The sequence below is a fragment of the Natator depressus genome, chromosome 6 (genome assembly GCF_965152275.1).
Source record: "Natator depressus isolate rNatDep1 chromosome 6, rNatDep2.hap1, whole genome shotgun sequence".
Taxonomy (NCBI): Eukaryota; Metazoa; Chordata; order Testudines; family Cheloniidae; genus Natator; species Natator depressus.
Window position 1 is genome coordinate 119,375,170 of NC_134239.1, and position 488,809 is coordinate 119,863,978.

General features: G+C 45.4%; 6 protein-coding genes and 2 long non-coding RNA genes across 14 annotated transcripts; 5 read left to right on the forward strand and 3 right to left on the reverse strand.

The window, feature by feature from the left end:
• The first annotated feature begins 11,942 nt into the window (after positions 1 to 11,942).
• Positions 11,943 to 55,569, forward strand: CCDC175 (coiled-coil domain containing 175). The gene is made up of 21 exons (XM_074956424.1): positions 11,943 to 12,039; positions 18,158 to 18,243; positions 21,442 to 21,553; positions 21,741 to 21,876; positions 23,118 to 23,346; positions 24,281 to 24,403; positions 25,537 to 25,646; positions 27,938 to 28,019; positions 32,045 to 32,181; positions 36,769 to 36,879; positions 41,657 to 41,728; positions 43,366 to 43,501; positions 43,833 to 43,964; positions 46,099 to 46,237; positions 46,747 to 46,826; positions 47,942 to 48,094; positions 51,234 to 51,336; positions 51,479 to 51,522; positions 52,003 to 52,162; positions 53,371 to 53,410; positions 55,457 to 55,569. Exons 1-20 carry the CDS (start codon positions 11,946 to 11,948, stop codon positions 53,385 to 53,387), a joined length of 2,256 nt encoding a protein of 751 aa, XP_074812525.1. The 5' UTR covers positions 11,943 to 11,945; the 3' UTR covers positions 53,388 to 53,410; positions 55,457 to 55,569.
• JKAMP (JNK1/MAPK8 associated membrane protein) lies at positions 55,506 to 67,252 on the reverse strand. Of its 3 annotated transcripts, XM_074956425.1 has the most exons (7): positions 67,147 to 67,248; positions 66,609 to 66,700; positions 63,800 to 63,954; positions 62,461 to 62,667; positions 60,002 to 60,183; positions 56,567 to 56,643; positions 55,506 to 56,094 (listed from the first exon to the last, which is right to left on the reverse strand). In XM_074956425.1, exons 1-7 carry the CDS (start codon positions 67,148 to 67,150, stop codon positions 55,876 to 55,878), a joined length of 936 nt encoding a protein of 311 aa, XP_074812526.1. In that variant the 5' UTR covers positions 67,151 to 67,248; the 3' UTR covers positions 55,506 to 55,875. The 3 variants fall into 3 exon arrangements, with proteins under 3 accessions (XP_074812526.1, XP_074812527.1, XP_074812528.1); XM_074956426.1 differs by lacking the exon at positions 66,609 to 66,700 and having other exon boundaries at positions 67,147 to 67,162; XM_074956427.1 differs by lacking the exon at positions 56,567 to 56,643 and having other exon boundaries at positions 55,899 to 56,094; positions 67,147 to 67,252.
• A 367-nt stretch (positions 67,253 to 67,619) lies between these two features.
• On the forward strand, positions 67,620 to 76,629 carry L3HYPDH (trans-L-3-hydroxyproline dehydratase). The gene is made up of 5 exons (XM_074957199.1): positions 67,620 to 68,109; positions 70,537 to 70,706; positions 72,634 to 72,756; positions 73,362 to 73,499; positions 75,271 to 76,629. Exons 1-5 carry the CDS (start codon positions 67,620 to 67,622, stop codon positions 75,394 to 75,396), a joined length of 1,047 nt encoding a protein of 348 aa, XP_074813300.1. The 3' UTR covers positions 75,397 to 76,629.
• A 9,626-nt stretch (positions 76,630 to 86,255) lies between these two features.
• Positions 86,256 to 88,961, forward strand: GPR135 (G protein-coupled receptor 135). Its single transcript, XM_074957200.1, has one exon. The coding sequence runs from the start codon at positions 86,256 to 86,258 to the stop codon at positions 87,525 to 87,527; it is 1,272 nt and encodes a 423-aa protein (XP_074813301.1). The 3' UTR covers positions 87,528 to 88,961.
• Positions 88,962 to 115,008: 26,047 nt separating this feature from the next.
• On the reverse strand, positions 115,009 to 303,780 carry DAAM1 (dishevelled associated activator of morphogenesis 1). 2 transcript variants are annotated; one of them, XM_074956422.1, is made up of 26 exons: positions 303,633 to 303,780; positions 236,371 to 236,594; positions 204,313 to 204,402; positions 175,511 to 175,582; positions 166,968 to 167,062; positions 164,950 to 165,283; positions 164,062 to 164,172; positions 163,865 to 163,968; positions 163,088 to 163,154; positions 162,312 to 162,429; positions 161,221 to 161,359; positions 160,420 to 160,478; positions 158,830 to 159,017; positions 157,699 to 158,001; positions 157,309 to 157,416; positions 150,009 to 150,038; positions 147,976 to 148,079; positions 136,216 to 136,300; positions 133,664 to 133,770; positions 132,415 to 132,503; positions 129,910 to 130,078; positions 127,665 to 127,772; positions 125,708 to 125,768; positions 123,854 to 123,985; positions 120,890 to 121,060; positions 115,009 to 117,391 (listed from the first exon to the last, which is right to left on the reverse strand). In XM_074956422.1, the coding sequence occupies exons 2-26, from the start codon at positions 236,551 to 236,553 to the stop codon at positions 117,182 to 117,184; spliced, it is 3,237 nt and encodes a 1,078-aa protein (XP_074812523.1). In that variant the 5' UTR covers positions 236,554 to 236,594; positions 303,633 to 303,780; the 3' UTR covers positions 115,009 to 117,181. The 2 variants fall into 2 exon arrangements, with proteins under 2 accessions (XP_074812523.1, XP_074812524.1); XM_074956423.1 differs by lacking the exon at positions 150,009 to 150,038.
• Positions 303,781 to 313,708: 9,928 nt separating this feature from the next.
• Positions 313,709 to 323,338, forward strand: LOC141990218 (uncharacterized). Of its 3 annotated transcripts, none has more exons than XR_012640108.1 (3): positions 313,709 to 313,827; positions 315,637 to 315,726; positions 323,181 to 323,338. It is a non-coding gene; the product is annotated as an uncharacterized LOC141990218 (long non-coding RNA). The 3 variants fall into 3 exon arrangements; XR_012640107.1 differs by having other exon boundaries at positions 313,747 to 313,956; positions 323,178 to 323,338; XR_012640106.1 differs by having other exon boundaries at positions 313,752 to 313,956.
• Positions 323,339 to 387,090: 63,752 nt separating this feature from the next.
• On the forward strand, positions 387,091 to 401,701 carry LOC141990219 (potassium channel, subfamily K, member 16-like). Its single transcript, XM_074957202.1, has 6 exons — positions 387,091 to 387,285; positions 390,574 to 390,694; positions 394,222 to 394,388; positions 395,300 to 395,404; positions 396,093 to 396,261; positions 401,376 to 401,701. Exons 1-6 carry the CDS (start codon positions 387,091 to 387,093, stop codon positions 401,699 to 401,701), a joined length of 1,083 nt encoding a protein of 360 aa, XP_074813303.1.
• Positions 390,485 to 421,854, reverse strand: LOC141990220 (uncharacterized). Of its 2 annotated transcripts, XR_012640110.1 has the most exons (5): positions 421,627 to 421,854; positions 399,514 to 399,711; positions 396,032 to 396,193; positions 395,390 to 395,467; positions 390,485 to 390,607 (listed from the first exon to the last, which is right to left on the reverse strand). It is a non-coding gene; the product is annotated as an uncharacterized LOC141990220 (long non-coding RNA). The 2 variants fall into 2 exon arrangements; XR_012640109.1 differs by lacking the exon at positions 399,514 to 399,711.
• Positions 421,855 to 488,809: the final 66,955 nt, after the last annotated feature.

Genomic DNA, 488,809 nt, shown 5'->3' on the forward strand with positions numbered 1-488,809 from the left:
CAAACCTGGTTTACAAAGCCTTTTATAAATTGAAATTTAGTTTCTGAGAGTCAATAGATTAAAGCAAATCCCTATTGGTTGGGGCTGGTTGAAAATTTTCCATGTCCATTGTTTTCTGACAAGAACTTGGAGGCTTGACAAAATGAAAAGTTTCATGAGAAGTGTTTGCTATCTGTGAAAAATTTTGACTTTTCATTTAAACCTGTAAACCAGAATCTTTTTGACCATGCATTTATAGGTTTTGGTTTTTAGCCTGCAGTTGAAATTTTCTCCAGAAGACTTTTTTTTTTCTACAGAGAGAATGGGGGGAAAGGGGATGGGAATTTCTGACTAGCTTTAATGTTGATGTCACTGGTGTATATATTTCCTCTCAGAAAATTAAGCTTCATATCTACCATGAGCTCTTGGAGCATTGAGCATTTGTCTGATCTTTTGTGAACTGAAATTGTTCCTTAAATTCATCTATTTCCTATTTCTAACTGCCCAGTCACACATTCCTCAATCATGGATTAGCCACCATTGTGTTAGGCACTGTACAAGCACACAAAACAAACAGGTGGTCCCTGCCCCAAAGAGTTTACAAACTCCTACAATTTGAATGGTGTGACTATTGATTTACGGCAGCGTAAATGAGAAGAGAATCCGACTCCTAGGGAAAAAATGATCCAGCAATTGCAGAAATACACCTGCATTGTTCCAGCTTTGAGTTATTTAATCCTCAAGATGAGTCTCGCCCTTTTTAACATTTATATTTAAATATCCTTTTTAAGCTTATTATAACATTTTATAAACCTCAGCTACATATATATTATAACAACGTCTTTGTAGATCAAAGGCTAAAAACTCCAGATTGATATATTTTTCTTTTGATCCAACGGAGTAAATTTCTTTTAATTGGTGCAGTTATGAGGGTGTTTAATTTGAAGCCAGTAGTTTAAAATTGAACAGAACAGCCATCCGTGCTTTACCTGCATTTCTGACTTCCATATTCAAAGACTCCTAGGGGGACAGGTTCTACGCTGCATTTCCTGAGAAGACCGTGTGGGTGTAGCTGAGGGCATAGATTGGTCTTCAGCACTTTTACTACCAGTGATAGAGTGTGAGAAGGACAGATCCCAGGGTAACTTTTGGGATGAGTTGTGGTGCTGGTGGTTAGTTTGACTGGAAAAATAAGAAAATGTGACATTGACTCACTGTTCCCCATGTGTGTGGGACTCCCAATGCGATTTTTATAGACTCAAGTAGAACCATGTGTTAAAAATTCTACCTTTAAGAAACACTTATGTTGATTCTTCACCTATGACAGTGGTCTCCAAACTTTTTTGCTCGCGCACCCCATCAGTAAAAAAAATTTTGAGCACGCACCCCAATATTTGTATTTATTTATGTATAAATTTTATACATGTACTAATGTATTATGTACATTATAAAACATACACAAAAAATAGAAATTAAAGGATGAGAGAAGCTATTTTTAAAATATATTTTTTTATTTTATTAATGGTACAAAAACCCTTTTTGCTCTCACTAAAAAAAATTAATATTTTTAGTGAGAGCAATGTGCTTGAATATGCGTCATTATTTTTGAAAATCTTAGTTTAACACTTTGTGATACAGCAATTCGAAGGTCTGGTTCTAAGTTCAGTTTATTTCTTACCTTTGGTTTTAATGGCTGTCATAGCTGAAAAAGATGCATCGCTCCAAATGGAAGAAGTACATCATTGGCTGCGCTTACTAAATCATGATGCTCATTTTTCAATCCCATCCACCAATTATGCAAAGGTTTTTGTTGAAATTCGGCTAGTAAATTTCCATCTTCCCTGATGTCAATCAGTTGTTCTTGCAAACTAATCGGAAGGTGTTGCATTTTTATATTTTTAACAAATGGGTTCAAAACCCACTGAAACTCTTCATTTGGAAGATTTTTAAACAGGTTAGAAAATTCTGTTTCCAAGTTTAAGTGTGCAGATAGAGTTTTTAAAGGTAACACACTTCCATCGTTTTCAGCAACAAAATCACATAACGATGGAAACATTTCCAAACATCCATTTTCAAAATGCTCTCTCCACAGCATGAGTTTCTTTCAAAAAGCAGTTACTTTCTCTCTCTCTCTCTCTCTCTCTGTTAAAACGTCACCTTTACCTTGCAGGGACAGATTAAGTGTGTTTATTTTTTTGAAAATATCTGCTAGGTAGCATACTACTGACAGCCACTTGTCATCATGGAAGAGGTCAGCAAATTTGGAACACTTGTCTTTTTGTAAAAGAAAAATGCTGTAACTCATCTTTAAATTCGACAACTCTTTTAAGTGCTTTGCCGTGAGATAACCAGCAAACCTCTGTGTGGTACAAAAGATTTTCATCGTCACTCCCCATCTCATTACTAAGTATTGTAACGATTCTACTATTTAGAGCTCTTGTTTTTATAAAATTAACCACATCGATGACATCCTGTAGCACTTTGTGCACTTCTGGCTCCAACTTCTTTGCTGCAATAGCTTGCTTATGAATGATGCAGTGAATGAATTTCACGTGTGGTGCTGTCTCTGTAACCTTACCCTGGAATCCTTTCTTTATTCCAGTGAAAGCAGCCACTCCATCAGTGGTTAAACTTACACAGTTTTTTCATAAAACATTGTTTTTATTAATGAAGTCATTTACTGTTGAGAATATATCTTCTCCGGTACATCTTTCCTTTAGTGGCTCACAAAAAACGTAGTTCTTCGTGTATTTCATTATTGAAACAGAATCTAGCAAATACCATAAGCGGAGACATGTTAGAAACATCTGTACTTTCATCCAACTGTATAGCAAACCTCCCACACTGCATAATTTGTTCTAATACTTGTTTCTTCAAATTTTAAGTAATGTTTTCTATGTTGTCTTCCAACAGTATTTGCTGACAAAGGAATGCATTTTAGTTTGTCGCCATATTGTTTTCCGTGTATTATTTCATCCATTTTTACCGCAGCAGGAAGAACAAGTGTTTCCCCAATGGTATGTGGCTTTTTGTCTTTTGCTATTAAGTAAGAAACCTCAAAAGAGGCTTCTAAACATTTATTGTGAAATTTTGTAAAGTATCGGATTGAGTATCGCATGATTTTAAACATCGCTGAAAAAATTGTAGAGGTTTGTCTTCATATTCCGAATGCTTAGTTTTTAAATGTGTTGCTAATCGTGATGGCTTCATACTATCATTAGCTAATATCTCAAGGCACAATATACACTTAGGGCGAGGTTCCTCGTTAACGATAGTGGATGTAAATCCATATTTCAAATAGTCTTGATAATTTTGAATTTTTTTGGCCAACTTCTTTTCAGATCTGATTACTCATTGTTTTTACCTCGTAATGTGGCTGACGAAGAGCTTGTACTAGGAGTAGGAGAACTGTCAGCTCTGCCATTTTCTTGTTGTTCGCTTGTGCTCGCATTATTAGTATTATCTTCAATCTGCGGTTTCTTTGCAGGAATCTTTTTAAGCCACTTGTCCATTTTGTGAGGGCTAGTTTAGTTAAAACTAGATAATATAATCCATAAATCCACTTAACCAGGCACACGTAAACTGCAATACCTCGCAATACGTTGAAAGCGAACAAACAAGTGAGGGCGCCACTGTCAACCCCTCCGCGTTGTGGAACTCCCACTCTTCCCTCACGATACCTCGCAGGGCCGGCTCCAAGCACCAGCGTAGGAAGCATGTGCCAGGGGTGGCATTCTGGCCAATCTTAGGGTGGCGCTCCTCCGGCCGCCCTTTTTTTTTTCCCCCCCTCCGGCGGCGGCACTCCTGCTGCATCCCCCAATGGATTGTCTTGTGCACCCCCTGGGGCGCACGCACCCCACTTTGGAGACCACTGACCTATGACCATCTCCCTTTTACATTGTTACCCAGCTGCAGTAACACCAATTCCTTCCATGCCACCCTGTGACCATTAGAACCAGCTTTATCAAAAGTCCTCCATGTTGTTGGTTTCCATAAGCCATATTCTTTGAAAAATCCTACAAAGCTCAGTCCTTCAATGGGATCTACTAATACAGAACCCCTGTGTTCCTGGGGAGACCTGTTCTCTATAGGTCTTGTACCATGAGCATCACCATAGTATCTGACTATTGAGTCAATGAGACTCTGGGCAGGGGGGGTCCATGCTAGCAGATCCCATGCAGGATCAGGTTCATGGTGCAGTATTTTGGGGGTTTTAATATGTTGATTTTTGTTTTTTTAATGAGTAGAAAAAAATCATGCAGTGCAAAAAGCAGTGTTGAGCTATTCACATGAAAATGTAGCTGCCCAAAATAACACTGTATGTACTGTAACACTTAATGACATGAATTACAGGAATGAGAGGAGATCAGAGTACCCAGTCTACTACCTCCATTCATTTCTATCCCTCTTTTACATTCAAAGTAAAACACAACAGCAGACAAGCCTGATTGGTAAGTGAGACAAATGTTGCAGGGTTTCTAGAGAGTAGGAACCTAGGAGTTAGCTCAGACAGGGTGAAATGGGGATTCTAGTGTTGCTCTCTCTTCTTTTCTACATGCTCCTTATCAGGGGAACTTTAAAGAAATTATACTACCCCTGAGCCCCATGAATTACACTGGCTTCCCATTGCTTCTAGAAGCCATTCAAAGTGCTGGTTCTAATCATTAAGGCCTGGATTCAGCAAGATATTTAAGCATATGTCAAACTTTAAGTCCTACTGATTTCAGTGGGGCTACTCACATGCTTAAAGTTAGGCCTGTGTTTAGACCCCGGTTCAGCAAGATACTTAAAGTCTGACATGGTTTCTGGGATTTGGCGTCTCTCTCCCTGTGCACCGCCTCGAAGGTGGCTGATGCTATTGCAGACAGCTCCTACATATGTTCATTTAGGAATGGAAGATAGTGCATTTTCAGCTGCTGTGAAATTCACTTCCTTTGGTGATCCACCAGAATACAGAGTTACTGACCTTCAGAGAGTTATACACACTGCAGCTTTTTGGTAAAGCACGTGGTTGGATATGGGTCACCACTAAGTTATTTGTGATTCGTTCGGACAGTGCAGAGAAAGTTGTGCTTCATACTGTCCAATATTCTGCTATATTTCAATCAATGTAACAAGCCCATGTGCTGGGGTGATGGGCACCTTGATCATTCGGTCCATCAGCCCTCACAAAGAGAGCACCGAGCACAACACCTCATTCATGTTGTTCTAGCCACTCCTTCAGCCACCTACTGGCCAGGCTGTCAGACACTCGATTGGCATAGCGCACCGCAACCCAGAACCCCTTTACCCAAGCGATCCACCAGCCTCAGCCTCCCAAGTAGCTGGGATTACAGGCATGCTCCACTGCGTCCAGTTGTGATGGGAACAAAAAAAAAAAGTACATTGTAGTGGAATCCTTGTAAAGAGATTTGGAATCAGGGGAAACATGGGGTTGAATGTTAATTTATAATACTCCTACCTCCATGACTGTCATAGGACGTGTGCCTTTAAACTGCATACTCCTTTCTTTCAGGTCATATCGTCTATAAATTCTATGGGCCAGGTTGTCAGCAGGTGAATGGGGGAGCTTCATGAGTACAACTTGGGCAATTTACACCAGTGGAGCCACACTGCTTTACACCAGCTGAAGATCTGGCCCTTGAAATAGGCCAAAATTAAAAATATTCCTGCTTCCCTGGCTCTTTCTGTACTCACAATATTCTTTTCTATTACCTGCAGATTTACTTGCCTCAAAGCTCTTTACTGATCTCTTTTACTCCTCCTCTTCTCTTCTAATATTAATCTCAAGATAGCAGGAATATAAAACACATTAGTTCAGGAAAGTCCCTGAACTGGGAGGGAATTAGCATGCTGTACCGGTCTGTTAATCGCTGATCTATCCTCCTCCTTCTTCCCCTCCCACTTTCAAATGGCGTGGAACATACATTTCTAGCCCTGGTGGGACACAAGATTTCACGCGTTTAGACTATCAGCCTTTCCTCTTGACCCAGGCCCAGTGGATCAAGTATGGCAAGTGCCAGACATCGGCCCAGGGTAACTTCCAGTCCCCAGCGGCCCCTTTTCTCACCTCAGCTGTTTTTAATGTTTTGTTTTCCCCACCACAGAAGAATGTTCTTTCAAGGAACTTACCTTTTAACGGCCTGTAGAGCACAGAAGCAATGGAAAGTGATGCTGCGAGCTCCAACAGGGTTGCTAAGACTGGCAGGTGTCCAGCTGTTGCCGGACAAGTTCCATTTGGCTAAGCAGAGGAGCAGTAACAGGACTTGTCTCCGCCATGCTGGAATGGGAGGAGAATAGCAAAGGCACCGAGTAGAAGCAATGAAGCATGCTAGTGGTTTCCATTGATTTCTGCAGGATTTGTTAGTTGTTTTCACTGTAACCCACAAAGAAATTACATAGATTCCTGGGATCCTGTCTGCTGGCAGCTCAGGGAGAGGCACACAGTCCCTGGTAGGGAAGGGGAGCCAAGGCAGACTCAGAGTCTGCCCAGCAACCAATAGGGAGTGAGAGACCCTTCCAAGGAGTTGAGAAAAGGGGAGAAGCCACTTTGGAGTCAGTCTGCAGCCAGCCAGGAAAAGGGCAGGACTAGATGTGTGGGGAGCTGGTGAGTCCCAGGCCTGCATGCAGGGTTCCCCCTGAGAACAGGCCTCTAGGGACCTGACAGCAGATCGCTCCAGCTGGGTTTTTCCTTCCCCACTGATAATTCCCAATTTGTAGAGTTTGCTGGGAAACTTCCCCAGCCAGGCTGAGTTCACCCTCCAGCTCCCTAGGTGAGACCAGTCACCTATGGTCAGCTCTGCTCCATCTGCTAGTCCAGGGAAGCTGCCCGCTGAGTGTGTGTCTGGAGGCTGGGCTAGGAGGCTACAGTTTGGATGTTAGTGTAGTTGTGTAACTTACACCTTGAGCCCTGCACCCCTTTGTGGTGAGGGGAAATCCTGGGACCTGCCTAAGGAGAATCCCTGCCAGCAGAGAGCAGCCCTCTGCAGTGACTGAGGAGTCCAAAGTCATCTTCGAACCTGAGGATCATTCATGGAGTTTGTAAGTGCACCATCTTTTAGTTAGTTAGTCAGGGAATTTGTTTTGGGGACCCCCTACTCCCTGAACTGTGTCCTCAAGCCAGGGAGTAAGTGTTTGAGGATTTTATAACCTGCTACATATTACACCTGTGAGGGGATTTACCACCTTCTCTCCTTTGGGCTGTACTGAACCCATTAGCCACACTGCTAAACCACTGCAAAGAAGAATTTTGTGGTTATAGGTCATCAAGGGCCTCAGCAAAGTACGCATGCCAACAGGACACTAATTTTACATTTGCTACATCAAGTCACAGGTATTTTCAGTGTGGGCACCAGTGACCCTAAAAATAGTGTTTTTCCCTGTTATGTTGTATTTGTCTCCTGTTTAATATAATTATTGTGTTGAATATATTGTATGTGTTTGTGTTATTTCTTGGAAGTCTCCAATAATCTGGCAAGTAAGTGGGGATTACCCTGTAGTTAGAATTTTCCACCAAAGCTGCCCTGGTGACCCTGCCAGGAAGGAACGAGGAGGGTGGAGGCACCACCAAATAATTTCATAGGAAAAAAGAAAGAAGATACACCCTGCTGAGTGGGTGGCGGGATCCAAAAGAACCCAGACCTGTAAGTGGATTGGCATTAAAGGAGGTAACCAGGTGGAGAGGGGGCGCTATATCACTGTTTAATATCAGGGGGTAGCCGTGTTAGTCTGTATCCACAAAAACGACAAGGAGTCCGGTGGCACCTTAAAGACTAACAGATTTATTTGGGCATAAGCTTTCATGGGTGTTTTCGTGAAGTGTTTTTTTACCCACGAAAGCTTATGCCCAAATAAATCTGTTAGTCTTTAAGGTGCCACCGGACTCCTTGTCGTTTTCACTGTTTAATATCCTTCCGGGGTTTCCCCTCCAACTTAAATGGAACAGGAAAGGGGTCTGAGGACTGTATATGCAGGTCCCATAAAAGTCCCAAAGAGGGTTGGTGTATTGTAATACTCTACACTAATCATTACAATATCATCGTCCAAAGGAAGAGATCTCAGGTGCAGGTGGAGATTGTGCCAAGAGTTTGTTCCACCAGTCAGAGTGGGGGGTAAGGCAGCTGAGAGTGGCTGATGCTTCTTCATAAACCTCTTTGGAATGGCTGATTATTCCTGTATGTGCTGGGGTTTGCTCGTTATTTCCCTGTTATCTGACTTTCTACTTCCTAGTCTTCAGCGTTTCTGTTTGAGCACGCTGTAAACGAAGCCTCACTTGGCATTTCTTCACGTATTGCTGCCAGGACTCTTCTAGCCAGACAGCTATAAGAACTAGAGGTTTAACACCTCTGCTGGCTCGCAAACATGCCCATGAGGTGCCACATGTACAAATCAGCCACCTCTCGCTCAGCAGCACAATCTTGCCTAATCCCAGCTGCTGTCAATCCGAGCTAGATCACAATCCTCTGCAGGGGAGAGTGTGTGAAGCCTGGGAGAAACTGCAGTTTACCAGCGTCACAGTTGTTCCCCTCTTGTTCCAGAGAAAGAGTTTTTTACTGCGGGCACCAGATGTGTGCAGCTCACTTCCTGCTGTACACCCACCTAAATCCACTTCTAGCCATTGTTCTGTTCCTTCCTCATCCACCTCAGGGACGAGTGGCAGCTTCACATATGTCCCAAATCGACAATCTGGGCAGCCTTCATGTTTGTGCAGAGGGAGTGAAGTAGGTTACTCCCTGCCTGGCCATGTCCGGCCTAGTTGCTATACCAACGCCAACCTCTATCTAGTCCTTTATCAACAGCATCCTTGTTACAGCCAACTGATTTGCCTCCCTTTCTCCTATTGATTTCTTTCTGCTCATTTTCCAGTCTGCTCTTTTTTTCCCATTATAGAACCAGAAATATTTGATGAACTGTCACTCATCCTCTGCAAAAATGCAAGCAAGATTTAAGTCGTAGCTTCTAAATATGCATCTGCAATAGTATGTGCATAGAAATGTGTTTACATGCACATGAAAATCTAGCACAGGGCATGTACCTTGTTGCCCTTCACCCATGGGTCTGGCAGAAATGCAGCATCTCAGATACCACAGGATAAAGAAGAAAAATAGGGGTGATACAATCAGATCTACAGATTTCCCAGGGACCAAATTCATCCCTGGTCTCATTCCACTGATGGAGTGTTTAGTCCTGGGTTATACGGAATGGCCCAAATTTAGAACTGGTTAACGTCATTAAAACAGGTGCAGTTCCCATGAGCCGGAGTCATTACTTGCTTCTGCATTAGTGTACATTGTCCATAGGACCTAAGAGGGTTGGACAATAAAAATGTGATGTAACTCGCTCCAATGTGGCATTCAGGAAGAGTGCAACGTGAATATAACTGACATGCTAAGCGGATGGAAGAGGGCTGCATAACGGGAAAAGCATTTAACAATATTGTACTACAAAATAGCCCCTCCACACTTCATGGCATATGCTCCCATTAGTTGCTTTTCCTGATGCAGTTTCGGACCCTGGGCGGGCAAGTCACACTCATTTCTCATACTCACTCAATACCAAACTGGTTCAATATTACAACTTACACCCCCTTATGACTGACTCTTTTCCAATTCATGTCACTGTTTAAGTCGCAGAATCATTTGGTCTAGTGGGCCTAACTCCCTTTTATATTATGGCCCACTTGCACCACTCTGCCAGTGTTAAAGGTCTGTAAAGTGGGTACCCACTTTACAGACCTTTAACACTGCCAGAGTGGTGCAAAATGGCCTTAGTGTAACTGAGAATCAGGCCCTAAATATCTATAACTCTATAGATGTGAAAAGAAAAGGAGTACTTGTGGCACCTTAGAGACTAACCAATTTATCTGAGCGTAAGCTTTCGTGAGCTACAGCTCACTTCATCGGTATGCATCCGATGAAGTGAGCTGTAGCTCACGAAAGCTTATGCTCACATAAATTGGTTAGTCTCTAAGGTGCCACAACTACTCCTTTTCTTTTTGCGAATACAGACTAACACGGCTGTTACTCTGAAATCTATAGATGTGACTGTAAAGAATGGGACACCTTCTCTCTTAGGTAGTGGAGGCAACTTTAATGTCAGATTTCTTTACATTAAAAATCTACGCTTCCAAATTAGACATCAGCTGTTTCAGACCCAATTTAATTTTTGATTATTCCACAGATGCTAACTTGGAAGAAGCATGACATATGTAATTGATAATGATGTTACACAGAACAATAAAACACCACCCCAAGCATAAAATAAACATAATTACAGAACAGTTGCCAGTAGAGCAACAGCTTAATTTGTCTCTAGTCAGCAAACTTAGAACACTTAAGTAGGTAGACTGCGGTGAGAGGTGGAGCTGCAATACTCACAAAATGGCTGGAGCAAAGTGGTGTCACTTCCACCATCTCCCTGTCCGGTATTTGGCAGATGTAGCACTTCCAGGGCTGGAACATCTGCTCCTTCATTCCCTTTCTTCCCCACATCCTGCAGCGTTTAGAAGCTCATCCCATGAGGCAACTGAGTTCAATGCACTAGTGAAAGTAAAAAAAACAAACAGGTACTTCAAGGTTTCAAAAAGCAGAGACCCGTCCTGATCCCAGCCCTTAAGCATGGCCCCAGGGTCAGCTCTGTCCAGGGGCTCAATATTCACAGGGTGCAGCCTTTTACTCCCCTCCTGCCCTGGACCTTCAGCATGGCCTCCTCTGCTTCCTCTATGCAGTTGAGAAGTGCAGGGGGATGGGTTCACAGCCAAGATTGGCAGACCACTGCAAGGCTTGCTCAACTACTATGTGGTGAGTATCCTCCCTCTGCCGCCGCCCCCTCCCCCCGGAGTACCAGGCACCCTTCCACCCCACTGCCCTTCATTTTCAGCTTTTACTGATTGTCACCCTTTTTTAACATTTTTGAATAAACACCAATAAATTCCAGGGAAATTAAACAAACCAACAAACAAACACACACACCCCCCTCAGAAAAACAAAGGGCCTTAGCTACGTAATGATGTTGAAGTCTTTCTCCTTAACTTCTTATTGCCATGCTTTTAAAGCTTGGGGTGGATGGAGTATGTCCTGATGCCCCCTTAACTGGCACTAAATGTAGTTTGGGTTTGTTATTAGTCTATTTTTCATCTCGTGGGCTAATTCAGATCTGTTATTAAACCCTCAAATAATTTGCTAGCCCTATTTTAACCCACCTCTTAACTAATCTGTCATTATTCATTTATTTGTACGTCTCTAGCTATGATCACCACCACTGTTCCCTTTTTGCTTTGTATTGCTAATTAAGAACATAATTCAAAGCCCGTTAAAACCTCTTCATCACTTGTACTTCTTGCAAATTACCCACTATTATTTTATCTTCCTCATGCATCATTAAAAAGACAATGGGCATACAGAGGCACATGACTGTTGGTTCTTAACACATGCATTACAATAATAAAGAACAGGGTTCGCACTAAGGTTGTAGGTAGAACCTTAATTCCAAATGTCATCGCTTTAGACTATTTTTTAAAAATTGCGATATTTAATGCTGTCGTTTCAAATTAATTTATATGTATTTTCAACCTTAACGAGTTTGGGCTTGGTCTGGGAATATACAATTAAGGATGAGGGAAATTAACAGTGGCTCAGACACAGGCAAATCTACAGGAGCTAAGAGCATTGTCACTTCAGAAAGGAAATTGCCCTCCCACAATACCAGCGCACTTGCCATAAAACAATGAGGGCTGCCAGCGCAGCCTGTCTAACCTGTCTGTCTGTCCGTCCGCCCCAGGCTGGCGGCATCGTCTGTTGGCCCTGCACCCGGGTCTGTCTGTCCGGCCCTGGGGAGCCGCCCCCAAGGCCGCTGCCCGACGCCCGCCCTCGAGTCCCAGAGCCCGGCCTCCGCCAGGGGCCGCCCGAGGCCTCGCGGCGTCCGGTTCCCCTGGCAACCGAGGGGCCGGCTGCGGGCGCGGCGGCGCGATGGAGGCGCCCTGCCGGGGGGTCCCGGACCCGGACCCGGACCCGGCTCCGGCCCAGGCCGCGCTCGCGGCCCTAAGCCACCTGCACGGCGTGGGTGAGCGGGGCGGGGCGGGAGCCAGGGGGTCGCTTTGGAGGCCCCAGTAAGGCGCTGCGGGGGCGAGCACCGGGCTGGGCGTGGATCCTGGGTGGGGTCCCGGGCTGGGCACGGCCCCTGGGCTGGCCGTGGCTCTGTGGGGGAGGGGGCACCGGCTGGGCACGGCTCCTGGGCCAAGAACCCTGGGCTGAGCATGGCTCTGTGGGGGAGGGGCACCGGCTGGGCACGGCTCCTGGGGCGGGAGGGGACACCGGGCTGGGCATGGCTCTGTGGGGGAGGGGACACCGGGCTGCGCATGGCTCTGTGGGGGAGGGGACACTGGGCTGGGCACGGCTCCTGGGGCGGGACGGGACACCGGGCTGGGCATGGCTCTGTGGGGGAGGGGCACGGGCTGGGCATGGCCCCAGAGCAAAGGGGCCATGTGATTACATAATACTCAGTTGTCATTTGCCCTATCTTTGGTCCTGAAGGTCAACGGGGTTAGTGACACTGGGGTGTAAATTGCCCCCCTCTCCAGCCCCACTGTGGGATCCAGACCAAGAGCAGCCCTGCTGCTGGAAAGGGGTAGGGGAGTGGGATGGGGGTGAGTTGTCTTCCTGTCCAGCCCCACTGCCAGCTAGTTGGGGGTCCCAGAGGCAGAACAGGGGAGGGAACAGCTCTTCGAGCATATGTTTCTTGCCTCCTGTGGATCCAGAGGGGGTAATTTGCTGCAATAGGGGGGTGAAACAATGGCTCATCCCACTGGGGTTCCCTTCCCCACCCAGATGGATTTTGGGGCAACTCCATGAGGATTCAACCCCCAATTGCCCCATTCCCATCCCACAAGTATTTCCACAGGAGGGTATTCTCTGGGCCAATGTTATTTACAGGACAACCTTTGTAGAGTTTTATTCATGTGTAAGTAGGAAAAGCTACCTTGGGAGGCATATACTTGGGATGCTTTATATGTATTTTACACTATGTATTTGTTCAGATATACCCACACTATGGCAGGCATGTTGAGACCCCTGTCCTGCAATGAGGTTCCTGTGGGCAGACCCCTGTATCCATGCAGAGCTCATTGTGGTAACAGGGCCGGATTTTGAAAATCGGTATTATTCAAAGTATCAGTTATACATTATTTCAGATATGTCTATAAAATATGACTAAAATATTATTTGTCTGTCATTGCTATGGGCTGTCTTGTTCCTACTTGACCCAGGAGGTGTCTGTCTATTAATGTGACTGCCATAGGCATGTAAATCAGAAAGCTGCTAATCCTTCAGCAACTAGCATTTTGTGGGGGTGGGTAATATGTGTAGACAATACATTTCTTTGGTTTGATTGTCACATACACAACCATCTGGTTTCTCTGTGGGACTCAGACTTTTTGGCAAGCATATATGTCATGATCTGTTTAGGTCCCTAGATCCTCATGTTGTTCTACTGCTTCTTATTTTTGCAAACCATTCTTTTAAAATCTTCTTGAACAGGTAATGTTTCCACATGTGTAAAATCCCCTGTACCTACACATAGCACTAGCACATTGGGAAAACCATACATGGCAAAGAATCCTTCTTTGACCTCCATTTCTGCTGATACATTGGAGAAGTGAACACATTTCACACACTGGGCAAATATTGCATTCAGGTGCTGAGACAGGTGGTGTGAGACAGATGCCTGTGGTCTCCTATGAGCTTCTGCAATGAGCACATGGCATGGCAGCTGAAGGAAGAAGGTACTTTGACAAACACTCAAAATACAGAATCTTTCCTTTTGGGCCTTAAGAGTTTGGAAAGTCCTTGAACTGACTTGAATGTTAATTTTGTTCAGGCGATATCTGACAAGAAGCTGGTTGTGGTGCTCCCGAAAGGCCTGGAAAATAAATCTGCCATCTGAAAACACATTTATCACTATATCTGTCACAAGAAATAAAACGCACTCTTGGGACAACAGAAAGGGCTAGAAGATAGATACAACATTGGGAAACTTCAGCAATCAGGAGTTTGCTGCTAAAGCCTTAGTGAAAGGAGGTTTTGCAATAACTAAGAATGGAAGAAATTGATTCAGGAGGAAAGATTAACCACTATCTAGGGAGAGGCATTGTTTTAGAATAGTGTAAGCAATGAGGTATAGCCAAGAGTAATGGAATTAACTAGAACAAAGAAAAAAATAGATTAGATATTGGGGGCAGAAATTCCAAACTCAAGTTTTATTAGACTGTGGAATACCTTACAAGGGAAATTGTGGAAACCTTTTGTTGGATTCATTTTAAAAATAAATAGTACAGGAGGGCTAGACAGCTCTAGTGATTGGTAATGGGCTATGGAACATTTTTCCTTTAGGTTGCTAGTCAAATCTGACTCTGGTTGATAGTGATGGAAAGTTGTTACTGTCTGATACCTGTTTAGTGCCCAATGAAAAACATGAATTGCTAGTCTTGGACTAGTTCCTTGTGGTGAGATGTCTGTGTCATAACATATTTACCACTGATAGCCTCAGCTGAGAGCTCAAGGACTTAACGGGGATGGTGGCTGCATATCCTTGTTGTTATCCCTGAGTAGGTTTCTTTAGTTTAGATTTGAGGCAAGTTGGCAGGGCTTTCTGACAACCAGGTTGAGCCCATTGTGCTAGGCACCATACAAATATATAATAAATGTTAGTCCCTGCCCCAAGAGCTTACAGTCTAAAAGACAAGATGTAACAGAGGGATGAGACAAACAAGTGGGTCAGAGTGGCATGAGATGGCGTAACATATAAATATAATAGGATGTGAAAATGCTTAGCCAGTAGAAGTGATCACAGCTCTCTACTTGCCTGGCCATTATCATTTTGCAATTTACCATATGCGTTACAGAGGAGGTGAGTTTTGAGGAGGGACTTGAAGCAAGACAAGATGATAGCTTTATGGATTTTGATTGGGAGCTTTTCTCATGTTTAAAGGGCGGCCTGGCAGAAAGAGCATGTCAGAAAAGGGGAGAATTGGGAGATCAAGGCTGGTGTTGTTGAGAGAGTGAAGGTGGGAGTCAACATTATGATAACAGAACAGTTACATGGAGAGGGGCTAAACTATCGAAGGTGGGGGCTTTGTAAGTAAGAATAAAAAGGTTGTGTTTGATGTACTGGAAACAGGGAGCCAATGGAGAGCCTTAAAAGGGATATGTGGCATAGTCAGTGCAGTGAGTCATGAAGATGATCTTTGCAGCAGCATTTTGAACGGATTTGAGGAGAATGAGGTAACAGGCATTGAGGTCAGAGTGTTGATCACGGTCGTTAAGGCACAGGATGGTTAGGTATTGGACAAGAATTTTGGCAATGTGGGCAGATGGATCACTTGATTACCTGTTCTGTTCATTCCCTCTGAAGCACCTGGCATTGGCCACTGTCGGAAGACGGGATATTGGGCTAGATGGACCTTTGGTCTGACCCAGTATGACTGCTCTTATGAGAGGAAAAGTCGACTTTTGGAGATGTGGAGGAAAGAAGTGGCAAGTTTTAGACACGGCCTGGGTGTGAGGGTCAGAGGACAGGGCCATGTCAAAGAGGAAGCCAAGATTATGTTCTTGAGTAACAGGAAGGATGATTGTGATCGAGAAAGTAGAGGTCTTTGGTGGGGAGGGAGAATAGGTTATGTTAAGTTTCATTTGACAGCTGGATATCCGTAAGGAAATGTCAGAAAGACAGAATGAGATTTTGGGTTTAGATAGACTCAGGGTCCAGAGGGGAGAGAAATTTTTGTGAATTATTAACATAAAGATGGTAATTGAGCTGCGATTATCGATGAGATTCACTCAGAGATAAGGTATAGGAGGAGCAAAGAAGGGGGCTGAGGATGGAGATCTGCATATATTGCCTTGTCATCAGCAGAATCTTCCTGTGAATAAAGAGTACTTTTCTGCATTTTGCAGGTTCCCTTTCTTAAGCCTGTGTTTGGTTGGGATTTACTTCCTTTAAAAAAAACTACATATCACTTTGTAAGTGGGCACTATCCCATTTAACAAATGGTCCTGAATGTAAGTATGCCAGAAAACTGGCAGATGCATTGAGTCAGATAATAAATGGCTGAATTTTTTTTATTTTATTTTTTTGCCCAAGGATGTGGAAGCAGCAGTTCATAAAGAGCTTTCCCGTATAAAGTTAGAGATCTATCATTCAGGGCTTGGCATTCATAGTCAGCTGCCTATAGGCCTGCCCAATGGGCCTCCTAGCTCAGCCTTTTTGTCTGCAAAATTGGGTGGGCAAGAGGAATGCAAGAGGAGAGGCCACCACCATGGAAAGCAGAGAGAGAGGGTGGGGAAACAAGGAAAGACATACTGAGGGAAGGGAAGGACGGCAACGCAGAATAGGAAGGATACATTATAATGGCCTGTAAAGCGGACAGTGTTAGCTTTTGAAGTAAAAATGAGGGAGAGAGAGAAGACCAAATAAATAAAAGAAATCAAAAGGGAATCTGGGAGAGAGGACAGAATTAAAGCAATGGAAAAAGGTAAAGAGAAATCAAGAAAAGACTTGACAAGCAGCAGTGTAATTAGTGACATTGATTTTTATTTTTGCACAGTATGCCCTACATATATCATGTTTCTGGGGAAAGTAGCTCACAGATCTGTTGATCTGCAAGTGGTAAAGAGATTGCGATGACAGAATGTTGTTGTTGAAATAACTTGTCTCTAATTGCTGCTTACTGCTAGGCCTATAGCGCAGGGCCAAATTTTGCTGTGATTTACCTCCATGCAAGCCAACTATATCCGATAGACCTCCCTTCTGATCTCACTTACGCTGGTTGAATCATGAGTAACTTAATTCAAGTCAAAGGAGTTACACCAGCATAAAAGTGGTAGATCGTTAGAATCGGACCTAGAGACAACAGTGGGGTACATAGGGCGTAAGTTAGAACTTGGCGTGAAGGCCACTAACTTGACGTAAAATTTTAATGAAGACAAGGTAGTTTGTAGTTTTCACCCAAGTTAGCAGGTCAAATAAAGAATATGGGAGAGCCTAGGGTTTTACTTTGAGTTAAATATCAAGAGTTAAGAATACACCTTTTTTCCCAGTGAAGACAGCCTCCATTTTGTGGTCACAAGTTCATGACAGCCCCAGCTCAGAACTAGTACCCCTGTTTTATGGCACCTCAGTAGACCAAAGTCCTTCCAGTTTTTCCTTAAGGATTGGGGCCCTCTGTGGACCAGAGGTCCTGACCATTTGCTGGATCAGAAAGAAGGCTATGGATCAGGTTACTACCAAACTATTTAACCAAAAATCTTTTTTTGCCTGTTGGTCCCTGAAGAATCCAGTTTGAACTAGATTATGTGAACCTCTCCGGGGGGTAGCTTCAAAAGGCATCCCGAGTACCTCTTAGGACAGGGGTTCTCAACATTTTTTTTCTGAGGCCCCCCCTACCATGCTATAAAAACCTGCATGGCCCTCCTGTGCCATGACAACTGTTTTTCTGCATCGAAAAGGTCATTGTTAAGAGGTAGCAAGCAGGGCAATTGTCCAGGACCCCACGCCACAGGGGCACCATGAAGCTAAGTTGCTCAGGCTTCAGCTTCAGCCCTGGGTGATGGGGCTTTCTGCCATGGGCCCTAGTGAGTCTAATGTTGGCCATGCTTGGCAAACCCCTTGAAACCTGCCCATGGCCCGCCAGGGGCCCCCAGGCCCCTGGTTGAGAACCATTGTCCTAGGAAACCAGATTCATATGTATTGTCCCAAACAGTTCTTTGAAGATCATAATTCTTCCCAAATATTGCATTAATCGTGTCTTCTTCTTTAAAAAGTTCCGTACAGTCTCACAATAATACATAAACCTTTGCATTTTAATACAATGAACTCCTAAACTACTTAAGCCTAATACAGTAGGGTTTAACTTAGTTCAGTAAGGTTTATCCAGTATTTTGTCATGTCTGTCATGCTATGTTCCCCTAGAACTTTATACTTAATTTCTTATGTCTTTAATTTGAGGAATGTAAAAGGTTCTGCCCTAGTTTAGAACCATGAAAGTAATCAATTTAGCAAATAGTTTTGGAATAAAGCCTTCTCTTTTAGAATAACACTTATAAAATAATGTAGCGGTATGAATATATAATTTTAAGGTTAAGGGAAAAAATTTGAAGCTTTTAATTTTACAATGTTTTTAATTTAGAAATACAACTGAAAAATGAAGCGTATGCATTCAGTGAGGAAGCTGTGCAGCACCTTGAAGATGCTGTTGAAGCTATTAAGAAACTGGTAACATAAAACGTGAAAGTATAAAGTATTTAGAGTCACCTGTACATGAGAAAGATTTACAGTGTGAAATGTGTGAAATTAATATTTTACTGTTGTATCGTAAGCAACTTTCTGCTCTGAAGGTCAGATACTCCCATCAGAGAAGGGAAGACAACTCCAGCTGAAGAAGTCAGTGGAAGCTGTGCATGCACTTTGCAATGTGCACAATTTGGCCCTAATAATATAACCCAACTAATCCAGCCCTACCAAGATAAATCACACAGCCAGGGAAAATGTGGGATTCTGTTACTTTGGAGCAGGGGCAGATGTAAGCTCCCAATTCAATGGGTGTACTAGACCACATCCAGCCCTGCTCCTGCTCCCTCTGCTCCACATCCAGCCCTGCTCCCCTTCTCATCTCCCCCCAGGATGTAAGGAAGTTGCCATTGCAGACTGGAGTGGGCAGGAGCCTACTAATGAGGTACCCCTGCCCCAGCGGCAATGGCACAGGCTCCCCCGCTTTCCCCACACCACAGCTCCCTGCCAGGCTGGACAAGGAGAACAGTCTGACTTGCCCCTTCTGCCCCCACACCTAAATCCTTAGTGCTCTCTGCTTATTCAAGGCTTCCTGTTGGTCCATGGCACTGAGAGGAGCTGTAGTGGGTTCTGACAGGAGGGACAGGAAGGCAGAGTTGGACCTGGATGCTGGCCATGCTCCACCCAAGCAGGAGTGCTCCCTGTCCACCCTCTATACCTTCCTGCTGGCTCGAGGCTTCCCGCCGCTGCTTGGCACTGAGAGGAGCTGCTGCAGGTTCTGGCAGGAGAAGGGATCTGGGTGCCAGTTGGGAGACATGAGTTGCAGTCATGGAAGTGCACATGTGGGCTCGATGTCTGTGGGTGCAGTTGCACCCATGGACCCTGACTAGAGCTGCCAGTGCTTTGGAGAACTTCCCTAGGACTAGGACCAGTCCACACTTTGCGTAAGTGTATGCACTTGCACTGAAGTCAAGAGAGGAAGGATGCTCTTGTGGTCACTGCAATGGACTGGGACTCCAGATCTGGGTTCCCAGCGCTCTCTCAGATTTCCTGTTTTGGTTTAGAGCAAATGATTTAGGCCCCAGTCTTGCAACGAGCTTGTGTAGGTGGAATCTCACTGAAATTAATGGGGCTCCACATGAGTGCCAAGTCTGCTTGTGAAGGGCTCTTTGGAGGATAAGAGCCTTATTCTTTCACTTAATCCCATCTGTATGAATGAGAAGAGTACTTCTGTGTCTCATAGGGATATTGTGAGGATACATCCATTATTGATTGTGAGTTGCCCAGATGCTACAGTGATGAGCACTACAGAGAAGCCTGTATTAAAAAATAAAGCAAATAAGTAATTTTGACCTAGGTGTTTTTCCCTCTGACCCCAATGCACTCTTTCCTGGAGCAATTCTTAGTGTCCTTCACTACAGAGAGATGAGAACTCCCATGTCCGTGGTTAGGGTGTCATCAGTGATATTTCTTAACTGGGAATGGCTGTTCATAGATGATTGGCATCTGTCATAAGGACATGGTAGACATTTAAAGCCAAAGTGGTTTCAAATTGTGTTTTAAAAAATCTCTTTAATTTATCGGCTGGTAAATGTAAATCTCTCATAAAACTCTCCTTTCCCACTTCACTACTACTCTAACTCACCTATTTCAACCCTCCTCTTCAGTAATTAATCATTAAGGCTGCAATTCTGTCATGGAGGTTGCAGAAGTCATGGATTCCGTGACTTTCCATGACCTCCATGACTTTTGCGGCTGCTGTGGCTGACCTGAGGGCCAGCTGTTCGGGCGCCCTGCAGCCAGCCGCTCTGGCTGCTGCTGGAGCAGCCCTGAGGCCAGCCCCACTGGCCGCTGCTTGGAAGGCCTCAGGCAACAGGACCCAGGGAGTACCTGAGCAGCAGTCCTGGGGGCAGCCCTGGGGAGCGCCCAGACACCAGGACCTTGGAGTAGCCAGTGGCTGAGGGCAGTCAGCCCCTTTGGCCAGTGCAGGAGCTAGCCATTTGTCCCTGGGACCCCCCAAGAGCAACAGTGTTCTGGGGCTCCCCAGGGCAGCAGCACCCCATGGCCCCAGGAGTTGCTAAGTTTTAGTCAGGGGTATTTATATTGTAAAAGTCATGGACAGGTCACGGGCCATGAATTTTTGTTTATTGCCCATGATCTGTCCATGACTTTTACTAAAAATACCCGTGACTAAATCTTAGCCTTATTCATCTTATTAATCAGCTTACTCATGAGTTATTTTTATGTCACTAGCTCAGTTCAGTAAAAGTGTTTTCTTTTTCACTTTTACTGCTAATTGAGGCTATAATTCCTCTCCAGTGAAAGCTTCATATTTTCATTGTGTTTCTTGTATATTATTGCCAGCTCTTCAGTCTTTCTACACTTAAGGAGAGCAATGTGTACTGGGTGTAAGTGTAGGCATGTAGAATTGAGTATTTGAGGAGTGGGCTTGGGCTACCTCTTTTCTTTCCATCTTGCTTAGGCTGGTGAAGATAGCCGTTAGCAAAACTGAAGGGAAGGCACAAAAAGGCAGGTCAGGCATTAGGCAACCACCTAATTGTCTTGTAGACAATCGTCTAGGTCACCACTTATTTATGGATCAGCCACTCTTCCCCACCCACCTCCATCTGGAAGCTGTATCAGCACAGCATTGATCCAACCCTCTCTCTCCCCCATACAGTTTCAGGGGGTCTGCCCCTTTAAGAGCTCCTCTCAGCAGTGACTCCAGCCTAGCTTTGATGGGTGCCTCCAACACACACACCCTAGTGGTTCATAGCCAGGAGCTGACCTGCCAGTGTGCCAGCCCAGGATTTGAGGGTTTTTTTCTGACATTTAAATAATGCCCCCCCCCCCGAAAACAGAAGCTGAGAGCCAGGATCTGCCCCAACAATGTTGTTCTTGCGCAGCTGCTCCCCCAACACAGCTTTCAGAGTGGGGAGAGGGTCTGTCCCTTTAAGGACTGTCCCACATGAGAAGCCTGGAGTGCCACACCAACATGGCTCTGGCCAGCCCTCCATGGGACAAGGTTTTTTGGAGGGTGGGAGTGCCTAGGCTAGGGTAGCCATGTATAAAGGGGGAGAATTAAGAGTTTAAAAGCCCCAAAGCACTTTTTCACATATTGTTCTGTTAAGTGATTGAGGTTGAATCTAACCTTTACGTGATCATCTATTTGTTAATTGTCAGGAAAAATTAAGAAGACATACCCTTGAACTTCTAGAAGAGGAGACTATAAAAAATAGTAATCTCCGTTTAAAACTCCAGAATCTTCCAGAAATGGTTACCAAGGAGTTGGAAGGTAGTGTCAAGTTAACCAACTCTGAGAATATAAGTGGGGAGACAAAATATAAATAAAGTAAGAGAATCGCAGCTGGGGACCTATAGTTGACAGTTCCTACAGTAATGCATTAAAGATTACAGAAAATAATTGTTGTTATACAGGTTTGTTTGGTTTTTTGCAACAACTGCACATGTTATATTTCTAGCTCTTGTTGCTGCGGCCCGTGAATCCAGTACTGCTAAGATAAATCAATTACAGACTGCACTGAAAAACATCACGTGTGAAATCGAATCACTGAATCAGGAACAAATCCTTTGTGAAACACAGAATGCTGCTATGTGGTATGTATGTATTAGCTTCAAGGTTCAGTAAATCATATTGATAAGAGTATTAAGGAGAAATGAAATGGAATCAGAGCCTGGTGAACAGTGCTTGTCCCTCGTTTCTGCAGCGAGCTGCAAATCTTCTAGGCAGCTCTTTGCTGCAGTAGCAGCCCTGCTTTTGAAGATCTTGTTTATTGAGCTGCTGTCACTGCCTGAGCCTGATGCCGTCTGCCCATTGCTGTAATGATAGATTGGCTTATGGGAAAGTGACTGCAAATCTGGCTATGATGACAGCGGCAGAGGGAGAGCCTTCTGCCTGCAACAGTGAATGTCAGAGGACAGTCAGAAATAAGGATAGTTTTAAATTTGCAGCGCCAGATCACCACCTGTGGGAGAGAGCTCTTGAGTTAGGTGTTTATGCTGAGATAGTCCCCTAATGCTTTGGGGGGCAATGCCATGCATAGTTGTGTCAGCATAATCTCCTAGTATAGACGCAACATACAGTGACAGAAGGAGGAGTTCTGCCAGTATGGGAACACCACTTCTGCAAACAACATTAGTGATGCCAACAGACCCCCTTGTCTGTCAGCACAACTGCGTCTACACTGGGGATTTTGTCAGCATAGCTATCCTGGCTAGGAGGTGTGACGTTTCCACATCCCTGAGTGACATAACTATATTGGTATAAACTTTAATTGTAGACCAGGCCAAAATCTCTGCAAACACCCACTCATGGAGATTCCTCTTCCACATTGTCCCATTGAGATGTAGGGGCATTTGCTTTGTCCATGCCAGATTTTATGTTCCTGTCACTTTCTGCCAAGGAGCTAGAGTTGTTCAAAAAGAGATCATAGCGTAGTTTCTTACTGCAGGAAAGCTGATATTCTTTTCATTCCTTCTGTTTTGGAAAACAGTTCATCTATTTTTTATTAAACTTTCAGAAAATATTCACACCTGAAGAAGTAAAACTTTGAGAATGTTATAAGCAACTGAAAATTAACCTTTAAAATGGACAGGCTTAGATAGTCTTAATGACAGGCAATTCTGTATGCACTACTGTACCTATATTTTATATCTATATGGTGCTATACTTGTCAGAGTCATGAATGTAAGCTTTACTGTATTGAAAGGTAGAAAATAAAGGTTCAGGTCTAGAGCTACACTGCAGTGTTTTTACTGACTTCCGCAGGCTTTGGACCAGGACTTTAATCCTTATGGCAGGTATGCAGTATAATCTGTCTCTGATTTATTTTTGCCAGTAAGGAGCAAGAGTGGCTGTGGGTCCAGCATGAAGAAGCTGTAGCCTTACTGAACCAGCAGATGGCACAAAAAGCTAACACAAATATACTTTTAAATGAGTTTTGCAACAAAAAAAGGGATGCAGAACAAGAAATAATCAACCTAACGAATGCTGTGCAAGAAGTGAAAGATGTTCTAGCTAAAGAAATAAAAATATTTAATGATGAAAAAGAAATGTGGGCTAGAAAGGTAAATATCATGCACTGTACTCCAGACTCATAAACGTATACAGGTTAATATAGCTGCAAAACTGAAATGGTTTTAGGAATTATACTGAAATGTTGATGTTTGTTCAGTGCCCAGCACAATGGGGTCCTGGTCCATGAGTAGGGCTCCCTAGTACTATGATCATACAAATAATAAATCATAATAATATTTATGCTAAAGATTTTACACAGTTACCTCTCATGGAGTCAAATTATGTCTTCATACCAGTACAACAGAAAAGTGACTTCTAACAAACTCTTTATATTGGAGAGGGTGTGCAAAACACACACACGTGATAGAATTTAAGAGAATATAAGAGCTTTTATATACATATATATGTGTATATATATACACACAATTTCTTATATTCTCTTAAATTGCCTATTGAATTCTGACTCATGTTTAATTACTTTAATATGAGGAGAGAGAAAGGAGAAAAATATCTTTATTTTATAGCTTTTATATTTTGTCTTTCTTGATTTCTGTTTTGAAAAATGCCATAAAATACCTCTTAAAGGATGTTATATTCTTTTAGTTTGACAAAAATATTTTTCTGTAGAACAAATTATAGGCCCAGTACTGCCAGAACCTAATCACGTGCCTAATTTTATGCACTGTGAGTAGTCCTATGTAAGTTAGTGGGACTCTTTATAGCATATAAAACTAAGCATGTGCGTAAGTCTTTGCTGGGTCAGAGCCTAAATTAATACTGTATTTTAATGAATTATTAATGGGATTTTCCTGTAGGGTTTGTACACACAAATTATAGACAGTGCCCCTGTAGAAAGTTCTTTTCTTCTAGTATAATTTTTATTGAAAGGCTCCAGAGACTGCCCTATTTACAAATATAGAGACTTTCTTCTTTAGTTAAGAAATACATAGTAGCTTGTAAAACTGGTTATATTTTTAAATGTAGAATGCAGAGATGAAAACAAAAATTGATCTTCAGAAGGCAAAAACTTCAGGAAAAAAGGATGAATTTGAAAAATTGTCCAAAAAGCTATCAGCTGTGCAGTCTGAGATAGCTCAAAATACAGCGGTAAGGAGAAAATAGCTTCTTGCAATAGAGTTCTTATTTCAATGCAAATTTTTACTGTAAAGGGCATCAACTTTGAATTTAGTAGCTAGACAAATTGGAGGGAGTTGAGAGAAGAGGGCTGGAGGGACCAGCTTCTATGAAGAAAGAATGAAAGAGCTAAGGACTTATCTACATGAGGAAATTAACCGGCATTATTAACCAGTAATTATTCCATAATAAAGTCACTTTTGTTCTGGAATAGAGTGTCCGCATGGGGGAATTATACCAGTATTGCTATAGCACAGTGGTTCCCAAACTTGTTCTGCCGCGTGAGCAGGAAAAGCCCCTGGCAGGCCAGGCCGGTTTGTTTACCTGCTGCATCCGCAGGTTTGGCCGATCGCTGCTCCAGGCCAAGGGTTCACTGCTCCAGGCCAGTGCCAGCGCCGATTCCAGCAGCTCCCATTGGCCTGGAGCAGCGAATCGCGGCCACTGTAGTGCAGACATGGCCTTAGCTACCATTGCCTGGGGAGGTGATGTTTCTACAATGACGGAAAAATTCCTTCTGTTGCTGTAGGCTGCAAGCACACTATGGAGTTGTGCTGGCACAGCTATGTTGCTACAGGACACTGTAGGGTAGACATGGTGAAATAACACGTGAGCATCACAGAGTGATTGTATTAGCAGCTGATGGGTCGGCTCATACTTCCTGATGGGTCAGCCAACTTGAGTTAAAAGCACTACTGCACTTGTTAAGGTTTTTGTGTGTGGACAGGTGTTGAGTTAGGGGCTAAACTCAAATTATAATTCAAGTTAACTCTGCAGTGAAGACAAGTTAGAGGATAGAGTTTGTAGCTCAAAGATCTTTAAATCTCTTTTGGTTACCACTGTGATTCGGTTTATTAACACTGTTAGTGATAAAATAGAGTAAATATAGAAAAGCACTGGCTTGACTAGTACCTTAAATATCTTTTTTTTGTATATTGGCTAATTGTTTTGTTTGTGACATTTCAGAATAAATATTAAAAAGTTACACAGAAATCATATGCAAAAATTACATGGTCTTTAAAAAAGAAAAAAAGTAGCAGTAAATGAATAATGTGAATACTATTTATGGAAATATTGTGTATCAGTACTAACTAAATTAATTTTAATAGACTATTTTTAATGAGAAAGTTCAGATAGCACAACTGAAAGAAAGAACCGAACAACTAATAATGGAATTAGAACTTAAAATAACGGAAAAGCTGGAACTCTCCAAAAGGAAGTAAGTGATTTGATTGTACTCTTTGCTATACTTGTATCGGCATTTAATATTTCTGTAATCTTTAAGGAGTTAACAACAGTATTTGTTTGTAACCAGCCAGATTTAATAAATTATTTGAATAATTAAATATATGGAATGGTAAGTAACTTCAGGTCAGCTATTGTATTTATAAATGTAGCTTTGGTATCTAATCTGTGCACTGGTTGCACAATCCAGTGCTATTCCTGGGAATCAAACTACCCCTCTTTCTAAAATATTGCAGGTCACCGTCAGTCTTTCTGTTTGTGTGATTGTTTATAAAGACAGAATGGCTGACTTCATTCAAAATAGCAATATTTTAGGGGCCAATCGAGTGTTCACTGAAGTCAGTGGGATTCTTTCCATTTACTTCAGTGGGCGCACACACACGAAATGTAACTCAAATGATATATTGGTGAATTTGAGGTAGTTGTCATGGAATAAATATTCACATACAGTGTACATAGGGCTAGAATTGTGCCCAGCTGTGTGTGTGGGCTGGGGAGGGTACACGTCACCACCAATGCACTCTGTTGCCCTCCTGCACAGCTACAATCCCTGTGTTCTGTAGGGCAGGGACACTCCCTCCATGTACTCCCAAAGGTGAAAGACACCCCAAAGGGGCAGGGAGGAAGCTGAGCCATGGATTACTTTAAATGGTACTACTGAGCTCATCATTTGGCTCCCAGATTACCCCAACTGAAGGGCGATGGTGAAATGTACACATTCTCAGTAATTTCTCTGAGCTTTTTAACAATTTTGAAATTAAGTGGTTTTTTAGTTAATGGAAAAATACAACATGGAAATTTTCTTCGCAAATCAGACTTCCAGTTGAAATCCAAGATCTTGCCTCCACCAATGGCCAATACCTGATGCTTTGGAGGAAGGCAAGAGCACCTAACCGTAGGGAAAATATTAATCCTGGGAGCTTATTGCCTTGAACCCTGAATTTTGACTACCCTTTTCCTAGCTGGCATGACTACGCGCATCTTTTCAAAATCCAGCTGCAGTCCAGTACCCGAACATGGCCCTGACCTGTCAACATTTATGTACATGCTTCATTTTACTACCATGAGTGTTGACTTCAGTGGGACTGTTCATGCTAATAAATTGAAGCACATGTGTACATGTTCACAGGCTCAGGGCCTTTGTGACATGCTGCAGTGAATTTCACTGGCTGGTATGACAAAAGCATTCCCTTTGTATGATTGTTATATTTTATAGTCCCCAAACTGTGTGAGGTGCCTTTTTTGCTCTACATTTTCTTGCCATTATCTCTAGCTCCACCTCATATTATATAATGGGCAAGGGCCTTAGTCAGTTAAGTTAAACTGAAGACCTGCCGTCGTATGTTCCTTCTTTCCCTGTATTTGGCACAGATCCCGAAGCCCACGCCACATGAGGTTCTCAGGTTTCCACATTTCTTTGTTATGAAGCCACCAGTTTTTCTCCTCTTCCTTTCTTAAATTCTTTCCTCCTTTGTCAGATTTCTTTCTTCTCACATTTTTCCTCTAGCTAGGAGGATGGGCCAGCTGGCTCCTTGCTTGACCGTGGTCAATCCTACATGAGGAGCAAGGAAAGTGAATAGCTGTCATGCTTCTCCTGCACTCTCTAAGACACACAAGCACACAATGTCCATCAGAAGCAAGATGTATGAATTTGTTTTCAATTTGTATTCCATCCACGAGGCTGGTATCACTGGGTATGTCTACACTGCAGTCAAAGGTGTGATTGCAGCTTGGGTAGGCCTCCTAGCTCTAATTTTGTGGCTAATTGCAGTTTGGGTAGGCCTCCTTAGAACTAAATTGGTTAAAATTAGCAGTGAAGATGCAGCTGCACAGGCTTCAGTGCAAGCTAGCAACATGAATAGATACCCAGGGTCTCACGGCAGTCTAGTATAGTTCACACTGAAGTCTGTGCTGCCACATTTTCACTGCTATTTTTAGCAAGCTAACTAGATCACAGCTAGTGCAGGTATGTCTACACATGCCGCTATCAGATCTCTGGTTGCAGAGTAGACATACCCACTGTCGCTGGCTGGCTTTATCAGCTTCATAAGTTGTATATTAATCAGGTGTGTACCTGGGAAGCGCCCATTGCTGAGTAAAAAATCTCTGTATTTGATAAAAGTTCAAGGTGTATTCAAAAAAATAGTATGTTGTGTTTACACTAAAGGTATGAGAATAAGACCACGTAATATTTAATGGGCTATTGGTCATAGTGCTTTGTTCATGTTCACTCCTTAATATGTCTGCATTGGCTTTGCTTCATAGATATAGCCTCGATTCTGACCTCCTCCTTTTGCAATCAAAAATTGCCCAAGAAAGAGAGAATCTAAATATTGATATAGCAAAGGTAGGAAGTAGAAGATATTTTTTTACTACTTCATTGTTTTTTAAAATATATGAATATATATGAAATGTATGAGATCTTGGACCAGAATTTATGAAAATGCCTGAAAAACTACACCAACAGCCAGTGTTTCTCAAATGCAGCCACCAGTGGTTTTTCTTGCGGCCACGGCCTCCTGGGCTGTGATTGGGGGAGGGGGAGGGCAAAGCAGTCCCCCCTCCTCGCCCCCCCGTTGCTCCTGGATTAAATGCCTTGGTGTTGTCTGCTGGGGCTGCAAGCAGGGGTTGGGCCCTGCCCCCCTCTGGAGACTGCTGGGGCACAATGCGGGAGGAGCAGGCAACTGGTGAGTTCCCCCACCTTCCCAAGGGTGGTGGGGCTCAGGCTTTGGGTTTCACCCCTGGGGTGGCGTGGTGGCAGGCTCCGGCCACAGGGCTTCGGGCTTCAGCTCTGGACACACAGTTTCAGATTCCATCCCCAGCCACAGGGCTTTGGGCTCTGGCTTCGGGCTCTGGCCTCCCACTGTCTCCCGTGGACACCCCCAACTCGGTCACCCCTGGCCCCTACTTCTTACCCCAACCCCCCATCTAGGGCTTAATTTGTTCACAGGCTTGCCGGGACTGAGTAAGCCTTCTGTAAAAAGTGGTACGTGTATGTTTGTTAATATCACTTTTTATAACAGACTTACTAGCTAGCAATAAATAGATTACAATGATTTGGACATGTGTATGTGCATATTTATTTGTTTTTCCTAAAGCTAATTAAGTATTTTAGGAAAAAGTATGACAGCGGCCACCAGCAAGAGTTGATGGCTGCACTCTGAGGCCACCAAAAAATTTGTCCTGAGAACCCCTCTAAACAGCCAACAGGAATCATGAATAAGGCTCAGTGTTTGTCACGGAAATCATAGATTCCATGACCTCGGTGACTTCTGCAGCGGTTAGTGTGCCTGGCTCGGGGGGCCGCCTGAGCAGCTCAGGCAGCCCCTGGGCCAGTTGCACCGGCTGCTGCTGGGACAGTCTCACCCATCCCGCCCCCCAGCAGCAGGCATTTGGGTGTGGGGGAGAGCCTAGGGCTGGGGGTTCAGGTGTAGGGCAGTGCTTATTTAGGGCGGGCTCCCCAGCAGGGCTACAGGAACTCCCCTCCCTCAGCTCCTAGCTCCACATGCTGCCTCTGCTGGCAGGCACCGCCCCCGCAGCTCCCATTGGCCATGGTTCCCAACCGCTGGAAGCTGCAGAACCAGGGCTTGGGGTGGAGCAGAGGCAGCACATGGAGCTCAGGAGCCGGGTAGGAGCCTGCCCCAGCCTTGCCAACCCTCCCACCCAAGAACCCACAACGCCCCCCCTCCCCCGCTGTGCTCCCCACTCCCCAAGCACCCGCGGTGCCCCCCAGGCTACCCCCCGGAGGCGCGCCCACCCCCCCCCCCCATCTTTTAGTCAGGGGTATATAATAAAAGTCATGGACAGGTCATGGGCCATGAATTTTTGTTTACTATCCATGACCTGTCCATGACTTTTACTAAAAATACCTGTGACTAAAACGTAGCCTTAATCATGAACAATTGGCCTTCTTTTACACTTTCACATGATGGTGTGTCGTTTGTAATTAGCTTTTGTATATAAGCCATTTTGGTTTATAGGACTATGAATACAGCGCAAATCTATTAGCCATAAATAACTGCAAAATACCTGTGATCTGATCTGTTAATAGGTATAATTTATATAAGCAGCATTATTTGATGTTGTAGTGTGTATGCAGAACATTTATTTTTTGATCAGAACTACTTTTTGTCACTTTTTTTATTGTTATATTTGCGGGTGCACTCTAGGTTAATATTCTAAAATTGGACTAATTTTTTTCAAGTAATCACTTGGGCCCAGAGGCTGCAAGTGGGTGAGCCATCACACTTGCACAGAGCCTCATTGACTGCAATTGTTTGCAAAAGTGGGGCCTGACAAGGCACAATCCTTTGCATGTTCAGGGTTTAAATAACATTTGTTTTATTTTGATCCATGTTTGTTTTAGGGCACAGAAAACATATCTTGGGAATCAGACAATTTTTATAGCAAGTATTATTTTTGATGTACCCTGCTATAGCATTGGGTTTGAGTTGTTTACATAGGAGCGAAGTAATAAACTCTAAATAAGTGGGTCTCAGTGCACAAGAATCAATGACAAAAAGTGAAATAGTATAACTGACCATGGTCTATAAATTGAGCATGTTTTCACCTTTTGGATTTTACTGCTGTTTCATCCTCTCTTTTTCAATACATGCCATTTCCTTAAAACAGCTCTGTAGTGGGGCGGCTGCCCCACTCCTGCAGAACAGGGGTTAAAAGCCAGTCTTTGGAGAGGGCTAAGGCTGAAAGCCGATAAGAAAAGGCTGATTGGGAAAGCAGCCACAGCTGCTGGGCAGAACCCCAGGGTAAAGGGCACCGGGGTCCAGTGGCAGGTGAGACACTGGCCTGCAGAGGACGCTCCAGAGCTGGACATGAGCTAATTCCCAAGATGACCAGCAGGAGGCGCCGAACCAGTGAGGCATCGCCTCGCTACAGGCTCACTCTTAGGCAAATGAACTTATTTCTCTAGTAGCTATCATCAGGTAAAATTGAGGACCCAAATTCACTGGTACAGCTCTGGCAGTTGTTTTTTTTGTTAATCACTCCCATAATTCAAAGTAGATATAAACCTGACTTAACCAGCCAGTTAAATTGGGTTTGTGGCTTTTGTCTGGAGCTGGAGCAGCACAAAACGGTCAGAGTGGACTGGTGAATATTTCCTAGGGTCTGTTCCAAAGAAGCTGTGCTACAATGGAGCTGAAGATTTGGGTGAAACAATAGATGAGGGTTATTGCATCTCCCAGGTTGTGATATTTTCTTGGGGTGCCCAAGACTGAGAGTCACCTTCTTCCCACTGCTTCCAGTGAGAGGGAGTCTAAATTGTAATAACTGGGTGTCAGCTCCCTTACACTGCCAGCCTGTCAGCCACTCAAGCATTCTTCTCTGGGCTTATGACAGCCCTAACTTTGACTTGCAGATTAATACTAGATGCAACCCAGTCCCTGAGCTCCTCTGAAGTGTCCCCCAGTAGTATCTGGCTTCTGTCATGGGACACTCTCAGAAATTACCAGGTAAGCTGTTCCCAAGGGAACAGTATACACACAGCTTGACTGGTACAAATTAGGATGCGGTCCTTTATAATATTCCTATGCTGAGCTGTATTTGTAAGGAAATAGTCATAAGTGTATTATCAAAGATTAAGATTTAAGAGATACTGAGTCAGGATGATGGAAACATAAATGGTTACATAAAAAAACAACTATAACACACTTCTTATAGTCTGAACTTAACTTTAACAGGCTAAACATCTGTCTGAAAGCAGTTTTATCTCACGCAAAGCTTTCTTCCAACATCACTAACCAATATGGCTAGGATCCAACTTTCATGAACACAAAAAGGGCTGTTCTTTTTGCTTCCTCAGTGAAGGATAAAAAAGATGTCTGTCCTCTTGCCTTCCTCTTATACGCCAAAGACCGCTGTTTTTGTCCCCATAGTCAGGATGACCCCTGAGGTTCTTTTCCTGGGATGCTGGCTCCCAGGTGTCTTCACATACTCCTGCTTAGTCTGCAGGCAGATTTGGCTTCCATTGTGTTGGCTTATCATGCTTAATCTACATAGTCAACAGAGAGACAGGTGGCTAAACATCCTTTGTCTAACCCCAAACCTGTTTGTCAGCTCTACCTTGGACACCAATTTTGGGACATATACACAGCTCCTTAAATAGTATCTGTACATACATCTTATAACAATTATGAAGATCAGTATGTTATAGACTTTGCTAGTTGCTACTGAGGGGTTCTTAGGGTCACACAGGGGTGCTGTGAAGTTTAATTAATGTAAAAGTCTCTCAGATTTTCTGATGGAAGGTGATGTGGCAGTACAAAGTATTATTACTATGACTATTAGATATATGTAAAATAGACTGGGAATTAGAATGAATATTTAGTAACTATCTTTGGTCTTTATTTCTAGGCTAAGGAAGAATTAAGTACAGCTGAAGGCCTGAATAGAAAACTTAAACATGAAAATAAATTTATAAGTAGCCAGTATCGAATATTACTGGCGGAAGAGGAACACTTACATGCAAAAAGGGACGAGGCAGCAACAGAGTAGGTTTAAACTGTCAATTTCTTAATTCTGAGAATTAAAAGGTTCGTAGAGCAGTTTTTAAACTAAGAGCTGAGGGAAAGCCTACAGGTGTGGAGGAGCATGTGGTTTGGACAGAGATGTCCTGTAGGGGAGGATCTATTAATGGAGATTCTCTGTATCTTAGTAAGGAGGAGAGGATGGAATATGATAAAATACCGGTAGGATCTGATAAGAAAACAGCCAAATGAAAAAGAGTCCCATTCAGTTATTTCACATAATGGCAGACAGCTAAAAAGTTACAGTTTTTTAAGTGCTTATATACAAAAGCTAGAAGTCTAAATAGTAAGATGGGTGAACTTGAGTGCCTCGTATTAAATGAGGATATTGATGTAATAGGCATCACCGAAACTTTGTGGAATGAGGATAGTCAATGGGACACAATAGTATCAGAGTACAAAATGTATCAGAAAGACAGAATAGGTCATACTGGTCAGGGAGTGGCACTATATGTGAACAAAAGCATAGAGTCAAATAAAGTAAAAATCATAAATGAACCAAATGGTACTATAGAATCTCTTCAGATAGTAATTCCATGCTTGAATAATAAGAATATAGCAGTAGAGATATACTACTGATCAGGATGGTGATAGAGACTGTGAAATGCTCAGGGATATTAGAGGAGCTATACAAATAAACTCAATAATAATGAAGAAAAGGAGTACTTGTGGCACCTTAGAGACTAACCAATTTATTTGAGCATGAGCTGTAGCTCACGAAAGCTTATGCTCAAATAAATTGGTTAGTCTCTAAGGTGCCACAAGTACTCCTTTTTCTTTTTGCGAATACAGACTAACACAGCTCTGACTCTGAAACCTGTCAATAATAATGGGGAATTTCACCTATCCCCATATTAACTGGGTACATATCACTGTGACAGGTTCCCCAGGGCACAACCTGAAAGTGGGGTATCACTGAGCCCTCTGTCATAACAACCCTGGCTCCCTCTCACACTGTGATGCTGTACCAAGCTGCAAACCTCTCCAGGTCCTGCACTTACACAGACACCCACAGGCAGGGACACAAGCAGCTGAGTTACATGAATGCTTCTCCTAGCCACTCATGAACCAACAATAGAGAGGCTCCAGCCAATTCCCCATGGCTCCCCAGCCTGACCAGTGTAAGTTTATTACCCAGTTTGCCACTTCTACAAAGGAAAGCAGACATTTGCCAGCTTTTGTGCACTGAGCAGATTCCCCAAGCACTTCAAGCAAAACACACTGTTTTAGGTAAAATATAAAACAGATTTATTAATTACAGAAAGATAGATTTTAAGTGATTATAAGTAATAAACATATGTAATAAAGTTGGTTACCTAAGAAATAAAAATAAAATCACAATCTGAGTTCTATAAATTAGACAGGATTTCAATCAAGCCATGTCTCACCCTGATGGTATAGTTCCTTAATACAAAACCTGGGATTCTCCTTTCCAGCCTGAGACCACCTCCCCATTTCAGTCTTTGTTCTCCAGACATGTTTCCAAGTGTTGAGTTGTGGGGGGAGTGAGGACAAATGATGATGTCACTTCCCCTCCTTTGTAGTTCTTCCAGCTTCCTGGAAAGACCTTTTGCTAAGAGGTGCGTCAAGCGGTCTCCATTGTCTATGTGCTCTCTCTGAGAGGCCTCCATTGTATACAGTTCCTGGGGTAGTCCTTGAGAGTGTGTATTCCTCTTAATGGGCCATTATCAGTGTCTGACTGCTTCCTTGTTGCACCTGAAAGGCTGGATGTGGGTGTTCCCAACCTTGCACCATATTTCAGTAACACACACATAGCAAAACTTCATAACTTCCCATACAATGTTAGCACATACAGTCCAACAGGGTATTAATGTTCAACAGATCAAGACTTTTAAAATGCTACGTCACAAGGCATACTTTGTACAAAGCATATCATAATCACAAAACTATGGTAAATATGGGGGTGCCAGGGTGTTGCTTTGGGCTACAGAGGGTCACAGTCACCTCAGGATGGGATGCAGAGATAAACTTTCTTGACACCTTACATGACTGCTTCTTGGAGCAGCATATTCCTGGAACCCACAAAAGGAGAGGCAATTATTGATTTAGTCGTAAGTGGAGTACAGGTTCTGGTCCAAGAGATGAATATAGCTGAACCGCTTGGTAATAGTGACCATAACGTAAGAAAATTTAACATCCCTATGGGGAGGGGGACACCAAAGCAGCCCACCACAGTAATATTTAATTTCAGAAAGGGGAGCTACACAAAAATGAAGAATTTACTTTACAGAAATTAAAAGGTACAGTGCCAAAAGTGAAATCCCGGCAAGCTGCATGGAAACTTTTTAAAAACACCGTAATAGAGGCTCATTTTAAATGAAAACCTGTAATTAAAAAAGATAGTAAGAGGACCAAAAAAGTGCCACCGTGGCTAAACAGCCAAGTAAAAGAAGCAGTTAGAGGCAAAAAGGCATCCTGTAAAAAGTGGAAGTTAAATTCTATTGAGGAGAATAGAAAGGAGCATAAACTCTGGCAAGTGAAGTGTAAAAATATAATTAAGAAGGCTAAAAGCTAGCCAAAGACTCAAAAAGTATAATTATAAATATAATTAAGTATAAAAGTATACTTATAAATATAATTATAATATAATATAAATATAATTAAGTATAAAAGTATAATTATAAATATAATTAAGAAGGCTAAAAGCTAGCCAAAGACTCAAAAAGTAACAGCCAAAAAAAAAAGTGCATCCGAAGCAGGACGCCTGCTAAACCAACAGTGGGGCCATTGCATGATCGAGATGCTAAAGGAGCACTCAAGAAAGATAAGGCCATTGTGGAGAAACTAAATGGATTCTTTGCATCGGTCTTCATGGCTGAGGATGTGAGGGAGATTCCCACACCTGAGCCATTCTTTTTAGGAAACAAATCTGAGGAACTGTCCCAGATTGAGGTGTCATTAGAGGAGGTTTTGGAACAAATTGATAAATTAAACAGTAATAAATCACCAAGACCAGATGGTATTCACCCAAGCGTTCTAAAGGAACTCAAGTGGGAAATTGCAGAACTACTAACTGTAGTCTGTAACCTATCATTTAAATCAGCTTCTGTACCAAATGACTGGAGGATAGCTAATATGATACCAATTTTTTAAAAGGGTTCCAGAGGCAATCCCTGCAATTACAAGACAGTAAGCCTCACTTCTTTACTGTAGTTGCAATCAATTTGCCTAGTGCTGAACAGAATTATCGGACAAATAGATGAACGTGATTTGTTAGGGAAGAGTCAGCATGGTTTTTGTACAGGGAAATCATGCCTCACCAATCTACTAAAATTCTTTGACGGGGTCAACAAGCATGTGGACAAAGGTGATCCAGTGGATAGAGTGTTCTTAGATTTTCAGAAAGCCTTTGACAAGGTCCCTCACAAAAGGCTCTTAAGCAAAGTAAGTAGTTATGGGATAAGAAGGACGGTACTCTCATGGATCAGTAACTGGTTAAAAGATAGGAAACAAAGGGTAAGAATAAATTGTCAGTTTTCAGAATGGAGAGAGGTAAATAGTGGTGTCCCCCATGGGTGTGTACTGGGACCAGGACTGTTCAACATATTCATAAATGATCTGGAAAAAGGGGTAAACAGTGAGGTGGCAAATTTGCTGATGATACAAAACTACTCAAGATAGTTAAGTCCAAAGCAGACTGCGAAGAGTTACAAAGGGATCTCACAAAACTGGGCAACAAAATGGCAGATGAAATTCAACGTTGATAAATACAAAGTAATGTACATTGGAAAACATAATTCCAACTATGCATATAAAATGATGGGGTCTAAATTAGCTGTTACCACTCAAAAAAGAGATCTTGGAGTCATTGTGGATAGTTCTCTGAAAACATCCACTCAGTGTGCAGCGGCAGTCAAAAAAGCGAACCGAATGTTGGGAATCATTAGGAAAGGGATAGATAAGACAGAAAATATCATGTTACCTCTATATAAATCCATGGTATGCCCACATCTGGAATACTGCGTGCAGATCTTGTTGCCCCATCATGATTGATGTGGAGAAGGTAAATAAGGAAGTGTTGTTTACTCCTTCTCATAACACAAGAATTAATGATAGCCAGCAGGTTTAAAACAAACAAAAGAAAGTATTTCTTCACATAATGCACAGTCAGTCGGTGGAACTCTTTGCCGGAGTATGTTGTGAAGGCCAAGACTATAACAGGGTTCAAAAAAGAATTAGATAGGTTCATGGAGGATAGGTCCATCAATGCCTATTAGCCAGGATGGGTAGGAATGCACAACCATTCTCTGAAGTGTCCCTATCCCCTGTTTGCAAGAAGCTGGGAATGGGCGATGGGATGGATCACTCAATGATTACCTGTTCACGTTCATTCCCTCTGAAGCACCTGGTATTAGCCACTGTTGGAAGACAGGATAATGGGCTAGATGGATCATTGGTCTGACCCACTATGGCCATTCTTTTGTCCTGATTTTTAGAGAATGCAGTTTTATTTCTGAAGCTTTTCTTTTTGAAGAGTAAAATCACTTCTTTTTATGACTGAAAATATAACTGATCTTTCTCCCTTGGTAGACTTGAACGATTATCCAGTTGGCTGGATGAAAGACTTGACATTATGTCAAAGCGTGTGGTGGAGGAGCAAAACTTGGAGGATGAAGTTGAGAGACTCGAAGATATCTTTCAGTATGTCACTTTTCAATATTGACTGTATTAATGACCTGGCTGCAGCTTAATCATGGGCCCATGTGAGTTTGAGAGAGACTAAAACTTAAGCATTCAAAGATACTTTAAAGAGAAAGCCAAATGAGTTTATAAACCATACCAGCAAGTTGGTATAAAATTACAGGCAAAGAAGTCTTGCTTTTTTAGTTACCGATAAAGCCGTCTGCAATTTATTATCGCCAGGCAAAGTACACACAAACAAGAAGATTAAGAACAAGACACTGATTCAGAGAAATATTATAGAAATAGTATTGAATACATAACTTCAAAATCAAACAAGTGTAATGGCTCAGATCCCAGTCCAGGCTAGAGCCCCTTTTTGGTGGGTCAAAGGGGCTGTAAAGCTGCCCTAATTGGGTAGCTGAGGTTTCCTCTGATGTGGTGCAGTCCCTGGGTTGGGTAGATGTGGTGGTATAGCCTGCATCTTGCTCCCTGGTGTAGAGGATGTGCTTGGGGTGAGTGTTCATGGAGCATTGGTGCACTCTTGTGATCTGTGGTTGTTGGCACAGCTTTTGGGGGCCTGTTATTGGCTGGTACATTAGAACAGTGGTTTTCAAACTGTGGGTCGTGACCCAGTACTGGGTTGCGGAATGTAAGGCACTGGTCAGCCTTACATTCTATCAGCCTTACTGATAGCAGCTCTGGTCAGCACTGCCGACTGGGCCATTAAAAGTCTCATTGGTGGTGCTGCCTCCCTACCTGTTCCCACACCACGCTGCACCCCGGAAGCAGCCAGCAGCAGGTCCAGCTCCTAGGCCGGTGGGGCCACAGGGCTCCATGAAATGCCCCTGCACCAAGCACCGGCCGGGGGGAGGGGGTGGGTGCCTGCGGGCGAGAGCTGCATGGAGCCGCTTGTGCACCTCCGCCTAGGAGCCGGACCTGCTGCTGGCTGCTTCTGGGGTGCAGCGTGTTCCGCGGTGCCAGGACAGGCAGGAAGCCTGCCTTAGCACCCCCACTGCGCCGCTGACTGGGAGCCACTCAAGGTAAGCCTGTGCTCCAATCCCCTGCTCCATCCCAGGCCCCCTTCCTGCAGCCCAAACCCCTCATCGCTGGCCCCAGGCCAGAGCCTGCACCCCCAGGCCAGAGCCCTGACCCCATCCTGAACCCCTGCCCCAGCCCAGAGCCCCTTCCCACACCCTGAACCCCTCATTCCCAGCCCCACCCCGCAGCCCTCACCCCCGCACCCCAACCCTCTGTCCCAGCCCTGAGCCCCTTCCACACCCCAAGCCCCTCATCCCCAGCTCCGTTGGGTCACGGGCATCAACAATTTTCTTCAACTGGGTCGCCAGAAAAAAAAGTTTGAAAACCACTGCATTAGAGCAACTCATCCAGGGGGCTAAAAACAGCAGTGTGAATCCTGCAGCTTGGGCTCTCAAGCACATCTGACCCCATAGGTTTAAGACCCTGAGCTCCAGCCCAAGCGGCAACATCCACACTGCTATTTTTAGCATGATAGCCCTGTATAGCATGTAGCAATCAGAATATATTATCCCTGATCCTTGAATCGCTGTGAAATGACAGAATTATGCTCTAATAACTGTCCTAGATGGGCAAGTCCCACATGGGGGAGTGGCAACTCCTTGCACTTCAACTCTCAGAGCTTATTTTTCTGCCAGAAGGCATGGTCTGTCCCTCTCTGCAGAAAAGGGTGGGAGAGGTCAGTGCTCTAAGCCTATGCAGAGGCAAGGAGCGCATCTGCACAGACACCCCTTGTCTTTTGACTGCCACCTATTTTCCTGGCTTCATGCTGCCTCTTGTTAGCATGGTTCTGGCAGGAGCTGTGCTGCCAGCCTCTCCTTGCCTGCTGTTATCCCCCCTGAATCCTTCTCAGGAGCATTTCCTGGCACATCATAAATATGCAGGTGCCCTAGTTATGGATAAATGTAGGAAAATAATTGTTCTCACTTTTTATGTTGAAAAAGGAAAAGACCCAATAGATATAGTCTGATGTCTATCTTGGCATTTAACTTGAACTGACCCAACAGGATATACCTTCTGTGTATATATGAAATTGAGAAATAAAGGGTAAGGAATAGCCAAACAATGTTGTAAAGAGAAGGAAAATCTCATATTGAAGTACTCATGCAGCGAAGTCAGCAGTTTAAAAATATAAGGAATAAATTAACAAGAAGAGGAGGTGAACTAGTTATCACTGTCTCAATATTATTTGGTTATCCGAAATAATGCTAGGAATCTCCTACAGAAGTGGTAGAAGCCCCATTGGTTAAGACTTTTAAAACTAGACTGGACCAAGCTCTATATCTTATGGTATCTTATGGAATAATCCTGCACTCAGAGAGCTGGATTGGAAAGTCTCTTCCATCTCTAATGTCTTACATTTTATTATACAATTCTGTGAACTCCCATTGACTTAATTGGCACTTAGTATTTCTCAAGATCAGCCCCAGTGTTATGTGCAGTGTTACAGGAAGGCAGCATGATATTGTGGATAGAGCACTGGATGGGGATTCAGGAGACCTGGGTTCTGTTCTTAGCCCTGGAGTGCTGCATGACCCATAGCAAGTCACTGCATCTCCCTATGCCTTAGTTTCCCCATCTGTAAAATGGGAATAATGATACTGATCTCCTTTTTAAAGCACTTTGAAGTCTATTATGAAAACTGCTGTGTAATGTATTATTATTAGCAGTTTCGTAGGAATTTAGCAAAGTTTTGATACTGTCTCCCACAGTATTCTTGCCAGCAAGTTAAAGTATGGGCTGGATGAATGGACTATAAGGTGGATAGAAAGCTGGCTAGATCGTCGGGCTCAACGCGCAGTGATCAGTGGCTCTATGTCTAGTTGGCAGCCAGTATCAAGTGGAGTACCCCAAGGGTCGGTCCTGGGGCTGGTTTTGTTCAATATCTTCATTAATGATCTGGAGGATGGCGTGGATTGCACCCTCAGCAAATTCACAGATTACACTAAACTGGGAGGAGTGGTAGATATGCCGGAGGGTAGGGATAGGATACAGAGGGACCTAGACAAATTAGGGGATTGGGCCAAAAGAAATGTGATGAGGTTCAACAGGGACTAGTGCAGAGTCCTGCACTTAGGACAGAAGAATCCCATGCACTGCTACAGACTAGGGACCAAGCAGCTAGGCAGCAGTTCTACAGAAAAGGACCTAGGGGTTACAGTGGACGAGAAGCTGGATATGAGTCAACAGTGTGCCCTTGTTGCCAAAAGGGCTATTGGTATTTTGGGCTGTATAAGTAGGGGCACTGCCAGCAGATCAAGGGACGCAATCATTCCACTCTATTTGGCATTGGTGAGGCCTCATCTGGAGTACTGTGTCCAGTTTTGGGTCCCACATTACAAGAAGGATGTGGAAAAATTGGAAAGAGTCCAGTGGAGGGTAACAAAAATGATTAGGGGGTGGAGCACATGACTTATGAGGAGAAGCTGAGGGAATTGGGATTGTTTAGTCTGCAGAAGAGAAGAATGGGGGGGGGGATTTGATAGCTGCTTTCAACTATCAAATTGAGCAGGGAGGGATAGCTCAGTGGTTTGAGCATTGGCCTGCTAAACCCAGGGTTGTGAGTTCAATTCTTGAGGGGACCATTTAGGGATCTGGGGCAAAAGTTGGGGATCGGTCCTGCTTTGAGCAGGGAGTTGGATTAGATGACCTGCTGAGGTCCCTTCTAACCCTGATATTTTATGAATGTATATTACAAGGAGCATGGGAACACACACACACAAACAAAGGAGAAGAAGGGTAAAGTCTTTGTTTTGGTTTGTTTTTTAAATAGCCACCTGTACACAATACTATTGTCTGTAAGGGTTCTCTCCGAGAATAGTTCTAAAAATCCAGGAAAAATAAATCCGCTGATGAGGGGTGAGCAAACAGAATTTTATAAATTGCTGAATAGCAAAATACTAGTATTATTTTGCTAACCAAATGTGGACATAATATCAGTTAGGGCATGTTCAGCTGTCTCTGCGGGGCCACCCCACCTGCATACATTTGAAGTCTACTGGAGTGGCAGCCTGCCCTTCAAGCACAGGAGCGTGTCCACTACCACCTACTGCCAAATCTTCTTGGGGCTTTGGGTAGTCACTTTTCCATCTCCCTCTTGTATCTCAAAGGAGAGCGGGTCACTGGTAACAGTGTCTCCTGAAAACACAGTCAGACATATGGGAGCAGGATTACATCTGCCTCCAACTACCAGTGTTTTTATTTTCTTAAACTAAAATCCTCTTGAATGTGTTGAGTCCACAAAAAATTGTTGCATGCTAATGTTTGCCTTGGGACTTTTACATTAGCAAATATATATAATGTGTGCAAGGGAATGTATGCATCCATCTGCCTTGAGGCTCCAATCTGTGCAGGTTCTTCTGTATTAGTTACTGCACCTAAATCATACCAATGTAGCATCTCTGTTCTTAAACTTTTGCCCTAGTGTTTTGGACTTGATTAATAGGATCTCTGATTGCCTTCTCTTGCAGTGTTATTGATTCTGGTATAAGTCAGGACTCTTGGCTTTGCCATAGCCTTTACCAAGTGCCTGTTTAACTTTGCAATCATGTCGCCTACAACAACAAACCATATGAAGCACAGAACCATGACTGCACACCAAAATAGGTGTATTTCTGAGAAGTGAGTCCCCAGCTGGTAGGAGTGCTTAGCTTGCTGCCTTGGAAAATGCTTTAAAAAATTGTATATTCAGAAAATGACTTATAAAATGAAGTGGTATGCAAAGGTTTAGCATTACTCTGAACCTTTATTCTTGTTTCAGAAACACACAGGATGCCTATGCAAGAGAACTAGAGAATCTAGAGCAATGTTTAAAGAGAGAAAGTGAGATGAGGTAAAATTACAAGTCACCATCTTCATAAGGAACAGATCAACATATTAATGATTTACAGTGACTTTGTTTATATTTTTCAAATAAGACCTAAAAGCAAGGTCCTAACCACCCAAAGCTCCAGTGGTCCTTTTTGCTGGATAAGGAGTGATTCATCTCAATGTCATGGCCAAATTACATCTGGGGTAATTGTATTCTGTCTTCTAAATTCCTCTGCTGTCTCATTTGGATGAGATATTCTTCACTTCCTGGCCTGTGGTGGTGGTGTGTGGTAACAGCTGCTAAACTTTACCAAGTAGGTGGCTCTGTATCAGCAATTCATTAAATTGTTCTGGTTTGGGTAACAATTTAATTTTGTAAAGCACTTTGGGATCCTTCCAGATGGAAAAACACTGTATACTTGTAAGCTATCGCTGTTGTTTTCCAGTTTAGGGCTGATCTTACACAATTGAGGTCAATGGGAGTTTTGCCATTGATTTCACTGGGAGCAGGATCAGACCTTGAGTCTGTGTAGCCTAATTTTCTCAAGTTCCAAGCGCCCACAACTCCTGTTAAAGTCAATGGGTACTTAGAATGCTCGCACCTTTGAAAATCATGCCACCAGTCTGGTAGACATTTAGGACTCCAGCTGTCATGAGCACAGTGGACTGGGAAAGAGGATGGTCTGTTTTAAAATGATTTTGCATCTTGGATTATATCAGCTGCTTTCTTGGGGACTGCATATTTTTCAGCCTTTAAATAGAGCCTTCCATTGAGTTTGTTTTGTTTGAGGGGTGGTGGTGGGGAGGAGGGTGGAAGCATGTACTACAAAGACCACTGAAAGCACATTATAATAAGAGTTATGCTAAATGCAGCCCTATTGATGAGATCTGCCAAGATGTAACTTGCATCACTCTGCATTCTCTGTTTAAGCACTGATGCTTGGATTTAGATGCCAGGAGGCCCTTTCCTGTCTCACTCTTTTAGTGTGTATGGGCAGGGGGAAGCTAGCTATGGAAGAGGCCCCAAGTTGGATAAATCTGAATTAATTATTGTAACTGGAGTTGTGTATGAAAGGATGATAAAATTTTCCCAGTTTGCTTTGAAGTTTACTTGGCAAACTCAGAACTCCAAGTGAACCTAAGGGGTAGGGAGGGGGAGAAATACTCACAAGCTGAACCATCTTCAAATTCTGGTCTAAAACCCAGTTTTACTCAGCTGTGCTCAAGATATGCTACTCTTCCAAACCAAAAAGGACGTGTTATTTTTAGAGAGGCAAATTCTATATACTTCTCTTAGGGCTTTTCTCCATGAGAGCCTCCCAACTGTTTGACGTTTTCCTTACAGAGGTAAGAACTGAAGCTCTCTGGCCATATTGTTCCATCCTCGTTATTATCCACATCATTACCCCATTGCATGGCTAGATCTGCTCTAGGAATTATTTTTGGAAAAATCTACAGCCTGTGTTACGCAGGAGGTTAGACTAGATGATAACAGTGGTCCCTTCTGGCCTGGAAACCTGTGAATTTATGCTGTTGGTGGGAGCCTCTCAGAATCAAGTCTGCTTTGTTACTTTACACATGCTATGCAGCTCTGATTTCCCAGTCAGTTACAATGCAATGTCATGTAATGGGTGATATTGTTTATCTACTTGCCACTAGAGCTTTGCTTCAGTGGAAACAACTTCACCTAGCAAAGAAGAAGGAACTCTTGTGGGTAACAGAAGAGAAATTCATGAATGAAATGAATGTAAGACTTGAGACTGGTAAAAAACGTCATGCTGAGCTAAGTGGAGAGGTATGTTAACCAGTTGGCATTACAACAAAGCCTATCCATTGTAATCCCCTACCTTTCATGCGGTTCTTGGCAAAGTGGTTAAACTTTAAGGGCCAGATCCTCAGTTGGTGTACATTATGATTTTGAAGGCATTGTGTCAGTTTATACCATCTGAGAATCTGGCTTTAACCGATGATTAATAAAATTGTAAAGCAGTTATGATCACACAGCACTGTGTTTCAAATGACGACTACACCCATTTTACTCAGCGCGGTTATTGTTTAATACTGCAAGTGAGCCAGTGTGTACTGCAGAAATGATTGTCCCTGTTACTTTTGTTTTCTGCAACCAGAATGAGTACTTCCAAAAAGAAATTTTGCAGGCTGAGAAACAGGTCAAACACCTTAGTGATGATATAAATAAAAGGGAAGCTGAATGCGAGAAGTATGAAAACAGCTTAATAGAAGACATAAAATGGCTTGAGGTAAATGTCATTTTTAAAAAAATTCTTAAAAAGAGTAGTTTAAATGGGGAGATGACGTTTGCTCGTGTAAATTGACACCACTCTATTGACTTCAATGGTGCTACACCAATTGCCACTAGCAGATAATTTGGCGCATGATTACTAATAGTTTCCGGAAAAAGTGATTCGGTGCCATAATAACTCTTTGAATGCTGTACTGACGTTCCTAGAACAGGAGAGGTTTGGGTTGGGTTTTTTGGGTTTTCTTTTTCTTGCTAAGCAATTATGACCTGATCCAAAGCCCACTGATGTCTCTGGGCTTTGAATTGGGCCCTTAGCACTTACTAGCAGTGGGTAAAGTCTTCCTTTGCAACTGGTACAAGGCTTTGTGTGCACTGAAAATAAGAGCAATGAAGTGGTGGATTCCATGCAGGGAGCTTTCCCACAGTTACTTGATTGCTAGATGCCAAAGGCAAAGTGGTCTAATCATTGTTTGGTTTAAACTGCCTTAATCCCACCTGTTCTCTGAACTGCTAGATGAGACCTTAGTGAGAAATAAAATAAAACTGGTTTCTTCTTAGTAGTCTTCCAGACAAACCAACAACAAAGGCATCAGTCTGAGTTTTGTGGCTGATATATCATCTAGTACAGGAAGTTGATTGAACAACTCATACTGCTACTAAATTGTGGCATGCCCTCCACATGTGTGTCCTTATCCATATGTATGTACTCATATCTATCAAATGGAATTCCATGCCGAGAAAGTGCCCATAAAAAGTGTAAAAGATCTGCAATAAAAAATGTAAAATAAAATATATTGGACCAAATTCTTTCGTGATTTGCAACCCCGTTAACTTTGAAGCAGTTGCTTGGAGTTGATCAGTGTGAAATTTGTCCCACAATATTTAGATAAACAGCACAGGCTTTATGAAAATATTAGTCTCGCTGCTGACATGATGGGCCAAATTCTGTTCTGAGTTACAGAGCTGTAAATCCATTGACATCACTGGTGTTGTGTGAGGCGTAATGCAGGGCAGTTTGGTCCTATGTGCACTAATCTTCTGAGTGCTCTATTATAGTTTCCAGCAGCCCTCCTTCAAAGAGAAAGGAGGACAATATGAGACTCTGAATGAGAACTGACTGGAGCTTCCAGAAACATCAGGCACTTCTCCCATCCGGTGTATGTAGCATTTCCTCTGTCTCTAGGTAACATTTCCTGGTTGTATGATTCTCAGCAATCAGTCTAATGGTTCAGAATAGGATAAACCAGACATCCTTAATGTATGAAATATCCCAAGCCTCTTCTTCTCTCTCTCTTTCAATGCCTTTGTGTGTATGGATCTAAAATAATTACACACTGGATCTCTCCTTATGTGCACTTCCTGGCAGCTGTGCTGTTCAAAAACATACATAATGTATGATAAATACTCTTTAACTCCTACTCTACTGTCTTTAATAGGGTTGCTCTAACATCACACAATAAATGTGACATATGAGGATTACCCTTTGCATGTGGAGTCGACTGAGTCAAGTCAAAGATAATGATATACCCTTTGGGGTAGAAAAATAATTGTAACTATTATTTCTCCTTCAGTGGTTCTCTCTGGTTTTTCTCTTCTTTAACTGTCTCCGTTTCTTCCTGTGTCTTCACTTTTTATCATTTTGGTGTTGCAACAACTTGTGCCTCTTCCTGGGGCTTCTACTCTTTTGTACTCTTCTCCAGTTGTGCACACCCTAGTCATTTCAGTCATACTTGCTGCAGTCTCTGCTCACCTATTTATCTTATTATAGTCCTATTTGTCTGTAAAGCGATGTCAACACCCATGGCTCTACCTGCTGTTTCTTCTATTGCGGTGTTCTATGCACCCAGAGTATATTCCTGTGCCAATACAAGTATTGCTACTTGAATTCACTGCTTCTATTTAAATCACTTTGTAATATGGCTAGAGATTCACGACGTGTAATGTCAAAAGAATTAATTAGGCTGTCTCCTCATTCTGGATATTCAAATTGCCTTCATTTTGCCACTCTTCACTTTCAAATCTATGTCTCTCAGCTCTGCAGTTTCCAGTTAATCTGTTCATTTTGTCTTCCTTTGCTACAGTGATTATGTCCACTTTAATAGATCATTAATTAACATTTATTTTCACTAAAGGATGATGTCAAATGTAAATCTGAAGAGATATATCAAAAAGAACAACAACTAATTCTGAGCATCCCTCTCATAGAAGTAAGACAGAAAGAGTTGGAAGAGAAGCATGAAAAATATGAAGACTTGAAAAAAGTAGTCTCAGGTAGGTATTAAATAACTCCCATGCACTTTGAAGCTTTCTGCTTCTGTCTTAGAAAGAGATCTGACTTGGTAATATGGGTGACCTCAAAGCTAATGAGTAACTGGCGTTCCACAGAAGAGGAATGCCTGAAAAATTCGAAGTTGGCTTTGTAGAGGTTTAAGATTAATATAGACCCTGAAGATAGGTATTTCGTTTCCCCTCCCCGATCTTTATCCTAATCCTCTTTACTTAACTTTGTGTATTATGGTGAATCTGGTATTTTGATATATTTGTTGTATTTGAAAAAATTATATATAAATAAGAGGTCTGACTGTACCAGAGCTGTCTACCATAGTTCAGATGAACTGTAAAGTACAGTAAAGCTCTGAGGGCTTTGTGCACCAGATAGATTATGACATCTGGACACTACTGAAACATTAATAATGAATAATAATGTCCCTATACAGTTGATCATTTGTTGATGGAACATCTAGTTCTGTCGTCTAAAAAAACCTTTTCCTGATTTGTAGAACTAAAAGATGAAGAGACAAGACTGACAAAATCCATTGATCGGTCAGTCAGGATGATCAGTAAACTCAAGAAGATCATGGTAATGGTTTAAACCTTGTTTAACGTTATTTGTTAAAGTTTCCTAAATCAGTTTTCTTCCTCTCTGTTCTTGTGCTTTTTAATGATCTCCCTCCGCCCTTCCAGTACCATCTTCCTATAGCTGCTGTGCAACTGGTCATGCACAGAGATTCTGGCTGTAGGATGCTTGCATAGCTTGATTCAGAGCAGCACTGTCCTTTGTCATGCAAAAAACTGACCTTGATCTTGTGACCCTTAGTCATAAGCGCTGTCCCAATGGAATTAAAAGGATGACTTAAGTGAGGAAGGGGCTGCAGTATTGAGCCCTGTGTGAGCTCTGTCCCTGTACAGAAGCTGACCGTGGCTGGTGCAAGAGCCTTTGCTGCTTCTTGGTAAAACTGTCGGGTGTCTTTGTCTCATGATCTCTCCAGCTCATTGCCTATCTTGACTATATCAATAGATAACAGCATAAGGGGAGAGAAATTCAGAGTCACAGATGGTTTGTGTGAAAGACACAGTACTAAAGAAAGGTGTCTGAGTCACAAACAAAACCGCAAGGTTTGTGCCTGGCTGGCCTGATACTGCAAGGATGGAGCTCTGTGGTTGCTGGCCCACAAAAGCCCACAGGCACAGATGCTAATCCTTATTCGAGAAGGAAATGCTCCTTCTCCAAGCATCTTTAAATAGGCAATAGCTTACCCAGAATCTGTTCTCCAAACATTTGTGTACCACCAAAGCCTTCATCAATAGAAATATGTTGTGTGTGTGTCGCTAAGCTCATCAATGTGACCCCATGTCTGATTTAAATAGACAGGAAATGAAGTTCAATGGTTAATGTATGAGACAGTGTCAGGAGACCTGGGTTCTATTCCCAGCTGTGCCACTGGCTTGCTGACCTTGAGCAATTCCACTTCACCTTTCTGTGCCTCTTTTCCCTACTGTGTAAGATGGAGATAACTAAGATTCCTTTTGTAAAGCTTTTGTAAAGCTTTGAAATCTTTCAGCGAAAGGTGCCCCATATGTGAAAAGTATTATTATTATTATTATTTATTAATTTATTAGGTTACAACAATTATAGTCCAAATACAAGATCAATTACAAATGAAGCAAAATAATGAAGGGTTTATTCATTAATAGGCTGAGCTGAAGAATGAATTAAGAATAAAGCGTGACTTGGCATTTGACCAGTTGAAAGAGCATACAGAAGTTCTGAAGTTGCTAGAGAGGGACATCTATGAGGTCGACAGGAAGCTCGACATTGTGAAGACAGAAAACTGCAGACTGAAATTAGTGAGTATACTGATGGTTTACAGCACAGCTTGTCAGCATGCAGGTCTCTCTTCAATTTTCTTTTCACAGGGAAAAATAGAATTGGAGAAGGATGAAACAGAATAAACACTATAAATGCTTCAGCATGCAAAATAGGAGCCAAATTTTGCCTTCTGATGCACCTGTGAGGCTCCTGGTAGCTTCGTTGGGAGACACGTAGGAACATCTAAAGGCAGGATTTGTCCCTTTGACATTTTGTCTGTGAAGGGATCTTTCATCATTGAGCAGAAAAAGCACTGGTGCATCCAGTCAGGTATATAGGGAAAGGCTTCCCTGCTAGCTGTGGAAGACTGTGTGAAAACTGAGGTATAGAAGCAGCCTGTGTTGTTTGGTATTGCAACAAGGGAGACAATCCCTTTTGACTTACACAGCCATTTTAGCTCATTCTTTTGTTCTGGAGCAGTGGCTGGAGCACTGTATGCCAGAAAACCCAACCCCACTAAGTGATAGGAAATGGTCTCAAGCTGAAACTAGGTGGTAAGCTATCCCCTCTTAGAATGGTGCACTGTTGTGATGAGAGGTGAGAAACACTGGGATTCATTGTGGTTACTGCCCAGAGAGGGTTAACAGTGCCTCCCGCCACTCTACAACAAAGATCACAGGAAAGCTGACTTGTTTTGACTATACAGAAGGTTTGCATGCAGCATGCTGATGTTCAGCTTTCCAGGTGCATTTTCTTTCAGGGACTGTAGGAATCCCTACATTTTCCTTGATGGATCCAGCTCTGGACTCGAGTGATGACACGATCAGTCAGTTCTATCCTGGATAAGCATTTGTTGCTGCCTATTGTTTTTCAGGGTTAAGGTAGTTTTCAAAAGGGCCTAGTCCCATGTTAGAAGCGACTTCGAGCTGGAGGTGTGAATTCCAGCTTGAGGAGACATGGCCACGCTAGCTCCGATCAAGCTAGCACACTACAAATAGAAGTGTAGCTGCTGTGGTGCAAGCAGTGACAGGAGCTAGCCATCCTGCATGCATACCTATGGTCTCAGATGGGATTGTACTTGGGGTGGCTAGCCCCACGTGCCACCGTGGCTACACTTCTATTTTTAGTGCACTAGGTCTATCAGAGTGCAACTTATGTTTCCTCAAGCTAGAGTTTACATCTTCCTGCTCTAGACATACCTTTAGGCGTTTAAGAGCCCAATTTTCATTGAAAGTCAATAGATTTAGGTTCATAAGTGCCTGAGTCGTTTCTGAAAATGGGACTTAGGGCAACTTTCCCAAAAATATCTAGGAGCCTAAGTCTTCCATTGCTAGGTCCTGTGCTAGGTGTCAAACTAGCCTACAAGAATAAAGGAATTACTTCTCCAGAAAAGATCTGAGCACATTAGACTATTGTGAAAGCAAAGTCTTGATTGCTGATCTATGTCAGGCCGCAACTCAAAGCTGAAGCTACACCTTCATTAGACACAGTGAGGTAAATTTCCAAATGGCTTTCTGAATTGTGTGTTGTATTTGTATGTGCCCCTGTTTGAATGCACAGAAGCCTGGTTTTGCAAGTGCAGTTGCCTGTATTTGCATGCACTAATATTACAGATGCTACTTAGGAGGTGCTTTGAAAATGTGACCTTATAATTTATTTTCCGTCATATAAACATAAGCCTTCTTTGGAAAGACAGCCCTTTTACCATAGTACAGTTATCCCTCTCCTTGATGCTCACTATAGGAACAATTTCAAGATGGTCTGTTCATGCTGACACCCAAATGCTGGTTGCTGTACGTCAGGGGTGGGCAAACTTTGTGGCCCAAGGGCCACATCTGGGTATGGAAATTGTATGGCAGGCCATGAATGCTCACGAAATTGGGGTTGGGGTGTAGGAGGAGGTGAGGGCTCTGGCTGGGGGTGCGGGCTCTGGGGTGGGGCCAGAAATGAGGAGCTCAGGGTGTGGGACGGGGCTCCGGGCTGGGGCGGGGGAATAGGGGGCGGGAGGGGGTGAGAACTCTGGCTAGAAGTGCAGGCTCTGGGGTGGGGCTGGGGATGAGTGGTTTGGGGTGTAGGAGGGTGCTCCAGGCTGGGACCGAGGGGTTCAGAATGTGGGAGGGGGCTCCAGGCTGGGCCAGGGGATTGGGGCACGGGGGTGTGTGAGGGCTCCGGCTGGGGGTACAGGCTCTGGGGTAGGGCTGGGGATGAGGGGCTTGGGGTGTAGGAGGGGGCTCTGGGCTGGGATTGAGGGGTTCGGAGGGCGGGAGGGGTATCTGGGCTGGCCAGGGGGTTGGGGCACGGGAAGGGCTCAGGAGTGCAGCCTCTGGGCGGCACTTACCTCAAGCAGCTCCCGGAAGCAGCAGCATGTTCCCCCTCCGGCTTCTACGTGGAGGCGTGACCAGGCAGCTCTGCACGCTGCTCCGTCCGCAGGCGCCATCCCTGCAGCTCCCATGCCGCAGTTCCCGGCCAATGGGAGTTGCGAGGGCACCGTCTGGGGCGGGGGCAGCTTGCGGAGCCCCTGGCTGTCCCTATGCGTAGGAGCCGGGGGAGAGACATGCTGCTGTTTCCGGGAGCTGTGGCATATGCGTGCAAGCCTCAGGCCCCACTCCCCAGTGGGAGATGGAGGGCTAGATTAAATCGGCTGACAGGCCGGATGTGGCCCCATGGGCTGTAGTTTGCCCACCCTTGTTCTACGTCCTCTACTGCTGATGATGTAGCAAAGGAACTATAGAAAGAAGAAAATCAGTTTCAACTCCAAAAGCCAGAGCCACTGGTACCTGAAGTACAACAAAGATACGAGTTTGGAACCTGCTTTTGTACTTCACTATTGCCTTGGGACAGTTAGATATAGTAAAGAGACACAGGGAAACTAAACTGCGAGTGAAGAGCGAGTGCCAAAGCCTCAGCGGGTGTAAATCAGCACAGCTGCATTGACTGACTGGTTTAGAGCTGAGGATCTGGTCCTGAGATTTCACTTATTTTGGTTATCATTAATGTCATTGTTTTGGAAAGTGAAATGGATGCCTGATGTTGAGGAAAAGTGTAGCAATGGAAAGAGTTTTGTCCTGGGGAGTACACCACCCTCTGTATATCTGTAGGTCACAAAAATTGCTAAAGAGATCAGGAAGAAGAGACCAAACACAAATGTTTACATAGCTGCAATGATTTTCTCTGCAGTGCAATGCACAGATGAAAGCAGATATTTTGACAATGAGCCATGAAGCCGAAAACCACAAATCAACAACAGTAAAAATTCTGAGTGATCTGACAGTCCTTCATCGTGAGTAACATGTCATCAAAGGAAATGTTCAGCTATTTAAAAACAAAAATTATCATATTCTCAGTATTTGAAAAGGAAGACTATTTTAGAATGTTTGTTTCTCTGACAGTCTGCTAACATTTTAAAACTGAATTTATTTTAGAGCTTTTTCTGAAGGGATGGTCAGAGGACAGTAGCATGCAAAAGGTGGGTTTTAACATTTTTTGACAAGATATTTTTTAGCATTGAAAATAATTTGGTTACCATGCAAAAAAGAATAAATGAAGATTTGGCACTGTAAATAGTCTACTACTATTACTCTGCCACAGGGTAAAATACAGGAAATTAGAAATTTTCTAGCACTGCATAAAAATAATGATTGTAAAATTTCTTTGTCCTAGGTTGGTTCTGATTCTATTTCCCTCATGCTAGGTTCAAACATACCTAAAGGTTGTCATCTTTCTTTAATGTTTTTTAAAACTCAACCTGCAATAAGAAACTCATGAAAAATCTGCATAAGAGCTGTCTCTGGATCTCAAGAGTGGGTATGCCAACCCAGCAGAGCTATACAGTTGGTGTTTGGACAATCTATGAAAAGTCAGGAAATGCAAAACAAAAGCATCCTAATGTTTTGTGATTTTTTTTTTCTTTACAAGAAAATGATTTTTCCACTTTGTCTCATTATAGGAATTTGTGGCGAATGAGAAGGAAATCATGGCTGCAATAGCAGATCTTGTAATGAAACTTCATCAGAGAGAGAAAAAGATTGATTTTATTAACAAAGGGCTACAAAATAACTTTGATGGACTGGATTCTTTGTTAAAAAGTAAATCCAGCACAGAACCCAGTAAGATACACCAATCCCTTTTCTTTTACGTCGTATCCTGATGGAATTATGGTGAATTTGTTCATTAGGAATAAACAGTGACCACACTTCAGAAGTAAAAAGAAAAGGAGTACTTGTGGCACCTTAGAGACTAACCAATTTATTTGAGCATAAGCCATCCGATGAAGTGAGCTGTAGCTCACAAAAGCTTATGCTCAAATAAATTGGTTAGTCTCTAAGGTGCCACAAGTACTCCTTTTCTTTTTGCGAATACAGACTAACACGGCTGCTACTCTGAAACTTCAGAAGTAAGCTCCATGGAGCTACGTCAGTTTCCACCAGCGAGGATCTGGACTTACATTCACAGTGGAAAAGCTATTGTGTTCATTGGGAAGAGTATGTATATTTTATTGCACAGCCTGGGTGATGATGATACATTTAATTTCCTGTTCCTAAAGGCTAATTCAGTAAGGAAGCTGTGGAAAATATTTAGAGCTTCACTGTTCTCTCCAGAAACACATTTTAGCTTTTCCACAATGGACGTGTGAAGGCTAACAAGTCAGAGCTGCTGCCTGGCCTGGCACTGTATGATTAGCATTATGGCACTGTAAGTTTAATTGATGGTTAGGATGCTTAGAATTTTTTGTATCGGCAACTTCTATTGTTTACATTTTAAATAATAATACACTGGGGCTGAGCATGAATGTGTCTCCTCTTAGGGCCGTTCCCTCCATCCCCCGTAATACCTTGCTACTCATTTTAGCTCCGGTGGTACAGGCTTATGCTTTGGATGCTAAAAGTCCTAAGCTCTATCCCGGGGAATGTCCGAGGTATGTGCATGCATATGGCTATATTCCTGTAACAGAAGTACATTGGTTTTTTGATTATAGGATTTTTAAGCAGAAAGGTTCTTGTAGTCATACACCTTTGAGGTGACTGGGATTTGGATACTTGGACAGCAAACTAGAGAAAGGGATGGGTTAAATCTATAAGGAAAAGAATATTTCTGCTTCAGCTTAAGGCCTGATGCTGCCATTATTTCATGTGTGGAATGTTCACTGTGGTCAATGGAAAGTCATTGCATAAAAGGACCACAAGGATCAGGCAAAAATGGGTCTGTTTAATTATATCCATCTTAAACTAAGTATCTGTAATTAACTTTTTTGTGCAAATGAGAGCAGATACTGAGAAAAGCTTGCTAAAATATGTATGTTATATTTAAATTCCAGATGTTTCTGAAGGATAGAATATTGGAGTAAAAAGGAAAAGGTAAGTATCCATATATGATCCCTAGGTTACATTTACCTACTATAAACTATGCTCTTAACAGATTACTGACTAATAGAAATTTTAGGATTAATATACAAGGTTCCCCAGTCTTATCCAATGACATGCTTATCATTAGTGCTACTTGGGTTTTGTTTTCACATTTCTTTTTGACAACTTAGGGCCAAACTTTTAAGCCTGGAGTCACGCTGTCCATGAACAGAAATGCATATGCAATTGCTTTTTTGTCATTACCATAGCTGTGCGTGCAAATGTACATTGCAGTTGATCCTGAAACCCCCCAGTCACCCCAAGTGTATGTGCAGTCCCAGTAATTGTGTCTGAAAATACAGGTACAAGACTGTGCACAGAACACTTTTATTAAAAAAAAAAAAAAAAAGTGACCAAATACTAGCCAGGGTAGTTGGTATTTTAATGCATATATTTATCAGGGCCTTATGGATTTTGGTACATAAAAAATGGGAATGTTTGTATGCAAACAGATAGATGTACCCAATCTCATTTAAGTAAATGCCTATTTTCACACCCAAATGTGTCTTTGTGTGTACCATTGTAGAAGTCCTTTTTGAAATAGTGGCTCTAATTTTCCAGTTAGGCAGTGAAGTTATTAGGACAAAAATCCTAAGTCTTATAGTAAGAGAGAATACTACATAGTTTGCATCTGAACAAGGAACAGTGACATCTGGAGGCAGGTAAGCTAGTGTAGAGTCCAAAACAAATACCCTGAATTATCTGAAGGTTCCATAGTATGGTCTCCTTTGACTAGATCTGCATCAGCTTTGCTTTGAGAAGTAAGCTCTCAAGCAGCTCTCCAATTCCCTACAGCCTAATTGGGTAATAACACACAACATACTACTGTGACTCTTAAATAAACACACCGACTGTTATACCAGGGTATGCCATGATCAGTACATTTTTATCCTCCTCTGCCCTCTTTGTAATTACTTCCACAGGCTCAAAATTTAAAAAACAGGTCACTGGTTAACTTGCCCCAAAAGAGTTGGCTGGTCAAAATACCCTTGGGAAATGGCTGCTCATATTTTTAGATCTGAAGCAGTTAAAGGCTATGTTGGTTATCATGTGACTTCCCTCTGCAGATTAATGATCATTTAAGTGTTGTAGGATGATGATTCTCAGTCTGTTTCATACTGTCACCCTTGTCTTATGCTAGCACACCTCTTGTGAATACCTCCATTCTAGCATGTAGATTGCTGTGTTACGTGTAAAAGTAATACTAGGAGAGCATTAAAGAATCCACTTAATGGGACAGGGACTGCTCCTTAGTGACAGCAACCCCATTTCTTTCTCTGCCCTTTCTCCCTCTGTGTGTGTGTGTGAGAGACATACACTAGCATCAAGCTTTCTATCATTGCCTACAGTCCCCCTGCTCTAACTACTCCAGATCAGTGCTGGGTGGCAGCCAACCAGCCACATTTCTCACCTTTATAATGTTAGTGGTGGCTCAAGCTTTATCAGCGTGATTGAGTGTACACCAAAGCAAAACCAACGGACATGAAGCACCCAATGAGGAAACAGACAATTAAAAACCCAACAATTTTCAACAAGGGTGAAAGGCATGGAGAGGTCTCCCCCATGGAGGCTCCTTCATTGCTTAGAGATTGACAGATGCATCATGTGTTTTACTGCAGAATGTTTGCTAACAGTTGTTAGCTAGAAGGAGAACCAATTCCTGCATAGGAGTATGCAGGCAGCATATTAGGAAAACTGCCTGAGTGGAAGGGACAGTACTCTTTAATAGGCTCCATATGGAAGATTGTACAGTCAGCACATCTCAAACCAGACTGAATGATGCAGTAAGAAATGTACTATAGAGAACAATCCTGCTCTGACCATTCTGTACTTCGTTTCCTCGCCCGTGTTTTAAGATCTAAATTGAATTGGGCTGCAGGTTAATAGGAGGCTGTAGCAGGGGAAGGGAGGGGGTTCTAGTGGGAGTAAAATGCTAATACATAACTACAGCTGCAACTTTAGACATTGAGTGTTCTCCACAAACCTCTTATTTTTAAGGAGACGGTAATTCCAAGTGAGCGGGTGACAGAAGCCAGACACTTTACCAGAAAACCACAGCTCTATTTTGCTACTTTATTGAAACAGATGCTAATATATGGCATTGTGAAATAAATAAATAAGGTACAAGTTTTTTGTTTGTATTACAAGGTATGTCCCACCAGTATTTATACATAGTGAAAAATGTATATAGATTAAGACATTATCCACTTCGATTTTTTACAAGCCCTTCATGAAGTTAAAGTACAGCACTTTAAGATTACATACTCTTAGATTTTGTACGGTGTTTTACCCAGAAAATGTTTTGTACAGAAATGACAACTTCAGTCTAAGAAGAGCTGAAGGGCATAACAAACAGTGAAATTCTTTAATCCATGTTACTGGGATGGTTTCATTGGGGGCGTTGACACAAATTACATTTAATGTCCATTTGCTCCTTCTGAAAGGATGCGTGAAGGTTCAGTGTACTTTGCAGTAAGTAAGTAAAAGAGGGCAGGTGCAGGTACCAAAGCCAACAGTGGTAAATCCTGGCCAAGTCTCTCCAGTTTGGAAATAGAGATGATTCCATAGGCATGAAGTAACCAGTGGCTAGAAAGAACGACAAGCCTTTTCTTCCTGACAAGAAGATCCTTGAAAGACTTGTAAAAGAAAAAGTGTTGTTAATGTTTTCACACCTACATTGTATCTGACACTTAAGTGAGAGGTTGTGCACAATGCAGGGGGAGGCACTATATATAAAGTCTATTGGGCTTGAGAATGATTTGACTCTAATCACTCTCTATGATCTTTCCCTAGTCCTCCTTGGGAGAGGGAGTTGCATCAAGGACTACCAGTTCATGCTAGTTTCCTTGAGCTGGACCCATATGCCAAAAATGAAAAAGGCTTATTCCCAGAATAAGCACAAGAGTACAGACAAATACATGAGGCGAGGCAAGGCAAGCTAGCAGTCTCCGCTCAAGTCAGTATTCCAGAAGATATTGTAGCATGCGCCAGATATCTGATCATGCATTAACAATGAGCTAGTGTTCCTTATCTTACTTCTCAGGCCTCAAGGCTCTGCTGGTAAAATTAAGTTTTAAAATCTATGACAGAAGAGACATTTCTACCTACCTCTACTTCAGAGGCAGACATGTACACAGCCAGAGTAACCAAAGATAACACCAATATAATATATGGGAATGCATAATCTAAAGGCAAACATTGCATGTATTAGGCGGAGGGAAAAAACACCACCACTTTAAGTACATTTCAGCAAAAGACGTTAACTACTGCTATGTATGCAACTGTTCCACTGAATCAGCCAGCCTACTGTAGCCCATGGATATGAAATTTAACAATCATGCACTACAGTGTGAATGAGTGATAGACAAGCACAGAAGTTTACTTTTTGACCTTCTAGAGCAATAATACTCGGATTGTGGCTCACAAGCCGCAAGTAGCTCTTTAATGGGTCTCCTGCAGGTCTTTGTAGCACAATATGAAAACACGGTGTGGTTTAACCAGTCAACCAATCAGGATGCTTTTACTAGGTTATTAACTTATTTGCTGTGAGAATAATTTATATCCAAAAACTAAATATTTCCCCTGTCATTCACACTACTGTGGCTCTTTTCGGTAATGTTGTTCACTAATTAGGCTCCTGAACCACTGAAGGTTGAGCATCACTGTTCTAGAGGTTTCAAAATCCATTTCCTCCAAGGCCCAAAGGATCATATTTCTACATAACATAAGAACGGCCATACTAGGTCAGATTAATGATCTATCTAGCCCAGTATCCTGCCTTCCAACAGTGCCCGGTGCCAGATGCTTTAGAGGTAGCGAACGGAACAGGGCAATTTATTGAGTGATCCATCCCATGCTGTCTAGGCCCAGCTTCTTGCAGTCATAGGTTTACAGACACCCAGAGCATGGGGTTGTGTCCCTGACTATGTTGGCTAATACCCATCAATGGACCTATCCTCCCTGCATTTAACTAATTTTTTTAAACCTAGTTATAGTTTTGACCTTCACCCCATCCCCAGCAATAAGTTCCATAGGTTGCCTGTGAATGGTGTGAGGAAGTGCTTCCTTTTGTTTGTTTTACACCTGCTGCCTCTTAATTTCATTGCATGACTTCTGGTTCTTGTGTAACGTGAAGGGGTAAATAATTCCTTATTCACTTTCTCCACATCATTCATGCTTTAATAGACAGGTTTCAGAGTAACAGCCGTGTTAGTCTGTATTCGCAAAAAGAAAAGGAGTACTTGTGGCACCTTAGAGACTAACCAATTTATTTGAGCATAAGCTTTCGTGAGCTACAGCTCACTTCATCTAATAGACCTCTCTCATACTATTTCTAATTAGGCTCTGTACATTTTAACATGCATCACTGAAGTTTAATAGCCCTTTGGCTCCGTCCTCCACAGCTAAAGCACAAATGTGAATAGAAAAGTGGACAGAAGAGTCCGCTGAAATGGGAGCGTGCATGCTGAGTGATGGCACGGTGACATGCTGCCCTTTCACACAGGAACCCACAGACAGCTTATAGCGCAAGGCTGGGACTCGAGAATGGAGGGGGCCTAAGAATAGCTACATTTTCCAATTTGCTTTAGCTCCTTCTGAAACCAGAGGTATTTCTGCTGGAAAAGAGATTAAGTTAATACCACTAAAATGCAGCATAATCTTCCAGTCCACACCCGCTACTTTGAGGGGTAAAAGACAAGGCACAGAGCCATGTGCCCAGGAGAGAGGGAATAGCACACGAGGCAGCCTCTCCTCGTGGATTCCTCAAGGTCTGGAGGCCACAAACCCCTCTTCATATCCCCTTAAAAAGGGGGAATATGGTAAACAAGTTTGAGGCAGTCCTCAGCTTTCCTGATCTCTTCCCCTGCTGCTGTCTACAGGTTTCACAAGAGTGCTCCATTTGGCTGTAAGTGAATGAGGGCTTGATTTTCAGATACATTGAGTGCATCTGACAACCAGGCTCTGAATTCTCCTATTGGCACAGGCAAGTAGCTTTTAGAATAATTTAGAACAATAATTTTCTCTCTTGAGCTACTGACTGCATTTGAGTGTTCTCTAGCCTCCCATTGTCACCGCTTTCCCAGTGCATTCCTTAGCATTTGCTAATTCTTGCCTTTATTTAAAATATTTCTTTCTGGAAGGCTGAATTTACAAAACTGCAATGAAGCTTGGAACAGCATTCCTACTACCTAGGGAGCGAGGCCAATGCTGCTTTGGAGAGGTCTGAAAGTTATCTGTGGTTTTAAACCAGTGTGTGTGTGTTAGGATATAGATATTCAGGCCAGTCTGCAAAGGCCTATACTTTAAGAATGTGTGTGTATTGTTATCACTTAGCTAGTTCTAGAGGTATAAAAGAAAATCAAAATCACAGTCTGCCTGTTTATGGGCCTTCTCTTACAGTGACAGTCTTAGGCCCTGTTCTTAGGCTAAGATCTCTGGCTAAACAGCAGAGACAGCCATAAGCTAGGAAATGTATGGTCACATCCCAAACTAGTCACATTGAAATAAGGCAATCTGATCTATCACCTCCAGAGAAAGGGAAGAGCCTAGAGAATGTAAAAGGAAGTTTAGTTTGATAGCATTCTGTTCAGTAAGAAATTATCAATAGACTCAGCTGGGAAACCTTTATGGCTTAATAGATGTAGTTGTGAAATCCTCACTTCTGTATTGTTTTGTCATTATAGTTCCCACTTTGCTATTATTTGCATGGTCTGTCTGGTTCTGTGACTGTTTGTCTGCTGTATAATTAATTTTTCTGGGTGTAAACTAATTAAGGTGGGGGGATATATTGTAACATGATTATTTAACCAATTATGTTACGATTGGTTAAGGTATAGCTAAGCAGAACTCAAGTTTTACTCTGTAGTCAATCAGGAAGTAAGGGTGGGGGGAATGGGGGTGTGGAAATTGGAATCATGTTTTGCTACGGGGGGGGGAAATGGGAACAGGGACACAGGTACGGCTCTGTGGTGTCAGAGCTGGGAAGGGGGACACCAAGGAAGGAAACTGGAATCATGCTTTCTGGAAGTTCACCCCAATACACATCAAATTGTTTCCATCTTTGGACTTCGGGTATTGTTGCTCTCTGTTCATGCGAGAAGGACCAGGGAAGTAAGCAGGTGAAGGAATAAGCCTCTAACAGCGTGCGCACAAATAGGTATCTTAGCTAGACTGACAGTATACTTAATGCACTGTCATGTTCTGCTAAGGCAGCACTGAGTTGATTGGCTAAGGAACCTTACTTTTGATTTACAACACCAGCTCTATGATTTGTCAATGTTTTCCCAAGAAGCAGGGGGGAAGGGGCACGCTTCTTCATGTAATAGATGGCTGTGTGGAGTAATCTCATTTTATAATAGCACTGCGGGCAGATATTTGAACAAAGGTAATTCTGATGAATGTTTCTTTATACATTTAACGCAATAGCCTTACGCAAGCAAAGCAAAAAAGGACATACTTTGTCCACTGAGCAAGGTGTTTTTGTTAAGGGCATACGTTTTAAAAACAAACCAAACAAAAAAAAAAACCAAACAAAAAACTTACAGAGCAGGCCTCCTCCAACTGCTTGAAGTACAGTTAGAATAGGGAAGAAGTAGAGTGCTGCATAAATACTTTTAAATCGATCTGACTTTCCTAACCCACAGGCAATCTTCTTAACCAGAAGTGGTCGGAGCAGCATCATCAACACCAGACAGAAGGCATAGTATATAAATACAATGGTGTATCTATAAAGGAAAAAATACTTAGTATTTGCATTACAGTAGTAACTACAGGCTCTAACAGACCTAGGATGCCTTGTGTTAGGCACTATACACACTCACACAGAGAAGAGTTTACAGTCTAAACAGAGGGGGGGAGGGAAAAACAGGCCCAGAGAGTTCAGTTGACTTGTCATAGGTCACCCCAGAAGAGGTGGGAGCAAACTGCAGGTTTCCTGACTCATAGTACAGCACCCTCTCTAGACCAAACTGCCTCCCCAGGGCAGTGAAAGCAACATGTAGGTTAGTTCTTAAAGGCTGCCCAAATCTATAGGTGTTTCTTAATTCTCTCTCCTGAAGTGTAATGAAGGTGTATTGAAGCTCGCTGTTAGAGTCTCTGTACTCCTAAACCCTCACGAACAGGCTCCCTCACATGGCTGCTCGCTGTGACACTAATTTAGGAGATGTTAAAAGGTACAGGTTGCTACTCTCCAGTGTAAGGCTACTATAATTACCATTACTTGAGTTCTTTGTGCAACTACCTAGAGCAGGGGTGGGCAAACTTTTTGGCCCGAGGGCCACACTGGGGTTGCAAAACTGTATGGAGGTCTGAGTAGGGAAGGCTGTGCCCCCCAAACAGCCTGCCCCTCCCCCTATCTGCCCCCTCCCATTTCCTGCCCCCTCAGAACCCCCAACCCATCCAACTCCACCTGCTCCTTGTCCCCTAACTGCCCCCTCCCGGGACCCTGCCCCCCAACCACCCCCCAGGACCCCACCCCCTATCTGACTGCCCCAACCCCTGTCTGCACCCCCACCCCCAACAGGCCCCCGGGATCTCATGCCCTATCCAACCCCCCCCGCTCCCTGTCCCGACTGCCCTGACCCCTATCCACACCCCCGCCCCCTTACAGGCCCCCCAGGACCCCATGCCTATCCAACCCCCCCGTTCCCTGACCCCACCCCTAAACTTCCACCCCGACTGCCCCCGCAGAACCTCTGCCCCATCCAACTGCCCCCTGTCTCCTAACTGCCCCCCAGGACCCTCCACTCCTTATCCAACCCCCCTGCCCCGGCCCCCTTACCATGCTGCTCAGAGCAGCATGTCTGGCAGCTGCCCTGCCCAGCCCAGCCAGAGCCAGACATGCTGCTGCTCTGCCCTGCCCTGCCCAGAGCGCTGCCCGCGCAGCAGCATCGCTACGGGGGAAGGGGGACAGCAAGGGAGCGGCCCGGGGCTAGCCTCCCCAGCTGGGAGTTCAAGGGCCAGACAGGACGGTCCTACAGGACAGATGCGGCCTGCAGGCCGTAGTTTGCCCACCTCCGACCTAGAGATATGTAGAATTTCTCCGAAAGAGCCAGCATGCTGCAATGTGCCAAAAACGCTGCCATTAAAGCTGCAGTTACAGATTGTTGGCTTGCTGGTTTACTATGATTCACTATGCTGGTGCTTTAAAGAAGCAGCACAAAAAAGAAAGCTCACAAGACTTCAAAGGGGGTTTGGTAGCCCACTGGTCTGTGTTAGATAAGCCCTTTTACATTCTACACTGTCAAAGAGGAATTTCTAAAGAAGTCAGTCATTTAAACAATTGTTAAAATCAACATTATAAGCAGAAGAAAGGAAAATTGATGCACTCTACCAGATGAAAGATTGACTTTGTATTTGTGAAGTTTTGTGAATGTTCAGATTTTTTTTCTTCAATTAGTGGCATATGGCTATATTTCAGACTAAGGTTAGTTTAAGCTGACTTCCTTGGTTTATCCTCATTTCATCTAGAACAGCACTCAGTGTAAAGTTTTATATCTCTACCTCTGTTTGAAAGTTATACAAACTTTAGAATTTAAAATGTATTTCTACCAATACCTGGAAAAAAATTTACTACTGTTCACCCATAATTAGGATAAGCTGCTGTTATAGACAAGCAGATTCACAAATAAACTGAAGTCTAGACTACCACTAGGATTTTCCATTTCTCACACAAGGGCCAATAGAAGAATTAATAAGCACTTACAGTGCTCCATTTTTAAAGTGCCATATAAACACAGCCCCCAGTTCAAGACAGCACTTGGGCACATGCTTAACCTTAAGCATGTGCCCAAGTGCTTCTCTGGACAGGGATGCTTTCCTGAATCCACGCCACATTAAGTACATTTTGGCAAGCAGATTACCCTTCTTACAAGAAGTACTAACTTAGCAGAATACGGCCACATTTCAGGGTTAAATGTACCATAAACCAACATTTTATAAATTTCTGAAACACATATGGTAAAATAGCAAACTGATAAAAAATACTCTGACTTTATACTCACAGAGGATAGACAGCTTCATGAGTACAGTGTACAGTTGTAATGTAATCAGGACTTGGGTTGTAAAGCATCGTATACCAGTCTGAAAGCATCTCTACCTTGCAAGAACGGATATACAGAAAACCTACTGGATCACTCACAAGCAGTGTAACTATTGCTGCAATACTGCATTCGAATAAGGCAGTAAGATGCTGAAACAATGCACTGGAACTGCAGAGGGAGGAAGAAAAACGTTCTTTAATACCACTTGAAAATCAACAGCAAAAAAAGTCAAAAATATCAAATGCTGAGTGAAGTATAAAGAGTCTTTCAATTCTAAACTGTATTGTGTTTAAATTCACTATGAAAGATGGGCCAAAGCCACAGTTATTACAAAATGAAGATTGAAGTAAGCATGATACTGAAAATCTTCTCATTTATCTGAGTCAGACTATTTAGTGCACAAGTGTAGTTGTACTTCATCTAAACTTCTGAAACTAACATTCACACCACATTTAGTCTAGCAAAAATAAAGATCAAATATGCAAGGCAGGTGAGAGTTATACAACTTCTTACAACGCAGAAAGCATATTCTTTGTTCAGCAAAACTAAACTATTAAGTATTGCAACATTATAAAGCCCTCTGCCTAATTCACTGGCAAAGTGAGAACTAAGCACCATCCTTGATATTTCCAAGGCATTAATTTCTAGGTTACCTATTCTTTATAAATGGTGGTTTTCATTTTCATAGTGACTTGCTACATATGTTTTTTAAATAAAAGGGCAAACATTTTAAATCAGATGCATGAAACTCACTGGAGCTGAAAGCTCATGTTAAAATGATATATTTTAGTGGGTTGAGAGTTTATAGTATGAAACATTAAGTGTTTAGTATACTGTTTACACACCACTTTAAACAGGCATCATTTGTAAAATATTTACACAGCATGAAATTACAGAACGCAACCACGTTCTTTAACAAGTCTGTTATAAAGTGCATTCAGAAACCTAGGATACTACAGTAAAGGTTAAGTATCTTCCCGTCAGGGGTTATAAAGATATAGTAATACTCTTTAGGCCAAAACCTGACATACGTGAGCATTCCATCCTACACCAATGAGGATTCCTTCAATGCATTTAAAACAAGGAGCTGAGTATAGGGCATTTCCTGGACACTGTGACCATCTGGGAGGTACTTGCAGCTCTAAGATGAAAATTAATACACCCATAAACACAGTGTGCCCAGAAAATTAGCAGCCTGTGTATCTGCCTGCCCAATAGCAACTCGATTTGCCTTCTCATATGAATGAACACATTTATGGTGGGCCTTTTTGTTTTTAAATTAAATAAAAAGATTACTAACCTCTTTTTCCCTGAATACCATTCAATGAAGAACCAGTGCAAAATCAAAGGAAGCATAGCCATAAAGCCAAGGTATAGCCAATCATAATGCCCTGGAGATCCTGTACACTCCCGACAGATTTTATCAGCATCTGTTCGCTGTCCTCTCGGACAAACCTACAAAAACAGCACCACAAAACTGTATTTACAAGTGCCTAAAAACCCAATAACTGATTGTTTTGTTGGAAGCCCAGTTAAAGGGAGTGCATGGGCTGACAAATTTACCTTATTGAAGGAAGTTCAAACCCTCAGCCCTCCACTTGCCCCAATGATCCCATCCCCCGAGCAAACTCGTCCCACTCTCATTCCATCCCTTACTCTCACTTTCATCTGGCTTGTTCCCCTCAATACAAAAATGCTTTAGTCTCTTGTGTCCTATAAAATCCCACCCATCTTTAACCCCGCTTGTCTCATTAACTACTGCCCCATATCCCTTTCATCTCTAAGCTCACTGCATGCACTGTTTACCGGCATTGTCTGGAGTTCTTCTCCTCCAATTCCATTGTAGATCCTCCTATCTAGCTTCCACCCCTTGCACTCTACTGAAATTGCTCTTGCCAGAGTCTCTAATGACCTCTTCCTTAAAGCTCAGAACCAGTACTCCATCCTCATCCTCCTTGACCTGTCAGTCACTTAGTCAACTGTGCTCCTTGAAATCTTGTCCTTCCCTGGCATCCATGACTCTCCACTCTCCTGGTTCTCCTCCAACCTTTCTAATCGCTCCTTCAGCGTATCCTCTGCCTCCCTTCAGCTTTTGGGCAGGTCCACAGAGCTCTGTCCTTGGTCCCCTTTTCTTCTCTCTCTCTGCCTTATCGCTGGGTAATCTCAACAGCAAACACAAATTCAACTACCATCTCTATACTGATGACTCACAGATCTATGTCTCCACTCCAGACCGGACTCCTGTCTAAACTAAAATCTCAGCCTGTCTCTGACATCTCCTTGTAGATGTTTAGCCATCAAGCTCAACATGGCTATAACAGAGCTCTTAATCTTCCCCTGCCATCTTCTCGATCATTGGGGAAAATGCCACCCTCACACCTGGCACTCAAGCCCATAACCTTGATGTCATCTTTGACTCAGACCTCTCTCTAGGTCAGTGGTTCCCAAACAGTGGGTCCCAGGCATGGTGCAGAGAGCAGGGTTGAAGTGTGAGCCCACACAGCACTCATCTCACAGTGGTGGCTCCTGTCCTGCAGAGTCTGGGCCTGCTCCAGGCATTGCAACCTCATGCATGGGGTTGCAGCACCACTCAGGCTTGAATAGGCAACCAAGCCAAACCCGAGTGCCGTTGCAGCCTAGTGCACGGGATTGCAAACACCCAGAGCAGGGACCCGGACCCAGGCCCAGCGCCACTGGACAGGAGCTACCACTGTAGGATGAGTGCAGAGCAGGCTCTCTCTCCAACTTCCCTTTACACCAGTGTTAGGGTTGCAGTGGTGGGGTGGAAAGTGCTGCTACAGGTGATCGGTGCCCCAACACTGGCAAATGATTTTTGGCTCCTTCCTTCCATGAATTTGGACCCTGGGTGGGTCACAAAAAAAAGATAAAATGCATTTGGTGGGTCGCCTTAGTAAAAAAGTTGGGAACCGCTCCTCTCGGTCTTCACAGCTAGGCTGTGCCTCAAGCTTGCTAATTTTTTTCTGCATAACATCTCTAAGACATGGCCCTTTCCATCCATTCACACATTTAGAACTCTTATTCAGGGTCCCCGTCATCTCATGTCTTGATTCCTGCAACATGGTTTTCTCTGGTCTTGACAGATGAAATCTTAGACCCATTCAGAATGCTGCTACTGCTACTAAGATCATTTCCCAAGCACGTCACTTTGACTATGTCACCCCTTTCTTGCATCCCTGCCTTGGTTCCCCCTTCTCTATCACATCAAACATAAGCTACTTGTGTTTCAAGGCCCTTCACAGCCTATCCCCAGCTCTTATTCACTATTCAGATGTCAGCACCCCCCTCCGATGGGCCTAAGATGCCAGCCTCCATTGTCAACTTGGTAAATGTTCAAACACACAGCTACGTGCTTCCTCCCATGCTGCCCCTCGTGCTTAGGAGCTCCCTGTAAACATCTTCCTTCAAATCCCTCCTTAAAACTCTCCTTTGCTGGGATACCTATAAAAAACTTGACAAAAGTCAGGCCACTTAGTGTGCTGAGACCATTGATTAGCATGCTGATCAATGCTGCCTCAGTTTCCTTGCACTCCCGTCTGTCTGTATCTATCTGTTGTCACTTGTCTTACACTTAAGGCTACGATTTAGTCGCAGAGGTCATGGATTCCGTGACTTTACCGGACCTCCGTGACTTCTAGGGCTTGAGGAGAAGGCGGGACTGTGCGCCCCTGCCCTGCAACTGGGGCTGGCTGGAATCAGGACCCTGCAGCCCCAACCCCGCAACTTCTGCCAGGGGCTGCAGCTGTGTGCCCCAGCCCCACAGCCTCCACCGGGGCCGCCACTGCCACCCCTGAGCTGATCGAGGTAAGTGGCATTGGGCTGGGGCCCACACCCCTCCTGCACCCCAACCCCCCTGCCCTGAGCCCCTTCCTGCACACCACACCCACTCCCAAACCCCAACCTCCTGCCACGGCCCTACATTCAACTTCCCCACCCCAATGTAGCCTTCGGGCCAAAAAGTTTGCCCACCCCTGGTTTAGACAACCTTATGCCTCCTTTGCACGTGACACAGGAGACACCACATCACAGGCCAAGATCAGGCCCTAGATCTCGTTCACAAACTCAAGAGTCTGTCGGAATTCGACACTTACCCCACAGTCGCCATAGATTTGAGTGGACGCATTTAAATATTGTGCGGTTCTCCCACAATACAAGCCAAGGCAGGCTGGCTGGATAGCTACAGCTTTTAAAAATACAAGGAGTGGCAACACTGTAGTACCTCACGTTACTGGAGATGCAACAGCAAAGCCGGTGAAAGAGTTTGTGGCACCGTACTTAAGAAATGGAGTTCTAGGGCCCAATGATCCCCCCCCCCCTTTCCCCCTCCAGCTCCCAGGCATCCCTCCCCTGCCCCCCTCCCGACCGGGGCAAACCCCCCCCCGTCCACTCCCTCGGCTCCAGGGACCGCCCCTCCCCCGTTGCAGGGAAGGGGGGGCGGGGCTGCCTTGACCCCGGGACAACCGGGTCTCAGGCTGGGTCCCGTCAGGGGTCCCCGCCCCCACGAGGGGGCACCGGGAGGGGCCCGACAGGCGGCGGCCCGGGGAGGAACGGGACGGAACAGACCCTCCCAGCGCGGGCCAGGGGCCCGGGCCCCGGCCCCGGCACGGTCACCCCGGGGGCTGCGCTCACTCATCTTGCCGCAGTAGAGCCCACCCGCCACAGCCTTCCCCCAGCGCAGCAGCCGCCACCGCTTCCAGGCCCCTGGGGCGGGGAGAGGCGAAACTCCACCCCGCCCGTGTGCGTCACTTCCTTCTCCTTTGTGTGGCAACGGCGGGCTGACTCCGCCCCTACTGGGGGCGGGGTTTCACATCCCCCATCCCGCTTGTGGGCGAGGCCAGGATAGCCCCGCCTACCTGAAGGCGGAGCTCCTTGCGGCCTCTCGCCCGGTTGGGCGAGGTTTCCCCGGCGCTCCCACAATGGGGGCCCGCTTGGTCGCACACCCGCCCTTATGGGCGCGGTTACCGCGCAAGTCCCACCCCGTTGGTGCATGACGTCAGGCGGACTCCGCCCATTTGGGCGTGGCCAGCCTGGACCCGACAGGCTCCATTGGTCCTGCCCCTCCTGGGCGTGGCCGCCACGCGGCGCTGGTGGGGCGAGCGGCGATGGCGGCGCCCGGCTGGCTGCCGCCCCGCGCGCGGGCCGTGGTGCGCGTGGTGGACATGCACACGGGCGGGGAGCCGCTGCGCATCGTGCCGGGCGGGCTGGAGCCGGGCCCCGCGGGCCCCACGCTGCTGGCCCGGCGGCGCCACATGGGCGCGGAGCTGGACCACGTGCGGCGGCTGCTGGTGCACGAGCCCCGCGGGCACCGCGACATGTACGCGGCGGTGCTGGTGCCCAGCGAGCTGCCGGCCGCCCAGCTGGGCGCGCTCTTCCTGCACGGCCAGGGCTACAGCACCATGTGCGGCCACGCCGTGCTGGCGCTGGGCCGCTTCGCCCTGGACGGCGGCCTGGTGCCGGCGCCGAGCCGCCCGGAGACCGCGGTCACCATCCACTGCCCCTGCGGGCCCGTCACCGCCTTCGTGCCCTGGGACGGGCAGCGCAGCGGCAGCCGCGTCCGCTTCCACAGCGTGCCCGCCTTCGCCGCCGCCGCAGGTACCGCCCCTGCCGCGGGGAGACCCCGGGCTCCTGTTCCTCAGAGCCGGAGCGCCCCTTGTGTGGGTGATCCGCCTCTGTGGGACCCGCCTGGGGCGACCCCCGCCTGTGTGGCACCCCTGAAAGCCTGACCCCTTGTCTGTCAGCCCCCCAATCGTGGTGTGGGAGCGCCCCTTGTCTGGGTGATCCCCCTCTGTGGGACCCGCCTGGGGCGACCCCCGCCTGTGTGGCACCCCTGAAAGCCTGACCCCTTGTCTGTCAGCCCCCCAGTCGTGGTGTGGGAGTGCCCCTTGTCTGGGTGATCCCCGAGCCCCCCTCTGTGGGACCCCCCGGGGCGACCCACGCCTGTGTGGCACCCCTGAAAGCCTGACCCCCACTGTCTGTCAGCCCCCCAATAGTGGTGTGGGGGCACCCCTTGTTTGGGTGATCCCCGAGCCCCGCTCTGTGGGACCTCCTGGGGCGACCCCCGCCTGTGTGGCACCCCTGTGACCTCCTGTCTGTCAGCTCCCCAGTTGTGGTGTGGGAGTGCCCCTTGTCTGGGTGATCCCCAAGTCTTGCTCTGTGGGACCCCCTGGGGTGACCCCCGCCTGTGTGGCATCCCTGAAAGCCTGACCCCCCGTCTGTCAGCCCCCCAATTGTGGTATGGGGGCACCCCTTGTCTGGGTGATCCTCGAGCCCCCCTCTGTGGGACCCTCATCCACTGGAGTCTTGGGGAGGGGTGCCCCTGTTCTCCCCCCCCCCGACTGTACTGCCCCCACGGGTGAAAGTGATGACTGTGTGCATGACTAACAGCACTAAACCTGCTCTCGCTTTCCCCACGTCTGCCCCCACCCCGGGTGTGAATTTGTGAGGTACCTAGGGAGGGGTGTTATGGATGCTTTGGTTCTGATGCTGCAACCAGCTTCAAGCATGTGTGCTGGCCCCTTGCCTTTGGAAGCAGGTGGCAGCGTCAAAGGGCGTGGCAGGGCTCTGGCAGCCAGCAGACTTTCTGCAGAAAGGATTATAGTTTGTGCCCTGCATGATGCTGCCACCTGAGCCCATATTGGGCTGGCAGCCTCCAGCTCTGCAAAACGGAGTGCACCCTTATTCCTGGGAATTAGAGTGGGTAATTTAAGACTGTGTAAACATCAATAGTTTGAAGGAGAAAGCTTGTCCAAGATTGGTGTCTCTTGGTCTGCAGGGTAGTTATGGAGATACCATTTACTGAGATCACTCCAGAAAACAGAGGAATGATTTGTTTTTAACTTTGTATACTCCACTCATTAAGGGTAGGAAGAGGACAGGCAGGTGAATGTTTTGGTGGGGAAAGGGGTTTTTTAATGAAGTCTGTACCTACTTTTGACTCCACAGAAGAATAGACCTAACTATGGATCTGCCCGATGTTGAAATTGGTGACCAGGTCGAGAGGATGAAGAACTCTGCTTTGTAGGGCTCTCTGCAGATGACCTACCTAATGTTTCTGAGACCCTTTATTAAGTAACAAAAGAGCAGAACTTCGGATAGATTAGAGACTTCACAATACCTGCAATATTTTAGGACGATATGCTATCCCAAATTTGTGTCTTCATTATTGCATAACCATATTCAGCTTCTGTAAGTACACTAGGAGTCACTCACACTCTTCAATCTGATGGTCTCCTGCGTTTTGCTATTTCATTTTGCTACTGCATTAATTCCTTTAGCTGTTCCGCTTCCTGCCCTCCAGCATCCTTTCCTTTCCAAGACTCCTTGTTTCCATTTTATATCTGCATCTAATAATTGGTCTACTCACTGTCGTTTGTTTTTTGGTTTGGGTTTTTTAATATTTCTAATGATTGAAACTCATGACACGATTTCTAGCATTGTGTTCTTTGACTTTCCTGTGGAGTTCTGTGCCATTCACTTGCTTTAGCATCTAACTATATTTACATCTCACTTCAAAGTAAATCTGACACTGTAATTAAGTTGATTTACCCTACTGTGTTTGTTGGAATCCTTCTGAATTGATTGAATCTGATTGCATTATCTTGCATTAATAAGCATGAGATAAATTGTTTTTAAAAAAATCTAATACTTCTAATTTGGAAAGAGTACAGTCTGTATAGTTGGCCAAATTCAGCTCAGCAAGGACAAGGACAAATTGTTCCCTAATTTAGAACCCAAACTGAACCCATGGATTTTAACAGGACAGTTTTTCCGTTGACTTTAATGGAAGTTGGATCAGGCTCTTATAAGACTCAGTACTTACCTCTCTTTATCCTTTGATGTCAAAGTGCTACACAAAATTATCCTTGTTACTATGCTAACAGTTGCATTAAAATCAGCAACGTTGCACTGGGGTGTGAATTAGGATAGAATTTGGTTTCCCGTGTTTGGGGGGGGATAATGTTATCCATATATGTTCATGCACGGTTCTGTTTGCTTTTCCCTCTCTCCTGTTCTGTTTAGATGTGACCGTTGATGTTCCTGGCCATGGGAAGGTGGTGGTTGATATTGGATATGGTGGTGCTTTCTATGCCTTTCTCAGTGCTGAGAGATTGGGATTAGATGTTTGTTCTTCAAAGACTCAGGATCTTGTAGATGCAGCAAGTGCAGTAACAGAAGCAGTAAAGAGACAGGTACAGAAGATGCCAACATATCCCAAATACTTTTCTAACAACGTAGTAATATTGCAGGGTTTTTCTTAGAGGAGACTATTCATGACGTTGGAATTCTATACCTGAAATTTAAAACAAAGAGTAAACATCATAGTAGACTTTCTCAGGTGTTTATGGGTGTGACTGTTCTTGCCCTGTTAATGTAATTTTACAGTTTAGTTAACTTAAACTGTTGATTATCTTGCTAGAAATGTGCTGAATAATCCAGATAGCCAGAGGTGCTGGGAAGTGGGGGAGTTTGTGTCCAGCTGCAAATACAAATTTTTTTAAAATGCAGAAAACACACATAGCACAACTTGCTTCAGGAAACATAGGCACTGCCCTTCTGGATCAGACCAAGGTCCACCCAGTCCAGTATCCTGTCGCTGTCAGTGGCCAACACCAGCTGCTTCAGAGGACGGCATAAGAATCCTGCAGTAGGCAGGTGTGGCATAGTCTGCCTCCCACATTAGGTCTCAGCATACACTACTGTGAAGCAACTGCATTGTTGTGTTTTGTGATGTGTCTAGCAAGATTAAGAGGCGTGTACGCCATATACCTATCAAATACACGCCCGTCACATTAGGTGCTGAATGCAAATCATTTATTTGTAGAATTGGGCATTACTCATAGCAGGTTAATTTAATGTTTTCTTCACTGTGGAAGATGTTATGTTATAACTTCTCCATGTGATCAATATTCTGTGTTTTTTTGACACAGTTTCTATATCACCCTTTAAGGAAAAGCCGCCGACACAGCTACCGCTGCTCAGGGAGGTGGAGTAATTATGCCAACGAGAGAGCTGTCTCCCATTGGCATAGAGTGTCTGCACTAGCGCCACGGCTGCATCGGTACGGCTGCCTCGCTGTAGCCATTCTAGTGTAGACTAGCCCTAATCCAAATTCAGAGCCAGGGCTGAGGACTCTGGAGTTGCTGTTTCCAGTCTACTCTACTGCCTTCTGAATGATTGATCTTGCTAAAAAGTGTAATATTAGCATATTTTTAGTTTGAATTTTGTATTTATGTCTTCTTAATGACTTCAGGAGCGCCCATATCTAGCATCAAATTGTCTACTGTAGTCTGTTTAAATGTCTGTCATGTTTGTGCGTGTCCCACCTCCCACTCAACGCACACATCCCTGTACAACCCCAGGCAACAACAGCACACTGATGGTTTGTAGTCAAGCAAATATTAGACCTGAAAAATGCATCCTGAACAGAGCTTAGGAAATCAGTGAAGTCAAATCTTGAAGAAATACCTGAGGGTTTGAGTTGCACACGGGAAATTCCACAGTTCCACGATGTCTGTAGTCTTAAGTGAACACAAGATAAAAACAGGTTTCAGAGTAACAGCCGTGTTAGTCTGTATTCGTAAAAAGAAAAGGAGTACTTGTGGCACCTTAGAGACTAACCAGTTTATTTGAGCATGAGCTTTCCTGAGCTACAGCTCACTTCATCGGATGCATAGCATATCGTGGAAACTGCAGAAGACATTATATACACACAGAGACCATGAAACAAGCAGGACAGTGGGGTGGGAGGAAGTTTTGTTTCATGGTCTCTGTGTGTATATAATGTCTTCTGCAGTTTCCACGATATGCTATGCATCCGATGAAGTGAGCTCTAGCTCACGAAAGCTCATGCTCAAATAAACTGGTTAGTCTCTAAGGTGCCACAAGTACTCCTTTTCTTTTTTCTTTTTACAAGATAAAAAAGTTGCTGTCCTGACTAATGAGCCTCAGTTGTTACCTGTGGGGTAGAAACAAATGTGCCCAAGAGTCGTTAGAATGGCACATTTATACCTGTGTGCGCGCCCACCTCGGTCATCTTGTAAAAATCTTACTGCAATTTAATTGAAAATATTTGATTGTTGTATATGTCTGTATATCCATTTTGTGTGTTGTTCCTAGTTTAAACTTCATCACCCTGATAACGAAGAGCTTGCTTTCCTCTACGGTACTATATTAACGGATGGAAAAGATGCATTTAGTGATGAACCAACAACCAACATCTGTGTGTTTGCAGATGCACAGGTATGAAAACATGCTACTTTAAGAGATACAAGATAAGTAATGCCTGGTCTGTGTGTCTATTAAGAATGAGTTAAATTCTCTCACAGTGCTGCAAAGGCATTGTCTCTGAAGTGTCGTCTGTTCCTTAACAGTAAACTCTTTCAGTACAGAATGAAAGCAGGTAAATACTTCTGAAAACATGAGAGAGGCTTTCAGTAAGGATTAAAATTGAGTTTAGTAGGTAGGACTCTCCCAGCTGTCACATGGCAATGATCCAGAGAATAACGGTTGAGAGAATTTAGTTGCTCTGGATTCTGTTAGTGATTATCTGCAAGTGTTACAGACCTGAAAGTAACATGAAGGTTTAATACTTAAGTAGTAATTATGAATATTGTCAAACTAGGATCCCTCACTCCTAGTATTCTGCCAAACAGAATCATAGTCTAAAAGTGCCAGAACCCACTTAGTTTCTTTTGTGCTTCTCTCAGCCTGTCTATTTACAGAACCCCAGAGCTAGGAAATGCCAATGTCTGTAATGCTATGGACAGTAGGGGGAGGCGTTTCTCGTGTTTTTGTAATAAAAGAGAAAAATTAAAAGCTAACGAACGTTTTATTTTTTAATTTAGGTCGACAGAAGTCCGACAGGCTCAGGCGTAACTGCTCGCATTGCCTTACAATACCATAAGGGACTCATCCAGCTGAATCAGACCAGAACCTTTCGAAGCAGCTCAACCGGTTCCTTGTTCACTGGAAAAGCAGTGAAGGCAAGCAGCAAACCTCTTCTTTTCTGTGTATTTTAAGGTGTTTGTTGTGAATTCTGTGCTCATGCCAGTGAGGAACTAACAGCACAGGCTTAAACCAGGCATAGTTGCACTATCTACAGACAGCTCTGCCGCTGTAGTCACTTCTGATCTGTAGCATCCCTATCGTTTCAGTCCTGGGCCTGTTTTGAGCAGAGATTGCAAGTCTTGACAAATTGTGTGTCGGAGAGCAGTGTGTTATGGATAAATAGGGATGAAGATTCACCTGACACAGTAATCTTTCCATTATGATCATAGGCTGTACAGAAAGGAATAAACAATATGATGATGAAATTCACAGATGATACAAAATTGAAAGGACCTGAGGCTGGAAGAATAATTCAGAGACCTAAAATAATTAGGAACATAGGCAGAAAATAACACAAATGGGGGCAGGGGCGGAATAATCCAAAACAGACATTGTGTGTGACAAACCGAAGAAGTGGCACTGCTGAAAGAGACTTGGGGGTGACAGCCAACTCCAGATCAAAGATGAACTTGAAGTGAAAGGAAAAAAGACCAGTGCAGTTTTGCACTGTATATACAAAGGCTCCTCATCAGAGGAGGGCAATATTTGTATGGCTTTCGTATGGCTACAGCTGGAATCTTGCCTTCTGGGCACTTGTTCTCCAAAAAAAGATTTCTGAATTGGAAGGAGTTGAGTGAAGAGCACCAGCAACGTGGGCTGGTGGGACTGACTTACAAAGAAGATTGGGTTCAGTTGAGTAACAATTAGCGAGAGACATAGGAGGCTGCATACATTGGAAGGAGGCAAATGGGACGAACTTGGGATGGGAAAGCTTGTGAATGTCAGAAAAATTTCCCCAACAACTATTGGACTAGGAAAGGGAAGGAGCCATGTGTCTGGGGCAGGCTTGCCAGAGGTAACTGCAGTTCCATTTAAAGTGCAAAACTATTGATTAACAAAACCAATAAGCAAACCCCACGATCTTAGGCCATGTCTACGCTACCACCTATGTCGGTAAAACTTATGTCGTTCAGGGGGCTGAAAAAAACACACGCCTGAGCGACATACGTTTTGCCGGAATAAGTGGTGGTGTGCACAGCGCTATATCGGCGGGAGAGCTTCTTCTGCCGCCATTCATTGGGGTGGTTTAATTATGTCGACGGGCGCGCTCTCTCCCGTCGTCGTAGAGCGGCGACACGAGAGATCTTACAGCGGCGCAGCTGCGTTGGTGCCGCTGTGAGGCCTCTAGTGTAGACACAGCCTTAAACTGTGATTTCTGTTCCTGCGGCAATAGTGGAGCCTTTCCTTGACTTGCCTTGCCTTCCTGGAGCTCCCCGCAGAAGTCGTCGTAGGCTGCTATTTCAAGTCTTTTATACAGCAGCTATACACTTCTTGCCTGTTAGCTGATGGCTCAGTCCAAGCTAGGCTGGCCTGTGCCAAATAGAAGCCATTATCAAGGTGTGGCTCAGTAAGGCCTAGTCTACTCTTGAAAGATAGGTTGACATAGCTAGTCGGTCAGGGGTGTGAAAACACACTCCTGACTGATGTAGCTGTGGGTTATATCTGCGAGTGACTCTGTAAGTAAACAAAAGCCCTCTGACTGTAACTGCAATTGGTAAGAGCTGAGGAACACCCAGAGAAGCAGTGCCATTGGTGACCCAATTTTATTGTACTCCGCTCCCTACTGTGTAGTAATGCTCTTTTGTAAACAGGGAAGAACCCCCTCAAAGCCCATTCAGTTTAAATCTAAACCTTTTCTCTTCTCAGGAAGCAAAGTGTGGGGACTATAACGCTGTTGTGGTAGAAGTCTCAGGAGAAGCCTTTTACACTGGAACAGCAGCCTTCGTTGTTGAAGAGGAGGACCCGCTGAAATACGGATTTTCTCTAAAGTGACCTTTGCCATCACTCAATTGCCAGCTTTTAAGTAGTAACCAATATCAAAAAGATGATCTTTGTAATCTGTAGGGGGGAAATATAAACACGCTGTATTTACTTAGCTCATATTTTCCTCATAGACTGCTGCAGCTATGGGTGGTTAAAAACAAATTCATTTAAATATCATAGAGCAGAGCTTAAAAAAAACTTTCCTGGTATCGTGATTACTTGTATTACAAATAAAGATCACAGGCCACGTTATTCTGTAGTGATTAGCATGTATTATACAAGTCTGGGTCTGTTTGAAACTGCATTTACAATTATATTTCAAATGCTAGATAGTAAACAAAGCGAAGCTTGAAGGGACAATTTCAAATGTAAGTGCCTCTTGTAAAGACATTATGTACTTTAAACTCTACTTCAGTGCAAGGATTCTGTTAAAATGCAGTATTTTGATCTCCCATTTTTCTTGTTTTAATTCTTGTAACATGGCCTCCGTCACTGATCTTAAGCGTTTCACAGTCATTGTTTTTGGCTCATTTGCCCTGACTTGGTCATCTCACTTTAACTACTGTAACCTGTCTGGCCTGCTTCCTTGTTCAGATCTCTTAAAAGATACCAGAGCTGAAGTTATCTTTCCTGCTCTACAAACATTACCCCTGTCAGTGGGTACTTTCACTGACATCCTATCTCAAGTCACTTCGTATTCAGGCTCCTTGTCATGACAAACAAGGGGCTACCATGCCTCTGCCTGCTATTCATCTGTCTCCTTTCCGCATTCTTGGCATTGTGCCTTTTGATATGCTGCCCTCTGCACCTGGCATAGGCTGGGTCATACTTTGCCAATACTTTTGTCCTTCCAATCATTTAGCCTCCATTTCTTCAAATATGATCCCTCCTTACTTCTCAGTAATCCCCACACTATCTTCAGATATGTAGTCCAGTGTCCTCTTTGTTTCAGATCACAAATCCGTTGGGGGCAGGGAATGTCTCTATATGGGCTAAATCCTAATCCCAAAGAAGTCAACAGTAAAAATCTGACTTCAGTAGTGCCAAGATTGAGCCGTATGTTTGTAGCACTACATAAATCAATATGCAATCCACTGTTGTGGTTGGATGTAATGTACTAAATAGTAAATAATGCCTTTCATTTGTATAGCTAGACCCTTCATAATCTACTGCAAGCTAAATCTAAATTGTGAGCCTGGATTCTGTGCTACCATGATAGAGCAGACTAGAAAAAAATGTGGCAGCTTGATATAAAAATGCTAGTAAATATGATGAATTGGTACAATCCAACCCTAGTGCCTGATAAACTCATTTTATACTGTCCCATAAATTCAGATTTTATATTTACAATGCATATCTGCAGTTGGCTGGAGAAGCTGGTGGCTTTAACAGCTAGTTGAGACATGAAACTGTTTGGCACCTAGGAAAGTAGTTTGGACTCTTGGAGTAAGTGCTTTAGCTAGAAGTTTCTGTTGAAACTGTTACCTATGAAACAGTTAAACTGATGCTGAAATCTATAAGTGATTTTAAGAGGTGTAACGCCCACTGAGATAACTGAGGTCGTTCACCCTCCAAGTTTTTGTTTCAGGATGCCTGCAGATTCAGGAAAGCAACACTACTCATTTTGCTCTCAGGCATGTTTTCAATGTTATCTTCAAAACTGCAAGGACTTGATATCTTTCTCATCGATTTCATCTTGCCCTTTAAAACCACAAAAGTGTTATGAAACTCAGTTTCATAAGACCTCTTTAAAGTCTGCTAAGTCATTCAATGCATGCAGGACTGTTTAACTTAGCATTTTTGGAGGGGGATTATATATTTTAATTGCTACTATGTGGTGTATATATACATACAATGGAAAAATACAAAGAGCATGAGGCTTTGTCTGCGTGGGAAATATACTTCAATATAACATAAGATGTGAATTTAAACTGCTATAGTTATACGAGTATTGCCCCCAGGTGGATGCTCTTATTCTGGTTTAAGAGAGACTTTTTCTATGGTTTAGCTTATTGCTTAGGAAGGAGTTTAAGCTATATTGAAAAAAGGCACTCTGTACCAGAATCAGCATCCACCTAAATTATACTGCTGTAACATAAAATTTCCCTGCGTTGACAAGCCCTTAGTAACAAATTAGATTAGGCCTTGTTCAGATGTGCTGAGCAACCCTAGCTCCTGTCAAAGCCAAATGGAACTGCAGGTGCTCAGCACTTCTGAAAGAGAGGTAATTTGTTCCTCAGTTTCCCCACTTGTAAAAATGAGGGCAATAGGAGTGGGACCCCTGAAGGGACTTAGGCATTGCAATGCTGAGCATCACAATGCCTACTTTAGCTGTGTAGAAAATTAGGAACAACACTGTGATCCTCAAAGCCGAGTTAGGCAACCAGGCTCTCTAGACAGTGGATGGGAAGAGAGAGGGGGGACTTTAGAATGTGATCCACAAAAGCCATTGTGCTAGGCACGGAGCTGCCTAATCTAGCCAACTGGAGATGCTGATCAGAGGGGGGATTGTGCTAAGCCCTGCCACACTCTAAGACTGGGCTGCCTGGAGATGCCTAGCTCTGCTTAGCGATCCATGAACGGGCACCTGCAATCAGGCAGCTTAAATGCCTAATACTCACTGGGCCAGGGAGCGAGATTGTCTAGTGGTTAGGGCCCCCATGTGGGAGATCCCAAGTCCAGTCCCTGTTACAAAATGTTTTATTTATCTACAGTTGAACAGCTTCAAGGGGAGAGACTGAAGAAGCCCCCCTGCCCATCAGAATATCCCAGGTGCTTTTTTAAAAAACCAGCTGCAATGAACCAGGCTATTGTAGTATCAGAGTAGATACAATTGGTGGCATACTATGATGTATGGTTTGCTGGGACAGGTCCTCAGTTGATGTCAATTGAGGCCAATGGAGCTATGTCAATTTAGGCCAAGTGAGCATGTGCTCCTCTGTAGCTAGGTACCGATGTGGGCCTCATCGTTGTAGCAGAGTGCCTGTATTTTGTTAGGCTTGGTGGGCCAAATCCTGCAGTCCATACTATGGTAAATCAGGACAAAGAGGCAGCAAATGAGAAAAAAACATCACAATCACAGCGTTTCTGAGCCAGAGAAATTCTTGGATGCGGTCTGGAAAAAAACAGAGTCAAATTAAAACTCCATGTACGTTTTAAAAAATGTAAAAATATATATTGAATAGTATCTAATATCTACATTTGAAATCAATCTCTCTATTAATTTCAATGAAGAATGAGTATCTTACTGTTTTCAGTGATGTTGCAGCCATATTGATCCTAGGAGATGAGACAAGGTGGTGAGGTCATATCTTTTATTAGACCAACTTCTGTTGGTGAGAGAGATGCTCCTAGCAGGCAAATGGCAGCTTCCATGGAACAAGCTAGGAGATATCCATAGTTTGAAAGGAGTTTAGGCATTGAGGTATTTCTTAATGTTTGTCAATTTTAATTTAGCTCTAGGGCATATTTATCCACCTATAGAATGCACAATAGGAAAACAGTGGAATCGTCCTTTAAAAAGCTTAACAATGATTTGAGCCAATCTGATTTCGGCCTTTCCTATCCGCTAAGTCTATGGCTACAGCGACACAAACTTGCCGTGAGCTAGCATGAGTATAAACAGCAGCGTAGCCAGGGTAGCACATGAGTAGCAGCAGCAGAGGGCATGGCTGAGCTATGCCTAAAACAAACCGGCTGGAACCTGGTGGGTATGTAGTGGCCCAGTGCCTCTGCTGTGGCCAGGGGCGGCAGGTTTCTATAATTTTTTGTGGTGCCCAGAATGGTTTATCTTCAAAATGTTTTGGGCTAGATCCACCAAAGGCTCAGAACTACAAAGCCTAATATTTAGGCACTCTGCTACCTAGTGGAATCCACAGCCACAACCAGCACCTGTCAGGGGTGGTCAAAGTATTCTGAGTCCTGCCCCTGTGCAGAAGGTTGGACTAGATGATTTCTTGAGGTCCCTTCTAGCCGCACATTGATTCTAACAGTTAGGTGCTCAGGCTCCCTATATAATCTATGGGGAGAGATAAGTGCCTAAAAAAGGGATTCACAGAAACCAGCAAGCTAAGCGGGCAGCTACCCTACGCTACCACTAGGAAATGGTGAGGGCCGTGGGTGTTAGCCTGCCCCAAAGAGAGCCAGGTCAGCCCTTTTTTACAGACACTCGTGAGGGTGGTATCTGTGCCTTCCCATATACACAATAGGCCAGTGTTCAGAGCACTGCCTGATTCAGAGCCAGGCCTTGAACCCAGAGCTTCCCCTCTGAATGCTCCATCCACTCGGCTATAGGGTAATGTCCTTATTATCAGGGGTGTTGTATGTAAGACATGGGCGATGATTTTTCCACCATACGTGGCACTGATGAGGCCCCAGCTGATGACTGTCAGAGATGATGGAGGTATACTCAATCCTGCGTTGGGGGCTGGATGAGATGACCTCCTGAGGTCCCTTCCTGCTGACATTTCTATGACTCAGGGGTGGATCTCTTTTAATCCCGCCTCTTGGAGCGGCTCCACTTTGTATTAATACTTGAATAGTTATTGGGCCAGTGAGCGAAAATTACACTATAGCCAGTGGTTAGCAAACGCTCCTGGGAGACCCAGGTTCCAGTCCCTGCGCCAATGACTAAGTCAATGGTCCCCAAACTGGGGGGCGCACCCCCGAGGGGGCATGGAGGAATGTTTGAGGGGGCACGTGGCAGGGCCCAGGCCAACCCCTATGGGGCGCCACTCAGTCCAGCTCTGTCCCTAGTTGCAGCTCGACTCCGCCCCCTATTCTTCCCCCACCCCAATTGCAGCGCCACTCCACCCCATCCCTGCACTGCCCTCAGCTGCTCCTCCACTCTGCCCCAGCCAGCTCTGCCCTCAGTCCCGCTTTGCCCCCCGGGCCAGCTCCACCTCTAGCTCCAGCGCCTCCCCCAGCGTCAGTTCTGTCCCCAGCTCCACCTTCGACTCCCCTGCTGAGCCAGCCGTGCAGTAATGGAGTGGGGCACTGACAGCTTCCATTACTAGTGAGGTGCGGGGGGGACACGACAGGAAAAGTTTGGGCATCACTGGACTAAGTGAAGCAGCTTCAACAGGAGAGACACAGAAAAGCACATGCACGCACACCCCCTTCCCCAGGCCCCAGTGATTAGGGCGCTCACCTAGGAGGTGGACGATGTTGTTTCAAGTCCCTGCTTCAAAGCTGGCAGTGTGGGGATTTGAAACTAGGTCTCCTACGTTGTTGGTGCGGGCTTTAACCACTAGCTATTGGGCTTAGGGAGGCAGGAAGGGGGTACCATCACTAGGGTTGCCAACTGTCTAATCACGCAAACCCAAAGACCCTTGCCCCGCTCCTTTCCTGAGGCCTCGCCCCTGTCCTGCCCCCTTCTCTGAGCCCCCCCACCCTCACTCACTTTCACCAGGCTGGGGCAGGGGGTTGGGATGCAGGAGGGAGTGCAGGTTCTGGGAGGGAGTTTGGGTGCGGGCTCTAGGCTGGGGCAGGTGGGTGGGGTGCAGGAGGGGTCAGGGGGTCGACACTTACCTCGGGCAGCTCCTCAAAGCAACCGGCACATCCCTCTGGCAGCAGCTCCTAGGCAGGGGGAGCCGGGGGTGGGGGGGGTCTCCACATGCCACTGCCTGCAGGTACCGCCCCCGCAGCTCCCATTGGCCGCAGTTCCCAGCCAGGAGGCAGTTCCCAGGAGGCAGCATGTGGAAACCCCCTTCCCTACTCCCAGGGTCCACAGGAATGGTGCTGGCCACTTCTGGGAGCAGCGCAGGGCAGGTAAGGGTGGAGCCTGCCTTCACTCCGCTGCCACGCCAGCCTGTTAGTGCCCAACATCTGGTCTGGCTGAAGTAGCCACTGGGCGAGAGAGAGAGAGAGAGCGATTCCAGGAGACTCCTGCTGAAAGCAGGAGGGTTGGCAACCCTACCCATCACCCCAGAACACCCTATAGTGCCATGGTTAGGCCCCTCACCTGGACATGGGAGACCAGCATTCAAGTACCTGCTCCAAATCAGGCAATGTGAGGCTGTGAACCTGGCCACGTGCTCTCACCACTGAGTTATAGGGTGCACGGCACCATTCCCTCCGGCTTGGATTTTTGTGAGAGAGGCTTGACCTGGCTAAAATACCGAACTGTGGGAGAGGGCTCACAGCTGTGCATCCCAAGAGGCGATAGATGCCTCCCTCATGTCCAGATTTAGGGCCCCCCCCCCCGCAACTCCCTTTGAGGGACTGGGCTTAGGCCCCCATCCCTCTCCTCTGTATTTCCTACTGGCTAGCTTGGGAGGGGGGGGTTCCAGCTTATCGTGCTGCCTTGTGTGTATGCCTTTTGTAGACACTGAACTTGTCCCATGCATTGTATGGGCAACCTGGCGTTAGGCGGCACAATGCTGAGCCTAAGTCCCGGACCTGGTGCCTACAGGGCTAGGTGCTAGCTGAGCAAGGGGGCTGAGGCTCTGCAATTTGGAGGCAGTGGCGGTTAGGTTTCTACACCCCTCTGCGTCTAGGTCTGTAGCTACGTGGTGGAGCTGTTAAAAAAATAACCCACTGTTAAGGACTGCATTTCCCCTGGACGGTGCAGGTTCTCGTCGGTGCTCAGCGCCGCTGGCTCATGAACTAGCCATTGCCAGAGCAACTGAAGCCCTGTGGCTTCTCCAGTCAGGCGCTTTGTTTCAGCAGCGCTTTGACACAGCACCATCAGCAGTAATGGCCTTGCCTGCGAAAGGGCAATGCATGCGCGACGTGGGTAACACACGCATCAGCCCTGCAGCTAACCGCCGCTGGAGCCGTTTGTAGTTATGAGCCGGCGGCTGCACAGTAGAATCAGGAGATTAAATGCCAAGCTGGGAGGGCAGAGCCAGTGTGCGCGTCAGCAGGGCCATGGAGGCACAGGTCGATGGGGGCAAATTCTGTTTCAGCCACCCGTGCAATTCCATGGCGCCCAGATGTCCTCTTGCCGAACACGCACTACAACAGTGTCCTGGGCCGTCTCCCCTATGGCTGGGTGCTAAGTTCTTTGGTGGTGAGCTTGTGTTGATCAAAAGGTATAAATGCTGTGCCGTATAGTTTAGGGCGATCACATACATTAGCTGTAGGGTCGTGTTTATGGACTTTTGTGTGCGATTGCCTTGCAATTGTTTGTACTAGTAAAAAGCCAAGCTGTGAGTTAAAGGTCCTGTCGCTGCATTACATGCTCCATCTGCGTAAACAATTACATGCGTAATGGAGGCTGCCAGGGTAGTGAGTGCCAGCCCAGCATCTATTCTGGGGAGGAAGGATGGAGGGAAACGTCTCAGCTCCCCTTTGTAAGCTTTGGGGTCGGAGGGGAGCACTTGTCCCAGCACGCTAGTGGGGTGCAGGGCTTGTACGCTTGCCTTCCCAAGATGGCCTCACGTCGCAGGAGCAGGGATGCCTGCCAGTAATTCTCCACAGGATAGCTATACGTTCTATGAGTAAAGTTAAGCATGTGTGGATTTGGAAGCTCGAGCATTTAGTTCCTTGGCATTGTTTATTATTAATAGAAACTATTATCCATTGTGGGGCTGAGTCCCTGGCCTTTTCTGTCACTCGCCTGCTTTTAACAGGCAACATACTGTCATCATCTCTCCAGCACCAATGAACCTGTGCATTAGGTGTCGCCTTTAGCTATCAAAGGGGATCTAAACCTGTAGTTACATGGACAAACGATCCAAAGGGCACGCTACTATTCTTCGGACAAAAGTTTCCGAGGGGCCAGCGGCTAGGAAGACAGCTGCTGGATGCGTGCTGCAGCTGCGTGGCATTGCATCCTGTGCCGGTTGTCAGCCGGGCTGTTGCAGAGAATGGCTGCCTTTTCGGGGGTGTTGTATGCAGGGCTATGTGTCTAGTAATAGTCTGTTATACCAACTGCTAGTCAGGGATAGGTGTGTGTGTCCTCTGTCACCTCGTTTGCCTTTTGGGGGAGGGGAGCTGGTCCCAGCAGCCTGCAGTGTGGGGGTGGGGGATGCAGGGGAGAAGGTGCAGAGGGGATCCCAGCAACACCCAGTCTGTGTGTTGGGGCAGGGTCTCTGAAATGCGTGTCAGGGGCGCTGGGAGCCTCACATACACACAATCTGCTTGCGGGGATAGGAGGGGCTGTTTGAGGGAGCAGTCTCAGGTCCTATTCTGGGGGGTGGGAGGAGTCCCAGCTCCCGGAGGAAAGACAGGATGGGGTGCGCATGTGTCAGGGCAGGGTGGTCCCAGTCCCGTCTGTATCTGTGTATGGGGGGGACCGACGGTCCCAGCCCCTGTGTATATGTGTGTGTGACAACAGGGCGGCTGCTCCGGTGTCCTACCTCTTTGTGTGTGTCTGTGTTGGGGGGTAGTGGCTACTCCCAGCCCCTATCTTTGTGTTGCGGGGAGATGTCTGTCTGTCCAGGGGGGTGGGGGGGTGTGTATTGGGAGCTGTCTCTGTGCTGGGGGTGTGTGTGTGTGGTGAGGGGTTCCTGGGTGTGTGGTGGGGTGTCTTGGTATGTGTTGAGTGTCTGTGTGTGTTGGTGGTATGTGTCTGTTTTGGGGTGGGTGGGTGTCTCTGTGTGTCTGCCTTTGGGGTATGTCTGTGTGTGTATTGGGGGTTATTTGCTGAGTGGGGGGGTCTGTGTGCTGAGTGTGTCTGCGGGGTGGGTGGGTGTGTTGGAGGTATGTATGTCTGGGTGTGCTGGAAGGCATCTGTTGGGTATGTCTGTCTGCTGGAGGTGTGTGCGCTGGGGTGTGTGGATGTCTGGGTTATGTCTGGCTGTGTTGGGGGTCTCTGACGGCGGGGACTCTGTATTGGGGACTGTGTTGGGGCGTCTGTGTGTGTGTTGGAGGGTGTCTTGGTATGTGTTTCTGTGTTGCGGTGTCTGTGTGGAGTATGTCTGTGTTGGGGTGTGTCTATCTGTGGGGGGTGGTCTGTCAGGGATATGCCTGTGTGTGTGCTGCGGCTGTGTGTTTGTATGTTGGGGGTATGTTGTCTGTCTCTTCATTTGTTGTGGAGTCTGCTGTTGGGGGTGTCCTGTGTGTGTCTGTGTATTGGGGGGTATGTCTTTGTGTTGGGGGGTCTGTGTGCTGGGGTGTGTTTGTGCTGAGGGTCAGGGGGTGTGTGCAGGTTTTGCTGGGGGTGTCAGGTGGTGGCTGTGTGTGTGTTCCAGGTGGCCACATTGGGTATGTATATCAGTCTGTTGGGGGTGTCTATGTTTGGGGGTGTCTGGCAGGGAGTGTCTGTTGGGGAGGGGCATGCACAAGGGGGCAAGCAAGGACACCCCCCGCATAATCGTTGGGGGCACAGAACTCCTCCAGCCCTGGGACCGTGGTGGCAGAGAGAGGGAGCGCCTCCTGGCCACAAGGCGGTGAGGAGGAGAGCGAGCTCCTGCTGGAGCGCAGGGGGGCACATTTTGACCCCAAAGGGTCAAATTTAAATTTCTGCACATGCCCCTGATGTTGGGTATATATATGTGTCAGTCTGTTGAGGGGTGTCTTAGTGGGGGGAGGGTATCTGTCAGGGGGTGTCTGTTGCATATGTGTGTCAGTCTGTTGTGGATGTCTGTGTCAGGGGCTGTCTGTCAGAGATGTGTGTCAGTCTGCTGGGGATGTCTGTGTCAGGGGCTGTCTGTTGGGGGTGTCTGTGTCAGGGGCTGTCTGTCAGGGATGTGTGTCAGTCTGTCGGGGGACGTCTGTGTCAGGGGCTCTCTGCTGGGGGTGTCTGTGTCAGGGGCTGTCTGTTGGGGGTGTCTGTGTCAGGGGCTGTCTGTCAGGGATGTGTGTCAGTCTGTCGGGGGACGTCTGTGTCAGGGGCTCTCTGCTGGGGATGTCTGTGTCAGGGGCTGTCTGTTGGGGGTGTCTGTGTCAGGGGCTGTCTGTCAGGGATGTGTGTCAGTCTGTCGGGGGACGTCTGTGTCAGGGGCTCTCTGCTGGGGGTGTCTGTGTCAGGGAATGTCTGTCGGGGATGTGTGTCAGTCTGTCGGGGGTGTCTGTGCCAGGGGCTGTCTGTCAGAGATGTGTGTCAGTCTGTCAGGGGTTTCTGTGTCAAAGGGTGTCTGTCTGGGATGTGTGTCAGTCTGTTGTGTACGTCTGTGTCAGGGGCTGTCTGTCGGAGATGTGTGTCAGTCTGTCTGGGGTGTCTGTGTCAGGGGGTGTCTGTCGGGGATGTGTGTCAGTCTGCCGGGGATGTCTGTGTCAGGGGGTGTCTCTCAAGGGATGTCTGTGTCAGGGGCTCTTTGTCGGGGATGTTTGTCAGTCTGTCGGGGATGTCTGTGCTAGGGGCTGTCTGTTGGAGATGTGTGTCAGTCTGTTGGGGATGTCCGTGTCAGGGGGTGTCTGTCGGGGATGTGTGTCAGTCTGTCTGGGGTGTCTGTGTCAGGGGGTGTCTGTCGGGGATGTGTGTCAGTCTGCCGGGGATGTCTGTGCTAGGGGCTGTCTGTTGGAGATGTGTGTCAGTCTGTCGGGGATGTCTGTGTCAGGCGGTGTCTGTCGGGGATGTGTGTCGGAGGATGTCCGTGTGCGTCGGGGGCGTGCATGGGCCCAGCCCTGCGGGTGTCCAGGGGTCTCGGCAGCGCGGGGGTCGCCGCTGAGTCTCGCCGGGCGCCGTGTGCGCAGTCTGGCAGGCCGGAGTCGGTTCCCTGGGCAACGGGCTGGAGACGTCAGCGGCTCCCGGAGCCCCCGGAGCCCGCACGCGGCAGGGGACGCGGGCGCGCGGCAGGCAGGGCTCAGAGCCCGCCAGGCCGGGCAGGGAGCAGCAGTCCCAGACGCGGCTCCCGCGACACGGGCGGCTCCGCGTCCCCGCAGCAGCCGGGACCACAACCCCTTGGCCGGCCTCGGACCGAGCCTCCGCCCCGCGCCTGCCGCTCTCCCCGGGGCGGCGGGGACGGGGATGCTCGCTGCTCATGGAGCCGCCGTCGGCGAGCCCGGGGCTGCTGAGCGCCCTGTCCCGGGCGGGGGGCAATGAGAGCGGCGGGGCGGCGGAGGAGGCGGGCTGGTCGGGCGCGGCGCTGGCCTCGCAGGCGCTGCTGCTGGCGCTGATCTTCGCCCTCTCGGCGCTGGGCAACGGGGCCGTGGTGCTGGTGATCGCCCGGCACCGGCAGCTGCGCACCGTCACCAACGCCTTCGTGCTGTCGCTGTCGCTCTCCGAGCTGCTGGGCGCGCTGCTCTGCCTGCCCCTCGCCTTCCTGCGCCTGCTCAGCCGCCCGCGCGGCGCCTGGCTCTCCGGCCAGCGCCTGTGCCTGGCCAGCGCCGCCCTGCACGCCGGCCTGGGCATCGCCGCCACCCTCACCATGGCGCTGCTCTCCTTCGACCGCTACTGCGCCATCGTGCGCCAGCCGCGCCGCAAGATGGGCCGCCGCCGCGCCGCCCAGCTGCTGGCCGCCGCCTGGCTGGCGGCGCTCGGCTTCGCCGCGCCCTGGTACCTGCTGGCCCAGGCGGCGGGCGCGGGCCACGGGGCCGGCGCGGGCCGCTGCACCTACGTGCTGCTGCCCTGGGGCTCGTCGCGGCTGGGCCCGCCCTACAGCGCGGCGCTGATCGTGCTCTGCTACCTGCTGCCCTTCGCCCTCATGTGCTTCTGCCACTACAACATCTGCCGGGCCGTGCGCCTCTCCGAGAGCCGGGTGCGGCCGCTCACCACCTACGGCCACCTGCTGCGCTGCTACGGGGAGATGCGCACCGCCACCACCGTGCTCATCATGATCGTCTCCATCATCTGCTGCTGGGGGCCCTACTGCGTCCTGGGGCTGGCGGCCGCCGCCGGCCACCTGCCCTTCTCGCCCACCGTGGACGCCGTGGCCAGCTGGATGGCCTGGGCCAACGGCGCCATCAACCCGCTCGTCTACGCCGCCCGCAACCCCAACATCGCCATGCTGCTGGGCCGCAGCCGCGAGGGCGGCTACCGGACTAGGAACAACGTGGCCGCTTCCCTGGCCGCCCGGCGCCAGCGCCTGGAGGCCCGCGGCCGGGCCGAGCCAGGCCGGGAGCGCTGTGCCCGGCAGCGGCCCGGCGGCCACGCCGCCAGCACCCTCTCCTCCTCCAGCCCGGCCAGCGGCGGCGAGGTGGCCATGTGGGCCTGCAAGAACCCGGCCGTGCTCTTCTGCCGCGACGCGCAGCCCGGCGCGGCCGCCCAGCCTGCCCTGCCGCCCAAATCCGACACGGCCGACACCAGCCTCTGACGGGGCCCGCTGGGGAAAGCTGCCTGGCCGCGAGCTGGCTCGGGCGGTGGCACGGGTGCCCACGGGATGGCCTGGGAGACCTGCGGCTTGGGCCGTTGGAAACGCGGCTGCGCAAAGCGCTGGGTACTGGGGAGCAACGTGCAGGGGGCTGCCCTGGATGAGCTAGTGGGTCTGCTCCAGTTCTTAATGCCAGCGTGGGAGACAGAGGACGTACCCCGGGGCAGGTGCGCTGGCTCTCCCCATTTCAAGAGGGGATCAGAGATGCCCCGGAGAGCTGCTGAAATGAGCCCAGGACACAGCTGAAGAGAGGGAGGGTGGCAGTAATCATCCCGTGACTAAAAGAAAAGGAGTACTTAAGGCACATTAGAGACCAACCAATTTATTTGAGCATAAGCTTTCGTGAGTTACAGCTCACTTCACCTATGAGCTCAACTCGCTTTAGCTAAAAAGTGCCAATAGGAAGTTAAGAACAACACGAGCCCCCTGACCCTTGGGAACTATTAAGTGCCAAAAAAAAATGTCTGAAAGCTGAGTACTGCCAGCTCAAAGACACACAAAACGTATCACACTGTGAAAACCACAGCTTTGCAGGAGACAATTGCTTTAACACATTATATGTGGAAATACACCAAGTCTCAGACTAGGACAGACTGAAAACCTTGAGGTTCATTTTTAAATCCCAAACATAAGAAAAATCCCATTCAGAGCTCTCCAGATTTAAAGAAAACATGCAAGGTTAGCGGGGAAAAGAATGAAACTTGAAGCCCCATGAAATCTGTGATATTTCAGTATATACATTCAGTGTGACAAGTATTTCAAACGGGGAAAATTCCCAGAAATGGGAGATCAGTACTGTATTCTGATCCAGACAAAATTGAAGAAAAGATAAAATATGGGTTTGGAATAGATGCAGCATCATTCAGTTTGTAGACTTTTGAATTTCCTCTTGGAGATGGACAAAACTGTCTAATTTCATTTAACATCCTTTGAATAGATTTATATGAGCCCCTAGGGAGAGGCAGGTATTCTGTTGAAGGAGAGAAAAAGCAATGTGATGAGTCTAGTTTGTGTTTCGGGGTGCACATTACCTGCTCACTGCATTACTCGGTTGACCTATTAGAATTTAACGATATTTGGAAAACAGCTTTGATTGCCTGTACTGATATCATATAAAAACAAAAAGAGCACAAATCAATATGTTGAAACCAGCTCACATGAAATGCTGCTGCACAGCCAATCCTCAACTTGGGATTTATGAATTTATTTTTCCTCAGAGGTTCAGGATCTCAAGCCTTAAATTAATACTTTTAATTGGAAATGAGATTCAGACCTTCTGTTACCTTCACTAAATTTAAATGTGAAGAAATAGTATTTTTCTTGTACAGTATTTAAATTATAATGTTTTATCGGATTTTTCAACTGTTTGTGACTCCAGTGGGTATATATCATTCTTTTGTAAATGAGACAAGAAATAAATTGTCTTTTATGCAAGAGATTAAAATGTTTCTGCCTTTTATCATCCAAAAGCTAAATATGAAAGGACAAAGGGGTGGCAAAATTGCCACGATAATAATGGGGAGAAATTTAATGGTAGATAAAAATTTTAAAATCTTGATAATTTGTCATGCTTTCATAATTACTATACTTTTCTAGTTAGGGCTCCATCATGCCCCTTCTTAAATCAGTGTGAGAAAGATTTGACCCTTAAAGACAGTCTCAATACTAACATTTGCACATATATGGCTTGAACCTGCAACCAATACTACATATAGTGTTTGTGATATAAAGGGCCCGTCCCCTAGGGACTGGAATGAGACTACCACTGCATTTCACAAAGGCCAGTAAACAAACAGCTTAGGGATAGAAAAGTTTTTTATTACTTGTAGTTTTGCTTCTCTGGCCTGCCCAGCCTTAGATTGCTACAGAATTAACTGGGCGTTACATGTCTTTTTTTTTTTAAAGTCTTTGCTAAGATTTCATTATTTATTTTACTCTGTATACTTTTGTATTGTTTTATATAATTTTATTTATTTGGATTTATACACTCTAAACAGGCACCTATCCATATGCTCTAGCTACATTACTTTATTATAAAAGTACCTACATGCTATAAAACTACAGAGATAATAGGAATGTGTAAGGTACATGATTTCAGAATGCTGTTTTTCACCATCATTTAATTTATTATAATTGCAAACATGCAAGCAGGCGTGGTTTGTGTGTCCCTCAACAGACAGCATCTCCAGCATTGTGCTCGAGGGCTGGTTCAGTACTGGCTTAAGTTGCATCTACTCTTGAGACATTGAACATCCCTTAGCAAGTTTGTGCCAGAGTAGGGGTATTAACTCAAGTAACCTGGTCAAATTCCAGCTCAAGAAATTACCTTCCACATTCCTAAAACATCCCCTGAACTTTCAACTGAATAGAATATTCTTTACCTTCCTATCTGAAATCTTGTTGCTGAGTGCTGTTAAACCTTTTCAGACATAGATGTTTTGATCTCAGTGTTCTTTTCCTATCTGTTTAAGGTCCCAGTCCTGTAACCCTTTCACACACAAATAGTTTCACATCAATGGGGAGCACCTGTGTGACTAAGGATTATAGAATCAGGCCATTAAAGTTTGTAAAAGAGGATGAAAGACTGTATAAAAAAGCTTCAGGTGGGAGCTAGAGGGTAGTAAAGTTAAATAAGCATGGCCAAGATAGTTCCTCTTAATTAAATTACTAAATATCTATACATTTAAGCTGTGTCTATAAATTGCTTCTTGATTGTTTAATTGATTCCACATAGATAGGCTAATAGTCTTCATAACACTTCATCACCACATCAAATTTGTGAATTAATTTTGCCATGTTTGATCTTAATATGCAGCTAAAAGACCCCCCAAAAAGTATATTAGTGTGTACAAATTCTGGAAAGAAGAGGGTAGAATTCACCACAGCACACAGATGTATCAATTCAAACATTTTTTAACGTATGCATAACTATTATTATTATCCCAGTTTTCCCTTTAGCAGGATTGTTTCTGCCATCTGTTCAGATCTTCTCTGTGGTTACCTTCTGAGGAAACATGGAGATGTCCTGGCGCTGGTCTCTGATAGGTGTACTATTGATACATAGCTCTGCCAAATGGAATTAACTTGGTCTAAACAGACAAACCAAGGAATTGATCATTTTTCTCTTTGGGTTATAATCTGTCTGCCAATATGTCTTAATTTATTATTATTATTATTCTTGTTGGTTTGTTGTTGTTGTTGTTATTATATAGCTAACAAAAATCGAAGAACAAACAAAAACCTCAGTGGGATGATGGAATGGATTTAAATAGTGCAGTAGAAACATATCTAAGAAAAATAAACCAAACCATTGTGAGGTTTAACCACTATTTACACAGAGCTGTAAATTTGATGCACTGGCTTAATGTACTTTGTAGTGCGAAGCTGGCTGGCAATTTTTAAACCAACAGTGTGGCAGGCACAATAACCATTTTATGTGCTAGATCTTAGGACCAAATGTTGCATCAGTTGGTGTGCAACTGCTTGCACAGTTTTTGTGTACTATGTCTTGTGCACACAATGAAAGAACATTTCTCTAGGTAGTACTCTTCAATGCTTACTCTTATTACAGTACTCTTATTACACTAGTATCTGAGCCCTGCCTAAACATAATGGGATAGCACCCCTGTGAGGTAGGCTATTAGTTCTATTTTAGAGCTGGGAAAGTGAGACACAGAGAAATGAAGTGACTTGCCCAAAGTCACAGGCAGAGCTAGAAATTGAACTCAGATCGCCTGAATCCCAGTCCTCCATCTGACCCACAAGACCACCTGCCATTCTTTACATCTTCAACCGTGCTTGCATGCACAGAACAAGAGCAAATGCAGTACAGAGTATAATGTTTACAAGCGAGTGTTAGTGCATATCAATCGAAACATGCAAGTGATTCGTATGTGCAAAGTTGCATGTGCGCAAATGGACTCATGGTTGGGGGCCCTTTGCAAATTAGGCCCTTTGTATGAAACACCAGCTTTTTCAGGAGTCTCTGGGAAGGAGTCTCTTCACTTGCTCTCTTCTGAAGTGGAACTGCATGAATATCTGCTAGAAATCCAGCCTTTTAAAGCAAACATCTTCACCCTCCAGTCCCGGCAACAACACTAGAGCTTGGCAGTTCAGGTACAAGCCACAGGATGTGCACAATTTTAAAACTCTTGTTTTCAAAGTAAAACTAAATGATAAGGTATGTTCAATACACACTGCAGCAAAGCCTAAGCAGAGAGATGGAGTTAAAATTGTTCTGTCATTTAAGCAACCCGTGCTTGTTCTGATGGACGAATCCCTCAGCCCACATGATACCTGACCAGAGATGGGACCTTGCGTCACTAGCAAGGATCACAAGATGTAAGATTCCATTTCCAACAGGTACCTTCCTCATATACTGTCACACTTCATCCAGCACTAAGGAGTCTGTTCTCGAGTGTAGCAGCCGCACAGTAACTGTTTCTGCAGGAAAATCCTTCCCATGTGTGCCCCTTGTTTCGCATACCGCAAGGCTCACGTCCTTGTCTGAATTTCCTGTTCTACCCCATACAAGTTTGTGCCTAGTAGCCTGCAATACCTCTTTCTCCAGGACAGTCTGTCTCATGGGATCCTCACGCTGTACATGACCATGCTAAGTCAGAAATGCCCTATGCTATACAGCCCGATCCAAAGCTCACTGAATTTAATGGCGCTCATTCCACTGACTTCAGTGAGCTTTGGATGAAGACCATTAAGCATTCTAAGCTGCTCCTTTATTTTTAACATTCTGTTGCTCAGCAGAGTACACATCTTGTGGGGATTACGGTCCATGATGTATTAATTTAAAATAAATCTGCAAAAAACTCACAACTTTCCTATATTCAAGTAACTTGGAGCATCTGAATTTAAACCCCCGAAAAGCAAGGACATTAAACAAGGCAAATGCGGAACAGCATATTTAATTCACCTTCACATATTGGTTAGCTGTTCCAACACATATACGCAATTTCAGACAGTGTTTAAGGAGCTTTGGCATCACAAAGTGCATTAAGGATGGAGACTGTTTTAATTCCTAGATATGATATTTATATAGCAATAATCATTGCAGAATTTAGGCAATTTTCTGTTTTGCTAAGCACCACTTAAGCAGTACATGTTATTTGAGCACATAGACTCCAATTATGCAAACTCTGCCTAACCTGTATTGTCATCAGGCCCTTAAGATCCCAAATCAATTAGTGCCAGATTTTGAAAATTTTACCCAGATGTACTAATCCTGAAAGCTTTATTCATAAACAAACTAGAAAAATGCAGTCTAGATGGAGCTACTATCAAGTGGGTGCAAAACTGGCTGGAAAACCATTCCCGGAGAGTAGTAGCTTTCAGTGGTTCACAGTGAAGTTGGAAGGGCTATCAAGTGGGGTCCCACAGGGATTGGTCCTTGGTCTGATTCTGTTCAATAAATGATTCAGATAATGGCGTAGAAAAATTATAAAGTTTGCAGACCTACTAAGCTGAAAGGGGTTGCAAGAGCTTTGGAGAATAGGATTAAAATTCAAAATGATCTGGACAAACTGGAGAAATGGTCTGAAGTAAATAGGATGAAATTCAACAAGGACAAATGCAAAGTACTCCACTTAGGAAGAAAAACTGCACACATACAAAATGGGAAATGACTGCCTAGGAAGGAATACTATGGAAAGGGATCTGGGGGTTATAGTGGATCACAAGCTAAATATGAGTCCACAATCAACACTGTTGTAAAAAAAGCAAACCTCATTCTGGGATCTTAGTGGGAGTGTTGTAAGCAAGACAAAAGAAGTAATTCTTCCACTCTACTCTGTGCTGATGAGGCCTCAGCTGGAGTATTGTGTCCAGTTCTGGGCAGCACATTTCAGGAAAGATGTGGACAAATTGGAGAAAGTTCAGAGACGAGCAACAAAAATGATAAAAGGTTTAGAAAACATGGCCAAACTGGGCATGTTTAGTCTTGAGAAAAGAAGGCGGAGTGGGGACCTGATAACGGTCCTCAAATATGTTAAAAGCTGTTATAAAGGGAACGGTGATTGATTATTCCCTATGTCTATTAACAGTAGGACAAGAAGTGATGGTCTTAATGTGCAGCAAGGGAGATTTAGGTTAGATATTAGGAAAAACTTTCTAACAATAATAGTAGTTAAGCACTGAAATAGGCTTTCAAGGGAGGTTGTGGAATCCCCATCATTGGAAGTTTTTACGAACAGGTTAGACAGTCAGCTGTCAAGGATGATCTCAGTTAACTTGGTCCTGTCTCGGTGCAGGGGACTGGACGACCTCTTGAGGTCCCTTGCAGCCTAAGATTATAAGCTTATATGTGGTTCCAGTTTGTTCTGTACTTATTCTTTTGGTGGCAACCAAATCTTGCAACTTCAGCAAAAGTAGGCCATTATAGAAGACCACTGAACTCAGCTTTGCATGTGTGGAACAATGTTTTCCAAACAGTGGAATCCCTAATTTAATGAATAAATTCCCATCCATGATCTTTATGTACATTTTCAGTTCTACCCTATACATAAATGATTTGTAAACCTAGCCTTTCTTATAAATTAGTAATCATGACGGCCTCTTTAAAGTATTTATAATTTTAAGCATCGCCATAAACCCCCTGTCTGTGCTAGGCAATCAATTATTTATCTGTAAGCACAACCACTTGCACTAGATGACCCTATTTATAATTTAGATGTAATGCTCATCCTATATAATATTACACACACACAAAAACGATGTATTTTCCTCATTGGAGCAAAGCCATTTAGGATTTATCCCTTGGCACCTTGCTGATGCGCACAGTCTCATTCATCCTTTCCCAATCCCAGAGTAGAAGGTAGCTGCATGGTAGACACTTAATTGGATATTGTTCAAATCGAAGTGAACTTTGATTTGTTCTCTCTCGAGGTATTTGTATTTCCCCATATAAGGGTAGCTGAAGGGATCTGTGTAGAAGGTCATGCTACAGCTTCATGAAGAACAAAACCAAATGATTCCTATAGACTAAGAACCTCTGAGTCATGCATGGACAAAGCAGTGAGACAAATTTATTTTGAATCACTGAACCGGCAATTCCCTCACAACAGAATAAATTTAATTTGACTATCCAACCCAGACACACACACTGACCTAGTCTCAGTGTTAGGAAAAACATTCTGAATAAAAAGGTCACTTATTTCTACTGTGAAATCTAATGTACCAAGGCATTTCTCTTCCTCACTGAACTATGCCCATAGCTGCTGTGTTTAATCTGGTGCATTTTACAGAACATTTGATAATATATTAGCCCCAAAGTTGTGTCAAGTTTTGAATTAAGCATCTCGGTGTGGATCATTTCCAGAAAATGTTTCAAGCTGTAATCTAGCCCTTCTCTTTGACTGGAATGACCCATTATACAACCCTTCATTTAAAAACAAAATTATTTTGAACAGATGTTACAATCTGGCTTGACTACACAGCAAGCGATCTCCGCACAATCATTTTGGCGTCCTGAAATGCAGTGAGACACACACCAAATTAAAGATGGGTCGACCCTGTTCACAGGGCTTCCTGGGCTCCAGCTGTGGCAGTATGTTTCAGTGCTGAGCCTTCGTAGCCAAGGTGGTCAATAGTTCATTGTTTGCTGAATCACTAGGATGGCATTTTTAACCAGTTAGGGAGCAAATGCCTATTGGCCTTGGAAATCACATGCCTTGTATTGTTTTATGGCAGGGGTGGGCGAACTTTTTGGCCCAAGGGCCACATCTGGAAATAAAAATTGTATGGGGGGGCCATGAATGTTCACAAAATTGGGGTTGGAGTGCGAGAAGGGGTGAAGGCCCTGGCTAGGGGTGCAGGCTCTGGGGTGGGGCCAGAAATGAGGAGTTCAGGGTGCTGGAGGCAGCTCTGGGCTAGGGCAGGGGAGTGGAGTCTGTGCGGGGGGGAGGGCACTGGGTGGGGGTGTGGGCTCTGGGGATGAGGGTCTTGGGGTGCAGGATCTGGGCTGGGATCGAGGTGTTTGGAGGGCGGGAGTGGGATCAGGGCTGGGGCACGGAGAGAGGCTCAGGGATGCAGACTCCGAATGGTGCTTACCTCAAGCGGCTCCCGGAAGCAGCAGCACGTCCCTACTCTGGTTCCTACGTGGAGGCGCAGCCAGGTGGCTCTGCACGCTGCCCCGTCCACAGGCACCACCCCTGTAGCTCCCATTGGAGCACATAGGAGCCAGAGGGGGCCATGCCGCAGCTTCCGGGAGCCGCGTGGAGCGGCCCCCGACCCTGCGCCCCGGCTCTCCTTCCTTCTGGAGCAGGGGCCCATGAGCCAGGAACATGCACACAAATCTAGACCCCTTTATAAGGCTAAGTATTGCAGAACGCTGACCATACATTCTGCACTGGGGAGGATGGCTCCGCATCCTTTTAAAAACACATGGCAAAGTGAATTCACCGAGCTCATCAAGAGTTCAGTTTTCTGAGCTAAGATCGCCTGTCTAATGCGAACTAAAATGATAATTTGAGGTTCTGCCCCACCATTATTTGAATGGCACCGTAATCCATGTTCACTAACCAATAATCGGTTTATGGGCACAAGTTTGTTCAATAATTAAAAAGGCCTCAGATAACCAAGCAGGACTGAGTTGATTAAATGATTGTTAGTGCATAACAGAAAAGATAAGCATTAGCAAATTCAACCCATTAGAACCAATTCCTACAGCCCTTTGCAAGCAATCAATATCAGCCTGCTTTGGTCTGCTTGCTAGTTTTCAGCCTGTCACACTTATACCCCAAGATTCTTGGGGATGAGGGGAAGGTTACAGTTTCAGCTCCTAGGAGTTCCTCCTTGCTCCCCAAAATATATCATAGTTTGGTGCTGTTCCAGATTTTGTCATAGGTCATAAATTTCCTACCTGCGTAATTAACACTTGCTCCTTACCCATTGTTTCTGTGTTGGTGCACTATATTTATATAAAAAGAAAAGGAGTACTTGTGGCACCTTAGAGACTAACCAATTTATTTGAGCATGAGCTTTCGTGAGCTACAGCCCGATGAAGTGAGCTGTAGCTCACGAAAGCTCATGCTCAAATAAATTGGTTAGTCTCTAAGGTGCCACAAGTACTCCTTTCTTTTTGCGAATACAGACTAACACGGCTGTTACTCTGAAACCTATATTTATATATATATTCCTGCCGATTGAGGTTAAAACATTACTTGCTCAGCCAAAAGAGCATGGCACTTGTGTTAAACATCACTAGATCTTTCTTAACAAGTTTAGCAAGCTTGTATTTTTTCCCTTCTTAGCATGACCACAGCAGTTTATGGGAGGTCTGATTCACGAGTGAGCTATAGGCCCTTAAAAAGTCCGGCTCGGAGGTCAACATCACATACTGAAGACATTCACAATGAAATGCTACCCCATATTTTTGTGTTCAGTTATTTGCACAACTGGATGTTGCTAAACCTGACTGTCACAGGCATGATTAAAATGAATCTTTATTAACGTGGGTATCAGGGGAGTCTGGATATAGCATGTGACATTTTGGTTGTCCCAGGCCCTGCAAAATCGCACACCTTTAGGTATGCAACAGAAATGTGCTAAATGCAGAGACAACCAAGGGCATTCTGAAGTTCTCCATTAGGGATGGCTATTAAAGTTTAAAGAGCTCTAAAGTGCCACCAGATGGCACTATTGCTTTCTGTAATGGGCCTTTGCTGTTGAACTGTATAATCTCACGCACACACCTGCACAGAATCTTGTTCACAGAATTTCAGGGTTCGAAGGGACCTCAGAAGATCATCTAGTCCAACCCCCTGCTCAAAGCAGGACCAATCCCCAATTTTTGCCTTAAAGCTGAAAAATAGAAAAGGTTCTGAAATCCGTCCAGACGACATTTTGATCAGAGCAGTGGAACTTCCTGACTAAGGAAAGGAAGTAGTTTTTGTAGGGCAAGTGTCTCCTTGTTATATACAGTACCCAGCACCAGTCTGGCTATTATAGCCCAGATTTTGTGACGCTTTCCAATGGAAATGTTAAAGGTGGAGGGGGGGGCAGGGAGGAGGAAGAAATCCTGTGGGTTTTCCCAGATGGAGTTTTCTTGCAGAGGGGGTTTTCCATCTGCAGAACAACCAGCAGTTCTGTCCCCAGACTCCACAGATCCCAGGGACTGCACCAGAAGCCAGGGTCCACAGATGTTGGGTGCCTTCACACTGGTGCTGAATCCCCCTGCTTCCCTCCCCAAGCAGTACAATTTACGGTACATGAACTTTGTGCTAGATTCCCTGCATGTCTTGGGGGTATGAGATTAATCCCTAGCCCCCGTGAGCCTGATCTTCCTGGATCTACAGTCCCCATGCAGGGTTCTCCGTGGGATCTGGGCCATAGGTTCCAGCCAGTTTCTGAAATGGTTCTGAACATGGTACCTGCTTGGCTTCACTTACAGCTAAACCACATCCTTTGTCAGCCACAGGCTGTTCCACAGTTCAGACAAAGCTCGAGAGGGTAAGTGCACAAGGCCAACCCATGAGTCAGTGGCACAGCTGGGATTTGAACTCTGGCGCTGGGTGCTATGCTCTGACCACTGGACCACACAGCCTCCCATAAACCATATAGGCCCCCCCAGGCTGCTCTCACACAGATGTAAAGAAGGAGTAACACTGTTGCTGTCAATGGAATTACACCCCTGTAAAACTAATGGGAGAGGAGAATGAGTTGCGTTTTCTGCTCAAAGGGGAAGGAAAAGTGACCACCAGTGGAAAGCAGTACCCATATTTTACAACTCCAGGCAGGCCGTTCAAGTACAGGCCACTTTTCCCGGGCAGGGGCAACTGTTTTCCATTGTACACCTGCAGTCTACATGACAAAATAGCGATTTACTCCAAAACAACAGATACCCAGCATGAAAAACCACACTCTTCCCTCACCGCAATATCCTGACTGAAGACATGAAAAAAGAGGCCGACCATAGGCCCCAATCCTGCAATCGCACGTGCACCAGAGTAATGCCATTCATCTCACTGGGCCTGTTCACGGGCAGGAAGCACAGCACGTGCACAAGGCTATGGCTCTCCATGGTACAGCAGCACTCAGCCATGGGGGAGCAACCCAGGCTGCACGTGGACCCCTGCAAAGCGTGGGTGTTGGCAGAAGCAGCAGGCTGAGAAATGACACTGAAACTGGCTTTGGGAGGAGGCCAGCACCAGCACTAGGAGGCGCTGGCACAGGCCAAGTAAATGCTTCCAGCTCTCTTCTAGCTCCTCCGATGTGGGGCAGAGTGGGGCTTGCTGCCCCCCATCCCTCCTGGCCAGCGCAGGAGCAGCCGGTTGTGTAGAGAGCGAGCATGGAGGGAGATTGAAAGGGGAAAGTGGGCAAGAGGGAGGACAAATGGACCTGGGGTGGGGGGAGCCCAAGAGGGTTTTATATCAGCTCTGGGCCCCCCCGACACCAGGGGCCAGTTTGGTCTCCAGCACAAGTTCCTGCAGCTGCCATTGTGGGACCCTGCGGGCAGCACGCTCCAGCCATGCCGCCTCCCTGCCATACTCAATATGTGCAATTACAGCCGTGCCTCTGGCCAGCGAAGAAGGGGGCCCCCCTGTGGTAGATGCTGTGTGAGCACAGAGTCGCAGACAGTCCCTGCCCCAAAGCGCTGATCGGCTCCCTTTGCCAATGGCTGTGAGAGGGGCTGGCTCTGCACCGCCTGGGAACTCCCCGTCCTGCCAATTGCGCCAGCTTTACGGCTGCTTTGCACCCCTGAAACAGCACCAAGGATCCAGCCCATTATCGGTACAGGAGTGCACGTCGCCAAGGAGCCGGTGGCCAGAGCACTGCCCTCAATGAGCCTGACCCTCAGCCCCAAAGCTCGCGGGGTGGCCATTGGTGTGTTTACCTCAAACAGCACATACACAACGACACATTATTGTGAGAAATAACCTCGTGTACAGCAACCTTCAACCGTTACAGCTCACGCCATCCCCCGCCGGATGCAGCTAATATAAATGCGGCGAGACGTCCAGAATTCAGAAGACAGCAAACCAGGAGCAAAGGCGCTGGCCTAGTACCCACAGTGCGCCCTGAAATGATCACAGCCGCGGCGGGGTCCTGGCACACTGCCCGTACGTACACTGCATTTGGGGATGAGGAGGCAATGCTGTCATGCTGGGTGTGATGGGCGTTGGCTCAGTTTTGCTCTCTGGCTTTCAGATCTGAGCTCCTTGCAGCCCAGGAGTTAGTGTGCAAGAATCACACCACATCACAGGCCAATTATCACCTGGGAAGTGCTGAGCGGTACAAGGACAAACAGCGCCGCCGCTGGTTCAAGTCCAGGTGTGGTGCTAGGGAGAACTGCCTGCGCCCACATAGGCTTCCTGAACTGCCAGGCTCATGCTGCTTGCGGGCCAAATGTTGAAGTGCTAACTCATCCGGCAGAACTCCTACTCCCTTTGAGGGTTGAGAGGGAGCGTGCACGTGCATGGTGGGTGTAACAAAGACCAGCTCAGCTGTGGTTTATTTCATTTTGCAGAGCTCAGTATTCACATGGGACCAGATCCTTGGCTGGTGTCAATCAGCATAGCTCTGTTGACATCAATGGAGCTATGCTGATTTACACCAGCTGAGGCTCTAGACCACTGTGTCTTCCTCCACTACAGAACTGCCTTCACCCCTTCTCTCCCCTCTGCACGTATTTTTGCTCACTTGCTGCCCTCTGTCCCAGTTTCGGAGTAGTCAGGAAGAACATGGGTGAGTTAATTCCTTTGTGGGAGAGAACGCCCGTCTGCTGGTAAAGGGATCTTTTCCCAGTGTAGTCATGGGTCAGTACAAACACCTAGGTCAACAGACTCCTAGTCTGATTTTATTGACAAGGTGCACTTGTTTTCATGAATGAACACCTAAAACAGGAGCAAACCTCGCACAGCTGGGGTAACCCCCTTCGGAACTCCAGCAAAGCAGCTGTGTTCACACCGTCAACCAGATGGCTTTGCCCACCCAGACAGAGCCCAGGTGCTGTCCAGAACCTCTGTGTCTACTCCCCCTGCACATTTCAAAGTCCTCCATGAGCTGAATGCGCTCGACCTGCCATTTCACAGTCAGTGCAGTAACCGGGGTGTGGGGAGTCTGGCGAAGGATTGAGTATTTTTATATCCATCCCTTCAGGACGACACTCCAGCTGACAAAGTTTTTAGGCTGCTCTTAAAGCTCAACTCTCCCACCAGCTTCTCAAATCCACTCGATCCCACCTTCTCCAGACGAGCCAGGCCTCTGTGAGGCCCTCCCCGGTTTCCAGACTCTCCAAAGGTGGATGGTGAGTGCTGCTCTGCTTAGTGCCTTGGCCAAATGAGCACCAGTCCTCCTGGCTGGTGGTGGGGACTGGCTTAGGTTTCTGTGTCCTTTCTTTCCCGACACTGGCTGGCTGCATCGTGCGTCACCAGACTGGAGTACACTCAGCAGCTGCCTGGTAAGGGAAACCCTCAGTCACCTGCCTGGAGCAGTGCACCAGCCTCTAGGGTCAGGTGGCTGAAATGCAGAGCCTGGAGTGTGCCACAGTCTCTCGCTGGGGCGCATAAGGAACCATCCCCACTGGGGATGACCGTGGAAAATCTGGGGATGGCTGCCCTCTTGGTGGGAACTTGGTGGGAACCTGTGGTAAAGGTTTCATGAAGTCTTGTAGCCTATTCAGAATAATGGATGTTTACTGCTCTGTGGCTAGGGTGACCAGACAGCAAATGTGAAAAATCGGGACAGGGGGTGGAGGGTAATAGGAGCCTATATAAGAAAAAGACCCCAAAATCAGTTCTGTCCCTATAAAATCAGGACATCTGGTCACCCTACCTGTGGCGTTTGCTCTATTCCTAATCCTTAAAATAGGAACTACTACAAATGCAGTGATGAATTTAACAGTAAAGGTCTGCTTAGTAAAGGCACAAACTGCCATTGGCTGGCTGTTCCTGACCGGTGTGTTTTGTGTGACGTTATTCTGAAATTCAAGATGAATCCAACGTTTCTATAGAAAAAGCAAAGGCTATTGCACTCCCTCAGCATTCATTCAAGGGATCATTTGAGTCTATTTACCTTCACCACAGCAGGCCGGGCGCTGCACCATGTCCGAGACACGGAGACTGTACGATCAACAATTCGAAGCAGGTTGTTCATCAGATTGTTTACCAAGTGTTTATCAGACCCTTAGACAAAGCTCCCAGCAGGGAGACATGAAGTAGTGAGAGTGATGGATTGGGATTATCCCCTACTAGGGATGAAATCAGGAAGGTGTGCTTTTACTTCTGTTTCTAATTAGTATGGAAAGAAGTGGGGGGAAGAAAAGAACACCCCCACCCCAAAAGGGTTTGGATCCCTCCAAAGAATGCTGGTAGCTTGTCCACCTCCCCAGCCCTTAGACACAGGAATAGATAGGAGAAAATATTGTGTAATATATTTTTACATGTGAAATGTTACTTTAAACCCTTCCTTTCTCCTTGGTTTTTCGTGGTATAAAGCCCTGCACTGGTTTCATGTTATGTTAACAATCAAACCGTACGGTGAAACTCTGTAACAAACAGCTGTGATGTTAATCACCATTACACATGCCAGTGCAGCTGGAGTTTGACAAAACATGAGGTCACACAAGCTCTCTTCAGTGGGAAGCACTGGTCTATAAATAGGAAAACCATCCTGTATTTGCCAAGACTGACATTGCCTGTGTGTTTGACCACACCAAAAGGAAGCTACAACGAATAAAGACTAATGGTGAGCTGGACAGAGGTGCTCTGAATTACAGACATCATCAACGTACAGTGTTGTGCTTAACGGGTGCAATGTCGCTGTTAGTGGCCAGCTTGAAATTAAAGTTTTTAAATGCAGGCACTTCTTTTGAGCAAGAATCCTGAAAAAATGAGAAAGCACTGAAAATCCAGGAATCTTGATGGAAAGTGTATAGAAAGGAGAATTGCGTGATGATGGGGGATTTCAATCTGGAGGATATATACTGGATGTGTCATGCTGTAACTAGTAAAGTAACTCTGGAGTTCCTAAAAATCATAGATGATAACTATCTAAGGGCTTGTCTACACTTACCGGGGGATCGACGCATGGCGATTGATGCATCGGTGGCCGATTTAGCGGGTCTAGTGAAGACCCACTAAATCGACTGCAGATCTCTCTCCCGTACTCCACCTGAACAAGAAGTGCAAGGGGAGTCGACGGATCGACATAGTGTAGTGTGGACCCTGCGGTAAGTAGATCTAAATACGTCGACTTCAGCTATGTTATTCATGTAGCTGAAGTTACATAACTTAGATCGAGCTCCCCCTGTAGTGTAGACAAGGCCTAACACAACAAATATTGTAACTCAGTGTAATTCCATATTAGCCCTCATTTTGACTGATAAAGATAAATTGATCAGTGACCTAAATATTGACGGTTGCCTAGGTGCAAGTGATCATGACCTAATCTCATTTGCTGTGTGCAACCAGACTACAGTCCCAACAATAAATATATTTGGTGCTTTTAAAAAAGCGGTTTCCCAAAGCTGAAAACAATTGTGAGCAAAATTGAGTAGGAGAAAAAGAATGTGAATGATAATTGGGAATTGTTTAAGAATGCTTTTTAAATACCTAAACCACACGATACCACAATCTGGAAAGAAAGCTTCTTTGGGTAAAAAACTTCCTGATTAAGAGGAGAGATGAAAGTAGCAATGCAAAATAAAAAAAAAAATATTATATAGCAAATGGAAAAATGTGGAAGTTAATAGCAATGAGCACAAATTGGCACTTCGTACATGCAGACTATTGATAAGGGAAACTAAAGGTATCAGTGAAACATCTGTGGCCAATAGAGGAAAGGAAAATAAGGAATTCTTTATATATCAGTAACAAACAAAATCCTAGCAATGGTATAGGTCTGGTACTAGATAAGGATGGTGAAATTGTAAATCATGAAGTAGAAAAAGCAGAAGTGTTCAATAAATATTTCTGTTCTGTGTTCAGAAAGATGATGATGCATTCATATCTTACTCTGATAATACAATACTTTCTACTCAGTCAGTAACTAGGGAGGATGTTAGACAGCAACTATTAAATGTTTTTAAAACTGCAGGAATGGATAACTTGCACCCAAGAGTATTAAAAGAATTGGGCAAGATGCTATCTGAAACATTTAAGTTGATTTAAAATGGAATGGTAAGTAATGAAAGAGACAAGTCAGTTATTCAGGTCAACATGGACCACTTGGTAAGGTTGGCTTGTTTGAGTAACATGCTTTAATATGCCCAAATGCAATATCTAGCAACAAAGAATATAGGTTACACTTACAAGATAGGGGACTGCAGCCTGGAATGCAGTGAGACAGAAAAGGACTTAGATATAACAGTAGATAACCTATTAAACGTAACCTTCCAGTGTAATGCTGTAACTAAGAGGACAAATACAATCCTTGGATGCATAAGCAGGAGAATATCAAATAGGAGTAAGGAGGTGGAATTACCTCTGTATATGGTAAGAGTGAGACCATTACTGGAATATTGTGCCCAATTCTGATATCCACACTTCACAGAGGATATTGTTGGAATTAATATTAGATAATTACAAATATTAATATGAGTGTCTGGGGGGGGTGTCTCTAAGTTAACAAAGGAATTTATGATTAAGTTTGAAGGTCAAATGGTATTTTATACAATTGCTCTAAACCTGCCTACCAGCTTAAAATCAGCTGTCACTACACCCAAGACCAAGGCAGTAAGGTAGTATTCAGAAGCATGTGATCGGTACACTTACAAATAGGCAGCCAGTGGGGAAAACTGGTTCATCCTGGTGTGCTCCAGCCTGTTCAGGTAAGGTCTGACAAAGAACTCGCCAATTCCAAATCTTTTTATACCTTTTCACAAACCAACAAGGTCACCACCAATTACCACTGGAGCTAAGAACTAATTTAAAGGCAGTTCACCCGAATGTTCAATTTTAATCCAGAGAAGAATTACAACCTCCTTTCTCCCTCAGATCTTTCCTCTCTGTCTCTTCCCTTCCTTCCTGCTGACCACCAGCTTTTCACTGCACCTGGTTCACATAGGCTTGGCTTTGCAGATGACACTGGTATCCGGGGTGGAAGTTCCATGTAGGCTCCTGAAGACAGATTCTTATTGTCTTATTTAAAGCCCTCTGCAGTCACCTCTATAGTTAGAGACCTTCTTTTTAGAAACTTCCCCTTATCTCAGCAGTTGTTCTTTGAACCAGATACTCTCCCTACTTCATTCCTTCTGGCCCTATAACTCATTGTTTTCAAGGCCTTCCTTCTCCTTGCTGGTCAGGGCCTTTCTTTACAACACACATTTTTCCTTAACCAAACTTAAGCTAACTCGAATTTGTTGATTTCATATTTATCCTACGGATGTTGACAAATTAAAAAGGGTTCAGAAGGGCGCCAGAGGCTTCTGAAGCTCAATCTGTGTAGTTTATCCAAGAGAAGATGATTTGGTCACAGTCTACAAGCACCTATATGGAGAAGAGATTTCTGATAGCATATGGCTCGTTAATGTAGCAGATAAATGTATAACAAGATCCTCTGGTCAGAAGTTGACTCGAAACAAATTCAGACTAGGAATACGGTGCAAATTTTTAACGTTAAGGGCAATTAGCCATTGGAACAACAACGTGGTGGTTTCTCCATCACTTGAAGTCTTTATAATCAAACTAGCTGCCTTTCTAAAGGAGATGCTGTCCCACAAACAGAAGTTATTGCTCGATGCAAGAATTACTGGGGGAGGTGAGATGCAGGAGGTCAGCCGAGATGAGCATCATGGTCCCAGCTGGCCTTCAAATCTATGCATCTCCCCTTATAATGAGGCACTTCCCTGTTGGCACTGTTTTCTCCCCCACGAGTGAGAACATGTCACATCCCAGGACAGCCGCTGCCCAACAATTGCTTCATTTTCTAACATGGGCACTTGTTTTGATAAATGGCTGATAAATACCTTCTTCATGCTCAGGATCAATGTCATTTTCCCCAGTACTCACTCAGACTAGTTAAGGCTGAAAAAGCAGGAACTCGGCAGATTTGCTCCAAATGAGCTGATGTGCTGTTTTGCATGTTTTGATGAATATGCATTGCCTAATTTACATAAATGTCAGCAAATAGCCTGATTACCCCAATTTAAGCCTGACAAGTCAGCAGCATGGAACATGCTTTAGGAATAAAGCGGTCGCTGTGCTCCTTGCTGGCTCTGGTATCTTGCCTGGGTTGGTGGCCAGATAACCTAGGCAACTCCTTGAAGCTTTGTCCTCTTACTCCTCCTTTGGGAGGGGATGTAGCTGTGTTGCCAGCCCTAAACTGGGAGGGGGAATCTGGCTGCTTCCTGCCATCACTTGGGCTTTCTCTAGCTGGGCTGCTGGAGGCTCCTTTCCCCTCACTGCCCCTGCTTGCTACTCCCATCCCTTGCTTGAGGGAGGAAGGAGGGTCCTGGCTGGGCAAGAGGAGGGTCCTGGCAGGGCTGGCTGCTCCCTGGCTGGAGATGGGGCCACAGCCACAGCTCAGGGTCATTCTAGCCTTAATCTTGAGTCTCTGGCCAGTGGTGGATTGGGGGTAGGGTGACCAGATGTCCCAATTTTATAGGGACAGTCCCGATTTTGGGGGCTTTTTCTTACATAGGCTTCTATTACCCCCCACCCCCGTCCCGATTTTTCACGCTTGCTATCTGATCACCCTAGTTGCGGGACTATGCTCTGGGCCACATTTTGTGGTTAGAGTCCTCCCAGATGCCCAAAGGACTGACCACCCTTCCCCCGCCAAAAAAATCCTATAGGTTATAAAGCCTAGAACATCTCTTCAGCTTCTCCAGAACAGGCCCCTCCCTGCTGGGGCTGGATCCCCGTACCACCCGACTGCTTGCTGTCCTTGCATTGTGGTGGACAGGGTAGGAGCCCTGGATGCCTTTGGCTGCTTTAGAGCCACAAAACAGATGAGATATTGAAGTTAAAACATCACTGAGAGCTTCCCACATGCAGACCAGGGGCTGCAGGTGGGCTGATAAACCACATCTGTCTGAAACTGCGGCGCTATCGGCTAGACCAGCATTTGTTAACCAGTGGGTCGCGACGCCCAGGGTCATGAAAGGCAGTCAGGGGACGGGGTAGCAAGACATTAAAAATTTTATACTCTAAGCACAGAAAAGCTCTCTCCCCCACTCCCCTCACTGTTCAAGGCCAGATATTCTCTGTTAACCTCTAGAAACACACACACACACACACACACACAACTTGTATTGGTCTTTTGGTGTTGTCACGGAGATATGTTTTACTCATATTTATACAGTAAACATAAGCGGACGCAAACATTTTTGACTATGACTAAGGGGCTGTGAACCAGAAAGGTTGAGAAACACTGATCTTGACTAATATTATTTGTTACACAGAAGCTCCTAGAGGCCTTGACTGAGACTCTGTAAAACCATGTTGTAAGAGACAACCCCTGCCCCAAAGGGCTAGTTTAGAAGCTAAATTCTGCTCTTATATGCATGTGATTAAATCCAGAGTTACACCCATGCTTTTCTCTGGAGTTACTCCACATTTACAGTGGTGAAATAGAGCAGATTTGCTTCTAAGTGTTTATAAATGTAAATATCCATTGCTTGAAAATAGACCCAATGTAACTGAACACAAATGTCTGTCATAGAAGTCTGCATATAGGACCCAACTCAGCAATGGAAAATCTGGTTAATGAGACGTCATCTTCAGCATTTAGTAATTTGAATCCAGTAAATCAGCATTTGTATCTTCATCCCGTGTGAAACCATGCTAGAGCATGGAAGAGCAGGCAGGCCAAGAGCTGTGTGCAGGGCTTCCATGAAGATCTGCTTCTGCTTGTCATTTCGGCTGCAGGAAATCCTTTGTTTACCACAAAGGAAGCACATACATGGTTTTGCCCTCCCTGGTTTTCTTCCACGTGAGATCTGAGATAAAAACTTAATGCTGTTGCTAAGGCAACTGCTCTAGAAATGAAAAATAATTGCTGGGAACATAAAGCCACAGTACAACCAGGTTCTGGTGCTGTAGTCACGGTGCATTTTAGACAGTTTACCCTCATCATTTGAGAATGAACTATTTCCAAGTGATCCATAGTGCTTTTCAGCTGGGAGATCTGAAAGCACTCGCTAAAGAAAGGTAGGTGCCATTATCCTCATGGTGAAACAGAGGCATAGAGAGATTAAGGCCCAGAGCCAGTGGGAGTTAGGATGCCTTAAAAAGAACAGGAGGACTTGTGGCACCTTAGAGACTAACCAATTTGAGCATAAGCTTTCGTGAGCTACAGCTCACTTCATCAGATGCATTCAGTAGCTCACGAAAGCTTATGCTCAAATAAATTGGTTAGTCTCTAAGGTGCCACAAGTACTCCTTTTCTTTTTGCGGATACAGACTAACACGGCTGCTACTCTGAAGCCTGTCGGATGCCTTAAGTAACTTGTCCAAGCTCATAGGGGTGGATTTCAGGGGCAGATCCAGGAATCAAAGCCAAGCTGCCAGGTTCTTACACAAGAAGGCAGCGTGGTGGGCAGGACTTTGGAAAACGTCGTTTATAGGCAGGCTGGGCAGAATTCAATGTTTATTTTAAAGATTTATTTTTATTGTTACAGGTGCTGGCAATGAAGGGGAGGGAGTAAGGTTAGCGCCGAGAGCGGGGCTGCAGGAGGCTCCCTACACAGCCAATGGGGCCTAAGATGCTGGGGCACAAAGTGCTTGGGAAGCTGCAGTGCTGACCTGCGGGAGCAGAGACCCCCAGTCAGGACTGCAAGGAGGAGGTAGAGGATGAGCCCCGGCCATGAGGACAGAGTCATTTAGCAAAGGGTTGGCCTCCCCCAGGGCTGGGGGTGGGGCTCCTCTCAGTCCCAGCCAGCCAGTCTCTGCTCTGCCCCACCAGGACTGCAGCCTTCCCCATGCCCTGAGCCTGCAGGGCCCAGGTGGCACCGGCTCTGTGGCAGCACAGAGAGCCCCCTGCAGCCACAGGAGTGAGGAAAGGGGTCCGTGATGGGGGAGAGGGGCCCCCGAAGGGATCCCTGCACTTCTGCAGGGATGGTGACACCCGCTCCCTGCAGGCACAACCGGGGGAGGCTGCAGGTCCACCAGCTGCTCCTGAGTGGGTTTTGTTTGTCGACAGCAGCAGAAATGGACATTTAATGACACCTAGCAATTAAACGCGAGTCCTGCCATGCCTACTTCTAGCTGTGTCATTCCCCTGTAACAAAACGGTCCCTGTCCCAAAGGTGACCTGTCACCATATTAAAGGCACAAGCCCTAAAGGTCCTTGCCGCATGACATCATAACCTAGGAAAGGAAAATGTTCAGGCTCATCCCAGCCATCGTCCTCTGCAGGAAGGAGCGCTGGTGAGCCAGGCACCCCAAACGCAGACCGTTTGGAGCCATGGCCAAGAGCACGAAGCAGCAACGATAATTGTCCAAGGATCCAAGCAGCAGCAGTCGCTGCCCCTAGTAAAGTGTTCCCCTAACCTGAGCATTTAGCTACGTAGGAGGAAGAGGCAAGAAACTCCCAGCAGTCAGCCGGATACCTGTGAAGGGATTTCGCACTCCTCTGTCTCTCCCCCCCACGCCTCAGAGCGCTTTCGCCTTTTACTTGCCGAGTCAATGGAACAGTGAAGTTACTCGATAGGCCAGCAGTTCTCAAACTGTGGGTCGGGACCCCGTGTTAATGGGGTCGCCAGGGCTGGCGGCAGGCTTGCTGGGGCCTGCGGCTGAAGCCCGAGCCCCACTGCCTGGGGCCAAAGCTCAAGGACTTCAGGCCCTGGTGGCAGGGCTTTTGCTGGACAAGCTCAGATTTCAGTTCCCCCCTGCTGGGGTCATGTAGTAATTTTTGTTGTCAGAAGGGGATCATAAGAACATAAGGACGTCCATACTGGGTCAGACCAAAGGTCCATCTAGCCCAGTATCCTGTCTGCTGACAGTGGCCAATGCCAGGTGCCCCAGAGGGAATGAACAGAACAGGTAATCATCAAGTAATCCACCCCCTGTTGCCATCGCGGTGCATTAACCAGGTATTTTGTCTAGCTCCCTAGATTAATACCCGCACAGTTACTTAGCATCAGAGGAAAACATAGGGTTGCCCGGGGACAATATAATCCAACATGAACATCTCAGAGGCTAGTAAGATAGCTGGTGGCTCTCCCAGAGCTGAAACAGCCTTGCATGGACCTCGTAGGAAACATCATAGTGAAAGCCTTAGGGCTCGGCCTAGTCTGGACTAGCCAGGTCAGCTCTCTGCTTTACCTTCTTCACCAACCCCCTCCCCCATCACGTCCAGAAGCGCTATGGCATGGCTATTCTAGCAGAAGGCAGGGAACCACGTTCTGTCCAAGGAGCCATATGAAGAGAGTGGATATTGCACCTCCTACCCTGCATTAGATAGAAGAGAGGTCAAATGACTTCACTTTAGGGTGACCCCCATTGTGTATTATATAGAGGAGCCCTTATTTAGACCCTGATTCAGAAAAGCATGTGAGAATACTTAAACCCAAGGGAGCCAGCATGGCCTAGTGGGTAGAGCACTGGCCTGGTGCTCAGGAGACCTCGGCTCTAGTCCCACCTCACCCAAGAGACGAGTCATTTGAACGTTCCTGTGCCTCAGTTTCTCCATCTGTAAAATGGGGATAATGATACTGCTCTCTTTTGTAAAGTGCTTGGAGATCTACTAATGACAAGCTAGGTGTTCATTATGTGTTCAACTTTATGCACATGCTTACGTGCTGTCCTGAAGTCAGGCTGTGGCACTTAATATTCCCTGACCCCAAAGGGAGTTAAATAATTGATCTGATAAAACATGTATTTTAAGCATTAATACTGCAAATAATCACTGTGCTCCAGTATGGAATTCACTAGCCCCTGGGGGGAAAAGTGCTGTAGAAATAAGCTTTGCCCTGGATTTTAGCTCCCTTTATAGCCCTGAAACAGAAGCTGTGACTTCACTTCAGTGAAACACAGAGCTTCTCTCGGGCACCAGTCTCCCCCATGTCGCGGGACACAGCTCTCGCCCCTCAGCACATGCACTTTTAATGCTTATTGGGAATTTTTCCTAACCAAACTAATGCCCCGACTCAGGCTGACCAGAGGAAAGAAAAATTCAGTCCGGGCACTGGTTTACAACCAACCAACCCAGAGACAGGTAAGTTGTGAAAGGATAAAAAGACAATTGACTCAACCAGAGTTAAGGGGAAAGAAAGTAAAAATGCCAGACAATGGTTCATGTCATCACTTACTGCTATGGTAATTTGGTTTTGAACTGATGAAAAAGCATGGAGAAGGCTAAAGAGCACGTGAGACCTTTTCCTCTGCAACTCGCTGACTGGCATTTTTCACATGGTCTTTGTGCTGCTGAGCAGCGAACGCCTCCTCCACTCGCCTTTCCACCGGGGGGGTGGGGGGGGTGGTGTGTGTGTGTGTGTGGATGATGTTCAGATTCAGGCCATGGAGACAGAAACGGTCTCTGAACAAGGGACTATTCTTCAGTACGTAGCAAGGAGTTTCTTCCACTCCCGCTCCCCCCAAACCAGTCACCCCCACTTCTGCATTTTGGTTTGGGGTGGGCAAAGCCCACTAGAGCAGGGCAGGAAGGGATTAAAGGTCCCTGTTGGGGCTGCTGGCAGAGGCCAGCCACATCCCACACCACTGTTCTATAGCCGAAGGCAGAAGAGAGTGAGTGGATGCTCTGAGCAGCCTGGGACTAGAGCCCCTGGAAGCAGGCCAGCTGGTGGTTAACCTGTCTCACCGATTTTATTTGTTAGTGGAATCAGATCCCAGGCATGAGGACTAGATCTTAGAGCCAGAGCCCTACCTGTGCTGTATCTGCCCCCTTCCTCCCCACGCCTGCTGGCCCTACTCCCACACCACACCCCTATTTCCATCCCAGAGAGGCCAAGATGGGAGCAGCAGCAGGGCATCTACCCCCTCTTCCAGAGGGTCCCCCCAGGACTTACCCCAGCTGCTGGGGTAGAGCCTGCTGGGGTAGAGTGGTACGCTCTCCCCCCAAAGCAGCAGGGCTTAGCCTGAACACCCAGGAGAGATGAATGGGGCAATGCACACCTCTGGGACCGATTGCTTCAGACTGGCCTCAGGCGCAGCAGCGTTAGTTACACTCGGCTTGCAGGGCCAGGCTTTTCTTTACAGACATGAGGGCCAGAGATTTCCTTTTTATTTTTAAATCTGAGCTTCTGACACTCCCATGACTCCAGGTACTGTGCCCCTTGATACAAAGCCTGTGCCTAAATCCAGCCCTGCCTGGAGCTGGTGGGGAAAGTCACCTACTTCCAGCCTTCTTTTAAGAATCGATTTTTGTTTAGCCATTTGGAGTTCGTGGAAGGGACAGCTCATGGGACACGCTGTGTAGTGCCCAGCACAGTGACTTCCCCAGTGACAGAGTTTGGCTGTTCACATCTCTTTAAAACGTTTGTTATCCTGCTGTCATCTGGTGAGGGAGAAGATAAGGTCTAATTTCCCAGTGAGCTAGGCCCTAGGTGGGTGGGTTCTGGCTATGGATATTTATTCACAAGCCGGCTGAAGTGCAACATGCAGATCTCCCCACCCTCAGCCCAGAGGCAATAAAGGAGAGGCTGATCTCTCTTGCTCCCTGCAGTCCCAAGGGGGCTCCTTGGCATGGAGCACAAAATGCTGCCTTGCCACCCAGAGCCATTTGCAGGAGTGGCAACAGCTGAGCAGAACATTCCAGGGCCATTCTACCTACGCAGGGGCCATCTAGGGGAGTGCTGTTGCCCCTGCTCCAAACAGGATCATTGTGACTCACTGCCCCTCTGCTCCACTCCCAGCTGGCCTCTGCTGCCGCATGGCAATAAGCATGCTGGGACCAGGGCCACGGCGCACCTCTGGCTACACCCGCTGGGCCCGGGCTGTTATTCGAGGAGCTGCTACGTTGGGATTCTGTCTTGTATCTGCACTTCAGAGACAGAAGGAGATGGGGGGTTGAGGGGGGTGGGATGAGGATTTCTGAGCCCTCTCACCTCCCCTGCCCCATGCAGCCAGTGAGCCGTTTGCCTGAAGTAGGTCACAGGGTGCTGCCTGAGAAAAGAAAATTAAAGTTCATGGAGGATAGATCTGTCAATGGCTATTAGCCAAGGTGGTCAGAGACCCAGGTATCCCAAAACCTCTGACTGAGTGACCAGGGATGGAGGACACACAGTTGCGCTGTTCTGTTCATTCCCCCTGAAGCATGTGGCACCGGCTGCTGTCGGAAGACAGGATACCGGGCTAGACGGACTGTGGGTCCAGCCGTTCTTATGCTCTAAAGATTTCCAGAAACAAAAGCACTAGGATCAGCAGATGGGCTAGACCAGTGTGTTCAGAAACATGGCAGATGCCACAACTCACCGCTCGGCTTGGCTGCAATCAGTACCCAGCCAGCAATGTCTGCTCGGTATTGCACAGCCCTGTCTCCTTCGTGGCACCAGACCCAAGGGCATCCGCAGGGACTCGCTGTTCCCCGGATCCAGGCATAAGGAATTCAGTAATCACAAGAGACAGTTTCAAAGGTTAGGAAGAGGATACATGTAAATGATTGTGCCTCAGAAACAAAGATACCCTTTTCCATTCATGGTCACGGCGCGCGTTAGTAAACAAGCACAGCGCTGACTGCTGCATCCTCTTCGGCGGCACTGCCTTCGCCACGGGTCTCAGTTAACTGACACAGCAACCTCCTCTCCCAAGCCCTCCCCCGCCCGCAATCTCTTCTGAGCTGGAGGGGTGGGGGCTGGATGCACAATCAGTCCTGCAGGAACATCTGAAATTGGTCTCTGAACACTGGAATCCGGTCTCACTCAGCCCTGTGCAGAGCAATGGCAGGAGGTCGACGCACCACTTATGCCCCATGTCAACTCACACAGCTAGGCGTGAGTGGTGCAGACACTTCACACTGACTCTGCGCCCGGTCGGACTGCAACCTCAGATTGCAATCAGCGGCTGACCTGCCCTTTTGATCACACAAGGGCACTAGACAAAAATATATTTCTCCCCCCAGCCCCTCACTTAGCTGTTCCTTGCTCAGGTAGCCCTGTTCTCCCCTTTCTCCTGTTCCTCCCACCCTACCCATGTCTATGCTATTCCCCTCCCCCATCCATGTTTTCATCTCCCTGCCCTTCAGATACCCCAATCTGACCAACCTCATTGCTCTGCCTGCTCTCCCCCTCCCTCAAACCCCCTCTGCTCCACAGCGAAGAGTAGATCTCTCCCTCCTCACTTTATTGCTCTGCCTTGGGCCAGGCTCTGTTAAACTGCAGCACCTCCTCCACTCTGGGCTCCATTCCCGACTGCCACAGACTTCCTGAGCGACCTGGGGTGAGTCACTTAGGGCAAAAGGGCTTACCTGACTCAGGAGTCTAAGTCCTATTGACTTTCAGACTCTTTGGAAAGCTTTGCTTTTAATCTTTTGTTCCTTAGCGAAATGGAGACAGTAATTCCTTCCCTTTCAGGGGTGCCACCAGAGTGAATTCACTGGCTGTGAGGTGCTCAATATGCAGACTGTACCAGCACACAGGTTGATACTCCAGGCTTACACTGGCAACAGACAGACTAGAATCTGGCCCTTTGTGAACTCATTTAAAAAAAACCAACACGTTTTTTGTTTCATCTGTCCTTAGGGATCGGCAGCCTACTCGAAACTATCCAAAATAGGCTGCTTCACTTTCTTCTGAGGACACACAGGAATGGCTGCTCTACAAGTCGGCTTGAAAAATAACTCGTGGGCTCCGTGGATGTACACTCAATGCAATTCTTTTGCTTTATTGCATATTGCCATCTTAAAAAATGTACAGTCTCATAACATACACAGCATTTCCTGGCAGCTAAACTACTAACATTCTTGCACCTAACTTGGTTGACTATTAAGCTACGAAGGTCCATGACATATACTTCAGTTCACAAGTAATTTTTTCCTTTTTGGCATTATTAAAAAAAAAATCTGTAAAATACACACCCAAGAGAAGAGTGGCTACCGACACCAGCACCTGTTTAAAAGTAGCTTTCAACAATGGCACATGAAATTACCTGCACACGGCCTTTTGTTTGGAAAGAAAACTAAATAGCAAACGCAGCCCAATAACCAGGCTGATGGAAAACAAGAATGATCTGGAAGGGCAACTAAGCTCCCGAGCCTCCACGGGAATCCCACAGGGTGAAGCCCGAGAGCACCTCCTGGCTACACAGGCTGCGGAAGCGGGATCCCAATGCAGGGCTGGAGGCCTTTTCAAAACGCATTATTCTAGCTAAACAATTAACTGACCATTCCTCAGATCATCAGACATGAGACTCCCCCACCCACCAAAAAGAGTCCGTTCCCTAAATTGTGTCAGCCCAAATTTCTTAAGCCATAAATAGAAAATATAAATAGAGGCACTTTAGTTAAGGAACAAGAATCACCATTAAACGTTTTTTTCCCTTCTTCTTAAAACAAAGTGCTTCACTCCCAATCTTTGAAAATTTCCAGGTTTCGCAGTTGCTTTGATAGGAGGTGCAGGACTTTACTGAGCCGTAACTTTATATTTATTACTACTTTATACGCTTTTTTTTATACTTACAGTGTGTCGAACGTTGCAATGAGGAAAAACAAAAATTGTAAGACCACTGTTCTTGACAACTCTTTTTAGAGTGATACTTCACAGCTTTCAGAAAGCACAGAGACCCCGGGCCGGCTCTAGGTGCTAAGAACCATATTTTTATACAATTAGGTTAAACAGCACATTTGCTATACAGTACATATAGGAAAAATGACATCCCAATCCCACCGATAATACCCATTACATGAAAAACTTATTTCGAATAGTGTTAATATCTAGTACAACAGGGACAAACTAATCTCTCCACAGGAAAAAGAACAAAAAACAAAAAGATCATAAGAATATTGATGGTATAAAAGTTTGTTGGTTTAAAAAAAATAAAACCATCACAAATAAATAAAAGCAAAAAGTAACAGTCTTCCATATATTCTGTATAATTTAAGAATATTAAGTGTTACTAGGTTAATGGCATTTACTTTTTATTTTCCAATTTTTTTAATTTTTTTTTTAAATTTATGTATTTATTACTTGTTACTATTTTACTCCCTGAGCTTTGGGGTTTTTTTTGGACTGACATTTTACAGGTAGTTTTGCTAACAAATTTTAATGACAATATAAACAGCAAACCACTTGAAAAAGTACATTGTTAAGAGAGAAATATTTCTTGGCATCATTGCTACTGTATGTCTGTTAAAAACAAGCGGCCCGGTTCAAAGCCCACTGAAGTCAATGGGGGCCTGTCCCTCGACACAATGGGTTTCAGATCAAGTCCTTTGTGCATTGGTTTAAAAGACCTTCAGTTCTGACCTACATTTAGGTTACGTCTACACTAGAAAAGCTACAGCAGCATAACTGCGTGCTGCGCCGCTGTAGTGCTTCAGTGTGGACACCCGCTATGACTACCGTCACTGTAGGTCGTCCATCTCCTCAAGAGAAGGCTGCTAGGCCAACAGAAGAGTTCTTCCATTGACCTAGCACCGTCTGCACCAGGGGTTAGGTCGGCTGAACTACATCGCTCAGGAGATTTTTCACACCCCTGAGCGACATAGTTCGGTTGACTTAACTTTTCAGCGCAGACCTGGCCTTACAGAGGATACAGTTTGTCCCACTGAATAGAAAAATGGGGGAGGGCGAAGGGGGGGAAATGACAACACAAAGTTGATGCTCTTTGTCTCAGCAGAGAGCCCCTCCCTCCCCCGCTTCCTATTTGTCATGGGCAAGAAAACGCTGTCAAGTTAGAACTATGTCTATGTATTGTTATAGCAATAAGCACACTGTGATAATCTGTCTTCATCAAGAGCAAGGGTTGTGGAAAGAGAAGTACAGTGCTTCCCAAAAACAACTGAAAAGGGATTATCAAGAGAGTGTACAGTACGGAACTCACTGGAACCCGCACAAGAGCACAGATGTTCAAGTCTTGAATAATAATAAAATGGATTGTTTCCACTTGACTTTTTTCTTTTTTTTTTTTAAACACACTTCAGACTGTGTGCAAGGCTTTCCTAGTAGACTTTAACATAACTGTATTCTTACACCACCACTGCGGTCTCCAGGCTGATCCCCAGCAGTCCGTGATGACACCCCAGCACCAATGGTTAGGATAGCAGTGCCATTTTTGTTTCTCTCTGTGCTCTCCAACACCAGTTACACCAAGATAAAAAATTCCAAAGGGAGACCAAGTAGAAAATATTTCTCAATGCCTTTGTTTACTACAAGGAATGTTTTTGTCATCTCTTTCTTAGGAGACACAATGTTGTGCTTGTGCACCAGAATAACTACTTTTTGAACAATGTGGTTGAAGGAAAGAAAATGGAATTTGCACTCAGTGACCAGTGTCTATATACGTGTTTGTGTGGCACACATATATACACTGTCCTGCTTGACAGAGACAGACAGACACTTATATTCTCCATACATACCAACAACCAGACTTTTTATATACACAACACACACGCGCACACACACACACACACACACACAGAAAGAGTGTGCCACTGTTTCGGTTTGAATTACAAGGCAGTATAATGAAAAATCCTAGCCACTTCAAAAAGACTGCTAATCAGTTTTCTAAAAAAATGTTTACAAAACCAAAGGATCAGAAGTTGAGTTTGGTGACCGGCCTCTCGCGGCTGCTGTCCATCAGCTGGTTGGTGATGCGCTTGCGATTCCGTTTCAGTTTTGAAAGGTCTTTGTCAAAGACTTCACCTGACCGTAAAGCCGAAACGAGGTCGTCAAACTCCCCACCTTCCTCACTGTTTTCTTTCGCCTTTCTGGCCTTGCGCTCCCGCTCGCGCTGTTCTTTCAGCTGGGGGGAACCAAGAAGAAAAATAATCCAGCTCATTTTTTGTAACACATTGACCTGTATATAATTTAAGGCCTTGTTTTCGTTTTTTGGCCTGGTCTACATTTAAGTAATTTACCATCCTCCCTCTGTGGATTGGGGTGTGATTTTCTTTTTAAATCGAAATGGCTATACGGCTACAACCGCTTGAATGGATGCAGTTATATTAGTACAGAGGTGACTGACTGGTCTACTTATTCTCCCTCTCAAACCGGAAAGCAATAGCAGTATAAAGCACAGACATCCCAGTATACCTGAATCCAGAGTACGGGGCCGTATTGCTTTGAAGCAGGACAACCTGCTAGTGTAATAAGCCTTCAGGTACCGCTGCGACTAGAGCTGCGTTGCTCTAGCACAGGGGTGGCCAACCTGAGCCTGAGAAGGAGCCAGAATTTACCAATGTACATCGCCAAAGAGCCACAGTAATACCTCAGCAGCCCCCCAACAGCTCCCACCCCCCCGCTCCCAGCGCCTCCCGATCAGCACCTCCCCCTTCCTTCCTCCCCGCACCACCCGATCAGCTGTTTCGTGGCGTGCAGGAGGCTTGGAGGGGGACGGAGAGGAGCGAGGGCACAGCAGGCTCAGGGGAGGGGGGGGAAAGGTGGAGTGGGGGCAGGGCCCGGGGTTGAGCCGTGAGCACCCCCCACACACTGGAAAGTTGGCGCTTGTAGCTCCAGCCCCGGAGCTGGTGCCTATCTGAGGAGCCGCATATTAAACTTCTGAAGAGCCGCACAGGGCTCCGGAGCCACAGGTTGGCCACCCTTGGTCTAGCAGCACTTTCGGGAGCCCCCGGGTCTGCAGTGCACGTGTGCTGTGCCCCCACAGTGTGCACGGGAAGCGGGCCCTCTGCGCAACACACCCTTTGGGGGCAGCAGCGCACGCCCCTGTCCATGCCTGGCCTGGCCGAAACATTGAGATTTTCTGGATTTCAATATTGGGAAAAAAAATCCCCATTCAAAAAATTAAAAGGAAAAATTCAACTAACATTCCCTCATGTTCCGATCAGTGATCGAGCTAGTCAGAGACACACTTTTACACATTTCAATGGGAGGAAGGAAATAAAGAAAAATTGATGAAATTCTTTTGGTGTTTTCAGCCAGGCCTGGCAATGCTGGCTGAATACAAGGGGCAGGGGTGGAGACAGAAGACAAAGGCCGCAGCCCCATCTGTCCCCAGCCTATTTGGGGTGATCTAAGCCCCTTAGGGCACTAGCAGGGAGCAGCCTTTGTTTGACGGACCCCCACTCCACAGCGATCTCATCCTTTACTTAAAAACACCACCACAAGTGCCCCAGAACCAGTGTATGTTCGACAGCTGGCCAGTAGACGTAGTTATCTATTTTGGTCGCTGCTTAGCAGCTATGTATATTGGTGGGATTCCAGGACAGTGACTGTGGTAACATGGCGAGCTTCCTATGCACAGTGCAGCAACATCACACCGCTGGAGTTGCTTTTGGGAGAACAATCCCGGTTTTGTCCTTCTCTCCTATGAAAGAGGCTCAGGCATCTCTGCTCAGGCACGCCATAGTGACTATCAAAACCTTTATATCAGTTATCAGAACTGAACACAGTGGGGCCAAATTTATGCTTGAGGCAAGCTCGATAAGCTCTGTGGAGTTGAGCACCCCAATGAACTTGGCTCCTTTTTCCCATCAGATCATGAGAGGCCACGTACTGAGAAACTGAGTCTGCAGCATTGCCTGCCTACTGAGATGGTGACTTGTCCACAGCAGGAAACTGCAGCCGTTAGGACTCTCATAAGGTGATTCTGAAAAAGATTTGGGGGTCGTGTTGGATAATCAGCTGAACACGAGCTCCCACTTCTTCTTAGTGTACGTGCAACATGCCTCAGGCGGCACGTGACCAGGATTCACCACTGGTTGGTTGTCTGGTTAGATCGTTAGCTTGCTCGACCAGGCCACTGATGGGGAGTGTGACGTTAAGGCTGATCCATGCCCCCAGCTCCCACTGCAATACTGTGGCCAAAAGAGCTAATGCGATCCTGAGATGCATAAATAGGGGAATTTCGAGTAGTAGCAGAGAGTGTCTGTATTTGACGCTGGTGCAACTGATGCTGGAATACTGTGTCCAGCGCGGGTACCCACAAGTCGAGAAGGATGTTGATACATTGGAGAGGGCTCAGAGAAGAGCCTCAAGAATGATTCAAGGAATAGAAAACATGCCTTACAGTGAGACTCAAAGAGCTCAATCTAGTTAGCTTAACGAAAAGAAAGCTAAGGGGTGACTTGATTACAGTCTATGAGGACCTAAAGGGGAACGAATATTTAATGGGCTCTTCCGTCTAGCAGAGAAAAGTCTAACATGATCTAATGGCTTGAAGTTGAAACTAGGCAAATTGAGACTGGATATAAGACAGAACTTTTTAACGGTGGGAGTAATTAACCACTGAACAATTTACTGAGGGTTGTGCTAGATTCTCCATCACTAACAATTTTTAAATCAAGCTTGGAGGTTTTTCCTAAAAGCTCTGCTCTAGGAATTATTTTGAGGAAGTTCTGGGGCCTGTGTTATACAGGAGGTCAGACTAGATGATCGCAATGGTCCCTTCTGGCCTTGGAATCTATGAAACATCTGGCTTAATGCAAGATTTCACTTCCGTCCTGGCTCACACAGTTTCCAAAGGCAAAATAGTTGTGCCTGATCTGAAGTCATTAGGGACCCGTATTGGACTGCAATCTATGGTTATCTTAAAGCCACAGGTCCCTTTTGACTCTGCTGCCTGGAGCAAAATTGATAATGCTTTGAAGAGAAGCAATTAGCAGCATGTACTATTTATATTACAGTTGCACTTAGAGGACCCACCTGAGATGGAGGCACCATTGTGCCGTGGGCTACACATGCACAGAGAGAGAGATTCCCTGCTCTATAAAGCTAACCATCCTTGTTGATTTAGATGGGGGGGAGGGCCTTTCCTGGAGACCTCACAGTCTAAACAGACAAGACACACTAGGGTGGGAGAAATCAAGTCAGTATTATCCCCATTTTACAGCTTGGAAACAGACTCAGAGAGATGAAGTGACTTGTCCGAGATCACAGGAAGTCCGGGGCACAGCTGGATAGGCTGGACCCAGGTCTTCTACATCCCAGTGCCCTCTTCACAAGACCATCCTTCCTCTCAAGGGGAAGAGACGGACCTAGGTGGTTCCAGGTGGGATTTCCAAAAGTTCTCAGCATACGCTTAACTGTTCCCATTGAAGTCACTGGAAGTTCCACCATCCATGTCAAAGGCAGCAGAATTAGGTCAAGATGCAGAACTTCCAAAGTCCCACCCCACACTAGCCCCGAGGACTGAAATGAATCCTACATTTCTGAGCACATGCTAATGAAACAGTCCCCGTCTCAGTTCCTCCCTGTCTAGCATCCTGATGCACACGCGGACATTGACTCAACCAGGCCTACAGTACGAACACGAAAGATCGCAGCGAGCAGGTTTTCTTCTAACCTGTGCTTCCATGCGTGCCCGACGCTCCTCCTCCTCCTTCCTTTTCCTCAGGTTTTCGTTCTCCTGCTTGGCCTCAGTCACAGCTTGAAGAAACTGATCAAAGATCCCAAAGAACTCATCCGGCTGCATTTTGCTCGAGTCTTCCCCAAAGTACTTCACTGCCTTGGTAAACTGGGGAAAGAACAGGAAGGAGTAGTTTAGTAAGCTAGTGAGAGAATCCACTGAACCAATAAAATCCTTTCCTGAAAACTATCTGCCTGACAGATAACCAGAGTAATATTTAAGGTGGTATTTGATGGCACATGGAATTAAAGGGGAAATGATTATCTATTAATTCTAGTCTCAGTTTACCGGAAAAAAAAAAATCATCCTTTGTCTTCTGCTCATTAAGTGATGGCTTTTAAGAGAAGATTTTCCAGTTGGCTGTTCCTTTAAATGCCCCTTTTTTAAATCATGTAAGAAATTTTACACTCCTGTTTCTGCTTAACATCCTTTATTACCTAACTCGGTTTTATTAACTAAGCAGTAGTAAAAACAAGGAAGCAAAATATTGTGGTGCCAAAGACTGAAGACATAAAACTAATAGTAGACACGGCAGGGGCAGGAAACTTGCACTTTTAAGTTTTCTTTGAAGTATTTTTTGGGGGTATTATTTATTGTTGCCACATGGTTCAATATTAAAACCAAATGTGTTAGTGAAGCTTTTAAAAGGCATTTATTATTCAGCTCAGAAACAACATCAGTTAGAGGAGTAGGAAGTTTGCAAGACCTATAGTACCATTCATGGACAATTAATGTGATTATAGCAACATTGCAGCTAAGGTTGATGCAAGACTTCCATTATAAGCCCCTGCTTCTAGGTTTCTTTAAAACTGATAGAAGTTATCCTTTGGACCGACGTTCCTTGCACTTATTTGCAGCTTGGGAGAAGGAAAGGCAAGGCAGAGAGAGAGCGCGCGTGTCTAAAGCTTGTTAAAATTGTGATTGTACATTTTTGAGATTATCGAGTTTTAAAAAAAACAAAAACAAAAAAAACATTTACTAGTTACTTTTGTTTCCACTCTGCTAAGTAAGGATAAAGATTACGGGTAACATTTTTGAAAGTGCCTAAATTCACTTATTTTCAAAAGAGACTTAGCCACTTCCTAAGTCTCATTGAAAGTCAGTGGAACTTAGAATATTAAGGACCAGATTTTAAAAGGTATTTAGGGGCCTAAAGATACAAATAGGTGCCTAGTGGAATTTTCCAAAGCACCCACGTGACTGATTCCCATTGAAGTCAATGGCAGCTAGGCACTGCTTTTGAAAATCCCACTAGACACTTATCCTCACCTTTTAGCCCCTAAATAGACTATAAAGGGCCAGATTTTTAAAGGTAAGTCCCACTGACTTTCAATGAGACTTAGGAACTGAAGTGCTTAAAGGGGTGTGAACTGCATCACACACCAGTGTGCTGCGCTGTTACTCCCCTCCGTGGGCATTGAGGGCACAAGCTACAAGGTACCTACCTTGCGCTAACATAGTCCCATTGAAAAGAGGACAATGTTCACACGATCTAGGTGCCTTGCACCCTCAGCGTCCACACAGGGGAGGTACAGCACAGCACAACTAGTACGTTCTGCAATTCACACCCCTTAGTCCGAACTGCAGGGCAAAGTCTAAGGCAATTCTGAAAACGTTACCCTCCTACCACCCAGAACTTTCCAGAAGATTGACCCAGCGTCCCCAAAAATAGCGATAACGAGACTCAAACCCAGAGGAGCCTTTTAAAGGTGGGCATCACATTAACTGAACACAACGCGGGGCCCAGTGCCTGGCTGCTGCACTGTCTGACAGCTGTCGAAGCAGCAGCTCAGCCATTTTAGAGCAGGCCTTGAGTGACACTTAGGACTTGTCGACACTAGAGCGAGCCGTCAACTGGAGCATCTCCACTGACTGAAATGCACCTTGCGTCTATACATAAGAGAGTACCAGCTGATTGGCCAAAGGGCAGCATTAAGTTACCCTGATAGCTGGTACGGGTGAGTGCCCACTGCAGCTCAATCTGCTGAGCGCCAGCATGGATGCGGCCCATGGGGCTGTGACTGCCGACAGGTCCCATCTTCGATCATTCCCTCAGCCAGGGAACTTCAGAGACCTGCTGGCTGAGAATCCCACAACCCCACTCTGCACCCTGCAGATCAGGAGTGGAGGTGGCATTTCTATGGAGTGGAGTGGTACAGGGGGGAGACGTGGTCAGAGGACATGATCAGATGGGGCGGGAGGAGGGCTGAAGACCTGTGGTGCTGGAGTTGGGGAGAAGATATCTGAGGGCCAGGCCTGGAGGGCATTTATGGGCAGGCGGAAGGGTGTGTGTATTTGTGAGTGTGTGGGTGTGTGTGTGCGCGTGCACACGCGCGCACTCCGCTAGTAGTGACGCCGACTGAAACACAAAGTGCTCTAGGGCAGACGAGCCCATAAACTGCAGGATTTGAGAAAGGCTTCAGTCATCACTGGGTTAGTCCTCTCTTTCTCCGGAGATAGCAGGGTCAGCCACACAGGTCTCAGAATAGAAGAGTGAGGTTATGTCACTTTCAGGGAGTGCGTCTTTTCTGTTTGCAATTGATCACATGTATTGGTGTACGTACTGGTTGTATTTTCTGCTAATCAGTCCATCACTAGATACAATAGCATGCCTGCTCACTATCCTCAATCTTTGTAGGAGACCACTTACCACAGCATCCAGCAATAGTGTTTCTGACTTTGAAATGCTCAACTGTTCAAGTCCTTAAACAAAAAAAAAAAACCCACCACTGGGTTTGAGGGAAGGTTTTTTTGATAAAAATCTAATGCGAGTAGTTGATCCATTGTTTCTATCCTTTGGGGTAGATCTATGGACATACGACACACAATGTCAGAAGATCCTTTAATACCGAACCACTCCCCTCTAAAGTAATTCCCTATGGATTATACCAGGGATCTTACCAGTTCTTTAGCTTCCATCAGAAGATCTTCAACGTCGGAGAAGCCAAAGCTGGCTAACGTGATGAACTGGCTGACCACCGACACAAACTTGTCTCCAGGCTGAGAGAGCTGCGATTTCTGGTATTCCAGTTCCTTAAGGAAATAAATTTAATTCTGGTCAGTGTCTGTTTAAAAAGGGACATAGGATTGAGCATATTTAACAAACCCTAAATTTATCCTATCTTAAACCACGCTTTGTAAGTCTCTTTCCCCATGTAGAAGCTATAACACAGGTAAGATTTCAATTACTTTACTAAATGGTCTGACAATAAACCCTAGGACCTAGGTGTCTGATCCTGGGCACAAAGATGTGACATTGACTCTCTGTTCTTGCGAGAAAGCAGGGTGTCGAAATACATCAAAATATAAGAACAGGCATACCGGGTCAGAGCAAAGGTCCATCTAGCCCAATATCCTGTCTTCTGACAGTGGCCAATGCCAGGTGCTTCAGATGGAATGAACAGAACAGGTAACCATCAAGCGATCCATCCTGACGCCCACTCCCAGCTTCTGGCAAACAGAGACTAGGGACACATCCTCTCTACTCAGAGCAGGTACACTGAGCAGAAGTGATGCATGGCAAAACACACCCAGAGGTGGCAGGCCTCATTCTAGGACTACCTTTCCGGAAAGCGTTGCCAGAGCAATAATTGATTCTTATTGATTCCTATTCTGCCCAATTCCTTGGGGTGTGACTGTGCATAAACTGGACAATTTTCTGTTTTATTTCCCCTCTGAAACCAGCTAAACTGTTTGGAATTTGTCTGCCGAAGGAGTGGTACTGGCAGAACCACAGCTTCCCAGATTAGCATTTTGCTGCCATGTAGCTACAGAAGGGCACACAGTGTTCTCCATAGTTAGTTGGCTGTTTTCTAGTGGTTCCTCTTGAATTTTCACGTTAAGGCTGACAACATTCCCCAAGCCTCTGCAGAAATCAAATAAAGCTGAACAAACAGTATCAAACCTACAACCTGGTCTCATTTATGCAGGGCTTTCCCCTAAAAAGAAAAAAAAAAAAAAAAAAAAAAAAAAAGGGCAAAACTGAAGCTTTAACTCCACCACCATTTCTTTATACTATCAAATGCAAGAGTTATCAGAAAAACTATAGAAAGCCTATTACTTTTCTTGCAGTAGTTAGTTCCCCAAACAGCTATTATTTTCACACATATGCTCACACGCAGTCAGTACTGCTCAAGGCGCAGTTGCTATCATCGAAGGGAGCTGGGCACAACAGGATGCTTAGGAATTGCACGGCAAAACGTGCCCTCTCATCACTTACAGGCTCAATGTACTGTCAGGTCACCAGGTCAGGATTATTTTGGTGCTCACTCTGTCTACATCTATACATGGAATTGTAGAGAGCCACCCAACTATCAATAGATCCCCTTCTTCTACGTGCATGGAGATATCTTTCAGTCCATTTGTTCACCATTTCCTTCCCACGCCTCATGTGAGCTCAAGATCAAGCAAGAGGACCTGCTGTCTGATCCGGGGGCTCCATGACGGGCAGCTTTAGAGTTGCAAGCCGAGTACTCTTCATGGTTTTGGTCAACACAGCAAGTAACTAAACTTACTCCAACTCCCTGTGAATCTATTCGGCGTTTGGCTGATTTATTACCAGTGTACAGTAACTCCGGTCCCGAAGCAGCCTTGAGAGAACAGGCACACATGCAGGGCAGGAAGGAAAGACCAACTGATCTCCAGGAAGTAAGATAAAAGCAGCTTTGCTAAGGGCTTCCTGTCCTGCCTCCCTAAGGATGGATGCTATGAAGCTTGGAATCAGAGTGGACTATTAAGTGGGTAAATAATACTTACAGTTTCCACAGCCCTCAGTCCGCTCCTCAAGGTGTTTATTTCTTTCTCCAGCTCAGTCATGCTGTTGAAAATTGCAATACTTTAATTTTAAGCCTTTCCCAATGAATTGCAGAACTCTGTGCTCGAGTCAACTTTGTTTTCCCCATTTAAAATAATCCCTCACGGTGCTTCCTGTTTTCAGATGAGCAGCTTTCAGGCAGCAAGTTATGTTGACGCACAGTGGCCAAAGAGACTGATGAATGTGAAACTGGTTACAGTTGTTTATTTTGAGCTACTCACACTTAGTTATAAAAGGAACAGTCTCAAGTTAAAAAAATCATGGGCCAAATCTTGGTGTAGAACCCATCTGTGGAGACTTGCATATGTTTGGGGGGAGGCAACTTTATCCGCAACCCTCCCGGTAGCCAGGTAGCATGGTGGGGCCACCAAATTCTTCCTCAGGGGCACTGTTTGTCTCCCCCTGCTCCCCATTCCCTTCCACCTCCCAAATGCCACATATAGCCATTGGGACACAGGGGAATGACATCAGATCAAACGGGGGCTCCGTGAAGTCCCAACACAGATCGAAATGGCTGAGTGGGAAGGCTCAATAGGCCCAGCAGCCTGACGGCATCTCTAGAAGAGCTGTCAGCTGTGGAGAGGTCTTATGGCTTATCGGGGCAAAGATTTTTCCTCCTCTCCCTGAGGGGCTGGGGAAGGAGACAGTAAGTTAGACCCTTCCTGCTCCCCAGCTGACAGTCCTTCAATCTTCCAGTCCCAGGAATTTTTAGATGAATACCATAGGGGAACTCTCCTCAGCATCTTTCCCCTCAGAATGGCAATAACCACCATCATCCCGGAGTGGAAGGATAGAAAGACCCACAGGGTCTGCAGGGAGCTGGTTGTAGGGTTAGGGGATTAACCTCATTTATATAAGGCCTCCCCCACCCCAAACACTGCTCTCTGCTCCCATGGTGTCTCCACCCATATTCAACACCAGGTCCAAGCATCCTCTTGACCGGTCTACCTGGTGATGGCATTTTGCATGTCACTGGTCTTGGATAGTGAATCTAAACTTCGCATTAAAAGGGCCCTTTGAAACTAAAAAAGCCACAGGCCATTACGAGGTTTTGTAAATTCCACACATATCCATCTCACCCCAACCTGAGAATTTAGGATTAAACAATCTAACATTGTCCCTTTTAATATGTATCAATATATCCTCAGACACATGCAGTTCAGCCTTAGACATGCCTGCACCTTTGACTTATTAATACACACTCAAACCCCACAGCAGCAAAGCATACACATTTTGAAACCTCATTCATTTTAGTGTGACTTAAGCATGTGCTTAAGGGCTTTACTGAACCAGGGCCTCAGTCTGGTTATAGAGAAATCCAATCCACTTGCAACTGGTTTAAAAAACAAGTGGGCAGAATTTAGTAAGCAATGGGCCACACTTTCGAAGAATGCAGCAGATGCCACAAGGCTTGCATTATTGGTTTAGACATGCTTGGGTGAACAGCTCCCCGCTTTGCATGCCCTAAAGTCAGGTCACATGCAGAAAAAGGAGTATACATATTTGTGCAGACAATGCCATTGCATTCATATTTAAATATCTGACCTATATCTGCAACCCCATCTTTGTACAAAATTCATTCATTTTAAAATTGTGTCTACATTCATAAACAGAGTATAAAGGCTTCTGCAGTAAGCGTAACAGGACACGGCTGTTCTGAGTGGCTCTAATCTTGTCCCAATTACGAGATTTACAATTCTTTTCTGTTAAGTCAGGGGTTTAAAACCCTCTACAGTTGACATGTGCTTTGTCAACAGCCTCTCTCTCTAAATGGTGGATTCCACACACTGGTCGGGGAGAGAGCTCATCTGAAGAAACGCAAGCAAAGAAGAACGCAGGAATATTATCACACGTACAATATTCTGTTGGTTTAAAGTTGCCACCTTAACTTCTACCTACTTTACTTTGGCTGCTTGAGAGATGTCTCGCAGCTCTTCATGAAGATTGAGGACTTTGGGATATTTCTTCTCAACTATAGTTATGAGATAGTGCAAAAGGGTGATGTTCCTATGATAAAAGAAAGACGACATTACAGACATTAAACTGTCACTAGCCTTAGAAGTTGGGTATTAGCCCCAGTGTCCTGGCCACATTCTTGTTTGGGTCATTACATTCTACGTGTCTAAACTCTTCCGGGAGTTCCAATTAGTTACGACATTCTTCACTTCCTGTCCCGATGGCTGGGTAGCATTTGGCACGCTGTCAAACAACAGCTGCCTTCCACTCCCGAGGTGGCTGATGCTCTCCACCCAGGCCTGGCGTAGAAGGTGGCTGCTTGCCTGTTAGGCAACATTAGATGTAGGGGACATGTTACCTCGCTGCTCCAGGAACTGCATCCATTTCCTATGCAGTTCCAGGTGTGGACTTTGGTTTATAATTTCTTACCGGGCTTGTGTCTGGCTATCATGGAGGCTGCCTCTCTCCCTGCAGGAGCAGAGGTCAACTGGGGAGCTCAGGCCAGGAGCCCCTACAATCAGACACCTAGGGGCTGGTGATCAAGGATTCTCAATGGAGGGCACTAGACTCTAGAACAGGGGTTCTCGAACTGGGGATCGTGACCCCTCACGGGATCGCAAGGTGGTTGCCTAGGGGTTGTGAGCTGTCAAATTAAATTACCTCTCCATTTTTAATTTATAAGGGGCTCACACTCAGAGGCTTACTGTGTGAAAGGGGTCACCAGTACCAAAAGTTTGAAAACCACTGCTCTACAACGTCATTCCCCCCGGTCCAACACAATTCAAATCTGTTGACAGCTAGGTCACAGGCAAGGGCCCATGGATTCTCTCAAGCACCTGCTGAAAAGGGTGGCTGGAGGGAGACAGTCCAGAGAAGTGTCCTCCTCCCTGCGTCTTGGCAAAGAGGAAACGGCATGTTTTATTACATTTTGTAGGGTGCCAGCATTAGACACAGACCGCCCCTGGGCCCATTTAGGATACTATTTTGTACCGGTGCCTCCAGCCTGGCTGCTTCTCACCGCACCCTGCACCATCTGAGAGCTGCCCCAGCATGGCTGCAGCCCCTTCAAGGGGGCCCCTGCACTTTGCATCAGCTCTCATTCACCATGAGGTGCCTGGAGCTGGGAGCCAGTCTGGCCAACCCCCGACTCCAGGGCAGGCTGGGGTGGGGTGTGAGAGAGAGAAGCTGGGGCTTCCCAACCATCCCTCTCCCCACAGCACCAGCAGGATACCTGGGTGCCCCACCAACACAGCTCTGGCCTGGCTGCATGGCCCAGCACTGGAGGGATGCTCAGGGCAGCAAAATTCCTTGTGTTGGTCCAAGTGGGGGGATGTGCCCTACAACGTATTCAGGCGCATTTTATAAATTGATCTATAACTCTACAGAAAGGGACCAAAAGTCACCCCTGGCCTGCAGCACAAATACTCCACTCAAAGCGGACCCAGCGACCAACCACCCCAATCTTCGGACTGAACAGTACAATGAGGTGTGCATGAAACCTAAATGGTCCCGCCTTTGCGGGATCCGCTAATGTTCCTTCCCAGAGCCTGCTAGAGACACAGAGGTACCCTACTCATGGTAACTGGTGGGAATCATTTCAATGGCATTTCCTCAACCCCCTGATGTTATATGGTCGGTGTCTGTCCAAGGGATTTCTTAGGTGCCTAACACTGTGATGTCTCAGGTATCCTTGAGCATGCCCAGAAACGCAATTGTGATGCTGGCAGACCAGGTGCCAGCTCATGCCAAGGCCTCGAGGCCTCACTGAACACTGACAAATGCATAGCTGGAAACCAGTCTGTCTCACCTGTGTGTTACTATTGTTAAAACAGATAGTAGTGTTATAAGAGTGTGTTTATACTTGATGAAACGCTTGTAGGATGCTGCATGTATTGATCTCACAGATAACATCTGTATCCCCCAGTATAAAGTTATATTGAGTGTCTGCACTGTAAACCTCTGTAACTGTGTAACTCAAACAGGGAAGAGGTATGAACTAGTATAAAATACTGGCTTTCTACTGAAGGTATCAGGTCTTGCTTACAAGAGGCCCATTGAAACCAAATCAGACATTGTGAAACACTGACTGCTCCCCCCCACAACTATGAAGAAGGGAGTAATTATGGATCCTCTGAGCTATTCAAAATCCATAAATGCTTTCACCAATGTGACAGGATGAGCCACTCACTTGTCAATGCTGGACTTCGTGTCTGCAATCTTGTTTAGGCTGATGATTTTGAACCCAAAGGCATTGCCTCTCTGGCCTTTATTCATGTAGTTTCCAAAGGCTAGAACCACCTCCAACAACTGCTTCAGGCTGTTACTCTGAAGCACCTCCTTTGAGCCAGCGAGGATTGCTAAAAGGGGGAAAACATGTTTTTGCTGCAGTTAGGTTCTGGCAATACAAAATACACAGACTAGTTTGATGGTTACTTTAAATACCAAGCCACCACAACAAAAGCTATCTGGAACTGCAGACCAAATGTTGCAGATTACCACTGGGATGCTGGCAGACCAGGTGTCAGCTAATGCCAAGACCCCTCGTCTCACTGAGCACTGACAAATGCATGCCGGCTCACCTGTGTGTTAGCATTGTTAAGAGACATGTGAAGTTGATAATGTGTTAGTGTTTGGACTTTATGAAAACATTGTGAGTTGCTCACTTGTAATACCTGTATCCCATGTTATAAGGTAATATTTAAGTGTTTGCTTTGTAACTATAGAAGTGTTGGCTCTGAAATTGGAAACCCCACAGTCAGGAGAGAAGCATTTCCAAGTGTGACATACACCTCTACCCAGATACAATGCGGTCCTCGGGAGCCAAAAAAAATCTTAACGCGTTATATGTGAAACAGTGTTATACCGAACTTGCTTTGGCCCCCATGCTCCTTGTCCCCTGACCGCCCCCTCCAGAGACCCCCGTCCCTAATAACCCCCAGGACCCCACCTTCTACCCAACCCCCCTGCTCTCTATCCCGACTGCCCCGACCCCCTGACAGGTACTCACCGGCAGCGGCGGGAAGTGGAGCAACGTTGCCCCAGCCCGCTCCACTCCGCCAGCTCCCAGCTGCGGTGCTCCGCTTCCCACTGCCGGTGACGCTGGGGAAAAAAGACACCCCCCACACTCACCTGCGGCAGGAAGCGGAGCGCCGCGGCTGGGAGCTGGTAGAGTGGAGCAGGCTGGGGCCGGGCTGCTCCACTTCTGCCGCTGCCAGTGAGTGCGGGGGGTGGAGGGGAGGAGAAGAATCCCTTCCCCCAAGAGACACGGCTGGGGCCAGGGCAAAGGAAGCGGAGCGGGCTGCTCCCGGCCCCCCGCTAATCACCTGGGCCACTCTGGGCCTGCGGAGCCCCCAAAAGTGCCCCCCCCACAGCTCCTGCCTCCAAGACCCTGGCTGTGGGAGGCCTGCTTTACCGCGTTGTACGCGAACCTGTGTTATATCGGGTCACGTTATACCAGGGTAGAGGCGTGCTAGTTTAACACAAGAGGTGTCATCTCCTGCTGACCCGAAGAAGGCCTAGAGACATCAGACAAGCCATTGTGGAACATCAGTGGACAAAAGACTTTGTTGATCACTCCCCCCATACCCAGGAAGAGGGGATGTGCATGAACCCTCGCCCCATCACACTAAATCCATGACCACAGGATCTGTAACACTGTGCTGTTTGGAATTTGAGAGGGAAACTTTTCTAAGCAAAAGCAAGGGACCCCCAAACTGCTTAGCTTGGCTTAGCCCTAAAGGCCATACGGAGCTTGCACATTACAGCAGTTTCTATTACCTTTGAAACCTAAGACTGTAACTCATCTATGCGTGTATATTACCTGCTTTAACCTTGTAAATAACGCATTTCTTTTTCCCAGTTAATAGGCTACAAGTGTTGTCTTTGGTGAGAGATCTAAGGTACATTGACCTGAGGTAAGTGACTGGTCCTTTGGGACTGGGAGTAACCAGAGCATTGCTGTGATTTTTGGTGTAAGGGACCATCTATCACAAAGGCAGGCTTGCCTAACTGTCAAGATAGGTCCCGAGTGTCCAAGGGGACTGTCTGTAGCTCCATGTTAAGATTGTTACAATGCTTGAGGAGTTCATGCTCGATACTTGGCTGGTGAAATCTAAGTACAGATCACACAACCAGTTTGGTATTTGAGCCCTGACTTGTAACAGGCTGCCCTGAGGTTGGCACTCACATTCATGAGCCACTCCAACCAGCTTGACAACTACATATTGGGGTTGATTAATTCAAGCTATTCTAAATAATTTCTCAAAACATTTGAAAGTATTAATAATCACCTCTTCCTTAAAGCAATCCTGTTGACACCAATACATCCAAAATCTGACCTCTCCCTCTTCATATATATTTGCTACTTCCACATAGCTTGGGGTTTATTTAGTTTTGAGATAAAAAACTCAGTGCTCTGCCTCCAACCCCCATTTAAAAAACAAACAAAGGGCAACGCTACAACAACAAATCAATACACCAGCGCATCAGGAGGGAAACGATTTCTGTTTAGAAACAGATTTCTGCTTCTGGATTCCAGGGCCCTGTTAGACACAAACATATTTGGTTTTATTGTGAAGAATACGTTGAGCGAGTCTGGGCTTTATGAGTGATGTGAAAATTGGGGAATACTTCACATACTAGCAAAAGTTGACTAGCAAACCAATAAACAACAACAAAATCCCCATTTACTTACATTCAATCTTGGGCTTAATTTCTGCAACTCTCTCTGCAAACTTCTTTTTGAAGTAAAGGGACTGCAGCCTTTGCTGATAGTGATTTATCCTGTCAGAGTAAAAGATGCACACGCTGAAATTCATTTGCTACCAACGGGACTCAGCCACTCCACTATTCACAGCTGCGGACAGGAAGGGCCAATTTTACCTTGAGAACACCTTTCTCTTTGAACTGTAGCGGGACAGAAAAGATGATGCCTTAAACTGCCATCTCTTAGGCCCCAATCCAGGTAAATGCATGCTGAAGTCCATCCCCCTTCAGGGCATTATATCACCACTTGCTTAACTTTAGACACAGATTTCAGTCCCATTGAATTCAATGTGCCTTAAGCATGGTCCTGCTTTGAGCAGGGGGTTGGACTAGATGACCTCCTGAGGTCTCTTCCAACCCTAATCTTCTATGATTCTATGTGCTCATGAGCTGTCCTGAACAGAGATGCTCTCCTGAACGGAGTGCTCTATACTTTTGTAATGGGCCATAGCTGCACAGACAGACAGACAACACAGCTACCAGCTATGTAGAACCTGCAGTCTTCAGGACCAAAAAAGCTGCCCTCTACAGTTGGCCAAGTTCCTCTGAAGCATTAAAGATATGTCACTGCTGGAGGCAAGGCTTTGGAATCTGTTGGCTTGAAGATCTTTGCCAGCATGGCAAACCTTATGTTCATAGGTCCTGAAAATGCAGCACCGTTTGCAAGGTTATTTTTTTCCCCTGGGTAATGCAAACTACAGTTTATGGTAAAAATTTCTAGACAGAGGGCCAGATCTTCAGCTGGTTTAAATCCATGAGAGTTCTACTGTTTTATACCAGCTGAGAATCTGGGCCACAGCGCTGAGAAAGGAAAAATTGCTCCTGTCTTGCATAATTTGGACAGTGCTTTCTACTCTTAACCACACTCTCTGCAGAGAGTTCTAGCTTTAAGCATTCCGCATTGGGAGATGAAGGTTGCAGATGGAAGTTCTTAATTTATCCCCAGGGCAGCAAGGCAACAGGCTCACACAAGTATATGTGAGCTGCAAAATAAATAAAAATATCTAAGTGGATTTTCAAGCCAGGCCTCATTAGACTCCAGCTGCATTACACAAGATTATCTAGCTCCATTAGCCAAATATTTTATAGAAGCACTGTGACTAATCTGCTCAGCTGCCATTCCAATAGATCTAGTGTGTAACCTGCTGACATTCTGCAGCTGGTAGATGCAAGCATACCTGCTCATTTCAAAGAGGAACCTGTCAGCCTTGGCCATGCGATCCAATTCATGTTTGTGCTCCTCCAGGAGGTCAATATCGCCTTTCTCAGGAACAAATTTCAGGAGCTAAAAGGAAAAACAATTTAGACATGAGACCTACACTTGTTTTTATGTAGTCCCTTTCTTATAAGGAGCTTTGGCTTCATTAACAAACGAATAGAAAATGAAACATTGCTGTGTCTACTTCCACACCAACACCTCCCCCAGGTCCAGAATGCAACAGAGAGTGAGAACCACCCCAAACTATTCAAGAGCCCACAATAGGATGTGGATGACTCAGGTTCATGTCTTGATTCTGCCTGATCCAGAGCAGGGATTCCTGGGTCTCCCACTTTCCAGGTGAGTGTCATCACCACCAAGCTATTCAGGGGTGTGTCTCTCATGCTTTTTCCATGAAAAGTTTCAAAAGGTCTTAGCCCTGTGATAACAAACCTCAAAACTTTTCAGAAAATGGAATTCTTGTTTTCTAGCCAGCCCTGGTTGCCATCAGGGTGTTTTTACTTGCAAATTATATTCCAGCTAATTAATCCTCCCAACTCTGCTCTGGAGGTAGAAGTATTATCTCTGCTTTACAGACAGTGGATAGCTCTTTGTTTATTTCCCTGAGATGCCCAAGGTCTCACAGCAATTGAATGTCAAAGCTGGGATTAGAACTCAGGTATTTTAGCTCAGGCATTGAGTTGGCTAGAATGTAGATCAGTGCCTCTTTGGTACTGCCGGGAAAGCGGCCCTCAGTCTGCTGTCAATGCACCACCACCACCATCACTGGTGCTTGGCTGAAATCAGCTCCTGGATAAGGAACAGCTGACTGAACTGGAGTGAGAGGGCGGCGATGCTGGCGGGCAGAGGAAAGCACGTGGGGGAGCTTGCAGCCATGGTGTCATCTCCTCTGGTTAAAGTTACACACCTGCAACTGGTCAAAGCAGCCTGCAGCTTGTGGTGGCCCTCGACCCCTCACTGATGCTAAGCTCTCCTATTCCAGCATCCCCAAGTGACCTGCTACCATCTCTCGCTGGCTAGGAGACCCTGTGCCAGGCTGGCGGATGACGTGCCTTCCCAAATGGACACCAGCAGTGCAGCCATCTGGGCACAAAACAGTCAGCCCTCAGGAAATTCCAACGAGAATAAACCAACACAGAGCAGCTCTCAATTACACCCAGCTGCCTGCAGCCCTTAGGGACTGGACAGGAGGGCTAAAGCTGCGTCCCCTTTTGTCTGGGAAGGCAGGGAGCTGCCATCTGGGGATATCCCCATAGCAGGTGATTCCTCAGCTGGCTGACTACACAATGCTGCTGTGCAAAGGGGTTCACAGCAAGACCAAGACTCTTGACTTGCCATTTGAATTCTGCATGTTTGGCTAAACCAATGGCCCTTACTTTTTAAACGGATAAATAAACCCATAATTTCACATTTCTGCCTGGAGCGAATCGATCCGGCAGAGCTAGAGTCCCCCGGAGACAACATTGCTCAAGCAATGAGGCACTCCGGGGTGCGGAGCTGCCCTCCCACACGGAGAGCTTGGCCCTAGGTGTGGTGATGTTAGTCAGGCAGCATCACCGCACTCTGGTGCCTACTGCTTTTATAAAATGGCTCTTTAAATAAAATCATGCCAAGGAGGGGCATCTGTCCCGCCTCCATCAGGAAATAACAAGCCTTTCCTTTTGATTCACTTCTAATTCCTACCTCCACTGCACCCCATGTACTGTGTGTCACTGATCTGAATGAAAGCACTTACTCCAAGGAGCTGGAGCCTTGTGTCTGGTTTCTTTGTGAAGGGCCAAACGCCCTGTAGGAGTTCAATCAATAAAGAAATCAGGATTGTGACAACATTGCCTGATCGCATTCATGGGCTGGGAGTCCCAGTGACTAATCAGATTCATATGGAAGTAACATGGCGTGCACAGAAGTCACAATGAATCTACACTTGCCAGTTCTATCTTGAACAGAATGTCATCTTCATGCTCTGCATACCAACGTGAGCCCCAGCTCAGGGAACCTGCAAAACAGCACTGCAAGGAAAGGATCTGGGGCCAGACTCACTGCTGCACTGCTCCAGCTATGCACAAGCAGAACTCCATTGGTTTTAAAAGGAGCGATAGAGCCTAAAACTGGAATAGCACTGGTGCAGGAGACTCCTCATCTGATGTACTTCCAGAAATTGGGATTTTGTCTAGCAACGGCAAACCATTGATTGGACTGAGCAGTCCCCTATGATGTCAAATGCATTGCTGGAATCTGAGCACAAGGCTCTGTGGTTATGAAAGCATGATCAGTAAATACTGTTTAGGTCACATTTTCTGAGTGGCACATCCTCTGCTTTGGAGAGCAAAGGTGTTGTAAAGGCTCTGTGGACAAGCTCATTTCTGTGTCGCAAATCCCAGCTACTCCCTTGGAGTCATTTTAAGCCTACCATTCAATAATCTGTCACAAGTCTTTGCCTTTTTTTGAAAGGCATCCAATACTAACAACCAGGCGCAACAATTAGCATGACAGTAAGCGTCTGTCACTCACCTGCTCTAACATGTCTTTCGGCAGGTCCTCTTGTTCATCCATTGTTAAAATTGCATGTTTGATTTCATCATTTGATAATTTCAGCCTGGGAAATGACAAACGGATGTTCAGAAGACTGTCATTCACACATGAAATGCAGCCTAGTATTTGCGTTATCAACATCGGTTCTTCATGATGCTGTTTTGCCTGGACAATTTAGGCAAGACTCATCCAGTAACCCAAGCACACCCCTCGACAATACGGCAAATCCTTTCCGCAGATCTGAACTTCCCTCAGGGCCTTACATAAGAATCAGAGATCAGCTCAAGGGATGCCAGCAGGACCCTTTTCTGTTTGACTCACTGCTGTGGAATTCCTCATATTACAAGGTCAGGGGGAGGGCAATGCAAGCTGGAAGGAAAGGTTAGTTTCATCCCATTATATAATTTAACACCTGAATAACAAGACGGCTCTTCTATTCCATGCCATGAATGACACAGAAGGAGAGTGGAGGTGAATAATATCTTCCTCCCTTTGACTTATTATCTGGTTGTTTTTCAGCAGACACTTATTATTTGGCCAGTTAGCATGTTAAAAATTGGCAATTATACAAGAGTAAGATTGCTAAGGAAAGTTTTTATAGTTAAAATCCTTCCTTTCAGTCCATTCCACACCCCAGGCCTGGGTCAATCACTCCATTGTATGTACTGCACCTTGGAGGCAATGACGCGGCTCGGTCAAGGGCTCATTCAGTTACAAGACCAGATCATTTGGAAGCCCACGGAAAGCTGCAGAAGATCGATCTTCACAGCCGAAGAGGAGACCTGGTGATATTTACCTTTCCTCCTGCTGCAAAGTGGCCTGGGAATGTTCTCTGAAAGTGTGTGCGTTCTTGTCAGCCACCATTTTTTAAAACACCACTACACACTCTGTTATATCCATAACACGGCAATTCATTTCTTTTTTATGGAGCCAAATGTTAAGGTCCTGATGTGACAGCCACCATCTTGGCCGACACACTGGGGATTGACTTCCAGAGCCAACAGCATGAGCTGCTACAGTTTGAGCTAAAGTCAATACTTCCTAGATGGGGCTGTAATATGCTCATATCCTCTGTGGATCGGGTACAGACAGGGGCCTGCAACTCACCAGTTGGTTACGCTGACTCAGGCAATTTCCTCATTGACTTTAACGGGACTTTGACTAAGTCAGGATTGCTGGATTTGGCTCATTATTATTATTTTCACGTGATTATTGGACAAACTGTGTGTGTAAATTAGCAAACTTTTGCTGCCCCTTGACATATTTTTGAGGTTTAATTTACTTTTTCCACTTCCTCTGACACCACAGGACCTCAGGTTGGAGTCTATTAAAACAAGAAACTACCTCAAAAAACAACAGCTGAAATTTTCAGCCGTAACTAGTCATTCTGGGTGTCTCAATTTTCGGGTGCCCAACATGAGACACCCAACCGCTTGAGTTCCAGAGAACGGGGGCTCAGTGCTTTTTGAAAATCAACCCCTTTCCTGTGTCTCAGGCTGGAAGCCAAAAAATGGAGGCACCCAAAATTACTAGGGCTTGTCTACATGGAGAGTTCATGCGTGGACTCTACCGTACTAGTTTACTGCACATTGAGCCTCCACGCAGACCCTGCTACAGCACTGCTGTTTCCAAACAGCTGTACGTCAGAGCTCACTATGGACCGTTTAATGCACAGCAGCATGGTCCACGTGGCCAGTTAGTGCAAAGCAAGCTAGGGCGCTGTGGATTCACAGCCTAACTCTCCACATAGACAAGCCATTAATCCCTTCTGAAAAGGTAGGCAAATGCAGAACAACAAGTAAAAAAATCATTTGCTATACTCCCTATTGATTTGGCACCAAACACCACAGAATCTAGGCACTTTGGATCACATCCTAGCCCCACTTCAGTCAAAGGATTGGTGGTGGTGGGGGAGGGGGGGTGTGGGGAAGGGGAACAAAACAACAACAACAAAAACCCTACACCACATTCAGCTCCTCCTCCTTGGTTTCACCAGCCAGAGATTAGGGCTAAATGCATCTGCAGACTTCCCGACCCAGCTTGCTGGGAGGGCTTTGCTTGCTTCTCTTCCTATTTTGCATTATGGTGGATGGAATAATTTAGATGCAAACAGAAAACACCCCCCTCTGTAGAGTTAATGAAAGGGTGTTCATTCCAGGGAGAGAGCATGGCATTTGCATATTATTGGAACACCGGGGCTGTTTTATTTTCAACACTGTGTCTATTTGTGTGCTCTTAGCACCCTCCGAGGCTTTGTTGGGATTCCACCTCATTTAGCCTTGGTTTGAACAGCACAGCCTCTGTTTCCCTTTAAATGCATGCCTACAAGAGAGAGCGTTATAGGGTGAACTCGCACAAGGAAAAAAACAACAGAACTTGCACATGTTGCAGTATCAGGAGCTGGTAGGGATGGTTAAAGTCAGCATTGTAATTCCCTGGATTTCACACACACCAATCTACTGAAAAATTCACTTTCTTGCATTGATTGTCTATGCATTCTCTCTGCCTGAAAGCCATTTCCCACCCCTGCCCTTGGTAAAATTTGAGTACAATCCATTCAGCTATTTACAAGTTATGAGAGAGTGACCACACACACTTTTCCAATTGTAAAATTATTCTAACCATCATCCCTATGGGCTTAAACAGGATTTGAGTGGTGCATGGGCATCATGCTAGCCCCCTGCGCACAGAGCGAATTACACCCTGAGTGAATAAATACCACATTCAGCTGCACATGAAATCAGCTCCTAACCAAAGCATGGCAGCGGTTTAGCCACACAACAGTTACAGGAAATAATTTAGCAAACAATCATTTTGGTATTCCTGTGCAAAAATAACTACAATGCATTTTCAGAAATAGAATTTGCTCATTTGGGGGAAAATTGTCTGAATTCTTAGGATTCAAAAAGCATTGTTAAAAGCAGAGAACTACTTCTATATACACAAAAAGAGTCTTTAAAAAGAGCAAACAACCAAGTTAACATTTGAAAACAGCCAATTGTGCTTAATTAACCGGATCTATTAATGTGAAGTATGATTTGTTGCGATTGTATATGGCATTGTTGAGACCATTACTGGAAACATTGTCCAATTCTGGTGTTCGTGCTTCAAAAAGGATGTTGCAATATTGGACAGATTTCAGAAAAGAGCCACAAGAATGATTCAAGGCCTATATAAACAATGAGGAGTCCGGTGGCACCTTAAAGGCAAACATTTATTTGGGCATAAGCTTTCGTGGGTAAAAAACCCTCTTCTTTAGAGGCATATGTATAGTAAATAAAAACCACAAATTCGCACAACTGTGGCTCTTTTGGGTAATGTTGATCACTAATTTGGCTTCTGAACCACTGAGGTCTGAGTATCACTGCTTTAAAGAGACTTAAGTTCCACCTATTTAGCTTAACAAAAAGAAGGTCAAGAGGGGACCTGATAGTGGTTTAATAGTACCCACACTGGGAGAAAATCTCTGATAACAGAGAGAGTTGTAATTTAGCAAACAAAGACATAACGAGATCTGATCGCTGGAAGTTGCAGATACAGACATTCGAATAGGAAGGCACATCTTGATTTAAACAGTTAGGGCAATGACCCATTGGAATAATCTATCACAGGATGTGATGGATTCTCCATTATTTTGAATCTTTAAGATTTCAAGATTGGAGGTGAAGAGTCAGAAAAAAAAAAAGTCCTGAAAGTATTTGCTCAAAATTCACTTTAAGCTCAGTTTTATTCTATGCTATTCACTTCTCCTTTACCTTCGACACCAATGCCCACAATACAAGGGCATCACAAGAGAGCTCATCCAAAAATGAGGAGGAAAAATGGTGCCTGACCTGGGGGAAGGCATGGGTACTGCTGTTAAATGGACGTGCGTGCGTCACACCTGCAGCAACATGTAGCCGTATGCTGGGTGTATCCTCCCTGTCTCGGACAGACATCTAGCCGGGGGGAAGGATGGCCTAGCGGACAGGGTTCTGGCTGGGACTCAGAAGAATTGGTTCCAATTCCCATTTTAAACACAGATTTCCTATGTGACCTTGGGCAAGTCACCTGGGCCTCAGTTCACCACCTGCTAAATGGGCATAGCACTTCCCTGTCATCACAGGGCTGCAGTGAAGACAGACATACCAACGCCTGCAGGATGCTTGGATGCTACTGCGATAAGGGCCAAGACTGAGATAATCAGACCTGCAGGGTCCATTGGGTTTGTTTATTTAGGATTACACACTTCAGTCACACTTGCGTAGCTTGCCGCACCAATGAAATCTCACTGCATCGCCTCAAACAGTTGGACAAGGTTTATGCTGCTTGCGGTCTGCAAACAGTTCAAAGACTGAAACAGGCATGAAATCATTGGTTTCATATGACAAAACTATAGAATGGTTTTCTCTGGAGGACACAGAAATGCAACCGCTCCCTTACTTTGATCAGTCCAAATGGGGTTGTTGAACTTGCCCTCTCCTGAAGCTTAACTTGAGGGCCACTACATTAGCTTCACTCCTGCCAGGGAGCAGCCCTGTCCCTCTGGCTTTTAGATGGTTAAGCGGCCCCCATGCAGACTAGTGTCACATCAAAAAGCTTTGCACCCTCCCCCAGAAACGAACGCATTAGCTCCACCGAACGGCCACATTCCACCAGATGACAGAACCAGAACGCAGGGAACTGCAGTGGTCTTCGGGGTGGTTTCATGTTCTAACACATCCAACCCCTCTGACTCGGCCAGTTACTGGGTCAGTCTGGCCTGTACCAAGATCACCGAAGACTGAATTTAAACTAAAAGCATGGCCTCAAAAGTGGCAATGCCACCTGTCTTCACCCTCCACAGATCCAGAATAGGGATCACTGGTGAGGTACCACCTCTAGGGAGAAGCACACAGCTCAGTCTCTTTACCCAGCTAGCCTCTGGTTTTCCTGTGCAGACTACTAACAAGGGTCATGATTAGTGCCAGGTGTAATAGTGCATTTTCTAGGTGACTACATAAAGCTAGTTTTATACCCATGCATGGGAGCTAGGGCAGAGACCACTAACTGATGCCATGTGGGTCACTGTTCAGCCAATAGGCAATAATTACATTTCCATCACAAACATCCTGGGCCCTATCTGAACTGGAGTCCTACTACAGACTTTTCATAAAGCCTGCTCGTTATATGCCGAGTTTAAAAACTTTTCCCAGAAGTGACCCAAAACGAATGCCCAGAATTGCAACGCTTCTTAGAACTAGAGTGTTCCTTAATATCTTGAGAGAGAAATCACCCGGTGCTGGAATTAAACAACTTCTCAGACAATTTGATGGGAAAGAGGCCAGTGAAAGCTACAAGCCTATCACTGCTGGCAGCAGCTGTCGAACGCAAACCGTCTGAGAGGAACTGGGTCACAGTATTTGCTGTCACGGGGATTTAAACCCCGCAACTTAGAGATGCAAAGTGACAGTTCACAAGCTTGACCAATGCAGGGTATTTGGGGTGGCTTTGGAGAGGCGAATGGAGAACCTAATAAGTGTGAAAGGAAAAAACAAATTCCACATTGAAAGAGGCGCGGCCTCTTGAAAAGCCACATTCAATTAAGAAACATGCTCGACACAGGCTCGCAGAAGAGAGAAACAAAACCAGCCATTCACCTACACAAGACTTAGAAATAGACACACTAACGTATTCATTTGCATCTTACAAAACACACTACATGCCTCCTGCACTAGAAAAACCTGACCAGAGCAGAAGCTGTGATGTGGTGGTTTGTTGAAAGAGGCCCAAAATGCATTGACATCAGCATGCTTTGAGTATACTAAAAAAAAGAAATGTCAAAAATATTTCCATGTTACATTACTAGTTTGAGGAAAACCTAGTGATCTCACTAAGCAGTAATTTCTCCCAAAACAAGAAAAGCAGGCAAACATCAAGAAAGAGAGATAAAGTATCTAGCCAGCCGTAATCTTTCCACGCTTCAAACCAGACAATGGCTTTTTAGCTTACAAACGTCTAGGCTAAATGAAGAGCTGACTGCGCAGTCTTTTCACATGCAAAACTCCAATAAAAACGTCTACTGGTGTTCCACAGATACAGAAACAGGACAGCATTCACTGTGAGACAACTAAGTAACTCTCTTTAGGTTCACACAATACACCATAGAACAAAGTGCATGAATTTGTCCTCACAATACCTAGGAGGCAGGGCAATGCTATTATCCCCATTTTACAGATAGGGAACTGAGGCACACAGAGGCTAAGTGACTTGCCCAAGATCACCCAAGAAGTCTGTGGCAGAGCAAAGAGTTGAACCTAGAGCTCCAAAGTCTCAGGCTAGTGCACTAAACACTGCGGCGTCCTGTGCAGTGCCTTCCCCGCAAGGCCATCCTTCTTTGCAAGGCCCTCCTTCCTCTCATCCATTTTGTGTTAAGAGTAAGCAGTCTGCAAGCTTTAAGGGGCAGGGACCTGATTTCTCACTGGCTTGTAAAGAGTCATGTAGCTTTATGGCACTGCACAAATAACTTAACATGGGCCTTAATCCTGCAAACACTTGGGCCCAGATCCTCAAAGGTACTGAGGTGCCTAACTCGCACTGATTTCAACAGGAATTAGGCACCTAAGTATCTTTGAGGATGTGGGCCTTACTGCGGAGCACAGCGCTTGCTACTGTAATTCTACTGGCTTCACTACTTACAGCAGCAAAGGTTTGCAGGATCAACCTTAGGGCTGCTACCGAAGCTCTGAAAGTTACAGTTATATAAACCCCACAAGCCTCTCCAAACATGCTGTGAAATAAAATGTCGGCATGACAGAGTGGCTGGTCCTCCTGTGTCATTAAATTGAAAACAGGCACCAAACTCATGCAGTCAGTCAAAGACAGGCCTGTCCTTCAAGCTCAGTAAAGGCTCACACCAGGTCAAATTACCTCAGCTACAGAACTGCTATTGTCCAGCACACAGAGTCCAGGCTGTACTTAACTGCAGGCTGAAGATCAAGGAAACATCAAACAGCCCATTTTAGCAAATAAGCTCTATTTGGATCTGCCAAGTGTCTATTTTTGGCTTATTTCACTTCTTAGATTAAGGAGAATATTAAAAAATAATATACTGTAGTTTAAAAATTCCCGCAAAAACCCATAGCATTCCCGTTAGTAAGACTATTTGGCATTTTCCACAGTCAAACCAACTTACAAATATTAACTAACTAATGTTCAACACATCCTATTAGGAAGATAAGAATATTTAAGCCAATCTTACAGAAGGGGAAACTGAGGCAGACAAGTTATGTGACTTGTTCAAGGCCACAGAGGAAGCCAGTGTCAGAGGCACGAAGAGAACACCAGAGTCCTCAGTCAGGCTCAGGTCACTTCCCATGAAGAAAGGAATCAGCTGGCTTATGCACTGCCCTCATTACCAGTCTAATGAGAGGGTGGGTTATGAAGAACAGGGGCTACTGGTTCCTCACCAGCTCCACATTGGAGGGGGAAGACTTGTTAGAAAAACAAACTGAGGTCCTGATTAAGCAAGGCTCTTAAAAATATGTTTTAAAATTCAGTACGTGAGTAGCCCCAACCAAAGTCAAAAGGACCATTCATGTGCTTAAAATAAGCACATGCTTAAATGCTTAGTTAAACTGGGGCCAAAGCCAGTTCACAAGGCAAACACAATCAACTTAACTTGTCAGGAAGTGAGGCAACCAACTTTCTAAATGTTAAGTTATTTTCCTTTAAATTGCCCTGTTTAGGGAAATTTCCTCAATGATGAGACTTTTTTTATTTAATATTTTCCCACCCCTTTTCGAGCTTATTCTGAGTTAAGCTCTCTTTTTGTGTCCCCCTTTTTTTAAGCAAATCTTTGGAGATAAGGCAGCAAATAGCTATGGGGGGCGGGGGGGACGACATTTAAAATGCAAAGGTTTACATACAGTTTGCTGTACTGAGGGTCAACTTTGTCTCCAGGACAAAGTGAGACATCTAGGATACACTGAAGAAATGCACGCCAGTGAAAATTAACCATGCTTTTAAAAAAAAAAAAAAAAAGGTATTTTTTAAAGAGGTATTGCATAATTTTACAAGGAAAATAAGCCTCCCCTTTTCTGAAACATTATTTTTATTTACTCTTATCTAGACATCGGGTTGGTGAGGTGGAGGAGGCCGGGAGACTAAAGGAGTTAGCCAGTGGAGTTCACCAGCAAAGGCAGACAGAGATCGGGGTTGGGTTCTTTTCCTCTCCTTAACTTGCAGATATTATACAAGGAAGATCCCACAATGGGAGGAAAATGGCACCTCAACTCCAGTGCTAGCGCTCCCTCTGCCTGCACATGACAGGCATTCTGATTCTGGACGCTTCCACCCAGGCCCCGGGTCTTGACTTGCTAGGAATGCGGCCAGAGAGTTCTTTAAATACATTAGGAACAAAAGAAAGACAAAGCAAAACATAGGTCCTCTGTTTGGTGGGGAAGGATTGCTAGTAACTGATGACATCAAGAAGGCTGAGGTGTTTAATACCTATTTTGCTTCAGTCTTCACTGAAAAGGTTAATTGTGACCAGATACTCAACACAATTAATATTAAAAATAAGGGGGAAGGAACTTAAGCCAATATAGGGAAAGAACAGGTTAAAGAATATTTAGATAAAGTTAAATGTATTCAAGCTGGCACGGCCTGATGAAATTCATCCTAGGGTACTTGAGGAAGTAGCAGATGCAATCTTGGAACTGCCAGTAATTATCTTCTAGAACACATTGAGGACGGGTGAGGTCACAGAGCATGGGTAAAGGGCAAACATAGTCCCTATCTTTAAAAAGGAGGGCCCAGAGAATTATAGACCAGTCAGCCTAACTCTGATACTTGGAAAGATACTGGAACAAATTATTAAACTATCAATTTGTCAACGCCTGGAGGATAATAGGGTTATAACGAACAAATATGGCAAACCAACCTAATTTCCTTCTTTCACAGGGTTACTGGACTTGTGGAGAGGGTGTGGGGGGAAGCAGTAGATGTGATGTATCTTGATTTTAGGAAGGTTTTTCACACAGTCCTACATGACATGCTCATAAGCAAACTAAGGAGATATGGTCTAGATGAAAGTACTACATGGTGGGTGCATAAGTGGTTGAAAGACTGTATTCAAAGAGTAGTTATCAATTGTTCGCTGTCAAACCGGGAGGGTGTATCTGGTGGGGTTCCGCAGGGGTCAGTTGTGGGTCTAGTACTATTCAATATTTTCATTAACGACTTGAATAATAGAGTGGACCGGATGCTTTTCAAACTTGCAGGTGACACCAAGCTGGGAGCAGTCATAGCCGAGTGGTGGGCAGCCAGACCTAGCAGCCAGAGCTAGAATCCACACGCACGAGACAGGAGTCAAGAGTTGGCTGGGTCAGGATACCGAGAGGTCAGAAGCAGGAGACAAGAGGAGACTGGGAACCACAATTCAGGTGTCAGGAGTCAAGCCAGAGAAACTGGAGTGGGGCGCACAAGGCACATAGTGCAGAGCAGGGTGGTGCCCAGTTGTTCGGACAGCTTCCTGTTCCTAACTCTGTCTTATGTAGGACCAGTGCCCAATCAGCTGCTCTCGGACTTTGCCAATAGGACTTCGGGGCAGAACCTCACATTGGGGCTGGCTTTCATAGGTCCCAGGCAAATTACTGCAAGCAGGCTGCCAGGTGGAGGGTTGGAGCATGGCTGCTCCTAGGAAGCTTGTGGGCCTCCGGTCGAAACCCATAGGCCATGAAAGGAGGGGTTGCAAGCACTTTGGAGGACAGGATTAGAATTTAGAACAACCTTGACAAATTAGAGAATTGGTCTGAAATAAACAAGATGCAATTCAATAAAGACAAGGGCAAAATAGTTTACTTAGGAAGGAAAAAATCAAATGCACAACTACAAAATGGAGATTCCCTGGCTAGGTGGTAGTGCAGCTGAAAAGGATCTGGGGTTTATAGTGGATCACAAATTGAATAAGAGTCAATAATGTGATGCAGTTGTGAAAAAAGCTAATATTCTGGGATGCATTAACAGGAGTGAAGACAGACACAGGAGGTAATTATCCCATTCAGCACTGGTGAGGACACACATGGAGTCCTGCGTCCATTCTGGGCGCCACCCTTTAGGATAAATTGGAGAGAGCCAGAGGACAGCAACAAAAACAATAAACTGTTTAGAAAACCAGACCAATGAGAAAAGGTTAAAAAACTGGCCATGTTTAGTTTTGAGAAAAGAAGACCGGGGGGAGGGAGGGAGGGATGGGGACGGACCTGATAACACTCTTCAAATGTAACGACTGTTATAAAGAGGACTGTGAGTAATTGTTCTTCATGGCTGCTAAAAGAAGGACAAGTAGTAATGGGCTTAATCTGAAGCAAGGGAGATTTAGGTTAGACATCAGGAAAAGTTTCCTAACTATAAGAGTAGTTAAGTACTGGAACAGGCTACCAAGGAGCTGTGGAATCCCTATCACTGGAGATTAAGAACAGGTTGGACAAACACCTGTCAGGGATGGTCTAGGTTTATTTGGCCCTGCTCCCACACAGGGGGCTGGATTTGGTGATCTCTCGAGGTCCCTTCTAGCCCTACATTTCTATGAAACATGGAATTTAGGCATTGAGAAGTTGAAAAACTGGACCTACCCAAATTCCACATGGAATTTCCTTTAAAGTGATTCTTAGCTTATACGTAATGTCAACATTTTCATGTACTGAAGGAGACATTTTCTAAATGGGACAGGAAAGGTATTTTTTAAAAAGTATTTATCATTTATTTAATCATTCACATTTGCACTCCAGACTAGACTGGCTTGTATTTTCACATAAAATTAGTCTAATCCATTTACTTTGCTAAAGTGCTCCTTTTAGCATGTAAACAGAATTTAGTTTTAAAGACTAGATTAAATTACTCATAGTAATTAAGCAATGATGTAACCCCTTCCAGACTGTGAGACTAATTTCATCAAGGGAGTCCAATTACATCACATCCAGGGCAAAGTTAGAGGGGTTTTGCTTGTAGCTCTGAACCTCTTCAAATGAATTATAGTCTTGATGAATGTAAATATCTTTGGAAATGTAGTGGGGTCTATAATTCTCTCTATTCCTTAGTATCTCTTGCCAAACCTTCCCTTGTTGCCTCCTAATCCTAGAAGGATAGTTTGAATCTGAAAATCATTCACACTCCAAAAATCAAAAGTCGTGCATTGAACCCTCATTACTAGTATTGGATATCAGTTTCCAAACAGCACTCCCCACCGTTCAGGAGCCTAAATATAATAATTACCACCTCTCAGAGGCCAGTTACCCTTGGGTATTCTGCCTAATTGAGCATTTAGAATCTATTTCCCTCTATGATTTTAGCAGAGTCCTTCTTAAATAATCACAAAAAAAGTAAAGAAAATCTGGGGTATAAAAAGGATATAAAAATTAAACCTTTCCGAACAGCAACAATGGTTCCCGTAGCATTCCCGCACTGACATCAGGCATTCTCGTGTATCCTATTAAATGCATTTGCCTCTGCAAAACTATACATAAATGGAAGATGTAATTCCGTATCTGGGTTCAGGTGTCAGTGAAACTCCTCTGGTTTTATTCCCAGAGTTTCAGTTATTATAATCCCTTGAGAGGGAATTACAGCATGATCTCCAGTTCAGGGCACATTATTCTTTACACCTCACAAGTATCAGAACTTAGAATGATACAGTTAGTAAAAAGTCTCTAGGTCCTCTCACAGGACACAAGTAGCACCTAATAACCAGTTTCCTTGAAGGGAAAAGATTAACAATACCTGGAGAGAAGAATATTGCAGTTCTGAGCTCTCCGGCCATCTATTACCGAAAGCTCCTTGACTTTATGTCTGGAACTCAGTGTGTCATCGATGGCATCTTCTTTCTACAAAAAGCGTGATGAGAAAATATGAAGAAACACAGCATATCCACATTTGGAACCCTCCGCACACACCAGTATCATATATAACTGGTCTCCATTAATCATGAATGTCACTAAGGCTTAGCATTAAAACCTGTAGCCTGTAACTGAAATATAATAAGCCATTTTATAAACCAGAGCATGCTTTGAAAGCCACCAGGTAGAAATGTAAATATGTTTTCACACAGGAAAATTTGAGAATCTACAAACGCACATACACTAATGAATAAATAAAGCAAGCCTTTCCTAGCATATGTATTTGAGATACTTCATTAGATCTTCTATTGAAATGCTGTGTTATGGACGGTTACAGACTCAAGATCACTTTAGTTCTTCTACTGCCACTCTAAACATCTGCAGCATCCACTCACACAGTAATACTCAATACAAAGTGACCACAACCTGCAGCATTTATTACCCTTTAAGAGGGAGACTTCCAAAAACATCTATGGGATTCAAGAGTACAAGTCAACAGGACTTGTGTTCCTAAATCCTTGGTAGGTTTGACAATCTCCCTCAAATGATTTACAATATACGAAATTGCAGTTACACATGCAGCAGAACAAAAATGGTCAGAGATTTAATAAACCTGGCTAATGAGGAAAGGTTAAAATAACTGGGCCCGGGTAGTCTGGAGAAAAGACGACTGAGGAGGGATCTGAGAACAGTCTTCAAATATGTTAAGGGCTCTTTTAAAGAGGATGGTGATCAATTGTTCTCTATGTCCACTGAAAGTAGGACAAAAGGTAAGCAGCTTAATTTGCAACAAGGGATATTTATGTTAGATATTAGGAAAACTTTCTAACAACAAGGATAATTAAGTACTGGAACAGGCTACCAAAGGAGTAGCCTTTGTGGAATCCCTGCCATTAAAGGTTTTTAAGAACAGGTTAAACAAACACCTGTCAGGGATGGTCTAAGTTTACTTGGTCCTGCATCAGCACAGGGTGGTATGGACTAGTGACCTCTCAAGGTCCCTTCTACATTGCTATGATTCTATCCATGGTATAATACACATCGTAACAAACATAATGAATATTACTGAGCTACACAAGTGGTCACAATTCCTCTGATTTTATTTACACTGTTGCAATAATCTTGATTAATGTTAATAGGTGAATACCTGCCTATTCCATTGATTTCCCAAGGAACAGAACACTGGGAAGGAAGGTGATAATGCTAGCAGATGTCTCTCAAAATGCATAGCCATTTAGCTTGGGCATTAGACCACTTCATACTTCCAGGGTTTAAAGTGAGCAAAGACATACATTTCTGTTATGGAAGACATTTGCAGTCCAAAATAACTAAGTACCTTTTGATCCTGTTACCATCTAGGAATGAGATTTTTCAAAAGTACTCAAGTGTTGGCCCAACTCTGCTCCCAGGAACTTCAATGGGCCAACTTTGAGTGCTTTTGAAAAATCTTATCCCTAGGAATAAAGCCAATTTTCAAAAGCATCTTAGTGACTTGGAAACTTAAGCCCCATTTTCAAGTGAGTTGTAAGTCCAACTCTCATTAAAAGTCAATGGCCTTTAGGATAAACTAAGGCACTTTTTTCCCAAAAGCACTTAAGACCCATTTTAAATTTTACACTTGTTCTCAAACTCTTGTACCTAAGGCAAATCTGCACAGGACATGTCAAAAAGCATGGAGGAGGTTTGGTATTATCACTATACTTCCTCAGGTTATGCTGTGTGGCACTTTTTTAAAAAATTCTAATGAAAATATTAATCATCTTTTACAATTATTAAAATATAACATCCAGTAGTATGGCATAGAGCACTATCCTACTTCTAGATAAGTGTGCTAAACCTGCCTTAATTGCTCAAACTAAACATTAGCAAAATCATCACGTTAATAAAAACATAAGATTTCAGCAGAAGCTCGCTTACCTGTCTGGAGTTATTGTTCACACAGAAGTCCTACAGCCATAGCAGAAGCATGGAAAAGGCAGTAAAACCAAGTGCAATTCAGTGGTCACAGCAAAAGAAAAAAGAGTCAAAGCATAGTCAGGAAGAACATACAATACAGAGGTATCTACCGCAAGAGAAGCACCTGGGGCATACGAATTCTGACAATGGATAATGAAAATGAAAATGCACTGAGCAGTAAAAGAATATAAATGAAAGGGCACTGAACGGGAAAAGCACGCAAAACAGTGACAGGCAGGGGAAGCACTGGTATCTGCTGTTTCATCAATGAACCATGCAAAGGCACTCTAAAACAGGGTGTTAAAGCGAAACATGGAAGATAGAAACAACAGGAAGTCCGATGGCACCTTAAAGACTAACAGATTTATTTGGGCATAAGCTTTCGTGGGTAAAACCCCCACTTCTTCAGATGCATGGAGGCCTAACACGGCTACCCCCGATACATGGAAGATAGGAAATCCCTCCAAATGTTCTGAAATTCTGCGATCCTTTCATGCAAGGATCAAAAAAAGCTGTGGAACAGCACCAGTGCTCGTTAAGCAAACACTGGGGAGAAAATTGCCATTTCAGTGAGTTTTTGGGAATTTCAAGGAGTGAAACGTCAACACATCTGCCAGGAAAAAACAGGGCTTTGAAATGAAAATGAGATTCTCCCTCCAGAGCAAACTTTGCAATGGCAAAACTTTACCATTTGCCATGGCAACGTGTTTGCCCAAGAACTGTCTCACAGGGGAAAAGCTACTTGGGAGCTAGGCAACCTTGCTAGGACAAGAGAAATACCCTCCCCATACCCAGATTAAACTTTGCCATTGCTCAGTTCCCCAGATATTTGGTGGACTTGGGCATGCCCCTGTAGCATCAACCACATTCCACCAGGCTGCAGATTTGTGCAGCTGGGGTTTTATCATGAAACCACCAACATGGGTTTTCCCTATTTGTATGCTAGGGTCACTCTGCATAGCTCTAAAGACCCCATCATTCAGATGTGCAATCTGGAGTAATGTTCAAAGGTGCAGAAATACACCTTTTTGAATCAAAATGACTTCAGAGGACAACTTTTTGAATCAAAATGACTTCAGTGTTAGATTTACTCCAAATCAAGTTACTACACAATCATGTTTCCTTCCTGGCCATTATGCTAGAAAGCAACTGACAGTCCGGACGGCTGTTTTAAGTTATTATTAATCCCTAAACAGATTTCCATCACTACAGCAATTTTAAAGGAAGCTTTTTACGTAGATTCCTGCTGACTTTCTGCCAATCAGTTTATTAGCTCATGAATGGGGTGGGGGGAAGAGAGAAAGGGGAAGTGGTTATATAAATTACTCCAGAAGTTTTGGGCATTGATTAAACTAACACCTAGTAATGAACCTGAGTTTTAGCCTTTTCTTTCCACAGTGCTATTTTTCGCTTCAATAAAGATCCAAAATGAATTTGTAAAAGCTTCCTAGAGTTTTGAACTAAATTTAATCCAACCGGGGAAAAAAACCCCTAGCCAAAATACAAAGGAAGATCAGCAAAACACTGGCCTGAACTCCACTGTCACTGCCTGCTAAGCTGACGTGCCAGAGATCTCTTTCACAAACAGCAATACACGAAGCTTCACAAGGACCTAGAGTTGTGACTAGCTGGAGCAGAGTGATGATGCTCTAACTCCATCTTGAAACACTGCTGGAGCTAAGCATGTTTCTGCTTCCATTAGGGACAGGGCCTTAGTTTCCAGATTCTTCATTCCCTGGGTAGTAGCCCCCTTTTTGCAGGTTTCACATTTTTGTAGCATTTGAACAGCAGCAGCAAAAGTGGTGCCCTGAATCTTGCTTTCAGCTTTGTTGGGGGTGGGGCTCAGTATTCCTTCCTCTCCCTCAAGATTCAGTGCATTTCTCAGGAAATCTGCTTGGTACACAGGGAAGGGGATAAATTGGTGAGAAGAGGTATGGGGAGTTGGGTCCCAATCCGTAATTAATTTTTACCACTGGGAGTGGTCCCATTGGCACATGCCTAAATCTTTGTGGGTCTAGACCCTTGGAATGCATGTCTGCACGGGTGTCTAGAATGTAGGAAAGGGAAAGTGACGGGCACCAAATCAATATACAAGCTGCCTTAGTGGGTTTTTTTTTTTATTCTTAGAAAACTTGCATGGGCCAATTCAGATCGATCCTATGCAGCTCTGCCTTGCACAGCCACAATTTAACTCCATGGGTTACCCAACTCTGGAAGAGCTCTCAGGAGCATCATTTCACACAAATAACCTGTTCCTGAGCAGCTTCCCTAATGAGTTGGGCACAAAGGATGCCCAAAACATTTTTTTTTTTTGAACATTCCCAGACTTGAGCCCCCCGCAAACATTCTGTGAGAGCACAGCTCAGCAAGGATAAAAGCAGTTATAAGAACGTTGTAATCATCTCCAAGGAAGCATTGCATTGCTGGGACATTTTAAATCAATCCAAAGACGTTAAGGTATGGAAATGCAGTTACAGCTCCCAAACAACCTTCACTCTGTCCTCTAGTGAGGTCATGAAGGTGGAGAAGAGGGTTAAAGAGAAACCGATTTCTTTCTTTACAAAAATCCTCCATCTAATCAGTCCCCTCGAACCCTTAATTCTAATCTTAAAGTATTTGCATGGTACCCTGGGGAGGGGATCCCTCTCTCCACTTTGCTTTATTAAAGGGGAACTATTTCCTAGCTTCAGGGATAAACTCTCAGCCCAAAAAAGCACTGAAGGACCTGTTCTATTCTGTCCTATCTAGGTTCTTATACCATTCTCATCATGGTAGTAACCATAGGCCATGGGAGGTGTGTGTATGGGAGAGGGGCAAATCAGGCCAGCACCTGACCACTTTTTGGCCAGGCCACAGCACCACTCAATCAAATGTGGCTGTGGCCACCTCTCTATCATGACTTAGGGGCGACTAGGCCAAATTTCAGAGTGGGTGGTGTTGTAACCTGATGTGCGTGGGAGTCAGAGGCAAGGTGAATCTGGGAGCTGTTTGAGGTAAGTGCCGCCCGGAGCCTGCACCCCTGGGGCCCGCCAGCGCCCCAACCCCTACCCTGATCTCCCCGCCATCCTCTGACCCCTTTGATTCCAGCCCGGAGCACCCTCCTGCACCCCAAATCCCTCATCCCCAGCCCCATCCTAGAGCCTGTACCCCCAGCCAGAGCCCTCATACACCCCTGTGCCCCAATCCCCTGCCCCATCCCGGAGCCCCCTCCCACACTCTGAACCCCTCGGTCCCAGCCTGGAGCACCCTCTTACACCCCAAACCCCTCATCTCCAGCCCCACCCCAGAGCCCACACCTCCAGCTGGAGCCCTCATCCCTCCCCCCGCATCCCAATCCCCTGCCCCACCCCAAAGTCCCCTCCCACCCCTTGAACTCCTCATTTCTGGCCCCACCCCAGAGCCCGCACCCCCAGCCAGAGCCTTCACCCCCTCCTACACCCCAACCCCAATTTCGTGGGCATTCATGGCCCGCCATACAATTTCTATACCCAGATGTGGCCTTTGGGCCAAAAAGTTTGCCCACCCCCAGGCTAGTGCTTGGCTGGTTTGCAGGCAGAATACAGTGTATCCGTCTGGCTAAGCAGGTTTTTAGAGAGACAGAGACAGTATGTGAGTGTGTGAGTGTGTGGGCGGGGTGCAGAAGGACCATGCATAGCAGGGCAAAAATAAAAAAGCCAGACAAAGGCTGCAAATGTGCAGAAATTGTTCATAATTCTTTTCCATACAGACAAACAACACACACAGAGCTACAGAGGCATATGCCATTTTCTAACTATGCTGAAATGGAACGTCCTTGGATGTGGATATTTCAGGGAGTGCAGATTAAATAAATACAGGGTGGCACAAAGGGGGTTATTTACAAAGCCAGGATCTGAGGACCTTCAGACCACAGCGCAAAGTTCATTATTTTCCCCAGGCATTTGAAAGGGAAGCGAATTTGGCAGGGGTGAGGAAGATGAAGGCTGTAAATGGGGAGTAATTGTTGGAGGAAGATTTGGCCTCGAGTGGCCTGGTTTGTTGGTAGTAGTATATTGAACGGCACTGTTCCAAATATAACTAAAGTGGAACAGAACTCAGATCTCCTGACTCCCAGTCCTGTGCTTTGGCCAAATGACCACTTGCCCCTGCCCTGGCCCTTATTGATGCTGCTCTCCAGCTGTGCTTAATGCCTTATGTACTATTACTATTCATCATGGTCACTTGAAAGCAACATTACCACCTAGCTGAGGTCCAAAATCTGGGTTCTGTCACAAAAATGATTTTGCAGAAAACAATATGTCCCCTGAACTATAGTCAGAGATGGGTCTTGAAATGTGTCCCCTCCAATTTCACAACATTCTTTTGAGAGATCAGAGACTCCAATGTAAGAGCACTGTGGACACAGACCAGAAAGTTCAGCTGATCCATGTAGGTTCCACTGTCCAAGCAGAGTGATGTGCCAGAAGCAGCTGAAATGCTCTACTAATGGCAAAAAAAGTAATATTGATGTTAATTAACCCTTTACCTGTATTAGTCAATGGTGTGTTACCAGTAAACAGGGATTTGTGTTCTTAAAATCTTGAGAGAATCCCTCTAAATATTGCCGAGTATATGGAAATATTTTAAGACAAATACATAAATATTCAATGTTCTCAACATTGTTCTCTACGTGCAGGGGTGTGTGTACACACAGAGCAAGAACGCATGCACACAATGTTAAGAACACAATTTAATTGAAATATGCAAAGGATGCACCATGCTCGGGCATGGGTGATCATTTATACACCCAGGCACTTCTGAGAGTCACAGGCAACAGATACACACCCTTCAGGAAAGGAACACCACTCCTTTCTGCTTTCCTGACCTTCTCCAACACTGCTTATTTCAATTTCTTGTGCCAGCCCCTCCCCAGCCTTTTGCTTTACTATGACAAATTCCTCATTCACCCCAAAAGTTTGGCTTTGATGAATTCCTGATCCTCTCTCTCTCTCTCTCTCTCTCACACTCACTCTTTTAAAGCTCCTTTTGATTCTAGCTCCTCTCTAGAACTATCCACATTTCAACGCTCGCCAGTACCCATCTACTCAGGCTGAGCAGACTTGGCAGCAACGGCTGTTCAGAAGTGCTGGAGAACGTGATTCGCTGGTCACGTCTCCAGCCTCTATGCGCTCTGGTGCCGGGAGGTACTGAGAGCCTTTTCAAAACATCTTTGGTCCATGCTCTGTGCTTTATTTTTCATCACCTGCTCTCCCAACCAGGCCATTGGCATTAGTTACAGATCAACAGCTGCTCAAATTAGGTGTTTTCGTCCCTCCTGAGCCCTCCTCTCTAGAGCATTTGAAATATTCCCTACATATATTGGCTTTACATCCAATGCAGCTATTTGAGGCTTCATCCAGCTGTACTGTCAGCTGAGAGACAAATTATTTTTAACCCTCTGCCTTGTAATAGTCTCATATCTAATCTACCTGTGGATTAACTGGCTCACACTGACGGCTAGGAGGACAAAGACACAAGCTACCCACTAGCTCTCCAGTTCTTGCTTCCCTCCCATTTCTTATTCCTCTCTCACCTTCCACTGTGCCACGAACCCTTTTGCAGACTATTCTACAAATTCAAGAATGGAACCCAACTGCACCCTCAAACTTAAAGCAAGGGGGAAAGAATCACGCTTACCGACCTGCTTCAAAATACACTCTCGCTGTGCTTCCTTCTCTGAGGGAACTCTCGACCTCTGCCCTGTTCTAATCTGGCGGTGATCTCTACCTTGATTAGCATCAGGAAGGAATTAAGCTCCTTACAGAAGGTGCATGTTTATCTGTTGAATCCATTTGTTCCCTGCAAAGTCCCTCTGCGCCAGCAACTAGCAGAACACCCACTGATCATTCTGGACAACTGACTAGGCAGAGTTCACCACTCTTAGCACTATGAATTCCCCTGCAGTCCCATCTCTTTTGGCAGCTCTCAGTCTCTGTTGACTCTCATACCATGTTAAAAATCTCAATCTCTTGCCCATCCATGCCCCCAATTCAGGAAAGCAGGTGTCTATCCTTATGTACTGAAGTTATTTGCTGAAACAGTCTGTAGCGGGGTGGTTACCCGCTGCTGCCCTGTGGGGCTTAACAGCCAGCCCTGGGAGAGAGCCAGGGCTGAGGGCAAGAAAAGCTAGGCTGATTGGGGAAATGGCCGCAGCTGGGACATGCCCCCATCAGGCCACAGCTGGGCCTATAAAGGGGCTGCTAGGCTGAAGCTTACCCATTCTCTCTCTGCATTCAGAGAGGGAAGGGCCTGGCTGCAAGGACCTGAGGGAATACCTAGAGTGGAGCAGGGCTGAGGGGGAAAGGCCTTGGGAGCAGGGGAGCTCTGGCCTGGAAACCCCCAGGCTGAGAGGCCTAGATTAGGGCCTATTAGGTACTGGGGTTGCAAGGGGGCAGCCCATGGGTAGACATAGGCAGCAGGTCCAAACCCCCTCGCCTGTGATGAGTGGCTGATACACAGCAGTCTGCCCTGGGGAGTGGGGCTAAGCGATGACTAGCAGTAGCCAAGACTGAGGCGAGGTGGGGGTTCCCCGGGGAGGGGAGACCCTCAGGGATTGTTGGGGTTTACTGCCAGGGGGCAGCACTCCAGTGGGAGGAGGCACCAGGTCCTGGGAGGTACTGGGGCCAGCGGTAAGGCGGATCACGAGACAGCAGAGGGCACTCCAGAGGCTGATTAGCTAATTCCCAAGGACAACCAGCAGGAAGCGCTGGGTGAGTCCAGCTCTATTACACTGTCCCATAAGGCTTATAACAAATTAAAATTAAAAGCTGAGACTTGTTTGCAGTATCATTTTTTGTTTAATACTCACACTTCACTCTGGGCTTGCTAAAAAAATAAGAAACAAGATCCACACATGGCTTGAGACAGACATGAATTTTCAGCCCAATATGTAGAAGTGAAGTATTTGCTCTTAGAAGTGATCCAAAAACATGACTACATTGTAACCACATCTGTCTGTTATTTTTAACCACTCCCAATAATTTCTTTTGCGATCCATCTTCCTTACATGCCTCCGCTTACACTGTAAAGCATGCAGTCAGGTGTGTATGCGGTGTGAATAGATCTGTATCAGGCAGCTAACAAACGTTTAAATGCAAAACACAGGCATGCACAGGGGAGTGTGAACCAGCTGAGCTGACAAGTTAAAATGGCATTAGGGTGAAATAATGATAAAATGTATATTCTGAGATCACATCTGACATGGAATGATTGAATCTGTGCAACACACACACCAGACCATTACCTGCTGTCTCTGGTAAGCAGAGAACGTCCTTTCAAGGTCTTCAAGATCAAGGATTTTAAACACTTTTGCATCATCAATGTCAGTCCACACGGTGCCTGCCAGCTTGTTCTGAAACATACCAACGTTATTAGATGCTAGGTTTCTTTATCACAGCGAAATCGGCTGTTTCAAACACTGCTGACACGTGGTGCATCACGTGCTGCCCTCAGTTATACGAGTAGGCTACATAGGCCACGCATCACTCGTCCCAGATACCTGCACAAAGGTCAAGCAATGGAGCGAGACACTTTTCCTTGCTAGGAAAACAAAATCATTAAACGGTCTGATCCATGATCTCTTTATGGAGAAGAAAGTGGCATGTCAAACAGCAAGTGAGAACGCAGGGCTTACCTCAGGCAGCTTAGACCAGTTGAAGGATTTGAGGGCATTCGTCGGCTGCGGGATGTTTTTCTTTTTGAGGGCTGAGCCCAGCGGTGCTCCAGGAGGCGGGGTTATCCCGCCTAGGGGAGGGGGGCCAGGTGGAGGGGGTGGGCCACCAGGAGGGGGAGGTGGGGGCGGCGGAGGAAGGATTCCACCAGGTAGAGGGGGTGGAGGAGGGGGAAGAAGGGCTCCTAGAGCCTGAGAAGGTAAAGGTCCACCAGGTGCTCCAGGTGGCAATGGGGGCCCTCCTGGAACAGGAGCAAATACTGTCCTCTGAAAGAGAGAGAACGAGCGTAGTTACAAAAGGGGGCTACAGTCAATCATTTTAAGCCCTTACACACATTAACCTAGACCAGGTGCTGCTCACAGAGGGCTCCGTTAGTTAAGATGGATGTCAAGAGCTGACACATTCTTAAAGAACCAGGAAACCAGTTTAGGATGTCCTGCACTTCCCGGCAAAGGTCCAGGACAGGGCATCGGGATAGCTGCCATCCTGGAAGACACTGGAGATTGAACTGGGCACCTCCTGGAAGGCATGAGTCTCTACAGCTTGAGCTAAAGAGCAAGGGTCCATTGCTGTGTGTTGGATCCCGCTGACATCCTCAGAGGATGGATACAGAGCGTTGGGGTGGCCAAGGGATTACATATCTCCTCTAGAAGCTCGACTTGAGCACCAGAGGCCCTAGGGCCACTATTTACATCCACCATCTTGACGGACACCTGGGATTGAACCAGGGACTTCCACAGTTAAAAGCACAGGTCTACAGCTTCAGCTAAGGCTGGTAGCTGTAATGGATTCACATCCTGTTTAAATTCCAGTTGACCCAAAATGGGTTTCTATGTAAAAGAGCATCTAACAAGCCTACATGGGAGGCAACCAAGGAACAAGGCAATAGCCATCGGCCTAATAAGGCTATTTCCAAGGTTTAAAGCTGTCCCTTCTCCAATTAACTACAACTCTGATTTCTTGCAAACACAGTTGGGCCTTTCCCACACTCAAGACAGTTTTGTATCCAGAATTCTTCATCTACATTCTCTGTTTTCTGCAGTGAGAGAATCTGGAACTGCACCATAAATGGGAAGTCTGTAGCGTGCCCTTACCCTATTCAGCTCATGGAGCTGTGCTGTGAGGTCTGCCACCTGTTGCTTGACGTGCTTGTGCTCTGTAGACTCTTTTTCGAGTTTCTCTTTCATCTTACTTAAGGTCTGCATCATCTCTTCTTTCTCCTGAGTCTTTGCATCGCACTCTCTCTCCTTCTTTTCCAATTTCTGCTGAAGCTCGTTGTGTTCTAGACCCCCCGCCCCCAAAAAATTTAATGAAGTCACTTTTAACTACACATTCTTCCTGATGGCAAACTACACACATACACGCGCACATGTGCACCAGAATAAAATCCTTGATTTCAAAAGAAAAAGTAAAGCCAACAACAAAGAGAAAGGAAAGATTGTTGAGTCAACAGGACAAACTAGGACCATTTACTTCCCTCCCCACCTTGTGCACAGGGCATTAACCCCTTCTCAAACATGATGGCCAGGACTAGCCACTGTATTTAGTGTGACTTTAAGACAGATCATACACAGCGACAAGGAGTTCGCCAATGAACTTTTCTTTTTCTTAAGTTACACACAAACAGGGTGAAATCCTGAGCCTACTGAAGTCAATGGCAAAACTCCCATTGATTTCAATAGTGCCAGGATTTTATCCTTAGTATTCCTGAGAACAGTAGCTTTGGAGAGGTCATAAGTCATGGACTCTCAACCACTGATGTGGATATCAACACTGATATTGCAGGCTTTTGTGCCTGATACTGTAGTCTAGGCTGCCCTGCCTTAATTTAGCCCCCAATTCAGCAAAGCTCTTAACTTTAGCCACCTAAACCCATTAAAGTCAATGGGACTTAGGCACATGCTTAAGTGCTTTGCTGAATCAAGATAAGCCTCCCTGCTGGGCCCAGATGTCCCACTGTTACCCATCCTGTTAATTCTGCTGTAAACATCTAATCCACAATGTACCAAGAATTAGTTCTTCTGCTCACAAGACCAGGTTTTGGAGTAGCCCAAGTTTAAGCGAGGGTTAAACGACGGTGCATAACTGAATGGCAGGCGGCGAGACTGTCGAGCTGAGGTCCCACGGCAGTAAAATAGCATAGCTGGGCCCGGAAAGTCAGGGACCTACATTGCTGTACCAAGGGAGATAAAGAGCAGGCTTGCTCTTGGCTAGCAGAGCATTTAAAATGGATTTAATTTACATGCCATATTAGAACATGACACTCGAGATTTTTCCACCAAAACATTTCCCCTCACAAAAAAACAGCGTTTCAACCAAAACTAAAAATTCTTCAGAAAATTCATATTTTGGTCTAAGTGGGTTTTTTTTTGACAAAAAAAGTTGAAAAACATTGGGTTTCAGTTTTTCCATAATAAAACCAATACATTAACGGAAAACAGACTTTTGTCCTCAAAATTTCTTGTAAAAAAATAAATTGGCATTTTTGACCATCTCTAGTCATGGGCACTATGGATATAGCATAGTTTTAACCTAGTTAGATGCACAACTCCCACACATAAAAATCAGTGAAGATTCCAGTTTGCGTGTGCATGTGTGTGTATACACATGCACACACTTTATCTTAAGTTATGTATGTACGTATTAGATTTAAACTTAATATTTTATATTTTTCTGTCATTCACCTTTTCGCATTTTTTCTGCTTGCTCTTTCCACTGCTTAACTTCATTTTCATTAACTAACCTAAAAAGAATAGAAAAGTAAGTTTAGGAAATAATCTAACATAGAAAATAATACAAAAAGCAATAAATGAGATTAAAGTAAAGTTGGGTGTAGACTGCAAAAATAGCATTTGCAAATACTTGTTGAATACAAATCCCAAACTGACTTCACTGGTGTTGAGAACATCTTCTATTTGCTTTCATGAACATTCATACTGGCAAATTTGTGTTTGCCAAGTCTTTGCACAACCATCTTGAAAGCTCTGTGGGTTTTGGAGTCACTCAGTCAGGAGACAGAAATGACCTTCAGTTTAGGTGGCCAATCACCGTACAAATACAATTATGAATAAGGAATACAGGAAAGAATAGCCAGAGGAAATAGTTCATGGGCAATTCATAGACTGAGCATGGTTCATAGGCACATTTTATTGAGTAAGTTCAAACAAACAAATTCCTAAATATCAAAGTCTACCATACAGAATGCACAAACGGGAAGAGGGACTATATTAAATATCATTCCCCACAAACTGTTCACCCTGCTCTACTTCAGATGTTCAAGAACAGAAGGCTGAAAAGCAAAGTCCACTTTCAAGTTATTAAATACTAAGCTGTTTAAAGGAAAACTAAGAGCAGATTGCTAAAGCTGCCTTGAGTGCGTGAATTAACCTTATAGCTTTAACAGATCACAGCCACTTCAAAACACAGCATTAGGACAACTACTTGTCCTCTGAGCATACGGTTCCCAAAGGAGGCCACGCACTTACATCCGGACGACGTTTTTAATATTAAAGTTTTCCAAGGGAGTGGAGTCGGGGTCCTGCCCTTTGTCATTCTGTATGACTATTTGCTGTACAATCCTATCAAGCAGTAGCCAGTACTGGACAGTGTTGCCGGTTCTTTTAACTAAAAAGAGAAAGAGAATTAGTAGTAGTGGGAGGGAAAGAAACAAAAAAGTAAGGGGTTTTTGGAAGCTGCTTTTCCACAGCATCAAACAGAACCACACAAGCATGCATTTGTAAAAATAAAACTTTATTTACAGTGTGTCTAGAGGCCTTACCTGAGATCAGGCTGCTGCTGTTAGGCACTGTAAGATACACAGAGTTTGTCACAAAAAGCTTAAAATCTAAGGGTGGGTCCACACTTGTGTTGGTGTGTAGAGTACAGACACTGCATGCCCAACTAGCACAGAAATAAATCGCAGTGTAGACAGTCAGGCACTGCTTAGGTGAGCAGAGACATGCCTGACTCTTACGGTATGTGTCCACCCTACACTGCTCTCTACACATCCAAGCAGTGCCTCCAATGACTACTCTGCTATTTTTAGCAATGTCGTGTCCAGTTGTATGAGCCTTTCCCTGCCACAGTGAAAGGCTCTCGCAGTGGGGAAAGGCTCTGGCAGTTCCCTACCCCTACCAGAGCCTTTCCAGGGTGCACGTAGCTACACATTGCAGTGTGGATGCAGCCTGCCTTTTGCTGCGGCGTGTAGCTACGCTGACCCCTATATGTCACAAGTGTAAACAAGGCTTCAACAGAGAAGACAGACAGGGAAAGTGACTTGGCCAAGATCACACAGTAGGTCAGTGGCAGATCTGGGACTAGAAGCCAGGTCTCCCAATTCCCAATCTAGTACTCCGCCCACTTCTGCACTCCGCCTCTCCCCATGCTAGCTTTAGTTTGCTGCCAAAGATTAAGAAATTAAAAGGCATTCACATTGTATTATGCATTGTGTACAGTAATTGCTCTATTTCAGCTCCAGGCAAAATCAGATTTTCTGGCAGGGCTGAAATACGAAGTCACATGCAACATCAATTCCTTATGCCCTCCTGAAGGGCTGTAAATGGATTTGTCTACTCACAAGGCATTTGGAGACAGTGATGAAGGATAGACATAAAGTGCGGATACGCTTCTGTGTGAGTCAGCCTCTTCCTCGTCAGTTCAAACATCTGAGTGGCACTCTTTGTGTCTACGTGAACCTGTGGAACAAATTCAACTCAAAAGGTAAAAATAAAAAACGCAGACCCAATGATGCTACTTAGCATTTTCACAGCTCTCCCAATGGCAGGTCAACAAGCCAAAGAGAACTTGAGCCAACCAGCTCGGTGCTAGAGCATTGCATGAAAGACAAAGGACGTAATCTAAAAAATAAGTTAATAAAATAACGTGTAGGACACAATCTACCCTAGGATCAGTCTATTTAGGTACTTATACGGGTCAAAGTATTTCAGTGCCTTAACATTTATGAATTTATCCTCAACACACCCCTGGCTAGGTAAGAAAGTATTATCATTCCAAGAAGAAACCAGGGCACAGGGCAGATTAAATGACTTGCTGGAGGTTGCACCAGGAGCCTGCAACTGAGCTAGGAACTCCCGAATCCCATCCCATTGTCCTAGCTGCCTCTTCCATACAAGAATACTTTCCAAATATCAGTCCATGTAGACTGCAAACCACTCTGATGCAAGTATTATCCCCATTTTACAGAAAGGGCACAGAAGCAGAGAACGGACAAGTGGTTTTCCCAACATCAATTCAGAATTCAGGCTTACCCACAATTTCCCAATTTTAACCAAGACCACAATATGCTGATTTCAAACAAACATCAATAATTGCAACAATAGGCAGCATACATACTAGTTCAAATCTTTTGGCAAATTCCAGTTCATCTTCATTTCTAAGCATTTCAAAAAAATCTAAATGCCTGGTGGGGAAGAAAAAACAAACAATTTGGAAAATAGATATTTAAAATAGCACTTATAAGATAGATAAGAGTAATCAACTGATTTGAAGGGTTTCAAAATCAATAATTAGCAATGATTTTCTAGAGAATACCAGCAACATCTACAAATTTATAGGATGGTTAAACAGTAATAGCAAAACGTCAGTTATCAGAGTAAGGCCTGTCAGCTATACACTCCAAAATGCTTAAGAACACCTTAGTCAAATTTTGGTCTGGTTAAGTATCATAGTAATGTTCTCTCTCTCTGACAGCCCTATGGAAGAAGGAAAAATTATGCTCGGACAAACTAGGGGTGAAACTCACAAGGTCTATAACGCCACTTAAAAATTTAAAATTAGGGTGAAGTGGGATTAAGATTAGGGTGAAGATAGGCCCTGCGCCTGCCCTCTGCACAGGGGTGAATTTCACCCTAGATGGCTGAGAAGTGTAAGCTTTCAACGTACATAACAATGGGCCAGGTGCTGAGTAAACCTCCATTAACTTCAGTGCGGTTTAAGCAGATTTTTGCCAAATGTTATACTACATGGATTCTGCTTAGAGCCAAAGAATCTAGAAACATGTGGCTGTCACTCTGAGCACCAGCGAGGGAGTCCTTAAAAAGAGGAAGCTGGCCCCCAAGAAAAGGATGAATACAGCAGATGAGCTGCAAGTTATGGAATAGTTTTCCTCACCTGTCTAACGTTGAATTTTCATGCTCCCTTAGTTTATCAATGACTGGTTGAATTCCCAGCATTAGAAATTCATATCTAAGATGGAGTCTGAAATCCAGACTTTCCTGAAAAGAAAAGACAAAGGGTGAACATTGCAGGATGCAGCTCTACTAAAACTCTATTTGAAAGAGCCCCCCAAAGAGCCACACACAACTTACCACTCCAGCCCCTTGGCTCAGGACCGCGTTAATGAAGGACATGATGGCTGTCTTCAGATTCACTTCGTCTCGATACCTTCCCGTGCTTTTATCCAAGTCATTCATCAGCGTCTGCCAAACAGACCGATATGCCACAGGGTGAAAAAATGCACCGCAGAAACAACAAACCACGAAGATTTGAATGACTCGTTTGTGGGCTCCCAGAAACCTGATGAGCCCCAAGCACTTCTGATAATGGTAACCCATTTACAGGGTTTAAATGGCTAGACACACACTTCTACAGCTGTATAGTGCTGCTTAACATTCCCTGCCTTGACATATACTGCTAATGTCAAATTGTTACATCATATCTTCCAGGGGGTGTTATAGTCCTGGAGCTTTAAGATTCCAGTTGCTCTGCAAAAGCAAGTTAGTTTGTTTTATTTCCTTATAAACCAGTAACTCTTATTCAATGGAATTCAGCTTGCAGGACAGCGGGGATTTTCAGGCTCCAAGACTACATCCAGCCTCTGCCAGGTAAAACACGGAGATGTAGGGGAGAGCCCCAGTTCCAATTCCCTGGTTTTCTGCTCAGCCCGGGCTCATACCAGAGCAGCTCAGGGGGTACTCTAACTTGCACTATCTGGCGATGGTCCCCAAAAGGCTTTCCCCTGGCTGGAGACGGCCAGAGTGCGTTGTGCCCTGGCCTTGCCCACTCTCCATGTGCCCCCTGTGAAGGAGGTGCAGGAGGTGTCTCTGAGTAGCTAGGGGCTTGCATCCGATTTCCAATCAGGTAGCATAAGGGGAACAGAGCAGGGCAGGGCAGATGATCTTTCCCCCTCTCAAACACTGTGTAAACCTGAGGAAAGGAGTTTATGAAGCATGAGGAGAAAACGGAAGACCAGGTACCTGAAAGCGAGTCCTTTCGCTGGCGTATTTCTGGTAGTGCAGCATGGCCTCCAATACCTTTTTGTGGCCCCCAGGAACCAGGCACACAGCGCCCATGATTTCCAGCACTGCCACCTTTGTCTTTATGTTCTCGGTGCTCAGACTCTGAGCAATTACATTAATACTCTCTGGATGGGCCAGGACATGAGCCCGTCCTTGAGAGTTGTTCATTAGTGCTTTTATACATCCAATGAGAGAGGTATGTATTCGAGACTCTGAGGTCTCATAGTCCATGCTTTTCAGAAAGTTCAGAATACACGACAAGCCATCCAAGTCGATAAATCTGGTTACAAACCTGTCCCGAAGAATATCACATTAAAACCAATGGAAGGAATCCCTTGATCTACACATTAGACTGTATTGCATTTGTTAACTCACTCAGCTGATGCCATGTATGGCAGGTGCATTCTCTCCTGGCTGAAGGCACCTGCTAGGTGGATGAACACACAAAGAGCATGCTGTTGATTCCAGTGTATGGTAACAGACAATGGCAGATGCCCAGCAGTAAAAGGGTTAATCATAATCTGAGGGCTTGTCTAGATGGCAAATTAGCGCCTGGCAAACTGGGGGGGTGTAAATCTACAACACACACTAGTTTGTTGTGCACTAACTGGCCCTTTGGATCCTGCTATGGCGCACTAAAAGTGCCCGAGTGCGCTTTGATCTGCTCCTGTTTCAAAGGCTGGGATTTTCAAAGGCACCTAAGGAAATGAATCCCCTGGGATTTCAGTGGGAGTTGGATGCCTAATGCCATAGTCCCCTTTGGTGATGCATCCAGCTCTGTTTGTTTCACAACCTGTTTTTTTAACTGTGAAGTGGAAATACTTTATGGAGCCACACACATTTGCAGCACTTTTCATACTCAGAGGGACACCCCATGAAGTAGATATTGAAGTTGGTTGAAAACTTTCCAACAAAGCAGTCTTCTGCCAGAAAAATACTGATTCGATTAAATCTAAAGGGTTAGCGGGCATGGGTTGATTTCTGCAAAATTGCATTTAGAAAGGGGGGGAAAATCAGTATGAAGCATTTCATTTTTTTTTTCCAGAATAACTTTCAGGGTTTTTATTATATTTTAGCAAAATATAAAATGAGTCAAAACCAAAACAAAAGGTTTTGATTGACCCAAAACAATTTTCTCCCCAAATTTTCAAGGGAAATTTGAATTTTCAGAATGCCACTCCAATCTGGAGTAAAAGCAAATTTCAAAAGCACAGAATTTCCTACAAAATGGGAATTCTGGGTCCCACACAGTCCTAGCAGAGATCATCATGCCCCATCTTACAGATGAGGAGACTAAAGGAGAGCTAGTAGTCCCACAAAGTAGCTAAGGTCTGAGCTGAGATTGCAGTTCAGGACTCCGCAGCTCCAAGTCTCATGTTCAACGCTGATTATGCCTCTGATCTATCAATAATATAAACAGATATTTCTATTTTAACAGGTTTCAGAGTAGCACCTGTGTTAGTCTGTATTTGCAAAAAGAAAAAGGAGGACTTGTGGCACCTTAGAGACTAACAAATTTATTTGAGCATAAGCTTTCGTGAGCTACAGCTCACTTCATCGGATGCATTCAGTGGAAAATACAGTGGGGAGATTTATATACATAGAGAACATGAAACAATGGGTGTTACCATACACACTGTAACGAGAGTGATCACTTAAGGTGAGCTATTACAGTGTGTATGGTAACACCCATTGTTTCATGTTCTCTGTGTATATAAATCTCCCCACTGTATTTTCCACTGAATGCATCCGATGAAGTGAGCTGTAGCTCACGAAAGCTTATGCTCAAATAAATTTGTTAGTCTCTAAGGTGCCACAAGTCCTCCTTTTCTATTTTAAGATTCCTGTGTTGGACTGTGATGGAGATCCGAGTGAGCATCACCCTTTGCAATTGGGTATTTTTACAGGATGGACTAACTGCAGCTGCTTGTGTTGGAAAACGGTGGCACCAAAGCAAGGAAAGAGAAAATAATTGCCTCATTGGTTTTGTCCTCAGTGCCGTCTTCAAACTCTCTATTGTTTTATTTCTCTCCTCCTCATCTTCTTTTTCCAAAGCTATCAGCGATTTTCTCTGTAAATGGAGAAAGACAGGTTTATACAACAGGATTCGGCTCTCTGTCAGGAGAGTAAATACATAATTACAGGTTTCAGAGTAGCAGCCGTTAGTCTGTATTCGCAAAAAGAAAAGGAGGACTTGTGGCACCTTAGAGACTAGCCAATTTATTGGTTAGTCTCTAAGGTGCCACAAGTCCTCCTTTTCTTTTTACATAATTACAGTTAGGGGCACTGCAATAGCAAAACGAACATTCGTTGTAATATGTAACTTCGATCGAACAGGTCACTGAGCAGATGTACCTAGTAATCGTCAAACTGTGTGTACAGTAATACTCTAGGAGGAAATATTTATTTGTATTGCAGTAGGAATAAGAGTCCCAGTCACAGACCAGGACCTCCTTGTACCAGGTGCGCTACAGACACAGAACAAAAAGACAGAAAACCTGAGCTTTTTGGGGCAGGAGCTTTCTATTTAGTAGCCAGGAAGAACTTCATTCCAAACTCGGCAATTTAACATAACAGGCAGTGAATCTTGTATCTAAAACTAGTTCCTAATTTGCATTATGGTAGCACCTTGAGGCCCCAACTGAGATCGCAGTCCCTTTGTACAACGCACATTGTAAGAATCTGCCCTTGCTATAAAGAGGCCACACTCTGAGGCACAGGTCACTTGTAGGTTTAAATAGTGCAGATGGCGGATTCTCTGTGACTTGAAGTCTTTAAATCATAATTTGAGGACTTCAGTGTAACAGACAGAGATTAGGGGTCTATTCCAGAAGTGGATGGATAAAGTTCTGTGGCCTGCAATGTGCAGGAGGTCAGACTAGATGATCGTGATGGTCCCTTCTGACCTTGTAGACTAAGTCTAATCTAAAGGTAGGACTGCACTTGGAGCTGGAAGTGTAATTTCCAGCGTGAGGAGACATACCTGACCCAGCTCTGACTGAATGAGCGTGCTGAAAACAGAAGCATAGCCATGGCAGTGCAAACTGCAGGAGGGGCTAGCTGCCCTGAGTAGGATCCTGAGTTGCTAGGCCTGTCCTTGGGCGGCTAACCCCTCCTGCCGCTCACACCACTGCAGCGACGCTTCTATCATTAGCATGCTAGCTTGATCTGAACTAGCGCAGGTTACGTCTTCTCCAGCTGGGATTGACCCCTCCAGCATGAAGTCCAGATGTACCCTGAACAGGCCAGACTAAAGACAGGAGTGGCAGCAGAGGCCCAGAGAGGAGAAGTGCCACACAGCAGGCTAGAGGCAGAACCAGGAATTGGACCCAGATCTGAAGAGTCCCATTCCCTCCCCATTGGAGGGCTCTGCCTCTCCTGCTCATGGGTAAAGGCCAATCCATTTCACCACCGGAGCTTCAGCTGCAGTTCCTTGATCATGAGATAAGGGGTGGATGTTATGCTGCATACTCAATGGGCTCCGTTTACAACACAGCTGTCTCTAGATTAAAAATTCAAGCCAGTCCTTCTCAGGGTAAGTGCGAGGGCAGTGCATAAAGGCTATCACTCTACACTACCCTGTCAGCAGATCTGAACGGACCACAGGACTCTGTAGCAGAGTTGGTGTCTGAGTGGAAGTCCCTTAAATATCTGGAGCTGACACACCCTTAATTTCAGGTGCTCCACATTCATGTTGGGTCCAAAAAAGAAAAGCCTTACTAAATACTCATGGAAATAATCCACCAGTCGTAAATAGCCCACCTTGGATTAACGATATGCTGTGGATAGGTCTATACACCGGTTGGGCTCACTCCATATAAACCACTCAACAGCTGCTGTTTTTCTGTCTGTCACAGATCCTGCTGGTCCCACTGAGGCAAAGAACCCTGACTGGGAAGGTAGTCCGGACTTTCCAGAGTGGCTGGCCAGATTCCAGCCATCTAGCTGGCCTTACCGCTTCCCAGATATTCATGCCTTGACCCTCAGCAAGCCTCTGACTTCAGGGGGGATCACCCCCATTTAATAGCTAAGGAAACTGAAGTAGAGAGGGGCTAGGACCCTGATCCTCAAGCATTCAGGCACCCAACTCACACTGGTTTCAACAGGAACTAGGGGCCTAAATACTTCTGAGGATTTGGGCCCAAATGACTTACACATTGGCCACAGCCAGAAAGAGAAGCCAAATCTCCTGACTCCTGATCCTATGCTCTAACCACTAGAAGAGGCTCCCCTCCTTTATCTTTCTCTGTAAAATAGTAACTCCTTCTGCTTTAGTGGGGGGACAGGAATGTGGATGACCACAATACTGCCAAACCCAGCCAAAAATATGATGAGTCAGGCCCCCCAAAATCATGAGGCGGTTGTTTTTTTTAAAACCAAACACTGGATGTCATCCCCCCCTCGCGCCCCACAATCTGGTTTTTCAGCCTGTAGAGTTCCCGTTTTCGAGCTTTTCTCTTCCTTTTTACAATCAGAGCTGAGCTTCTCCCATAAAACTCACAGAAAGTCAGGAGCTGGGCATTAAGACAGACATGAAATATCACAAGACTCACAATAAAAGTCACGAGTGGGTAACACCCGGAAGGAGTACGCAAGTTTGAACGTAAGAGGCCTAAGCCTGCATTTAAACACACATAAAATGGGTTTTAAACACGTGTGTTAAATTTAGCCTGTCTCTCTCTTGCACATTACTGTTAACGGCGAGTATTATGGATTTATAGATCAGGGATACCCACAAAGGCATCAGCTTGGTCCCGCACATTACTCATTGGCTTTCCCCCTCATTGGACCCCTGGATTTTGTTTCAAAACAGAGGGAAAGGGAGACCCGTGAGACTCTAAGCAAAGGTGAACAAAAAAACCCTGAGGAGGAGGGTTTTTTTTTTTTGTTTGTTTTTTTAAAATGGTTATTGCTTCCGCTCAAGCTGCCTGCTGGTTGGTGATGCAATTGGACAGCTGTCACCGCCGTGTTACAAGGGAGGAAGCTGCCCTGCAGAAATGTCTGACGGATGATGTCACCGCTCCATGAGAGCAATCCACTGTAAAATTCAACTGAAATCCAGTGGGGTACATTTAATCTCCTCCAGCACAGCTGAAGTGTTTTATATACACCAGGACAATGAATAGTTGAGGCATTTATGATCCCATAACCCAGTGCCCACATCTGAGGAACACCAATATGCGCTTTAGCCACACTAGGCTTACCGAACCATGGGAAAATTGCAAACACACAGGCAAAAGGAATAGAGCGTCTCCGACTAGCAGCAAGTAGGCAACTGCCTGTATTTGTTCCTTTCAGCAAAGGGAGAAGGGGCTTTTCATCCAGGGGAGATGGTGGCTTGCAGAATTCTCATTTACACAAGGAAAGGAGGGAAAGGGGTCACATATTGATGAGAGCAGCCCTGGAACCTCCCACTGGTCAGCCAGGCCGTCACAAAAAAAGGGCTCAAAGATTCCCTCAGACCCAGCAAGAGGGACACCTGAGATACCACCTTAATGTAGCTTTCAGGTGATCAAATAAAGAAAGCCCATCCAGAGAGGGGTCTCTCTCTCTGATCTAGGTAGGTGTACTCAGCTGTTGCCCTGCTTCCATTCGAATCAATGGGAAAAATCCCATGATTACAACAGAAACAGAGCTGGACCAACACTGAGCCGTTATGAAGACTTATTTTCCAACATTTCTGAGGACGCTCGTGAAGCTGGAAGGGATGAAATGCCGATGCAGCAGGGAGTTTGTGTGTTACATAGTCAGTAGATACTGCTGCAACTCAAGGCCCTGTGTGCTCTGCAGCAAGCTCTAGTCCTGGGAAAGGCTTCCAGTTTTGATGTGATGAGCCAATACTGAATTCTGCAGCAGGTTCACTTCGGGGGGAAAAAAGCACCAAACTCCAGACTTTTGGGAAGATTAATACAGCCAGTGCATTGTCCCATTTCAGCGTGCCACAGGTGTTTGAACTGACAGTGCATAGCTGTGCTATTGAAGTGCCAAGCAGAAGCCAGAATGTTAGACAACAGGGCAGGGCACAGCTGGAGCTTTAGGGAAGCAGTGGAGACTTTTACCAGTACATAAGGGTTACAGCTTTTTCCCCCTCTTCCCCATGTGAGCACATGCATATTTAACTTGACCTCTCACTTCTCCACCGCAGCAAGCCTCGACAGCAGCATCTGCTCCACTGTATCCAACAGCAATGGATCAACATGTTAGTTGAATGACCAGCAGTGAAGTAGTACATGCCATCCTCTGGGTTACCATTAGGTTCCAGAGTCAACACACCATAGAGATGAATGGAGCAGTTTGTGCAGCTCAGACCTATTGTTTCAGGCTGCCTATCTGCAAACTCATACAGACCACCCAGTGCTGATTCACACTTGGAATGTTTGCTCTGCAACTGTCGGGGCTAGATGAAACTAAATGAAAGTTTAGGGTCTAATCAGTAGGTCAGTCCTTGGAGAGACAGGTTTCCAAGAGGCAGAAATAAAAATACAGTACAAAACAATTGCAGTACCTTGTAACAAAACACCCCCGAGGATCTCCATTTCCGCAGACAGATTGATATGCACCATGCTGCCTGGGCAGGATTAGGAGTACTGTAATTCTTTAAGCATTTAGGAGAACATTAACCCAGATGCCCAGGGAGCCTGCACAAGAATCACATCAGTCTTCCACTGTCCCTGCACAGAAGGGCAGGGGAGCACAAGAGGACGCTGCAGCATGGTGGTTGGTCGTTTTAGAGGAGGATTCGCACTCACAATGATCCAGTGGGCTCAGACCCTGTGACTGTGCAGGGACCATGGAGGGGTCACAAGACAGCCCTGAAGGGCTTGTCCCTCTATGGTGGGGATGGGGAGGGTTTTGCTCCCTGCCGAGCCCCACCCCCATCCATTGGGGGGATGGGAAGGGTTGTGCTCCCTGCCGAGCTCCCCACACAAGCCTGATTACCCGGACTGTGGTGGAGATGGGAGCGAGCGTCACCCTTAGTCCATCCTGTAAAAAGAGCCAATGGCTAACTGCAGCTGCCTCTACCAGACAGTAACGCCTGCCGGCGTAACTAGGTCAGACGCTGACTGCCCAAAAAGCAGGGTATGTGTAGCTACTGTGTCTTCTCTTTGATCAAGGGCCTCCTGTTAGAGCCGTTACAGTAACTAGAAACAAACGTTCTGTACACACAGCGCACACATGTGGCACTGCTCCATTGCAGGTGCTTGGACAGCTGGGGGCATCCGAATGGGCTGCTGCTTCAACAGACACTTCCTCCATTGTAGTCGCGACAGATCCAGCTCTGCCATGCTTCCAGGAGGTAAACATTTCACTCTGAGCTGCCCCTTGGATCAGTGGCGCTACTCACGCGGGGAAGTAGTACTTGAGGTGAGTGTGGGTGGCAGAATTGGGCCCCCACTCATCGTAGCGGTCTTGGACATGCGTCTTTGCCTACGATACCATAGGGTAGCTAGCTGCTCTTCATGAAAGCTGCCTGGGAGGCTTGCCTCATGGCCTGGACAACAGAGTAGAGGTGAAGCCAAAGAGGGAAAGACAAGTTCAGGGCTTCGAGATGCCAATAAAAGCAAAAAGCTACCTTCACCCCTTATGCCCCTTTAACGATGTGCCGCACTGCCAGGAGATCAAAGGCACTGCAGAGCTCCCGAAGTGCAGAAAAGCTTTGATCACAAAAACTCAGCTCCTACACATGGCTACTCCCAGCCCAGCCAGCTCTCCCCCTTCTCTGAGCACATGCACAAAGATCTTCCCAAACTACACCCCAAGTTTCTCTTCACCTTCTCCAGCCTACCTGTTTCCCTGCCTCTCCAGCTTCCCCCAATCTGGGCTAGCCTATCTTCCCCCATGCTTCTCCATTTGCCTCTCTCTACCCAGGATATTGCTAGGGCTCTAATGCTGTGGTACTGAGCGCCTGCCCCATGGCTACATAGCAAGCCTGATGATTTTCATTCATTCCGAGTTACTGGAGCCGAGACTGATCTTATCAACACTCCCGTAACTAAACAGCAACTGACCAGAAGAAAGGTTTCAGAGTAACAGCCGTAGAAATATTGCCTCTGAGCTGACACCAAATATGGGGAGTTTCTGCTTAAAAAAAAAAAGTTTTTGAGGATGAGAAAACACCAGGATTATAATGGAAGTCTGAATGTAAAGTTAACTAGGGCCCTGTCTACACTAAAGGGAAAAGTAGATCTAAGCTACGCAATTTGAGTTACGTGACTAGTGTAACTCAAATCACTGTAGCTTAGATCGACTTATCGCAGGGTCCTCGCTATGCGACGTTGACGGGAGACGCTCTCCCATCAACTCCCCTTACTCTTCTCGGGAGACGGGAGAGTGATCGGCGGTCGATTTAGCGGGTCTTCACTAGAGCCGCTAAATCGACCACCAATGCATCGATCGCCACAGCATCAATCCTCTGGAAAGTGTAGACAAGCCCTAGAGCTTTCAATGTCATTATGCAGCAAGAGCTACAACACTGAGACATGTAGGATTTCAAAGGGTGTCAAATCAGGCCCTTGACTACTAATCGTCTTGAACATTTTGAATTCATTAAGATCTTTGCTTCTACCATTCATACTAATCTTCAGGTGAAGTGATTTGCTGAGCTGCGTGCAATTAAGTGTTGCCTCTCAGGATAGTCTAACCACATACCCACTTATAGCGGCAATCAGTGCTTGAAGAAAGATTTTGATATTTGAAGAGAGATGGAAAAAAGGAAAGACTTTAAAATGCCAAGCAACTGTGGTTTGAAAAGCAGCTATTAAAGCAAGTGCACTGCGGTCTCCCAAAGCATTCTTGCTTGATCTGTGTCTTTCAGCTTGCAAGTTCTCATGGCAAGGACCATGTCTGGATTTGTGTCTTGCATAGCGCTGGGCAAAGTGACTGTAACAATAATCGTTTTGTATCCAGAAACACACTCCTGCCTGCACGCACATCAGAAAGATGCGGTTATGGTGTATGCATAGAATGCTTAGTTGCATCACAATGCAAAATCCATAGCCCTTGAAAAATGTTTCCATCCATAGTTTCCAAGATTCACATATCAAGAAACCCACAGTGTGACTGTCAGGGCCAACCAACACAGGAGGGGTCAGTAACAAGATTAGCAAGGATCCAGATTTGTTGCAAATAGTAGATACTGAAGAGACACTGGGGTTGGAATTTTCAAAGGAAAATAAAGGAGTCTGGCACCCAGCCCCCACTAGAATTCACTCAGGTTCCTTTGAAAAATGCAGCAGAACTGTACAGCAGCCCTGTTCATAGAATCAGAGAATATCAGGGTTGGAAGGGACCTCAGGTCGTCATGTAGTCCAACCCCCTGCTCAAAGCAGGACCAATCCCCAACTAAATCATCCCAGCCAGGGCTTTGTCAAGCCTGACCTTAAAAACCTCAAAGGAAGGAGATTCCACCACCTCCCTAGGTAACCCATTCCAGTCCTTCACCACACTCCTAGTGAAAAAGTTTTTCCTAATATCCATCTTCATTTTCAGTCTAGTTATTGTAGCTGACTCACAGCTCGGCCTGATATGACAGCAATTGCAATGGGGAACAACTGGCGATGCGGCAGTACTGCTGAAAAGGATCTGAGGGTTGGAGTGGATCACAAATTGAATAGGAGACAACGTGAGGCAGTTGTGAAAGGCTAAAATCATTCTGGGGTGAACTAACAGGAGTGTCGTACGTAAGAGAAGGGAGCTAACTGTTCCGCTCTACTTGGCAATTGTGAGGTTTCAGCAGGAGTACTGCGTGTCCATTTCTGGGTGCTAAATGTTAGGAAAAATGTGGACACACTGGAGAGAGACCAGAGGAGAGCAACAAAAATGATATATGGTTTAGAAAACCTGATTTATGACGAAAAGGTTAAAAAAACACAACTGGGCATGTTTAGTTGTGAGAAAAGAAGACTGAGGGGAGACCTGATAAGTCTTCGAATAAGTTAAGGGCTGTTATAAAGAGGTTGGTGATCAATTATTCTCCATGTCCACTGACCATACAACAAGTAGTAATGGGCTTAATATGCAGCAAAGGAGATTTAGATTAGATCTGAGGAAAATCTAACTATAACGGGTAGCTAAACTCTGGAATAAAGCTTCCAAGGGAGGCTGTGGAATTCTCATCGTTGGAGGTTTAGAAGGACAGGTTGGACAAACACCTGTCAGGGATGGTGTAAGTTTACTTGGTCCTGCCTTAGGGCCGGGGGCAGGATCTGACATCTTGGGGTCCCTTCCAGCCTTACATTTCTGACATAAGGATGAACGCAAGTCAAACTGCATGTTACGCATCCTGCCATGACATTTCAGCTACTTACCCTGTGTGCGTGTGCGCGCATACATACACCTTTTGTAAAACGCACACTGGGAGACAGTAAGTGTATTGAGAGGGAAAGGAGGCAGAATTTAGCATGGATTTGAGGACAGTAATATTCTGAAGCGTAACAGTTGATTACAGCATAACTACATTGCTAAAGAACACTTTTGTTTATTTTACATATGCCAGAAAAACAATTGTGAAACTACTTACAGCAGCCATTGAATTTAGTTGATCAATGTAAAACTCAGGCCAGCTAGTGGCTCCTTTATTTTCTTCCTGGTCCTGAAAACAAAAAGAAACTCATCAGGAGAAATAAGGGTTACTTTCCTTTTACATTCTTTTATGAAGACTGAACACACGGCACACAATAATTCCATTATACCAGTCTAAGTTTGATTTAGAGCAGACTAGATGATCATGATGGTCCTTTCTGGCTTTAAAGTCAATGAGATTTCCTACATTCTGAGCCCACCATCCCAAGCATTCTGATCAGGTATATTATTTGGTCTTTTTAACCCCAAAGCTCTGTGGGACAAGGTCTTTACATGCAATCAGCGTTACAATGTCTGCTTTTAACTAAACGCTTCCCGATTTAACTGTGGCAATCTTCCGGTTCCAAGGTCCTTAGAGAACAACTTTGAACAACTAAACCCAGATCTCTCAGTACTGGCACTTTAAAATTTCTTCTATTGGAAGTTTTTGACTGCGTAGCTTTGCTGAATGCAGTGAGGCTGCTTTTGATGTAGTTTGCTACAACTGACCCAGAGTAAATAAACTGGATATAAACCATATTTCACTCTTTTAGGAAGTAGCCATCATTTACCAAAACTCAAAATGGGCCATTAGACCCTTCACTATAGATACAAGACTCTCTACCTGGGGGGTTATGATTTCTCCGCAGATGTTAGAGGTAATGACCATTCAAACTACACTCTTTCAAGGGCTTTTGACTTTTTTCCACACCACAGTCCCATACTCCATCAGTTGCCAGTGGTAATCCTCAGAGGTGCTGCAGGCCCCTTAGCCCCCTGGAGTGGAGGATGGTGTATGGGGTACTCCAGGCTTAGCTGGAAGTAATGAGTGTATAGAAAAAGGCTCATAACATTCCTAATTTAAACAACTGCTGACTCCTGCCTTTGGGTTCATTCTCGAGGGGCTGAAAACCATTGAGCTACGCTGCATGATTTAGAGTCCAGCTCTCTCGGCTGGAGATTACGACACGCTGCTGGGTGGAATACACCAGATAGCTTTTCAGGCTCTCCTGTGTCCTTGTACATGAGTCACTTAGAAGAGATCAAATTTACACTGGTGACATGGCATAGCAAGGAAGCATACGAGACAGGAAATAAAGCTGTTTACGGGTTCAGGAACATGCTCTCATGCTCACAGTTTCTCAATGACAGACACTTCCAGATTTGTTTGCTCTTTCGAGACCTGCAAAATGCTCTCCACACATCTGAAAGTGGACTCTTGATTCTCAAAGCAACAATCTGGATAGTCTTTGGTTACAGAAAGTTATACGGCGCGAGGAGGCATAGGGCGCACGCACAAGCCGAACAGACACTGCTAACGAAAGATCTCAGATTAAGGGCTCGAGAGACACACGCACACCTGAAGTGCAGCCATAGGGATACTACCAGAACCATCACCTAACATCACAATATTTGCAACACACCAGATTCCATGGCACCAGTCCCTTATAGCCACAGGGTTATGCTGACTGACTGACACAAGGCTAGACAGCGCACATATTCCTGTACGCTCCTGGGAATAGTTACAGCAATGTTCCTAACACAAAAACCCATGTTTTGCTTGCGTTAGCCTGTGGCTCGGAATTACAAAAGCAATTCAAGCTGTAGCTTTCTAAAGTTTTGTTGACTCATCCTGGTACACCCAGTTACACCACCACACAAGGCCAATCCCCAGGTAACGAACCCCGCTTTGGCCGCCGGCAGGGATTTGAACCCAAGACCTCTCACATTCAAAGCACGAGTCTCTAGCACTTGTGCTAAAACACTAGCCCTTGTAGCTGGCAGGTGCAATATATTTGTTATCCTCTTATGTGGGCCTGCCACTAGAGGAGGACAAAGACCCTCCCCCAGCCCACACACATACATCCTTGCAAATACCAGGGTGGTTGGCTCACTGATGTAGGACTGCAACGATAACATTTAGTTTGGGGCTGGCTTCAGAAACGCTTTGTTTCCCCTGCCACAGACAGAACTACTGTTCAATTCTGTAGGCGGTTTCCCACATAGCCAGCCAGATGTAAAGGGATAAAATTATTATTTTTGCTCCAAGGCTTAAATCTGGATGCTACATTAATCCCCCTCCCGTCCGCAATCAAACCTTTTTTCCTAGCTGAGCTATTTAGACCTAAGAAATATAAGGATTTGTAACAGAAATCCTGATTCAGCTTTAATTCTAGCCTTGAGAATTGCACTGATAACGGAAATGCCAGGCAGTCATATTGTCAACATTGTTTGGAGTGAGGTTTTTTGGGGAGGATGGAGGAGTGAAGGCATGGATGGCACAGAGATTATCTGTCCAAGAGTTAGTGTCTAGGATTACACAGAGACATGAAGAAAAAGTTCTCTCCAGTTCAAGTGACCCTTGACATGAGCAGGTTGATGCAAGCTTTAATTGCAAGTTTCCCTGTAGAAATATCCAGCACACAACGAGCCTGCTGCTGGTGCATCAGAAACACTAGATTACCTTGTAAGAGAGCCAAGTCTGCAAATGAACCTGTTTCCCTCACTTACAAGGCTGGTGAATTCACGGTCAGTTCCCCAGCTCCCCCGTGGAGGGAAGGGAGCACCAGCTGTCTCACACCAGCAGCGTATATTACCAAACGATCCAACAGTAAAATTAGGTCAGTCCCAGAGAAAACCGTTAGCTTGCGCTAATGGCTCGCAGCCAAGAATCAGTATTAGAATCCACAGAAAAACAATTACACTGTGTATAACCCCCACCTCCCCTCTCCACAAGGTTACAAATAAATACAAAGACAAAAGTCACATAGTATTTTTTTTTTTAAAAAAAGACGCAGTTTATCTTCTGCTTTGAAAAGTAAGAGAAAACTGAAGTTTGCATTCATAGGTTGATTGAGTTTAAGGCAAGACTGTGATCGTCTAGTTGGACCTTCTGTATAATACACAGGCCATATAATTTCACCCAGTTATTCTTGTTTCAAGCCCATAACTTTGTTTGAGCTAGAGCATATATGTTTTAGAACATGAAAAATAAAATTGGCTTCTCTGCTCCATGGACTTGAGCATTTATTAAGAAACTCCCTAACCTTTCCCCAAGTGTTAATAAGTAACATCTGCATCAGATACATTTCGCCATCTTGGTCAACACCCTGGTTCTGATGGAATTCCCTAATGCCAACAACAGAGCATGTCAATGACCAGCACAAACACTCCAGATCTGACCCTACTGGCTTAAAAGCCCCTGAACTGTTGGGCCTGGCACAGCTAAGGTAGCAGCAGCCTCTTCAGAACAATTGTTGTTCCTATTTTGTTAGTGATAAGTCAGACATACTTGCTATGAAACAATGACCTCATTTTCTCCGAGGTGCTGAGCACCCTCGATTCACACTGAAGTCAAGGGGAGGGGGGAGGTTTCAGCTTCTCAAGAGATCATCCAACAAGTCTTTAAAAGGACTGGCAGCATCAGGACATCTCGGGTTGTTCTCACATAAGGATCTCTTTGCTCCCTCACCGATTTCAGGGTTCTGATTAGAGCTGGTTGGAACATTTCTGCATCCCACCCTCTCCTCTGAAAACTCAAAATTTTTTGGGAGAAGTCAAAAAGCAACACCACAGTCTCAGGTCAGTGAGGGAAGACTGTGCATCATGGGAGATGTAGTCCCACTGGGGATCCCATCCCATTGAAAGAAAGGGAGCACAAGGCATCCAAACTACAAATCCCACAAGGCACATAGCAGCATTTCAGTATTAAAACACTAAACAAAAATGGTCAGATCCATGAGGAGGGCAAATTCTAAACTCTAGTTCTCCACCAAAAAGGCTTTGCCTCCAGCAGCCAACTTCTCCAGCCCCACCAATGATTACATCCAAGGACCATTAGCAACAGCTCTCCAGCTGATCTCAGTGATGAAAAGACTCAAGACCAACCCATTCCTTGTAATGAGAGAGTCACAGATGGAAATGGAATGTGGTTTTCAGGCTAGCTCCTCCGGCTACACTTTCCAGAGTCGACACCCAATGAGAAGATGCCCCTAATGACAAGAGTAAATGTGTTTTTCCTCCATTCACGTACACAAAGCAATTTAATAGCAGGTAACTATACACTAGCAAATGCAGTTCTGATTCTTTAAGCAATAGGATCAGCCTCCAGGCTGAGTGCTTTCAATGAGTTCCAGAACTTGCCCTGGTTTTCTAGTCAATTTAGTTCTCAGCACTTTCAAGGCCATTGACCAGAGATGCTCCCACAATAATAAAAATCGCTTCCTGTGCAGAACTGTAGCAGCCCCTCTCCTATAAAAGGTGTCCTGGCAAATTTCTGCACAGGCCATCAACTCTTCCCACCCTATCATTAACCCTCAGGAAACTCCCAGTGCCTCAAGCTTCTACAGCTTAAGTTTAAAGATGTTTAACTAGATGGATTTAGAATAAACAGCCCAGATACCCTCATGCCCCCAAGACTGAGGTGCAAACGAAGAGTTCAACCACTTCGACAAATCTGTGCCCCCTTCCGCTTGAGTGTCTTTACTGGGGGAGAGTGGCTGGGCCTGGGGTATATATCGTTCCCCCATGGCTGTATTTCCTTCTCCAGTGACCTAAGGTCTGAGGAACAAGCACAGCCAGGGCATGCCGCTGTTGAGTGTGACTCTGAGCCTGCTGAAGGGGTGGAAGAAGAGGACACTACTAGAAGCCAGAGCTTTGGGATCTGCCACCTTTGCAGGCAGGCCCTGTGCCCTTTCCTTTTGGGGTGGGGGAGATAAACCCAGTCTCCAGTTGGACTGTGTAGTGTGTTTGTGAGTGAGTGATCTCCCCGGGGACATGCTCACAGAGAGAGTCTCCCCTCACCACCCCCTCCCATGAGTGCTGATGAGCTGGCTTGGCGGTAACAAGGTCAAGTTGATTTTTCTATTCAGTGGCTGCATTAACTAAATCCCTACCCTAGGGAAATCCTGCCATTGATGTAAACCTGTCTGCAAGCCTCAGCTCCTGTAGACATCAGGAAGTTTACGAGAAAGAGCCACCTTTCTGACTGAGAAAACCTTATGTGGACCCTCCATCCTCTGCTAGTTCGGGTGTTTTCCTACCCCCTCACCCACAAGTACCAGGGGGTTTTATTCAATGTCCAAGTCAACTCCCCCTGACATTTTACACCCATTAGGAAATAAACAGACCGGAGATTTTTTAGTAAGTTAGAACAAAAAAAAAGTGTCATGCCAAGAGACTGGTGCAAAATCTAATGAACCTCAAGCAACTTCTGTTGTTTTACAGAGCCTGCTTCTGTGTGGATGGCTCTAAAGTCATTGATATTTATGCCAAATGTAGTGGGGCAGCTGCCCCACTCCGATAGGCAGGGGTTAAAATCAGCCAAGCTAGGCCGATTAGGGAAGCAGCCACAGCTGTGGCCAGCTCACTCAGGGCCCAGCTGGCCCTTATAAGAGGGCTGGAGGCCAGGAGCTGGAGGAGTCTCTCTCTAGCTCTGGAGAGAGAAGGACCTGGCTGCCTGGGAAAGAAGGGTACCTGAGGTAGAGTAGTGCTGGGGAAAGGCAAAAGAAGCTGGGGAGCTCCAGCCTGGTAACTCCCCAGGCTGCAGGCCTTGGGCAAGGTCTAAAGAAGGGACTGGGGCTGCAGAGATGCAGTCCAGGGTTAGGCAGAGGCAGCAGGTCCAAACCCCCTGGCCAGTGATGGGTGGTTTACAGACTGCAATCTGCCCCAGTGAGCTGGGGCTAGATGATGACTGGCAGTAGCCACTGAGGCAAGGTCAGTTTAGAGGGTTGGGGGGTTCCCCTGGGTGGGGAGACCCAGAGAGAGTGGGGGAACTGCTGGGGCAGAACCCTGAGGTAAAGAGGCACCGGGGTCCAGGAGGCACACAGGGCTACAGCAGGTGAGCCACCAGCCTGCAGAGGGCGCTCTGTGCTGGAATTGAGCTAATTCTCAAGACAACCAGCAGGAGGCACTGCTGTGCCGTTGAGTCCTCCCTTCGCTACACATCTTAATAAGCTTACCTTGGCTGCCAAAGCTCAGAAATGCTAAGCTCCATGTCCCTGCTCCATTCAGGGCCTGCATACTCAATTCCAGGAAGAAAATGCAGGTACACTTTGCTTAGATCAACTTTTTAAAAAATTCCCCAGTAATGTGCAAGAACTTATCAGCCTTCATGCAACACAGGACTGCTTTGGTCTTATACCAATAAGGCTTAAAAGGAAATGTTAATCTTTTAGCTGTGTTTGCAACAGAATGTAATACAAAAATAAAGACAGGTACACAGAGTACAATCTAACTTTACAAAGCAGCTACAACAGGAAGGCCTGTAAAATTCTAGTATCTGTTTGTGCAGTGTAAGCAAAATATAAAAAGTGCAATCCTTTGAAATGCTACGGAGAACCATACATTGCTGTTAAAAAATGCCATTAACCAAGAAGCGTTGCAGAGGATAAACTCAAGTCTTTCTTGCTGTTCTTCCTCTCCATTAAATGCAGCATTCATATATTTATTACTATAATTTACTGGTATTGCAGTAGTACAGAGAGGTCCTAACCAAGATGACAGCCCCATTGGTCTCAGTGCTGTATGGACAGATGGTAAGAGACAGTCCCTGCCCCAAAGAATTTACAAGCTCAACAGACAAGATAGACCAAAGGCAGGGAAGAAAACGGAAGCCCAAAGAGAAGCGACTTGCCAAAGGTCACCAAGTAGGTCGGTGGCAAGTCCCAGTCTAGTGCCATATCCTCTAGGCCACACTGCCTTACACTGAGCTTTTCTGAATCCCTCCCCCTTCTACCTCCTGCCTTACAATCAACTTACTGTAAAAACTCATCTTGAGTGACGGCAGCAAATTGGGGGGGGACCCCCCCAGACAGAGAGAAAACGTCTCTTTTGGAAAACAAACGCAGTGCTGCAATATATCAAAATAATCCTGGGTTCATGGAGCTGCCAGTCTCCGGTACATCTTTGGCCACATTCATGACTATGCATTAAAACTGCCGGCTGCCAAAACCCGGTTTGGCCGACCGAAATGATAACTGCAGAGGAGAGGTTTCCACGACTGTCAGGAAACGTAATACCTACTGTTTTAGCCCAGGAATGTTATTCATGTCCCAGTGGGATCCAGGCAAGGTTGTACTGCCATGAGATGGGCTATTGATTGACCAGTTAGCGAGAGTTTAAAGTGAGGCAACTTAGTATTTTTAATAGTCACTGAAAGCAGAGTTTACACACTTTCCCTAGATCACTAAAGTAGCTCACTCACTAAAACAGGCAGTGGCAACCTATTTAGACCCCCAAATTTAGCATCCATGAAAAGAACTGATTGTTTACATGGTACTGGGCAGCACCCAGAGGTTAGTGCTTGGAAGTTAACTCATTAGTAGTACACAATGTTCAGAATTTATTAGCCGTGACTCACGTAGGCAAGAAAACTGCAAGGCACCAACACAGATGACTAGCGAAACTGGGGGCATCAATTTTTTGAGGCCCAACCAGGACCCTTTAAAGAAGTCTGATTTTTCAGGAGGCGCTTATCCTTCAGCCTCCAGGAGCCAGACCCTCTGAAGGTGTCACAAGCTGGACACCTAAAAGATCGATGCACTCAGAATCACTTGTCACTTTGGAAAAATCTTAGCCTGAGTTCATCCCTGGTGATATGACTGGGCTAAAGCAGAAGTGAGAGTTATTCACATACCATGATGGTCAGCTGAGTCACTTTCTTCAAACCAGACACAAGGGGAAGAGAGAAATGGGAAAAGAAGTGACAAACAAATGACTCCTTCAGGGCTGGCTGGACTGGCTGTTGTCAGGGGCAACCCAAGGTCCTGTGTGTAGGGCCTGCCCTAGGTGTTTTGCCGCCCCAGGGCGAAAAATGTTTTTGGTCCCCCAACCCCCCAGAAGCAGGGGGGTTAAAAGCCAACCCCCTCCAACTTGGCATCCCCTGAATGCTGATTTGGTGCCCTCTGGAAGCTGGCACGCTGAACACCTGCCCCTAAGGCTGGCCCTGCCTGTCTGGAATAGGACCCCGGTGGGAATGGACACAGTTGCTCTTTGGTGTCTCTGTCCTTCTCTTAGAGCAGTGGTTCTTAACCTGGGGTGCGAGATGCCCTTTCTGGGGGTGCGAGACATGCAAGATTTTTTTAGAAGGTAAATCATCAAAAGCACAAATTAAGCTCCTACTACTTTGTTTCATCAAACCTATGTATTTATTAACATTATACATTTTTTAACAATTACTGTAATTTACAAACAAATATCTAGGTTTAAAGAACTGACCTACTTCAACGATTTTTGATAAGGGGTCCGAGAACATATTTTGAGAACCAAAGGGGCGCAGGCAGGCTGCAGTAAAGGTTAAGAACCACTGTCTTAGAGAGACCTCAATGGAGAGTTGTGGATGTCTGTGCCTCTTCCTGACCAGCTCTCAGGCACGGGGTCCTGCAGGGCACCGTTCTGCCACTCCTCCTGGTTAATGGGTAGGTGAGGGCTCATAAGGAGTCGTGGGTTTTCAGCACGCTGATGGCACCCAATCATAGGTCTCTAGCTCATCCAGCTTGGATAAAGCAGTGCAGCACTCAGGCCACGCCGGGCTGATAGGGGGCATGGATGAGACCTAGCTACCTGAAACTCAACCCAAATGAGATTGAGGGGATGACGACTGTGCTGGGTGAAGCAACTGGAGGGAACATCGATCCTTTTGATGGAGGGAGTACGTCTGCCAGTTACTAGGCAATGCAACTTCGGGCCCCCAGCTGCTGTTGGATAATCACATTGACAGCAGCAACCCACACAGCAACTTACCATCTGCATCTGGCTAGGTGGATGCAGCCTTCCCTTTCAGGCTCAGACTGTGCTCCTGTTCTCCATGCTTGTCTTACCTCAAGATTAGACCGCTGCAATGCGCTCCCCAGGGGGCTACACCCTACAACCATTTGGAGACGGCAGCTGTATCAGTCTCTGGGAGCTTGTGACATTGGTGCTCCGGGATCTGCACTGGCTGCCTGTTGCTCTGCAGGTGGAGTTATAGGTTGTAACCAACACCTTAAAAGCCCTAAATGGCCTGGGACTGGCCTACCTGGGGGATGACCTCTCTCCCCTAGCCAAACTGCTGCAGCCAGCTGTGGTGCCCAAAACTGGACCCCTGGCATTGTAAAAGAGAGCGTGGTAGCTGGCAGGGGAATCTCGGTGAGGGTTCTAGAACTGTGGAATTTGCCCACCCCTTCCCCTCCCCATTTAGTCCAAAACCTGAATTTGGTGACTTTCCAGGCATGCTTCGTTACTTCACGATGAACGATGCTCTCCCCTATGCCAGTGTAATTCCAGTGAAGTCAGCAGAGCTGCAACCACTTTTACATCAGTGTCAGATAATCAAAATGAGACCCTGGCTTCACGTTCAAGGTAACGGGACTTGAATTCAGAAGATCTGGGTTCTGTTATTTGCTACAGACTTGCTGAGTGACCTTGAGCAAATCACTCAAGCTCTCCGAGTCCCTCCGCCTCCATCATCTGTAAAACGGGGTCAATGCTTCCCTAGCTCACAGAGACGCTGTGAGGTTAAATTCATAACTGTTAGTGAGATGCTCAGATAAGACAATGATGAAGGCCACAGGAAAACATCTAAACAAACCACCCTAAGGTAGGGCACATGATCACTAGCATGTATTTGCACAGGCCACGTTAGCTGTAGCGTCCTCATTTGGTGACATAACACAGCACCTTACGTTCAGATACACTCAGACCCTGCTTTGCGTGATGGATGGAGGGCTGACAAGTGGACTACCTCCAGAGCCTTCTGTGAGGTGTGGTGGAGCAAGAAGTCCTTCTGCCTTTGTGGGGACTGGGAGCGCCCTCAATGGTTTGTAAGTGGGTGCAGGCCTATGCACAAAGTTCTTCCTCCGGCAACCGTGTGTCTTAACAGGTCAGTTGTCAGCAAGTGCCTCTTGCCAAGATACTTTTGAATCTCACAATTAAAGTTAAAAAAACCATGGATTTCTTGGAGGTTAAGTTAGAATCTTGTTGCAGACTCACTGAGCAATACGCTTCAGTGTTCACTTCAGTGACACATCAAGCATAGTGTTCCTATGGGGAGCCTGCAGAATTTGCTTAATATAGAGCAAAAATAAAATGTTTGCTCTAATAAAAGAGCTGCCTCCTCTTATTTGCACAAGCTAAGTGACATTAGCATTTCAAGGGAGTGCAAAATGTAAGTGAGCTAAACAGGTATGTCCTGTTCATGAGCAAAATCATTGCTTAAATATTAAGGAAAGCACTCCCCATATGCTAAGTGCTTTTGCATCTGGTTGCATTGTCATTCATGCCTTCAGTTTAAAATTTTGCAGACAACTACTTGCTATGCCAACGATAATCCCTATAATAAGCACATCCATTCTCTCACACATCCTTCGGATGGAAAAGCAGGTTCTTTGCAAAAATGTCGTAACCCTGGCTTGAGCTGTGCAGCTGCTGTGATTCATGGAGAAAATATTTGGGTGCTAATCAGCAAGAACAATCACTTCTCTAAAACATAAAATAAATAAATCGGGGATAATATATATTTATGAACGTAAGCAAGAAGAACAAAATATATGGTATCTTTTCACAGAGGAGAATGAATGCTTTACTGCTCACTCATAAGATTATTCAATCTGATAAGCAAAAAATATTTGTAGGGCTGTCAAACAATTAAAAGAATTGATCACGATCAATCGTGAGATAAAAATATAATGGTGATTAATTGCAGTTTTAATCATACTGTTAAACAAATAGAATATCATTTATTTAAATATTTTTGGACGTTTTCTACATTTTCAAATATATTGATTTCAATTACCACACAGAATACAAGTGTACAGTGCTCACTATTATTTTTTATTGCAAATATTTGCACTGTAAAGAAGATAAAATATTTTTCAATTCACCTCATACAAGTACTGTAGTGCAGTCTCCTCATTGTGAAAGTGCACCTTACAAATGTAGAATTTTTTTTTTCCTCCATAACCACACACAAAAACAAAACAAAGTCCACTCAGTCCTACTTCTTGTTCAGGGAAACGCTAAGCCAAACAAGTTTCTTTACATTTACAGGAGATAATGCTGCTGGCTTCTTATTTACAGGTTTCAGAGTAACAGCCGTGTTAGTCTGTATTCGCAAAAAGAAAAGGAGGACTTGTGGCACCTTAGAGACTAACCAATTTATTTGAGCATGAGCTCATGCTCAAATAAATTGGTTAGTCTCTAAGGTGCCACAAGTCCTCCTTTTCTTTTTTCTTATTTACAATGTCAGCTGAAAGTGAGAACAGGCATTTGCATGGCACTGTCGTAGCCAGTGTTGCACGGTATTTACATGTGAGATATGCTAAACATTTGAATGCCCCTTCATGCTTCGATCACAATTCCAGGGGACATGCTTTCCATGCTGACGGGTTCTGCTCGGTAACTATCCAATCCAAAGCAGTGCAGACCAAAGCATGTTTGTTTTCATCATCCGAGTCAGATACCATCAACAGAGGGCTGATCTCCTTTTTTGGTGGTTTGGGTTCTGTAGTTTCCAAATCAGAGTGTTGCTCTTTTAAGACTTCTGACAGCATGTTCCACACCTCGTACTTCTCAGATTTTGGATGGCACTTCAGATTCTTAAACCTTCGGTTGAGTGCTGTAGTCATCTTTAGAAATCTTACATTGGTACCTTCTTCGTGTTTTGTCAAATCTGTAGTGAAAGTGTTCTCCCATGCATCCGACGAAGTGGGTATTCACCCATGAAAGTTTATGCTCCAATACGCCTGTTAGTCCATAAGGTGCCACAGGACTCTTTGCCGCTTTCACAGATCCAGACAAACACAGCTACCCCTCTGATACTTGTTCTTAAATTGAACAACATACGCTGGGGTCATCATCCAAGACTGCCATAACAACATGAAATATATGGCAGAATGCAGGTAAAACTATGGAGCAGGAGACATACAATTCTCCCCCAAGGAGTTGAGTCACAAATTTTATTCACACATGTATTAACAAGCATCAGCAGCACGGAAGCATGTCCTCTGGAATGGTGGCCGAAGCATGAAGGGGGCATGCAAATGTTTAGTGCATCTAGCATGTAAATACCTTGCAACGCCCGCTACAACAGCGCCATGCGAACGCCTGTTCTCACTTTCAGTTGACACTGTAAATAGAAGTGGTCAGCATTATCTTCCGTAAATGTAAAACTTGTTTTTCTTCGTGACTGGCTGGACAAGAAGGAGGACTAAATGGAGTCGTAGCCTCTAAAGTTTTAATTGTTTTGGTTTTGAGTGCAGTCATGTAACAAAAAAATCTACATTTGTAAGTTGCACGTTCATGACAAAGATTGCACTACAGTACTGGTAGCAGGTGAACTGAAAAATACTATTTCTTTATCTTCTTTACAGGACAAAGATTTGTAATCAAAAATAATAATATAAAGTGAGCACCGTGCACTTGGTATTCTGTGTTGTAATTGAAATTAATATATTTGAAAATGTAGAAAAAAATCCAAACATTTATAATAAATGAAAATGGGTATTATTAACAGTGCGATTAAAACTGCGATTAATCATGATTTTTTTTAATCCAGTTAATTTGTTTTTAGCTAATTGCTTGAGTTAACTGTGATTGACAGCCCTAATTATTTGCAAAAAAAAATATGCTACTCAAGGAAACATGGGCTACTTTTTGCCTCTGCTGTTAGAGCATTCACACTTACCATAGTTTGGAAGCTGAACTGGGCAGTAGGAGGAATTTAGGAGTAGCATACTAGTAAATTACAAGTGGCTGACAAGAGCCAAGAGGATTCAAGCAGTGCCTGATGCCAGGCTACTCAGAGACACCATCACTTCCACTGGAAGTAAAAGGAGGTTTCTCCATGCCAAGTTGCACTAGGTTTATTCAGGAGTGACTGATATCTCCTGCCTGAAGGACAGTCCATCTCCTACATCCTCACAAGCAAGGGTATCTATAAAACCATGAGGCAGTACACATGCACGCACACACATACACACACAATTTCTTCTTCAAGTCAAATCTTTGTCACAGTCAATGGCACCAGTCACAGCTTGGTCCTGCTGGTCGGTATATTAACATATTTGGACACACACACACAAAGCCAAATCTAAAATTGAGGGTATTTCTACTGTTGGATCCTCTTAGCTCAGACCCCACATCTACTAACTGACTGGGTAACTTTTAGGATGATCGAAAGCCATTTTTTAATGTGCTTGCACTTGCTCTCAGAACATAAGCAAAATGCCGTGTCATACATAGTGTGACTTTGCACAGACCACTACAAGAGGGCAAGAATTTGTTAAGAAGGGTAGGGAACCGTAGACCATGGGTTATCAATGTGAGGGTCGTAAAGCCCTCCCTTTGGGAGCCTGAAACTTTCTGTTGCCACACAGAATCATGGTATGGCAAAAGCCGCTAACCAATGCTTCAGGCTAATCCCAGGAGGCAGTTTCAGTCACGTTCCTACAGTCACCAGATACCGACATGGAAATTCGGAGGCTTCGACGGTAATCCCTATTTAGAGAGTGATGTTAGAAGTATCCCATATGATGGGCACAGAGGCGCCTGGAGCCACATCATCTTGAGTTCCAGTCACGTAGGACATGACAACCCAAGTAAGGCAGAGGCCTGATCAGTGCTCTTAGAGAGGTCTCCGGGGGGGGGGGCACTGTAATCTTCGAGACATGATGCCGACAACTCAGTACTTGGCATTCTCCTAGTTTAGGACCAAAAATAAATCAATAAATAAAATCAATGCCCCGTGTGATGTTGGGGGGCACTTCTACATTACTGGAACCACAGCAGGAACAAAGGTGACCAGGCAGTTAACTGAAGTACAGATCACTTATGGTCATTCAAGATACCACGGCTTCCTCCCTGCACCCCATGAGGGGAGCAGTCCTGGACTCCCGGTCGAATCCCATCCCAACAAGAGTTCGTAACTAAATCCTGCCGACTAAACTCTCTCTTGGATTCCTTCACTTCCCACCCTACCCGGCCCTGCAGCTAGGCTCCACATTCCAACCCCTTACACGGCTGTATTTCAGGATCACATGAAGCGAGCCCAGCGCAGGCACGTGTATCTGTATTCCCACACACATACACCAGGGGATCCTCAGGGACTGGGGGTGGGGAATACAGACCTCAGATATTATCACAGTCCCCATTGTGCTTGCCTCATTTCACTTTCTATCTGGAGTCATTTGATTTTAATGGGGCTCCTCCCCCTGCTGAATGGCAATGAGCAATTACCCTTCACTTGACCCCATTCCCCATCTGGCATTTTAGGCCTGGAGGGAAAACAGGCAGAGGTTAAATGAGATGGTTTCCTGGGAGGCTCAGAGGATCCAGAACCTGAAGCACGGCCAGAGGATTTCTCCTCTAGCGTAGCAAAGCAATGACATCTAGAGAGACACAGCATGAGCTGTCTTAGTTGGCCCTGAGGAAGTACAGCATGGAAATATTGCACAGCCCCATAGGGATACCTGGCCTGTCACCCACATGATCATTGCCCCTTGCAACAAGTACTTAAAATTCCTTTACAGATACATCATTTGATTCCTACCACTAATTCAACGCTCCAGAGAGGAGGGCCACAGGAAAGATGCCAGAGCTGCTTAGCCTCACAAGCCTAGGCGTTGAGATGGGCTAGGCTAATGTAACCACTAGATTCCTCCCTCCCTACTACATCCTGGGCTTCCTCCCAGGAGGGCCGGGGAATCAGATACAGAGCAACAGCAGCAAGCTGGAGATAAAGGAGAAATAAAAAGGGGAGGGTGCAGGCGATCCTCACAGCAGCCCCTCTTCCAATGGCCACCCGCTGTTTGGACAGATGTTACAACTTCCCTTCCGCACCTGTGGCTCCATCACAGCTGTGGGAAGTGTCGGAAGGGCTCAGCACAGCTTCCTGCCTTCTGCCGATGGGCATGCAAGACAGGACACATGCCTGCATCCCAGGCTGAAAGGGAGAGGGAAGCGCTGTTTGTGTCAGACTGAAAGGAAGTGGTGGAGCAAAAAGGTCTCTAAAGAGGAAAGCTGAACACCACAACAGACAACTTTTCCCTTAGAATTAACTTGCCGAATTACAAATATTCCCCTTTTCTCAGCTTCCCCCTTGGGTTCTCTTATTGCTGCCTCCTTGTTTAAAGACCTCTCTCAATGAAGTGCAGCAAAACCTCATTAATTCATGCTAACCACCGGGCAAACTCAGCGTAGATCACTTAATACTGCCACTTGGTGAGCAAAGGAGCAAAGTACAGTAGAAGAACAAGGACAATGCAGCACAATATGGACTTCCTTCAGATCTTTGCAGAGGGTCGCTGAGCTGTAATTATTCAGGTCAAAAGCCTGCAGTACTCCAGTGACTGATGAAGCCCCACCGTAAAGAGCAGAACCAGCTCATAAGTCTTCACTGAGCAGAGACCTCACTGTGTGAGAATTTTTCGGTGTGAAAATGAGCAGAGTGCATACAAGTGAGATCTTACTGTGGAGCACAGTTTGGTTTCCATGCAATACATTTCATGTAATGCTTCTCAAGAGTAATGGGATCGATTAATGGCAATGCCGTGACTCAGATGAATGCAGAACATGTGCTCAGCGACTGCTCACAAAAGGCTTTGACCTCGGGGCTTTGCAGAACCCCCAGATTCCCACCCCCAGACTGGGAGGAACTGGACATGTGAAGTTGCATTTCAGCTTTCATTAAGTAGTAGTAGTAAGTTCCTAGCCCTTTTCTCTGGGAAGGTCTCCTTGGAAATGGAAAGGGATATGAACACTGGCAAGCCAGTGGCTGAAAATAACCAGCAGCTGGGCTCTACACCTGCAAGAGGTGGCTGGGGGGCCACCTATATATCCTCCCATCACATACCCCTATAGACAATGAGACCGTGACATCTGGATGTACCCTACAAATTAACCTCCTTAAAAGTCTTCAGGCCTCACTTGTACAATGCAGGGTAGAAACAGCAGAGAGGAATCAATTATGTGGGGGGATGGAAACAAGGCAAAAAGGGGTTTTGAAGGCCTGCCTAAAAAGGCTGTGGTTGGTTCAGCTTTCCACCCATCAGTACCATCTTACTAAGAAGGGAAACGCTGGGCAGGCCACAGGGGCCATGAGATCTTTGGTTTAGATACACGTGGCAACTTCTCACTGTACAGCACCTCTAAGTCCTGCATCAGCAGGAGGCGAGCTCTAGCTGTAGAACTGGAATCCATGATCTCTTGTCCGACAGAAGTAGCAACAGCTGATGGAGGCGTTGCCTCATCTTTCCCCCAGGCTGCAAAAGCAACCTTTCTGTCGCTGCTGATTAATGTAAGGAAAGAATTGCAGACATGAATCACACTGGTGCTAATTGTCCGTATAATTATAAAGAACAGATGGAGGAACAGAAGAAATTCAGGGTATAGAAAGCCACTCTGCCAGTGATTCTATGCACTGTGTGATCTCAATAGGTAGGTTGTACATATGCTTTTGTGAATGCAGAGGATATACTAGGAGACTGCTGTCTAAACGTGTCCAGCTGGCCAGCTCCTGAATTCCTTCAGGTTCTCACAACTTGTTCATTTTCTTTAATAACCTCTTCGGATAATGCCTTTGCTCTCCCTTGCTTAGATGGAGGGAGCGAGGATATTTGCAGGTGTCCCTTTAAATTCACTAGGTGAGTGTACAGTGGTTGTACAGGTCGCTCCTCCTTGAGGGAAAGCTTCCTTCACTTGTGCTTTTTAAAAGCTAGGCCAGATCCCAATCTAACGCTCAGAATCCAGTGTCATTTTGTTGCTTACTAGGAACTGCTATTTTAAGACAAACAATAGGTGAATTACTGTATATTAAACACTATGTAGCATAATCAGTTGTTTGTTTCAATATGTAATATTTATTGTAAAGCATTTCAGGCAACTGATAGGCCTGTCGCCTACATGGTGTTTTCTGCAAAAATTATAGGACATCAAACTACCAAAACTATCTGGTCAACATGCTTGTTGCTCTCTGTCTCCTCTATCCCTTTAAATGTCTTTCCATTCCAGCTTCCAGCAACCTGGCAAATGAAGATGAAAAGGACTCTGATCCAAATGAGCTCTTGCACAGTACTGTCGCTCTCTGCCGGCTTCTCTTCGCTGTGTGAAATTGACAGATACTGTGAGCACTCTGTTTCACACCATCGGTAAAGTCATTGGTAACTGCTACTGTACAAGCCTAATTAACAAACCTAGTCAATCTCGTCCCCTTAGGGGAAGTAGCAATGAGACAAGGTGCCTCATTAGCACTTTCAGGGGAAGGTCAGTAGTCCGTATGCCCTGGTGGATGTGCACTGGCAGGGCAGTGGGTGACAGTTTTGTTTTTGTCATATGGCACATCTTATAAACGAGGTGCTGCTTTGCTACAAATGTGATTTGAATTTTAATCTACTCTCTACACCTCATTCACCGTCTCCCACCTCCTGGGGCATTTTGTATCCTTTTTGCGCATTCTGCTGCAGGAGACAAGAATGCTCTCCCAGCAAGTCTCCGCCACTCACTTTCTCACCACTCTGCATCAACGGCTCACTGGCTGCTTGTTCTCTAGGCAGTCCTAAAGCACCCAATGCCCACAGCAGCTTAGTGAGAAGCACAAAAGAGTTTGTTCAACTGCCCTGTTCAGAACTTGTAGAGTCTCGTTTGCCGTGACACGTGCACATGCAAAATTTGGGCCATCATCCGGGACCTTCCTAAAGCGGTTTTTCATTCGGACAATCGCAGCAGCTCTAAGACAAACAGCTCACCCCAACCTGCAAAGAATTTAGAAAACAGCCCTAGAAGCAACATCGCAAGAATAAAGACTACCCTGAAGTTCCCTTCCGTATTGTAACTACCACCCTAGTCCTCAGCTCAAACCTTCAGACACCCAGATCCCAACACGACAGAACAGCATTTTGTTGCCCTTTGGCCACAGCACTTCCATCTAGCAGTGAACCCAAGACTCTTCGTTTCTGGCAAGTGCTAAATTAGCATCTCCACAATGAACAAAAGCCAGGCCTGGAGAAGGGAGGAGAAACAGCAGTGCTGCTATGAACGAGCTGCCGTGTCTGCCCGTAATGCCCTTTGCCTGACAAGTGCAGCGCAGACAGCCTGCGGGGCGGTCGGGGTGGGTTTGGAGCTGCGCTGTAATAATTTATTAACACCGTATACTGCCCTGTTTATTGGGATATTTACTGTATGAATTCACTGGGCTAACTCAATAGACAGCTGTCTAGAGAAACAGGCAGGAAGGAAAAGACAGGCTCAGGATAGCCACCTCTGAGCAAATACTTGAGAGATGCTACAAGACAATGCCAGAATTACTAACTTTGGTGATTTCACCTCCCTTTCCAGCCAACCTGCCAAACTGGTTTAGAACAAGAAGAACAAAAGTACTATAGCAGGGTTTTAAAAGGGCCTCTCCAGAGAAAGGGGGAACCAGACAGACGCAGGCACCTGCTGGGGTGTCTGGGGCACTCAGGCCTGCGCATGTTGCCATCAGGGACGGTAAAGCCTTTAGATAAGACAGGCATGTATGCAGACCTTGTTATTTAAAAAAACAAAAACAGGCACCATTTTTCTCTAAGTGATTTGTTCCTACTTCTAAAACAAACAATGCTTTGTTTTAAGGCGGCTGGCTGGGCAGTATACGCCACTGGCCACTGATTCCCAAAGGAAAGAACTGCGCATGCACGAACTTGGTCAGACTTGCAGGATAAGAACGGCTGGCACAGCAAACCCGGGCCTGATCTAGGAGCGGGGGAATTACAAAATTCCACCGCAGAAGAGGTAAAGGCCTGAGGGGACGCACAGGGAGAGACCAGAACAGGAAAATGTATCTGTGCCTTACCTGAAAATTTGTTGGAATGAGGCCTACAGATCCGAGACACTGGGTCTCTGCTCAGGAAGGGGACAGAGATGCAGCTAGCCCTGCAATTGTGACAGTGGCATCCCTCAACATACCATCAAATTTTATCTATGTACTTATATGGATCCCTTCACGATGCTATGAGAGCGCTATGTAGCAATTCAGCCACAGAATTCTTGAAAGATCTTCTTGAAGTTTAAGAAAAACAGCCAATATCTTAGAAAATGAATTAAAAGTAGCTTCAGGTACATCCCCTGCCTCTGAGTTTCTCTGCAAATAGCTAATGGCTTTGCAATCACATTCTTTTTTTGCCAAATAATTTCCCTCTCCCTTGTTGCTCTTGAAACACCCAAACAAAACAAGCGAGCAAAGAGCAAAACTGACTAACAGAAAGCCACTAGCCATCACCTTCAGCTCCCAACTAAAACCTCTCCAGCTCATCATCAAGGATCTACAACCTATCCTGAAGGACGACCCATCACTCTCACAGATCTTGGGAGACAGGCCAGTCCTGGCTTACAGACAGCCCCCCAACCTGAAGCAAATACTCACCAGCAACCACACACCACACAACAGAACCACTAACTCAGGAACCTATCCTTGCAACAAAGCCCGTTGCCAACTCTGTCCACATATCTATTCAGGGGACACCATCATAGGGCCTAATCACATCAGCCACACTATCAGAGGCTCGTTCACCTGCACATCTACCAATGTGATATATGCCATCTTGTGCCAGCAATGCCCCTCTGCCACGTACATTGGCCAAACTGGACAGTCTCTACGTAAAAGAATAAATGGACACAAATCAGACGTCAAGAATTAGAACATTCAAAAACCAGTTGGAGAACACGTCAATCTCTTTGGTCCCTCGATTACAGACCTAAAAGTGGCAATTCTTCAACAAAAAAAACTTCAAAAACAGACTCCAAGGAGAGACTGCTGAATTGAAATTAATTTGCAAACTGGATACAATTAACATAGGCTTTAATAGAGACTGGGAGTGGGTGGGTCATTACACAAAGTAAAACTGTTTCCCCCCTCTCCCCCCCCACTGTTCCTCAGACGTTCTTGTCAACTGCTGGAAATGGCCCACCTTGATTATCACTACAAAAGGTTCCCCCCTCCCCATCACCCCTGCTCTCCTGCTGGTAATACCTTACCTTAGGTGATCACTCTCGTTACAGTGTGTTAGTCTCTAAGGTGCCACAAGTCCTTTTCTTTTTGCGAATACAGACTAACACGGCTGCTACTCTGAAACCGTACATACCCAATGCTGACAAATTCACAAAGCAAACTAAAATTGAGACACATTCCCCCCTTTCCTCCATCATCTTTCAGTGTAGCCAACTCAGATTTATAACAAAAATACGTTTGAAAAAGTGTTCAGACAGCAGTGTGTATGATTTTTAACCTGACAGGACCAAATTATCTAGTGGTTTAAAACTGGCCCTGCTCCATTGAAGTTAGTGGAACTGTGCCAGGTTTGCACTAGCAGAGAATTTTGCCCACATTGGCCCTCTAAATATTTAGCTTCACCCTAGCCACTTAGTTTCAGAAGGTGTCCATTTAATCAACACGCAACTAATGCTGTTCTCCACTACAATGCCAAATGCTTTTGAAATGGTACTGCTAGAACAAGTGTTGCCGAGAAGTGCTGAAATTTAATAGGATTGCTCCTTGATCCGATAACCTCAGCATCCCGATAAGCACGTTGCATTATACACCAGTCTATTTTCTCTAATGCTAACACCCCGCTACACACACTCCTTGCTTTTCCCAAGGTTTAAAAATTATTCTAACAATAAGCAAATACAGCATGACCAGATGCCTTCATGGTCAGATGGTTCATTGTTTAAAAAGCTTCAGTTTAAAATCCAAAAGATTGCTAACAGATGCAGTTTTTGGCCGGAGACTGGGAAAAACCTCTCAAACAAAAGAGTGTGTTGTGATTGGAACTAAAAAGGGAATTACCTTTAAAGATAAGAACTACAAACATTTCCTATTGAAAAACACCCCCAGCCATGTAAACAGCCATTTTCTGTACCTTGCAGTGAGAAAAGTTAAAGTATCATCTGCAGAATGCTGCATCTAGCATAATATTTCAACCTGTTGTAGCAACAACAATTGTAGGCATATTCAGGATGCAAACAGGCCGTGAAATGTTTTTCATTCAACCCAGATGACCAAACAGGGCAAAATTCCAAGTGATTTTTTTTTTTAAAATATCTTTGTCAGTCTCCAGTACCACAGTGAAAATGGTTTTCAAGTGAAGGAGATACAGATATCTCGCCAAACTACTAAATAAGCCACCGGACAAAGATATGAACACAATTGTTAACCGGAATATGAAGATCCCCAGAGATACAGGTGAAAGGCACTGAGACAGGAAAAAAGGCCTTTTGGCTGGGGGGTGGGGGGAGATCATTTAAGAATCATCACTTTTCTATTTACCCCATTCTTCTTCAAAATCCTCTCTGCACTTAGTTGTTTCCAGTTTATACTACAGTAGAATCCTGACTTGAGAGTTTAGATTTCAAATGTAGACTTTAACTGCACACTGTTCAATATTTCACTTATTTGCACCTGATATTAATTGCACTAAGATGTCTTTGCACTTTCAAAAATCACATTACTCATACTGCTCGGAGTTGTACCGTCTCTTCAGCTAATGTTTCATTCCTTCCCAACCCCCACTCTGCTTTTACAAATGTAGTATGTGACCAGACAGTTTTTAAAAAGTCATAGCCCTACTGTATTTGTTACAGCAGATTCTAGCTAGCAGCCCATTCCACATGGTTATGTGTGATCAGGTTCTGCATGAACCCTGCATTTCCCCATCTGACTTGGGAGCTTCAACAGACTGAAGTTTGTACTTCAGCTGAAATGGGCCATGACATTTTGCAATTAAGAGGTGCTACGGAATAAGTGTTATTTATTTACTCACTTTGTAACTGGGACTTCTCTGCTGTAGGGTCATCTTGAAGCACTCTCTATCCTGACCTCAAAGCCAAAAAACTTAAAAGCTAAAATCGCTCCCCTTCCTCCCCACACTTTCTAACAATGTCCTTTCTAGGAGAAAGGGAACAGCAGAGAAGAAAGTGTTTTAGATTAGTTATAAAACAAGTCTTTGTCCGATAATATTACTTTTAAATTTGTATTTTATCCTTCTGTTGATGCATATCCATATCCTCTTTACCCTTCTTTATTATAGCCATACACTGGACTGACAACTTCAAAGGATCTTTCTACAATAATCCTTAAATCCCTTTCCTGATCCGAGTGCTGCATGACTGTTCTGTTTAATGCATGCTCCACTCCCTGTTTGGGTCACTGCCCACAGACTTGCTATTGTACATAACATGGCTTTTTCTCCCCCCAACATGGCTCCCACTAAATAATCAATTCAAATCCCTCTAAGTCGGGTTGTTTTGTTTCTCATCAGCTGCCATCTTGTAATACTTCCAGCACCATCAGTTTAAGAATCAAAGCAGCCAGTTGTGAGAGAGCCAGAAAACCCTGTGAATGCAAGATGGTGGCTACAGCTGCTGCAAGTCAGGAGGAGCAGCTGCCGCGCTGGGACTGTCATGCGGCAAGGTTGTGTGGGTACCGATAGGATCGTGCAAAGCCTTGCTCCCACCCCAAGGGTTACACCTCAGCTTTCCAGTGAGGGCATGGTGCAGTCTCACATGATGTCATTTGGATGAGCCAGTCATGTACATGCTACAAAGCGACTGATCTGAAGGCCGAAGTCAATAGGTTGAAAGACAACCCCTCGCAAAATTTGGCCATGAATACCACTCTCCCCTCCCCACCCTTCAAATATAAAAGTTAAGGGTCTCATGAGTGTCTGAGCGTCCCAAGCCTCTGTTTGCCAGAAGCTGGAAACAGGTGTCACATTCCTGTCACAGAAGCAAGCGTTCTCAGGACTCTGAAATGCTCCAGTCTCTTTTGTCAACTACCACAGCATTAAAAGGAAAAAAAAACCAAAAATCTTGGCACATCTGTTGGTGTTTCATTGTTTTGTGCACACGTAGCTTTGAAGGGGGTATCACATGCCTTTGATATGGGGCAACCGAGAACCTCCTCAACAGCCGCCACAGTCCACATCAAGGGTCCCATGGCATAGCGGAGTCCTCCATAGGCCAGCGCCTTCCAGAGCAAAACAGATTCCTGCTACAACTGAAGATACTTCTACATTGTAGCTGGAGGTGCGATTTCCAGCTTGGGTAGATGCATCCGTGCTAGCTTTGATTGAGCTACTGTGCTAACAACAGCAGAGAAGCCGTGGTGGCACAGGCTAGCCACCTGAATAGATAACTAAGGTCCTACCTGGTGTTGTATGAAGGCGCCACCCATGCCGCCGTAGGTACACTGCTTTTATTTATAACGCTAGCTTAAATCAGAGCTAGTGAGGGTACATCTACCCAAACAGGGATTTACAGATCCTGCTGCAGTGTACACATACCCTTAGAAGACAGAGTGGAGTTAGGGCTTAAAGTACCAGCCCAGTTATTGCAGGATGATGCAACTTCATTCATTTGCAGAAGCTTTAGGACTTAGACAGCATGTTTAAATTATAGTGTCCAGGGACAGGAGATTGTGTCACAGTAAAGCCATGAGAATTGTCTCCACTCCGAGAATACATGTGACCATGACTTGAGCATGGACTTTTGGGTTTTGGACCCTGAAAAAGACAGGAGATTTGGAAGTAAACCCCAAAGGGGAGGAGGTCACTGATGATGCACTGTCTATTCACAGACGGCTACTTTGAAACTCTGCACTGCCTCACTGCCCTCTCTGAGGAGGCTTGATTGCTAGTGAGCCCTGTTCTGGTCCTGATCTGCAACTGTGAATATCTAAGCCTGCTTCAAGCTCAGAGCAGAGAAGCAGCACCGAATAAAAGGAAGATGGGGAACCCTAGAAATGGGGTGCAGAACTTGTAATACTAGGTCAGCCCCAAAGACCATCTAGTCCAGTATCTGGTCTCTGACAGTAGCCAGCACCATCAAAGACAGGTGCAAGAGCTGCCACAGTTGACAAATCGTGGACCTCACTGGCTGAGAAGAGTGTCAGCTTAATTCAGTCAAACAGTGCTGGAGCCAATCTCATTGGTCCAGCCAGGCAGGAGTCAGTGTTAAACTACATTTTAATTGTTTCAGACAATGACTTGACATTAAATCAGGGAAAGGCAATCAAAAAATTTCAACCTATACAGAGTTTTTAAAGTCATGTGACAACCTTGGCCACTCTGAATGTGCTTAGCAATTTAAGGCAACGTAGGTAAGCCCCAGTCCTAATCCATGGACTATCCTTCCCCTGCTGAAAAACAGAATGTGTTTCTAGCTAGAGAATATCAAAAGAGACCTTCCAACTTTTTGCTGAGGAGCCAGATATTCGAGACTAGCACATAGATGGTTTGCATTTATTTTTTTTTAAATACCCAAGCGAGATTTATAACAAAGCAGCTGATCAGAATCAACAATTCTGCTTAGATTGTTAACCTGAGATCCTCACCATGAAATCTCAACACCTAAGGCATCCCAGATATAAAATGGTCTCTGCTGAATTATTTTAAAACATGCAATTTCTTCCTTCTAGAACGGTGGTCTCCAACCTTTTTACGCACAAGATCACTTTTTAAACTTAAAATCAATTTAGGATCTACCTCTCCCCTTCCCCAAAGCCCCACCCCACTCACTCTAGTCCCCTCTCGCTCTCCCCCACCCTCACTCGCTTTCACCGGGCTGGGGCAGGGGGTTGGGGTGCAGGTTCTGGGCTGGGCCTGGGGTTTGAAGTGTGGGAGGGGGCTCCAGGCTGAGTCTGGGGCAGGCAGTTAGGGTGCAGGAGTGAGGGGTGCAAGCTCTGGGAGGAAGTTTGGGTACAGGGGTCATATGGTCACACTGCACCTAATCTCACAGAATCCATTGGACATTTCATGCATTTTACTTTTTATTAGTGTCAGTTGTAGTTTATAGATCCAGATTGCTGGCCAATGGGAGCTGTGGGGATGGTGCTGAGGGCAGGGGGAGTGCATGGAGTCACCATCCCCCCTTCACCCAGGGGCCACAGAGACATGCCAGTAGCCAGCCACTTCCGGGAGCGGTGTGGGGCCAGGGCAGGCAGCCTGCTTGAGCCCCGCTGCGTTGCTGGGCTTTTAGTGGCCTGGAGATCACAATCGACTGGCTGACTGGTTGGTGGACACTGTTCTAGAATCTATACCTACCTGTTAAAGCATTTGTTCAGCAGCATTTATTCCCTCCCTCAGATCGACTACATATTTACTTGGAAATAAGATTCTTCACATGCTCTGTGGCTAACCCAGGCTGCCAGGGTTATCACATGTTCAGAGTGGGAGTGGCTAAGAACTACCAGATTAGGGAGGAGAGCAGGGTACCTGAACGTAACCCAGGATTACTGGAATCCAGTTGCTCCACAGGATTACATTTTTAAGACCCAATATATTTCTTTGATTAGTTACTTTAAAAATCCTTGCGAGGTCAAATTGTTGCAAGCAATTTGTAAGGCGTGCATGTGCTGGAACAGTGAATGAAGAGAGTACGTTAGTCCCGGCAAAACCCTACTCCAACAGGTTAGATAACATGTAGGCTCCATTCACCATATAATTATAGGGTTGTGCTTGATTTAAGACTTAATTGCTCCTGTGCTTATCCAGATGTGCTAGTGGATGACACCATCGAACCTGGAGGCAGTGATGAACCAGAATTTTCTTCTTCTTGTCTTGCTGGTTAAGAACTGTGCCTATTAATTTGTTAACTTTTCTTCTCCCCTCAAATTTAAGCCCAAGACATTTTAGTCCTATTGTACGATAGATTTCAATGTTATTCACTAGAGGCTTCAAACGTAATCCTACAAGAGCAGTATAAGCCTCCTGTTGGCCTAACATCACGAAGGAAAGGGTTGGTGCCACTGAATAGTACATAGTATGAGTGTTATGCCTTTAAAAAGAGAGAGGATGCAATTTAAGAGAGGACCCCAGAAATCTCTGGTATTTCACTTCCAACTTTTACAGCAAGGTTGAAAAATTACTAGTATGCGATGGATCCACCACTGAACTGCTGGCATAGGCAATGAGTCCAGCTGTCAAATTCCACGACCCCTGGCATTCTAGAACTCCATGGCCAGACATGAGCTCTCCACCTCAAGACTGAATCCTTTCAGGGGACTTCTCCATAAAGCATTGTCCAAAATTGAAAAGAAAAAAAAAAGCCATGTTTGGGTGCATCGCAGGGCCCTGGAAGCCATCACTGGAGGTGAGTTTTATGGAACAAGTAGAAGAATTTGTCTCCCTAACAAAAAGAAGTTATTAGGGACGCATGGACACTAACTAATTTTGAACCCAGGAGCATCATGGGCTCAAAAACATCTAAGTTTGTACTCTGCTTAGAGGAGACCACCCACAATAAAGGGGGGTTGCAGAACTCCTGGCCAGACGGTTTAAATCCTAGGTGCCTTAGAAACACCAGACACACTGTATGAGCTGCAAGTAGATCACTATCTCGTATCTGATCAGACCTGTCTCTCTCAGCACATCTGAACTCTGGCAGCTCTCCTTGGTTTAAAATTACAAGCAGGGGAGGGTATGTGGGGGGAGAGAGGAAAAAGGTTAGTGAGCTCTGTTGTGAATCCCAAACTCCCCAGGGTCAACCCATCCCTAGATTTGACTTGCCCCACCCATTACAGAGCTAGCACTTTAAAGCCCTCAGTACAAACTACAAGAGGATAACTGGGGAGAAGAGAGATTCACCATCTGACCAGTGTGAGGAATGATTTAATGCACTGAATAAATCATGGGCCATCAGAACATTAGGCTAACGAAAAGGACAAGAAGATGGCTGTTGGGAAGAAAAGGGGAAAGTTTTTTAAAATGCCTTAGTCGATGTTAATAGTTTCAATGGCATCATTTCAACAGTATGACGTTGTCTTTTCCCTTCCCTCCCAATGCCACGTTTAATGGCAACTGTGGTGGGGAGTGATCAGGTCAATAGAAGAACTATTTAAGGTATGGCGCTATATTTTGTAACATCACTTCAAAGCCAGTCTCCTCCCTTCCCAGTTTTATAAGTTATTCACTTGTTAGAAGAGACAGTATCATTATTATTAAAAACAAAAACAGGTCTTTGACTGCACTTACCCTACAATGCTGGTTACCTGGAGCAGAGGTGTTAGAAACATGTGCATATACATCTATACATCACTTATACTCCATTTTCTAACAGGAAATTTAATAGCACTAGCAGATATGCTCATGCTACTTGTGCGTAAATTCGAACTTTGCAGTTGTGTGCCCATTAGGAGGGCATCAAGATTTCACTCCATCAGACATGGACAAGGCAGCCAGTGCTGTATCACCTGGATTCTATTGTGCCTACAGTCCAATTAACACGGTTTCAGACAATTTCTTTGTTAATGAATTGGTGATTTAATGACAATCTTGGTTTTTATCAGAGTCACGTTATTTTAATTCTGTAGAACCCTACTGGCTTTATCCCTTTTTAATTCTAGAAGATTTCAGTGTAAGATACGTGGGGGCCATCGATCACCTGGAAGATGACAAACTTCATATTGAAAGCAGTCAAGTATACAATTTATATTCAGTCTTGTTTGGACTATACCTTACCATCTCAGCCTTTATGCCCTATAAAACGTCCCACCCCACCTACTGTACAGCAGAGTTTTCCAGGTCTTCCATAATTCAGGCAATGTTTATTCCAATATTTTTGGAGAAAGGGAGATCATTCTCTGTCTCGTAACACAAGAGCAAGGGGACATTCAATTAAATTAAAAGGTGGCAAATTCAAAACTGATGGAAAGAAACTTTCACACAATGTGTAATTAGACTGTGGAACTCACTGGCACTGGAAGTTATTGAGTTCAAGAACATGATTCTAAAAAGAGATTAATTATTCTTGATATCCATATGAAGAGCCAATGACAGCAAAACTTTGAAAGGAATATTAAACCTCAGACGTTGGAGCTTAAGCCAGTCACTAACAAGACACCTAGCGTCAGGGGCAGATTAACCACATTTCCCTACTGTGGGGTTCCTACACTGCCCTCCAAAGCATTCGGTGATGGCCGCTGCCAGAGATCAAATACTAGACTAGATGAACCTCAGGTCTGATCCAGTCTGGAATTCCTATATTTTTGCAATACTAATCTCAAATTCATAGTCAAGTCAGCAGGCTTTCAGAATGAAAACGGAAAGCTATTTCAACAGAGCCTGCCATCATGAAAAATCAGGACTGGATTCTTGGGACCACCCTCTGATGGCTGGTGGAGCTGCAGATCACAACAGCAGTGCATTCAAAGGGGGGGAGGGGGTGGGGAGGGAGGAGGAGGAGGAGAGGGAACAACAGTTGTGCATAATTCAGCAGAAACTCCTCTAGCCAAGAGCAAGAGACTTCAGCACTGCAGAGATTCCTTCCCACTCCTGCTTGGCTAGAAAGTTGTTTGTGGCAATTTCAAGGCCTTGGAGGGAGGTATTCTGGGGAAGGGACGAAATAGTCTGATCCTCATCAGTGTGTATGTGTCGGGGGGAGGGGGAGGGAATCTATATTTAATTGGGGGAGGGCAGGTGGTCAAACATCCTTTACACTGAAGTGTTCTAGAACTTAAAAGGGATAAAACCATTTCGAGCCCTACAGAAATAGATCAGAGTTTTGTAGAAGTTACTCTAAAATCCAATGAATTTAGCAGGCAAGAAGATGCTTTCTATATTTTTTTCCTGAGACATTCTCTAGTACTCCGTAGTACAGATGCATTCTTATTCAATGCTACAGGATGGTTCAACAAGCCTTATAGAAAGGTTACTGCTTTCTAATAAATTTTAAAGAACTTTTCCAGAAAATAAGGAATACAGAAGACAAACCCATGTCCATTTCGCTCACACGTGGACATGCAGAACCAAAGTCTCTTACTTTTTTCTTACTGCAGTAGATCTGCCATTTCTTTTCTGCCGGAAGTGCAAACATGGCTTCTCGGTGTTTGTCTGTGAGGTCAAGTTCATCCTGGTGGGGCAAAAATACAAACACAATTTTAATCACAAATAAATCAAATAAAAAAATAAAAAATCAGGTAGGTGATGTAAGTCAATGGAGAGCTACAACACAGCAGAATGACTGCCACAGAACCTCCCACCCTCCCAAAGACTATTGATTTCTCAGGATCAATAATGATAATTATCTTTATTATTCATGACCCCTGTTTGACTTTGGCATCATAGGCGGATTCCAGGAGCCAGTAGGATGTAAATCTCTTTGCACAGTTCCTTCTGGAAAACGCCCTTATTACATTTAGAAAGACATGCATTTTACCAAGTACACCCATCTAAGCAAGAGCTGGACCCAAACTTCGTATTTATGACAGCAGGCTGAAAGTAACTGTACAGAACAGAGAGTTAAAGCTCCATATGAAGTAATATGTCTAAGAAAAGCATGATGCAGAATGGGTAACTAGGACCTTCCCAGCCAACTTGAATAATCACTTCTTACTCTGCATATCCTCATGGAAGCAGACTACTCCCAGCATCCACATTCTTATTATTTGTATTACAGCAGCACCTAGAAGGCCCAACCAAGATTATACAGCACCTAACACAGTGGGGGCAGCAAACACATAGCAAGAGCCAGCATCAATCCCAAAGACCTTACAGTCTAAACACACAAGACTGGCAAATTGCTAGAGAAAGGAACTGGTATCATCCCATTTTACAGATGGGGAACTGATGCACAGAGAAGGTAAGTGACTTGCCCAAGGTCACATAGAAAGGCTGTGGTAAGGGCAGGAATTGAATCCAAAACTCCAGAGTTCATTCCAGTGCCCAGAGGTAGAATGAGCATGGCTGTACAAGGGATGCAAGCATTACTTCAATAATCTACCAGATTTGCTGCAGAAGTCTCCTGTATCTCACCACTCTGTCTACTCTGCTTTGCAACTGGATGACCTATGGAGTTCAAGGCAGGCCATGGTTGTGACTTGAAAAATAACACGGTATCATCCTGAAACTAGCACCTGAGTTCAGTTTGCCACAGAAAGAGTCCTCCCTCACACCCAGCTCCATTGGCAAGAGCTGAAAATAAGCTGTATTTTTATAATTAAGAAATTCACGAAGAGATGCTCCACTGCCCTAGAGTTCCCGTTGTGCTAGGATTTTGTGTTTAAGACAGCCGTGAGGCTGGCCACATTTTTTGCTTATAGAGAAACCATCTATTTTTACTTTCAAGTCTCGTTAAGAAACATGCCAGTCATCAAGAGACTGGAACATTCTCACAGCATCATCGTCTCCAGCAGCTAGACATACGTCAAGGCTTTTATCGGGAAATTAAATAAATAAATGTCCAGGCAGAGTAGAAAGGTGTGTTTCCAAAGTGAACACTGATCCCGGGGATGTGGATTTTCATCAGAGAGTCTGACATCCTAAAATCATGTTGTCTGATGGATGTTTTGGTGCTGTAGTTAAGCATTTTGACCATCCACATTACAAATGGCCCCAGGAACAGACCAGTGCGTGCATCAGCCCCAGGATCTGAGAGGCAAGCTCCGTGGCTTTTTTAGCATACAAGAGTTTATCTGGCTGAATTTTAATTTTAATTAATAAAATTATTTGGTTTTTTGTAACGGGGCAGCCTCCAGGGGCCCATTCAGGGATCGGGGCCCCATTGTTCTGAGCACAATGCAAACACAGAAGAATGATGGTCCCCGCCTCAAAGAATTTACAAGCCATGCAGCTAGGGTTGCCAATTTTGGTTGGACGTATTCCTGGAGCTTTCATCACATGACAATCTTTTATTAAAGATTAACCTTTAATTCCTAGAGACTCCAGGACAATCCTGGAGGGCTGGCAGCCCTACATGCAACAGTCCAGCTGGTATAATCCAGGCACACATTCCATTCAGTATAATCAAGGATATAGGAAAGTAAGTCTACATCTTGTAAAACAAAACCCAAAAAACTATGGCTGTCCATGCACAAAGCACATCAGTTCACCCTGTACAGAGGCATGTACCCTGGCTTTTTTGATTACAGTAAAAAGGAAACTAAGTAGTTTTAAAAACGGATGCATTACCATTGCACACCTCCGTTGGTAGAAGCCATTGTGCATCACAATGCTATTCACTTACAGTACAGTTCCAGTAGGCAGAAGGGGGAAAAGTGAGCTGGATACAAGTTTATCTAAAAATCCATTGCACATATTCGATTTCACTTCCCAAGGACATTAGTCCGGCTCAGAACAGATATCTTGGAACATTTTCCATTACACACACATTGCTAGTACGTGCAAGAAGATTTACAGCAAAGTCAGTTTGCACATTGATTTGAACAAATGATCAATAAATGTAAGACTTAAAGCTCTGCAAAGTCCTGGGTTTCTAGAAGCACAGATTACTATAGCAATCATTACAGTTAAAAAAAATTCTATTAAGCAAAATAAGTTGATAAGGGAAAGAGAAAGGAATACAAATCCAAGCACAAAAGGGCAATAAAAACTCCCCATCTTTTTTCAGCGTAGGAAGCACAATAGACAAGCCCTACATTAGAGCACGATCCAGCATCCACTGAAATCTGTGATGATGTTGTGGCTAAGGAAAGGACTGGGACTTGAGAAATCAAGGCTCAATATCTGACTCCGCATCAGGCTTCCTCTATAACCTGCAGTACGTCACAATCTCTATGCCTCAGCTCCCCATCTGTAAAATGAAGTTAATACTTCCTTTCTCCCATCCTTTGTCTGTTTTGTTTATTTAGACTAACACCCTTTGGAAAAAGTGACGGTGTCTTACTACGTGTGTGTGTAGTGCCCAGCACAATGGGGTATTGATCTCAGCTGGGGCCTCTATACACTGATATAATAAATGTTATGAAAATGGTTGCACAAGTCTAACTAATGGCTAAGCATGGGTTACTTGTTTTTAAAGTTACCATACCCATGGGGTATGCTTTGTAGACTGCCACTGCTTTATATTTTAAAGTTAGACTCTCAATAATATTTACCGCATTGTAAACAATTTGTGCAGAAGTTAAGACTTAATGACATAAGTGGAAATAGAGATCAAAGAAAAGATAGAGCTGGGTGAAGAACGGATGTTTTTGGTTCCCGAGCAATTCTGAAAATTTGAAACAAAGTTTTGCTTCCAGTTGAACCAAAACCAAAAACTTTTCCAAAACTTTTCAGTAATCGAAAAATTTCAAGTTAGGTGGAAACTTTTCATTTTGAGCCGACTTGAAAAAATGTGCTTTGATTTTAGGCATTTTGACAAAAAACAAAGGAGGATTAGTCTGACAAAACAGCCAGAGGAAAAGGTGGTGGTGAGAGTAGAACATACGGTGGGTGCATAGATGCTAGATTGATATGTATTGAAAATGTATTTATCATTAACAGTACATTTCACTGTATTCAATTTCCAGTGTTTAATTGTAGAACACGGCACTGTGTTACTCAGAAACACCTACGCAATGACATCCTAGATTATACCTGAAAGAGGGATGTTTAAGTCAATAACGTGGCAACAAATGAACGTGAAATTCCCCATAATCAGTCACTAATGAGTGTTATTGTCAGCAATAACAGAAACATAAGAGTGAAGGCCTGATTCTTCAGTCATTTGGATCCATGGAAACTATGCTGTGCTGTATGTGTAAAGGTCACTTCTGGCTTTTTGGATTTTATGCACTCCAACAGAGGATTTGTAACCCAGGAACAGGGTCATGGTATTCTGCTCCATGGACACTCAAAATTAAAAAGAAAAGGGGGACTTGTGGCACCTTAGAGGCTAACAAATTTGAGCACAAGCTTTCGTGAGCTACAGCTCACTTCATTGGATGCATTCAGTGGAAAATACAGTGGGGAGATTTATATACACAGAGAACATGAAACAATGGGTGTTACCATACACACTGTAACGAGAGTGATCAGGTAAGGTGAGCTATTACCAGGAGGAGAGCGGGGGGGGGGGGGGGGGAGAGGGGGCGGGGAGGACGACCTTTTGTAGTGATAATCAAGGTGGGCCATTTGCAGCAGTTGACAAGAACGTCTGAGGAACAGCGGGACGGGGGGCAGGGGGGACACTATGGTGCTAATAAGCGATGGTCACATAACCACCACCCTATACCAGAAACCTACTGACCTATGCCTACCTACATGCATCCAGCTTTCATCCAGACCACACAACACTGTCCATTGTCTACAGCCAAGCTCTACGATACAACTGCATTTGCTCTAACCCCTCAGACAGAGACAAACACCTACAAGATCTCTATCAAGCGTTCTTACAACTACAATACCCACCTGCTGAAGTGAAGAAGCAGATGGACAGAGCCAGAAGAGTACCCAGAAGTCACCTACTACAGGACAGGCCCAACAAAGAAAATAACAGAAACGCCACTAGCCATCACCTTCAGCCCCCAACTAAAACCTCTCCAACGCATCATCAAGGATCTACAACCTATCCTGAAGGACGACCCATCACTCTCACAGATCTTGGGAGACAGGCCAGTCCTGGCTTACAGACAGCCCCCCAACCTGAAGCAAATACTCACCAGCAACCCACACCACACAACAGAACCAGCTAACCCAGGAACCTATCCTTGCAACAAAGTCCGTTGCCAACTCTGTCCACATATCTATTCAGGGGACACCATCATAGGGCCTAATCACATCAGCCACACTATCAGAGGCTCGTTCACCTGCACATCTACCAATGTGATATATGCCATCCTGTGCCAGCAATGCCCCTCTGCCATGTACATTGGCCAAACTGGACAGTCTCTACGTAAAAGAATAAATGGACACAAATCAGATGTCAAGAATTATAACATTCAAAAACCAGTCGGAGAACACTTCACTCTCTTTGGTCACTCGATTACAGACCTAAAAGTGGCAATTCTTCAACAAAAAAAACTTCAAAAACAGACTCCAAGGAGAGACTGCTGAATTGGAATTAATTTGCAAACTGGATACAATTAACTTAGGCTTGAATAAAGACTGGGAGTGGATGTGTCATTACACAAAGTAAAACTATTTCCCCTTGTTTATCTCCCCCCCCCCCCCGCTGTTCCTCAGACATTCTTGTCAACTGCTGGAAATGGCCCACCTTGATTATCACTACAAAAGGTTCCCCCCCGCCCCCAGGGCTCTCCTGCTGGTAATAGCTCACCTTACCTGATCACTCTTGTTACAGTGTGTATGGTAACACCCATTGTTTCATGTTCTCTGTGTATATAAATCTCCCCACTGTATTTTCCACTGAATGCATCTGATGAAGTGAGCTGGAGCTCACGAAAGCTTATGCTCACATAAATTTGTTAGTCTCTAACGTGCCACAAGTTCTCCTTTTCTTTTTGCGGATACAGACTAACACGGCTGCTACTCTGAAACCACTCAAAATTAAGCAGGCACAGATTGTCCTTCAAACCCACAATCTCTTTGAAACTGGGGGTAGGAAAAAGAATTCTATTTCCAGTTTTTGAAGCCAACAGTTCAACTCTCAATTTACAAGGTTCACTTGCTACTCTGCCACAGAGCCAGAACAGTGCATAGTTGCAGTGTGCAACCTCAAATTCCTGTGTAGATCCAATTAACAATCATGCACTGTACTGACTCATTAGACACTGGGAGATTCCAGCTGACCATTGACTTTGTAGTCCATTTGTGCTCTCATTCTTAAATCCCCGTCTCAGTGACAGGAGAACACAGGCTAGTCTGGCATAGTAGAGGCTGGGTTACACACACACACACACACACACACACAACACACACACCCCACCCCTCCTTTCATTGCACTTCAGCCCTGTCCTCCACCAGCCTTTGCACTCCACTCTTGGCACACTCACACAGAAAGATTTGCCATTTTAAATATTCCATTTCAATTACATCTAAGGCACGTAAAATAACAAAACTCAGTCTGCTACTAAAAGGAAGTCTCTACCCAGAGTGTTTTTACTGGAAACAGATATGCTACTTTCAAATATTTATCCCATACAGTTAAACTATTAACCTTTAGATGAGGACACCCACTTGCACGCCAAAACTCTATTTGAAGAGGAGTTTGAAAACATATTGGGGATTTAATTCAAAAAGCTTTATAGGTTGCTTCTGGTAGGTAGCACACAGCAGTGTAACGAGTTGCTTTGCTAACATTTCAAGGCATTTCACTGGAAGCAACTGTGGCTGCTCTGACGTCTCTCTCCCCTAAGCACAAGTAGTGCAAGCTGCTAATATACAGTATTTCTCTCAAAGTTAGTTTTAAAACCAGGGGGGTTTTAAGTTCATTACTTTAAATGGTGAACTGTGTAGCAAAGAGTGTTGAGAAGCACTACTGTGTGTTTAGTGTAGTTTCCTTTCCAGGAGAGAAAGCGGTAAATTTTAAAGCATGGGATGAACAATGTGTCTGGAGTAACAGCACTGAAGGGTTCAGAAGAAAACGAGAAAGTAATAAGAGGTAGAGTGATGCAAAGAGGATAAGCCAAACAAACAAGAGTCCCTGCCTTGAAAGAGCTTACAGTTTAAAACAGGGGTGGGCAAACTTTTTGGGCCGAAGGCCACATCTGGGTGGGGAAACTGTATGCAGGGCCGGGGCAGGGGGTTGGGGTGCAGGAGGGAGTGCGGTGTGCAGGAACGGGCTCAGGGCAGGGGCTCGGGGCAGAGGGTTGGGGTGCAGGAGAGGTGCGGCAGGGGCTTGGGGCAGAGGGTTGGGGTGCAGGAGAGGTGCGAGGTGCACTCAGGGAGTTGGGGGGCGGGGTGCAGGAGGGGTTCAGGCTCCAGCCCAGCGCTGCTTACCTAAAGTGGCTCCAGGGTAGCAGCAACATGCACTGGGGCCAGGGCAGGCTCCCTGCCCACCTGCCCTGGCCCCACGCCGCGCAAGGAAGCGGCTGGTGTAGTGTATTAAACTGCTCCGCGTAGGAATTTGCTATTGATCCGTAATGGACTGTAAGAAACTGCTATTGTAGTAAACTGCTACCTACACCAGCTGCTTCTGAGAGCAGCGCGGGGCCTGCGGCACCACGGGGGGGGCCAATCCCGCAAAATACGTAGTTTGCCCACCCCTGGTTTAAAAGCACAACCACAAGAAAGAGGGCTCCGAGCTGGAACGCTCCACAGAACTGGTGGTTACTCAGGTGGTTTTTTTTTGGAGGGGTCCTTGCCAGACACCCATCACAGGTTGTTCTAACAAGACACAAAATCTGGACCATGCAAGCAAAAAACAAAAACACCCAAAAATCACTTGAGAGAAACCTAGGAAGCAGGAGGTGGGAATGGAAAGACTTGTGCAGAAGTTGGGTTGTGCAAGTACCTACATGGGCAACAGAAATTAGATGAGAGAGACCTCTCAATCTAGCGGACAAAGGTAGAGCAAGATACAATCGCTGGAAATTGAATCTAGACAAACTCAGACTAGAAATAAGATGCACTTTTTAACAGTGAGGATAATTAACCACTAGAACAACTTTCCAAGGGTTGTGGTGGATTCTCCATCACTAGACATTTTTAAATCAAAACAGGATGATTTTCTCTAAAGAAGATGCTCTAGTTCAAGCACAACTATTGGATTTGAAGCAGGAATTAATACAGGGAAATCCTATGGGCTGTGTTATGCAGGAGGCCAGACTAGACAATCACAACCGTCTTTAAAAAAGAAATCTACGAAAAGCTTTGAAGGCCTTTGATCTTGATGCAGACAGGTGCATAAGCCACTGGAGGGACCTAAGAAAGGGAAGACATGAGTGAAGTGGCAGGAGGTGGTTTTTATAAACCTGGAGGGGAGAGGGACAGAAGAGGTGGGGAGTCATGGTGGTGATCACAGTAGAAGTTGAGATGAGAGATGACATGGGCAAGACCAAGGGATTCAGAACATTTTTATTCTTAATTATTTTTGTTAATATATTATCTGTATCATTCCAGGGAAAGAGATGGGACTTAGAGCCGGGATATGTTGGGAAAATGAGGCATCGTCGATGAAAGAAACAAGCATTCAACTACACGAGCAGTAAGAGATCCAAATTCCAACTCTGACTAGTTGGTGTAAAACTCCACTCACCAAGGCTCTGCAGTAGGACACAGAGTCTTAGCCGAATAAACTCATTAACTGATCTTAGTTGGAGGGAAGGACACTAATCTAGTAATTTAACCTTTTCTTGAGTGTCACATATGCCACGGTGGAAAGCTTGATATGCAACATCTTCTGTATTCTGTAAGCCAACAAATCCCAATCAATCAGTGAAAGTGGCAGGAAGGGAGGAAGTGCTGGGCTTTTACACAAAACTTAATAAAGTTCAGCCATCACTAATTCACCCAGAGGAAACGCTTTAAAGTGAAGTAACTTGGAAAAAATAAGTTTATCACATGGGAATACAGGAATGACGACACCAACGAGCATCCCAATACTCAAGGGGAGATTTTCAAGGCAAAAAGGGCAGTTAGGCACCTATTTACTCTTGAATATCTCTGGGAGTTGGGTGCCTTGGAAAAATCTCCCCCTTATTTTATATCCACTGATATTTAATAGCATCAAAGTACATGTCACAAAACGATCCTACCAACCCTTTGGATGGACACCAGGCTGTTGTGATTGGATCCAGCTCCTGAATCTCTCATTGCCAAGCCCCTGGGTCTGGGCAGTGATTTATCACTGTTCCTCATTCTGGCTCTCTCAAGCGCACTCCCATGTGCAGACCCCACGTCCAACGCCCTCCTTGGGCAGTTGGACTTTGCAGTCCGGCTGCCTGGATCCTGAAACAAGTGCCACAGCCCTCCCAGCTGCTTAGCCATGTTCCCCAGGGTCCGCCTGGCTAGCAACGCATTCGTTTTCTAGTTTCACCTTTCAGTGGCCAGGTGGCAGTAAAACAAGCACACATGGGCTGAGCAATGGAATTTCTTGCCTCCTTTTTCCTCCTAAACAGCACTAGAGCCGGATCTGAGGAAAACAACAAACTCCTGGCTGCATTCCCCTTGGTGTGACCTTACCATCCCCGGTTTCAGAGTAACAGCCGTATTAGTCTGTATTCGCAAAAAGAAAAGGGGTACTTGTGGCACCTTAGAGACTAACCAATTTATTTGAGCACGAGCTTTCGTGAGCTACAGCTCACTTCATCGGATGCATACTGTGGAAAGTGTAGAAGATCTTTTTATACACACAAAGCATGAAAAAATGTGTGTTTACCACTACAAAAGGTTCTCTCTCCCCCCACCTCACTCTCCTGCTGGTAATAGCTTATCTAAAGTGATCACTCTCCTTACAATGTGTATGATAATCAAGGTGGGCCATTTCCAGCACAAATCCAGGGTTTAACAAGAACGTCGGGGGGGGAGGGGGGGGGAGAACAAGGGGAAATAGGTCACCTTGCATAATGACTTAGCCACTCCCAGTCTCTATTCAAGCCTAAGTTAATTGTATCCAATTTGCAAGTGAATTCCAATTCAACAGTCTCTCGCTGGAGTCTGGTTTTGAAGTTTTTTTGTTGTAATATCGCAACTTTCATGTCTGTAATCGCGTGACCAGAGAGATTGAAGTGTTCTCCGACTGGTTTATGAATGTTATAATTCTTGACATCTGATTTGTGTCTATTTACTCTTTTACGTAGACACTGTCCAGTTTGACCAATGTACATGGCAGAGGGGCATTGCTGGCACATGATGGAATATATCACATTGGTGGATGTGCAGGTGAACGAGCCTCTGATAGTGTGGCTGATGTTATTAGGCCCTGTGATGGTGTCCCCTGAATAGATATGTGGGCACAGTTGGCAACGGGCTTTGTTGCAACGATAGGTTCCTGGACCACTAACCCAGCAGCAAACCCATTGTTCCACTAGGGCAGAGCCATTCAATGTTGATCGCCTTTGATTGCTCTATCACAGCTTCCCAAATGTAGCCTCTCCAGTGGCTGTCTAGTCCCTGCTACAAGATAGGGGCTCTAAACAAACAATGAAGGTTACCCTCCAAGTGACATTCAAAAGACAACACGGAACGCATAACTTGATACAGACCTATTCCCAAATGGTCACAGTGCCAGCTGGAAAAACTGGGCTATGTCCACACAAATCAAACTAATCAAAGCTGGCAGCTCCAGTTCTTGCAGTACAAAGAGTCAGTATATGAGCATCTCTCCAGGGCAACACCACAGCCCTGTTCTGTTTTGTACAGTGCCTAGCACGATAGGGGCCTGGTCTGTGACGGGGGCTCCTAGGTGCAACTGCAATACAAACAGTCCGCCAGTCAGTGTATATGGTGTGAAGTTTCAAGTGGTCTATTTACCTCATGGAATTCCTTTTACACAATGGCCAGCACAGCCTCCGTTCATTAAATGATTACCAGGTTTACGCAACCAAACTCCTTCGTCTGTCTGTCTTAACCGGAATTAAGAACAGTCGGATGGGTGCAAAGCAGCCTTTTGAAATGCAAGGACAGCACCACTTTCTTTGGACTGCTGGGCAAATACTTGTGAATGGACATTGAATGCTTTTGTAGAAAGAGTCTATGAAGGAACGAAACCCTGTTAGCTTGCCGAGATAGATCAGTGACTTGCAGGTTGGGATGCTACATGCATTGCTCTTTGTCACGCTTCAGGTCTGGTCTACGCTCAGTGGCGTAGCTCGGTGGAACAAACGGGCAGCAGACATGAGAAACAGGGGCAACGGATAGGAAGAAAGGTGCCACCCGCTTGTCCTCACCGGGCAGCGCGCCAGGTCCGAAATGCCACCAAGGACCCGGAGCGCGTGAAGGCCCCTGCCACCGAAGACCCGGAGCGCCGCCGGGTGAGTAAAAATTTAAAAAGGCGCCTATAAATTAAAAAAGCGCCACTTGTCCTCAGAGCGGGAGCGGCCGCTCCCCCCCTCCCCCCCCCGGCTTCACTTACTGTCTACACTACAGAATTAGGTTGATGCAAGGCAGTTTATGTCGACCTTCACTATGGAAGAGTCTACACTTAAATTTCACTCCCACAGATGTAACCCCCTGCTACGCCGACTTAACGCCACCAGTGGTGTAGAGCCGAGGTCGACGCAGTGTCAGTGAAGACACTGCATTGCTTATGACAACGGTTACTGGCTTTCAGGAGCCATCCCACAATGCCCCATGTTGGATCATATTAAAGAAGTTCTGTATTAAAATCACAAATGAGTTTGATTCCCCATAGTTTAAATTCCAGGGTATTACTAATTAAGAGGTCTCTTGGGTTTTGGTACTGTTTCTCTCCCTCTATGTGTGAAACTTGCAAGCTGCTAATTGTGTTAGTACATTCTAAGACAGAATCTGTTCTCAAAGCAATTCACAGAGACTCAAAGCAATACTCTAACAACAGAAACAGCACCCAGAGACTCCCCGCCCTTTTGTTGTATTAACAATTGTGATTAAAATAGAGATAGAGGATGTATGTGGACGGATGCTTGGTGTGGATAACAACTGAATGATCAGGGAGGTGCCAGCCTAAGAATCCAGTGTCCATCGGCTGAAGAAGGCGTCAAGTGGAAATAACCAGAGGACCCCCGGAGGGCAGACTGGAATCCACCCAACAGCCTCAAGAATGGGAGAACCAAAGAACAAGATAACTTCTTGGAGCCGTCAGGAATGTGCTATCTGCTGATTGATTCAGCAACAGCATGATGAAGCAATTCCCATAGACTGGCATAGGAAGAAATTCCTATAAAAATAGACTCTTAAAAAGTGAGAACTTTGGGGTCTGATTCTGCAAACCAACTTCCAGGAGCATCAGATGAGCATCTGACAAGGCCCTGCTCCCTCCTCATGTCCAGGCCACCTGGCCAGTGGCTTGGCATGAGCAACTCTAAGGCTGGTAACTATGATGACAACCTTGCAGAACCTGTGTGTGTGTGTGTGTGTGTGTGTGTGTGTGTGTGTGTGTGTGTGTGTGTGTGTGTGTGTGTGTGTGTGTGTGTGTGTGTGTGTGTGTGTGAATAAATATGAGATTGAATGGAATGTTATAGCTATAACTAACTGGTAACTATGATGACAACCTTGCAGAACCTGTGTGTGTGTGTGTGTGTGTGTGAATGTGTGAATAAATATGAGATTGAATGGAATGTTATAGCTATAACTAACTGCTTACTATGATTCTTTCTGTATTCACAATAAATGTGGTATTTTGCCTTTTTCCCTTTAATAAGATCCTGCTGGTTTTTAATTTATTGGTACAACATTTTGGTGGAGAATTGCGAAAGGGGGAATATTGGTAAAAAACCTCAGTTATTGTAAATATTGGTGTGCACACCGCCAGCTCTAGTGAGCTAGGCATTTCTATTAGGTTAACCAGACCTGCTGACCTCCGAGAAGGTAGCAGGGGACCTGCTGGCCTCCGAGAAGGTAGCAGGAAAAACAGATTAAACCAGACCTGCTGGCCTCCGAGAAGGTAGCAGGGGACCTGCTGGCCTCCGAGAAGGTAGCAGGAAAAACAGATTAAACCAGACCTGCTGGCCTCCGAGAAGGTAGCAGGGGACCTGCTGGCCTCCGAGAAGGTAGCAGGGAAGAACAGATTAAACCAGACCTGCTGGCCTCCGAGAAGGTAGCAGGGGACCTGCTGGCCTCCGAGAAGGTAGCAGGGAAGAACAGATTAAACTAGACCTGCTGGCCTCCGAGAAGGTAGCAGGGAAGAACAGATTAAACCAGACCTGCTGGCCTCCGAGAAGGTAGCAGGGGACCTGCTGGCCTCCGAGAAGGTAGCAGGGAAGAACAGGTTAACCGGACCGGCTGGCCTCCGAGAAGGTAGCAGGGAGAAATAGGTTGACCAGACCTGCTGGCCTCCGGGAAGGTAGCAGGGGACCTGCTGGCCTCCGGGAAGGTAGCAGGGGAAAAACGCATAGATTAAGCTATGATTTCAGAATCTAGGCTGTGTCACTTGCTAAGTAATACCAGCAGTGACAAAGAGATTGAAATATCCATGTTAAGATGTTTAAAAGAAAACAGGGTAAGCCAGTACCAGAGGGAGGAATGGAGTCAGAAGGAACTCCAACCTCACCTTTTGTTAAAGAAATTACACCTTTTAAACAAAACCTTCAAAAATTTGGGCACAGTCCTTGGACTAAACAAGCCCTAGCTGATGTCTGCACTATTTCGGACCTGGAGGATAGATTGGCTCAGTATATCCTCATATACAAACCTTCTAGTGCTGCCAAAAGAGATGCAGCAGCAATTTGGTTGTTGTGTGAGGCATGTAAGGATTCTTCCCTCCGCTTGTCTTCATGTAAAGAGGAAAAGGCACAAACGGAAAAGGGAGCAGACAATTGGAAGGTGCTGGCTACAAATACCCAAAGCCAGCTGAAAATAGTGAAAGAGGCACTCCAGGAATACAAAAAGAGTGAAAAAGTTAACTCTGCAGAGGCTGGAGGGAGGCAGCTAAAGGGGGAGAAGGTCCTATGTATGGCACCCCCAGGCATAATTACAAAGATAAAGAGTTAAAAAAAAAAAAAAAAAGTTAACTCTGCAGAGGCTGGAGGGAATTAAGCAGCTAAACTTTGTGAAAATGTTAAAAAGGAAAAGTGTTAGAGAAAGAGCATTCTTGGTTTCTTTGCAGCCATTCTGAAAGAAAAATGGGCCCTTTTCCAAAGGAATGTCTGTAAATTAGCCAGGCAAAAATAAACTATCTGATTAAAATCATTTGACTGGACAATTTAGTCAAATTTGCTAAAAGAACATAAGAGGATTCTATTGGAACTTAGCTGCCTCAAATGTATAAAGGGAATGTAAGATGTAAAAAAACCAGAGCAGTGTGGAAGGGATGTTAAAGAAAATGTGTATGTATCTATCTCTGTGTGTGTAAATATGTAAAGTTCTAAGGACCAGTTGGTTTTGTTTTTGTTTTAAATAATGCCACTAAAAATCCATTTGACTCTTTAATTCAAAGTTGCAAAACTGACAGACCTTTTTGCTAGACACAGGTAATTAGTGTTGTTTGGCTTTGGGATTTGGCATTTAACCCTTAAAAGGTAACTCAATGCTTTACAAAATTTAAAATGTTTTTAAGTTGTGGCTGCAGCAGTGCAGTCAAAATCAGGAGAATATAAAAAAAAAAATTCTGGATTCTTTTTGTTTGTTTTTGTAACAAAATAGCAGATGAGAGTTGTAGTACAAAAAAAAAATTAAAGACAGTGCCCCTCTGAAGCAACAGCAGGGGTGAGGTGCACAAAACAAAAAGAAGCAATGTTAGAAACACTGAGTCTTAAAATGGCTCTGAGTAATCAGACTGTCACTTTGATAAAGGTACATGAAACCTCTGTAAGCAAAAAAAGAAATAGTGACACCTTATGTAAAAATGGATCTGGATAATGTTATAGAAGTTAAACTATGGAAGGAATGTGCATTTGCCCCAGAACATGTGCAGGGTATATTGTAGAAGGGGCAAAAGAAATGCAAAAATACCATGCTACTTAATTAAAATGCCATTAGGGCTCCAAAGGGAGCCACAATAGGTTGGGTTTTCTTTTTCAGATTGCTGTGTGCTTTGGAAGCAGAAGTTAAAAGTAATCAAAACTCTGGTGAAAGTTGACTGTGTCCCTTTTAAGATAGAGTCTCCGAGCTGCTGATGGCTTTAAATCCAAAAGCAGGAAGCTTCTGTGAAAATGCAAATTACCCTAAATGATAAAGGAAGGAAAGAACTAGCAGCACAAAGGAGCTGCAGATAAAGGACATACCTGGTCAGCAAACAAATTGTCTAAATAAAAGGCATGGGATAACAAGATAATTTTAATAAATTTAATGATAATAAGTACCCCTGTAACAACGTATAGTCTGTATGATTTTTGGAAAAACCCTTTAAGGTTGTATGGTAATGATGCTTCTCAACTATTACCTGTAAATAAACTTAAAGCTTAACACAGCAGGAAAAACATTATAAACTTGGTCTGCTGTATAAGAAGGGAAACTGAGGTACCCCACCTCAGGGATTTAATGACTAAATAGTGGAATAATTTCCCCATAACCCTTAAAAGATAAAAGCCATTGAAACCTGGCCTGCCTATAGAACAAAAACAGGAAAATGTGGGGGCAATTCCTCTGTTTTGCCTGCAATCAGCAAGGATATTTGTAAAAGAAATATTTTAAGCAATAATCTGCCACCCCAAAAGGGGTAGAAACATGTTCTTTTTGTCTTTCAGAAAATCAGGAAAAGCTGATGCCAGCTGAAGAGCAACCCAATACTATGAATCTACTAGAAACTGTGGTTTGTGTTCTATGTGTTGTCTTGTGTTTTGTCTTGTTGCTAGCACTGTTGTGTGTTTTAAAAAAAAAAAATACTAAAGACCTGCAGGTAATTAAAAATAAATTAAGCTGTCCCAGCTACAGGACAGCCTGACACAAAAACAAGTACATGCCAATGTAGACTTGGTCCAAATTGGTCTGGGTAACCTAAAAGCCCGATGGAATCTTTGGCAATGGCTTAATACTACCACATGGCTTATGCATAAGAAAAAAAAAAAAAAATTTAGAAATAGGAAACTACACAGCCATAGCTATGGGATGCACTGAAATGCAGATACTTGCACTAGCTACTTTGGAACACAAAATGTTCTGGGTCATATTGGGAAATATTAAGGTTTGATGCATTTGTTAAAAAACAAAGAGATCATTGTTTGACACTTATCAATATGAATGGATGCAATATGTTTCCAGTATTGTAAAACCAGACTTGTTAACGGGAGAAATTGTTGTCAAAATTGCACACCAACAGTCCCTGGAGGCAAAGGTATTGAAGGTTAGCCCACTCCCCATATTATACATGGGATCCTTCTGGCTACCCTGGACCTCGAGCCAGTGGGCTGGGGAGGGAGGGAAGCTATTGGACACTAGAGGTTGTACCGAATGGACTCCTCAAAAGTGGGTGTGCCTCACCTTGCCTGTTGCCCCAGAACCTTGTAGTAAAGATACATCACTAGGATCGTGTATGTGGCATGAATTGGAATCACAAACTCAAATTGCCTCACATTACCTTCTCTTGAATAGGCTACATAGAAAGTGACACTGACGATTATAAATCTTAGTGTCAAAAGGGGGATTATGTTGGATCATATTAAAGAAGTTCTGTATTAAAATCACAAATGAGTTTGATTCCCCATAGTTTAAATTCCAGGGTATTACTAATTAAGAGGTCTCTTGGGTTTTGGTACTGTTTCTCTCCCTCTATGTGTGAAACTTGCAAGCTGCTAATTGTGTTAGTACATTCTAAGACAGAATCTGTTCTCAAAGCAATTCACAGAGACTCAAAGCAATACTCTAACAACAGAAACAGCACCCAGAGACTCCCCGCCCTTTTGTTGTATTAACAATTGTGATTAAAATAGAGATAGAGGATGTATGTGGACGGATGCTTGGTGTGGATAACAACTGAATGATCAGGGAGGTGCCAGCCTAAGAATCCAGTGTCCATCGGCTGAAGAAGGCGTCAAGTGGAAATAACCAGAGGACCCCCGGAGGGCAGACTGGAATCCACCCAACAGCCTCAAGAATGGGAGAACCAAAGAACAAGATAACTTCTTGGAGCCGTCAGGAATGTGCTATCTGCTGATTGATTCAGCAACAGCATGATGAAGCAATTCCCATAGACTGGCATAGGAAGAAATTCCTATAAAAATAGACTCTTAAAAAGTGAGAACTTTGGGGTCTGATTCTGCAAACCAACTTCCAGGAGCATCAGATGAGCATCTGACAAGGCCCTGCTCCCTCCTCATGTCCAGGCCACCTGGCCAGTGGCTTGGCATGAGCAACTCTAAGGCTGGTAACTATGATGACAACCTTGCAGAACCTGTGTGTGTGTGTGTGTGTGTGTGTGTGTGTGTGTGTGTGTGTGTGTGTGTGTGTGTGTGTGTGTGTGTGTGTGTGTGTGTGTGTGTGTGTGTGTGTGTGTGAATAAATATGAGATTGAATGGAATGTTATAGCTATAACTAACTGGTAACTATGATGACAACCTTGCAGAACCTGTGTGTGTGTGTGTGTGTGTGTGAATGTGTGAATAAATATGAGATTGAATGGAATGTTATAGCTATAACTAACTGCTTACTATGATTCTTTCTGTATTCACAATAAATGTGGTATTTTGCCTTTTTCCCTTTAATAAGATCCTGCTGGTTTTTAATTTATTGGTACAACACCCACACTGACAGTACTGTACAGTCAATACAGGTGTTCCTGGTTAGGACATGCATCACCGACACAAGCAGCAAAGTGTAGACATGCGCAAGCGATGTAATTACTGTGGCAGCCGTATGCCGATGTAAATGAGGTCAACTTAATTCTGCAGTGTATACATGGCCTTAGTCTAGTCTGCCCTATGATGCTGAACAGACACTTGGGTACCTGTGTAGTTTTAAATACAGCATGTTGAGGAGACTGTTACAAGGAGGGGAAAAATGAACTTATGCAAAATGTAGCACGGCTCAGGGTTTTTGTTTTGTTTTGTTTTTTTTTTAAATAAACTTCTTTAAAATCCGGTGTTTATATTGTGGTTTTCCCTCCACATCCAGCAGTAAGCAGCGACCAGTGAATTAGCAGCATTATAAAAAGCAGGTGCAATATATGATTGCAGGATGTAACTACATGAATATCGCTAAACACTCCAAGGACTGGGAAGAGTCCACAGGGATGAGAAACCAAGCAGATGGATTAGAAGGATGCCAATAATACTAGCTGCTCAGAAACTAGAACTTTTCTTCTTTAAGCTGAGACTCACTTTTGAAAATAGGTAGCAATTTTGAAAACATTTTGCATTAACTGGTACAATATGGGAATTTAAAACACACACTGGCTGAAGTCTGCATTTACTTCTTTCTTGGAGGTCCCACCCACGTTTTTGTTTCTTTCCAGTTGTTCTTCTCAGAGGTCATCCATTTGATTTACCCAAGTATGCTGCAGTGTGGAGGAAAGTTGCAATCAGCATTTTTCCCTCTGCACCCCATCTAATCCTCTCCTTCCTTTAAGCAAATGCATTGCCTCTTGTGACCTCTTTGCTGATGTCAAATGGAAACTTTTTTCTTGCTGTTTGAACAAACACCCGGTACCGGCAAAGCGCGGATTACTGCACCAACCACTCTGAAAACAGCAGTCCATTGCAAGCTACTGAACCCAAGAGTGAAATTTTACATCCTAGCTGGACTGTGGCTGTATTATGGGAACATGGGCTCCTCACTTTAAATCCTCTTAATATTTATAGTTACAGGCTCATTTTGAAAACCAAATAAATAGTAACTATTGTCTTATTGATGATCTGTTACTGTGAAAGACCGATATTTCTGGAGATTAATACATATCATAAATCAAACAGACCATAAGCTTCTCTGGGCAATGACTGCACCTGGTGTGTCTGTCCTGTACTGCAATAAGTGAAGTTTCAGGAACCCAAGTCTGTATTTATACATTTAATAAGTGGCCAGGTTGTTACGAGGTGCCAAGAACCCCCAGTGCCGCAGAACTCAAGGGAGCAGCAAGGACTCATCACCTCTAAAAAGAAAAAAGAAAAAAATCAGGCCAATTTATTAGGTGTACAGATATGGATTTAGATGCCTAATGGGAGCACCCATGTTCAACTGGTTTTGTACTCATGAATGATTGGTTTTGCAGTAAACTGCTCAAAAATTGCCCAGCTCGATGTGCCCAGCTGTGTACCACCAGAGATACATTGGAGGATCTAACAGGGAATAAAACAAGTGTTATTGAAACATCACTGAGATGAACAGCTATGCACGCAGGACTGGACAGATGCAGCCAAAGAAGACTTTGCTTATTGTGTACGCAGGACTACAGCTGTGCCAGAGGAAGGGGCAGCTCCCAATTGGTTTTGGACATTGATATAATGTGAAACTGGGTTCCTTGGATACAAGAGGTGGCTGTTCTAGGGCGAACAGGAAAGCCTGGTTTTCGTACAGCCCTGGACCCCTAAACTTCTACCTCTGTACAGGGATATTTCCATTGAAAGAGCCCAGAACTCCTGGTTCTGTTGTTTTTGACACTCCCGCCCCGTAAGACAAGTGTGATTTTAACTCACAGACTGTACAAAGCAAAGAGACATCCCTGGAGGATGGAATTTCTGGATCTTGTGATTCAGCTCCTTAGTGAGATGTTTAGCACAAGCTGGCAGCAGCTGGTGTTATAATATGCAAGTCCCCTCTTGCTCAACTAATATTCTTTGTAGCTGTGCTCACATTCAGCTTCATGTCTAGGCTATACGCCTGAGCTAACCTTTGCCTTTAAGACAACCCAATTTGTAAGGCTAGTAAAGATGGGGTATTCCGTTTTGGGGTGCCCTGTGGAGGGGGAAGCTTTTGCCCCAATCTTAAAGAAGGTAGTGGCGTAGGTGTCTAAGGTTTGTCCACACTTAAAACTCTACTGCGGCACAGCTGCACCACTGTAGTACTTCAGTGTAGAGACAACCTATGCAGATGGGAAGGATTCGACCATCGGCGTAGGTAATCCACCTCCCCGAGAGGTGGTAGCTAGGTCGATGGAAGAATTCTTCTGTTGACCTAGCTCCATCTACACAGGGACTTAGGTCAGCTTAATGCTGCGACTCAGGAGTGTTGACTTTTCATGCCCCTGACAGATGTAGTTAAAGCAACCTAATTTTCTAGCGTAGACAAGGCCTTAGGGCCAGGGGAATTGTGATTCCCTTTCTTTGCATGGTGCTCTGAGGAAGACTACCTTTGGGGTCAGAGAGACTGGACTGAACGGCACTGACACTGGATACAATGTACAACGTCTGGTTCCACAGACCTTATGACAGGTTTCAGAGTAGCAGCCGTGTTAGTCTGTATTCGCAAAAAGAAAGGAGTACTTGTGGCACCTTAGAGACTAACAAATTTATTAGAGCACAAGCTTTCGTGAGCTACAGCTCACTTCATCAGATGCATAGAATGTCAAGGTTCCTTCCCCACTCTGAACTCTAGGGTACAGGTGTGGGGACCTGCATGAAAGACCCCCTAAGCTTATTCTTACCAGCTTAGGTTAAAAAATTCCTCAAGGTAGAAACTTTGCCTTGTCCTTGAACCCTATGCTGCCACCACCAAGCGTGTTAAACAAAGAACAGGGAAAGAGCCCACTTGGAGACGTCTTCCCCCCAAAATATCCCCCCAGCCCTACACCCCCTTTCCTGGGAAACACTTGATAAAAATCCTCACCAATTTGCATAGGCGAACACAGACCCAAACCCTTGGATCTTAAGAACAATGAAAAAGCAATCAGGTTCTTAGAAGAAGAATTTTAATTAAAGAAAAAGTAAAAGAATCACCTCTGTAAAATCAGGACGGTAAATACCTTACAGGGTAATCAGATTCAAAACAGAGAATCCCTCTAGGCAAAACCTTAAGTTACAAAAAGACACAAAAACAAGTATATACATTCCATTCAGCACAGCTATTTTACCAGCCAACAAACAAAAGGAAATCTAACACATTTCTAGCTAGATTATTTACTAACTTAAGGAGTTATGAAGAGCATTCCTGATCTGTTCCTGGCAAAAGCATCACACAGACAGACAGACCCTTTGCATCCGATAAAGTGAGCTGTAGCTCACGAAAGCTTATGCTCTAATAAATTTGTTAGTCTCCAAGGTGCCACAAGTCCTCCTGTTCTTTTTACAGACCTTATGGTAACTTACCCAACTCTCTGGACATGAAGTTGGTATCACAACTCCATCATGGTATTTCCTCTGAATCTGCAAAAACGATCTGGAGGAAAGCCAAGAATGATTTTTAGCAAAACTTCTCCCTGCTCAGGCTATTTCTTAGCCACACTAACAGCAAAGCAATACCTCTCTCCATTCACTCTTGCCTGTAATCCTTACTAATGCATGAGGAACACAGTACAAAACCCGAGCAGGTAGGAACAGGAATAGCTAGAGTGGATGAGACCCACGGTCCACCTAGTTTAACCTCCTGTCTCCAACAATGGCCAGCACCAGAGGCATGTGTGCTCGAAGAGGGACCTGAACCCGGGACCCTCCAATTAAGGGTACATCTACACTGCAGCTAGCAGGTGCAATTCCCAGCTCAGTAAGACATAAATGTGTCAGTTCTACTTGAGCTAGCGTGCGGAAAATAGCAGCATGGTTGCGGCGGCACAGGTGGCAGGTCAGACTAGCCCCGTGACTACAACCCCACCAGAGATCCTAGGTACGTTTTCAGGCAGCTAACCCAAGTCACCACCCGCACCACTGAGGCCACGCTGCTATTTTTACAGCATTCGCTCAAGAGGAGCTAGCACGTGCACATCTTCCCGGGCTGGGATTCACACCTCCCAGCTGCTGTGTACGTGTAAGCCTACGAGTGATGCGCTGGTGACCAAGCTATCCAGACACACACCGCTTACACTCCTCTTCTATTGTACACAGCATGGAAGCCGCTTCACGGGTAGAATGTGTCATTTTTCCACCTTGGAGCTGTTTTCCTCTGAAGCAAACGTTTCCTTGCTTGCCTTCCACCGGCGACCGGTGTTCACACCGTATTAGAATACGGTCCCTTCACAAAATTACAGGCTTGACAGAGCGAGGCCCTTACACCAAGGGTTGCCTGCGTGCTGTTTTGGTAGCAGTAACAGACATTGCCACTGCACAAACAGTTCAGCTGAGATAGAGCGTCGCACGGGATTATTTTATTCCAGTCTGTAGAACGTGTGTGGGCAGAAATTTCTCATTTCCTAGATGAGTAGGTGTGTGACTTCTAGATCAGACAGTTACCGATCAAAACATATGTTTAAGAGATTACTCGCAATTGCGTAAAACATAAAGGTGGGAGAAACAAGTATGGGGTTATTACCTAGCGAGTGACAGGTGGAGCAGAGAAAGACAAACAACTATATAGATCACAAATACAGAGCAATCCCTAGCTCATGAGCTTTTGGAAGGAGAACAAGCAAAACCCAGCTGTCCAAGTGGTTGGTATTTAATGAGCGGGAATTGGGCATCCCATTGAAGTAGTCTTTGCATTGCAGTATCCTCCTGGAGTGATTTTAAGAAAACACATGAACCAGCCATTGATTTTTCCCCACAAGAAGTGAGTTTACATTTGAAAGGAAGCTGGTTTTGTGCTTAAGGACTCAAAAGATCTGGGTTCAGTTCCTGGCTCTGCTACAGAACCCCTGTGTGACCCTGGGCAAATCACTTACTCTCTCTTTGCCTCAGCTTCCCATCTAGAACATGGGAAATATAATCTTTCCTTCCACCTGCCTCTCAGGGTGTATATGTGCAACACCTAGTTCAATGGTGTCCTGATCTCTGTTGAAGACCCTCGGTGCTACCGTAATTCAAGTAGTAACAATCAAAATGACCCCAATTCCTGTCCCCTTGAGGGAATAACTTAAGTGAGAGTAACCATAAAGAAAGACTTCATAAAAATGGGGGTACTTGAAGCTATTTTTGTGGTCATTTACACACTATTACCAAGACACCAAAGTCAAACCCTCGTTCTGCAAAAAAGCAACGTCACAGGATTCTCTGACCTCCATTGGGTCTCCTAACACCCATGTGACTTTTCTCAGGAATAAGTATGCAGCAGACCCAACCAGAGGATCCACTGTACACAAATGGAAGTTAGACCCATGAGGGCCACAGAATCCAACCCAATGGGGCAAATATTATTCTCATAGCTCCATTTGATTTGTGCAATAAATACATCTCCATTTTTGAACGGGACATATTTTAAATAACTTTAGAATAAAATTTTGTCTTACATAGGCTCTTCTCAGACTAAGGGGATCTCAACATCATGAAATTCCTGGTAGTGCAGTGACCATGTGGCTAGGAACAGCACTTATGCCCATAGCATTCATTTGCATGTAAGTTTTAAATATGAAAGCTTTGCCTTGCGTCTGATGCATCAGCTGTTGCCTGAATGCCATGTCTTCTGCATCGGCAAAAATTCACACTCTAACCAGAAACTAAAAAGAACAGAAACCAAAAAGAGCGAAATCATTTACTAGCAGGATCAATTTTAATTACAATCTCAATTAATAATTAATTTCCCAGTTGCCCTTCTTATTAACACATACAGTGTTTGATACGTCACCTTCTAATTTCTAAGTTACTTCTACTGACAATCCTGAGTTCTAAACAGCATTTTGAACGCTTAGTGAAGTTAATGGATTGCTAATGCAGCTTTAAAAAAAACTATTAATTTACAAGTATTAGCATGCCCACTGCTGTACCGAGTTCATAATCATTAAAAGATAAACACCAAATAACTAAGTGCTTAAGGGGCTAGTGGCTAGGAGGGAGGGCTGCCATTCTCAGAGTCCCCAGAGGAAAGCCATGAATTATTGATCTGCTAAAGTTTTACATACACAGTAATGTTGCAACTAGTGTATTACTTCAAAAAGTGAAGCTTCAACAGTTTTCCCATGAGTAGTTAGTTGCTCTGGGATCAGAGTTTAAAGATACTATGAACAAGTATACAACTAGGCCCTTGGATTCAAAGACTCCATTCTTTTCCACATAAGATCACCCTCATCGTGATAGCATCTGAGTGCCTTCCAGTCACTCAATAAGTTACATGACTAACATCTATCCCATGAGGTTTGTTCCCTCTCTCTCATCCTCCCTATGAAGTCATCTATACATGCAGAATGTGAAGCCTCAGCAGATGCCCCATTGCACAAACACATGGCAAACACGGAGAGTGGAAATCCTTCAAAAGTGCTCAAAGTCGCAAGTGCAAATAAAACCACAGTAATCAAAATGGGTCGCACAAAACAGAAGCCTTCACACGATTGACTTATTAAAATGCATGGAGTGTCCATCTTGTTGGCTGCTGTTCAGTGATGGCATGTAGGCTTAGCCACGCAGTGTTCGCAAAGTCATATGAAATCCCAGGATTAAAAACCGTGATTATACATTTTAGGACCATCACGTACAGTAGGAACAGAGTAGTACAAACAGTGCAATATAAACACGATGGGCTGTTTAAACGGTAATGCAGTGTTAATCTCAATGATTTGGGATGTTCTTTCCTACACATAGTAGGATAATTGAAAGTCAAATCTCTAACACACTACACTGAAGAATAGAAATGTTACAAGTATATCAAAACAAACGCATATTAGAACCACAAACAGCTTTTTATTAATAAAAAGCATCTCTCATTCCAACTGATCCATCATGCATCTGAATGGAGTAGCAAAGTTCAGTGTTACAGAAGGGGAAGCTAGAAATTGCGCCATGTCAGAGAACATATCTTCCCCTCCAGTAGATTACCGCTTAATGCGGTCACAAATAACTCAGAATATCAACGATTCTTTGCAATTAAGGGTCTGTTCCACCCAGGCCAACTGGAGCTCGGGATGCAGGTCTCCCTGCCCAGCGCTCCGCAACTTTTGGGATGTAGAAGTGTGAGAGGGAAAAAAACACTGCTCTGGATGAATTCCTGGTTGACCAAGGAGTGGCAGTAGCTGGCCCCATAGGGAGCAGTGAGTGGGATTTTCAAAAGAAGCAAAGTGATTTAGAAGTAAACGTCTCATCAACCTTCAGATGTGACGTGTCCTCCTGAGTCACTGAGGCATTTTGGAAAATCCCTCTGAGTGTTTGGATTTCATCAGCTGGAAAAATGAGCCAGCCTGATGCAGGGCTTGGCAGCGAGTGAGGCTTTGGAATACTTCTCAACGTGCAACTGTGGTGAATCACCTGCTCTTGGAAGCGGACTAGTTTTTTTCTCCCCCATGCCCATTTAACAAAGGTTGGGGAGCAAAATGCCTTACATCAGAAGCTACAGTGTCTCTGCTTGGAACCTCTTTACCACACCTTCAGACACACGAGGCAGCTCACTGGACACGTGAGCAGAAGGGACAGATACCCTTGAAGATCTGGGCCCAAGTACCTTGGCAACCACTTCTAACTAAAACAATGGAGAAGATGCTGAACAGAATACAATGGATTTCACACAGCCTGCCCCAGGCATGAGGTACCCCACTGGGAAACAATGCAAACCTAGATCACCAGCTTGTTTGAAGACTCAGGTGGTTAAATCAGCCCGTTATCTTGCGTGTTGCTATTTTACTTATGGGACGATAGTGTTGCTGTAACCAATTCTGCAGCGAACACATCTGACACCACGTAAAAAGCTCAGAGTGAGGAGAAGACACACAGACAGAGGATGAAGGGACCGTCACACAGGTTGTGAGAGTCAATCCTGCTATCTAACGGGGGAGGGTTAAACCTTCATCAGCAGACACTCTGGGAATCTGGTAACCCTTGCTGGTAACTGTGTCCCATTGTGTTGCTACCTCTCAGCTGGGCTTCCTCCCCAGCCTACCAGTCTTCAAACACCAGCTGCCTCCCTGCTGCCCTGAGGGGGAAGCCAAAGTGACATCCACAGAACAGCACCAAGACTTGCAAGTTTTCCTGATGGTGAAGCATTCAGTGTGGGGACGGTCTCTTGCTAGCCGTATGTACAGCGCCTAGCACATTGGGGCCCTGCCTTAGCCAACGCTCTGCGGTGCAACCCCAAAAGAAAATGATAAACAAAAAGTTGTTCTTCAGGCAATTCACAGCCCACATTTAGCAGCAGCTGAGAGAGCATCATCCGATTCCCAATGCAGGGCAGGGACATAACACCTACGGCATCCAGTCCTCATACCCCAGCCTGGCTGGAGTCGTTCTTACAATTTTATTAAGATAACTGTGTGCAGGAAGGACAGCATGCTGCAGCAGCCACAAGCCAAACAGTAGCTGTTTCTGTCGTGCCTTGGGAGAAGTATCTTCAGCCAGCCGTAGTAAATTCAGTAATTAAAATTTACACTACATTATCCCCCCGTGCCCTTGTCACTGCCTTCAGCACAAGCCACAATAAAATGCCTCTGTGTTAGGGAATATTTTGGAGAACTGATCTAGTGATTGGGGCTCAGGTCTCCTGAGTTCCAATCTATTGCCACCAACTCATTTTGACTTTCCTTGGGCATGGCATTTAACTTCTCTGTGCTTCCCTTTATCCACCTGTGAAGTGCATATAATACTTGCCTGACCTGCGGGGGATGTTGTGCAACACAACACACTCCATGTTTTAAAATCATAGAATCACAGAATATCAGGGTTGGAAGGGACCTCAGGAGGTCATCTAGTCCAACCCCCTGCTCAAAGCAGGACCAATGCCCAATTTTTGCCCCAGATCCCTAAATGGCCCCCTCAAGGATTGAGCTCACAACCCTGAGTTTAGCAGGCCAATGCTCAAACCACTGAGCTATCCCTCCCCCAACTTCAACATAACAGCAGGTACTAAGGAGCTGTGAGGGAATCAATCATTCACCGAGTCCATGGAAAGACTAGTTGTAGGCATGAAATGTGAAGTATTGTTATGGTAGAAGCTACCAGATGGTGCTGTTACACAGACTTGAAAATTCTTTTGCTTAGGGTGCAAACAAGATTTTAGTCTTTGAAGAAATGCTATATTTTGTTAGCCTCAATATGCAATAGCATTTTAAGAGAAGCTGTGGAAGATAGCAGAGAGCAAACTCTCTGCCTTTTCACTGTATTTGGAGGCAATTCTTGAGAAAGATGAGCCTCCTGGAAGCCATGCATTGGAGCGTGGGCTGAGATGCCTGCATGCTGTTGGCGACTGCCTCTGTTCCAGGTCTAGTGTATGTGTGAATATACCAAGAATCCATGTCACTGGTTTCCAATGGGAAGCCAACCGGAAGGCCCCAGAATTCTGCTACCATTTGGCAGAGGGGCAATGCTGGTGTGAGCAGTGGGACTCAGGTAGCTGAAAAAGGGGCAACAGTATAAAACAAACCAATGTTGCCTGCTGGGGCTACACCTCATCATTAGGTCCAAGTGAAAGTGAACTCTTCCTGTCTAGAGCTCATAGAACACATTGGACTGTTTTGGTTAGAGTATGGAAAGGATTTTTCAGCAAAATTTGAAAGTCAAAGCTGGTGGCATCACCCAGCTCGGCGTTCGTGGAAAGCCCTGCAGGTTGTCCCAGCAACCTGAACAGTTCCCAGGGAACCGTGAAGCACACAGCAGCTAACTCGTAATGGAACACTTTGCTTTTGTGGAGGCCGACGTCCACACAGCTGCTCCTCCTTGGGTGGCTCTGGGTCACTGAAGCCCTGACAGAACAAGAGACAATGAACTCTTTCAGATGGGGCCTGGTGCCCATAGGAGCTGCATTCCCACAACTCCCAGCTGCAAAGTCATTGACGTCGTGTGGAAGGAAGAAGGGGAAGAGTGAACGTCTGCCAGCAAAAATTGCAATATTTTCATGTTCTCTAAGAGAAAAAGGCCACAGTCTGCTAGACTTCCCTTTGTAGCCAGTATGGATTGTCCTCTTCCTGTCAGGATCACTAGGAGCAGAAGTTTAGACACTGGCCTGATTAGCTTAACAATCTACCTAAAGAATCTGGCTCCCTGTTTTGTTGCTGTTCCTCTAGAGAAACATCTGTATATCCACAGGTCTGGAGACAGTTCAGGGTATCATTAGATCAAAAGCAAACATCGCTGTGGAAGTCTCGGTACACCAGCTAAAATCAACTGGATTGCACCCAAGATTACTAAAGACCGCGGGTGCGGTGGGCAGCAGAAGGTAAGCCTTTGGCAAACCCGAGTTTGGGGTAGGTGCATCTGACGCCTCCATCACACATTCAGTGCACAATCTCTGGTCTTCGGTCTTTGCTCTGGAACTATCACCGATTGCTCACATGTTAAGAATGTGACAGGTTTTCAAATGAATAGTCACATCCTAAACATCCAACCCCGATAAGTTTTCCAGGACTGACTCAAAGGAAGCAGACTTGTCACACTAGGTAGGAGAATAAATGGGATTTGCAACACTGAGTTTGCTGAACTTGCAACTACTGGTGCTTGCTGTATGATCCACCCAAGAACAAAAGGCTAGCCTTATTTCATCATCAGAGCTCCTGGATGGTACTGCCAAGTCTCCAGACTAAAATATCTGAGATAATATATTGCTTAAATCCCAATTCTATTTTATTTTTGGGGGAGTGAGTTGCGGGGGGTGGGGGGGAACAATTCTTCATGGAGGTCCCACAGTCTACAACAATAAAAAGCAGAGAAATATGGCTAGAAAGAGCCAAAGACAGATGGCCTTATGGTTAGATGCATTGGACTGGGACTCAGATCTGTGTTAAAGCTGTGCCATCAACTTCCTGTGTGATCTTGGGCAAGTCACTTAACCTCTTTGTGGGTAGGTCTGCCCTTTGAGCCGGAGGCATAAATCCCAGCTCACGCAGACATACCTGCTGTAGCTCTGATCGAGCTAGCGTGCTAAAAGTGGAGCCTAGCCACCCGCGGCACACGCAACAGGAGGGACTCACTGCCCTGAGTCCTGGCACACCTGAGACGCTACGCATGTACTTGGGGCAGCTAGCCACTCCAACTGCCTGTGCCAGCATGGCTACACTCTGCTTTTAGGGAGCTAGCTTGATCAGAGCTAGCTTGGGGTGGGCTCCTTGAGCTGCAATTTACACCTACAGCTTGAACCTCACTGGGGCTTTGATCTTGGTGGGGACCCTCTAGGTGCTACTCTCGTCAATAACAATAGGATTCCACAAGTCAAACTGGGGGCTGAACGTGGGAGAGTGTGTTTTTAGACGGTTACCCAACTCCCAAGGAGAATGCTTTACAGATTAAGAGCTAAAGCACTGGCAATGTACATTTGAAGCTAGCCTCTCACACTAATGTTTGCTGATTTGTAGAAAGCCAGTGTTTGCACACTGCTTAGCCCAACAGGGCCCTGGGTACTAGTGTAAAACAAATCGTATCACATCGCTGATACATGGCATAAACAAGTACAACCTAGAAAAAACCCTATAACTCTAGGCCTGCCGTAACATCAACTTCAATGCGTGAAGCCTCAAGATTCTTTCTGCATATTTCAAATCACCTCATCCCTGTTTGCCAAAGTAATTAAGTGGATTCAAAACGTCTTTTTAAACAAACAGAGGGAAGAAGCCGCTCGTAGAGCGGTTCCAAGTTGTCGAGTGTGAACTGTGTGGCAGCATCAGGGCTGCTAGGGTTTTAAAGACACACCTTTCAGTCCCTGTCAGGCTTCAGCAAGCGTAAAATCAGCCCAACACCCCCAGCTGGTTTTCCTGTCGCTGTTCCAAATGTTACACAGTGGGCTTATACAGAAACAGTGGGACATTTTCCAAATCATTTAACTAATGCTGAAATCGAATACTCAACTCCGACAGGTTACTGCGAGCAGTAAGACGAAGGGGCTGGGTGTAGCAAGACGAGCTGGCCAAAAGGGTTTGTAGCAACATTTGTATTTATTTTTAAACTCTCCCTGGTGAAAATCTGCCTATTTTTGAGTTTGCAAAATGTCAGAGAAATCGGAACAGTCTTGCAAACACTGGGAAAATCCCTGAGAGTTTCTTGTAGATATTTGTAATGGGGAGAGGGGGAAGCAAAAAGTGGGAGCTTGGCTGCAGGGTTTCCACATGGTTTCTTTGAATTTCAGGCAGACCTGTTGTGTTGCGACTGGTTACACAGTTCTAGGGTATGGGGTGGCTGAATTTTGAGCTCATTCTCCCAGCCTGTTAGGGGAAAAACAAAAAACCTGACAGCAAGGAGTGGCTGCTCCCTAGCAGCGTGTGTGGGCAGAGGGAGGAGAGGAGTCACTTATACACCACCTAATCACCTGAGGCCAGCCAGGAGGAGTGTAACTGCCTCCCTAAAAATCATGTGTGGAGAGAGTGGTCCATACACCAATAAGGCATTGGAAGAGATAGCAGGACTGTCTTTCCATGCAAAAAGAAACCACCATATCCTTCAGGGCTGGTGGGAAGGAGAGCTCTCAGGGCCTCTTGTGTAGACAGGGATTCCGTATGAACCCCAGGCCTGGTGTTTAATTGGTTCTGATAAGCCTCCAAACCCTGATTCTCCAGGGAGGCTCCCCCATTGCTCGATGGATCTGTAGGCTTAGCATGGCGAAGCTGACGCTGGATCACAGCACGCTCTTACGTTCAGTTTGGCTATGCTAACCAGAGCTGGCCAGGAATTTTCCATTGAAAGGCTTTCCAGGGAAAAAACTCATTTTCCACAAAATCAAGATGCTCCATGGGAAGATTTAGATTTAGCTGAAAGTTTTCAATTTTCCATCAGGAAAATCAAATGGAAATATTTTGTTTTGGGTCGGTTCAACCTGGACATTGTTTTATTGAACCAACCTGAAATGTTTCTAATCAGTTCAACAAAATAATAAATTATATTTCCTTATCGGAGTTGTTGTACAGGACCCAGTATCTCCTATGGGCCAAATACCCTGGAAGACTGCATCTCCCATAGTGCAATGTGGATTTCCCATCTGACCAAGCTACATGACAGGAGATACAGTCCAAGAAGCCTGACCCATATGGGAGAATGGGTGCATTAAGCTCCCAAAATACAACTCCTATGAGGTAACAAACCGCAATGGCAAAATCCATTAATGTTGAACTGACCCGAAATACTTAGTTTTGAGTCAGTTCAACAAACTAAAAACCAAAACATTTTGCCTTCAGGAATGTCAAAATTGGGGCAAAATTCTGTTCCACAAAAAAAAAACAAAAAAAAAACCACATTTCAATTTTTCATTTTGATTTGGGACAAAAACCAAGTGCTGAAAGGTCGGCATTTCCTGTGGGACAGAAATTCCAAATTTCGCTCAGCTGTAATGCTAACGCTTGGGTTTACGTGCACTTTATTTCCTTCCCCTTCCAATCAGAGCATACAGGGCACAAGAATCATTGATGCTTTGAGTATACCGTGGGGCCCTGTCAAGAGGCAGCCTAGCATAGGCACTGTCGCACCAGAACAAGAACCAAAACAACACCATTCTGCCCTCAGCCTCATGCTCACTGCCCTCACTCCTGCTGCCCAAAATTACAGTTTAAGAAGCCACATGCCACTTGGGAGATTACCACATCCCCATGGGCTGCAGAGAAGGAGGAGATTGCAGCAGTTGGAACAACAGGAACACACTATTAGTATGGAGTAGAGGACATGTCCATATTTACTGCTTGGGCCTCATGGCCACCTGCATTGCCACAGCACTGGGATGGATCCATCTGTTCTTCTGATCAGCCGGTGCTCTCAGTCCTCCCTTGGCCAGTCATGCCATGTAGCAGCAGCCATGGAGCAATGGGAGACCGCTCTCAGCTGGGCCAGCTACCTACATTTCTACTTCCAGAGCACTAACTCTCCAAGATGCCTAAGCTCCATCTACCGAGCTGCTTCCCACCCAACCATTCCAGTCCCTTTTCAGGTTACCAGTGGTTCTGCTCCACAGCCTGCCCTTCCACTCTGGGAATCACAACCGACAAGGAGATGGTTTAAACAGGGCTACGGATGAGACCAATCAAAAAATTCAGCTCAGTTGGCAGCCTGCCCTTGGGAGAGGTCCAAGACTGGGGTGCAGGTGAGGACCAACTAGGCTGCACTGGCAGCGCCGTGCGTGGAGAGTTACCCGCCATGCCAGCCTATGCTACATGCTTCTGGCCTCCTGGCTCAGGCACGGTTAGATTCTCTCCTTCACAAGCACTACAGTTGCTCATGGCATCATCTATGCCTGAACTAGAGCCCACAGGGCAGGGAATAAGTACTTCTCAGGCACATCAGACCCAAACAAAGCAATATACTGAAAAGGAAATAGCCACCATGAACAGAATGCGGTCTGGGGAAAAAGACTGACTAGAGTGGGTTTTCTTCCAGGATTGAGATGAAAAGAGCCTCAAAACTCCACATGTTCTGTGGGGAGAGAGTAATACTCTTTTACAGGAGTTCTGTATCAACCAATGGAATTCCCCATGCATGGCTGGAAGTCACCGGTGCATCCAATGGGAATTCAAGGCTCAGGGGGCCGTCCAATCACCGACAGCAGCAAACCCTGATGTTCCTGTCAATTAAAAGCTCATTTGAAGTCACTCCTCCTGACCTTGCACCTATTAAAGTCAGTGGGAGATTTGCCATGGATATCATGAGCAGGATGGGGCCCAATGTTTTTCTGTGGTGCCCTCCCAAAAATCGCTACCCCATTGCCACAAGAAACATGCAACACTCACCACAAGCTCACTGAACATGACATCCAGTTCTTCCACCGGGGGCATTGGCAACGCCGGCTCCATGGTCTGTAGGGCGAAGTTGCTGTCATTGCGAAGCCGGTAGGTGATCTCCGGATGGTCGTTGCTTCGGAAGCAGCAGAAGATGAATGAAATCCCCCGTCCACTTCTTTTTCTTGGGGCCATGGCCAAAATCTTCTGTGTCCCTTCCTTCTAGCTACTAAATCCTACAGAAAGAGAGGAGACAGGAAATGCTTGAGTATCCACTTTGTCCAAGTGTGTTGAGATCTACTGAGAAGAGACTCAGAATCAAAGGCACCCAACATACACAACTTGCAAAGTGACATTTACATGCTGAAGATTTCTGTTCCGGTTTGACAATTACAGTTCCAGCAACCTTGACGACTGTGCTAATTAAAAGATACCTTTGTTCTCTTATGGCCATAACCTTTTTTTTCCCAACTGTAGCTAAATCGAGAAGTTGCCAGTGGGCAATTGCTGTAGATGAAAGACGGCGGGATACACCACCGTTCTGTTCCAGTGCTGAGAGCTACAAGAAGAAGAACTGACCCAAGCCCTCTGATTCCTTCTCTATCTTTTATTGTCTCACTCCAAGACAGGTCAAAAGTCACTCTGATGCCAATTAGCCCCATGCTATACTACTCTTTTTTAGCTCGTGTGGACCTCCTGCAGCATTATTAAAAAATATTTTAGACTTAGTGTGTTGGTACTGCAAACAGTTCTGTCTGGTCTACATGGTCAGCTAAAGTTTTCAGCATTAGAGGATAACCTTTACGATTCCAGGGGCAGATCCTCAGCTACTGTGAGCCAGTAACACACCAGGGCAGTCAAGAGAACTTGGCCCATTTTACACCAGCTGAGGATCTAGCTCTGGAAATGTTATTTTTAATTAAGGGAAGCCATTTTTAAAAGTCAAATTTAAGTAATTTTTTTAAAGGAGGTACAAGCCCTAGGTCTGCACAATCCTCCCCTGCATCCAAGCTTAAATTAAAGTGTCCCTTCTCAACATCACAGCCTGAAATCTCATTTCACATTACACACCTTAGGGTTTACACAAATGTAACCATTTGATTTGCTTGCACAGCCATGAAATCTCTTATTGTCACTTGCTACCTGAGAGTTACAAGCTGAATTAATCTGCAGTATGCTGGAATCAAAGTGTTTTTTAAAAGGTATCCCACACCTGGCAAGAAAGTTTTGCTCCCCACAACCAAAAGTTTCCCAAAACAAAACATGTCTTCTCAATAGGGAAGGCAAATTCATAGATTTTTTTTAAAAGGCCCCAAGTACCATTTTCCCTACTCTACAGATAGGGAAATAGAGCATGGGGAAGTGATTTGCCTAAAGCAGGGGTTCCCAAATTTCATTGCACTGCGACCCCCTTCTGACAACAAAAATTACTACACGACCCCAGGAGGGCGGACCACAGCCTGAGCCTATCTGAGCCCCACCACTCTGGGCAGTGGGGGGGGAGCGTGCGTGCAAAGCCGAAGGGCTTCAGCCCCGGGCACGGAGACTGTTAGCCAAGCCCCGCTGCCCAAGGCTGAAGCCCTTGGGCTTTGGCCCCGGGCGGTGGGGCTCAGGCTTCAGCTAAGGCCCCAGCAAGTCTAATGCCAATCCTGGTGACTCCATTAAAATGGGGTCATGACCCACTTCGGGGTCCTGACCCACAGTTTGAGAACCGCTGGTCTAAAGCGACGCAATGAATCAGTGGCAGAGCTAGGAAAAGAAACCTATTTCATGATGCTCCCCTCCCATGCAAATCCCATACCTTCACCACAGGACCGGAACTTTAGTTCTCTTCTTCCATTTCAGATTTTCAAACTGAAAGCTATAAATATATAGACGCTATCCTCAGAACACATCTGGTGTTTTCAAAGATCCTAGCTTACATAAAAACATCAATAGATTTAAGTCTGAATGAAAGAACAAGGATGAGACTAGGTAAAGATTTATTTCTATTTTAGTATTTAAAAGACAGACGTGGCCACTCAGACAAGGTATTTTTGAGATGGCTGCAGCTCTAGAGCTATTGGGATTCATAATTACTATACAACTGCAGTCTTTATGTTTATGTATCATTTGCAAGACAGATACAAGCCCAGCAAATTGCAGTTACTAACAAGAAACAGTAAAAAACTTGAAAAGGAGAGAAGAACCTTAGCTAGCAGGCAAACAGTACAAATGCTGCTGAATATTCATTAATGTGAAGGATAAAAGTCAAAACTCTGCTTTCTGACATGTTCTTCAGCTAGAACACTTCAAAACATGCCTATTGCATCTACAGTACAAAGTCTGGGGTTCAAGGCCTTATTCCACTTTATCGTTTACGCAGAATTTGTTAGACATTGGGAAGGGACAATGTCACTTTGAGAACAAGTCATTCAGCTTAACTTTCTGCAAAAGTCCCCAAAATTTCCCAAAGTTACACTTTAAACATGAGTGTCAGCAGGACATACATATAGAGGGTACAACCCTAATTAGATTCACAGGATTTCAAGGTCAGAAGGGACTATTACACCATCAAGTCTGACCTCCTGTATAACACAGGCCATAGAATTGAGGCCCAATAACTTGTCTTTTTAGCCATACTTTCCAGAAAGAATCTAGTCTTGGATTTGAAGACGTCAAGGGAGGGGGTGGATTCTTCAGCTCCTGTTAGGTTTAATCACCTTCCCGGCTGAGATTAAGTTAATACAATCTAAAAGTACCTGGTCAGATTGTAAACTTCTTGAGTCAGGGATTCTGTCTTTTTGTTCTGTGTTTGTACAGCACCTAGAACAGAGGTGGGCAAACTACAGCCCGGGGGCCATATCTGGCCCTCCAGGATGGTTTAATCCAGCCCTTGAGCTCTCCCTGGGAAGCAGGGCCTGGGGCTTGCCCTGCTCCGGCACTCCAGCCGGGGAGCAGGGTCAGGATCTTGCCCCACTCTGCACGACTCCTGGAAGCAGCGACAGCAGAGAGGCTAACAGAGGGAGTTTGCTGGGGAGAGCCCACTGTGGCTTACATCTTGCCGGCTTCTCTGAGTAGTTACTACAACTCCTGAGGAAGCTCGTAGAAGGAAGGTAATATGGATGGGGAGCGTTCAGCTGTTGTGACCTGCACTGGATGTGTCATGTTTGTCTTTCTTCCATAGGACAGAAGCGACTTTGTCTGTACAAAGTGCAAGCTGGTCTCCATATTGGGAAGAAAAGGTTCAAGATCTGGAGAAACAAGTATCGACCCTGCGTTGCATAAGAGAAACTGAAGATTTCTTGGACAGACGTCAGGATATGCTTCTACAGGCACAATGTTCTGAAGATTCAGAGCAGGCTGTGCAGCGGGGACAGGAGGACGGTAAAGAAATTTGGCAGCATGGTGACCTCCAGAAGAAGAAAGAGGAGCGCCCATGTACCAGCAGTGCAGATACAGGTGAGCAACCGTTTTCATGTTCTCTCCACAGGTACTAATGCGGAGAGTGGACTAGATGATACATCTGAGGGAAGGGAACAGAAGGATACTCCACTGATTGGAAGGCATGAGACGCACTGTCCTAGGGATGGGGGTTCCACGACCACCGCTCCCAAGAGGAGGCGGCAGGTGGTGGTGGTCGGGGACTCTCTCCTCAGGGGGACTGAGTCATCTATCTGCCGCCCCGACCGGGAAAACCGAGAAGTCTGCTGCTTGCCAGGAGCTACGATTCACGATGTGACGGAGAGACTGCCGAGACTCATCAAGCCCTCCGATCGCTACCCCTTCCTGCTTCTCCACGTGGGCACCAATGATACTGCCAAGAATGACCTTGAGCGGATCAGTGCTGACTATGTGGCTCTGGGAAGAAGGATAAAGGAGTTTGAGGTGCAAATGGTGTTCTCTTCCATCCTCCCCGTGGAAGGAAAAGGCCTGGGTAGAGAACGTCAAATCGTGGAAGTCAACGAATGGCTACGCCGGTGGTGTCGGAGAGAAGGCTTTGGATTCTTTGACCATGGGACGGTGTTCCAAGAAGGAGGAGTGCTAGGCAGAGACGGGCTCCACTTAACGAAGAGAGGGAAGAGCATCTTCACAAGCAGGCTGGCTAACCTAGTGAGGCGGGCTTTAAACTAGGTTCACCGGGGGAAGGAGACCAAAGCCCTGAGGTAAGTGGGGACGTGGGATACCGGGAGGAAGCACAAGCAGGAGAGCGTCAAAGGGGAGGGCTCCTGCCTCATACTAAGAAAGCAGGACAAACAGCAAGTTATCTCAAGTGCCTTTACACAAATGCAAGACGCCTGGGAAACAAGCAGGGAAAACTGGAAGTCCTGGCACAGTCAAGGAATTATGATGTGATTGGAATAACAGACTTGGTGGGATAACTCACATGACTGGAGTACTGTCATGGATGGATATAAACTGTTCAGGAAGGACAGGCAGGGCAGAAAAGGTAGGGGAGTTGCATTGTATGTAAGAGAGCAGTATGACTGCTCAGAGCTCCTGTATGAAACTGCAGAAAAACCTGAGTGTCTCTGGATTAAGTTTAGAAGCGTGAGCAACAAGGGTGATGTCGTGGTGGGAGTCTGCTACAGACCACCGGACCAGGGGGATGAGGTGGACGAGGCTTTCTTCCGGCAACTAATGGAAGTTACTAGATCGCAGGCCCTGGTTCTCAGGGGAGACTTCAATCACCCTGATATTGGCTGGGAGAGCAATACAGCGGTGCACAGGCAATCCAGGAAGTTTTTGGAAAGTGTAGGGGACAATTTCCTGGTGCAAGTGCTGGAGGAACCAACTAGGGGCAGAGCTCTTCTTGACCTGCTGCTCAAACCGGGAAGAATTAGTAGGGGAAGCAAAAGTGGATGGGAACCTGGGAGGCAGTGACCATGAGATGGTTGAGTTCAGGATCCTGACACAGGGAAGAAAGGAGAGCAGCAGAATATGGACCCTGGACTTCAGAAAAGCAGATTTTGACAACCTCAAGGAATTGATGGGCAGGATCCCCTGGGAGAATAACATGAGGGGGAAAGGAGTCCAGGAGAGTTGGCTGTATTTTAAAGAATCCTTATTGAGGTTACAGGGACAAACCATCCCGATGTGTAGAAAGAATAGTAAATATGGCAGGTGACCAGCCTGGCTGGCTTAACAGTGAAATCCTTGCTGATCTTAAACACAAAAAAGAAGCTCACAAGAAGTAGAAGATTGGACAAATGACCAGGGAAGAGTATAAAAATATTGCTTGGGCATGCAGGAGTGAAATCAGGAAGGCCAAATCACACCTGGAGTTGCAGCTAGCAAGAGATGTTAACAGTAACAAGAAGGGTTTCTTCAGGCATGTTAGCAACAAGAAGAAAGTCAAGGAAAGCGTGGGCCCCTGACTGAATGAGGGAGGCAACCTAGTGACAGAGGATGTGGAAAAAGCTGAAGTACTCAATGCTTTTTTTTGCCTCTGTCTTCACGAAGAAGGTCAGCTCCCAGACTGCTGCACTGGGCAGCACAGCATGGGGAGGAGGTGACCAGCCCTCTGTGGAGAAAGAAGCGGTTCGGGACTATTTAGAAAAGCTGGACGAGCACAAGTCCATGGGGCCGGATGCGCTGCATCCGAGAGTGCTAAAGGAGTTGGCGGATGTGATTGCAGAGCCATTGGACATTATCTTTGAAGACTCATGGCGATTGGGGGAGGTTCCAGACAACTGGAAAAAGACTAATGTAGTGCCCATCTTTAAAAAAGGGAAGGAGGAGGATCCTGGGAACTACAGGCCAGTCAGCCTCGCCTCAGTCCCTGGAAAAATCATGGAGCAGGTCCTCAAGGAATCAATTCTGAAGCACTTACACGAGAGGAAAGTGATCAGGAACAGTCAGCATGGATTCACCAAGGGCAAGTCATGTCTGACTAATCTAATTGCCTTCTATGACGAGATAACTGGCTCTGTGGATGAAGGGAAAGCAGTGGATGTATTGTTCCTTGACTTTAGCAAAGCTTTTGACAGCGTCTCCCACAGTATTCTTGCCAGCAAGTTAAAGAAGTATGGGCTGGATGAATGGACTACAAGGTGGATAGAAAGCTGGCTAGATTGTCGGGATCAACGGGTAGTGATCAATGGCTTTATGTCTAGCTGGCAGCCGGTATCAAATGGAGTGCCCCAAGGGTCGGTCCTCGGGCCGGTTTTGTTCAATATCTTCATAAATGATCTGGAGGATGGTGTGGATTGCACCCTCAGCAAGTTTGCAGATGACACTAAACTGGGAGGAGAGGTAGATACGCTGGAGGGTAGGGATAGGATACAGAGGGTCCTAGACAAATTAGAGGATTGGGCCAAAAGAAATCTGATGAGGTTCAACAAGGACAAGTGCAGAGTCCTGCACTTAGGACGGAAGAATCCCATGCACCGCTACAGACTAGGGACCGAATGGCTCGGCAGCAGTTCTGCAGAAAAGGACCTAGGGGTTACAGTGGACGAGAAGCTGGATATGAGTCAACAGCGTCCCGTTGTTGCCAAGAAGGCCAATGGCATTTTGGAATGCATAAGTAGGGGCGTTGCTAGCAGATCGTTCCCCTCTATTCGACATTGGTGAGGCCTCATCTGGAGTACTGTGTCCAGTTTTGGGCCCCACACTACAAGAACGATGTGGAAAATTGGAAAATATCCATCGGAGGGCAACAAAAATGATTAGGAGACTGGAACACATGATTTATGAGGAGAGGCTGAGGGAACTGGATTGTTTAGTCTGCAGAAGAGAAGAATGGGGGGGGATTTGATAGCTGCTTTCAACTACCTGAAAGGGAGTTCCAAAGAGGATAGATCTAGACTGTTCTCAGTGGTAGCAGATGACAGAACGAGGAGTAACGGTCTCAAGTTGCAGTGGGGGAGTTTTAGGTTGGATATTAGGAAAAACTTTTTCTCTAGGAGGGTGGTGAAACACTGGAATGCGTTACCTAGGGAGGTGGTGGAATCTCCTTCCTTAGAAGTTTTTAAGGTCAGGCTTGACAAAGCCCTGGCTGGGATGATTTAATTGGGGACTGGTCCTGCTCTGAGCATGGGGTTGGACTAGGTGACCTCCTGAGGTCCCTTCCAACCCTGATATTCTATGATTCTATGGTATCCCCACTCCAGCTCCTGTGCGTAGGGGCAGCCAGGGGGCTCTGCATGCTGCCCCCACCCCAAGTGCCGCCCCTGCAGCTCCCATTGGCTGGGAACCACAGCCAACAGGAGCTGCAGGGGCGGCGTCTGCACACAGGGCAGAGCGCAGAGCTGCCTGGCTGCACCTCTGCATAAGAGCTGGAGGGGGACATGCCGCTGTTTCTGGGAGCTGCTTGAGGTAAGCGCCGCCCAGAACCTGCCCCCTTCCCGTGCCCCAATCTTGATCCCCCTCCCACCCTCCAAACTCCTCAGTCCCAGCGCAGATCACCCTCCTGCACCCCCAGCCCCTCCCCAGAGTCCACACCCCCAGCTGGAGCCCTCACGCACCCCAACCCCCAATTTCGTGAGCATTCATGGCCCGCCATACAATTTCCATACCCACATGTGGCCCTTGGGCCAAAAAGTTTGCACACCCCTGGCCTAGAACAATGGGATCCTGGGCCATGATGAGGGCTCCTAGACTCTTCCCCAATAGAACCACCACCCTCTAGGTCATGTAAGAATTATTTGTATCTAGCATTTCCTGCAGAAAATGCAGCCAAAAAGGCAAGGAGAAAAACCCAGAAAAGTACCAGAATATTATGCAGCCCTGGAGAACTAAGGCAGGAGTTAGGCCTTGATCCTGAACAAACTTACACACAAGTAATCTCACTGAAATCAGTAAGGTTACTCACATGAGTGAAGCTATTCATTTGCTCAACTGTTTGCAGGATCTGAGCCTTAAATTATAATTGTTTCTCGGAGGTCTCAGACTTCCTTGAACCCACATGAACAGGGCAAGCAATAGCTATGCCACTGAAATACCATGATCGTTTCCTTTTGCTGTTACACCAGAGCGTGGAGAACATACAGAATTCTCTCTATTGCAAAAGAATCATTCTCTCTGTCAGGTGGACACAATACTGGCTTTTGCCAAGACTGCTCACGTGTCGGGCAGCAATGGGGTTATGACTTGCAAGTAAACCTGGTTTTCCACAAGGCACTAGTATGCAAGTATATTCTGAAGCAAAAGGGTTTTTTTTGGCTGTCTCCCTTCTTCGTGCATTCGTGTCTGGTTTTATTCCCTCGGGGGAGTCAGAGGAGGAACCGTAATGACAGAATATATAATTAATTACAGAGATGTACTTTTGGCAAGTGGGGAAGACTAAGAGAATTTGTTTTCTCCAAGCTTAGATAACCAGTCATTCAAGCAGCTATGCAAGGGAGTTCTCAGTCACTACATACCAGCAATAGACACTTTCTCATTCTCATTACAGGATACTCATATGACACCACCACCACTCAGCATTCACAAAGCACTTTTCGTTTCCAAGAGGGCTTTACTACCTTTAACTCTCAGCACATTCTGGTGAAGTAGAGGAGTAATTCTTAGACACATTGCATAGATGGAGAAACAGAGGCAGAGATGTGAAGGAAAACAATTTCCAAGCATGCCCACTAATTTTGGGGGGCTCAATCTGGGATACTGGAGGCCTGATTTTCAGAAGTGCTGAGCATTCACAACTCCTGCCAAACTGGAGCTCATTGCCTCTGAAGATCAGGCCCTGTGAGTCAAGAGGACTATTCAAAGCCTGAGACACCAAAAATGAGAGGATGCTTCTGAAAATTCTGCCCTACGTGGCTTGTCCAAGGCCTCAAGGCAAACATCAAGGCTGGGATTAGACCTGAGAAGTTCCAGGTTCCCAGTCCTGTGCCCAGACCAAAGGTAGTGAACGTCACCACCCAGAGAGATTAGAGAGGGGGGAGAGGAGTGGTGGGCCAATGATGGAACCCAGGGGAAATCCCATTATTGAGGGAGGAGAAGTGCAGCCACTACAGTGAGCAAGAGGGAGCTGAGAGAAGAGAGGATTAAGGCGTAATAGGACATCATGAGAACAGGACTTTGCCCAGAGATGTTCTGGGAGCAGCTTCAGTTGCTATGATTGCAGACAGAGCAAGGACTGGGGACAGCAAGGTGGAGGGGAGTGAAGGCATCAAAATACTGAGTCATCTGCAGATGGCCATCCTACAATCAGTGTAAGTGGAGGGGAGTGAGACAGGAACTGCAGAGGGGCTAGAAAGGACAACAGACTGGCAGTCAGGAAAGGTACTGATGACTGGATTTGGAGAAGGGGATGAGATCACCATTTTCTGTCCTGAAAAATTGGCTATCAGTGAGAAGCATCACATGTTTTGGGGTCAAAACCCTTTTTTTTAGTAAAAAAAAATTTGCAAGAGCAATTTCCATAAAATCTTAAATGACCTGGCAGGATGTTGCCAGCTGCACACATACCATACCGGATTTGTCCGTGATATTGGACAAAAAGGAAAGTTACTAAGAGTATGTCTACACAGCCTTTGGCAAGGACCATTTTTCGTTCTGTGTCTGTACAGCAGTTAGCACAGTGGGGTCCGGGTCCCTAACCAGCTCTCCTAGGTGCTATCCTGTCCTACAAACAATAGACTGGCTTTCAAATGACTTTTCTCTTTAGTTTCACATGTATATTAAGTCCCCTACAAAATGAGGTCTCTCTGCCTTAAACATGAAAAAGGTCGCAACTACAGACAGCTCCAGTGAATTCCTAAAGAACTGTGTTTGTTTGAAAAAGACCATTAAATATCCTTACAGACACCTGCCCTGCTCTGACCTCCACCTGAGGTCACTCCCAGTGGGAAGTGGTGGTACAACACTTAATCCAGATTCCTTTGACAAAGGATGGTCCAGTGGTTAGGGCACTAGGCTAGGACTTGGGAAGTTCAGATTCAATTCTCTGCTCTGCAACAAACTTGCTGTGACCTTGGGCAAGTCACTTAACTTCTCGGGGCCTCAGTTCCTCATCAGTAAAATGGAGCTAGAGCATCCCTACTTTATAGGGGTGATGTGAGGATAAAATATATTAAAGTTAGTGGATTGCTCAGACACTCTGGTGATGGGAGCCAGATAAGTACCTAATATAGATCGTTTACTGAACAAAAATTTAAGTAGTGGCAACAAAGAAGAAGCCTATAAATTTCAATATAGAATTTCACTAGTGCAAATAAGAAAGGCAGTCTCTAGGATAACTGAAGCAGGGGCATACATTTTAGGTTTCATCAAAGCTAGTGACAAAGGAGCGGATACATTCAGCTTGCAGGGATTTTGGTATTAACAGCTGATTACTACACAGAATATTGTGAATATGTCACAGGCAAAAGACAACCAAAAAAGATTAATGGCAGGGGAAGAGAAGGAGGAAGTTATGCGCTACAGAGGCACCTGTATTCCAGGCTCCCTATTAGAAGCAGAACTCCTTTGTCCCTCCTCTACTTTTTGCCTCATTTCAACAGAATCTAATTTGCTCTGTCTGGTCTGCCATAACCTTGCATACTGTTCTACAGCACAGTGCTACACCCCCAGATTCCTCTCCTGGGGCCGCCTGGAAATACGAAGCAGCAGGGAGGTTTTTTTTTTTTTTTTAATCAAACCACCTTCCCTCCCTTTCACGTTATTTGGCCTGCTTTTATGCAAAGTTCTTTTAATACAACCGTGAAAAATGAAACACAGCATTAGTTTGAAGTTAATCAGAGCTATCTTTCCAGCCACTCACCAAACAGTCAGAAGATACAGGTTAGGCTTTAACAGAAACAAGGACTTATGGACCCAAATCAGACATAGTCGCCAAGATAGGAGCCTAATGTTACATTCTTCAATCCATTTTTAGGTGGCTACATAAGTAGCCTGATTTTTCAGAGGCAATGAGCTCCCAGCAACTCCCGCTGAGTTCAGCAGAAGCCATGAGTGCTCATGGTAGCCTAGGGTTTTCACCCAGACAGTCCGGGTTTCACCTTGTGTGCCCGGGTGCCATTTGACAAGCCCTGGTGTCTGTTTTGTTTTTTATCTGGGGCAACCCTAAAGTGGAAAGAAGGAGGCAGCATAGCAGCTGCCACCACTTCCAGGGCCAAGCTGCTCCTGGGGCTCACGGCGGTGCGTGGTCTGCAGGGGTGGGACCTTAGGGGGTAAGAGGCAGTGAAGGAGACAGGGCCTTTTGGGAGTGGGGGGGTTGGGGGGGCGGAGAGAAGAGATGGGACAGGGGCAGGGTCTTGGGGGTCCAGTTACCAGCCATTAAAAAGGAGACAACCTTTATGGTAGCCCCCAAGTAAGCGCATGTTGTGTACACACACACACACACACACACACACACACACACACACAATGCCTGAGCCAGAGGATGAGAGGCTGTTACAGGCCAGCTACAGAACCTGGCTCTTGAGCTCAAGCGATTCGTGCTTTTAGCTCTGGGGGTCCCCACATCAATCCCTGGGGCTGGCCAAGATGGCAACTGTCACACGCCGCACTTTTGAAAACATGGCTGACTATTTAGATGCCTCAAGATGGATTTCAGGAGCTGAACTTCAGGTTCCTGTTTTTTAAAGTCATGGCCTCCATGTAGATTAGATGGGAGGTGGGGCAGGGGGAGAAGACGAAGGATGTATTTTTGATAGTATACTGAGATAGTATTTTTGTTACAAACACCATTGGTAACAAAAGTAAAAAGCACTATCTAAATTCCTTTCTCTGACAGTAACATGCTTTGGCGTTGGTCCAAATTTGAGAGGACAGATACTGGTCTTGTCATCAAGTGTCCAGCCAGCATGGATCCTTCTAGTTTCCTGCTCCTGAATACAATGGAGAGAGAGAGACCACTGCACATTTAGTTTAATCGTGTGTGAGGGGCAGCTTGTTTTCCATAAATGCTGTAACACACAATGTGCTCCTCTGCCCAACACTTAAGGAGTTAAATATCTTCTACCATATTTAAACTCTTCCTCCGCGAGCACAGTTTCATCGAAGCCTATGAGGTTTTAACTATCAAAGCTGATGTAAACTCTGAGATATTTCTCTGAGGTCACTGAATCAGTGACCTCATCTGCTTATTCAGGTTGGGAGGCATTCTGCCTGCACGGAAAACTTGTGAGATTGTCATGAATGCTACTAACTAGACCATGGATCACTAGAAGTGTATGGCACCCAGAAACGTATTCTCATGCAGCCCTATCCTACAAACATATTTTTGTAATATTCGAAACTCTTTGAATTTCTATGCACTCATCACTTGCTAATGTGGCACGTATTCAAGCCTGATAATCTAGTAGTCATGTGGTAACTGTAGCTGTTCATTCAAGTTAGGGTGTGAGGAGCAACCCATAAGGGAATACAGACTCCACTCTGCCCCCAAACCTTTGGTTTCATCTTCCCTTAAGGTCTTAATGGGGACACTCTTTAAGAAGGGATCAGTCTTCCTATATGTGTACAGTACCTAGCACTTTGGCAGTGCTACTGCAAAACAAATAAAAATAATCACTCCAGCAGGCTTTACGTTGGCAATTTTCTGTAAGAGGAAAAAAAAAAATATTCCAGATTTTTTTCTCCAGCACTAACCCCAGTGCAGCCTCCCATAGCAGCACAAGCTAGAAGCTCCCTCTGGATTTCTTAATAGAGCCATACACTAAGATTTAAGAGATCCACAGAGAAGAGTCAGGCAATCAACAATATGTTGTTTCCTTTCACCATTTTAGTCTCAAAGTTACCTTGGGCTCTCCCGGTCTGTCTGCCATACCTACCTGTTTTCTAATCAGACTTCAATTGTAAGCTCTGTGGTTCAGAGACAGGATGGTGCCTAACACAATGGGGCCCTGATTGGGGCCCAGCAGAGCTATACAAATCACTCTTGGAGTGGAAACTTTGGTTGGAAAAAGCATTAGAGCAAAACTGCTCGTGCCCAGGTGACAGCTAATAGCTAATTTCTCCTTAGGATCAGGAGCTTGGAGTACTTAAAACCCAGCACCAGCCAACAGCAGCAGCTTGCATCAGTATTAGGGAGTCGCAATTGTGAGCCCTTAGTCAAGGAAGCAAGATCGTTTCCATTAGATATAAATATAGATGCCTGTCACCAGCCCCAGGCAGATTCCCCAAAAACTCTTTCTTGCATAAAAATATCTTTGGGCCTGGACTGCACAGGAGGAGAATTTTTGTGTTGGTTTTAAATGCGTGTGCAACTGGAGGAGTGGTTTTTGAGCTGAGACTTTGACAGAAGCAGCCAATTTCAATGTTTGAAAATAACTCTTTTCTTGATCCACTCATAAAACAGCTTTATACATAAACTGCAATGGTTTCCACACGCTGCAGAGGAGATTCACGCCCAGGGCTGTTTTTACCAAGGTGAAGCCTGGCAGCGATTAGCAGTTGGAGAGCTTAGAGATGTTTTATGCACTCTCACGGTGGACTGGTACCAGCTCTCTAGCTAAGCTTTGATAGAGACGTTACCTCAAGTTCTTGCTCTAGTCCAGTGGTTCTCAACCCCCAGGCTGCAGCCCGCTTGCAGCCCAATCAGCACAGAGCTGCAGCCCCATGCGATATCCTCATAGCCATACAGGTAGTATATATATTGTGTGGATGCAGCTCACATAACACAGAGAGCTGCATATGTGGCTCACAATGGTAAAGATGTTGAGAACCACTGCTCTAGGCTAAGTGACCAGCACCCTTACCAGGCCCACCAGCTCTTCACCCTTGTGCATGCCCCTTGGGTCCCTGATCTCAGCGTCAGCATTTCACCATCACACATACACCCCCTTTCTTGTGGGGATGTCACAGCCCAAATATCCATTTTTACCCTGGCCAGTCAATAGAAACAGCCACAGACATGGCTGTATTACATGTATCTGAGAAGAGAATTGCCTGGCATGGATGGGAGCCTCCTGGTACTTCAAGTAACCGGGTACTGCCAGCCCCTTGCTCCTCTTCCCTCAGATCAGTCACAAAGTCACCGGTTCCCACTGAGATCCTACACATTGCACTGGCACCAATCAGCTGCGCAGCTCATGACAAATGTAGGGCTGTTTCCAGCATCAGTAGCAAAATCCCCTGGAGTTAAGTGTGTGTCCTTCATACCCCCAACAAACAGCAGGTGTTCTCCACCTCCCCCACTGACCTACTCCAAGCTAGAAGGGTGACTTATATTATTACACCACTGCATCCCAAGAGCAGGTGCTCCATATACTCAACTATAAATATTCATCAGGACAGATTTCATTTGCCTATGCCAAATGGGGTAGTCTCCATCCTGTATGTGGAAGGTGGACAGAGATGCAGGGGCAGAGTTCAGGTTGATGTTGAAACCTGAACATCTCCCCCTTCCCCCCACAATGCATTACTGTCACTATCAGCAGAGGAAACAGCTGAATTAACAGTGAGACTGACCTTTCCCCTCATCTGTAGAGGTTATTCTTCCAGGCCCCTGTTCTGAGAATATTTCAATCTCACAGCCCTACAATTTGGGAGATTACAAACATATACACATCCTGGGTTTTTTCTGAATTTATAGTCTCCTATCCCTCATGAACTAAAACGGATTTTACACCCTATACTTTTTGATTAAATATAAATGAATTCCAAATTCACAGTTTCACTAATTTCCTGTAGATGAAATTGGAAAATGCTCAAATCTGTATGCTAACTCTGTCCTGCCTGTCAGCTAGATCCTCGGAAGCCCTATCTGCTAGCACCATAAAAGCTCTCACATCAAAGGTGTTTACTACCTTTTGTATTTTTATTATACACTACTCTAGTTTTCATCAAAAATTAAAACGTACATCTGGGCTTGTTGTCTTGTAAGAACACATTTCACTCCATTTAAGGCCAAATAAGTTTATAGCAAGGCTGTGAATTTAGCCATTAAAAATACACAGAGGTATCCAAAGAACTCGTATCAATCTATACACTGTTCCAGTAAACAATCAAGTGCTCATAGTCAAAGGTTAACAGATTAATCTATTTCACACCACCATACCTGGTACTGGAAAATCAGCAGTTTTCTTTCTAATACACCAGGCATAGTCTAAGCACATCACTGCTAAAATGCTGAGGCAAGAACAGTAATTTATGTTGTACTGGCTACTGAAAGGAGGAGACGTCAGCTGGCGCTATTACAGCCTCAGGTTTTTTCTTGGCATGTGAACAAGTTTCTAGTCTTGGAAAGCATGCTTTGTTGTTCTGATGCACTTCTTTGGGGGCGCGATGGCAAACAGCAAGAGAAGTTGTTCTCTGCCTTAATCTCTCTAATTAAGGTAAATTCTTAAGGTAGAGTTGCTTCCTGGGAACTGGGCTGAAATTCCCAGAAGAGATAGCCTGCATGCTGTTTGCTGCATCTCTGTTCCAGGACTGGTGTGTGGGTAAACAACAAAACATGTCACACTTAGAATATACTCAGACTCCACATCACTGATTTTTCCTCCAATAGTAATCTGACCTGCAAGACCTCAACATCTGCTACCAAGCTGCAGAGGAGGGATGACAGTATGCTTGCTGCTAAAACAGAAGTAAGGGCTTGATGCAGGAATTGCTGGGCAAGGGTCTTTGGCTTGTATTATTACAGGAGGCCAGACAACAATCCTAGTGCTGCCTTCTGGCCATAAAAAGTCTATGAAGATATGGAAAAGCTTCTTCTTGTCATATATCTACTGTGTCCTTCAGCACTACCTATGCTATGGCTATATAAAAGTGCAGAAGACATTCCTGGATCAAGAGTTTGGGGCATAAAAAGCACTACATTTACTGTGCTGACAAAGGTTTTCTGGTCAGCCAGATGGAAGATTATATACGATTTCCAGGAGGCCACAATTACTTATTTAAACAGGAAGCTGAATTGCCTACGAGCTCAATGCGTGTTTCCAGCAATTCATTGCACACCTTTTCTTACTTGCACTCCATCAGCACCATGCAGTTAACTGCCACATACTTCAAGTAAAATGAAAAACCCATAATCAGGGACAAACCTTGAGTTTTGGGTGTGCTGGGGTAAAAACCAACCCAGTATTAGAAATCTCATCCTTGCACCTTTCCAACAAAAAAAAATCTCTTTTTTTTTTTTTTTTTTTTTAAAGAAAACCACAAAAACCACTTTGAATCTTATACTCCCACAACACACATAATTTACTTCTCAAGATCAGGTCACTACACTTTCAAACATGCATGCACAGCTTTGCTCCACTGCTAGACCCTCTCCAAGAGTCTGAGAGGAAGGTCAAGATGTGAGGCTTAAAAACAGGCAAACTGCTCTCCAGGAAGGGCACTGTACGCAGGTGCTGGGGAGGTCCCCCCAAAATGCTGAAAAAGCAGCTTCAAAAGGAACCATAGAAAGTTTTTCCACTCAAGAATTCTTCTGCAATGAAAATCCTGTCAAGGGGCCTTTCCATTTAAATCCTCCTCTTCTCTCTCGCCCCCCCCCCCCCCGCCACCATTTTTTTTTTTCTCCTTTTGGGAAGCAGCTGTTGAAGAGGCTATTGTGAGAACAAACATGCATTGTAGTGGAGCTCCGAGGGTAAGAGACAGCCTTTTCAGGACCACTTAACATTCAAGGAGGGATTAATAGCAAAACTGGATGCCGACAAGTGCCCTGAAAATATGAAAGCTAGGAGACAGGATGTTCACGAAATTTCCCAAGCATGCCTGCATTTAAACCCTAGACCTCGGGGTGTTTACACTAAACATTGACCCAAGCAGTACCACAGAAATAAGAGAATGCAGGGAATAAGTGAAAAGGCCCTGGCTCCACGGACAATAATAGAAAGACTAAGCCCTGGTCTACACTAGGGGGAGGGATCTAAGTTACGCAACTTCAGCTACATGAATAACGTAGCTGAAGTCGATGTACTTAGATCGACTTACCGTGGTGTCTTCACCGCGGTGAGTCGACTGCTGCCGCTCCCCCACCGACTCCGTCCGCGCCTCTCGCGGCGCTGGAGTACAGGAGTCGATGGGAGAGTGCTCGGGGGTCAACTTATCACGTCTAGACTAGAGGCGATAAATCGATCCCAGCTGGATCAATCGCTACCCGCCAATCCGGCGGGTAGTGAAGACATACCCTAAGATACCATTACCTGGGAAGCAGCTCAACGTCTATAGCATAAGAGTAAATGTTGTTGGAGCCGCTCCAGGAGGCAGGAAAAGGGGAGCTACTGATAAGCCAGTGAGATACTAACACCATGCTTTAAGCAAAGTGCAGCAAAGCAGGTCAATAAAATGTTACTAAATGGTCTGTCAAGAACATCTAGGACAATAAATGATGGATGCGCCTAACAGCTGTTAATTTCAAACGTACACACAAAGCAAAGGGTCACAGGGGTAGCTGGGCTGGCCAAAGCTGCACTAGCCAAGCAAAGTCCCCACCTCTTAGCAATCACAAGACCCCTTTCAGTTTCAAACTAAGCTAGCTCCTTTCTGAAATGTGACTAGGGTTAGCAGAGGGGCTTGCAGGGAGATCATCAGCTTGTCCATGTGGGATGGGGCTACCCCTCATTTCAAACCCCGTTACACAGACAAAGGATTGCCAAACTGCAGGCACACCCCACCTGGGTCCAACTCAGTAGAGGAGAAGAGTGGGGCAGAAGCTGGTACAACTGTCACAGCTCAGGCAGGCCATTTGTCTGGTTTTGAGCCAGCCAGGCCTATTTTGCTAAGGTTTGTCCCTGTCCGGTACAGATATAAAACTGGATGTGGTTTTGTCTGGAATCATGGTGGACGCAGGGAGGATGCCATTTGGCAGAGTGCCCTGCTCCGCCCCTGCCATCGTGAGCTCTCACACATGTCAGGCCCCGGGGGGCAGGGTGGTGCGCTCTGCAAAATGGCAACTTGTGTATGGTGTGACCTCACAGGCACCATGTGTGTAAGGTCACAGCAGGGCAGTGCACTCTGCAAAATGGCATCCTCCATGTGGTGGATGCTCGCAAGCACCATGGGTACGAGGTCACAGCGGCAGGGTTGAGGTCATGCCATTCCCAAAGTCCAGTAGTTTCAGGATGTGCCAGCAGCCATCCTAGCCCCCGTGCACTGTGCCAATTTGCCCCAGCAAGGGATGTGGCCCCAGTATCTTTGCTGGGTTTAATTACTTGTTTAATCAAGACTCAGTGAGAACAGCCACAGGCAAGCCTCAGAAAAGAAGCCTAAAGGAGGCCGATGTTATCTGGCCATTTAATCCCTTCCATTGTATCATGCACTTTACCTATAATTAGCTGTGTATGGCAATTGATTTATTGGATAATTAGGCAGCCATCCACACTGCAGATGTACAGACCACCTTTCAAAAGAGCAGAGAGCTCACAGGGCTGCCAAAAGAGGGCTCTCATCTCAGCATTCCCCTGCATGCTTTAACAAGTGACTCCAAGCTGCTTCATTTATGAGACATATTCAGGTTCAAAAGTATTTACTTTGATGATGGAAAGCTTTGTAAATAGCAACAATTCAACAGACTCTCATAGCAAGTTGGGCAGAAGTTGCGCTTACAGTTGTTGGCTAATTACCTTTTCCCTCCAAGACAATTAAAACAGTTACTTAAATGCCTGGCTTTACTTTAAACTCTCCTTTTTCTTCCTTGCCGAGAGCCAGTCACCGTTTGTACTCTGGCCTCGATTGATTGAATGCAAAGACTTGGTTGCTAACCTTTTCATTTCACTGCTCCCCATTTCATTGTTAATCCCCAGAGTGTGAGAACCTGTGCAGTTGTAAGGCATCAGTGTAAGTAATGGAGTTTTCCCCGGCAAGGCTCTAATTAATTTGGTATCAGAAACAAATTTTCAAATCATTCAGTACCAAACATTTAACGTACACCAATGCAACAGCACCTAGTCCTATCACCATAGCAACAAACGACAGCTTCCCAGGCTAGTCCCAATTGGCTAATTTGGGGTCAGGTTTTGAGATTTGCAATTATACACACTTAAAATACAGGCTACTGCCCATGGAGTGTGTCCTTTACCTTTAATTAATAAGCAGAAACATGTAATTCATTAAACTCACATCTGAGACCACCATTTAGACTCCAGAATATTATGGCATTAAAATAAAAATTGGCTGATTTAAAGTGACAGTCAAGTAGCATCAGCCCACATTTTAGTTTTGAAAGCGAGAGGTTTTTAAAATAACCCTAACGTTAATACATTTCTAAAGATCTAATTCTACATTTCCTGTAGGATTTGCCCAAACAAAGCAAAATGCCAATAGCAGTCAGTATAAATTAACAGTATAAATTAGAAATAAGTTAATTTAAAAAAATAATCTTCAACTTTTACATTAAAAATTAGTGAAGATTTTTTTTCTTAAATGTGATTTTTTACCTTAAATGTTAATAAAATGGTCATTTTACAACAAAAGCTACACTGCTGGTGAATTTTCATTTCCACAGCAATACAAAAATTCTTCCCAGTGCTTTATCAAACATATGCATTAAAGCTGTGTAAGAGACACTGCATTTTACTCAAGATCTGATTTTTCACAGTTCCATAGAAAGAGTTCTGGTAAATACCCTATTGTACCCAAGCTAATTCTGTTAATAAAGTGGCTGTAAAAACCACCACATTTTAATCTAATACATAAAACTAAAAGACTTCTGTTTCCATTGAAAACAAATAGGCAACTTAACTGGCAAAAGGAAAAAAAAGGTCACACAGACCAGTGAACGTGAATGCAGTATCACAATATTCATCACAAACCACTACTTTAAAGATCCTGTGTTCTATTTAACAACATCATTAAAGAGGGCCACTAAGCTACAGGAGAATATTAATTCTCCAGAGAGAAATTTAAATTAGACAAAAAGTGAAATTTATATAACTGTTTTAATTACCTGCCCTGAAGACTAATCAAGGCTTTACACTGCTTGAGGTTTATTTAGCTAATTTAAATGGGAACACAGAGAAATTATGGCCCTGTCCCATTTTGCCAGAAGACTCCGCTTTGTATATTACTGCAGTACCCAGAAGTCCTAATCTTGACTGGTGCCTGGTCTATATTCAAACTTGCATCAGTTAAGACGTGACTTTAATATGGATTTAGTTAGTTCAGCATAAATCCCCGGATGGACATACATAAGTAGATTGGAGCCATTTTAAAACAGATTTAGCTTAACTGAGTAAGGGATTGACTTCAACGAAAATCGAGATAAACCAAATTTAAATCAATTTAAGACCATGCACTCAGGTTTTGACACCGGTTTAACCAAATCTGTTTTTAAACCAATTTAGAGATAAACCAATGCAGCTCTAAATAAAGGCCAGGCATTAGATACTGTGTCTACCTATAAGTCCCAGCACTGAAATGCTTATAATTTAGGAATACCTTCTCCATTTAACAAGTTTTTGCTTCTAGTACCAAACCTTTCCTTCTAAAGGTTCATTACCTCAGTTCTCACAGCAGCCATTTCCCACATCTACAGAGAAGAGTGCGTTGTTAAGAGTTTCTACCGATTATGGACATGAACATTTCATAAAAGGACCCAACTCCTGTGATTTCCTTGTGAATTCTAGGACATTTGCGGTTTTACTTAGCCTTCCTGCTCCTGGGGCAATTACATGAGAATCTTAGCTTTCATTTTAAAGCGTTTCTCATCCTCACGGTTGTAGAGAAGAACTTGAAAAGGTGACCTTAGGGCAGCCAAATGGCTGAGAAACCAGAAGGGAAAAAGGACCCACAATTTTTTTTTTTTTTTTTTGGTAATATGATTTTTAAGGGCCAGACTTGGGGTTTTTGAACATTAGGAGTTTGCAGCATGACAGGCGTGCCTGTGTACTCTGCCATGACTGACTCTGTAGCTGCTCCTCCACCAGTCCCCGATGTTTTCATTGCCTATTCACTTTCAGGCCAAACCTCAATGTAGAGCAAAAGCAGGAGAACAAGCATGCTTGCTCATACAGGAAATGCTGCCATGACAAATGCTTAGGGTGTACACATCTCTAACCCCGGTATGTCAAGATTTAAGTTGGCACAGCTGCTGTGCAAAATCAGCGCACATGCAAAACTGAACTGTGTTACAGACATCGGAAGAGTTAGTGTAAACAGAGTGCTTACAAAACCTAAAGGTTCTCCTAATAACCAAGCCAAGAAACAAAGGTCTTGTGCAACAACAACATTCTGGCTGTGAGAGGAGCAATCATGATGCGGCTGTAATTTTACCTTGGAGGAGAGATCGGAGTCACCAGATAAGCTATTTTGTTTGCACAAAAGTGTTCTTCCCATCTCTGTGGAGGTGTTTGGGCTTTTAACTTGGCCAGTTTTAGAGCATCTTCATACCTGCCCATGTGATTCAGTCATGCCTTCTTACCAATGCTGTAAAAAGATGAAAACACCAGCCCTTCCTGTCAAGAAATTTCCTCAGCTGAGATACTCACAAAAAACAGGAGGAGTAAGAATACTCAGTGCTTCCAGCCTCTCTTAATAGCACTGTGCCTGACCTCAGTGATCCACTCGCGCCCACCTGGGGCTGGAATCCAATACCTTTACAAACAAGGAGACGCATTCCCACTGAAGTTGGTCAGAGCTACTTGCAAGGTAAGATGCTCCTCACTGGGCCTAAGGGGTTCAGAAGCTGGTCCTTCAAGGTTTCTGCACTGGAATCCTGTTCATTCACCTCAACCTACAAGCATTTTCAGGGACACCCAGATCACCCAAGTTTTTGATATAATGCTGCCCACCCCTTCCACCACTGACATTTCTCTACACAGTGCCTGTGCAATGACTCAACCCTTCTCCCTTTGGACTCTGGGTTCTAGAGTCCCTGTTTAGAGGTTTCTAACTTATTTCCAAGATGTTTTATTTGGCTGACATCACTTCAGACCTGCTCTCCAATGAGAGAGTATCTCCTGCACTCTGCTGGGCATGGCAGAAGGAACCCCGGAAACCTCTTTTATGGATTCTGAAGCAGACAGTTGTGCTAGAAGCTGAAGTGCACAATTGTGCTTCTCACTGGAAGCCTGCAACCTAGAGTAGCCTTTATCAGGCTTTTTTGTGCCTATCAGCCCATCATATCTTCCCCACCCATGTTCTGATACTGCCAGTGTTTTATAGGGTCAGTAAGACTGAACAATCTCTTTTTCAATGCATGGTCTAGTCATATCCACAATCAGAAAATCAGTGAGCGAGACAGTGTCTGTGTATTTCCTCAGTTCTCCAGGATAAGCATGTACCATAAGGGGGAAAACCCCACTAGTACGCAGGGCTGCACTTTCCTTATTGGTTCAAGGGATTCAATTAGATCACATACTACAATTCAAAATATACAAAAGGTAACGTTTTCTAAGCTTTAGTCATGCAAGGAGGAAATCGCAGGATAAGACCAGTGGTGAGCTGGAGCTGGTTCGCTAGACCTTAGGCGCCACCTCCACGGGTGCTCCAGCCCTGGAGCACCAAGGGGAAAATTTGGTGGGTGCAGAGCACCCACCAGCAGCTCCCCGCCCCACCCCCACCTCACCTCCACTCTGCCTCCTCCCCTGAATGCGCCACCCCGCTCTGCTTCTCCGCCCCCCCACCCCACCCCGGCTTCCCGCGAATCAGCTGTTCGCGCGGGAAGCTGAGGCAGGCTGAGAAGGAGGCCGCGGCTTCCCACTCAGGCCCAGGGAGGCGCAGGTGAGCTGGGGCGGGGGGGGGCGCGAGGAGGGCCACCTGCGCAGCAGCAGGTAAGCCGGGGGCAGGGCGCGCAGGGGAACCACTCCCTGCCCCAGCTCACCTCCGCCTCCCTGGGCCTGAGCAGGAAGCCGCTGCCTGCTTCTCAGCCTGCCCTGGCTTCCTGCCGAACAGCTGATTCGTGGGAAGCCGGGGGGGGAGAAGCAGAGCGGGTCGGTGCTTTCAGGGGAGGAGGCAGAGACAGAGCGGAGGTGAGCTGGGGCCAGGCGCGGGGCGGGGAGCTGCCGGTGGGTGCTCTGCAGTTTCCCCCAAATTTCCAGCCCCGGAGCACCCAGGGAGTCAGCGCCTAAGGCGCCACTTTTGATGTGATCAGTGGGGGAGTGGCCACTCCCCCCCAGCTACACTCCCCCGCCTCTAGGAGGCGGAGGGACCTGCTGGATGCTTCCTGGGAGCTGCCCCAGGTAAGCACCTCCAGGACTCCCAACCTCGTCCCCCGGCAGGTACCTCTGGCTCTTAGGGGTGGGGTGGGCACCCACTATAATGGCCTACGAGACCCTCCTGCCTGGTTCTGGGGGCAGCCAGGGGGGTGGATGGAGCAGGGGTCTGGGGGGGCGGGCATCAAGGAACGCTGGGGGGTTGGATGGGGGCAGGAGTCCCGGGGGGGCAGGGGTGGGCAACGACCCCCTCATGGGGTGAGGAGGGAACCCGTTGTTAGAATTTGGGCAGCTCATCACTGGATAAGACTCATGTCTTATTACAAACTCAAGTTCTGATAAGAAGAACTTTGAATTTTCTGTGAATTTCCTAGTGCAAACATGAGGAGCTGCAAAAATCTGTGTCTTGGGAGGCTGAATCTCTATGATTTGCAATATTGGGATAATCCTATTGTGATTGGGATACTCAATGAGCCAACGTTCCATGACAAGTGCATATCACTTTGATTGAAACAAGGCAGTGGCCAGTTGTGCAAAAAAGGTCCTTTATCCGCACCAGTGCTCATGGAATTATGATCTCTAGTCACTGATCAATACACGTACTAGAGTATTGTTGCAGTAAAGACTGGATTCTTTTCAGAAGCCACCACCACACCATTATTCAGTGTTTCCATGCGTGACTCTCCTATTATGGATGAAGGCTCTACATCTGAAGAATGAGGTATTGCAGGGTTAGAAAGAAATCCAACACGCTGTGTATCAGTTTCACTACAGGTGAAAGTGTAGTGTTTCTCTACGATGAATAGCATACAAAGGTGAACGCAAGTGCTGTCTCTCTTAGAGAGAAAGTCTGCGATTCAGGATGGGATGTCCTAAGTGGATATGAAGAAACGTCTCCATGAGGATTAGCATGAGTTCCTTTGTAGTCCTATGATCATCATCTGTAGTGGACCGCAAGGAAAGTGCTCTTGGATTCTAATAGTTTTATAGTGCATTCCAGTTCTAACAACTATTTTCACCTTAAATAGTTGTTTGGAGAGATGTGCATTGGATTTAGTTACCTTACCAACTCTTGATCCACTGCACTAAGACCATGAATATGGCTGCAGGGAGCAAAATATCTGAAAATATGCCTTTAAAACAAGAGACGACAGGCCAAAACATTCAAAGTTGCTTGCCTAAAATTTGGCACCTTAATTCATATTTAGGTGACTACATAAAACTGGCGGCGATTTTCAAAGATGCTGAGCACCTGCTGTTCCCAATGACTAATGTAAGCTGCAGGACAAGACCACTTTCTGGAAAAATCATCTGTGCCTTTACTCTGCTTGGTGTTCAAAAATCTAAATTACCAGAGTGACAGGAGCACTTGAAATAAATATATGGTATATAAATTAGGTCTTCAGTAGTTTTCTGATACATAATGAAAAAATGGAATGTGCACTATGCAACTCAATCACATGACTATTCTCAAGCTAATCTAGGTGTTTATTCAGCACACATGGCCATGGTTCCTAATAAGCTAATGCATGTTATACAGTATTAATGTGGCTCCAAGTCCTTCAGCTGTGTTCTTACTAGGGAAAACAGAAGGCAGATGTGGCTAGGACAAAAGAGATAAGCAAAACATTAACAGGAATAGAGAGAGACAAGTGAAAACCGGAGAGAACGGCAGGGTTTGGAAAGTTTACCTGACATCTACTAGCCAAGTGGTAGATCTGAAAAAAGTTAGGAGCGCACCAGTGAGGTTCAGTGAGCTGACAAGAAATCAGCCTTCTACCTTCTCTCCCCCACATTCATCTCCAGGGAAGTAAGAGGGTGCTTGGATTTAGACTAGTGTACTGTTCTTAGAACCTGTTTGGAGACTCCCGTGTTTCGTATCAGCTTATGGATATGGCTGCTAGGGATCTTGTATGTGAACCTTTAACTCCTCTAGCTACAGACTATACAGTCCAGGGTAACAGCAGTACTTAGAATTTCTGTCAGCGCTTTCCCTGCCATGACAGCAAAACTCCTTACAAGCATTAAGTTGACTAAGTCTCAACACTCTTGTGAAGGGCACAGGTATCATCTTTGCATTTCACAGACAGGGATACAGAGGCACAGAGAGGGTAACTGTCTTGTCCCAAAAACTCTCAGCTCCCTGCTCTTACTACTAGGCCATGCTGCCTCCCCGGTACTACACTAAACACCACACAGAAGCTCTCGTGGCAGCTCCTATTTGAATTCTACCAGCTGATTTTTTAAGGAGACACAGATGAGCCATCAAAGCATCAATTAAATCTTGTTTCACACTAATAATGTACCACAGATTGTTGCTTAAAATACATATAACTTTCCAACACAAAACCCAAACACTTACTTCAGCCACTTACACTCCCAGTGAGCTTAAACAATGTATGTCCTTTTAAGACCATGCAGGAGAAACAATTTTACAGCTTCCAACAAGACCTGAGCATGAGGGAAGGGAATTTTACATTTCTTTGCCAAGTAGATCTGTGGGACAGTCCCTTGCCAGGGAGAAAGTTTATTGCCTAGTAAAGAGGGAAACACACCTATCAACTTCCTTAATAAACCTTGCGCATCATTAATGAGATTACTAGGCTATGAATGAAGCGCTCAACTCTTACTTTCACCATGTGTCAGTAAAACAACTGTCAAACCCAGCGTGTTAAACACATTTTGGAAGGGACTGAATATGCGGAATTACTGTCAATGCTCAATTTTAATAAACCTTTCCCCCAAATACACACAACAATTTCAATTTCCCCCCACCCCAATACACTATTATAAACGTTCCCCGCAACTGCAGTTTTCTGTAACATTTTATATGCCTAATTGTGTCCAACTGTGCATCCTTTGCATCCCTGTCAAGTCTTCAACAGATGGCTACTTACAAGTTAGTCTGCAACCTTCTTGTTTCCCTGGTATTGCATGATTTAATTAGCGGATGTGAAAGCATGTTAGGCTTTTGATGAAGAACAGAATACACAATTTTAGGTGCCAGTCCTGCAAAGGGCCCAATCAGCATTGCAGACATTTGCTCCCAGAGGCCTGCTGAAAGTCCATGGAACACTGAGCCCATACATTCTCTTGCACAACTGAGGGTCTTTTAAACGATGCACATTACTGTGCTCCATGAAGTATAACGTTGCCCCTGTCAAACACGAATGTTCTATGTTTATTTATTAAAAGAAAGTTCCATCATAAAAGGAGGAATTTGCAGCTCTCTCAACCTACACGGTGACTAAATGAACAATTCTCATTTGCTTCATGGCTAGCACACGTACAATGCCGATCATTGGCATCAAGTTCACGTACGCATAGGCAGTGGCCTTTCCTTACATCTGTTTTATTTACCTGCAGCATAAAAATTTCTTTGCCAGTTTATTCACGCACTCTTTGCCCACATAGCTGGCTTTGAGAAGAAATGGTGGTGTTAGAATTAACTGGCACATCGATACAGTTAAAATCAAGATGGTTGACCTGCCAACAAATGCTATCATTCAGCCAAATATAAATATACAATGAACATATCTTAGACTCTGTCATCTTGCCAGACAATTTTATAATCGAAACAGAAGTAATTGACACTGCTGTAAATAAAGCTGCTACTGGATTATAAATTAGAAAGAAAATGAGTCTTACTGAATAAATAGATTCGGATCTTTAATGTTTTGGCATCTTGGACTTGCCATGAGCAAATCAAGTGCTCCGTGTGCGTTGTCCAAAAATCCAAAAAGAGATGCTTAGCATCCTTCCCTGGTAAGTGTGTGCATGTAAAGAGTTTATGGATACTCACCTGTTTGAGCGGGTAGTTCATGTGTGGTACTAACTAGAAAGAACCCTTGACAAATAGGCCTAGTCTGACCCATTAATCTCTTAAAAATGGGCTTGATCCAAAGTTGGTTGGAGTTGGTCAAAAGAATGCCAAGTGAATGGATTTTAGCCTAGAGCTACAGGTTCTCAAAATCCTAATGCTGAGATCGGAACTCAAACCTTCCCTTTGTGGCTGTGTCTACAGTGGCAAAAAATGGGTCCCTTAATTGGCCACACTCCTCTGTCAGCGGCAGCTGTACTGCTAGACAAGGTTTGGGCATCTTTCCCACTGCGATCTCTGTCGTTGCTATTAAATGTTTGTACAATAGTAAGGAGGATGGGACCCTGGCCTGATTGTATTGTGGTCACGCCTGGAGGCCCCAATTAACAACAGGCGTAAGGGCTACTGAAAAAAGAATGCATTGCGGCCTAATGAGTTTTCATCTCTGCAGCTCCAGCTGTTTAAGGCAAGCTATGGTTCTGGTACCTTAGACATTTTTTGACTTACATGACACACAGTTGAGCAGCTTTTCATTTTTTAAAACCCCTTTTAAAAAAAATTCACACTAGCTTAGCACTAAGACAGTGGGACATATAACAAAGTTGTCACCACATGCCTTGAATAGCTGAAAGTCACCACATGGCCTCCAGTCTCATAACAGACAAGGAATTCTGACACTATTCGTCCATTTCCACCACGGCTTGTGCTCCAAGCTTGTGATCTAAAGCTCACTGAAGTAAATCTTCTTACGTGCCTCAGGCGGCACGTGACCAGGATTCATCACCAAGTTTTGTCCACTGGTTGGATCATTAGCTTCCCAGCCCCAGCTGGGTACTGATGGGGAGTGCAAAGTGAACGCTGATCCATGCCCTGACCCGAAGTCAATGGAAAGACCACATTGATTTCAATGGGGTTTGGCTCAGACCCCAAAATGGTAGCTACACTAATTACAAAATATTAAGAGCCCCCAACTGATTACAGTGTCAGTCTTTTTATTGGAACATTCCTCCAGTGCTACTATGCCAATTACTGCATCTATAATTTTTAAAATGCAGGCAGTTTTCCTGAATACTCTGAGCCTGATCATGAAAAGGGCTGAATGCCTGCAACTTTCATTTACTTCAGTGGAGTCTCTGATGCCCTGGTCAGCTCAGGATCAGGCAAACTAATAGGGCCCTTTAACAGCAAATTCATGTTACATGCCAGAGGGAGACTACAGGGTAAATACAGTACAAGCTATGCACCAAGACCAACAGCACTGAGTGAATGCTAGAGCGGGGGGGGGGGGGGGGGGGGAGGGGGGAGAAGCCTTTGGGATATTAGTTTGGATAGTTAATGTAGATATTCCCAGAGCCCATTCTGCAAATACTTTAGCATGAGTTTGCTAGCAGAAGTGTGCATGTAAACAGCAGCTTTTTAGGTAATACTGCACAGTATTTCTAGAGTGCAACTGGGAATTCAGAATTGCATCAGAAATCTGATTCTAGGAGTGACACACATCCAGTTAGTGATTGGAAAATACCCTGGGAACTTTGTGTGTCCAAAGCAGCTGGAATTTCAAATGCCTGCAGTGAACTGCACTTGGATTTACTAGAGGCCAAGGATTAATCTTCAATATCTGTTCAGCGAATACATTTAAGACAGCACACGCACACGTTGGTCAACAATCAGCAACCAAAGAAGGGAGGGAGGGGAAGAACCATCATAGGAATTAGATTAGAAGTTACTTGCCTGAATCTCCTACAACTAGGACTGTGTGCCACTAGGACTGCCAATTTTGGTTGGACATATTCCTGGAGGTTTGATCGCATTACATAATCTTTAATTAAGGATTAATCTTTAATTCCTGGAAACTCCAGGACAGTGATACTCAGACCTCAGCGGTTCAGGAGCCAAATAAGCCAATCAATATTACCCAAAAGAGCCACAGTTGTATGAATTCACTGTTGCAGATAGTACTATATATTCATATTTAAACAATATGATGAGAAATATTTAGTTTATATAGGTTATTCTCACAGCAAAATGGCTGACCAAGTATTATTATTTTATCAATCACAATTGGTTGATAACATAAAAGCATTGTGATTGGTTAATAATTATATCACACTGTTTTAATATTGTGTGCTGCAAAGATCTGCAGAAGACACATTAAAGAGCCACTTGTGGCTCACGAGCCTCAGTCTGAGTATTATTGCTCCAGGACAAACCTGGAAGGTTGGCAACCCTATGTGCCACTTCTACACTACTATAGTTTGTGGGCCAAACTTTGCCCCTCATTTACACCTGTGTAACACTGTGGAAATGAAAACAGCTGAAAGGGTGTAACGGAGGGCAAAATTTGGCCTTTAGGGCTTTTTAAAGAACCCCCTCACACACACACTCACTCAAATCCAGGCTATGTAACAGTGCTCTTTTTTAAGAAAGGAGCCTAACAGACCCAAATGCTGAGGTATAGTATCCTTGGTGTTGCAGTTTTCAGTCCACGTTCGCCTTTCTAGCTGCAGCAGTGCATCTGTTTGCACTATGAAAGCCATCTTCCCCACCAGAAGGCTTGAAAAGGTCCTTTCGCAGGGACACAGTAGAGCCTGTAGATTGACTCTAAACTCCAAATTTCTCTGAAGCTGCGAAGTCCTGGAAGCCATACTTAGGCCGGACTGTCTAGTGTGCAAGGACACCCCCCCCAAAGGACGTTACATAAAAGGTACATTATACTGGATTCTAACAGCAGGCCATGGGCTGTCCACATATTTATATGGTTGAGCTCTCAGTGGGTGGTCTAATTAGGAGACTGACCATTAGCTCTATGTTACTCACGAGTCATGACCTGCACAGAAGTCCAGGTTTAAATTTGTAGTTCACAATATATTTTCAGTGAAACATACCACATGGGGTGCATATATGGCTCAGCTGAGGAAATGCTTTATAATATACTAATCAACATTAGGGCTGTGTCCTTCCTGTATCAGGTAGTAGGAAGCAGAGGTTCAGAAGGAACATTTATTAACACGTTAAAGAATGATGTGCGGAAAAGAGGATATTCCAAGAAAAAAAAACTGTCCACTAGTTTTTAAGTGGGGTGTTTCATATCCAACAATGCTTTAATAAATATACTGCCCTTCTGGGAGACAGAACTAGAATCCGAACATCAACAGATTTCCTCCTTTTAATTAGGTCTCCAGAGTTTTATTCTCAGCATCTTGAGAAGTGACAAAGATGGCCAAAGTTCTAGTCAGCAATGGCTAACCTGTTCCTTAGTATTTATACCAGACTTGAGTGAGAGCAGCTTAGATAAATCCAGCTGACATCGTTTGGATACTACTGCTCTTGTGGCCCACACCTGATGATCACGAAAAGGGGAAATTCTGTCTGTGTTCTACCTGCACATGTGTCTGTGAGGACCGCACATCTACACGATGAGTCTGGGGCATGATGCCCCTGCTCAGGTACACATAGCCGCAGCAGCACTCAGTGGTGGTGGGAGCGTTGGCATGGAGTACCTACCCGCCAGTTTCAGGCTGGTTTATACTCAGCCTGCCTTCACGGCTGCTACCATGGCTATACTGCTATTTATACTTTTGTTAGCTTGATGAGAGCAAGCATGAGTATGTGTACACAAGAGGGAGGGAAGGGGGGGGGGGGAGGAGAGTCACATCCCTAGCTCGTTTAGCCTTCAGCACAGAGAAGCTAAGGGTCACCGAGCTGTAATCAGGGGGCAAAAAACTTATCTACTTAGTAGGGCTGCTAGGAGGATTCGTGAGTGAATGTCTATACCAAGCTTAGAGAATGCACAGTGCTACCAGACACAAATATGCACATTTTGAGAGTTTGGAAGGGCAGTACCGCACAGAGGAAAGAAATTCCTCACTGCTCCCTGTACCTGGGCTCTGCAGAAGTAGGAAGACCTAGGACAGAGAGTCCCGTTTGGCAAGAAGAGCTGGAATGGGAACAGGAGCAGAGTTTTCTACAATGCGTGACATCCAACAGTTTCTGTAGCACACGCCTGAGGACAGGGTTCCAATGGCCAGATTCTAGGGGAGGGATCCACGCTCCTTCGTGTTGGAGGGGAGAGGTGTAGCAGATACAGGGCACCAAGTCTCAGGTAGCAATTTAAGCTATGTTCAGTATCATTCCCCATTCACGTTAGAGGTCATTTAAAAAGGCAGCATACATTCCAGCCAAAATTAACTCCCTAACTCACACCTGATTTAATGGAGCAGGGCTTTAAGGCAGGTTCTAAAGCTCCAAAGGGAAGCTAGAGTCGTAATATACTGTGCAAGAGACAAGTTGTCTATTGACTTTAATTTCATAACCCACCACCCGGCCTAGTCATATCAAGTTGGGGGCGGGGGGGAAGAAGAAATATTTCCATCCCAAACACTAATTATAGAAGGTACAGGTTACTCCCAAGATGATTAGAACGGAAGAGATTAGAGAAAATGATGTGTCTGTTTTGGTCACTAGGCCCACAATGCAAAGGCACAGAGTCAGTTTCATTGTTTTACTGATGGGCAGTTGCATTTCCTGTTTCATGTACTACCATGATGCATTCCTCTGGGGGTAGCTCCCTACAGAGTCTTCCCAGTAGCCACAGCAGAGCTGAAACAAACGAAGGGCAGAAGGCAGGAACATGCAGAGATGAGAAAGGGCTGGAGGAAGAATAAACCCAATCATGTTTGTTGTCACTGTCAGGCTCACCCAAAAAAGGGGACTTCTGAACATCAACAGGGGGCAAGAAGATCATTGAAACTTTAAATTTCTTTTTTAAAAGTTTGAGGACATTATTTAAAAGGTGCTCTCACAAAATTGGCTTTTTAAGCTTAGTCAAACCTGCAAAAAATTCATGCTGACAGTATCCCTTTTAAGTTTTGCCTCTTAAATTGACTTCTTAAAAAAAAAAGGAATCTGTTTACTAACACACAGAGACACCCCTCATTAAAAAAGATTGCTGGTTGCAGTAATTTGCAAAGCAAGTTTCTAGACCTTTGTTCTTTTCTTGGTCCTGGGAAGTCAGGAAAAGGAGACACTCCTTAAAAAAATCAGTCAACAGCAACTCAATACATATTGCCCATGGTGAACCAGACATGATAAAACTGCCTATTTACAAGAAACCTCAAAGGAAGAAGTTCAGCTTTTTTCCAAGTTTCCTTCCAGCCGCAGCTTCCTAATGGAATACACAGCATCCACCCCACAGAACATACAAGTGTAAAGCATTTCAAATGTAAGCATGTGCCCTACCAGGAGATAGGACATGAAGGAAACCAACAGCAGCTCATGCGACGAGCTGGACTGATGGCCAAGGAAAGCGAGATTACTTTAATCATGGTAAATTAACATTTCTGAGCAGCGGCAGACAAGAACACTGGAATCCAATACACAATGTACACACCATCAAAAGTTTGTTTTGGAAGTGAACTCTAGAACTGGGTTAGTGTCACTGGCAACCTCATTCCCAATTTAAGTCCCACAGTACATTTGCCATTTTACCATCTGATGAACAGCAATAAATGCTAAATTCTTTTCTCCCCCTAGTTATTTTCTACGTTTTCAGTTTAATATGCTCAGAGAACTGTGGATAACTAGCATTTTGCCTCCAGATATTAGTCAGTTACAGTATATGCTATCACATTTCAAAACTCCGAAAGAGGAATGCACTAAAATGATCATACTTTTACAGCAAAGTCACAAGACCAACACTGTGAATTCCTAACCCAAGGCAAGCTCACAAGGAAACATACTGTGCGTTAAAAGGATGGCTTTTAATGCCAGGAACGGTTATAACAGAAAACATGTTTAAAATACAAATGTCTTCTAATGGGAGAAAGTGGAAAAGGTAAACTATGTGAAATGCCATATTGCTGCTCTTGATTGTTAGATTCTAGCCCAAAAGAGATCCTAAGAATTATGTCCTCTAATATTAGGATTCAAATACAGCATTTTAAAAACCCTAAATTCCTCTTGTAGACAGAATTTTTCTGCTACAATTCACATTATAACCACTGCATCAGTAAGCAGGAAGATGCTTTCAAACACATTTAAGGTCAGATTTGCAAATTTCAGTGCAAGGATAGCATGGAGCTCGGACATGCATTTCTCACCTAACACTTCCTCTCCCTGCCTGCTTTCCGAATTATAACCAAAGCACTGTTCAGTTTGCAGAGATTACCCTGGGTGTCTACAGACAATATTCACCTGTGCAGAGGTCGAGCAAAAGGACTACAAACCACTGAAGTCCCATTTAGGCCCTGTTGGCCCCACTTAACAGTTGTGTTGGCCCTCCACACAGAGGTGAGTTTCATCCCATGATAAAAGCTAATTAAACGCCAGTTATTGGAGCAATACAGGAGTAACTAGAAGAAATTTGCATTCTGGTGGAGGTCAGAGTAAACGACCATAATGGTCCCTTCTGGCCTTAAAGATATTTCTCTCACACAGGCAGAAAACCATAATAAAAAATAGTCAAAGTGCATACTATCAGCCCCTAAATTTACATACAGGATATTCAACACAGTAACCTACAGTCATTGATACAGAGCGTAAGGGCTACAGGTGCCTCAGAATCACAGGGGTTGTTCTACCACCATTTTAGTACTAAGCAAAAAGGAAAACAAAGGCAATCAGCTAATTCTGTGTAGTTTCCAGCCACAATTTAGTCACACTTCCTTTCTAATGTATGATAATTATGATAAGTATGATAAGGGACCTGCTCTACTAAACTGCTCTTTGGGCCTCTGAATGTTAAAGGGACATCATCAGACAATTTCTAGTTGGCTATATGAGGATGAGTCAAAAGTCATTTCACTACCACACCTGCCTCCTGCTGTGGTTTTACAATCACATTTTCCTGTTTTCTAGTGTGCTTTCCCCCTGTTCCCCACACAAACAAAAAGGGGAAACTGACTATACAAAATCATATGCAACATACTGAACAATGACAAGGTCTCTCCAACTGAGATCACCATAACTGAGGGGAGAGAAACATGTTTCCAGACAGAAGGGTGATTTTTAAGTTGGCAGTGTCCCTTTCCCATTTATAAATTCAAAAAATAAATTCAAACACTATACCCAAAATCCCTTTCTTCCTATCAGAATATTAGAAGACATTAAAAAAAGTAGCATTCAGGTGATATAATCAAGACTATCCAGTCCAGGAGGCTATATTAAAATTTGATTAAAAGCAGCTACATTATATCGGTTCGGTCAGTAAGCATGATCAAAAATACAATCCTCTGATCTTTAATATTTACTGCTACATAATGACATGGGGCCAAATCCTGTCCTCATTTACACCAGTGTAAATTAGGAGCGGTTCTTTGAAGTCATAGACGTTAATCTAGATTCACGATTTTGTACCTGCCAAGCAGAATCTGGCCCGTGTTTTTGACTTACATAAGCGTGACAGAGAACTTGAGGAAATGAGATGCTGTCCTAAACAATTAAGCAAAGCTCAGACAGAACGCTGAAAGACAAATATGCCCTTTGGAAGCTCTGGAGCAAAAACAAAGTTACAAACAGACAGTAACTAATTATCCTGATTAAATCTCGTAAGAATTCAAAAACCTGACCTAGCCAGACTGTAATTGAGAGCCAAGGTGATATTTTTGTGTGTGCTGTCTGCAAAAGAAGAGAAACCAAAAAAAGAATCACACCCTTCCAAAAAAACAAAAACAAAAAAAAAATAAGGGAAGGGGGAGGTTTAAAGTCTAACATACCCTTAAGGGATTCTGTCGACATTAGCTAAAATTAGACCACAATGAAAGTCAAGTGCTCTGAGCAGATATTCACATGACTCTTGAGTGGCTGGCCACATTTCTAAACGTGCAATACTTACAAATTCTTAGCTGTGTTCATGCGAAATACTAAGTTTCTTCCCCCATACACAAAGAGCAGCCAGACATGTTCAAAACCACCTATTTTTACAAGAAGGGAAGAAAGAACAAAAACAGAGTCCCTGTTGGGGAGCACAGTATCTGTCTCTCTCCTCTGATGCAGGCTGCAACTACGGAGAACAAGAACGGCTGAAGTCTACCCATCAAAGAGCTCTGGGGAGCACATGAGACACAAGGGTACTGCAGCTTCCTGGCTATGTACAGCACAGGCAAGGCTGGACAGCCATGCAGGGAGGCCTGGAAGGCCCATCAACAACCTCCACCTCCCCCCACATTGCAACAAGGTGCATTGTTTACCCTGTATTACAGTAGTGCCTGGACATTACGCTTAGGACTGTATAAACAGAGTAAACTACCAGGGGTGTGCTCACCTGATCACACATGCACACTCCTTTTCCTCCCTCAGACGAAGACAGCCAATTTCCACCCTCTCTACTTCTCTCCCACCCTGGTATCTACCAGTATGGCACAAGGGGATATTTAATCTCAAACCAACCTTGGTAATCAATTGATTTGACTTTGTGCATGAGAGAGAGTCACCACCATTAAGTATCCAATCCCATTTACACCCAGAGATACCAGTGTTATATAGACAAGCTCCCTTTCCAAGTGCGAATCCTGATTTGGTGACCCCCTTCCAGGGGGGAGAGAGGAACTCCAGAGAAAGAAATCAGCAATTAAAATCGGTCTGGGGATTATTTAAATGACATCATTATAATCACTACTCCAATTTGCTTTAGCACATCAGTGCTTTGGCCCTGCATTTCGTTCCATTCTGCTGTCTCGTGCAAAAAGCAGCCCTGTATCCAACCTTCAGAGTACAAGCGCTGGGTGCTGCATCATTTTTATAACTGCGTGTCAGAGCGTGCATAAAAATAAAGGAGTACAGTAAAAGCGTATGCACATAAAATAGAAACACCAATTAAAAAAGGCTCTAGCCAGCCTTCAGAAAACCACCTGGCCTCTCTTCCAGCCAAAAAGAGCCTGATCCATCTTTCAGTGGATTTCGAAGGGCTTTGGAGCATGCCCTAGCAGAGTTATTTTCTTCCAGGCCAGAGCTGGATATTTAGGACCAGACACTGGCACCAATTAGCCTAAGGCATGAGTAGGAGAAAAGGCATTCCATCAACACTGATATATGGGATTTCGCTCCAAAATTAGACATCATATGGTAGAGAAAGGGGCTAACAGCAGGTAAGTGTTAAAACAAAGGGAAGAAACATTTTTGAAGGGAGAGGAGAAGGTAAAGGCTGGGAGTATAGTGTACAGCTTCTGTGCTATTATAGCAGAAATAAAGGAACCCAGAACCAAACTCACTCTTTCCTCTAATTATTTGGGGTCTGTGGATATTTCCAGATTCCCAGTCTCAAGCCCTGGGCCTGATCCTGGAGAGGCACAAAGTGACCTGAAAACTCTACCCGAGGGTTCTCTTGGCAAGTGAACTTAGATCAGGGAAGCTGATAGGATGGGTACATAACTGGAACATGCAGTGCCGTGATGATCCCAAGCTGTAGGAATCGTCCTTAGGGACCATTCTAGCCCGCATGAGTTAAGAGCAGCTCTGGGGTGGGACAGACATGAAGAAGTAAGAAAACAAAAAAGTCTAATGAAGCAGTTTCACTCTGGTCAGCCCAGGAGCAGGCGTGGTGCAAAGATGGCCAAAAGCCACCTTTCCCTCCCCTCTGTGTGCTGCAGCTGTGGACTGAGTGTGCCTCTCATAGGAGGCTACTGTATTAGGTCTCCTAAATAAATACACATGCTAGTATGAGATGCATATTCTTTGGCTGGCAAAAGCAGTGTTAAGAAGAGACTGTGGTGCATTGCAAGAGGAATTTTTCAATTCCACTTAGCAGGAAATGCCATGCTGAAATATGAAAGGGAAATGTACCTGTAACCGAGATTTCCTAACAGTGTTATCCTTCAAAAGGCATAATAACCCCATTCTTGGGTTAGGTTTCCTCAGTCCTATAAACATCAGGAATTGTTTGGCCTATTAACAAATTCCCCAAGTTCCACATGCATCCTCGAGAGAGATTTTACATACACACACCTACCTTTATCCCAAAATTATGAAATGCAATTTCAAAGGGGACAGAGAAACGTTGGCTCTACAGAACATGTTGCCTTTGGTGGACTCCAATAACGTCCCTCCCTCGAGAAGCGGAAATCTCTGCAGCATGACACAGGACAGGGGCAACATTTTGTGCAGTATGCAGAGCAAATGAAGCCTCCAAGGCATGAAAACAGGACAGAGGTATTGATTCGTGGAAAATGCCCTTAGAAATGACTTCATTCAGTCAAACAGGGCGAGACAAAAATCAGGCTTGTGGGCTCTGCTGTTGACCCAGTTCTAACCATCCACGATGCCATGCGAGCTGCACTGTGGGACAGAGATCCAGAGAATCAGAGAATTATTGCCCTGGGAGGAATGGTATTTATTTATTGATTGATTGCTGCTGTATTTTGAGAAAGCACGCGAGCAAGCATGTTTGTTGGTAGGGAAATGGGATCGGGTTTGCTCCCCTCAGGAAATAGTCACCCAGCTAAAGCACCAATGTCTAGCAAGGTCCGGAGTAGACAGACTAGTTCTAGGACAAAGGTCAGTTTTACAGACACAGAACCCTTCACACACCTCCATTTGTATCCTTAGCTTAACTGTGATTTCCCCCCACCTGGAAGAGTGTGGTGAGAATGATTGTGATGTTGCCACACAACAGGATGGGAAAGCAGTTAGCTTGACAGAGGAGTGGCCCTTTTGTTTGTTCGCCCAACTTCCCTTCTGCAGCTCCAAATAACCAAGTGCACAAAGAACCACTGCACTGTAGGAAGCTAACCACCCTGGGATGGATGATGGATAGTTCAGGAAGAACCCTTCTGATGAAGCTAGACGCCCTCCTGTGTTGATGTAGTGGTGTTAAGTAACTGCAGACAATTGACTCCATGTGGCTCCTAAGCAAACCTCACGCGACCCTGTTGCCGAGATCATCTGACAGCAGCAGTTACACAAGTCTTGACACAAGACAACTCCCAGTGCTCCTAAGAACGACGAGCACTTGTGACAGTTCTGAACAGAATTCCAGTTGCTTCAGATATAACCCATACCTTTGTCTTAATCTACTCGCTTTGTCCCCCAAAGTGACTGTTCCCCACTAAAATGGGCATGCCAACTTTCTATTTGCAGAAAACTGAACACCCTGGTTCAGCTCCCTGCCCCGCCCCTTTTCCAAGGCTCCGCCCCCGCTCACTCCATCCCCCTCCCTCCATTGCTCACTCACCCCCACCCTCGCTCACTTGGTCATTTTCATTGGGCTGGAGCAGAGGTGTGGGGGGCAGTGGCGGTGAGGGCTCCGGCTCCGGGCCAGAGATGAGGGGTTTGGGGTGCAGGAAAGAGCTCCAGACTCGGCCAGGGGTATGGGAGGGGATGAGGGCTCCAGCTGGGGGTGTGGGCTCTGTGGTGGGGCCAGAGATGAGAGGTTTGGTGCAGTAGGAGGGCTCCAGGCTGGGGCTAGAAATGAAGGGTTCAGGTTGCAGAAAGAGGATCCGGGATGGGGCAAGGGGTTGGGGTGTGGGGATGGGGGTGAAGGATCTGGAGGCAGGTAAGGGCTCTGGGGTGGGGCTGGAAATGAGGTGTCCGGGGTGCAGGAGAGGGATCCGGGATGGGGTAGTGGGGGTTAGGGCTCCGGCTGGGGATGCAGGGTTTAGGGTGGGGCTGGGATTTGGGGTGCAGGAGGGGGCTCTGGGTTGGGGCAGGGGGTTGGTGTGTAGGAGGGGGTGCGGGCTCCAGGCAGCACTCACCTCAGGCAGCTCCCGGGAAGCTGCCGGCAGCTCCCTCCAACTCCTAAGCAGAGGCGCGACCACATGGCTCTCCGCACTGCCTGCGCCTACAGGCACCGCCCCCACAGCTCCCATTGGCTGTAGTTTCTGGCCAATGGGAACAGCTGAGCTGGCGCTGAGGGCAGTGCGCAGAGCCCCCATGGCTGTCCCTCCACCTAGAAGGGAGAGGGAGATGTTGGCAACTTCCCGGGAGTCGCGCGGAGCTAAGTAGGGAGACTGCCTACGCCGCCAACCAGACTTTTAATGGCCTGGTCAGTGGTGCTGACTGGAGCCACCAGGGTCTCTTTTTGACTGGGGCATTCTGGTCAAAAACCCAACACCTGGCAACCCTACCTTAAAGGTCTGTCTTACCTGCAGAGTCAGCCCAGGCCCCTCACCCGCTCCCATCCCACACACCACCCTCTCTGCCAGCTTTCATGGTGCTTTCAATTCACAGCTGGGGACATGGATTAAAGCCAGAGCTCCATTTCCATTCAGGCAAAAGTTAGGAGGTGGAGAGAGAACTGCACAGTTTGTGGTTACATCACGCTCCCTGTACAATGGGTTTTGTTGGCTCAATCAGCTTAGTGGAAAATGCTTCCATATCAGGAAGACTAAAACCTGGACCTTCAGTGGCTCCATTGGCACAGCAGCATCTGAACAAGAGGTCCCGTCATGTGCGCTCTGGAGAAACCAAACTAGACAGGTTAAACTACAGCTCAATATCCTCTGCAGCAGCTCAGGGAACTGAAGCTCCGAACTGCAGAGCTGAACCCTCTGACAATGTCAAGAGAACATAACTAGACACAAATTACATACCACAGCTCATGGCCCATGCCTCCCAGCGATGGGATCAGACACAGCCGCCACGTTTAATCTTTAACAACAAGAAAGAGCGATAACATGGGTGCCCTTAGTTTCTTGTCCACAGGGGCAGAACAATTAGAACCATTCAACTCTTTGTTTGGGGTCGCATTTCCATTCTGTCTTGGTTAGGCAGAGCCCCTATCCTGGGCCATTCCCAGACTCCTGGAATGGCAGAGAAAGATTGTTCCATGGGCTGATCAGGAGGAGGGCTCTGATAATCTGTGGCCTTGTCTGCCCTGAGGATTTCTCTATATAACCCCAGCTGCCTCTGTTCTCTCCAAGTTGAACGCCCCAGTGTAACATGAGGAAACCAATGATGAAAGGGAGAAGTGAGATTTAGGTTAGATACCGGAAAAAACTTTCTAACTCTAAGGGTAGTTAAGCTCTGAAACAGGCTTCCGAGGGAGGCTGTGGAACCCCCATCATTGGAGGATTTTAAGAACAGGTTTGACAAAGACCTGTCAGGACCTTTACTTGGACCTCAGAGCAGGGGGCCAGCCTGGATGACCTCTTGAGATCCCCTCCAGACCTACATTTCTATAGAGGCCCTTTTGTGGTGCAAGGTGCTATGCCGCTCAGAAACATCCTGTACTGGGGACAGAGCAGGGAAATCACTCTTTTTGAAGTCATCCAGCCCTACCCAAAGGGCAATCAGGTTGTCTACTCCAGGCCGTGTCTGCACTGGGGATCTGTGCCTGCTATGGCCATTGGTGATGTGCAATCAGTGAAAACCTCTTGCGTAGGTCAGCAAAGCCTCTATAAATTCCGATTAGCACCAGTGCATTTTATCCCTGCTTGAAACTGGTGCAAGCGCACGTCGCAACCTATAGTGGCTTTGTCTGCCTACGCAGGGGTTTTGCACTAATATTGCAGACCCTGTCGTTGGCTACCATTGGTGGAAATCCTCAGGGCAGACAAGACCACATATTATCAGAGCCCTCCTCCTGATCAGCCCATGGAACAATCTTTCTCTGCCATTCCAGGAGTCTGGGAATGGCCCAGGATAGGGGCTCTGCCTAACCAAGACAGAATGGAAATGCAACCCCAAACAAAGAGTTGAACGGTTCTAATTGTTATTCTGTCCCTGTGGACAAGGAACTAAGGGCACCCAGGGAAGACCGGGGCTAACTATCTCTCCAATTCTAGTGGTAGAACATATAGACTCTATGGTCTTTCTGGTACCAAAAGAGTCTCCAGCATCCAAGTCAGGGATTCAAATGCTGCTTTAAAATGTAATGGAGGAAAAGGAACCCTTACACTCAGGTGCTGGAGAGCTTTCAATGAGCCATACCTTCTGGCCCTACATTTCTATTATTCTGTCTCCTTAATACCTCCTGCATGGTGCAAGCAGGAGACAAGCCAGTTCTCTCATGCTCTATCAACCCAAGCCAAAAAACATTGCCTGGCCTTATTAAAGCTACAGGAGAAGTTCTGTACAGTGCTACGCTACTAAATCAAGACATATCCCCAAGAACAGGGGGATCATGGCAGGGAGCAACTGAGACACATGCATTGTAGAGGTATAAGTGACAAATAAAAGGTCACATTCTAAATACACTCCCCACATTGCTTTTTTTCTTTTAGAGAAGGATCATGCTCCTAGTGGGGAGAGCTAGTCCAAGGGTCCTACCATGTATGTCCCATTCGCTGTACCAACTGCTGCTAGCAGCATGGTTAGTACTTCCCTCCTCTGTCTGTGGGCCTGAATGCAGTAGTTCTCCAAGTGAAAGACAGACAGCATTCCCATACGCCAGCTCCCACTGAATGGGCTCAGCACAAATAGGAGAAGAATAGGGACACCCCTGGAACACCTCAGCTGGCAGCTATGTTTATAGAATGCTTTTTAAATGTCAATTCTGAAGCAAACTTCCTCCCACTAATATGTCATTTACTCCCTAATTCCCAGGAGCACATTGGTTACCATAGAGAACCTCTTACCAATAATCTATGTGCACAAGAGGGCAAGGAACGTGCATGGTCAAATGGTGATGACCTAAGAACTAGTATCACATTCCTGTGGGTTTTGCTGTACGGGGATATGCTTCGATCCTAAGCAGATACCTGTACAGCAGGCACATTACTTTTTTATGCAACAGGGTATCAAAATGCAGTGGCCACAGTTCGGAAGTCAGCCATTTGACACTGCAAAAACAGTAGGAAGTCAGCCAATTTTTACAACACAGGGGTATCTGCAATGCCACAGCTTTCCTCTGTGTTTAGGCCAGGAACAGGAAATATGTGCGGGTGGATAATTGTGCCACATGTGTTGACAAACGTAGACTTTTTTAAAACAGTGACTGTTTTGCGAGAGAGAGAATTTCGAGACAACCAATCCACAAGTGCTGCGTGTTGAAAGCGTGTAGAAGTGCCGGCCTGTGGGAACAGGCACAGGTGTTTCCTTATGGCAACTTGTGGTTCTCAGGTGACAGCCTTCTTCCCATGCAAGGGGAAACTAAGCTTTCAGTTACAGAGTCCCACAAATAATGAAAGCAGCATGCTTGCAATGCTGTTTAACAAAACCAAATCCCCACACGCTGCCTTAGTCCCATTTATTTCATGGGCTCGGTCATTTCTGAACAGCAGCTAGAATTGTTGAAGAGCGCGCTAGCGGTTATTTCTTTGTCCAGTATTGCGAGTTCATTATGCGTCAAGTTTTTCTGCTCTCATAGATGTATGCAAGGTCTCTTCTGCAACTGATCTACTCTACATAGTTATTTCAGAGGCACATGGCAAGTGCTGATCTATGAGAAAAAACACATTTCTGACTGAAGAACAGAAAGTGTTGCTTGCTTAACAGCTTACTGAATAGATGGAGACGCCATCAGTGCATGTTTCAGAGTAGCAGCCGTGTTAGCCTGTATTCGCAAAAAGAAAAGGAGGACTTGTGGCACCTAAGAGACTAACCAATTTATTTGAGCATAAGCTTTCATGAGCTACAGCTCACTTCATCGGATGGATATAATTCTTTGACATTCAGCCCTTCCTCTTCCCCCGCGCCCCACCCACCCACGAGAGAGGGCAGTCAAGTGATCCCCTCACATAATTGGAGGGGTCTGGAAACTAAGGCCCCAATCCGGCAAAGCACATGGCTTTAAAGCATGCAAGCAGTCCCACAGAAGCCAAAGGAGATATAACGAGTTAGGAGCCCAACCTCAAATTCCCTGAGAGAATGAAAATCCCCAGCCCAGTGCTAACTGCGGAAATTGTTCTCTTTCGCGTATTTTACAGATGGGGATAGAAAGATGTGGTTGCACAACACCCAGCAGGAGGAGGTCCTGTTCCATGACTTGGACTCCTAGGCGCTACCTCAATAAAAATAAACTCAGCTTTTCAAAATAAGACATTCCTTACCAAAACCTGTTGAATCTGGGAATCAAAATGTCTCTTTCTAAACTTCAAGCCTGCGGCATAATTAAAAATATGTACATCATCCCAGTAGCTTTCGTCTTTCTGATCTACTAACCCAGTCATTTTCTCTCACACACACCCTGACGTCTTGGCCCAATTCTAAAACTAAGATTTAATAGCAGAGCACTCGCTGAAGTCTCTTCAGCAGTAATGAAATCTAAAAGGTACTAAGATAAATGTATGTATCACTTGCAAACTATGAAGAATCATTTTCATAGATTAAGGACAGGGGGACCATTAGATCATCTTGTCTGCCCTCCTGTATATCACAGGGCATTAAACTTCAAGCAGTTCTCCCTGTATGGAGCCCAGTAACTTGGGTTTGACTAAAGCATATCTTCCAGAAAGGTATCCAGTCTTGATCTAGAAACATCAAATTGTGGAGAATCCACTACTTCCTTTGCAATTTGTTCCAATGGTGATTCACCCTCACTAGAAATTTGGCACTTTTTTTAACAGCTTGAATTTGTCTGGCTTCAGCTTCCAGCTGTTATTGTTATGCTTTTTTGCCAATAATTGAAGAGCCTGTTAGAGCCTGGTATTTTCTCCTCATGAAGGGTACATAAACACTAACAAAATCATCTCTGAATTTTCTGTTTGATAAACTGAACAGATTGAGCTCTAAGTTGTCCACCGTAAGGCATTTTCCTCCAGTCCTTGAGTAGTGTTTGTGTCTCTCTTCTCTGCATCTTTTCCAGTTTTTCCAACCTCCTTCTAAAAATATGGACAACAGATCTGTACACAGTATTCTAGTCTCAGTCTCAACCACGCCATGTACAGAGGTAAAAAAATCACCTCCTTATTCCTGCTCATTAGTCCTCTGTTTATACACCCAAGGATCAGATTAGCCATTTTTGCCACAGCACCACACTGGGAGTTCATATGGCATTGCCTATCCACTATAGGGATGTCTACACAGTGCTAAAAAACACCCTGGCACTGAGTCTCAGAGGCCGGGTCAGCTGACTCAGGTTGCAAGGCTAAAAACTGCCCTGTAGACATTTGGACTCAGGCTGGAGCCCGGCCTCTGAGCCCCTCCACCCCCACCCCGGAGCTTAGAGCCCAGGCTCCAGCCCAAGCCTGAATATCTACAATGACATTTTATAGCCCCACAGCCTGAGCCCCATGAGCCTGAGCCAGCTGCAGCTGTGTCACAGGTCTTATCTCTGCTGATGTACCCTAGGACCCTGAAATCCTTTTCAGGGCACAGTCCCCCTTTCTGTAGATATGGCCTGCACTCCTGGTCTCTAGAAGCATGACCTTGCATTTAGCGGTATTAAAACACCGTATCAAATGATCCAAATCTCGCTGTAGGACTGCCTTCTCCTGAGCTTTATTTACCTACACATTTAATCCTTCCAAATCACTGATGAAACAAACGATGAGTATCAGGCCTCATGCCAATCCCTATGGACCCACCCCGCTAGAAACACCTCACTCAATCATATCAAATCTAGGCAAGTTCTCAACAAATAGATTACATTCAGTGATGCAGTATCCTTCATTCGTCTGCACTGGGATCACCCAGCAGTTACTAGTTCACATTGACAAGGGCCCATTACACACATGGATTTTTCACAGTAACATACACTTGTCATATCTTATCACTTACCCCACCATCAAGAAGCTATTCTGCACAAACTAACTTCACAGAATAAATGTCAATGAACATTGAGTTCTCAATTGAAGGAACCAACATTCCCCGCCCCCCTCCTTTAAGGACAGCAGAGTTAAAGATTAAAAGCCACATTGGACCGGTCTTAATCAGAGCCAGTCACTTGCACATTCCCCTACCGCTATATTCTCCGTTTTTCAATCAAACTGCTCAGGTTAAATTGTTCCTCCTGCTGGTATTCTGGTTAACTCTTGTGATAAAAAGAATAGGTATTTCTCCAACTACTCTAAATGTATAGTTAAATTCTACACCGTGATAAAGGTAATACATCTGACCGCTGTGGATGTAACTAGAGCTTTTGTTTTTGCTACTGAAGAGCTTTGACTACCAAAAGGAACCACCAGCCGTAGGCCCAGAGGGCATGTCATCAGACCTTTGTGTCTGAAAGTAATGGCTTATCTGCCACACTATATTCTAGATATACACGGACCAAGGTATTTTTTTTGAGATGGGGGGAAGTTTGCATTTCCCTTTGCTTCATGCTAGTCAAGATGTTTCCCCATTACTAGATAACTCAACAGGGCCATCAAGTTTTAAGAGGGTCTGTACAGAAAGAATGCAAGATGGACATCATATAAAATGTGTTTGCTTTGTATAGAACTGAAAAAGCAAAAAACAGGACATTCACCTGCTTAACATACTCCACAGGGACTAGACAGGCTAAGGCCTTGTCTGCACTACGCTTATGTCCCATCACTGCAGCTCACCAGTAGTAGTCACAGTGGCTATGCTAGCACTGACAGGTCACCATGTTGCGTAGGCCTACTCTGGCTGGTCTACCACTACTGCTACCACGGACAGTGCAGTGTAGATCACAACAACAACAGTGGGAAGTCTTAAGAAGGAAGTTTTACACACAAACAGCCTCGGGGAGGTCACAAGCAGTTTAGCCTGAGTAAGGGCTGCAGGATTTGACTTTCAAGTGAGCAAATCAGGTTCTGTGGGGGTGAAATGCAGAAAGAAGTTGGGCGTGTGCAAAATCCAGCTCCCCAACCTGGGGCGAAGCTCCTGTGCACACCCCACTTATCCTGGTAGCCTTGCTACTGCAGGGTGTAAGAACAGCCACCTGAACCACTTGCGTAGCAAGTTGGGATCCATGTAAGTAATGATCTCTTGACCTTCCTCACCACTGCCCTGAAAGTCAGGCCATTTTTACTTGGGTACCTACACAGGGACTAACGAGCCCAACTGCAGAATTTTCAAACCAAAGTGCCTAGCCTTTAAATAGCTGATCCTTTCAGAGAGTCAGAACCGGCACCAATCTCAGAGAAGTATTGAGCAGAAAAGCACCTCAAGAGGCCATCTAGTCCAGCCCCCTTCACTGAGGCAGGACCAAGTAAACCTAGACCATCCCTCACTGGTGTTCATCTAATCAATTCTTAAAAACCTCCCATGACAGGGATTCCACAACGTCCCTTCAAAGCCTAGTCCAGTGCTTAACTATCTTTATAGTTAGAAAGCTTCTCCTCATATCTAATCTAATTTTCCTTTGCTGCAAATTAAGCCAATTACTTCATGTCCTACCTTCAGTGGACACAGAAGATGACTTATTGCAGCAATTTCATAGCACTCCATGTAATTAATGGAGAAGAATTTGTTCTCTTTCTGCACATAGAAGTGTTATTGTAACCAGATCAACCTCAGCATATTGCCATACCTGTGGTTGTCCCACAGGAAGACAAGGAAAAGAGATTACTGACTAAACCAAATAGAAGGGTGTGTGTGTCTCTTTAAGAGGGAATTGATTTACATTTAATTCCATAATTGCAGTAGCGAGTTTCCTTGGCTAGCACACACAGCCAGTGATACCTGTAAACAGCAATTGAGGGTTTGCAACCCACAGACTATAAGAGTCACACAGCCTGACAATTTTGAAGTGAATCCAGTTTCAGAAAGGCACCAGCTATTTGAAGTGGAGAGTTGTCAAAATTCAGAGCTTTCAGCACATGTGCGTGCATGCAGATACATACACAAAATATTACCACACAGTACATAGCTAACAAGTGCATGATGAGATATTCCAATAAAGCCTTTAGAGCTCTTCTGCCCCATTAAGACAAGTTAGCGTGTATTCTATTTTCTATATTTTCTTATATTGTGCATTCTGGAGTTCAGTCTATCAGACTTTCATTCCCTGCTTCACCCCACTCACGTATACACAGGAGAGAAGGGTAGCAAACTATGCAATGCCTGCTCTTGATTACTGTGTATTCAGGTTGTGTGAGGAAGCAAAGAGAAAGAGGTGTAACACATTGAAGGAAGACATCAGGAAAGATACATTTGATCTTTCGCATTGCCTGGTTTTCTGGGGGCAGGTTCAATAGAATTGTATTGCTGTCCTTTAGTTATGCTGGGGCATACATTCACTCTCTTGCATTTTAAAGTTAATCAAGGGCAGCTAGAACCTCTCGGCCGGCATTTTTTCTTATGGTGTGTGCATGCATGCAAACCTAAAGAAGTTAAACAGTGGGCATTTTATTTAGCTGCCATTCACAATCAACATCCAAACTAACAGGATGATCTAAGGGCTTTATTTTGAAGCAATGTAAAAGTCACATAATGCAGCTCTACAGGACAACTTCCAAAAAACTCCACCAACCAGCATAGATTATTCTCAACACTTCCAGTGAGCACCAGCCATTCCAGCAGGAGGAATGGGGAAGGCTGAAGATACCAAGGGGAATTTCACTGAAGAACAAGGATTCAGAAAGGTTGAGGGAGAAGGAGAGAGAGATTCCTAACATCTTGCCCTGTAATTTTAACCCTTCCAAGTGACAGATTTTCATGCCTGGTCTTATTCAAACACAATTTGAATAGTTGCTATCAGAGCAATCTACCATGAGGGCAGGAAGACCAGACCTAGTAACAGACCTCTTCTTTCCATAGTCTGAAATCAGGTACCACCCCTGAGTGCTGCTGTGTTTCAGATAGCTGGATGCATTATAGGAAAGAGGCAACTATATTAATGTCTTACCAGATATTTTAGTCAACCACGAGTTATTTTTTAAAAAAACAAAACTGCAAATGGCAAGTCAAGGGCCAAGAGATCACGCTGGACACGTGTGCGCGCACGCACACACACACACACACACACACTCTTTATTTTTAAAACCTGCATATCACCATACTGTCTAGGTGTGGTATTTACTTGTTTCTCATGCCACTTTCTCCTGTGCTTCTAAACCTTTATCTTAAAGAGTTAAAAAGTGCCCCAAACTATTCCCCCCAAAAGGCTTTTAAACTAATCACTTCCAAGAGGGTAAACATTGACTTCCAGTAGGACAAGCTCTGACTTCCAGCTGTCAGATCAGCTCTCTGGCTGTGGAGCCTCTATTGCTCTGTCTATTCCAATTCAAGTCACATCACGAGAGTCCACATACCGAAGAGCACTTTAAATAAGACATGCATGCGAGCAATTCACAGTACAATCTAACCTTTTGCTTAAGCGATTAGAATCAAGATAGTAACCAAGTGCAACCCTTATACACATACTGTACATTTACATACAATATTATAAGATTCACACAACTCTTGCTTACCATGAATGCTGCATATACACAGAATTTTAACGTGCATTTCTTTAAATGATCCTGAAGAATTAGTCTTTGCTGTTTTGAATTCGTTATCAAAGATGCTTCAGAAAAGAAGAGCAATCCCCAACTTCTGCACTGAAGGCTGTGACCAGAGAAAAGGCATTGGCAGGGTTGCCAACTCTTGCAATTTTCCCCATGACTCTTTTGATATTTGGTGTTTTTCTTAAAGCCACAGCTCCTGGATTCATGTTACTACAGATGAATATCAGATATAGTTTAAAAAAAAAAAACAACACATTTCCAGTGCTCATGTTTTCAGACGAATGCTTGAAAACGTGACCCAAGTGCACCCTGTAGGCTCAAAAACTGGATGGCAAAAAAAAAAAAAAAAAAGCACCCAACATTTTTTTTTTTTTTTTTTTTTAAATGTCACGGTTTTCTCATGAGTTCAGAATGCTTGAGACTGGCAATACTGCAGTGCTCACGTCTGTCCCCACACCCACCCAATTCCCTGCTCATTTGCAAGTACACACACCCTACTGGACAGCACCCCTGCAACAGTAGTTACTTCTGCGGCTTGCCCTAGCGTTTCCAGCATTGCTACCTGCACTACGCTTGAAATGCACATATAAAAGCCATTTCAAAGTGCATGAACTGCCACTGCATTGGCGCATTTCTACACCCTACTCTTTACCTGGGTACTGAGCTGCTCAAATTACCATTTGAAACACAGCCATGTACTGCACTTTATGAACCAACATGACAGCTCCCTGTGCCAAGGAGATTAATCCATGGCCCTAATCCTGCAACTGGATTTATATGAGCAGACCCTTGTATCTGTATGGAGGCCCATTGCTTTTACACAGGGCGCTATGCAGGCACAAGGTCTCACCCCTACAGAGCCAACTGCAGGATCAGGCCCAACGTTTGCTTTTCTCCTAATCCTTCCCCTTAGATTGGCTGTTCTTGTGTAACAGGAGGCAGGGCAGTTACATTTTACTTCCTTTTATTCAGAAATATATTCTACCCTAGCAGATCTACCAGAGATAGAGAGAATTTGTTTCCCTTCATGCAATCTTTGGCTATGGTTAGATGCTTGCACCACAGTCACTGGATTTTAAAATATGCAAGAAAAAAGATTTTCTAGCCAAGTGGTTCTCTCACGTGTACCCCCTGGGGGAACACAGAGGTCTTCCAGGGGCTACATCAACTCATCTAGATGATATTTGCCTAGTTTTACAACAGGCTACATAAAAAGCACTAGCGAAGTCAGTACAAACTAACATTTCACACAGTTACTTGTTTATATTGCTGTATGTACTATACACTGAAATGTAAGCACAGTGTTTATATTCCAGTTGATTTTATAATTATACAGTGAAAATGAGCAGTTTTTCAGTCAGAGTGTGCTGTGACCCTTATATTTTTATGCCTAATTTGTAAGTGAATAGGTTAAGTAAAGTGAAACTTGGGGTATGCAAGGCAAGTAAGACTCCTGAAATGACTACAGTAGTCTGGAAAGGTTGAGAGCCACTATTTTAGCCTCAGTCTGTTATTGCCTTTGCATCCCAATGTGATCCGCATTAGCACATTTTCAGACATCCATTTGCCTCATAAACCCAGAGCTATAACTCCTCGCTGTTATAGATTGACCGGTCTGCTTCTGTCAGAGCAAACCCTCTGGCCTAGACTGACTGCGTTCTGAACCTGGGTTAGTACAAGCCAAAAAAACCCATAGCTCTTAGCAATCAGATGTTTTTCCGATGTGAGGCTCTCTCTCTCTCTCTCTCTCCAGAGTCAGCGTGAAGTTAGCCAACTACAGCTTGGACTGGCAATAGTTTGAGTCCAAATAGCCCCAGCCTAGCGAAGTGGGGTGGGTTTTTTTGGTGTGGTGGTGGTAAGTAAACAGAAGTTGATGGGATTTGCACCCACCATACTGAAGTCATTTTAATCTGTGCTTCCCTCAGGAATTCATCTCCCATTGCCCAAGTCTCACACGTTTGCCCTCCACAACCTAGTGGCATGTGGGGGAGGAGGAGAGTTCTGCTCCTGGGCAGCTTTAATAGGAAAATATTTGTATACAGCGAAGGACTGTTCAACACTGGCTAGGCAGCAGGATAGGCACAAAGGCTCCTCGTTGCCTTATATATGCTGCTCTAGAAGGGCTCCCATCTAGAGGCTAAGCTGCCCTACTTAGCAAAGACTGGGATTTGCCCAGAGGGTTCTGCAGTGGCTCAGGGAATTAGTAAATGAACCCTTCCTTTACTCCACTAGACCCAGGAAGCAGAACCTCCTATTCTGGGCTGTCTGCATCCTGCCTATCCCTCTGCATCCATGCCCTGCAGTAGAGCCAGCACTGTTCCACCACTTTTTGGGCTGTACACCCTCTCCTTCCCCGACAACGAGAAAGGCCAGGATTCCCGCCCCCCACCCCGGGCTGTAGACATCAGCACTGGGTGCACTGCATGCTTCCTCTGTTCAGACTCTGTTAATGACACCGGATTCCTTCCTTGTGGTTTGTTTGGGCTCAGGTAACTCGGACACAGCAAACACTTGGGGTATTATTAGATTCTTCTGCTGAGTAAAGAGTGTCTCTGCCGGCTGTGATAGCCATGTCATATCACCTCACAGCTCTTGCTCAGACCCACAACAACAGGAAGGAGTCTGGGAAAGGACACAAGCTCCTACCCCCTGGGTAAATATAAGCACCGGTGTGGCCTGCTACAGAGCATTTTTACGTCTACTAGTGTTAAGCATCTTGGTTTTTCAGTCATGGACTTCACAAGACAAACTTGCTAACACAGCAAGGAGTACATGGGTTGACTTACCCATACAGCCACTCAAGTCACCGAAAGACTATTTGGCCATCTGCCACATCCGTTCTGAAACATTACAAGATCTCAGTAAAGATAGTTACTCACTTTGCATTCGTTAGCAGGAGGCATTCAAGTAAATAAACGTGTCTGTTATAGAAATGGGCTGACTGCATTTCAGATTTATTCTCATTTTTCCCCTTAGATGTACAACTCAAGCATCACATTGCACAGAACAAGTATGGATTGACGTGAACAGGACTACACACATGCTTAAAGTTTGGCACATGCGTAAGTGCTTCACCGAACTGGGGCCTGAAAGCAGCCCTAATTAGCTGGAATCTCTCAAATCTTGAAATCCATGTCTTCATACCTCCTACCTGGCTTTTATATTTTAAAAAAGGCCAAGTATTTCCACAAGTAATTTAAGAGCAGAAATTCCAGTCTTCAAGAAGCAAGTTGATGGAGAAATGACCCATGCAGAATAAAGAGACACAGCAATGTTAGATTGGCTCATAAGTCTACTATATCTGATCTAATGTAAACCACTGCAACAATGGTTCTTTCCTCTGTGTTTTACAATAAAGGTACACTACCGCATGACCTAGTGGCCAATGAAATAAATGATATCTGAAACCTAGCATTTGACCCACCACGTACAAAACATGTCAACACTTGAGACATGATCCTTCTAGGAGTGTCACAGTGAAGTGCTGGCATCATACGTGTCCAGTCGACATTGGACTGAGCCACATCCCATTATAGATAAGCACCATAAATGATACCACAAATGCAACAGTGATCAGATTAAATTACAGTGATCAGATGATCGGTTCTTCTGCTCATTTTATAGTTTGTCTTATATCCCTCCTTCTCTTACCACCTTGGTAGATAAGAAAAAAAGATACAAGGCATTAATGCAATAGATAAGGTGATTACATTTCATCCTGTTCTCTATACCATCAGTCTCTTACTTTAAATTTGTAAAATAATTGTTTTCAACCTTTTAAAAAAACATGGGGGCACTTGTTTTCCAGTTTGCCTGGATTAAAAACCATACAGCTTTGCAATTCTACATCATGATCTAGAAATATTTAGGGAAAAATATATAGCAGTACCTTCAGAGAACAGTATAAAATGCATCTTCGGTTTTTTTTATTTTAAAAGTGATCACAGAACTAGTTTCTCTTGTTGTGGATGGAGTAAACATTTGGGGTACTCTTGACAAATGCTCACGTCTAGATAGTTTGTGTTTAGATTTCTTTCCAATCAAGGCTATGACACACAATGCAAGGCTTGCTGCACTATTACACAATAATCAGTACCACACAGGCAAACCGTTCTATTGTAGCCGATATAAAAAGCTGACCAAGCCCTTTTTAGACAAAGATTTTCAAAAGTGACTAATGATCCAGGGTTCTGCTCAACTTGAAGTACCTTAATGGGACCTGATTTTCCAGCACTTTTTGGAGGGGGAGAGAAAAAGAGAGAGAGCCCCTTTTAAAAAAAGTATTTCAAGTTAGGCAACCAAAATATTATATATCAATCACTAGTCAGTTTTAAAAGTCTTGGCCTTCCTGTTTGGCATTACAGAATTACACAGTCATGCACCAAAAAAATCTCTCTCTCAAGTAGATGGCTGCATTAATATCCTGATCCAAAGTCCACCAAAATCAGTTAGGAGACTTTCATTTTGTACAACGGGCTTTTGGTAAGACCCTACATCTACTGTGTTATACTTGGGTTTCGCACATAAGTAAGTAACCAGAGATTTTAATCCTAGGAAATTGAGCTGCAAAAACAACTGAAGAGACAAGTTTATGCACCTATGGAACCCTCAAGCATGACTAAATTCTTCTCTATTTATCCAGCATACAGTCTACACCATCGGCTATTTTAATCCCTCTATTAGTGGACAGTAACACTGCAGTTGGATAAAGACATTTGACAAAAATCTTATTTAGAGATCAGGACAAACTTAATTGGTTTTTAGCCAGACCTGCACAAAGACGGGTTATTCCACAAATACGGTTGTTAATCTGCCCATTATACTCTGTGCACTCCAACTGAAGAAGAAAGATGCTAGAAGGAATGTAATATTTCAGGAGCACATTTTCCTGTGTGTCCTTAAAACGAGTAACAGTAACGAGATAGTGAATTAGGAACAAGACGACTGTGTTTTAAAAAGCAGATTAGCTAGAAAAGAAAACCGTTCGGTCTCTCTTCTGCTTCACATTTGAAACACACTATACCTAATGAACACTACACCTAATGAATAGCTACTGTATTTCAGTTTCTTTAAACAATAGCTAATGAGAATTCTTTAAAGTTACATTTTAATAAGAGAGCTAACTGCCCATCCTTTCCACTGCAAACTGACATTTCCTCAACTAGATGCATGTTTTTCCATGGTACTGTCAAACAGATGAGACTCAGGAAATATGGGTCCACTTCCCAGCCTGTGCGCCTTTAGATCAGGTTGTACATGACTTGTTCAAAGCCAATGGAAAAGAACTCAATTGACTTTGATAGACTTTGCATCAGGCCCTTAGGTGATCCATGCCTCAGTTCCCTCTGCACTCTCTCTCTCTCGACTGCATCGGGTGCTAAGAGGTAAGCTACGTTCATCAGTGACCGTAAGGTGATGAAATGCTATGATGTTTGATGGGAGAGAGTATAAATGCAGAGATAGATAGAACACATTGCTTCTATGCTAATATGCCACTAAGATTCCAGGGGGCTGGGGTTCTCTCTCCTGGAAGGCAAATGCTCCTAGTTTTTATATAATTCAAAAAGTATTGTTTTTGTTATAAAAGTTTCTTAAACACACAGAGTGGGAGGTTTACTACCAGTTCCCCCGGCGCCTACGCCCACTCAAATTGCTGTACAATAATTTAAACAACATAAAAGCCATTCTCATAACTGCCTATTAGAAATTATACAATAGCTAAATTACAGGGCTGCAAAAGCAGCAAAGATGCAAAGATGCTGAAATGGGTGTTTGGTGAGGATGACGACTTCTTTTCCCCTGTGAAATAGCCTAGAATCATTGGGTACATCTACACCACTACCACAACAACAAAAAAACAACCCTGAGGCACCAAGTCTCCAAACCCAAGTCAGTTGAGTTGGGCTCACAGGTTAAAAGCTGCAGTGTAGACACTCGAGCTCAGCGACCCATCCCCTTGCAAGGTTCCCAGGGCTCGACATGAAACTAGCAGTGACAGGTATAGCTCATGAGGTGGTCAGAAAATTTTCTGTTGAAACTGTTTCATAGAAAATTTGATTTCAACTGAGTTACGCTCTTCACAGCCAACAAGTAAGTGTGTGTTTTCTGCCAAAAAATTTTGATTTGTCAAAAAGCCAAACACATGAAAACTGATATATTCTGATTCAGACATGCCATCATGGTGCCTCATGGGAGTTGTAGTTCGGTTGTCTCGTATCCCCATTCTCCTCTATTAGTTGGACTCCCCAGCTGGATTGCAACCACGATTACACACTACCTCCCCTCACCAACAGGGCAGGCCATGGACAACATAGTCCTACCTGGGAGCTTGGCCCATACACAAAGGGGACATAAGACAACTGGACCACAACTCCCATAAGGCACTGCAGCAGCACTTCCGAATCAAACTACCATGGTTTTCAGTTGAAATATTTCAGTTTTTCACTGGAAAAAAAAAGTCAACATTTTCTGTAGGGAAAGAAAACCACCACCATTTTCCAACCAGCTCTCTGTAGAACACTTCACCAGCACTGGGATAACATATACACCAGCCTTGGCACATCACTTAACAGAAGAAATATTAGCTTCCAGTTAATGTAATATTAGAGAAAGAATGACAGTATACTGACTTATTAAAGCCTCTAGCCATATGGAAGAGCCCTATAGAATTTAATAATGATTTAACTTTGTAGGATTCTATGGAAACCCACAAACTAGACTTTAGGAAATTCTCTTTTCTATGGGATTTTTCAGTCACCTTATAAAATTCCTGTATATTTATTAGAGAAGTTTAGGTGGTTTTTGTTTGTTTTGTTTTGTTTGTTTTTTTACACAAAAGCCATCTCAAACTATAGAAAGGTTACCATTTTCTACAGGATTCTCATAAGTTATCTGAGAAGACATCCCACTTCTTGCACTGAAATTATATGCTTTATTAATTCAAAGATTATGTAATTTGATTCTCAGTATATTGAGAATCTCATGTAATTTTAAACAATTAAGTGCAGTTTTGCTTCATTCGTGGATTAAGAAATGTTTGTGCGCCTCACAAATGGAAGAATAGCATTTACGACAAAAGTAAGTTCCAGAAAACTATTAATATTAAAAGAAATTGGTTTCCAACTATGGATCTGAGAGTAAACTGACTGCATAGATTACAGTATTTAATGTGCTATAAAAATGTTTCCTTTTTTTGTCCTATGCAATTGGTTGAGTTTTTGGTGGTTTCATAGCCACAGTTATTTCACATGCAATTTGCCAGGCAGACAGACAATCTTCATAGAAAATAATTGGAGTTCAAAAATGGAACAATACACTCAGAAGAGCCTTCAACCTCCTACAAAATGTCTTGATATATTTCAGAACAAGGAAGGAGGTATGTGGACTAACTCCTGCATTCGAGAACATGTTTGGTTTTAAAACCAAACACTTGCACACATTGGTGTCTAGCACGCAAATCAGTTACGTAAGATATTTTACCAGGATACACATTTGAAATACCATCTCTTGTAAACAAGGTTGTTCTGGAGGCAACAGGGATTAGTATAGTTCAAACAGTCCCTCTTCCATGGGCACTGCACTGAGAGTAAAGTGTTTGCATTCACAGAGTTTCCATCAAGGTGGGCCTGAAAAGGGTACACAAATTTTCACGGACGCATTTGCCCCTCACACAAGTCTGCATTCATCCCATATCAGGAGATGACACTGTGCCGACCAAAGAGCAAAAGCAGCAAACACAAAGGAATCTTAAAATGAGGGGTCCCTGTCGGTCATGGAACAGAAGTCTTTAAATTAACAGATTTACAGCCACTTACATACACACAAGCATCCTTGAGGGAACCAGCTGTACATCCCTTACTTATAGTAGAGACATTTCATAGGGTCACACAAGAGTTTACAGCTCCTTTAAGTCCCACCCATTTACTAGGAGATTGGGGGGGGGGGGGGGGGGAAGGGGGCAAACAAGACTTGCTTGTTCAGACAGCCTTCCAGCCAGACAAATGGATTACGCCACAGCCCGAGACCAGCACTAAATCCTTTTGGGTTCTTATACATTTGCAAGGAAAATACACTAGGTAACAGCTACAGAACAGCAGCAAGTTAGATGGCAGAGAGACCGTGATGGAAGGTAGCATCACCCAAACGTGTTTGGACCAGAAGGGATCAACATTGCAAGCAGCCATCCATTCAAAATGCAGGACTACCTCGCAGCAGTGCCATAGCAAAGCTCCGTGCGGGTGGGGGCAAGCAGCTCTAAACTGCCTTGCCTGCCTTCCCAATCCTGGGACTGGCTGGGAGCCAAACTGGTCTCTAGCAGCCTAAAGGCTGCTCTAATCTATACTGATTTGTAATGGACAACCTGGATGGCATTACATCAGAAGTTCATCAAGCACAGAATGCTCTGGGCTCCTGGCATCAGCCACCCCTTCCCCAGACATGCCCCTGAGGGTCTGGCCCAGAGTTGGCTAAGCAATTTATATTTCCCCATACTAATTTTCATCCTGACCTTTTCATGCATTCTATGTCCATGGCAATTCATGCTTCCACATCCGGGATAGTCCTCATCTTCCCACTATGCGTTGCTTTAGCATGGGACAGGGCAGGAGCCCAGAGCATTCTATGGATCATATTAAAGCAGCTCTGCCCTTTATAGCCTTCGGCACGCTATCCAAACATCGCATGATAATAAAGGACTGCTGATGCATGATGGGAAACTTGGAAGCCATCGAACAGCATAAGCAGTTCATGTGCCCTATTTTCACCTGCTTTCCTCCTGCTGTGGTTTATTCCCTACCTTGAGCCATGGTCTCTGCTTTATGACTTCCCAATCAATTGCTACGGAGATTATTATGTTGTCACTGATAAATGTAAATGACAGGTGAAAAATAAGCAGAAGGAAATGAACTCAGAAGAGCCTGTTTATGGCAGGCAACATTTGCATGAAGAGCAGGAAGAGAAAGAAAATAACCAGCTGAATATAGCAGAAAGGCAGGCTATGGGTATGTCTACACTGCAATTAGACACCCGTGGCTGGGCCCTGCCAGCTGACTTGGGCTCTCAGAGCTCAGGTTAAGGGGATGTTTAACTGTGGTATAGATGCTTGGGCTTGACCCTGGGCTCTAGGACCCCATGAGGTTGGAGGGTCCCAGAACTTGGGCTGCAGCCCGAGTCTAAACATCTACACCACAATTAAATAGCCCCTTAGCCTGAGCCCTGAGAGCCCAAGTCAGCTGGCACGGGCCAGCTGAGTATTTAACTGCAGTGCAGACATACCCTATGATGTTTTTGTGGCATTTTCTAATAAGCATCAGCAGCTCCTTATGTAAAATCCTGATATATCTTAAGAAGTTCTGCCAAGTTTAAGAGAATCCTGGGTAATAAAATTTTGTCCTGTCTGTTCAATCTTGGCAGAGAGCTCAGTGGAAACCCCACACACCTCCTTTGTTGGGAAATATGCGCCAGATCCAGGGGAGGGCAGCACAGCTAATCTGCACAGAGTACAACACAGGGATGTGGTGACAAAGTCAATCAAAGCTCCCCTCTGTACCCCACTGATCTGGGGGCAGGGCAAGACATTGTCTCCTAGACACAATTCTAAAGGGACAAAGCCATATCTGAAAGTCAGCATGACACCAGGTCTTGGTTGGGTCTTTTTCACCGCTACCCCTGCAGCAGGGAAAGGAGTGGTGCAAGAGTCCCTATACCAGAGGGTTCCCGTAGAGTTTAGAAGAGATGGCTCCATTTTTCCTATTCACTTCGAGGGTCTCTCTGTGGGCAGGGGCAGTATTTAGCCAGACTCAGTATTTCAATGGGCACAGATGCTGAAAGACCGCCTTATTTTTCATTGGAGCACAACACATCAGGCTCAATCTTCTTCCCATTTATGCTGGTGGATGTATGGTCACTGACTTCAATGGGTGCCGGAGGTTAGACCTCACAGAACGTACACTTCATTGTAAAGAGAGACACTTGTCTGTGATATCAATTAACTTCACCTCATTAGCCCCAAACCTCCTGGGCGAGACAAGGAACTACTTGGGCCAATAAGCTTGAATGGAAGCTCACTAACCAGTACAAACATGGAAGACATGATTTAGTTAACCATCAAGTAGCTAGATGTGCATAGTTAAGTATTGCCTTCTACATTCCTTTTGATAAGCAAGACGTGAAGCCACTTGCCTGACAAGGCAAATTGCTCTTAAATAATTTGTAAGGCCCCATTCATGCAGTGGAGTGGAATTCTCCCATTAGGATGCCTTCCAAGACCTCTCAGTGGAGTAGGTGTGCAGAGAAATACTTGAAGAAGGAAGGAAGATACCATTTCTTCCAAAAAGGCCATGCAGAAGGGCCTGTAACAAATGCCTTTAGCCACGCTAGGAGAGCACCCATACCCAGCAAGAGGTAATGGCTGCTGTGGCTTGTAAAGATATCGGGGGGGAAAAAAATCTGAAAGGGTTCAGAAAAGAGCTACAAAAATGAATGGAGGTCTGGGAAACCTGCCTTATAGTGAGCCTTGGGTTGTTCAATGTCTTTAGCTTATCAAGAAGGTTAAGAGGTGACTTTGACCACTGTCTATAAGTAGGGAGATTTCCAACAGGACTCCTTAATTTAGCATACAAAGGCATAACAAGGCCCAGCAGCTAGCAACCAAAGGAAGATAAATTCGAGCTAGAGATTAGAAGTTTGCCCCTTAAGCCATTGGGAACTAATCAATGGAACAGCTTACTAAGCAATGTAGTGGGTTTGCCATCACTTGAAGTCTTTATATCAAGACTGGATGCCTATCTGAACAGAGCACTCTAGCTCCACCACAAGATATTGGCTTGATGCAGGGATCAGTGGGTGAAATGGTTTGGCCTGTTTCATACAGGAGGCCAGGCTAATTGATCATAAATGATGCCTTCTGGTCTTAAAGTCTCAGAATATTTCAATACCCTAAAATCTTCCACTGCTTGGTGTTTAAAATAGACTCTTGCATTTCCAAGCGCCATCCTTCTGTTCAAGATACCAGACACCCAGTTGCCAAGCATTAACTGCCTGGGAGTGTAAACGTTGCTTTATAGGGCAGCATTTCTTGCATGCAGCCACCAGGGGCTTTTCTTATGGCCACAGCCTTCAGGGCAGTGATGGAGGCGGGGAGGGGAAAAGCAGCGATAGTTTTCCAGGGAAGCTGATGAACGATTTTGAATACCAGTGTACACAAACCCAGAGTATGAAATGCCTATTAGGGAAATCTACATGACACTGTGTTACACTGTCTGTTCTTTCAGAGGAGAAAAATGGGCTCCATGACCCTAGGTGCAAGAGTCGCCAGAGCCCCGCAGCACTGGAAAGTCCAAGAGGAAACGCTGCACTTGGAGTGGGCAAGGCCAAGACACTGGAATCCTGTGTCCGTTCACTGCAGCTCCCCCCCCCCTCCTGCTCAAACGCAGCTTCTGCAAAGTGACCTATCAATCCCTGACTGCAGTTTGAAGTCCAGTATTGCCAACCCAAGCATTCCAAAAATCATGAGATTGTTAAAATCTCATGGCTTTTAAGACAAACACTAATATATTTGGGTTCTTTTCATTTGCCTTCAGGTTGCAGAATGCTTACAGTGCTTCAGGCTTTTCTCTGTAACCATAAGGGCTAGAAGCTTAATTTTATTTTTGAAAGGAAAGCTGAAATTCTCACAATCACAGGACTCCAGGCCCTGGAGCTTAAAAAAATAATTACTGGACTACAATAAAATCATAAGAGTTGGCATCACTGAAAGTCTGTCTACTGGCTCAATCCTTAGGGGAGGGTAACAGGGCAAATGTAGCGGTCATCTACTATCCACCCAACCCCTCCCCATCAGCCTTCCTGTCTGATTTAGCCTCCTGGTGCTCTCCCTTTCTCTCCTCAGATTCTCCCATACGCTTCCTCAGTGACTTCAGTTTTCATGTCGATGATCCATCTGATCCTTTACTGCATATCCCCTCGTCCTCACCTCTTATTGACTCCCACTCACTAACAGGACTGTTCACTCGACTTGGTCGCCCCCCCACACGGCTCTCTCACCTGCTGCATTTCCCCTCCCTGAGCATCACCAGTCTCTTTCTGCATCATCCGTCACTCCCACATCACACCCCCGTCCCTTGGCCATTCTGGGACTTCCAGTCCACCGGCATTGAGGACTTCTCGTCTGCTCTCCGCCCTCTCCTCCCTTTCTTCTCCCAATCTGGTTGTTGATTCTGTTCTTGCTTAACTCCTCCTCCACCCTTGATTCTTTTGCCCCTCTCTTCCATGAGAAGATCCACCCTGCCAACCCTCATTTGCCCTCAACACCCACTTCCTCCACTCCGGCGCGTGCTCTGCAGAGCATCGCTGGTGGAAATCCTGTGACCAGGCTAACTTCCTCCATGGCACATTCGTTCTCTCCTCCCCCAGTGCTTTCACCTCCCTCGCTACACAGCTCTTCCTCTACAGTTTAACTGAATCCCAGACACCTCTTCACCAATGGCAACTCATTCCTCAAACCCTCCCCACCGCCACCTCCTCCTGCCTTCACTCCTCTGTCTGCAAAGGTTCTCCATTTCTTCCAAGTGAAAACTGACAGGATACAACCAGACCGTCCCCCTCCCCTGAACTTGCCATCCATTCCCTCCCCTCCTCTCCTATCACAGATACAGGGTTCTATCGGTCACATCAAACACAAGCTGCTAATCTTCATTTCAAGGCCCTTCCCCCTCATTGACCATCAAGAATGTCGACTCCTGCCTCAGATAGGCTCCTGATGCCAGTCACCATTAGTGACATTTTCAAACAAGCACCTTTCTGCTACGCTGCCCCTCATGCTCGGGCAGAGCTCCCCACAAACACCCCGAAAACTACCTCCTCCTCCAAAAACCCTCTTCCTCTCCTTTTCTTTTTTTTTTTTTTAGTAGGCATCACAGCAAAGAACTTGACACCTGTTAAGCTGCTGGTGCAAAGATGACTGCCTATCATGCTCACCAATATTGTCTCATTGTTTCTTTGCACTCTCCTGTCAGTCTGTCGGCATGCATCTGCTGTCCCTTGTTTTTATACTTCAGTAGTAAGCTCTTCACGGTGGGGAACTGTCTTTTGTTCTCTTTATACAGTGCCTCGCAGAAGGGGGTTCTAGGCTATGACTGGGGCTCTTAGATATTTGTATACAAATAATACCACCACCGGTCCCTACCTAAAGGTGAGCAACTTCCCTCCCTCTTTGCCCCCCCACCCTTCCTTATTAGCAAAGAGTGTGCTGTGCAAATTGCAATCTCACATACCAAGGAGGGGCTGGAGAGCAAAGCAAGCCCAGTGGTTCTGTAATCTGCTCGGTAGGACTTCTTGCATTAAATGGAATGTTAAAGATAGAGCAACTGGAGGAGGGACTAATGCAATTGTTTAGTCAAGCTAATACTCACATACTTAACTGCTTTACAAACACTTTAATTAATCCTCACATCCCCCCCACGTGGCAGGCAAGTACTATAATCTAAGTTATACAGATAGGGAAACTAAAGCAACAAGTTTAAGTAACTTGTCCAAAGCCACAGACGGAATCAGTATCAGAACTGGACACTTTTGAGCATTCCTAGCTTCATCACCAGTCCCAGGATTAAATCATGCCTCTTTCTATAGCCCACTTATTTGTTACAAAGTGCAACCACACACACATTATCTTTGAAAAAAATTCAGTAAGGACATGAACTGAATTTTAAAGCATGAAACTAACAGCACTTGGAAACGGATCCATGTGAGCTTTTTAGCTCAACAATAAAATGCAGATTTTTAAAAAGCTGTAATTTTTTTTTAAATCTGTAGTGCATTTTTAAAACAGCTCTGGTTAAGTCATATTCAATTACAACAGAGGAAGCACACCTTGCTTAACATGGCACCAAGAGCTGATTCATGGTAGTTGCAACTTTTGGAAAAGTTCAATTTAATTATGACAGTCAAGCCAGGAACCCAAGTGTCCAACAAAATCCTTGTTTGTAAAAGAAGCCTGGAGAAATCTTGTCAAGCAGGCTTCAGAAATCGCCCAAGATGACAGCTGGGAGCCTTGACTTTATCTGCTGGTGGCACATGAAAGCATTAAACCCATGAATACATGAAGCATTGCTGCAAAGGACATTCTGACACTGCGAGTCAGCCCAGAGCTCTCTTGAAAGATACAAAGATTGACAATTTATGTTTTAAACACTTAAGAGAAATAGGAACGACTAATGCTAACAATTTAAGTGTATATTTGAATACCGGGGTGGGGGAAAGAACCACACTTTATGAAAGGTGGGCTTAGTAAATTTATAGATATTACAATAAGCATGTTAGACCTCTCAGATTGTGTTAGAGAGGATTCTATGCACATCAACAGAAGGGCTTATAAACAACCTATTGAACGCTAACCATTTATTAAAAACATCTATGAATCATGAACCCTTTATAACTGGAACCTCAAAAAAAGTCTAACACTAATCTGGGTCAGCCCCCACAAAAAATACATAATAATGTGGAGTCTTTATTCAATTCAAAGGTTTCCAACTTTGGGGTAAAAGTGTTTCTACTAAAAAGCCCGACAAGAGTTGCAGATTTATCAGGAAACATAAGATAAGTTTAACTACGCACATTCTGCTCCTTTTCTCCCCCAAAAAACCCTAAACTTTTGCTTGTGACACTCCACAGCCCTCTTTCCCCAGCCAGGTTCCCACTGGTTTTTTCAACAGCTGATAGACAGAGCATGTAAAGGGCAAGCAAATCCGGGAAGTCCTGGCACTTGGAAGAACCTAGATTGCAGGGGTTGTGTTCCAGACGAGCAGGTAAACAAGACTTGCAAGAAGCTGTGAATATCTTTGCACCTCCTGAGTGTTTTCAGTAGGAGGGACTTCTCAGCTGGGAGGTGAATAGAAACAATGACAGCTCAGAAGGGAAACAAGCAAAGAGATAAACATAATCCAGTCAGACTTGCTGTCTCACCCTCGCCCCTGCCCTCTTCCCATCTTCTGAATCTAAGGGAAGGGCTGTCTAGAGTGCCACAGAAGTGTTAGCAGAGAGTGTAACTGAAAGAGAGCATCTTCCTGCTACATTCCCTCATTCCCCCACTGGAAGCAAGAGGAAAAGGAGCCTCAGATCGAGACTGGTTTTACTCAGTTTAAAGTATTAATGAACAAATTCTACCCTACCTTATACTCTACCCATCCTGTTTACTTCACTGGGGCCAGCACAGGGTCTAAATCAGATATTAAAACTGGATGTATGCCTGGTTCGCTGATGGAATCTGAAGGACTTCCTATAGTAACACCAGAGAAAGGGGCCGACTCCAATCACAAATAAACCCAGGAGCAAACAGGGCACAGAACTGTGAAGCACGGAGTGCCTTCGGCTACCACTGAAGTCACACCTTGGAAGACCAAGGCCATAGTTACAAAATGAATTGAAAAGCTTGAAGTTCCTTTTGCTATTTTGTTCCAATATAAGGCAATTGCAAACAGAACATATTCAGGGTAGACACAACACCTGCATATTTTGTACTATACTTGGGGTTTTTCTAGTCTTCTGTAATTGATTAATCAAGACAGTAATATGGGAGGTGTATGTTTGGCTTAAAAATAAATACCATACATAGTTCAATCTGCCGGTTTGAGGAGCAAATTTGATCCGACTCAGGTAACAGATTCTGACACTGTGGGACTAATTTAATCCTCATGGAACTGACAAATTCAGCACTTGCAGGAAGACGGTTCACTGATCCCCCTAGCAGAAATCATTGCTATGAAGAAATGTAGTTTGTAAATTTCACTTCCAGAAAGTGGAAGGAGACAGACATTTATAGCTCACAAAGAGTTGGAAGAAAGAACGAGGAGTACTTGTGGCACCCTGGAGACTAACAAATTTATTTCAGCATAAGCTTTCGTGGGCTAAATCCCACTTCATCAGATGCATGTAGTGGAAAATACAGTAGGAAGAGACAGACACACACACACACACACACAGAGAGAGAGAACATGAAAAAATGGGGGTTGCCATACCAGCCCTAACGAGACCAATACATTAAGGTGGGCTATTATTAGCAGGAGAAAAAAAAGAAAGCTGGAACAATCAGTATCAAGAGATTTAGCATGCAATATCAAAATCAACCTCTAGGGGACAAATTGGCAGAACAGGACAGCTGAGGCATCAGGGTGGATCGTGACTGGTTTGAGATCCGAGTTAGAAAAGGAAACAAACTATAATTTTGCCCTCTTCTGACTACCATCATCTGGGTCATTGCCCCAACAGCTACACCTCTTCTTTCTCCTCTCTGGCTGGTATCTAGCCACACAAGGGATAGTGGGACTTGTTTGAACCAATGGATCTTCTATCTTTAAAGTCCTCCAGAGATCTTTTGGCATTTTACTTTACTAGAAGATATTCTCAAGGGTCAAACTGAGGAGATGTGTGAGTGGGAGAGACATTTCTTCTGGTACATTGAGTTGTTTAATATTAGAGGGGAAGCGAGGAATAGATGTTCCACCTTAAAACTTTGTTATTTACGCCCCAGCATCCTGTCAACATTCCCCAGCACATAAGCTATAATGTCCAATACTGAATGAGTAGCATTTTCAGAAGTGGCTACTACTTTTAGGCATTCATCTTTGGACACTAAGGATGAAATCTTTACTTCATTGGGGTTAATAAGTGTTTTGCCATTGACTTCCAAGGGAATCAGGATTTTTCAGAGGTGTTGGGGGTCCAGGCACTCAGCACCTCTAAAAAACTGAACATTAAAAAAAACCCAACAAAGATCAGATCCTCAATGTCAAATTAGTCACTGAAAAATGGGGGCAACCAAAATGAATGGACACTGTTGAAAACTGTGGCTTGAGTGACTACCCCAGGTCACAGAGCAAATCTGCAGTAGATCCCAGATCACCAGTCTTATGCATGAACCACACGCCCATTCTCCCTCTAACACTGGCGTTTCATAACTTCGTTTGTAAGCCCCTTGGAGTGCGACCCTCTTTTTGTTCTGTTTGCACATCACCTCCCACAATGGGATCCTGGTCTATGACATTGCCATAACTAGGATATTGTATTACAAATAATAACAACAACAGCTAGTATACACAGTAATTCCCCCCATCACACACTACTGTAATGCTGAGTTAGACTGTAATGTCCTCAGAGGAGGGGACCTTATTGTCTTAGTTTTGCAGAGTGACGGGAACTCTTCCTGATACTCCATAAATGATGACCATTACTCTGTTAGCAACAATATGCATCTCAAAGACTGTCCCAACCACCAGCCAGACAACTGGAGACTTAGGAAAAGTGTATTTGAAAAGCAAGTTTTGGACCTTGTGTCTGTAAAAATCATGTTTAAAAGCCTACAACTCACACTCCTCTTGCCGCAAATCATCAGTAAGTGGTTGTGTCAGCAGGAGGATAAACAGAAACACCCTGTGGGGTATCATGCATGTTCCCTACATGTCTGTTCAGATGCCAATAGATAAACAGGTAGGCACAGCATCCTTACTCCCACAAAGGAGCGAGAGCAACCAAGGGGGAGCAGTAAGTAGAGAGGGGAAGAGAAACAGCTAGGCCAATGGTTCCCAACCCACTGACAGAGGCCACCGTGTACTTCCCCCATCTCAATTTGCGACTTGTCCAAGTGCAGCAGCCACGCTCAGTTTCCCTCTCCCATCTTCCTCCGCTCCTGTTCACCCCTCTCCTGGCTGTTCATTTTTATTCTCTCAGTCAGTGGCTTCCCCTCTCCAGTCAGCAGAAGGTTGCCAGCTAGAGGTGGGGGGTTCATTGGTGGCTCCATAGGGGCCAGATCACAGATGCCCAAGCAAGCCAAGGCGAGGAGCTTGAGCCCATGAGCCACTGCTTGAGACGGCAGCCATGTCAATACCAGCCTTTGGCCAGTTTCATGGGGGATACAGTGGGAGCAGAAGGCGGCTGGCTTCCAAGGCTGCTTTTCACACAAACCACGGTCTGTACAATGGGGAGGCAGATCCAGGTCTGCGGTTTACTCCAGCCCTGCTGTTCTTCCTCCAGTATTCTGGGGAGGTCGACGGTAGGAAGGACACCCCTAGGTTAATGGGGATGGCACTGGGCACACCCACTAGCCACACCCTCCCCAGCTATGAGCAAGAGCCCCCCCAAGACAGAGCAGAGGAAATACTAGAGGCTCCAGTGGCAGGAATAACCATAGCAACCAGAGTCATAATACCCACCCACCCCCATCTCCCCTGCTCTTGCAGACACTCTCCTGCAGCCCAGCTCGCTCCGGATTTGACGACAGCTAGTCAGGATGCGGAGCAGCCAGGTGCTTCTCCGCTCCCCCCTGCCGAGGGTCCAGCGCCCCCGGCTCACCGCTGATCTCCTGCCCCGGCGGGGCTCCAAAGCGAGCCCCCAGGAGCTCGAGCCCACGGGAGCCCCCCCCGGCGCCCTCGCCCTCCGCCCGGGGAGCGGAAACCCGGCCGCAGTTTCAGTGTCACCCACTGGGGAAACCTGATTCGCCTCTTTTCCGCCCAGCGGCTTCCCCGGGGCCGCCGCCGGCACTGGGCTGCAGAAGCGAGAGGCGGCCAAGCCCCAGCCCTGCCTTGGGCTCGCCGAGCTCGGCAGGGGGCAGCGAGCGGGCCAGGACATTGCGGGGGCTGGGATCCTGGGGAGAGGCAGCCCCACCCCACCCCACCGCGGGTGTCACACCCCTCTGGGGGTCCGAGGCGCTCCGGTGCCACACCCCCAGGGAGCTCGGACGCCCGAGCCTGGCCGCTCCGTTTCAGGCGCCCCTGACGCCCAGGTGCGGCTCGCCGCCGCATCTTGACCGGCCGCCCGCTGGGAGCCAGGCTCGGGCCATTGCTCCGGGGGCAGCGCCCACGCCGGAGCCGAGGGGGAACGTCCCTCTTTGTTAGCCGGCCCCCGGCGGAGATGCAGCTGCCGCCCGGAGGAGGCGGGGGGCTGATCGGCCCCAGCTGCTCGCCCAGCCCGGCGGGAGGGTCGCTCCCGCAGCCCGCCCGCCCCCGGGGTGGAAAGCTCGCCTCGCTGGCGAGGGGGCATCCCCGCAGAAGCCGCCTGCGATCAGCCATTTTCCGCGCCGGCAGCCACCCGCGGAGCCGGCGCTGTCCTCTTGCGGTCCCACCCGCAACCTGAGCGGCCGGTTCAGCCGTGACCGACTTTCCCCGGGCTGGGAGCGAGCGCCCGGCTCGGCGCAGCCCCCCGCGCCCGGGGCTCGCCCAGCCCAGCCCGCCCCTGCGCTGGCCCGGCGGGAGAGCGAGAGCCGCCGCCCGCCCTTACCTGCAGACCCCGGGCATCCTTAGCAGCCAGCGCCGCAGCCCTGCCTACCCGAGCAGCCGCTCCGCCAGTTCCCGTCCCCGCCGCCCGGGCGCTAGCCAGCCTGCAGGTGACATCATCCCCGCTCGGCCTAATAGGATACACGGTGGCCGGGACTGCGCATGCGCTGGCCTCGGTGAGACCCTCCCCCGCCCCAGCGCCTGCTGGGAGTTGTAGTGCGGCGGCGCCTTGCCATGCCCACGGCCGCGGTGCAGCTGGGACTACACTTCCCAAGTCCCCCTGCCCCCAGCCCCAGCTGGAATGCTTCCCCAGCGGGCACGCTGCAGCAGCGGGGAGCGTGCCTGGCAGGGAGGATGGAGCCGGCTGGCGCAGCGGGGCTGCCCTTTGTCATTCAGCAGCCCCCCCCCCCTTAGGGTCCTCGGTTTTGCTTGGACTGTTCCTGGAGGCCTCATCCCATGACACAACCTGTAAAGATGAATTGTTAATTCCTGGAGCCTCCAAGACACGCCAAGTAGCAAGACCAGACGTCCCCATTTTATAGGGACAGTCCCGATTTGGGGGTCTTTTTCTTATATAGGCTCCTGTTACACCCCCCACCCCCACCCCAATTTTTCCCATTTGCTGTCTGGTCACCCCAACGGCTGGAGGGTCGGCAACCCTGTCCCCCGCTCCCGCCTGGCACAAACCTAGCAAGGAAGAGTTTGCTGTGCACACTGGGACGTTGCCCTAGCCGAGCCCCGATTCCCCAGTCCAATGCCCCAGGCGGCCCAACTGTGCCTGCTTGGTGCGCAGCTAGCACCCCTGGCTTTTGTTTTCCTCCCAACGACCTGTCCGTTTCTTCCACTACCCCGTTGTCAGGGACAGCACGCCGCTTCCCTTGGCAGGGGTTGGGGGGGACTACCCTGGAACCGCGTGCCATTTAGAGCAAGGAAAAGTTCCCTGTTCGGGGCTTGGCAAACAATTGAGCTCGGGGGGGACAGATCAAAACGCAGTGAACACAGTTCACTAGGCTAATCAGCCACAATAACGGAGTCATTCACTAGAAATAACACGGTGAAATCCACAGCCCCAGCAGTTTCTCATGCCAGAGAGACAGAGACAGAGCTGTCAGCTGCTGTTGTAATAACTGCCTCCCTAATAACAGGCAACAATTCTTTGTTCGGTGCTCCTGCAGCCGGGCTCCTCTTTCTCTTCTAACTGCTGGAAACGCCAAAGAAATTAGCATCCCTTTTAATTTGCATAGTCTAGGAGGCTAAAGATTTCCCCCCCTAAAACCTGCATCGCCCCACCCAAAAACACACAGGCACACAAATAATATTAGACCTCTTTAATAATCAACATTAAAACATTCTCAGAAGTGGGAACAGGCATGTGCTTTTCACAATGGTGCTGGAGAGACAGTACATGCATTTAAACCGTGCAGTCTTGTTTCTCAAATTGTATTAATTATTAAAGCATTTAACAAATATAATATGCAAAAACAGTCCAACGATAATAAGACATATACACAAAGGCATAAACATGCTAAGACCAACACATAAGACATGATAAGACACTAGATTCATTATTCTTTATTTATATTGCAATAGTGCCTGGAGTACCTGTCAAAGAACACAGCCTTAAATGGACACAAATCCGACATCAGGAATTATAACATTCAAAAACCAGTAGGAGAACACTTCAGTCTCCCTGGTCACTCAATAACAGACCTAAAAGTGGCAATTCTTCAACAAAAAACTTCAAAAACAGACTCCAACATGTTTCAGAGTAGCAGCCGTGTTAGTCTGTATTCGCAAAAAGAAAAGGAGTACTTGTGGCACTTTAGAGACGAACAAATTTATTTGAGCATAAGTTTTCGTGAGCTACAGCTCACTTCATCAGATGCTGTAGCTCACGAAAGCTTATGCTCAAATAAATTTGTTCGTCTCTAAAGTGCCACAAGTCCTCCTTTTCTTTTTGCAGACTCCAACATGAAACTGCAGAACTGGAATTAATTTGCAAACTGGACACTATCAAATTAGGCCTGAATAAAGACTGGGAGTGGTTGGGTCATTACGAAACCTAAACCTAATTTCCCCCTACTGTTACTCACACCTTCTTGTCAACTGTTTGAAATGGGCCACTCTCATTACCACTACAAAAGTTATTTTTCCTCCCTTGGTACCCTGCTGTTAATTGAATTGTCTCCTTAGACTGACCTCACACTTGGTAAGGCAACTCCCATCTTTTCATGTATTTATACCTGCTCCTGTATTTTCCACTCCATCTGATGAAGTGGGTTCTAGCCCACGAAAGCTTATGCCCAAATAAATTTGTTAGTCTCTAAGGTGCCACAAGGACTCCCCGTTGTTTTTGCTGATACAGACTAACACGGCTACCACTCTAAAACAGCCTCATTGTGCTTGGCATTATTCTAGTATGCCGTCAAAAGACAGTCACTGCACCAGAGTTCACACTCCAGGGTCCTTTATGCATGTGTGTAGTGCCACTGATTTCGGGACCAGGGAGGGCTTAGGTTATGATTAAAGTGGATGGAACAAATGGAAGGGATGGAAGGATGAGGTAACATTAAAATGACCCTATGATCATACCTCAGGAGATCTCAGCCCACCACCTCGCCACTCTCAGCTGGTAGCACTTTGTAGATATCTTGGCAGAGGTGGGTCTTAAGAAAGGAACCGAAGCAGGATCAGGTAGTGGCTTTATGGATCTTTCCAGGTTGTCTGTTTGTTTTTTAAATGAGATATGAGATAGGAAGGAAAAAACAAAAACCAGAACAAACAAATAAACCATCAAAATAAAATACATTTGAGAACCTGAGTCTGATGACCCTTTTCACATGATAATGTGGAATGTTCTATTAAGCTGTGCTGTCATCAGCTTGGGGATGCAAGTTGTCATGTATACGCAAGATTAATATTCAAGCCACTTTTAATGTGGCCCAAGAAAATTCTCCCAGCCTACACTGTTCTCTGGTTTTCATTCTGTATTTTATAAATTACTCTTTCAAGAGATCCAACTTCAATTAAGTCAGCATAGCAATCCTGGACCGCTAGTATATGACTGGGACTCTAAAATAAGCTATTTGCACAAGATAAACCTGTGGACAGTCATCCAGGAGGATTAATTGTACATTTGGGAGGAAATTAAAATTCAAGGTAAAATTAATCGTATGTAATATTTTAGCCTAAGTAAACACAAATTTGGATGCAGGAGTCAAGTTTTCTTACATCTTACTATGGCATATCTCAGCAGTAGCAGTACGCAAAAGGTACAAAAGGCAAGAAGAGAAGATATCCATAAGGACTGTATTTCATACTCAACGAGATGCATAACATATACAGCCATAGAGATATCAGGAAAGTCCAGTGAGGGCACAGTAAAAGAGATAGGAGGAACATCCTTATGGGAATTGACATGAACGGCATAGAACACAATATAATATGAGAAGCACAGGCTGGAATAAGAATAAGTTATCCAGATTTTAACATAGTTATCTTCTTTAGGCCCAATATTTGCTTTCAAGTCACACCCAAGACCCATAATGAAATCACTGGGTGTACAACAAAAGAACTGGATCAGACCCCTCCCCCACATCATGTACCCCATCTCCACAGAGTGGGGAAGGGGAGACACTGTTCAGGGGTCAGGACAGAGCAGGAGAGCTTTCAGTGAGTGCCTTAAAGAGACAGCACATGGCATCTCTCAGAAACTCCCCAAGCAGCCAGCACACACACAGTCTCTGTGACACACACACACACTCACAGAGTCTCTATGTGTGTGTATCTCTCTCTCTCTCACACACACACACACACACACACTCTCTGTCTCTGGGTCACACACACATACAGTCTCTGGGTCACACACACACGTGCACACACACACTGTCTCTTTCACACTCACCTCCCAACAAGTACTTGTATTATTGTTGTTGTTACTTCTTGGTACTTCCTGCAGTGCATATGTATTCTCTGTAATTTAATTCTTTCAGTGTGTGTTATTTTACTGTTTTGACTGGTCTATGCATTTCATAATTTTTATTTCTCTTACACTTAAATTTAATTCTTTGAGTAGTGAGTTCTAAAATGCCTAAACCATCCTGGCTGGAGTAATTATCCCTATGGTAAAGTTTATAAAATATATATTCTATCTAGGTTTTTTGTTTCTACTGGTGGTGCACATCCCTCGGTGCACATAACAACATTTATTCCGTGCATGGATGGAAAAAATTAAAGATGGTGGCAAAAGCAGCCCCCTGCCCGTGTCCCAGGCTCCCTGCCCAGGGCAGGGGGTGGGACCCAGGCTCCCTGCAGCTGCCCCATTGGCTCTCCCTGACCTGGCTACAGCGGGCGGGGGGGGGCATGGAGCCATAGCCTGGCCATGATAAGGACTGGGTGGGCAGCTGTGGGGAGCCCAGGGCCAGATTAACCATTAGGCTAATAAGGCTATAGCCTTAGGCCCTCCTATTTTTAGGCCCTACTGGTCAGGCAGGGGGCGCGGCCGGGGTGAGGGGAAAGGCAAAGCAGCCCCCTCTGGGTTGGAAGAAGCTCAGCTGGCAGGGACGGACGACGCGCTGCAGGAACACACTGCCAAGGATCCCGTTAACACTGCTGACCGGACACTAACAATCCGATTACCACGGGAACCATGCCAGCTGTGGCTGTAGTTTGAGCAGGCACTGTCCCCCGCACCCCATTTCTCGGGAGCTCTGCTTAGCTGTCAGGAAAGGAGGAGACTCCCCCTGTCCTGCTCCTGGGCTGAGGCTGTCAGGCTGCTCCAAGACGCTGCCTCCGGCCCCTAATGCCCATCATCATCACCTTCCATGTGTGCTGGGTGGGTCCTGTTTCTGGCCAACTGGTGCGAGCCTGTGGGGATGGCAGGGGAAGAGGCAGCACCAGAGCAGTAGGGAGGAGGCTTGCACAGAACCTGCACACACGCCATCCAGCTCCAGCCAGAACGATTGCCCCTCACATGTATAAGGAACGAATTCCCACACATTTGTAGGAAAAACAAAACAAAACATCCCATTCCGGATACCAGTCCTTTAACTTTTACAGAACCTTCCATCGAGGGGCTTCAGAGTTATGATGCACGGTGTTCAATACTGTATTGAACTGTACTAAAAAGCAAAGACATCCAAGTTTTTTCTTTGATGTATTTTTCTGCACTGGGATGCACAGGCCACCATGTTCTTTCCTTATGCTCAGCCCAGTTCCACAGGCCAACACATCTTTGTACTTTTAAGGGGTTGCAAAAGCACTGGAGGAAGCTGAACACACAATGCCATAGGTTTCTCCTTCCCCTCTCCCTTGAGGATTTTAAATCCACTTCTTAGCAGGCTATGATAGAAAGACTGGCTGAATAGGCTAAAAGCAGGTTCTGTCCATTTGCGGGCTCTCTAGCAGTTCAAGCCATCATAAAAGTACCTCACATTTGATTTCTTTTGAGTTTCATTCCAAAAACTTAAAGCTAAATAAACCTGAAGTTAGGCCTCTTTTTTGTGCCCCAACTTAAACTAACTTCTTTCCCAAGTGGAAAATGTTGAGCAAGCATGGGGTGTGATTCGAGAAGGGAATGAGAACACAGGCCGATTCCTGCTGACAGTGACACCTGTGTAGCCTTTTTGACTTCAGGGAGAACAGATTTTTGCACAAGAATAGATTTTGATCCCTTCTGCTTTTTCACACCTGGTATAAGCAGAATCTCATTCACTTTTCTCGTAAACTCTGAGCACTTTAAAAGGAAAAAAGGAGCAAGGTCTGCTTGATTTACACATGCAAATGAAACAGGAAGCTCTCCTTTCATTCTACACCAGCCTTAAACAAACACCAGATCTGATATAACAAGGCTATCGCTACAGCAGCCTTGGTTGGACTGTTCTTTTGAAAGATCCTTAATGGTTCTTTTAAGATGCTGATTTTCAGGGAAGTCTTTTTGTTCAGGGGGGCAGAGAACACAACAGGGAATAGCTCTGTTTTGTCAACTCCTAGTCATTCAAAAGCTGGAAGGCTTTAGATTAAGTTTGTTTAATGTTTGTATAGTGATTTTGAAGAGCTAACATAGTACAGAAGTGCTAAATATTATGACTGAGCAACCATTTAAAGATCTGTCACTTCTAGCTGTTACCTTTTTTTTACAGAAAGCTTAAAACAAACAAATGCAAACTATAGGGGCTGGTGCACACAGAACTCATGCTTAAAAAACCTCATGTCAGAGCTGCTGATCACACATTCTAGAATAGAAAAGGAGTACTTGTGGCACCTTAGAGACTAACCAATTTATTTGACAGGTTTCAGAGTAACAGCCGTGTTAGTCTGTATTCGTAAAAAGAAAAAAGAAAAGGAGTACTTGTGGCACCTTAGAGACTAACCAGTTTATTTGAGCATGAGCTTTCGTGAGCTACAGCTCACTTCATCGGATGCATAGCATATCGTGGAAACTGCAGAAGACATTATATACACACAGAGACCATGAAACAAAACTTCCTCCCACCCCACTGTCCTGCTGCTAACAGCTTATCTAAAGTGATCATCAAGTGATCATCAAGGAAGGCCATTTCCAGCACAAATCAAGGTTTTCTCACTCTTCCCCCCCCCCCCCCCCACACAGACACACATACAAACTCACTCTCCTGCTGGTAATAGCCCATCCCTCTTTGAAACCTCTCTTTATAATGCGCATGATAATCAAGGTAGGGCATTTCCAGCACTAATCCAGGTTTTCTCACCCCCCCCCCCCACACACCCCCCCCCTCCAAAAACCACACACACAAACTCACTCTCCTGCTGGCAATAGCTCATCTTACAATGTGCACAGCAATAATCCAAGTTTAACCAGAACGTCTTGGGGGGGGGGGGGGTTTGTAGGAAAAAAACAAGGGGAGATAGGCTACCTTGCATAATGACTTAGCCACTCCCAGTCTCTATTCAAGCCCAAATTAATAGTATCCAATTTGCAAATGAATTCCAATTCAGCAGTTTCTCGCTGGAGTCTGGATTTGAAGTTTTTTTGCTTTAAGATAGCGACCCTCATGTCTGTGATCGCGTGACCAGAGAGATTGAAGTGTTCTCCGACTGGTTTATGAATGTTATAATTCTTAACATCTGATTTGTGTCCATTTATTCTTTTACGTAGAGACTGTCCAGTTTGACCAATGTACATGGCAGAGGGGCATTGCTGGCACATGATGGCATATATCACATTGGTGGATGTGCAGGTGAACGAGCCTCTGATAGTGTGGCTGATGTTGTTAGGCCCTGTGATGGTGTTCTCTGAATAGATATGTGGGCACAGTTGGCAACGGGCTTTGTTGCAAGGATAGGTTCCTGGGTTAGCGAGAAACTGCTGAATTGGAATTCATTTGCAAATTGGATACTATTAATTTGGGCTTGAATAGAGACTGGGAGTGGCTAAGTCATTATGCAAGGTAGCCTATCTCCCCTTGTTTTTTTCCTACAAACCCCCCCCCCCCCCAAGACGTTCTGGTTAAACTTGGATTATTGCTGTGCACATTGTAAGATGAGCTATTGCCAGCAGGAGAGTGAGTTTGTGTGTGTGGTTTTTGGAGGGGGTGTGTGTGGGGGGGGGGGGTGAGAAAACCTGGATTAGTGCTGGAAATGCCCCACCTTGATTATCATGCGCATTATAAAGAGAGGTTTCAAAGAGGGATGGGCTATTACCAGCAGGAGAGTGAGTTTGTATGTGTGTCTGTGTGTGGGGGGGGGGGGGGGGAAGAGTGAGAAAACCTTGATTTGTGCTGGAAATGGCCTTCCTTGATGATCACTTGATGATCACTTTAGATAAGCTGTTAGCAGCAGGACAGTGGGGTGGGAGGAAGTTTTGTTTCATGGTCTCTGTGTGTATATAATGTCTTCTGCAGTTTCCACGATATGCTATGCATCCGATGAAGTGAGCTGTAGCTCACGAAAGCTCATGCTCAAATAAACTGGTTAGTCTCTAAGGTGCCACAATTTATTTGAGCATAAGCTTTCGTGAGCTACAGCTCACTTCATCGGATGCATACTGTGGAAAATACAGAAGATGTTTTTATAAACACAAACCATGAAAAAATGGGTGTTTATCACTACAAAAGGTTTTCTCTCCCTCCACCCTACTCTCCTGCTGGTAATAGCTTATCTAAAGTGATCACTCTCCTTACAATGTGTATGATAATCAAGGTGGGCCATTTCCAGCACAAATCCAGGTTTTCTTCCCCCCCCCCCCCCACACACACAAACCCACTCTCCTGTTGGTAATAGCTTATCTAAAGCTCCAACCCCTCAGACAGAGACAAACACCTACAAGATCTCTATCAAGCATTCTTACAACTACAGTACCCACCTGCGGAAGTGAAGAAACAGATTGATAGAGCCAGAAGAGTACCCAGAAGTCACCTACTACAGGACAGGCCCAACAAAGAAAATAACAGAACGCCACTAGCCGTCACCTTCAGCCCCCAACTAAAACCCCTCCAACGCATCATCAAGGATCTACAACCTATCCTGAAGGATGACCCAACACTCTCACAAATCTTGGGAGACAGGCCAGTCCTTGCCTACAGACAGCCCCCCAACCTGAAGCGAATACTCACCAGCAACCACATACCACACATCAGAACCACTAACCCAGGAACCTATGCTTGCAACAAAGCCCGTTGCCAACTGTGCCCACATATCTATTCAGGGGACACCATCACGGGGCCTAATAACATCACCCACGCTATCAGAGGCTCGTTCACCTGCACATCTACCAATGTGATATATGCCATCATGTGCCAGCAATGTCCCTCTGCCATGTACATTGGTCAAACTGGACAGTCTCTACGTAAAAGAATAAATGGACACAAATCAGATGTCAAGAATTATAACATTCATAAACCAGTCGGAGAACACTTCAATCTTTCTGGTCACGCGATTTCTGATCTCAAAGTGGCTATCCTTCAACAAAAAAACTTCGAAAACAGACTCCAACGAGAGACTGCTGAATTGGAATTAATCTGCAAATTGGATACAATTAACTTAGGCTTGAATAGAGACTGGGAATGGTTGAGTCATTATAAAAAGTAACCTATTTCCCCTTGTTTATTATCCCCCCCTCCCCACTGTTCCTCAGACGTTCTTGTTAAACCCTGCATTTGTGCTGGAAATGGCCCACCTTGATTATCATACACATTGTAAGGAGAGTGATCACTTTAGATAAGCTATTACCAACAGGAGAGTGGGTTTGTGTGTGTGGGGGGGTGGGGGGGGAGAAACCCTGGATTTGTGCTGGAAATGGCCCACCTTGATTATCATACACATTGTAAGGAGAGTGATCACTTTAGATAAGCTATTACCAACAGGAGAGTGGGTTTGTGTGGGGGGGGCGTGGGGGGGGGGAGAAAACCTGGATTTGTGCTGGAAATGGCCCACCTTGATTATCATATATATTGTAAGGAGTGTGATCACTTTAGATAAGCTATTACCAGCAGGAGAGTGGGGGGGGGGGAGAAAACCTTTTGTAGTGATAAACACCCATTTTTTCATGGTTTGTGTGTATGAAAACATCTTCTGTATTTTCCACAGTATGCATCCGATGAAGTGAGCTGTAGCTCACGAAAGCTTATGCTCAGATAAATTGGTTAGTCTCTAAGGTGCCACAAGTACTCCTTTTCTTTTTGCGAATACAGACTAACACGGCTGTTTCTCTGAATTCTTGACTAGATAATACTTGGTCCTCCCATGAGTGCAGGGGACCGGACTAGATCACCTCTCGAGGTCCCTTCCAGTCCTATGATTCTATTCTATGATTCTAATTGTGGAAGAGCTTGGTAACAGAATGGCCTGATGTGGTGAATCACTGCAGATTAACTACACAAACTGGGTATGATTCCACAAATAATATTTGGGTAAAAGTTGAAAACAGTAATTCATTGTCCTCAGCCAGTGCAACACTGGGAGACAGCTTTCAGAGCAAGACAGCCTAAAATACAATGCCACCCAATGTAATTTTCCCACAACTACTTCCTCTACTTCAGTGGATTTTACACCTGAGTGGTTTTCTTTTACATAATAAAAGCTGGCTGCCTCCCAGACTGCAGTCAGAGGGAGGGAGATAGACTATGTGGTGTAGAGGCCATAGCTTGGGGGAAACACCTGCAGGGCTTGGCTTTGCACTGTGCCAGGAGAGAGCTGAGGGTAGAAGCACAAGATTGAAAGAGGTGAGCCGGATGGGGAATGTTGCAGTGTTCACTCCACTACCTCGGAGGAAGGGGGCCTAAGAGAAAGACAGCGTAGCATCCCTCCTGCTACCTCTTACTCAGAAGTATCTGTTTGAAGAATTGAGTGTGGTGAGAGTAGACTAAACTTGTTAATTTTACATAAATAAATCTGTAAATATGTATGTAGAGAAATGTTTGATGACTTAATAATTTTTTTTGCAATATGTAATTTTTACTTAGGCCTTTCCCGCCCATTAGCCTTAGGCCCCTCATAACCATAATCTGGCCCTGCGGGAGCCGCGGTGGACCCTCTACCTGCCTGCACTGCAGGCGGCCCAAGCAGCCTCTTTGTCTCTGTCCCCGGGCTCCCCTGCCCGCCTGGGGCAAGTGGAGGGTCCATGACTCAAGGATCCTCACAGCTGCCTGCACAGCTCTTACTGTGGCCGGGCTGTGGCTCTGAGGCCCTGCCCCCTGGGGCTGGGTCCGGGTCGGGGAGAGCCACGTGGGCAGCTTTGGGGATGCGGCGTGGAGTCTCGGACCATGGAGATACGGGCTGAGGGCTGCTCTCAGCCCCCCGGGCAGCTGTCGGGTCCACCATGGCTCCACACAGCTGCTCGGGCTCCCCAGCCCGGCTCCACATTTGCCTGGTGGGGGGGGGGGAAGAGGAGGGGAAGGGGGCGGGGTCTGCCCTGGCAAAAAGTGGGAGGGCTATGGCCCCCTTCCTCACACCCCGGTTCCAGTGCCACTGGCCCGGGGCCCCGGCCACATGGGAAGGAAGATCTGTGCCCGCAGCAGAGCACAGTGAGAAGCAGGAGGGGGCCTGGGGGTGGAGTAGGCAGTTTGGGTAGGCTGAGCCTTCCCCTGCCTTGGATACCCGCCGCCCATGTGTGACTGCACAGCCCCCTCGCCCTCCAGACCCAGCAGCTCCCCAGCTCTGGTGTACTCCATGCAGGAGCGTGCCTGTTGCGGAAAGCCGGCATGGTCCGCTGGGAAGATACTGTGTAAACGGTCCACACCAGCAAACAGGACGAGGAATTCCAAAAATTCACAGGCCTTTAGACGGGGGGAGGGGCACATGACTGTGCACGGCCTGGCAGTGGAGTTCAAAGTGCTGACCAAAGCGGTCATGATGGGCATTGTGGGACACATCCTGGAGGTCAATTAGGGCAAAATAAACAAGTGCAGTGTCTACACTGACGCTGTGTTACTCTAACTACGTCGCAAAAAGTCAAGGTGGTTTTATTTTGTCGGCATAGCAGGGGAGTTAAATCGGCAGGAGGAGCATTGCTGTGTGTACACCTCCACCGTTTTGTCAATGAAAGCTGTGTAGTGTAGACAAGGCCTTTAAATGTGACGTTATTTATTGATTTTGTGTCTAGATTGAGTCACTCTCTGCTGGAGAAAAGTCTCACAGGGAGGTGTGGGGTGCTCACTGGACCCAAGAAAAGTTTTCTGAGCTAGACATACGTAAGATCAATAATGTTAGTAGCCCTAGGACATAGCTTTCATGTGGCTGCTGAAGTGAAATTTCGGTTAGTATGTAAAAGGTCACTGTCAGGGACAGCTCAGGCAATTGGTAACTGGATGAAGAAATGGTCACATTTTTAAAACCTGTTAGGGCTGTTTTTGGACAAGAAAATAGCCGCAGCTCATATGGTTGTAGATCCTTGCTCTGCTCCCAGCTAATCTACTGAACAGAAAAATGGCCAGTAGCCTTTATTTAATCTTTGCTAGGGCTAGGCTGTGGACTTGTGCCAAATTGTCGCAGACAAACATCTAAACAAAATCCCAAATTTTTGTCTCACGAAGGTCAACCATCTTCTACTGCTCCTCTGGAGCTCATTGAAGGATCTCTACTGGCTTCCATTGGAATTGGGTCAGGTCTTCAGTTTGGGGAAGGTATGTTTTGTTTTGTCTTTCTGAGATCAGCTGTGATGGGGTGTCTACCTGGCTAGGTAAAAAGGGCCAATTAACCCTTAAGAGGCTGCATCTGGGGGAGAGCCAGGGCTGACAAGGCCTAGAGACGAAGCCCAGCTGGGGAAGAGCTCAGACAGGCATAAAGAGAGGAAGCTGGTGGTAAGAAGAGTAGGAAGGCACTCTGCAGTTACTCCCACGGCACGGCACGGCACGGCACGGCACGGCACGGCACGGCACGGCACGGCACAAGGAAGAGTAAGCCGTGGGATCCTGTCTGGGAATACAGACTCTGGCAAGAACCTGAGAGGAGGTGAAATAGCTACAGGGAGCAGAGGAAGTTCCAGTGGTAATGTCGGGGGCAGAAGATAGAGAAGAAAGGTAAGAAGGAACCAGTGACAAGGCCTGGGAGCTGGAGCAGACTGTGGTTGCTGGGCATTGGATCCTTGGGCTGGAACGCAGAGTAATACGTGGGCCCATGTGCCCCTACTGACCACTGGGGAAGTGGCATGTGAGGACAGTGGATTGGAAGACTGCCTGATTTGGTTTGTCCAGTGGGACTTGATCTGGATGATGGGATGAATTGCACCCTCAGCAAGTTCGCAGATGACATTAAGCTGGGGGGAGAGGTAGATACGCTGGAGGGTAGGGATAGGGTCCAGAGTGACCTAGACAAATTGGAGGATTGGGCCAAAAAAAATCAAATCGGGTTCAACAAGGACAAATGCAGAGTCCTGCACTTAGGACAGAAGAATCCCATGCACCACTACAGGCTGGGGACTGACTGGCTAAGGAGCAGTTCTGCAGAAAAGGTCCTGGGGATTACAGTGGATGAGAAGCTGGATATGAGTCAGCAACGTGCCCTTGTTGTCAAGAAGACTAATGGCATATTGGGCTGCATTAGTAGGAGCATTGCCAGTAGATCAAAGGAAGTGATTATTCCCCTCTATTCAGCACTGGTAAGGCCACATCTGGAGTATTGCGTCCAGTTTTGGTCACCCCACTACAGAAGGGATGTGGACAAATTGGAGAGAGTCCAGCGGAGGGCAACGAAAATGATTAAGGGGCCGAGGCACATGACTTACAAGGAGAGGCTGAGGGAACTGGGCTTGTTTAGTTTGCAGAAGAGAAGAGTGAGGGGGGATATGATAGCAGCCTTCAACTACCTGAAAGGGGGTTCCAAAGAGGATGGAGCTTGGCTGTTCTCAGTGGTGGCAGATGACAGAACAAGGAGTAATGGTCTCAAGTTGCTGTGGGGGAAGTCTAGGTTGGATATTAGGAAACACTATTTCACTAGGAGGGTGGTGAAGCACTGGAACGGGTTACTTAGGGAGGTGGTGGAATCTCCATCCTTAGAGGTTTTTAAGGCCCGGCTTGACAAAGCCCTGGCTGGGATAATTTAATTGGTGTTGGTCCTGCTTTGAGCAGGGGGTTGGACTAGATGACCTCCTGAGGTCTCTTCTAACCCTAATCTTCTATGATTCTAAGACTTTGATACCCAGGAAGGAGGAAACTATAGTGACCTGGGTAGAGGGCCAAGCCACGAAGAGGGAGTAACCTGAGTCCACAGAGGAAGAGAGAGAGAGAGAGACACACACACACACACACAACAGGTCAAACAACCCAAGGGCAGGGTATCAGACCAGTGAAGAACTAATCCCCAGGTGAGCCACAAGGAGGCGCAGTAGCAGTGAGTAGCATACCCGGTTACACTAGACTCTTATGATATATTTTGTGGTTCAGTAACTGATTTGTGAGTCCTTCTTTGAAAACAAACCCTATCCTAAACCGGTGTTATCGCTAATAGCTATGACCCCAGTCTGTCCACAGGATTCAAAGGAGCTACTGGCACGCAAGAGAGCAGGGTAATGCAATGCCTAGAATTGGTGTTTCCCAGACTCAAAGGGGAAACAATGTACTTCCCAAACCACGATTTAGCTCTGGAGGGTTAGAAGTCTGAGGCCCTGATTCAGCAAAAGCAGGTAAGCAGGTGCTTAACTTTAAGTATGTGAGAAGTTCCCATTGACTTCAATTGGATTTAAATATGCGCATAAAGTTTAGCACACTTAAGTATTGTATTGAATAGGGATATGAGTACTAACATGCTTAGAGTTAAGCATATGTTTCCATGATTTTCTGACTCTGGGCATCGTTGTTATTAATAGACCCTTAGGAATATTTACTGCAGTCAAGAGATTTTTCTTTTATTTTAAGATGTCCTCAAAGAAGGGACAACTGTCAGGAATAATTAGTGAGCAGACTGTGACTAGATGCTGCCTTTAATTAAGAATTCCCACCAGAAATGTCACTGTAGTAATTGAATCACAGCACTCAATTTTCCATAATAGTGGCTTGAAAATGTATGGTTTGAAAGAACTTTAAACAGTCTGTATGGAAATCCTCTACTGTTGCTTACATGTGGCCTCCAGAATGTGATTCCTTTTCCTACTTCCTTTCTGCAAGCAGCTTTAACCTGTGGGGCATGGATAACTCAGAGGAGTGGTAATGAGCTATGACAGACAGGCTTGCTGATGATGGCCTAGTAAGCCATTAATAACATAGGCCCTAAAAGCCTTTGTAGAGTCTTTCACTCTACAGCTGTTGCAGTTGCCAGGATTGGTCCCTTCTCCCTGGACACTCAATAACAGACTTAAAAGTGGCCATTCTTCAACAAAAAACTTCAGAAACAGACTTCAACAGGTTTCAGAGTAACAGCCGTGTTAGTCTGTATTCGCAAAAAGAAAAGGAGTACTTGTGGCACGTTAGCGACTAAACAATTTATTTGAGCATAAGCTTTCGTAAGCTACAGCTCAACAAGAAACTGAAGAACTGGAATTAATTTGCAAACTTGACACCTTGAAATTTGGCCTGAATAAAGGCTGGGAGTGGATGGGTCACTACAAAAAGTAATTTTCCCTCTCTTGATAGTCACCCCTTCTTGTCAACTGTTGAGAATAGGCCACTTCCACCTTAACTGAATTGGCCTCGTTAGCACTGACCCCTCGCTTGGTAAGGCAACTCCCATCTTTTCATGTGCTGTAATATATACTGCTTACTGTATTTTTCATCCATGCATCTGATGAAGTGGGTTTTAGCCCATGAAAGCTTATGCCCAGATAAATTTGTTAGTCTCTAAGGTGCTACAAGGGCTCCTCATTGTTTTTGCTGATACAGACTAACACGGCTACCCCTCTGAAATCTGCCTAGAATGTTCATCTGCTTATTATGCTAATCAGAACCATCTCCATGTTACCTTACGCTTCCCATCTGTCATCTTTACCTGTTGTATTCCATTAAATATTTAGAAGGGAAGGTCTCTGAGGCCCTGGCCAACATTTTGCTGAGTGTGTACAGTGTGCCACAAGGGAGTCCCTCCCTGATCACTAACTAAGGCTGCTAGGTGATACTGCAATACAAATAGTAAATAATAATACTAAAGCCAGAACTGGGTCTCCTGCGTTCAGGGTCTTCTTTCTAGGCAACTCCTTGCCTGTGCCTATTGACCACAGTCCCTCAATAGCTGTCTTGTACATCCACACACAGCCAAACTCCTTCCCCTCCCCACTCTGGTGGCAACGAGTCTTGGAGCCCAGGTAAATTGACTTGGGCTCACGGTAGGGGCTAAAAATCATAGTGAAGACATTCCCACTCCAGCTGGAGCCTGAGCCCAGTGAGGGGGTGGGTCTTGGAGCCCGAGCAGCAGTGTGCACACTGCTATGTTTAGCCTTGTAGCATGAGCCCAGCACTCAACCCAGGCTCAGTGTTGCTGCCGCAGGATTTTTGGCATTGTAAACGTTCGAGGTTCAGGGTAAACCCAGCTTTGGTCATTCCTTTTTTTCCCATTCAATGCAGAAGAGAGCTGACATTGTGCGTATGGAGGTTGCTTCAAAGAGCCAGAGAGACTTGTTGCTCTAAGATATATGCTGTGGAAATACCAGCTAATAAAAGCTAACAGGCAATTATCTATCTTGTGTTAGACACTATTTATCTACAGAGAGAAGCAGAAATGTGAAAGGTGATGAGCTGCCTTAAGCAAGAGGGGTAGTAATCTCAGAAGACATGGAGCTCCATGATGACCTGGAGAAAGAGGTGAAAAGGGGCATTAAAGTCTAGGATCTACACTTATTTACACCAGCTGAGAATCTAGCTCCATGAAGCCAATGGACCTATGCAAATTTACCCCAGCTGTGGATCTGACCCTGCTTGTTTGAGTGGAAGAGACTTTAAGGAGAGCCATGGCTTTTGAGTAACAGGGTATGTCTACACTGGAGCTGCAGTTGTCATCTCCAGCTCCGGCAGACATTCCTGAGCTAGCTCTGATTCAGCTAGTGTGCTAAAAAGCAGTGTGGTGGCACAGAAAGCGGGACAGGCTAGTCGTTCTAGTACAATCCCATCTGAGATCGTAGGTACATACTCAAGGCGGCTAGCCTGTCCTGCCATTTGCACTGCTGCAGTTATATTTCTATTTTTAGTGCTCTGGCTTGCTCAGAGTTAGCATGGGTGTGTTCACCTGAGCTGGAAATTACACCCACACTATGTACAGAGGAGTGCAGTATAAACCTAAAGCAAGAGACTTTGTTTATATCCCGTATGGGTGACTTTTACACACACACACCTGTGCAGAGGGACGCAACATCTATGCATCACTTAATCCCACTGAAGACCTCAAATTAGTGCTTCCAATGGAATTCATGTGGTGGAGATGGAAGTGGGCTGGCTGTGAATTTCACCCTTTGCAAAGCTGCCTTGCAGTGGTTCCTCAGTTAGTTGGATGAGGCCACATCCTCAGAAGCGGAAAGTTCTTAGTTCTACAACTCTTGCAGAGCGAGATGGGCTCTGCGATGTGCAGTGGAAGCTCAGAGCTGCCTAGGCAGGTCTCAGCATGGCATGATGGAAACATGATGTTTCTGCTGCATTCTGAGCCTTGCACACCTGCAGAACTTCACCCTCTGGAACCAAAGGGCTTTTCACCTCTAGGTTGCAGGTCTGATTGCAACCCAGCTCTGCTAGCCAATGCGAAGTAGGTGCCTAGACCCTTCTGAAAATACCACTAGGCACCTATCTGCATCTTTAGGTGCCTAAATGCCTTTATAAATCTGGCCCTTGGGAGTCTGTCTCACTGGCTTTCAATGAGCCCAGGGAAATAGCAGCAGAGGTTTGGAGTAAGCAGTACGTGGCTGCTGTGGGTAGGGTCCCTGGACTGGAACCTGGAGCAGTGGGTGAGCTAGGTTCCCTGACTGGCCACAGGTAGGGTGGCATAAACCCCAAGAAGGGGACAAGGCTTATTTGGGAGCCCAAACAAAGGGCTGAATTTGAAGGGCCCAGAGCCGGGGCTGAAGACCCTAGCAAGGGCAAAAAAATTATTCATTTGTTGGACTCTTTAATATCCCAGAAGCGGTTCACTTGGACTTTGTGACATGGCTGGGGATGCTGAGCCACTGAAGACCTATCAAGATCTGCTGGCAGCCTGCAAGTCCAGTAACTGCAGTGTTAAGACTTCTTTGTACCTCTGAGCAATGTTGGGTTGTGAAGATGCAGCGAGCAGCACACTTGTACAAATTCCCCTTGCTCATTATGTCTCTTTCAATAAGAGGTACATGCTCATGGTATCCTTCATATTGTCACAAGCTACTGTAGTTCCGTAACTGGATTATTTTTTAATACAAAGGGCTTGAGACTGATTTGATAGTTACGTAAATCAGATATAGCACTTTAAAGTCAGTGGCACTATACTGGTGTAAAAACTAGTGTAAAAGAGGAAACTCAGACCCAAAGTCTCTGGCTGGACTGATGTGGGCTCCCAGTTTAGCCTGGGAGGTTATTGGTTGAATGTAGCCATAGGCAATTTTTCATGGAAGGGGCAGGTGACGGTTTCTATTTGCTCTGGTTATAGCTTCAATGCTGCAAATCTGTTGGCAGATTTATGTTTCTTTTTGGTTGCACCGTTTGTGCCTTATGCAAGATCCTTGCTTTGCCGGAGGATGTGCCAGTGTTCGTTGCTAAATCTCTGGGTTAGGGATACTGTATTTTTGTGACATAAAATGTCTCATACAAAGCTACATTTCCCTGTGTGATGGCATAAGATGCTCTAAACTGTACCTTCCCAGAGCACTCTCATAGGGAAGCTCTGCTGACAGAGGATTGGGCGGAGTGCCCCCTCCTACTCCTGGCATATCTCTCCATGCCTTGCCTACACCAACGCAGGACTTTCCCATGCTGAAGCTAGCTACAGTAATGCAAATAGTCACAGGAGGACAGAGAGGCGCTGACAGCAGGCAATGCATGGGAGTTGGCAAACTGACTTGGGGGAAAAGCCATGGTCAGTCTCATTAGCGGTGGGTCCATTGCATGCTGCTTAGTCACAGGTAGATTACCAACTTCAGTTTCGATATTTTTCCCCCACGGTGGGGGTGTGAGTAAGAGTTGACTTTGAATTCGTGTAGCTACCTCCGGTAACTCTGTCCATTGAAAAGCTGACATTAATATTTTGCTGTTTACGGGGTATGCCAAACAGAGTCCCTGCAGAACAACATTCCATTTCATTGGCTGGGGAACCCTGCACTGTCATTGCCTCCGTGTTAAGTCATTCTGTGCAGATAGAACCTGATTCTCTTCTGCTGCCTGTCATCTGGTCGTAGCCCTGTCAGCCTGACAGATCATGGGCAAGCTAATGGAGCAGCTGATACAGGACTCTTATAAAGAGTTAAAGGAGGGTCATGTAATTAATGCAAATCAACATGGGTTTGTGGGAAATAGATCCTGTCTAACTTGATCTCTCTTTTTTTTTTTTTTTTTTTTTTTTTGAGATTACACATTTGGTTGATTAAAAAAATAATAGTGCTGGCATAATAAACTTAGACTTTCAGAAGGCGTTTTGATTGGATACTGCATGACATTTTGATTAAAAAACTAGAATGATATAAAATGAACAGGGCACACATTAAATGGATTAAAAACTGGCTAACTGATAGGTCTTAAAATGTAACTGTAAACAGGAAATCACTATCAAATGGGTGTGTTTCTACTGGGGTCCCTTGGGGATTGGCCCTAAACTATTTAATTTGTTATTAATGACTTGGAAAAATAAAATAAAATTGTCACTAATAGTTTGTAGATGACCCAAACTGGGAGGGTGGTAAATAACGAAGAGGACAGGTCACTGATTCAGAGCAATCTGGATTGCTTGGTAAACTGGGCACAAGCAAACAATGTGCACTTTAATATGGGTAGGGGTGTGTGTGTGTGTGTGTGTGTATGTATGTGTGTGTGTATATATATATATATATATAGGAGGAAAGAATATAGATCATACTTCCAGGATGGGGGAATCTATCCTGGGAAGCAGTGACTCCGAAAAAGATTTGGGGGTCATGGTGGATAGTCAGCTAAACATAAGTAGGAGTAGAAAGGTTATTTTATCTCTGTATTTATTCCAGCAGCAGTCGCACCAGCATTATTGTGTCCAGTTGTGATGCCCACAATCCAAGGAAAATGTTGAGAAATTGGAGAGGATTCAGAGAAGAGCCACGAGAATGATTCAAGGATGAGAGAACCTGCCTTATAGTGACAGACTCGAAGAGCTCCATTTAGCTTAACAAAGAGAAGGTTAAGGGATGACTTGCTTACAGTCATATATACATCCGATGAAGTGAGCTGTAGCTCACGAAAGCTCATGCTCAAATAAATTGGTTAGTCTCTAAGGTGCCACAAGTACTCCTTTTCTTTTTGCGAATACAGACTAACACGGCTGTTACTCTGAAACCAGTCATATATTAATAATGGATTCTTCAGGCTAGCAGAGGAAGGTGATCCAATGGCTGGAGGTTGAAGCTAGATAAATTCAGACTGGAAATAAGGGGTAAATTGTTGATAGTGAGAGTAATTAACCATTGGAAGAGTTTACCAGGGGTTGTGGTGGATTCTCCATTGCTGACCATTTTAAAATCAAGATTAGATGTTTTTTCTAAAAGATCTGTTCTAGGAATTATTTGGGGGAAGTTCTCTGGTTCTACAGGACGTCAGACTAGATGGTCACAATGGTCCCTTCTGACCTTGGAATCTTTGAAGACCACTTACACGTGGGCAAGGTTAGGGCAAAGTGGTTGTCAAATGCTACCAAAATGAGAGTGACAGGATTTCACCCTCACTTGGTACAGGTGTAAATGACTAGACCAGGGACAGGGGAAAATCAACCCCACTGACAGGCCTTCAGTTTGTAGAACTGTCAATCCAGCATGTTTCGAAAGCTCAAAGATGTCTCACACATCTCAAGATCTACGATGCAAGGTAAAGCTCCAGTTTCTCCCATGGCCTGGTGTCCATGTAATTAATCTTCACCTCAAAAACCAATCTTAAGTAAAACCTAGTCCTCTCCACACCCCAACTCAGGACTGTCCCTTGACCATGCCAAATGTAGGAATTACAGATGAGCAGAGACCAACCCCTAGAACAGCACTGCTATCGAGATGGGAATGTTATCCAGACCCCATGCAAGTTAATGGGATTTTAAAAGGAAACTGTTATCAGGCCTATTCTTCTGAAAGGTTGTTGGCAACAGGCCAGCTACAAACCTTCTTTGATTCAATAAATACACCAATATTATCATCCAAAGTGGCTCAGGTTTTGGGCTGCTGAAGAGGCACTTAACTCACTTCAGTCTAAAAAACCCTTGGGCTGTAAAGAGCTTCCCTGCTGCTCCGAAAAAGTCACCCCTCTTCCAACAATTTTTCTCCATTTTTCTCGTGATTATACAGAAAATAATGGACGTCATGCAGCGAGAGCTACGGAATCCATTCCTCTCAGGGTTCCTGGTGATTTCATAAACCACAGGACTGGAGCTGCAGTGGTCTGAGTTCCCCAGAATGCTGGGATAGAATTATTTCCCCCTTTCACTGCTGTTTATTAGAGAGCGTGTATGTAAAATGTTCTTTTGGTACTCTATGAAACTCAGCCTGTTTGTACGGTTTCAGATATTTCATTCAAGCACTTCGTAAAACTGCATGAAAAGCACCTCCTTTCAGAATGCTAAGGGTAAAGAATAAATGCATTGTTACTGGCATTGTCACTGTAAGAATCTCTCTCCTCCACCCAGCATGGGGAATTGCTGGCTCAGATTCCCTGCGTACTGGCTTGTAGCACACAAAAAAAATTAATTTGCCAAACATACCAAAAGTTCTGAGTTCCATTTCCAATTCACGAGCCCCTTAAGCTCTTCCAGCTCCTCGAGGTGTGTCAAGGTCTCTTCCCCACTCTGAACTCTAGGGTACAGATGTGGGGACCTACATGAATGACCCCCTAAACTTATTCTTACCAGCTTAGGTTAAAAACTTCCCCAAGGCACAAACTTTGCCTTGTCCTTGAACCGTATGCTGCCACCACCAAGCGTTTTAACAAAGAACCAGGGAAAGAGACCACTTGGAGACGTCTTCCCCCAAAATATCCCCCCAAGCCCTACACCCTCTTTCTTGGGGAAGGCTTGATAATAATCCTCACCAATTGGTACAGGTGAGCACAGACCCAAACCCTTGGATCTTAAGAACAATGAAAAATCAATCAGGTTCTTAAAAGAAGAATTTTAATTAAAGAAAAGGTAAAAGAATCACCTCTGTAACATCAGAATGGTAAATACCTTTCAGGGTAATTAGATTCAAAACATAGAGAATCCCTCAGGGAAAACCTTAAGTTACAAAAAGACACAAAAACAGGAATATACATTCCCTCCAGCACATCTTATTTTATCAGCCATTAAACAAAAGAAAATCAAATGCATTTGCTAGCTAGATTACTTACTAAGTTAACAGGAGTTGGAAGGCTTGCACTTCTGATCTGTTCCCGGCAAAAGCATCACACAGACAGACAGAACCCTTTGTTCCCCCTGCCTCCAGATTTGAAAGTATCTTGTCCCCTCATTGGTCATTTTGGGTCAGGTGCCAGCGAGGTTATTTTAGCTTCTTAACCCTTTACAGGTGAAAGGGTTTTGCTTCTGGCCAGGAGGGATTTTATAGCACTGTATACAGAAATGTGGTTACCCTTCCCTTTATATTTATGACAAGGTGGGTTTTTATTAGTTTCAAATTGCTGATGACTTTATTCCCCCACAGGTGTTTTTATTTTCTTCAGATTACACAGCACCTACACTTCTTCAGGGCTTTCTGGTATAAATCTGGGATGTTCAAAGGAGTCTTAGGGGAGTTAGGTGCTTCTCTCCTTCAAATAATCCCAGTTCAAAGCAAGGACATCATTATTTTTATTCAGCAGTTGTTTTTTCTTAACAATCTAAATGGAAGTTTTAAAAGTTATAATCCGCTGCTGTGAGGCCAGATTAATAGATTATTCATTCTGTTGAGTGTTCTCTAGTTTGTTTTGTACATCGATACATTTAACAATCTCCTCCCAGCATGTTCTTTACACTGTCAGCTATAATTTAGCCTACAACTCTGCTGAATTCTGGCATTACAATTTCCTTTGTCTTCCTGTAGTGCCTGCCATACGAGAGATGACAAAATGGTTCACAAACATGCATTGATTAAGCCTGACAGTGTTAGGTGAGGTAGGTATGTATTCTCCCCACTGGCGTGGTACAGTAGAGAGGGTACAGGACAGAACTCCAGAGAGGTGGGTTCTGTTCCTGGCTCTACCAGAGACCTGCAGGGTGGCCTTGCGCAAGTAATTTCACTTCTCTGTCCCTCTAGTGGGCAGGTGGTGTTTGTTCGCCATGGCAGGCAGTCCACCTAGGAGAAGGAAAACTATTTCAAACCAAGACTGTCAGGCCTGGCCAGTGGGTTTGTAAAAGGTGTGTCAGTCACACATTCAGTAAAGACAAGTGCAAAGTACTTGACTTAGTAAAGAGAAATCAGTTGCAAAATGGGGAATAACTAGTGAGATTGCAACATGAGTGAAAAGGATCTGGGTCTTATGGTGGATCAGACATTGAATAGGAGTCAACAAGGTGATGCAGTTGTGAAAAGGCTAATATTCCATGGTGTGTTAATGGGAGGTAATTGTTCCGCTCTAGCTGGCATTGGTGAGGCATCAGCTGGAGTAGTGTGTCCAATTCTGGGTGCCAGACTTTAAGAAAGATGTGGATAAATTGGAAAGGGTCTGGAAGAGAGAAACAAAAATGATAAAAGGCCCTGACCTATGAGGAAAGATTTTAAAAAAACGTGCATGTTTAGTCTCAAGACACCTGATAGTCTTCAAATATATTAAGGGCTGTTATAAAAAGGATTGATCCAATTGTTCTCCATATTCACCGGAGGTAGAACAAGAAGGAATGGGCTTAATCTGCAGCAAGGGAGCTTTAGGTTAGATATTAGGAAAAACTTTCTAACTATCATGATAGTTAAGCTCTGGAATAAGCTTCAAAGGGAGCTTGTGGAATCCCCACCACTGGAAGTTTTAAAGAACATGTTAGATGAACCCCTGTCAGCGCTGGTCTGGGCTTTCTTGATCCTGCCTCAGTACAGGGGGTGACCTGATTCTTTCTCAAAGTCTGTTCCAGCCCTGCATTTCTATTAGTCTATGCTCTATGCATCTGCACTGCTGATGTTGACTAATGGGACAAGGAGAAGCAGGTAAGTATTCTCCCCGCTTTTCAGGTGAGGTAACAGACACAGTGTGTTTAGATGACTAGACCAATGATCACACAGTGAATGAGTGGCAGAGCTGGGCTCAGAACAGAATGGGATTCCACTTCCTAGTCCTTTGCTCAAGAGTGCACTGCTTTTCCCATCACTAAAGCCTTTAGAAGATTAATGAATTGCTGGGACAATGTAATCACCCAGGCCAGGGTTAATAAGGATTCTGAGTGGCTTCCATTCTCCCCCAAGCCCTCCTCCACCCAAAGTATGGCATTAGCATCCACAACACAAAAGCTAGGTGGAGTTTTCACTGAAATCAGTTTCAAATGAATTCATTTGGAGGGAGGGATAGCTCAGTGGTTTGAGCATTGGCCTGCTAACACCAGGGTTGTGAGTTCAATCCTTGAGGGGGCCATTTGGGATCTGGGGCAAAAACTGGGGATTGGTCCTGCTTTGAGCAGGGGGTTGAACTAGATGACCTCCTGAGGTCCCTTCCAACCCTGGTATTCTATGATTCTATGATTAGGACAAGGCTGGGTTAACAGAAGATTTGACTTCTGTGGTAACCAGACATCTCCTATGGTGTCACAGCTTACCTTGTCACTGTGAGATAGTTACTCACCTTTTATGGATGTTTCAAGTGATGCTGAAAAAGGATTTGACAGGGTGGAGTGGCCCTGCCACTTTCTCTTTTCATTTCAGCATCTCTTGTTTTGTTTTTTAACTCTATTCAGTTTATAGGTTTCAGAGTAGCAGCCGTGTTAGTCTGTATCTGCAAAAAGAAAAGGAGGACTTGTGGCACCTTAGAGATTAACAAATTTATTTGAGCATAAGCTTTCATGAGCTACAGCTCACTTCATCAGATGCATTCAGTGGAAAATACAGTGGGGAGATTTATATACACAGAGAACATGAAACAATGGGTGTTACCATACACACTGTAACGAGAGTGATCGGGTAAGGAGAGCATGGCCCACCTTGATTATCACTACAAAAGGTTTCCCCCCCCCACCCCCCGCTCTCCTGCTGGTAATAGCTCACCTTACCTGATCACTCTCATTACAGTGTGTATGGTAACACCCATTGTTTCATGTTCTCTGTGTATATAAATCTCCCCACTGTATTTTCCACGGAATGCATCAGATGAAGTGAGCTGTAGCTCACGAAAGCTTATGCTCAAATAAATTTGTTAGTCTCTTAGGTGCCACAAGTCCTCCCTTTATTCAGTTTATAGACTTCTCCTCACTCACCACTTTAACCAAGAGACTCATCACTGACCCATTTCTGTAGAAATGCTCAGAAACAATGGTACTAGTTACATACCCTCTACCTCTGCCATAGGACCCATAATCATAACAGCGCAATATATTAGGCTAATCTGAACAGTTTTATTAATATGGTTGCCCTGAAAAGTTTATAGGCAAGAGGTTGAAACTGAAAACTGGTGCTATGCTTCATCATAACAATAATAATAAGCACTTACATGGGATATTTAGGGCCTGATTCAATACCCCTTGAAATGAATGGAAAGACACCCTTTCACTTCAATGGGCTTTGAATTAAGACTTTTAATATTCTAACTAAGAAGTTTGAGTACTATACACTTCTTTCCACCTTATTTATTTACATAAGGCCAGGTCTACCCTAGAAACTTTCCCAGGAATGCTAATGCTGCTTAGGTGTGTGATTTTTATTTTTTAAATAACTATACGTTTATATTGGCAAAAGCCCTAGTGCAGTTGCAATTATACCAGCATAAAAGTCCTTTTGATGGTATAGCTCAGTTCATATGGAGAACTGGTATCAGCTATACCAGAGGTAGTGAAGAGGTAGACCGTGGGCCAAATCCGTACCGCCAGATGCTTTTGAATGGACCACAAAATCTTTTTATTTACTTATTGTTATTGATGTGTGAAATATGTTTCTCTGGAATCTGGACCGGGACTGTACCGTGACCAACAAATCTGGACCTTGACAAAAATAATTGACTACTCCTGAGCTACACCAGCAAAATCAGTTTTTTTTCCAGTATAAGCTGCAGCATCTACACTAAGAGGGTTTGCCAGCATAGCTATGCCAGTCTACTAATACCAGCAACCCTGTACACAAAGCCTAAACGCCGGGTACTAGAGGAAACTAATTGGATACAGTTCTATCCAAATGTATGTTGTAGCTGCGTGGGTCCCAGGATATAAAAGAGACAAAGTGGATGAGGTAAGATCTTCTATTGGGCCAGCATCTGTTGGTAAGAGAGAGACACGCTTTTGAGCTTACACAGAGCTCTTCTTCTTGTCTGGGAAATAAAAGTGCCAGAGCTAAATACAATGTGGAACAGATTGTTTTTTAGCATAAGTAGTTAACGCGTATTTCAAGGGACCATTCAAGGTGAAGTGGCCTGTTAACACCCCTCGGGGGCGGGGGAGGGGAGAAGGAGGGGGAGACAAGGGGTGCGTTCAGAGTAGCAGCCATGTTAGTCTGTATCCGCAAAAAGAAAAGGAGGACTTGTGGCACCTTAGAGACTAACCAATTTATTTGAGCATAAGCTTTCGTCAGCTACAGCTCACTTCATCAGCTGTAGCTCACGAAAGCTTATGCTCAAATAAATTTGTTAGTCCCTAAAGTGCCACAAGTACTCCTTTTCTTTTTAAGGGGGGGGTTGTTAGTGCATGATAGATTTTTGTAATAAGATAAATCCAGTATCTATTTTATTCATGATTTTTAGTGTCTAGCAGAGTTATGAATTTAAGCTTCCAGGCTTGTCTTTTGAAAGTGTTGTGCAGGTTTCCTTTGAGGGTGAGGACTGAGAGGTCAGATGCAGAGTGATCACTTTGAGAAAAGTGTTCACCCACAGGTGATAAGGTGTTTTTGTCTTTTATCATTTTCCTGTGTGAGTTCATGTGAGAGCGTAGTGATGGTCTGGTTTCACCCACATAGTTGTTGGGGCATTTAGTGTGCTGGATGAGATACACCATATGTTGTGGTAGGTATGTGAAGGACCCACGGATCTTGAGAGAAGTGTGGGGGGGGGCGGTATTGATCATTGTAATAGTGGAGATATGTCTACAGGTTTTGCATCTGTTGTTCTGACAGGGTCTAGTGCCATTCTGAATTGGTGCATTCTGGTCTGCGGGGAGCTCACTTCTGATGCTGAGTTTGGAGAGGTTGGGGGGTTGCTAGTGTCAGTTAATTAATAACTTAGTTGGAATTATAAAGAAGTCAAGTACTTGAGCACCTAAGAGTAGTCATTCAGAAACAAGAAAGACAAAGTCATCAAACATCCCAGTCTTTACTGTGAGACAAAGATAATTTAAAACTCTTGAGTTGCTCCATGTAACTGATTAATTGTGAGGGGATAGTCTGCAACTGCCTATCATAAAGCCTTTGTTGGGGGTAATTCTATATTCACTCACAAAAATATCCAAGGTCTGATTTTCCTCACGCTTGACTTAATTGTGGATAATGACTGATTATGAGCTCCCCTTTTCCTTTACTATGTATCACAGAATTAGACAGACTAACTGTAAAAATTGAGAGTTGAAGTCAGTGATTAAAAGATTTGGAGGACTGCACAAAGAGGCAGGAATATCTCAACTGAGTAAACCCTGAGGATCACAGGTGGAATAACCGACCTTCTGAAAATCAGTCTTCCACCATGATAAAGGACGCTTTTCTGACACGACATAACATACCCGGATAGCCTCTCTTTTTTCCCCCCCAAAAGGCCACAATCCAGCTTCCAATTTTGCACCTACTTGTGATTAATTGTAGTTACACCTCATGTTATTAACATATCCACAAATCTGGTAGTTAGATGCACAGAATTAATCACAGGCACAATATTTCTCTTTGCAAAATTCCAGATCATGTCTCAAAATCAGGTTCATAACATTTCTGTTCACACAGTATCCTGAAATCCACCCAGCATGTGCATGTTCAGTTTGATCTTGCCACCCATGAACTCTGGAGATGTGTGCAGTTCCAACACAACATACAATGTGCTCCTCAAAAGACTTTCCAGTAATTTGACACTAGCGGATTGGATTTGGTAACAGGCACCTAGGGCTTGCGATAGGAGTTTTTATAGACTTTTTTTTTTTTTTTAAAAGAAACTAAATAGCCTTGTTTTTATTGGTTTTTAACACTGCAAGAAGAATCCAAATCAAACAAAGGGAGAGACCTATTACAAAACATGCCTCAATACATAACAGCAAGGACCTACTAACCAAACACAGCAGTGAATATTCAGGTCCATCTTCTATATGTCTTTTTTTTTTTTTTTTTTGGCCATTCAACACTCATTGCTCCTGGATTAAATCAACTTTGTAGCTGCCTATAAAAGCTGTCATTGTTTCTATTGGACTACTGTCCATCTGTTTAAAGCAGGGTTTTCCCCATCTCCCATATGTTGGCACAGATGCAGGGAAAGAAGTTCCCTTTAAAGTGTCATAAAGTGATCCTGGTGTCCAATAAACCTGAAATAATGAGATGTTATCTTTCTACAGTGACACCTAACATGTTCTATCTTTCAAGTCATTTACAAACACTGACTGATCCTATGAAGTAGGTATAAATGTTATTAGCCCATCTTTATAGACGGTGAGAGACTAAAGGCTAGACTGTACAATTATGATCAATGAAGTGAGCTGTAGCTCACGAAAGCTCATGCTCAAATAAATTGGTTAGTCTCTAAGGTGCCACAAGTACTCCTTTTCTTTTTGCGAATACAGACTAACACGGCTGTTACTCTGAAACCTGTACAATTATGGTCTCCCCTGCGTTAGCTGTGCCCCACCAAAAACACTTCAAAAAGTAAACTGTGACTCAGAGATACGATTCCTTTTCTGCTATTGGCCCATCCCCATAGTAGATTACCAGCCCTCTGTGCTGGTTCAGCAGTGCTGGCAAGTGCACTGAGAAGTCAGAGACAAGGTTTAACCGACTCCTGTCCATTTCCCGCTCCCACTTTGGAGGAGCAGACACACAACTTCCACCTACCTCTATGGACCTACAACCAATGTCCAGGGAGGCCATATGGCAACAAGGAGGGGGTCTTATGCCCTCTAGTGCCATTTTGCAGCCATGCAGCCTCAGGTGCAGCCTAGCCCTAAGTGACTGGCCCAAGATGAAAGAGTGAGGCAGTGTCAGAGGTGTGTCAAATTATACCAGCTGAAGAGCTGGCCTGTTTTCTTTTAGTAAATTCAGTACAATACAGTACTGAATTTGGAAGAGAAACAAGGGAGCTGAAGGACATCAGATAACAATTTAGTAGCTTGCAAAACTTTTTACAATTATTACATGAAGAAAACATTTCTCAGCATTTTACATTTTCTGTCCTAACATAACGCTTTAATAATTTCACATTGAAAATAAACTAGCCAACTTAGAGAGATAAAGAGAGTTGAACTGAATTCAGTGCTTATTGAAACTAAGCCGCCTGCTTTGCAGAAAAGTCTTGCAATGCCACGTTAGAACTTTTATAGTTCAGATACTTTGCATACCTGTTTTCAGGCAGGTGTGCAGATTTTTGCCCTAAAACTAACTGCAGAATCTATATATTCAATTGATTAAGCCAGGGGTGCCCAACCTGTAGCCTACCAGAGCAATTCATAAGGCCCATGACCTGCTTCAACACAATATGTTAACGGCCGATTCATTAGCGTTTTGTCATCATGTTTACATCATTTTAATTTACACAAGTGTGTAAATAGACAATACTGTATATAGAAACAACCTATCTAAATACATATGAAACAAGCTGAACTTAAAATATAAATCAATACGGGTGACTTTAAATCTTATTAAAATATGTAGAATCTGTTTGGCCCACACAAGGTTGTGCTTAGGTTTATATGGTTGTAATAAGGTTGGGCACCACTGGATTAAACAGTCTAAAAAAATCTTATCAAACAAACCTGAACTGCATGTGAAAAACCATCCCAAACTAATCCTACTTGCTGAGAATTTGTAGGAAGATGTACAAGAAAAGAATTATGAACTACAGGACTAATGATTTTGGTTAGGATGTATGTTATCAAAGCAACAGTTAGAGGGTGTTAATCTGTGGGCTAATTTCAAGCAAATTATTTTTATTTCCAGTTACAAAATAGCAAATAGAGTATTGCTTAGACCCTGAAGCATGATACATCACTGCTGGTAATAAGTGAAGGAAAACACAGAGCTTGCTTGTACACACACACACAGATTACAGGTTTCAGAGTGGCAGCCGTGTTAGTCTGTATTTGCAAAAAGAAAAGGAGTACTTGTGGCACCTTAGAGACTGACAAATTTATTTGAGCATAAGCTTTTGTGAGCTACAGCTCACTTCATCAGATGCATTCAGTGGACACAGATTACAGGCATTCTCCTTAATTAAGACTGTGCCCGTGTTTACATTGTGAATGATTTCTGAGGTATTTAAACTTGCCCACACAGGCTGTGCTTTTCAAATGGAGCATGAGGTCCATGTGCAAAACATATCAACGATTTCACACTAAGGCCCCAATCCTGCAACCCACAAAGCTGCACCGGTGAAGTATGTGGGGCTCCATGTAGGTGCTAGAGACAGCGCAAGGCCTTGATCCTGCAGCTTACTATGCAGAGGCGGACTGCTGTGCAGAGCTCCATTGAAGCCAAGTTGTAAATTGCAGGCTCACTGCCTCAATGTGTTCTTGGACTTTCAAATCGTTCTGGCTTGGTGCTATTCTTTAAATTGAGATCCAAGCTGTAAGCTTTCTTTCTTTCAAAATTATTTACTGCAGCAAAGAGACTCCTGTCTGTTCAGTATTGCCAACTCCAAGTATTCAAGGAATAGGAGTTGGGCCCCTCCAAACCATGAGATTTTTAAAAATAGTAGAAGTTGGGTCTTTTTATTTTCTTTCAGAGTACACATTTTCATGGTTTTTTTCAGCAACCATGGAAGCCAGAAACTCCCTTAAAAAAAAAAAAGTGAATACAGATTCCAATGTAATCACATGACTCCAGGAGTTGAGGGCTTTAAGAAAAACACCACATACCACAAGTACAGTGGCCACCAATGTAGTGCAATCTCTTTATTGTGAAAGTGCAAGTTACAAATGTATAATTTTTTTTTACATAACTGCACTCAAAAACAAAATAATGTAAAACGTTAGCACCTACAAGTCGAAGCATGAAGAGGTATATGAACATTTAGCATAGCTGGCACATAAATACCTTGCACTGCCGGTTGCAACAGTGCCATGCGAACGCCTGTTATCACTTTCAAGTTACACGGTAAATGAGAAGTGGGCAGCATTATCTCCTGTAAATGTAAAGACACTTGTTTGTCTTAGCGATTGGGTGAACAAGAAGTAGGACTGAGTGGACTTGTAGGCTCTAAAGTTTTACATTGTTTTGTTCTGTGCAGTTATATAAAAAAAAGTCTACATTTGTAAGTTGCAATTTCATGACAAAGAGATTGCGCTACAGTACTTGTATGCGGTGAACTGAAAAACACTATTTCTTTTGGGGGTTTTTATAGTGCAAATATTTGTAATAAAAATAAATAAAGTAATAAAGTGTAATAAAGTGAGCACTGTACACTTTGTACTCTGTGTTGTAACTGAAATCAATATATTTGAAAATGTAGAAAAACATTCAAAATATGTACAATAAATTTAAATTGGTATTCTATTATTGTTTATCTGTGCGATTAAAACTGTGATTAATCATGGCTATTTAAAAAAATCTAGTTAATTTGTTTTGTGTGTTAATCACTTGTGTTAACTGTGATTAATTGACAGCCCTACTTTCAACCTTAGCTCTGATTCAAAGACAGCTTTTGTTTGGGAGCACAGCACGCGTGAGCTGAAATGCCCCCTCTTTGCTGCTCACCCAAGATACGTGATGGTTACTTTAGGCGAGCAAATACAAGTAATCCAGCGAAGGAGTTACAATTGTACTCTGGTGATGAGTTACAGCACAGAACACTCTGTGTATACAGTCATAATGATTTATGACTCCTGAGATATTTATAAAGACTTTGTTTGGAAGTGAGGAGTGATGGGGTGGTGTCCCTTTAAATGCTTATAATTTCTAAAGGCGCGTAATTGGACCCTGTTAACAGACAAAATAAAACAGATAAACATTTCTATTGTCATCAACCAGTTTCTGAAAAATGAAGCCCAGAGTTGTTATATTCCCCCATTTTCTAAATTAGTTACAATGCTGCATGTTTTGTACCAGCCATCCCAAAAATGAAGGTAAGAAATCAGGGCCGTATGTTCCCCTTTGTAGTAAAAAGGTGCCAAAATATAAACAAACTACCAAATGGGCCATTTAATATATTAAGTATCATGCCATGAGAAAAAATGTCCTTTGAAGTGGTCACTCTGTCTGGAGTGGATCACGACTGTGAGTGCCAGTCTCAGGGCAGACTGTCAAGAGCAGGGCACAAACCCCAAACTGATTGCATGTTCTAGAATTAGATTTAACCAACCCAATAATAAGTGTGAACTCCTAAAAGCATTATTATGGTCTTACCCTAGCGTCAAAGACAGTTCCCTTGGGCATTCTAGTCTATCTTGCTATCCAGGCAAGCTGGACTATGTGACAGATGGTGCCTTACACCAAAAAACACAAGAATCCTCAGGTTACTTCCAGTCTCAAAGGACCAGTCACTTACCCCAGGTCAGTTGTATCTCAGATCAAACCAAAGACAATGCTGGTAGCCAATCCTGTAACACAGTAACTAAAGATTTATTAACTAAGAAAAAGAAATGAGAGTTATTTATCAGGTGAAAGCAGGTAACACATACACACACAGATGGGGATCAGCCTGGAGTTTCAAAAGATTATAGAAACTTCTATCACAAGCAGACTCTCTATGTCTTTTAGGGCTAACCCAGGCAAAGCAACTGGGGGGTGGGGGTGGGGGTGTCTTTTGCTGATGCTTAGTGATACTTGCGCCTTTAGAGTCCGAGCAGCAAAAAGAAACAAGTTTCCCCTTGTCAGGGATTTTTAACTCCTTCCAGAATCCAAGATGATGGGATGAGTCCATGCACAGGTCTCCCCTTCCTGGAGGATGTGAGGAATGCGGTCAACAAGGTCTCTGTCCTTTGATGCTTCATGAATGGGCCTTCGTTTGTGCAGCACGAGCACTTTACATTAACTAATGCTTCTTTCCTGTCTGGTGAGTTACACAGTTACAGAGGTTTACAACGCAAACATTTACTATTGCTTTATAACACTGGGTACAGATACGTGAGATTAATACATGCAGCATCCTACCGTCCAAACACATTCTTATCAACTTAACATCTATTTTAACAAGGCCAATACACAGGTGAACCAGACTGGTTTCCAGCTATGCATTTGTCAGTGTTTAGTGAGTCCTGGGGCCTTGGCATGACCTGGCACCTGGTCTGCCAGCATCATAGAAATAACACAGAGGGCATGGCTGGAAGCACCCAATCAAGTGATTCAAAATCTGTAGACACACTGTGTGAGCGAGGCAGAGCACTGGACTCTCACACATGCAGCAGACACGCAAAGATGGGACCAGGATATATGCAGCAAGCATTCCCAAGACCCTTGCAATCTGGGATGAAGGTCACAAATTCGCAGCATTTGCAGATGCCTCCCATATGCTTTGGACAGCAGTGAAATGGAAAGCTTGCCATGCTGGGATGTGGATTTCTGCCTAAAGCAAGTTAATGCAGCTCAATTGTGTGTAGTAATAATTGACTCAGCTTTTATGCACGGAAGTGACTGTATCTTAATTCTGACTTTTCCCACATTTCTTCAGATCACACTCTGAAGTCTGCAGCTCTTGGGACCATTGTTTGTGTTGTAAATTGGTACGGCAGTCAAGCCAATAGGGAGCTTTAGCTTCTTCAAGTGCTGCCCATCGCTGTGCAGTGAGGCAAGCAGACAATTGTGACAAGATAAGGGGGTCAAACGCTGGCCTAAAGACAATGTGACAGCCCCTCCACAGGGCTGGAGGTCTGTGGCTTTGGGGTGGTGCCAGCGATGAGGATGGGAAGGAACCTGGAAGCAGTGACTCCATGCCACATGATTACCTCTCGTTCAGGAGGCTTTCGAAATGAGAATCCACTCAGAAGTTGAGTCATGGGAACTGTGCAGCGGTCCCGAGACTCTTATGCAGATGGTGCCGTCCCCAGTGGATGGCCCAAGATTTGCTGATTTTGGTCAATGGTGCCGTCCCCGCTGGTTCCAAGAGGAGAGCAAACAAAAGCCCATGGCAAAATGATCAGGAGGACACTCAGCAAGTGGAAACTAATGGGTGTGGCCAAGAGAAGTGGGTAGCACTGGGGCAGAAGCCAGAAGCAGGTTTGTAATAAGTTGCTACATGTTGAGGTGTGAAAGAAATGGGAGCACATGGCCCTATATGACTTTTAGGAAAGATTTGTTTACACACTCAATTGGTTTCGTTTGCAGCAGATGTATTGGAGCTGTCTTGACTCTCTATTCAGCTTCATTCACTGTGGTGTTATCGTTTTCTTGGGAAAGCCTGAGAACCTAAATTTTACACCCCAGCAGCTGGCTAGCTTGTTTAACGGAGGTCATAATAATGGAGTCAGAATTCCAGTTATAGTTCAACACAGCAGATGTAGCTGGTTTTGCAAATGGTAGAAGTACAAGCCTCTGCCAGGAATGTTGCAGAAGAGAAGCATGTGTGTGGTTTTCAGAGGGTTTCTTTAACCCTGGTTGTACTGTGAGCCAGTTGTTCCCATTGGGAAACCAGGATTTATGTGGTAAACAGTGATGGGACATAGTCTTGGGTAACATGTTAGTATACCTCAAGGTGTGAAAGATCTAGTCCTGGTTGTTTTCTGTAATCAATGCCTTCTGACATGAGGTGTACCAGGGGTCAGAAGGGATGGGTTGGGTAAAACCACACAGTTTTCAAGGTGTGGAAAACTGTGCACTAGTCCTGAGAGAGAGAGAGAGAGAGAGAGAAATTTATCATTAAAAACCTATGCACACCTTTTTGTCCTCTCATTTGTGCATTACCAAGGGTCTACTTACAACCAAGAAGGCTGCTGCTGAAGGGGTTGGAATTCAACTCAACATGAAAATCTAGAATGGATTCATTCAGTATTGATGCAAAACTCATGGAGCTCAATCCTGAGCCTGAGCTGAACTTAATGCACCTGGAAGAATGCGGGACAGAGGTAGTATTATGTTAATTTTCCGCCCACAGTAATCGTGGGTCTGGGTGAGGTTTATTCAGCCCTCAGCATAAATTAAAGCAGCCTGTCCTGTTCATATTTACAGCAGCAGGAACATTTCCCTACATCTCCCTATGTGATATTTTGTTGGCACAGGGTCACCAGAGTGCACTGTACCCAACCCATCCCTTCTGACCTCTGGCACACCTCATGTCATGATATATGGACTCATTGATCTTCTAAAACAGAAGGCATTTATTACAGAAAACAACTATGACCAGATCTTCAAACAATCAAGCTTCCAACACAGCTTGAGTTCCTGCTCTATCTCCCTTGTTTACAAGGGGCCATGCCTATGTGCCTGGAACTCTATACAATATACAAAGACAGCTAGTGGCTGAATAATATACTGCAAGTAAATATAAAATTATCAGGGTGGCTCCCAGTAGGGACTGGCATAGAGCTATGCTGGCTTTTTGTCTAAAAACTGTCCTCTGGGGCAGCTCAGATGGGAGTTAGCACAGGGCATGATTGAGCTCATGGGTTTCATTTGGATTGGCTGATATTATGGTTGCATATCTAGATAATACTTAGTCCTGCCGTGAGTGCAGGGGACTGACTAGATGACCTCTCGAGGTCTCCTACAGTCCTACGATTCTATGATTCTATTTCCTTTTATTTTTAAATGAACACTTTCTCAAAGCTGACTATGTAAGCTATATTCTCTCTGGTTTGTAGAAGGAATTTGCAGATGTACAAACAATGTAGTGAGTCTAATCTGTATTTACACAGAATGGCAATAAAGGAATTCCTGGATGACCATTTAAACTCTCCTTGGGCTAAACTGTGCCATCATTCACGATGCTCTGATTCAGCCAAGTACTTGAGCACGTTCTTAAATGATTTGCTGAATCAGGAGGACCTTAAGCATGTGCTTAAATTTAAGCACAAACTTAAGTGCTTTGTTGAAGTGAGGTCACTGAGCAGTACCATATTCTGCAAAGAGGCTGTGAAAGAGCTGAGACCATCACTGGAGTTGGGGAGGCACAATCTGGCCCTAAGTCAGCAAGATGTTTAGGACTGTGCCCTATTTTAAGCACATGAGGAATCCCACTGAAGTTAGCTGGACTACGTGTGAGAGTAGCTGCTCACCAAATGCAAGTCAGAGGCGCACAGCCTGGCCCTGAATGATCTGAAAGACAGGAAACTCTTTGAAATATGTCTAAGGATTTGATGTTGATGTTTGAATTTCCCTTTCATATCACTGTCACATTTTTGTCTAAGCAGTTTATGCCAGCCACGCAAGCTGGCATTTATTTCTAGTCAAAGATTTCATGCATTTGAAAATAAATAAACAAAAGTGAAAGAGAGTGTGGAAAATAGAACGGTTATAAGACACTTTAGTACACTAGGCAAGTATATATTAGGAGAGATTGATTGATTGTTTTCACCCCCCTGGTGAAAGCATGTGTTGTATACAAATAGTGTAGAAAGAGACAAAGCTACATCTCCCAGTAAATATTTCAGCAACGTACAGTGTAAGACAAACAGAATGTACTGTGAAGACAAACTGGGTTATAACATGGCACCAGCTGCCTGTAAGGAACTCTGGGAGAGACAAATGACTCCAACGGATCTAACCTATTAAGGGTCTAATAAATAAGAAATTGTGTCCCTTGGGGATGAAATAATGTTATTCTTTGCACAGGAGCAGCACATGTACCACCACAGTACTTTGATGGGAATTAAGATGGGTACTGGGAACTCGTGCACTTTGATTCTCTGGTATTCGGATGGTGAAATTTACCATTCTAGCCAGAAGTCAGGATAAATCATTTCCTCACAAAGCAGGAAAAGGAAGAAGCATTTGCACATCAGTAAAGGAAGAAGCTGCCTGTCTGATAAATTGCATCAACGTGACCGTAGGAGTTTCTCCAGAGGACAGGCCCAGACATATGAAAGGCATTTTCTCCCTTGTCTGCAAAATGGGCAGGATTTGGCCTGATATGTCAACCTTGTGTACTCCCAAACTGAGCAGTAAAAAGCATTTTCAGCGTGGAATCATTCCCACACAAATATTTAGTTAAGGCAGAGTTAGGGATGAAAGTCCAGCTAACCTCCACAGCCAGCAATGCCTTTTCTTTAGAAACCACCTCCCGCACCCTTGCAAACTCCAGCCATTAGAACACCTGGAAATGAACTGATAAGGGAGCCAGGCAAGCCAAAGGGAGTTGTGCGTGTGTATTAGAGTTTTACCTGGGTGGGACGCAGAGGCAGGGGACAGTGCAAGTGAATGGAGGGGGAGGCTTTTACCATTTACAGGTTTAAAGGTGCTTAAAGTTTCCCATGAATCAGAGACTCTGGCCTAGATCCTCAGCTATGGCCCAGCTGCGGTGCAGGGAGGGGAAAGTTGGCTCTAGTCCACCATTGCAGTTCCCTGACCCAGGACCATTCCAGCCCCTAATGTAAGTTAGGGGAGCCTTAGGGATATTCTAAGTCAGCGGCTCTCAACCTTTCCAGACTACTGAACCCCTTTCAGGAGTCTGATTTGTCATGTGGACCCCCAAGTTACACCTGACTTAAAAACGACTTGCTTACAAAACCAGACATAAAAATACAAAAGTGTCACAGCACACTATCACTGAAAAACTGCTTAATTTCTCATTTTTACCATACAATTATAAAATACAATTGGAATACAAATCTTGTACTTACATTTCAGTGTATAGCATATAGAGCTTATAAACAAGTCAGTGTCTGTACAAAATTTTAGTTTGTCCTGACTTCGCTAGTGCTTTTTATGTAGCTGTTGTAAAACAAGGCAAATATCTAGATGAATTGATGTATCCCTGGAAGACTTCTGGAAGACCTCTTAGTTGGGCCTCTCCAGCGCATCATCAAGGATCTACAACCTATCCTGAAGGACGAGCCCTCACTCTCACAGATCTTGGGAGACAGGCCCGTCCTTGCTTACAGACAGCCCCCCAACCTGAAGCAAATACTCACCAGCAACCACACACCACACAACAGAACCACTAACCCAGGAACCTATCCTTGCAACAAAGCCCACTGCCAACTGTGTCCACATATCTATTCAGGGGACACCATCATAGGACCTAATCACATCAGCCACACTATCAGAGGCTCGTTCACCTGCACATCTACCAATGTGATATATGCCATCATGTGCCAGCAACGCATCTCTATGTAAAAGAATATATGGACACAAATCAGACATCAAGAAGTAGAACATTCAAAAACCAGTCAGAGAACACTTCAGTCTCCCTGATCACTCGATTACAGACCTAACAGTCACAATACTACAACAACAAAAAAACTTCAGAAACAGACTCCAAGGAGAGACTGCTGAATTGGAATTAATTTGCAAACTGGACACCATTAAATTAAGCTTGAATAAAGACTGGGAGTGGATGGGTCATTACACAAAGTAAAACTATTTCCCCATGCTTATTTTTCCCCCTACTGTTACTCACACCTTCTTGTCAACTGTTGGAAATGGGCCATCCTGATTATCACTACAAAAGGTTTTTTTTTCTCCTGCTGATAATAGCTCACCTTTACTGGTCACTTTTGTTATAGTGTGTATGGCAACACCCATTTTTTCATGTTCTCTGTGTGTATATATATATCTATCTTCCTACTGTATTTTCCACTGCATGCATTCGATGAAGTGAGCTGTAGCCCACGAAAGCTCATGCTCAAATAAATTTGTTAGTCTCTAAGGTGCCACAAGTCCTCCTCGTTCTTTTTGCTGATACAGACTAACACGGCTAGCACTCTGAAATAAAATCAGTGCGGCTGTTTCTAGCAGGAGGAAGCAAAGTGTCCTGGAGGTGATTCTGGCACTAACTATAAAGCCATAGACAAGCAAAACTTACACAGTGCAGCATGTAAGGGTAGCCGTTAACCCTAATGAGTTTAGGTAGGGATAACTCCCAGCTTCTTTTATATGCAGAGATTTCATGTTTTATTTCCATTAAAAGCTATTCCCCCATTAAGCTCTTATGTTTGCTCTGCTGTCTCTTGTTTTCTTCTCTCTTCAAACTGAACTTTGTCCTCTGGAAACCTATTGGAATAGTTCTCCCTTTAGTTCCACTTATGGCCCCAATCACCATGGTATCTGAGCCTCTCATAGCCACTCATGGATTTCAGTATTGCCAGACCCACCCATTCAAAAATCATGAATCAGCCCCCACCCCCGCCAATTCATATGAGCTTTTAAGGGTCAAAATCCAGTCTTAAATACACATGCAGAAAGGTGATCTTTCAGCCGGCTGCTCAGAGGGGACTCTCCTTTCCCTTCACTACCCCCAGAGTGGGGGAGCTGCCATCTGATCCCCTCCATCTTCCACCACACTCCAAGACTCCTCCTGCACAATCTCAGGTTACCTCTTGCTCCTCATATGACCCAATTTCTCTTCATCTCCTCCTGAGCCCGCATCCCCTTCTTGCCTCCATTCCCCTGTAACCCTTAAATCTGCCTCCAGCTCCCTCCTCAGTCTCCCCATGCACCTTTGACCATGCCTCTGCTGTCTATCATAGTCCCTGTGTTCCGTCCAGCTGCGCAAACCATTGTATGGCAGCCATTTTGCCTGTGGGCATGGCTTCGGTCTCACTGAAAACAATAGAAATTTGCAGCCATCTTTATTAGGGGCAGGCTCACTTCCACACGCAAAACGACTGTAAGGAATGGTGGCATTTTGCTGCCTTCAGCCCCATTGATAGTAGTGGGTGATGGTGGCCATTTTGTATAAGGGAAAATTACTGTTTTTCATGTTTTCATGAGACAGTTAAAAAAAGACCCTAAATTCACTTGATTCATGAGAGTTGCCAGTATTGGGGTTTTATCCATACAACACCCTGCTAAGGTGCCCAACTTTCTCATCCCCATTTTACAGAGGACATTAAGTGACCCAAGGTCACGCCATAAAGATATGGCTGATCTAGACATTGAACCCACATCTCCTGAGTCTCCAGCTTGTGCCTTAGCCACCAGGCCATCTTCCTCCCTGGAGGCCTATAATTTTCCTGGAGTCTTATTTAACTACCCAACAGTTTCAGTAAGGGCTGTAGCAAAAGAAGCTTTTGACAGTAGCCTAGCCAATATGCTGAGGGCAGAACCCATGTCATAAGGTTCAGAGGGTAGTTCAGTCTCCATGTCCATCAAGCCTTACCTTCGCTACTTAGTCTGTCAGCTCCACTAAAGCCCCCTGTATGCTCCCTCCTCCCCTGCCCAATGAACTGCCTCAGGCCAGCTAATGTGTATTTTAACACGCCCACTTATGTGCCCTCCATGACACTTGAGGAATAAGTCTGGGTCAGTTTATACATCCCTTTTTGCTTTATGAACAGCATTTATGATTGTGACCTTCAGCGTAGATTAGAACTTGTTTTGAAGCTGAAACAGACTGTGTCTGGGAAGACGAAACAGTGCCATCAACACTGGATGATTCTGTTCTGGTGGGACAATGGGGTTGTACCAGCATAGCCATTGGCTTTTAACGACTCTTTGCCCAGCAACTGACAGGGGGGTTGGAGCATAGAAAGAAGAGAAACAGAAAAGGTGTCAGAATATGCTCTGAGCAAGCCATACCAATGCCAGAACCAAAAGACACTGATGGAGGAAAGGCTTTGCCTTTACCTAAAGTTACTGACCAAATCCAAGGACTTTCAGGAGCAGTGAGGGCACTGAAGGGGGATAGCTGTGTTCAGGCATTTATTGTTTGCAAAGATCTGTAACGCACTAGTGCAGGCTATGAATAAAGTGAGCATGGCTAAGAAGTTCCTGTGCACAGCCTATGTTCCTTACTTTACTTGCCACCAGTCCCCGAAGAGTTAAATGATAAACTAGGTTGCCCAAGAAAATGAAATTCTGCGAGAGCATTAATAATTAACTGGGGAGGCTTGGGAGGTCTCGACCCTGGTTTCAGCCCCTTGGACCATTGGACTATGGAGTCCCGCATTCCAAGGAAGGGAGCCAGAAAGGAAGACTGCACCTTGGGTACAACCACGTTGCAAAAACATCCCCACTGCAGTGAGTCTCAGAGCATGGGTCAAAAGGCTTGGGCTCACAGGGCTTGCACGCCAGTGCTAAAAATACCAGAGTAGATGTCCCTGCTCAGGTTGGAGCTCAGGCTCTTAGACCCACCCCTGACACCAGGCTTCAGAGCCGAGGCTCCAGCCTGAGCAGGAATGTCTACGCTGATATTTTTAGCACTGGAGCACAGGCCCAAGTCTATAGACCCGCAGCTGTGGGTTTCTTTGTGTTTTGCAGTGTAGATGTACTCCTTGTGCCCGCCCATCATGCCTAGTACGATAGTATGTTAGATACAGATACTCTTCACCTACAGTTATTTTTCAGGCTGGATTGACTCTTTGTCTAGAGTTGTGAAAAATGACCAAGTTTTACTCCACAAAACGATCACTATGAATGTTGAAAATTCTCCCCCCCCCCAAAAAAAGTTTATAAATATTTACAAACTGTGAAATTTTGCATTGATCTCCAATATCATTTGTAATACAACTGAGGCAAATAAATATGTTGTATGCAAATTTCCACAGCCTGTCTTTGCACTGGTAAATATAGATACTAGGCACTTCCTAGTTGGAAGATCATTCTGAGCCTTTTTGGGGGTAACATACATATTGGAAACCACAAACAACATCAACAGAACTGTACCAAACTTTTGAGAAATCTGGGAAACCATTATTTGACATGAGTCTTGTCAGTGCTGAGAATTATTTCACCCAGCTCTGTCTAGATGCTAATTCAATATCTGAAGTATGAACAAATTATTCTAATTCGTGGAGTCAAAAAATTAGACACTTCCCTAACTTATTTGACTGGAACAGGTTCTGTAGCAATTAAAGTTCTTTCAGTTGTATTTGTAGAAACTGGTTTATACATTTAGCTTTCAGTTCATTCCTGTGTCATTTTTGGAGTCAACATAAATCTCAGGCAGCAGGTACAGAACGATTAATTTCTGAGCTACATTTTTGCTTTGAAGTGCCTATTGACTATTAATAAAATCACATTTGTTATCTCTTTCTTAGAAACCACAAAATATATATGCTCTGGACCCAGTCTTGTGTTCCTTGCTCCCCCTGGGCACTTTGCCTAAATCAACAGTGGTGGTTTGGGCCTTTTGTCCAATAGCCTGAGGGAAGAAAACAACTTTGAGATGGAAAACAACTGGCAAAAATGCCCATAACTGAGTCAATGGTCGTCTCTCATGGAGCAGGAACGCAGACATGAGTGCACAGAGTTGATGATTTTAGAGGGTGGGGCTTGGAGAATGAATGTTACATTTTGCTAGAAAGCCACTAGTGTTTATACAGCCCAGATTTAATAAAGATATTTTATATGCAACTGAGAGCTAAATGCCTGCACTGAGTATTTCATGGGATGTACTGTATGTTCTGTGTCTGGCCCACAGCAAAATTAATGCTGTGTCTAGAAACATAGATGCGTTCCGATTAGCACCTCTGTGAGTGTAAGTCAGGAGGGCTAAACTCTCTGCTGGTGGCACTGAAGTCAATGGAGCAGTGCCTGTTACAGCTGGGAACTAGGCTCAGGATCTTTTAATAAAGGAGATAGTAAAAAATAGTAAAAACTAAGCAGTAGGCTGGAGTGCAGCTGCTTTGCGTCACACCAGCAGTGCAAAGTGGGCTTAAAGGAGAGATCACGGAGCGATCACTCCAGCACAGGAGAATCCTCCAGTCACAGAGACTCTGCAGAGCCACTCTCATGCCAGCCCTGCAGCTGGCACAGGAGGCAGGCAGGGGTAAGGTAGAGGTGAACATTTTTGATTTTTCTCATGGGAAAATCTAAATGAAATATTTTGTATTGGGTCGGTTGACCCAGGTCCTCCAAAAAATAAATCTGTTTGCAGCTCACAAGTTTGCCAAGCAAAACTAGGCCTCTGTGTTCAGCTCCGCCTGTCACGAATAGGGAACAATTAACCATTCACAGCTTTCAAAAGCAGGGCTGATCAAAGAGCCAAGGGTCACAGCCACATAGTCCCTGCGGAGATACAAACAGACCTATTTCAGCTGCCTATGACCAGGCTGCGTCACTTGAAGCTGCAAGGTGATAGCAGGGATTGACCCCAGATCATAGAATATCAGGGTTGGATGGGACCTCAGGAGGTCATCTAGTCCAACCCCCTGCTCAAAGCAGGACCAATCCCCAATTTTTGCCCCAGATCCCTAAATGACCCCCTCAAGGATTGAACTCACAACACTGGGTTTAGCAGGGCAATGCTCAAACCACTGAGCTATCCCTATCATCCAAAGAGCACAGGCCCCTACACCTGACCTAACATAAAGTCTCTAACAAGTAGGAGCTATATAGGGTCTGTGTCACACACAGCTGAATAGCTCTGATTCCATCCCACAGACAGCAGTGATTCATATACATATTCACTAATTAATTGCAATTATTTGGACACATTCATCCTGAAATAATTTGAGTAATTTCTAGGGAGGGACATGCTCAGACCTGTATCTCAGCAGGTTGGACAGGTTGCTTACTTATTAATAGAGACTATTTATTAGCGTTAAACTCAGTAAAAACAGGCTGTAAGGCTGAGAGTTGGATATGTTCCAACATGGGAAGGGAAGCAGTTGCTAAGGATACGCTGAAGCAGCTTTACAAAACGTATCCTATGGTGTGAAAAGTCCTCATTATATGATAACCTGACTCCACAAACATACAGCGCCTGTTTAGGGTGAAACCAAATTTTTACCTGAATCATTAAAACTCCAGAAAATAAGTCATTTCCCCAGATGGTTTTTGCCATTCTAGCAGACAGTAGAAATGAAGCCCGATCTCTCTTCTTCCTGTGCAGGCCCCTGAACTGCGCAGTGTGACTGAACGGGCATTGAAGATGCAGTCAATGATGCATGTCAATTCCTTGCAGCCATAAAACTAAGTAATTGCAAATAATTATGATCATTTTACCACTGATTAGATCTGCAGTATTTTAATTTTCAAGACACAGCTTTGACTTTGCATCCTCTCAATTCTCACTAAAGTTACTGTTGTATATATTTCCCGCCCCCTCCCCCCCCGACTTCCTTTACATTTTAAATAACAATGCCCTTCCTCCGCACTGTCCCTTGCTTATAAGTTCTCATTTGGGCCCTAAAAGAGCAGTTATTCTCCACTGACTTTAGCCTTAATGCCCAGTTATGATTGTGCAATAGGATAACTGATCTGGGACATTCTCCCCATGGGATAACCAAAAACCCTGCTCTGAAATCCATTTCCATTGTTCAGGAAGTTTATCTATATGGCTTAGGTCAATACACAGCTGCAAACATCTGGGAGGTAGTCTGCCTCAACTCATACCTCAGGCAATGCTATTGAGCTCAGTAGGGTTGCAGGGCTGTCAGTCAGGAGAGCATATGGTCAGATGGCCCCACGTCATGCCTAGGCTCCTCTAATCTCGCAGCCCTGCCTTTCCTTTCTCTTCGCAGTTCTATTGTAAAGTCCTGCACTGTTAAATGCCCATCTGGTGTCTGCCTGAAGCCTTGTTCTGTCATGTGCTAGCCCGCAGCAATGCATGTTCTTTGCTTTGCTCGCCTAAGTATGCTTCATCAGCCGTTTACAAAGCACGGCATGTTTCCCACATACATACTGGGGAACCAAGCCATTGCTCTGCTCCTTTTCCTATCACTCTGAACTCCCTTCATGAGCAGAGCATTGGGCATGGAGCCCCTGTTCCCCCCACCACAGTGTCTAGACCCAGTATCTGTGCAGATGGGTGGGCTATAAAATCGTACTGCCTTGTGCTGCAGTGCAGAACTGGGGCCTAATCTAGCCCATCATGACGTGACTACATGGAAGTCTCGTCTTTGTTTTTTGCTGATACAACATCCTTCTGAATAGATACATTTAAAAATTAATGTATTTTAAAGTACTGTGTTCCGGCCAGAGCTGGTCAAAAATTGGAATTGACATCTCAAGGGGAAGTCTAATAATTCTGATATTTTGACACCTGTTTTTGTCATGAATGGGGGAAAACATTTTAATTAACACAATTTTTTGTGGAACAAAGTTTGAAACTATTTCAACTCAGAAATGTCAAAACATTTCAGTTTGGTTTGTCAATGTTTCATTTTGAGTCGGTTCAACATTTAACTGTGTCTGCCTGAGCTGCTGCAGTCCTCATGGGAGTTGCAGTTCAGGTTCTTCATGTCCCTATTCTTCTCTAGGGTTGGGTTTTCCAGTCAGACTACATCTCCCATGATGCACCATGGTTGTGGCTCTTCCATAAAGCACCATAGCAGTTGACCACAGGGGAAACTGTGGTGCATCATGGGAGATGTAGAAGAGCCAGGGAGCCCAGCCAGGAAAGGAGAATGGACACATGAGGCACCCAAACTACAGCTCCCATGAGGGACAGTGGCAGACCAGGAGGATGGAGTTCAGTGTCAAACTAATCTGAAAGGAAATGTTCTACAAATTGAAATGTTTTAATTTGGATGTGAGGAAATTTTCCATGAGGAAAAATCGAAATTTTCCCACAAAGAAACTTGAGATTTTGTGGAAACTGCATTTTCTCTAAACTTTTTTTTTGTTCCCAATGAAAAATTCCGAACTAGCTCTAATGCTTACACTATGGTGGCATTCAAAGATTGGACAACAGTTTTAGATTCACCGCAGACATAGAATCAGAATATTACGGTTGGAAGAGACCTCAGGAGGTCCTCTAGTCCAATCCCTTGCTCAAAGCAGGACCAACACCAACTAAATCATCCCAGCCAAGGCTTTGTCAAGCTGGGCCTTAAAAACCTCTAAGGATGGAGATTCCACCACCTCTCTAGGTAACCCATTCCAGTACTTCACCACCCTCCTAGTAAAATAGTGTTTCCTAATATCCAACCTAGACCTCCCCGACTGCAACATGAGACCATTGCTTCTTGTTCTGTCATCTGCCACCACTGAGAACAGCCTAGCCCCATCCTCTTTTGAACCCCCCTTCAGGTAGTTGAAGGCTGCTATCAAATCCCCCCTCAATCTTCTCTTCTACAGACTAAATAACCCCAGTTCCCTCAGCCTCTCCTTGTAAGTCATGTGCTCCAACCCTCTAATAATTTTCATTGCTCTCCACTGGACTCTCTCCAATTTGTCCACATCTCTTCTGTAGTGGGGGGACCAAAACTGGACACAACACTCCAGGTGTGGCCAAATAGAGGGGAATAATCACTTCCCTTGATCTGCTGGCAATGCTCCTACTAATACAGCCCAATATGCCGTTGGCCTTCTTGGCAATGAGGGCACACTCCTGACTTTTATCCAGCTTCTCGTCCACTGTAATCGCCAGGTCCTTTCTGCAGAACTGCTGCTTAGCCAGTCGGTCCCCAGCCTGTAGCGGTGCATGGGATTCTTCTGTCCTAAGTGCAGGACTCTGCACTTGTTCTTGTTGAACCTCATCAGATTTCTTTTGGCCCAATTCTCCAATTTGTCTAGGTCACTCTGGACCCTATCCCTACCCTCCAGCATATCTACCTCTCCCCCTAAGCTTAGTGTCATCTGCAAACTTGTTGAGGGTGCAATCCATCCCATCATCCAGATCAATAATAAGATGTTGAACAAAACCAGCCCCAGGACTGACCCCTGGGACACTCCGCTTGATACCGGCTGCCAACTCAACATCGAGCCGTTGATCATTACCTGTTGAGCCCGACGATCTAGCCAGCTTTCTATCCACCTTATAGTCCATTCATCCAATCCATACTTTTTTAATTTGCTGGCAAGAATACTGTGGGAGACTGTATCAAAAGCTTTGCTAAAGTCAAGATATAGCACATCCACCACTTTCCCCATATCTCATCATAGAAGGCAATCAGGTTGGTCAGACATGACTTGCCCTTGGTGAATCCCTGTTGACTGTTCCTGATCACCTTCCTCTCCAAGTGCTTCAAAATGGATTCCTTGAGGACCTGCTCCATCCTAATAAACATTACATTATTACAGTGCATCCTTATTTGTATCACCTGCATAGAGAGTCTCAATCCATAATATTTGAATCCAGATCTCCCTAAATTCTGGCAGTGTTTGGAGTAGGGGTTTTTCACAGATTCATAGATTCCTAGGCCAGAGGGGACCATTGTGATAATCTAGCCTGACCTTCTGTATAACACATGCCAGAGAACTTCCCCAAAATAATTCCTAGAGCAGACATTTTAGAAAAAACATCACATCTTGATTTTAAAATTGTTAGTGATGGAGGATCCACCACAACCCTTGGTAAATTGTTTCAGTGGTTAATTAAATTCACCATAAAAAATGTATACCTTATTTCCAGTCTGAATTTGTCTAGCTTCAATTTCCAGCCATTGGATTGTGTTAGATCTTTCTCTGCGAATTGAGTGCTCCTTTACATGTCTGTAGTCTGCATATCTGGGTGGATAGGTTGTACAACTTCCAAGTGCACTAGCCCACTCTATCTTTCTGCTCTTTATTTCATCCTATTCCCTTTGTTTTGGCTGTGAAGTCTCTCATGCCATTGCTGTGGAGGCATGTTTCAGTACAGCACACTCAACTTTGATATATATTTCACTTGGCAGTGTTCTTTGCCAAATATTAATGGATTAGCTTCTGATCTTCGCAGTGACCTAATCTGAAGCGTGATTGATGCTTTCCTGTGTTACAGGTCACAAGGAAACAAGTGAAAAGAGGCAAAGCTGCAAAAGAAACAGCAACGGAGTAAAGAAATGGCTACATTATTCAGAGGCAACGTCCATTAATTGCTCGTTGGACAGGTCTGATTTGGGGAATATTAATGATTAGAAATAGCAGAGTTTCCATCATTCACCATCAGCTTTTTCTGTGAATGTCATTTTAATATGGCTTGTGACAAACACATGAAATGAATGATTGATGTCTAAAAGGGCTTAGCCTACTTTTGGATCTTCCATAGGAATTAGGGCTGTCAAGCGATTAAAAAAGTTAATCACGATTAATCATGCTGTTAAACAATAGAATACCATTATTTTTGGATGTTTACTACATTTTCAAATATATTAATATCAATTACAACACAGAATACAAAGTGAACGGCGCTCAATTTATTTTTTATTACAAATATTTGCACTGTAAAAAAATTTTTTTTCAATTCACCTCATACGAGTACTGTAGTGCAATCTCTTTATCATGAATGTTGAACTTACAAATGTAGAATTATGTACAAAAAATAACTGCATTCAAAAATAAAACAATGTAAAACTTTAGCGTCTACAAGTCCACTCAGTCCTACTTCTTGGTCAGCCAATCACTCAGACAAACAAGGTAAGCTACAATTTGCACGAGTTAATGCTGCCCACTTCTTGTTTACAATGTCACCTGAAAGTGAGAACAGGCATTCGCATGGCACTGTTTTAGCTGGCACTGCAAGATATTTACATACCAGATGTGCTAAAGATTCATATGTCCCTTCATGCTTCAACCACCATTCCAGAGGACATGCTTCCATGCTGACGATGGGTTCTGTTGGACAACAATCCAGAGCAGCGCAGACCGACGCATGTTCATTTTCATTATCTGAGTCAGATGCCACCAGCAGAAGGTTGATTGTCATTTTTGGTGGTTTGGGTTCTGTAGTTTTCTCAGAGTGTTGCTCTTTTAAGACTTTTAAAAGCATGCTCCACACCTCATACCTCTCAGATTTTGGATGGCACTTCAGATTCTTAAACCTTGGGTCGAGTGCTGGAGCTATTTTTAGAAATTTCACATCGGTACCCTTCTTTGCTTTTTGTCAAATCTGCTGTGAAAGTGTTCTAAAAACGAACATGTGCTGGGTCATCATCCAAGACTGCTATAACATGAAATATATGGCAGAATGCGGGTAAAATAGAGCAGGAGACATACAATTCTCCCCCCAAGGAGTACAGTCACAAATTTAATTGACGCATTATTTTTTAATGAGCATAAGCAGCATGGAAGCATGTCCTCTGGAATGGTGGCTGAAGCATGAAGGGGCATACAAATGTTTAGCATATCTGGCATGTGAATACCTTGCAACGTCGGCTACAAAAGTACCATGCAAACGCCTGTTCTCACTTTCAGGTGACATAAATAAGAAGTAGGCAGCAGTATCTCCTGTCAGTGTAAACAAAACTTGTTTGTTTAGCAATTGCAGAATAAGAAGTAGGACTGAGTGGATTTGTAGGCTCTAAAGTTTTACACTGTTTTGTTTTTGAGGGCAGTTATGTAACAAAAAAAATCTGCATTTGTAAGTTCAACTTTCATGATAAAGAGACTGCACTTCACTACTTGTATGAGGTGAATTGAAAAATACTATTTCTTTTATCATTTTTACAGTGCATATATTTGTAATCAAAAATAATAATATAAAGTGAGCACTGTGCACTTTGTATTCTGTGTTGTAATTGAAATCAATATTGAAAATGTAGAAAAAATATCCAAAAATATTTAATACATTTCAATTGGTATTCTATTGTTATAAGTGAGATTAATCGCGATTAATTTTTTTGAGTTAATTGTGTGAGTTAACCGCGATTAATTGACAGCCCCAATAGGAATAAAAAACTAGGAATAACAAAAGGCAACAGAACTCAAAAGAGCAAAGTCCCTGGAGACTTTCTTATGCATTTTCACAGCCAGAGGTATTTTTCTCCTTCTCTATGGAGCTGCAAGAGGGATGCTGACCCCATCTTGATGCGTGTTTGTCATGCAAGTGAGCCTTGTAATGTTCTAACCCAACTTGATGTGCCATTAAATCTCTGTTTGACTGAACTATTGCACCATTGGGTAAACGTGAAGCTTGGCATCTCCACTATCCTGGGTTGCTCAGTTGAATACTAGGTCCCAAGAACACAGTCTGGGGAATGTGCCATGGGGATGACTTGGTTATGAAGCAGATATGAAGGCGTTCACTCTCTGCAGGTATCTTTGTGGCCAGGCATGGGCATAGCAGGTTCCTCTCTTTCCTGGTGTACCCTGCTGACAGCTTTTCCAGCACTATGATGGTCTGCCTTTCCCCTAATCACTCAGCCCACCGTCCAGGTCACATATTTATGTCCATCCCTTTTCGAGTATATCAAGAGTCCAACACAGGGAGAGCCCTACGTTCAGGTGAGGGGCCCCAGGCCTCCCCTCGGTGCAGGTCCTGGGATCTTGACCCTTCTGGTGTCAGGGCCTTCTCTTGTCCAGATTCTCTCATATCAGGGGTAGGCTTTCCACCTTCTGCGCCACCCAGGGGTTGGTAGGGGACCTCAGGCCCACCCACTCCACCAGGGTCCAATCTGGGTCCCAGTGATGGGCAACTAAGTTCTGCTGCTTCCTTGGGTCACTTCCTACCCTTTCCCAAGGGGGCAGACACATTAAACAACTGAAATCAAAGGTAAAGTCTCAGACCTTTCGAGTGTAATGAGTCCCTTCTGTAGCAAGTTGTTTGGAGAAGTCCCCACAGCTAGAGGGCCCAGGCGACTGGCCCTCCTGCTGTGCTCCTTCCCAGGAGCTGAGAGTGGAGGTCAGTTCACCTCTGCTGTCTGCTGCTCTAGTGAGTGGCCTGCTCGTCTCTGGAGCTCCTCCTCCATGCTTTGCAGGTGTGGCAGAGTGGGGCAACATGAACCCAGAGCAGCTCTTTAACCCCTTCCTTACTGGTGCGGGGTTTGTATAACCTGTCCCAGCAGGATTTGCTGTGTTGTGTGGGTCTCCTCTGCAGGGAAGCCGAGCATCTTGGGACAGGATGGTTATCTGCATTGTACAGGGAGGGCGGATGGTTGGCCATAGCAATCACTAGGGGATGGGGGAGGAGGGGTCTGTGTAGCCCCTCTTTGCACACACAGTCTGCTCATTAATATGTGCACTGAGGGAAGAATGAGCCTTTTTAATGTACACAATGCCATGCCTGGAAATCCCAGTGGTAGCTCAGTTACTGTCAATCTCACACTCATGGTACATAATTATTGTTGTTATTCTTCAGCACCTGTATGGTACTGTCTACGGCGTGCTAGGCAGGTTCCAGACATTGAAGAAAATATGGTGTCTGGCCCTGAGAGCTTGCCGGTTAAGGACAGATTTTAGAGGACGAGGAACAACAAACAGGCAATGAATGTGTCAGCTCAATTCACCGTAAACAACTTGGCGGGAGCGACTTAGCTGTCCCGCTGGCGGCAGCCTAGAAGATGTGCTTGGGGTGGTCGCACCAGGCCTAAAGAACCAGATGAAAGGAATCAACTGCTGGAGAGGCCACAGGCACCAGCTTCCTACTTTCCCCAGGGGTGCTCAACCCCCACTCAGCCCCAGGCCCCGGCCCCGGCTCCACTCCCACTCCACCAAGACCTCTTCCCGCCCCACCCGCCTCTTCCTGTCAGTTCCATCCCTCCCCCGAGCGTGCCCATCCCCGCTCCTCCCCCCCAGTGCCTCTTGCATGCCGCAGAACAGCTGATTGCGGCAGGTGGGAGGTGCTGGGAAGGAAGGAGAGAAGGGGATCAGTGGGGTCGCCGGCGGGTGGGAGGCGCTGGTGGGGGGAGGAGAGGGGAAGCTGTCTGCTGGTGGGTGCTAAGCACCTGCTAATTCTTTTCTGTGGGTGCTATAGCCCTGGCAGAATGGTGTAGAGCTTTGAAGGCCGTGGCAAGAAGCTTTATTTGACATTATTGGAAACACGGAGACAGTGCAGTTCCCTCAACTGAGGGGACTAACATGCTCAAAGCAAGCAAGGGAGATCAGTTCAGTATCTGCATTTTGGGTAGATTCAAGGGGGATGGAGTGTGTGTTTGGAGGGCCAGAGAGAAGGACCAGTCAAGGCAGAATATAAGAGGGCTAAAGGAAAGATTTGCCTGTGAAGATGGGAAGAAAAGGACATCTCTTGATGCTGAGGAGGAAGTGGTGGCAGAATTTGCATACGGCCTGGATGTGCTCAGGTTTGGAATGGAAGATAAGGAGTTCTGGTTTGGCCATGTATAGTGTAAGATGATAAGACTTCCAAGAGAGATAGGTGGAGAGGTGGGATTGGATGGGAGCAGCAGAGGGAGAGATCAGTGGAGATGGTTGCTATCAAGTGTTGTTTGAAAGAGGAGGATGATAAAGTGTTCTCCTTATCCACTGAGGACAGGACAAGAAGCAATGGGCTTAAATTGAAGGAAGGGAAATTTAGGTTAGACGTTAGGAAAAACTTTGCCCTATAAGGGTAGTTAACCACTGGAACAAAATTACCTAGGGAGGTTGCGGGATCTCCGTCACTGGAGGTTTTAAAAACAGGTTAGACAAACGCCTGTCAGGAATGGTCTAGATAATACTTAGTCCTGCCTCAATGCAGGGGTCTGGACTAGATGAGCCATCAAGGTCCTTTCCTGTCCTACATTTTGATTCTGCGGGAGCCAAAGCTGTGTGAGTGGATGAGATCGCTCAGAGACAGGGTGTACAGCGAGAAGAGGGAAGGGCCATGGACACAGCCCTTTTATATTATACCTAAAAATCACACTCCACTTTTTACACCTCCTGCAGGATCTCTCATAGACTTTAAGGTCAGAAGGGACCATCACAATCATCTAGTCTGACCTCCTGCACATCGCAGACCACAGAACCTCACCCACCCACTCCTGTAATAGACCCCTAACCTCTGGCTGAGTTACTGAAATCCTCAAATCATGGTTTAAAGACTTCAAGTTACAGAGAATCCACCGTTCATACTAGGTTAAACCAGCAAGTGACCTGTGCCTCTTTCTGGGGCTTTAGACATACATACAACATCCGTGCCAATGCCACTGCTGGAAAGCCATAAGGACAAGAAGTGGGGGAAAAACCAGGGGCTATAATGCATCAGAGAAGCAAAGCTTATTGGCAGAACAGATTGGAAACATGATAAGGAATTTTGCTAAACAAGTGGGAACTGTCCCTCTGCATTAGGATCAATGGAAGATTTTAACCTATATAAGCAGAGCTTTTGGTAGTTTAATTTGCGTTTTACTTTCTTGGGGAAGCCTATTGTATCTAACATATGGCTGCTTTACAATGCAGGGCTTCACTCGCTCCATGAGCACATATGGACTTTTAAAATCCCAGAGTTAAAGGGAAAAAAAAAACAACAACCCCCCATCCAGAGTAATTAACAAGGCAGTTTTCCTCTTTGGGGACCAATGTAATTAGAGAGTTGGTTAAAATAAAGGGAGTATCAAAGGTCTCTTGGCACATGCCTTGGGCAGAGCAAGGGAAATCCCAGGCTGTGATGCATGGGGCATCTATCGTAAAAAGAGGGGAAATGAAACACCAAATAAATACAAAACGTATCTAAAAATAACTGCACTGGAGAGGTGTGATAAAATATACAGCTAGAGATACACAGAGACGCCCTCCCCAAACCCTTATCTGTACATGTGAACAGGTACAGATTTGTTTTTAAAAATGATCCATAGTGACGCTTTAAAAATAAAACACAGTAAAAACCGCTTAAGATCCTAAATGGGTAGGAAGGAGGAAATCACGGGGAGGAGATGGCTGAATGTTAGATGGCAGTGAGGAATTGGAATACCAGTTGTGATACATTTGCAGCCTTGCATGGCCTTTTTCTTCCTGTTTACATTTTTGGGAATTCTAAATGGATGAAACAGAGAATCTTTGTCCCCTGCAGAGCTGCAGCAATCAAGAGCAATAACTACTCAGAGATCAGTAACTGATGAACTTTGGTCATTTGTTCAAAGAACAATATTAAAAACAAAGATGTCTAGCATCACTTCATATCTAGAGCCTCTTCAGATACAGAGCTATTTCCAATAGGAATGATATTTATCTAACGAGCAGCAACACTGACACCTACTGGTTGGTAGAAGCATTTGATGGTTTCCTGCACAGTTTCTAAACTGATTACTTTGGTCCATAGGCCCAGCCTTTCAGAAGATCTCAGGGCAGAGATGGCCCAACCCCAGGGATGACCATTCCATTTCAAGGCAATTTATGAGGTTTCAAAATTTGTTTCTGTTCCACATTGGAATGAAACCCAAACCCCTGAGAGATGGAATGATGTCAAAACAGCCATGGTTGGCTCGAAAAGCTCAGGTTTCCTCCTCTCTCTCTTTGCCAAAGTGCCCGTGGCATGTCTCAGCTTCCATGAAATTGCATATTTTGACAAAAATACATTTCCATGAAGAGGTCCCAACCAGCTCTAGCTCAGGGCCAGATTATCAAGTGCTCTGTACCCAGAGTTGGAGCCAGATTTTCTTAAACTCTCCACACCCAGTGCTCTGCACACTTTTGAAAATCTGGCCCATACTGCGTCAGCCATCTCAGTTCTACCAGCCAGACCTATACACTCAGCAGTGATACTGGCACTGCTTAGCATCCCTCCCTTCCACTCCGCCAGCACCTTCTATGGTACAGCAATAGAAATAGCCACTGAACTGTCCTAGGCTCCTCTTGTTTTAATAAAAGTGAAACAGTTCCCTAGCCTAGAGTTCTCAACCTACCGTAAGGCACACGGGAGGTTGGGGACCATGTGACAGAGTTGCCATCCCAGTGTGCCCCCCTCATGGAGTACAATGGTGATGCCTCAGTTTCCCCACATGGTCTTCAACCCACTTCCACCGTAGATGGGGCATAGCCTCTGGTCAAATCACGTGAGAGAGTTCAACCTCTTCCAGGGTAACAGAGTCCATCAGTCAAAATCCAACAGACATACCAAATGAAATAATCTTCAGCCCAAATGGCTCAGCTTTCAGCCCCCTTCCTTGCAGGCAGAGTGACCTCTCCCAACACAACGATCCTGAGCCTCAATCAAACCTATGATCCAGCCAGGCTCACTCTCCTACCCAGGGGCCTGGGCTAGATTAAGAACTCTCAAGGTCCTGGATACAGAATATTCTGAGGCAACCCCACACACAACCACATATCCTGTTAAAAAAAAAAAAAAAAAAAAAGTAAATTTTCCCAATATGATTAAAAACGTGTTATTTAGTGAATGAACAGAATAGGGGAACAATACACACATTAAAACATTAAAAATTCATTTTAGCTCGCAAATAGCATGTCCAGCTAATAGGTTTCCACAGAAGTACTGCCGACTCAATACCACGTCATCTTAGACACTGGCTGCATTTAGCAATTCCATGCAAGCACCAAGAGAGAAAAAAAAGATAGAGGGGCAGAAAGAGAGCTCTTTGATTTCATGTACAGACTTCTGCTGAAGCCAAGTATAGTGGAAAATAGATACAAGACTGTTCACTAAAGTGAAATTTATGATCACTGAAAATTTACTGCCCAACTTTTTCACCTTCCCAGTTCTTCTCCAAAACAGAAAACCAAAAATAGGCCTTGATATCAAAACAGCGAACTCTGGAACCCAGATAAGCACTATTCTATTGGCTGATATTGGATATAAATGTAATATTTCATATTAACACTCTGTGTGCAACACACAAATTGTAATTTAGCTTATCCTTCAAGCTTTTAACACACATTAAGATTATGTTAAATGATAAAGACATAACAGCAAACAATAGTTGTAGAGAAAAAGCAACTAGTTTTAAACACAAATAACTGTGAAATACAGTAACAAACCTACACAATAGTTAGCATAATGTAGCGAATGGCGCGTCTGATAGGTGCCTAAAACAAATGCTTTTGCTATGGGCATTTTTCTGAATTTAAAACCAATACAACACCATTAATATCTTTTTATGCAACTGTTTTCTTCCTAATTTCAAGCAAACTAAAGTCAGGGATTAGGTTGTCAAAATTCATTTCTGGGGCCAACTCTGATTCTACTGCCAAGAAGGACAAAGCATTCAAGAGGCTTTGCTGCACTATGGATCTCAGTTCATTTTTTTATCCTCGAAAATGACTGCTGTACTTCACAGTTAGTCCCGGATATGGTAAGAAAAATTTGTAGGGCAAAGTCAACATGAGGAAACAGAGACTGAAGACGACTGTGCTGTAGCATCCCATCGAGCGCACGTGTAGGCTTATCGATCTCATTTTGTGCAAAGAACTGAAAGAATCTGTCAGGAAAGTATTTGTGGGTAAACTGCAGCAAGTCTTGCACACCTGCAAACCTTACTGACGTCCAGAGCACCCAGGTTTAAATAGGGCACCATATCAGATTTTGGTGGGGAGAGGGCAACTTTAACCCGCGATTCCAGAGGCTACTTGGGCACCTGAAAACTCTTGGTTTTTCGCAGATAATAACTTAGATTCAGTGCTCCTGTCAGATAATAATTTCTAATTCCTATATAAAGAAAATTAAATAAATATTAGACCCACTCAGCTCTAATACTAACGTTTTTTTGACATTTTGTGTCAAGTCACTTAAGGGGCACTGGTTAGGTTTAAAATTTTAATGTATATTCTTAATTTGTTACTAACGCTTGAATACAACAATTGAAACAACTGTAGAAAAATCTAGATTTACTTTCTATCACTTTTTTTGCAGTTCATCATGCTTGGAATAGATCATTTAACTTTTGAAAGCATCCTGTTAGAGCAAGGCCCTGTGAGTTGATACTGCACCTGCCTGGGGCTCTAGAGCTGTTACCCCACTGCAGATAAGAGACTGGAAAATGACTTTAAACAGGAGGGAAACTGACACTTTCAAGTCACTTTCATAGTATTGCCAACCCCAAGTGTTCAAAAATCAAGAATCAGGCTGACCAAAAATCATGAGATTAGCTTTAAAATAATGAGATTATGTAAAAATTATAGATTTGGTGGGTTTTTTTATTTACATTCTGCTTTTTGAGCCTTTAAGATGCACTGGCGTCACATTTTGAAGCCTTCTCCACAGCCACAAAAGCTAGAAACTTAATTTTTCTTTAAGAATGAAGGCTGAAATCATCACATATCACTTGACTCCAGGAGCTGGGGCTTTAAGGAAAACAATAATTATCATGAGACTCATGACAAAATCATGAGAGTTGGCAACACTGTTTTTACTTACATTTAAAGCAGGGGTAGGCAAACTTTTTGGCCTGAGGGCCACATCGGGTTTAGGAAATTGTATGGAGGGCCGGTTAGGGGAGGGGGTCGTGGCCCAGCCCCCACCTCCTATCCACCCCCGCCCCAGGACTCGTGCCCTATCCATCCCCCTCATTCCCTGATGGCCTCCCCAGGACCCCTGCCCCTAACTGCCCCCCGCCGCCCCATCCAACCCCTCCTCTCATTCCTGACTGCCCCCCCGGGACCTTTGACCCATCCAACCCCTGTTCCGACCCCGACCCCTATCCACACCCCCAGCCTCTAACCACCACCCAACCCCTGTTTTCTATCCAACCCCCCTCCCCCGCGCTCCCTGCCCCCTTACTGCGCTGCCTGGAGCGCCGGTAGCAGGCGGCGCTACAGCCGTGCCACCGGGCTGGAGCCGGGCCACACTGCCACTGCCACCGCGCAGCACAGAGCACCGGGTCAGGCCAGGCTCTGCAGCTGCGTTGCCCCAGGAGCTCACAGCCCAGCTGCCCAGAGCATTGCGCCAGTGGCGAGGTGAGGCTGTGGGTGAGGGGCCGGGGGCTAGCCGCCCCAGCCAGGTGTTCAGGGGTCGGGCAGGAGGGTAGTGCGGGCCGGATCTGGCCCGTGAGCCGTAGTTTGCCCACCTCTGGTTTAAAGGCTAGTTACTTTCCAGAAGGGTCTTAAAAACAACACTACAGTGATTGAGTTGCTGTTTTCACAGGAGAATATTTGAAATCAAACACCAAGAAAATTCCATGTTTGAAAGTTGGGGGGGGGAAAAATTGAGACTTCTGAGGTATCTCAGGGCCACCTCAGGCAGGAAAGGAAAACAAACAGGCACAGGAGCTCTGGGCAGCTCTTCCTTTTGAAAGAAAGTTGGAGGGTCAAATCTTCTCGTCCTTAATCAAGTAAAACTTCTTTTGCCATCAGTGCCTCCACTCATAGATATAAACATCACCAATAACATGTGTTTTCAATAACTATACACTTCATACTTAAATATCTGAGCCATCTTATCCAGAGTGACACATCTTATATGCATTGGCTCAGGGACAACATTTTCTGGAATATTCTGAACAGTGCTGAGCACACAGATGGTGCCCAGTGAATAACACAAATCATGACAATAATCGCTGACTTTATGGACTCTGTGGATGCAATTTCTCTTCTTTGTTCTGGAATTGGTCTGAATACAGCTGAAACGCTATGGAATTGATATATAATCACATCTGATACTCATACAACACTTTCTCATTCCTTCCTTTTCTCAAACGCAGAACAAAAAATGACAAAACAAAGATGGCAGCTAAGCATCTAGTGGGGTTTACAAAGCACCTCACCTCCTATACACTTTTGAAAATCCAAATTGGCACCTAAATACCTTTGAAAATCTGGTCGTTAGTCTCTCTGTGCCTCAGTGCCCCATCTGTACAATGGGGATAACAGCACTGCTCGACCTCACCGAGGGGCTGTGATGTGAGGCACTCAGATACTATGGTGATGGGGCCACATAAGTACCAGAGGCAGAATGGGAATTTCTCTATGCCACTGCTATCCCATCCCTGGGTTTTGGCCCTATCTTTTCACTTATACCCCTCACATCTTCCTCTTTTCTGAATGTAACCTTGGCTCAGAGGGCTTGGCTGTATTTCTTCTGAGTTGTCCCCCCCACCACCCCGTGTTCTCTCTTCAAACTCCCCCTCCCCACACCACCTGGAGAGGGATTCCTGTTTTACTGGTTAATCTAAGGACTTCCAGATCCTTAATTTAATTACCAGTCTTTTCTTATCTTAATCACTCAGGGGGGCGGAGAGGGGAGGCAGCCACCCCACCCTATCTAATTGGCGCCTTTGCACCAAAGCGTTCATACCACGCATAGTAAGCATCCAGTCAGTGATGTAGACAAGCTGTAAGTTTGTCAGTTATGACCGAAAATGTTTCAATGCAAAATTGATGGCTTCCTTCCAGTACTGGCTTGACCTCTTAAGACTCATCCTCAAACTGTTTTCTTTTACAAGGAGGATGCAATTTGTGTTGATAGTACTGAGAAGTAGCACTGCACATTTTGCACTGAATTCAAAATCCTCAAACTGGTCACGCAACATTGTGACAAATGTTTCCAGGGAGCACAGTAAATTAACAGCAGTACTTAGATCTATAGGCACCTTAGAGACTAACCAATTTATTTGAGCATAAGTTTTCGTGAGCTACAGCTCACTGCGTCACTAGTACTCCTTTTCTTTTTGTGAATACAGACTAACACGGCTCCTACTCAAACTCAGATCTATGTCCATTTTCTGTAGCTGGATGCTGGTCAGTTTGAGCTGCTGAAGCCCAGTGATCCAAAAGTATGCCATGAAATTGGTCTCCAGTTGGCCCTTTTTCTTCGGAAGAGAAGCTGCATTTAAATGAGTGTCAGGTGCCCAATTTGTATCTTCTGACACGTCTTCCAAGGCTTGTAGAATACTGCTCTAGTTTAGACACAAGGCCTAGGTAGAATCAGCATGACTACAGCATCGCTTATCTGACGGACTTGTGAGAGTCAACAATCTCTGTCTAGTGTCAGGGTTTACATTGTGGAAAAATAGCTTTCCCTGGACAGAAAGACTATAATGATTGCATAAGCTCCCAAAACTTATGCTCCCAAAACTGACTTCACCCCGGTTTGCACCTCTCAGGTATCTACAACCTGATGAATTGCTCAATTATTTGCCCATCTGAATTGAGAAATTGGAAGATGAATGAGAGATGTTCTACAAACACTACACCGGCCCTGAATCGACAAAACTGAGAAATAGTTAGCTTGCTCCAATTCGCCTGTGATGGCATTTTAATTCAATTCAATTCAAATAAATTCAATTAAATTTATCACATATAGTTGAGGACAAGTCAGAGGGCTCCCTTCCCCTTTGGTCCCAATTTAGCCAGGTGGTCAGACAGAAATTGATCAACCCTGTGATATTAGCTCCAAAATCCCCAAGTAACTTCTGTTGCTTTTGGATCCTACTACTTCACCCTGGCCACAGAAGCCAAGCCCATGGGAACTTAAAAAACCCTATAACTGCCATTGCACACTGAAGAACGACTCTCCAGTGTTGCTGCTTTGAATTAAGTTGGCATGCCAAATCAGTCAGGCCTATCAGTCAGATGGTGATTTTGTACGTGTTATCCAAGCCAGCTTGCAATTTCAGCGTTCGGTACCCCCCTTGTCTCAGAGAGTCATTCAGGATGTTTCCCATTACTAGTTGGGGGTGCAGGTTGTGTTCCTGACTATCCTCCCAGTTGAGGGTAAGGGCCCAGGCAGGGACATGTGCATCCTGGAGATAAATGCACAGCTGTGCAGATGGTATCATTGGGAGGGCTCTGACTTCCTTGACCTAGTATAGCCATTCTTATGTTCTAAGCTACGTTCAAAGGGGGCAGGTGACAAAAACCCACAGGTAAGTATATAAAAGGCAACCTTAACAGAGGGCTAGTTGTTGGGGAGGGGGACGTGGAAAATTACAATAGGGTCAAAGAAACAAGAGGGAAATCAGTGAGGGAATCTGTTCAACATCTTAGATGTTTATTTCCCATACTCCTTGGATTTGTGTATAAACAGGAGGAACTGGAAGTGTTAGTCCATAAGCTAAATTATTACTTAATTGGTTGTTCAGGAAGGACAGGCAGGGGGGGGAAAAAAAATGACAAGATGTTGCCTTATGCATCAGAAAATATACACTTGTTCTGAGGTCCAGAAGGAGGTGGGAGGCAGTCCAGTTGAAAGTGTCTGGGTAAAGATAAAAGGGGGGAAAATAGGGATGACACGGTAGGGGTCTAATATAGGCCATCAAGAGGTGACAACCTCTCCCTGGTCTGAATTGCATCCCAAAATGTGACAACTATATCCAGCTCTGGTGCCCACAGTTCAAGAAGAATGTTAATAAATTGGAGAGGGGGTTCAGAGAAGAGCCATGAGAATGATTAAAGGATTAGAAAACATGCCTTAAAGTGATGCTCAAGGAGCTCAATCTATTTATTTTAAACAAAGAGAAGATTAAGGGGTGACCTGATTGTAGTCTATAAGTATCTACATGGTAAATGAATATTTAATAATGGGCTCCTCAATCTAACAGGAAAAGGTGTAACATGATCCAATGGATGCAAGCTGAAGCTAGACAAATTAAGCCTAGAAAGGCGGCATACATTTTTAATTGTGAATGTCATTAACCATTGGAACAATTTACCAAGGCTCATGGTGGAGTCTCCATCACTGATGATTTTAAAATCAAGATTGGATATTTTCTAGAATAGCTGCTCTAGGAATTATTTTGGGGACATTCTTGGGCTGGTGCTGTACAGGAGGTCAGACTGGACAATCACAAGATCGTTCTGGCCTGGCAATCTGTCAGTCATTGGAGGTTTTTAAGAACGGTTTGGACAAACACCTGGCAAGGATGGTCTACGCATACTTGGTCCTGCCTCAGCACAGGATGAGCTTGCAAGGTCCCTTTTAGCTCTACATTTCTATGATTCTGTTAAATACATCTGTAAAAACAGGCCACGTACCAGAGAACAGAGTGCAAAGCAGTACATGGTTCCAGTAGATGGAGAGTAAATAAGCCAATCATGTGCAACCACTTCCCGGTTGTGCAGATGAAATGAAAAAATTTCTTTAGAAAACATTCTTCTGTTCTCTGTAATTATCCATGCAGAAGTCAGGAAGTTTTCTACATCCATGTGTATACACACAGCTGAACCTTCAGCATCACAAAACTGCCTGTCAGTTTCATCAGGCTTTTCTCCACAGTGCAGGATCTGTAGACACTTGGTCACTGGAAGACATAGTTACCTTTTCTTCTTGCACAGCTTTGAATAGGCTGCTGTATTTCTCGAGTCTTTCCTTCTGCTTGCAAATTTTCAACCATTACCAGCTCCAGATGGACCATGTTGTTCCCTTCCCTATCATCTTTTCAGCCTCTTCATACATTTCTTGTGGGGGCTTCTCTGGGTTTTTTAAAACACACCAAGCTTGAGCTTTGGAATTTTTTCTAGTAAAACTGCTTCTTTTAAAGATTTTTCTTTTTTCTTTCCGTTTCCAGTTAGCACCCCCACTCAAGTAGCAGCGGTTGGCACACAAAGCCACGATTTGCAAAAGTAACATAGCAGGGACAGCTAGAATGCGTCTTTAACATCAGCATGCATGGCCTGGGCAAGCACACAGTGGTACACACGTCAATGTGCATATTAACGTCACAGCTCAAGCACGTTGGCGTTTGTCTAAAACCAGTCAAGTCACGTGTCAGAAATACAAACCGATTTCAAGAGGTATGTTGGAGGGGGAGAGGGGGTCCAGTGTTATTAAAGAAAAATGTACAATTGTTCACAGCATTTCCTGCTCTCTCAGGATCCATGTGAATCTTAGGGCCCTGTACATAAAACAATGGAAGATGAAATATGTAAGATCTTAAGAGGCCCTTAGTCTTCTGAGGTCCCAACACAGGAGCAACTGGTCTATTCTCCTTCCCTGTCAGGGCTCAGCTGCTGGGCTTCTCTCCTTTTAGGGCCACCTCTCAGGCCAGGTGTAGCAGGGTGGGGCTAATTGAGGCAATGCCTGCTCTTTAACCCCCTCCTGGGGGGTTTATACACACCATCACAGATCATTACTGTAAAAGAGAGCAAGAGGGGATTGTTGATTTTTAATGAGGGTCCCTCTTTTAGGTTTTTTTTTTTGGTCCTCCCCACTAATGTAATTTGCTCCAGAAGGATTAAGAATTCCCAGGTATTGCATCCCGTGCTACTACAAGAGAGAGGCCCCGAGCCAGTGAAGAATTTGAGCACAAGCTGAACTTTAAGCATGGGTTAAAAACCATCCTGATTCAGCACAGGGCGGTCTTGGCAACTGGGGGCTGCATCATTAGTGATACCAGTTGTGCTGTGGTACCAGAGGAGAGAGGTTTTGGAACTTTCATGTGCATGACAGGTGACACTTGGGTGTGATCCACATTTGAGCTTCCCTTCCCCCGTGGGTGCATGCCAAAAGAATCTCCCCCCTTCTACTAGTAGTCACCAAATTCTGCCTGGTATAGAGTCCTGGGTCGTTCAGCCAGTCCTTCAATGCAAGTCTTTTCTCTTCCCTCCCAAGATGCTCAACCGCCCATGCACTCACATTGCAGAATGCAAAACAGGCTTTATCACCAGAAATAACCTAAAATGGTATGAGATGTGCCCTCTCTCAGTAAGATTACCAATATCACCTCACAGGCAGCCTTACTTCTGGCATTTCCTAGCTTTTGAATGCTTGGCTTTGCAACCTGAAGTTTCCTTTAATATAGGATTTTTAATGTGATAATAATAAAGCAGGTTTAAGAGTAGCAGTCGTGTTAGTCTGGATCCACAAAAAAAAAAAAGAAAAAAGAAAAAACCACACAAAAAACACCACAGGAGTACTTGTGGCACCTTAGAGAACACATTTATTAGAGCATAAGATTTCGTGGGCTACAGCCCACTTCATTGGATACATTGAATAGAAGATAGATAGATCTATCTATCTATCTAACACACACACACACACACGGTGGAATTTGCCATACCAACTGTAAGAGGCTTATTAATTAAGATGAGCTATTATCAGCAGGAGGAAAAAAAAACTTTAGTGATAATCAAGATGGCCCATTTAGACAGTTGACAAGGCGGCGTGAGGATACTTAACATGGGGAAATAGATTCAATACGTGTAGTGAGCTGTAGCTCACGAAAGCTTATGCTCAAATTTGTTAGTCTCTAAGGTGCCACAAGTCCTCCTTTTCTTTTTGCGAATGCCGACTAACACGGCTGCTACTCTGAACCCCGTAATGACCCAGCCACTCCCAGTCTCTATTCAAACCCAAGTTAATGGTATCTAGTTTGCATATTAATTCAAGCTCAGCAGTTTCTCGCTGGAGTCTGTTTGTTAAGCTTTTCTGTTGCAGAATTGCCACCCTTAAATCTTTCACTGAGTGACCAGGGAGGTTGAAGTGTTCTCCTACCGGTTGTTGAAGGTGATGATTCCTGATGTCAGATTTGTGTCCATTTATTCCTTTGCGCAGAGACGGTCCGGTCTGGCCAACGTACATGGCAGAAGGGCACTGCTGGCACAGGATGGCATATGTTTATTGCACCAGTATCATTTTTTTTTTTTTAATCTGTAGGATGTAAAATAGCAAATGTCCAGCAGGGGGCATGGAAGGAAATGATTCCTCCAACGATGCCAGTGTCAAATCAAGTGCAGGGACAGCACAATGTTTACATGTGCAACATCAAAGACAATTTAAAAAGGCAAGTGAAGAATTAAGAATGGGTTTGGTATTCTCAGCATTCAAAGATCACGTTGAATAAACCTGTTTTAATGAAAAGCTGCTTTCTAAATCCTTCTCTCTACTCAGTCTACTCCTCATTGTATTTTCCATTTTATGCATCCGATGCAGTGAGCTGTAGCTCACGAAAGCTTATGCTCAAATGAATTGGTTAGTCTCTAAGGTGCCACCAATACTCCTTTTCTTTCAGTCTTTACTGGGACTATGTGAATTCCGGGTGAGGAGCAGATGCATATTTGTGAAGTCCTATTTCCTTTAAAACAGCCAAAAAAGTAATTATGTTTTTGATGCCCCAGTTACTATGGTGACTGGGGCTCTATGGATAACCCTGAACAGCTGCAAAGATTTGGTGCCCCTGAGACTAATTGTTATTTTCATTTCAGTCTAACACAGAAAAACAATGTAACTGTTAAAATTTGAAAGCCACCCTCTTCCCCCTCGACTTGTCCCTTGCAGGTCAGGGATGAGGGATGTTGGAGGGGCAGGATGGGGAACGTACCTAGGCAATGGACAAATAGAAGACTCCAGTCTCTAGCGCTGCAGTATGACACCTTTTGCAGAAATCCAAGAGCCACATTGCAAATGGCCTACCATGAGCTAGTCACAGCCTCCGCATTCCCACTGCTTCTTCCAGCCATCCTGAGGTGCACTCGTCATCCCAACGGACCGGATCTACTCCACGTCGGCCCACAAAGCCTCCATGTACTCCAGGAAGAGAGCATGCCTTCCCCAGGCATCACTGGGGCCGCCGTGGGGCTGCAGCACACTTACTAAGGAATGTGCCTTCAGTGGACAGCTAGACTCAAGGCTGCCACCACTCATGATTTCATCACAAATCGCACCAATATTTAGTAGTTTTCTTGAAGGCCCAGCGCCTGGCCTCCTGTCAGGAGGGGAGAGGCTCAGCTTTCATTTTTAAACGGGTACATTTTTAGCCAGCCCAGTTGCAGAGAAAAGCCTGAAAGTGTGAGCCATGAGCACTCAGAAACCAGGAAACACTTAGAAAGAACAGAATTATTTTTTGTAATCTCATGATTGTAAGCTGCTCTCCTGAATTGTGAAGACTGACTCAGGATATTTTGAACTCTGGGGACTGGCAGTCCTGCAGCCTGTGCTTAAAGCATTAGGGCTGGGATTTGCAAAGAGCTAAGGCAGTTCGGCACCCAAATACCTTTGAAAAGCCCAGCCTAAAAACTCACATACATACACATGTGCACACATCATCATTAAAACATGTTGAATAGCTTGAGGTGCAGATGTGCTCCCTTGGGGGCTGTAACTGGGCTCAGACTCACCCGGCAGCGCCTCCTGCTGGTCGTCTCGGGGACTTAGAGTTCCAGCCTCCAGAGCCCCCTCTGCCCTCTGGTGATCCACCTGTCACTGGCCCCCCCATGTCCCTCCAGGACCTGGTGCCCTTTTGTCTGGGGTGCTGCCCCTCTGGCAGTAACCCCTCAGTCTTGGGGTCTCCCCACCCACAATCTCCACTTCACCTCAGTCTTGGCTACTGCCAGTCCTCACTTAGCCCCGCTCCCTGGGCAGACTGCAGCATATCAGCCACTCATCACAGGCGAAGGGGTTTGGACCTGCTGCCTCTGCCTACCCGTGGGCTGCCCCCTGCAACCCCAGGACCTATCTGGCCTGCAGGGTTTCCAGGCCGGAGCTCCCCAGCCCCTCTGGCCTTCCCCCAGTCCTGCTCCACCTCAAGTACGCTGTCAAGCTCCGCAGCAGCCATGCCCTATCTCCTCTAAAGGCAGAGAGAGTGTGAGTGTGTGTGTTACTACTCCTGGCTGCCCTGGCCTTCTTATACAGGCCAGCTGCGGCCTGATTGGGGAGTGGCCCAGCTGCGGCTACTCCCCCAATCAGCCCAGCTTCTAGCCCACAGACCCAGCCCACTCCAAGGGCTGGCTTTTCAGCCCTTCAGGGCAGGAGCGGGTGTCTACCCCGCTACACCTGCACTCCATGCATGAGCATGTGCAAAACACACCCCTTTGTGCTGAGCAGTGGTGAGCTGTATATGGTATAGGCACTGCAAACACAGTTACCCATTAATGCACACCGACAGAACGCCGCAGATCCCTTTGCAGAAATGTACCCATTGTATGTATCCACTGGTGACACTTTTCAGGGTTAACCCAGGTCAGTTGCGACCACCTGCTCACCAAGGAAAACTCTCTCCACTGATTGCGGTAGGCCTGGCTTGACATGGGTGACTGGACATGGATGAGGCTCACTTCTTGGGAGACAGGATTAGGGAGTAAAGGGAATCAGCAGACTGGAAACGGAATGTCTGGACTAGCAAAGACAAGGGGGGACACCCAGGGAACCATTTACAGTGGACAAGATAACAATGGATAAGATAAGCCCACAATATAAGATGAGGTAAAGAGGAAGTTGTGCGTGCTGCACAGCAATTGGTTCCTACAAAGTGACCAAGCCAATCACAGAACGTGTGATGTAGTGTATAGTAAATGCAATGTCATGGGTAAGTGTGTATAAAGGAAAAGGGTTGCCATGTAACTTTGGACGTGCGGTACATCCTATACCGATCCCCTATGCATGAGTCTGAGCAACTCAGTGTAGCTGTAATAGAGTTCTTGGTGGGTTAGGTAGCCTAGTGGTTAGTGTACATAGTGCCCCTTCTCAGTGGGTAGATCTTGTAGTCCCGGTCTTCCTTTCATGAGTGTTCTGATGAGATAGGCCGGTGGTTTGGGTCCCTCCTGTAGTGCCAGGGGATCCTGGGTCCACCCACTCCATCATATTCCGATCCAGGGCCCAAGGAGGGTTAACAGAGTCTGGTCCCCAAAGGTGCCCTGTGAGTGACCCTTCCTGGGTCACTTCCTACTGCTGCTTTCCTCTCCCAGCATCCAGGCAAAGAAAAGAAAAGATAAGATAAGGCAGCCAAACCATCAGCCCCAACTAGGTCCAGTATATAGTAGCATTCCTTCAAGGACACTCCTCCGGCACCCTTGTCAGGAGCCATCAGGGTAGGTCTTCCCGCCTCCCCCTTCTGAGCTGGGCTGCTCCCTTTTCAACCTCTTTTCCAGCTGGAGCATGCTCTGCAGTGTTGCAGGGGCAGGGCTAGCTGGTCCCAGTACTGTTCTTTAATGCCTTACGGCCCAGCGTAGGGTTTATATAGGCCAACACGGTAGCTTTGCTGTGATGAACCTGAGTTACGAGACTGGAGTCAAACTGAGTTCTTATGGAACCCAGTGGATGAGATCTCAGGGGAACGCCAACAGTTGACTGCTGGCAACACCAGTGCTCCACTCCAGGCTTTGTAAGTGCCGTTATTTCCCTTTACAGCCTAGCAATTAGCACACCCCTTCTTACACTTGAGTGCCCAGTCCCTGATCTCCTGGACATCCAAAATGTACACCAATCTCCTGCCTCCATGGAAACAGAGCACCCCAGCTTACTGGTTTGTTTCACCTCAGTGCTACACTCTCCTGAGCACAAGGCACTTAGTTATGTCTATAGTAAAACCAAATTGAAATTTATTTAACAGAGCTTGAGAGAAAGATTCCAATAAAAGTAAGGATTTGGAAACAATGATATAGGTAAAAGAAAAATGGAACTCACAATCTGCAGCCTATATGCAGTCGTGAGCTGGAGCCAGTTCGCACCGGTTCGCTAGAACCGGTTGTTAAATTTAGAAGCCCTTTTAGAACCGGTTGTTCCGCGAGGGACAACCGGTTCTAAAAGGGCTTCTAGCTTTAGCTGGCCAAAAGCGGCACCTTAGGCACCGACTCCAGGGGTGCTTCAGCCCTGGAGTACCCAAGGGGAAAATTTGGTGGGTGCAGAGCACCCACCGGCAGCTCCCCGCCCCACCCCCAGCCCCAGCTCACTTCCGCTCCGCCTCCTCCCCTGAATGCGCCGCCCCGCTCTGCTTCTCTACCCCCGCAGGCTTCTCGTGAATCAGCTGTTCGCGCAGGAAGCCGGGGTGGGCTGAGAAGCAAGCGGCAGCTTCCCACTCAGGCCCAGAGAGGGAGAGCGGAGGTGAGCTCGGGCGAGGGGGGAGGGGTGAGGAGGGCTGCCCGCACCGCAGCAGGTAACCCGGGGTGGGTGGGGTGTGCAGGGGAACCGCTCCCCACCCCAGTTCACCTCCGCCACCCTCGGCCTGAGCGGGAAGCCACGGCCTGCTTCTCAGCCCTCCCCGGGTTCCCGTCAAACAGCTGATTCGCGGGAAGCCGGGGGGGAAGGGGGAGTGCGGAGAAGCAGAACGGGGTGGTGGGTTCAGGGGAGGAGGTGGAGGCAGAGCGGAGATGAGGTAAGCTGGGGCCAGGGGTGGGGCAGGGAACTGCTGGTGGGTGCTCTGCATCCACCAATTTTCCCCATGGGTGCTCCAGCCCCAGAGCACCCAGGAAGTCAGCGCCTAAGGCGCCACTTTTGATGTGATCAGTGGGGGAGTGGCCACTCCCCCTGCTCCCCCCCCAGCTATGCTCCCCCACCCCTAGGAGCCAGAGGGACCTGCCAGATGCTTCCTGGGAGCTTCCCCAGGTAAGCACCACCGGGACTCCCCACCTCGCCCCCCGGCAGGTGCCTCTGGCTCTTAGGGGTGGGGTGGGCACCCACTACGGTGGCCCACGAGACCCTCCTGCCCGGTTCTGGGGGCAGTCAGGGGACAGGGGTGGATGGGGCAGGGGTCCTGGGGGGGGGTCAGTGAACACGGGGGGGTTGGATGGGGCAGGAGTCCTCGGGGGTCTGGGTGGGCAATGACCCCCTTGTGGGGTGAGGAGGGAACCCGTTAAGATTTTGGCAGCTCATCACTGCCTATATGTATTAACAAGTAGCTTTCCTGTCCAGTAATGTATTTCTCACCCAGTGGTCAGACCTTTCAGTGCTTGTCCAGTCCAGAGAGCCGAGACACTCAAATTGGCAGAGTATGTCCTCCATAATAGGTAACATTTGTGCCCTCTTTTCTTTTACGTGTAACCCATCTGCCAGTTGGAGTCAGCAGCAACCAGGGCCGGGTTCAATACCTAGGGGTTCCTCTTCAGCACAGAACTGGCTCAAGCCCCCACCCAGTATCCTGGGATAATTACACACCACCTCTGGGTGCCTCTAAGAGGCAATACTTCCCCTCTTGCAAGCACTGAGTCTGAGTGTAGAAAGAAACTTTTAATAAAAGGAGGGAAGTCACCCGACATTAATTTGGGGAAATGCTGCAAGCAGGATTCATAAACATAAAACCACAAGCAAAAGACAACAGTCAACAGTGTGCCCTTGTTGCCAAGAAGGCCAATGGCATTTTGGGATGTATAAGTAGGGGCATAGCCAGCAGATCGAGGGACGTGATCGTTCCCCTCTATTCGACATTGGTGAGGCCTCATCTGGAGTACTGTGTCCAGTTTTGGGCCCCACACTACAAGAAGGATGTGGAAAAATTGGAAAATGTCCAGCAGAGGGCAACAAAAATGATTAGGGGTCTGGAACACATGACTTATGAAGAGAGGCTGAGGGAACTGGGATTGTTTAGTCTGCAGAAGAGAAGAATGAGGGGGGATTTGATAGCTGCTTTCAACTACCTGAGAGGTGGTTCCAGAGAGGATGGTTCTAGACTATTCTCAGTGGTAGGAGATGACAGGACAAGGAGTAATGGTCTCAAGTTGCAGCAGGGGAGGTTTAAGTTGGATATTAGGAAAAACTTTTTCACTAGGAGGGTGGTGAAACACTGGAATGCGTTACCTAGGGAGGTGGTGGAATCTCCTTCCTTAGAAGTTTTTAAGGTCAGGCTTGACAAAGCCCTGGCTGGGATGATTTAATTGGGGATTGGTCCTGCTTTGAGCAGGGGGTTGGACTAGATGACCTCCTGAGGTCCCTTCCAACCCTGATATTCTATGATTCTAAGACCCACCCCAGAGTAGGCTGGGCAGTATCCTTTTGCCTCAGGTTCTTAAGTCCAGCAACCAAAAGTTCCTTTAACATGCCCCTCCCTTCTCCCTCCACCCCACCCCACCCCACTCCACTCACAGTTGTTGTCCTTGGTCAGTGAAGACCCAGAGTTCAGAGGTGCATCTGCGTGACCTCACCTCCCACCCACCTTGCTCACTCTGCTGTCCAGGTGCTCGCTGTGGCATCAGTTGCCCTGCCAGCCACTCACTGCTCCACCTTATGGGATATCTTGAGGTCCCACCACTTAACACAGCTGTCAGTAGGGAAGCCTCACTACTAGTGCAGACTGGGCAGCCTTATGCATCAGAGACACTGTCCCTAATGCTTACACCTGGTTATCCATAATTTCAGCTCTATAGTCATGTAACAAGACTCTCAACTGAGTCTTAATCAACACTACTATTATACCACAGAGAGAGAGGAGAAAATAGATCAAACAGTACTTATGACCAAACCCACCACAGACAAATACCTACCTCCACCCTCTCTCAACTTCACTGGGCTGTGGCACCCTTGTCCCCTACCTAGCAAGTGCTGTTTAGTTGAGGGTGATTCCCTCAATCAGGGCATGCCAAGCAGAGTTCTGCTGCCCATGATTCACATAACAAGGGTAATAACCCTTTAGTACCCCCGCCCCAATAACAAAGTGATTTGTGATCCAACACCAGCCAAAAGTGATCATCTGGGCAAAGCAATCCCATCATGCTGAGCACCCAGGCAGCATGGGTGTGTCCATGCAAACAAGGTCGGCTCCTGCAGTCCTCTTCCCCAGCTCCTCACTAGATGTCAGAGGAGAGCTCATTCAGACCCTGCTTACATACAGTTACAGACCATTGTCTCTCAGCCCAGGGGGCCCTCCGACTCAGAGACTTTTCTTCAGGTTCTTTTGACTTCGTAAATGCTCAAGTCTGCTTCTGCCCGAGACTATAAACACAGGGCCCCGCTGGGGCAAAGGATGTAGATTGTTCTCAGTGTTGACTGATTCAGCTTTGAGACTCGCCCATTTCAGGGGCCTATTTCACTTCCAACAGTTTTGGAACGCAATCACCTGCATGTTCCATGGCTCTAAAATTGTCTCGCCTACCACAGGTGCCGACTTTCTGATTTCTCTGGGGGTGCTCGACCCCTGCTCTGCCCCAGGTCCCGCTCACAGTCCACCCCTACCCACAAGGCCCCACCACACTTCTTCCCACCCCCACTCTGCCCCCTCCCCTGAGCATGCCCCACCCTCACTCTGCCTCTTCCTGCCCCACTTCTCCCTCTCCCCCCACAGCACCTCCTGCCTGCCGCTGAACAGCTGATCAACAGCAGGCCGGAGGCACTGGGGAGGAGGGAGAGGAGCTGATCGGTGGGGCCCGCTTTTTTTTCGTGGGTGCTGCAGCCCTGGAGCACCCACAGAGTCGGCGCCCATGTCGCCTACAACCGTCTTGCAATAACCGTCACAATCAGCTAGTCCTTAGCTTTTGGCAGAGACCACACACAGCCTCCTTCAGCGAAATGTTGAGAAGATGGTCAGACGCACGTGCTTGGGCATGTCTGTGCCACACCATTCTCTCTCAGTTAGTCTATTCTAAGGCTTCTCTCAGCAGCATGTAGCGTACATACATGGATAGTCCCCCAGCACAGGTATACATAGCAGTGTTGGCACTGTTTAGGCAAGTAAAGACACGCGAGAGGGACCTGCCTATGCAGCTCTCTACTAAGCTGTGCCTCTCCAGCCACACTGCTTTTAGCAGAGTCCCACTGCTTCCCAAGCCCATCCCCCATTGCAGGGAAAGGCTCCGGTGGGAGGAAAAGCTCTGGCAGGGGCTGAGCCTTTCCCTGCTGCCTCCCCCATGCCAGAGCCTTTCACTAACACGTGGCTACACACTGCAGTATGGACGCAGCCTGCTTTCCACTGCAGCGGGTGGCGACGTGTACCCTACGCACCATCGCCAGGGGCGTCAGCGTAGACGTCCCCAATGGGTGTTCCAAGGTGGTAGGTCTGCTGACACCGTGCAATCCAATCCGGTTTAAACAAAGGTTGAAAGGCACAATGCTAGGCCCTCCTGGCCATAGCGGAGGAAAGGAGCACAGCCCAGCATGGTGAAAGTGACTCCGAAGTGTCTGAGAAACGTTTCCAAATGGTGCGGGCATCGCTGCTGCTGAGCAAGAAGGCAAAGTGGGGTTTTCCCTTCTCCCCACCCTCCAGCTTTCCTTTGTTATCATTACAGAGCTTCTAGGGGTGAGCCAATACTTCGCTGCCTCTCCACGATGACTTCTTTTTATAGCAGACATCCCCCTCCCCATGTAAATGACGCGATGTTATTTGATGTAACATTGTGCCAAGCCAACGTTTTGCAGCTTTTAAAGAATCTCAGGCTGGTGTGAATAAACATGCCGGGAAAGGATAATGCATCTGTACTATACATAATCTATTGCCAGAGCCGGGGGAGGATGAATGTCACATGCCCTCAGGCTGCTCGTATTCCGGGGCTGCTCAATTTGCTTCTTCTACAGAGTCTCCTATACACACATTAGATCTGCTTTCTCAGCATCAGAGCTGGTGGTGACGAATTCCGTTAATCACCCAGAGAAAGGGAATCCATCCCTCAGTGGAAACAGCGAGGGAAAGATATGGTTTCCTGTGGCTTTAACCCCCAGGAGTGAAATCCTGACCCCATTGAAGTCAAAGACAAAACTCACAATTATCTTCAAGGCAGCCAGAATTTCACCCCATTCCTTTCTTCAGCCACTTTGAGGAAAAAAATCCATACAGACCTACTTGCGCTACACTGATGACATCTTCATCATCTGGACCCATGGAAAAGAAGCCCTTGAGGAATTCCACCATGATTTCAACAGTTTCCATCCCACCATCAACCTCAGCCTGGACCAGTCCACACAAGAGATCCACTTCCTGGACACTATGGTGCTCATAAGCAATGGTCACATAAACACCACCCTATACCGGAAACCTACTGACCGCTATTCCTACCTACATGCCTCCAGCTTTCATCCAAACCACACCACACGATCCATTGACTACAGCCAAGCTCTACGATACAACCGCATTTGCTCTAACCCCTCAGACAGAGACAAACACCTACAAGATCTCTATCAAGCGTTCTTACAACTACAATACCCACCTGCTGAAGTGAAGAAACAGATGGACGGAGCCAGAAGAGTACCCAGATGTCACCTACTACAGGACAGGCCCAACAAAGAAAATAACAGAACGCCACTAGCCATCACCTTCAGCCCCCAACTAAAACCTCTCCAACGCATCATCAAGGATCTACAACCTATCCTGAAGGACGAGCCATCACTCTCACAAATCTTGGGAGACAGGCCAGTCCTTGCTTACAGACAGCCCCCCCAACCTGAAGCAAATACTCACCAGCAACCACACACCACACAACAGAACCACTAACCCAGGAACCTATCCTTGCATCAAAGCCCATTGCCAACTCTGTCCACATATCTATTCAGGGGACACCATCATAGGGCTTAATCACATCAGCCACACTATCAGAGGCTCATTCACCTGCACATCTACCAATGTGATATATGCCATCATGTGCCAGCAATGCCCCTCTGCCATGTACATTGGTCAAACTGGACAGTCTCTACGTAAAAGAATAAATGGACACAAATCAGACGTCAAGAATTATAACATTCAAAAACCAGTTGGAGAACACGTCAATCTCTTTGGTCCCTCGATTACAGACCTAAAAGTGGCAATTCTTCAACAAAAAAACTTCAAAAACAGACTCCAAGGAGAGACTGCTGAATTGGAATTAATTTGCAAACTGGATACAATTAACATAGGCTTGAATAGAGACTGGGAGTGGATGGGTCATTACACAAAGTAAAACTGTTTCCCCCCTCTCCCCCCCCACTGTTCCTCAGACGTTCTTGTCAACTGCTGGAAATGGCCCACCTTGATTATCACTACAAAAGGTTTTCCCCCCCTCACCCGCTCTCCTGCTGGTAGTAGCTCACCTTAAGTGATCACTCATTACAGTGTGTATGGTAACACCCATTGTTTCATGTTCTCTATGTATATAAATCTCCCCACTGTATTTTCCACTTAATGCATCCGATGAAGTGAGCTGTAGCTCATGAAAGCTTATGCTCAAATAAATTTGTTAGTCTCTAAGGTGCCACAAGTACTCCTTTTCTTTTGTGAATACAGACTAACACGGCTGCTACTCTGAATACAGACCCATATTTACGATTTGTATGACATTGGTGTCTCAAAGCTCCAATCAAGATTGGGGCCCCACTGTGCTAGGGACCCCATTGGCAGCTTGTCTTCACAGATGGAAGGATAATGGGGGGTTCATCTGCACCCCAGATACAGTTCCAACAGTTCATTGTCTTACTCTGAGACACGAAACCCCCTGCTGCTTTCTTTTCCTCTAGCCCCCACAATCAATTGATCAACATTTTACTCAGACCGTACTTGGGCATGCCTTGGGAACCATACAATCCTTAATTTGCACAGGACCAGCCAGAGAGAGGCAAATGTTTCTTCCCCTTTCTCTGCCAGGAGTATGTGGCTTGCCTTTTGGTGACCTGTCTGACCTCACAGATCTTAGAGAACATAATTTGTAGTATGTATACATAACTCTTCACATATTCTCCACCCATGCATCTCAAAATGATTGTGATGACCAGTGTGAAACAGGCTTTCATTAGAGACCTTACATGACCCTTTGGGTGGCTAGTATGTAGATACCAGACCCAGGGGATCCAGGTAACTCCTATGTACCCCCATGCCTTCTACCCAGTTGGAATAAGAGGTCCTTGGGTCACAGGGCTGTACACACACAGGGTAAGAGATACCCTTTGTCCCACAGAGCTCACCATCTAAGCTGAAAAGGCAGACGAAGGAAGTGCTATTATCCCCATTTTACAAGAGACGGAAGTAAGGCACACAGAGACTAAGAGATTTGCTCAAAGATCATAGCAGGGAATTGAACGCAGATCCCCTGCATCCCAGGCCAGTACCTTCACCACAACACCCTCATTAACACAGAATGGCTCACTTGTACAGTATACAAGTCAGTGCCTGTCTGCTTCAATTATTGTTTGCATTTTTCATTGCTATTAGCTGTTGCCGTGATGGTCAAATGCACCCCACGTATCTCCTCTCATATGTTAGTTTAACCATTTTCAGACTCTCTCATATGACAGATTTCGGACCTCTTTATTTGTGTTGTTCTCATCTATGTGGGACCAGATACTGAGTGCTCAACATCTCCTAGGATTTGGCATGGAGGCACTTTTGAAGCTACTTAGCAATGCTTCCTTGCTGGCATATGTCGGATTGGAATCAGGCCCTTGGTGGGTATGTCTGTGTATGTAAAAGCACGGTATTTGGGTGCAGATCAGAAATCTGCACCTGCTGGTCATTCAAAGTGCTTTAAAGCAGACCAGTAAGGGAAAAGAAAAATGGGTTTTCATCCCTGTGTCGTTTCTATATGATGGCTACAGAAGGCTACAAGGTTGGCTGACTAAATGGGTGCTTTGTTTTTTTCAAAGATTTTAGTTTTGGCTTGTTTTTTTACATGAGAAATCAGGCCTGTCTGGGCAGGAAGGAGCAGGGCTACAGCTGGCGTAATACATTGCTATTGGAAGCAATGGAGCTCGGACAAGATACACCAGCTGACGATCCACCCCAGTGAAGACTAGCGGGCAAGTGAAGTGATGACATCACAAGAGCCGAAAGAGCGAAATCTGAGCAAATGAGAGAAGGGTTTTCTTAGTGAGTTTAAAAGAATGTTGGCTAAATTGTGGCGTTGCTAGGCTAGGTCCCATGCATGGAACAGATTGGGAAGAAAATCAAGACTCAGAGAATCACAGTCTGCCTCTTGCCCCCCACCCTACAGCTTTCCATGTGGACTGTTCCTGGGCCATCCCTATAATTGGGGCAATGTACATTGGCCAGTGCACTGGTCCAGTTAAGAACATAAGAATGGCCATACTGGGTCAGACCAAAGGTCCATCCAGCCCAGTATCCTGTCTACCGACAGTGGCCAATGCCAGGTGCCCCAGAGGGAGTGAACTTAACAGGTAATGATCTAGTGATCTCTCTCCTGCCATCCACCTCCACCCTCTGACAAACAGAGGCTAGGGACACCATTTCTTAGCCATCCTGGCTAATAGCCATTAATGGACTTAACCTCCATGAATTTATCCAGTTCTCTTTTAAACCCTGTTATAGTCCTAGCCTTCACAACATCCTCAGGCAAGGAGTTCCACAGGTTGACTGTGCGCTGAGTGAAGAAGAACTTCCTTTGATTTGTTTTAAACCTGCTGCCCATTAATTTCATTTGGTGGCCCCTAGTTCTTATATTATGGGAACAAGTCAATAACTTTTCCTTATTTACTTTCTCTACACCACTCATGATTTTATATACCTCTACCATATCCGCCCTTAGTCTCCTCTTTTCCAAGCTGAAAAGTCCTAGCCTCTTTAATCTCTCCTCATATGGGACCCATTCCAAACCCCTAATCATTTTAGTTGCCCTTTTCTGAACCTTTTCTAATGCCAGTATATCTTTTTTGAGATGAGGGGACCATATCTGTACACAGTATTCAAGATGTGGGTGTACCAGGCATTTATATAAGGGCAATAAGATATTCTACGTCTTATTCTCTACCCTTTTTTGTGCTGGCCCAAATACTAGTAGGGGCTATGGGGAGCCCTAGACTCTGCACACTCCTCATCCACCTGCATGGAAAGCTTTAGGCCTCTTTACTAATACCCCAGAGCTGGCCCTTAGCCTTTGGTTTACACTTATTAAACTCCAAGGCCTAATTAGCATTTTGGATAAAGAGAGTCTTTGTTCAAGATTTATCACCCATGCACCTTCAGTTAAAGCGTTAGAGTTTATGGCAAACATTGCTGAGACCTCCCAGAGAGGTCCCGGAAAAACCATGGAAGACTCAATTTGGCATTCCTGATACTAGGCTGCCAATGTGCAGAGCCCACTGCTGCTCAATATTGTCTCATTGTTTCTTGGTAAGCCTCTGTCAGTCTGTCTGTAACCATTTGCTGTCTCTTGTCTTGTACTTAGCTTGTAAGCCCATCAGGGGCAGGGACTGTCTTTGTGTGGTGCCTAGCACAATGGGGTCCTGCTCTGTGACTAGGGCCTCTGGGCACTTGTCATAAATATAAAGGGAAAGGGTAACCACCTTTCCGTATACAGTGCTATAAAACCCTCCTGGCCAGAGGCAAAATCCTTTCACCTGTTAAGGGTTAAGAAGCTAAGGTAACCTCGCTGGCACCTGACCCAAAATGACCAATAAGGGGACAAGATACTTTCAAATCTGGAGGGAGGGAAAAAGGCTTTTGTCTGTCTGTGTGATACCTTTGCTGGGAACAGATCAAGGATGCAAGCCCTCCAACTCCTGTAAAGTTAGTAAGTAATCTAGCTAGAAAATGCGTTAGGTTTTCTTTGTTTTGACTTGTAAATTCGCTGTGCTGGAGGAAATGTGTATTCCTGTTTTTGTTTCTTTTTGTAACTTAACTTGTAACTTTTGCCTAGAGGGATTCTCTATGTTTTGAATCTGACTGCCTGTGAGATTATCTTCCATTCTGATTTTACAGAGTGTTTCGTTTATCTTTGTTTTGTTCTTCTAATAAAGTTCTATTTTTTAAGAATCTGATTGGTTTTTTTGGGTCTTAAAAATCGAAGGCTGGTTTGTGCTCATCTTGTTTATTCTCAAGCCTCCCCAGGAAAGGGGGAGTAAGGGCTTGGGGGGATATTTTGGGGGAAGACGTCTCCAAGTGGTCTCTTTCCAGATTCTTTGTTAAATCGCTTGGTGGTGGCAGCGTACCAGGTTTTAATCTAAGCTGGTTCCCAAGGCAAGGAAGAAATCTGTGCCTTGGGGAAGTTTTAACCTAAGCTGGTAAGAATAAGCTTAGGGGGTCTTTCATGCGGGTCCCCACCTCTGTACCCTAGTATTCAGAGTGGGGAAGGAACCTTGACAGCACTACATTAATATAAATCAATAATTAATAATAATATTGCCAAGGTAAAAACACAGGGGAAAATATCTGAAAAACAAAACCTCAGGCATTCTTTATACACCCTAAAGATGAAAAAGGTCAACAAGCCCTATGTTTTCCCTAATCCCTTACAGGCCACCTTTAAAAAACCATGGCATTTTGCAAGCCCTTCAAAGAAAGCCATCTCCATTCACAGTTTTCCTGTTTTTCTGTTCTGTCCAGAGTCAGCTGCAGGTTTCTGTGTTAAAGGACAATCAGCACTCCACAGACGATAGCCCGTCTGTCACTTCTTGTTTATCCCACTGAACTGGAAGCAAGCCCAGAGTCTTTGCATTTCTCAAATTCACTGAAAACGTGGGGCCTTGGAGAGCAGAACCGGACGGCATGCTTAAATCCTTCATCAGTGGCTGATTTACTTTTATGATTTTAAGACAAAAACAGAACAGCCGCCTACCAGCCAAAGAGCTTGTGCACACTCAGCCATCGAGGTTGTAAATCTAAGACTCAGCAACTTCACTTGAAACGTCTCTAAGGATGTACATGATACATGGGTTGGCTTAGCCTAGCCAAATTCTCTTCTGTCCTGCTGTCCAAGGACAATGCCTGCCTTCAGGGGCTTTCCCCTCCCAGTCAGCAAGTTCTCAAGTACAGCAGAACTCCCAGTGACTTTGGTAGGAACAGATTCTGACCCTCTAAGCACAATTCCACATCCTTCACTTATGCTGGTGAGCACTGAATGCATGTGAATAGTCCCTCTGAAGTCAATAGAAACTCCTTGCATAACTGTGTGCTAACCAATGGGAGTACAGGTTACACAGTCAGGCCCTTATCATTTTTCCAAGGGAATCTAAGCTTATCTTCCATATGAGTGCTAAAGGATGGGGCAGGTGAGCAGAGGGTGGGTATATCAATGACCTCACAGAGACCTAGGGGGACAGCTAAGCAGCCCCACCAAATACAGGGGGTGACTATACCAGTGACCTCACAGAGGCCATGGGGCAGCTAAGCAGCCCCACCTAATACAAAGGTGAAGGAGCAGTAGCCCAGCTGTCAGACACAAGGAGTGGAGCCGTGAGTGTAACAGAGGGGCCGCTCTGGATACAGGGAGAGGAACGGTGAGTGTGCGCCCAGGCAGAAGACTGCAAGGGTCAGTGAAATACCAATTCCACCCTTGCTTTAAAACAGAGAGGCCACTGGGTGCAGGGGGATGGGGGGAAATGAAGCAATGATCCCACTGCCAGATACACAGAGAGGGTCAGTTAATATGATGTGCAACAGGTGAGAAAGTACTAAAGAGGCTGCCAAGGTCTACATTGCTGTCGGGCTGTACAGACGCTGCACAGAATGCTGCTGGGAGAAGCAAATCATCACACGTTTGGCTTTGGAAACATTGTTTTCCAGATCACTACTTATGAATCAATCACGTCCCACGAGAATATTGCTTTGCCAGCCAATAATAGCAGCAGCAGGATTAGCAGCTAATTTTGTCCTTCATCTAATAATACACCATCTTCAGGAAACATTCCTCCTCTGATGATGTAAAAAAAGAGCATCATGGAAGTGAAATGCATTAAGAAATAATAGGCCTAAAGCAAACTGTCAGGGCGACCAGATATCACTGGCTATTTAGAGAACACCTCGCCGGTTGTGTTAAGTGAATAAGTCTTTTGCCAGGCCAGCTCTGAGCTGGAGTACTTTCAAAACCTTAAAAACAGCTGCTACAATACTGTGGGTCTGATCTATTGAGGGAGAGAGAGATTCCCACTAAAATCAATGGGAGTTTTGCCTGCGTAAGGTCTGGAATTGGGCCCACAGACTCTGATTCAACAAAGAACTTAAGCTTAAGCACATGCAGAGTTCAAAGGGACTTCAACGTGTTTTAAAGCTAAGCCCCTGCTTAAGTGTTTTGCTGAATCAGGATGGATCTAGGCATGTGCTTAAAGCTGAGCATGTGCTGAAGTAGCTGAATCAGAGTCATCATAAAGCTGGGGTTCTGGGCAGGGTAGGAGAATAGGAAAGGTTGGTGGAAGAACCCAGCTAGAAGAGAATAGGGTGCGAGGTGAAGAGGGGATCCCCTGGTAGGTTTTTAACAGAAGACGTTGTCTCCAGGAGGTCCAAAGGTCACCCGGCCATCTCTAACATGGGGAATGCACAGCACAGGTGCCCAGGTACTTGGGAACAGAGCAGGGCTGGATGAATCTTTTGTGGGCCTGGCGCCAAACATATTTGTGGGCCCCCCTGGGGGCAATGGAGCATGGCGTGGGGGCCCCCATGGGGGCAATGGAGCATGGCATGGGGAGGTCGGTCCCCAGAGCGAGGGGCCGGCCAGGGGAATGGGGCATGGCGTGGCAGGGGCAGTCCCGCTCCGCCCAGCGCGAGGGCACTGTTTACAAACTGGCAGACGCCAGATGGACACTGGCCCCCGGCCCTGTTCTGCGCATGTGCCCCTTCCCTTTGGGGGTGGGTCCATGCCACGCAGGCCCCCCCACCCAGCACCCCCCAGCCCTGCTATGTCCAGCACTTGTGCCCCACAAATGCACAGTGCCCTGCACACCAGCACCCCTGCCCAGAGCCTCCTGCCCACAGCTCCCCCACAACTGCCCAGAACCCCACACAGAACCTCCACTCCCTAGCACCCCAACACACACAGATCTCCCCCACCCCCACTGCCCTTCCCCACAGCCCCACCACAACTACACAGCACCCCTCTAACAGACCCCTACCGCCTAGCACCCCAAAACACACAAACCTCCCCCACTGCCCAGCATCCCCCGCCACAGACCCACTCCCCCACGCCCTGCCCCCTGGCCCTGCTGAGACAGTGCAGAGCAGAGATCCCCCATCCCAGCACAGTGCGAGGGGGCAAGACAGCTGAAGCTTGGGAGCACAGAGTGGCCCCGTCTCCCAGGGCCCCACCCAGCCCTACCCGCCTGGTGCTGGTGGTGACCGTGACAGAGGAGGCATTTCCTTGCATGGGCGTGGGGGGAGGCAGGCGCCAACTTCCCCAGCCCGCTGCTCTTGTGCAAAGTGGCAAGGAAAGGCCTGCCCCCGGGGAGCGGGAAACGGATGGTCACAGGTCGACAGGGCTGGGGGCTCCTCTCTGCCCTCAGCTCCGCTGGCGGCTGCCTGCTGGTGACGGGGGCAGAGAGGAGCCCTCAGCTGGTTGCCATGCTGCCTGAGAGGAGCAAGCAGTGGGCAGGCGGGAGCAGCCAAGGGGCAGGGAGGAGCCGGAGAGCGAGGCTGGGGGTTGAAAGGAGCCCTGGGCCAGCAGTCCAGCCGGCCAAAAGGAGCAAGCGGTGGGGGTGGAGGAGTTGGGGGGTAGAGAGGAGCCAGCTGCTCCGAGCACAGCGCAAGTGGAGTGGGCCAGGCCAGGGCCTGTTTTGAGCGTGGGCCCGGTACCATTGTAAACCCGGTACCGGAATGGAGTGCAATGAGAACACAAGATACACTGATACACAGAGCTAGGGTATGTCTACACTGCCTTGTAAATCTGGAGCTGTGGGAGCCGCACGTGTTTCCAAGCCCACGTTCGAGCATTCACAGTGCGTTGTAAACCTGGGCTTACAATTGCTGGACCCAGGTCTCAGAGACATGCTAACACATTCATACTGCACTACACAGACCTCCTGACTTGGGTCTGTGGCTTGAGCTACTTCCACACTGGGAAGCCCCACCCCAGCACAGACCCCTAAATTCTGCTGCTTTCCCCCCAAAACCTTTCACAGAAGCACCATGCCACATCACCAACTCTCACAATTTTATCATGAGTCCCATGCCATTTGGTGCTTTTCTTAAAGCCCCAGTCCTGGAGTCATGTGATTACATGAGAATCTCAGCTTTCGTTTGAAATAAAAATTTACGTTTCTAGCCCTCCAGGCTTGGGAAGAAAAGCCAGAAAATGTGACCCCTTAAAGGTTCAAAAACAAGATGACAAATAAAAAAGAGAGGGGCTTGGACCTTTGTCACAGCAGGACTCGGACTCAACTCCCGCCTCCTACCCGCCTCCAGGTGGGTCCATGGGTCCAGGTCCGAAGGGCTTTCTGACCCAGTCAGAAAGATTTGTGTGTGGATGGTTGGGCTTAAACTTGAGTCTGAGCCTGAGTTACCAGTGCAGCGTGGCCATGCCTTCACATGGCACTCAGTTGAGTGCAAAAGGCAGGGCAGGGAGCACCCTGCTACGAGTTGGTGTGAATGTCTATGTACGGGGCTGAAACATCTTGTAGTTAAATGGGGTAAAACATAAATGAAGGTGCTGCACAATAACGAGATTAGAAGGGTTCAGAGGGACATAATTTCAAGGTCTTGTATGTGAACAAGACACACAGAGCAGCAGGGCCATCTATGGCATTCCAGGAAGCCCACTGCTCTGGGGACAGGGCCACTGCCTCCTTCACCCCCCTTGTTGGGACTCTTCACCTGCCCCCAAGCCTCTGTGAGGTCACTGATGTAATCACCTACTGCTGGCAAGGCTGCGTAGCTAGGGAAGTGCTGGAGATTGGGCTTGTGGACATAATTTCTGAGGAGGCCTGACTGAGCTAACATCAACTGGCTGAGTGGAGACTCTGTTACATGCTAGTTCTCCTTGAAACAAATGGGGAGATGGCCAGGAGCACCGTGCGAACGTAGGGCAGGTCCTAATATGTAACACACGGGCAAAGTGCGTGTCATATCCCCCTGTAACAGATGGCCCACAGACAATAACAGCCAGGTACTACTCCCAATGAAAGGAATACCTGATTTAGCTCATGTGGCAGAACCATGTTCTTTTGCGGATGAAGGCCCTACCTTCTTTTCCCCACTCGGAGCCTGTGGTGGTGAGATCATTACAAAGTGACTGCCGGGCTGGGGATTTGAGCTCTGCTTGACTTCAGACAGTTGGGACGAGCTTCTCCTGACAGCCAGTTTGTTACGTCATGTCCCACATTCAGGCTTCCCCATCACCAAGCATCTCCCTTTGGCCACAGGGTCTGGTGTTGTGGAAACTCAGGCTTGTGCGGCTGCGTTTTGATCAACAGCTCACCGAAGTATGTGGAGTGAGAACCTTTTAGTCTCAACAAGGTCAAAGACAATTAACATGAGGTGCAATGCATTGATCTATTATTGTGGGTATTGTTTTCACCTGCTCCCTTTCCTCTCCATCCCCCCCACCTCCCCAGCACCATTTCAGCAGAAGGAGGTGGCATCCAGCCAGTCCGCTTCCTGCACTCTGACCCACTTTCTGAGAACTCAGCAAGGCAAAGTTTCACAGACTGCAGACCAGCGCTACATCAAGGGAGCTGGAGATTTTCTCTCCCCCTAAATGGTTTCAACAGCTTGCTGTCTGTGTCTGCGTGTGATCCCCAGGGAAACCCTCGCGGCTGGGCGGGGCCCGGACTCCCGGGCTCTGATCTACGGGGAGTTTACATTAGAGAGTTATGTGCAAATATAGACCATTCCCCATCCTCCCTCACATTTGCCTGCAGAGTATCATGTGCAGTGGCACAATCCACACCGGTTTGCTGGTGGTCAGCTACGCCACCTACCTACTCTTGGGTACGATCGGATTCTGGGCTCTGGAGAAGAATGCCGAGAAAGAACAGAAAATGGCAGTAATCCAAATGAAGGAGGCGTTCCTGCAGAACTTCACGCACCTCACTGTGGCAGAGGTTGAGCAGTTTGTGAAGGTAAGGGATGCTGCGGCAGCGTAGGCTGGTGGCTTCTCTGGCCGTCACATGCAACCCAGCCTCTGCTTTTCACTTACGTGGTATTTTCTGTGCCGCATGCAGGTAACGAGTGTTGTGCCTTTTCTTGTGCATCCATTGGGGAGATTTATTTTAACCACTGATGGGTGAATCCTGAGCCCAGTGTACAGTCTGCGTAGACAGGCCAGACACTGGGCAGCTGGCCAGAGCAGCAACGGCTCCCGTCCCCAGAAGGACTGGAGCATCTGCATAGCAGTGGCTTCTCTGACCCCATTCTTACAGGGGCCTGCTCCCACCCACCCCCGGGCATGCTGCCATGCACAAAAAGCTGGGCTCGCAGCCCCAGCATGGACCCCTAAATTCTGCTGCGGCTCCCCACAAAACCTTCCACAGAAGCACCACCCCGCATCACCAACTCTCACAATTTTATCATGAATCCCGTGCCATTTGGTGCTTTTCTTAAAGCCCCAGTCCTGGAGTCATGTGATTACATGAGAATCTCAGCTTTCATTTGAAATAAAAATGTAAGTTTCTAGCCCTCCAGGCTTGGGAAGAAAAGCCAGAAAATGTGACCCCTTAAAGGTTCAAAACCAAGACGACAAATAAAAACAAATAAAAACCACCTCTGCCATTCCTGACTCTCGGGGACAGGGGAGCGAAGCCATGGTGTGAGATCATTCTGGTGCAATTGATTGGATCTTGTGTCTAGCCTTTGGCCAGTCTCATCTCTGGAATGTATCTAGGCTTGTGTCTGTATCAAATCAGTCATAGAGCAAGTTGTCCAGCCCTGCTTCCCCAGGCTGCTAAGGGCAGGCACAGCTGGAAGCAGCTTTCGTTTAACGCTTTATCTTAAAAGACGCACCTCACTTAGCATTAGAACAGAGAAAGACGGAAGGTGTCAGAAAATTCATCTTTGAAAATATCCTGTGTGTGTTTGGCGGGGGAAGGGGGATATTCATGGAACCATAGAAATGTAGGGCTGGAGCTTTCTGGGACCTCAAGAGGTCATCTAAGCTATCCCTCTGCGCTGAGGCAGGACCAACTAAACCGCTTAGACCATCCCTGACAGGGGTTTGTCCAACCTGTTCTTCAAAAAACCCTCCAATGACAGGGATTCCACAGCCTCCATGGGAAGCCTATTCTAGTACTTAACCATCGTTACAGCTAGAAAGTTTTCCCTAATATCTAACCTAAAACTCTCTCGCTGCAGATTAAGCCCATTCCTTCTTGTCCTACCTTCAGCGGACATGGAGAACAATTAATAACGGGATAGTATGACATACTTTGGGCTAGTCTCCGATTGCGATTACACCACTGTACATCTAGATACATTTCACCTAAGTCAATGGCGTTCCTCTGGATTTATATTGGGGTAAAAAAGCAGAATCTGTCCCTTTGCCTTAAAATAAAATTTTGCTAAGTGGATATCATACAGAGCCAAATGTGTCCGTGATGTAAGCTCACGTATGTCAAAGTAGGAATTAATTTGAGCCTTTCCGTTGCTTTGTCAGGTAGGGGATTGCAAAATACGTTTGAAGAGTGGTGTATATTGATTTGCATGAATACAGAGGTTACTGGCTTTCTCTTTGTATGGATGCCCTAAGAATAAAGTATATTATTGCTGTTACTTTATGACTAGGAGAACCTTTTCCTTCCTAAGTATTTTTGAATGAACAAGAGATACAATTTCCATATTCTGCTCTCACACCCATGTCCGCACATAACTGAGTTCAGTGGGACTGCTTGGATATAACAGTGCACAGAATTTAACAGAGTGGCCCTGAGTCTCACTGATGATGCAGTGGTCTTATTTCATCCTGGTGGTGCACAGCAACCATAAAGCTGGCTTAGTTCTCCTTCAGATTCTCGGTGCACAATGGGAATCCCTAAATGATATAGGCCTGGCAGAACAGCTCTGCACTTCCTAGCATAGAATTGTGGCTGGATGAGAGGAGCAAGGCCAGAGAGTTTGCTCTGGCAATCCTGGGTTGCTGGAACTGCCCTTTTGGGCCACTGCCAGCTAGGCATAACTTAGAGCAGTTTTGAGGCTGTTCCAAGTTTCACCATGGCCTGAATTGGACACAAGCTGGGGCCATGATCAGGGATCCACAAACGTGGCATAAACCCATCTTTATTTCTGGTCCTGCCCTGGGAGCAGCTCACTGGATGAAAAAATCGGGGTCAGTATATTTTGCATCTGCCTGTGTTGTTTTGCATTGGCCCAGGATATTTTACAGGCCCAAAGTAAGGATTTCTCGTTACATGTTGTTTCGTTTTAAATGATCAGGGTTGGTGTTTGAAAACCTGGCTGTACACTTAAAGGATTCACGGTGTTCAAATTTATCTTCACAAAATAGAGTATGTTTGCAGGCAGGTTATTTACAAATAGTAAGTAAAATGTAAACCTGGGAGATCACATGAAAAAAACCTCACGTTCATGAGAAATCCCATGTGATAAATTCCCTCCCTTTATTTTTCTAGTGTGAAAGTCAACAAGGTTTCCAAAGCGCTGGTGAGCCTTGAACCATAAATGTCATCACCCTACGGTTTTAACAACTGCTGTCTCCATTTCTTTTGGCAGACTAGCTACAGTCCCTAATAAGTACTGAACAGTTAGAATCTGGAAGGGAGGGAAAACATACAGCTAGTAGGGCATCATTTTTCTTTTTTTTTGCTTTAGTCTCCTAAAATAAAGTCAAAGAATTCAGAGGAATGATTGAAGTGCTGGGGAGTGTTCCTTACAATTGCACCATGGAGAACCATATCTCCCAAACTGCCAGGGCCCAGCTATGGGACACAGGGAGGAAGAACCAACCAAAGAGACCAAGGGATGGAAAATAACAAGGCAGTAATGTAAAAATGCAGCAGGTTGAATTGCTTTAGCCTATACAAGCCTTTTACATGATTCTGCATTTCTGATGCAAATAATTTAGGATAAAACACTATAATGCTAGGTCAGTGGCAGTAAACTTAGTTCTAAAAAACCCAAGTGATCTCTCATAGGGCCCATTCCAGCTCCCACCTAAATGATCAGGTAAGTACATGGCACTATCTGAAATGCTGATTGGTTGCTGGTGAGTCGGTGGCCTCCTTGGAAGCAGGAGTGCTACTCGTATTGGCAGCAGAGTTTGCCTATAACTTTGCATACTGACGCATACGATCTATGGATACTCACAGGAAAAGGGTCGTGGAGGGCTGATTCCTCTGTTTTATCACAATGGACTGTGAGAACAGGGAGGTGTTCATATCAAACGTGGGTTTCGCTCACAGAACCTGACTGACGCTGTGCAGAGAGGAATATATCCTGTCGGAAACGAATCACAGACTGAGGTCAGCAACTGGGATTTGAGTAACTCCTTCTTCTTTGTGGGTGCAGTGGTATCCACCATAGGTAGGTTTGGTGCTTTTTTCCCCTCTGCCAAATATAGTTATTATCGCTGTAAGTGACTGTGCTTTAGACGAATTCAGACTGGAAATAAAATATATGTTTTTAACAGTGAGAGTAATTAATCATTGGAACAATTTACCAAGGGTGGCGGTGGATTCTCCATCAGTGACAATTTTACAATCAAAATGGGATGTTTTTCGAAAAGCTCCGCTCTAGGGATTATTTTGGGGACTTTCTCTGGCCTGTGCTACACAGGCAGATGATCACAATAGATTATCATGGCCTTGCGAGCCATGGCTATGAATTACCGCTTTTCATGGGCCAGGATGAGAAGCAGCAACTGACTTGGCCTTGAGGCTTTACAGCTGCACAATTCATCGTTCACAGTATTATTTTAGTTTATTACGTGGCAACGGCCTTTTACATCTCAACCTCCCCTTCCCTCTCTGTCTGTTCCTTTCTAGCCACAGAATCATCTGTTAAAACCTTAGCTGAGCCGCCAGTCATGGGTGGAAGATGGACTTGGCTTTCCCTGGTTTTCATTGCTAGGTCAAACTAACTGTAAATCTTTTCCAAGGCAGCCGTAAGGCAACAAAGAATGATAGGAAACAACTGAACGCAGCTGGGCTGTAGAAAGCCATTACTATAGTACATACTGCACCAGCATACCTGCAATTTTCACTGCTGCCAGGAGAAAAGATGGGGGAGGGACAAGGTGAATACCATCATGGCCAATTCAAGCACAGTGTTGTCCTTAAAGCTAACAGAAATTGAGGCTGCTGGACTTGGAGGCAAAAACCAAATAGTGTCCAAAATCGCGTGTGGCCGAGAGGTTTCCACCAACCTGGTAGAACCATCTTGTGACCCAGGATATCACAGACAGTTAGAGAGAGAGGCCTGGTCAGTGCTTAACTAGGAAGTAGGGATGTAAAAGGTTAAATGGTTAACCGGGTAAGCATTAGGCTTACTGTTAATGGACCTTAACGGTTAACCCAGCCAGAGGGGCCCCAGCCCCGGCTGCACTGGGTTGGCAGGAGGAACCCTGGCCGTACTGGTCGGCTAGAGGAACTCCAGCCCTGTCCACGCCAGGCCAGCCAGCCAGCAGGACTCCAGCCTCAGCCAGGTGAGAGAAGCCCAGGCACCAGCTGGCCACAGGGACCCCAGCCCCGGCTGCCCTGAGCTGGCTGGCCGGAGGGATCCCAGCCCCAACCTCTGCCCTGCCAGGCTGGCTGGAGTGACCTTGGTTAACAGTTAACCAGTTAATATAATTTTAATCATTTAACTGGTTAACTTTTTTAACCGATGTTTACATCCTTATTAGGAAGGTGTTTGATCTGGATGAAAGAGGCCAAAAGTGCAGTGAGATGAAGACAAATAGCTCTGTCTCATCCAAACGGAGAATGCAACAACCTTCTGGTAACACAGGCAGACAACAGTGAAAGTTCCCATGGCCTAAAGGCCAATGAACTAGGGCAGTGTCTTATTTTCTTTCCCCCGTAAATAGGACCATTGTATTATCAGTCAGAGATTGACTTGTGCTGGAACAGCGCCACTTCTCAGGGACACTGACACACTAAGGACACAAACAAAACCTGGGACTATCCCTATATGACACACGCCTTGCAGCAGCTGAATGGCTATGGGGGAGGGGACATGCTACAGTAAATTCTTAGAGTTATGCAGCCATTGTCTCATTTTTCAGGTATTGCTCCCCTTCAAAAACACCTGATAGCAAATTCAACCCTGGTGTAAATAAATTCTTTATCTTTAAAGGCCTGGTCTACACACTGATTTCGTACAGTACAACTATGTCAGGAAGGTGTGGGTTTTTTTTTTAAACGGATGTAGTTATAGCAGTACAAACCCTCGTGTGGATGCACTTATACTGGTATAACAATGCCTTTCACCTGCAGAGCTTATTCTCCTTCCCGCATGGACCTGCACCGCTGTAGCGTTTCTAGTGTAGACATACCCTCATGCTGATATAACTGTGTCCACAGTAGAGGGACTGTACCACTGTAACTCAGCTGCTCAGGCCGTAGTTCATTGGATCCGAGTTAACTGGGTGGGTTTGAAGCGTGGCTACGTTTGTCCACTCTCCCCCATTAGAATGGTGCTGCATTCTCGGTGACGTCAGCGGAACACCAGGAACACGTTGGATCCCAGGCGTTGCTCGCTTGTTTTTATTAACGGCTGTGTGTTTATTCCCAGCAGCCCATTCCATTCCAGGCTCCGGTTCATCAGATCTCACAAGCTGAGCACGGTCAGACCCTGCCCCTTTCCCTCAAGGAAAACCCACTGTGCTACAGAATGGGATGCTGTACATTCCCTAGGTGGCATGTTTCCCTCCGACCTGTACTTGAGCCAGTACTTTAGTATGGTGCTATTGTAACCCACACACCTCCTAGGTGTGGGGTTCTGTCCCATCTAGTGGCACCGAGACCACTTAGAGAGAGAAAATGAGTCTGCTCTACAACCTTAGCTAAGAGGCTTTTAGCTCACGCGGTAGAGGCTCATGCACTAAGCTCCAGAAGCCCCAGGTTCGATCCCGCCTGCAGAAGGCTGGGGTCTGTCGGCCTTACGCTCAGGCGGGGGTGGGAGGAGGCCTGTGATGTTGGAATGTCCCATTTTTCTAATGGGACTTAAGGTTAAAGTCCTGGCCATTTATAACCATTAAGGTTCTTTTGCAGAGGGTTATTAGCCCTGGTGTCCTGGCCAAATTCCACTTTCTGCCTATGTAATTGATCTCTGTGTTTTCAATTGGATATAAGAGGTGGCTGCACTTCAGTGGTGGGGGGAAGTGACACCTATACATGGCATGTTTATAATCCCTTGGGATGAAGGGTTGTGATATAAGGTGATACTATATTATGTACAGCTGTTAAAGAGTTGGGATTCCCAGAGCCATTAAAATAAGAGGGAAGTTGTGGGATTGCAATTTTTAGAGTCACTAAATTAAGAGAAGGCACAGGATTTTGATGCCAACTCCACATATTCCAAAATTATCAGTGGGTTTCTTAGTGCAGTGCTGTACGCTGATCCTTGAGGGATGGCGTGATAAGAAATTAGATGGGAGTTAAGATTCAGGAATGGGGCTTATCTGATCCTTGAGCGGCAAACAGCCCAAACTCCAGCCTTGACATCTTCCAGATCCCCTAACTTCTGGTTTCTCTCTTTCCATGTTGTATCTACTTGCATACTTGTAGCAGTGGATAGTGTGTTTTTGTAGATTGCTTTCAGATTATAATGTAGTTCAAATGAAGGCCAGGCTGGAGCCAAACACAGCACTCTCTGAACCCTAAGAATATGCAGAACCTGTCATTTAATCAGTCTCTCTGCTTTGATTGGAAAGAGCGTGAGTCTGACTTTGGAGCACGAGGAATGCTCGTGATGTGCTAAAGCTGTGTTGGCATGAATGCAAGAAGTGGGACACGTGTGAATGTGTTTATATGTGCAACCTGATTAGAAGCCCAAGCTCTAAGGAGAAGGCTCACTGGAATGCTCCCTGTCACCTTTTTGTCTTTCAACAGGCTATGGTACCCTGTGTCCTAAAACGTCTGCTGGCCAGATCTTCTGTGTCTTTTTTGCTTCATTTGGAATCCCTTTTAATATTGTTTTCCTGCACCGGGTCAGTAAGATGCTTTCTCTGCTGTGTGAAAGGCTTGGGAGATGGCTGTATGAGAAGGGAATGAAAAAGGTAATCAGTTTCATTCTCTCCAGGATTGTTTGTATGCTGGCTATTGGGTTTTCTTCCAGATATATCTGAGTTACTTTATACGCTACTTATGCACCCAAGCGGTGTTAGGCGCTGTACAAATGCATATGAAGAGAGAGTCCCTGCTTTAAACATTTTATACTCTAAAGAGATGAGACAAGGGTGTGGGGAAAAAGACATACATGCAAAATATCTTCCACACCTACAAAAATATGAGAAATTTGAGCAAAATATCTGGGGTGATGCAAGGTGTACTGCACGGCTTGTTAGTTCCAAGATTCCAAGTACCCCACCCCTCTCCTCCTGTATCCTAATGGCCTAAACTGCCTGCTGTCACACCACGAGCCAGCCGCTCCACGGGGTCAGAGACAAAGAACGAACAGCCCACCAGAAGAGGGCCATTCTAGTCAATGTGTTGAAAGATGGGAATGGGTCTCTTGGAGTTGGAGGCAAGGGCTCTCAAGGCTGATTGTGTCCCAGAGGATATGTCTACATTGCAGCCGGGTGCGAGCCTTCCACCCCAGGTAGACAGGCTTGTCCTAGCAGGGCTCACACTAGCACACTACAAAGAGCTGCATGGTGGTTGTGGCACCCCAGTGGAGGCTCAGGCTAGCCACCCGGACTCGTCAGAGCGCAGGTGGCCAGCCTGAGCCTCTGCCGGGGCAGCAATGCCCACCCAGTGATTTTAGCATGTTAGCGCAAGCTCCGCTACCACAAGGAGGCTCGATACCAGCTGCAGTGTAGACATACCCAGACTCTCTAGCACCTCCTATTGCTCTCCCCACTGCTTTTGAGGTGGTGGGAGTTATTCTTCTGGGGCTAATGAGTAATCTGAGTTCTCCCATAAAAAGCGATATCAGTGCTAAAGCTAATTCCCTTCATCCTTCAAACAGGTAAACCTCCCTCCCCAGGCCTGCAAAAATTCCATAGGCATGGAATGGAAGGATTGCACCAACCAGGGATCTGGGGAGTATACAGCTCACCTCGCTCTCTCCAGTGTGGGTACTACGGTTGTCCGGTTTCCTTTCCTTTAGCCCAATTTCTACTTGTAAATGTCATACCTACAAAAAGAAAAGAGAAATTTTAGCATATACCAAACCCAGCAAGGCCCCCCCATTCTTGACTGCAAAGAGAAGGGATGGTGCCGACGCTGCTGCACTGTCTCTCCACCACCAGAAGTTCCCCCAGCCTTGGGGTGCTCCCCCAATGGAAAGCCAGCGCCACACAGTCCAGGATCTGGGCCTTAGTGACAGTTATTTGGGCTGGCTGGAAATTTTCCATGGAAAATTTAAATTTTTTTGGGTCAAACAACTGAACACCCAGAATCCAACTAAATCTGAAATATTTTGGCTGAAAACAAACATTTTGATTCTGAAATGTCAGCACGGTGCCTCATGGGAGTTGTAGTTCAAGTGTTTCATGCTGTCATTCATCTCTGGGGCTGGACTTCATCTCCCATGATGCACTGTGGCTATGAAATGGCTATAATAGGTGACCTCTCCTCACCAGAGAGTGAGGCCATGGTGCCTCATGGGAAATATAGTCCTTTTGTATGACTGTGTCAACCTTTAACTCCTGCAGGCCTGGGAGAAATTCCTGTCCAGCTATTCATCCAAAATACTCACATTGTGTAGGATTTCCTCATGTGTCCAAGTGGACCGCAATTTGTGTTGGTTTATTTTTCAGAAGAAGATCAAGTTTCTGACCCTTCTCTTCTTCCTGGTGATGGGCATTCTAGTGTTCCTGTGTCTGCCGTCATTTGTCTTCCAGGTGGTGGAGGGCTGGTCCTACAGTGAAGGAGTTTATTTTGCATTTATCACCCTGAGCACCATTGGCTTTGGAGACTACGTAGTAGGTAAAGATAACAGTACTTCTCTCTGAATTAAAAGGTGGCAGAATTACCATTGTAGTGACTAAAAGGAGATGGGACAAAGCACAAGCGAACGCACACTAGGAAGCAATGCTGCATTCAGTGGTCTTTCCCAGCTCTAGCTTTTGTAATTCTAGGAGGAATGACCAGTTTCCTGGGGGCAGCCCAGAATGGCTCAGGGTGCCCAAATGCCTAGACACTATGAAACATGGTGCTTTATACATAGAACAAAAAGATGCAATGGTTGGGGGGGGGGCGGGGGGAGGAAGTTGGGGAGCAAGAAAGGAGACTCAGGGGTGTCCCAACTACAAAATCTTACGTGCATATCTGATTCATGTGTTTTAGTTAGTGAAGAAATAATCAGGGCTTGTTTTAAAATGCCTAATTTTTAAACAACGTTCTTCACAGCTTCAGTTTTTGATGAAGAGTGAGCAATAGAAAGCTTATCCTGGGGATGGAGACCTATTTCTCCACTAACATGAGTCACCATAGAAATTAACTCTTGGGATCCCCTATGCGTCATTAGACCCTCCTGGACATCACACAAGTTCAAAAGTTCTCCTGAAGTTAAACCCTATAAAACACAGCCTAGCTAGGCAAAGGCATTCTACAACCACCTTCAGGTATTTCTCACCAAAATATTCTCTCTCTGTTTGCTTTTGGAATGAACCCCTCAAGAGGCCCCGCACAAGAGAACTCCAGAGTCCAAACCACTGTCAGCAGAAATGATCCAATATTTGGATTTTGTCAAAGTGAACAGATTCCTCCACAGTGCCTGTCCTGGTAATACGTTGGCAACCAGACGTCCTCTCCACAGAGAAATGACAAGGAAACAGCATTTGTATTGGTACTAGAAGATCTGTGGCTTAAGTGCATTGAGTTTGGAGGTCTCACTCCAGTTCTCAATGGACAGGCCATTCACAGCACAAAAAGACCACCTCTGCCGACAAGCTTAAATTCAGCCAAGAACTGAAGGGCATGGAGACTGACTGTCTTTCCTTCTCACCCATTGTGAGGACTCCCTCCAGGTCAGGGCTGAGGTGTGTTGGCACAATGGTGTGGGGAAACTTGCACTGACATTGCCTATATTCTACCTCTTTTGTGAGTAAATAAACTCCTGTCTCTGGGGCTGACAATCCAGCTTCTTTCACAAGCCCTTAATTCCGCACCCCCCCCCCCAAAAAAAAAAGAGAGAGAGAGAGAGGGAGAGGAAGAGAGAGAGAGAGAATTCTGATTGGAACATCAAAGTCACTGTGGGGTTGAGAATATTCCGCACCTCACAAGATAAAGGGCTAAGGCACAGGCAGCAACAGAACTGGCTGTGACATCTGCCCCGGTCCAAATTAAATGGGTACTTTAAAATAACTGAATGCCTGGTTGAAAACGGACCCTGGCAGCCTCCGTTGACTGGGGCATTAAAAGTCTGGTCAGCGGCGAAGCGGGGGCCCGGGGCTAAGGTGGACTCCCTACATGCCCTGGCTCTATGCAGCTCCCGGAAGCAGCCGGCAGGTCTATGCGGCCCCTAGGCACAGGTGGCTCCGTGCTCTGCCCCCACCCTGTATTGGCTCCGCAGCTCCCATTGGCTGGGAACTGTGACGAATGGGACCTGTGGGGGCAGTGCCTGCGGGCGCGAGGGCAGCGTGCGGAGCCTCCCTGGCTGTCCATGCAACTTGGGGCTGCAGGGACCTGGCAGCTGCTTCCTGGGAGTTGCGGTTAGTCGGGACCCCACACCCCAAACACCCTCCCACACCCCAACCCCCTCCCAGAGCCTGCATCCTATACCTCCCTACCCCAACTCCCTGCCCCAGCCCTGAGCCTCCTCCTGCATCCCAAACCACTCATCTCCTGCCCCACCCCAGAGGCCGCACCCCCAGTCGGAGCCCTCACACACACCCCCGCACCCCAACCCCCTGCTCCAGCCCGGAGCCCTCTCCTGCACCCTGAACCCCCCATTTCTGGCCCTAAACCAGAGCCCACACCCGCAGCTGGAGCCCTCACCCCACCCTGCACCCCAACCCCCCCCTGCCCCAGCCCGGAGTCCCCTCCCGCACCCAAACTCTCTCCTGGAGCTTGCACCCCCAACCGCCTGCCCCAACCCTGAGCCCCCTCCTGCACCCCAAACCCCTCATTTCTGGTCCCACCCCAGAGGCCACACCCCCAGTCGGAGCCCTCACACACACCCCTCATCCCTGCCGCACCCCAACCCCTTGCCCCAGCCCAGTGAGAGTGAGTGAGGGTGGGGGAGAGCGAGCGACTGAGGGAAGGGGGATGGAGCGAGTGGGGGCGGGGCCTCAGAGAAGGAGCATGACAGGGGCAGGGCCTCAAGGAAGGTTCCCTCCATCCTGCCCCTCTCCAGTTTCATAATGGTTAGGGCTCCTCCACACCCATGCAGGCTTCCACTCCAGGGGCTACTCTTACTCTCTGCATTCCACCCACATGGAATTATCCATGAAAAATGATCCTCAGAGTAAATCCTAGTACTCAGAGCTACACTTCCCTTCTAAACAATGTTTTCAGGCAGACATCAGGACCATAGCTGCACAGCTACTTAGGACCTGGGACAAGAACAGAAAGGCAAACTTTTGCACGTTTCTCCTGCTTTGTCACATGTCTGCAGGGCCATATTTGTCCCAGAGAAAAGATAAACAGATACTGCGATGGGCCTCCCAGGGTGCAACCTGGAACGGGGGTACTGCTGAACCCTCTGTTTTACCAGTCTGGGTTCCCTCTCACATTTTGCCCTCTGAACTCTCCAGCCTGGGCTGTCTCTCACAATGCCTTACTAGAGACAAGCAGCAAGCCCCTCCAGGTGCTGTTATCACTCAGCACAACAGCATGTGGAGCCCCACACCCAACTAGATTGCATGAATGCTCCCAGAGCCATTCATGAACTAACAAGAGAGAGGCTTCAACCAAAATACCCCCAGCTCCCCAGCCTAGGACCCTGGAGCTGTACTGTCCTGACCTATATGGATTTATTACCTAGTCCACCACTTCTACAAAGGAAAGTGGACATGCACCAACTCTCGTTGCTGAGCTGAGATTTCTCGCCAAGCACGTCACTCAAACCACACTGTTTTAGGTAAAATAAAGAGCAGATTTATTAACTACAGAAAGATAGATTTTTAGTGATTATAAGTGATAGCAAACAGATCAAAGTACATTACCCAGCAAATAAACAAAAACTCAATCTAAGCCTAATATACTAGATAGGATTTGAATTAAGCAGTGTCTCACCCTGTTAGTGTAAACAGTCCACATACACAGACTTCCTTCTTTCCTGCCTGGGACCAGCAATTCCTCCAGTTCAGTCTTTGTTCCTCAGGTGTTTCCAGGTGTTCTCTTGTGTGGGGAGTGAGGCCAATTGGTGATCTCACATCCCCCTTTTATAGCTTCTTCCATATGGCGGGAAACCCTTTGTTCCAAGCCAAGTTCCTAGTCCAGTTTGTGGAAAAATACAGGAACCAAAATGGAGTTCAGTATCACGTGATCTAGTCAAATGCCCTTCCATGCTTTGGTGAGTCATGATAGCTATTATGCAGAGGCTGACTGAAGCATCCCCAGGACAGTTCATCAGGCGAAGATAAGCTTTCCCTATGACTCATTGTCTTTGTTGATAGGTCATTCAACTAGAATAGGCCATTCACACTGCACTGGCAGACGGCAGCGCTTTAATGTGGCTGTATAATCACACCCCCACCCCCACGAGGGGAGTAGCTACCAGTGCTGGGAGCACGGTTCCCAGCGCTGGTGCACCATCTACCCTGCCACTTTACAGCGCTGAAACTTGCATCGCTCAGGGAGGCGTTTTTTCACACCCCTGAGTGCGAAAGTTTCAGTGCTGTAAAGTGGCAGCGTAAACAAGGCCTAAAAATTTGCGAGTGTTACCCAAGTGCAAGCACATGTGAAATACAAATACATAGTCAATACTGATAACTCCAGATACAAAAATGATACATTCATACAAATAGGATAATCATATTCAGCAAATCATAACTTCTATAGACACCTCACATGACATACCTCGTACAAGATGCATCATAATTATATAATAATCATATCAATCATATTACTATGGTGAATATGGGGTGCAGAGTGTCACAGATACCCAAATCCCTACCCAAATCCACCCCCTTTAATTGCGCTACAAAAATGTAGCAAAACAGCAGAGTTTTGAGTGCCAAGGTTTTGGATTCACACAATGTAAACTGCACACGGTGCAGTTACACTTACAGAGTCGAGGCCTGTTACTCTGAAGATTCCATGCTGATGTTTTGACCTTATGTGTTAGCCAAGCAGAAGTTTACATTTCAGTGAGCCGTCTTGGCTGCATTGTACTATTAAGGTTACACGTGACTAAACAGAGTGGGAACAAAGCTTCACTTGTTGGAGGATTGCTTATGTCTGAGAAGCCAAACTAAATGACCTGTGTAGAACAGCAGGTGGAGAACTCCCAGTGATGTTAAAAGGTTTAGACTGCATGAAATACACATCAATCCAGTGGTTTCAAATGCGGAAAGTTGTGCCTTCAGTTTTCAGTATGTGGTAGAGAGTTTTCAACAGTTGCTTTCGTTGCATTTCATTCTTTTTTTAGCGGAGTAGGCCCTGCAGCAAGTAATGTATGAATTATAGGTTTCTCCTATACATGCAAGGTTGTCTGCTATTTGTGACAGCTATTTATTAGGTAACAATCCCACTTTGCTAGGTAAGTCTATGGAGATGGCATAAGTTGGTAGACATGGTACATTTCAGCTACACTCCTCCAATTGCACTCTGTCCTTGTGCTTGCTACTAAAACATATCCTGGAGTATCTCAATTCTAATATAATATCGTTACATTGTGGTATATCATTGCAAATTATTGGGTTTGCCTGTGTTAGCTCCTACATGCCAATCCAGTAAAGCATTTCTCCAGTGGAAAACGTAGCACAGTTCTATTCCTTTTGGAAAGATAAGGCAAAGCACTACATCTTAGTGTCCTTTTCAAAGTATTCAACATGAAATATTCTGACCAATACACTAGCTCAACCAATTGTAGTCAGGCAAATTGAATTCAACTTCTTAATTGATTCTTCTCTATTTTTTCTCCTTGTATTCAGGTAAACAGCCTGACAGGAATTATCCTTCCTATTACCGAACTTTGGTGGCCATTTGGATTATCTTTGGCCTGGCCTGGATTGCTCTTCTGTTCAATTTATTGACAACATTATTGGAAGACACTGAAAAAAAAATTGCTCAGGATCTTCACAAAATGAGAAAGGCAGGTAAAGACAATGAGGAAAACCAGAAAAGATATCAGCCCGCTGGATTTGTTTCTGCAGAAGAACCATCATTACTGGGTTCTGGAGGAGATGCACAGAAGACAGTGTCTCTAGCAACACATCTTGGAGATGCTAAACAAGGGGAAACTATTTTTTCCTTATAGCAAAATATTATAATAACCCACTGGGATCAGAGTTGTTTATTGCAGATTACACTGGTCCAGTATTGTAAGAACTAGACCGAAAGGAGAAAGTCCTGTGGAAATATCATTTCTCTTGCATCCCACACTGAGATGTGATTTTCCCTACACTCTAGCTCAAAAGTGATACAAACCAGGAGTAACAGTGATGATAAAATTGCTCTCCCAGCTGTTTTATCTGCAGCAGACCCATGATGACATGATTTACATCATATCCCTCCCATATACACACACACACTGTTTGCAAAATTCTGCCTGTCCCAAGTGTCAAACATTCTCTAGCTTCTTTGAGTCACTGCTAGCTGATGTAGTGCCTTTGGATAAAGATCACAAATGGCTAGATTTCAGTGGCTGCCCGGTATGAACCAAAATGCCATAATGAGCTGGCTGACTTTAAAAAAGGAGTGACAAGATCAAAGGTCACATAAGAAGCAAATCACTGGGGTAGGAGAACATTATATGAGCAGGATTAGAAAAGGTGTTGGTCCTGTTTGAAAATGGATTATTCTACCTGTCTCATGCAAAGCTGGGGCGGTTCCTCCTCCCAACCCTTTGGTTTAGGAGAGGTTTACAGTTCTGGTTTACTGAGTACATCACCACTGATTTGATTCAGTTTCTTACTGTAAAAGGAAGTGGGTGGCTTTTCATGAGGAAACGCTGCTGTTTGAAATGGAGGTGTCATCAAGCACCATGCATGCTAGATGTACACATGGGCCTACCTGGCCCATTTAGGTTCTACAGAAGCATTTGTGCCCCTCCTGGGTGCCAGGAGAACCTTCTAAATTTGATTTGAGTCTACAGGATGCAGCCTGGTCCTCTCAAGCCTGCAAGCAAACAGTGAAAACACTGTCTTGGTGGAGTCTGGACTCCCTAACCAGCCCCGATTGAGAATAGCCACCAGACTGTTTAGAAGGCCTGTCTTCCAATTTTTTAATGTTTGAGCTCCTTGAGTCTATCGGCTTAGCTTAACAAAGAGAATTGTTAAGGGATGGTGATCACAGTCCATAAGTATTGATATGGGGCACAGGAATTTGATAACAGAGGGCTCTTCAATATAGCAGACAAAGGTATAACAAGATCTAATGGCTTGAAATTGAAGCTAGACAAATTCAGATTAGAAATAGGGGGCAAGTTCCCTCTGAGGAGCATTACCTTGTTGTGGTGGAGGGGCTTGCATGTTCCGACAAACCCACTATGCCACCTGGAGCCTAGTGCACCTGGTAGGGTCACCCGAGGCAAATAGTTTGGGGGAGGTTCCAGCCTAAAAATGATCCACCTCAAGACCCTCATGAAAGCCCAAAAATGACCATGCAAACCTTGCCTGGACTAGCAATACCGGGACCTACCCCTGGGGGTGGTGTCAGGCGAGCGTCTGATGTTCAGGCTACCCACGTAACCTGGCTGGGCCCAGCCCGAAAAGGTGATCCTCTGGATCGAGAGGAGCCAGTTGAGGTGGTTCGGGCATCTGGTAAGGATGCCCCCTGGGAGGCTTCCGTTGGAACGATACTGGGCACATCCCACTGGGTGGAGACCCTGAGGCCGACCCAGGAAAATACTGGAGGGATTATATCCCCCGGCTGGCCTGGGAACACTTGGGAATCCCCCAGGAGGAGCTGGAACCTGTTGCGGAGGAAAGGGCGGTCTGGTTCTCCCTACTCTCCATGCTGCCGCTGCGACCCTCACCAGGAAAAGCGGCATAAAGGAAGAAGAAGAAATAGGGTACAAGTTTTTAACAGTGATGGTGGTCAACCGCTGGAACAACTCACCAAGCTTTGTGGTAGATTCTCCATCACTGGCAATTTTAGGTTTGGAAGTTTTTTTCCCTAAAAAATATACTCTTGTTCAAATAAGAACTAATTCAGGGGAGTCCTAGAGCCTGTATTATCAGACTAGATGATCACAAGGTCTCTTTTGGCTTTATAATCTATGCATTTCATTATTTGTTGACCCTAAAGCCCAACGATGACAGTTATGATGTCAACATTAACTATTTAATTGCTGTGTGCGTTTTTGCAGCTGAAAAGGGGAAGTGGGAGGAGTCAAGCTTCTGGAAGATGGATGGGTGGGAATAGCTGCAAGGAAGAAACTGCTCTTTTCCTCCCTGTGCATTAAGGCAGACAGAGAAGAGAGAGAAATGAGGATGGGGAGGAAAGAGAAATAAAGGGCAGAAACAGCAGAGGTATAAAAAGTGATGTTGAATGAGACAGTGAAATACTGAGAGTTTACTTATGGCACAAAGACTTTTTACCCTTGCTCTTTGTGCAAACACCTCTGTGAGCTCATGGGAGTTCCACTGGGGCTGAAGGGGAATGTGGAGTTTGACGTGTACAGCTCAACCCACAGGCTGTGATTGACAGCAGAGTTCGGCCCACTCTGTAGAATCAGTGTGACTCTGCTGGTTTAAAACAAGAAAAGAAAAACCCTCCAAACCACACGACACAGCCAAAGCCCTGGGTCAGGAGAGCCCATTTCAGGGAATTTCACAGCTAGTTGAACTTTGTGGGTTCAAAGCACTCGTCAACAGAAGCAAAACTTTGGGTAGTTTTTGTTCATTTAAGCTACACATCCCCTGGGTACAGGGGATGGCCAGGGCCTCAGGAACTTCAAGCTTTTGGGAGCCTTGAACTGGGTTTTTGTCTTTAGTGAGGCCTGGTCGACGCTTAGAAGTTAGGTCAACATTGATCAGGTGTGTACAAACCCCTCCCGCCCGACTGATGTAGCAATGCCAACCTAACCCCCAGTGTAGACACAGCTATGTAACGGAAGAATGCTTCTGTCAACCTAGCTACCATCGTATGGGGGAGGCGGCGTTCTGACACTGATCGAAAAACCCCTTCTGCTGGTGAGGCTGCATCTGAAAGATGGGGTTATGCCAGCATTACTATGGCAACATAGCTACGCCGGCATAGCCTCTGTAGTGCAGCCATACCCTAAGAACGGGCTTGTTCCCACACGTACTAGTTGTGCCACTTTAAAAATAGCAGTCAAGTTAAAGCAGTAGGAACCCCCACCCCTGCAGTGCGGATGCAGTTGTGTGGGTATAAATGTCCTTTAGAAGTGTTACGAGCTCTAGCTGTACAAGGCACCCTTATACTAGTATTACTGTGTCCACACTAGGGATTGTACAGTGTGACCACTTCAGTTAAAAAAAAAAAATCACACCCCTAACCCAAGTAATTATACTGGTTCAAAACCTGTGCGTAGACTAGGCTACAAATGGAGTTTGTCTCTCCCCCGAATGCTCCCCCCCTCAGTAAATTAAATCACTATTTAGCCCCCAAGTATGACTGAAGTTTAAAAAAACATTTTGCATTTCTAATGGGAAGTCTGTGCTATGTATTAGAGAAAGAAATACCCTCAGAACCTTGGATCTCCACATCTCTCTGCTCTATTTCCCAAGTCTTTCCTCTGTGGAACATTGCCAGTGCAGCTGGGTTAATCATGCTATACTTATCATCATTGCTATTAGCCCCATTTTACAGATGGGGAACTGATGCACAGAGAGGTTAAGTGACTTGGTGGAAGTCACTCAAGAAGCCTGTAACAGAGCAGAGAATTGAACATGGGTCTCCTAAGTCCTAGGCAAGCCCTCTAACCAATAGACCATCCTTCCTCCCTTGGGCCATGTTTATTTAGGTGACGTTGCTGAATGTTTATTCCTCTCTGCTTATCATTGGACTCCCCCAAATCCTGGCCTGCTCAGGATGTTATCTGACAAAAAGATTGCTGTGGGCATAATAAGAATTTCTCAAAAGGGAATTATAACAAATATCTCAGAAAAATGTAGTTCTCATAAGCCACTGTAGGGCTGTACTGTGGCTTCTTTGAGCTACCTCTTGGTATTTCATCCTTCCCCCTTGCACCTTCTTGTGGCTATGTGCTGCTAGTCCCACAGTACCTTTATCATCAGGAAATTACCCCTCTTCCCTGTTTCTATCCAGGTAAGTTATACTGCCCTCATCCCCTCACAGTCATTAATGGATTTCATCCTCATAATGCCCCTGGAAGATGGGAGGACCTGACTCCTATCTTGCAGTTGGGTAACAGACCCATCTGCCCTACCGCTGTTCAGGAATCAAGTGGATCACAATAAATAGCCCTTGGAGTCTTGCGATATTTCCTTCTGACTGCAAGTCTTGCTCAAAATCAAAACTAGAACTAGGCTTCGCCTCAGTGCCACAGGCTTTTTGAAACAGTCCTGAAATATTAAACAAATGCAATCCAGATTCCACTATTAAAGCAGCTTCTACTGAAGGGACCTACCTGCCCAAAGCCCGGAAAGCAGGAATCAAATCCATCCTAAAAACCAATCATGCGAGGCAGCAGGAGTTCCCCAGCGACCAGTAGAGTGGTTTCTCCACTGAGGGATCTCTGCTGGCTGGAGTGGTGGCAAAGAACAGTTCAAAAATCTCCTTACCAACCCGATGCCCCAGCACAGCTAATGGAATCCAGTTTTCATAGGCAAGCCTCCCATGCAATTTCCAGCTCTCCCACTGCTGCTCAGTTTCAAAGGGAAGCATTTCTAAGGCTGGCCAACTACTTCCCCATCCATGAAATCAGTTCCAGCAATACCCTAGGAGAAGGATCATGAACAATATTATCACAGAGTAAATGGCAACAAGGACTCATGGCATTGAGCCTATGCTGCAATTACAATTCCCATCTGCCCACCAAGTCTTTGCTGTGTGCTAACACAAACACACTGTGTAATACGTGCACTTGGAAATAAATAAACAGTCCAGACAATACGGTTCCCTGCACATTTTGGAAGCAGCCACCATGTTTTGTTTAATAGATCTTCCTCCTGAGAGACCCAGACCTGCACTTTGATCAGTTGTAATTAGTACATGGCAGACAAACAGGTGATTGTTTGGGGATCTCATGAGGTCTCATTCAATTAATAGCCTGTTAATTGCCGAGGATTTATTTTCACGTGGAATGGAAGGACTGTTTAAAGCAGTGAAACAGCTGAGATGTGTTCTTTGCTAATGCAACATCACACTCCAAATAGCCAGGGGTATCATTTTTTAACTCCAGGCATTGCGGTTATTTCCAAGTTGAGGCCACACACTCCAACACACTGAGATGTGCATTCTCTGCTGGACTCATGTTAGAAAACATGGAATTCAAAGAGGAAAATCTTTTTTACTCTGGTTTAAAAAACAAACGATATATAAACCCAGCATCCAAGATACCTGTTCCTCATGCCTTCAGGTCACAACCAAAGACATTGAAGGGCCAGATCCTTGGCCTACATTAAGTCCTCCTTGCACCAGTCCAACAGGGCTTAAAGCTGTCCCAGAAATTCCCCTGTTGGCTTTAGGCCAACTGCTCCCAACCCTAAAGAGGCTATTCCAGTGTGGGTCAGTTGTAGGAGCCGGGGGCCTAGCTGGCGCAAAATCGCACTGATCTCCAATTGGCAGAATGGTGTCTATGGGGCTGGCTTAAATTAGAGCAACCTTGGAGCTGCTCCAGTTTGCACCAGCTGGGACTGATCCCTCTGGAACCAAGTTTATCTGTTATCTTCCTTGGGAGAGTTTGCAAGTGAAATGTTATATAAAGCAATTGTCCCATCCACAGTTTTACTACTTGCTATTTTTACATCGAGCTATTGCATGCACGCAATTCATCCATTCAACAGGGCTATTTGCTTCACACCCTGAGACACACTGAATACAGTAGGTTTATCCTTCAGTGGGTTTGAACGGATTTGGGGCTGGTCTTAGTAGGTTCTGAGCACTCAGCTCCCCCTGAAGTCTGGGGGTGTAGATTCTGTCTCAGGTGGATGGACACACGCTAGCTTTGATTAAGCTAGAGCGCTGTGGTGGCGTGGGCTAGCCACCCGAGTACGTACTCGGGGTCTCAGATAGGATCATACTCAGGTGGTTAGCCCACCCCACCGCGGCTACACTGCTATTTTAGGTGCGGTTGCTTGATCAAAGCTAGCGCAAGTACCTTTGCAGCTGGAGATGTAATTTCCAGATTGGGTAGTGTAGATGTACCCTCGGGGACGGTCAGCAGCCTGCAGGCTCATGCTCTTAATACTTTGTTTGGCTTAAAAGAATCATTGGCATGAGTGCTTTGATTCGACCAGAAGAAACACATGGCTGCTGAAATATATTTCACGGTTCGCTCTGGTTTTACTTTGCGACAAGCTTCTCCATTAAACAGAACCACAGCTGGAACAGAGCCTGGGATATTAGAAACACCAAGCAGAGTCATTGCCATCAGCGAAAAAAACTAGAACCAGTCGCCGGCACCCTGGCTATGTTTAGAGATGGGTGCAAACTGTCCAGGGCCTGTTTGCAAAAAAACCCCTTCTTCAGGGTTAGGGCCCCACTGTTCAAACTTCCATCTATATCAGGAGGCTACTATATGGCTATCATTATAATTATCATGTACCTTGGCCCTACATGAGGCTCTATTAGGTGGATGCTAAATCTCAGACAATATGTTTGTAATGATCATTTGGGGAAGTCTCACCTGCAGGTTATTCCCCCTGAGAGGGGCTAGAAAACCCAGGAGTTTGAGCTTGCAGAGCATCTACATGAGGGAGACAAGGTGGGTGAGAAGACGACGACTTGACCTGAAGAAGAGCTCTGTGGAGCTCGAAAGCTTCTCTCTTCCACCAATAGAAGTTGGTCCAATAAAAGACATTACCTCACCCACCTTGTCTCTCTCGTATCCTGGGACCCACACAACTACAACAACTCTGCAAACAGCAGTTCTACATGGTTGCTGCATTAGATGGCTGCACTCAGCACAGGGCCAGGGGAAATCTGCAAAAGATGATGTCTCCACCTGTTTTCTCAACCCCTGGCCTATCCCCTCTCAGGGCAGCAAGAGTCAGGTTGCCACTGTGAGTATCCACCTTGTGCAGCAGAGGATTTCTCTGCAATGAGGGAAATTTCATAGGTTAATGATGGCAAGTGTAAGTATTAACTTATGTTTGGATCCCTTGAAGAGTTTGGGGTCGCCCTGGAGATCAGGTGTCCCTTTGGCCCCAGCCCTGCCCGCCCTCACCCACTTACAGAGCCCCTGTGGAGGGACAGGTTAATGCAGTTTGGAATTGGCCCTGGCAACTTTGGCACATTACAGGGTTTTAAGATGATAAACGATTCTCGCTTCTGAAATGTTCTCTTGCCAGAATCTAATCCCAGTGGTTAACTGCACCTTTAACTTGGAATGTGAACCAGAAGAAATCCATTTAGAAATCCTGAAGGTTTTCTTTCCTGGAGGGTTCTGGACAGTACTGTAGGAATCCTTTACCAAAAACTTCAGAGTGGCTCATTTGAGTTAAAAATCAAGGCAATTACTGCATTCATTTAATTGCCAGTTCAATACAATTTGAGAGCCATGTTTCCTGCAAAATCCTGATTTTTCTTCCAATTGCTCTCACAAATGTGGTTGGAAGACATGGAAGTAGTTTTGCAGCAAGGCAACAGAGCATGAAACAACACACACACACACCCCCTCAAAAAGGGAGCCAATACATTAATTAAGTAGAACGATAAGGAGTAAAAATCACATGCCCTTGAAAACTGACGGAAGGTATGACCCATGATTCAGATAACATCTTACATAAGAAGGATTAGACGGAAAGGATGCCAAAAATCGCAGAGAGAACAAATGTTGCTTGAGATGAACCTTGAGTCCCAGACAAAGCAAAGGCTGGTTGTTTGCCAGAGCAAAAGGTTGGAAAAACCACGGCTTTGCTATGGCAAAACACAAAAGTCAGCATTTTAGCTGAAACCCCCTCAAAAGTCACACCACATTTCCCTTCCCTGCCCCAATATATTAGGTTTTTTAAATTTTAAAACTGTACTAAAAATAGGAAATTCAAACAATTAGGAGACCTCCATATTAGCTATCTAGCTTAGGGTTTTATACTGCAGCCCATCACTGTAGTGTTGGAGTGCCTTCCGTGTACAGTCAATAGCACTAGGACTTCATGGAGACGCTGGCTGTTCTCCCTTTCAGGGGTCAAAATTCTGCTGGGGTAGGATTTGGGATTGGTTTTTTTTTTGGGGTGGGGGGGGAGAGGCGGGACTTGTTAAGGTTTTGGAAGTAGAAGAGATTGTTTGAACTGGGAGTGTCCCTTATAGTGGAAAGGCTTTCTCAAAGAGGAAGGCTTGGCAATAATTCCTAGAGATGGTCAGATTCTGGCTTCATTGGATCTCCAGAAGCCTTTTCCATGGCTGGATCCCCTTGACAGAGCATGCTTTGCTCCCAGCTCTCCCAAGTTTCATCCTGAGCTTTGAGATCCGCATCGTCCCAGAGAGCTCAGAGGTTCATAGATCAAAATTTGGTCTTTGGCATAGCTGGGGCTTGATCTATTAATTGCTTTGAAAGTGAGGATCAATGTCTTAAATTGGGAACAGAAGCTGACTGGGAACCAGTGAAGGGACATGAGCCCAGGCCTACTCCAACCTAAACCATGGAATAGGTGGGTGGTCACATACTGTACCAGCAAGAGCCTACGCATCATCTTTACATTCAGCTTCAACCACCACCACCACCACCACCTCAAACCCCCACCTAGCAACCTGGGAAAAACTAAATACCTTCCCTGGGCCATACTTAACAGGCTATACTTCCCTGCCCACAAGCATCATGTATGCATATAAAACAAAGACAGATTTATTAGGGGACAAAGGCAATCAGAATTCACTAAGACCGGGAAGCAGAAGAACTAGCCCGAGGAAATGCCCCAGCAGAGAATGGGGAGAGAGGTGTATTCAGCTAAGAGGACGTTTCTGAACACAGGCCGAAAGGGAAAGGTTCAGCCATACTGTGTGCTTGAGAAGTTACTCAAGGACAGACCTGTGAGGTGCAGGAAAGCATCCACCATCAATCTCCACAATACCAGGTGAGTTGGGGTCACTTGTACAGATCAAGGGCTCAGTCCAACACCCATTAAAGTCAATGGGAATTGGATCCACACCTCTGGTTAGTTGTTTTAGCATGGGAGCTTGGAAACCATGCTTGGCAGGGTGCAAGCTCTTTATTTTAAACCCCACTCTAGGGGTGCATACTTTTCTGTGCAAGGAAACTAGTGTGTCAACAGCTGATCATGTGTGAACATACATTGTACACTGTCAGGGTAAACAAGGCTATTGCTATGTCCGGAATATTGTTATGCTTACTTGTGTGACGTGAAATGTGCAATTGGAAGTTTCCACCCCAGCACCTCTCCCTCAGCTAGAGGTGCTTCTGCACCGAATACTGAGAATGGATGGAAGTAGTTTCAATGACTTAATGCTCTGAAACTGTCACCACAAGGATCCCAGGGAGAAACTCCCAGGTTGCAAGTTGAAAGACCGTCACACAGTCACCAGAGCCATCTATCAATCAGAGTGATGGAAGGGTGAACAAAGGTTATGTGGAACTGCAATCTGCAAAATCAGTTGAGGAGATGCAGTCTTCCTGAAGTGAATATTGATAGCAGTACACGTCTGTCCTGGGGTCTTTACTGGTAAGACATATCCACAGTGCAGTGAGCTGCCTTTCAGAGGTGAATGCCAGTGACCCCTCCAAATTTCCATAAGCTCATAACAGGCTGGGTCAGGGGAGCAGTGAGGGTCAGGCAAAGATAGGCAAGCACTAGAGAGGAAAAGTAAGGAATAGGGAGATGAGGAAACCAGAAGAGATCAGGAGAAACTGGAGAGATCTAGATGACATATCAGAGAGGGCCAGAATAGAAACCTTCCATCAGTATTAACCCCAGGTATTTTAGATAAATTTCAGCCCCTACTCTGTGCACCATTCTGTTCCCCTCACCCACTGCCCCCATTCTGGGGCTCATTCTCCTTCCCCTTTTGCCTTCCCTTCCCCCAAGCGTAGGCCTCTCTTTCCTTCTCTCATCCTTTCCCCTCCCCCATCCCAACTGCTTTCTCTGTCCCCCACTGAAGGGCTCACCTCCCATTGCCCCATTTGTGATTTCTCTCTTCTCTGATGGTGCCGATGCTGGTATCACTGTTAAGCAAAAGAGATGTTGTGAGGTAATAGGGGGCAGGGATGGGGCAGTAAGGAGGAGGGGGAAAACAGGCATTTAAATACTTCAAATCCTCAACCCCTCTGTAGAAATGGAACCCATTTTCCCTGGCATTGGGGCCTGTTTCCATTGACACTGAAAAGAATTTTATTATTGCCTTCAAGGAGCAACAGGCTGGTCCCAGTGTGGAGGATTCTGTATTCAATTCCACCCATGTATGGTTTGAAATAGCGCATTTGCTTCTTAGGTAGGGTGACCAGATAGCAAGTGTGAAAAATCGGGACGGGGAGTAGAGGGTAATAGGTGCCTATATAAGACAATGCCCCAAATATCAGGACTGTCCCTAGAAAATCGGGACATCTGGTCACCCTATTCTAATGTCTCGACTTCTAGAGAAAAGAGGGAATTACTGGTTGAGAGAAGGGGGATAATGGTGCTACTTGAATCATAGAATATCAGGGTTGGAAGGGACCTCAGGAGGTCATCTAGTCCAACCCCCTGCTCAAAGCAGGGCCAATCCCCAATTAAATCATCCCAGCCAGGGCTGTGTCAAGCCTGACCTTAAAAACTTCTAAGGAAGGAGATTCCACCACCTCCCTAGGTAACGCATTCCAGTGTTTCACCACCCTCCTAGTGAAAAAGTTTTTCCTAATATCCAACCTAAACCTCCCCCACTGCAACTTGAGACCATTACTCCTTGTCCTGTCCTCTTCTACCACTGAGAATAGTCTAGAACCATCCTCTCTGGAACCACCTCTCAGGTAGTTGAAAGCAGCTATCAAATCCCCCCTCATTCTTCTCTTCTGAAGACTAAACAATCGCAGTTCCCTCAGCCTCTCCTCAGAAGTCATGTGTTCCAGACCCCTTATCATTTTTGTTGCCCTTCGCTGGACTCTCTCCAATTTATCCACATCCTTCTTGTAGCGTGGGGCCCAAAACTGGACACAGTACTCCAGATGAAGCCTCACCAATGTCGAATAGAGGGGGACGATCACGTCCCTCGATCTGCTCGCTATGCCCCTACTTATACATCCCAAAATGCCATTGGCCTTCTTGGCAACAAGGGCACACTGCTGACTCATATCTAGCTTCTCGTCCACTGTCACCCCTAGGTCCTTTTCTGCAGAACTCCTGCCTAGCCATTCGGTCCCTAGTCTGTTGCTGTGCATTGGGTTCTTCCGTCCTAAGTGCAGGACCCTGCACTTATCCTTATTGAACCTCATCAGATTTATTTTGGCCCAATCCTCCAATTTGTCTAGGTCCCTCTGTATCCTATCCCTGCCCTCCAGCGTATCTACCTCTCCTCCCAGTTTAGTATCATCCGCAAATTTGCTGAGAGTGCAATTCACACCATCCTCCAGATCATTTATGAAGATATTGAACAAAACCGGCCCCAGGACCGAACCCTGGGGCACTCCACTTGACACCGTCTGCCAACTAGACATGGAGCCATTGATCACTACCCATTGAGCCCGACAATCTAGCCAACTTTCTACCCACCTTATAGTGCATTCATCCAGCCCATACTTCTTTAACTTGCTGACAAGAATACTGTGGGAGACCGTGTCAAAAGCTTTACTAAAGTCAAGAAACAATACATCCACTGCTTTCCCTTCATCCACAGAGCCAGTTATCTCGTCATAGAAGGCAATTAGATTAGTCAGGCATGACCTACCCTTGGTGAATCCATGCTGACTGTTCCTGATCACTTTCCTCTCATTTAAGTGCTTCAGAATTGATTCTTTGAGGACCTGCTCCATGATTTTTCCAGGGACTGAGGTGAGGCTGACTGGCCTGTAGTTCCCAGGATCCTCCTTCTTCCCTTTTTTAAAGATTGGCACTACATTAGCCTTTTTCCAGTCATCTGGGACTTCCCCCGTTCGCCACGAGTTTTCAAAGATAATGGCCAATGGCTCTGCAATCACAGCCGCCAATTCCTTTAGCACTCTCAGATGCAACTCGTCCGGCCCCATGGACTTGTGCATGTCCAGCTTTTCTAAATAGTCCCTAACCACCTCTTTCCCCACAGAGGGCTGGCCATCTACTCCCCATGTTGTGATGCCCAGCGCAGCAGTCTGGGAGCTGTCCTTGTTAGTGAAGACAGAGGCAAAAAAAGCATTGAGCACATTAGCTTTTTCCACATCCTCTGTCACTAGGTTGCCTCCCTCATTCCGTAAGGGGCCCACACTTTCCTTGGCTTTCTTCTTGTTGCCAACATACCTGAAGAAACCCTTCTTGTTACTCTTCACATCTCTTGCTAGCTGCAGCTCCAGGTGCGATTTGGCCCTCCTGATTTCATTCCTACATGCCCGAGCAATATTTTTATACTCTTCCCTGGTCATATGTCCAACCTTCCACTTCTTGTAAGCTTCTTTTTTATGTTTAAGATCCGCTAGGATTTCACCGTTAAGCCAAGCTGGTCGCCTGCCATATTTACTATTCTTTCGACTCATCGGAATGGTTTGTCCCTGTAACCTCAACAGGGATTCCTTGAAATACAGCCAGCTCTCCTGGACTCCTTTCCCCTTCATGTTAGTTCCCCAGGGGATCCTACCCATCCGTTCCCTGAGGGAGTCGAAGTCTGCTTTCCTGAAGTCCAGGGTCCGTATCCTGCTGCTTACCTTTCTTCCCTGTGTCAGGATCCTGAACTCAACCAACTCATGGTCACTGCCTCCCAGATTCCCGTCCACTTTTGCTTCCCCCACTAATTCTTCCCTGTTTGTGAGCAGCAGGTCAAGAAAAGCTCCCCCCCAGTTGGCTCCCCTAGCACTTGCACCAGGAAATTGTCTCCTACGCTTTCCAAAAACTTCCTGGATTGTCTATGCACCGCTGTATTGCTCTCCCAGCAGATATCAGGAAAATTAAAGTCACCCATGAGAACCAGGGCATGCGATCTAGTAGCTTCTGCGAGTTGCTGGAAGAAAGCCTCATCACTAACAGCTCACACTGGTTCCATTGGAAATCGATCTTGATTACTATGTCTGCCTTAGGAGTTGAGTAATAAAAAGGAATACCAGATGGAGTTAAAGTGGCTGCGTCAAAAAGTGACATAACTTTGTTCAGAGACTGGTTTGTTCAACACCCTCATTCACAGATCAACTGGGATTCAGTTGCACAATGCCACTGCTTTGCCTCTAGATGTCAGTACAGACAAGTAATTGAGAATGAATGTTCTGACATGCAGAATAATTACACCCCTTTGACTTTTTCTTCTTAAAATTATGCATTACAATTATTGCTATCTGGTTTTGTAATTAATAAATAGATGGCTTCTGATTAACCCAGAAACAATGTTCCGTTCAGACAAAACCATATGGGATACAAGCACACATGCTTTGGTCTGGCTTTTCAGCCTAGAAGAACAAGGATATTTTCCAGCAGCCTTACAGGAAAGTGTTTCTAGGCTTTTATAGTTTCAAGCCCCATTTCCGGCTCCATACATTTCTCCCAACACTCACTCCTACTGTACCATTTAAGAGATGGAGGATGAGCCCAGGGGATAAAGGATTTTAAAGCACAGGGGGAAACATTCTGGGCCAGATCCTCAGCTGGTGCACAACAGCCTAGCTGCCCTGACGGCAATGTAACAATGCCTATTGTCAGCAGCAGATGAACCGACCCGCTTCTATATTTACATTTAATCTGGCAAATTTTCACTTTTCATTATTTTTTTCAATGGTAGTGTCAATGTGCATGTTGAAAAGACAAAATCCAAACCTTCCTCCTCCCCCAGGGGTACTGGAATGTGGAGGGGGGGGGACTATGCCCTCCCTCTGTTTACTGGGGAGAGTGATGGGGGGAGAGGAGAGAAGAGCGAGCTGGGGGTGGGATCTTGGGGAGGGTGAGAGGCAGCTTAGGAGCGGGGCCTTGGGGTGGAAGGGGCAATGGGAGGGTGGGGCTATGGTTCAGGTGCCAGTGCCCTCCCCCACTTTTAGGGTGTTTCTTCCACCCGTCCTCCCACCCAGTTTTTGGAGGCATTCAAAATTCATTCCAAAAAGATTATGCAAAATGGGGCTCTTGAGATGAAGGAGCCACTGGTCAAATGGTGAGTGCTCCTAGCACCAGGTCTCAATTTACTCATCTACAATGTGGGAACGTCAGTTCTCTACCTGTCAGGAGAGCTAGGAGGTTAAATTAAATTATATTTGTATGTTTACCTACTTTGTAAAAAGCTTTGAGATTTACTGACGAAAAGTGTGTGATAAGAGCTAGGTATTTATTATTATAGTAAAAGCTGAGATTTTCATATGAAAAGCTCTGTGAAACTGCAACATGTTATTCTTGGCCCTTTTGGCCCAAGGGTTAGCCTTGCAGGCTTGGTTTCATCAGGATGAGAAATCATGGATACAGTAGAACCTCCAAGTTACAAACACCATAGTTACAAACTGACCAGTCAACCACAAACTGCATTTGGAACCAGAAGTACACAATCAGGCAGCAACAGAGGGTGTGGGGGGTGGTGGTGGGAATAAAGCAAATACAGTACAGTACTGCGTTAAACATAAAGTACTAAAAAAAATAAGGTAAAGTTTAAAATTTTTTTGATAAAGTAAAGAAACTGTTTCTGTGCTTGTTTCATTTAAATTCAGATGTTTAAAAGCAACATATTCTTCTTCATAGTAAAGTTTCAAAGCTGTATTAAGTCAATGTTCAGTTGTAAACTTTTGAAAGAACCACCATAACATTTTGTTCAGAGTTACGAACAACCTCCATTCCCGAGGCGTTCATAACTCTGGGGTTCTACTGTATGTCAGATATATCCTTGGTGTCATCTTGTTTGTTTACAAAAAGTCCACAAAGTCCTCTTTCCCTGAGCACAGCAAAAACAAGCAACAGCCTGGCTCAGAAGTCTCTAGGTCTGCCACTCCTGTTCTGTGCCCAAGAAGCAGTGTCCCTGCGCTTCCTCTTAGGGTCACACTCACAACTCCTGCTACTGGCTTTCTGCCTTCATCAACCAGCCCCCTCACCCCTGTGTTTGCAACTAGGGAAACCCGCAAGTCTGCATGACTCAGCTCTGACTCGCCATAGAGCCTAATGCCATAGGCAGTCCCCCCAAGGGATGCAGCTGTTCCTATTATATAAAAGGGTTTGATTGCTTCTTCTGTTGAGGCTGCAAAAGAGTGCTTGGCACCCATTGGCGTTAAATGTGGTCTGTGATTGGCCTTTGGATCAGACACATCTGCTGTCAGCCATTAGCACCTTTCGGCATAACATTATTATTGGACCTGCTGATATAAGCAGCAAAGCAATTCAGGAAAATCAGAGGCCATTTGCTGAAATCTCACCGCTCCATCAGAGCACTTTTCACTCAAAAGAAATGAACCACAAAACGTTACACATTTGTACTGGTTTATTAAAGTGCTGGTTCAGACCCACCTAAAAGAATTCCGTTTAGCAAGGCTCAGGTTTCCGACGGGACTGGGAGTGTGAGCTGCACCACAGCACAACAGATGAATTGATCCATTTCACCCACAGGTTTTCTGTCACGTCAAACACTAGTAGCTCCGGATGCTGTCCTAAGAGCACTGTTAGCACCAGGATGGAGCTGTTTTTAAGTCCTCTGTGTAAAAGGCCTAATCCTTATATGCCAACGGATCATATCTTCAAGATTCCCTCGAGACGTGGGGAAAAGTGGAAATAAAGAGAAAGAAAATCCCTTATTTCATAAATGGTGCAAACAGACGTGTCAGGAGCATTACATCAACATGCAGGGGATGTGAAATTTAATACCGTGCCTAATGCATTTAGAGGAGGCAGAATGCAGAGTCTGTACTGCGTCTGGGACTAATACAGGGAGGAAGCTTTCACCACCAAGAAAGAAGGACTTTCTGCTTATTATGGAATTCGAGCTTTTGTTTTCAAAGACTTCCTGAGAGAGTCTAAAAAGCTAGTGGTTAAAGTGTGTGTTCCTGGACACAGAGCTATTTTTCCAGAAGGATAGGTCCAATTCTCTTGGTTACGACTGTAAACCAGGAGTAACTCTACTGAAATCAGTGGGGGTTCCTGGGTGTTAAACTGAGGGAAGTGAGAGGAGAATCAGGTCCAGTGAGTCTCAAAAGCCCAGGCTACACAAACAAATATATGCAGGCCAAGAGGTATAGCTCCATGAACATTGGTGGAGCTGCACTGTGTCACACCAGCTGAGGATTGGGCCTGTCAATCTCTCAAAGCACAGTGGTATCTTTGCAGACGGGAAGCCCGACATTTTCTGGCATTGTGTCTGTCAGGCCAAAGATGGAACGTCAGTGAAGCTGAGGGCAGGCTAGGATTTGGCGGAGACGTGGCTCGGATTCAGATGCTAGACAAAGTGCTGACTTTTTTCCACGTTGCAAATGATCCATGTATGATGCATGAAGCTATCACCAGGCACAGATGGGCTGGGAGTAGAAGTGTTAGTCGGCAGTGACGTCAGCCCAGCTCTGGTGGAAAGAACTCAGCAACTCGTTTGCATATTTGACAGAATCTGCATATAATATGCATTAGAGACAGGCCATGATTGAAAGGCCCAACCTGCTCAGCTGCCACTACAATAGCCAGATGTGGCCAAGTAACACGGCCATCCTGGTTTCTAAAAGCTGCAGGTTGGGAGCATGGCGTGCAGAGATCCAGTAGGACGACTGGGCGTTGATCAGGGACTGCCTCCTGCAGAGTTCAGAAGCAGTGTCATAGCTGTGCTGAGGACTTTGATCCAAAGCCCAGTGAAACCAATAGGAATCTTTTCATTAACTGGAATGGGCTCGGGATCAGGCCCTGGTACTCTAACGCGCTGGATCTGATTCTGCATTTGCATGCTGGGTTTAGAGGGGTGGAATTCCACTGGCTGCCGTGGAGTTGCTCCTGGCTTACACAGGTGTAAACTAGAGGAGTATCGAACCCACCAAATTCAGCGAGTAGCACATGGCATGGGCTGGAGAAGGATCAGGGGGGTCTCATCCAGCACTGTGTTATAAGAGGGCATTAGCAGATACACCATCCGTTCAGGACACGGATTCATTTTGAATGGCAACAGGGCTTAATTAAGCCAGAGCTGTCCGGAGTGGAGCTCTGGTAAATATTTTCAAAGCAGAAGCCCTGAGCCCCGGTGGCCCACCCCTTTCCTCCCACCCCCTCGGGGCCAAAGCCCAAGCCCTGGCAGCCCACCCCCACAGAAACCCTAATCCCCGGGGGCTTACCCCCCCAGCTCACTTCTCCCACCCCCACCCTGCAGGGCTAAAGCCCTGAGACCCCCAACCCTGCAGCTGAAGCCCAGAGCTCTGAATGCGGGAGGTGTTGGAAGCTCCGGGAAATAATCTCTGAGAATCTAAGCCCCGAGGGGCAGCATTCAAAAGAGAGTAAATTCCACTCATTGAGAATCAGTCATCCTCCCGGCCCTCTGGATGATCCATTGCAGGAGCAGATGTACACTGTAAAAAACACTCAATCTGCAACCAGGATATTAAGAGGAATCGTTATGTTTCTTACAAAGCCTGCGTGCAGAAGAACAGGTCTCTCTTGGAGTACATGCTCGCTATGTTTCTTGCAGAGCAGCATGCACCAGTCTTTGTCAAATTTGACCAGAGCTGCCTGCTCCATCCCTAATATAGTACAAGACCCTTTGCTGTCCCTGCTGACCCTTGAATAAACGTAGAACTGAACTGAATTAGCCTGGATAGCCACCGTCCCACTGTGAGGCAATGAGGAAAGGCAGAGTGGGCTCAGTACAATTAGCAATACTGCAGGCAGGTCTCATGCTGTGGGTAGGGTTGCCAACTTTCTACTGACACAAAACCAAACCCCTTGCCCCAAGGCTGTGCCCCTCCGAGGCCCCACCCCCGCTCTCCCCAACCTCACTCACTCGCTCGCTCATTTTCACTGGGCTGGCCCATGGGGTTGGGGTCTGGGAGGGGGCGAGGGCTGGAGCCAGAAAAGCCCATCGAGTGTACGAACAGGAACAAATGGAAGCTCACCTGAGCACCTGCCACTCAAGGCTCTTTGATTGCTTCCACCCTCTTCTCCTATCCTAGCCAATTTGTATTCGATACAGGTTCGAACACCGCACTCATCACCAGAGTCTCTCCTCAGACTAAGCTCCACCACCGTTCTTTTCCCACTGGCAGGAAAATACCATCTGCGATCTGCCCATCCCGTCTTCGGTTGCCCATGTTTGAAGAAGGCGAGGAAAAGGTGGCTCCAAACCCTCTTTCTACCTTCCTCAATCCTGGGGCTGCATAGGGGGCAGACCAGCCCCCAGCCAAACTTAGAATAACCTAATTGTTGCTGTATCTTCCTCTGACCTGTAGGGCCAGGCAATTAGGTGATTATGCCAGTAAGCCAGGCTGTGCTCTCTAATGCTGCCCCCTCCACTCCTGACACGTGCCCTCCCAGCCCTATATCAGGGAGGACCAGGAGTGGCTTGCGTAGGGTTAGCTATTCTTACCTTTACTCCAAGCCAGGGATGGCCTCTTGCCAGTGGCATCCTTTGCTGATCATTGAAGGCAGCTTTAAAATCACTGTGTGCCGTGCCAGTGACACAGTCTGACCTTAGCACGGGCCAGAATCCGGCCCAAGTCTGCCTAACTGTGAGCACTGACAACGCAGTCATCACTCTAGTTATCTTGGGCATTTTAAAGCAGCTCAGCACATCCTATGTAGGAGGTCGGAGCTAACCAATAATACTGGATGCATTCTTCCCTATTGCTTTCATGGAATGATAACCTTCAACAGGCTATACTCCAATGCCAGGCCGGAACGTCACTGCTAAGGATTCATGATGCTTATTTAATCTCTTGTATCATATGCCCCCCATCAACCTAGTATCTATGTCTCACCATCTTTGAATGAATTTATCCTCACAACACCCTAGTGAACTATGTGCCGTGTGACACGATGCAATTTCAAGTGTATTTAGCGCTGGCTTTATTTGAAGGGAACTGGATTTGGGGACAACACATCAGCATTAGTTACACAAAGGCACGCTCCCCTCACCAAGCCTGGCCTAATCATGTCACTCTAAACATGGGAACAGCCTCTCTTTGGCCTTTGATGGCCTTTGGGCAGGGGTAAAGCAATTTTATGTACTGTTAGGTTAAACATAGAGAGCCACTACAATAGACAAAGTTATTGGCTACAAGGGTAAGCAAATGTGGGCATAGTCTAGCTATCTTAGGTACTGACATGCCCCCCATGACTGCAGTATCCCAGCAACTTGCAATTTTTAATGTATTTTTCCTCATACCATCCCTGGCGAGGCAGGGAAATGCTATTATCCCCATTTTACATGGGGGAAACCGAGGCGCCAAAAGGCTAAATGACCCTGCCCAAGAAGTCCGCTGCAGAGCACACACTTGAACCCACATGCCCCTAACCATTGGGCCCTCCCTCTCCATGGCTACACTGTTTTCTCTGACTTATTCACCGTCTCGGTCATTTAAGCTGAAGAGAGGACGCTCTGCTCTGACTTGCCACCCTCAGAAACGGGGAGAAAAATGGAAGCTGGATCCCAGCCACCCCTAGCTTTGGTTTCGTAAAAACCAGACCTTGACCCCTCCCCCCCACCCCACCTCCCCGCAAGATTTTGCTAAACCAAAATGCAGCCTCCGCAGCCCATTTCTAATGCAAACAAACATTCTCCCCTGGAGAGAACACGTTTGTTTCCTGCAGCATTGAAGTGTACGGCCTCTTCCTCCCTGGTGCTGCAGCTGCGGTGCGCACAGGCCCACGCAGCCCCGCCAGTATTTTTACAGGCAGTGGGGTTAGGAATATAATGGCGATATTTTATGAATGCCGCCCAGAGCAACATTGCCACTGGGGGTGGACCGTAAAGCTGAGATGAAATGGATCAGAAAGGAGCAGATGGTAAAATGATTAAGATTCCATTTCAGCGTGGAAAGAAAAAGACACACACACACACCCCTACCTTCATTTCCACCACAGCTCTCTGGAGCTCTGCCACAATGTGCCTGTTCCTCTGTTCATTTCCACAGCTACAGACTCCCAGGCTGGGAGACAGGCAAAAAAAAACCCCTGCTCCGGGTCACAGCTTAGGGAAGGGAAAACAAAGCTGGCTTGCTACAAAGCAGAGCAAGCTGCATGCCTCGGACGTAGGCGCTGCAGAGCAAGGCCCTTGCAGGAGCCTGCCTCACAGAGCTATGGCTCGGGAGAGTCAGGGTATGAAGGATGGTCAGGAATAGACTGGAGCTGGCTACCAGCCCCTGAAATGCCAGCATTGAGGCTTGTCCCCTAGCACAGGCTGAGCCCCAAGGCAGGTCGGGTAAATCAATGCAGGGAGGGGGAAACCAGTCAACTGGCAGAAGCCAAATTGCAAAGGGCCGTTCACAACCTCTCCTGGGCTTCCAAACTGCAGCTCCATTGGACAAGCATGACAGCCCAGCTGAGCTATGGGGGCACTCAGACTGCATCTCTGTCCAGGGGGGCTGCCCTGGGACTCCCAACCATAGAGACACCAAGGAGTCCCCTCGAACTATGGAGTCTAGTTCCCAACTTTCCTACAGACAGATGCCATTAGAGCACTGGACACTGTGATGGATAGAGTGGCGCTATGTAGGAAGTCACTCTAGCCATATCTCTATGGCCACAGGGGGCTGGGGGCCATGCTGTAGGGTATCTGTGGTCAGGGAAAACTCAAGGAAGGGTGAGCCAGTTAGAGGGATGGGGTATGGGGCAACTCCAGGAGAGAAACCAGAGAGAAAGAGGGGAGGAATAGGGGAAATCTCTGGGGCACAGACAGAGAAAGGATATATGCCTTGACTTATTTGCAGGGGGTTGGACTAGATGACTTCCTGAGGTCTCTTCCAAACCTACAATTCTATGAGTCTATTCTAAATATGCACATGAGTGCATTATATCATTTGCACAAACTCTAGACTTTTGGCCCTACAGGCATGCTAAGGGTGATGTCGTGTTTCTGGATCCTGAACTCCCCCTCATTCTAGGCCAGCCTGGAGCAGTGCAGCCCAAAGAAATCCCAGAGACAAGTCAGACTTGTCCGCAGGCTCTGAGGCTTAATTGCAGCCCCTCCAAGCAGGCACCAGGTTCTCCAAACACCCACATCCCAGAACCGATCACTGGCCATTTGAAGAATTCCAATGTCACCCAAGGAAAGAGCATGTGGTGAGGCACTCAAATAATTTGATAGCTACATCTGTAAACTGACAAGGGGGTGCAAGAACTTAAGGCCAAACATAGAAGCAAATGCAGAAAGTCATTTAGTCTCACACAAAAGGGGCACTAAACACAAGAGTACATTGGCTAAGCTGTAAAGAAAGAACTCCAAGTGATCCCTGAATTAGGATGTTTTCCAGCTGATAGCCAGGAAACTAGGGTGGACTCAGTCAAAATACAAAAACAAGGCTCTTCTTCACAAGGAAATTCATGCCAGGGGCCACGGGGAGCAGGCAAAGTGGCACAGGAAGGGTCTAACCTACTCAGAATGTCTAGGAAGAATAATTAAACAAAATCAAAAAGGAGAAGGAAACGTTAATACGAGCCACCCCAAATTGGCCAAGGTGGCCCTGCCTCTCAGGCCCAAGTGGAGCTCTGATCTACCTTCCCAGCACACAGGGTCTCCTGTCACAGGATCTTTACTTGCATCTGACAGCTTGGCAACTGAAAGGCAAGGCCTAATCAAGATGGGATATTTTGTCAAGGTTACAAATTCTCCTGGAATGTCGCAGGCCTTCCATTATTTCAGTATATGAAAAGATATGGATCAGATTCTCATATTGTTGTTAGGACACAGATCAACCCCAGGAAGTCAGGCATCCCAGCTCTATGATTTCTTCCAAGTTGGCCTAGACTTGGGTCCAAGACCTCCACTATCCTATTTCAGCTCTGTGTAGCATTATAAAACAAGGTTATCCAAATCTCTGGTAGATCCAGCAATATCTCTAACTTCCTTAATGTAGTACATCTAACCACTCCTTATTCACCGGGAGTTTGATTTAAAAAAAAAAAAAAAAAAATCACAATGCTGAACGTAAAACACATGTCAAAGCTGCGTATCATTTCTGTAGCATGACCGTTTTGCTTTTGAAAGCAGTCATGAATATTAATTTCCTCTCTGTGACTAATTTATTTGGTTTGGGTCCTTTATTATTGCGCTGAACTCAAGCACTTAGCACTTTAGTATTGATTTTCAAGTGAACCCATACAGCACAACAGACAAGCCCACAGCATTGGCCATGGCTTTAGATCTAATTGAAAAGGAAGTTTTCTATCCCCAGCCATTGGCTGTAGAGATCACAAAGAGTTTTCAAATCCCTGTTTAAACTGATTAAGGCAATGCATGTACTACATTAGCACAGAGATCAGACAGCAGATTTGGTCCGTTCTTATGTAGCTGTAAAACCCATAATGGCCTTGAGCATTTGGGAAATGTGAACTCAGAGAGCACTAGGGATTTTGAGAGGATGTGGATGGGGTACTTACTGTCTGGAAGAGTGAGTCCAGAAAATTTCCCCACTCAAACAGTCTGATGCTAGATCTTATCTCCCTATGACAAACAGAACTCAGCAGAAGCACTCTTGCTTTTCCAAAAAGCTCCTATTTGTCTACATCATCTCACATTTATTTTTAGCTTTGTGTATTTGGTTAGCAAGGTCAGTGGAGACCAGGCTTAAACATGTTTCAAGCAAATGTTACCCAGATCTGCCAGCGATCTGACTTGCCTTTGGCTATGGAGAGCCTGACGTAGCGTAATAGTCTCTCCCACGATTAGTTATGTTAGCATTTTATGTGAAGAGTTCAAATGACGAGGTAACCTAAATTGCTGCGATATATTTTGGGGGCACAAAGAATGTAAAAAACAACAACAATTTTCAATAGGTTGATCCAAAACCATTTGATGAAACTATTTGCCGGCTGAGGCAGCCTATTGCCTTCTCCATTAATTCTGCAATCGGGATTTTATTTACAAAGTTCAGGGCCAAAAAAAAAATAATCTTACTTTTCAGTTCTAAAAAAAAAAAAAAAAAAAAAAAAAAGATACAGCATTGCAAAGCATCTCTGAAACACTGAATCACCAAGTGACTGATTTTTGGAGTACCAAACCCTATCTGCTCCCACTGATTTTGGCCTCTTCTCCATTAGAAAAGGTTTGCCTGTTCAGCTACACCAGAAAATCCTTTTCATGTAGAGGCACCTTATGCTGACCAAAAAAGTGCTTTTGCTGTTATCACTTATACCAGTTCCCTAGTGAAATAAGCTAAACCAGCACAAACACTTTTATGGCAGTTAACGCCCCCTCTGGGCTTTTCTTGATATAAACTGTTGCAAAACAATCACCTCTTTAACCAGCGCTGCTTTAGCAGCAAAAGTTCCCAGAGTACACCTGATTCGACTGCACCTGAGGATGCTCAGCATTTCTGAAAAGCCCAAACTACTCAGAAGCCGCTAAAATTGAATTCAGCTTTTGTTTACGCCCATAGTATCTAAAGCTCCTACAAGCTTCATTAGCGCAGAGTCCACGCTCACTGCAGTACAGCCGACAGCATAAGTCCAACAGACTAAATACTGGACAAAACAGTGTTCATGAACTTTCACTTGAATTCTGAATGGTTCTGAGGTTCAACCATTGTTTGTACCGCCTTTACTATTTGCTAATATGCATATAAATGGAATTTTACGAGGTGTCAATGCTTGGAGAATGGCTGCCCACGGTGCAGATATATTAATTTTGCATGTAAACAGGACATTCATGTGTGATCTATGGTACTTGCTAATCATATTCGTAATTTACTATTGGTCATTTGTTATTCTCCTCTTAAAAGTTTCAGGCACCAATCAGAAAGCAGAACCTGAGACATGTGACCTAAATTATGATGAGTCCACACACCGCAAATAGTAAAAGATCAACCCACACAGTGAAAAGCTATTCTTCCAAACTGTTCAGCAAATACAGAGTCACAGAAATCAGGATTAGTCTGAATGGTCTGGGAACAGAAAAAAAAATGAATAAAATCAGATAATTTGACTAGCTCTAATCACAGCAAATCTCTGTGTCTGTGGAAAGATGAAATACATATAAAGCCTTCAAGGTCACAGCTTCCTGAGTCTTTAAATCTACATTACTGAAGGCAGGAGGACAGGGTGTAGGTAACACATACCAACTTTCACTTTTAAATATCTTTAAACAGGGATCAGCCAGACCTAATGGAAAGGTGAACAGGAGCAACCAGGCTCTAGAAAGACTTATAGTAGACAGAAAGACAGTGGAGCAAATATAGAATGACTGAAGTGATACAGGATCCAATTTTCAAACATGGGCACTTCAACTGGAGATTCAAAACCCCATATTGAGTTGCTCAGATTGGCAGTTGGGTACCTGAAGAAGAGTTCTGTGTAAATTCAAATGCTTGTCTCTCTTACCAATAGAAGTTGGTCCAATAAGAGATACTACCTCACCCACCTTGTTTCTCTAATATCCTGGGACCAACATGGCTACACCAGCCCTGGATACATAAAATAGGCACTTATATTCTGAGACAAGATTTCCAAAAGCAACTAGCCATTTTGAGTGCCTGACTTGAGACACCTTAAAGGGGCCTGTTTTCAGAAAGCGTTGAACACACACCCTTTGAAAATTCCTTTGGAGCATCTCTTGTTGGGTACCCCAAAATTAAGGCACATGTGACCATCTCAGTATTGCCAACTCTCACAATTTTATAGCAAGTCTTGCAGCATTTGATGTTTGTTTTTAAACCCCAGCCTCTGGAGTTAAGTGATTTTTGTGAAAAATCTCAGCTGTCATTTAAAAAAAGTTTCTAGCTCTTATGGTTGTGGAGAAAAGATTAAAAACAGGACCTGAGTGCTCCCTACAGGCTCAAAACCCAGAAGGCAAAGAAAAAGAACCCAATGTATTATTTTTCAAAATTTATGATTTTTAAAGGCAATCTCATGATCTGCAGGGCCTGACTCATGATCTTTGCATGCTTGGGGTTGGCGATATTTCAGTTTTGTCCTTTTAGCGCTGATTAATGAAGGTGAGATATTATAACGTTATGCTTTAATAGTGATGCTGTTGCTAGTAAAATACTAGTTAGGCCAAGCAAAGACAAAGACCTATCCCAAAACTTGGGATTTTGATGTGCTGAGGGCGTCTCTCTCTGAGCAGACGGTCAGGACAGATACACCGCAGAAGTTCAGATGCCTGTGTGAACTTCTGAAACTTAGTGGTTTGACCTTCACTACTTCAGTTACTGTCATCATGTAACAGTCAGGAACTGGAGGGAATCTGTGCTGCGCTGGGTTGTGTGCCTTGCAATTTTGTCTACTAGAGATGTTGTTGTTGTGGCTTTTGTTGTTGGGGCTTTAGTAGCAGCAGAGGCAACTTTTGTAAACAGATTCGAAAATTCCCTTTATCAGTTTGCTTTATTTCCTGTATGGCAAATATAGACATCAGTATCACAAGTGCCTATGTTACATCACAATCACCAGGAGACCTCCTTTTGGCAGACTCACTGTTAAACGCACCCACTAAATCACTGCCTCACAATTGCTGCCATCCACATTAGACCCCATCATTTCTTTCATTTTATGTATCTATATTTCAATCGTAATTGAGCCCCTTTTCCCCAGGCCTTATTTAGTGCACATCATCCCTTGACTGAACTTTTCTCTGTCTTCTCATTGTTGGGTCTGAGTCCTTCATAGAATCATAGAAGATTAGGGTTGGAAGAGGCTTCAAGAGGTCATCTAGTCCAACCCACGGCTCAAAGCAGGACCAATCCCCAACTAAATTATCCCAGCCAGGGCTTTGTCAAGCCTGATCTTAAAAACCTCTAAGGATGGAGAGTCCAACGCCTCCCTAGGTAACCCATTCCAGTGCTTCACCACCCTCCTAGTGAAATAGTTTTTCCTAATATCCAACCTAAACCTCCCCCACTGCAACTTGAGATCATTACTGCTCATTCTGTCATCTGCTACCACTGAGAACAGTCTAGCTCCATCCTCTTTGGAACCCCCTTTCAGGTAGTTGAAAGCAGCTATCAAATCCCCCCTCATTCTTCTCTTCTGCAGACTAAATAACCCCAGTTCCCTCTCCTCATAAGTCACGTGCTCCAGCCCCCTAATAATTTTCGTTGCCCTCTGCTGGACTCTCTCCAATTTGTCCACATCCTTTCTGTAGTGGGGCCCCCAAAACTGGATGCAGTACTCCAGACGTAGCCTCACTAGTGCCGAACATGAAAGAATTTAATACCTCTGTGATGCAAGGATGGTATTATCTCCATGTTAGAAGATGGGGAACAGAAGCACAGAAAGGATCCAGTTCTCCAGGGTAGTGTTCTAGTGCCTTACCCACAGGAGTGCTGGAACAATTTTGATAGTGGCAGTGCCAATGATGGAAACCATATATTGGTGTTTGTTACTACTACTTCAGGCCAGGGGGTGCAGCAGCACCCCCATCACCCTTAGTTCCAGCACTACTGCTTAACCATGTCACCAGCCTCTCTCTTCCTACAATCCTTGCCTCATTTCACACACACCTTCCAACTTGTGCAACAAATGAGATAGGGGTCCTACAAACAACAGCCTCCTTCTCTACACAATCTAGGTTTATCCCTAGAGCACCATTCATCCTGTGCACTGAATGAAGCAGAAATCATGTGGAAAACCAGTATGTGATCATGCAGCTAAAGACAGTATGATAATGGGTACGCACAAGAGTGCCAAATTATGATTGCACGGGCAATTTTAATCCTGGCATTTCCTAATTTATAAATGCTTGATTCAGCAACTTTAACATTCTTGTAACATGATTTTTGGCGTAAGTTTCCTATGGTTTTAAGAAAAGCAAACAGAAAACAAATTCCATCGTGTGGAACCATATTGACCCCCCACATGGGTCATCAGCAGGTTTAGGATATTTAGATTCACAGAACAGACCTCTAACACTTGAAGTAATGATGTAACTGGTAGCAGTAGTAAACTGTTATCCTCTGTGCCAACTAGTCATCCAAGGGGGATGAGCCACGCATTTTGCCAGCGTGTTTCACAGCTATTTGCTGACAGCAGAGGAGTGTTGAGCTTCAGGAATCCTGGGTTCAATTCCAGGTTCTGGAGGAAATGAGCATGGGTCATTACAGACCCACCTGCTCTTCTCCCTGCTCCTCTCTGCTTGTATCCCACCTTCCCCGACAGCTCCCATCCTTGTACCTCTCCTGGCCCTCATCCCCTGCATTTGAGTCAAGTGCTTCCTCCTTCTCAACCTCACTGCCTGGGTATCAGCAGGGGGAGCACTGAAAGGAAAGGAGGGAGAGTCACCCTGAGCACAGTTCTAGGGTCCAGTGACCACAGCGATCCCTGTCCAGCAGAAGGAGCAGTTGCAGGAAAAACCCTGCTCAGTTGCTGCAGCCTTGGGATGGAGCATGCTCAGTTATTCTGTCAGGATGGCAAATGCACAGTCCAATGGGCACAGAGATGCTGTGTGGGGATGGAGCATGCTCAGTGCAGACAGACTCTTCAGAGAATAATGCTGACAGCCGTTAACAAGTCTCTATGGAACATATTCAAACTGCCATTTTCAGCCTTATAAATTTGGGCAGATTTCATGGGTATGGCAAAAAGCACATCTTCTAATACTAGAGCAAATTTACAAATTTCAGGTCCCTGCTCCAAAGCATGGAGGTGCTAGATCTTCCCACTGAAACAGTTATAGGAATTTTTTAATGTGGGACAAACATTTCCCCCTCTAACCTCATTCTCAGAAATGGCTGAACTGGTTTAGAGTGAACTTTACAAAAAAAATTTGCCAAACTTTAACTGTTGGGGGTTAAAATTTTCCATGTTTCAGGCTAAGTTCCAAGGAACTGAAAACAGCATTTTACAATGGAAAAATATCACCGAGTTATACTTTCCTCCCACCTTAAAAGCGCCTTCATGCTGCCACAGTGTAAATCAGAATCAGGCCCCAAAGTATTTTAGTCAGACAGTGACTGAGTCTAGCGCCTGTCGTCTGGAGTTCTGAACCACAAAGTTCCTGCTTTTCAACAGCTGTAACAATAAATCCTAACTTCCCACGCATCAAGGTTGTATTTTTTGTCCTTTATATTTAAGACCTGATGGGTGCAGAAGCACTGCTTCCACATGCGTTTGGAGGAATGCTTTTTTATGTACTAACCACAGATCTCATAGTGGCCTGCATTAGGGACACCGTTATTTTCCTTCCTTTGGTTGAGATACCCTTTGTTTCGTTTGGTCTGTTTCAGCAATTGGAGACTTGGAAAATGAATGTATTAGGTTCGGTACCATTGTGGTTTCTCTGTGTGGACTATGACACACCCTTTCAGAATAGTATGGGATTGCCCTTTATGTTCCACAAAAGAATTTCAGGAGCCTGTGGAATACGAAATACCCCCAATCTGGTGGTTTTTCTCTCCCCCATTCAATAATCCCTAAAGTCCACGATTTTGGAGCAGACTTGATTCTCTCTTCTTCACAGAACCTCCATTTCTTTGTCTAAACTGTTGGAAAGTTCAATCTTCTTTGTGTTTCTTTATATTTCTTATGCTCAGCTTTGATTTCGTCCACTTGGGTTTCAATGGGGTTTCATGGACCAGCAGCTGATCAGATTTATGATCCAGGTTTGTTAGAACAAGTCCGCTTTCATCAGGCTCTAAATGTATTTCATCCAGCGGGTCAGAGTGGTGCCTGTACGAGGTGCTAACCTGCCAGGGGACACATTTCCTCTGTCATGCATTTCGTTACGGGCAAAAGCAAGACTGGCCTATATGTGGCATTGCAACCTTAGCAGGGTAGTCTTCCTTGTTGCCCCAGCACGTGTTTCAAAGCCCACTGAAGTCAATGGGGATCTTTCCATTGATTCAGTGAGCTTTGGATCAGGCCCTGGCTTTTAAAATGGTGCAGGAGAGAGAGGAGCTAGGGAAGGTAAGAAGAGTGCTTCAGTCACTACAGGATGTTGCAAGCTCCTCCCCTTTCTCCATTGCTGCCATGCTCTCCAACGTGGAGGCTGGAGACCTGAGGGGAGATGAGTGGATGGCTTCAGTCTTTGCAAGTGACCAATGTGGTGTTCAGTGATCACGGTGCTTGCAAGAGACTTCCGCATTCTGTTGCTGGTCCCCCTGCGAAGCTCGGCCCTTAAAGACACATCCCCTAATACCACAACCAGAGCCAATGCTACAAGCCACATTCTCTCTCTCTCTTCAAAATTGCTGCTCCCGTCCCCTAAATTCAGGGCCGTCCCTAGGGGGGGTGCAGGGCCCAGGACAAATCAGCCTCCCTGCTAGTCTCCTTGCTGTCCGCCTGGCATGCCTGCCTGGCCACCACTCACCTCCTCACCTTCCCCACTCCCACCCACTCCCCCGCCGCTCTCCTTCTCGCCATCCACCTGCCGCTCGCCTCCCCATTCGCCTCCTCACCTGAATATTGGGACAAATGGGGTCCCGATCGTACATAGGTTGGGACGCGGGACAAAGGGCTAAATATCAGGACCGTCCCAATTTTATCAAAGTGCGGGGCCCCCCAAAGCGCAGGGCCCAGGGCAGTTGCTCCGATTCGCCATACCCAAGGGACAGCTCTGCCTAAATGAATAACTTTTATTCTAAAGCAAGCAACTTTGTAGCATCCTCAGTGTCTGATCCCAAAAGTGGTGACTAGATGAAGCAATGGTTTTTAGTTGACCAACCCTCGCCCACAACCCCACAAAAAACCACATGCTTCTACGCAATTAATAAGAAAATAAGAAATACATTTACTTGACTTTTAGTTACAGACGGTACTTGAGCCATCAGAAAAGAGTAAGGACTTCATTTCACACTCAGATCAGTCATATCTATTAGTGGTGGAATCTCCTTCCTTAGATATTAAGGTCAGGCTTGACAAAACCCTGGCTGGGATGATTTAGTTGGGGACTGGTCCTGCTTTGAGCAGGGGGTTGGACTAGATAACCTCCTGAGGTCCCTTCCAACCCCGATATTCTATGATTCTATGAAATTGGCAGGCAGTTGAAAGATTGCTGGTTTTGTGGAATTACTAACCTGATAGCCCGTTACTCACATCCCCAGAGAAATCATAATAAGAGACACAGACTTTACCACCTTCAGGCAGGAAATTGCTGCCTTTCTAACGCTTCCTAATTGCTTCACATAAAATTGCTTTGATTTCTTGGCACCGAAACAGCAGTTTCAACCTGAATTATTACAGAAAACTTTCCTTTCACCTACTGAGAGCCCAAGTTATTCAACATTTGCACCAAAAGGTCTCTCTGAGTACAGTGGAGAATGGAGTGCCATTCGTCTCCAGGTAAATGATATTACAATGCTCATTATGGTGGGACCAATAATAACTTGATGGACCTGCCCCAGTTGACATTAAAATGCTGAGCTCATTCTTTACTTGCAGAAAGCTAATTGTTTTATGACTGTAGGTGCAGCAATCATTCTCGTTAGAATTGACTTGTCCACATCAGCCTTTACAGCAGGAAAGAAATTTCTGCTTGATAGGGAATAATTCAAGAAACCTTCCACAGCTACAATGTAACCAAGATTGTTTAAATTATAGCCTTTAAAATGGAACTTGAATCTAAATACATCATCATCAATAAGCTACGGTACTTAAATTGGATAGGATAGAATTGAACTGTATTTTACAGCCACCTATTTGCTTCACATTTTGCTTCTTCAGCTACTTCTAAGTGATTCTACAGCTAAACCAGCCCTAAAACTTCTTTTCCTGAATCTTTTTCTGAAATACTCTCCCTGAAACCATAAAACACAACTGTTCTGGTAAGTAATGTTTCATAATCCACAGTCCCTTCTGAGGATTATGAACCACTACAATCCAAGTCTCAGAAGTTCTTTCTCAGCATTAAATCTACATAGGGGAAGGATGTCCTGTGGTCAAGACACTGGAACGGGAAACAAGGATTGACTACTTACATGAGTGAAGTTACACAAGAGCATAAGGGTGGGATTTGCAAATATGCTCAGTATTGGTGTAGCTCTGACTCTCCCCGCAGCCAATGGGAATTCTCTTTAATCAATCGCTTTCTGGGCTCATTTGGTAGAGAAGCTTTTTCCAAAACTGCACGACAAATTTTGTCCCTTGTGAAGTGAAACAGTCGGGGCCAGAGGCGCCGACTCCATGGGCGCTCCGGGGTTGGAGCACCCACAGAAGAAAAAAAAAAAGTGGGTGCTCAGCAGCCACCAGCCACCCGCCGATCAGCTGTTTGGCGGCGGGTGGGAGGTGCTGGGGGAGGGGGTGGAATGGAGGTGGGAAGAGGCGGAGCAAAGGCGAGGCACTGGGGAGATGGGGGGGGAGCACCCCGCCCAGAAAAATGAAAGTTGGTGCTTGTGGTCAGGGCTTCCTTCCTCTGCCTGACATGCAAGAGTCAGGAACGTGTGCACCATCCTACAATTTGGCTCTGAGGAATATCAGCCGACGAAGTCGTTGAGGCAGCGGCCTCTCCTTAGAAAATACCTGAAGTATCGAAATGTGAAGCAAATATGTGGATATAAAATAAGTTCCATTCTATTGTATCCAACTTAAATTGTTTCCTAGCAATTAACCGTAACTTCTGGATGGACTGGTGGTGGTTTTGTTTGGTTTTTTAAAAGCCACATCACCTTTTGTTTTTAAAGAAAATACTCCAAGGGTTACTTCTTAAAAAGTATACGGATTTGCTCATGTAACTTGTTCGAAAAGAAATGGCCTTCCCATGTTCAGAGTCCGAGAGCTATGCTACATACTCACTAAAACCTTATGGTGATGTATGGATATAAATCATTTCTGTGTATTTGTGAACCAAATACAAGCACACACACACACAAATGATCATGAACACCCTGCCTGTTGCCCTGCTTACACTGCCCCCTCTAATAATAAACTAGAGAACAATTCTAGAGCAGTAATGGCATTAAGGAAACGTATTCAGAGTTGTCTAAGACCTTGTCTCACTTGATATAAATGCAGGAAATCACAACCAAAGACGTGATAGGGGATCAGTGGGGAAAGAACCATAGATTTCTTCATGTTAGGGTAAATTTTCAAAGTGTTAAGCAGGAAATGCACAGACAGAAAGCACGCCAGTCTTTGCAGGACCTGGGCAATGTTTTGGAAAACGTGCCTGTACTATATTATCTAAAGCAAAAGAAAATGAAATTAAGGGCCAGGTCTTCAGCTGGCATACACTAGTGAACCTCCATTGAAGTCAATGGAGCTATGCTGATCTACCTCAGCTGAGGATCCGGACATTTATCTCTAAAGAAAATGAAATCTGAACAAGAGAATTATCACCTAGTAATCCCAATTCTGATTTAAAGCCTGGACAAAGTTAAAGAAATTCCTTTATGGCAAGAGTGTCCTTCATTGAGCCATGGTCTTGGCACAATAAAATGAGAGCACTAAAGAAGTCACCATTATAAAGTCAGACTCCCTCACTCCTATGTTTGGACCCCTTTGGATGCTCATTGTGGTGCCCAGTGATTTAACAGCGAAACTTCCATTCATGGTCAAACAAGTCTCCTGACCAGACCCCACAATCTGTGCATGTTGAGTTTCAACTGAATCATGTTTTTATGCACGTGTTATAGGCTCTTGGAAATGGGGATTTGTTAAAGAAATGCTGACTTTGAAGTTCCTGTGGACGCTGTCTTTAAAGAGAGTGTTAAAATGGGATTGCCTCATTTTTAAAATACATTCCCTCTGATTAGCAGGATTTAGAATTCCCTCTAATCTTGTTTCCTTTGAATTAGTGCTTAAATGACATTAATTGAATACAGTTCAGGAACCCAAACCGGGGAGCAGAGATGGTGTGGAAGTAGAGAGAGAGGGAGATAGAGAGAAAAAAAAAAGTCATGGAAAAACAATGGTAAGGTTTGATAAAACAGAAATTATCCTTTGTAAGCATATGGAGCCCAAGTTGCAAAGTTTGGCTCCAAATCTGTATCGAGAGCAAAATGTCCCCCGAGTTGAGAAGATGTTCCAGTTTTGACCCTTAGCTCTAATGGAAATTGCTCCAGATTCTTCTTCCAATAGCTGAGAGTTGAGAACAACAGCTCTTGAGCTATTGCTAAGGAGGTGGAAAGGTAAAAACCAACAAAACCAAACAAACATTAACTAACTTTCTGAATGCTAACACATAGAAATCTTATTCTGACATGTACGGTCACCACTGACACCGGATTTATTTTCTAGACTGTGTCATAAGATGACCCATTAGCTTGTTATGTATATATATGAAAAAAAAATCAACCCCATCCCTTCACAATAAACATTGGCATCTTTCTGATCTTTTCTCCTCTTCATCTCACTTCCTTGACCCTTTACCAGTCTTCTAAGCACTTCATGAAAGACATACATGGTTCATGGCAGGAACTGAAACTTTAAGTTTTGCTTTCAAGCTTCAGAATATTCCCCAAAGATCTCATATCCCTCTCCAGGAAATCCCTTTAAAAACAATCTCTAGTGGGTAATAAAGGAGTCAAACCATCACACATCCGATCTCAAACTTCTGCTAGTAGTTAATGACTGGATCAAATATCTGAGAGGAGGGTAACTTTTATCATCTCTAGATAAATGCGAAGAAGACTGGATATTTCCAGTTTAGAGCCACCTTAATAAAAATATCAATTAGACTGCATTTTAACAGTGTGCTTTTCATTCCCTCTTCAGCTGTTTCCCGCCTCCCCAACTACTGCTAATATGTTCTTTCATGACAATTAGTGCACTATCACTAGAGTTGAGGTTGTCTCAAACACTTAAGTTACAAACTATAGGCCTGGTCTACGCTACAGAGTTAGGCTGACACAAGGCAGTTTCCATTGACCTCAGTATGTTAGTGTAGACACTAAAAATTTTATTCCTGCCAACGTAACTCCTTGGCTATGCCAAGTTAACTCCACCTCCACGAGAGGCATAGGGTTTAGGTCAATGTAGTTAGGGCGATGCAGTGTCAGTGTAGACACTGCATTACTTTAGGGTTGCCAATTATCTAATCACACAAACCCAAACACCCTTGCCCTGCTCCCTTCCCTGAGGCCCCTCCCCTTCCCCCAAGGTCCCACCCCACTCACTCCATCCCCTCTCCCTTCTTCGCTCACTCTCTCCCACCCTCACTCACTTTCACCAGGCTGGGGCAGGAGGTTGGGGTGCTGGAGGGGGTGCAGGCTCTGGGCTGGGGCCGGGGGTTCAGAGTGTGGGAGAGGGATCCGGACTGAGCCTGGGGCAGGAAATTGGGGGGCAGGAGGGGGTGCGGGGTGCAGACTCTGGAAGGGAGTTTGGGTGTGGGAGGGGGCTCCAGGCTGGGGAAGGGGTGCAGGCGGGGGTGTGGGGTGCAGGCTCTGGGAGGGAATGTGGGTGTGGGAGGGGGCTGAGGGCTGGGGCCAGGGGTTGGGGTGCAGGAGGAGGTGTGGGGGTGCAGGAGGGGGTGCAGGCTCTGGGAGGGAGTTTGGGTGCAGGAGGGGCTCAGGGCTGGGGCAGGGGGTTGGGGTGCAGGATGGGGTGAGGGGTGTGGGCTCCATCCAGGTGGCGCTTACCTCAGGCGGTTCCCAGGTGGCATCCCAGCCACGCTAAGGCAAGCTCCCTGCCTGTCCTGGCCCCATATGCAGTTGGCTTTGAAATAGCTGGGATGGACCCCCCACAGTACCAGGACACATCTGTTGATTTACGCTTTTTTTACCTATGGTAGAAGGGGTAGTGAAATAACCAGTAGAGGTAAAGTTGCTATCTTCTTTTCATTCCCCTGCAGTGTTAGGCAGAGGGGGCCCCGTGGAACAGTTTGCTTATGTGCACTGGGATGTCCCGTGCATCCTCCATGTAGATAGAGGAAACTTTTCTGGAGGTACTCTGCAATCCTCTGCTGACGGTTTCTGGGGAGGGCTGCCTTATTGCATCCTCCACGGTAGGACACTTTCTCATGCCACTCAGCAATTATTTCAGCAGGCACCATTGCAGCCCACACAGGATAGCAGCATACGGGCCTGGTCTGCAGCTAGATGCCTGCAGGAGCTGTTCCCTTTCAGCCTCCGTTACCCTCAGGAGTGAGATATCAGCTAAAAATCACCACAGCCTGTGGGAAATGGGGCCAGTATGCAGTTCAATTGCCTTACACACGTACACTCTTGCCTGTGAGAATGGAGTGATTGCAAGTTGGGTGGATCAAGAGGAGTGAGTTCAGTATACTAAGTTTCCTTTTATCTCGTGAATTCACTCACAAGAGTCGCACTGTATCTTTTGCAGCTGGAAATGTGGCTTTGAGGGTCTCTTCATCCACACCAGTGGAGTGGTGTGGACAGATAAGGAGGAGAAGGAAGAGGACGCAGGATGACATGTTCCAAGAGATCATGCAGGCCTCTGCTGCTTCAGATACCAAGCACAGGGCTTGGAGGATCAGCTCGCAGACAGCATGGCCAGGGATTGAGCGGAGAGGAGAAAGGGGCAGGAAAAGGAGAGCGATGTGCAGCAGCAGATGCTACCGCCTCTCAAGCAGCAAACAGACATGCTGCAGACTCTTGTTGATCTCACTAAAGCATCCCCTGTGATCCACCAATGCTTGCATTACCATAGAAAAGTAGCCCTTTCTATTGATGTACTCTGTGGCAAGCTGGTCTGGTGCCAAAATAGGGATAAGCATGCCATCTAGCGCCCCACTGCAATTTGGGAACCCCATTGCTGCAAAACCATCCACTATCCTGCATATTTCCCAAAGTCACAGTTCTGTGTACCAGGAGGCAATTAACGACCCTGCACACAACAGCTCCCATAGTGGATTTCCCAACTCCAAATTGATTCCCGACTGATCAGTAGCAATCGGGCATTGCCAGTTTCCACAGAGCAATCACCACTTGCTTCTCCACTCTGTGCAGCAGATCTCATTCTGGTTTTCACCGTGCTGGAGGACTCGGGTGACTCTGCACACAGGTCCAGGAATGTGGCCTTGTGCATCTGAAAATTCTGCACCCCCTGCTCATCATCATCGTAAACCTGAATGACAATGGGATCCCACTAATTAGTGCTAACGTCCCAGGCCCAGAACCGGCACTCCACCATCTGCAGCTGTTCCATGAATGCTGCCAACAACTTTCCATTGTTTCTTTCTATGTCCCACACCAATCTAGCCTCCAAGGAATCATCATGTTCCCAGCGGCTGCTCTGCAAATACTGCAGGATCAGGAGCCCTGTGCTCGCAATGCTCATCACAATAGTGCAGAACTGTGCAGGATCCAAGCTTCTCACACAGATGTGCGAGTTTGCAGGGATTTTGAAAAGAGGCACAAAACATTATGAGCTGCAGATGAAATTATGGGATGGAGAACAGTGCATCATGGGATGTTAAAATCATGTTCCCAGTCAGCCCGAGCAACTCGTTTCAGCATCATGAGGCATTGCTAAACCTTCCCAAAACATCTGGCGCTGGATAGTAGTGAGTTGCATAGTGGGATAGCTACCCACGGTTCACTGCTCTCTGTATCAATGCAAGTGCTGCTAGAGAGGACGTGCACTGCTGATACAAGGAGCACAGCATGGACTCACAAGAGCAATTTAATTACTGTGTCAGCTGTATTCCGATGCAACTTAGGGCGACATAATTTTGTAGTGTAGACATGCCCTTAGTTTTAAGATTTAATGACTTAACAAACAAACAAAACCCTCAAACAAAAAAAGAAATTGCTCCTGGATTAAAAAATGACATCTAAAGTCTTAGCCCAGGAGAAAGTGTACATTACACCTATATGTCTGTATATGCAAAGTGTATTTACACACACACACTTTTTTTTGTTAGAAAACATTTGATTTGTTGTTCTTTGGCTCTTAAAAACGAAAGGTTTTGCAGTTAATTGATTACATGTTTTGCTATTTTAGAAAATACGATGAGTTATTATCCTTTCAAAATCCCATACTTCTGTGTGTGTTCCAGATGTGCTGAGAACCCAACAATTCCCATGGGTTTTTGAGAACGCATCATTTTTCTACACATGCATTGCACACACCCCCTCAAAAATGATTAAACTAACCCAGGCTATAATTACTTCCCTGCACAATAGACTGCAATTGCTTGCATCAAGGAAATATCACATAATGTTATAACTTAGGACTGTAATTATATATTTGCTCTATGGAGAGTCATAAATAATAGAGTGCAATGGATCTCTTATCGTTGTTAGTCTATCGCGCCAACTCACAATTACTTGATTTTTTAAAAAGCAAATAGAAAGCTTGAATCCTAAGCAACATGTTCAAATCAAGTTAGGTTGGGGAAAAAATGGTCAGGATTTAGGAAGTGATACATGAAGAGTGAGCGTGTTCCCATCCCCATCTCGAGGCCCACCCATCCAGTCCATTCCATGCACACACCTCAGAGTTCCTGGTCAGCCTACTCAAATTTTCTGTCAAAACCACTTCAGTGGAAAACTGAGGTTTTTACTCAACAAAATGTGCAAAAATTGTTTGCGTTCTCTGGATTTTTTTTTTTTCATTTTTCCTTAAAAAACCAAATGAAAATTGAAATATTTCATCCAAAAACTAAAACATTTTGATTTGGATATCCCACCCTGCTGCCTCATGAGTGAGTTCAGTTTTCTCATGTCCTCATTCCTCCGTGGGCTAGGTTCCCTAGAAAGACTACAGCCCCCATGATGCAAGTGCCCCACTTCACCATAAGAGGAGACCATGGTGAATCATGAGAGTTGTAGTCCAACCTGGGAGCTCAAACTCCTTTATAATTATAGAGAATGAGACACAAACTACAACTCCCATGAGACACCACAGTGGCATTTTCAGTTGTTGGCCAAACAGTCTAACTTTTCCACAGAAAATTTTGACTAAAATTAATTCCTCCCTCCCCCATTTTCTTCAAAGTTTTCCATGGAAACACCCAGTTTCCAACCAGCTTTAGTCCCTGGTCTTTGTATGACTGCATGGTCGGAAAGGGCGGTTGCACACATTGATGTTAAGCCTAAGGTAAGGAAAAGTTTTGCATGGGCTTGACAATTTAGTACACAGCAAGAAAAATATATAATTAAAAACCTGCGAGGCTGGTCCATAGTTCCATGAACCCCTGCTTTGCACATTCTTTGACTCTAAGAAAGCATTCTCAACTCTTAACAGAGAGAATCTGTGCAAAATACTTAAGTGGTATGGTTTTAGCAGCAAGTTGACTCAAATACTTCGGAGTCTGTATAGCATAGCTTGGCATGCACTATGAGGCAAAGGGAGCTGACAGTGGTTTGAAGTGAAAACTGGAGTCCCAGGTTTGCATCCTCAACACAATATTTTTTGCTCTATACTTAGAAAACATCTTGTCCAACTTCCTTATTGGCACTGGAGGAGGCTGCAGGATATTGGGGAAATGTATCGATCACCTTGACTTGGCAGACGCTATCATAATAGCGCCTATGGAGGAATACAACCAAGAAGCAGCAACTAACCTGTACACAACAGCCAGAGAATGAGGATTAAAGATGAAAGAGCAAGAGACCAAACTAAGGGTAAACACAACAAAACACCCCCTCTTCCCAGAAAACAGGCGAAACTAGTCATTAAGGGTGCAGACATCAAACAAGTAGACACTTTCGGCTACTGTTCTATCATAACATATGACAACTGCTATGAAGAGGACCTTGACAAACAGATCGTGACTGGCAACAGAATATTTATATGCCTGACTAAAAATGTTTGGAAGCTTAAAAATCAGTGTCCATGACAGCCAAAACCAGATTATATACAATGGTTGAGAGACATGGGAACTGAGAAAGCATCTGTAGAAATAGCAGCAAACATTTGAAATGAAGTGCCTCTACCATAGCCTAGCTGTGACAAGGCTAGATATACTAAGAAGCGACAACATCTGTAGAAGATTGAAAGTGCACTACATGACTAAACTCATCAAAACGTGCCAATTACAATGGTTTGGCCATGTTGCTAGAATGACCCCATACTGCTTTCCTAAAATTGTTCTCTATGGAAGAGCACATGGAGATGCAGTCCGTGGATGTCGAAGGAGACAGGGGGATAATGTGGTATATAAAAACCATCCAGGCAATAACCCTTCTTCCCCCAACAAGGCTCAAATGGCAGCTCACAGCAGACTTGGATGGGATCTGCTCAGAATCTTGGTGCTACCCAACCAGACCACTGGGAAAAGGAGATGATGATGAAGGCTGGTACATTCTAAACAGATAGTACAAGTGCAAATGCAACAGAGCAGGGTTCATCCAGATCTGGGAATTTCCATTTCTCCCAGGAGGCACTGTACACCAATGCAGAGAGTATGTATATGAAGACCCTAAATCAATTTGTGAATGGATACTAGACAAAGCAACTTCAGAGAGAAATGCCACAAGAAGCTAATGTTGGATGTGGGTGTTATTAGAATTTTTATATTTCTGCCTAGTAATAGCAAAAGTAATATTACAACTCCAAAAGTACAACAAATCTAATGTGTGGCATATAATGGATGGAAGTAATTTAGCGTGAGTGCTCTTTAATTTCTCTCTTGTGAGAGAAAGATCTCTATTGTGAAAAATCCAAGTTAATGATCTGGAGGGTTGTTTTAAAAATCAGATCTTTTCAAATCCAGATGGAGGAGCAGGTTTATTGCAGCTGAGCTGGAAGGAGGATATTGATATTTTGAACTATGTGGACATTATTAAAATCCAGAATCTGCTTTAAAATGATTTTGATGTCATCTTGCCTAAAGGGACATTGTCAGTTTGATTCACATTTGTGTCTGAAAATTGTGTGCCTACTATTAGTGCAAATAGCACCTAAGGGACTGGAAGGGAAAGAAGCTAGTGGGGGGTGTGGGGGAAATTATATTTTTAATTTGTTTTCATAATATATTTGACAACATTTAACATGGAATTTTCAAAAGTACTGAACATTGGCCAAGTGTGAAAATCATACCATTGTTGTATACTCATTTTCACATTTCCCCCAGCATAGCTGGATAGGCCTAGATCCTGCAATCAGATTTGCGAAGGTAGACCCTTGTGCTAGCATGAAGCCTCATTGACTTTCAATTTCAGGATTAAGACCTTAGCCAGCTGCTTTCTTCCTTGTTTATAAGGTTCTTTTCAACATCACCAGGAAAGCAGAAAAAACCCTTAAATTTGTTTTTAAAGACTTTTTTAAAATTCTAGGACATGCTATTACAGGCAAATAGCGTTCTGTTGACATCAAAATACTTCATGAAACAGTGTTTATTTAGCAAAATTTCATTTCAGGAAATCAATGAAAGTGCTGTCAATGTAGAAAGGACCCATTTCAACTTTTTGGAATGAAATGTTTGGCTTTTTAATTTTGAAATGACATATCCGCTTGAATTTTTTAAAATTTTGTATTATAGAATATAAACCAAAAAAGTTGAAATTAAGAGGCTTCAATTTTGTCAAAAATGAAACAGTTCGATCAATCCCAAATTAAATTATTTTTGGAATTGCCCTTCACATAGAATTTTGAAATTTTCAGGTTTTGTTCTGATTTGAAGCAAAGCCAAACTCTGAAATCCTTCAGAAGAACCGGAGCGATCATCCTTTGGCCAGCTCTAATTATTAACTGAATTAAAACCTTGGATTTTTTTTTAAAACCTCCCTCAGTGCTCAGAAAGCAGAGGTGCAGATTCTTGGGGCTGATGAGCAAGAGATAAAATCCTGGAATGGAGGGCAGAACAGTGTCATACTTTTAAAAGAAGACTAGAAGGTCCGGGTTGTATTTCTAACTTAGCCACAGACCTCCTGTGTGCCCTTGGGCAAGCCACTTATATCCACATTTTCAAAAGTGGCTACTATTTTTGGATGCTGCAAAATTGTGGGTGCCCAGCTTTAGTCAGCTCTGGTCTGATTTTCTAAGGTGCTGAGCCTCACGGTTCCTATTTAATTCAACAGGAGCTGTGGTTGCTCGGTACCCATAGGCGCTGGAACTAGGGGAGCTGGGGGTGCTGCCGCACCCCCTGACTTGAAGTGGTTTCCATCACATGCAGGATTTACAGCTTGGTTCAATGGCTCTCAGCACCCCCACTGTACAAATTGTTCCAGCACCTTTGAACTTCAGGCACTAAACCCAACATTCTACAAAAGTGGCCACAGATCTGGGATACCTCAGTAGTTGGATGTCTAACTTGAGACACCTTGGGGCTGATTCAAAGAGCCACTGAGCACTTGAATGTCGCCGTAGAAGAATGTATTTACATGGGAAATGTATTAGGATTTGGAGACTCGGAGTGACACTACTATTTCAAGAAAAGGCGGAAGAGCTGCCAGCAACCTAGAGTCAACTTCCTCCTTTCCCATTACAATACTGGGCAAAACACTTCAGGGAATTCAAAGAGACATTTCACCTTCTATGCGGAAGAAACAAAGACCAAGAGTAGATTGTCAACACGCTTTACAGACCCACAAAACTTGTGGGTTATACGCAGGGCTAGCCACACCACCTATTACTAAGGCCACCCAAAGTTTTCCATGATAAAGTCCCTGTCTTCAGTTGTTTATAACTTTACCAAGCTTTAAGTGTTTTGGCTGAAGTTTGCCACGCTGTGTCTGCCTCCAGTTGCATGTTTTGAGAAAACCTCAACCAAAAACAGTTCAGCCATTTCCAAGGTGGTGGCTAGGGAAAAATACTTTGTTTTGCCCAGGTAAAAGAGTTCTAATGCCCCCACATTTTGGATCAGGAGCTTGGGGGCAGGGGGTGGCCTTTGAGTCAGGCTGTGCCTTTTGCCATCCCCATGAAAATCCACCAGCATTTGGCCAAGTTATGAGCCTTTGGGGGAAAAAAAAAATCACATCTCACATATTTGGTAGGGACTTCTAAGGTTTTAGCAGCTAAATTCCCCTTAGAGTCCAGCCGCACTGGGCATGCTCCAGCCTGGGACTGAGCAGGACTTTTCCCTGCAATTTCAACTCAAGGCTACTCTGGGACATGCATGCTAGGTCCTGGCACCAGAACTGAGATCTTCTCCCTCCTGTGCTCTTAAGTGTCTGCCCCTTGCCCCACATTGGGCCAACAAAAATGCACAGGGAACAAGAGCCAGACCTGAGGAACAGTGGAGAGTAGAAGCTGGGACTGAAGGCTGGCGGGAAAGGGAAATTGGGATTGGGAGTTGTGGGGAGACTGGCATGGGAAATGCGGGGAGGGACCGACTGGGAGCCAGCCGATGCGGCAGAGACTTGGATGGGATGAGGAGCCATAAGGGAGACAAGACTCTGTGCCACAGAGTTCCTGTGGGATACAGGGCAGGTCACTGAAATGGATCTTTTCCTAGGTGGTCTCTAACTTCCTGTCTCATCCTCAGTGGGTGTCCACCTTCAGACCCTGGGGTCTGATTTTCAGAAGTGCCTAGCACTGACAGCTGTAAATGAACCCAGTAGGAGCTGTCCCTGAATCCAGAAAGTGCTATGTCATGCTAAGTACTCGTAGGGAAAAAAATAAATCAGGTTTTAGGCAAATTGAGCATGCAAAATTAGTGGACACTGCTGACTTTAATCTCTCCGTAATTCAGCTCTCCATCCGTCAAATGGGGCTAGCATCCCCTCATCTCACAGGTGTTCTGTGGAGATACGTTTATGGGTGTTTCTGAAGCACTCAAATACTATAGCAAGGAGCACCATAGAAAAGCAATTATGGAAATTAGTCATCCTCTCTTCAGAACAAGGTTTGGACAGTGCACAGTAAATAAGGCCTGGGGTCACACATTGAACATGGAGGAAAAAACAAAATATGTTGCAGTAACTGGTGCACCAGCTGCAGGGAGTTTGGCAGATGATTGCTAAGGTGACTTGGCCCTTCAGCTAAGCCCCAACTCCTGTCACCAAGCCATTGCCTGGTGAGCCAGGATGATCTGACCACTGCAGGGGGGGAGGGGGAGGAAGGATGCTAGAGAGATCGCAGGAATATTTATAAAAGGTGTGCCTCAGTATTCAGTTTATCATTATCTATACCCATAGTTATTTTCCCATTTCCCCAGGCGTTCCCTTACCTCTCAGGCAAGCCCACAGTTTCCTGGGGAGGCAGACCCAAGCTGGTGCCCAACTTTCCCCAAACTCAGTACCTCCCCCAATAGGCATTTACTTCTCATTCTGCCACTTTCTGGAACTGCTTCTCCCTCCAACTCCAGCACTCCTTCAGCATACAGACGGTTGGGGTTGGGGTGTGGATGCCCACCCCCACTCCCTGAAATGGGGCAGGTCTGGCTTATATAGACCCCAGACCTCTCCCACTCCCAGCAGGCTCTGAGAGGAGTGGTTAATTGGAGTCAGCTGCTTGGGTTTTTTTGTTTTTTTTTTTTTTCTCCTCTCCTCTCCATATAACAGTTCACACTGTCAGATGCTCATTGCTCAGTTAATGTCCATTCTGTGCGCTGAATGAGGCAAGGGTCCTTTGGGGGGAAAAGTAGAATGTGATCATGTAATTAAAGACTGTATTATAATGCATATGCACATGGGGGCCAAATTAAGGTTACGCATGGAGCCTGAATTCTGGCATTTCCTAACTTTTGAGAGCTTGACGCTGGAACCTTAATAGGGCTCTTTTAACATGGCTTGTGTGTTTAATATATAAATATGTCACCTATGGGAACATGAACAACAATGCTTCCTAAAGACATGGAGAAAATACAATAACAGAGATTTACACATTAAGGAATGCTCATCAACATGGCTTTATGAGTAAGCTTCTCCTGTATTTGCCATTATAAAAGGAAAACTTTTTTTAAGACGTGGTGTCAATACAATAGTTTTTGTACCTAATATTTTACAATGGACTATTGCTGCAGTAAACAGTGAAAATATATCTATATGTGAGCAATACTGGAGAGGTGGAAATCTAAGAAGCTTTTTAATTAATCTGTAATGAGATTGCCACAAGATTATTGTGACAAGTGTGGATCAAATCAGGTGGATAACTGGCTGTAGTCTTCCTACTTATATTTTTTTAGGGTCTCAGTGACGTTGCCTTCCAAGAATGTCTCTCTTTAATAACACATTCATTAGTGACAGTTCAGCTCTTGTCAGCGGTAATTGGTAAAAGGAAGCATCCTGCTCTAACACTTGATACGACAGAGTTTCTGAAATAGTGGGAATAACAGCAGTAGACACAGCAATTTAAAACTCACAAGTGACACACAAAATTAAAGGTCACTAAATATAAAGTTTACACTTATAAATAGCTTATAGAGGGTTAAAATGATTAGAGGTTAAAAGCATGTTATAGTCATAAATAGCATATGTTATAGATTATAACACTTCCTACGGATAGGCTCGTAACAGATGGTTCCAAGTTACAGCTACAGACAATATTGTTGGATTCTAACAATCGATTGACCATTTATTAAGACATCTATTACTCCGTTATTAACCATAGAAAAACTGCTTCTAAATGTACTCTTACTGTAAAGTAAAATCCAATTAACAAATACGTAGCTATCTGGCTTCCTTTTATTGCATGTTCAGACACGGCATTCACCAGGTTAAGAAAAAAAGTGGGTTTATAGCTAATTATTAAACAAGATGTTGTCTGGGTTAAATGTTTCCAGAGAAAGCGATCGTTGATAATAGCAAGAAATACAGAAAACACACACAGCAATCTCTCCTTGGAAAAAGAAGAAAGAAAACTAACTCAAGACTGTAGCCAATGACTGTATCCAAAACCTGGACCTTTCAGACCCTGAAATACAACACAGGAACGTAAGTTTGACAAGAGTAACTTCAAAACCTTTCACAGTGGAAAATTCACACATACATAGGTTGCATGAACACTTTTTATATTTTTAAATTTTCACTCTCATGTAGGTCCAAAAAAATAAAATAAAATGTTATTAAAATATAATTCACTTCTTCCTCCCCTCACCTCCAGAACAACATTAAAAAGAAGGAGGGGAAGGGTGTCTTTGCATTGAAATCTTTTAGTTTAGTTCTTGTCACTTTTCATCATCTTCTTTCTTCTCAAGTAAGGTTTTGAAACTTGCTCTCACTTTAGTGGTTTTCCTCTCACCTTTTTAAGGACAATAGGCGCCTTTCTGATATTGGGTGTACTTTGCTGGACAAAGGACATTCAGCACCTAAGTGAAGAGCAGCTGGTTATCACTGAACCTAGGCAACATAGAAGTGATGTTAGTGGGAAGAGGAAGACCTTCAGATGAATTTGCCTAATCCACAACATCTCCCTCTATCAAGGCCATCTGCCCTTGGATTGTTAAATCAATCTGCACCCTGGGTTTTTTGCTTAGATTTCCCATTGCTATTAGAAGTCCAGATAGCCACAGCAGCCAAAACTGCCCACTTCCAGCTGGAAAACCACATCCCATCCTCTTGGGCACAGTCAGTCATGCAGATCCATGCACGTGTGACCTCCAGGATTGTTTCCAAACAGGAGTGCCAATGAAATCACATATTCTAAAAAAAAGCTCCGGTCTGTCTGCTTAACAACACAGGTCACCAGTAAACACATCACCCCAGTGCTCTACTCTCTGCATTGGCTCCTGTGGAGTAGAGTGCAGCTTAAGGCCTAGTCCTGATTTTTGACAGGATTGGCCCTATATCTCCCTCCCCAACCATGGCCTCTCATGTTAGCTACACTCCATGGGCCCAGTGAAATGGTCATCTCTCCAGCATGCTCTCCATGAGTGCATGAGATAGGGCCTTCACAGAAGTGAGACCTAAACTACTAGAAAAAGTCTGGTTACTACTCTCACTGGGTTCAGACCCAAATGCAAGACTCAAGTCTGACCTAGCTTTTCCCACAAGCACTATAGAGGTCTTTTTAAAAAAAAATACATAGGAGGTATTAGATACTGATGGTGCTAGTGTAAACTGCCCAGATAGACAACCAGACAATATCAGGAGTTAAGCTAAGGGAGTGAGGTCAGGAAGCTGCTGAAAAGGACAGAAGGGATCCCCTTCCTCTCTTTGGTTAGATAAGCAGCCCTCTCCCTCCTTATTGGCTGGTGTAGTTAGAGCTCCTCCTCTTTTTTCATTCTATTTTAACTGCTGGACAATTGCCCCCCCCCCTTTGGAACTTCTCCAGCACCACATCCTTGCTTCTTTCACTACTTCCTTTGTTTGCATCGCTCCACAGGGTAGAAGTTCCAGGCCTTTCTGCAGTAGCTCCCAGCTTCACAAAGAACAGCTGACTTGGTGCACACCTCATCCCCCTTTGCTTAAGCAGTAAGAGAAAATGCAATTCAATTCAACCTCTTCTACTAGTCAACGTAAGGCTGGTTTTGAATGCTCCCTAGAAGGTTACATAATATTCCCTGCTCTCCCTGCATTTTGGAATGGGTTTTGCAGACATGTCAACTCTCACAAATTGCTTGTGAGAGTCGCGATTTCTGAGTAAACTTAAGCCTTGCTCACGATAGAACTCAAATGTCAGGTAATTCCCCAGCCGCGGCACAGTCTTAAAATGTATTTCCTGTCAAACCTCACCCTAAATAAAGGAATGTGATTTCTCCACCAGACAGTTACTTCCAAAGTACTTTGAAAGACAATGAAAATTCATCTACATGTCAGATAAACAAAGCTATTGAGCTAACAAGGGGGGTGGAGGGGAGAGAAGAGACAGCATGGCTACATCCCAGTAGGAAAGAGAAACTTCATCTGAGATATAAAGAAGGGAGGGAGGGTCTGGTAAACCTCAAAAAAGCAATTGAATAAACTGGAAAAAAATCCTGACATTTGAGAGTTCTAAAAGTGAGGCTTAATTTTACTCAGAAATTCTGTCAGCTCCCCCGGCTGTGGCCAGGTCTCCAGCTGTCAGCCCGGGGCAACTGCTCCCCTGCCAGCCTGAGAAGTGGGAGAGGGGACCCCACTGCAGCCCCCTCAGTAAGGTTGCAACCCTCCAGGATTGACCTGGAGTCTCCCAGAATCAGCATTGATCTCCCAGTGACTATTGAAAGCAATCCTGGAGATTTTAATAAGATATTTTCAGAAAATGCCTTACGTCATGTTGGGGGGAAAAAAATCTCCCAGTATAGCTTCAGTCAGAGTTGGCAACCCTACCCCTCAGGCCTGGCGAGGGGGAAGAACCCTAAGGAGCAGAGGTGAGGCTGGGGGCTGCAGTGAGAAGGGTGATGGCCGATTGGGTAGGGGGGCTGTATTGATGGTGGGTTCTGAGCAGATGGGGTGTGGGAACTGAGGGCGGTGGGGTTCGATGGGGTAGGGGGCTGAACTGGTGGGGACTGGGGGACTGAACTGAGCAGGGTCTGAATTGAAGGGGGTTGGGTAAAGAGAGAACTGATAAGGGTCTGGGGGACAGGGGGACTGGGCCGGATACAGGCAGATGTGGGGGTGAGAGCTCCTGCAGCGGGGGTGAGAGCTCCTGCAGCGGGGGCCAAAATCACCTTATCTAGTTCATGTGGGAGAGCGGGTGTCACTAATTGTCACATGCACACACCCTGGGATGGGTTAGGGGGAGACCGATCTAAAAATCAAAAGATTGACCTAAAAGCACAATATAATTTTTTTTTAAATGTCATGGTTTTGTGGGGGGTCCAACTCATGACTTTTGATCTCTTGAAGCATCCGAGAGTGCTAAAGGAGCTGGCAGATGTGATTGCAGAGCCATTGGCCATTATCTTTGAAAACTCATGGCGATTGGGGGAGGTCCCGGACGACTGGAAAAAGGCTAATGTAGTGCCCATCTTTAAAAAAGAGAAGGAGGAGGATCCTGGGAACTACAGGCCAGTCAGCCTCACCTCAGTCCCTGGAAAAATCATGGAGCAGGTCCTCAAGGAATCAATTCTGAAGCACTTAGAGGAGAGGAAAGCGATCAGGAACAGTCAGCATGGATTCACCAAGGGCAAGTCATGCCTGACTAATCTAATTGCCTTCTGTGACGAGATAACTGGCTCTGTGGATGAGGGGAAAGCAGTAGATGTGTTGTTCCTTGACTTCAGCAAAGCTTTTGACACGGTCTTCCACAGTATTCTTGCCAGCAAGTTAAAGTAGTATGGGCTGGATGAATGGACTGTAACGTGGATAGAAAGCTGGCTAGATTGTCGGGATCAACGGGTAGTGATCAACGGCTCCATGTCTAGCTGGCAGCCGGTATCAAGTGGAGTGCCCCAAGGGTCGGTCCTGGGGTCGGTTTTGTTCAATATCTTCATTAATGATCTGGAGGATGGTGTGGATTGCACCCTCAGCAAGTTTGCAGATGACACTAAACTGGGAGGAGAGGTAGATACGCTGGAGGGTAGGGATAGGATACAGAGGGTCCTAGACAAATTAGAGGATTGGGCCGAAAGAAATCTGATGAGGTTCAACAAGGACAAGTGCAGAGTCCTGCACTTAGGACGGAAGAATCCCACGCACTGCTACAGACTACGGACCGAATGGCTAGGCAGCAGCTCTGCAGAAAAGGACCTAGGGGTTACAGTGGACGAGAAGCTGGATATGAGCCAGCAGTGTGCCCTTGATGCCAAGAAGGCCAATGGCATTTTGGGATGCATAAGTAGGGGCATTGCCAGCAGATCGAGGGACGTGATCGTTCCCCTCTATTTGACATTGGTGAGGCCTCATCTGGAGTACTGTGTCCAGTTTTGGGCCCCACACTACAAGAAGGATATGGAAAAATTGGAAAGAGTCCAGTGGAGGGCAACAAAAATGATTAGGGGACTGGAACACATGACTTCTGAGGAGAGGCTGAGGGAACTGGGATTGTTTAGTCTGCAGAAGAGAAGAATGAGGGGGGATTTGATAGCTGCTTTCAACTACCTGAAAGGGGGTTCCAAAGAGGATGGAGCTAGACTGTTCTCAGTGGTAGCAGATGACAGAACAAGGAATAATGGTCTCAAGTTGCAGTGGGGGAGGTTTAGGTTGGATATTAGGAAAAACTTTTTCACTAGGAGGGTGGTGAAGCACTGGAATGTGTTACCTAGGGAGGTGGTGCAATCTCCTTCCTTTGAGGTTTTTAAGGTCAGGCTTGACAAAGTCCTGGCTGGGGTAAGTTAGTTGGGGTTGGTCCTGCTTTGAGCAGGGGGTTGGACTAGATGACCTCCTGAAGTCCCTTCCAACCCTGATATTCTATGATTCCATGAAGTTGGCAATACTGGTTTTGTGACTAACTAGGGGACAGGAAACATATTAGAGCCATTTGTTCCAGCCAGTTTTGACTTTGCTTTGGTGATCTCTGTGTAATCTCATTTAGTAATGCAAACACACTATGCCTTCTTGCACTGGCCCATCACGACAATTATCACAATTCAGAAGCTTTTACAGCACTGATCTTTGTAAATGATTATGGAAAAAAAAACGACCTAAAACCTTTTGTAGCAACCTCGTGTATTAGGAATTTTTATTTGGATTTACTTTCATGTACTGTTTTTCCAAACACAAGTTTTCTTGTTGGTGATGCCACAAAACCACACTGAGTGACCAGTTCGTTACTGTTGATTATATCTCATTATTTGATCTAGGTTTCAATTAAACACATCAGTGATAAGAAAAATAACCCCACGAAAGCAAGAGATGCATCCAAGCAACACTACATTCTGTACTGTGTCCAACTAGTCTAACATCCAGAAACAAAGGGGGGATTTTTATTACTGTTAACATAATAAAGGAAGGCAAAGTGACCAATTATGGTAATATAATTTAGCAAAATAATGCAGGATTATTAGACTTTCCAGAAAGACTCCAGTTCGCTGTTCCTACCCTACATTCATCTGGGCTATTTTCCCTTTTCCTTTGGGCGAGTATTGCTATGATAGATTTTAAAAAAAAAATCACACTTTTCCTTCTGTAAATGAAGCCCTTGTTTGCAACTGCCCTAGGTGCTCATAATTTTATTGGTTCTATACTAAGAAGCTGGGTTTACTGTGAATTCCTGCCTTGTGGCTATCTGGTTTACAAAAGTAAATACATTTCCTGAGCCAGCTAGGCCTCACGGTGCCCAGAATCCCATGTGGAATAAGACAGCCTATAGGAGGAAGCTTTGAAACTCTAGTTTTAAAAAAAAACAAAACAGAAAACACGCTTCTGAGGGCAGCAAAACACAAATGTGCTTTTGTGTCATATTTACTGTACATGCTGGAGCCAATGCATAAAAGCTGCATTGAACGTTTGCTGAGGGGGATGGTCTCCCCCTTAATATGTGCAGGATGCAATGGAAAGTAGATGTGGTTGCTATTTACTAAATCCCTCCATACAGGTGGCTACATAAAGACTAAACACTCAAGGGCAAAGGGAGAAGCAGCCAAGAAAGTAACTTTCCTGGCTCAGATGCACTTATTAAAAAAAATAAAAATAAAAATAACATTGCTTGACAGCCCAGCCCCCACCTTCCACACCCCCACTTTCCTGTGTGTTTCAGTCAACTGCTGATCATTAAAAGTCACTGCAGTGTTTAGCATAGCAACCATGGCCAGATACGCTACAGATGTGTCCTCTGACACACAGCTTGTTCTTCTGAAGAGTTTACTTTCTTAAGGAAACACACAGTCATTCGTTAAAGGATTTCTAACATTGTTTCTTAAACACATTTTATTCATTTTTTTAAAAAAATTTCAAGTAGAGATGGACCCAAACTAGAACAATAGATCCTGAATCCAGAACTTTGGGGTTCAAATTTAAAGTGCCCCCTAGCACCAGGAGTCCGGCTGGCTTAAAGTCCTAAGCACTGAGGTTTTGCCCAAGTGAAGCCATCATCCATAGTTCGGCCATACTCTCCCCACCCCTTTCTTGTTCTCTCTGGAAGTCCCCAGAGCAGAAGAGACCCTCAAAGAGACCAGGAGAGGCCACAAGTGTTTCCTGAACAATCCTTCTCTCCCCCATGATGTTCATGGGGAGAGAGACAAAGAACAGTTTGAAATCCCCCCCTACAACAGGATGTCCTCAGATCAGTGAGGAATTCACCCACCGCTCAGGGCACCCACAGAGAAAAGTGGAAGGTTGCCCAAAGACTTAGCACCACCACACTGCTACCTGACCCCACCCTCAACAGCCTAACCAGTGGCTGCTCCCCTATACCCAACACCCCCATGTTATCAAGGGGGAAACATAAAAGCAGATGATAACATGGACAGTAGCCATCTCCCCTCCGCCACCACCCTGCCTTCATCCTCACACTCTGGCAAGCTACCATGGAGAGGGGATGGAGGCACTGTCACAGAATCAGGGGAAGGAAAGGAACTATACCGCACCCTCGCTAGAAGGCAGGATTTGGGATTCATGCGTGGTACCGTGTTAACACGGGGACTGCGTTAAAATGTATTCCAATTAAAGTAATTAAATTTGGGATCCATGGCCACGACCGCATTATATGCGAATTCGCGCTATATAGACATGTGTTCTAGCGAGGGTCCGGTGTATTCTCCTCCTTTGTACCCGTCAGACGGTTTGCAGCAGGTTTGGCTCCTCTCTGCTTTGGAGCAATGTGGCCCAGTAGATCGAACACTGCAGTGGGAGTCAAGATCGGGATTCTCTCCCCAGCTCTGCCAATGACTTGCTGTGACACCAGGAAGCCATGGGCCCTCTATGCTGCAGTTGCCGCATCTGTAAAATGGCTCTAGTGAGGAGAAGTTTGTGATGTGCTTTGAGATACAGAGTTGAAACCCAAAAAGTTTTTACATGCTGCTCTTCATCACCACAGCTGAGCAACCGTTCTGATGTCTTAGCAGCAAAATACCCTGTTTCTTAAAGGTCATTCTAGTGAGCTTCCATTTTCTATATATCTCAAGCATTTATTTTTACCATAAGCACCTCAATCTTTATTATATGTATTTAGCCTCATAACACCAATGTGGGGTAGGGAAATACTCTCATTCCCATTTTATAAAGGGGGAACTAAGGCACACAGTGTAGAGGTATTTGTAGAATATAATTTAGAGATGCTCCCCCATAAGGGATAGTATTATGAATGTAGAAATTTGGAGATGTGCCCAAATTTGGAGGTGGGGGTTGGAAACACCACATGGCTGTATGCAGCAGTTCACCAGAGATGCTCCCCAGTTTGTTTTAGTAAAGTTTTATTCGTTTCTCATTCACCGGTTTGTTATTTAACGAACGCCAAGGTCATCACATGGTGTCAGAATTGCTGAATGGGAGGGAAACTGCAGTCATTTTGAAGTTAACTCCTGTGTTTGCAACTGAAAGCAGAGACCAAGGGAGGCACCAGAGAAGCACATGGCACACCAGGCACAGAGGCTTTTGCATGTATTTAGTGAGCACAATAGTAGCTTGACTAGCGTAAGAAGGGGAAAAAAGCCAAAGATATGTTGCAACCTCCATCCAATCTGCAATTGTCAGGCAATGTTGCAGAGAACTGGAAGACATTCAGACAGATTTGAATTGTATTTAGCAGCTATAGGGGTAGAGAAGAAAAAATGATAAAGTGAAATCATCAATCTTCTTGCATGTTGTTGGGGAGGAAGCACTGGATATTTATAACAACTTTAAGTTTGAAGAAGGTGAAAGCATGAAGTTAAGTAAAATACTGACTAAATTTGAGGACCATTGTATGCCATAAAGGAATGAAACCAGAGAAGACTTTAGAAACAGAGATACATGCCTACGTAGTTTTGATTGTAAAGTCAATTCCCATAGCTAACAGGAAATTGCAACAAATAAGAAAGGAAACAGAGAAAGATGAATCATTGGGAATCATTAAAGAAGTGAAAATTAAAGAGTGGCTGTAACGGGGTACTCACAGCACCCCTCCGGTTTCAGCTCCTTGGCCCCTCTACTTCGTGAATCAGGGACACTTCAGTCTGGTGCCACACCCGTGTTCTTTATTTGTGATCATAGAATCATAGAATATCAGGGTTGGAAGGGACCTCAGGAGATCATCTAGTCCAACCCCCTGCTCAAAGTAGGACCAATCCCCAACTAAATCATCCCAGCCAGGGCTTTGTCAAGCCTGACCTTAAAAATATCTAAGGGAGAAGATTCCACTACCTTCCTAAGTAACGCATTCCAGTGTTTCACCACCCTCCTAGTGAAAAAGTTTTTCCTAATATCCAACCTAAACCTCCCCCACTGCAACTTGAGACCATTATTCCTCGTTCTGTCATCTGCTACCACTGAGAACAGTCTAGCTCCATCCTCTTTGGAACCCCCTTTCAGGTAGTTGAAAGCAGCTATCAAATCCCCCCTCATTCTTCTCTTCCGCAGACTAAACAATCCCAGTTCCCTCAGCCTCTCCTCAGAAGTCATGTGTTCCAGTCCCCTAATCATTTTTGTTGCCCTCTGCTGGACATTTTCCAATTTTTCCACATCCTTCTTGTAGTGTGGGGCCCAAAACTGGATACAGTACTCCAGATGAGGCCTCACCAATGTTGAATAAAGGGGAACGATCACGTCCCTCGATCTGCTGGCAATGCCCCTACGTATACATCCCAAAATGCCATTGGCCTTCTTGGCAACAAGGGCACACTGTTGACTCATATCCAGCTTCTCGTCCACTGTAACCCCTAGGTTAGGGGTTAGGTCCTTTTCTGCAGAACTGCTGCCGAGCCATTCGGTTCCAAGTCTGTAGCAGTGCATGGGGTTCTTCCTTCCTAAGTGCAGGACTCTGCACTTGTCCTTGTTGAACCTCATCAGATTTCTTTTGGCCCAATCCTCTAATTTGTCTAGGACCCTCTGTATCCTATCCCTACCCTCCAGCGTATCTACCTCTCCTCCCAGTTTAGTGTCATCTGCAAACTTGCTGAGGGTGCAATCCACACCATCCTCCAGATCATTTATGAAGATATTGAACAAAACCGACCCAAGGACCGACCCTTGGGGCACTCCTCTTGATACCGGCTGCCAACTAGACATGGAGCCATTGATCACTACCAGTTCACTATCAGTTTCCCACCACCAGTTTACAACTAGATACAAGCTTTACAACTGCTTGGCCTACCACAAACCTGGCCAGCAACAGACTAGAAGACTCCTACTCCCTCTGAGCCTGACCTCCCACTCTTAGTTTCTGCACCCCTTTCTCTCACTTCCTTCCAGCCTTTATAGCTCCTGCTAATGAGTCTGGCAGGTGCGATCAGTTACCAGGCAAACATAGGGCGGTTCACCCAGCCCCAATCAGGGAGAATGGATTGGGGCTGGAGTGGCAGGAGCTGATTAAGGGATTCTCCAGCAGAACCCTGCCCCCGTGGCCTGAAGAAATAAGCAGTTACTGTCCAAGTATGAGAGACTACTGTAACCGAGACAAGATCTTACTGTGATTTTCAAGGGCAGTAAGGTTTTAATTCCAGTGAGCCTCCGAAAAGAAATGCAACAGAAGATCCATGAGGGTCATTTAGGAATTGAGAAGTGCAAACAATGAGCACGAGAGGTGCTGTATTGCCCATGGATCAATCACAACATTACTAATATGGTAGGAAACCGCTTTTCATGCTTGAAATACAAACCATGCCAACAGGCAGAGCAACTGAGACCTCATCCAGTTCCACAAAGGTCTTATGAGAAGGTCAGCACTGACTTGTTTACAAGGCAATCAAAGGCTTATTTAATAGTCACAAATTATTATTCTCTGTATCCAGAAATTTGCATGCTGCACAGTACTAACAGTAAGTTAGCGATACCCGGCACAAAGGAAATCTTCTCCAGATGTGGAATTCCAGATGAAGTGATAATGGGCCACAATTTTTCAGTGCAGATTTTAGGCAATTTGCCATAGATTGGGATTTTCATCACAAAACATCAAGTCCAAATTACCCCCAATCAAATGGACTTGTGGGAAAGTCGATATAGACAGTAAAGAACCTTACGAAAAAGACTTTTTACAGTGAGGGTGATTTGTATAAAGCGTTACTGATTTATGGAAGTACGCCCCTGGAGAATGGCTTTTCTCCAGCTCAGCTGTTAACGGGAAGAAGGATCAGATCTAATTTACCAATTACTGAGAACCTGCTGAAATTTCATAACAATGAAGCCATACAGAAGATGAAAGAAAATCAGAAGTGGAAACAGAAATATTATTTTGACCAAAGGGCCGGTGATCTCCCATTTCTCAACCTTGGTGAGCGTGCCTGAGGAATCACACCTCTAATACTTGGGACCAAAGGGGTACCACTAAAGAACAGCTATCTCCAAGGTCTTATGTACAGTGGAGTTGCATCTTACGTGGGGTTAGGTTCTAAAGTCAGTGCGTAAGGTTAAAATCGCATATAGTCAAAATTACCCTTAAAAATCCCTTAAATCGCCCATAAAGTACAGTATACTGTACATGGTTTTGTGTATACAACCCTGTACAGTAATATGTATAAATGTATAATGTATACAGTAATGTACAGTATATAATAAAGAGTACATATGCAAAATATAATTTTACAGTACTGCATTTTTAATTACGGGGGTAATTACAGAGGGATAATTACAGGGGGGGTGTCAGGGCTTGATGTCAATCCAGGAGACGGAGGTGACAGAGAGCTTGGGTGACGGAGAGCGAGTCGTAGACGAAGTGGTTGGCTCTGATTCAGCTCAAGAAGTCAATTGCATAGACTCATCTGCTGCTGGTTTGTTTTTTTCCTGGAAAAACATGGTGATTGGCAACTGTTGCTGTTGTCTCTTGAGCTGCTCAAACATTTCTTGATATGGTCTCAAATCATCCGTAATACTACGTGTGATTCTGAGGCTTCGTTCCATAGAGGGATCGTATTCAGAAATTAAATCATTCACGTGTTTCGCTGCTTGGAACACTTCAGCAAATTGGGCTTGTCTTTCTGATTTCGAAGTGTAAGTGCGGTTGGGCATTTTTTTCCAGATGAGCCCAGTCTCGTCAGCATTAAAAACTTGTTCCGGAAGATAGCCTCCGGAAGATAGCCCTTTTCTTCTAGGATTTTCTTTAACTGTTCGGAGTAGGCTTTTGCTGCCTCTTCATTGGCAGATGCAGCTTCACCAGTAGTCTGCACGTTTTTGAGGTTGAAGCGGTTCCTAAAACTGTTAAGCCAACCTTGGCTGGCTTTGAATTCCTTCTCATCAGAAGGCTGTCCCTCTTCGGCGGGAGGTTTGAACAACGCGTAGAGGCTAAGAGCCTTTTCTCGCAACGTATTGCCATCGATAGGCACATGTTTACGGTTCATGTCTTCCAGCCATAAGTTTAGTGCCTTTTCAGTCTTCACTAAAGTCTTATCACACACCTGGCTCGTCACCTTAGCAGTTATTGGAGCACTTGATGCCATGGCTTGACGAATTTCTCTCTCTCGAATCTTGATGGCACGGATGCTAGATTCGTTGCAGCCACATTTACACGCCACGTTGGAGACCGACATACCGTCTCTCAATAAGTCCAGCACAGCCAGTTTTATCTCCAGCATTGGAACAGATCGCTGTTTCTTCCGTTGAGCACCAGATGAAGTAGTTGCCTTGTGTTTTGGGGCCATGTTGTACGAAAAATACGTACAGTATCTTTAAACACTAGAATCACACTCAGTGCAGCAAGATGCTCACACTATGAGAGGCACGCAGGAACTGAGACCGACTGAGGGAACAGCAGATTCATGTCTCCCATCTCATGGTCACTCCGGGGCATACGCTCATTGAGTGGAATGGTGGGTGGAATCGCCCGCACTATTTACAGGTATCTTGTTATTTTTCTTTATTTTTGCAGAGCACATATAGTTGAATTAGCGTAAGTTAAATGCGCGTATGATACGACTCACCTTTAGTCCAGACAGATGTAGTCAAAGGGACCTACGAGTAATCCCAGAAAGTTCCAACACATTGACAGTAGATGTGGATTCTCATTTCCCGTCTGACTGATCCTTTATCATCAAAGCACAAAGGAGAAACAGTCAAGGAACAAGAAAACAACTCAGACTCTAATGAAAGGCTGATACTGAGAAGATCAGAGCGTGAGATTACATGTCCTGAAAGTCTCATAGAGACCTGTTGACCTGGCTGGAGAAGGGGTATTTGAGGAAAGTGAGTGGGAAAGATTTACTCGAGAGTGATGTGCAGGTAACCTCTCCTCTCTAGGTAGTTGACAGATTGCTTTTATGGAAATGTACTATATGGGTTGAGAATTTAATGCATGTGTTATTAGATAGTTGTTAGCTGTTTATAGATAAAGAATTAATTTGTTTTTTTAAAGAGGGAAGATGTAGAGATATGTTTGTAGAAGATTATAATTTAGAGATAAGGGACAGTATTATGGGACATAATAAGGGATAAGGGACAGTATTATGAATATAGGAATTTGGAGATGGGAACACCAAATGGCTGTATGCAGCAGTTCACCAGAGATGCTCTCCCGTTTGTTTGATTACTTTCACATTCAGTGGTTTGTTATTTAATGAACCCCGAGACTGTGACACGCAGTGGCTACGTGACTTGCCCAATGTCACACAGGAAGGCTGTGACAGATTAGGGTATTGAACCCAAGGCTCCTAGAGTGCAATGATGAGGCCCTAACCACTATACTGTCCTTCCCGTCCTTTCAGTTAAAGGTGCCTGTACAACTCAGGTGGCTGTGGCAAGCATTCTAGACAGTGGAGCCTGATTATAAGAAGATTTTTTAAGAATGTGCTTTCCGTGCCATCATTTCATCGTTGCTGTGGGAAAGAGCAATGCTGACATGGTTGTCAACACAACAGTTATTACTGTTGCTCTTTCTCTTCTGGAATTTTGCATGTGCTCAGGACACTTCCCAGCTGTTTATACGTTTCTCTATTGTTAGATTTACCAGTTATGCTTGTAAGTGCGTGCGCACAGAGAGAGAGAGAGAGTGCGCCAGGCAGCATAATGAACCCACTATTTTCTGATGTATAATGAAAAGTCCCTGCTGTTTCAGGCTCCTAGATCTGAAATTAAATTACACATTAGCCACAGCAGAGTGCTGATCAGGACCTGCTGTAAGCTGCAGAACAAATCAAAGCGCAGAAAGCTTTGAAATGTACTCTTCATCACCAATGCTCACACCCCGGAAGTTCTCATTTTTTAAAGGCATGAATCCATTTTAACAATAAACAAATGTTCTTCAGATTACAGGGTTATACTGAACTGCTGCAATCGGAATCCTGTTACACTGAGCAAAAATCTATTAATGTGGTGTAGAGAGCAGTCGTCTGCATGGCAAGAAGCTGGACTTGGTGACCTAGTTCAGTGGTTCTCAACCAGGGATATGCGTACTCCTGCGGATACGCAGAGGTCTTCCAGGGGGTACATCAACTCATCACTTAATCTCTAATTTGCCTAGTTTTACAACAGGCTACAGAAAAACCACTAGCGAAGTCAGTATAAACAAAAATTTCATACAGACAGTGACTTGTTCATACTGCTTTATATACTATACACTGAAAAATAAGTACAATATTTATATCCAATTGATGTATTTTATAATGACATGGTAAAAATGAGAAAGCAATTTGTCAGTAATAGCGTACTGTGACACTTGTATTTTTATGGCTGGTTTTGCAAGCAAGTAGTTTTTAAGTGAGGTGAAACTTGGGGGTACGCAAGACAAATCAGACTCCTGAAAGGGGTACAGTAATCTGGAAAGGTTGAGAGCCACTGATCTAGTTTATCTTTTTCACCCCCAGTAGCTGGGACTGTGAATTAAGGTCCTAATCCTGCAAACTCTTAAGCACATACTTAACTTTAAAGAAGTGAACAGTCCCACTATAATCAGGGACTGAAGTCAATGGGACCAGGATATCATCCATAGGGTATATTTTATAGTGATTTTTCCATTTAAATTACCAAAGACGCTTCAACGATTTCCCTTTGGAGATGATTGTGCGGTTTTATAGTTCTCACTATTAGTTACCTATATGGATATTTGTTCACTGATATAGTGGAAATTGAACAAATAGAATCTGTTTTCAAGCTTGCTTGAACTAGAGGACCAATGCCTACCTAAATATTTGAATTAGTATTTTATTTTTACCCTTTCCTAGCAAATGCTGGGATTATCCTCCTTGTTTCAAGCACCCTATGGCTAGTAGGAAAAAATTATGACCAATGTGTGCTTGGACTATGTCATTAGTGAATTATTTTTAAACACGTAATTTGGCACATGAGGACAGAGGTTTGCTCTGCAGCCACTGTAATTCTGCCATAGACCCAGGAACATCCAAAGGCCATGGGAAAGAAGAGATATTAGTTATCAGCTCTCTCACATTGCTGTTGTAATTATGTCCCTTATGAGCTTACCCAGCACAACAACCAGACCTTTCCAAACACCACTGCAAGTATTACTCATAGTCAGGAGTCAACACTCCTGCTGAGGTTCTTCCTTGGGCCATATTACTGTCTGGGAAGTGTGCAAAAGCAATACAAGTTGAGTTTCACGGAGATTATCAATCTAGTCCAGCTGTCTGGCTCTTTATTGTACACTGGGGGAATAGAGCAGGGATCCTATAGCTATGGCCAGAGTCACACATGCTTGGAGAGTCAGACCCTCAGGATGTTCCAGCCAGAGATTTATAGATCTTTGCAAAGAATTATGGTTCTCACTGATGAGCTAAGGCAGCTACAGTAAAACCACTAACTCTACAATGAAAGGGCTTTTATATGCTTAATAACGGTGGCAGTTATGGCTGCCAATTTTGCACAATTCGCTTTCAAGCAGGAGAGCAGCACAAACTGGTTTAAGATGATTTCTGAATGATGAATGGCAATTTGAAAGGTTTCCAGTGCAACATAATTATATTGCATTAATGTGCAATACACAATGGTCTATATGTATCTCAGTGGGGATTTGCGGGCATCATTCCAAGTAGACTCCAATGGGAGCCATGCTCACAAATCCCAGCAGCCTGAAATGCAAATAGATCCCATATTCATTCCTGAATTACTAGCGTACGGAATTGTGTGTCAGAGATTTGGGGTCACATTCACCACTGGCATAAGGCAGAGTAGTTGTATTGAGTTCAGTGAATAAGGCCCATTTTCTTTTTCCCCTCATTGGTCCACTGTATTTTGCTGTTGCTAATGTAGGCACACCTTAACCTTTCGGTTGCCTCTGGGTGACTAACAAGCTTCCTACAGCTTTATATGAAGACAGCATATTGAATAAAAAAAGAGAAAAATCCACCTTTTTGTTTTAAGCAAGATAGGAGAGCAGAAATGGTGATCAAGAGAAGATTTAATTCAGTCATGCCAAGCCAAGCCCTGTTCAGTGGCCTCAGGTTTTTTTTCCAACATAAGTCAATCTCATTCGACCCACCAATTCATTGTATTCCTCCAGAATGATTCTCTCTCTGCCTGGACTGCTCTGGCACCTTTACTAAGCAGAGAATCAAACTATTTTTAGTAATAACATCTGAAATAGCAGAGTTAAAATTCACATAATTTTGACCAGTGTTTAACATCCCAAAAATGTAGGGATGTTTGTAAATATTAGACACCCAGACCCCATATTTACGGGCACATTATACGGGCACGTGAGAAATTGTACAGTTCCACAGCCTGGGTCAGATTTCAAACATTGGCCAAAGTTCAATGACATTTGGATCTGCGATTTTCATTTGGGTTCATCTTTAATTTATAGCAAGATTTATACTCGCTCTGTACCAGAGCAATGCTTTTAGGCCTTGTATCATGTCGATCGGCTAGAATTCTCCTCCTGTCAAAGAACATAGACATTGTTATTAAAAATAGCAATAATCTTCTCCTGCTTATGAATGAGGAATACAGATGGCATTTTATTATTGCAGTATCTCTCCCTATTCGTTTAATTCCAGGTTTTATTTCCTATTTCAGCTTGTTTCACTGTTTACTAAAGTCCAACTCCAGCTATAAAATTGACTGAACCTCCCCTCCCCGCCCCGTAAGATGGTGGAATGCCTGGGCAAAAGAAAGAAAAAGCCAACTGCAGTCAGCAAAGTTTCTTCTTCAAGGGCTAGCACTTATAGCACCCAAGTAAAACAAGTTATGGTAAGAACCAAGTAAGGGATGGTTGTCAGTGACAAGGATGTGGATAGTCATACCAAGTGGTCAGAGCAGGAGTCAGTGTTCAGAAATCAGAGTCAGTGGCCAGCTGCCTGAGCCAAGAGTCAGAGCCAAAGTCACAAATCAGAGCGGAGGATCATAGCATGTTACCTGGAATGAAGTAAGGCTGGATCGGAGGCAAGAACAGGGCTAGGAACAAGACAGGAGCAATCCCAGCTGTGGTCAAATGCTTTGAGCAGCCACAGAACTGCTGCTGCTGCTGCACTTGGGTTGAAGAGCTGGTCTGCTGACTCTTCCCACAGGCAGGCAGTATAGCCAATCAGGCAGCCTACGACAGGCCAGCTGGGCTCGTTAGGTTGTCCGGAGACTGGCTCTGCTGCAGGCCCTGATGTGACATTCTGTACCTTGGGGGAGCACCCTGTAACCCCCATAGTCCTCATTTTTCTATATAATTGTGATCTTGCATGTAAAGCAGGTCATGTGAGGTATCAGGGGAAAGGTTATGATCTGCTGAAAGTCATTTCTCTATCCATATTTGTGTATCCTTAATGCATATGAAGTTATGAGAAGTGTGTTGTACGGTTGTCACCAAAACATGCTGTAAATTTGGGAATCAGCCCAGATATTAGCTCCCCAGAGAGACCAGCAAGGAGAGTAACCAACGCCCAAGCGGGCTGTCGAACAACCCATCAACAGCCATTGTCCAGCAAGGGAGCTACAATGCAGTGACTCACCTGCATGAGGCCACACAAGGGGAATTGCTCAACCTTGCCTGGGGACTCAGCAATGGCCACCAGACATGGACTTGTGTTCTCCAAACACATGGGACTGAGGGTATAAAACAGAACACAGGAGCCCCATGCTTGGTCTTTCTCCTGCCCCAACTTATGCTGCAAGCAACAAGGACACTGAGAAGACTTAACACTCCAACAGAGGGGACTGGCCCAGGTTTCAAGGGTGAAATCTGCGTACTATGAACTGCAATATCCAGTGGGTAACAAAAACTGCTTATGCTAGATGTTGCCCAGTCTAATAGGGTTGAAAGTTTAGACTACGGGCTTATATTTTATTTTCCTTTGGTAACTAACTCTGACTTTTTGCCTTATAATCCTTAAAATTTATCTTTTGTAGTCAATAAATTTGTTTAACTGTTTATCATTACCAGTGAGTTTGCCTGAAGTGTCTGGTAATCTTCTCAGTTTTGCAAAAGCTGGTGTATATCCACTTCCCACTGATGAAGTGGCAAACCAATTAATAAATTTGCACGGCTCAAGATGAGCCGTGCAAAATGGTGTAGCCCTGAGGTACCGTGCTGGGAGCTGGGGGGATTTGGCTGGTGCCTTACCCTGTGTGATTCATGAGTGGCTCTGGGAGCATTCATACAACCTATCTGGGAGAGGGGCACCACATACTGTTGTGCTGAGTGATCACAGCACCTGGAGTGGAGGGGCTTGCTGATTGTCACTAGCAAGGCATTGTGAGAGACAGCCCAGGCTGGAGAAAGTTAAGGGGGTACAGCGGTCCCACGCTCCCCGGCTGCACCCTGGGGATCCCGTCACACCTAATTCCGGACAGTAGTGCCAGTGTTGGAGGAAGACAGATTCATGGCCCAGTTCTCCCTGCCCACTCCCATTGGGGAGTATCGGGTACACACCTCCTGCTCTCACCTGCCCCCGTGACTGCGACGAGGAGAAGGATAGGACAGTTGTTAGAGTGCTAGCCTTTGATGTGGGAGACATGGGTATGTTAGGGACAAGCTGGCCCCTGGGAAACATGAAAAATGCCCTGTTTGGGGTTCATCCCAGTACTATAACTCCAAGGTGTTGTGCTCAAAGTAGGTAAACTTTGCCTACAGCCCTTCCCCTGAGTACCTGTGGAAGGGAAGGAGGAAGTTGAGCTGGCATTAATCCCTTGTTTACTGGGGACCAAGTTCGTATCCCTGCACCTTCTCTCAAACATTGTGAGTCAGCACCATGTCCTGCTTGCCTTGGTCACATGAGTAGTCCTTCTGGCTTCACTGAGACTGTTTGCCGAGGACAAGCAGCAAGTAGCCTTTGGGTGGTAACAGAACTTATTACTCCTGAAGGATTCTTTTCACAGCCTGTCTCCACTCCACGTTTTGTTTAAAACAATCTCCACCAGGCACTTATTTTCCAGACTGGTCAGAACCCCACCACTGAGACACTGGCTGGAATCGGGGGGTAGGGGGGAGGGTCACACTGGGTTAGCTTGTCTCTCAATGGAATTGATAAGGTAAGGTGACACTGAATTAAAAACAACTTCCCAAATTCACTCTGAATAGTGCAAAAAACCAATGGTGTTTTTATTCTCTCCACATTTGGGACCAGGAACCACCATCCTCCCTTTTATTTGTCTGCACAAGAACCAATCAGTACTTCCCAAGTGAGAGTCATGCTGGGAGATGTTAAACCAAGTCCCTGTAGCATCTCTCTGATGGCTGGCCAAAGAAAAGTTAGATATTCCATGGCACTGTGACAAGAAGAGGTGATCTATAATCCTAGTCTTCTGGCCAACATTCTTCCTCTCAATTAAAAAGCTTCTAGTGTCCAAAGCTATGAACAACCACTCAGGATATAATGACTACCACGTTTGTTTTATATAGCTACTCTAGGCCTAATATTAACTCATTGCTTTGTGAAGGGCTTCAGGAGAAAGGGTAGTCTTGATATCAAGGCAGTGGAGGTCTGAGTTCAATTTCTACCTCTGCACCAGACTTCCTTATGACAGTGGGCAGGTCACTTAATCTCTCTTTGCCTGAGGTCCACACTGAAAATGGAAAAGATAATACTTCCTTTCCCCATCCTTTGCCTGTCTTTTTATAGTGTAAGCTCTACAGGGACCATATCTTACTATGTGTAGGTACAGAATGTAGTACACAATGGGGCCCAGCTCTTAACAGAGGGCTCCTGGAGCTACGGTAATATTAATATCATGTGCATGCAAGGAGATTTGATTACATTTTCCCTATGATGTTTGTATTGAGCAAAGTAACATAAGCCACTTTGCTCAATACAAACATCATAATAGTAACATAAGCCACTTTTGAGATATTCCTACACCAGTAACACACCATGGCCTTGCTCATGCATCTTTGAACAGTGTTCTGCAAATTTAGTTCCTTGATAGTGATAAAGCCATTCCTTTTAAATGGAGTTCATTCTGCATCAGGCTCACACATACAGGTATGCTTCTGGCTTGTTTAACTCTACAAACTAGTGCTTCCAGGAGGGTAGTGAGGATTAGCAATACACTACAAGAACTTTGTACTGCCAGCTCACTGGTTCAAATCCTACCCAGGTCACCAGTGACTGTTGATTATCATCTAATGGCTGTTTGGTGATGTATAGAGGTGGCTGAGTTGGTGGACTCTGACCATTTTTTGTGTGGAGAAGTGCCCACATCACACAAAAAATGGTCATGTTTGGTGCCACTGCTGGAAGACCAAGCAGAGAAGCCAAGGCTTAAATAGGCATGGAGCCTGAAGGCCTTCTCCTGCCTAGCAATAGTCCCTTCAGGGCAAGAGTGAGGCACAGTAGTGAAGCTGTCTGGGAAAAACAATTGCTATTGGCCAGACTCTCCTTGTTCTGGAGACGCAGAGAGGACTTCAGGTACCAGTGTTGTCAATCGGGCCCTTCTTACCAGCACAGGACCCATGCTGAGCAGCATTTTACTCCGAGTGTAGTGAATGGAACTGCTCCCGGATTAAAGTACCACTCAACATGAGTTACGGGTAGCAGAATCTGGCCTAAATTTTAAACGCAGAATATAGACTCAAATGCCAAAGACTTGTCATGCCTCAAAGTGTCCTCCACAAGGATAGAGTCTCTATATGGAGTTAAAACAGATGCAGTTTTGGAAAGTCTGCCAACAATGGCTGTGTATTTATCTACCACTGCCAGGAAGCAGCTAAAAAACCCCACATTCAAGAGTCTAAAAAACATTATGCAAGGAAAAATAAATTGCTTTTGGCATGTGCATATCTATGGAGGGCAACGGAGGAAGAGGCTCCTATCATAGTGGCATGTTAGTGACATGTTTACGTGGACTATTTGGTTACTCAGCTCTTCCCTCCAAACAAACAAACACAACCCTGGATTTGGGGCCAGATGCAATCAATATGAAATTTGGAAAACAAAGCACTCTCTGTTTGAAAAATTGCATTGTGCTTTATTATCTATAATTACACCTCCACCTCTGCCTTGTTAAAAGAGTCCATCTCAAGCATAATAATTCCGCATTTTAAGTCATTAACTATTTTTCACCATGTCTTACAATACATACCTATTTTTGTTTTGCAAACAATGAGTTCATATAAACCACAATGCAAAAACCTAGGTCAGAGTCTGCCCTCAGCTGCACCTGCATAAATACAGACTAATGCCAGTTAAGTCAATGGAGTTAAATCAGGATTTATACATCAGTATAGCTGAGCTGAATTTGGCCCTTTAACATTTGGTTCCTTAGAAGCAACCCACAAAGGGGAAATTACGTTTGGGTTTGTGCCCTTTTTGTTGTTCTTCTTATAATGTAGGTGGAGTTTTTTAAAAAAATAACACCCTAGCTATGTCAGAAATATTACATTCTAACTTGCTGAAAGACTATACAGATTGATGGCTTTTTCAGCCCTTAATTGATTTGGGTACTGCAGCTTTAATGAAGAAGTTTTCTCCCAAAAAAACCAGGAGTACTTGTGGCACCGCAGAGACTAACAAATTTATTTGAGCATTAGCTTTTGTGGGCTAAAACCCACTTCATCAGATGCATGCAGTGGAAAATACAGTAGGAAGATTTTATATACACAGAGAACATGAAACAATGGGTGTTACCATACACACTATAATGAAAGTGATCAGTTAAGGTGAGCTATTACCAACAGGAGAGAAAAAAAACCTTTTGTAGTGATAATCAAGGTGGGCCATTTCCAGCAGTTGACAAGAACGTGTGAGGAACAGTAGGGGGGAAAAATAAACATGGGGAAATAGTTTTACTTTGTGTAATGACACAAGTATTCTTGCTGTTAACAATCACGCAAACAGTCTGAATAAAAATATTTTCTCCTTGCTTGGCATTTCTCAGGTAATAAAACTACTAGCTGTCCAGTTGTCTAAAGAATCTTCCAGGCAACACTGTGTCGAAAAATAATTGAACCTCTAATGACAGGTTTCAGGGTAGCAGCTGTGTTAGTCTGTAGCCACAAAAAGAAAAGGAGGACTTGTGGCACCTTAGAGACTAACCAATTTATTTGAGCATAAGCTTTCGTGAGCTACAGCTCACTTCATCGGATGCATGCAGTGGAAAATACAGTGGGGAGATTTATATACATAGAGAACATGAAACAATGGGTGTTACCATACACACTGAAACGAGAGTGATCACTTAAGGTGAGCTATTACAGTGTGTATGCTAACACCCATTGTTTCATGTTCTCTATGTATATAAATCTCCCCACTGTATTTTCCACTCTATGCATCCGATGAAGTGAGCTGTAGCTCACGAAAGCTTATGCTCAAATAAATTTGTTAGTCTCTAAGGTGCCACAAGTCTTCCTGTTCTTTTTGTGAATCTCTAATGTAATACCCAAGCAGAAATAAAAGGTGGGGAGGGCCAGGTATAAATAATTTATGGTATAAATCAGCATAGCTCAATTAAAAATCAATCAATATATGCAGGCTTCCCTCCACCCCACCGCCCACTTTGGTTTTAGAAAAAATTTTCAGGCCTTCTATATACATCATAAACAAACAAACAAAGACAAGGCCATTCTTTTTCTTTGCAAGTCACCTTTAAGGAATGTTTTCACTCTCACAAATGTGCTGTTCACTGTCCATCTGATTACTAAGGTGCTTGTGTCTCCAGTCAGAGGTCATTTTCAACTGCACTCCACTCTAGAGGTCTGATTTTTCAAAGAAACACACCCATTTAATACAACCAGTGCAAAGCCATAAAAGAACAGATTCTCATAGTGCACTGCAAGGAGGAAGTTTTCTGCATTTTTATATATATATCAGCCCTCTCGCTTTGGTTTAGTGATGTATTTTGAAGTTTTGTCTCCAGCATACACATAGGTGTCAAAGTAACTTTGGATATATAGAAGATATATTCCAAGAATAAGAACTCTCTCCAGTTAGACTGTCTGCAGACAACTCAGACCTCCCACTTACAAAAGATGTGCAGTCTGTTCCAAGTCACACAGCAGTTCAGATCAGAGCATAAGCTATCTGCACAAATTATGGGATCTTGGCATCCGTCAGAAACGTCCAGCACACATGTGGTGAGTCTGCTCATTCAAAGGCAGGCGAGGCAGCACTGGGATATACTCAGCACACTATGCATTTGCAGAGTGTGTGGAAAGCATTTTGAATTTCACATGCATTCCACAGAGTTCCCTAGGGTCCTGAATGCTTTAATTTAGTCACTTTGCAACATGTGCATGTTGTTCTTAAATAACTACACTGTATTACTTTTCCTTTCTTGTGTCCAACTGGCTGTGTTCTCAGCTAGCTATCTAGAATCAGGTATAATCTCCTTTAGCTTTCATATCACCTACCAGTTTAGGATCTTTGATCAATTCTCAGTAAAGCCTCTGGACGTAGCCTGCCCAGGTAATTAACCAGGTACTTTTGTACTCCTGGGGGAATTCTGTGGCAAAACATTAAAAATTTTGCAAAATTCTGCATATTTTAATCAAAATAACACAAAATAATCATGCCAGTTTCGATTATTTTGGAAATTTCAAAACACCTGTGAGCAAGTAGATCTGTAACAACATAGACAACAAAAACTCTACCCCAGGGGTACAGAGTTAAAGAAACCCCTATGCCCACATGGATCAAGGTATGAATTACTGCAGGATCAAGGTATGAATTACCCTAAAGTAGGAGAGATGAGGAAGAAGGCAGAAAGCAGTTTAGCCAGTTGAGAGAATGCACTAGCTTAGTAGGGTCTGTCCCCAGTCTCTTCCCAGTGAGAGGGGAAGGTGCTCCCTGCTTCTCAGAGGACAAATGGACCCCAAGACCCACTTAGCTGCTCCTAGCCCCCCACCCTTCTTCAGCTTCCCCTCCCTCAGGATCCTTCCCCCAGGGACTGTTCCCCCTCAGCTGCTCCTCCCACACTCACTGCCCCCTCCCTCAGGGCACAGCCCTAGGCCCTCAACTCTCCCTTTGCTGGGAGATTAACTCCCCTTTCCCACCCCACTGACACCCCGGCCCCCCCAGGCTCCAACACCCCCTCCCACCACTGGGAACCCTCTGCTTCTTCCTCCCACCCCAACCGGGTCCCCTCTGCTCCTGCCCATCCTCACCACGCGGTACCCTATGCTCCCACCACCACCACCACTGGAGACTCTGTGCTGCCCCCTCGCACCCTGACTGACCCCTTCCTTGCTGCTCCGCCCCCAGAGGCCCTAGTGCTGCGGAAGAAACTGACCATGTGAGCTGCAGCCGGAGAACCCCGACTCCTGGAGGAGGGGACCTGGCTGCGCAAAGCTACAGGTAAGAGCTGGGGCTGGGGCATGCACCACGAGCAGACCTCCAGTGCAAAACCGGGGGTGGGGTGGGGGGGCAAGCAGGTGCAGCGACAGGGGCAAGGGGCACACACGGGGCCTGCCTCCCAGTGGAGAGCACAGGTCTCCGGCTGCACAGAGGTGGAGGATCCCCCTGCAACCCCCACACTGCCCGCCAGGACATGGACTCGGCGTGAGGCTGCAGCCGACCTTGACACAGCACAAGGGTCAGGCCTATACCCCATGCTTGCCCCAGAAACACCCTGGGACCCTGTCGTTCCATCCCAGGCAAACCATGATAATGAGCGAGAGGGACAGAGTCTAGCATGCATGCCCAGCCCCCTCACCCCCCACCCCCGGCAGTGATTTATGTCTCTCCCGGCTGCTCCTGACACCCGAACCGATGCATCCACTCAGGACCTCTTCCAGGGAGGGGTTCGTGATCCCTTTTGTGGTGACCCTTTGCTTCCCCGTCAGAATCTATTATTCTGTGGGGAAACAAACAAAAAAATCTTCAAGGGACATGAATTCTGCCTGTGTGCAGTATCCCCCCAGGGATACTAGGGGCATCACAGCAGGTCAGGTTGTAACCATCAGGGTGCAATATGCATCTCTGAAAACACCTCTTTTACAAAGGGGTACTTTGGGCTGGCCTAAGGTTCAGTGGAACCTTAAACAGAGTGAAACATGCAGATTCCCGTCTAGCTACCTGCCTGTGACCTAGGCCTCCAATTGCTGCAGGATATTCATGGTGGCTGAATGAAGACTTGATCCCGCTCCTATTAAGGTCAATGACAAAGCTCCTATTTACTAAAAGTGGTGCAGGATGAAAGGCTACTGTAGCGTATGCAAACATTCACCTGGCATTGGCCACTGTCAGAAGATAGGATACTGGGCTAGATGGACCTTTGGTCTGACCCAATAGGGCCATACTTATGTTCTTATTCCAAGAATGCACCAAAAGAAATGGAGATAGGAGGTATTAGGAACCCTGCAGCACTAGTGCCCACGGATGGACAGGCAAGATGCAGGGTGGATGAGTAAAGAGAAGGGCCTATCACGGGCTGCTGAGAGAGTGGGTGGTCTGACAGCTGCTCTGTTTCTGCTGATGCTCAGCACCTAAACTAGGCAGGGGCCTGGTATGCACAGGACTCTGTGACCACAGAAAGCTATGTCTAAGGCTGCCATTATGAATAGCTCTCATTAAAGGAGGTGTCCTACCCATTCCAAAATCAACAGGAGCAAAGCAGCAGTGCAAGCAGGATCTGTTGCCTCTACAAACAGGCAGGTAAAGCATTTTATGTTCCCAGCTAGCCAAACAACAACAAAAAGGTCTTTCCTGTTCTGCAGAAGATCACAAATGAGCCGGAACTGGTTTTCCTGTGTGTTGTGGAGAAGAACAAGTTTGGCTTCTCATTTGCTGGCACTGTGTCAGCAAAGGCTGTGCTTGATGTTGCTTCTGTATTATAGCATTCAATGGAGGTACCTTCAAAACTGCACCCATAATAATGAGCAGCATATGTAATCTCAACAGGTTTGCGCTCCCCCCTCCACAGGAACCAAGCATCCACAAATAACCAGATGCTTTAAAGAAGAAGTAACAAACAAACTACTTTTCTCTCCGGCCGAGACGCTGACCTTGCTAAATCAAATGGGTGCCTCAGGGCTCCTGCCACAGGCTTACCATGTAGAGAGAAAAAGGGTTTCTGCAGCAAGCCGTAGTGGAAACTGGAGACAGTTTCGCTGATCACAAGTCTGCCGTGTTTGAAAAAAGACAGGGAAAGACCTCAGAGGACTTAGCAGTGATTGACATACCCTGAATCTATGAATACTGCAGGCACACGCAGACTGACACTGTGTTACTGAACGGAAAGGACTCTTGGGGAACAGTGGAAGGGGCTGAATAAAAATTGCAGTGTGATGGAGCAGGGCCTCGGGGCCAGATGGTGGCTGGCCTTGCACGGCTGCATAAGTAGAGGAGAGGGCAAAAGCTGCATCTGCCCATTCAGACTTTTTATACCTCAGTACAGGGACAAGCCAGAATCCCAGGTCTTGCCTTCTTGGGGCCTTATTTCCCCCACTGCGGGATATGAAGAGCTCCACTGAAGTCAATGAAAGCTACTTGTATCCTATGCGAGGAGATTTGGGTCCCCAGGGACTCAGCGCACCAGTGCCACCATGAAGGAGCAGTATGGTGAGGGCATGAGCTGGACCCCTTTGCGAGGGTTGCCACCTGTCAGGTTTTCACCCGGACAGTCTGAGTTTAGATTTGTGTGTCCAGGTGCCATTTGACAAGCCCTGATGTCCATTTATTTTGGTCTGGGGGAAAAGTGGCAACCCTAAGCAGAAGGAAGGGGGCAATGCAGCAGCAACCACAGCAGCCGCCTCTGGGGCTAGGCTGTTTGTGCAGCTCAGGGCAGTGTGTGGCCCTGCGCAGCCCAGTGGCTTCGGCCATGCTGATGAAGACCCTGTGAGCAATGGGGGCGGGGCCTTGGGAAGAGGTGGAGCAGAGTTGGGGCTGCGGGGGTCCAGTTACCAGCCATTGGAAAGATGGCAACCCTGCCCCTTGGGCACTGGACACGAGATGAGCAGGGGGTAAGTACACCCTGTTAAAGTGTGTCAGCATCGCCCACCCCGGAGTGCATGACCCTCGTGCCCCCTAGAATCATTAGGACTGACTCAGCCGAAATGCTGCCAGGGATACGGCTGGCACACGGCCTCCCAGCACCCCCCATACCCACCACACTGCTTCCAGAATTAACCCCCATTACTCACTAGCTCGGCCCTCGCTGCTCCCAGGCATGGACTCCAACCTCCCCCTCCACTCAGCAAACCGACCCAGACCCCTTCAATGGAACTCCTATCTCCCCCTTGAACCAGGGGGCCAACCCACACAACATTGCTCACTTCTTTTACTTCACAGTCCCCTCTCCCCCAAGTTGCTCACTGCATCACTTGGAGGACAGGGGCAATGGCCACTACCCACCTCTCCTCTTGAAGTTTTCCTGGCCTGACCAGCCAGACTCCTCCATAGCTTTTCAGGTGGCAGCCATCTTGCCTGCTTCCGCTCCTCCCCTCCCACATCCAACCTCTGTGGGGCTATCAGCATGGTCCGGGCCACTGCACTTCAAGAAAAGGATCTGTTGGGTTGTGTGGCCTGGTCTCCCAATTAATCTTTCCCCTCCCCCAAGCCTAGAGCTGAGAAAAGCCTAACAAACACCTAGTGGACAAGGTTCATTGCCCTACATGGTACTGGACAGCGTTATCCTGGAAAATCCACCTCTCCCGTCCCTTCCCCCTCCAGGGGAAACACTACCCATCACCGTCTATGCCACACAGTGCATCTTGTAGGCTAGCACCAACGCAGTATGCAGGCTGGCCAGGAGCCCAGGCCCATTTAACTCCTCCTCATCCCTGTTCAGAGTCTCCGTGATGAAGAGAAAGCAGCCCAGGCAATTAGTTAAATCATCATTTGAAGATGAAGCTCTATCCATGGCACCGGACGCTGACAAAATTTACCTTCCTGTCAAAAATGGAACAAGGCCTGAGGAAGGGGTGAGGAGGTGGAGCAGGCAGGGGGGACTTAAAAGCTGAAGATGAGGAAGTTAGAAACAAACTACAGGAGAGCTATCTGCCAAGAAGCATGGCCACTGATGCACAAAGTGCCCGGAGCGTGAGAGAGAAGAGAGCACAGTGATGATATCAAACAGAGCAAGAGAGGAACAAGCAGGAAAACAGGGGGAAAGCCCAGAAATGCCTCAACCACGAGACCATCCTTCTTCTGTTCCTGCTTCTTGCCTGCCAAGTTTGCAAAGGAAGAGGAGCTGGAGACCAGCCTTTAAGTCCCTTTGTCTAGCTGATCAGCCAGCCAAGCGAGAGGGATGCTTGCAGCGATTACAATCACCGGAGTATAAAACAGAAGACTGTGTATAAACACGTGCAGTCAGATAGTACAGGGCACCAAGTGCAAAGCGACCGAGTTTGGCTGGTGCGTACCGCTGAGCCATTCTCAGAAAGCTGTGGAGTGGAATTGGGATTAGCTTTCAGAGCTCCAGTCGCCTGCTTAAGCCCTCTGACTGCACTTGCAAAGAGCGATTAGTTTGAGGGACAGTTTTTCCCATTTCATGCCCTTGACTCACACTGCAAAGAATCAGCATTTCACATCCCAGCCGCACACGGCTTTCTTTTCTAACTAACCCCACCGTGTTCCCCCTGAAAAGCTACGTACTGTGGATGTAAATTTAATGAGACACTCAGTGCCCCATGATGATGAACTGACTGTTTCAAGAAACTATAAACTGATCCAAGAGTTATTGCGTCTCTAACTCATTTATTTTCAACAACATTGCATATTTTCAATAGCTGTTTGCCACATCCTTACCTTTAAACACAGAGCTTCTTTCAGCAGCTCAGGGGTGGGCGGGAGAAGCGGGAATTCAAATATTATTTCTGAGGGAAATTTCTGACTTGGCTCCAGGGTAACCCAGCTTTTCCTTATTTTTAACCAGCTTTTAAAGCCCATCCAGTGAGTCTATACCAAACCCAGCAATGCTTCATACCACCATAGCATGGTTAGAAGGGTATGCACACAGTCACTGAACATGCTGACAAATAATAATCAGTAATAATAATACCCAACTCTTATACAATGCTTCCCCCCCCCCAATAGATCTCAAATGAAAAGGAACAATCCTATAAACTCACTCTGGCCAAAAGGAAAAAAAAAAAAAAGAAACTTTCCTTATACATTCTGATAGCTCTCCTTTTGCAACAGTGGCCCTCTTCTCTTGTCTCACATTTTACCTCTTCTGCTCCAACCAAGGAGGTCAGCCATGTCTGGTTCTGAGTGGGCTTGACTGCTCCATGTCTTTTTCCACACTACCCCTTAGGTGTCGAACATTCATCTTATCTATCTAAGATATTTATGTGGCCCCCGTCACCATAGTATCCATGTGCCTCACAATCTTTAATAGATTTATCTTCGCAACATCCCTGTGAGGTAGGACAGTGCTATTGTTCCCATTTTACAAATGGGGAACTGAAGTGCAGAGAGACTAAGTGACTTGCCCAAAGTCTTCCTGAACGGATCAGTAAAGCCTCTTTCCTCCTTCAAATCCCTCCTCAAGTCCAACCTCTGACCAATCCCATGGTTCCCAACCTGTTTGGGAAATCCTTTGTTTTCGAAAGTGGCCTGTAATTCCAGGTGCCCCAATTAAAGATACCTAGAGTTATTGCCAAGTGTCACTGTTTTATCACAAAGGCAGCAGTAAGTGGTTTTATTCTTACAGCCCCAGCTGCAGGAGTACTGTGAATGTGTGAGAATCCTAACTTTCATTATTTAAAAAGTAAATGTCTAGCCCTTGTTGTGGTGAAAAACATGAACATGAGACCCAAGTGCACTCAAAAGGCTCAAAAACCAGTAGGCAAAGAAGAAGGAACCTAGATAGACAAATATAATTGCTTGATTTTTGCAGCAACACCGCACCAACCATGAGATTTTCATCCCTCTCTTTAAGCAGCCAGGTTAAATACAGCAGGCTGAATAATGGCAGAACTTAATGTAATGGCTGATGACCAAAGGCTACCATCATGAGGTGTGACAGTACACATAACACTTTGGTGGTGTACGTAGCTTGTAGACGTTTGTTGTACCTTTCAATTGAGAGAAGTTGCTCTCCCTGCCAGCAGAGCTGGATGCCATTTTGTGTCGTGATACAGCATGCCACATGGGAGAGACACACAAACACCATGCTCTCTTTTGGAGACCTTCCTTTTGTTCTTCCTTGTTTTGTTCTCCTCAATATAAAATAAAGGTCATTCTCACTGGAAAGGCATGGTTGCCCTGTTTATATGGAAAGACATCATAATAATTTCCTTGAGTTGGAGTAGGTGTCTTACAGGAATTATAAAAAGATCCAGGACAAACATGAACAGAAAAACAAACATTAATATTATTCATCTCAGGTAATGCAAACATTCAATTTTCTAGTAAAAGAAATTAAAAAGCACCTTTAGTAAACATATTTCCTGCTCGATTAATATTCCCCAATGTGATTTTTATTCTCTTCTCTTAAGTGATCATCTCTTTCTGAGCAGCAGTGAGAAAAATGAACCTTCCCAATGAGGACACTTGCAGCATTTTCATATACCACAGCAAAATAGAATAGAAGTTCATGTGGCAAGCTAGTATGATACATGCTAAAACATGTAATTCACTTGAACACCAATGCTAGAAACAAAGGCATTCGAAAAATTGCTTTTGCAAAAGCTCAATGGTGCTACAGCACCACGTATACAGAAACAGCTGTCATACTTATTTTTTAAAAAAGGAAAGCAGTAATTTACCACCACATTACTTCATTGTCCGCAGATGCATCTAAGAACCACTTCTTTAAGAGAAGCAGAATTAAAGCAGATTACTTGACCAGCTTGCATTTGCAGCAGGGAACGTAGCGTCAATCTGGTATTTTATTAATATGAAAACGGACCCGGCATATTGTGACAACGAAGGCAATCGTTTTTGCAAAAAAGCGTCACCGAACGTGAGCAGAATTCAGGTGCTAGTTTACAGCGCAAGCCCTTTCATCTCACACTGCCTAGATGTGAAGGTCCCCAGAGAGGTTAGGTGGCTGTAGCCTAATCAGAGTCATCTATGTGTTTCCAAGTGCAAGGACTTTTTTCTGTTAGAGCCTTCAACAAGGTCATTGTTCTGTGCCTGTAATGCATGAATGCACAGCAGCCCCATCAGACCGCTCATTAGTATTCTATACATTACACGGGCTAAATTTGCCATTTCATTTACAATGCTTCTGTTTGCAATTTTTTCCCCTCTATATCATAGGCCTCCTCAGAAAAACAGGTGCCATTGATAAGATCCGACAGGCATTTAAACATATATTGCAACATATTTACAGTAAAATGGCAGAAACTGCCTCTTATTAACCTGTTAACTTTCCACCAAGCGGTTTATTCTATGTATGGAAAAAATGAAAGGTGAATTTGAAATTAATGCTGCAAAGACATGCAGGAGGATGGAACATCAGAAACAAACATGTTTCAGAAAGGCTGTATCATGTCACATCCATGGGTGGGAAAGAGCAGCTTTGGAGCCAGGCCCAGTTTTATATTCTGACTTCAGTGAATTAGTGCAGACATCCAGTTCATTAGGACTTTACTTTAGCTTACTCTACGGTCAGTTCATTAGGGCCCTGATTCAGCAAAGTACATAAACACCCGCTTAAAACCATTCCTATTCAGAAAAGCACTTAAATCATTTCCTAAAAATTTTCTGTTACTTCAGTGGGAGCAGGATCATTCCGCTAGGCCATAATTCAGCAAAGTACTTAAGTATGTCCTTAAATTTAAACACCCCTATTCCTGTTCAGCAAAGCATGCTGCACATGCTTGCACTAAGGTTGCCAGGCGTCCAGTCTTTGTTGAAAATGGATCCTGTCGGTTCTGGTCAGCACCGCTGACTAGGCCGTTAAAAGTCTGGTTGGCGGCGTGGCGGGGCTAAGGCAGGCTCCCTGGCTGCCCTGGCTCCACGCAGCTCCCCGAAGCAGCTGGCAAGTCCAGCCCCTAGGCGCAGGGATGATCAGGGAAGCTCCGTGTGCTGCTCATGCTCCCAGTGCTGGCTCCACAGCTCCCATTGGCCGGGAACCATGCAATGGGAGCTGTGGGGATGGCGCCTGCATGTGTGAGCAACATACACAGCCGCCTGGCCGCACCTCCATCTAGTGGCCGGACATGCCGGCTGCTTCTGGGAGTAGTGCGGAGCCAGGGCAGACAGGGAGCCTGCCTTAGCCCTGCTGCGCCACTGACTGGGAGCCGCCTGAGGTAAGTGCTGCCGAGCTGGAGCCCACACCCCAAACCCCCTGCCCCAGGTCGGAGCCCCCTCCCGCACCCTAACTCCCTCCCAGACCCCTCACCCCAAGCCCCCTGCCCCAGGTCAGAACCCCCTCCTGCACCCTAACTCCCTCCCAGACCCCACACCCCAACCCCCTGACCCAGGTTGGAGCCCCCTCCCGCACCCTAACTCCCTCCCAGACCCCGCACCCCAACCCCCTGCCCCAGGTTGGAACCTCCTCCCACACCACAACTCCCTTCCCCAGCCCTGAGCCTCCTCCCGCATGCAAATTCCTTCCCGGAGCCCAGAGCCCCCTCCTGCACCCCAAACCTCTCATCCCCAGCCCCACCCCAGAGCCTATACCCCCAGCTGGACCCCTCACCCCCTCCCACACCCAAACCCCCAATCCCAGCAAAAGCGAGTGAGCGGGGGGAGAGCGAGCGACGGATGGAGGGTACTGGAGTGAGGGGGTGGGGCCTCAGAGAAGGGGTGGGGCGAGGCAAGGATGTTTGGTTTTGTGCAATTAGAAAGTTACCAACCCTAGCTTGCACATGATTAAGTGCATTGCTGAATTGGAGTTTAGGGGATTGATCTTATTCCCACTGAAGTCCAGGGGAAAAATTAGCATTGATCTGAGCGGTACAAGATCCAGCTGTAGCCGCTTACTCTGGAGCTTATTGGTGATTTTATTGAGGCTTTTATTGACAATATTTAATTGCCATAGAACCACATCCATTTCACTATGGGTCCAGTCCTGCAGGATTGGGTTGTCAGACTGCTTTGCTGTTCTTTGTCTTTTCTGGCAGCAAAATTTAATCCATGGTCATATGGAAGTTATTAGAAGGCAGTCTCTTATGTTCCTAGACTATTGTAATAACAGAGAAAATATCTTTCCACACATCAGATATGTTGGGGAGGTAATTACCCATTGGCTGGCTTGGTTTTAATAATAAACGTTTTTCTAGTATTTTAAAAATAAAATTCCATGAAAACAAATTCTGATCCCACCACATAAAAAAAAGAAAAAGAAAAAGAGAGAGCGCAAGAGTCTCAAAGCTTCTGAGCATTTCTTACAGTGAACTCCATCAAAAAGCATTCTATGAAAAATAAAGGCAACCTAGCTAAGAACACTTTTCCACATAAATGCTGTGGATTGTAACTGGCCTTTGGAGAAGCACAAGTACATCAGAGCTCTCTCTGTAATGCTGAGCACTGATTACAGATCACGCAGCATTTTCAAAATTGTAGCTTTTCATATTGTAGCATTTGAAATTTACATCAAGTGACTGGATCATGTTGTCTCCCACATGGACTGTATCATGCCAAGGAAATTTGCCCTCTCATGGAAGTAGCAGGGGATTCAGCCCCCAAAACAACTGGATCTCAAGGAAAGGATTCCTGCCTTGGCTCTTGCATCCCCTAAATTATACTTCCTGCAGTTTTCATGGAAGCCCTCCTCCTAGATTAGATTAGAACAGGGTATGTCTCTCCAAACTGAGGGTACATCCAGACTCTACACTGCAAACAAAGGTGTGTTCTTAACTCAGATTAGCTAATTGGAGTTAGCTAATTTGGGTTAAAATAGCAGTGAAGACACAGTGATGGGGATCCACACTCCACACTGGCGCCTCCTGCTGGCCATTTTGGGGATTAGCTCCGCAGATCAGTACAGCCTCTCCTGATGGTGCCTCGCCCGCCATCATGTCTGCTCTCAGACCCATGTCACTCCAAGGACCGCAGGGTCCTCTTCATGACACAGCCCTCTGCCCATGTTACACTCTGTGCTCTCCCCTTCCGGAGGCCCTGCAGTCAACTGTCTGGTCACTTCCTCCAATGGTGAGTGGGGGGACCCAGGCCTGCCCACTACTCCTGGTCCCAGCCCAGGGACGCTGTAGGTGGCAACCACGTGCTGTGTCCCCGCCAACCACTCAGTATATTTTCCTGGGCCACTTCCCCGCAGCCCCAACACCTTCTTCGCCCTTACCTCACGGCCTCAGCATGCCAGTCCTAGCAGCCAGCCAGGAGCTCTCTCTTGCTCCACTGCTCTGTCCAGGGTGCTAGCTTCCCTCCACTTGCAAGGCACCCAGTTTTCCCTCCTTGAGCTCTAGGGAGCAACTGCCCCTGCTCTGCCCTGCCCTGCTGATCCCGGATTGGCTGTTCCTCACAGCCTCTCTCCTATTAGCTGCTTCCTGTGCAGCCTCCCTAGGGCTCTATTAATCCCTTATATGGCAGTACAGGGCAAATGCCCCATCACAGACACAGCAACTTGGCTTTTAATTTGGCTGAGCAGCTCAAGTTCAACCCCAGTCTCCTTTACAGGCTTTGACTCAAAGTAGCTAACCCCAGTTAAAAGCCCAGTTGTGTCTTCACTGCTATTTTAACCCAAGTTGGCTATGTTAGTTAAGAACACATTTTTTCCAGTGCTTTATTCTGCTAAATAGAATAGTAAGGTATACCTTACGAAATCATTTTCTTTTGGAGTCAAAAAATCAGACCTATGATCATGCAGCTGGATCTGTGAACCCACACAGAGGCTCTGTGACTTCACTGGGTCTCTGCACAGGCATAATGGTCCAACCATATAGATCTGATCTTTGGATTGGGGCCTGGAAGAGGTTTCTTGACGAGAGGACTTAACCCTCCCCCTCAAAAAATCTGACTATCCTGTTTGTGGCCCCTGTAATGCAGCTGTAGAACGAATGCATTCTCAATCCTGCTGCTCCACCAAGACTTGTTTTATGTGCTTGCACCACTGCACAGAAAATAAATACAGTAGAACCTCAGCGTTATGAGCACCTCGGGAATGGAGGTTGTTCGTAACTCTGAAATGTTCATAACTCTGAACAAAATGTTAGGGTTGTTCTTTCAAAAATTTACAACTGAACATCGACTTATACTGCTTTGAAACTTTACTATGCAAAAGAAAAAACTGGCTGCTTTTAACCATCTTAATTTAAATGAAATAAGCCCCGAAACAGTTTCCTTACCTTGTCCAATCTTTTTTAAAAAACTTTCCCTTTATTTATTGATTTATTTTGATCTCTGCTGCTGCCTGATTGTGTACTTCCGGTTACCAATGAGGTCTGTGGTTGACTGGTCAGTTCGTAACCCTGGTGTTCGTAACTCTGAGGTTCTACTGTAATTTAAAAGGAATCCTTGTGCCAAATCCAAAGGAAATGTTTGCTATGCACCATTTAAAATAAAGGCTGTGACAGCATTGACCTCTGAAGAAAGATTGAACCACAAACACAAAGCTGGCCAGTGCAAATTTTTCCTATTGTTGTGCTCCTGCAAACCACTGAGACCAGCACCTTGCACTATCCAAGCTTAAAGCCCCATTCTGTGAGGTGTGGAGAACCCTCATCTCCTATGTGGACATTAAGGATGGTCACCACCACTCAGGGGGCATTCAGCTTCCCAGAAGCTTGAGCCCATAGGCATCAAACTGGAATACAAAGGGCCTGATTCTGCTCTCTCTTTTACCAGCAAGAATCAGGAGTAACTCTGCTGAAGTCAATGGACTTACACTACCTTAAAACTGATTTAAGTGAGATCAGGACCGGTATCAGAAGCCCAGCAAGAATCTATCTCAACCTGATCTTTGGGTTTTATTTTTTTGATGAGTCCTTCTTTCCAGAATCCTTTTCTTCTATGATGCTTAGACTCAGTTGTTTCACCATCTCAGGGGTCTAGATTCCTCTTGGCTCATATGTATAACAGCTCTTAAGGTTAAGAGAGGAATAATTGCCCACAGTCTTATGCAACCTGCTTTCTTCTGCTATAATTACGTCCTTCCTGTCCAAAGACTTACACTTCATTAACATAGCAGGAGTGATGTTTATGAACTCTACAAAGTAGTTCTTGGATTATGTGCCTAACCCAAGAAATTAAGCAACAGAGTTATAAAAATAAGGTCCCAAGGATGTGCCCATCTTTAACCATATGAGTAATTCCACTGATGTCAATAAGACTAGGTACTTTGCTGGATTATGGGGTACATGTAAATTGGCATACCAGGGCCACTGAAAAAGATATGCAACAAAATTCACACATAGAAGTCAAGAGCAAAATTACCCTTGATTTTAACCAGAGGAAAAGCAGGCCCTAAATTCATGTTGAGTACAGAATTAATAGGGTAGAGTTCTAAAAAAAGACATAGAATCTGACTAAGGCAAGAAATTTACCTTTGAATGGAGGTGTGAAGAATGCACTTTATTTGAAGTCTGTTTCTTTGAAGAAGCAGCTATTTAAAAGACTTAATTTTCCTATAGCCAATATCCAAAATTAAATAGCTTCTACGTGTGTCAATAAAAAGGCATGTGCTTCATTATTTGTCATCTATCTCCCAACGATAAATTCAGTCCCTGCTTGATAAATGCAATTATCCTTCCAGACATTCGTATGAATTACTGATAAAATGTACACAGCAGGCAAAGAAAATTGTGATGGACTGATATTTGCTAATGCAATATGCATATCCGTGAGAGTGGGAATAAATAAAGGCAGCTTGGATCACTCTTTCTCGGAATCTCTTCATTCGTAAAGTCCAGGAAATAGATGGCAGAAATTTTTGCAGAACTAACAGGGCTCAGAACAAAATTAAATTCTGTTTGTCTTGCAAATACGAGCTGTAAATGACACCATTTCCTATTCAGCAGTGTTTAATGTCTGTCCTCTAGTATGTACCCTGTGCCATTTCAATTAAAATACTCAGTTCTAGGACTTGATTCAAAGCCCATGAAAAATCAGTGGGGACTGGTTAAGGGTTTTGGCGAATTCTGGTTGTAATAAACTTGCCCTCTGGCTGATGACTTTCTACATTTTCCATAACAATTTCAGACTCTTTTCAGCTGTTCTCTCCCTTGGTCTGCACAGTTGGCACAACTATCCCCCTCTTTGTTCTCTAAGAAGTCAGAAATGTTATCTATGGGTAACCTTGGAGACTGTTCATGCAGCAAGAAAAATGGAGATCAACTAGTTGTTTCATGCTTGGCGCAGTTATAAGCATGCATTTCTTGGTTAACTTTAGGCAGTCCGTCCAATTTGACTTTTGTTTCTCACTCAATCTTCATAACATAACAGTTGTTTTTAATTAACTAATAGTGTTCTGTTGAATCCTTCAAATGTCTTTTCATGCTAATGACAGGACAAGAGTCTGAGGACAAAGTCTCAAACAGATGATTGCCACATTCCTATGCGAGTTATGATGGGTCTTTTCCAGAGAGAATGGAAGACCAGACTCTCTGAATACAAAGGCAGTTGCTAGGCCTAGTTTACTGGTTGTTGGATAATCCTCTGTAAGGCCTGGTCTACACTGCGGGGGGGGAAGAATCGATCTATGTTACGCAAATTCGGCTATGTGAATAACGTAGCTGAAGTCGACGTACTTAGATCTACTAACCATGGTGTCTTCACTGTGGTAAGTCGACAGCTGATGCTCCGCCATCGACTCTGCCTGTGCCTCTCACCCCGGTGGAGTACCGGAGTTGACGGGAGAGCGCTCGGCGGTCGATTTATTGCATCTAGACTAGACATGATAAATCGACCTCCGCTGGATCGATCGCTGCCTGTCGATCCAACGGGTAATGTAGACAAGCCCTAAGTTTAGTGAACTGGTTTATTCTCATCTAAGTCCTTTTAAAAAGTCAGAAGGCTTAGCAATGTCAGAGGAGTCCCTAATGAACCCACAACAGTATCCCAGGAAGCTTGTTGGCTTTTAAACCTCTTGAATGGTTTCTCTTCTGCTTTCTTCAAATTTTGAATGGTGGTCACATCTTGAGACCCAGCTCAATACCCTTAGCTTGTTATCACCCTTCCTAGATATCAGATTGCTCTTTTAAAGATGTCACACAGACCAGGTTTTACTTTGACCCCACTCATGAGCCACTGGTGATAAGCTTTACATTGATCACATACAGTAAATGATGAGTTTCCCCAAACTGTCTAGCAGGTCTTGGATCTAGGCTACCCAATGTGGGTCTAGAACATTACGGTTTAATCTTCTGTAACCAAAACAGTCAATAGCCAATCCTCTTTCCATACCACTGGTGAAGCATCCTGGGAACACTTTCTTCCTGTAAGGATCTCGGATGGAGCTTTTGACCTCTCCACAGAAGGGGTCTAGAAATGGAGTGATCAGTTTGGTGAATGGGGGTGATACCTGTAAGTATCACATCCATTCACAAACTTGGGACACACTGTAAGTCCGACTTATCCTTGACAAAATGAACACTCTTCTTGAAGCATTTTGCACAACTTTCCCTGCTGATCCAGTGTCACACAAGTTCATTCTTTCATGGGCCTACACAGCTGGGATGAAAGGCACTGGACAGCTGGTACATACACAATGGTGATGAGATGGGGGAGGGCAGAGTGGAGTTTTGACCCAAAACAATGGACGGATCTTTAGTCTTACAAAATTCAGTGCCCACACACAATGGAGAAGGCCTCCATATTGTTTTTAAAATGGCTCTTTTTCAGGGTCTGACACTCAGAATGCTCCATTTATCTACTTCGGAGGGTGAGGCAGAAGGTGGTTAGTTCAGTTCCAAGAGAACAAATTGTGATCTGTGTTAATTGCAGATTTATATAAATGAATTCTGAAGTGGGCAGTTGTATTGGGCCATTCAGGTTGTCAACTGATATGCGACATTGACAATGGCATAATGTTCTATAGAACTTCATGAAACTAGCCATGTTTGCACAGTAAGGAAAGGTGCAAGGCAATTCATTTGGTCCCATTCTGATCTCATTTTCTCCAGTGTGACTCCACTAGAGTGAATTTTCTCAAATTTTCACTTGTGTAACTTAGAACAGAACCAGGCCTGGTATCTTCTGCAGCAATGAGAGAATTAGATTGGAGGAGAAAGGGGGTGGAAAAGTGATGGCTGTCAGGGCAATTGATGAGAAACATAAGCATAACAAGCATCCAAAACCCATCCAAAAATCAGGCCTATTTTCAAGGCATGTTAAGAAGTTACTATTACTGTAAAATATTAAGTATCTTCCACCCAAGGCGTTTAAAGCATATTACGGACACTGAGGAATTATCGCTATCTGGGGTTATTCCCATTTTACAGATGAAGAGAACACAGCACAGATGGAGTAAGACCAGATTTTTCAAAAGCATCCTTGGATGTTGGGTGCTTCCATTGCTTGAGTTGTTTAGGGCCTGATATTTCAGGAGTGCTCAACACCCACAATTCTAGTTGATGCCAATGGGAGCGATGGGTGCTCAGCAGCTCTGAAAATCAGGTCTGAAGTGTTTCAAGTTGGGCACCCAAAAACTGAGTCATCCTAAAGCATATCCTCTGAGTATGCTGTCCCCGGACCCAGAGGATGTCTGTGACAGCGCTGGGAATGAAGGCCCACTCGGCTGCCTTTGCATAGGTGTAGTAAACTCTAAGGAACTTGGCTGGAGGAGCATAGGTTGCAAGAGGGAAGAGTTTGGAAATGGTATAAGGAAATCAGTTTGTGTTAGGGTTGCCAACCCTCCAGGATTGATCTGGTGTCTCCAGGAATTAAAGATGAATCTTTAATTAAAGATCATGCCATGTGATGAAGCCTCCAGGAATACATCCAAACAAAACTGGCAACCCTGGTTTGTGTGCACATGTCTAGAAATGCTAAACTGCAGTGAGAGCAGTTCTGTAAGTAGCTGCTTTACTAAAGAGCAAATTTGGTTCAATAGGAATGAAGTCATCTCATGTTATTATCCAGCACCCAGTCCACGAAACAGTACAAAAGGAAAGGAACAAACTCCTTCTGTAGAAGATTCACTGCTGGCTCCTGTACAGTATTCCCTGCAGCCAGTAGGGAATACAGGGTCTACAGGGACCAATTACTGCACAATACGTTAGTGTGCTTTAGAAATCATAACTCTGTAGGGTGCATTGCTGTTGTATGTAGAAAAGCCCTTATATCAGGGCTGGGCGAACTTTTTGGCCCGAGGGCCACATCGGGGTTCCAAAACTGTATGGCGGGCCGGGTAGGGAAGGCTGAGCCTCCCCAAACAGCCTGGCCCCTGCCCCCTATCCTACCCCTCCCACTTCCCGCCCCTGACTGACCCCCTCAGAACTCCTGACCCATCCAACCCCCCCCGCTCCTTGTCCCCTGACCACCCCCTCCCAGGACCCCAACCCCTAACCATTCCCCCTGGGATCCCACCCCCTATCCAAACCCCCCTGCTCCCTGTCCCCTGACTGCCCTGCCCCCTATCCACACCCCTGCCCCCTGACAGGCCCCTTGGGACCCCCACGCCTATCCAACCCCCCCGTTCCCCATCCTCTGACATCCCACTCCCTCCCGAACCTCTGCCCCATCCAACCGCCCCCTGCTCTCTGTTCCCTGACTGCCCTCCTGGACCCTCTGCCCCTTATCCAACCCCCTGGCCCCTTTACCATGCTGCTCAGAGCAGTATGTCTGGCAGCCACGCCGTCCGGCCGGAGCCAGACAAGCCACTGTGCCGCCCTACATGAGTGTGTAGCCCAGCTGCCCAGAGCGCTGCCCGCGTAGCTACAGGGGAGGGGGGACAGCAGGGGAGGGGCAGGGGGCTAGCCTCCTGGGCCAGGAGCTCAGGGGCCAGGCAGGACAATCCTGCAGGTGGGATGTGGCCCATGGGCTGTAGTTTTCCCACTTCTGCCTTATATCTATACACCTGGATCTAAGATCTGGGTAGTTCATGTAGGGGGCAGTTCTGACTCCCTTTAAGTGTCCATGTAGGGACTTAGACCTTGTCTACACTACGAAATTAGGTCGAATTTGTAGAAGTTGGTTTTGTAGAAAGCGTTTTTATACAGTCGATCGTGTGTGTCCCCACACAAATGCTCTAAGTGCATGTAGTCGGCGGAGTTGTCCACAGTACCGAGACAACCGTAGACTTCCAGAGTGTTGCACTGTGGGTGGCTATCCCACAGTTCCCGCAGTCTCCGCCACCTATTTGAATTCTGGGTAGAACTCCCAATGCCCGATGGGGCTAAAACATTGTTGCGGGTGGTTCTAGGTACATATCGTCAGGCTCCCGTTCCCTCCCTCCCTCCGTGAAAGCAAGGGCAGACAATTGTTTTGCACCTTTTTTCTTGAGTTACCTGCGTGGACACCATACCACGGCAAGCATGGAGCCCACTCAGCTCACTGTCACCGTTCGTCTCCTGGGTGCTGGCAGACGCGGTACTGCATTGCTACACAGCAGCTGCTCATTGCCTTTTGGCAGCAGACAGTGCACTATGACTGGTAGCCGTCATTGACGTAGTCCAGGGTGCTCTTTTAACCGACCTCGATGAGGTCATGGGCGCCTGGGCAAACATGGGAGTGACTCAGCCAGGTCATTTCCCTTTTAAGTTTCGTCTCATGGCGATTCAGTCCTACCGGCAGTGCACTGTCTTTTAATCAGCTGCCAGCAGAAGACGATGGCCAGCTGTCATACTGCACCGTCTTCTGCCGAGCACCCAGGAGATGACGATGGCTAGCGGCCGTACTGCACAGTCTGCTGCCAGCAAGATGTATAAAGATAGATGAAGTGGATCAAAACAAGAAATAGACCAGATTGGTTTTGTATTCATTTTCTCCTCTCTCCCTCTGTGAAATCAACGGCCTGCTAAACCCAGTTTTGAGTTCTATCCTCGAGGGGGTCATTTTGTTTCTTGCAAAGCCACCCCCTTTGTTGATTTTAATTCCCTGTAAGCCAACCCTATAAGCCATGTTGTCAGTCACCTCTCCCTCCGCCAGAGCAACGGCAGACAATCGTTTCGCGCCCTTTTCCCTTGATTGCCCGAGCAGGAGCAGACGCCATAGCACAGCAAGCATGGAGCCTGTTCAGCTCACCCCAGCAGTTATGACCATTGTAAACACCTCGCGCATTATCATGCAGTTTATGCAGAACCAGCACCTGAAAAACCAGACGAGGAGGTGACGGCAGCACAGTGATGAGGCCCTGAACACACTTTTCTCTAAAACCGCGTTCCCCCACAATTTGGAGATCGTGGTGTTAATGGGGCAGGCTCACGCCGTGGAACGCTGATTCTGGGCCCGGGAAACAAGCACAGAGTGGTGGGACCACATAGTGTTGCAGGTCTGGGATGATTCCCAGTGGCTCCGAAACTTTCGCATGCGTAAGGGCACTTTCATGGAACTTTAGTGACTTGCTTTCCCCTGCCCTGAAGCGCAAGAATACCAAGATGAGAGCAGCCCTCACAGTTCACAAGCGAGTGGCAATAGCCCTGTGGAAGCTTGCAATGCCAGACAGCTACTGGTCAGTCGGGAATCAATTTGGAGTGGGCAAATCTACTGTGGGGGTTGCTGTGATGCAAGTAACCAACGCAATCACTGAGCTGCTGCTATCAAAGGTAGTGACTCTGGGAAATGTGCAGGTCATCCTAGATGGCTTTGCTGCAATGGGATTCCCTAAATGTGGTGGGGCTATAGACAGAACCCATATCCCTATCTTGGGACCGGACCACCAGGGCAGCCAGTTCATAAACCGCAAGGGGTACTTTTCAATGGTGCTGCAAGCACTGGTGGATCACAAGGGACGTTTCACCGACATCAACGTGGGATGGCCGGGAAAGGTTCATGACGCTCGCGTCTTCAGGAACTCTGGTCTGTTTAAACAGCTGCAGGAAGGGATTTACTTCCCAGACCAGAAAATAACTGTTGGGGATGTTGAAATGCTAATAGTTATCCTTGGGGACCCAGCCTACCCCTTAATGCCCTGGCTCATGAAGCCGTACACAGGCACCCTGGACAGTAGTCAGGAGCTGTTCAACTATAGGCTGAGCAAGTGCAGAATGGTGGTAGTGTGTGCATTTGGACGTTTAAAGGGTTGCTGACGCAGTTTACTGACTTGCTTAGACCTCAGCAAAACCAATATTCCCATTGTTATTGCTGCTTGTTGTGTGCTCCACAATCTTTGTGAGAGAAAGGGGGAGAAGTTTATGGC

What these genes read in the sequence shown, in the direction of transcription:
- JKAMP (XM_074956425.1), bottom strand. An exon ending in AGTTGGAGGAGGCCTGCTCT is followed by an intron (nt 56,644 to 60,001) that starts GTAAGTTTTTTG and finishes GTTTGCCTTTAG; the next exon opens with ATTATGCATTCCCATATATT. An exon ending in TGTCTGCCTCTGAAGTAGAG is followed by an intron (nt 56,095 to 56,566) that starts GTAGGTAGAAAT and finishes TTCTTTTACAAG; the next exon opens with TCTTTCAAGGATCTTCTTGT.
- GPR135 (XM_074957200.1), top strand. Translation starts at nt 86,256, where the DNA reads ATGGAGCCGCCGTCGGCGAGCCCGGGGCTGCTGAGCGCCCTGTCCCGG.
- DAAM1 (XM_074956422.1), bottom strand. Translation starts at nt 236,553, where the DNA reads ATGGCCCCAAGAAAAAGAAGTGGACGGGGGATTTCATTCATCTTCTGC. An exon ending in TCACTGTCTCCAAATGCCTT is followed by an intron (nt 161,360 to 162,311) that starts GTGAGTAGACAA and finishes TTCTCTTTTTAG; the next exon opens with TTAAAAGAACCGGCAACACT. An exon ending in GACTGAGGGCTGTGGAAACT is followed by an intron (nt 123,986 to 125,707) that starts GTAAGTATTATT and finishes TATTTCCTTAAG; the next exon opens with GAACTGGAATACCAGAAATC.
- L3HYPDH (XM_074957199.1), top strand. Translation starts at nt 67,620, where the DNA reads ATGGCGGCGCCCGGCTGGCTGCCGCCCCGCGCGCGGGCCGTGGTGCGC. An exon ending in GTGTGTTTGCAGATGCACAG is followed by an intron (nt 72,757 to 73,361) that starts GTATGAAAACAT and finishes TTTTTAATTTAG; the next exon opens with GTCGACAGAAGTCCGACAGG. An exon ending in TCACTGGAAAAGCAGTGAAG is followed by an intron (nt 73,500 to 75,270) that starts GCAAGCAGCAAA and finishes TTCTCTTCTCAG; the next exon opens with GAAGCAAAGTGTGGGGACTA.
- LOC141990219 (XM_074957202.1), top strand. Translation starts at nt 387,091, where the DNA reads ATGTGCAGTGGCACAATCCACACCGGTTTGCTGGTGGTCAGCTACGCC. An exon ending in ATGAGAAGGGAATGAAAAAG is followed by an intron (nt 394,389 to 395,299) that starts GTAATCAGTTTC and finishes TCCTTCAAACAG; the next exon opens with GTAAACCTCCCTCCCCAGGC. An exon ending in CTCACCTCGCTCTCTCCAGT is followed by an intron (nt 395,405 to 396,092) that starts GTGGGTACTACG and finishes TTTATTTTTCAG; the next exon opens with AAGAAGATCAAGTTTCTGAC.
- CCDC175 (XM_074956424.1), top strand. Translation starts at nt 11,946, where the DNA reads ATGGAGGCGCCCTGCCGGGGGGTCCCGGACCCGGACCCGGACCCGGCT. An exon ending in TTGAAGCTATTAAGAAACTG is followed by an intron (nt 18,244 to 21,441) that starts GTAACATAAAAC and finishes GTTAATTGTCAG; the next exon opens with GAAAAATTAAGAAGACATAC. An exon ending in AAGACATAAAATGGCTTGAG is followed by an intron (nt 43,965 to 46,098) that starts GTAAATGTCATT and finishes TTTTCACTAAAG; the next exon opens with GATGATGTCAAATGTAAATC.